Consider the following 576,716-nt stretch of genomic DNA (forward strand, 5'->3'; position numbering starts at 1 on the left):
GATAGACAGGTTTTAGGATAATGAGTATAATGACTCAAGGTGAAGTTAGAGATGATCTAATTATTGAGCATGCGCAAACTGATTACAGGCTAAGAAGTGTGTATGTAAATGGCTGCTTAACTATGGGTGTGATCTTTAGTATTATAATGAGGTACGGGTCACTACATTCTGTGCATGTCAGGTGGGCCAAGGGACAAGTTAGGCTAGCTCCGGCTTCCTCTAGTAAGGTAGTTTAGGAATTGGGGAGGGTTAGTTCTGGGCTGACTCAATTAATAAACTTTATGTTTGTTAATTTTAAAATTGATTTATTTATAAAAATTATTTATGACTTCATTAATAAACTTTAGGGGCTGTCTTTGGTGGTCATAAGACTCTAAAGTTGAAAAACAGAAGTTACAAGTGGCATCAGTCACGGGTTTTTACAACCACAAGATAAAGGGGATATAGTTACACAACAAGTATCAAAGATCCAGGCGGCTGGGCATTCCCTTTTATCATTTTACAATATATGAGAAAGTAAGAAAACAGCTATATGGTGATCTGGTAATCATGATTATTTGTTCATTTTTAGTTCTGAAATGCATACGTGATCTGAACATTTTGCCAGATCTCATTAGTTGTAGAGAGCCGCTTTCCGGGTTTGGCCTAGTGGACACGCTGCAGCCTGCTCTAGAGTTCCCCCCGCCCATCGAGTGAGCCAAGATGGCGCTCACATCCTGCTTCTGCAAATGACGCACACGCCCACCAACCCTATCTTCCAATCACCTCTGTATACGTGGCACTAACCTATTGGGTTTGGGCACAGTATATAAGAGGTTACCCGGACGGGGTGGGCGGAGACGATCCACAGGGAGCCGTGCCTGACGGCCGCATAGAGGTCGCTCCCCCGCGGGGCATCTTGTCCCGCGCGGAACCTGTAACAGAGAATGCAAGCTTAACTCCAGTAAAGGTCTGTGCTCACAACCGTTGCGTGCCTCGAACCCGTGTTTGTCACTCGAGTTGGTTTGCCTGCGCCTGTCTCTTTCTCCCCTCCTGTTCCCTTCGCCGGCCGGGGATCAGAAGCCGAACGAGACGGCTGCGGACAATTAGTAGCCCAGGAGAGGCTTGTGCAGGGAAAACTCCAACGTATGCATCATTTACTGTGGTGGGTCCTTCGAGGTATATTTCAAGTTGTGGGGTCTTAGCCAAGAGTACCTCTTTAGATCCTGGGAGAAAAGGCAAATTACAAGGCAACCTAGAATCCCAACAAAATCTGGACACTTAGGTTTTAGTTCTTGGTGAAGCAAAGTAAGGGCCGGAGAGAAATTTGAAATGCAGATTGGACGGTTGTAGCCATGTATTAAAGAAACCCAGAAGAATTAAAAATTTGGTAAGTGTTGACAACCTGTGCAAGGTGATAGGATCTGGTCCAGTTTACAGATAGGTAACAAAATTGGCTTTTCCACAGTGGGAGAAGTCAGTTCAATCTCTGCCAGACAAGAAGGTTAGCACATCTGTCATTATCTGCCACTTACAAAAGAGGTGCAAAATTGCTCAAAAACAATGAACAGAACCAGAATCTGATAATCAGGAAGCAAGTGCTATACAGATCCTTTAAGGGAGTTTATAATCTAAATTGCTGATACCATCCAGAGGTCAGAAAATATTATGTATATACATCCATAAAACATATACATATATAAATGTACATACATAAATAAACAAATCGATAGCTTATAGCTTCAATTAATTCTAAAGTTGTAACCCATTGGGTCATATAAAAGAGCTGCCTCCTGTTTTTGCCCCACCGTAACATGTTTACCAGGACTGAGTTTTTGGCAGATGGGGTAAGTTGAGTTTTCCTGCCCTTTTTGAGTGTATAGCACTTGTTTCCCAATTTTCAGATGCTGGTTCTGTTCATTGTTTTTGAGCAATTTTGCACCTCTTTGCAACAATATTTGTAGAAGAGACCCCTAAGATTTCTTGGGCTGTAATGTATAATCTTCCGGAGGACTAAATACTGAATGAGAGACTGAGGAGAGACCAAGTGGCCATCTGGTGTCTCCACAGCTCACCTGAGTAGATAAAGCATCCAGTCTGTTTCCAGTTAGCTCGCTCAGCCTCAGGTGGTTTCTCCCCTTCAGAGCCCAGCATGGAGGAGACCTACGGCTAAGGGAGTTGAGGGGCTGGAGTGGGAAAAGGAAGGTCTGATGGGATTGATAAAGAGGTGAAAGGGCTAGACATGTTGAAAGGGGACTCAGCAAAGGATTCAAAGGAGCTGAAGGGAAGATGGAGGGTGGTAAAAAGAATTCATAATGTAACTGAAGTATAGTATTGTACAAGCCATGTTACAGAACAGAATTAGCATATCTTTGGTAACATATATTCAAAGTTATAACCTAGCATGACAGTAACAAATTTTAATCATCCTTTTAGAAATTAAAAAATGCAACACAGTATGCTTGGAGACATACTAAATATTGACAATTAAACACATACTTAAAATACCTTTGACTCAAACCCAGGAAGATAAAACTGGTCAAGCGGAGGATGGAGGAAACATGATTTATGCTAGTGGAAAGGAGAAGTGCCAGAGAGACCTTCAAACACTGAAATGTCAACATTTATCAGTTGACATTTTATAATCTTTATGAATCTTTATAAATTTATATAGATTTATAATCTTTATAAAACATAAAGATTTTTGCAGCATATTTGCCTTCATAATGGTTTTACTTAAGGAAGTTTAAAATGTTGTTTTGTCTCTTAGTAAACATGGTCATGTGGATTACCAGAAAGTGGAGAACAAACGTTATTATATTTCTCTAGTTCTGACGGAAATGCAAATCCTGGGTATAAGTGGCAGAAGATATTTTAGATTCATAACTTTTGGTTCCATGATAAAAATATAAACCACACAAAAAAGAGGACTCTGTGTGTTCCCTCATTTTAGTTCTGCTCATAATACATTATAAGAAAACCACTTTTGTAAATAAAATTAAAGCAACATGTTCCAAGATGATTATTGGCAGAAGCTTCTGAGAAAGAGGTACGATTCACCTTCCCTCAGAGGTATTTTATTCAGTCCTACACCAGGGTCACTGCACTGGCCTGCCAGCTGCTGCTTCACCTGGAACATTGGCACAAGGGTGGGGAGTGATGGCGTCAAAGGATCCATAGCAATCCTCTTGGATTATCCCAAAGCATATATGAGAAAAGGTCAGGTGAGGTTAACAGGAAACCAGTATGGATTTTGTGGTGTGGCTAATCTATGCTTGGCATAGGGCCCACCTTCTGGTCTCTGTGAGGACATGTCCTGGCACGCACCCTCCAGGCATCTATCCTCTTCCAGATCCAAGAGGACAAACCCTAAGGACTTAGTGGTTCCATTTCTGCCGGCCCAGGCCTGTCCTCCGTTCTCAAGTCTCCCCTAAGCAATTCCCTCCTTTGGGGAGAATGATGGAATCAGGCATCAGCTTTGCCCTCCAGCACCAGCAGGACATGGTGGGAGGGGATTTGAGTGCATCTGCAGTTAGTTCCTTGAATACCTGCGTGTTGAATGAATGCCACGAAGACATAAAACCCTATACTGCTCTCGAAGAGCTAAAAATCCAGGGGAAGACAGACACGGTATTTATTTCACTACGAAGTAGATTGTGACAACACTTATAATTGTGACAGAGAGCTATGTGATGTAAGGGCAGGAGGGCGGTGTTTTCTGCTTTTCACAAGACTGTGGGTTGTCCCACAATTTTTTTTTTAATGTGACTGCTATAAGAGCTTACAATCTAGGCCCAGTTTTCTTATAAGTATTTTCTAAATGAGATCGTACAATATTTGCTCTTTTGTTCCTGGCTTATTTTGCCCCACCAAATGTCCCACAGGTTCATTCACATTGTTGGATGCCTCACGATTTTGTTCCTATTTTTTTTTTTTTTTCACATAGGCAGGCACCAGGAATCGAACCTGGGTCTCAGCATGGCAGGCAAGAACTCTGCCACTGAACCACTGTTGCCCCCTTCCTTTTTGGAGCAGCACCATGTTCAATCATGTTTTTACACCATTGTTTACCAGTCTACTTCTCAGTACATCTTTCAGCCACCTCTATCTACTGGGCCTCATGTATAATGTTCAAAGTCAACAGTCCATCAACACTCTCAATTTTAGATAATTTCATTATTCCCAAGAGAAAGCCGATAAACACACCCTCACCAAATACAAAATCCAAACCTCCCCCTAACTCTTGTCCCTCCCCCATTATGTACCTTAGGTATTGCTGAAGTACTGTTGATATTTTTCTGTTAAACATAGCCCAGAGCATGCAACATCACTTTTCCCCCATACCCTGAAATTGTACACTCTTTATACAAGATTCATACTTTTGCAGTAGTCCATGCAAGAACTTATTTATATTTGTAGTGTTAATTGGTGGGAAACATGAGTCCGTACAACCCCTTTCAATCATATTCACCTTCAGTATGGTAATATATAGACCCACTAGTGAACTGCCTTCATTTCCATTTCCTTACAATTAAATTCAATCTCATTAGCAAACTGTTCACCCATCTCGAGCTTCTGTGTATCTCTAGATCTGCTATATTCTGTATAATGAGCCTCTGATTTTACCTTTACCATGGTCATAAATGTGAAATCATAAACTATCTATCCTTTTGTGTCTGGCTTATTACACTCAGCATTACGTCCTCAAGGCTCAGCCATCTTGTCATGTTGTTCAGGATGTCATTTCGTCTTACTGCCGCATAATATTCCATCATATGTATATACCACATTTTGTTAATACACTCTTCTCTTGACGGGCACTTGGATTGTTTCCATCTTTTGGCAATTGTGAATACGCTGCTATGAACATCGGTGTGCAAATGTCTGTTTGTGTAACTGCTTTCAGCTCTTCTGGGTATATACCGAGTAGTAGTATTGGCGTGTCCCGCAATTTAATTTGATTTTAGGTCTTATGTGAAAATGCTCACGAATTTAAGAAGTTTTTAAATGCTAAATATTTTTTGCAACCGAAAAAAAAGAAAACAAAAACTATAATGGCCATCTCTAAACTTCATAAGATATAAAGTACCTTGGCATTTTAACTTTTGTCCTGGTTATAGAACATAACTTCTCTTTTAACATCAGGAAAAGCAAACCTTGCGTTTCCTGCGACCCGGGGGTAGCCACAAAATTTTTAAGAAGAGGAGAACGCACAGAGGGCCCCATCTCCCTCAGGCCATTCTCAGAAGACATTACCAGGGCGGATCTGAGAAGCTGGAGGGAGGAGACACAAGGATGCCTGCTCTCGGTAATGCCCAGAGGGCGCGCTGACCTCGGCGCAGGAGCCGATCGACCCCCCCCAGCCCCGCGCCGGTGGAGGTGGGCCAGGCGGGAGAGCCGGCCGGAGCCTCGGTCTCGGGGGGCGGACCCAGGGCAGGGGCGGGGTGCGCGGGTGGGAGGCAGGGAGGCGCGGCTCCGGGGCGTCGGGAGCGCTGCGCGGGGCGGGTGCGCCTAGGGCGTGGGGCGGCCCCGCGCGGTGAGCGCAGCGGGGTCCCTCCTGCACCGCGGAGGCCAGACGCTGGCTGCAGGTAACCTACTGCTTACCCGCGTCCTTTTGGGGGAGTGATGGAAGGGAGGAAGCTGGCTCTTAGCCGGGGCCCCGGTGCTCTGGGCGGGGTGGGCTCGGCGAGGGAAGAGGAAGCCGAGCCGAGGCCGAGAGCGAGCGGGCGCCCTGCTGGAGTCCGCGGCTGGCGAGTGCGCTCGGGCCGGGGATGGGGCGGCGGCCCCTCGTGGGGCTCTCTTTTCCCATCCTATCAGTGGGACCCGCGGCCAGGGAACCGGTGGCCAATGTTACCTGGAAGTCACTTTCTGGTGGCTTCTTTCCCGCTGGTCCGCGCAGCGAGTTGGAACTTAGAAATACGAGGGGTTGGTTGACTGGATTGGCAAGGAGCGTACGAGTACTCCCGCCACTTGGGGGCCAGCGCTTTTACTTCATTTAACTTCATTTAGTCCTGACCACAGTCCTGCTAAAGAAGGCGTTATTACTCCCATTTTATGCTGAGAACGAAGCCGACGCTAGGAAGAGAAATGATTCGCCCTTGGGCAAACACTTAGAAAAGGAGACGCTGGCCGGGGGCTCAGAAGCCCTCATCACCCGTCTACCTTTGTCTTCTCCCTTTTCTTCACTCTACTAGGAAACTCGCCCTGCTGGATTCATTGTGGAAACAGGTGATTCTTTTTAAATGAGGAGGCCACGCCCCTCCTAGGTGGCGGCAGCTTTTTTTTTTTTTTAGTACCAATCTCTGAGTCAAATACTTTTTGAGTTTTTGGTTTCTAACTCATTTTGAAGTGGAAGAATCTGTTGCTCACAGCTTCTTTTCTCCTTGCAGGGCTTTCACCTCCAGGGCAACGTAAAACACTGACCCATCTTCCATGGTGGACGAGGTCGCCTCTGCAGATGCAGGCTGGGCTTAGGGGCGCGCCAGGTGGAAGTAAGTTCTGTCGGGGCCGACGTTCTGTAGATTTGGTCTAAACGTCGTTCTGCACACCCTTTGCCTCGTTCTTTCTTCCTAGAAGGAAGAGTCTTCTCTTTACATATATTGGGAGGGCAGGTGAATTGGCAAGATACGTGGTGTTTGCATGAGAACTTGGCCACAGCTTTCTGTGGTCTGAATGTGGTACGCGAAGCAGTGAGTTGTCATCAGGGACTTGGGGTCCTCCCCCCTTTTCTGGCCTTCTGCCCCCATCCCAGCGCTGTTCTGAAAGGCAGGTTTGTTTTACAGCGGGCGGGAGGAGGGGTTGATGGTCTTTAAAGTTCAGTGTAAATTTTCTGCCAGGAACCTCGGCCGCTCCAGACTAGCCTGCCTCCCTCAAGATTTGCTAACAGATTTCACTTCTGAAGCCGGAGGGAAAGACCTGGCTATCTGCTTTTGGTCAGTGGATATTTTATTTTTTTTTCAGGCCTTCAAATAGTAGTTTCAGGAAACTTTGAGTTCTTAGTTATGACTAACTCCACTCTTTTAAAAACAATGTACCATACTGTAAATTTAGTTTTTTTTTAAGAAGTGTTTTATTGGTAGATGATAGAGGTTGCTGGGTTTTTTCCATTTCATGGGGAAGACTTGAAGGTTTCTGCCACCTCCTCTGCTAACTCCCTACCCTCCGCCCCTCATTTCGCCTGGATTTCATCCTTCATTAATTATAAGACTGCTTTTGGCTTACATGCTGCTTCTTTTCCATTATGATTGAGTTGCTTAACACCAAGAAAAATATTTTCCCCTAGAATTGGGATCAGGAAATTATCTCCTTTTTCTGGATGATGGTTACTGTTATACTAAACAAGGTAATGGGCATGGTTTGGTTAAATTTGGGTGAGTGTCTGCTACTTCTGCTAGTGACCATACAGGGATTTTTGACCCATTATGGGCAGATCTTACGACTTCTTTTTCTTTTTTCCCCTAAGAGTAAAAAAATCTTCATTTAAAAAAATGTACAGTGTGATTTTAAATATTGACTCTTTATTTATTACTGTTTTAAAAAACACCAAGAATCAAATCATATTTGGTTCACAAATCATCAGTTTGCAACTCCCTGCCTTAGAAACTGCTGTAACTGGTGATGACCATCTCAGGCAAGTGGAAAATTCAGATCTATGTTAGTATTGTACTTTTTTTATGAAATGAGGTAGTTAAGAAACGGAAATTAGTACTATTGAAAATGGTCTCTTCTGTTTCTCAGATTCTCTTTTCTGTGACGTGTACAATATTTCAGCAGCATTGAGTAGTCTTTTATGGGCCAGCCAAAGAATTTTGTTACTGATTTTAATATTAACTCAAATGAAAAATATATTCACGGTTCTAGTGTGTGATTTCACATACCTAACTCCTTGTGTAAGAAGGGTGCGCCCAGTGGCTGTTCATACCAGTCTTGGGGACTGTCTGAATTCTTACCCAAATTGGCTTTGACGCTAGAGGATTGACTGGGTTCTCAGTGCTTCTTTGTTGTCTGTTTCAGGAAGATGTTGTGTACGTATAGGCCAGTGTTTCTCGATTTCTCAATCTGGACACCTTGGACATTTTGGGCCAGGTAGTTTTTTGTTGGGATTATCTTGTGTATTTTAGGATGTTTAGCAACATCCCTGGCCTCTAGCCACTGCATCCCAGTAACCCAGTCTCCCCCCACACACACACTTATGTCAACCAAAAAGGTCTCCAGACATTTCCAGATGTCCCCTGCATGGCAGAATCGCCCCTGGTTAGAATCATCGCTCTAGACCTTTATGATCTAAACTACAAACCAAGATACAGTTAGTGTCAAACTTTTAAGAACTACAGAGGCTATCCCTAAAGTTTGAACATCTGATCTTTTAAAACATTTTTATAATAAAGGTGAATAAACCGCCATTGTGTTCGGCAAGTTTTTGTTGCCTAAGAAATTTGTTAAATTTCACGAAATTAAAAATGTTATAAACTAAAAAAGGAAGCTATAGTTTCATTTTTCCTTGTAGTATATTTGGTGGCTTTCCATTTTCTTTAGGATGATGGAGTGGCAATTGATCATGCTTGTTGAGTTGGGAAAATTGACCAAATCTCTAAATATTAGAACCCCCAAGCTGAATTTTAATACTGAGCAAAATTTTAATACTGAGACTCAGAGTGATTAAATCATGTTGAGTAGACTTTAGTTTTAGAAAAACTAAAAATTTTTTAGCTAATATCAGTCACTAAGAAAAGCATGTTATTTCTGTACCCTGAAAAATCCTGATTTTATGAAATTAGGATCTCAATGTTAAATTGTAAGAAGTCATGAACTCTAAATGATGAATGATATGGCTCATATCAGAAGGTAGAACTGTCCTGAAAATGTGGCCCTCTTCTTTAAGTCTTCAGTGAGCTCAGGCAAGTTTCAAACACAGTTCTGGTTATAAAAGATGCATCCTTCGTAAGGGATTGGCTGTCCATTAGGTCCTTCCAGAAATCAAACTAATTTGTTAAACTCAGGATGGCATGCTACCTTGCGGGTCTCCTTGTTCAAAAATTAATAATTTCAAGTTGGCTCCAGGCAGCAGAACATTAACCCAGGTGTGGGCCCTGTGCACCTACCTGCATAGGTGGAATGCCCGTGGAACTAGCCCCATGGAAGCCTTTGTCCAGAGCTGAAAAGATGGCTGCAATCGCAAATTCAAAACAGGAAATAGGACTGCTGCCACCAAGTGTCCAGAGTTTGTGATGCCTTGACTGCCCTGCTTCTGGTTGGGAGTTCTGCTTCTATTTGGCAGTCAACATAATAAAGTTGCTAAGAAACTCTCCTGGGATTAATTTTTCTTTTGCCAAAGTGGTGGCCAGATTGTTTGGTAGGGTCCCGGGTGCCTGAGTGACCTATTCATTCAGACATTTCATTCATTGAGTAACTATATACTGAGCACCAGGCATCAATTTGAACAACATAGAAGGTCTCTGCCTTTATGAGGCATCAAATCTAGTGGCCCAAGGAGTAGACAGACTAGCAAATAATCACAGAATCACCATCCTAAGTGATGCTTCAGAAAAGCAGAGGGTATCAGGAGAGCATGTAATCTGGGAACCTCACCTAGTTTGGGGATGGCTCAGGGAAGGCTTCCCTAAAATGTGTGCTGTAAAATGAGTAAGAAGTGGTCAGGTGAATTAGAGGTAGAGTTCTGTGCTGAAAGGGTTGATACCAAGGGGGAAGTGTGATTTGGGATGAGGGAGGAAGTTAGGAACCTCATGGGCTATTTTCAGAGGGGGGCTTTAACGAATGATGGTGGGAACCATTGCAGTGTTTTAAGTGGAAAATGATCCCTGTTGTTGATGCTGTGTAGAAAGTGATTTGGAGGGGTAGACCTATATCATGTCTGGTGCAGACTAGAAAAAGGTTTTCCTTCTGGGTGGACCAGTTAGAAAACATGGAACTTCTTTCTCTCAGCTAGGCCAGGATCAAAGGCTTCATACCCTCAGCTGGTCACCTGGTGCAGACCCAGCCCCCACAGTCATGTGGCTGTGCTGGGGAGGGGGAGAATGGCTGCGAGTCATCCATCCTAACCCAGGTGAGAGATGAGGAAGCTAGAAATAGAGATGGTGCAATGGTCCTTGATAGAAGTATATGGCAGAGGGAGAAAGAAGGAGAGATTGAACTTGTATTTAAAATCAGTAAGAAGGTAGTGATTATTTGGATATGGTTGATGGAGAGGGAGGTATCAAGGATGATTCAGAAGCTTCTGGCAAAAAATAACTGAGTGGGAAGGGATGGCAAAACCATTTATGGTGCTAGGGAACACTGGAGGAGGAGCAGGTTGGAATGAGGTGGGGGAGAGGGAAGATAATCCCAGTTTGGACATAGTTTGTTTGTGAGATATCCAAGTGGAGATGAGTAGGCAGCTGGAATTTATGAAAGAGATCTGGCGTGGAACTGCATGTTTCGGGAGCTGTTGCATGTAAATAATCATTGCGAGTGAAAAAGATCATCCAAAGAGATATGTAGAATAAGGAGAAAAAGGTGCTGGCCTTGAAGAGTTTGATCATTGGTTTGGAGAGGAGGGTGTGCTGGTTTGAAATGATGTATGTACCCTAGAAAAGCCATGTTTTAATCCTAATCCCATTTTGTAAAGGCAGCTACTTCTTCTAATCCCTATTCAGCACTGTATGTTTGAAACTGTAGTTAGATCATCTCCCCGGAGATGTGATTTAATCAATAGTGGTTGTTAAGATGGATTAGGTAGAGGCATGTCTCCACCCATTTGGGTGAGTCTTGATTAATTTCTGGAGTCCTATAAAAGAGGAAGCATTTTGGAGAAAGAAAGAGATTCATAGAGAGCAGAGCAGAACAATATAGCCACGAGAAGCAGAGTGCAGCAGCCAGAGACCTTTGGAGATGAAGAAGGAAAATGCCTCCTGGGGAGCTTCATGAAACAGGAAGCCAGGAGAGAAAGCTAGCAGATGACGCCTGTTCACCATGTGCCCTTCCAGATGAGAGAGGAACCCTGACCATGTTCACCATGCACCTTTCCAAATGAGAGAGAAATTCTGACTGTGTTCACCATGTACCCTTCCACTTGAGAGAGAAACCCTGAACTTTATCAGCCTTCTTGAACCAAGGTATCTTTCCCTGGATGCCTTAGATTGGACATTTTTATAGACTTGTTTTAATTGGAACATTTTCTCGGCCTCAGAACTGTAAACTAGCAGCTCATTAAATTCCCCTTTTTGAAAGCCATTCTGTTTCTGGTATGTTGCATTCTGACAGCTAGCAGACTAGAACAGAGGGGAAGCCAGTTAAGGGCCCTGAGGAGCCATATAGGGATAACCAGATATGGAGGAAGTATAGATTCTAGTGGTTTCCTTTTCTTTTTTCAAGTTGAGATTAGAGAGCCCTGAAAATGTCCTGTTGCTGCAGGGAAGTTTTTGGTACAGAGGAAGTGACTAAAAATGCAGGTGAGAGAAAGAAATTATAGGGCCAGGTTTCAGGGAAGGCGAGAGGATGATTCCAGAACACAAGTAGAGGGATTGGTCTTTGGAAGGAGAGAGAGAGGGAGGGAAAGGATGGATAGAGATGCCTGTAGATTTGGGGGCCAGAAATTGTGAGGGCTCCTTTCTATTTATTGGGCTTGGAGATGGTCTTTGTTAATGGTCTTATTATGGATGTTTCTTACCATTAAACCTGAAATAGCCTCTCGCCACCTTTTCTACAAATTACTTCCCACCTTTAACCTTACACTTGATGCCTAAACGCAGTGATGCTCAATTGAGAGCATACCCTTCTGATGGACAGTAGGATCTCTACGGTGAGGCCTTTTCAAGCCCCCTCCCCACCATGCAGGTATAAGTGCATGATAATGGTTCTTAACGCTGACTGTACATTAAAAACATCCAGAGAGCTTTTAAAATCCTGATGCCCAGGACAAACTTCAGACCAATTCCATCGAATCTCAGGGAAGGGAACTCAGGTATTGGTATTTTTTAAAAGGTTCCCAGTGGTTCCAGTGTGCAGCCAAGGTTGAGAGCCAATCTCCTAGGGGATGGCCTCCATCCAGTTGAAACCATTCTGCCATATTGAGTTCCAGCCCTGTCACCTGGAGCTTAGTGTGTCTGTCAGTTGCGTAGGACAGAAAATGAAGTCGAGGCCATTGCCAGCCAAATGGATTGGCATCCAGATGAGATGAGAATGACGTTCCTCTAGGGTGTTGAAGGAAAGCTTGATAACTGCTATTTATGATTTATGGACTTTTAAGAAATCAAGCTATATGGATTGCCAGCAGTGCCTTCCTCAGTCTTGTGTCCTCAGTGGTGACTGTGGCTTTGTAAGGTGGAGAAGAGGGGGCTCCTCATCCAGGCAGGGACCCACTCATCCAGCTATTAAGTGTATTGTGCGGGATTACAATTTAGGAGGCATGGTTTGTGCCATTCAGGTGTTTAATTTGATAAACTCAAGGGCTTTAAATGAGACCATCTCTCAACTGGTGCACTTAGATTTATCCCTGAATGACTTATTGGTGGACTAACACACTGATTCTCTCTGGACCTTCTCCATTCCCCTGAACAAGCTGAGGTACAGAAATGGCCTTTTTGAACGTATGTCAAGGTATGACGTGATAGTAGCTGAAGCTTTGTAATCTATTGTAATGCACTGGAGAGGAAAAATGGCCGTCCTTTGCACCACTGGGAGTATCTCTGGTTTTCTTGTGCACCTAACAGTGACTGAACTCACAGATGTCTGCATCTTTCTTTCTTTTTAAGCAATAATTTATTGGCAAAATTCACATACCATAAAATTAACCATTTTAAAGTGAATCATTCGGTGGCATGTCCTACATTCACAGTGTTGCACGACCACCATCTCCATCTAGTTCAGAGCATTCTCCATCACTCCAGGGTAAAACCCGTACCCATTAGGCAGTGAGTGGCATCTGTCTTTAACAAAAAGACCAGGGTCCCAAATTTGCTGCCCTCTTCCAATTTTGCTGTACCTGTCGAGAGAGAGTTTGGAGAGGAGAGTTAACATGTGAGGCTCTTAAAAGAAGAGGGGGCGTGACTGCTTTTCAAAAGAAATTTGTGCCAAGAGAGGCAATTTGTAAATGGCTGTTTGGACATGTTTTCATTGTAATGTGAACATGTTGCCAAAATATATTGTACATCTGTGACATCAAAACTCTTAAAAAATAATAAAAAGATCTTTAAAAAAACTTGGAAGGGATGGGCCACGGTGGCTCAACAGGCTGAGTTCTCACCTGCCGTGCTGGAGACCCCGGTTCGATTCCCGGTGCCTGCCCGTGTAGAAAAACAAACAAACAAAAAAACCTTGGAAAAGAATTATCTAACTAGTTTTCAAGTCTTTTAAGTGAAAGTATCGATGCACTTTGAACTATTTAAGTTTTATAAAAATGTAACACATGCTGAATAGTTTGCAAGGGCAATTGATTGAAACCAGCTGAATTTCACCCACAAATTTTGTATAATTGATGGATAGATGGAAATCAAGGTAACAGAGCTAAGAGTGAACTACCAGCGTCCTTAATGCACCCCTGTCAGCCCACACAGCCATTACAACAAAAAGTTAATATATACTGAACGTTGAAGCAGACCTTCAAACTGCTATATCACAAAATGTTTGCTGTTTCAAAAAGTAATGAAGTCTGATTGCTTTTATTACAAATAATTATACAGGTGTACTTTGGAGATACTGCAGGTTCAGTTTGCAATAAAACGAATATTGCAATAAAGCAAGTCATGAACTTTTTGGTTTCCCAGTGCATATAAAAGTATGTTTAGACTATACTGTAGACTGTTAAGTGTGCAGTAGCATTATGTCTAAAAACAATGTATGTAACTTAATTAAAATGTGACACAGAGGCATAAAGTGAGCACATGCTGTTAGAAATAGATTTGCTTGATGCAGGCTTGCCACAAACCTTCAATTTGTGAAAAACACAGTATCTGCAAAGCGCAATAAAATGAGGTATGTCTGTACTCATTTGTAGTGACTGAGAAGTTTATTTCCAAAAGCAGAACTAATAAGTTTCATTTAACCATTTCCTTATCTTTGTGGCTTATCATATACCTACCATTATTACAGTAGTTCAAACATAATTTAAAAAAATATATGCACATATTGAGGAAACTTATTCAAAGTTTTTACTGTTAGGGTTCATAAGTTTTAAAATTTGCCACCTTTTCAATAAAAACTGAGTAATTACCCTCAATATATGTATATTTCTCTCTTCACTATGATACACTCCTGTAGACCATCAAGTGGATAATAAAATTGATACTAAACGTAAGTGCTAAAATTCTGAGCAGCAATGGATAATGTGTGTGTGTCTTGTGTGTTGAAATGTGTACATTGTCGAAAGACAAATCAGAGTCAACTTGCAGACCACAGCAAGAACTGAGGTAGATTCAGGGTTCTAGGAATGGCAGACGATTTTTATAGATGTAAAGAGGATGTTAGCTTGACTCCGATTGATTGGACCAGGGTTTGCTCGTCATTCTGGGGTGGGCCAGGCGAGGTAGACATTATTTTGTGTTGGGTCAAAGGTAATGAACTGCGGACTTGATAGGCTAACTGGGTTAGCTGCCTTGGTGGGGCTTTCAATTTTCCAAAGACATCAAAAGAAAACTCTAGAGGGAATTCAGAAATTCCCAGGGCATGGGTCTTTGGGCTGGAGGGAGGCAGTGGGGTGGGAGTGGAGGTATCCAGGGCTTTCTCTGTATGATTTAATCGACATTAAACTTCTTTTAAAGGCACCACTTTAAATCTAGGGACTTGCAGAAATCTTGTGTTTTCATCCCCTGCTTCTGAGCAGATAAATGCTTTAAATCCCTTAAATGTGGATGACGCAGTTTCCCACCCTTTTATCCCCAAGCCAGACCTCAGCAGCTTTTGTTGTGAAATGGCCTAAACCAGTTTGGTTCTTTTTTGTAAACAGATTATGATTGCTGAGGGCTACAGCTCCCTTTTCCTGAGCAACTATACTAGCAGGCGAGGAAGGTACAAGCAAGTCTCTGGTCAGCCCTACCCTGTCCAGGGCTTTTCACTGAAGGCACGTGTGCCTGTTCTCTAGCAACAGGACTCGCCTGACCATCTAGTGATGAAGAATATTCTGGAATCAGCAGCTGGATGCAGAAGTGAGCTTGGGGCTCCATCCTGAAGGGTCCAGGCTGTGTGGCTTTTCCTGGGAAAGTCTATTGTTTGCCCTATTCCTGCAAGTGCCTCTAAAATATCCCTAGTCCACCCACCTAGATGAAGCAGCCCAGAGCTCATCGGTGTTAACCCATTGCTGACATCCTTTAGGCTAACTAACAAAGTGGTTAAATTCAGCAAGGAAAATCTATTTCGAACATCCTTTATGTTAATTAATAAAGCCTCTGGCTTATAATTAAAATGCCCAAAGCACTTAGTGGCTTCTAGAATGTCACCATCCCTGGAATATGTTCCTAATTAGGACAATTAACCTGTCCTAGCCTTCAGGGTATAGATGTAGATGTAGGTGAGAATTGACATTTATTTCTTAGTGGCTGTGCAAAAGTATTTTTAAAAGTAAATTATAGACTTAACAATGTTAGGTTGATTGCTTTCTATCAGAGAACTTGGGAGTTTCCTGAAAATGTGAGACGGCTTAAAAAAAATTTTTTTTAAGTGTACGGCACCTCTAATTAGATGAATGCCTTTAAAATGAACACCTATTTTGGTGTACACAGATATTTTTGACAATTCAAGGAATGTCCTTTTTGCTAAATTACAACAGTTAAGAACGGACCCAATTTTTGCTGGTGGATGTAATTGACTAATTGCTTGGCTTACAAAGTAGATTGATAAGCTCAGTAAAATCATATTGGGTAAAAAATGAAATGTAAATATCAAAAATAAATTAGGCTAGATTTTTTGTTCAGCTCCTACAGAAGTATTTATTTACCCTCCCCCTTCTTTTTTGGTTGTTATAAAATTTGATCTACATTGAAAGAGCAAATGAAAAAATAAAAGCAATGTTTGATTGACATTAACCACAAAGGAATGCCAGGTTTTCCCATCTGGGGTTCTCTGGGTCACCCTGCCAAGAAAAAATAAAAAAAATTGTTCTGCTAGCCCCAGCCTTCCCCTGTTCTTTAACCTTAGAAAAGTCACTTAATGCATCTGTCCCTCCGCTTCCTCTTTGTTTAGGATGGAAATGCAGCTTGGGAGGGGACAGACATTTTCCTTGCAGTCTGATTATGTGCCCCTATAGTTTTCTTGATCAAAAATCTTAAAGAAATGCTGAATACCATATCCCTGTTTTTAAGTGTTTACAGTGAATGTTACCATCTTAGTGCTAAGAAGCCCAGCAGTGTGGAATCATTTTTAACTTTATGCCCACAATTCTCTTAATTTATTGGACCCTAGAATCCACCCCCATCATTAAGATCTAATAAGAGCTTTGCAAATTAGTGTTCCTAGTGGGACCAGATGCTGTTTAAAGGTCCTTTCAGCTCTACAGTGGTTGCATTGTTCCAAAAATAGTTTTTAACTATATTGACCAAACCTGTAATTTCCCCCAGAAAACCACTCTGTGAATTCCTTGAGAGCAGCGAATATGCGTTATTTTTGTTTGTATTTTTCTCTAGAATTTAAGAATCTACTTTGTATAAAAGATGCTCAGTGTGGAATTAAATTGAGACTTTTTGGGCATTTGTTAGTAAACTTGAAATATGATTTCTCATTTTCAGGATCTGAAAAAGTTACCTTTAGATGTGAATGAAAGATTTGAACAAAGTTCAGACAACAGAAAGCAAAAACAATAATGAATTGGTAATGTTTTTTAATGGTTTATTATGTGTCGAATATACATAGATGCTGTATCGGTTGGCTTACCCGCTCTTTATAAAACTCTAAGCTATATATGATCATCGTCTCAGTTGAATTCTTTTTTTTACACCAGTAAACTGAAGCAGGCAGAGATTAAGGATTTACTGAAGTCAGTTGGGTTCCAGAACCTGAAATCATTGCTACCATACTCTCCTGCCTCTCACAAAGAAACTCAAGAAAATATTCTGCCATTAGTAATCAAAAAAAAATAATAAAATGTCAGTAATTTACCATTTTACAGTTGCAATGATGACAAAATAATTACAAGTATATGATATGTATTATTTAATTGTAATAATTACACAATAAATATAGAGAAAATGATAGTCACGTATTACTGGTGGCAGTATAAAGAAGTATAATCTCTTTGGAAGATAATCAGTAACCATAAAAGTTAGTACATGTAGTCCCAAGAATCCCAGTCCTGGGAATTCCAAAGGAATCCTTAAAAAGCCGAAAGAAAACAAAGCTATGAGCATGCAAAGATACACACAGCTCATGTTTATAACAATGTAACTTGAAAAAACCCTTGGTTTGCAGCCAAGAGGCACAAACTAATTGTAGCAAGGAACAAAGAAGGCTCTTTAATATCTATTAAACAAGAAAAGCACAATTGGAAACTGCATCTTTCCTTGGCTATTCCATCTGAGCAGTAGTGTAAATCTGTGGCATTCATGGACAAGCCACCAAGGGAAATGTGAAAAGTGAACTCAGATAATGTGTATGAGGAGTGGGATTGTAAGTGGCTTTTTTGTTCTTTTGGGAATTATCTTTACTATAATGCTTTGGAAATATATTTAACTAGAGCTTTTGTTTGAGGACTGGGGGCTATTTTATCCCAGTTTGCAATAAAAAAAAAATTAACCAAATGAAAATTAAAAATTCAAACATTGCAGAAGTGTATGAATAAACATCCCTCTAACACTGGGCTTCTCCCGCCCTACCTCCCCAGGATAGTTTTGGGTACATGCTTATTGATTTTTTTTCTAGCGCACGTTTACAATGCATTCAGTGGCTTGTTTTTAAAGGGCTTATTCTGTACATACTGTGGTGCACCTCATTTCTGAATACCTTTTCCGCTCACAAACCTCCTTCCATGTCATCAGATAGAGAATTATTTCATTCTTAGCTTTGGCAAGAATTTCACACTTATCAAATGATGAGTAATTTAGGTAATTTAGGTCAAATGAGAATGGTGGACACGGTTCGCCACCCATGTCTGTGAAGCCGCCTTCCAGAGAATTATTGAGAGTCAGATGAGGGTTGCAGAGGTTGCTCTGATACATCTTAGAACTGAAGCCTTCATAAGGGGCAGTGTGTGTATGTGTGTCATATTTGTACCTGCGGGAAGTTTGGGAGGTTCAGGAGGTAGAAGCTGCTAGTAACGGGAATCCAGTGTTGTTCTTAGTCAGAGAGTAAGACCCTCCTTTGCTCCTCCACTCCCTGGGGAGTCAGCCCTGGATTGATCTGGGACCTCACCTCTTACAGCTGCTAAACTGGACCAAATGTCCCTATTCAAAGTAGCTAAGGGCTCAGATTCCTTAACCTTTAAGTGAGAATGAAAGCAGCTATTTACAGGGTCATTGTGAGAACTAAAATGAGAAAATACGTGTCAAATGCTTGGGACAGTACTTGCTGATTTTTTGTTGTTGTTTTCTTTTTATGGCGGTAACATACAGAACAGAACACTTCCTATCTTAACCACAATGCAATAGTGTTAATTACATCCGCAATGTGGAGCTACCATCCCTGCCATCAGTTAGCTTGCTGACTGTTAATATTAACAGTTTCCTCGATTCTGAGTTTTATTATAAATACATCATCCATTTAATTGAGCAGGCTTTTGAGGAAACACCACCAAGGCAATGAAAATGTGACAGTGCATCAAATGCATATCCATTTCACAAAAACATGTTACTGTAAGGAAAACAGTGTTTCCTGGAATTGAGAAAATACAGCACTATTAGTCTTTTCCACTGTACAGTCCTCACTCATCTTCCTCCACTTTCCTGAGCCATGAACCCCTGGGTGCTCCCCCCCCACCCCCACTTCTCTATGGCTTCATCTGCCCTTTATCACTCAGGAGTTGGGGACCATAGTTAGATCCAGCTTCTCCTTCGGGCAAATGAGGAGCCCAAAGTCCAGAAAGGTTAAGGTCAATCTCAAGGACAGATGAGAACACCAGTCAGGATGAGGCATTTCCTTTCTGGGTCCTTTATGGAAGGCCCAGCCCAGAACGTGTGGAATTCATGTTTCATTCCCTGCCACTCCGACCTTTGAAACATTGGAGTCCTCTACTTTTGTTTCTTATCTGGAAAAGACTATGACCTAGAAGGCACATTTAACAAAAAGCATGCAAGATGTTGTCCTGCCTTTTTTTTTGCAGGGAGTGGGAGGGATGGGGGGTGTGTGTGGACAGTGTGGAATGGATTTTAAAATAAATGGACGTTTTTTTCCTTCCAAGTTTTTAGTCCTTCCCAAGAAGCCCATTCTAGGGCCAGGGAGCAGTGCCCATAGGAGTGAGGAAAGGAGGCTGGGGGAGAAGCCCAGGGCAGGCTAGACCCTAGAGCTCACCTCAACATGTGTATGGACCAGGCTTATGTGGGATTAAGTGCTGAAGTGAGCGGTGATGAGAATTTCCTGTTTATTGAGCAGCTGCTTTGTACCAACCGTTGTGTGAATTGCTTTATAGGTTATTTTATCATCACCCAAATCCATAAGAAGGTGTTATGATCTCCATTTTTCAGATGAGAACACCGAGACTTGGAAAGGTAAAGTAATTTGCTGAAGCCACACTTTAGGAAATGACTTATGTCAGCATATATATGCCCATTTTTGTTGGCTTCACACTTTTTATTTTACTGTGTGGCCTCCAATAGTGAATGATGTTGGATTTCAAAGAAGGATAATCATTGTGGTTCTGGAAACGTAGGGATGGAGCTGGATTTTGAACAGGTTGAGGGAAATCAAATCAGGCAAGCAGAAACCACTTCTTATTCTTGCTAAAGTCTAGCTTTATTGTCTTGCTGTTTGGAATGAGAATTCCTACCCTGGTGATCATGTTTGGCAAGTCGAAAATGCTGCAGATACGTGGTGACAGCCAGTATTTGGGGGTTACCTCTGCAAATGAGGGAATCTGGTATTTTGGAATTAGAGTTTCTGGGACCTTGGGAGAGCTCACGTGGCTAGAGTACTTGAAATGGAGATTTCTCAGAAATGCCAGCACCTCTGGCCTGCAAAACAAGCTAGGGTGGTTTGCGGTTTCATCTAGCTCGGTGACCACAGGGCCAACACAGAGCCACTGTAGATGTCCCTGTTAAAATGTTGTTGGCCTGTGGCCCAGCCATTTGCTTAAACTCTCAGCCTTGGTTTTCTCACCTTTAAAATGAAGAGTGGACAAAATGAACTTTTAAAGAAACTTTCACATCTAACATTTGATTCCTTCAAACTGGGCTCATTTCAGTTCTATAAACTACCTAATTCTGGGTGAAAGGAAAAGTGTTCGTTACTCCTCAGTCTGGAATGTCAGAGTGGGCAGTGTGATTGTTTAGACTCTTTTTTTTTTTGGCCTAAACAGTAATGATGTTGAAGATTCCTTAAAATATATACGCTATTACCTTAAAAAAAATCATTAATAGATATGTTTCCGTTGTCAAAGCCTATCAGAGCATCCTCTGCAAATGAATTCTACTTACTGCTTCAGAGGACAGATTTTTTCCCATTTAAAGTTAGTCTAGCCATTACTCATCCTTTTAGGAAACTATGCGGTCACGCTGTAGGCAGTGGGAAACAGTGGCCTTTGAGAAGGAGTCAGACAGATAATCTTTGCTCTTTATGTCCAAAATTTTTGTGACACTGAACTTGAAAAGGTTCTTTTTTTTCTTTTAAGAAAAACCCTGAGGTCCTGTCTTCCTTTAAATATATTTCCTTCAATGCCTGCCTTAAATTCATTTAAATATCCTTTTTCAAATAATTTCTTTTTCTAAATGCTCACCTATCTGAGGATGTCTAGTCAAGTTCTAAGTCAGCAACATCTTTAAAAAAAAAAATCATTGCAAAGAAATTGTATTGCAATAATATCCCTCAAAGTTAAAACTGTCACAGACGGAGGCAGAAAAATCATTTGCTTTTCCTAAGTACTAATATAATTTCTTAATTCTAATACTTAAGTACAATAATAGGCATTTCTTTGGCTTTCAAGAGAGTGTGTGAAAGTTGTATGAGTAAAACCATATATGGTTTTTTTTTCCCTAAAATTAAAATTTAAAGAGAAGTCGGATGAAGGATATTGAGAAAGTACTAGGAGTAGTGGGAGTTTGAAGCCTTGAGGGCACATGATCCTCAACTTCTCTTCAAATTGAGTAGCCGTCTCCCTAGGACATTCCCACTTTTGCCTTAGTTCTGAGCTGCAGCCCGTGTCTTTAAGCCCTGCTCCTTCAGCCATGGCCCTGCTCTGATGGCCAAAGGACGCAGACAGTTTGACCTGAAAAAAGAGATGGCTCGAGGAATGAGAGACTCTCAGCAAGCTCATTCTTAATACATAGTATCTGGCCTTGCTGGCTTCCTCATTCCATCTCTTCTCTTTTATGACTCATTGATGTGTGGTCCCCGGTAATAACCCAAGCCAGGTATTGAGTCTTCTTTCATCCTTTCGGCTTTCATTGGGTGTTAAAAGAGAGACTCAAATGCAGAACATCAACCTTTAATCTCAAACATTCACACACTGAATCAGCGTGTGGGAGTGGGGGTGGGAGGGTGGAGGGCTGGGATCAAGGAAGGGAAGGCATTCAGAGAACAAACCAGAAATCAGATCTAGTCTCTGCACTTACTGTTTGTTTGCTTTATATTTGCAAAGGAAGTTTCCAGAACAGTGTCTTGGTTCTTCCCAGTTTCCTTCTTTGTAGGGGAAGGTTTGACTGTCTTCCTAATTACTGGAAGATTTCATAATTACAAACCTTTTCATGGATGAGGAGCTGTCCTGGGGGGTGGGGGTGGGGAGGCAGAGCTAACCCTGGAGCCAAGCTGTTGCTGCTACTGCATGGAATTTTTCTCAGCTTATCAGGCTACTTCTCAGATGGGCTCTTTATTATGACGTGATCATTTTACTCATTTGTTCTGTGCGTATGTGAAAGTGACCCCTGTTGATCATCATTCCACTGATTTCTTTACTAAAATCCTACACTGGTTTCCACAGATGTGCTTAGAAATGCATTCATTATTGTGGGTCACGTTATGGGGAAACAAACAGACTTAGTGTCATAACAGAGCGGGGATGGTTGTCCCTAGGGCTGTGGACCATGAGTGGCAAAAAGCTACTATCTCTTACTCACCTTCCTCTTCTTTTCTTTATTATTATTATTATTTTTAACTTCCTCTTCTTTTTAAAACTGCTTTTGTAGCACATCATGATCTCTTCTTCCTTTCACACTTCTTTGACTCCTGGTTTCTGCTTCCTAAGCATGCATAGAAAGAAGGGAATGTATTTCTCTCCTAACATCTAACTCTTGCCCATTATTTAGGATCCAGGTCAGTTGTAATCTAGGAAGCCTTCTTGGATCCCTGCAGATGGAACATTCTCTCCTTCCCTTACCTCCCTTTCATTTCCTCCTGATGAATTTACAGCTTTCCACTGTGTTGCACAGCCTGGGGTGTGTCATCTTTCCTTCAAGTCCTTAGGCAGAAATGGTAGGTTTCAATTCCTTCCCCAGCCTCTCAGCTGTTTTTGGCTCTGGGAAAACAGGCAGGGGGAGAGAAGAGAGTACTGAATACTATTTCCAGTAACAAATGAGATGCAAGGGTTAGTTATTTAAGATCTGTTTTGTCCCAGAGGGGTATAATGAGTAAGTGGGGGAAAAAATTCTCTACAACTGTACTGTAGATGATCACATAGATGAAATCTAATTTTATTTAATTCGTCCAACTTAAATTAGGAGCACAGCATTGAAAAGTGTATTGATTATTATGTATTTTTTAATTTTATGTTATAAAATTGCTTTAACGTGAGATTTAACAGTGGGCTTATATAAAGAAGGTAGAACATAGGGAAGGAAGTTCTGCTTATCAGGCCATTGTTAGAATATTGATTGCCATCAGCTACCTTTAGAAACTGATTAACCATCTTTCTTGCTCTAAATTTTATCATTATTTTTAAGATTTAAAACTTTAACCTTTATTGTAAACAAAGTTATAAATGCTTATTGTTTTACAAGGCAGATAGTGGTAAAAGAGTCGAGAACTATGAAAAGTCCAAGATTTTACCCTCAGAAGCTAACAAGTCTGCCACAGCTTTCATAGATGCTGATAGAACACCCAAGACTCCTGGGCCAGAGATGAAGGACCATTCATTACCTATAGCAATGGAAATAGCCTTTAAAAAAAAATTAAAAACTACCTATAGCAATGGAAATAGCCTTTTAAAAAAATTGAAAACAAGTATTAGCAATTTTTTTATGTTGATTTGTTGAGGGTGGTATGCATAGAGCCAGATGAGACCTACCCATTATAAGAAAGGAACCCTGAACTGAGGGAACCTGAATCTTTTTTAGTGGGCAGTAGATAAGTCTGCTTGTCCTTTGCTAGCAAGAGAAGTGCTACATCTTGCAATGCTTTTTGCTATTCAAACATCCTTGAAAAAATAGTCTGGAAGAAAAGGGCAGTTAGGTACATAACTTGCAAGACATGCAGAAATGTGGGGTACACATGGAGAATTGTCTGCCCACAAAGAGTCGTAGTTGTGAAAAGCAGCTTTCCTCTTCTGGGGGCCCCTCAAAAATATCTTCCTAAAACAGCATTATATAGTAGAAATATAATGTGAGCCGCATATGTAATTTCTAGTGGCTGCATGAAAAAAGGTTTAAAAGAAATAGTAAAATTCATATTAATAGTATATTTAACCCAGTATAGCCAAAAATTTTATCATGTTAAATGTATTTATCATGTTTTATCAGTATAAAAGCATTATTAGTGAGGCATTAAAAACCACACGTACCTGATACCTGTACTACAATATGGCACTAATATCTTACACAGTGATACATTAAAGTGAAATGTAATCTCCGCAAAATCACAAAGTTGAGTTAAATGGAAAGATTTTATAATGCTTCAATCTTTATACTTAATTTTAATTAATTAAAATAAAATAAGCAAGCAAATATAGGTCCTCAGTCACACTAGCCACATTTCAAGTGCTCAATAACCACATGGGACGATGTCTGCATTATTGGACAATGTAGCCAGAGAGGTTAACACTTTGAACTTTGTGTAGATTTCTTTGTGTACACTTCCTCATTTTAAATAACCATGCTTATTAAACTGTTTCTAGATTTTCCAGTCTTAGGCTCTTTTCACCATCCAGGATGAGGGTTTCATTCTCTTTTACCCCATATGCACTCATTTCCCTACCCTGCCTTCCATCCTTCCAGTTGACAGTTTTGAAACTTTTTTAGTTTCAGGACTCTCTGTCCTCTCAAACATTGTTGAGGGTCCCAAAGAGGTTTTGTTTATATGAGGTATTTTTATTGGTATTTATAGCCTATTAGAAATTTAAACTGGGGGAAAATCTATTTATTTAAAATTTGCAATGATAAACTCTTTACATATTAACATGAGTGACATTTTTAAGGAAAATTATTCTCAAAAAATAGAAGAGAAGCAGTGTTTTATATTTTCACAAACCTCTTTAATGTTTGGGTTAATAGAAGCCAGCTGGATGCTTACACTTGCTTCTGCATTCACTCTGTTGAGAAATCACATCGTGTAGCCTTTGGGAAACTACGATGTATACTCTGCTGTAAACGCATGCTGTATACACAGACTGGGGCTGTGCTGGAAATTAGGTATCCTAAAACACTGCCTGATTTATGATTCAGCTTTCTGAGATTTCTGCTCAACCCTTCTAGTCTCCAAAATTTTGTTACTATTATTTCTTCACTTATATTTTTTGTGTTTGAGGACTTTTGTCTTTTTTAAAATAACCACTTATTGTCGTTTCATCTTTAACCAGAGTGTACTTTTAAATATTCCTCTTTAAATAAGGCAGTCCCTGCAAGTGTAAGGAACTGGAAACAGAGCTTTTCTGTAGCACTCAAAAGGAACAGAGGCTAGATGTTACTTTTTTGATCTTCAATGATTTTTTTTTGAGATATAATTAAAGTACCTAATCACTGGTTCACAGTATCATCATAAAGCTGTGCATTCATTCATTACTGTTGATTTTTGAACATTTTAATTACTCCAAAAACAATAAAAATAAAAGTAAAAAAGGAACAGTGAAACCATCCCATAACCCCCTATTGTTTATTTTTTGTCTTTTTTTTCCCTACTCATCTATCCATACACTGGATAAAACGAGCGTCAATTATAAGGTTTTCACACTCACACCTTCACACCTTAACAGCTCTATAGTTGTTCAGTCATCTTCAAAAATCGAGGCTATTGGATTACAGTTCAATAGTTCAGGTATTTCCCTTTAGCTCTTCCAATACACTGATACACCAAAAACTGAAAAAGGATTTGTATATATTACGTAAGAATAACCTCCAGAATGACCTCTCTATTTGAAATTTCTCCGTCACTGAAACTTTATTTTGTCTCATTTCTCTCCTCCCCCTTTTGGTCAAGAAAGCTTTTTCAACCCCACCATGCCAGGGCCAGGCTGATCACCGGGAGTCATGTCCCATGTAGGGGGGGAAGACAGTGAGTTCATCTGCAGAGTTGGCTTAGAGTGAGAGGCCATAGATGTTAAGTTCTTAGCAGAAGAATATGGTCTTCACTCGATTGGGGCTTTATTCATTCAGCAAACATTCTCTGTGCCAGATCCTGTGCCTGGCTCTGGGATGTGGGGGTCTGAAGAAGGGAGACATGGTTTTGACCTTGTCCCTTTATCGTGCTGTCTGGCTTTATTCAAGATATCTTATTTCATGCAGAAAGCCCCTTTTCCTATGGGACACAAGAAACATGGTCCTGTGCTGGTCATAGAAGGTCCCGTACTGCCTAATATTTCCTTGCTCGGAGCCCTAGAAAACTCTGGGGTGAATTCCAGGAGACAGCAGCCTAAATGGCAGAGCTCAATTTATTTTTGTTTTATTCATGATGCTAAATTATAGAGGACCTTAAGAGCTCTTCCTGACAGGTTTGGAAAGGCAGGCAATGGTTGAGGTCTCAGATGTTTCTTTTAATGTGAGACCTCAGAGAAGCTGTCTTACCAGCAGTGGATCATAGATAGAAGTTAGGTGTCAGAGTCAATCCTCGAAGCCAGGCAGTGGGGTGAGGGTGGAGTGGGTGGGGGGAGACTGTGTAACCCCAGATGAAGTGGGGCCACAGATGGCCAGAAGTTCAGAACCCATCACCCTGAGTGGTAAGGCCTCACCTTGCAATCGTATCTTCTTCCTGCTCCTTCCTTTGGCCTGCTTACTGGTGGCATTTGAGTATTCTGGCTTGAGTCACAGTTCGGAGGTATTTGCTTTGCTTTGGCTTCTATCTCAGTCACGAGCCTTTTGCTGCCATCCTAGCAGCCTCTGGACTGCAGAACAATAGTCCTTGGAGACTTGTTGAAATTGAGCCCAGGCACAGTATTCACCCGAACCAGAGACCAGCGGAATGAACCTAGGCTGTACTTCCTACTGCAGAAGACCAGGAGGCGGTGGATTCTGATTTATCTCCACCCAGCGTTTCACTTACTCACACCTGTGCAGATGTGTGTATGTTTTGTGTGGATGTGTGCGTATGTGCATGTGCATTTCTTTTAAGACAGAACATTTTCACTATTTAAACTAGTGCTAATAGGTAAAGAGAATTAATTCTCTCCATAATATTTTTGTTTGGACTTAAACCAGAATTACTTTGGTGGCAATTGTGTAGAATAAAAGAGTTTAATTTTTTGAATTCTACTCATTGCCCCCCCCCGCCCCCTACCCCATACATACTTTATCGCAGTGGATAGTTGTAGCTGTGAACAATACCCTTGACAGCAAACCAGTGTAGAGTCTCTTCCTATCCTATTACTGGTCCAGGAGTCTCAGGTGTAATTAGAGGCAGAGCAGAAAATCCTAATTGTTCTTAGATGTATGTATGTATATGTATATTCACGTGTAAATAGGTTAAAAGCTTCTACTTAAAGCTCTGAATATGTTATGCTATATTAATTTATATAATAAAATTCCCTTCTCCACCCCTAATTCCTGCTTTGCCTTTCTTATATAATTTTAAAAAACAATTGAGGAAAATGTAGCCAGATCTCAGGTAACTCATTTCTTTAAGAATTTTTTCAGTTTCTTCTCCATATAGTGATATTTTGCTTAATTCACTTACACCCTAGTAAATGTGTGATATTAGGATGAAAATCTTCTTCCATCTTAGAATTGGTTCATTTAAAATACAAAAGCATATGTGTCTTAGTTTGCGAAAGTTGCCGGAGTGCAATATAAACAAAAATGGAACGGCTTTTAAAAAGGGAATGTATTAAATTGCAAGTTTATAGTTCTAAAGCTGTGAAAATGTCCAAATTAAGGCACCAGGGGCGGGCCGCGGTGGCTCAGCGGGCAAAGTGCTTGCCTGCTATGCCGGAGGACCTCGGTTCGATTCCCGGCCCCAGCCCATGTAAAGAAAACGGAGAAACAAAATACAATAAAACAAGAAAATGTTTAAAAGATGTTTCCCTTTCTTCCTCTCTTCCTTCCTTCTATCCTTCCTTCCTTCTCTCTGTCTTTCCTTTAAAAAAAAAAAAAAAAAAAAAAAAAAATTAAGGCACCAAGGGAAAGATTTCTTAACGTCAAAGTGAAGTTCAGAGTTTCTCGCTCAGCTAGGAGGGCACATGGTGACATCTACTAGCTTTCTCTCATTTCATAAGGCTTTCCTAGGGTTGTTTTCATTCTGCTCCAAAGGTCTCTGGCTGTATGGACTCTGTTGGTTCTAAACCTTTTTCCAAAATGGTTCCCTCTTAAAGGGCTCCAGTAAGTAACACCATCTTGACTGGGTGGAGATGCATCTCCATGGAAACCATCTATTCAAAAGTTACCACCCACAATTGAGTGGGTCATGTTTCCATGGAAACAATCAGAAAGGTCCCACCCACCAATGCTGAATGAGGATTAAAGGACATGGCTTTTCTGGGGTACATAATAACTTCAAACTGGCACAATATGTGAGCCAAAATTAGTAGATTTTAGTTTTTAAATGCTGCCAGAGCTCTTCTACATTGTAAATTCTTCCCATTTTTCTTACTTATTCCAAGCAAGGATATAGATTCACAGTCAGAATTTAGGTTAGGTTCTCCTGTCAATGTGGTCAGGAGATGTGCCCAGATGTCTGGTCAGGCAAGCACTGACCTAACCATTGCTGCAAGGATATTTCGTGCCTGGCTAATAAACTGGAAGGCTGGTTGATTAAATCATCAGCCAGTTGATTGCAGCTGTGGCTGATTACATCTGCGATCAACTAAGCGGGTGTCCCACAAATGAGATAACCCAATCAGAAGAAAGACTTTTTTCACTGCTTCTTCAGCCAGTAGCCTCTCCTGTGGAGTTCATTGAGACCTTTTATGGGAGTTGACAGCTTCACAGCCTGCCCTGCAAATTTTGAACTCTTTCATTCCCATGGTTGCATGAAATACCTTTATAAATCTCATATTTACAGGTATCTTCTGTTGGTTTTGTTTCTCCAGAGAACCCTGATTGATGCACTGATAATCAGTGGTCTTTGGGCGTTTCTTACTCTTACCTCCTTATGTCTTTATTGCTATGAAAACAATCTACACTGGGTTGTATCCTCACTTCACTTTTTCTTTCAGGTTCTTGTTGTTTTGATCTGTTGGAGTTAAGGGCCCGTGGTAGTGGAATAAAATTAGAAGGCCTTTTGTGCCAGTTTGAAAGTGTTGCGTACCCCAGAAGAGCCATGTCCTTTAATCCTGAGTCAATATTGTAGGGCAGAAACCCTTTTGATTAGATCATCTCACAGAGATGATCTTGATGAGATTATCTCCAGGAAGGTGTGGCGTGCCCAGTTGTGGGTGTGGCCTTTTGATTAACTGGAGATGTGACTCCACCCATTCACAGTGGATCTTGATTAGTTTACTGGAGTCTTTAAATAGAAACCATTTTGGAAAAAGCTTCAGAGACGACACAGACCTTTGGTGATGAAGAAAGAAAACACCTTTAGGGAAGCTGTTTGAAACAAGAAGCCAAAGACCCCAGAAGATGCCAGCCACCTGCTTTCCTAGCTGACAGAGGTGTTCCAGACACATTGGCCTGTCTTGAATTAAGGTATCTTTTCCTGGATGCCTTAGTTTGGACATTTTTATAGCCTTAGAACTATAAATTTGTAACTTACTAAATTCTCTCTTTAAAAGCCATTCCATGTCTGGCATATTGCATTTGGCAGTTTAGCAAACTAATACACGTTTGGATTCCTCCAGCAAAGTCATCCACAGCACACTCCCATTGCCAGTTATGTAATGCTGGGCATCCCTTTCTTTCCACTTCCAACCTTCTCGTTGCTCTGGGTCCCAAATATAATTTTACTGACTTTTGGCTGGATCAATAATGCTACATTATTAAAACTGTGTATTCTTCAGACCTAAGCAGTATAGTGTACAATGATTGCTTTTTTCTCTACTGTGTGACTGATTTCTTTGGAGTCAATAACAATCTCTCCAGCTCCTATTGTGTGCTTTGTTATCAGTGTAATTATTACAAATTCAGCTCCTAACTTTTGCTAGTTGTTTAAATTGCTTTTCAATATGTTCATTTCATCAGTTTCATATTGTTATAGACGTTTCTCCCAGGGCTTTCTGACCTGTTCCAGTCTATTGAACTGTTACACAGCTTAGGATGTCCCTTTGCCCTAATCATTTTTTTTGTCCTCCCAACCCATGAAATACTCTGCTGCACCTTAAACTTTGTGGGTGATAGATGTTCATTTTATGCTGGAATACTTCTAGTGCCCAATATTGTTACCTTTAGGGACATTTGACATTTTTTCCTCATCTTCTTTCTCCACTAGCTTCCTCCATCTTCTATTACTTTCGGTATTTCTAGAACTTTGTATTCTATGCTTCTTGATTTTAACTTTTAAAAGCCATATATTGAAAACCATTACTAGGCAGGCAACGATGGCTCAGTTGGCAGTGTTCTCACCTACCATCCTGGAGACCCGGGTTTGACTCCCAGTGCCTGCCCATGTAAAAGAAAAAGAAAAGAAAGCCATTACTTTCAGGAATTGGTTTTACCGAATTTCTTCTCACAGTAGTATTAATTTCTTCCATAATTTCTTCTTATATTAACTTTTCTAGTTGAAAATGTTCATGGTGGTATCCACAAAGAAGTCTTCTCTTGAGGAAAGGCATCAGGGCTCCATTGAAGGACCTTCTCCAGGACGCATCCCAGATAGTTGCCAAGTCGTGTAGGCCCTGTTCCTTAGGAACATTGGAACTTGTGTCTTTCTTGTTCTCTTGGAATTCATGTGCATTTATTATTTAGGGTTGTTCTTGTTCAGTGTTTGGCCTCATTGACTATTCTTACCCCATTGTCTTCAGTGAATCTACTTTCTTTGTGAAATTTGAAGGTGAAGGAACACTGGGCCTAGCAGTGCTAACCTCTGTGACATTTTTATTATTCATTTCTTAATATTTTGTAAGTTCATTGTCATCTGTAAATAAAAATGATTTTAATTCCCTTCCGATTTGGATTCCTTCCTCCCTCTCTTTCTTCCCTCCCAACCCTTCCTCCCTTCCTTCCTTCCATCCTTTTGTCTTTTTTCCCTCCTTTTCCTTATTTTTCTTCCTTTCTTACTCCGTCCCTCCCTTCCCTCTTTGCCTCCCTTCCTTTCTTTTTTTTTCCTTTGCCTAATTGCTCTGGTTAACTCCAGTGCGATGTTGCGTTGAATTGGTGAGAGCAGACATTCTTGTTTTGTTCCTGATCTTAGAGGAAAGGCATCCCATCTTTCATCATAAGTAGCTGTAGGTTTTCTATAGATAACCTTTATCAGGTTGAGGAGGTTTGCGTCTGTTCTTTGTTAGTTGGACGTTTTTATCATGAAAGGGTGTTGAAATTCATCAAATGCCTTTTCTGAATCTAATTAGATGATGATGTGATTTTTTTCTCCCTTTGTTCTATTGAAATGGTTTATTACATTGATTGGTTTTTGTATGTTAAACTAAGTTTGTGTTCTTGGGATAAATCTCATTCAGTCATGGTGTACACTCCATGCTATATGTTGTTGGATTTGGTTTACCTCGTGTTTTGTTGAGGGCTTTGACTGTGCTGGTGAGCATTAGGAATCTTTTCAATGGGAATACGTTATTTTGACTTTCTTGATCATATCAGATAATTAAACTATTCTTTGGCACATGTTTTGGAAAATGAATGGTTTCCCCCCCCCCCAAAAAAAATTCAATAACCTAAATTCAGAGTGTTTTAAAACCTTAATCAACAAACATACCATTAGGAAAATAAGAAAGACTGGAGAGAAGGGAATTTTAAGAGAGAGAGAAATCAACCAGCCATCATTTTTGAGAAAAAAGTAAATATATAGGATTAGTTCAGCAGCATGCTTTTTTTGGGGGGGTAGGGGGGTACATGGTCTGGGAATCGAACCCAGGAATGGAAGGTGAGCATTCTACCACTGAACCACCTGTGCACCCAGCAGCATGCTTGTTACATATTCTTATCTATTAATTCACATTATTTCCCTTTTTACTTTACAGATTTTTTTAAAAGCCACTTGGGACATATCACCATTGTTGGATGCTTGGTATATTTAAGAAAGCTGATTGCATAGAAGATGCTCTGAACAGACCCAAGAGGCTGCCTAGCCCAGGTGTTCCTTGATGCTGCATGGTGAGAAGTTTAAGTACTTTTCTTAAATTTACCAATAATGTTCAATTGCTTATTATTTATTTTCTTAAGTTAATTATAATTTATTTCCTTAATAAGCATTTAAGAGTTCCAATGTTAATTCTAATTTTAGAAACTAATTTAAAATTTCTAAAAATCTGATTGGGAGACAATTGGTCATGTTTGGCTTTCTTTATTGACCAGCAACACTTACTAGGTATAGAACCAATTGCCAAGTTACGAAATTGAGTTTTGAAAGCAAAATAATACTTGATTATTTGTGAACATTTTGTATAGTAAAAATGAATTCCTGGAATTTAAATATAGACAATTGTAAATTATAATTTGTACACAAAAATTGCTTTTCCACGGGGTTTCTATTATTACAACCTAATAGAACCAGTGCAGGAAATGCAAGGCAGTGTTCCATTGTGTTGTGTCTTATCTTCCTATACTGCCTGGCATAGCTCTAACTCGGCATGGGAACAATTCAAGGCAGTCCTGAGTCTGGCCTGGTTTCAGCCGAGTCTTTTTGGTGTAGTTTGAAAATTCAGTTGACCTGCCCTTCCCGCAAAGATTCTTTCAAGTCACAGCCATTGCAGAACTTCTCCCAAGTCCCAAACCCTAAATCGGCCTAGAGTAGAATAGATCTGATCTTTTCAAATTGTCAGGGCTAGTGAAGCCAGCTGATTGGGCACTAATGGATCTGGCAGGGAGGAACCCAGGGTAGCAGTGCTTTCAGAGTAAGGCGTGCTAATTCTCAGAATTGACACAGCATAAAATATTTACCAACTATGGGCAAGTTGAAGCCTATGCTTCAACTAGTTTTTTGCACTTCTTATACCCTAAAGGTCAAGTGTAGAATATTCTAGTAGATCCTTGTACTGGACTTCTCCCCCACCCCACCCCTTTCTTAAATATAACCTGTGGCATAAATACCAGAGGCTGTAGGTTTCCTAGAATGCTACCCTTTTTCTTCTGATGGCCCTACTTTGATTTTCTTTTAAACTTCTGGCCCCCAGAACGTTTGATCTCATAGCAGAGAGTACAGTTGAGCTTGAGAAGATGTTGTGAAAAACTATATATGTATTTTTTTTCTATTTTTCTTTTAGTTCTGTTCTCCATTTCAAGATGTCTTCATACTTCTGACATGTAAACTGACAACTCTCAAAGCTGTGACAGAGGGAAAATTAATGGTGCCTGAAGCCTAGACGACTTCCCTTAACAAAGCAGAGGCCCTGATTATTGTTTGAAATGCTGAGGAAGTTGCTGCGGAGGAGACTCTTTTCTTATCCCACCAAATACTACTTTTTGATTCTCATTTTTTCTCTAGTCACCTTCTCGGTTTTAAGAATTCATCAAAAGCCCGAATATGTGAATGTGGGACATTTGGAGCTGATCGGAGAGGATCCAAGTAGTGATATTAATTGTACCAAAGTTTTACAGGGTGATAGAGATGAAATTGAAAAGGTAAAGCTGGAAATGCTAACTGTGGAATTTAAAAAGCGCCCTCGGTGGACAACCCGTGACTATATTAACATGACCAGCGATTGTGCTTCTTTCATCAAGAGGCGCAAATATATTGTAGAATCCCTTAGCAAAGAAGAGGTAGAGTTTCCAATCGCCTACTCTATTGTGGTTCATCACAAAATTGAAATGCTTGACAGGCTCCTGAGAGCCATCTACATGCCTCAGAATTTCTATTGCATTCATGTGGACAAAAAATCAGACAGTTCCTTTTTAGCTGCAGTAATGGGCATTGCATCCTGTTTCAGTAACGTCTTTGTGGCCAGTCAGTTGGAGAACGTGGTTTATGCTTCGTGGAGTCGGGTTCAGGCAGACCTCAACTGCATGAGGGATCTCTACAGCCTGAGTGCAGACTGGAAGTACTTGATCAATCTTTGTGGTATGGATTTTCCTATTAAAACCAACCTGGAAATTGTCCGGAAGCTCAAGTCATTAATGGGTGAAAACAACTTAGAAACTGAGAAGATGCCGTCCAATAAAGAGAACCGGTGGAAAAAGCATTATGAAGTCATTGACGGGAAACTAACCAACACAGGGACGGACAAAGTACGTCCTCCTCTTGAAACACCCATTTTTTCCGGCAGTGCCTATTTTGTAGTCAGTAGGCAATATGTGGGGTACGTGCTAGAGAATGAAAAAATTCAAAAGTTTATAGAATGGGCAAAAGACACATACAGCCCAGATGAATATCTCTGGGCCACTATTCAGAGGATCCCAGGAGTCCCCGGTGCCCTGTCCTTGAGCCCAAAGTACGACATGTCTGACATGCATGCCGTGGCTCGGTTTGTCAAGTGGCACTACTTTGAAGGTGACATTTCCAAGGGTGCCCCCTACCCACCCTGCAGCGGGGTCCACGTGCGCTCCGTGTGCGTTTTCGGGATGGGTGACTTGAACTGGATGCTGCGCAATCACCACTTCTTTGCCAATAAGTTTGACACCGATGTGGACCCCTTTGCCATCCAGTGTTTGGATGAGCATCTGAGGCATAAAGCACTGGAGGCATTCAGACATGGTCCGTTGTAGGCAATTTTAGAAATGAGCAGAACACACGAACTATGCTCCGCCCGACTCTTCTGCCTTGTTAATGAGCATCAAGGGAGCTCTTGGGGTCAAGGACTCAAGTAGGTCTTTATGTTAGAGCAGCTCCGTGTTTTCTGCAAAGCACAATCTGTTGAAAGGGCATAGCCTTAAATGTCCAACTAAAGTAAAGGGGAAGGGAAGTTAGAGTAGCAGAGAGGCCAGAGGAGAGAGCAAGGTATTGAAGGGAAATTTGGACCGAGTCGCTGGATAAGAGGTACAATGCAAAAATCTGTCAAAAAAGCTCAGGGATTTAACAAAAGGAAAAGATATGATCTGTGCCAAAATTATTTGAGAGCTTTAAATCTGGTAATTTTCGTGATTTAAATAAACTTAAAGCAACAACCAATCATAAGAATGTAATTTATCTTGTATGTTATAGCTGAATAGAAATTTGATTTTACTCTAAATAATCCTTTTAAATTATTTACTTTGCACTGATATACTGTGCTGTGTAGTGTATCTTTGTATGTCATCTCAGGGACCTTAAAAATGTGCTTGATTTTACGTGACTATCTCTGCCTGATTTGTGCTTATAACTGTACATATGTTTCAAAAAACCAAAAAAAAAAAAAAGATAATTTCTAATTGATAATTGATTCTACGAATCATCTTAGGTTATTAGAAATGTTCAGGTGGTTTGTTGTGGTTTTTACAATGAGTAACACTCAGTTTTTCCACCTGTTTTTCTTCCTACTCCTTTCCCAGTCTCCCTGCTGCCAGCATGTGTAAAAACTTAATTTCATAGAACCTCATACTACCGTGTTAGTAGATCTTATTGCAGCAAACTGTACAGAGAACCAAGACAGAGGATGAAGTCGGTTTTCAGAAGGGGGAGGGAGGAGGAGTCATTCAGAGGGGATCTGAGGACCGTGATGACTTTTCAAAACCAGCACTTGGCACGTTCCCCAGAAGCCTAGGCTCAGTGGATCCACTTGCATCCAGCCTCCCAGGGTCATTGATCCTAACGTTTCCAGGGCCACCATTTGAAAGGAAATGGCCTCCCCTGTTCTTGGTTCTTCACACAGACCCTTAGTCCCACTGGTTGGGATTTTCCTTGTATGTCGGAACCTTCAATGGGGATATGGGAGAGGTGTGCTGCTGTTCCATGTGAGGTGATCGAAGGCCTGGTGACCCTAAAAGGAACTTTAGATTTGGGACAGATTGCTTCAGTATTGTTACTGCTCACCACATGTGACTTTTCACTCTCTCCGTTTTCACCAAAAGACATGATTTGGGGTTGCTCTCATCTCAAGGTAAATGAGATAAGCTGATATTGTTTTCAGCGAGAGATCTAACAGAAAATATGAAGCTTTAACATTTAGCATTAAATTTTTAATAAGCATCAAAACCATGTGCTTGTTTTTAAAGCATAGCCAGCTTAAACCAATACATTAGAAATTCATAAAACCAGATGGTTTTCAGACATTCAACTGAGAAAACATTTGTCATTTCTCAAAAGTTAGAAAATGTTTTCATTGAGGTTTGTTATCATGACCATATTTAATGGGTGTTTCATGTCATTTTTTCAAACCTTTTTCATTTGTAGAAGTACAAGTCAGTAGGTTGCTGGATTTTTGCATGACTCTCATGGCAGCCTGTGTTGGACCAACACATATTTTTTGCTTTTAGAACTCAACAGATGAGCGGTCCACGGTGGCTCAGCAGGCAGAGTTCTCGCCTGCCATGCCGGAGACCCGGGTTTGATTCCCAATGTCTGCCCATGTTGGGGACAAGAGGAAGCTCAGCAGATGATGTTGATAAGGGCATTATATGCATACTGCCTTCTAAATCAGTTTTTTCTTGTAATGCACATCATATTTCTCCCACATGCTCTTTTAGCAGGATGGTTTTACCTACAATATTGGATGTTAAAAAAAAAAACTCTTAAAACATTCAATGTTATACTTTGTGTGTATGTCTTTTTTGTTTTAACTTCATTCATGGTGTCTATTTTATATGCCTTTTTTCCTTTCTCCCTTTGAACATTTTCAAATCTATAGGAAAGTTAAAATAGTGTAGTGAACACCTTTACACCCTTCGCCTGGAGGCACCAGTTGTTAACACCTTGCCCCATTTGCTTTAAGTTTCGGGTGTTTCAGAATACAGCAAAGTTGAAAATTTGTTTAAAAAATACTCAAAGTTCGCATTCAGACACTTGCCTTATGGTAGCGTGACAGGATCTGATTTACATTTAAATGGACAGGCTTTGAGGGCTTTTTTTTTCTTCACCACAGGTATAAAAATAGGAAGGAGCAACAACAGCAACAAAAAAAAGTAGGACGACTCGTCTGTTTCCTCAGCCCCACACTAAAACTGTGAACTCACTGTCCATAGGCAGCTCTGATACCACATCTTTCTAGTATGACATTTGTTGAAATGTGACTCAGCACTGCCCTGTTGGTACCACCTCTTTAAGTGACTATATAGGAATTAGTTCACTGGAACTAAAAGTTTATTTTCAAACTTCCCAGCCTTAAAAGGAAGTGAAATTCATCCTACTGGGGCAAGCAATTTGAGGACTCAAAAAGCTGACTTCAAAAGGAAAATGACAAATTCAGAAGGACCCCCCAAATGCAAGCTCGTTGGGAAAGATATAAAATTATTTAAATTACTTTGTAAATGTCAGTTACTAAAAATGAATTCCTTTTTACTGTTTCTTAAGGTCTTTTACAGGGGATTATCAGAAATCATATTCACAGAAAAAAATGAGGCTAAATGGCAATTTTATTATGTCAGGATTTCAGCTAGTCAAGTGCTCCATTGCAGTTAACATACTTCTTTAAAACAAGAGTTCACAAAAATGGTCTATATTTTATAGGCAATTACCTTGACTTTTCCCAGGCTACAGCAAACAGTCACCTGCATTTTCGGTCTTGAAAATGTGGTGTATTATTGTCTCTGACGTGTTTGTGTCATTCATTCAAATAGGTATTTAGGGAGGAGGGAACCATGTTTTGGTCCATTCCACCTGTAGGTTCGTTGAAATGGACTTTTCCAGTTGCTTGTGCAAAATAAAAATAATTTCTCATTAGGCTACATATAAAATAAACTCAACATAATTTCACAACAAAAGTAGTTACTGTAAGTTGTACTCTAAATGAATATGGGCGTGACAATACAGTTGGAACCAATCAGATTACCCTTAAAATCAGCCATTCAGAAACCAATTTATTGTCTCCACAAATTACTCCTTTTTGGATAGCTGTCAGCACTTACAATTTAAAACAGCAGTTGTAGTTCACCATAACCCACAAAATCTCTTGTATATGATTAAGCATAAGGTTAATTCTCAAGGAAGAAAAGCCTGAATGGAAGAGGGGGTAACAAAGGCAGAAGTTTTAGCACAGATTATGCAAAAAGGCTAAGACGGGGAACTTGAGAAGAATGTCGTCTAACAGCCAGTATTGCATTCTAGAGCATTATTAACTTCAGCCTGGGTCTGCTGAGGGAGGAGGGCAGTCTCAGCTCAAAGACATAAAACCAGCAGGAGCTGCGGTTTGTGTGTGGTGAGTCCAGCTCATGGGAAATGAACAGAAACCCTCCCCCCCTCCCCAATAACTGAGTGCCTATTCCCACGCCTTGCCTGATCTGTTCAACTCTTCCGGGTGCTTTTTAACTCCATTAGAAGAATGGTGAAACTGATGGATTTCAGGCCTTTCTCTAAAGTTTAATACCATTGGATAACCCTTATATATTAAATACAGTACATATTTTTTATTATATAAAAATATAAATCGATATTTATATATAAATATATATGTTATACAGTAACAGGCTGCTTGTAAAAGATTTAGTGTTTGCTTCTTAAAACTTCCACGGCTTTTCATCAGAATATTGACTTAATTTTGTTTTGAGCAGCAAGACCCAAACTAAAGGTGAATTAAAACTATTGGGAAAGAAGACTAAGGTCTTCTTTTTTTTTTTTTTTTTTCCCATAGATAGCCCAGGATTCTTGGAATTAATATGAAATTAGCAAGTACCTCCAAGTATCCAAAATACTTTTTTCAGGCAAAAAAAAAAAATGTTTTGAGATAATGGCAATGTTACCACTCACCATGACAACACGAGCCATAAAAAGTAGAGATGGATGCAAGATGTAAGACAGGTGTGGATGGAAAAATATACTATGCTCCTAGCTGATAAAATTAAATGTTTTAAACTTGTCCCTTCTTCCCAAATCCATTTCATCAGGTAGGTGCAAGTTGAATCATATTCTCAAAGGGTTGATAAGGCTTTTAAATTTTATTTGGAAGAAAAGAATGTGCAAGAATAGCTACATATACCTTGAAAAAATAAAGTGATGAAATCTTATAAGACTAGATATAAAACTATATTTTAAAGCTAAAAGATATCAAAAGTATATATTAGTTTACATTTGAACTCTCAGGCTGATGCAATAAGAGCCTCAAAATAGAATTTAAATAATTTTTTTGAAGTCTTAACCATGGAACTATCAGGACGTAAGAAGGGAAAGGTAAAATTAGCAAGGGCCCATTTGAAGAACATTAGATTACAGCCTCAATAATGTACACCAAACTCCAGTTGGATTAAAAATGAAATCTAAGTGTAATATATCTACTGATGGAATAAAATAGAACATATAACTTACGAACCTTAAGAGTAAAAATAATTAAATAGAATTTCAGCAATCTAATATGAAGCAGGAAAAAAAAGCAATTTAAAAAGTGAAAATAAAGTCTAGAGGAACATTTCAGTGACTATCTCCAGACGTGACAGAGCTTTCCAAATGAGAGCAATGTGCAGATTCATTAAGGAACACAGACTTAAAGTGTGTATATCTTCTGAATATTATAAAACAAAAGTAATTTGGAAGTTTGCCAATCAATTTTGAAAAAAGGGGGATGACTTGAGATATAATAATTTATGCTAATATGTTTTAAATGGCAGCATGAAGTTAGTCACATACCATAAAATTCACCCATTTAAAATACACACTTGGATAGTTATTAGTATACCCATCACCACAATCAATTTTAGAACATTTTCATCACCCCAGAAAGACATACCATCCCCTTTAGCAGCCATTCCTCATTTCCCTCCAACCCTTCATGTTAATGTGGTTTTTGTTTGTTTGTATATTGTATAGTGGGGTCACATTTTATTCTTTTTCCATGTGAGTATCCCATTATTGCAGCACCATTTGTTGAATTTTTGTTTGTTTTCTGTTTGCTTGCTTGCTTGATTGTTTTGGGAAGTGCATGGGCTGGGAATCGAACCCAGGTCTCCTGCATGGCAGGCGAGAATTGTACCACCCCCCCACAATGTGTTTTTAAAAAAGCATTAAGAGGCCAAGAGAAATTAACAAAGAAAGTAGCTGTTCACAGAAGGTGACATAAGGGAAATTAAAAAGGCATGAAAGAAAAGTTGACATTTAATAAAAAGAATCCAAATTAAAGCAAAATGTAATTTTTACATACTAAATCAGCAAAGATTTTTAAGTATCCATTCTCCATACTTAGGAAGGGATGTTGTGAAACACATGGGTATATTGCAGAGAAGAGTGGTAAAACCTGCTAGAAAAAGCAGTTTGACCCCATGATGTGCCTTTAGAAACATTCAAAATCTTTGATCAACATCAAAGATTATTCCCATATAATTGAACATCTTAGAAAATACCCTAGGGTGATAATCATAGATCAGGACCTAGATTCAAATCCATGCAATGTTTGTCATATTTTATTTGTGCCAAAATGCAAACAAATATAATCTTCACTGACAGAGGAATAATGACGTACTTAAAAAAAAATTATTGTGTTGGGTAATTATGGACTATTATCTTTTTATAGTATCTTTAATGCTATGGAAATTACTCGAAGTGCAATTTAAAAAGGTTGAAGACTCCATAAAACGTGAGCTCAATAATGTGTATTTTTTATCAATAATAATTTTTTTTTTTAAAAGAAAGATTGAACAGAAAGGAACATTCAGAATTTCTCTGAGATCACAGCTTGATATTTTGACAGTGATTCTTCAGAGCTCCATCAGATTGCTGCATGCCAAACATTTATTTGGAGCGCTTTCCCCATATGGTTTGTCTTAGGGAGTTTTATACCCCCCATCTCCAGTCTCTATTTGGGGGAGAGGAGTCCTGCTTTCTCTCCACTCCTTTCTCACCCACGGAAATGTTTTTAAATTTAAGCTTTGGTGCTTAGCAGAGTGTTTGGGGACCTTATACTCTGGGTAACCCTTTAGATGCCCCAAATCCATTGCCTCGGTGGAGAGACAACCTCCTGCAGCACTAGCCAGAGGAAAATGTAACCACAATCCTATGGGCTGCTATCTGTCTGACTTCAAGTCCCCGGGATGCTTAAATACGCAGCAGTTTGCAGCAGTTTGCTTCTGGCAAACTGCTTTTAGAGTCCACATGTGGAATTTCACTTTCTGATACCAGAATGCTTATTCAATTGATAAATGTTAATGAACTTGCTTGTTCAGTGAGGTGGCCTGGTTCTTTGAGCTGTAAGCTTTCGCAAAGCAGTAGTCATCAGCTGGAGGGCTCCGATGTATTCCTACTCTCCAGTAGCAACTATCAGAACATCTCACCCTGGGAGTAACTTGGGTGAGCAATATTAGGGATGGAGGGGGATCTTGTTTGTTTAACTAGAGAATTTTGTGCACTTCATTGAAGGCTGAACTACCTTTAAAATTAGTGAAGAAACAGAAATCAGTGTTTTCTTTAAAAGAAAACACTAAGGAAAAAAGAAAAAAGGATTTCTGCAGAACACGAACGCCACCAATCACCGGTTAAACGTTACTGGGTATTTATAATTCATTTTTTCTGCCATTTGACTCAGAAATAAACTCTTCTTAGCCCAACTAGAATCCCCTTGATTAGCTTGTATTTAACTTACTTTAATGTGGAACTGTTTTCTCTTCTACAAAACTTTCCTTTGCCCCTGCATCTCAAAGAAGAATTACATTCCTTCATAATGACCCCAGCTAACATTTGGGCAATACATTTGCATAATTTGGTCATTTATTGCATAACATTTGGGCGTTTTCTGCATAGCAGGCCATGTTCTAAGCACTTTCCATGTCTTATCTCTTTGCCTCAGCAACAGCCCCGGGAGTATGAACAGTAGCTGTCACACTTGACACAGGGGTCAAAGAAAGGCATGAATCGAACACAAATTGTCATCCTTTGAAATGTTTTTCCCGTGTCCATCTACTCTGTCACCTCAAACATCCATTTCCTTCCCCAGACCCTGCCCCACTTCGAGTGAAGCACTTTCAGTTTTTAAACAAGCAAACATATTGAGAGAGAAAAGGATGGAAACGAAAAGGATTAATCCGCAAGTGTGGGCGAAGGTGTACACGAGAGGAAAGAGCAGCCATGGATGGCAACCAGGCCGAGGAGGACAGGGCTGCTAGAAATCCTGAGCCTCCAAAGTCTTAAATGTGGGAGGAGAAGCAGGAAAGGGCAGGCTGGAAGCCATAAAGGGGAAAGAATCTCAAGAAGTGTCAGTCTAACACTTTGGATGAAAGTGTGGGAGGTTTGAGAGGGAAATCCTTGGGCATGACATATATGGCAAGTGCCAACCCCCACTTGCCAGGGTCATCCCCCATTTAATCATTCTTGTCTCTTTTAGACCACTGTTTCTTTATCTAATATAATAAATACACCATCACACAAATGAGGGAGACCTGAAGAAGTGAGTCCCCATATCTCCCAGGAAGGTGAGGACCCGCAGGTGAGTTTTGCTTGGCCAAGCCCCTCCCTGGGCTGGCTTTGGTGTAGCTGAATGAATCGTGCCAACTGATGACATTCCACAAAAGAATCCGAGGGGTGGAGACATGGGCCGGAAAGAGCAGAAAATACTCAGTCGGGGGCAGGGATATAGGTGGACCTGAAGACTATAGAGAAAAATGTGAGGGAAAGAGAAGATTTAAAAGGGAATTAAAAAAAAAAATGGTTTGCACGCAGGGTGTCATGTTTACCTTCTTCACAGTTAGTGACCAGCTAAATTGGTTTGCTGGGGACAGAGGCGTTTCTGGGACACTGTACTTTGAGTGTTAAAACCTGTGGGGGTTGATCATCCTGAGTTTATCTTTCTACAAACTTCTCAGTGCACTGAGAGCAGAATTTATGTGTTTTGGATGTTAAGCCACACGTATAGATGGCATGCACACTCAGTGTTCAGCACTGACCAAGCAAGTTTCTGATTAAGGAAAGAATTATAACCATGCAGGGTGAAGGGATGACACTCTCACAAATCCTTAGCAGCTTAATTCAAATTGTTTGCACACAAGTCACCCCACCCTGAGGGGTATATTAGATAGAGGGGGGTCTTTTGGGCAGGGCTTGTGGATGCTTAGAAATCAGAATAAGATCTGTGATGCCGGTTCCAGCCAGCCAGTTTCTACTTCAGATGACAGTTGTACAATCCACCTGGTTACTGAACCACCAACCTGAACCTGAGCTCCCCTCAGATGTCTCCTCTTCCCACACCCACTCAGTTATCCAAGTCTCTCCCCATAACAGTGCTTCTCTTCAAACGGTCCTCTCTTGTTATCAAACCCTCACCAGTCACTCCTCTTTCCTGGATTGTTGCCACTTTTCAAACTGCCCTTTCTTGAAACCTGGCTCCCTGAAAACATCCCCAGAAAAACCAGGGAACAAGACAAAGCAGAATCTATTACTTTGCTGCTGGAAGGGAGAGTACCATCGCTGCAGAGCCCCAGTAGCTCCCAGAGCAGGGAGGGCCGTCTCAGGTCCCCACCCACCCACCCCAGCAGTGGTCTTCTGCTTTATTGGAAGAAGCAAGTGTCTAGTTGACACTCAGATATGCTCAAGAAAGTAAGAGAACCAACTCTTCAATGTGACACCAAAGTGGCCATTTAAAAATAATCCTTCACTATTCTATATCTCTTTATCAATGAAGATGGTGTTAGGATGATGTGCTAATTCCTGGGCGTCCCCTCCCCCCACCTATTTTTTTTTTTTTTTTTTTTTTTAAGAAGTAAAGAACATGGACACCCTGAGAATTTAGAAACAGGCTCAGATCTGGGTGAGGTTTTGAAGTCTGGTTAAGGTGGCTGTTGAAATTCAGCTTGTCTTAATTCTTTTGGTGAAATAAAACCTTACTGGAAATGAAATGCTGCACCTGTATTGAAATATCCTGTCTCTCTCTTTTTTTTTTTTTTTTTTTCTTGTGCCTGCCCACAAATATTTCTACTCAGGAAACTTGATCTTTAGGAATCCGGTGTTCTTTCCTCACTGCCTAAACACATGACTGAGGTAACTGGAGTGCAGGGCTGGTCTCCAGTGGGTTGAGGTTCCTTTTGTTATGAGGGTTGGGGAAGGCATGACAAGGAAGAGGAGGTATAGCCATGTTTGTGGGTCCCTATGTACATTTACTCAAGCCATTTATAGAAACTCAACAAATGGGTTCACGGTACAACTGTTTCCTATGAAGCTAAATTTCACTTTGTATGAGGTGCAAACAAGAAAATAAGGATGGGTAATGAAAATAAGGAGGACATGTGTAAAAACTTGAAAAAAAATAATACATGCATTCTTAGCTTAGGATGAATAACAAGAAACCAGTGGGATGGGAGAGAAGAAAGCCTTCCCCAAGAATCTTTCCTCACAACTATTTTATGTTTAAAACAAGGGCTGAAAACTTCTGGGTCCTGCGGACAGCCAAACAACAACCATTGTTCTAAACCATTCAATTCTCTACTTTGCCACACTCCTCATACCTTGGTAATAGATGGTGTGGATTAAATTGTGTAGCCCAATTTGTACATGGTCTTGGTCTGACTTGTGGTGGGTGTGGACCCACTGTAAATAAGATCTTTTCAAGATGTTTCTTCAGTTCAGGTGTGGCCTCAGTGAATCAGGTTGGGCTTTAATCTGATTCCTGGAGTCCTTTGTAAGAAGAGTAAAAATCAGGCAGAGGGAGAAGCCAGGAGCAGCCAGAAGACTGACGTGAACAGAACCTGAAGGAGAAGGGAGAAGACGTCCCTAGTTGCACTGCCATGTGAGAGAAAAGCCAAGGACGAAGGATTGCCAGCAGCTAGTCCTGGAACACCAGCCCTTTAGGAAGAAGAAATTACCTAGCTGAAGCCTTGATTTTGGACTTCTCCTAGACCCAAAACTGTGGATCAATAAATTCCTGATGTTTAAGCCACTCATTTTATGGTATTTGTTTTAGCAGTCAGGAAACTAAAACAATAGATTTATCTACTGCGCAGTATATATGCATAAACACAATGTATTGCTTAAGTGTCTCCTAGCTTGTATTTTCTTCTGTAATTGTTCTTATATTTCCATGTGGATCAAGCTCTCTGAAGGCAGTGCCCATGTCTCATTTTCCCATAAATGCATAGTTAGCAGTTTCCTTTCAGTTCTAACTGGTAGAAACACAAATTAAACCAATTGTTTCAGTTTGCTAATGCTGCCAAAATGCAGTATCCTAGAAGTGGATGGGCTTTTAGTAATGGAGATTTATTAGCTTACAAGTTAGAATTCTTAGGCTATGAAAATGTCCAAATTAAGGCATCAATAGGATGTAACCTGGACTCTGAAGAAAGGCTGCCAGCATCTGGGACACCTCTGTCAGCTAGGAAAGCACATGGCCAGCATCTGCTGATCCTTCACTCCTAGGTTTCATTGCTTTCAGTTTCTGGTTCCAGTAGCTTCCTCTCTGTGTCCTGCAGGCCCTCTCTTAGCTTCTCCAGGGCTTTTTTCTCTAAGCTCTCTTGGGTCTTTTCTCTCATAAAGGACTCCAGTAAAAGGATTAAGATCCACTGTGAATGGGTGGGGCCACATCTCAAATTGAAATAACTGAACCGAAAGTTCCCACCCACAATAGGTCTGCACCCACAGGAATGGTTTAAAAGAACATGGCCTTTTCTGGGCTACATAACACCTCCAAACTACCACACCATTGTTTAAGTAGCTCCTAGCTTGTATTTTCTTCTGTAATTGTTCTTATCTTTCCATACTATGGGTGGCTTAAACCAATAAAGGGTGAAACTCTGGCTCCTAGATGCAAACCACAATGAGGGTGGGACTGCTTCATACATGAGTGGACCCAGGAGTGGCTTATGAACTGTACATCATCAGGGCTCTGTAGATAACTGGGCTTTTCCAGGAATTTTATACTCTCAAGTTTGTCTGCAGGGCTGGAACCTAGCCTCTGGCCACTTCATGTCATGCCAGTACCATTCCTCACAAGTGAGGAAAGAGAGACTCTTCTTCAACTTCAGTGGAAACTTCCAGGAGAAGAACCTGGATAGGTCAGGTTTGGTTGTATTCCCATCTGTCTTAGTTTGCTAGAACAAATACCATAGATTGGTTAGCTTAAACCACTAGGGATTATTGTCCTAGTTTGGGAAGAGAGAAGTCCAAAATCAAGGTATTGACAGGCTCATGCTTTCTTCAAAGTCTGTAGCGTTCTGGTGGTCGCTTGCTGGCAGTCCATAACTCAATTCTGCCTCTGTCACATGGCCATCTGTCTCCTGCTCACTCCTATGATTGTGTTTAAATTTCCTCTGCTTACAAAAACTCATGCTGGTTTAAAGGCCACCCTGATTCAGTTTGGCCTCATTTTAACTAATAGGGCCTTTGGAGATCCTGTTTACAAATGAGTACACATCCACATGTTCAAGTACAGAGATTAGGACTTGAACATGTATTTGTGGGGGACATGATTCAATCCATAAAACCACCCCTGGATCGATCACTTTGGCTAGAGTACCTCAATTGGCCCCAGACAGGACCATGTGTCCATTCCTGTGGTCAGAGGGGCAGGGGTATTAAAGAAAAGAATTCTAGGCAAATAAGGACAATAGCTATACCATGCTTCCATGTTCCTTTTCAGGCTACTAGTCTAGTGATTAGTAAATGATAGTGTGCTGGTTTGAAACTATTATGTACCCCAGAAAATCCTTGTTCTTCTAGTCCATTCTTGTGGATGCAGGCCTATTGTGGGTGGGACTTTTTGATTAGGTTGTTTCCATGGAGATGTGATCCACTCAATTCAAGGTGAGTCTTAATCCTTTACTGGAGTCCTTTTAGGAGAGCTCAAGTAGAGAGAAAGCTCAGAAAGGTAATGCCCCAGGAGAAGGTAGAAGGACCCACAGGAACTGAGAGAGCCATTTTAAAACCAACCCAGGAGAGAAGGGTCAGCAGACATCGCCATGTGCCTTCCCATGTGTAATGGTCAGGTTCATGTGTTGTCGGTCAGGTGATGGTGCCCAATTGTCTGGTCAGTCAAGCACTGGCCTATCTGTTGCTGTGAGAACATTTCAGGACTTAAATCCATGAAATTTAAGTTCCATGGATTTAAGTGGTTGCATCCAGGGATGATTACAATGGTAGTTGGCTAAGGGTAGTGTCTTCTGCAATGAGTGATGCTTAATTTAATCACCTGAACGGTTTTAAGGAGAATTCAGGGGAGAATCTTTCACTCTGCTTCAGCCAGCCAGCCTCTCCTGGGGAATTCTTTGAGGACCTTCATTGAAGCTGCCAGCTCATGACCTGCCCTATAGATTTTGGGCTTTTCCATCCCCATGGTTGTGTGAAACACTTTTATAAATCTGATATTTATAGATAGATATCTCCTGTTGGTTTTGTTTCCCTGAGAACCCTAATTAATACACTGTATGATGGAGGAATCCCCAGTGCCATAGGCCTTTCTTGAGTGAAGGTATTCTCTTGTCCATACCTTAGTTTGGACATTTTCATGGCCTTAGAACTGTAAATTTGTAACTTAATGAATCCCCTTTGAAAAAAACAACCCATTTCTGGTATATTGTGTTCCAAAACTTTAGCAAACCAAAACAAGTTGTCACTGAGCAAATACCTAGAGAGCTTGTGAACACAAACTAGTATCTCATTTGTCATTAATGAACACAGTAATTTCACCAAGCTCTTCCCCAATTTCAGAACTCAAAAGACAAACACCTTAGAAAGATAATAATTTAGAGTTGGGATATTTTTACTCTCAACATTACTTAAGCTCCCTGTCTTGACGATTGCCTGATATCATGGACCTTTCTACCTCCCAGAAAGAACGTGGCATGAAGCAAACCCTACAGAACCACCTGATATACACTGATGTTCTCAACAACATTCAGCCTCAGTTTTAGTAACATGCCTTTGCCTGTTACTAATGCTTTGGGATGTGAGAAAAGGTAGTTTCTCACTTTTGAGCCTCGATTGCTTTTTTTCCAGCCTACCCCATACCTATTCAGCCTCTAGCATGAAAAATAGAGAGAGAATGGTGATCACTGGGAAAGTCGGATGCCCCTGGGACATAGGCTGAATTTGACAAGGCCCCATGCAACCCACCCCCTCTGGCTGACCTTCCTTCTGGCAAAGGCAGGAGAAGCAGGGAAGGGAGGAAACGACCCTGCTTCCTTTCCTAGTTTCCTCCAATGAGTAAACAATGCTATGAATTATAACATGATAAAAACTGAAAGTTTTTAATTCAGTGTTTGCATGGCCTTAGTCAGCCCAACTAATGATGCAAGAATTGTCAGTCAAGTATTGCTCACAGCAGTCTTAAGACAACTTCAAGAGCCGATGCTCGGAGGTTTTAAAGGAGATTTTTATGTTCTTTATGTATGTTATACAAGGATCATGTATACATTTTATAATTGGATAAATGGTATTGCTAATTATTTAGGGTGTGTTTAAGCTGAAAGTGTTGGTCTCTCCTTCACTGAAATGCCTGTGCCATTTAAGCCTTAGAGAATAATACTTCTGTGGATGTGGAAGTCAGGTTTGACATGAAAAATGGCTTGAGAAAAAAGACTTCCTGTGTTTTTCCATGTCTCCAGGAAAAGCAAACCAAAGAATTCCAAAGAATAAGAATATATGAACCTCATCTTTTTCCCCTTTATACTGGTTTCATTTTGCTACTGCAACTAATTACCACAAATCTGATGTCTTAAAACAACCCAAATTTATTGTCTTAAGGATCTGGAGGTTAGAAGTCCAAAACAGTTTTAATAGGCTAAAGTCAGGGTATTAGAGGACTGCTTCCTTTAGGAACCTCTAGTGGAGAATTTGTTTCTTTTCCTTTCTCAGCATCAAGAGCTGCCTTCTTTCCATTCCTTGGCTCATGGCCTCTTCCTCCAGCTTCAAAGCCAGCATGGTAGCATCTTCCAATATTTCTGTTTCCTTCATTGACTGGCCTTCTCTCTGATTCTGACCCTCCTGTGTTCCTCTTATAAAGTGACTTGTGAATAAATCAGTCCCACCCATGATAATCTGGGATAATATCCCCATGTCAAGGTCCTTAATTTAATCACACTTGCAAATCCACTTTTACCACATAAGGTGACACATTAACAAGTTCTCGGGTTTAGGATAAGGACATCTTCGGGCCATTTTTCATTGTTCACCCTACCATCCCCTTTTACTAAATCGAGAGTATAAATTGAGATATAATGAATTATGAGGAATGATAAATTATGAGAAGTTATGGATTAGCGAAAAATTACATGAAAACGTGTAAAACATCAGGTGCTTCTTCTGCTCCCAAATCATTCTCTTAAAATTTTGCTGCTTGAACTGAGATGGTATAATCTAGGAATGCTTTGAGTATACAATGATAGTAACTAAATGTACAAATTAAAAAAATGTTTTTGCATGAAGAAGAACAAAGGAATGTCAGTATTGTAAGGGGTAGAAAATAGATGGTCATTCATATTTTAAAACTTCAACTTCTGTGTGAGACCAAAGCAAAAAAATGTTTATTTGGTACAAAATTTATACTTTGACTAGTGCATTTCCTAATATAATTTATATGGACAGGTTATTTGAACACCCTAAGTACATAGAACCTTGAATAGGGCATCAGATTTTGTAGGTTTGTCCACAGTGATGCCCCAATAAATTCAGAGTGATTTGAGCAGTGAATAAAGAAATATTTTCTAGCACCCCTGAAGGCTCACTCATTCCCTCCCCGGCAACACCCTCCCCTCAATGTAATCTCTACTTTGACTGCTACAACCATAAATTAGTTTTTGCCTGTTCTTAAACTAACAAACAGAGTGAACTTTTTGTGGTTAGCTTCATCTGCTCATTTTTTTTCTTCTAAATTTTTGAATAGAAAACTTTTGATCTGGGCGGGCCACAGTGGCTCAGCAGGCAGAGTTCTTGCCTGCCATGCCAGAGACCTGGGTTCGATTCCCAGAGTCTGCCCATGAGAAATAAAAAACAAAAACTTTTGATCACATGAAATTCACCTAAATTTTTTTGACACAGAAACTCTTCTCTCTATAATTACTATCAAAATTGCTTTTTATCTTTTCCTTTCTGGCTTTTTTTTTTAATTAGCAACTCATTAAGATCACATCTAACACTAAGTAGCAGATAAAACATTCCCCCTTATGAAGCAACATTTTGTATGTGGCAGATTGCCACAAATGGAATGAAATTAGCCAGAGTTCTGCAGACAGATTTCTATATCTACCTAACATTCCATTAGTTATGCAACCTCAGACAATTTTGCCCTTCACGGTAGACTCTAAATAATCTTAGTACAGGAATTTTTTAATTAATTCTTCTTCTGTCACTTCTTGGCTGTGAGAATTCTTTCAACTTGTCTGAACTTCCTTGAAAGTGTAAGAGAAAGCTCTTTCACAGCAGCAAAGTCCAGGTTTAGCCATAGGATGTTTAGCCCAGCATGGTTTGTATTTGAGAGTTTAAATATCCAAATACAAGGAAATGGTAAATAAATCTATTCTTCTATATGACAAAATATTAGGCAGTCATTAATGTGATGGTGTAGATCAGGGTTCTCAAAGTGTGCTCCCCAGGACGAGTAGTATCACCCTCACGTTGCTAGAAATGCAGATTCTCGGGCTCCCCTCCCCTCCCCGACAACTACTGAGGTGAGGCCCAGCAATCTGTTTTATCAAGCTTTCTAAGTAATTCTGATGCGTGCTCAAATTTGAGAACCTGTGGAGAAGACAAACGTGTATTGGCATGAAAAGAGGTCCACATTATAATTAGTTAAATAAAAGCAGATTACAAAAGAGAATATAGAGGGCGTGCATGGGTGGTTCAGAGGTAGAATGCTGGCCTTCCATGCAGGAGACCTGGGTTCAATTCCTGGAATATGCATCCCTCCCACCCCCCCAAAAAAGAGTGTGTAGAACACGATCCTGATTTTGAATATTCATACATACATATGAATGTATAGAAACAAGTCAATAAAGATACACTCAAAATGTTGACCGTGTAAATGACCACTGGTGGGGGAGGTTATAGGTTTTCTTTTTTATCTGTAGGATCTACTACTTTAATAGTGAATAAGACTTACTTATTTAGTATTAGGAAAGATTTGGCAGATGAAATGAACACATCTGAGCCCTAAGTTTTACTCTTCAGCTGGGGAATCTCCTTTGTGTTACCTTTGCTATTAACAAATGGGCCCTGGGGTGCCCCACTTTCCTTCTACATTTCTCAGGCAAGAAGAAGCAAAATTGCCTTTCTTGATTTCCCTTAGTAGGGCTGGAATTTTTTAAACTGCTGTGCCAAACATACTAAGTTAACCAAAGATAAATAAACCCAGAAAATATGAGAACTATAAATTTCAAAAGAACGTTTCACATCCTAGCACAGCTATCTGCTCCTTTTCCCATTTCATATTCATCCTGAAATGTTTTCTGTATTCTGGCTATCAGGGCTGTATCACCACATAACACTTCCTCATTCAAGATTTCTCTCTGGAGTTACAGTTCCAGCTGGATGTCCAAAAGTTGTATTTCCTCCTTGGTTGCTGGCAGGAGTGTGGTGTCAGGCATAACTGATGAACTCATTCTCCACGTGTGACTGACTTTTAGGGAGTTTGAGCCTGTGTAGAGTTTATATGCTTGCACAGGACAAAACTTTGTAATAGGTATAATTTGTTAGTCATGTCAGTCCACAAAATTCAGGGGTACAAACATATACATTAATCTGAAATAACTGAGCTTTATTAGAACATCATGGGCTCCATTTTTACTAGATAGAAAAAGTGAATTTTGTTAATTTTGGGTTTTCTTTGCCAAAGCTTTTGGTTATGGGGATTCTTCAGGGTTAAAGAGCCATCCAATTAGGGCTTTGTCTTTTTCCAGAGTTCATCTTCAAAATATCCTTCCCCTTCAACTGGTTCTAAATTCTTTGGATCCAGATGTTTCTTCTCTGGCTGGGTCCTTGGCACTTGTGTAGTACCCCAGGATTTCTGAATAGTGGCACATCTGCAGCTGCAGATCCCACTTGGCTCTCGTAGCTTTGGGACCCATGGAAATGTCATCTTGTTATAGTGGCTGTAACTTATTTTAAATACTTCCAAAATATCATTGCAATGTTTTGTATCTGTTATTTAGGTTGTCAAAACCCAGGAGATGATCTGGAATGCACAGTCAAGGTGTGATCAGCTAGCATGAAATCAGAAAAGGCTACATTCCAGAGACAGAGCCATCATATCAATACTTTGCTAATCAGCATACTGAATGTCAGAAAGCGGATTTTATTAGGAAAAAAAAAAACCTAGTAATTTCTTAATTAGCATGATGAATCTTAGAAATGAGTTCTTACTGGGATATTATAAATATCCAAGATGTAAGAATTTAGAGAAGCTTGAAATCTGGTGTGATATCTAACTGGTTCTATGCTCAGCTATTAGTGTAGGAGGAGTTCTTGAAAGATGTGAAAAGCAAGGGTAGATGTTCCATCAAATTCCCCAATAGTTAAATAAATATACCCCAATTTGGTATTATTGACATTTTTAAGTGAAAAAAAAAATCCCTGCTTTATCCAACTATCCCTAGCTTATAAGACATTTAGCCTTCTTTGACCCTGTCCAATAAAACCCAGCAGTTAAAAAAAAAATCCCAAACATTCCCAAATGCTCCTGCATAAAAGTACTGGCCTGACTAAGAACTCCTCAACTAGATTGGTCTTCAAATGACTTCACAGATCTCCACAGAGTCTGCAAGGTGCTTGGGTGGTTGGAGGAGAGAAGCAGATGGTCACAATGTTAGACTCCTTCCCACTGTCTCCAGAACAGAGAGCACACCAGCTTTCGTGCACGTTATATAGTGGGATTCTCTATACAATTTTTTTTAAATGATATCTCTTGTTTATGGAAAGAAAGAAAGGGAAGGAGGCAAAGAGAGAAAAGAAGGAAGGAAAGAAAGGAGGGAAGAAGGAAGGAAAGGAAGGAAAGAAGGAAGGAAGTTGGTTCTACCAGGTTGGTAAAATCCCTTATAGTTGTGAAGTTCTGACTCAAACCTCTGATTTGAAATAGGTTTTCTCTGTAAATATATGGCTCTCCTACTAAAATGAGCTAATGGCTTCTTGGAGCCTGGCCAGAGTCAAGTCTAGTTGTGTTTGCTGAACTTTGGGGCCAGGAGATCCTGGGTGTCCGCATAACACGTGTACTGTTCCCTGGAGGGGATGCATCCCTGGGAACGCGAGCAGTGACTGAATCAGTGACCCTTGAAGGTGATTCCCAACATGGTCCATAGACACACAGTCTTCATGTTTTCCCAAGTCAAAACGTGTTTCAGGGTGCAGGCTGTTTTCCCATGTTGTGGTGATGTCTACAGTGTCCCTCAAAAGTAAAAGTATTTCTATACCAACCTGTGATTTCCAGTTCATCTTTACCCTGGTCTCCTTGACCATTTCTTTGAAGGTTGCTGGAGCTGCTACGCAACTTGTACTTTAACATCCAGTATGATAGCCTTCCTTTATCTCTTTTCTGAAGGTCTAGAAATACCATTTGCACAACTTGTTAGGTATGACAGATCAAAATTGTCCACCAAAACTCAAAATAAATGGCAAAAAGAAGCTATCTTGGAGTAATTGTAAACTTTTGTACTGGGTTGAATAGTGTCTCCCACACCCCCCAAATTTGTGGCTATCTAGAACCTCAGAATGTAATCTTATTTGGAAATAGGGACTTTGCAGATACAGTTAGTGAAGCTAACTGTAGGAGTTTCTGGAGGAGTGGGGGGTCAGGGTGGGGCCCCAATCTCATATGCCTGGTGTCTTATAAGAAGAAAAGAGACACAGAAATGGAGACACAGAGATAAGAATGCTATGTGAAGATAGGAGCAGAGATTGAAGTGATGCTTCTACAAGTGAAGGAATGAGAAGGAATTGCCTACAATTTCCAGAACCTAGGTGAGAGTCATGGAACAGATTCTCCCTTAGGGACTTCAATGGGAGCAGGGCTCTTTCAACACCTTGATTTCAGACCTCTGGCCTCTCAAACTGTAAGATAATAGGTTTCTGCTGTTTTAACCCATCCTGTTTGAGGTAATTTGATATGGAAGCCTTAGGAAATGAATACAACTGCATTAACAATGCTAGTATCTGGATTATTTTAGATATAGATATTGCTATAGAGATGCTTTTATTTGTTTTTGAAATAGAAATATTTGGCTTTAAATATTATATATATATATATATATATATATATATATATATATATATATATATAAAGCAATATGTATTGGTGTTAAAATGATACATGTATCTATATATAAAATAATCCATTATTAAACCAACATTATTTTAGACTTTGAAGACCTGGAATAACAGACAGGAGCAAGTGGGAAAGTAGAAGACAGGACTTAATCTGTTCTCTAGCCCAGGCTCAGTAGTGAGTAATTACCTGGAGAAGCTATTTACACAAGGGACTTCGGGAGGCTCCAGGTTGCAGTTTTAGAACTTCCATGAAAACATGCCATGCATATTTGTAGACTGAGGAGTCTCCTCATCCCGGGTGTCTGCAACGCCGCTTTCTCACTGTAGTTAGGATGGGAGGCGCTACAGTACTGGTTGGGCCCCTTGCATGTATGAAATTTTGAAAACAGCACCTAGATAGGAAAGCTGAAGTAGGTACCGAAGAAACATTGGTGAGGAGCTCCAAGTTGGCTTCTTGGTGATGGAAATCAAAATAAAGGTGAAACAGATGAATTTGGTTGGCTTTGTTACTTAACACATGTAAGGCATCTACTGAAATAGCGGAAGGAAACTGAGAGCTGGGTTGAGGTTCTCACTGGATGGAGTCCATCCAGCCTGTGAAATGTGGGCATTATCAATGTTAATGTCATTGAAGACATTGAGGCTGCATTTTCTTAGATGGTTGAGCCAATATAGTGAGTGACTACTGGGGCTGCATTATAACTTTTGAGGGCTCTTGGCACTTTTGTCTTTGTGAGCTCCTTCCCATGTAAAAATGTATTGAAAATTATATTGTACAACTTTAGTATAAAGATGACTATAACTCAAACTGAACTCATTATTTTATGTTCATTTTTTCTTCTGAGTTTTAAAGACATTAAAATTAAATCATTTATGTGGGCCCCAGGCACTTTGCCTACTGTGACTAATAGATATGTTGGCTTGGGAACTTCTTGCCTCTGTTTTTTTCCAGCAACTTCTTCCCACTTCCCTCACTATGGCTCTTCCTAACTACTTCATTGATTTCCATCCAAATTGGCCTTTTCACTAAGGTTGGAAAATTGCCTGAAAGTTTGCCATGTTTAATCACTTGCCAGATATTTCAATTTTAAAAAATATATTCATTCCATGATCAAATGGTTGCTTTCTAAAAACGCATTTGCTATTTTGAAAAAAAAATTATACACTCAAAAACCAATTTTCCTATAAGTAGGGAGTTATAGTTTTCTGTACATATATGTACATCAACCCTAAATGCCCTCAATTTTTTCCCCCTAAATTACAAACCCAGGTTGTTTGTGTAGGTTCCAGAATTAGAGAGTGCAGTCCTGCAGAAGATACCGCAGTCAACTGAGTCAACATAATTAACCTTCCTGCTAACCAACCCACGAGCAACCCCTAACACTATTCACTCTTTGATGGCAGGACACTACCAGAAATTTCAGTTGCAGATTATAACAAAAACCAAGTAAAAATTGCTGTGTTTTTATAAAGAACTATTTACTTAGATTTCTATATTTGTCCTCTCCTCTTTCCATGTTGTTCATTTTACACGGCAAAGAGGTTGCTGGGCTGGATGGGTTTCTTTGGGGTGGGGGGGACATCACCCACCCTCAATCCTGATCTAGGCTGAATGTTGGCTTTTATGGCTTTAAAAGAAAGTAGAAAAATACCCCTAAAATCACTGGAAAGATCAAATATGAACTAGAAGGAAACCAAAAGTTGAATGTAGGATATAGGATACTATATTGAAAGTTTGATCTGAGTGTATATGAGCCACAAGAAGAACTTTTAAACTCATCAACATCCCTTTACTGGGCAAAAAAGTTAATTAAGGATGGACTGGCAGTCAACACAACCAAACCAAAGAGATTTCCAATTTGCACTAACTCACCTCTCTAGTTGCATCTCCAGCATACTATTTCAGGTAACTTGTATCCCAACTACTTCAAATTTTTCTTCATTCCTTGATCATAAGAATATGTTCTCTTTCGACTCAGCAATACATGTGTCCCTACATCTGACTGGAATGTGCCCTCTTTCCCTATACTTACTCCCTTCATCCAAGAAACTCCTTCTCCTCCTTCCATACACACCCACACATCCCCCTGTTCTCTGCATTCCTATCAGAATTAGTTCATTCTTCTGTTGTGGCACTTACCAAGGAGGATTGCAATTTATCTGTTTATAAGGCTACTTTTCCCCACCAGACTAGAATTGCCTGGAAGACAGTGACCCTATTATATATAATTTTACATTTCTGATACTTGATAAAATATTCAACATGTAGTAGGTGCTCAGTTATTGAGTGATTGATTTATTTAATAACTACTGGATGACATCACTTCAACATTTCCTTATTGTTCAAAGACACAAGGGATGCAAGTCAATTACAGTGGAATAGCACACATGAGAAGCCATGGTTAACATCTCAGACTCTAGAGGCTGAGAAGCAGGGTTGGAAAACCAGCTGTATCCCTTGTTAATGTGTATCTTTGACTGGGTAATAATCTCTGCTTTAAATTTCTTTATCTCTAGAATGGCAGCCATAGTAGAACTCAACTCTTGGAGATTTTGTGAAGATAGAATAAGATAAAACATCTCAAGTGACCTTCACAGTATCTGGCCTGTGACAAGGGCTCAGTGAGTTTTCTCCATGGGACTGATGGAGAAGAAAGTGATAATATTTACTAATATCATGGTTCTCATGAGGTCATTAATCTCATTGGGGAAACACCAGGAAGGACAGAATTGAGAAAGCTGTTCTGATTCCAACAACAGTACTCAGGAATTCACTTAAAAGCAAGCATAGAGAGATAAAAAGAGAAAACATGTACATAGCTGGAGTTCCTGGAATTGAGAAAAGAACAAAATGAAATAAAAAATAATTCAATGATGTAAAATAGGGACACTAGCTTAAATAATGAAAAGTTTTAGTCTACGTAATGAAAGAGTACATCCTATCCTTGGAAAAGAATGAACAGAAGAAAATGTATTGAACATCAGGACTAAAGAAAGAATTTGATGGGCTTCAAAACAGAAAAGGCAAGACAAATAAATAATAAGGGGACAGTTTAGGGCAACTTCATCCTTCCTCCCATCAGGGCTCAGAGCCAGAAACGAGCAAAGCTTTGCTAACCATGTATATGTGTGTCCTCGGGCTTCCATAGCAAGACATCACAGACTGGGTGGCTTAAAACAATAGAAACTTACTGTCTCATAGTTCTTGAGGCTCTAAGTTCGAAATCAAGCTGTTGGCAGGACCAAACTCCCTCTGGAGGCTCTGGGGGTAGACCCTTCATTGCCTCTTTTTTTTTTTTTTTTTTTGTAACTTTTTTAAAATTGTATAATATAACATGTATACATAGCAAAGAAAGAAAAAAGCAATAGTTTTCAAAGTACCCTTCAACGAGTAGTTACAGGACACATCCCAGAGTTTGTCATGGGCTACCATACCATCATCTCAGATTTTCCCTTCTAGCTGCTCCTTTAGAGGCTAGAAGGAATAAATATTTTTTTATCATCACAATTGACTTTTTTTTTTTCTTTTTTGTGAAAAATAACATATGTATAAAAAAGCACCTTCATTGCCGCTTCACTTTCTGGTAACTGTAGGCATTCCTTGGTTTGTGGCGGCATCACTTCACTCTCTGCCTCTGTCTTCCTTCTGTGTCTGTGGGTCTGTGTCCAAGTTTCCCTCCTACTATAAGGACACCAGTCACATTGGATTTAGGGCCTGCCCTAATCCAGTATGACCTCTTCTTAACTAATTGCATCCACAAAGAACTTGTCTGCAAATAAGCTTGCATTCTGAAGTTCTGCAAGTGTATGAATTTGTGTGTGGAGCAGGGCTGGGTATCATTCAACCCAGTGCAGCATATTCTCAGGGATGAGTGAACCCAAACTCTTCTATATGTACAACTATAACAGAAATTCTCAGGAATAGAAGAACCTAAGGGATACAGCTATGGTGGCTGTTCTAGTTTGCTAACTGCTGGAATGCAATAACCAAGGACAGGATGGGTTTTTAAAAGGGGAATTTAATAGGTTGCTAGCTTGCAGTTCTAAGGCCAAGAAAATGTCCCAATTGAAACAAGTTCATAGAAATGTCCAGTCAAATTTTCATCCAGAGAAAGATACCTTGGTTCAAGAAGGCCGATGAAATTCAGGGTTTCTCTCTCAAGTGAGAAGGCACATGGCGAAAATAGTCAGGGCTTCTTTTTGAGCTGGAAGGGTATGTAGCGAACATGCCATCATCTGCTAGCCTTCTCTCCTGGCTTCCTGTTTCATGAAGCATCTTGGGAGGCATTTTCCTTTTTCATGTCCAAAGGTCGCTGGCTGGTAGACTCTCTGCTTCGTGGTGCTGCAGCATTCTCTGCTTCTCTCTGAATCTCTCACTTCCCCAAAATGTTTCCTCTTTTATAGGATTCCAGAAACTAATCAAGTCCCACTCAAATGGGTGGAGACACAACTCCACCTAGTCCAGTTTAACAACCACTTTGATTAAATCACATCTCCAGGGATTACAGTTTCAAACAATCAATATTTAATAGGGATTATTCTATGAAATGGAATTGTGATTAAAACATGGCTTTTCTAGGGTCCATACATCTTTTCAAATAAGCACAGTGGCCAACTTTTCCAGATGTCTAGGACTGAAGGGTTTCTTGAGATACAGCATTGTCAGTGCTGATAATGGACAAATCAGGATGGTTGGCCCCCTGAGGTATAGCACTCAGGAAACTTAAATGGAAGAAGAAGAAAAAATTTGGGTCAGGGATAAGAAAAGATTTTTTTGCAAAATGTAGCCAACCAAGGGAAGAATTAAATTAGGATGTCAGAAACATAGAAAGCTTGGTAAAAAGAACAGTAATAAAAAGATATATTTATGTATAAAATTAAAATGAAACAATTGTGGAAGTTATAATTCAGCACATATTTTAAGCTTTATAGACCTTAACAATGTAAAACTAAAAACAGTACAAATAACAAATACTGGAAGGTGGAGAGAGCCAGAGAAGCAGGGGTCATATACTATGCTAATTTCTGTATGTTTCATAAAAGGAAGTAAGCAGATTCTGTCTACAGTGGAAACAAGTAGTTAGAAAAAGAAACCACGACAACTCCAACTCTTAATGGTTTCACACATTGCTTTTATTTAGCCTCAGAAGGACTGTTTAAGAATGAACCTGCCTTATTGCTAAAGGAGATTTATTTGAAGTTGCACTGTTATTCCTTCCTCTTCTTTAAAGAAATATTAATTATAAACTTTTATATTAAAATAGCATTTATAGCAAATGCTTCTTTTCTTTCATCTGCTTTTTTCCTCTTATCTATCTTGCTAGCCACAGAAAATTTGAGAATAGTGGTGACCAAATATTGAGATTGCTTGTTCCTAGGTGTTAAGATTTGGAATGGAGTGGAATAAAAATTCTTCGCTGTACTTTCTAAATTAAATTTTAATTAATTTTTAAAATTGTTCAATTAAAAATTGAACATTTTAAATTCAAAAAGTACCAAACATGTATGTATACTTTCCCTATGAACAGTAATGTTATTATTCTTTTTTCAAAAATTAAGACTTTTAGATGAGACAATAGGTCCAGAGAAAATTTGAAACTTGTCGGAGGCAACTTCCATAGTCCCCTTTTATAGCTATAGTTAGTGATGGGGCTGTGCCCCAGAGCCAGGAATAACTGACTCAAAAGTTACCATCCTTTCCACTAAGCTATGGTGTTTCCTAAATCTCTTAAATGATGATATAGAGACAGCAAATGCCTGAAGAATGTAGAAAGTAAGCTAGATCTTGATGGCTTTGTAGAATTTTCTGAAAGGAGATAAGTAGTGAGATATGTGTAGTGAAAAGGATGTATGGAAAGGCTTAGAGGACACGGAGTATAAAGTGTCTGTGGGTTTGGGAAGTGGAGGGCAGAGTAAGATACAGAACAGTATGAATAATATGACCCTATTATTATATATACATATATGTATACATGTATGCATACATATAAACATGTTTACATACACACATATATGTTTATATGTAGTGGGTTATATGAAACCATGCATATGTGTATGTGTTTGTGCACATGCATTTAAGGAAAACTTGCCTTCACCTCCAGGAAGGAGAGGTAACCATTATGCTTCCAAGGACCGAGTCCCCCTTCCCCCTGTGGGGAAAGTGAATATGTGTTATTAAAAAGTGATGGTCCTAAGCCCTTGATCTTGGGGCTTGCTCTTATGAAGTTTATTTAGGTAGTGGAGAAACTTAGCTTACCTACAGGTGTGCCTAAGAGTTACTTCTGGAGGACCTCTTTTGTTGCTCAGACGTGGCCTCTCTCTCTAAGCCCAACTCTGCAAGTGAAATCATTGCCATCTTCCCCACATGGGACATGACATCCAGGGGTGAAAGTCTCCCTGGCGGTGTGGGAGATTACTGCCAGGGATGAGTCTGGCCCTGGTACTATGGGATCAACAATGCCATCCCATAGGGGGAAAAGAAGTGTAACAAATAAGGTATCAGTGGCTGAAGGAGTTCAAATAGAGTCAAGAGGCTACTCTGGAGGTCACTCTCATGCCAGCTTCAATTAGACATTGCTACCTATCATAGCTTACCAAACTGTGCCAGAACTATTCCTGAACTGTAAGGACCCCACTAACCAATGAAACACAAATCCTAAAGAATCCCTAGTATGTTATATAAGATTCTACAAAGGTTCCATTTACTAGAGTTACTTTCCTGAAACCTGAAATCTCCAGATGGCTTCCTGGACCAGGTAAGTCCTGAAATGCAAACGGCCAGCTCTCCAGAATATCAATTAGTGCATAGAACAAATACCCCTAAAGAGTGGGAGAAAGATCAAAGGTGATGGTGGAGTTATACAGAGAAGGCACAGTTTAACAAATGGGTATGAATGCAGAATCATTGTATTGATATTTCTTTTATTCCCTAGTGTCCTGGAGCAGCTAGTAGCAAAAACCTAAAATTGTGGAATTGTAACCCATACCCAAACTTGAAATTTGTTTTATGACCAATTGTTGTGGTGCACTTTGAAATTTATTGGGTTTTTTTGTATATGTTATTTTTCACCAAAAAGAGAAGTCAATTGTGAGGATATATGCATAGCTGTATGATGATACTGTGAACCATTGATTGTACAGTTTGGATGATTACGTGTTTGTGAATATATAATATATATCAATCAAAAAAAAAAAGGAAAAAGAAGTGATGGTCCATTGAAATATTTTGGGCAGATTTCACCAGGAAATGTTAATTGGATTTTGTGGTTGGAGAGGGCAGTAGTGAAGAAATCTTTATTTTCCTTCATTTGTTTCCTCCCATGGTGTTTGCTTTTTTTTATCATGTGCATAAATAACTTCATATAATAAGAATTCTAAAAACTAATTTTAATAAAAAAGGAAACAAAACTAAGCCTTAGACTTATTAGTTTGTGAACCAAAAAACAAATTTGTAAAAATTGCCCTACTCTTCCATTGTTGTGACTATGTACTAAATGGAAAAACATGCTACCTGGACTACTGTAAGGACCTCACTAACCAATGAAAGACAAAAAAAAATTTTTTTCACTTAAAAAACAATTTTCAAGTGTATAGTAACATATAACATAACATTTGCCATTTGACCATTTGCAAGTGTCCAATTCGGTGGCATTAACATTTGCAAGGCTATACTACCCCATTACACCATCTATTATCAAAACTTTTTCATCACCCAAACAGAAACTCTGTACCCATTAAGCAATAACTTCCCATTTTCCTTTCCCCAAAGCTCCTGGTGACCGGTACTTTCTGTCTCTATGAATTTGGTGGCAGTATTTTTTGCCACATTCCTACTTCGAAGTTGGTTATGAGATTGAGCTAACAGAAGCCACAGCAGCCTAACCATCTGAAAAGTATCTCAGGATCTGAATCTCAGCAGGCTGCTCCCGTGAGCTGCCAAGCTGGCATATATTATCTGGACCTGAGCCCACTTTGTTATTTCACCCCCTTTCCATTTAAAAATCAAGACAAAATAAAAGCCTCCCAGACACCTGGGTTTCATGCTTTAGAGCTGGCACTGGCAAACATTTCCTGGCAGGATGCCCACCAGAGTTGAGAGGAGGGTAGGGAGGGGACAGGGTGGACAGGGTTCACCGAGGAGATGAATGTCCTTCCTAAGGCAATGTGCAGGGTAGCCAGGCAGGAATAATCTAGAAAGTTAAGGTCCTGATTCTCTTAGCTTAGTTGCCTGTTTTAGTTTCCCAGCTGCTAAAAGAAATACCACACAATGGGTTGGTTTGGCAGCAGGAGTTTATTGGCTCATGGTTTCAGAGGCTAGAAGTCTTGCTTCCTCCTGGGGTTGGTATCTTCTGGCTGGCCAGCAATCTTTGGGGACCCTTGGCTTTTCCTTCATATGAAAATTTACATGGCAGTGTCTTTTGCTTTCTCTTCCAAGTTCTTTTGAATTCCAGCTTCTTTCTGCTCCCCTTGGCATATAACCAATTTCCTTTGCTTATATGAACATCAGCCGTATCAGACTAAGGCCCTCCCTCATTCAGTTTGGGCACACCTTAAGTATTAACATCTCCAAAAGTCCTGTTTACAAAAGGTTCACACCCACAGGACCAAGGGTTGGGACCTGACATGCCTTTTGTGGGGGGACATGATTCAATCCCCAATAATACCTTAAACTTTTAATGACCCTGCATTATATTTACAAGGGTCCACCTGATCTGGCTCTTGTCTCCCTTTGGACTCATTTCATGGAACTTCTCCCAGACAGGCCCCCTCCCTCGCTGTACCCTGTGTAGAGGGTACAACACTGGATGTTGCAACTTAGCCTTATGATGCAGGAGACATTTTGATGCAGCCCACTGAATGCAGTAATTTTTTTCCTCACTTAAAAAAATACATATATATATATATAAGTACCTATGTTAATATTTATATTAATATAATAATATTTAAACAAGTAAAGACCAGAGCAATAAACAGCCATTCACCTATACTCCCATTTGTTAACACTTTCCTCCATTGTTTTCTTTCATATTGTCTCTCTTTCTCTGCATTACTTTGTTTTGGCTAAAGCATTTGAGAGTAACTTACAGATATTATGATATTGCCTGTTCGATACACACAGTTACATACTTTTCCATATACCTCTTAAAAATAAAGACATCTAACTTCAAAGCATGTGCTTGTTTTTTAAATGCAATTTTATTGATATAATATATTCATGTACCATGTTATCATCCAAAGTGTACAATCAATACATCATCATCAATACAAAGTATCATCATATAGCTGGGCATTTATCATTGCAATCGACTTTTTTTTTCTTTTTTGTGAAAAATAACATACATACAAAAAGGCAATAAATAAATTTATTGTTCACAACAATTAGTTGTAGAACAGATTTCAAAATTTGGTGTGAGTTGTAATTCCACAGTTTTAGGTTTTTGCTGCTAGCTGCTCCAGGACACTGGAAACTAAAAGAAATATCAATATAATGAATCTGCAGTCATACTCTTTGTTAAACGCTACCTTCTCTATATAACTCCACCATCACTTTTGGTCTTTCTCCCACTCTTTTTGCGGGTATTTATTTTATGTCCATTCTTTTTCACATTGGAATGGGCTGTTGATAATATGGGATAGGGCGATGGGGCTAATTGATGTTCTGGAGAGGCTGGTCACTGCATTTCAGGACTTATCTGGTCCAGGGACCCATCTGGAGGTTTTAGTTTTTAGGAAAGTAACCCTAGTGCATGGAACCTTTGTAGAATCTCATACAATGCCTTAGGTGTTCTTTAGAGCTGGCAGGAACAGTTTTTTGGGGATCTGGCAAACTATGATAGGTAGCAATGCCTAACTGAAGCTTGCATAAGAGTGACTCCTAGAGTAGCCTCTTGACTATTTGAACTCTCTCAGCCACTGATATTTATTACACTACTTTTCCCTCTTTTAATCAGGATGGCATTGCCAATCCCATGGTGTCAGGACCAGGTTCATCCCTGGGAGTCAGTTCCCACATTGCCAGGGAGATTTTCATCCCTGGATGTCATGTCCCACGTGGGGGGTAGGGTAATGATGTCGACTGAAGTATTGGGCTTCGAGATAGAGAGGCCACATCTCAGCAATAAAAGAGGTCCTCTGGAAGTAACTCGTAGGTATAATTATAAGTAGGCTAACATATGATCCTGAAACCCTGTTGCTCAGTATATACCTGAAGGAACTGAGTGGGGATATGAATGGACATTTTCACACTGATGTTTCTGGCAGCAGTGTTCATAACCCACAATGGTTGGAGGTGGCCTAAGAGTATAATGACTGAGGAATGGAAAGGGAAACTATGGTGTATACATACAATGGACTACTGAGCAGCCGCAAGAAGGAATGAAGTTGTGAGGCATGCAACCAGGTAAATGAAGCTTAAGAGCTGTATGTTGAATGAAATGTCAGGAACAAAAGGATGAATACTATCATGCCTCAATCATACGGACTAATTATAATTTAAAAATTTAGTGAACTAAAATCAAGAGCATGGGTTGTCATGCTGGAGCTTATTGTAAAGAGTCCTAGATTGCAAGCTCTTAACAGCAGTCACATATTTTCAGGAAGTATAACTGTTCATTCTAAACTCTGACATACTGAGCTGTATTTAACATGGCCTTTCCCAGAAATTTCAGGTATATATGTGACATCTGAGACTCAGAGTTAGAGCTCTGAAGCTATGAAAGTCAATAGTACCCCAAAGAGGAACTGTTTAAAAAGTTGAGAAAGTGATCAGACATCAAGTAGAGATACGAATGAAACTAATCTGGATTAAGGTATACCAGAAGATGGGGTAAAGGATGATATTGTCCATATTTTTAAACTTCAACTGCTGTGTGAGACTAAAGCAAGAGATGTTTATTTGGTGTAAAATTTATATTTTAGGTAGTGCATTTCCTAATTTAACTTATATGGTCAATTTAGCTGAACACCACAAATATATGGAATATTGAATAGGGCATGAGATTGTGTTGGCTTGTCCAGATTGGTGTGATGCGTCAATAATACCAGAATGATTTGGACAGTGAATAAGGAAGTATTTGCAAAGTCTCCTTGGGGGAATGGGGAGAAAGGGGGAAATATTCAATTTCCTCATTTGGAAACATTCTGATATTCTCACAAGCAATAAGGACAACCAAATCAATAAGCTGAATCCTCAATCTTCGGTTTCGTCCCTATGAAACTTATTCCTGCAAAGGATAGGCTAAGTCTACTTAAAATTAAGCCTAAGAGTCACCCCAGAGAACTTCTTTAGTTGCTCAGATGTGGTCTCTCTCTCTCAGCTGACATGGCAAGTGAACCCTCCCCCTTATGTGTGACATGATTCCCAGGGGTGTAAATCTCCCTGGCAACATGGGACAGAAATCCCAGGATGAGATGGAACCTGGCACCAAGGGATTGAGAAAACCTTCTTGACCAAAAGGGGGAAGAGAGAAATGAGACAAAATAAATTTTGAATGGCTGAGAGATTTCAGAGTCGAGAGATTATCCTGGAGGTTATGCTTACTCATTATATAGATATTTCCTTTTTAGTTTATGGTGTATTGGAGTGGCTAGAGGGATCCTTTCATCCTGGGATTTCTGTCCCATGTTGCCAGGGAGATGCAACTGTAGAGCTGTGTCCCAGTTGTCCTGTTTCTTGAAGATGAACGTATAATGATATAGCTTTTACAATGTGACTCTATGATTGTGAAAATCTTGTGTCTGATGCGCCTTTTATCTAGGGTATGGACAGATGAGTAAAAAATATGGGTAAAAATAAATAAATAATAGGAAGAACATAGGTTAAAATAAATTAGGTAGATGGAAATGCTAGTGCTCAATGACAGGGAGGGGTAAGTGATATGGCATGCATGAGTTTTTTCTTTTTTATTTCTTTTTCTGTACAAATGTTCAAAAAAATGATCATGGGCATGAATACACAACTATGTGATGATATTGTGAGCCATTGATTATATACCATATACGGAATGTTTGTATGTTAAAAATGTTTGTATGTTGTTTTATCTATAAAAATATTTTAAAAATAATAATAAGTAGGCTAAGCTTCTCCACTACATACAAACGCTTCACAAGAGCAAACCTCAAGATCAAGGGCTTGGCCTATTGATTTGGGTGTCCCTAATGTTTGACACAGTACCAAGGATTTCCCCAATAGTAAAGTTTAATAGTTCCATATTTTTGCTCCCATCCTTCAAGGAACTTTACCAATACTTTTTGATTATCAGCTTAATATATTCTGGGATGTATCCAGGCATTACATTATGCTACACAGGATTACAGGTCCTCCTTATTCTAGGCTCCCTGTGTTTGGGTTGATTAAATGATCTATCCAGACAGGTTGAGTTAGATAATGTGCTATGGAAAATTTAGGTCCTCATTAAACTAAACTTTTCTTCCTTAGGTCTCAGAGCAGGTGTTCTAGTTTGCTAGCTGCCAGAATGTGGTATACCAGAAACAGAATGGCTTTTAAAAGGGTGAATTTATGAAGTTGCAAGCCTACAGTTCTAAGGTAGTGAAAATGTCCCAACTAAAGCAAGACTATAGAAATGTCAAATCTAAGACATCCAGGGAAAGATACCTTGGTTCAAGAAGGCCGATGAAGTTCCGGGTTTCTCTCTCAACTGGAAAGACACACGGTGAACATGGCAATGTCTGCAAGCTTTCTCTCCTGGCTTCTTGTTTCATGAAGCTCCCCCAGGAGCATTTCCCTTTTTGCTCTCCAAAGGTTTCTGGCTGCATGGGCTCTCCTGGTTCTCATGGCTCTAAAAAAAGGGATTGTCTCCAAAATATTTCCCCTTTTAAAAGATTCCAGTAAATTAATCAAGACCCACCTGTAATGGGTGGAGTCCCATCTCCCACTAAGCAAAAGCTAATGCCCAGAATCGAGTGAGTCACTTCTCCATGGAAACAATCAAAAAGCTCCCAGCCAGCAATATTGAATGAGGATTAAAGGACATGGCTTTTCTGGGGGTTACCACAGATTCAAACCAGCATTTTCTGTCCTTTGGATCCAAAAAAGGATATGTTCTTTCCAAATACCAAAATGCATTCATTCCATAACAATATCAGAAAACCTTAAACCATTGCAGACAGAATACAAATACAATACAAGGTTAAAACCAGTACAAAGTCTCATCAAAGTTAGTTACAAGCATGGTCTGTTCTAAGGAAAAGTTCTCTGACTCTGGACCTGTGAAACTCAGTTATTTGCTGTTAACATACAAAGGAGGAACACTCATAGGATACATATACCCATTTCCATAGGTAGGAATTAGAAGGAACACAGGGGTCACCAGACTCCAGCAGCTTCAAAAACCTGCAGGGCAAACTCCATTAGATTTCAAAGTCTGACAGTCATTTGTCTTCAGAGCTTTAGAAAGTGGCAGTCCCACCCTTTCCAAAGGCCTAAGCAGTGGCTTGCTTCTCTCTGAATGCAGCCTTGGGGGACATTGGGGAGACCACCTTTTTCTCAACTCCACCCTCTCCAATCATTGGGGCTGCACCCAGGCTCTCTGACATCTCTGGGGCACATGCTCAACCCCTCCATGTGGTGGCAGCCAGGCTTTCCCCAATTGCCAAGAAATATGCTGCACCCTCTCCAAGGCCTGAGGTGGCACAACTCTTCCACTGGAATGAAGTAGAAGGCCTACCCTCTGCCTCTGGGGCAAACTCACGCTCTCTAAATACTTGGGTGGGACTTCTCTCCTGGCATCAGGTTTCTTGACGTTAGACTTTAGCTTCCATAGTTCTGCCTCTGAAGATTTTTTACCTTCACATTGTCCCTTTTCTGAGTCCCCCGGTCGAGACTGGCCACAGTTCCTTTTATACAGGTCCCACAGCAATCTTGTTGGCTTTCTATTTAGCAAGAAAGGATCATGCCCATCAGACATAAGGAGTTTCCACAAATCCTTCCCAGATAACGCCATTTCCAATCCTGGCTTTTTCTGAAATGACCGACTGGTTCCACATTTGGTTAAATCCTCATGTGAGATGCTATTCTCTGGGGTCTTCCTTCCTGGAAACCCAGAATTTTCCAGAACATCAATTTCTGGTTTCTTTGTACCCAAGAGTTCAGTTCTCAGCTTATCTCTTTCCTGTCACATTTCACTATTATAATCTGTGAGGAGAAACCAGGCTGCACGTTCCACATTTAATTTGGAATTCTCTTCTGCTAAATACCCAAGTTCATGGTTTTAAAATTTGCCTTCAAGTCAAAGCCACTTTCAATTTTGCCAGATTATCTGCCATTTTAAAAAAGGATCCTCTTCCTTCCAATTTGTAATAAAACGCCACATTTCTGTCTAGAACCTCATCAGAGGTATCCTTAGAGTTCATGTTTCTACCAACAGTCTCTTCAAAGCATTCTAGGCCTTCTCCATCAAGCTCCTCCAAAATCTTCCCCTTATCCATTTAAAAAGCTATTCCAACTTGTTGGTATTTGTAAACCACAGCAGCACCCCACTTCTCTAGTACCAAAATCTGTTCTGGCTTGGTAGCTGCCAGAATGTGGTATACCAGAAACAGAATGGTTTTTAAAAGGGGGAATTTATGAAGTTGCACGCCCACAGTTCTAAGGCCATGAAAATGTCCTAACTAAAACAAAGCTATAGAAATATCCATTCTAAGGCATCTAGGGAAAGATACCTTGGTTCAAGAAGGCCAATGAGGTTCAGGGTTTCTGTCTCAATTGGAAAGGCACATGGCAAACATGGTGGCATCTGCTGGCTTTCTGTCCCAGCTTCTTGTTTCTTGAATCTCTCTGGGGGCATTTTCCTTCTTGATTTCCAAGTCTCTGGCTGTATGGGCTCTCCTGGTTCTCGTGGCCCTAAAAAAGGGACTCTCTCCAAAATATTTCCCCTTTTAAAAGGATTCTAGTAATTTAATCAAGACCCACCTGGAATAAGTGGAGTCACATCTCCCTCTTATCAAAAGTTAATACCCACCATTGAGGGAGTCACATCTCCATGGGAACAATCAAAAGCTCCCAGCCAGCAATAGTGAATGAGTTTTAAAGGACATGGCTTTTCTGGGGGCCACCACAGATTCAAACCAGCACAGCAGGTGAAATCCTAAAATACAGACAATGTCTTCCTTACCCCTGTATTCTGAATTACCTTAATCCCGACCTGACTGGTTTTGTTCTTATCTCTAAATACCAGGTTATATATATGTAAAATAGCCTCTCAAAATCCAGAAATAGCAATTACCACTTCAGACTAAATGCGACTGCTATAAAAGTTTACAATCTAAGCCCCTGTTTTCTTATAAATATTTTCTAAATGAGACCATACAATATTTGCTCTTCTGCTTCTGGCTTATTTTGCCTCACAAATGTCCCACAAGTTCATTCACAATGTTGCATGCCTCACGACTTCATTCCTTTTTGTAACAGCACAATATTTGAACGTATGTATACACCATCATGGCCGTTCTACTTCTCATTCAGTGTATCGCTCAGCTACTTCCATCCCTTGGGCTACATGTATAATGTGCAAAGTCAACAGTCCATCAACACTCTCAATTTTAAACAATTTCATTGTTCCCAAGAGAAAAATAACCAATAAACACTGCCTCACCAAATAGAAAATCCATACTTCCCCTTTACTTTTGTCCCTCCCCCCATTATTCACCTCAGTTTTGCTGTGATATGTCAATATTTTCCTGTTAAACAGAGTCCATAGTATGCAGTAGCAGTTTTCCCCCTATACCCTGAATGTATACTCTTTGCACAAGATTTTCATACCTTTGAAGTAGCTCATGCAAAAACTTATTTATATTTCTAGGGTTAATTGGTGGGACACATCAGTCTATACAACCTCTTTCAATCATGTTCACCTTCAATATGGTAATATTACTTATAGACGCACTAGTGAACTGCCTTCATGTCTATGTATTTGCTTGCATTTAAGTCAACTTCATTAGCTAACCATTCATCCGTTTCTAGCTTTTGTGTATATTTAGGTCTCTTATATTCTGTGTTATAAGCCACTGATTTTATCTTTACCATGGTCATAAAAGTGGAGTCATACAATATCTGTCCTTTTGTGCCTGGCTTATTTTCACTCAGCATTATGTCCTCAAGGCTCATTCATCTTGTCATGTGCTTCAGGATGTCATTTCATTTTACTGCTCCATAGTATTCTATTGCATGTATATACCACACTTTGTTAATCCATGTCTCTAGAATAATTTTTGTTTGGTCTATAGCATCTTTAATCTGTGTGATAGCTACTATTTTTCTATTTATTCTTTCAAATTCTTCTTTATGCTCTTCTAGTGTCTTCTTGATCTCCTTTATGTCTCCTTTATATCAATACCAGCCCATTGATTTTATTTAGTAGAGTTATATGAATATCTTTGATTAGTTGTTCCAAAGTCTTGGTCTCCTCTGGTGTTTTAATTTGGCAGGTTAGGCTATGATTTGTATCTTCATATGCTTTGTGATTTTCTGTTGCCTTTGAGACATGTAAATATCTTGATAGGGTTACTTTGGAAGTTGACTTCCTTTAGTAGTCTAAAGCTTTGTATTTGCAGGATGGGTGTGGAGCAGGATGGCGGTGGGGGTGGGGCAGAGCAGTGTAGTGATGGATTGTGACACAGATATAAACATGGGCCAGGTGTGCTATGCTGGTGCCTGGGAGCATGGTATGTGGGGCATGGAGTTGTGGAGGGGTGATGCAGGCCCTGTAGGGGTGGGGTGCACTTTGCACAGGCCTTGGAGCACAGGAGTAGGGTGCGGCTTGGGGGACACAGAAGTACAGTGCAGAGAGAAGTGATCAGGAGGGACAGTGCAGATGTGTGGGGGCTGGTATGCATGCAAGATGTGGGTGGACCCATGGAGCATAGGAGTCATGTGCATCAGGGTGTGGAATTCAAGATGCAGAGTTCAGAGTGCAGAGAAGTTGGGGCCCGGGTGCATCCTTACATGGTGGGAGGGAGTTCAGGGGGAGCAGGATGTGATACATGCAAGTGCAGGGGCAGAGCGCAGGTCGCAGGGTTTGTGAGAAGTGGGTTGGGGGTGAGTGTGGTGGGGTAGGTGCAGGTGCGGAGGTGTGGGAGTATAGGTCTGTGGTATGTGCATGCACAGGGCAGGGGCTGTACGGCACAGATGTGCACATGAGCACCTGCTGGGTAGAGGAGCGGGAAGCTTGTGCCTAGGAGTGGGGCAAGGGTATGCACGTGTCTGGGCCCTGGGGCCCTGGGTGTGCATGTTTTTTGGGCTTAGGACCCTGGTGCACATATGTCTTGGGGCCTGGACCCTGATGTGCACCTGTCTGAGGGGTGGGGCCTTGGTGTACATGTGTGCAGAGCTCAGGGGGAGCAGGGCAGGTTTGCACCTGCTGGGTTAGGGGTGGATGTGGCCTGGATGCACAGTTGAGTGCTTGCCTAGTGGGGTTGCACAACTGTGTGAGCTGGGGGCAGGTGTGGCTCAGATGTGTAGGTGAGTGCCTGCAGGGGGCAGGGAGGGGGAAGTGGGGGGTGAGGGGCTGGAGGAGGGTGTGCGGGTCCTGGGAGTGGCAGGGTGTGTATGTGTGCATCTGTGGGGTGGGAGGGTGGGGTGTGAATGCGTGGGTGGGGGTGGTTGGGGTGGGGGTGAGCTGGTGAGGGTGACCGGGGCATGGGTGATGGGAGCACAGTTGTGGGGCAGGTGGTGGGTTCAGGTGCATGGGGTGTGGGGGTCATGGGGTGGGAGTGGCGCATGAAGGTGTAACATGTTGAAGGAATGCAGCTTGGCTTGCTTCCTGGTCCCTGACTCTCTGTCCTAGCAGTCCTGAGGGCTCCTGGTTTCCATTTGGGAAGAAGTGTTAGGCTGTTTGCACTAGTTGGATGGTCTTCTGCTCCCTGCATCTCAGTTCTTCAGCTTATGCAACCAGGGCCTCCCTATGTGGTGGAGACCCTCCCAGGTCACTCACACCATGGAATCGCTGTCCAGGTTGTTTTCTGTCACTTCTCTAGCTGTTCCATTGGAGTTGGGGTGCATTCAGCCTATCCCATTCTACCACCTTCCTGGAAGTCCTGGTTTGTTTTTTCGTTTTTTTTGTTTTGTATGCTATTTGGCAGGGTCACATTTTATTATTTTTCCATGTGAGCATCACATTATTGCAGCACCATTTGTTGAATTTTTGTTTGTTTTTTTGTTTGTTTGTTTGCTTTGGGAAGTGTATGGACCTGGAATCAAACCCTGGTGTCCCGCATGGCAGACAAGAATTCTACCACTGAACTATCCTTGTATCCCCTGTTTGTTTGTTTTTATATTGCAGGAATCAATAATTATATTGCATGCAGTTGTTGTGTTTCCTTAGTGTCCTTTAATCTAGAACACTTCCTCCAATCATTGTGCACGTGTCTGTGGGTATATGCATATCTTGGAATTGCCAGAGCTAATTGTCTTAGTTTGCCAGAGCTGCCATCACAAGGACCATAAACAGGCTTTGGTTTAAAGAACAAGCATGTATTAGCTCATGCTTTTGAGGCTAGAAGTCCTAAATCAGGTAAGAACGTGCCTTCTCCCTGAGGACTACAGCGTTCTGCTGCTGGCTTAATGCAATTCCTGGGGTGCCTTGGCTTGCGTCCCCGCCTCCCCTCACCTGACGCTCTTTCTCTCCTCTTGTGTCTGCCTTTCCAGTTTCTGCTGATTTCTGGCTTCTCACTGTGGCCTTCCCTGACTTCTGGCATCAAGGTTTTTTTTCTCTTTATAAGGCCTTCATAATGTGGACAAAGATTCACCCTCCTCCACACCTTAACTAAAAATAGCATCTTCAAGAGTTCCTATTTACAACATGTTCACACCCACAGGAATTTGGAGGCAGCTTAAGAACATCCTTAAATTGGGGTATGTAATTCCACCTACCACACAGCTTTTGAAGAGTCCAGGCCAGTTATTTTGCAGAATGTCCCTTGACTTGTGGTTGTCTGATTATTTCCTCATGTTTCAATTCAAGATGAGCATTATCAGTAGGAACACTATGTTCATCGTATCAGGAGGCACATGATGTCACAAAATATTAGTTTGTCCCATCATTGGTGATGTCACATTTGATCATTTGGTTGAGGTGACATTTGCCAGATTACTTCATCATACAGATATTTCAGCCTTTGTAAGTAACAAGTAATGTTGTGTGATATTTTGTATATCCAATTTCCCCAAATCCTTTCCCTCAATAGTTTTAGCATCTGTTGATGATTCTTGGTTGAATCAGCTATTGCAAAGTGGTTTCTTTCTAATTCAAAAATTTATTCTACACTTTTAAATTGGCATTCTTTTGTAAAGGATGCCTGAGAATTCACGCTACCATACGGACTGCATGTCACTCAAAAAGCACATTTGTCTCCTCAGTAATGGCACTTTGCTTTCCATTAATCAAGCTTAAGAATGCATACTACTTATTTCAGCCTTCCTTATTATGAGGTGCATGCCAGATGTACACTCAATACTGCAGGGGGAGTGTGAAATGGGAAAAGAAGACAGTAGGCCATTTTGGCTAAAAGCAAACCATTGTGATGCTAAGAATGTTCAGTTAAGCTTTCATTTTAACTCAAAAATAAATATACATTAAAATTAATATTTATAAATGCCTCCTGTCATGGATTTTTGGGGTAGGCAAGTGACATACATTAGGAAGCTGAATTAGTTCTGACAGACTAAATACATTATCAGCATTCTTTTTAACTATGAAAGTAAGTACCAATTCAAACAACAGAGGAAATAACAAAGTTGTAAGTTAAAGTCCCCAATAATTTGAATTCCTGTATAGAAAGACATATGGAAGAAGGCATTTAGGAATGAGGTTTGGTCAGGGTCTCTTAACCTCACATTGGGCCACACAGTTCTTTGTTGGGGGAGACTGTCCTGTGCATGGCTGTTTCTTCTTAAGAATGAAAAATTTTCTTAAGATTTCTTAAGATTTTCTCAGAAAAAATCTCTGGCAGACTTTTCTCATGTCTTATAAAGGTTGACTGGGTCAAGTGCCTTTCCTTAAACCAGTCGTCACCAAGAGTAGGACAGACGTGACAGGAAACCTCTTGAACCATTAGTGAGTGGTAAATCAAATTCCGTGGGCCTGAATCTTTAAAAATTGAAAAACGAAAGAAGCTTATCAAAGCGTAATGCACACATGCACACGAAGTACAATGCTCCTGAAAAAGGTGGGCTTTGTGTTTATTAAGCTTTCTTTTCAGTTTTCTATAAAAAAAATTTATGTAGAGAGCAGGTGTGTACTAGGTTATCAGGTGAAATTTGTTTTTCACTCTGAGTCACAGTCTACATTGCTTGAAATCTTAGATTCGATTCCAAGCTGGAGTTCATGTCACACTCTCTGTCAGGTAAAGACTTGAACAAAATATAGGTTCTGTTAGTTAGGAAGAAAGGGAGAATAGATGACTAATACCCAAGCGACAGAGCTTGCTGTAATTTCTAACATTATTTTTCCTTTCCTTCATGTTGAATTTTCTGTCTGTCCATCCTTTCAAAATCCAGTTGACTAAAACATGCCACTTTGCCTAAGTCAAAAGATCACAGATATTCATGCAAATATAAGTCTTCTATTTTGGTCAAATTTGGAGAAACTAGTAGAGAAAAAAAAAAAACCCAAACTCCTCTTAGCTCTTTTTTGGGGATGTTCTGAGGAAATAAGGACCAGAATTATCTGACAAAACAGAGAGAATGTTTATACTCATTTGGTGAAATATTATCTGACTGTATGTAAAAATTCAAATATATTACATGGTATCTCTGGCTGATTGGTTTCATAAGCTATAAGACAAAATCTACCAACATCGTTTGGTGGAGTCTCAGAATCACAACCTTTGAAGATAAGAAACAGGCTTTGTTATCTGTAGGCTCTTACCCTGATACACACAAGTTCTTAAACCTCGTAGGCAAATTTTTTGTTTAATTTTTAATTTTTAAACTTTTTTAAAAATTGTATGACATATATACAAGGCAAAGAAAGAAAAAAGCAATAGTTTTTGAAGCACTCTTCAACAAGTAATTACAGGACAGGTCCCAGAGTTTGTCATGGGCTACCATTCTACCATTTCAGATTTTTCCTTCTAGCTGCTCCAGAATATTGGAGACTAGAAGGAATATATATATATAAGGAATTCCTTATATATATATAAGGAATATATATATATATATATATATATATATATATATATATGTTTTATCATCACAATTGACTTTTTTCTTTATTTTTGTGATAAATAACATATATTCAAGAAAACAATAAGTTTTAAAGCACATCATAACAATTGCAGAACAGATTTCAACTGGAGGCAATGTATAGGCTCAGTGTCTGTCAGCTTACAATTCATAATTTTGATAAAGGAATCGTTTCTAGACGTCAGGAAATAAAGACATTTCACAGGCCTTGGAACTAAAAATTGCCTTTGAGAAAGCTTACAACTAAATTTAGAGGCAAATTTCCCAATAATCTCATTTCAAAGAGTCTGGAGTGTGGGTCGTATGTTCCCTTGACAAGTGAAGAAGTTCTCTCATTCTGTCTCCTGTTCTTAGTATCCAAGAATGCCCTAAGACAGCTACCTTGCAGCTGCCCTGGTATAGGACTAGGGCTGGATTTGAACAGACAACTCCCCAGATGAATGCAAAATCAAATCTGTTTCTAATTTGGTCATAGGTTTCTGCAACAGAAGCTCTTTTTTCCCTTGTTTGCTTTCTTTACTGGAAAATTTATGGGATTTACACAACCACCTCATTGACTTATACATATGGAGAAAACCTTTCTCAGATACGCTCTTTGCGTCACACCTGGCTAGTTGTAGCTTTTGGCTAAAGATCAGATTACTCATTTGGTAGGTATAAAGGCATGTTTGTTTCACATCAATACTTAAGTTGGGAGGGGGCAGTAAAACACCCAAACCAAACAACCAACTCCAGGATTTATTTTTCAACTTTGAATTTAAAAAATCCCCCTTTCAGATTAATTTCTTTGCCAGTTAGCTTTTGGAAACTTACAGATAAACATTTACTTAAACTTAAGGTCAGGCCACAACTCAGTAGAAACTGGGAAATTCCATTCTTTGATGGACACCACTACTAATTAAGCATTTGCTGGATTTCATAGTAAACCTAAAAAGTTACTGCATGAGATTATTATAAAAATATACAGTGTCTTTCTTCTAGGTTATCTGTACGCTTGAGGCATTTGATAAACTTTGTGTTACTCTGCTTAGATTTTACAGTATCCTTACTCCCCTAAGCAATTCAAACATCCTCCAAACATCCTCCACTCCACTGTTTTATTTTCTACCCTGGTAGGAACTTTGAAATAATGGCCTCAGTGTACTTTGGGCTTAGGCCTTAGATACTTCTTTTCACCAGTTCCAGTAAGTACCCATGCCTTTTGAATCACAAAATCATAAATACCAAATCTGGAATACCATTACATGTCAGAGTTAATGACATTTTCAGAGGTGAGTGGCTTAACTGATGGAGGAATTTGGGAACTAGGGGAATGGGTCTGGGGAATTGGGAGATAAGTAATAACAATGGCTATAATTTATACCCTGCATATCATACCCTTGGCACCTGTACAATATTTTTCATTTATTATTTCATTTTAATCTTTATCTGTGAGGTATGAATTATCTATCCTTTAATTGTTTGAGAGGTTAAATAATTTGACTAACATCACACAGCAAATATGCTCTTAATCTTAGGCAGGAGCTTTTTGGGCTCCATTGTATCTTTGAGGTTCGAACAATACTGGCACATAGTAGGTTCTCAATAAATCATTATCAAATGAATGAATAAATGAAAGGTGTATTCATCAAAATGAAAGAGCTTGGATTAAAGCATGGGGCTTGCAGAACGTGCAGGCTATTCTCTTGCATTCTTTGCATCACATTCCATAGCACCCTCACTGGCTGGGAATAGCTGTCCCTGGGGGGCATGGCAGTCACAAGGCTGGAGACTCCTCTTGCCCCTCTCCCCTGGGCTTGGAGAGGCCAATGGGCAGCAGCTGGCACCAATCAACTCTCCCTTTTGATTTGTTTAGGCGTCTGCCAGGTGTTTCTTCCTAGACAGCCTTGTGTTTTGCTATGCTCTGAGGCCTCTACTGTAGGGAAAATAATAAACTGGGCTTTAGGACAGAGGGGCACAAGTTGGTGGTGAGAGTAGACAGAAGAAAATGAAGAGTTCATAAGAAGATAGACAAAATTTTGAAATAGCATGAATATACGGGACTTCCTTTTCCTTGTGCAACAGCTGTTTGTCAGCAATCCTCTCAACTTGTTGAGAATTGGGGGTGAGAGGAGAGGTGCAAATCATACCGTGCAAATGAGTTCATGAACGTTCAGAGGAGGTGAGCTATTTTTTTTTCAAGGTAGAAGACTAGACTCCAAGTGGGCAAAAATAGGAATGAAACCACGCAAATTCGGATCCACCATCCAATGTGACAAAACAGAACTATTGTTGACTCTGGCTCACCTCCTAGTGATGCCAGTCTCAGAAAATGACATCATCAGTATTCACCCAGTCACTGAAGTCTAAAACTCCAAATCATCCTTGACAAACCCATTTGAATGAAAACCAGACTATTAAATAGCACCGAGATATTGTTTCTTGCCAAAACTATTCAAAACTCATACCTCAAAACCTTTGCCTTGTTGTGTCCACCAATTTCAACTATTACATCACAATCCTTACCCAGTGGTAAGCAAACTCCTGCACTGAAAGTCTTGCCTTAAGCCAGACTCCCAAACCTCATAAATATCCTGACTTGGCTCTCTCTTCCTTTGGAGATGCTGCTAAAATACTATTAAATAGTGGTTGACCTTCCTGACGGCGGTCAACAATGACCTCAGCAGGGTTTGCTGGTATTTTCAAGGTGTCATCCATCATGAAGGATAATCTCAGAGGAATTTATGATGTTGCTTCTTTTGGAGGATATCTTGGCCCCACATTAAAGGACATACTAATTTTTTATTCATTCATTAAATATGTATTGAGAGCTTATTACATATCAACCCTCATACCAGCTAGTCCTGATTTGGGTGTATCCGTATGAATTAGGCAACTTTGCCTAAGTTTTTTTTTGATATAAAAAGTCTTTTCACCCATTGATTAATGACTTTCCTGTTTACATTTTTGGGCTTTAAAAAAAATCTATCACCAGGGATTCTGACAGGAAAAAAATGCTCCTTAAAATGAGGGCTTGACAAACAAAATATAGTATATTTTTACAATGGATGATCATTCTGCATGAAAAAGGAATGAAGTTCTGATACATACAACGACATAGGTGAACCCTCAAGACATCATGTTAAGTGAAATAAACTGTATGATCTTGCTTATGTGAAATACCTAGAATAAGCAAATTCATAGACAAAGATAGTACCTTATTGGTTACCAGGTGTGGGGAACCAGGGCCTGGGATTCCCTTCCATGTTGAGAGCAGGACATTGCACGCAGCTGCTGAAATGACATTAAAGGTCATCAGACCTCCTTAGGGGGGAAGAATGCACAAATGGTATTGTAAACAAAGCTTTGAAACTCCCCTCCCTTGATCACTGTTGATAACAAACCTCTAAACCACTGTGTCGTGAGTCCCTGCTGAAACTCTGTGTTCTCACACCCTTGTCCTAACCCCTTATAAGCCCTTGCACTCCCTTTTGCAGAGTGCTAACCTTCAGTTTCCAAATGGTCAGCTGCCACTATGGAAGAACCTCTCATGCCCATAAGTCCTAATGAAACTCATGTCTAACTCCATGCCTGACGTGTCATTTGGTCTTCAGGCTGCCCTGACCCAAGACCTTCGACAGCTGGGTTCGAAGACCAGGGGCAAAGGAGAGTAATTGCTTCCTTAGTACAGAGTTTCTGTTTGAGGTGATGAAAAAGTTTGGGTGACGGATGATTTTGATGGTAACACAATATTTTGAGTGTAATTAATATCACTGAATTGTACCCTTGCAACTGGCTCAAATGGGGGGAAATTTGAATTGTATATATGTTACTACAACAAAAAGTTTTTAAAACATTAACAACAACAACAAAAAAAGAGGGCTTCTTCTACAGCACTTGGTTTGCCCTGGGCTTTTCATGTCTTCTTTTCTCTGGTCTTCTAAGTTCACTGATCCAGGAGTCTGTAACTTATGGAGCATATGGCCAAGAGTTTTGGGGTGGAGTTCCAGGGCACGGTTGAAACATAACAACTGGAGTGTGGAGGGAGAAGCAGTTCTTGAATTCATCATCCAGAAAAGCTCTGGAATTTTCTTAAACAAAGGGATCATTGAGAGATGACTGGTCTACTACAGCCATTCCTTTATTTCCATGGAGAAAGTGTCAGAAAAAAACCAGCCGTCATGCTTACACCATTTTTGCAAAAGCTGTGTTGGAAAGCCTAGGTCTTGAGTAATCAAAAGACCTGGCTCGCAAATGGGCAGAGTCCGAAGCCCAGTTCTGGGGAAAGAGACCAAGACTCAATTCAGGGCCTAACTTTGCCAACTGAAGCAAGTCCCTGAGTCAACCCTGGTCCTGGCCTTTCAAATGCAGATGGCAAAAAAAGCAGCACCTCACCTATAGAGTTTTCTGCTAATTATATGAGAAAGTGGAGAAATTGTGTAAATTGGGACTCTCTTCACAGATGCCAGTCATTATTATTATTTCATTAAGGCAGTGGTTAGAGTTGTAAATTTAGCAGGTCTACAAAGGACCCCCCACCCACCCCAAAACTTTCTCTTTTTGTTTCTTTTGTCAATAGAAAGACAATCTTTATTGCTATCTTCTTATTTTAACTCTCTTTAAATGCAAGCATCTCTCAGAAGGGAGAAACCATCAAAGTAAATCGCACTAAAACTGATGTGGCTTCTCAAATGCTTTCTTTCTCTCAGGAGGGATCAGGTGACTATGAATGGATCATCAAACAAAAAAGAGAGTACTAAAAAATTGGGAAAAGTCATTTTAAAAAGGAGAAATGAGTGCCCTGATTAAAGGGTTGTAATAACCTTAGAGTTGATAAGGATCAGTGGTTTCTGAATTGAAATCTTATGCAAGTTCCTTTTATATTAGAAAACAAAGACAAAAAACTGGATTGGGAGGTCCTGGGTCTCACTCACCTCTCTCCTCACTTTCATGTCTCCATGGCCCCAAGGGCCTTGAGAAGTCCCAGAGTCCCAAGGACACAGTTTGAAAACCCCTCCTTGTTTAGCCTCCACATTGTACGGGTGAGGGGAAGTGACCTCCCCAAGAAGGAATAAGAATATTGTCACTCTCCTAATTTCCTGCTCATGGTTCTATATAAGAACAAAATAATAATAGTGAACATCTGTTAAGATCTTACCATATACCAGGCCCTTGGATATATCATGTTCATTATCTGACTTAATCTCCAAAACAACCCTGTGGAGTAGGTACTGTTTTCCTTCCCATTTTACAGATAAGGAAACTGGGCTTAGAGAGGGATAGAAACATGACCAGGATTCTGACTGAAGCTGTGTGGATCTAGAACTCACACTCTTTTTATTTTTTATTTTTTTATTGACAGAACATAACAACATACAAACACAAACATTCCTAACATATGAACATTCCATTCTGGATATATAATCAATGGCTCATAATATCATCACATAGTTGTACATTCATCACCATGATCATTTCTTAGAATATTTGCATCACTCCAGAAATAGAAATAAAAAGAAAAAAGAAAAAACTCATGCATACCATACCCCTTACCCCTCCCTCTCATTGACCAGTAATATTTCCATCTACCCAATATATTTTAAGCTTTGTTCCCCCTATTTTTTTCTATACCCCTTACCACTTCCTTTCATTAATTACTAGTATTTTAATCTACTCACTTATTTTAACATTTGTTCCCCTATTGTTTATTTTTAATCTATATGTTTTACTCATCTGTCCATACCATAGATAAAAGAAGCATCAGACATAAGATTTTCACAATCACACAACCACACTGTGAAAGCTATATCATTATACCATCATCTTAAAGAAACACGGCTACTGAAACACAGCTCTACAGTTTCAGACACTTCCCTCTAGCCTCTCTAATACACCTTAAACTAAAAAGGTTTATATCTATCTATATAATGCGTAAGAATAACCTCCAGGATAACTTCTTAACTATGTTTGAAATCTCTCAGCCACGGACACTTTATTTTGTCTCATTTCTCTCTTCCCACTTTTGGTTGAGAAGGTTTTCTCAATCCCTTGGTGCTGAGTTCCAGCTCATTCTAAGATTTCTATCTCACATTGCCCCGGAAGTTTAACCCCTGAAAGTTATGTCCCACATAGAGAGGGGGAGGGCAGTGAGTTTGCTTGTTGTGTTGGCTGAGAGAGAGAGGCCACATCTGAGCAACAAAAGAGGTTTAGTGCTCACACTCTTAACCACCATTTTATATTTCCTTCCTTTATATTTCCTTCCTTTATATTTTCATTGTATTATCTGCCCAAAGAAAGCTTATATTTGTCCTTCACTGGCCCTTGTCACTAAAAATGTCATTAATAATTTCTATAGATTATAGATTTGGATAGTCAATAAAGACTTGTGTACAACACAGATTGTCTTCAGTTTGGATTCACATATTAGCAGAGGGTGGAGGAGTTTGAATTAAAATTGAAAGTTCTTTTATGGGTGTAACAAGTAAGTGAGAGCATAAGGTCTTGGGCACATGATGAGGTTCTGTTTTCCTCTTATGTTGCCAACTCTGGGTCATAATTTTTTTTCTTCAAACCTAGCATTAGCTTTTTGAGTAAAAGAAGAGGGGAAAAATTGACATAGTTGCAACAAACAAAATACCCCACCTTAAAACCTGAAATTCACGTGAGAGAATTACTTTGCAAAGTAAAATATTAAGTGCCTTATTATTTTTTTAAAGCTTATCATGGAAATTTTTAAGTGGTTTTTAACAGAGAGAAATAGAAGGAAAGAAACCAAATGAATTAGGATGCTCTACTGCTTCCAGTTAAAATGGTGCCAAAGTGAAGTGAAAAATATTTGATTCACTCACTGGCAGTAACAGATAACTGTTTTCATATTAGTCACCAGCAAAATTACCATTCACTTGGTTTAGACAACCACAAAATTATAAAAAATAATTGTATTTTAAAATTCTGAGAATTCTACCCAAAGATGAGCCAGACTCCCTTAGAGATTGAAAGATGGAAAACAGAGCAACTGACAGGCAACAGCTTTAACTGGTATTAATGGTTTACTTGTCTCACTCCAGTCCATTTGTAAGAGCTCTTTGTATGTTTCAGACCTAACACTTGGCATTGGCTTTATGAAAAATTTTTGAACCATGTTTTTTTGTCTGTTGGTTTTTTTATCTGGCACATTTTTCCAATAAGGGTTTTTCATTTATGTTCAGATCTGTCTTTAAAAAAAAATAGCTTCTGAGATTCCAGTCTTGGTTAAGAAGGTATTCCTCTGGGCTGTGTATTCCCTAGGTTTTCTTACATTGTTTCTATTGTTTTGGTTTATATTTGAGTTCTTCACTCTTTATGCAATTTGTAACAGTTTTTATGGTGTGAGATGAAGTCCACTTTTATTTTCCTTTAGTGACTTGGCAGTCGTGCTAGCATTAGTTATTAAATAACCCATTTATTTTCTCCATGAGTTGAAATAGAACTTGTGTCAAGTTTTAAATTTCGAATATACCAAGATATCCTTTGTTTTTCTCTATTCTGTTCCAATAATTTATTGATCTCTATACAATGCTATAATGATTTATTATAGTCCTCATAATGTGCTCCCCACCCCACCCACCCACTCCTTTTTTCATATGCTTTTGGCTGTTCTTGGGCCTTTAATCTTCCAAAAAAATTTAAAGAGTTGTCTGGTCAATTCCCGATCCATGCACTTCCCCAAAAAACAAACCAACCAACAACAACAAAAATTCAACAAATGATGCTGCAATAATAGGATACTCACATGAAGGAAGAATGAAATGTGACCCTCATCATATAGCATATAAAAAATAAACCAATTTTTTTTTTTTTTTAAGAATCCTACTGTTGAAAGCTGAGTAATGGCCTCCAAATAGGTCTATGTCCTACTCCTTGGAATTTGTGAATAGTACTTTATGTGGCAAAAGGGACTTTGCAGATGTGATTAATTTAAGGTTCTTGAGATGGGGAGATTATCCGAGATCTTCCAGAGGGACTTGATATAAACACAGAGATCCTTAAAGGAGAGATGAAGGAGAAATCAGAATCAGAGAAGAAGATAATGTGAGGATGGAAGCATAGATTGGAGTGATGGGTTTTGAAGATGGAGAAAGGGGCCACAAACCAAGGAATACAGGCAACCATTGGAGGCTAAAAAAGGTCAGGAAATTATTCTTCCCCAGAGACTCCAGAAAAAATCAGCCCTGCAGACACTTTGACTTTAGCCAGTAGACATTAATTTTGACCTTCTGACCTCCAGAACTGTAAAAAAATAAATTCATGTTGTATTAAGCCACTAAGTTTGTGCCCATTTGTTACAGCAGCCATAGGAAATGAACATGGTATTACAATTGAAATCACATTAAATTTGTATATTAATTTTGTGAAAACCAACATCTCTATGGTATTAATTCTCCCATTCAAGAATATAGACCATCTTTTTCATATATATATTCAGATCCTGTTTTATTTTCTTCAGTGAAATTTTAGTATCTTTCCCACTTATGGGTTTAGTTTCTTTCTTGTTAAATGTATTCTGACATATTTTATGTCTAGCTATAGACATTGTTATGAATGAAGTGTTTTCTATATTTCTACTTCTACTTAATTATTATTAGGATAGGGAATTAATTATTGATTTTAAAATATTGATTGTTTATCTAACCGTGTTCTCAAATTCTGTTATTACCTGTAATAGCTTTTTCCTAATCTCATGGCTTTTGTTGTTTTTATTGTTGTTTAGGAACACAATCGCACCACCAGCAAAAACAAAGAGTTTTATTCGTATTTTCAAATATTAGGTCAGTTGTTTAATTTAGTTGTGTTAATGCATTTGAGACCTCTTCCAAGCCAAGGGTTTGTCAAAATGATGGTGGCAAGCATCACTGGAAGCTTTCTGTTTAATTAAAATGGGTTTAGCCTTCTCAACCAAAACGGGGAAGAGTGAAATGAGACAAAGTGTCAATGGCTGAGAGATTCCAAACAGAGTTGAGAGGTTATCCTGGAGGTTATTCTTACGCATTAAGTAGATATCACCTTGTTATTCAAGACTAGTGAAGAGGCTGGAGGGAACTGCCTGAAAATGTAGAGCTGTGTTCCAGTAGCCATGTTTCTTGAGGATGATTGAATAATGATACAGCTGTCACAATGTGACTGTGTGATTGTGAAAACCTTGTGTCTGATGCTCCTTTTATCTACCTTGTCAACAAACAAGTAGAACATATGGAATAAAAATAAATAATAGGGGGAACAAATGCTAAAATAAATTTAGATTGAAATGCTAGTGATCAATGAAAACGAGGGGAAGGGATATGGTAGGTATAATCTTTTTTTTTCATTTCTGTGTTCGTTTTATTTCTTTTTCTATTGTCTTTTTATTTCTTTTTCTGAATTAATGCAAATGTTCTAAGAAATGATGAATATGCAACTATGTGATGATATTGTGAATTGCTGATTATATATGTAGAACGGAATGATCATATGTTAATGTTTTTGTTCGTTTGTTAATTTTTTTTAATTAATAAATAAATAAATTTAAAAAACCATTGTGAGTGTGAGAGGAAAAAAAATAAAATAAAACGAGTTTAGCATTTTGCAGTATAGGATACTATTTGCTGTTGGTTTAATAAGTAGCCTTCATATATTAAAGGATTTCTTTAATTCTTACTTTACTCATTAGGAAAGGCTGCCATTTTTCTACATAGAATTTTCTGCATCTAAAGATACAATCATATGGGTTTCCTCCTTCAAGTACTGATGTAATAGATGGTGTTGATTTACTTCCTAGTACTGAGCCCTCCTTGACTTCATAGAGGAAGTTGTGAACTATCATTCTTTTGATACATGGCGGGTTCCTATTTGCTAATGTTTTATTTAGATTTCTTGACTCTGTATTCACAAGTGAGACTGTGTCTAATTTTCAATATTGTTTTATCCTTATCAGGCTTGATTAAGTTTATACTGACTTTATAAAAAGAATTGGGAACCTTTCATCCATTGATTTTTTTAAAATAGTAATTTAATTAAAGGTAATATTATCAATCATCTAAGATTAGATGAATTCATCTAGAAATCCATGGTCCTGGTAAATTTTGAATCATGTTTACCTCCTCTTCCCATCCACCTTCTAAGTGTTAGGTTTCTCTGACATCATTTAGTGGTTTCATTCTAAACTAACCTTTGAATTATTCTTATGCTATAAATCTTCCATTTCAAGAGTCCTTATTTAGACTTGCTTTCCCATTCTCAGTCAGAGTCTTTTTCTCTATCTCTCTATCTATGCATCACTTAAATGTGTGTGTGTCTGTGTGTGTATGTGTTTGAAGGCTGTTCCCTTGCAAATCAATTCTCTTTCACATTGAGGTTCATTTGATGATTGATTAGTCTTTTCCTGAGTATTTCCCTCCTATGGGGTACATTGCTGATATACTGATAGAGTCTCTGAAATCTTGTATATTCAAATAGATTTTTTTTTTCATCTTTAAAGACTTTTAATATAATGACTGTTTATGGAATTCAGAGTAGCAGCCCTTTTCTCACGGTATTGTGTAATGCTGTTGCTCTGTTTTCTGGCTTCCGGTGTTGTAGATGTGAGGTTTGATGTGATGCCTAGTTAATTGTTTTCCTGTTGTGGGTAACTAGTTCATTCTAGCTGGATGCTTGTAAGACCTTCTCCTGACCCTTAGAGTTCAAGAATTTGATCACAATAGGGCTAAATGTGTGTCTTTTCTCAACTCTACTGCCTGGAACGTGATGAGGCCCCTCACCTCCAGTCCTTCATGTTAGATTCAAGTGTTCTTCTGCTCAGGAAAATGTTTCCACTATTTGTTTAATTATTGTGCATCTCTTACCTATTCTTTTTTCTTGAATTTGCTTCAGGTTCTCTGACTTTCTCCATCCAGCCCTTTGTATTTCCCGTCACTATTTTCTCTATGTTTTCCTTCTGTGTTTTAAAAATAGTTCATTCGCCCCTTCGGGGAATGGTGAGAATGGGGAGAAATTCAACTTCCACAAGTTGAATTCTTGATATTCAAGAATTCCCCACATACCCGGGAAGGGGTGTGGACCTTCCCGGCAACGTGGGACAGAGATCCTACAGTGAGCTGAGACTCAGCATCAAGGGATTGAGAATAACCCTAGAATGAGCTGAGATTTAGCATCAAGGGATTGAGAAAACCTTCTTGACTAAAAGGGTGCAGAGTGAAATGAAACAAAGTATCAATGGCTGAGAGATTCCAAACAGAGTTGAGAGGCTATCCTGGAGGTTATTCTTACACATTAAGTAGAAATCACCTTGTTATTCAAGATGTAATGGAGAGGCTGGAGGGAACTGCCTGAAAATGTAGAACTGTGTTCCAGTAGCCATGTTTCTTGAGGATGATTGAATAATGATATAGCTTTCACAATGTGACTGTGTGATTGTGAAAACCTTGTGTCTGATGCTCCTTTTTTCTACCTTGTCAACAAACAAGTAGAACATATGGAATAAAAATAAGTAATAGGGGGAACAAATGCTAAAATAAATTTAGTTTGAAATGCTAGTGATCAATGAAAGCGAGGGGTGAGGGATATGATAGGTATAATCTTTTCTTTCATTTCTGTGTTTGTTTTATTTCTTTTTCTGTTGTCTTTTTAGTTTTTCTGAATTAATGCACATGTTCTAAGAAATGATGAACATACGACTATGTGATGATATTGTGAATTACTGATTATATATGTTGATGTTTTATTTGGTTTGTTAATTTTTTAAATTAATAAATAAATTTAAAAAATAGTTCATTCATCATTCGTTCAGCATATGCTCATGGAGTTCCTTATAGATATTGGGGTTTTAGCAGTGAGCAAAACAAAAAATAGCCCCTGCCCTCATTGTACTTATATACAAGTGGGAGAAAAACATATCAAATAAACAAGTAAATACACATTATGTCAGGTTGTCCAAGGTCAATGGAGAGACGCTGAACAAGGGTGGGGGCAGAGTGATGGGAAAGATGACAGTTTAGCTGTGTTAGAGGTGAGAGACCCTCTCTGACATCTTTGAGCAGAGACTGAAGGGTATAGCAGTAGATATTTGGAAAAGAACATTCCAGGGAGAGGAGATAGCTAATGCAAAGGCCCTGAGGTGGAAGCTTACTTCCTGTTGGGAAACCTGTCACCTGAGCAAGCACTGCACAAAAAAATGCTAATTTATTACAGAAAACAGTCTAATTTACAAAGCTTTATGAATTTCAAGGAAAACAGTGAGGCATCATAAGGGAACTCATAGATACATATTTTTAAAACCTCCATGTATAAAATTTAACCTTACAAGAAAAAGTACACATTAAAAGTTGATTTTTGTTTGGGTGGATAGTATGGTGTGTGAATATATCTCAATGAAATTGCATTTAAAACAAACAAACAAACAAACAAAAAAACCACAACTTGATTTCTGGCCATGAGTATATTGCTGTTTCACCATGAAGGCAAAATAAACAATTACTCACTAGGGGTCCAAAACCTGTGAGACAAACCTAAAAATGTAACCAAGATATTCATTTTTAAAAAAAAGATATGAAAGAGATAAAATTCCCATGCCATACAATTCATCCTTTTAAAAATACATGGTGCAATGTTTCTGAAAATACTCACTTTTTGGCTATTTTGGATTATGAAGATCCATGTACAAGTTGTTGTGTGGACATATGTTTTCAGTTCTCTTGCACATATTCTTGGGAGTAGAGTTGCTGGGTCATATGATCACTATGTTTAACTTTCTGAAGAACTGTCAAGCTGCTTTCCAAAGAGGCGGCTCCATTTTGCTTTCCCACAGGTGGTGTATAAGAGTTCCCATTTCTCCACATCCTTGTTAATGTCTTCTAAATTATATCCATGCTAGCGGGTGTCAAGTGGAACTGAGGCGTCTTTTGCAAACTGATTTCAACAATGTGGTTTGTGCAGAAATGTTTCCCTAGTTTCACAGAGGACTCTGAAAAGAAAGGAGTGAAATTTGCCATTTGATCACCTTTTGAACTTTTTTTTGGCCTTCCAACAAAACCCCCAAAAAGGTTCTTCTATTTTCTGATAAGACCAAGTGTATTCAACACCCTTGTAAAAGTTTTGATTATGAGTATCTAACAGTATAAAAAGTACAATACAGATCTGTAGATTTCTAATATATTAAATACAAGGTGCATGGTTATATACAGTACATCCTACAAGCAAAGAAAGGTAGAAGGGGAAAAGAAGACTGTGACAGAGGTCTAGTGATAAGTAAATATAGAGTAGATAAAATCCATATTATAGTATTTTCTACCATCAATACTGCTGTCAAAATGTAAAACAAACAAACGAAAAACCCCAAACCATTTCAAATACAACTTCAGAGGACAATGGTAATGGTTGGGTCTCTTGTGCTACATTTCAAAGGCTGTGGGAGAGCTGTCATCTGTGCATTTGGTGACACGTAGCATGTAGGTTTTTCCAAAAGGAAGTAATAAAGAATCTTAAGTTTAGATTAAGAACTATAAAACTGTAGGGTACTTATAAAAAGTAGCTCATTCCTTGTTGTTATTTAGACTGTCTAGTTTTTTAAAATCCAGTTTTAAGAATAAGCAGTGAGTCATGTTATTATTATAAGATAAGCAAAGTGCTCCTCCCCTCATGAAAAGCCTGAGCTGGTCATATTTTTTTCCTGAAGTTTTAGAAATGAGGCATTAAGAGTACTTTGGTTTGGATTCAAGTGAGAGGCTTTTAACAGAGCTTTCAGAATTCAGGAGTCCCATGTTTAGGATTTATTTATCACCTAATAGGTCAGCGTTCATTCTGACTAACAGAAGTCAGACCAAAAACCAACCCACTCGGCATTAATGCACAGTTCCTTTCCTCTAGTAGAATTTTACTTTAAGTATAGTGAAAACAAAAACAAAAAAACACCCTAATGGGTTCAAACAAGTCAAACACTCACTGTACACAGATAACAACTTCACAAAGGTCAGCTGAAGTAATCCAGAGTTGAAACTGAATTGTGTAGACATTCAGTGAAGTCACCAAACATCCATATCATATGAACAGAAGTCCATTATCTACACACTAGGCAAGCCCTCTAAGAAATGTGCCCCAAGAAGCATTAACCTTTGTTTTGGGCCATATCAAAGACTTGCAGTCTTTATATTTCAGACATTTTAATAATGTATGCTGTCTACCATGTGGCAATGTTTGGTACTATTCATATAGGATCACTTAGCTTGAAGCTTTGCTATTTCCCCGAGAGGGACCTTAATTCTGCTTTAGAAGTTTCCTATAAATTAAAATCTTTGTCAAATATTAATATGGAGGGAGGTGACTCAGGATGCAACGTATCTAATCAAGTTACCTCTGTACATTTAGCAATTACTTTCTCTTTCAAAGCATTTACACAAGAAAGCTTAGCCTTTTCAGCTTCATATTTCAGTAGTATAGGTTTGAATGATCAGAACCTTGGCAAGACTTTAACATTTCAAAATTAATACAAAAGCTTTAGGGGCAAGTCCATAATACTGAGTTATGACAAATTTACTATCATGAGGGAAAACAGGTGTAGCCAGACATCTTAAAAAATGCCCCAACCTCTCCTTCTTAACATAGAAATGACTAAAACCACATATTGTTTGTCATATAGCAAATCCCATCTCTGTCCCTCAAATTCCCCTAATTTCATACATGAGACGAGGATTTTTTAAAAGTCTTAAAGAGCACTTTGTAGGAGCATTCAGCTTTCCTATGAAATACTCAGCATCTCAATATTATGTACACATCTCTTTTTCTTTGAGTAAACTGGTCACTGGCTTCAGAGTTTGTGGAACTGAGAGGGGTGGGTGGGGAATAACCCATTCAAAACCATTCTAGAAATTGTCTTTTGGCAGAATAGCAAGTATCCAAGTAAAAAAAATAGGAGAATCTTCTTGTTGCTTTATTGTCTTTCCAAAATTAATTTTTTTTGTTCCCCTTCTCCATAACCTCAGTTCTCAGCCTTGAGTGGAGATGGGTGGCACTCTAAGCCTGCTCCTTTATCTTCTCAGCAGCTGCTTTCTCATTGCCGCACCAACGTTTGTCTAGATGTGTGCCAACGGCTTTTATAGATAATCCCACAACATATTTTCTGTCTCTTCCAGCATGTGAAGTCTAAAAAGGAAAAGACTGGTGTTCTGTTAGAGCCAGAAGCCATCTCTGCATCTGAACCATCATCTGATTGGTTACTGTGACAAGGACACCCGGCTGGAGAGGCACATGAGGTGGTATGTGAGCATCAGAATTGTGATGTTTACATTCTTCCTGCCATTTCCTGATTCTGGTTGCTTTTGTTTAAACAAAAACAATCAGCCATTTATTATTTCTCAGGAGTCTTAGGTTGGTTGGATGAACTGTTGATCTGGCTTGGGGTCTCAGTGGGGCTCACTCTTGCTTCTGTGTTCAGCTGCAGGTGACCTAGGTGGCTTTGTTGATCTTCTCTGGGTTTTCTCACATGTTTTAAGCCTTATCTGAGATAAGGCTCAGTATTGGGCCATGTAGCCTCTCATTCTCCAGCAGGTTAGCCCAGGTTTGTTTTTAGGGTATTCTAGTTCATTTGTATAGTAGCTGTGAAGAGGCAGGGAAAAGAAGGGACACATGCTTGAGCTTGGAGCTGGCACTCAGCACTTCTGCTGCATTCTGTTGACCTAAGCAAGTCACAAGGAAAGCTCGGAGCCAAAGGTTAGGGAAATAGATTCCCCCTCTGTGTGAGAGGAGCTGCAAATACACAATCCAAAGGGTGTGATTACAGATAGCTGTGAAGAATTGGAGACATTTTTTTGCAATCAATTTATCACAGTAGATAACAGGTTGAGGTGTGCCAGTGTGAAACTGTTCTGAACCCCAGAAAAGCCATGTTCTCTAATCCTCATTCAATATTGCTGGGTGGGACCTTTTTGATGATTTCCATAGAGATGTGACCCACCCAACTGTGGGGGAGTAACTTTTGATTAGATGGTTTCCATGGAGATATGTCTCCACCCATTCAAGGTGGGGTTGCATTCTGGAGCCCTTAAGAAGAAACCATTTTGGAAAGATCTTTAGAGCTAAGAGAGCCCACACAGTCTGGTTGCTTTTTATCTTATTACCACATAGAGTTTTTTGCTTTTGTTGGTTTCATGTAGTCTCTCCACTGGGTCCTGCCGTTTCATCTACCACGATTGCTTCGTACATTCTCAATTCTGCCAGCAGCTTCTTCCATCTTTTCACAAGCAGGACTCAGGCATTGTAGATATCTCCCTCAGTGAGTCTCATGCAACCCAAAACAGCTCTTTAAGTTTTTTTCATAGCATTTACTGTCAGCGAATCAAGAACTAGAGGACTTAGCCCTGCAAATACCCACAGCCCTCCATAGTTTGGTACACATTTGGTTTATGAAAACCAAACATCTTTTCTTGTGGGCAATAGTCTGAAGAAGTTATTTGGAACACCCAAATCAACTGCACCAAGGGCCAACTTCACCAGAATGCCAGGACTTCCAAAAGCAGCTGTTCCACCTGTGATAACACTCTCAAGATGTGGAGGGCATGCCCAGCCCCTCCTATTGCCCCTCCTCCTCCTCCTCCTCCTACTCAAATGCCTCCTCTAGCCTTTTGAACTTTTGTAGTCTTGAATGCCATCTGTTGTTGTTTTTTTATAACAGCTTTATTGACATAGTACATACAATAAAATGCATCCTCTCAAAGGGTGCAATTCAGTGGGATTTAGTGTATTTACAAAGTGGTACAACCATCACCACTATATAGTTTTAGTATATTTTACCTCCCTCAGAAGAAACCCTCTTCTCATTAGTAGTCATCCTCTACTCCCTCTCCTTCCAGCCCATGGCAACCATTAATCTACTTTCCATTTCTATAGATTTGCCTATTCTGAACACTCCATATGTGGTCTTTTGTGCCTGACATCTTCTGTTTAGCATAAGATTTTCAAAGTTTGGCCACTTTGTAACACAGTTATTCATTCTTTTTTGATGGCTAAGTAATATTGCTTGTATGGTTACATCACATTTTTAATCCATTCATCAGTTGATGGACTTTTGACATGTTTCCACTTCTTACTATCTTGAATAATGTTTCTATGAATATTTATGTACAAGTTCTTGCATGAATATATGCTTTGAATTCTCTTGGATATAGTCCTAGGAAAAGAATTGCTGGGTCTTATGGCAATTCTATGGCTAACTCTTTGAGAACTGCCAAACTATTTTCCAAAGTGACTGCACCATTTTACAATTCCCAACATCAATGTATGAGGGTTTCAATGTGAATCTGAAAGGAAGAAATTAATTCTCAGAGCTCTGATTTATATTTTGAAAGGACCACTCTAAATGGTTTTTGGAGTATGGACTCTAAATGATCCGGGTGGAAATGAGGGCTTAGTTAAGAAGCTATTACAGGAATCAAGGTGAAAGATGAGGTGTTTAGACCAAGGTGTTAATGGAGAATAGGGTAATCAATGGTTAAGATAGAATGAAGAGGATTTACCAATGGATTGAATTTGGTGAATAAAAGAAAGAGGACTCAAGGAAAGCATAAGTCTATTGTTTTGCGAAACTGGAAGAATGAAATTCCATTTACTAATGAAGATGACTGCAGGAGAAACCGTTTGGGGTAAAAAAATCAAGAGTTCTATCTTGAGCCTGTAAAATATGAGATACCTATTAGATGTTCTGATAGGGAAATTAAATATTTGGATCTCTCTGCTGAAATTCAATAGAAAAGTACAGGCTGGATATTGAGTTATGCCACAAGCCAAAGCTCCACGGATTGCCACAAGCTACTGTCAGAATCCTACAGAATTCAGAGGAAGGCTCTAGGACTGTGGAGGGAAAATTTTCTGTTGTTTTCAGCCAGTCAGTTTGGGATACATCTTGGAACTATTGTTTCACAGAATAAATTTCGGATAATGTTACTTTAGGAAGATTAATCTGGATGAATTATTTATTAAGCCCATACTTCAGACCATATTCTTTGTTATGTGTTTCATGTACATGATGTCACTGTGTCTTCACAATAGTCCTAAGAGGTAGATAGGACCAAGAAACTAAAACTCCAGATAAATGACAGAGTTAGGATTTGAACTTGTTCTATGACACCACTGTGGTGGATTGAATTATGCACCCCAGTTTAGACATGGACTTCATCCACATTCTTGTGGGTGTGTATCCATTGCAAACAGGATCTCCTGAAGATGTTTATTTCAGTGTGTGACAAAAGTGAAGGAAGTTGGTCTTAATGCAGATTACTGAAGTCCTTTTTAAGTATAAGAAATTCAGACATAGAGAGAGAAGAAGCCACAAAGGGGAGCCAGAAATCAGTGGAACCTGGAAGAGAAAGGAGAGGACATTGCTATGTGGTGATGGTGATGGGAAGCAGAGATGAAAACCAAGGAAACTCAAGTGGTACTGGCAGCAAGCACAAGGCTTTTACAGACTTTGGGAGGAAGGCATTGCCTTGCTGATACCTCAATTTTGGACTTCTCTTAGCTTCAAAACTGTTAGCCAATAAATTCCCATGTTTTAAGCCAACACTTTGTGTGGTATTTGGCATAGCAGTCTGAGAAATGAAGACAACCACCAGCTTCCCACTTCACCTATTAAAAGTCACAGAAAGGACATTAAAAATCATTTGAGCTCTCTCCGCCGGACCGCCGCGCGGCGCACGCGCCCCGCAGCAGCCGAGCCGCCCGACCTCCCTACCCCCCTCTCTCTCTCCGCCGGACCGCCGCGCGGCGCACGCGCCCCGCAGCAGCCGAGCCGCCCGACCTCCCTACCCCCCTCTCTCTCTCCGCCGGACCGCCGCGCGGCGCACGCGCCCCGCAGCAGCCGAGCCGCCCGACCTCCCTACCCCCCTCTCTCTCTCCGCCGGACCGCCGCGCGGCGCACGCGCCCCGCAGCAGCCGAGCCGCCCGACCTCCCTACCCCCCTCTCTCTCTCCGCCGGACCGCCGCGCGGCGCACGCGCCCCGCAGCAGCCGAGCCGCCCGACCTCCCTACCCCCCTCTCTCTCTCCGCCGGACCGCCGCGCGGCGCACGCGCCCCGCAGCAGCCGAGCCGCCCGACCTCCCTACCCCCCTCTCTCTCTCCGCCGGACCGCCGCGCGGCGCACGCGCCCCGCAGCAGCCGAGCCGCCCGACCTCCCTACCCCCCTCCTCCCCCTCCTGCTCCGGCTGCTCTCCAACCAACACGGTGCCCTCTTCCCCCGCCTTCACCGTGCTCCTCCGCCACCAGCCTCGACAGCCTTGCCGCCCTCACCTTTCCTCCTCCAGAACAACTACAGGGGGAGTGGAGATAATACAGAGCAGCTCCCGGAGCCACGAGGGAGATCAAAGGGACAGCGTACCCCATCCTGGAACGGCTGACTATCTGGGAGAACCAGCTCCGGTGAGATCACCAAGAGGCACGGGCTTTCCTGGGTGGGACAGCAAGCGACCGAAGTCCCTCCCTTCCACCTTCCCAGGCCAGCTGGTAGAATTGGACAGGCGGTCCCCTTAGGCCGCGGCAGCTGGTGCCCCCACCACACGAGGCCCCCCCGGAACAACTGAGATAGTTGGGTCGGAAATCCCCAGACTGCGGAGAACAGTGACCGGGGGATCCCTTCCAAACACGTGACTCCCCCGTCGGCTGGGAGCAGTGCACTCTCCCGGGCTGCGACAGCTGGCGCCCTCCCGCCACGCTTGGTGCCCCGGGCCGACTAGCCAATTTGGCCGGACGCTCTCCTGTGCTGCGACAGCCGGCGACCCGCCCCGCGTTTGGAACCCCGGGCCGGCTGGCATTCTTCCAAGACGCTTCGGTTGCCGAACCTCCCCTACGGCGAGAGTTTTCCAGAGTTGAGGGACCCACAGCAACTTTCGCTGGTGGAACCCACAGACAGGCGTGTGCCACGTGCGCCACCTACTGGGCAGGATAGGAAGAACAGAACCCAGAGACTGCGCAGAAAAATCTTTCAACCGTGGGGTCGAACACCCGGGGAAATCTGACTAAATGCCCAGACGCCAGCAGAAGATAACGGACCACGCTCAGAAAATTGAACATATGGCCCAGTCAAACGAAGAAACCAATAGTTCAAATGAGATACAGGAGCTGAAACAACTAATGCTGAATATACGAACAGAAATGGAAAACCTCTTCAAAAACGAAATCGATAAATTGAGGGAGGACATGAAGAAGACATGGGCTGAACATAAAGAAGAAATAGAAAAACTGAAAAAACAAATCACAGAACTTATGGAAGTGAAAGATAAAGTAGAAAAGATGGAAAAAACAATGGATACCTACAATGACAGATTTAAAGAAACAGAAGATAGAATTAGTGATTTGGAGGATGAAACATCTGAACTCCAAAAAGAAACAGAAACTATCCGGAAAAGAATGGAAAAATTTGAACAAGGTATCAGGGAACTCAAGGACAATGTGAACCGTACAAATATACGTGTAGTGGGTATCCCAGAAGGAGAAGAGAAGGGAAAAGGAGGAGAAAAACTAATGGAAGAAATTATCACTGAAAATTTCCCAACTCTTATGAAAGACCTAAAATTACAGATCCAAGAAGTGCAGCGCACCCCAAAGAGATTAGACACAAATAGGCGTTCCCCAAGACACTTACTAGTTAGAATGTCAGAGGTCAAAGAGAAAGAGAGGATCTTGAAGGCAGCGAGAGAAAAACAATCCGTCACATACAAGGGAAACCCAATAAGACTATGTGTAGATTTCTCAGCAGAAACCATGGAAGCTAGAAGACAGTGGGATGATATATTTAAGTTACTAAAAGAGAAAAACTGCCAGCCAAGACTCCTATATCCAGCAAAATTGTCCTTCAAAAATGAGGGAGAAATTAAAACATTCTCAGACAAAAAGTCACTAAGAGAATTTGTGACCAAGAGACCAGCTCTGCAAGAAATACTAAAGGAAGCACTAGAGTCAGATACAAAAAGACAGAAGAGAGAGACATGGAGAAAAGTGTAGAAAGAAGGAAAGTCAGATATGATATATATAATACAAAAGGCAAAATGGTAGAGGAAAATATTATCCAAACAGTAATAACTCTAAATGTTAATGGACTGAATTCCCCAATTAAAAGACATAGACTGGCAGAATGGATTAAAAAACAGGATCCTTCTATATGCTGTCTACAGGAAACACATCTTAGACCCAAAGATAAATATAGGTTGAAAGTGAAAGGTTGGGAAAAGATATTTCATGCAAACAACAACCAGAAAAGAGCAGGAGTGGCTATACTAATATCCAACAAATTAGACTTCAAATGTAAAACAGTTAAAAGAGACAAAGAAGGACACTATATACTATTAAAAGGAACAATTAAGCAAGAAGACATAACAATCATAAATATTTACGCACCGAACCAGAATGCCCCAAAATACGTGAGGAATACACTGCAAACACTGAAGAGGGAAATAGACACATATACCATAATAGTTGGAGACTTCAATTCACCACTCTCATCAATGGACAGAACATCTACACAGAGGATCAATAAAGAAATAGAGAACCTGAATATTACTATAAATGAACTTGACTTAACAGACATTTATAGGACATTACATCCCACAACAGCAGGATACACCTTTTTTTCAAGTGCTCATGGATCATTCTCAAAGATAGACCATATGCTGGGTCACAAAGCAAGTCTTAACAAATTTAAAAATATTGAAATCATACACAACACTTTCTCGGATCATAAAGGAATGAAGTTGGAAATCAATAATAGGCGGAGGGCCAGAAAATTCATAAATACATGGAGGCTCAACAACACACTCTTAAACAACAAGTGGGTCAAAGAAGAAATTGCAAGAGAAATTAGTAAATACCTAGAGGCAAATGAAAATGAAGATACAACATATCAAAACTTATGGGACGCAGCAAAGGCAGTGCTAAGAGGGAAATTTATTGCCCTAAATGCCTTTATCAGAAAAGAAGAAAAGGCAAAAATGCAGGAATTAACTGTCCACTTGGAAGAACTGGAGAAAGAACAGCAAACTAATCCCAAAGCAAGCAAAAGGAAAGAAATAACAAAGGTTAGAGCAGAAATAAATGAAATTGAAAACATGAAAACAATAGAGAAAATCAATAAGACCAGAAGTTGGTTCTATGAGAAAATCAACAAGATTGATGGGCCCTTAGCAAGATTGACAAAAAGAAGAAGAGAGAGGATGCAAATAAATAAGATTAGAAATGAAAGAGGAGACATAACTACTGACCTCACAGAAATAAAGGAGGTAATAACAGGATACTATGAACAACTTTACGCTAATAAATACAACAATTTAGAAGAAATGGACAGGTTCCTGGAAAGACATGAACAACCAACTTTGACTCAAGAAGAAATAGACGACCTCAACAAACCAATCACAAGTAAAGAGATTGAATTAGTTATTCAAAAGCTCCCTAAAAAGAAAAGCCCAGGACCAGACGGCTTCACATGTGAATTCTATCAAACATTCCAGAAAGAATTAGTACCTACTCTCCTCAAACTCTTCAACATAATCGAAGTGGAGGGAAAACTACCTAATTCATTCTATGAAGCCAACATCACCCTCATACCAAAACCAGGCAAAGATATTACAAAAAAAGAAAACTACAGACCAATCTCTCTAATGAATACAGATGCAAAAATCCTCAATAAAATTCTAGCAAATCGTATCCAACAACACATTAAAAGAATTATACATCATGACCAAGTAGGATTCATCCCAGGTATGCAAGGATGGTTCAACATAAGAAAATCAATTAATGTAATACACCATATCAACAAATCAAAGCAGAAAAATCACATGATCATCTCAATTGATGCAGAGAAGGCATTTGACAAGATTCAACATCCTTTCCTGCTGAAAACACTTCAAAAGATAGGAATACAAGGGAACTTCCTTAAAATGATAGAGGGAATATATGAAAAACCCACAGCTAATATCATCCTCAATGGGGAAAAATTGAAAACTTTCCCCCTAAGATCAGGAACAAGACAAGGATGTCCACTATCACCACTATTATTCAACATTGTGTTGGAAGTTCTAGCCAGAGCAATTAGGCAAGAAAAAGAAATACAAGGCATCAAAATAGGAAAGGAAGAAGTAAAACTATCACTGTTTGCAGACGATATGATACTATATGTAGAAAACCCAGAAAAATCCACAACAAAATTAATAGAGCTAATAAATGAGTACAGCAAAGTAGCAGGCTACAAGATCAACATTCAAAAATCTGTAGCTTTTCTATACACTAGTAATGAACAAGCTGAGGCGGAAATCAAGAAACGAATCCCATTTACAATCGCAACTAAAAGAATAAAATACCTAGGAATAAATTTAACCAAAGAGACAAAAAACCTATATAAAGAAAACTACAAAAAACTGTTAAAAGAAATCACAGAAGACCTAAATAGATGGAAGGGCATACCGTGTTCATGGATTGGAAGATTAAATATAGTTAAGATGTCAATCCTACCTAAATTGATTTACAGATTCAATGCAATACCAATCAAAATCCCAACAACTTATTTTTCAGAAATAGAAAAACCAATAAGCAAATTTATCTGGAAGGGCAGGGTGCCCCGAATTGCTAAAAACATCTTGAGGAAAAAAAACGAAGCTGGAGGTCTCGCGCTGCCTGACTTTAAGGCATACTATGAAGCCACAGTGGTCAAAACAGCATGGTATTGGCATAAAGATAGATATATCGACCAATGGAATCGAATAGAGTGCTCAGATATAGACCCTCTCATCTATGGACATTTGATCTTTGATAAGGCAGTCAAGCCAACTCACCTGGGACAGAGCAGTCTCTTCAATAAATGGTGCCTAGAGAACTGGATATCCATATGCAAAAGAATGAAAAAAGACCCATCTCTCACACCCTATACAAAAGTTAACTCAAAATGGATCAAAGATCTAAACATTAGGTCTAAGACCATAAAACAGATAGAGGAAAATGTTGGGAGATATCTTATGGATCTTACAACTGGAGGTGGTTTTATGGACCTTAAACCTAAAGCAAGAACACTGAAGAAGGAAATAAATAAATGGGAGCTCCTCAAAATTAAACACTTTTGTGCATCAGAGAACTTCATCAAGAAAGTAGAAAGACAGCCTACACAATGGGAGACAATATTTGGAAACGACATATCAGATAAAGGTCTAGTATCCAGAATTTATAAAGAGATTATTCAACTCAACAACAAAAAGACAGCCAACCCAATTACAAAATGGGAAAAAGACTTAAACAGACACCTACCAGAAGAAGAATTACGGATGGCCAAGAGGCACATGAAGAGATGCTCAATGTCCCTGGCCATTAGAGAAATGCAAATCAAAACCACAATGAGATATCATCTCACACCCACCAGAATGGCCATTATCAACAAAACAGAAAATGACAAGTGCTGGAGAGGATGCGGAGAAAGAGGCACACTTATTCACTGTTGGTGGGAATGTCAAAGGGTGCAACCACTGTGGAAGGCAGTTTGGCGGTTCCTCAAAAAGCTGAATATAGAATTGCCATACGACCCAGCAATACCACTGCTAGGTATCTACTCAAAGGACTTAAGGGCAAAGACACAAACGGACATTTGCACACCAATGTTTATAGCAGCGTTATTTACAATTGCAAAGAGATGGAAACAGCCAAAATCTCCATCAACAGAAGAGTGGCTAAACAAACTGTGGTATATACATACGATGGAATATTATGCAGCTTTAAGACAAGATAAACTTGTGAACCATGTAATAACATGGATGGACCTAGAGAATATTATGCTGAGTGAATCCAGCCAAAAACTAAAGGACAAATACTGTATGGTCCCACTGTTGTGAATGGACATTCGAGAATAAACTTGAAATATGTCATTGGTAACAGAGTTCAGCAGGAGTTAGAAACAGGGTAAGACAATGGGTAATTGAAGCTGAAGGGATACAGATTGTGCAACAGGACTAGATACAAAAACTCAAAAATGGACAGCACAATAATACCTAATTGTAAAGTAATCATGTTAAAATACTGAATGAAGCTGCATCTGAGCTATAGGGTTTTTTTTTTGTTTTTGTTTGCTTGTTGGTTTGTTTGTTGTTGTTGTTTTTTACTATTACTACTACTTTTATTTCTTTTCTTTATATTAACATTTTATATCTTTTTCTGTTGTGTTGCTAGTTCCTCTAAACTGATGCAAATGTACTAAGAAACAATGATCATGCATCTATGTGATGATGTTAAGAATTACTGAGTGCATATGTAGAATGGTATGATTTCTAAATGTTGTGTTAATTTCTTTTTTTTTTCTTTCCGTTAATAAAAAAAAAAAAAAAAAAATCATTTGATACTCCTTGATGTTATAAATAAAGCATTTCAGAAACCTGCCTCAGAAAGAATGGATAGTTTCTGGAATGGCTACAAGCATTGCTGTTACTTTGCGGTTCCTTTTCACAGAATTTAGAAGTTATTCAAGAGGTTTTTTTAGTTCCTTATACCTTCTTTTGGGATCATGCCTGTCTTAATTTCCTAGACCTGTCTTACAAATTACTATTGACGCCGATCAAAACTTGGGTTACTTTTCCTGGTGTGTACAATGACCAATCCTGTGATACCCAGGTTTCAAAGGGAGAAAGACCTTTATTGAAAAGCATAAAATAAGGAGAATTGTCTCAGATCTGTCTCCCTGAACTGCAGTAACTCTAAGAGTTTTATAGCGCTCAAAAACAGACGAGCTTAGGATAACAGGTATAATGGCTCAAGATAACAAGTCAGAGATAGTCTAATGATTGAGCATGCACAGATTGATTACAGTCTAATGATTGAGCATGCACAGATTGATTACATGCTTAGTCACAGAATGTATGTAAGAGGAGGGTGGCCTTATCATGATGATAGGCATGGTCTTTAGTATTTATAAGGAGATAAAAGTCACCTAAAGGTTAAGGTTTAGGCTATTGTGCATGTCATGTTCCAACAATACTGGTTGGAACTAGCTTTTTTTAGGAAGATAGAAAGTGGGGTGGATTAGTTCTGATCTGACTCAAGTTCTTCATTAATAAACATTAAAGTGTTGTCTACATGGTCACGACTTCAAATTTGTAAAACAAGATAAGGGGATACAGGCAGGGCCAGTCACAAGTTATCCTGAGAGTTTATAGGTAGAAGATAAAGATTATATAGTTACACAATAAAACATCATCATCAAAGATCAAAGCATCTGGGTTTCAGTTCAGTGAATTTTAGTAGTTTCAGGTATTTACTTTTGGCTTTTCTACAGTCTAGGTAGAAAGTAAGAAAGCATCTATATAATGGCTCAGTAACTCTAATCATTTGTTAACTCAACTCTCAGTTATACTATAAAGCAGGTGGCTTAAAACAATAAAAATTTTATTCTCTCACAGTTCTGGAGGCCAGAAGTCCAAGATCACAGGTTGGCAAGGCCACACTCCCTCCAAAGACCCTATGGAGAACCTCCAGGTGGCTCTGGGCATCTCTTTCCTTGTGGGAGCATAACTTCAATCTCTGCCTCTTTTATCAGATGGTCTTCTCTGGTTGCATTTCTGTTCTCTCTTCTCTTCTTATACAGATACCAGTCATTGGATTTCATCACAAGATCCTTAACTAATTGCATATGCAGAGACCCTATTTCCATATAAGGCCATATTCAGAGGCTCCAGGTAGATACTAATTTTGGGAGTACACTATTTAACCCACTACAACGCCTTTACAAAATGTATTAGAGGGTGGGCCATGGTGGCTCAGCAGGCAAGAATGCTTGCTTGTCATGCCAGAGGACCCGGGTTCGATTCCCGGTGCCTGCCCATTAAAAAAAAAAAAAGTATTAGAATAACGTTAGTTGTTGTAACCAAGAAAACAGATAATGACTATAAGACAAAAAAAAATTAATTTCTCATTCATTAACATTGCAAGGTGGGGTTTCTGCCTGTCAGAAGTCCTTGAGGACTTAGTCTTAGTTTTGCTTTTTGCATATATTGTTTGTAAAGCCACACTGGCAAGTGAGGGTGGGTGTACTGAGCACTTGTTAAGCTCAAAGGGGCAAGGACATAGAGGGCTATGCATGGGAAGGGTATACATTGCTTCTACTTATATCCCATTGCTAGAGCTCAGTTGCATGGCCACATCTAATTGCAAGGTCATTGTGGCAGTTTGAAGGTATTATGTACCCAAGAAAAGCCATGTTTTAATCCTGATCAAATTTTGCAGGGGAAGCTGTCGCTTTTAATCCTCATTCAACTGTGTAAGCCAGAAACTCTTGATTCGATTACCTCCACAGAGATATGACATGCCCAATTGTGGGTGTGACCTTTTGTTTAGCTGGAGATGTGACTCCACCCATCCAGGGTGGGTCTTGATTAGTCCTTTAAAAGAAGAAACATTTTGGAGAAATGGCAGAGCTGATGTAGGCTTTTGGAAATTGAGACAGAAACAGTCCGAGTGCTAAGCAAGGACTCCCAGAAACAGCTAGAACCTGAAAAGAAGAACTCTCTGGTCCCAGCAGATGCTAAGCTAATAGATGAAACCCAGAATTTTGTCCCAGAGCAGCTAAGTGAAGGTCCACAGACCCTTAGAGAAGAAACCATTGGTATCAGAAGCTGGAAGCAATGAAACAGGGAAGAAGGACAAGCAGATGCCAGCCACGTGCCTTCCCAGACCACCCTTCCTTGAGCCAAGGTATCTTTCTCTGGATGCCTTTGTTAGGACATTTTTATGGCTTTAGCAAACTAATACAGTCATCTAACTGTGTGTATGAGAAGAGAAAGAAACAACTTTTGAACAGCTAGCAAATTTTGCAACATGAACCACTGAAAAAGAAGTGTGTCAAACCTTCTTTAAGAATCTCTTTAGAAGTAGCCAATAATAATTGTAATCATGATGTTGAATTAAAAAGTGGAAAAGAATTATGATATATTAATAAGTATTTACTCAATACTTAAAATATGCCATATACTGTGCTAAGTGCTTTACATTTATTGTCTCGTTTAATTTTCTCATAAACTCAAAGGTAAGGGGCTATATTATCCCTATTTATTTGAATCAGAAAGAAGTTCAGGGCTAAAGCAGTTTAGGAAATAACTCAAGGCCACATAGAGTGGCAGAGGTTGGACGTGGAGCTTGGTCAGGCTGATTTCAAAGCATGTACTTACCCACCATGCTACACTCAGAAACACATGGTCAGAGTCCAACTGCATGCTAGGGTTACAGCCTTTCAAAAGGAGACACACAAAGAAACTCAGAGGGAACACAAAAAGTTCATAATACTCATTATGTCAGGAAGGTTCAATTTTGTTTTATTTTCTACAACTGCAGTTGAGGAAAACTTTTCCTAGTTTAAAGCTTTTCATTGGAATAACATTCTTCTTTAAATGGAAGGAGGAGACTAATCTTATCAATTAAAAAGTGGTATTTATGAAAAAGGAAAGAAAGAAACACCAATAACAATCTAATGAGAAATATGACCTTTTCCTTTTCCTGGAATTTGCTTTTGCATACTCTTCTCTCTAGGGCTTGTCTGTGATTATGGAATAAGAAAAACTTTTGGTTGCCTTGTTTGCAATGGGTGTGACTTTAACTCATTCACTACCTGAATGGGTAATTTACTGCAAGGGATGTCTTGTCTGCTGGAAAAGGGATTCATGGGTGACTTTACTACTAATATTTTCCTGTTGCCATGGCCTTGCATCTTTTGATGTGTGTTCTAGTTTGCAAGCTGCCAGAAGGCGAATTACTAGAGACAGAATGGCTTTTAAAAGGGGGAATTAATAAATTGTAAGTTTACAGTTCTAAGGCCTTGAAAATGTCCAAATTAAGCAAAGCTATAAAAATGTCCAGATTAAGGCATCCAGAGAAAGATACCTTGGGTCAAGAAGGCTGATGATGTTCAGGGTTTCTCTCTCAGCTGGAAAGGCACATGGTGACGTCTGCTAGCTTTCTCTCCAGGCTTCTTCAGTGGCTTCCCGGGTGGGGGGGCCTTTTTCTTTCTGGTCTCTAGCTGTGTGGGCTCCATTGGTTTTGTTGGCTCTGTATGACTTATAATTCATTGGAATGATTATTTATTCTGATGTTTACGCTGGCTTCTGTGTCCTTTTGACATGCCCCTATCGTTCCTTCCTTGCTTTCTGGCATAAGGTTCCTTGCTTCAGTCTTGTAATTAGTCATTTCTCCAAGAAGCCCTGGTTCCTTTAAGTGGAGCATGAATCTAGAAGAGGAAATAGGGGCTATTTGTGTTGATTACTTGTAGAGGCCCTCTTAGTAGACAAGTCTGGATGTGTGTATGTAGTGATATATCTATGTATCATCTACATACAAATAGACATAGATATTAACAATACATACACACATTTTCACCTATATTTCTTTTTTTTTTTTCAATCTGTTTATGTTGAAAACCATGAGCTCACCCCATGCTATGGATTGATTTGTGTCTCCCAAAAAGACAAGTTGAAGTCTTATTCCTCCGTACCTTAGAACATGGCCTTATTTGAAAATAGAATCATTACAGATGGAATTAGGCAGGTTAGCATCTGTTTACACTGGAGTAGGGTGGGTCCTTAGTCCACTGTGATCAGCATGCTTATAAGAAGAGGAAGGCCAAAGGGAGAAGGCTACGTGGTGACTGAGGTAGAGATTGAAGCCTGAGGATTGTTGCAAAGCCACCAGAAGCTAGGAAGAGTCAAGGAAGAATTCTTCCTTGCAGACTTATGACTTCCAACCCTGGACCTGTGAGACAATACATTTCTGTTGTTTTAAGCCATGGAGTTTGTGGTACTTTGTTTTACAGTAGCCCTAGGAAGTAAAGACTGCCCCAGTACATGCACTTCCTACCCAGTACCACAGATTTTATTCTAGTTTTCTCCTTTTCCATATTTGTAACTCCCAACTCCAACAGTAAAAAATCTGGCTTCCATATTCTTAAATATCCTTATTTGCTCAATCTCCTGTATGTAGCCAATCTCCAATGGAAGCTACTGCCCACCCCCACTGCGGATGCCGCCTTCCCCTGCCCTTGCTCTGAACTGTCAGTGCCACCACAGGAAAGTCATCCTCCTGGTGCTTAGACTCTGGTAACTTGTGACATGTCACCACTTCCCACATGGACACCTTCCTCTCCCTGCTGTGGGTCTGATTCCTTTCACAGGCCTAGTGTCCCATGTAGTTGCCCTCCTGTGACTCCCCAGCCTAAGCACCCTCCCTGTGCTGTTAGCTTTTTTACCAGCTCTGTCTCCAGTTCCCCAGGGCAGGTGATCCATCTGAAGTGGGTCCTCTTCAACTCACTCAGCCAGAATTCCCATGTCAGGATGTACACCTCGGCCCAAGGCAATGCATTATACACTCCACCGAGGCTCTGACACCTCATGCCAGACTGCCCGTCCATGGGGGCACCTTCCCCTCCCTCCTTGTGTTCTGATGCCCCATGCCAGGTTTTCTGGTCTGTGTATTCCTTTGCAAAGTTAGAGGAATCACAGTCCACAAGAACACCTTCACTTCTGATACCAAGTGTAAGTTTAGGTGCACCTAAGACTATCTTCAGTTTTGATAATTTGCTAGAAGGACCTCACTGAGAGGTGTTATACTCACAGTTACTATTTATTACAGATAAAGGATACAGGTTAAAATCAGCTAAGGAAAAAAAAAAAACACAAAAAGAAAATCCTAGGAAAGTTCCAAGCTTGATACTTCAGATGTTCTCTTCCCATGTAGTCATAGATAGCACTATTCTCCTGGTAATGATATATGACGATATGTATGGAGTACTGTCAACCAGCAAAGCTCACTTGAACCCTGGTGTCCAGACTTTTTATCAGGCCTTGGTGTCCGATTGCTCTCAGTCTCTAGTCCAATCTCTGGAGGGACTTACCAGACATGACATTCTAAAAGCTTAAAGATCACACACCAAAAGCCAAAGGCAATGACCTGAGCTTTCTTTGGGTTTGCTACACAACCCTCCTTGCCTTCCTTGGACTCGATACCTATGCCAGGCTGTCTCTTCATAGGGATGCAGTCCTCATTGTACTTGGATTCTGTCTTAGTTTGTCAGGGCTGCCATGGCAAATACCACAGACCAGTTGGCTTAAACTACAGAAATTTATTGTCTCATGGTTTTAGAGGCTATAAGTCCAAAATCAAGGTGCTAGAAGCACCATGCTTTCTTTGAAATATGTAGCATTCTAGTGGTGGCCTGCTGGCAATCTACAGCTCAACCTCTACCTCCATCACTTGGCTATCTCTTTCCCCATTTGTCCCTTCCTACTGAGTCCAAATTTTCTCTCCATATAAGGTCTCCAGTCATATTAGATTAAGGCCAACACTGAGTCAGTATGATTTAATCTCAATAGAATCTTCAGAGATCCAATTTACAAATGAGTACACATCCGTAGGACTGGCAGTTAGGACTTGAAAATGTCTTTGTAGGGGACATTACTCAATCCAGAACAAGTTCCAACATTAACAGCATTATTCCTCATACATGGGAGCCCTCCTTAGCTTCTTAGGCTCTATCGTACATGCCAAGCTGTACTCATTCACTCTTCTTATCTTCCTCCAGCTAGAACAAACTGCCATGGGCCACTTCTCCTAACCCATCCAGGGTGCCCAGTGCACTTTGTCCACTGAATTGCTTTAGGACCTAATTGTTTTGGAAGGAGAGTGTTCTAGATTGCTAGCTGCTAGAATGCAATATACCAGAAACAGAATAGCTTTCATAAAGGGAATTTAGTAAGTTGGTAGTTTACAGTTCTAAGGCCGAGAAAATGCCCCAATTAAAGCAAATCTATAGAAATGTCCAATCAAAGGTATCCAGGGAAAGATATGTTGGTTCAAGAAGGCCTATAAAGTTGAGGGTTTCTTTCTCAAGTGGAAGGGCACATGGCGAACACAGTCAGTTTCTTTCTCATCTGGAAAGGCACATGTTGAACACGGTCAGGATTCCTCTCTCATCTGGAAAGGTACATGGCGAGCATGGAGTCATGTGCTAGCTTCTTCTCCTGGCTTCCTGTTTCATGAAGCTCCCCAGGAGGCATCTTCCTTCTTCATCTCCAAAGATCGCTGGCTGGTGGACTCTGCTTCTCGTGGCTATGCCATTCTGCTCTGCTCTGTCTGAATCTCTTTCTTTCTCCAAAATGTTCCCTCTTTTATAGCACTTCAGAAACTAATCAAGACTCACCCAGATGGATGGAGACACGCCTCCAGCTAATTCAGTTTAACTACCACTCTTGATCAAATCACATCTCCAGGGAGATGATCTAATTACAGTTTCAAACATTCAATACTGAATAGGGATTAGAAGAAATGGCTGCCTTTACAAAATGGGATCAGGATTAAAACATGGCTTTTCTAGGGTACATACATCATTTCAAACCAGCACAGAAAACAAAGAAGAAGAGGAAGGAAAGAGGAAGAAAACTGTTTTCTTTCTCATCAGCTCTAAATAATTATTGTAACAACCCTGAGTCGACTTTTTAGGTCCTATGTTCTTGATCAAATTTATTTTGGAAGCCATCTGTTGTGAATTGACTCATATCTCCCAAATCTCCCAGACATGCTCAAGTCCTAACCCCAAGTCCTGTGGGCATGAACTCATTGGTACAGGCATACCTTGTTTTACTGTGCTTCGCTTTATTGCATTTCATCTATCTTTTATTTTTATTTTTATTTTTTTCAAAATTGAAGGTTTGTGGCCAACCCTGTGTCAAGCAAGTCAATCGGTGCCATTTTTCCAATAGTGTGTGCTCACTTCATGCCTGTGCCATTTTTGTTAGATACAATGTTATTGTACACTTAATAGACTACAGTATAATATAAGCGTAACTTTTATTACCATAACTTTTTAATTGGGAAATTTAAAAATGCATGACTCTCTTTATTATGATATTTGCTTTATTGTTGTGGTCTGAACTGAACTTGGACTATCTCTGAGTTATGCCTGTACATGAGCTCTTTGAAGATTGTGCTAAAATGAAACCAGACTAAATAGGGTAGGCCTTAATCCAATATGACTAGAGTCCTTATGAGGAGAGAAAATTTGGGCACCATAGGATGAGACAGATGGGGAGAAACATTGCCAAAAAACTTCCATCAGAATGTTAGAGATTTCTGAGAAAGCATGGCCCTGCCGATACCTTGAGGTTGGACCTCTAGCCTATAAAACCATGAAACAATAAATCCCTGTAGTTTAAGCCAACTTGCCTGTGGTATTTTTCATGGCAGTCCTGGCAAACTAAGATATTGTCTGTTGGGAATGGAATCAGGTCCACCCCAAAAAGCATATTCAGGTCCCAATCCCTAGTCCTGTGGGTGTGAATCATTTGTAAATAGGATCTTTGGAGGTGCTATTAGCTAAGATGTGCCCAAACTGAATGAGCATGGGTTTTAATCCACTATGGCCAAGGTCCTTATACCCAAAATAAATCAGACATGGAAGAAGAAGCCATGGGGAATACCCAGAAGCTGGAAATCAACAGAACCCAAAAAGAAAGAAGATGTCCCAATGCACATTGCCATGTGACAGAAAAGCGAAGAGCCAAGGATTGCCAGCAGCCAGCCCCAGAATGTCACAATCTTTAAGGAAAAAGCATCACACCTTGCTGACACCCTCAATTTTGGACTTTTCTTAGCCTCAAAACCATGAGCCAATAAATTCCTGCTGTTTAAGTCAGTCCATTGTATGGTATTTGTTTTAGCAACCAGAAAGCTAAGACATATCCCTGGGTACAAAATTGAAAGCTGAAATGATAAAGAGTTTCAGAAAAAAGGCATCATCCTAGAAATCAGAAACCTGACCTTCAGCTCAAGCCTGCTGATGATGAGCTGTGTGAAGTCTGCTGTTCCACCCGATGTGTTTTGCCTAACGGAGTGAGGTAGTAAATTGATAAGTAAATAAAATGCCTGATAAGAGTCACTTCTTTATCAAAGAGGTAGCTGAAATGAGATAAGGTATTCTGAAGTGCTTTGAAATCTGTAAAAACCTATGCAAATGACTTTTTAAATAGGAAAAATATTTTCCACAAAATGTTACTGTATAAAAGGGCAAACTAATTTCTCTATGATTTACAAAATTGATGAGATAGGAATGGGTCTTAGTTCACAGAGCTGAAAATGAGTGCTGGAGAAATAAAATATGGGATACCTTAGGTGTGGGGGTAGGTACAGTTGCTGGATCTTGCTAAAACCTCTTAAGGTTATGGGAAGTTCTTTGAAGAAACTTGTAATTTAATTCAAATTGGCATATTCACTGATCATTTTACTGTAAATCTTATAAGAGCAAGAGTCTTCCTTCAATTATATCCCCACCTCCAACTTTACTTCTCTTTGTCTCCTCTGTAGAAATTTCCTTTGTGTTCTGACGCCACTGTAGCAGCTTCTAAACTTCCCCTTACTTTACCATCTATTCTCGAGATATGTACAGCATCTAATTGAGATAGGACACTATCTCCTTCTTCAACAAAAGAAGTGAACTAATGGGATCTCTGAGTCTGAAAATTCCTTGATTCCCAAGGCTCCCAGTCAGGCAAAAGGAATAAATTTTAAATTTCATTTAATTTTTTTATAATACATATATCAATTACTTTTCATTTATTTTTGCATGCTGGAATAATGAATTAATAAGTACTAAAACAAGTTTAAAAAGGCCGAAGCCACCAAGCTCTATTTGGATCATATATAAAAGAGTAGACTGTAATATAGCTCCATGTTCTAAAAGACCTAGGTTTCATTTTAAAAAGATTCCAGAAACACCAACATATGAAAAGAAATTCAGCACCTTTCAAAAGAAGAAATAAAGTGAAAGGTTGGCGGAGGCAGAGCTAGGTTAAGAGAACCTCACACCAGAGAAAGCTGACAGCATAAACATTGCAAGGAAGTGGTCAGTTTTAGCAGATAGTGGGGCAATGAGGCCGAAATGAGGTGGAAAAGCTGACTCACAGCCCTCCCTTCCCATTTGTTTCGCTGCTGAGTGACTTGACAAATTTGTAAATCTCTGTGCAGCATCCTCTTTTTGCAAGATTGGGAGGTATGTGGCAGTAACTGAGCTGGGCTAGTGAGGTGGGGAGGAATAGCTTCCTGAGATGTGACCCAGGGGGCAGCCCTGGGTGGCATTGGTTTCAGCTGGATTGAATGACATTTGAAGGCAGAGTTACTTTCCTATATTCTTCATTCACACATTCATTCCTTTAAATCAGTTATCACATACATAGGGTTGTCAGATGGTTTAAACATCAGGCACTTTATAGCAATTTGTAGACCAAATAAACCCCTGCAATAATCAAACATTCCCATGATATAGAAAATTACTGAGTATTGATTAAAGATGGTGACTTGAGCACACATGTATATTTCAGTTCTCTCTAAAACCCCACTAAAATAGAGTAAATGAATTTTTAAAGGTATAACCCCAGAAGGCACAGAGGAAAAAGCTACAGAATATTGAAGGATGGAAAGGCAATGGATGAGTTGTAACTGATGTAGCGAGTCAGTGAAGCTAAATCATAAGCTGGCAGTGGAGGAGAGCAATTCCTCAATCCAATTTGCACCACAGAATCTCAGAAATGCTGGCACCAAGAACTGATGGCATCAGGTATCTCCAAAATGGGGATGAATAGGGAAAATAAGAGAACTGGTTGAAAATCAGTTGGACTCTTAGCTCTCTTCTCCAATACCTTCTAGCAGAGGCTCTAGGCCTTCCCCACCTTTGCATGGAAGTTGATAGACACATATGGTTTTTGAGCCCTCCGAATGTGGCTATGATGAATTGAGATGTGCTGTAAGTATAAAATACATAGTGGATTTTGAAAAGAATGTAAAATATTTCTCAAGACTTTAAAAACATTGGTCACATGTTGAAATGGTAATATTTTTGACATTTTGGGTTAAAGTAAATTATTAAAATTAATGTCTCCTGTTCAATTTTGTTTTCCAAATATGACTGATAAAAAATTTATAACCTCTGAGGCACACACTGTATTTCTACTGCACAGCGCTGTTCTAATGAGCATGAACAAACGGGGACTCAGGTGCAGCTGAGATTTCCATACTGAAAACAGTGTTGCCAAGTGAAAGCTAACATTAAATTGTGAGTTTCCAGGCCATACTCTCACTTGGTTCCCAGCGTGCTGGCAGCAGGTCTCCTGTCTGCCGGTTAGGAGATGGGAATGTTCATCTCAGGAGACTCTGACCAGCCGTAGAAAATATCTAGAAATGCTGAAGCAGTTGCCGTCAGTGCCCACCCAGATGCCCTGAGCACTTAGTTCTGCACACGAAAAATGGGCTTACTGAGGACACCAAATACCTGCAGTTTTCTTCCCCACGGTGCTTCTCTGAGTTTGCACACATGGACTGGGTGACGAGCAGATGGGGAGTTGGCTCAGCTCCCTCCCTCTTCCACACTGCAGAATTGAGCCTGAACAGACAACCTTCTCCTGACTTCCTTCCTGTCCATATCTCACTTCCTGCCTCTCTTCCAGAGGTTTCCTGAGTTTATCTCCCAAATGAATGACTTGAACTGGACTCCTTGTCCCTGGGTCTACTTCAGGGGGAGGTAGACCCAAAGAAAGTCTGATAGGAGGGGATTCTCCAGGAAAACAGCCCAGCCCAGGTCCCCTGCCCTGAAGCTTAACCTCAGGCATACACTAGAGCTTTTGGGAGTCAACTTTTAAAGAGCAGCAGAGAGTCCAAATCACCAGGCATTTGAGGAGTTCCTTAATGATGCAGAGACCAAAACACAGTGTTCTATTTTTAAACTAACTTATATAACGACTCTTTTCTGATGCCCTGTGTCTTCGTTTCCTAGCACGGCCATAATAAAGTAACACAAAGTGGGCTGGCATAAGCCAAAAGAAATGTACTCTCTCACAGTTCTGGAAACTAGATGACCAGAATCAAGGGGTCAGCAGGGACATACTCCCTCTGAATCCTTCCTTGCCTCTTCTGGTTTCACATGGTAGTTTGTGATCCTTGGTGTGTCTTGGCTTGCAACTGTGGCTCTTCAATCCCAATCTTCCTTAGGTCCGTGTCTTCTCCCCTTCAAGTAAGAACACTATGCATCTTGGACTGGGGACCCATTCTACTCCCGTATGACCTCACTTTAACTTAACTTATTCCACCTGCAATGATCCTATTTCCAAATAAGGCAACATTCACATTAGGACTCTGATATATCTTTTTTTTTCTTTGGATACATGGTCCAGGAATCGAACCCCGGTCTCCCGCATGGAAGGCAAGTGTTCTACCACTGAGCCATCCGTGCTCCCTGACATATCTTTTTGAGGCCCACAACTGAACCCTTAACACCCTTCTTGTGCTTGAAAATCATCTTGTGCCATTAAGATAATAATACACTAAATGGGAAAAACAGATGCATGCATGTCTCTTTCCATTAAAAAGAGAGCTAAATTCCTGGACCTCCTGACTCAAATATCTGGGAGCCCTCTGAGTTCCTGATAGGTGCCACCTGCTGTGCCAGACGCTGAGATGCAGAGACTCCAGCCAATCCCTGCTGTCCCAGGTGTGGTCTAAGGGGAAGGCAGATAAAAGTGGGCTGTTCATTGTCCCCTGGGAAAGAGTGGGATGGTCAGAACAGTAGCCTGAAGATGGGCTGTCTGGGAGGGAGAGGCAAAGGAAATGCTTCCAGAGGGCCAGCCAGAGGAACGGGGAGAAGGACACTCCAGAGCCAAGAATGGGTGCCTTCAGGAAACTGAAACTATTTTGAGAGGGCAGCAGGGAAGGGAGCAACGGGGAAAGTGTAGTGTCAAATATATATATATGTATATATATTTTTAAAAGCTAATGCCCAGTACCTCAGAATGTGATCTAATTTGGAAATAAGGTCATTACAGGTAGAATGAGGCAAAGTAAATTAGGCCATACAGGAATAGGGTGGGTCCCTAATCTAAAAAAGATTGGTGTTCTTACAAGAGGGGAAACTTGGATACAGACAGGCAGAGGGAACAAGGCCATGTGATGGCAGAGACAGAGAAGGCTGAGGATTGCCAGCAGACGCCCACCAGTCTTCCCTACAGACTCCAGAGGTAGCATGGCCCAGCTGACACTTTGATTTTGGACTTCCGTCTCCAGAACTATGGGACAATGCATTTCTGTCATTTTTTAAAGCCCTCCCCCCATCCTAATTTGTGGTACCTTGTTACAGCCACCCTAGGAAAATAAGACACCAGGCTAAGGGGGTGGAATGATGTTTTTTTAAAGAAACCAGAGCACCATCTAAGGGATATGGCGACTTTCCTTGAAGAAAGTATCTTTTCCATGGTCTCCAAACTCTTTCCTTAGTGGAGAGAAGCTCCCTTTCTTGCAATCTGTAGAAGGAATGGAAACAACCACTACCTCTGTATCTTATGAAAGGGAAGGTACGTGGGAATGTGGAACCAGGAGCAGGAGGGAGAAAGGAGAAGTGCCAGGCAAAGCTGGAAAGTGTGGTTTCTATGCCTTAAGTGTTCCCTCTCCTCCATATCTCTTCGTGAGCTGACATTCACTTTTTGGTACCTCTCACTCAGCACCTCCATTCGGCTCAGGCCTCCCACTCTGGAGGCTGAGCAGCCTGCTTTCCTCCTTCTGACACTCATTCTGTCCAGGGCCAACTTCCTATGATGAGCCAGTGGGTGCCAGAGACACTGATCCTGGCTAATGCAGAACTCTTGCAAAGTAACATAATATCTTAAAAAACAGTTGGGTAAAGATGGGTTCTAGAAAGTACTGAGAGAATGAATCTTTGGGAGAACATCAGGCTCCTCACAGAGTGATAGGGAAAATATCCAGTGGCAAAGGTCTTCGTGACCCCCATGAAGCATCACACAGACACGGGGGCGTCTGGAAGGGCAGACAAAGGCAACACATGTGATCCGCAGTAGGCAGTGGGGAGGGCAGCAGGGCAGCCCTTCAAATAATCTGCAGATAGCACTGCAGGACTTCCTGGCTCCTCTCTTGCAAAGTTGATTGTTGTTTAAGGAATTATATTGCAAAGTAGAGACTCTGTGTGTCCAGAGCACCCAGATCTGGTGGAAGAGTGGAGAGACCTGCCATGCTCTCTGGTCTTGATCTTTCCCCCCAGCTGAGGTACCTGAACAGAGAGACGGCGGAAACTCTGTGAGTGGGACTCCTAGATACTGTCAGCTAGAATTTATCTCCTTTTGTTGTACCCTCACAGAGTGACAAGGACACCTCTTTGTACCTTTTGCTGCCCATCTGCACTAAATTTCATACACCAACTGCAATGACTTCTGTCACCAACTACCACAAAATTCTACTCAAACTACCCAGAGTTAGGTCAGACCCTACAGGTTAAAAGCATAAGATTGCCCTTGTTTCAGGCACCCATCACAAATCCAGGGGTTCCCAGGGGCAACCACCCTTCTGACGAACTGGCTACAAATTCAAGGGTTCCCATAATCCCCTCAAGTTTGATAATTCACTAGAAGAACTCACAGGACTCAGGAAAGAGCTGTTCTTGTGGTTGTAGTTTTTTACAGCAAAAAACAAACAAAAACAGGATACAAATGAGAAGAAATCAAAAGAAGAGCCATATAGAGTGAGCTCTGGGAGGGACTCAAACACGAACCTTGGGGTCCTTGCCCCATGGAGTCAGAATACGCCACCCTCCTGCTCGTCAGCGTGTACTGCCAATCAGAGAAACTGGCTGAGCTTCAGTGTTCAGAGTTTTTATGGGGTCTCATAATGTAGGTATGATTGAACCATCGCTCACATGGAAAAATTAAATCTCCAGCCTTGCCTCGGTCCCTCCCCCAGAGGTCAGGCTGACATGGCTTATAGCCCCAGCCCTTCAACCCCGAGGTTGGTCCTCTTGTGTGGACCTTCACCCTAAGTCATCTTGTTGCGTGAAGTATCAGGTATGGTGGTGGTGGTGGTGATGGGGCCGTCATGAATGAAAAAAAGATACTCCTACTGCAGGAAATGCTAAAGGTTTAGAGGAGATCTCCCAGGAACCCAGTACAAAAGTCAGCCAAGTTCTTTATCATATACCACCACAGACCCGAGCAGGGCCAATGTACACGGTTCACCCACATGTAAATACGCGTGAAACATTAAAATAAAATAGGAGGTAGCCCAAAGTAGTTTTTATTGTTGCCTTTTTTTTTTTTTTTTACTGATGTAGCTTATAAAGTTTATTATATGAATCGCTAGATAAATGTTGGCAGATGTCAACACAAGCTGAGTGGGGATACCGAGCATTTCTAGCCCCCAACAACCTTCCTCATGACTCTTCCCAGTCAACCCCCAAAAGGTAACCTTTTTTTTTTTAGCACCACAGCTCAGCTTTGTGCACACAGTTTTTATTTCACTTGTTACCCATGTGGAGTGCAGATAACGAAAGGCAAAAAAAATAAATAAAGAGCAAAACAAAACAATGATTTTTTCCAGAGCCATCTAAATCGAGGAACTTGATGAAGCAGCCTCACCACAGCAGCAGGGGTGGTTTGTGACAAAGTATTTTTGCAGAAAATGTCTGCAGAGCATGTTGACACTGAAGAACAGGATCTTCTCTAGAATTTCTCATATTTGGGGAATAGAAAATAAGATCATATATAATTAGAGCAGCCAGACAGTTGAAGATAACCATATATTTTAAAAGTTGAACTCTGAGCAATTGCCGATATGGCTCTATTAAAGCGTTATCCTTTTTGAGTTCCAACTAAACTGCCAGAAACTCTGCTATTCACTTGTGCATGTCTCTCCTCATTGTGTCCCACAAACACCTTGCGGGGAAGGTATGCCATTTCCATTGAGAGCGAATGATTGGGGCATCGAGTGTTTGCCCAAGATCACTAGTGAATAAATGGCTCCTGGATTCAAACAGAGCTCATTTGGATTCTCAGTTTGGTGTTTTGTTCAGGAAATATTTGATGAAGGGTTACTATGGAAATCGTGTACAAATATCACACTGACCCTGCCCTCGAGGAACTTAATCTTTCTTGGAGGAACCACAAGTAAACATGTAGTTTAAAAATAAGGCAGGGAATATAATGAAGCCCCATAAGGTTCTATTACAACACAGAAGAGGAAGGATGGCCCACCTAGAGGAAGAAGGAATGATCAAGAAGTTTTCATATACATTGAGAAAAGAATAGGCAGGAGTTAGGCAAAAAGAAAAGCAGGGCCAGAGAGAGAGGAAGCACAGAAGAAATCAAGCAGGTTGCTGGTATGAAGTGTGAGTCAGGTCAGAGGTGGAGATAAGAGTAAACAGCAGAGGTCAGGTTAGAGGGGACTTTTGTGCCATGGTGAGAAAGGGCTTTCCTAAGATAGCAAATTAATTGCTCACTGACTGTTGTCAACCTGTAGGTGTTGCTTTTATGGTTGGCACAGTGTTTGAAATCCAAATGCCTTTAAGCAGGGTGGCCATCCAGCTCACCCCAGGCTCACTGTTCCTCATTGTTTAACTTGTCAGCTCTAACTTGTAGTCATACTAGTTGCTGGATCCCTGAAAACATTTGAGCTTATCACACCCAAGAAGGAGACTGTGTGCTGCCAAAGGGTTGCAGGTAGGCAAATGACATGGAACACAGTTGCTTTTTTAAAAAATTTATGTTATTTTTAATTCTTAAATATTTTTATTGAGAAATCTTCATACACGCACACAGTCCATCCATAGTATAGAATCAGCTGTTCACAATATCAACACGTAGTTGTGTATTCATCACCATAATCATTTTTAGAACATTTGCATCACTCCAGAAAAATAAAAGAGAAAAGAAAAACTCATACATCCCAAACCCCTTAATCTTCTGTAGCTGGGCATGCTTTGCTTTTGTTGCATCAGCTCTACTTCAAGGACAAAATCAGCCTGATGTATACAGCCTGGGCCAGTGGAGATCAAAAGATGGTATGGAACCAAATGACATAAGATGTCCTTGGCTTCATCCTTTATAAAAGATAATTGTCCAGCTTCTCATGGCAGGAGAGAAGAGGAGATGGAGGAGAGGTTGGTAGTCAATACTGAACCCTGCTGTAAATAATTTCACCTGTTTATTTTTGGCAACTGCTGCATACAGAGTCAGGTTAATGTTAACGTTTGACAAAGCAGTGCATCAGCTCCTCTAAACTGTTTTTTTTTTCTTATCTTTATTGCGATATAAAGTGTACGAAGATGAGGTACCTGAAATCAGTGACTAATGTGATGATCCAGATTATAAGCAGCAGCCACCCCAGTGCCCTTAAAATCAGGAGGCAAACCAGTCCTATCTGAATGGTCCATGTGTGAAAAAGGCAGAGTAAAGGGCAATGTATGTTGTATGACTTGGGGACACCCAGGGAAGAGTCTCCATCTGAAACTTATTTAAGAAATTTGGTAGCCAATCTATATTGTCTCAGAATTCCTACCAAAAATTCCCATCAGACTCATTCAGCCTTAGGCGTTGATTGACTATTAAAAATGCCAGTATTCCTTGGAGGGATAAATAATAAGCTTTATTGGTCATTTACAGTTCTGTGTGAAGGAGAATAGGATTCCTGAGTAGGTTTTGATAAAGAAAGAATGAAAATCTGTTGCCTAAGAAGACATATAGAAAACATGTTTAAGAGACAAATGAAACAAGAATGGGGAATCTGGATATAAGAAGCTGTGGAGTCAACACGCTTCTTCTATATATGGAAGATTGTCAATATTTTAGGCTGTAGTGTGCTTGTTCCAAGTACTCAACTATTCTGTTATAGAACAGAAGAATGTGGTTGTCTGGGTTCCAATAAAACCTTATTTACAAAATCTGATCGTAGTGGGCAGAAGATGGCCCAAGGACCACAGTTTCCTGATCCCTAGTGCAAAGGAAAAGACATGGGCCTTGGAGACAGATTTGAACTCAAATCTTAGGTCCGGTAACTCCTAGTTTCATGGTGTTGTGAAAGTTAGTTAACTTTTCTAATCTTCATTTCTCTCAAATGTATTATGACGTAATACCCACAGTGATAAGACTGAGATGAAATTTTAAATATGAATGCTCTGCCTGGCATGTGTAGGCACTCCACAAATATTAATCCTTGTTTTCTACTCTCTGTGACTTTTTCTTGAACTGACTTTGTTCGACATATATGAGTTTCAGTAAATCCTGTGTATCACTTCATTAGTTAAGTGGTCAAATGGCAGAGCTCAGGGAGTAGGTTCTGAATCGGGATATTTCTGGGGACCCATGTCTCTTGGAGTGATGGTGACACCAAACAAATGTGGGGTTCACTACTCAATATGCATAACAGCCAATCTATGACACCAGGGCTTCAAAGCAAGAAAGTGTTTATTGCAGCACAAAACAAGATTAGATATGGCCTAGGGACTGAAAATCAGCCTCCCTGAGTCTAAGGAGTTTAGGGTTTTTATGGCTTCAAACAAGGGGAGACGGAGGTGTTACTATTACAATAGCAAGTATAAGTAACCACAATTTACAAGTGTAAAGGAGTGAAGCTAAGGTAGAACTAAGCCAACCATTACAATAACAAATCAATGGTTAGTTCTGAGCTGACTCAAATTCCTTCATTAACATTAGGGGTTTGTCTTTGTGATTCCAAGACTCTAAAGTTGTAAAACAGGATAAGGGGGTACAAGGTGGGGCCAGTCTTGAGGTTTTTACAATTTGCAATTCGGTGGGATTCAATTTCCTTTTGGCTATTCTAGACTATATTAGAAAGTAAGAAAAAAGGCATCTATATAATGATATAGTCATAATTATTTGTTAAATCTTAATTTCTCAGTTACATTGAGATGGCATATACTGGGGTTTAATTTGAGACAGGTCTGTAAAACCTATGAGGCTTTGTTTTGTTTTGTTTTTTGTTTTTTTCCCATTAGTGTTGCCCTTAACCTGTACTTTTTAACCAGCATCCAGGAATGAGGTATGTCTGTGCTTTGATTTTTTTGTTGTTGTTGTTTGTTATGGGTTACCATTCTACTGTTTCAGATTTTTCCTTCTAGCTGCTCCAAAACACTGGAGGCTAGAAGAAATACATATTTATCTCTTTTTTGTGAAAAATAACATATATACTAAAAAGCAACAATTTTCAAGGCATGTAACAACAATTAGTTGTAGAACAGATTTCAGACTTTGGTATGGGTTACAGTTCCACAATTTTGGGTTTTTACTTCTAGCTGTTCTAGGATACTGTAGGCTAAAAAAAAAAAATCAATATAATGATTCAGCAATCATACTCATTTGTTAAACTCTACCTTCTCTGTATAACTCCAACATCATCTTTGATCTTTCTCCCACTGTTTAGGGGTATTTTGGCTTTGCCCATTCTAAATTTTTCATGTTAGAGGGGCTGTCAGTAATATGAAATAGAGAGATGGAACTATCTGATGTCCTGGAAAGGGTGGCTTTTCTAGGTTTCAGGACTTACCTGGTCCAGAGACCCATCTGGAGGTTGTAGGTTTCTGGAAAGTTACCCTAGTGCATGGTACCTTTGTAGAGTCTCATATATATATATATATATATGCATTATAGGATGTTTAGCAACATCCCTGGCTAGATGGCATCTGCTACTAGATGCCAGTAGCAGAGTTCCCACCCTCTCTCCTCCCTCCCACCAGCAGGTTATAACAAACACAAATATTTCCAGACATTGCCAAATATCCCCTGGAGGGCAAATTACCCCAAATTGAGAACTGTAGGGCTGGCTCATTATCTCAGGGATCCTCTAAACATCCAATATGCCTGGTTTGGTCTTTTCTTATGTAACTATTTCCTTAAGGATTTGGAAAGACTTGGAGATTCCATTTAGTGCTTGGAGTCCACTCTGCTCCATAAGTCAGTCCTACATCATTGAACTTATCATAAGATATTTAAATTAAAATTTCATCATGACAATTTCTAAATACCCCCAATTTCAAGTAAGGCCTACATGTCCAGTGGTCTAGATACTCAAAGGTGAGTACCCAAATAAATGAATGAATAAATATATGGATAGAAAGGAAAGAAATATTACATCTAATTTTATTCTGTGTGCACAGTAGATATAGTAGTTATTTTTGCCCCACCCAACACTAATGTCCATTCTTCCCCCTTTGTTTTGAGGTATTTCTTTGGGGGGGGGGGTGGTTCTTCATTTACATGCAATGGCCTGGACTCATATCCCTCAGAATAATATGCTCTTAATCTTAACTCATTCCTGAGGGTGTGAACCCAGGGTAAATAGGACCTTTGGATGAGGTTACTTCAGTTAAGATGTGGCTCAACCGAATCAGGCTGGGTCTTAATCCAATTACTGGAGGCCTTATAAAAAAGGCCAAAGGAAACATCCAATAGTTTCCTCCCCCTACCCCCTTCATCAGTGGAACCCCCAGAATAAAAAGGAGAAAACACCACCGTGCGCTTTGCTATATGACAGAAAACATCTGTCACTCTTACACATGCCCAGTTAGGCATTGCTATCTATTAAGCTGCCAAACATCAACCAAAACCATTCCTGCCAATCCTAAAGAATACCTAGGGCATTATATAAGATTCTATAAAGTTTCCATGCACTAAGGTAGCTTTCCAAAACCTACAACCTCCAGATGGGTCCCTGCACCAGATAAGTTCTGAAATGCAGAGGGGCCAGCCCTTCCAGAACATCAACTGGTTCCATCCCCTTATCCCATATTATTGACAGCTCCTTCCAACATGAACAAGTTAGAATGGGTGTGGCCCAAATACCCTAAAGAGTGAGAGAAAGATCAAAGATGATGGAGTTATACAGGGAAGGTTGGGTTTAACACATGAGTGTGAGTGCTGAATCATTATACTGATATTTCTTTTAGCCTCCAGTACCTTAGAGCAGCTAGAAATAAAAACCCAAAATTGTGGAACTGTAACCCATACCAAACTCTGTAATCAGTTCACAACTAATTGTTGTGATGTACTTTGAAATTTATTGTTTTGATGTATATATGTTATTTAAAGAGAAGGAGGAGTGTAACAGAGAAGATAGGATTTAACAAATGAGTATGACTGCTGAATCATTCTATTGATATTTTTGTTGGTCTCTAGTGTCTTCCAACAACTAGAAGAGAAAAGAAAAAATCATGGAACTGTAACCTATACCAAACTTTAAAATCTGTTCAATAAATACTTGTTAAAATGTACTTGGAAATTTGTTAGTTTTTGTATATATGCATTATTTCACAAAAGTTAAAAAAAAAAAAGACTCAGATTCCTCAAAAAGTTGAACAAAGAATTGTCATATGACCCAGAAATTCCATGCCTAGGTATTTATCCAAAAGAATTGAACATAGGGACTCAAACAGGCACTTGTATACCAATGTTCAAAGCAACATTATTTATAGTAGCCAAAAGATGGAAATAATCCAAGTGTCCATCAACACATGAATGGGTAAACAAAATGTACTATTACCTGTATCTGTACGATGGTATGAACTTCTGTACATGCGACAACATGAATGAACCTTGAAAACATTACCCAGACTGAAATAAGCCATATACAAAAGGGCAAATCTTGTATGATTCCTTTCATATGAAGTATCTAGAATAAGCAGAATTATAAAGGCAGAGAGTTTATTCGATATTACTAGGGGCTGAGAGGTGGGGACATGGAGAGTTATTTCTTAATGGGTATAATTTTTCTGTTTTGCATTATAAAAATGTTTGGGTAATGGATGGTGGTGATGGTAGAACTACCCTGTGAACATAATTAACAACACTGGATTGTACACTTTAGAATAGTTAAAATTGCAACTTTTATATTATATTTTCATTACAATAAATTTTTTAAGGGGGTAGGAGGACTTAAAGAGCATCTCTTTTATCCTCTCCACTGCCCTGAAAGAGCTAGTGAGGCTGACGTCATGCAGTGACTTTTCTGAAGTTGCCCTGGAAGGAAAAAGTGGAGCTGATGAATTTTGGGGGGAAGGAAAGAGAATAAAAGGAGCTAGAAATGGGCAGAGGAGGGAGAGTGAAACAGGACAAGAAGAAAGGGAAGGTGTTGCTCACACAAGACAATGGTGTGTACCTGCCCACTCATTAATCAGGGCTGTAGATTGCCCTCCAGACCTCTGGGCTCTGCAGGAATTGAACCACTTGGTGGGTCACCAACTCTGTGACTCACACTTCTTTGAAAATATCTGAGTCTGGACTTCTGAGTGATGGCTCCTCCTAGGTTGTTAGGCCATTGCATACATTTTCACAGTGATATATCTCAGAAAGCCAATGAGGTGATTGATAGCATTGCCCCTGTTTTTTATAGATGAAGACACTGAGGTTCAGAGAAGTTAAATAATTTACCCAAGGAAAGAAACAGGATTTGACACAATTGATATCAATCACAAGTGGGGTGGTTCTCTGCCTGATACTCAAATCACCAATTCCTGCAACACCAGGATTTCAAAGAGAGAGTTTATTGCTAAGTGCAAAGAAGGAGATCAGTTGGCCTATAGGCCTAAAATCTGTCTCCTTGAACTGAAGTAACTCTGATAGTTTTATAGTATCAAAAGATGGGGAGCAACTCTGCAAGTGAAATCATTGCAGACATGATATCCAGGGGTGAAAGTCTCCTTGGCAACGTGGGAGATGACTCCCCAGGATGAATCCAGACCTGGCACCGTGGGATCAACAATTCCCTCCTGACCAAAATGGGGAAAAGAGGTGTAATTAATAAACTAACAGTGGCAGAGAGAGTTCAAATAGAGTTGAGAGACTACTCAGGGGTGGCTCTTATGCAAGCTTCAGGTAGACCTTGCTACCCATCATAAGCTGCCAATCCCCAACCAGGACCATTCCAGCCAATCCTAAAGAATGCTAGGGCAATATATAAGATTCCACAAGGGTTCCAGCCACTAGAATAATTTCCCAGAAACTACAGCCTCCAGATGGGTCCCTGGTCCAGATAAGTCCTGAAACCTAGCTTAGCCTCTCCAGAACATCAGATAGTTCCAGCTCCCTACCCCATATGTGAAAGACCCTTCCAATACAAAAAATTTAGACTTGCCATAGCCCAAACACCCCTAAAGAGAGGTATGGAAAGATCAAAGGTGATGGTGGAGTTATACATAGAAAACAAGATTTAACAAATGAATATGAATGCTGAATCATTAAATTGGTTATCTCTTTTAGTCGCCAATATTTTAGAGAAGCTAGAAGTAAAAACCTAAAATTGTGAAATTGTAACCCATGTCAAACTCTGAAATATATTCTACAACTAATTGTGGTGCTGTGCTTTGAAATTGATAGCTTTTTTTGTATATGTTATTTTTCACAAAAAAAAGAAGGAAAAAAGTTGATTTTGATGATAAAAAAATTTAAGCCCTCTAGCCTCCTATATTCTGGAACAGCTAGAAGGGAAAATCTGAGAGGATCGTATAGCAGCCCATGACAAACTCTTGGATCTGTCCTGTAACCACTTGTTGAAGAGTACATTAAAAACCATTGCTTTTTCATTTTATTTTTTTTGCTTTGGATATATGTTATACCATACAATTAAAAGAAGCTAACAACAACAACAAAAAAAACCCATTCCTGCCAACCCTAAAGAATATCTAAGGCTTTATCTGAGACTCTACAAAGGTTCCATGCACTATGATTATTTTCCAGAAATCTACAACCTCCAGATGGATTTCTAGGCAAGATAAGTTCTGAAACCCAGAGGGCCTAACCTATCCAGAACATCAACTAGTTCCATCCCCCATCCCATATTATTGACAGCCCCTTCCAACATGAAAATGTTAGAATGGGCACAGTCCAAATACCCCTAAAGATTGGGAGAAAGATCAAAGGAGAAGGTGGAGTTATAACTGAGTAGATAGGATTTAACAAATGAATATAACCTCTGAATCAATATATCGATATTTCTATTAGTCTTCAGTGTTTAGAGCAACTAGAAGGAAAAACCTATAATTATGAAGCTAACCCATACCAAACTTTGAAATCTGTTCTATAACTAATTGTTGTGGTATGCTTGAAATGTATCGCTTTTTTTGTATATATGTTATTTTTCACAATTAAAAAAATAAAAAGTTGGGCAGGTTTTAGGAGCACAATGGCTCCAGATGAAGTTAGAGATGATCTAATTATTGAGCATGCATAGGTTGATTACATGTTTAGTGCCAGAAAATATATAAGAAAATGGCCATCTTAATATTATGATGGTTGTGATTTTATTATTATAATGGGATATAGATCACTTTTAGCTTCAGGTTTAGGCTGCTGCGCATGCTAGGGGGGGCAATTTTGGTTAGATCAAGCTTCATGTAGTAAGATAGTTTAGGTAGCTTAGAAACTGGGGTGGTTTACTTCGAGATTGACATAAGTTCTTTATTAATAAACATTAGGGTGTGCCTTTAGTGATCATATGACTATAAGGTTGAAAAACAGGATAAAGGGGTACATGTGGGGACAGTCAAAAGGTTTTTTTAAAATTTAAATCTAATCTTTAATATTATTTGTAACAAAATACTTTTTTTCTTCTCATTTTTTGTGAAAAATAACATATATACAAAAAAGCAATAAATTTCAAAGGACATTGCAACAATTAGATGTAGAACAGATTTCAGAGTTTGGTATGGATTATAATTCCACAATTTTAAGTTTTTATTTCCAGCTGCTCTAAGGTACTGGAGACTATAGGAGATATCAATATACTGATTGAGCACTCATACTAATTTATTAAACCTGACCACAGCTGTATAACTCCACCATCGTCTTTAATCTTTCTCTCCCTCTTTAGGAGTGTTTGGGCTATGGCCATTCTAGCTTTTTCATGTTGAACCAATCTTTCCAGTGAATATAGATGCAAAAATCTTCAACAAAATTCTTGCGAATCAAATCAGCAGCAGATTAAAATAACTATACACCATGACCAAGTCGGATTCATCCCAGGTATGCAAGGATAGTTCAAAATAAGAAAACCAATTAATGTAATACACCATATCAACAAATCAAAGCAAAAAAAACTATATGATCATCTAGAGTGATGCAAAAAAGAAAAAAAGGCATTTGACAAAATTCAACATCCTTTCTTGTTGAAAACACTTCAAAAATAGGAATAGAAGGGAACTTCCTCAATGTGATAAAGGGAATATGGAAAACCCACAGCTAACATCCTCTTCAATGGTGAAAAACTGAAAACTTTCCCCCTAAGATCAGGAACAAGACAAGGACATCCACTATCACTATTGCTATTCAATATTGTGTTGGAAGTTCTAGCCAGAGCAATTAGACAAGAAAAAGAAATACAAGGCATCAAAATTGGAAAAGAAGAAGTAAAACTCTCAGTGTTTACAGATGATATGATACTATATGTCGAAAACCTCGAAAAATCCACAGCAAAATTACTAGAGCTAATAAATGAGTACAGCAAAGTGGCAGGGTAAAGATCAATACCCAAAAATCTGTAGTGTTTCTATACACTAGTAATGAGCAATCTGATGGGGAAATCAAGAAACGAATTCCGTTTACAATTACAACAAAAGAATAAAATATTTAATAATAAATTTAACTAGGGATACAAAAGATCTATACAAAGAAAACTTCAAGAAATTGCTAAAAGAAATCACAGAAGATCTAAATAAATGGAAGGGCATGCCATATTCATGGATTAGAAGACTAAATATAATTAAGATGTCAATTCTACCTAAATTGATTTATAGATTCAATGCAATACCAATTAAAATCCCAAAAACTTACTTTTCAGAAATAGAAAAACTAATAATCAAATTTATCTGGAAGGACAGGGTGCCCTGAATAGCTAAAAATATCCTGAGAAGGGAAAATGAAGTCAGAGGTCTCACACTACTTGATTTTAAGGCATATTATGAAGCTACAGTGGACAAAACAGCAAGGTACTAGTGTAATGATAGATATACTGACCAATGCATTCTAATAAAGTGTTCAGATATAGACCCTCTCATCTATGGACAATTGATCTTTGATAAAGCAGTCAAGGTAGCTCACCTGGGGCAGAACAGTCTCTTCAATAAATTATACCTACAGAACTGGGTATACACATGCAAAGAATGAAAGAGGATCCATATCTCACACCCTATACAAAAATTAATTCAAACTATATCAAAGACCTAAGCATTAGATCTAAAACCATAAAACTGTTAGAAGAAAATGTAGGGAAATATCTTATAAATCTTATAATAGGAGGCAGTTTCCTAGAGCTTACACCCAAGCGTGAGCATTGAAGAAAGAAATAGATAAATGGGAACTCCTCAGAGTTAAACACTTTTGTGCATCAAAGAACTTTGTCAAGAAAGTAAAAAGCAGGTTACATAATGGGAGACAATATTTGGAAATGATCTATCATTTAGTATCTAGAATATAAGAGTCTAGTATCCAGAATATATGAAGAGATTGTTCAACTCAACAACAAAAGGACAAACAACCCAATAAATAATCAGGCAAAAGGCATGAACAGACACTTCTCAGAAGAGGAAATACGAGTGGCCAAAAGGCATATGAAAAGATGTTCAACTCCACTGACTATTAGGGATATGCAAATCAAAACCATGATGACATATCATCTCATACCCACCAGAATGGCCCTTATCAATAAAACAGAAAATGACTAGTGCTGGAAAGGATGTGGAGAAAGAACCACACTTATCCACTGTTAGTGGGAATGTAAAATGGTACAACTGCTGTGGAAGGCAGTTTGGTGGTTCCTCAGGAAACTAAGTATAGAATTGCCATATTATTTGGCAATACCATTGCTAGATATCAACTCAGAGGACACGTGGGGAAGGACATAAACAAACATTTGAACACCAATGTTCATAGCAGCGTTTTTTACAATTGCCAAGAGATGGAAACAGCCAAATGTCCATTAACAGATTAGTGGCTAAACAAGCAGTGGCATATATATATGATGGAATATTATGCAGGTGTAAGACAGAATAAAATTATGAAGTATGTAAAAACATGAATGGATCTTGAGGACATATGCTCTGTGAGATTAGCCAGACACAAAAGGACAAATACTGTATCGTCTCACTGTTCTAGTTTGCTAGTTACCAGAATGCAATATACCAGAAATGGAATGGTGTTTAAAAAAGGGAATTTAATAAGTTGTTAGTTTACAGTTCTAAGGCTGAGAAAATGTCCCAATTAAAACAAGTCTATAGAAATGTCCAATCAAAGATATCCAGGGAAAGATATCTTGGTTCAAGAAGGCCAATGAAGTCCAGGGTTTCTCTCTCATCTAAGAAGGCATATGGCGAACACAGTCGCAGTTTCTCTCTCATCTGGAAAGGCTCATGGTCACCTGTTAGCCTTCTCTCCTGGCTTCCTGTTTCATGACGCTCCCCAGGAGACATTTTTCTTCATCTCCAAAGTGCTGGCTGAAGGACTCTCTGCTTCATGGTGCTGCAGCATTCTCTGCTCTTTCTGAATTGCTCTCATTCTCCAAAATGTTCCCTCTTTTATAGGACTCCAGAAACTAATCAAGACCCACCCAAATGAGTTGAAACATGTCATCAACTAATCCAGCTTAACAACACTCTTGATTAAATCACAGCTACAGGAGATGATCTGATTACAGTTTCAAACATACAATATTGAATAGGGATTATTCTACCTTTATGAAATAGGATTTTGATTAAAACATGGCTTTTCTAGGGGACATACGTCCTTTCAAACCAGCACACTCACTGATAAGAACTAACATTAATGAATGAATTTGGAGAATTTCAGCTAAGAACAGATACCATCAGAAGATAGAAATAGGGTAGATTTTGGTAATCAGAGCTGAAGGGATGCAGATTGTACAACAGGACTGATTATAAAAATTCAGAAATGGATAACACAATTCTACCCAACTGTAATACAATAATGTTAGTAAACTGAATGAAGCTGATGTGAGAATGATAGAGAGAGGAGGGCTGGGGGCACAAATGAAATCAGAAGGAAAGATAGACAATAAAGACTGAGATGGTATATCTAGGAATGCCTAGAGTGTACAAGGGAAGTGACTAAATGTACAAATTTTAAAATATTTTTGTATGAGGAAGAACAAAGGAATGTCAATATTGCAGGGTGTTGAAAATAGATGGTAATTAACATTTTAAAATTTTAACTTATGTGTGAGGCTAAAGCAAGAAATGTTTATCTGGCACAAAATTTATATTTTGACTGGTGCATTTCCTAATTTAACTTATGTAGACAGCTTAATTGAACACCATAAGTACATGGAACCTTGAGTAGGGCATAAGATTTTGTTGGTTTGTCCAGAGCGATGCCCTGATAAATCCCAGAGTGATTTAAACAGTGAATAAAAAAGTATTTGTAAAGTCTCCTTCAGGGAATGGTGAGAAAGGGGGAAAATTCAACTTCCCCAAGTTGAATTCGTGATATTCTCACAAGCAGTGTGGACAAAAAAGCTATAGGCTGAGCCCCCAATCTTGGGGCTTGTTCATGTGAAACTTAACCCCACAAAGGATTGGTCAAGCCTCTTAAAATTAGGTCTAAGATAGAAAGATAGACATACTGACTAATTGAACTGAATTGGGAGTTCAGAAATAGACCCTTACACATCTATGGCCAACTGATTTTTGACAAAGTTGCCAAGTTCACTCAATTAAGAAAGAATAGTCTCTTCAAGAAATGGTGCTGGGAGAACTGGATATCCATATACAAAAAAATAAAAGTGAACCCCTATCTCACACAACATACAAATATTAATTCCAAATAGATAAAAAATCTACATATGAGAAAGAGGACCATAAAACTACTAGAAGAAACTATAGGGAAGTATGTACTGCTTTGAAACTGTTATTGACCCCAGAAAAGAATGGATTCTAATCCATTCTTGTGGGTTCAGATCTGTTGTGGGTGGGACTTTTAATTGGATTATTCCCTTGGAGATGCAACTCACCCAATTCAAGGTGGGTCTTAATCGTCTTTACTGGAGTTCTTCGTGAAAGGATAAAAAGACAGTAAAAGCAGAGAGAGCCCAGAGACATTTAGAGAGAGAAAAGAAATGCCCAGAGATTCTTAAAGAAAGAAAAGAAATGCCCAGGAGAAACAAGCAAGGGTTCTTAGAAACCCAGAGACATTTTGGAAAGAAGGACCAGCAGACATCACCATCTGCCTTTCCATGTAACAGGAACCCCAGATGCCAGTGGTCTTTCCTCTGAGAAGTTATCTTCTTGGTTTTTTTTTTAATTTTATTAATTAAAAAAAATTACAACAAACAAACATTCCCAACACATACACTCAGCAATTCACAATATCATCACATAGTTGCATATTCATCATCATGATCATTTCCCAGAACATTAGCATCAATTCAGAAAAAGAAATAAAAAGACAACAGAAAAATATAACAAACAGAAAAAAAAGAGTTTTACAGGCCATACCCCTTACTGATCCCTTTCATTGATCACTAGCATTTCAAACTAAATCTATTTTAACATTTGTTCCCCCTATTATTTATTTTTATTCCATATGTTCTTCTCATATGTTGACAAGGTAGATAAAAGGAGCATCAGACACAAGATTTTCACAATCACACAGTCACATTTTGAAAGCTATATCATTATACAATCATCATCAAGAAACATGGCTACTGGAACACAGCTCTACATTTTCAGGCAGTTCCCTCCAGCCTCTCTGCTACATCTTGAACAACAAGGTGATATCTACATAAGAATAACCTCCAGGATAACCTCCCAACTCTGTTTGGAATCTCTCAGCCATTGACACTTTGTCTCATTTCACTCTTCCCCCTTTTGGTCCAGAAGGTTTTCTCAATCCCTTGATGCTGGCTCTGAGCTCATTCTAGAATTTTTCTCAATCCCTTGATGCTGAATCTCAGCTCATTCTGGGATTTCTGTTCCATGCTGCCAGGAAGGTCCATACCCCTGGTAGTCATGTCCCTTGTAGACAGGGGGAGGGTGGTGAGTCTGCTTGCTGTGTTGGCTGGAGAGAGAGGCCACATCTGAGCAACAAAAGAGGTTCTCTTGGGGGTGACTCTTAGGCTTAATTTTAAGTAGGCTTGACCTATCCCCTGTGGGGTTAAGTTTCATATGAACAAACCCCAAGACTGGGGGTTCAGCCTATAGCTTTGGTTGTCCACACTGCTTGTGAGAATATCAGGAATTCAACTTGGGGAAGTTGAGTTTTTTCCTGTTCTCGCCATTCCCCGAAGGGGACTTTGCAAATACTTTCCCACTCACTGATCAAATCACTCTGGGAATCATCAGAGCATCACCTGGACAAACCAACAAAATCTCACGTCCTATACAAATTTCCATGTACTTGAGGTGTTCAATCAACTATCTACATATAAGTTATATTAGGAGATGCACTAGTCAAAGTATAGATTTGTACCAAATAAACATTTTTTGCTTTAGTCTCACACATTAGTTGAAATTTTAAACTATTAAGTACCATCTATTTTCAGCACACTGCAGTAATGACATTCTTTTGTTCTTCCTCATGCAAAAACATTTTTTAAATTTGTACATTTAGTCACTATCATTATACACTCTAGGCATTCCTAGATTACACCATCTCAATCTTTATTGTCTATCTTTCTTTGTTATTTCATTTATGCCCCAGCTCTCCTCCCTCTATCATTCTCATATGCAGCTTCATTCAGTGTTTTAACATAATTGTATTACAGTTAGGTAATATTGTGCTGTCCATTTCTGAGTTTTTATATTCAGTCCTGTTGCACAATCTGTATCCCTTCAGCTCCAATTACCCAATATCTTACCCTATTTCTATCTCCTGATGGTCTCTGTTACCAAGGAAATATTCCAAGTTTATTCACTAATGTCAGTTCATATCAGTGAGACCACACAGTATTTGTCCTTTTGTTTCTGGCTAATCACACTCAGCATAATGTCCTTAAGGTCCATTCATGTTGTTACATACTTCATAACTTTATTCTGTCTTAAAACTGCATAATATTCCATCTTATGTAAATGTCACAGTTTGTTTAGCCAAACTGTTGATGGACATTTTGGCTGTTTCCATCTCTTGGTAATTGTTAATAATGCTGCTATAAACATTGGTGTGTAAATGTCCATTTGTGTCCTTGGCCTTGTGTCCTTTGAGTAGAGACAGCATATAGATGGGTCCTGTTTTTTAATCCATTCTGCCAGACTATGTCTTTTGATTGGAGAGTTTAATCCATTAACATTCAGTGTTATTACTGCATGGGTAATACTTTCTTCTACTATTTTGCCTTCTGGATTTTATATGTCATACCTAATTTTCCTTCTTTTTACCTTTACTCATAGTCTCCCTTTCTACACTCTTCTCCACACCTCTCTCTTCTGTCTTCGCATCTGTCTTTAGTGTTCCCTTTAGTATTTCTTGCAGAGCTGGTCTCTTGGTCACAAATTCTCTCAGTGATTTTTTGTCTGAAAATGTTTTAATTTCTCCCTCATTTTTGAAGGACAATTTTGCTGGATATAGAATTCTTGGCTGGCAGTTTTTCTCTTTTAATAATTTAAATATATTATCCCACTGTCTTCTCGCCTCCATGGTTTCTGCTGAGAGATCTGTGTATAGTCTTATTGGACTTCCCTTGTATGTGATGGATTGCTTTTCTCTTTCTGCTTTCAAGATCCTCTCTTTCTCTTTTACCTCAGACATTCTGATTATTAAATGTCTTGGAGTGTGTCTATTTGGATCTATTCTCTTTGGGGTATGCTGCACTTCTTGGATCTATAATTTTAAGTCTTTCATAAGAGTTGGGAAGTTTTCAGTGATAATTTCCTCCATTAGTTTTTTTCCTCCTTTTTCCTTCTCTTCTCCTTCTGGGACACCCACAACACGTATATTCATGTGCTTCATATTGTCTTTCAAGTCCCTGAGTCCCTGCTCATATTTTTCCTTTTTTTTTCCTATAGTTTCTGTTTCTTGTCGGATTTCTGATGTTCCGTCCTCCAGTTTTGAAATCCTATGTTCTGCCTCTCAAAATCTACCATTGTAGGTTTCCATTGTGTTTTTCATCTCTTCTACTGTGTCTTTCATTCCCATAAGTTCTGTGATTTGTTTTTTCAGACTTTCAGTTTCTTCTTTTTTGTTCTTTCCTTGCCTTCTTTATATCCTCCCTCAATTCATTGATTTGGCTTTTGATGAGGTTTTCCATGTCTGTTTGTATATTCTGAATTAATTGTTTCAGCTCCTGTATGTCATTTGAATTGTTGGTTTGTTCCTTTGACTGGGCCATATCTTCAATTTTCCTAGTGTGATTTGTTATTTTTTTGCTGGCATCTAGGCATTTAATTACCTTAATTAGTTTATTCTGGAGATTGCTTTCACTTCTTTTATCTAGGGTTTTCTTGCTGGATGAATTTGTTGTCTATCTGTTCCTTGACATTCTGTTCAGCTTTATCTGGACCTTTAGCTTAAGTTTTGTTTAACAGAGGAGAATTTTTCAGTTCTTGTTTTCTTGTTTCTTGCCCTGCTTGTGTGGTGCCTTCCCCCACACACACACTTAGGAGGGTCTACTTAGATATTATAGACCCCAGCCAGATTTTCCCAGACCAAACTGGCCTCCTATCAGGAGGAAAGAGTCACCTGCATCGGTTTTCCCTGAGGGTGAGACCCAGCAGGTTGCAAGACTTTCCCGTGAAGTCTCTGGACTCTGTTTTTCTTATCCTGCCCTGTGTGTGGCGCTTGTCTGACTGCAGGTCCCACCAGCATAAGATGATGGGGTACCTTTAACTTTGGCAGACTCTCCCTGCTGGGGGCATGGTGGAGACAGAGGAGAGGTTGTAGGCTGGTTTTAATGGCTTCAAATTACCAAGTCCTGGGGTCTGAATTCCTTGATCGAGGGATTCCACCTGGGTGGGGCTTCACCCCTCCCTGGGGAAGGCACAAACTCCAGATAAGCCCCCAAAAGAGCTCACTTCTGCCTATGCCTGGGGCAGCTGCAGCCTGAAAAGTCCTGCCGCTGTATCCAGAGGCAGTCAAGCCTTTGTAGATACACAGCCCCAAAAACCTCTGTTTCCTTCTTTCTTTTTTTTTTTTGCCCTTTTTTCTGTCAGTAATGCCCCCTTGGCGCCGGGGCAAAAATGAGCAACCTCTGCTTTGATCAGGTTCACCTAAGCTGGGTGCCTATTTTTAGTAGTCAGAATTTGTTAATTAGTTCCACAGTTGGCGTTTGATTGGGCCCAGTCCCTGCTGCTGGTAAAGTCCTTTCCTTTCCCCTCTGGGAAGTGGCCTGTGGGGGAGGGGCGCTGGCTGCCACAGCTTTGGGAACTCACGGTTCTGGGGGTGCTCGCAGCCTGTCCAGCTGGTCCAGACTGGGGTACGCTGTGTGTCCGGACACTATCGTGGCTCTGGGAGCTGTTCTGTACTGTTTCTGGTTATTTAGTAGTTGTTCTGGAGGACTAACTAAAATGCACACGTTGTTAAGCCGCCATCTTGACCCAGAAGCCCAGAAGTTATCTTCTTGATGTCTTAATTTGGACACTTTAATAACCTTAGAACTGTACATGTGTAAACTAATAGCCTGTCTTTGAAAAAGCCAAAACATTTGTGTTAGATTGCATTCTGTCAGCTTTAGCAAACCGAAACAGAAGCCTCTTCAGGATCTTGTTAGGCAATGATTTCTTAGACTTTACATCCAAAGAACAAGTAACAAAAGAAAAGAAAAGACAGATAAATGGGACCTCCTCAAAAACTTTTGGGCATCAAAGGACTTTATCATGAAAGTGAAAAGACAACCTACTTAATGGGAGAAAATATTCTAAAACCATATCTCTGCTATCTCAGCAATCCTTCTACTAGGTATATGTCCAAAAGAATTGAAAGCAGAGACTTGAACAGGTATTTGCACACTGATGTTCACAGCTTCATTATTCACAATTGTCAAAATAAGGAAGCAACCCAAATCACCATCAACAGAAGAATGGATAAACAAAAAGTGAATATGCATATATATTCCCTGTTTCTGTCGGTGCCCAATATATATACACAATGGATATTATACAGCATTAAAAAGGGATGCAGTTATTACTCATGCAACATGAAGACACTGAGTGAGTTAAACCAGACCCAAAAAGACAAATATTTTATGAATTCACCATTATGAAATAATTAGAATACACAAACTAATGGAGTTAGAATCTAGAATATAGGTTATAGAGCCTCAGTTGGGGGGATAGGAAATGAGGATTTAACGCTTAAATTTTACAGAATTTCTATCTGGGTTGTTTGAAAAGTTTTGGAAATGGATGGTGGTGATGGTAACAAAACACTTGTTCTTGTTTCATGAAGCTCCCCCAGGGGCGTTTTCCGTCTTCATCTCCCAAAGTGTCTGGCAGTGTGGGCTCTTGTGGGTTTCCTGACTCTCTTGTGGCTCTCTTCAAAAAGCTTCCTTTTTAAAAAGATTCCAGTAAACTAATCAAGAACCACCTGGAATGGGTGGAGTCACATCTCCATCCAATCAAAAAATTAATACCCACAATTGGATGTGCCATATCTCTGTGGAGATAATCTAATCAAAAGATTCCAACCTACATTATTTAATAGGGATTAAAATAAAAGTTTGGTGCAGGCTATGGGTGGCACAGTGACAGAGTTCTCACCTGCCATGCCAGAGACCCAGGTTTGATTCCTGGTGCCTGCCAATGCAAAAAAGAAAAGGAATGAAAAGAAAAGGTCATTCCCACAAGATTGGATCAGGATTAAAACATGGCTTTTCCTGGGTGTGTAATCCTTCAAACCAGCATAATAGCACTTCTTTTTCTTCAATTTGTTGGAAAAGGTTGAGTAGAACTGGTGTTAGTTCTTTTTGGAATGTTTGATAAAATTCTCCTGTGAAGCCATCTGGTCCTGGGCTTTTCTTTGTAGGAAGATTTTTGATGGCTGTTTGAATCTCTTTACTTTTGATTGGCTTGTTGAGATCTTCTATTGCTTCTTAAGTCAATGTAGTTTGTTCATGTGTTTACAGGAATTTGTCCATTTCATCTAAGTTGTCTAGTTTGTTGGGGTATAGTTGTTCATAGTATCCTCTTCTGAGTTTTTTTTTTTTTTAATTTCTTCAAGGTCTATGGTAACGACCTCCCTCTCATCTCTGATTTTGTTTATATGCATTTTCTCTCTTTTTTCATTGTCTGCCTTGCTTGTGGTCCATTGATTTTATTGATTTTCTCAAAGAACCAACTTTTGGCTTTATTGATTCTTTCTGTTGTTCTTTTGTCCTCCCATTCAGTTAATTCTGCTTTAATCTTTGCTATTTCTCCTCTTCTATTTGCTTTGCAGTTAGTTTTCTGTTCTTTTTCAAGTTCCTCCAAGTGAGCTGTTAGGTCTTCAATTTTTTCTCTTTCTTGTTTTTTAATGTAGGCAATTAGGGCAATAAATTTCCCTCTCACAACAGCTCTTACTTCATCCCATAAATTCTTTATTTTTGTATTCTGTTTTTCATTCATCTCCAGATAGCTTGTGATTTCTCTAGTCATTTTTTCTTTAATCCACTGTTTGTTTAAGAGTGTGTAATTTAATCTCCATTTATTTGTGAAAGACCTCACTCTTTAGTGGTTATTGATTTCCACCTTCATTCACTGTAATCAGAGGAAGTGCTTTGAATAATTTCAATGTTTTTAAATTTATAAAGACTTGTTTTGTGTCCCAGCATATGATTTATCCTGAGAACGTTCCATGAGCACTAGAGAAGAATGTATATCCTGGTGTTTTGAGGTGAAAAGACCTATATATATGTCTGTTGTTCATGTGCTTCATTTATCAAATTGTTTAAATTCTGTTTCCTTGCTGATCCTCTGTCTGGATGTTCTCTCTATAGAGGAGAGTGGTGTATTGAAATCTCCTACTATTATTGTTGAAATGTTTATCATTCCCTTCTGTCTGTCTCATACTTTGGAGTTCCTTGATTAGGAGCATATACATTTATAATTGTTATTCCTTCTTGGTGAATTGTTCCTTTTATTAATATATAGTGTCCTTCTTTGTCTCTTATGATGTCTTTACATTTAAAATCTATTTTGTCTGGCATTAGTATAGCTACTCTGGCTTTCTTTTGGTTACAGCTTGCGTGGAATATCATTTTCTATCCTTTCACTTTCAATCTATTTGTGTCCTTGTTTCTAAGATGAGTCTTTTGTAAACCTCATATAGCTGGATTATAGTTTTTAATCCATTCTGCCAATCTGTGTCTTTTAGTGGTAAAAGATACAGCTTTACCACTTAATAACATTCTAAGCTATTACTGTAAAAGCTATTTTTGAACCTACCATCTTATCCTTTGGATTTTATTTGTCAGACCTACATATTTTTTCCCTCTTTCTCTTTTTTGTTCTTTAAATTACCCTTGCTAGTATTCTTGAATTCTGTCCTCCTCCAGACCTAATCTCTCCTGTCTTTTTTTTTTAGTCAGCAGAACTCCCTTAAGTATTTCTGTAGAGCCAGTCTCTTCTTGACAAATTCTTTCAGCATTTGTTCATCTGTGAAATTTTTAATCTCTCTGTCACTTTTGAAAGAGAATTTTGCTGGGTACAGAATTTTTGGATGGAAGTCTTTCTCTTTCAGAATCTTAAATATATCATACCACTGCCTTCTCACCTCCATAGTGCCAGTTGAGTAGTCTGAACTCAGTCTTATGTGGTATCTCGTGTATGAAGTTGTGCTGGTTTGAAAGGAGCTATGTACCCTAGAAAAGCCATGTTTTAATCAAAATCCCGTTTCATAGAGGCAGAATAATCCCTATTCAATACTGTATGTAATTAGATCATCTCCCTGGAGATAAACCTAATCAAGAGTGGTTGTTAAGATGGATTAGGAGAGGTGTATTTCCACCCATTTGGGTGGGTCTTGATTGGTTCACTGAAGTCTTATAAAAGAGGAAACATTTTGGAGAATGAGAGATTCAGAGAGAGCAGAGAATGTTGCAGTACCACAAAGCAGAGAGTACGTGAGCCTGCAACCTTTGGAGATGAAGAAGGAAAACGCCTCCCAGGGAGCTTCATGAAACCGGAAGCCAGGAGCGAAAGCTAGTAGATGATGCCGTGTTTGCCACATGCCTTTCCAGATGACAGAATATCCCTGACCATAATTGCCATGTGTTTTCTCACATGAGAGAGAAAGCCTAAACTTCATTGGCCTTCTTGAACCAAGGTATCTTTACTTGGATGCCTTTGATTGGACATTTCTATAGACTTGCTTTAATTGGGACATTACCTCAGCCTTAGAACTGTAAACTAGCAATTATTAAGTTCCCCTTTTAAAAAGCCATTCTGTTTCTGGTATATTGCATTCCAGCAGCTAACAAACTAGAACAGTAGTAATTGTTTTTCTCTTGCCATTTTCAGCATTTTCTGCTCCTCATCAACATTTGATGGACTGATTAGTATGTGTCTTAGGGAAGGCCTATTTGGATTTATTCTATTTGAAGTTTGTTGAACCTCTTTGATTTGCATATTTATGTCCTTATTAAGGGCTGGGAAATTTCTCCCATTATCATGAATTAATCTTCCTAGCCCTTTACTCTTCTCTTTGCCTTCTGGGACACCAATGATTCTTATATTTGTGCACTTTGTTTGGCCCATCATTTCCCTGAGGTCCAATTCAAATTTTTACATCTTTTCTGCCATTTGTTCTTTTGTGCATTCAAAATCAGTTGCCCTGTCCTCTAGTTCACTTATTCCTTCTTCTGTTTCTTCAAATCTGCTATTGTATGTCTCCAGTATATATTTTTATTTTGTCTACTGCATCTTTAATCTCTGTGATATCTGATATTTTCCTATTTATTCTTTCAAATTCCTCTTCATGCTCTTCTACTGTCTTTTAAAAAAAATCTCCTTTATGTCATTAGCCATCCCATTTATTTTATTTAGTAGAGTTATATGAGAATCTTTGATCAGTTGTTCAAAAGTCTGTGTCTCAAAAAAAAAATTCTGTGTCTCCACCAGTGTTTTAATTTGGTCGTTAGGCTGAGCTATATCTGTCTGCATCATGATATGCTTAGTGATCCTTCGAGTCATGTAAATAGCTTGATAGGATTACTTTGGAAGTTGATTGCCTTCAGTGGACTAAAGTTTTATATTTGCAGAATGGATGCAGAGCAGGATATAGGGCACAACAGTGCAGCGATGTGTTGAAGCCTGGTATATGCATGGGTCGGGAATGCTATGCTGGCACCTGTGAGCCTGGGGTGCAGGGTACAGGGTCAGGGAGCTGCAGTGCAAGAGCTGTGGGGGTGGGGTGCAACACAGAAAGGCCTTGGAGCACAGGAGCAGGGCACAGTGTGGGGGACACAGAGGTAGGGTGCAGCAGGAGGTACATTGGGGGAGGCTGAGAAGAAGCATGGGGGCTGGTGTGCAAGCAGGCTGTGGGTGAGTACAAGGTGTGGAGTAGGTGACGCAGAGGTTGCAGCACATGGAGAGCAGGTCATGTGTGTGTCCTTGCGCAGGTGGAGGGGTTCCGGGAGCCCAGATGCAGATGTGCGAGTGTGTTCGGACAGGGCACATGTTGCAGGGGTTGCAGGACATGGTTTAGGAATGGGTGATGTTGGGTGGGTTGGGCCTTGGCACAGGCATGCAGGTACAAGAGAGGGTTTGAGCCAGGGGGCTCATGTGTGCAGGGGGGGCTACATAGCCAGATGCGCACATGAACACCTGCCAAGTATGGGAGCAGGACACTTGTGCCGGGGGCTGGGGTGTGCATGTGTGCGAGGTAGAGGATTGGGATGCAGGGGTCAGGAGGTTGGTGCATGGGTGCGTGGGTACCCAGTGAGAAGAATGTGGCTCTGAACGAGCAGGGTCTGTGGGGCGGGGCCCTGATGTGTGCATGCACAGAGCTTAGGGGCAGCCGGCTGGGGTTGTGGCTGGGGTTGGGGCAGGTGTGGCCTGGATGCACAGGTAATCATCCAGAGCTAGGGGGTATGGCTTGGATGCGTGCTTGTGTATGTGCATATCTGGGAGGTCCTTAAACTGACGTATGCATGTGCAAAGCTTGGGGCAGCGTTGCATGCCTGTATGGGCTGGGTGTGTGTGTGTCCTAGCTATGAAGGTAAGCAATGGTGGCCTGGATCATGGGTGACTGACTGCAGGGAGCAGGGAAGGGGAGGTGGGGGCCAAGGGGCTGCGTGCAATTGCATACGTCTCCGAAGGGGCGGGGCGAGACAGTGCTCTTGTGTGGGAGAGGTGGGTTGGGCTAGGGCAGGCATGTTCCAGTGAGGCTGAGGTGTAGGGTGGGGGTGCACATGGTGGGGAAGGGGAGCCAAAGCCAGGGGGTGGGGAAAGTGGGGAATGGGGGGGATTGTTGGGCAGCAGTGCTTGGTGTGCGGCAAGGGGGCAGGTGAGGGTGTTTAGGTGATTGGGATGTAGCGGGAATCACGATCTCTGGGTTGGGGCAGCCTGTGTGAGGGTAGCTTGCTCAAGGAATGTGTCCTGGCTTACTTCCTCATCCCCATCTCCCCACCCATGCACTCCTGAGAGTCCTGGGCCTACTGGATGCCCCAGACAGTTTACACTGGCTGGACGGTCAGTGGTTTTCTGCATCTCAATTCTTCAGCTTTTGCAACCAGGACCTCCCTATGTGGTGTAGAAAACACTCCCAGGTCATTTCCATCCTGGAATCGCTGTCCCTTCCTGTCCCTTCTCTAGCTGTTCCTTGGAGTAGCAGTGAACTCGACCTATCCTGTTCCACATCTTTGCAGAATACAGTCACAAGGTTTTTGCAATCACAGGGTAAAGGCTATAAAGCTATACAATCATTATCAAAGATCAAGGCAGCTGAGCCATAGTTCAGCAACCTCGGGCATTTCTATTTGGTCATTTTACCATTTTTGAGAAAGTAAGTAAGGCATTTGTGTAATGATTCAGTGATCATAATTATTTAATTCTTAACTCTCCATTACACAGGGTCAGACTATTACCACGGCCTCTGACCTCAGATAATGAGGACTTTCCTCTCTAGAACCTCCCAGATTCAGGCCCTGGAGAAATGGAGTGAAGGAAGTGGGAATTCTCCACTTTCTGTTCCAATCCAGATCTACATCTCTAGGAGTACAGCTAGTTAAGCAGGACTTAATTTTTTGAACCTGATTTGGATCTAGCTTTGGAAAAGCAGCTGCTTTCTGCTGAAACTCCCCCACTATCCATCTGGTGAAGTAACTTGCTTCTCATCGCCCCCTCCCTCTGTCGGCCTGTGGGTCACCAGGCTACTTGATAGCACCTTGGCCAGAGAAGCAATGGATAAGAAAAGGAAAAGAAGAAAACTTAGCTCAACTCTTGTTACCCGAGGCCGCAGCTGAAACCCATGCTCACAAAGGGGGTTTTGTATTTCCCATAAATTTAAAATGTCACTGTCACTCATGCTACCAAGTGTCCCATGTTGGTGACCCCAAGGAGAATGCAGGTGGTACGCTGTGTATGGAAACATTTCACAACATGTGGTTATGCGGTAAAAACGCATCCCCAAGGGGCTAGCCAGTAGCTGTCTCTTTGTTGGTCCTTCCCTGGTTGTAGGGGGAAAGAGGGGGGGCTGCTGAAAGCCCAAGCTCTTCAGGAGTGTGGGTCACACCTCCTCTCTGCGCCCTCCCACCCTTCACCCCAGGTTCTCCTTTCTGTACACATTTCCAGGTTCGGCAGGAAACATACAAGTTTGGCTTTAGAACAGAGGTTTCTGAAAGCCACCAAAGTTCTGACAAATTGCAAGTAGCTAGGGAGCCGATGTCACCTTCTATAAGCTTGACCCTTGGGATGGCGCTTTCTGGTGTGCCTGACAATGCAAATGTGGAAGAAAAGGAGGCCATCCCAACAAAGGAGCAACTGGCATCTTTTCAAAATTTGCCCTTCCCTTCCTTTACTTTTTCCTGTTCCCTTTCCTTTTGTATTTTCCCTTCCCTTCCTCATTTTTTTGCCTTTCTCCCAGGCTTTTCCACACAGAAGGAGAAGAGTCACAATTACCTAAGGAAATACTGTATTGGCTTGCAACGTAGAGGTGCAATAAAACTTTGGTCACAAGTTGAGGGGCAATTCTATTTTCACTCAAGGGTGATTCTATTATATTTCTGAGGCTGAAAATGAAACAAGAAGAAGGTGGAGGTTCCTAATTTTGATTTAACTACTGTTCTCAAGTTATTATTCTTCAGAACTCCTTGAATGTTAAAGAAAATTCAATCCCCCCTCTTCTTTTTAAAAACATTTTTCAGGGAGTTTTTTTTTTCCTAACCTTTTATCAGGAAAAATCTTTTTTTAAAAAAGCAGAGAAGAATCCTGTGATTCTTCATGCACTCTGGGAAATTTAAAGCTAGCAAACTAGGGAAATATATGGAATTCAATTGCAATCACAGAGGGAAAATGAGATTCTTGATTTTGAATTCCCAATAAGAAAGGAACCCCAGTTACATACTGACATATAAATTAACAAGGTTTTCATCTCTTTGGGGGGCTGAGCCTCTGACTCAGCCACTAAAATCTGCTTTGAAAAGGAAGGCTCCCATTAGAAACTCTTTGAGGTTTCTCCCTTGCAACAGGATTTCAGGAACATACAAAGGCCTTGGTTGGAAGGCAGATGAAACCTGAGATTTCAACATAGGCCCATAAATAAGTTTCCATAAAAATCAGCAGGCATAGCGTCCAGGGTGGGAGGTGGAGAAGTGGGTGTGCTGCAGAGAAAGCACAAAAGAGGAAGGATGAGGGGCTGGGCATGCCAGGGGAATCTTTGCTCGCCCAGCCTAAGAGTCAAGTCAGTGTCAAGTCTGGGAGGCAGGATATGACTCTGCATATGTGCTGTCCCACGTGCACACATTGTTTGCAGTGCCCCATGAGAACGGAATTCTGCTGCACCCACAATGAGTGCGAGTTTAGTGAGACTCAAAGTGAGTGCAGGGTGATGTGGGCTATGACTTGATGGCACCGCTGCCTGAGAACACAGAACACAGGCAATAGCCTTCTAAGAAACACCGACGATGAGGGTGTCCCATCATACCCTTTCGGTGTTACTTCCCTATGTCAGCCAACCACACGTACTGCAGATGGGAGAGGGGAAGTCCCTGTTCTTTGTAGTCATTCTTTAATCATCAGGAAGTCGAAGGTAGCAAGTGTGAAGGAATGTGTACTTATTCAGAAGTGAAATAAAAGTAGTTGAGTTACTTTTATGCACTGTTTCCATTGACCGGGTAAGAACAAAATCCTATGCATGCACTAGAAATAAAGTACAAATTGTGCAATTTTGTTGATTCTGCATCAGTTGGAATGTTCTTACCTTAAAGGTTTATATCTTGGCATTTAAAACTGCATTGCACAATGAGTAGAGATGAGTAATATAGCCATACTAATAATTTAAAATCTTAATTTTTCTTTACTTAAAATCATAGTAAATAGTAAATATAAAACTCCATGAAAAGTTGAGAGGCTGTGGAAGAAGGGAGAAAGCTTTTCATATCAGTATCTTTAAGGACACTTTTATTTTATTTTTTGATTTCTGAACAAGGAACTCATATTTTTGTTTTGTATGGGTCATGCAAATTATGTAGCTGGCCCTGCTCCCAGATGATGTCGACACTGCTGGTCTACAGACAACACACAGAGAGAATGAGAATCTAGAGCCAGGTTTGAAGCCAGACAGACCTGGGTTCAAGTGAGAATGTTACTTCCTGCTGTTGTGTTTGTGATCCTTAAAGGAAAGCTTAAAGGAAAAGTGAAACATGAGCTTCCTGGCGACACAGCAATAATGGCTTATCAATAATTGTCTCACCTGGTGTGTGATATTCTTGCTAACATACCTTAGTTTCCTTCTCTCTGCCATATCGATGATAATGCCTTTCAGGTAGGAGTTAAAAAAAGAACTCCTTCCTCTAAACTCTCCCTCCCCTCTGCAGTCCCTGGAGCTGGGCTACTGTAGTTGGTGGTTTCTAAACTTTTGGGCCCCATGGTCAGTGTGTGAGCTTTTTGAGAACCGGGACACGTCATGCCTCTAACCTAAATCCATACCTGCACAGCCACCTCAGCCACAGGATCAATATCGTTATAATTTAGATGTTTAATATCAAAAGAGTAGAAGTTTTCTGCTTTAGCCTAGCAAAGGAAGACAGGTTAAAAATAATGACAAGTGCCGTCGTTGAGATACTCCAAATTCTCCTCAGATTCCTGCCACATGTCCCACTGTTACTGTTCTCTCTTCTCCATTTCCCTATTCAAGTTGTACTTAATCTTCTAGGATTGGCTACCTGAATTCTTACTTTAGGCTTCTAGGAGGTTTGCACTTAGCTCTCACTCTGTTTTACCATCAGTCTCTTGCCTCTGCCCTCCGTGGTGCCTGCTTGGTTTCTTCTTTTTGTAAATAGCTGCAGCGTTCCTAGGCTCTCACACTGACCAGGACGACGAAGGGCATCTGAATCCCAGAATTCCTAGTAAAGCCTGATGCTTTGTTCTGATTGGCCAATCCCTGAACCAATCCCAGAGGCCGAGGCACCCGGAGGTGGATTAGTTTAAACCCGAGATGACCTCATCTAATCACCGTGAAAGGGGAGGCGCCATTGGGATGATGCTTTCGGGACACCTTGGAATTGGGAATGGCATAATCACAGTCAAACAAAACTTAACAGGCAGGTGGCTAGTGGCAAAAACCCCACTGTTCTCCATACTTCCTTTGACTTCAACAATAGAGATGTTATCCCTTAATAAACACTGCCTCTTCTGGGACTCTACAATAATTCGAGAAATTTATTTGAGGTAATACCTCAAATACTTCAGCTTTTTAACATCATAACTCAGCTTTCTCATTTTAAATATAAAAAAATGATGTCCATGGAGATTAAGGGATGGGCTTGCTTAGAATCCCATATCTAGTTAGTGGCAGAACTGGGACTGGACCACTCTGCCTCCAACTCATTTAGCCCTTCATCATATACTTACTCCTTGCAATGCCATTTCAATATACTGTGCTCATATATTTTCTTTCCTTCTAGACTCTAAGTTTCCAAGGGCTGAAGACAATGTCTGCTGCCTGTTCCACCACACTTAGCTCAGGACTATAAGGAAAACTTAGGTCAGAAACTACAAACATATGAAGTAGATTCAATAACGTTAATGGAATAACAAAACTATATCTGTTGTTACCACAAGCATGGTCATTTTCCATGCCTTTCCAGATGGCAAGGAATCCTATCTGTAAAAACAAATAAAAACAACTATTTATGTCTCTGCCCGGCGTGATAAAGTAAAAACATGTCTCTCAGTATGAAGGTGATTTATTCCAAGTACACTTTGCAAGGAAATGGAAGAATCTTCCCCAAACCTGTTCAAAGTGTGGCTGTGAGAAGGGATAGGGATAAAAAGCTAAGTAATGTCCACATGATTTATTCTTATCAGATCAGTGATGGTGGTGGATCCTGTGAGAGTGGCATAAGCAATTTCTCAATCCTGTGTTGTCTCAAGCACATCTTGTTGTTCCAGCATCAGTGGTTAGCTTTAGATATCGATGTGCAAGCTTTTACGTGCAGGGTCCACATAATTCTTTTCAAATTTTTGTCTTTTGAGGAGGAAGCCACTGATTCACTGAGCCACAGGGTGTTCATGATGCTATTCTGTTATCTTATTCCTGTAGGCAGAACTGATGTCTGGTTAATGTCCTGGGAACTAAGTGTAAAGAGTAGATTGCTAAGTTCATCCAGGGTCACCATATTCTTCAGCTATCACTATCACCAGTATGCCAAGGGAAAGTGTCACATAATGAATTGGAAATTACTATTGATAAGTTATTACTGGGCTGTGCCCAGGAAGCTAATGTTTTTCTTTTCCTTTAGATAAAAATGACATAAGAATTTAATCAAAAAGTCCTAGACTTATGAATAAATTCTGTATATCAGAAGATCTTTATACCATCCGTAACATTTATTATATGTGAATGTAAATCTCTCTGTCTGTCCATCCATCTATCATTTCCCTACCTATCTACCTAATCTTCTCTTAAAATATCCTCTGCAACTTCAAAGGGAAAGGAACTTATCTTCTTTAAAAATTTGTACAGAATTTTAAACTGTTATTTATCCAGTTATGTATTAGTGAACTGAGAAATTTGGTTGAACCAAATTTAGTCAAAAACGTAGATAAGTTTCTAGCAGTTTGAAACAAATGCTTTACTCAGTGACTAATTTTTTACTAAAACAAAACAAGACAAATGCAGCACTGCCTGTGGTTTGAGCAGCTTTAAAATCACTGAAGACTTATTTCAATGAATAAACTGCATCCTGAGGATCTTAAGTTTCAGAAATGTGATGGGGAGGAGATGAAGCAGAATCAGAAAATAATGACTTCTAGATGGGCTCTTTTACCAAAGTGAGGGGTTCTGTTTCTGCAGATGTGATTAAATGATTTTTTTTTTTGCAAATTCCAATTTTATTGGAACCTCTCTTAAAGATAACAAGTAGATCAGCCCCCCTGTTTCAGCCCCCCAATACCACCCAGATAAAAGTCCTTCAAAAGACTGGAGATGGGCTTGATAATGACAAAAGAAATGAGAAATTTCAGATGTAAGAGACGAATTAAGCTACAAAAGCTAAAATATGTGAACACAAAGAACTTGTCATAGAAGGTGTATTGGTTAGGAGCCAGGCTCAAGAACTGGGTTATTAGAGTGTAAATCTCTCCTCTACATAGATATTATATAATGTGAATAGATAAATATGTGTTAAAGGTAAAATTATGAATATCCTACAAATTTAAAATATCAAAGATTTTGAATTCATTCATTAATGAGAGAACTAGTTAGATGTTCAAAGGAAAATCTAAAAAGCAGCCATATATAGGTTATCATAAATGCTCAAATGAATGTGCTTAATAGATGCAAAACTGGTTTCTTCAAAGTAGGGAGGGAAATCAATTCACCTTTCATCAGACAAAATATATATGCCTGTCTCTGGCTGAGAGTCATTGCATTGCTCTCAGTTATGAGCTGTAAGTAGCACAAAAGCAAGGAAAGCTCAAGGAACCCGTAAAATCAGGTAACTTTGAAGTTTATGCTAGACAATACTTAGTTTTCAATTCAAGACACAAGTGATCCTTTTGGAAATTTTCAAACTCTTTTCTTAAAATTTCCCTGCATTCCTTGTGATCTTGGGCAGGTTACTTAAACCTCCTTGAGCCTCAATATCCTCAATTATGCAATGAAAGTAATAAGAGTTCCTTCTCTAAGAATTGAACAGGTTATTTACATAAACGACGTAACACAATGCCTGGCATTTAGTGGACACAGTGAATATTATAGGTGTTCAAAACAAGACAAAACAAAAATATAGCTCTTCTGACTTAGGCATGTATTTTTAAAGTGATTTTCTTGTATCTTACTGTAAAAAGTATTGTGTTTACTTGTCGATTGTACAACAATCTTGAAAACATAATTTTGAAATAAAAACTTATCAGTGGCCAAATTGAGAACTTTCTATTATTTCTGGGCAATTGTTAGATTTTGCTCTATAATAAACCAGCATAGACTTCCAGCAATGGCTATCCAAAGATGGCAAGGAATCCTATCCGTAAAAACAAGTATAAAGTTGGACAAAATTATCTCAGGAAGCCATCTGATTCTCCACTAAAAAAGTTCTGTAAGTTCTTTTGTGTTTGCCGTACCTACTACCAGCATGACCATTCTTAACAAAAATGTCAACATTCCTGAAAATGTTGACCTCACACTGAAGGGACCCATGGTTGTTGTGAATGGCCCCAGAGGGACCCTGTGGAGGGACTTCAATCCCACCGATATGGAACTCAGTCTCCTTGGAAAGAAAGAGAAGACGCTTCAGGTTGACAAATGGTGGGGGAAATAGAAAGGAAGTGGTTACAGTTCACACTGCCTATTGTCTCACACAGAAGGCAATCAAGGATGTGAGTCTGGACTTTCCTTCCGAGATGAGGTCTGGGTACTCTCACTTCCCCATCAATGTTGTTATTCAGGAGAGTGGGTCTCTTGTTGAGATTCAAATTTCTTGGGTGAAGAATGCATCCACGGGGTTCAGATGACGCCAGCTGTGGCTTGTTCAGTATCTTAGCCCCAGGAAGATAAGTTAATGCTTGAAGGAACTCATTGAACTGCCTTAATTCAGCAAGCCACAGCAGTTATAAACAAGGATACCAGAACACTTTTGGAAGGTATTTATGTCTCTGAAAAAGGAACAGTTCAGCAGGCTGATGACGAAGAGCTACGAATTCTCCAGTTATAGAACCAACAAAATACCAGATGATTCTAAGACATATTTGTGATGTTTTAAAGATGCAATAAAATTCATCCATTGAAACAAAACAGTTCTGGAAATCCTGACTCAGTTCAGTGGTACAGTCTGAAAGTTGTTGAAGCAATGCCAGCTTAGAAACCTGTGCTTAAAGTGTCTTTTTTTGAGGTGTCCATAGTTTGTGCTACCTTGTGCACTTCTTTTCCAGGAAATTCTGAATTTATCGTTCTTTGCCGAAGCTACAAACTCTGGCTGGTCACTTATAATAGAGCCGTTGGGCAAACAGCAGAATAAACTAGAAATCATCTGGAGATGATAGAGACTTAATGGCTATGGTTAATTAATTGTTGATAATTTTCCAATGTGAAAGGTCTGATAAAGCTTTATAATAAGAATAATGCAACTGGCAAGGCAAATTGGTTGCTTCTGTAGCATGCAAAACAAAAATAATAAAGCCATTCAAGAATTTTGAGACAAAATATCTTTAAGGTTAATGAGTAAGACTGTTTATGAGGAATTCAATATTACATCTGATTTATAACATAGTTGAAATAATTTTGTAGAGGAAGCATCTTCAGAAATCAGATGTAATACTGTAGAGACATAACTTTTCATACCAAGAAGAGAAAGAGATTCAATAAGTCTCAAGTAGGGCCTGGATTTTTATGACTATTTTTATGACTCCGTAGGTGGTCTGATACACATCCCCAATTGAGGGAATGTTTAAATGTTATGTCTAGACATTTTATATTTTGTCCCTTTCTTGGGACAAAATATAAAAGGATTTTAGTAGTACACAATGGGATGAGTAAGGAAAAGTATTTCTTCTCCATTTTCCTGGACTTCTTGTTTCTTTTGATATGAAGTCTTCAATATAATTGTTTTTATCAAGACAGAATTAACTACATTAATCAAAGATTTTCCTTAATCATGTGAACCTAGCTTCTTAAAACATTGGTACATAAGTTTCTGTAAGAATAATTTTCATTTAAGTCTAGCCCACTTAAAGTTTGAGTTCAACTTTCTTATATTCTGGAAATTTTAGGAACATCTGATGTATATAAGTGCTTATTTACCTCTAAGTGTCAATCAGAAGAGAACTCATTAAATTTAAGTAGCTTTATAGTCTAATTTGTTACTACTGTCTTGACATAGGAAAACACTACACACTCATACAACTAGACTCTTAAACATATAGAAAGTTTAAAATGTCAGAGCTACAAAATTTTAATCGCGAGTCAAAAATAAACACAGAAATACAAAAGGCTCGCTGGTCTGGATATGAAACAGTTGTTCCCCTTTCTGACGGACCTTGAATTCTTAATTTATTTGAGCTCAAAATAGGCAGATCCTCTTTCATCTCTCAGCCAACAGAGAATAAATCTTTATAATTCACTAGTTCAGTTATGGAGTCACCTAATGGTCAGAATCTAAAATCAAATTCCCAATCACTGGTGTCACCAATGGAGAATTACTTAGTGGTTGTAAACAAACTCAAAATGCAAAAAATAGAGAGGAAAATAAGTAGAAGAACAGACAGCAGGCAAAACTGAGGCTTTACAGTGTGGACAATCAAAGCTATAGGTTGAGCCCCCGATCTTGGGGTTTGTTCATATGAAACTTAACCCCACAAAGGATAGGCCAAGTCTACTTAAAATTAGGCCTAAGAGTCACCCCCAAGAGAACCTCTTTCATTGCTCAGATGTGGCGTCTCTTTCCAGCCAACACAACAAGCAAACTCACTACCCTCCCCCTGTCTACGTGGGACATGACTCCCAGGGGTGTGAACCTTCCTGGCAACGTGGGACAGAAATCCTGGAATGAGCTGAGACTCAGTATCAAGGGATTGAGAAAACCGCTAGACTGAGCTGAGACTCAGCATCAGGGGATTGAGAAAAACTTCTCGACCAAAAGGGGAAAGAGTGATGAGACAAAATAAAGTGTCAATGGCTGAGAGATTCCAGAAAGAGTCAAGAGGTTATCCTGGAGGTTATTCTTATGCATTAAATAGATATCATCTTGTTAGTCAAGATGTAGTGAAGAGGCTGGAGGGAACTGCCTGAAAATGTAGAGCTGTGTTCCAGTAGCCATGTTTCTTGAAGATGATTGTAAAATGATATAGCTTTCACAATGTGACTGTGTGATTGTGAAAACCTTGTGTCTGATGCTCCTTTTATCTAGCTTATCAACAGATGAGTAAAACATATGAAATAAAGATGAATAATAGGGGGAACAAAATGTTAAAATAAATTTAGAGTGAAATGCTGGTGATTGGTGAGGGGGAGGGTTGGGGGGTAATGGTATGTATGAATTTTTTTTTGTTTTCTTTTTATTTCTTTTTCTGAATGGATGGAAATGTTCCAAGAAATGATCATGATGATGAATATGCAACTATGTGATGATATTGTGAATTACTGATTATATACGTAGAACAGAGTGATCAAAAGTTATGAATGTTTGTGTTTGTTTGGGTTTTTTTTGGTATTTAAAAAAAGTTTTTTAAATTAATTAAAAACAACAACAACCGAGGCTTTATTGCTTCTTGGGATTCACCCTGGAAGCCAGGAAGACACGTACTTAGTCTGAAGCTGCCACAGGGAGCCCCCTCTGGGCTCACAATTAACCTGGCTCTATCAGGTGGCATCACTGCACATCTCATCTCAGGGGGTGACCTCCAAAATACTGAGATTATTACTTTTTGATGGTATCATCAGGACTGTCATCCAGATTCAAAATGGCGAACGTTTTTATTCTCATAAGTAATGAGCTAACATTCCCAAGGCAGAACTATAAAGACTAGTTCTGTATAAAGACTATAAAGCTCAGTGAACAGCCATCCTGAATGGTATGTAAATCTGCTGGGGGAAAGCATGTCCCTCTGAGGGTAAAAGCCGAAGAATGGAGAGATAGAGACAGTTTGAGAGGGTGATTCAGAGCCGTGGCGAATTGTTTAATTTAGCAGTTCGTGTGATTTTAAAAATCTTGGAGGGTATCACAGATGGCAAAATAAAGAGAAATGTTAAAGTTGAGTGGTGCCATATATAATTTCATCTCTACTCTTGTGTACATTTGAAACCTTCTATGATAAAATTAAAAAACAAAAATAACAACAACAACAAAAAAAACAGTGTGTCTCCTCAGGAAAGGGAGTTGAGAGGCAGGGTATCAGGCAAAATTGGGTCAGTTTATCAAGGACTAGAGTCTAGTTGTCTCTGAATAGGAAATTTCAGGCCCAGTAAAGCTCTTCATTGATTCTATTAGTATACTTGAACATAGCTGTCATTTATTAAGTGCCATTATTACAATAGAAAAGATATGGATTAAATGTAATGTCTTTTCTACTAACTATAACCTGCTAAACTAGATATTTTAATCTCCACATTTCATATAAGGAGAGTGATATGGAGAAGTAAAATGTTATCCTGAGACACACATCTAGCATGTGACAGAGCACAAATTTAAACTCACTTGTTTAAATGTGCTCAGTGCCAAAAATCTATACTTTGCTGTAAAAATGATTCTTTGTGTTTGTGTATGTATGTGGGGTATTTTGTATATATTTTTTATTTCATTTTATTTTTTGTTCCTTTTCAGTATTTTGTCTAACTCTCATAGAAAATCTCAGTATTCTTAATGTTAGGATTCTGGACAAAACTTGATATAGCTACATATAGTTGGAAGTGCACACTTTTGTGGTTTTGAACACTGTCAAAATAAAAGTCATAAGATCTCAAAGGGAAGGTTGAACTTCAGGTTGAATTGCCCAGGTTGTCCATGGGCAATTTTTAAAAACATTTTATTTGGAAATAAGCATATAGAAAAATGACAAAAATCCCTTCACTCAAATGTACCTGTGTTTAACACTTTGTTTCATTTGTGTTTTCTTTATGTGTACAAATTATTATTTTTTCCTGAATGTATGAGCGTAAGTTGTATACAGCATAGCCTTTTACTGTTATGCACTTTAGTGTGAATTTCCAGTAAATTTAAATTCGGTTAATCTATCATTGTTACAGGATTTTCATTTATTTTATCATTTGTACTTTAAATCTGTCAGTTTACCCAGGAGTGAACTTTAGAGCACTGTTTTTCTCCAGATTGCAGGATCCAGTGTAGGATCACGTATTAGATTTAGTTTTCGTGTCTCTTTAATCCTCTTTAAACTGTAACATTCCTCAGCCTTTCTTTGTCTTTTATGACATTCCTATTTTTGAGAAATCCCAGTCGATGAAATATTTTTATAGGCCCCTTTTCCCACCTGGAAAGGCTTCCTGCAACTACTCTTTTCTTAATCTTTGAAGGGTATTTTAACACATGGGAGTCGTGGGGCCTTTAAGATTAGTCAGGACCAGAATAAGCCATAAATGAGAAAGCCAGAGAGGCTTTTGTCAATGGGTGGATGGATGTTTTCTGCACAGAAAAACTCCCTGAAGTGAAGAAAGAGTAGGTATGGAAGGAGAGGGCAATGAAGGGTAACTCTTTAGAGGTGAGGTTCTAAGAGAAGCTACAGATGCAGGAGAGAACAGGCAAAGAAAGGAATTGGTAGTACTTCATTATATGGTAAGGAAGGTTATCCATTAGCAGAGAATTGAGAAAATCAAAACCAGGAAAGAACACAGTGCTTGATTTCAGCAGTTTATGACCAAAGAATAAAATTGAAAGTATTCCATTCAAAGGTGATTTCAAGGTACTAAAATGAAGACGCTGAATGCAGAGTTGGAAAGAGAAGGGAAAAGACACAAGAATGGCTCTCCAGAGCCAATGCACAAATGCATCACAACTCTGTTAAATGCCTAGCTGCTATGGTCACCAACTTCCTTCCCATATCAGGCCCCCCCACCCTGCCCCTGGCCCAAGCCTTTGCATTCAGGCTGATGTGGAGAGCAGGGCTGACCCCTGAAGGCTGCTGAGCAGAGGCTGGAGTCTGAGCCATGTCCTGTAGGTTGGCAATGTTGAGTCCCTCTTAAGCGAACTCCTGACTGAACCATTCGTTGAGGATCATGTAGAGAAAGAACTTCCTTATTTGAGACTTTTGCATTACTTGTGCTATCCTGCAGCTCAAGTTCCTTAGAAGAAACCCTAAGGCAGTTCAGGGAAACAAAATGATAAAATATTTAGCCCCCTCCTTGGGCAGTCCTCTCTCTGACTGCTCACTCATAGGTGAGGAAGGCCAGATGGCCCTGAGAGGGTCCTGCTCTGATATGAGTCAACTGGGGAAAGGAACAAACAGACCTTTCATCTGTTCACACCCAGCATCACGGACCAAACCTGGCAGCCTGAGACTGTCCCGGGGCCTATAAAGGCCACCCAGAGCTGAGAACTCATCCAGCGCTGGCAGGCAATGAGTCAAGATAAGAGTGGGAATTGTGTCTCACAAGCCTCCAGCCACAGAAAAGTCAGGATGCCAAGGTTAAAGATGCTGCAGTTGAAGGGAGAATTCCACCAAGTATCAAGGAGTCCAGGGAGACATGAAGGCTGAAGAGCTCCCTCAAACAAAATCAGAGACTTCCTTTAAAGCCAGTGAACTAGGAGACTCCTCAAAGTTAACTATTTTCCCAGTCGGAGAGAGGGGACCCCAGGAATCTCAAAAGAGGGTACCCTGAAGAAGGGAAGCACAATTGGGGTCCTTCCCCTCTTCCTTGAACATTAGTATCTGTCCCATCCATTTATTGGAGGGACTTGGGATGGTGCTGATTAACTCTTGAGTTTAGGGGGTGTTCTAATTTACTAGCTGCCGGAATGCAATATACCAGAAACAGAATGGCTTTTAAAAAGGAGAATTAAAAAAGTTGGTAGTTTACAGTTCTAAGGCTGAGATAATGTCCCAATTAAAACAAATCTATAGAAATGTACAATCAAAGGCATCCAGGGAAAGACACCTTGATTCAGGAAGGCCGATGAAGTTCAGGGTTTCTCTCTCAAATGGTAGGGCATATGGCAAACACAGACAGAGCTTCTCGCTCATCTGGAAAGGCACATGGTGAACATGACCAGGGTTCCTCTCTCATCTGGAAGGGCACATGGTGAACATGGCGTCATCTGCTAGCTTCTTCCCCTGGCTTCCTGTTTCATGAAGCTCCCCAGGAGGCATATTCCTTCTTCATCTCCAAAGGTCGCTGGCTGATGGACTCTGCTTCTCATGGCTATGTCATTCTGCTCTGCTCTCTCTGAATCTCCTTTCTCCAAAATGTTTCCTCTTTTATAGGACTCCAGAAAATAATCAAGACCCACCCAAATGGGTGGAGACATGCCTCTACCTAATCCACTTTAACAACCACTCTTGATTAAATCACATCTCCAGGGAGATGATCTAATTACAGTTTAAACATACAATACTGAATAGGGATTAGAAGAAATGGCTGCCTTTACAAAATGGGATTAGGATTAAACGGCTTTTCCAGGGTACATATATCCTTTCAAACTAGCACAGGGGGTGTGTGAAGGAGTTTGATGATGACAAGAGGTAGTCATTTCCCTAACTAGAAAATGCTGTTGCAGCTATTTACACAGCTTCAAGCATTTTGCATTTATCGCAAACTATTTGGTACTGTTTTCTATTTCCCACCAAAAGAGACCCTCAGAATGATGAATAGGTAATTTTTGCCCTCTTTTCCAGGAAATTCTGAGCTTCTGGTCTTACAGGCTGTGTATTATTAGCTATCCTTTGATACATAACAAGTTATTCCACGTCTTAGTGGCTTAAAACAAAGACACATTTATTTTCTCACAGTTCCTGTGAGTCAGGCATGTGGGTGCTGCTTTGCTGGCTCAGGGTCACTTTCAAGACTGCACTCAAGTTTCGGCTGGGATTGCCGCCATCTCATTGTGTGTCTTGGGGAGGATCCATTGCTTCCAAGCTCACTCACGCAGCTATTGGCAGGCTTCGGGACCTCTTAGCTGTCATCTTAGACACCAGTTCCTTGTCATATGGGTTCTCTATAGGGCAGTTCCCAATATGGCAGCTGGCTTCCCTGGAGCAGTGATGGAGAGGGAGAATAGACAAGCTAGAGCTCACCACCTTTCTATAAACTATCTCAGAAGTGACATTCAATCACATATGCTGTGCTCTGGTCATTAGAAGTGAGTCAGTAGGTCCAGCACACACTCGGTGGGAGGGGATTACTCAAGTGAATGAGTATCAAGAGGCAAGATATCGCTGGGGGCATCTCAAAGGCTGCCTAATACAGATTGCTGGTTGTTTTTGTGTTTCCTGGCCCAAGACGAAAGTTGAGAGGTCTCTGTTATATGACTCCTTCTAGGCTTTTGTGTGGGAGGTGAATTTAGCTGGGCGCTCCCTAGTGGGAGGAACAAACATGTGATCTGGGGAGCTACATCAGTTTCCAGAGCTAGTGGCAGAGAGGTTGTGGGACATCCTGCCTTCAAATGAACATATGGGCTTACCGAAGGAGCCTCCCGGTAGCAACCACGATACACCAAAGATTGTCTGCAATCCTTCCTAGGTAATTTTGACAGATTTTACCACATTAAAGAGGGACAAGAGCTCACAATAATGACTGATACTGTGTCTTCCCACACTAGTAAATGAAGGCTTGGAGGCAGTTCTAATTTAATTTAGAAAAGTTGTCATGTGATTTTTTTTTTTACCTATATATTGTACAGGGCTATTAGTTTCATATGTATGATGTGTTTAATCTTTGTACCTCTCTATAGTTGCAATCATTTATTTATTTTTAAAAAGGAGAAACTGAGGCACAGAGAAGTAAATATAGGTTTAGAGGGATAATGTAGAAGGAGACAGCATTGAGGAACCCACTTGATTTGTGAAGATTCATTTAGAATCAATTTTTCTGGTTTATACAAACAAACAATAAAAGTAAACTATAGTGACTAATATAACTGAAAAGTCTGGGATTAGGGCTGCAATCAGGCAACAGGGTTGGTGCAGAGGCTCAAGTGAAGTTGTCAGGATGCTGTTCCCCTCTGTTGTTTGTCTCTACTCTTTTGTGCCTCTTCATTCTCAGGCTTCTTGTGGTAGCAGGATGCCTGTCTGCCTGTAAATTCAGACCTAAAACCTACAGGATTTAAGTGCAATTGAAAATGTGGTGGTTCTCACAAAAAGTCCCTTCAATATCTTATTGTATCTTTTACATCTAGGGCAATATATAAGATTCTACAAAGGTTCCATCCACTAGGGTAACTTTCTAGAAACCTACAACCTCAGATATGTCTCTGGACCAGATAAGTCATGAAACCTAGAGGGCCCAGCCTCTCCACAACATCAGCTAGTTCCATCTCCCTACCCCACATTATGACAGCCTCTTCCAACATGAAAAAGTTAAAATGGCCATAACCCGAATACCCCTAAAAAGTGGATAGAAAGATCAAAGGTGATGGTGGAGTTGTACAGAGAAGATAGAGTTTAACAAACAAATATGGTTGCTGAACCATTAAATTGATGTTTCTTTTAGTCTCTAGTATCTTAGAGCAGCTAGAAGGAAAAACCTAAAATTGTAGAATTGTAACCCATACCAAACTCTGGAATCTGTTCTGCAACTAATTGTTGTGATGTGCTTTGAAATTTTTTGCTTTTTAGCATATATGTTATTTTTCACACAAAATTTTACAAAGTTGATTGTGATGATAAAAAATATTTATTCCTTCTAGCCTCCTATATTGTGGAGCAGCTAGAAGGAAAAATCTGAGAGGATCGTATGGTAGCCCATGAGAAACACTGGGATCTGTCCTGTGGCCACTTGTTGAAGAGTGCTTTGAAAACTATTGCTTTTTTCTTTCTTTGATTTGTATATGTGTTATATCATACAATTTTTAAAAAGTAAAAAAAAAGAGGAACTTAAGATAGACTTTAGGTAAGAAAAGTGGTATCTGAGTGCTCTGATAGCTAGGTTATTTGTTCATTTCCAGCTGAGGATGATGATGACAAGGTCAGGACCCCAAGGTAGACCCTGGTCTCCACATTCCCCAGTAAGCTTGAATTCCTACTGCACCTTCCAAACAGAGCTCAAAACAACTATATCTCTATGTCACACTCATATGATAACCTTATTTTCTAAGCCAAAAATGAATACCTGTATCTGGCAATGGATCTGAATTATGGAAATTGAAATGGACCTGGAAAATCTAGGAGATAGAATTGTCATACTAATTTTCAAATTGCTCCTCAAAACAAAAGATCGTCATTCAGAGAAACCCTGAATGTCATGGGCCTTCTTGAACCAAGATATCTTTCCCAGATGCCTTAGATTGGACATTTTTATAGCCTTGCTTCAATTTGGACATTTTCATGACCTACTGTAAACTTACAACTTAATAAATTCCCTTTTTTAAAAATCCAAAAAAAGAAATTATAAAATAGAAGATACTAAGAATCTGAAAACAAGTTTTTGTCCCAAATCACAAACCAAAATAGTGACAGATCTAAAACTCCCATTTGTGGGGCTTTTGGCATCTGACCAAACAGGGGTTTATGATCTGATAAGGCACACATTAAGTGAATACACAGTGTGCTGGTTTGAAATTGTTGTGTACCCCAGAAAAGCCATGTCCTTCAATCCTCATTCAGTATTGCTGTGGGGTATCTTTTTTATTGTTTCCATGGAAATGTGACCCATGCAATTGTGTGTGGTAAGTTTTGATTAGATGTTTTCCATGAAGATGTGTCTCCACCCAATCAAGGTGGGGTTGTTTACTGGAGCCCTTTAAGAGGGAACCATTTTGAAAAAAGCTTTAGAGCCACAAGAGCCATCAAAGCTGACAGCGCTAACAAAATGGGCAGAGCCCCAGGGGAAACTTTTGAAGAGAAAGCTAGCAGATCTCTCTATGTACCTTCCCAGCTAAGAGAGAAACCCTGAATGTCATAGGCTTTCTTGAACCAAGGTATCTTTCCCAGATGCCTTAGATTAGACAATTTTTATAGCCTTGCTTTAATTTGGACATTTTCATGACCTTTGAACTGTAAACTTGCAACTTAATAAATTCCCCTTTTAAAAAGCCAAAAAATTTTTTAAAAAAGTACTTATTGTATCTTTTAAACTCCAGTGAGGTCACACACCCAAACCTGAACCAATTGCTGGGGGAGTGGACAGCCCCTTTTGGCTAGGCTGGGGTCACATCTATATCTTTGGGCTACCAAAGAGTGGTAGGGTAGAGGTGGGGAAGAAGGAGACTCCATTGTATATGGACTAAAACTAAAGAATGGAGGTGACTTTTCCAGAAATGAATATTGTTCAGTAAAGATGGGTTGATTTCCACCTAGTTAGAAATGATCACCAAAAGTTATATATTTTTATTTAGTGGATGATAACTGATTTTGCATCTTTTAGCAAATTCATTTCAGCATTCCTGATGTTCTGTCTTTCTCTCTCTCTCCCCCCCCCCCACACACACAAACACACACACACATCATATATCACTATTTTTCAAGGTATCTTTTTAACCGGTCTTAACAACTTACTTAACATCATCAGTTAATGGCTGGAATAGATTTTTGACATGTGTTTATACTTGTATGCAAGTCATGTTTTTAACTTTTGAGAACTGTTACTTCAGTAGCAACTGAGAGGAGACTACTCTATTCCTTTTATTTACAAATCTCTTTGGATAATATAAAATCTCAGGAAAGCTGTAGCCTTAAATTTGCCTAGTTTTACACAGCCTGCCAGCCAGGTTAGTAAGACACTTTCAGAGTGAATCTTTTAGCTCCCAGTGAAGCTGGCTCTGGCTAATGCTGTATGGCTTTTTCCTTAGTTCTACCCAAATTGTAGTTCATGAGCAAAACAAAAGGTTGTTACTGTTTTATGCCACTTTTGGGGTGGTTTGTAACATAGCCATAGATGACTGATACAAGAGGCTTCCCCTTAATCCTCTGTATATGAAACTGTCTGATTTTTTTTTACAATAAACATATTTAAATTTTAAGTACAATTTTTGAGAAAAAATTTAAATGACAAAAACAGTAAGAGTTTCTGTTTGTATTTTCTTTCCTTATATCCTAAGTGATTTCCAATTTCAAAGTCATATAGTGGCTAAATGACATTTCTTCATTAAATATTAATATGATTAGAACTCTTGGCCTCTTGGATCATTTTACACTGGAGAGAAAAGGAAAAAGAATGGAAGATGGAACATGGATGCTAAGGAAAGTAAACGTTATCAAGTAATTAATGTATTTGTCAATTTTCTTTCCCCCCTTGATCAGTGCTCTTCTACTGATACCACATTCTCCAAACCTCAGACCATTGGGTTTACCCTTAATTTCTAGTCTCAGTCTGGATAAAATCTTTACTGCCTTATTTAGCTTTATTCTTCACTTATGAGACATCTCCATTTATTGAGGCTAGTTTTCTTCAGAGCTTGCTGACCATTCAAGGGCTCCTCAAGAGTATCCTCACTGACCAACCCTCCTATGGCCTGTGGCTGGGTGTCAAAAGGTTGGCTGTCGGTGGCCCTGACCTCTACTAATGGACTTAAAGGCACTTCTTTTTTTAAAAATTTTTATTAATAAAACCAATCAGCATACAATATGAACATTCTTTTGTTTCATCATAGTTGTATATTCATCATCATGAACATTTCTTAGAACATTTGCATCAATTCAGAAAAAGAAATAAAAAGACAGCAGAAAAAGTTCATACATACCATGCTCCTTACCCCTCCCTTTCATTGATCACTAGCATTTCAATCTGCTAAATTTATTTTAACATTTGTTCCCCTATTTATTTATTTTTAATCCATATGGTTTACTCATTTGCCCACAAGGTAGATAAAAGAAGCATCGGACACAAGGATTTCACAATCACACAGTCACATTGTGAAAGCTATATCATTATACAATCATCTTCAAGAAACATGGCTACCGGAACACAGCTCTACATTTTCAAGCAGTTCCCTCCAGCCTCTTTGTTATACCTTAACTAAAAAGGTGATATCTATTTAATGCATAAAAATAACCTCCAATATAATCTCTTGACTCTGTTTGGAATCTCTCAGCCATTGACACCTTATTTTGTCTCATTTCTCTCTTTCCCCTTTTGGTCAAGAAGGTTTTCTCAATCCCTTGGTGCTAAGTCCCAGCTTATTCTAGGATTTCTGTCTCACGTTGCCAGGAAGGTCCACACCCCTGGGAGTCATGTCCCACGTAGAGAGGGTGAGGACAGTGAGTTTGCTTGTCATGTTGACTGAGAGAGAGAGGCCACATCTGAGCAACAGAGGAGTTCTCTTGGGGGTGACTCTTAGGCCTAATTTTAAGTAAGGTTAGCCTATCCTCAAAGGCACTTTTTAATCTCTTTGATGTGAGAAAGAGGTGGGCCAAATAAGCCCTACGAATCCAGCCTTTCTTTACTCTTCTACATGATCGTCAATCTATTAAAAACTAAGACACCAGGTTCAGCAGTATCATTTAGAAATAAGTGTGAAGTACGCAGCTTGATTCCCCTACCATTTGAAAAAAAATTGAGGTAAACTTCATGTAACAAAAAATTAAGCATTTTAAAGTGAACAGTCACATTGCAGTGAATGAACTAAATGAACTAAACCACATCTCTCTGGTTCCAAAAAATGTTCATCATCCCAAAAGGAAACCCCATACCCATTAAGCATTTTATCATTCTACATTTCCCCTACCCTCATCCCTGACAACTACCAATCTGTCCTCTACCTTTATGGATTTACCTATTTTGGACAATTTCACGTAAATGGTATGATATTACATGTGACCTTCTGTGTCTAACTTCTTTTACTTAGCATAATGTTTTTTGAAATTGAGCCATGTTTTAGCATATATTAGTGCTTCATTCCTTCTTATGACTCAATAATATTCTGTTGTATGTATATGCCACAACTGGTTTATCTATTCATCTACTGATGGATGTTTGGGTTGTTTCTCTCTTTTGGCTATTGTCTGGAAAACAGGTGCTTAAACAAATATATATATGCATGTGTTCACAGCACACTATTCACAGTAGCCAAAACAGAGGCAGCTTTTTTGAGGACTGACCTTCCATCCCAGAGTAAGCAATTGTTCCTGGCTCACACCAGCCTATGGGGAGATGGTAGGGCAGGGAGAGGAAGAGGCTTATAATTAGAAATTTTAGTCTTGGCCAGAGCTCAAAGGTCACAGCTGATTGAGCTCATGAATGGGGTATCTACTGTCTAGAGCTATATATGTGCCTTTAGGGCCCAATGACAACAGAAGGACCTTCCTGTTCTCAGAGAACCTTAGGGACAAAATGTAGAAAGCAGAAACAACTGACACAATTTACAGGCAAAGGAATAGTAATTGAGGACCTATAGAGAAATGTGGCCTAGGATGCATTATTAAATGCATATGTGTTGAATACAGTTTTCAAACTGAAAAATTTTTTTTGTGTATCAGTTTATAAAAATTGTCTATCTCAATGAAAAAATGTGTAAAGGATATAAACAGTTAATTTGCAAAAAAGGAAATATGGATGACTAGAAATATATGAAAAGATGTTCATTTCAAGGAAATGCAAATTAAAATCAGAGGTGTCAAGATTAAAAAGATATCAAAGCCCAATGTTGGTGAGCTTGTGGAGAAATGCATAGTCTTACACTCTTTTAATTGGTACAGTCTTTCTTCAGGGTGTTTAGCAATATGTATCAACAGTGGAAAAATTCTTCAACTCATGAGTTCTACTTCTAAGAATTTATCTAGAAGATTTTGAGCATGGAAAGATGTTCAGAACACAAATTATAATGTTTCTCTCTCTCTCTCTTTCTATATATATATAGAAATTCATTCTATATATTCATTCACAACATACACACAAATGCATAGAGATACCTCTGGAAAGATTTTCTCTTAAGTATGTTAAACTAGTATAATTGGATTGTAGAACTGGGTGATCTTTACTTTGTTTTCTATACTTTCTATTTTGTTCATTTTTTTCAATACGCATGTATTCTTTTTGTAGACAGAAAAGAATGAAGCTACTTCATTTTTTTATATTGAGAAAAGCATTTGTAATAAGAGATATCAACCACCATTATCAGAAAGATTCAGATGTGTAAGGACCACTGGGTCTGTGCTTATGTATCATTCTATCATTTACTGGCTATATGATCTTGAGTATGTCACGTAAGAGTCAAGTTCCCACTAAAATGTTACTTGTGTTTGCATATTGGGTGATAATACTGCAGGAGATTGTTTTCATGTTTGGGTGGTAATATTGCAGAAGATTGTTTTTCTTTCCTTTTCTTTCTATTGTCCTGTATTTTCCAATTTTTAAAAACATTCATGGATTACTTTTAATAATGGCCAAGAATCAATATGAAACAATATGATATTTATTTATTCTGCTTATAATGATGGATAACCAGTGTGGACTTACGAAAAATTTTCAGGGGAGGGATGAGAAAATAATTTTAAATGTAAGCTATTAAATTAAACATAGATTATTAAATTGTAAACATAAATTATTTTTTAAAATGTTACAAATTATTTATGTATGTAAATCTGTATATAAATGTGTAAATGCCTTTTGTATTAGTAATTGTTGAAAATTAATACTGTGTTGAGCTTTACAAATGGGAGAGATTTTTATGAGTCCCAATGGCTTATGTTAGTGTCATTCAGTAATTACTGTAGAGATTAGGTTCCTTTCCGTATTTCTCTAGCTCTGGCCACAACTAGATACCAAGTTTAAAGTAATCTTTAAAGCTAAACTCAGCCTGCTAGGAGCAGAATGGCCCATCATGCTATTGCCTCTATGAGTGGAGGACAGCTGGTGCGGGAGTCAGTCTTTCTCACGATTTATCATGCCTCCTGCACCTGTATCCCCTATTGATGCCCTGCTCAGGCTTCAAGACCAACTCAAATGCCCTAATTGGAAATTTGTTGATCTTTCCCAGAATGTAATTCTATTTGTTTTTGGTAATAGCATTTTCTTTTGGAGAACCACTTCTCTCCCATCTCAGTCATTGTGGCTTGATTGTAGCTGATTCCAACCTCTTCTCAAGGGTAAGCACATGACCCAGGTCCAACTATATCTGCATAGTCCCTCTCTCTACCTACAATGGTTGATTCAGAGACAGTTAAGCAACCGAGTCAGCCTAATGAAAGGTAACACAAGGACTTTTAGTGAAACTAGTGGGAAGGAGGTAGACCCTTTCCAATAGGCTGCTAAATAGATTTACTCTAAGCTTGGATCTGCTGAAGGCCATATTAGCCACACAGGGAGATACTGCTTCAGACTGAGAAATTAAAAGAAACTGAGTTGTGATGATGAGTTTTTTTATTAAAATGACCCAAAACATTTTTTTTTCTGACAAAGAAATTTGGAGTTGAATTTCTAGAATTTGCTTCCTAAATAGTCTTGACTAATACATGCCCCATCCTATGACAGTGCCCATGATCTCCTAACCTAATGATATTTTTTCTTGCTGTGAGCCACTGTTGCATCTCCCTGGTCTTCTCTTTGATGCTTGTGTCATTCTGCCATGGGTTCTGGATGTTTGTGTACACCTCATCTCCTGACTTTACAGTGTTGATGCCACTTTTGTATCCCAGGTACCCAATCCTATGACTTGAACTTAGAATGTATTCAATAAATGTTGGTTAACTGAATTACTGCAGTGGGACTTTGGGAATGGGTTTGTTTTGATGATGAATGGTGGCAAGGGTAGCACAACTTTATGAATGTAATTAATGGCGCAGAATTACATATTTGGGATGTGGTTAAAAGGGGAAATTTTAGGCTGCATATGTGTCATGATAATAAATTTTAAAAAATTAGGATTGTACAACACAGTTAACTCTAATATAAAACTTAGACTACAGTTAATGACATAATTATAATATTTTTTCATCATTTGTAACAAAGGCACCACACTAATGAAAGGTGCTAATAATAGGGGCAGTAGATGGAAACTCTGTATTTTCTAGCTTTTTCTGTAACCTAAACTTCTCTAATTTAAAAAATACATATAAAAGAATAATTTTATTCCCAGGAAGAGTTGGACTAATGCAGCAGCCAAGACTTCTAATAATATGGTTCAAAACTTTTCCTGAAGGAAGGATTGCTGAGTTCATGTCCGTTTCATTCCTATGACATGTGACCATAAAGTTAATTTATATATGGTCTTCAGTTTTTTGCTGCTTGAATGTGGGGGGTGCAGAGGGTAGAGGAAGATGGGGTGAAAGATGTAGACACAAAAAGATGGAACAGAAATGCCCTGATCAGGGTATAGCACACTGAGGGATTTATTGGGATGGGCAATATTATTATGTTTGTTTTGCTATGTTATATATAATATATGCTATAATAAAACGTGTCTGTTCAAAAACCATCCTTTTGTGGAGAGTCAGTGAATCTTATGCTGACATTGGCCTGGACATTTCTAATCAGTGTGGCTTTTAGCCTACCAAAGGCAACTGAGCAGCCAGGGCAGGCTGGGATGAGATGGTGAGGGGATGCCCTAGTGCTGGGCTTCAAAGGCTGCACAGGCTGAGGAGGGCATCTGCATGACAAGGTGGTGGTGGTTGGAGCCCAGCATGCCGTGAGAGAGCCCGAGTAGGTGTCTGTGCAGAAAGAAGCACAGCCCAGTGCAGGGTGTCAGAGCCTGAGGGAAGTCAAAAGACAGTCAGTGTAGGGCAGGGGGCATGGCCAGCAATGGAAAATTGGTTATATGCAAGGGTATCGACCAGATGATAAACATTTTGAGGATAACAGGACCCAGGGTTCTCACCATTGGGAAAGAAGGTTTTAATTATGAAAAGGGAGAGCTATAAAATGAGCCCTGTAATTTGGGATTGGAATTGGAAATAACAGTGCAATCCATGGATTTTAATATGTATATATATAGCTAGATATAGAAATAAATATAGAATGAATAGGGGTATGTGTTCCCTAGATCTGCTCTCTAAGGGGTCTTGGAGTCAGTGACATACAGATAGCAAAGAGCACACCTAACACTCAGATCTTGTCTTCCAAGCATCATTCTCCACTTAAAGGAACCAGGGTCCTTTGAAGAAATGGGTGATTCCAGGCTGGGGCAGGGAAAATACAAGATGAGATTGTATGGTAGTTTGATGTTTTATGTAGCCCAGAAAAGGTCATGCTCTTTTAATCCACTCCCATGAGTGCAGACGTATTGTGGGTGGGACCTTTTGATTAGTTATTTCAGCTGAGATGTAATCCTTTTATGGTGACTTTTATAAGAGGATAAAACACATATAGAAGCTAAGAGATAAAATAAAGAGTAGCTCACGATAAAAAGTCACAGAGAAGTTGAGAGGAAGCCATTGAAGCCAGAAGCTGGAAGCAATGAAACCCAGGAGAGAAGGACTGACAGATGTTGCCATGTGCCTTGCTAGCTGACAGAGGAGCCAGTTAGATTGACAGTTGCCAGTCTTCAGAGAACGTACCATCTTGTTGATGCCTTAATTTGGACATTTTTCACAGTTTAAGAACTGTAAGCTTGTAAGTAAATTAATACCCATTGTAAAAGCCAACTCATCTCAGCATTTCAATAGCTTTAGGAAACCAAAACAGATTTGACACATCTTTTTGTGTCAGAGAATAAGGACATGCTCCAAGAATGATAAAGACATGTCAAAGAACATAGATCCAAATTGAAAGGGCTCCCACTGGTGGAATCTGGGACAATGTGTGACTCAAAATAAATAATCGTAGTAATGTGAAATACAATAGGTTTCCATGAGATCATGCTCACATAAATTAACAAATCAGAAGTTAATTCAAAATCTGATGAGCAATATGACGTTTGCATAGACTCAAAGTACCTCCAAAACACTCATTCTTTTAAAAGGAGGAAAATGTACTTTACAGTGGAAAAACCTGTAGACATCACCTCAATTAAGTACTCAAAGTGAAAATCACCAGGATGCGACAAGAAGGTACAAATTAATTCCGAGATATTCATGCCAAAGGTGAGTATCCTGAATTTAATCATGAGGACACATCAGGCAAATCCAAATGAGGGCCCTTCTACAAAATAAATGTAAGGAATCTTACTAAGTGTCAGGATTATAAAAGTCAAGGAAAAACTGAAGGGTTATTCCAGATTGAAGGAGACCAAAGAGACATAACAATTTAATGCAATTTGTGATTCTGAATTGGATCCTTGCTGTAAAGGATACTTATTGAGACAACCAGCACAATTTGAATGACATCTGAGGATTTGATAGTAGTAATGTTTCAAAGTTAATATCCTGGTTTTGATGGTTATATTGGGTTAGGAGGAGAATGTCCTTGTTTGTGGCAAACATACACTAAAACCTTCAGGAGTGATGCGGCATCATATAGATAACTTATTCCCAAATGTTTCAGCAGAAGTAATTTCTTCCACCACTCTTGCAAGTCTGAGATGGTTTCAAAATAAAAACAAAAGCTCAAGGAAATTAAGAGAAGCTAGGAGATAGAAATTTTGCAAGAAGCTAGGTAGGAAGGAGCTAGGATAAGTCAGAAAATGGGAGAAAAATAGCTGTATCTGAGAAGAGAGAAGGGAAGGGTTAAAGAGGATTAGTAGAAGAGGAGGTGGGAAAGGAAATGAGATGCTGACATAGTTGACAGGAAATGAAAGGTGGGGTTGGGAGTGGATTTGGAGAATTTGGCAGGTTAATAGAGAAAAGGCTGGGAGAGTGGGAAGATGAGAAAAGAAGAGGGTGGGGAAGAGAGCTAATATTTGTTGAAGGCCTTCCGTGAATAAAGCACTAGGCTGGGTATTTAAATCCCATTTAATTCTTACATGCACTTTTAAGGTGAAAGCTTTACCCTCATTTTAAAAGTGAGTAAGCTGAGCCGAGAGATTTTAAGTTAACTTGCCGAAAGTAATGCAGCTAATAAAAGAGCCAGGGTTTGAATTCCACTGTATGTGTTTTCAAAGAATTGGACAGTGGAAAATGGTCTCTGCAGCTCAGAGAAGGCGGAGAATTTAATTTTTCTTCCAGAGCTTGGTCCCCGAGACTGAGTGGGAAAATGATAGTGTAGGCTTGGAGTTGGGGGTCAAAACTAGAACTTGAACAATCAGAAGAGATGTGCTGGTTGAAGTCATGGGGAAATAACAGAAAGAGCAAAGAATAGAGAAATACTGAGAAACAAACATGCTCACCTATAGGTGTGGAAGAGGAATCCGTGGGTGACTGAGAAGGTACAGTAGGCAGACCTCAAAGATGCTCTCCAATGGCCCCTTCTCCTGATATCAAGCTCCTGCGTAACCCTCTCCCCCTGAGTATGGGCTGGATCTGGTGACTTTCTTCTGACCACAGAATATAGCAAAAGTGATGGGAGATCACGTTCATTTTAAGTTACAAAATACAACTTCTGTCTTCCTAACAGTATCTCTCTCTCTCTCTGGTTTTGATGAAACAAGCTGCCATGTTGGAAAGGCCCATGTGGCAGGGAAAAAAGGACGATCTCCAGTGAATAGCCAGCAAGGAATTAGGCCCTCAATCCAACAACCATGGAGAAACTGCACCCTACCAACAACCCCGTGAGCTTTGAAGTAGATTCTGTCTGAGGTGAATCTTGCTCAAGTCTTCCAAAAAATTGTGGGTCCACACCCTAAAAGAATTTGTGGGAGACCCTGAAGCAGAGAATTGGTTAAGCTATGCCTGGATTTCTGACCTACAGAAACTGGGAGAAAATAAATAGGCTGTTTTAAGCCACTAAGGTTTAGGACAATTTGCTATGGCGCAATAGATAACAAACACAGGAGGAAAATGGGTTATTTCAGTTCACCAACCTAAGTAGAAGGAGTTTCAGAACTTGGGAGAACATGGGTCCAAGCCTGCAGGCCCCTTACTGGGGGTAAGGCTAGAGAGAGAATAGATATCACTTAATTGTTTCTGTAAACTAAGTATAATTTAAATCACTATTCATTAAGAAGAAATAACTTTGCCTGGTTAGAGACAGTTATTCTGGATAATGAGAATTGGATTCTCTCTAGGAAGATATGCCTCATAAGGCAGTCTCCTCACTCTATAATACACAGCTGTTTGAGGATTGAGATGTCAACAGCATTAGTTTAACGAAGAGCTCCATGACTGTCCAGTGATACGACCCAGGCAGACTTGAACTTGTTCCTGGCAAGCTGCAGCCAACTGATACAGCCAACCCAGGGAAATGGTGCAAGTATAGGTGAAGCCGTCGAAGGAACTAGCCCCCTGCAGCCCCAAGTGCATTTACACAGCTTTTCTGTGCTTGGAGCATCTTCATTTTATTTCTTTATTTTAACTTCAGTGAAGACAGTCAAGCTATCAGATCCCCAGTACCTAACATATTATCAGCAGCAGCCCATACAAGTCTCTTTTTGATTCTGAATTTTAATCAGCCTCCCACATTCATCTCTGATCCACCCTCAACCTCACCCTCCAAGCCTACCTTCATGTGTGTGCTAAGTCCTTAAACATACATGGATTTTGTTTAAAAACGTAGTGTTGTTGTTGTTACGTGTGTAGGTTTATAAATGGCAGAAATGGCATTATGCTATAAATAGTTACTTTACTTCTCTGCTCTACCCTGCTATTTAAGTGGTGCTCTATGAGCACGTTGTTTATTGCCTGCAACAGCTGCGTAGTGTTCTGTGGGGTGTATGCATCACATTTTCCCCACTCGTTTCCCTAAGTGCTGGAAACTAGCTTGCCTTCAACTTCCACTCTTACAGCAGATTGATGGTTCACAGCCCGTCTTGCGGTAGCGTGCTCTTCATTTGCCTTTCCGTCTCCTGTCTTCCTTGTGTAGAGGACAATATTCACCAGAACTCATTCCTTGTTCAGGAGAACTGTGCAATGTCTCACCTTTTTGCAGAGCAATGTCTTATTATTGGTTAGTCCAATAACTTTCTGAGAGACAGAGATACACATTTGTTTATTAGTTGTGTTTTTAATTTTTAACATAGCACAGCAGTGATTTCCAACCCTGGTTTTTCCTGAGGGTTGTGAGAGTGAGAAAAAAAAATGGAAAAAACTAAAACTAAAATAGCATTTAATGCATTTGAATTTAAAAATAAACGTAGGCCGTGAAAAGGTAAGGCATAGAGAATGGAGAAGTTTGCAGAATGTGAAACACGGCCACCCTCCAAAGTGGGAAATGACTTCTCCAGAGGGCAAACACATTTTGAAGCCTTTGTCCACTGAACTCTGAGACAGGAAAGGTAAAAATGAAAAGGGGATGAAGTTGGAAAGACAAGAAAAGTAAAACTTTATACTGTCCTCAACTACCAAGTGCCGAGCTAAACTGATGTGCAGATGAAAATTAACTGCAAAATGAAGCTAGCGAGAGATCCTTGTGGACCCAAAGAAAGGAACCATGAAATGTAGAATCGATTTTTATTTCTGAATTATACCAAGAGGCACTATATATATATCATATATATATATATACACATACATATATATGTTGATATAGCATTATTACATGTTTTTATATTATTAATCCACACTATTTAGGGAGAATTTATTTATTTATTTATTTATTTACCAAAACAAAGCCTAATAGATACTTTATTCTAAGCAATCCAATACATGGTAGAAAACGTTTTAAATCTATAAAAGATTAATTTGTGCACATCTAAATGTTTCTAAGGGAGCGAACTACTGAAGCATTGTGATAAGATGAGAGCAGCAAACATAGTATCATAATAGAATACTTAAAATATCTTATTCACAAAGGCTACAAGTAGTGACTTCCTCACACATCTTAGAGTATGTCTTGGAGGTGACCCCATAAAACATTGTATGGCTTCAATAGGAACTTCAGGGTTTTCTTCCACACTTAACTATTGTGAAATAGTTATTTCTCATTCCTTGACAGTCTCCTTCATGCAGATTTTGTTCTTTCACTTAATCAGGGATTTATAAGAACAGCCGCTTTGGGAAAACGATACTTTTGCCCCAATGATCCCTTGGTTCCCTTAACTATGTATCTACAGGAAAAGTGCAAAGCAGTTCCCAGAAGTCAGAACCAAAGCAAGATGCTCAGAATGCGAGAGCTAGACAGCCAGAATGCGTGAACGTTTACTTCTGTCTACCTAGCTGCTTAGGGATTATTTTTTCAGGATTCTTCTAAGATGCTATTTACTTGGATTGAATTCACATGGTGGCTTTTCTCTAGCACGTGCAATGAACTTAACGTGTCTTTTTAACATGGATAAAATAGCAGATGCCTACATATCAGAATGGTTATGCAGCCCATAGAACAGCCGAAACCAAACCACTGATGGGGAAAGGTGCTCATAATTTCCATGTGGGAAGATGGAGCTCCAAACAGCATACCACCTGAGTAGACTCCCGCAAATGGGATGGACAAGTCTAAAAAAAATGTGAATGGTAAGATCACTCCCTTGTCTGGTTGGCTGTAACAAGAGCCCTCTATTAACTCCTCTCTGACCTCAGGTTTGCACCAGTAAACTACATGCTGGATTTTTCATTTCTTCCTATGGCTAAGGTGACTATGTAGTTTATCTTCCAAAATGGGACACGACTGAGAGCAAAAGGCGCATCATTAATAATTAGGCCATGGGAACAGCTGTCAACAGGTGAACAAACAAGAATGTGAAACATGGGTCACTCACTATATGAGGTCAACACTGTATTCTCGGAGAGGCGTAATTTGGACTTCCGAAGGTGGAGGTGGACTGTAACAGAGGGTGAGACCTAGGGTCTTTCTATCAGACAAGCGTTAGGCTGTGAAGTAAGAGACCCCAAAGAACACAGCTCAACAAGCGGCTGACTCTGCCTTAGTGTTACGGAGGAAAGAGAGTTGAGCTGTGGGTGTGGGCGTGCCTGCGGGAGGTGCACGTGGAACAAATGAAGTCTATGAAACTCAGTCAGCTGTTGGTTCAGGGCTCCTTATACCTGGGGTTCAAAGTCCGGGACGGCTCTCCCGGATGCAGTTACTACCCTGAAAAGCTGGTGGAACCTGACTCTCCACTACATTTTTATTTTTGCTAGCTTGTTCTTAACAGGTGATCGTGGAGACCAAGAGATGGTTCCCAGTGAAAGGCAAGGATGTCAGCAACACACAAAAACAGCTAAAGAGGAGCTTTTAAGGAGACTTCCCTTTGGGCCTTGGAATTATAACCTGAGCAGTGCTTTTGTGGCCAGGAATTCCTTTAGAAGGTCATGTATTTTACTCTCCGTGGATGCCAAAAAGGACCTAGCTACCATCTGCTTTCTTTTTAAAAGGAACTTAATTTGCCGTTGTATTTGTCACTTCTCTTAGGGAAACTAATTTCTAAATACAAAGGTGGGAAAGAAGACTAGAGCAGGGGTTGCTCTAGTGCTAGAGCAGGGGTTGGCAAACTTCTCTGTAAAAATGGTAAATATTTTAGGCTTTGTGAGATATGGTCTCTGTTGCAACTATTACTCAATTCTGTAATAGTAGAGTGAAAATAGCTAGATAATATGTGTACAAACAAGTGTGGCTATGTTCCCCAAGAAAGCTTTATTTAGCAATACTGATATGGACGTAAATTTGCATGTCATAAACCATTCTTCCTGTTTTGATGTTTTTCAAACATTTAAAAATGTAAAAATCATTCTTGGTTCAAGGGCCATACAAAAATAGGAGGTGCAATGGATTTGGCCTTAGTTTGCCAACCCCTGTGCGAGAGGCCCACAGAAGTGAAATCAAGTTAGCTATTTATGGGCATGTAAAGACTATAAAAGAGGCGTTTTTGTAAATGATAGTACATACTTGCATTTAATTTTAAAACTGTAATCAGATTAGGTGTTTTGAAGTAGTAAGTTTTTTATAATGCATATGAGACAGACATTTAGATAATTGACTGTTACCAAAAAATGAATTTCTGAGTTGGCTACCTTACACTGAGGGAGCCCTTGCCGCTCACACTCTGGGATGGGGTGGTCAACATCTTGAACAAAACTTACGAACTGCAGCACAGGCAGCTACCAGAAAGGAGGACACGGGTCCTTAAGTTTCTCAATGTGGAGGTCTTTACTATTTATTATAGAGATGATGATTCGTGAAAAGATCAATTCACATGAAAAGTAATGTCTAATTTGATAGCTAAACTAAAATTGATACCTAAAATAAAATTGGCTGGCTCCCCATTGAGAAGTTAAGAATGCAGGCGAACAATGACAAAGCTGGCACCTAGCAGATCATGGTTTGACACCCGTGCTCTAGTTTATAGCTCTCTTAAGCTTAGAATTTTAAAGGTGGAGCTGTGTGTGAACCACTTTCCCGGGGAGAGTTGAGTGCTGTGTTCTTTCAACCTGAAATGATCACCAAGGAGAAGCTCAGCTAATCTACGGAAACAAATCCACTCATACTTACCAGTGGATTAAAGTTATCGTATTGGTCAACACCAGTCAAAGGGACAAAATACCAAAGGATAATGAAATATCTATATAGAAGGGCCTACTTTCTTGCTAAGGTTCAACTAAAATCTTTGAGGCACATAATTGGCAAAATAGGAAAATACACACGATTTCATAAAACATGTTCAGAGTACACACATTTCCATACTGTTTTCCCCTTAGAAACTGCACGGCACCAGGTAGTGCAAAATGGAAAAAAATAACATCAGCCCTGTGTCTTCCAAGTCCATATGTCTCAACAGGACCACGATGCAGGAAAGCATTCTCTTCTTCCAGCCACAACCAACTAGGGCTTTTCTTTCAGCTTCAGGTCAATACTTGGAAGGAATGAAAGAAAAAGAAAATTAGAAATATGGGAAACCGAATGACAGACACCTTGTAAGGATTTGAGTGGCATGTGTTCGCTTTTTTCCTCAACGGACTTGGTTAAAATAAATCATGCAAAATTTCTTCAACTATAAAATCTGAGAAAATGTAATCCACTACTAGTTGCCAAATCTTTCTCTAAAATATGGAATGTTTATTTTTGCAGAACTATCCTGGAAGCATTTTACGCCACTTCAAAATGATCCAGGGAAGAAAAGACTTCATCTTCAGTCTTTTACTCATTCCTACAGTAGATGAATAGCAAAATAAGATTATTCATTTTGGAAATCAGGGTTCTACTTTTAGTAAATAACCTTTTCTTGTGAACCACTGTACTACTGAAATAAGTAACGTCTGACAAGTGCTACATAGCATGAAGTGGTAAACAAAAGCAAAACAAAAAGAAACCATAGCTTTCTAGGTGCCAAAAGGACTTGCCTGCAAGAAATTGCCTACTTTAATGAGTTGGACATATATAAAAAAAGAAAAGCTTGTTTTAAAACATGTCTAATGGGTTCCAGTATGTCTAGGGACTAAATCTAAAGGTTCCTAGGGCTACATGTGTCTCTCTTCTGCCTCTTAGTGAAGTGTCTCACAACTCCCTGTACCTACAACAGAAAGAAAGAGAACAAGCAAGCCAGTGAACAGTAAGAGAAAGGATGTCAACCATGACAGAAAATGACTGGTTTGGAAATGGGAGTTCGGGAAGTATCTGTGGATTACATTTATCTCTGCCCTCTTGAGTCATAATTCAGCATGTTGTAAAGATTCCTGTGCTTTGGCTATGCAACTTGCAGCAGCTGGGCAGTGTTCAGTCTAGCAGTTTTGCAAATTAAAGCCATTGGTAATCTCCCTAGCCTGCCCATCCAGTTGACAGTAGTAGTCTAGTATCTTTATTTTGAAATACCCTGCAACAAAACTACCAGAGAAGTGTGGGAACTCAGCCAGTTTTCCATTTCTGCATCTGGACAATGGGACAATGATACTTGTCTCACAGCTTGCTAAGGAATAAGTCTAAAGGGTTTTTAGTTGCAGACATAGTGAACATTCAGTAAACATTAAACATTGTTACAATTAGCAGTAGAAGCAGCAGCAACGACTACTGGGTGTTTTTGAAATAGGAAAATCATTCCTCTGCTCGAACTGTACTTGCTATAATCTTGTCTCCTTTGGGGGTTTTTAGAAGCCAACCATACTGAGTGTTGAGGGGGGACAGGTCATCCCGAATTTTAATCTCTTTTTTAGTGCCCTCAAGGATCTGATTGTTTTCTTATCTGCAGAGTTTTACCACCGATGTATCCTCTTTTAATCCACTGTGACCCTCAGATCTTCGAATATATTTTTAAAACAGGTCATTCTTGTACTTGAATGTGTTTTTGCTACCAAAATGTACTTCCTGGCTGCAGTTACTCCCAGAAGTCTGTAGTAAGTGTGCTGTGATGATTGGAACTTGATTCTTTCTCACATGGTATTGATTTGGTTTCTCTCACAGTCTGAAAGAATAGTTACTAAACCAAAATTTGAGACACATTGTCTGAAAAATGTGACTGTGGGGTGAATATTTGGTATCACTTTGTGAAGTTTGAAGTGTGTAGTCACTTTGTAAAACCACCTAGGCACTGATAAAAATGTGAAACAGCAACCCAGGATGCATAGCTCAAAACAATGTATCTTTTCTCCTGACTTGTTTTGGTAAACATTCTAGCCTTTAATTTGTCCTTTCAGCTTTTGATATACAAAAAGATGAGAGACTGAATGCTGTATATCCTGTTTCTGGTAGAAGCAAGAGATAGCCAAAGGTGGACACTTCTCTTATAAAAAATACAGAAAATTAAGTGTATTTAATTTTCAAGGCTGAAAATTAACGTGTGAGACAAGAGGTAGCTCTTGGGGCTGATAAACCTACCGACAATGTTACTAATTTAAGTCTCCTCATTAGAAGGGCATTTTGCAAGATTTAGGACATTAATGAACAAATAAGATCTGAACCCAAAAGTGAAGGAGATAAGCACTTAGGTCAACTTTTAAAAATAGCATCTTTTTTGAAAAAAATTATTTAAATCAGCATTGAATAGGAGAGGCATATTCCTCAATTTTCTATAACCAACTTTCCAGCGAGTCATGCTGATGATTTTACTATAGGTCATTTTCACTTCAAACTTAAGAAACGAGGGTCTTTACAAAGTGTCTGGCAATATAGTTTAATGCTGAATAAAACGTTTGTGCATGATGTAAAAGGAGTAGAGAGACTAGAGAGACGGGCACAACCTTCCTTCCTCTTGGGGAAAATGAGAGTCCACGTTTCATTTTATTCTTCTCCTGATAAAGTCCCCTGGATGGGCCTTTGCCAGTTTTGCAGTTTATCCATGCAATGCTAGCCCCAGAAGGGGTAAAATGCTTCCACACAGTTCTTTTCTTTCCCTGCTGGCCTGCAGGGGATAGGAGCCAGAAAAGGTAAATATTCTAATATTATTCTTTATTAAAGAAAAGCTGAAAAGTCAGCAAAAAAAACCTTGACCAGTCTTTTCCCAACCCAAACAGCCATCTATATAAATTAGAAACAAAACAGACAAGCAGGCAAAGGAGTGGGTAAACCCAAAGATGTGGCAGCGATAAGGCTGGTGAGTAGGTGGGTGTCAGGGCACTCAAGTTCACATTCACTAACTGTGGATGCAGAACTCTGCTCCAGGGGGCGCTATTTAACTGAAGGAGGAAATGATTGCACAAGTTGTGGTGGACTAATGGACTGCGGTATTTTTAGCAATTGCCTGGAGCAACTGTTGTCTCCATCTCAATCACTGCATGATTCCAGAGGTCCCCTTCAAAAGAGTTAAAATCTTGGGACCATTACTTTGGTTTTTGCACATAAACTTCCTTATTTAAGCTGTAAGGCTAACATGGCAGCTGCAGAAATATTGCACCGTGAATTTCTCTGTGGAACTCGAGGGAAAGGAGAGGAATGCAAATGCACAAAAGTGACAACAGCAAACACATTTAAGTTTGATTTTTGTCTCTCCTTCCGGATTCCTTGGAACAAGGACAATGTTAAAATCTGCACAATTGCAACTAAATTGCACAACTGCAATTGCCCACGCATGAAGGGCAAAGTTCTCTCTGACAGCACACTGGTGACCAGTTTGCTCCCTGAAACTGACTTGCCCACAAATGAGCTCTGTCTCTGTCCTGGGTGAGCAATTTTGTCACCAGTATGCTTAGGTCAGAGGTTGCACACCCATTTCAGTATTGAGATCACCTCTCTCTGATTTCAAAATCTATGGCTCTGGAACGGAACTGCAGTGGCTCAAATCCCAGCTCTGGTCCACTTTTTACAGCTGTAAAGTGTTAGACTGGTCAAATAATCTATAGATGCCTCTCTTTCCTTCTCGGTGAAGTGTGCTTTAAAAGGATAGAAATCAGATACTGTGTGTGAAGCTTTTCACACAGAGTCCAAAACATGGTAAGAACTCAAGATGTATTAGATTTCTATTTCTCACAGATTCATCAGACTTAGATCATTCCTAAAGACCCATCCACACTCAGCAGCCTCCTGGAGTTTTCAAAACAAGGACATTTTCTCTCCCGTTCACCAAATACATTAAGTTCAAATGGGAGACCAAACTTTCACTAATTTAAATAATGATGCAATGTGGAAAGGAGAGGTCAGTTCCTCTTACCTAACTATTCTTAGGTCTGGCTCTAATATTCACATTCTCCCTCATTTTTGGATTGGAAAAATAGAATGCCATGTAAAGACTAAGCTGTGTGCAAAGAATTTAAGTGGTGATCATAAGACGGTGTTAAGCTGGCAAACTTCTCTTTCCGTAGCTCATTTTCAGAATAGTGATCATAAAAGCTGAACATCTAAAAGGGGTTTACCCAATCCTCAATGTATTTTTTTTCTTTACTAGTTCAGTCATACAACACTACCACAAAGCTGTTATTTGATAGTGAATTCTTACTCCTTCTCCAAAGAAGACATTTCTGGATCATTGTAAAGGCAGCTAGTTCTGAGTGCAAGGAAAAAACAGGAAGCAGTCAACATTTTCTCCAGCGTTAACACTTTTGTAAGCACAACAGATTTGGAACAGTTAAAGCATTTAAGGTGCCGTTGTTGATGTGGAACAAATCTACACCTGAACAGTAGCAAATTAAGCTGTGATTCTTTTACCATTGTTTTTGAATTGCGGTAATTAACCATGATTCAGAAACCCAAAGGGAAGTTAAAAACTCTGAACACCTCCTCTGTCCTGGTTTTTGCCCCTGACTTTTCAATCTGTCTTATTCAAGGAACATAATGTTACAAAATCTTATTTGCAGCCCAGGTATTAAGATATTTTATATCCGAAGGAGGAGCCCTTTCAAGCAACCTAGTTTGATTTAAACATGAACACAGTGAACTTTCACAAGAAAGTTCTTTCTTTCGCAAGAGTAAGGATTTTCCAAGACACTCAAAGAAATAATTCCCTTGTCAGCTCTCTTCATTGTTGTTACAGGAAAACAATAGGTCACTAATACCCTGTAAAGCTGAGCTGTGTTCTGGGAATACAAATGAAGCTCAACATTAACCCGAACTGAATGTGTCCAGGAAAAAAAATGTAAAACTTTAAAATAATCAAATAAATGTGTTTTTACGTTTGTCTATTAGTCATTTTTCATATCCCATATTTGTGCTTCCCTCTGTTAACTTGCTAAATAATAACTCCTGATTATTACTTAGTACAATTTGATTTTGACTTTTTCCCTCTGGTAACTATTTTATTATTGGTAAATAAACACTATTTAAAGGGTTCTTATGATCTTTTTTAAATATGAGGGCTCCTCTTTTAATGTGAATAATTTCACAAGCTAATTTATCTGTTCGCATACATGAGGTTCAGTTATTAAAGTAGGTATTCTGTTGAAAACCATAAACGGCTATCTCTCTGGGAAAAGCAGAAGGCTTTTGTTTTTTTCTCACTCCACGCTGTTCTACTGGTGGTCTGGTATTTTTATGGAGGATTTTTGGCCACTGTAGTGAACAAGGACAATCAAGTTGAGTGTTGACAGTATGCTAGAAAAACCTAGCAAGGCTGGAATGGAATCAAGAAAGGGCAATCTTTCAAACCTAGGTCCTCTGCTTAACAGTAGTTCTTCCAAAGAAAACAGCAATTTGCAAACCATTTAATAGTATCATCCCAAGGCAGCAGATGGATTCTTCACCAGTTTCAAAAAAAAAAAGAATAGTTCTTTGTATACGATTCATCCTTCTGGAGTGTTTTCCTTCCCATATAGATCTAAAGCTTTAAGAAAAAGATCAGGCAAGCTGAGCAAATCGCTTCCTGAAAGTCAATTAGTGGCAGTGGTGATGGTGTGTGTATGTGGGGGGAAGGAGGTATTAAAAAAAAAAAAACATTAGTAGGGAAAGAAAGCAAAGCAATAGACAAATAAGTTCTGTTCCTTGACAAAGGGTGTGCTTGCCTTTGGTTAATTTAAGCTCAGCCTGAAGCTTTTTAATAAAGGTCATGTAAGAAAGTCAGGGCACATCTGTTAATCAAAGAACCTGGTTTTTCTGGCTTCTAGAATCTAACCACATTATCTGCAGTGAGCATGTTTCTGGAACCCAAAATCATACCATACAATCTGTTAAAGGATTTGGGGACCACATTAGTGGCCGAAAGGCAATTGAGAAGTATAGTTGGTTTGCTAAAACTGTGGGATTCTGAGGCATTTCAATCGTCTGTGGGGTGAACAGAGAGAATTATTTTCCCTTACACATTTTCAAATGTGCAAATGGATTTCAGTTCTTCTTATGCACACTGTGAATCAATTGGGGGAGAATTCTTCAGACAGGCGGCTTACCCATTGACTCCAAAGCAAGCGCATACCTAAGGTATATATCTAATTTTTAATCATGACTTTAATTTTTAACTCTGACTTTAAGGCAGCGGTCCTCAAAGCAAGGTTCCGACTGGCAGCTTTAGCATCATCTGGGAACTTGTTAGAAATGCAAACTCTCAGGCTCCATCCCAGACCCATCGAATTGGAAACTCCGGGTGTGGCGGGCCCAGGATAACCTGTTTTAACAGGCTCCAGGTGATGGGGATACGCAATAAACGTTTGGAGACTCGCCTCTCAACAGCAGTAAACTTCGTCTTATGCATATTCATTAGTTTACACAGCAGAAATTTACTGAACATCTACTAAGTACTACACAGGAGGATGGTACTTCCTTTAGGAGAGAAATTAAGACTTTCCAGAGCATTTGAGACCACTTAGACATGTGAGGCACACGGTGGATAAGAGAACAAAAGGATGGATTTGAGGAAAAAACCCTGAAAGCTACACAACTAAACCAAAAACGAGAGCTGTTTTACTACGGTAGCTAAGCAGAAAAAGAATAAACAAGGAGGAAAAAATCTCTTTCTACTCTGGTAGCTAAGCAGAAAAAGAATAAATGAGTAAAAAATCTCTTAAAAGAGGCAAAATTTCATGGTAATAATAAAAAATCCCAACAGTATGACTTTATAATGGATTTAGCTGGAACATGATTGCTGGCCCTTTCTGCCTCCCACCTTCTGTCTTGAAATTAGCCCTATAATTCCATAAACATATTATCATCCCCCCAAAAAATGAATCTGAAAGAGAAAATCATTGGCATGTCTCTCTCTGGGAATGACGCAATGCAATTTGAGTGCAAGGTAAATGCTAAGAGTGTAGGTTAAGCCAACATTTGGGGTCTCGATTCCTAACATCTTTTTAGCCCCTTATTCTTTTTTTTTTAATTTTTTTATCTTTTTTTTTTTAACATGGGCAGGCACCCGGAAGAGAACCCGGATCTCCAGCATGGCAGGTGAGAGAGAACTTTGCCTGCTGAGCCACCGTAGCCCAGCCCCCTTATTCTTGTCTCTAGCAAAGCTGAGTTATAGACTGAGAAGATTCTGTCAGAGTAGACATTTACATGATTTTGTGTTATGCTCTCCCAAATGGTTGTCAGTTATTTTGAAAGAAAATGACAGGAAAAGATTATTATAACAGTAAACTGCACTGACTCTAACTTGTTAAAGCAAAAATCTTTCCGTGAATTTTAACCCCAAAGATCCACACTATAGGCAAAATAATTCTATAGGCTACCTGCAATGAAAACATGTAGTAGAAAAAAATGACTAAAAGGATTGTTTCAATGAGGAATTGGTATTCAATGAGGAAAAGCTATGCAGAAAAATCTCACTAATTTAGACCTTATTTGCTCAGAATTTGTAGGCCTTTGGACATTGGCAGACTTTCTACTTCTGCAATAACTATAAAAATTGGAGCTGGTTATAAAACTTCATAGTATAAGCAATATCTGCAATGGAAAGGAGGCTTAAAATACTTAGTACAGCAGACTTTCCAAATTGCACTTGTCTACGGTGTCAAAACTTTTTATTTATGTATTTATTAGCTAAGACAAATGAGACATTTATTCCAGAGTTGGGCAGGACACTGGGGTGCCTCATGGAAATAAAGGAAGAGCTGCAGGAACCGGGGCCCTTTTTTTTTTGTTATTGTTTGTCCATCCCTGCTTCTCTCAATTAATTTTGTCCCCTTCCCACAGGCTTTCTCTTTCTAGAAAGTACATGACCACCCCGCCCCAGCTTAGCAACCTCTGCAGAAGGCTGCTTCCAGTATTCTCAGATGAATCTCAGGGACAGATTGCATTTCCCTACTTGGGTTACGTGCTATGCACAGTTGCTCAAATATGGGCCACTAGACTTGATCATGTGCCTATTCCTTCCCTAGGAGTTCAAAATTTATTCATAACCTGAAAATAGGAGAAAGAGATTACTGGATGTTCTTTCAGAGCAATGCTGGGCTGACTTTCTATTGACCAGACTATTTTACAACTCTGTAGGGGCAGAGGTTAATTTGCAGATTTTTGCCCAGTAGAGATGCAAACAATTTCTGTCCAGTGGAAAAGATAAGCCCTGATGTTACAGCACATTACCCTGTTGGACATTAGCTGGTTTTGTATTTAACCCAACAATCCTATCCCAATATCCCTTTATTAAATTGTCTATAAATATCTGGCTTTTTACATGTTCCTTGAATTGGTTTTAAGATCTTATCAACTCCCTCATTAAATAATGAGCTGAATAAAATCATTGGCATATGTTCACTTTGTATCTGCTTTAGAGTTACAATCATCTTTTTTTGAAAATTATGCTTTAACAATAGCGAGCAACGATCTTTTTTCTTTGCATCAAAATAGCTCAGAGGCTATTAGGAAATATTTCTGAGTTGCTACATAAGGTTTTAGTGTTTTTTTTTTTAAATCTTGGGAAGCTATGAGACTGATTCTATAAAAGTATGCCAATTTTTGACTTGCTATCATTTCTCCCTATAATTTTGAATTAGTGAGGTTTCATTGAGTCAATATATTTAATAATCATCTGGATATTATACCACAGGCAGCAGTGTGTGATATGTTATTTTGCTGTGGTTCCTAAAATCTCTTATACATTAAAAACATATTAAGCAACAGTAACATTTTTTGTATTCTTTATAATAACAAGATCACGAGGAAAAACAGATCGAAGTAAGAACAACAGAAATCATAACCTTTAGGAATGAAAGGGTAATTCTGAAGTGCAGCATTTATCATCAGATGCAAGATAAAACACCAGGCATGCAGTTTCTTCCATTCATTCCTGAAATGCAAGCCAACATCAAGCCAGCTGCTAAATGAAAGTCAAGTCTTACTTAGCTGCTTCTGATGCTTCCCTCAGTTCTTCATCCAGTCTGTGCGAGCAAAAATTATTGGCGTAGAAAAGAAACAAAAAACAAGCAAGCAGAGCGTGAGAGAATCACCCAGCAAAGCAGAGCCAAAGGAGAGTGGAGGGCATGTGCTTTTAAAAATAGTGCTCTGGAGCTCTGGGACATACACTCCTTCAATTAAACAGGGTGTCACTTCCTCCTGGTCAGTGTTTATATCTCTTTGCTTTGCAAATTCCTTCATAAAGGAAGGTATAAAAGTTGCCAGGGGGATCAGAAACATGCTGGCTGAATAAAGCTGAAAATGTCCAAGTCACTTTATTGAGTACAGTTAAAGTTAGCTTGCAGCCTGGGCCAAGTCAGGGATGGATCTGGTTTAGTAGGTTTCAGTTTGCAAATCAGGTTGACCTCAACAGCTTTACACACACAACAAAGACAGAAAATGGGTGTACAAGGACCTGAGGCAACGACCTTTTAACCTGGTAGCATGTTGAGGTCACCCACAAGTAAAACACACACACAGAGGGTCAGCGTGAACCATAAATCAGGAGATTTTACCTCACACTTCGTTTATAAGATCTCTCCTCATCATACCTTCCAAGATAAAAAAACGAACGCAGTGAGGGAAACGAGCAAACGGATGGGGGAAAAAACGACAGAAGAATGTTCTAAAAAACAGTTAAAACAGGAGAGAAAAAGCCCATCCAATTAACTATCAAATTGTCTTTTGGGAAAAATCTTATTTTCAGTAGATGCAATCGGTGCCTTATGATTTATAATTATAATTACACATTCGATTGTTAATCGTTACAACTTTAATTACAAGTCTGGTGCCAAGTTGGCAGATTTTTCTTTCATTCAAGCCCTGTGATAACAGGCTCCACCCCAGCTGAATACTGGCCTTGCGACTGGCCCAGACCAGATTAGTTGAATTGATTCAGTAAAGAGAAGGCGCTGCGGGCTTGTATAAACTTGAAAATCACATAACGTGAAAATGAGTTAATAAAAGCCAGTAATGAAAATGGCAGAAAAGATGTCCAGAAAAGATGCCTTAGGGAAAATGGAAGAAAACATGAGCACTTGGAGAGAACATGCAGAGTTCTAAGTTTCTTTCTCTGGAAGAAGATCTTTCTAAACGGACCCTGTCTTCCTGATACAACTTTTCCCCAAATGCAGCCCTTGAAAATTGACATATATGGATGAATGAGAAGTGTCCTAGGCATATTTAACTTCTCAGCAAACATATTCAGCACAGAAAGGAAACCTGTCAGACAGCGGTGTGTTCCTAAAAGCAATGCCATCGTGATATATTATATTCAGTGCCTCTGTGCCAGGCGGCTTCCCAAATGCTTTATGTACAGTGTTCTCCTTCAGTCCTCGGGACGATGCTGGGAGGCGCACGTTACTTGGCCACATTTTATAGATGCTGAAGCTGAGACTGGAGAGTTTTAATAGGCTGGGTCACGTCTCAGACACATTAAGAAGTAAGAAGGAAGGTTCCAATCGAATAGCCACAAAAGCCCATTCTCTTCTTCCAACTGCCACGCCCCGGAAAGTATGACCATAATTACTGGGAAAGCAGACAATGTTCATTTCCACCGGAAAAGAGAATGTCCTTGCTGACTTTTACAAAGGGAGACAGCATTATAGGAGGTGGGTGCTCTAGAACTATTTTTTCTCAATAGTAGGTGTGGATTTTGGAGAAGGACGATGCCTTTGTGAGGCAGCAGGCCAGAGCTATGAAGTGTGTAGGTTGTGGGAAGCTCTTTGAAGCTATTGAGGATTGAAGCTGTAGTCAGGATCTCATAAACAGTCTGCTTGAATCAGCTGAGCCTACGGACCACTGTAAGCCCACGGAGCATCCTGTGATCATCCCTGACATAGGATGTAGTTAAAAGGTGGATACTTTTAGGGAAGCAAAGGGATCGAGTAGAAAAGAACATGGAGATTTTGGAGACTGGCTGACTTGCATTTAAATGCTAGTTCCACCTCCTCCTGGCTGTGTGACTTAGCACAGGTAATTTCTCCTTACTAAGTTATCTTCCCCTCATCTGTAAAATGGAGGTTTACTCCCGGAAATAAATAAATGATATAAAAAAAAAAAGCACCTCTATGCCTGGCACAGCATAGGTACATATTAAATGAGAATATTTTCCTTTCTGTTCCCACGCCTTTTTCTTTACTTTTTTTTTTTTTTTTAAGTGAAAGGGATACTTTTGGAAGCCCAAAATGGGAGTCTCATTCTTTTCTCTGCTTTATGGAGGTAGAGGAGATACACATGTCTGGGGTTTTTTTGTTTGTTTGTTTGTTTTTGAGCTTATAGGTAAACCCCTCTAATTTCTAGTCCAAATTAAAAGTTAATGAATCAGACACAGTGGGAGAAAAAACATGATACATAGAAAACAATGGGTCTTTGCAACAATGAAACAAACACAATTGTCCATTCTCCTGGTATCTGTGTTTTAAAGCCCCAGCTCCAAGCAATCATTCAGTTGACTTTTACTATCATTACTTTTGCAGTACAATCCTGAGACCTTTGGTGCCCCTGCTTTCCCCTTGGAGACTGCTGCTGCTGCCTTCCCAGGTACCGAATGAGGAAACAATTCAGAACCGTCCCGCCCTCCACTGGGAAAACACCATCTGCCTAATCTTTTACCTGGAGGGAACCATGAGGAAAAAGGATTGAGAGGAAAACAGAGTCATTTTTTTCCTGTTTTCCTAGGGTGATGGAGACAGATTATTTTACGTAAGACAGTAAAGAAATCCAAACTCTAAGACCCTATACTGTGTCTGTGTGGGGTGGGGGAAATGGACGGCAGATAGTACTGATTAGTGGTAATTTTAAATTTTTCCAAAATGATAAGAACATCCAAGGTCAAAATCTAGCAATAATCAATAACATCAAGAGGAGGTCATTTGAAAGAGGATCTGATAGAAACAGAACAGATTATAGGAGAGCATGTATTTATTGGAAGACATTTAATATTTGTTTTTAAAAATATGATAAAAATAAGATAATGCTCTTTCCCTACCACGCCAGAAGTGAGTTCTTTCCCTTCTTCAAATGTGCGCTATTTCTTTCGGAAGCTTCTAAGCCATCAGGACTTACTTGATGATGCTCTCTGGAATGTGGATGCAATCCATTGGGATCAGCTGACTCAGCTCCGACAAGCTACTGACATATCTGATTTTACTGCTGAATTTTGAACTAGACAGAGAAAGAGAAAAATTCATTAGTTGTTCCTTCATCCCTCGTTGGCCTCTTCCAGAAAATCCTGGTATCCCTTAACATCCTGCCCTAGCACTCTTCATAAGAAGAAAGGCTACCAGGATGGGAGTGTTAGGTGCCAGATGCTGTTCTACTGGTTTATATATTTTTATTATTATTTTTATATTATTATTTACTATTTTATATTATTATTTTTCATTATACCCTAGTGAGGTAGTGTGCTGGTTTGAAAGGATTATGTGCCCTAGAAGAGCCATGTTTTAATCCTGATCCATCTTGTGAAGCCAGCTGTTTCTTTTAATCTCTATTTAGCACTGTACCTGGGAATTTGATTAGATTATCTCCAAGGAGATGTAACAAGCCCAACTGTGGATATTAACCTTTGATTAAAGGGAGATGGGACTCCACCCATTCCAGGTAGGGCTTGATTAGTTTACCGGAATCCTTTAAAAGAGGAAACATTTTGGAATGAGCCACAAGAACCAGAAGAGCCCACGCAGCCAGAGACCTTTGGAGATGAAGAAGGAAAACACCCCTGGGAGAGCTTCATGAAACAAACCTGGAGAGAAAGCTAGCAGACATTGCCATGTTTGAAATGTGCCTTTCCAGTTGAGAGAGAAACCCTGAACTTCATCAGCCTTTCTTGAGTGAAGGTAACTTCTTGTTGGTGCCTTAATTTGGACATTTTTATAGACTTGCTTTAACTGGGACATTTTCACAGCCTTAGAACTGTAAACTAGCAACTTAATAAATTCACCCTTATAAAAGCTATTCTGTTTCTGGTATATCGCATTCCAGCAACTAGCAAACTAGAATAGGTAGATACTATTATTACTCTCTTTTTAAAGATAAGGAAATGAGATGGGGCAGGGGGGGCGGCAGGGTCTGGGAATAAGGTTTGTCAAAGGTCTCACCATCAGTAAGTGGCCAGGCTTGCATTTAACCCAGGCCATGTGACAGCAAGGCCAACGGCCATACCATAACTTCCAACTGTTCCAGTTGCTCTGAAAAGTTGCTGTTTTATTGTTTTGTTTGTTTTGTTATTTGTGTTTAACAAACAAATCCTGTCTTTAGTTCTTTAAAAATCTACCAAGGTTGGTAACATTTTAAAAGTGCAGTCAATTGAAATAGCAAATTGATGGAGATGGAAAGATATCAGAGATAGGCAGGGGGTCAGGGAGAGAGTATTGGTTTGGAAAAATAAAAAAAATTAAGTAAATTTAAAAAATTCTTCATCTATATTGCCTGCCATGCCAGAGGACCCAGGTTCGATACCCCATGCCTGCCCATGCAAAAAAAAAAAAGGAAAAAAAAATTCTTCATCTATAAATATGATTGCTAATACTGGTAATAATTTATTTGTCAGGATAAAAGAGAATTTTTGGCTCTTTGGAGCATTTGCCATATAAATCCAATATGATAGTATTATTGAATAAATGCATATGAGATGATATGTAATATGTATGTTTCATAAAGTTGCTGCACACACTGAATTTGTGAATACCGAACTACTGTCTGTAGTGGAAATACAGGGTTAGGTTCCTGTGAGACTGCGATCACAACATTCGTCAGTTAATCAATACATAACTTTGTTTTAGGCAAGTTTCTGTTTATAGACATCTTATAGCTTTTGCTTCCTCCTTAAATTTGCGTACAATGATTCCCTGGAAGTTTTTCCTTTCAACAGCTTTGTAGAGGCCACCACTATTTAATCCGTATAGAAATAGTAACATTGCCTTCAGAACATTTTCGAGCAACATTTAAACCTAAGGCTTCTGAACATAAATTTAAGCAAGTTTAATCAAATCGCGGTAGGGGAGACAGGAATTAGAGCTTGTTGAATAAAGTGTTGGTTCATTGACATTGAATTCAAAGCCAGCAGCACTAATACTCATGCCTGAATGGAGTTTATCTAAAAACATATTTTCTCTGTAGGGCACATCACAGCCTTGCACTTAGAAACACTGGACAGCACTTCAGCATTACACTTGGAGGTCTTTTTAAACAACCAAATCACCAACAAAAGCACAAAAATGTGAGAAATGTGGTACTAAATATAACACATAAAGGACACTTTGTTTTCAGAATAAGAGCTGGAATAAGAAGGCAGGGCACTGCCTTATTCAGCCTCAGCTGGGAACATGAGCGCATCCAGCTATTCACATTTTTTGACACTCTGCACATATTCACAAATGACCATGAAAATGCCATGAGTAGTGATTTGGGCGTTATGAACAAATTTTAGTGAGTAGGCAAATTCAAAAATATGAACTCTGTGAATAATGAGGATCGGCCATATAAATAAACTTGTTTTCCCTACTTATTTTCATTTTATTAAAAAAAATATTTTATTTTGTTAGTTTTAGAGCTCATTCTAGATGGACCAAAGTTCAAAAACATGGTTCAACAATTGGATTTGAATAACAAACTACTTTCATCTAAATGCTATCATTTTAGGTGTATGTAAAGGATTACACCTTTGTAGATGTACAAAATGATCTTGTAGAAAATGACCTATATTAGTTGTGTAATTACCAATTCATTTTAAAATTGTATTATTCCACCTGAAGGGGTAATTGATCAAGAATCGAATGTTCTTGAATGGTTTCAAATGAAAAGGCCCCTAATCTACTGGGACTGTTCTGAGCTGTCTGTAAACCGTACAAACTTGTGAACACAAGTCACTGTGCATTCTCTTAGACTGCTTCTTCAAGGTCAGTTCTCTATACATCCATCATTAATATTTTACTTCCCATTTTGACCCTGGTCACCAGCCGTGACTTGTGACAAGTCACCAACCTTCCTCTTAGCACACTCATTTCTAGCCTTCTTGGTAAATCTTGGGTAAATATAAGCTACGAGCAATATACTATGTTAGGCATCTTCCTTCCTCTGGAGTTTTTTGAGCTAAATTCAGGTTTCAATGACAGACAGAGTGGGTGGCATGAGAGGGAGGAAGTCTGCAAGAGGAAAATCTCCATGTTCAGTGCTGTGTTCACCAGACTTCATGGTTCTCCAAACACACCATGTTCTGTCCTTCTTGGTAGACTTGCTCCTGCTGTTTCTTCTGTCTGAATTGCCCATCTCCCTGATCTGAGCTGCCCAATCAAAACTCACTGTGAAGGTTAACTCTTCTGGGAAGCCTTTTTTGGTGCAGACTCTCAGCCTTTGCTCTCTATATGTTACCCCAAACCTCATCCTCACCTTGAGTTATCACCCCCCAAAGTGCTTCAGTTGTACCCTGAACTGTAATTGTTTAATTGACTGCCTATGTCTGCTGCTAAGCTGTGAGCCCTTTGAGGCCAGCAATTGAGCCATTTAAATCTCAACGCAAATAACTCATTAGAAAAAAATGTATTTGCCATATACCTCTATCGTAGGTGCTGCTCTTTTGCAGCAAAGAGACCTATGATACATTTTAGTGGTTTCTTTTTTCAGATCTAAAAGTTGGTTACGCTGATATCAATCAGGCTTTACCTGATGAAACTGTAAAATACAATGATTAAATATTCAAAATGCTTGTTCTTTAGAATTAGGCACACAAATAGTTTCAAAGCCTGAATCTATCATTTGCTGACAGTGTTATCTTAGACTGGGGGTGCAACTATGACCTCCTGGCCAAGTCAAGCTCATTGCCTGTTTGTTAGAACCTATGAGCTAAGAATGGTTTTTGCATTTTTAAATGGCTGAAGAATATATTTCATGACATGTAAAAATGATAGGAAATTCAATTTCAGTGTTGATCAAGTTTTATTGGCACACAACCACACTCATCTTTGCCTATGGCTGCTTTGTCTGCTTCTTTTCCACAATGATGGAATTGACCAAGACCATGTGTCTAAAAAGCCAAAAATATTTACTATTTGATCTTTTCTGTAATGTTTGTTGACTCCAGACTTAGCCAGTTCATTGGACGCCACTGAGCCTCAGAGATTTTCAACTGTATAATGGAAATAGTAAATAGCACCTCCTTCAGAGTTCTGCATTAGGGCTGCTACTAGGGTTAAATGAAATAGTACATGCAAGCACGCAATAAAATGTCATTATTATATGTAGCTTACTGTAGTACTATTTGCTATAATTTTATTATTATTGCTATTATTATTCTGAGACTCCTTTCAATAAACAGTGTTGACTTACAATCAATTTTCATTATTCTTACAGTAATAAATGTTTTGGGGTTTGTCAATAAAAAAAAGACTTGTCTTATAGCAGCTGTGTTATCCAGGAAACATAAGCCATGTTTAAATTTTTACCCAGTAAACTTTTAATAATCTCATCAGCATGATTGATTCTTACTCCCTTGCCAAAGCTTATCCTTTAAGTATTCAAATAAGTGGCTTTTTGTATACCTTAAACATGTCATACTAATTTTTAGAGTGATTTAACATAGTATGGCAAATGGTTGAACCCTGTCACTCCTTTGTTGGGACCAGGGAGTCCTAAATAATTTTAAGTGAACAATGAATCAAAAGGTAGGAACTGGAAGTCACAATAAAATCTTTGCAAAAAGATACAAAGGATTTTACTCTTTAATTTTTTTCTCTAGAAATGAAGTTAGTAGAATATATTTTTAAGGAATTCATTAATGACTGTGGTAGTTAGATTTATTTGTCAACTTGGCCAGGTGAAGGTACCTGGTTATATTGCTGTGGACCTGAACCAATGGCGCATGAACCTCATCTGTTGCTGATTACATCTGCGGTCGGTTAGGAGGCGTGCCTGCTGCAATGAATGACGTTTGATTTAATTGGCTGGTGCTTAAATGAGACAGCTCAACGTAGCACAGCCCAAGCAGTTCAGCATACTCCATCTCAGCACTTGCAGCTTGGTCCAGGCCTTTGGAGATGCAGAAAGGAATTACTCCAGGAAAGATATAGGAACCCAGAGGCCTGGAGAGAAGGCCAACAAAAATTGCCTTGTGTCTTCCCACATAAGAAAGAACCTCAGTTGAAAGTTAGCTGTCTTTCCTCTGAAGAACTATACATTAACTAAATAAATCCCATTTTATTGAAAGCCAGTCTGTCTCTGGTGTGTTGCATTCTGGCAGCTAGCAAACTAGAACAATCACTTTGAGACAAGAAATTTTCAGTTTATTTAAAAAGTTATCTATCTCTATCCTGACTTGAGGTAAAACTATTCTATTTTTAGAGCTGTCTAGAAAAAAAAAGTAAACTGTCCCTTTTATTAAACTGTCTCAAGCCTTACCATATTATGATGCATATCTTGCTTTTCTTTGCAGTCCCAAAATGTAAGGTTACATAGCCCCAAGCTAAAGTAAGTGTTGACTAAATATTCACCAAATTGGACCAAATTGAAACCAAGAATCCTTGTGGATTAAAACACAGCTCTCAAGATGCCTGTCAGACTCTTAATCTTGGTGACTGACACAAGATCTGCTCAGGAGTAGAAAAATTAAGGCAATATGTAGCTCCCATTTGTATCCTTGATTAATCTTAAATTTCCATCACCATGTGTGTCAGTTTGAAACCGTGGTGGACCCCAGAAAAACCACGTCCTTTAATCCTCATTAATATTGTGGCTGGGAGCATTTTGATTGTTCCCATGGAGATGTGACCCACCCAATTGTGGGCAGCAACTTTTGATCAGATAGCTTCCATGGATTTGTGACTGCACCCATTAATCCTTTAAAAGAGGAAACATTTTGGAGAGAGTCCCTTTTGTAGAGCCACAAGAAAGCCAGCAGACGCCACCATGTTCACCATGTGCCCTTCCAACTGAGAGAGAAACACTGAACGTCCTCGGCCTTCTTGAACCAGGGTGTCTTTCCCCGGATGCCTTTGATTGGACATTTCTATACACTTAATTAGGACATTTTCTCAGCCTTAGAACTGTAAACTAGCAACTTATTAAATTCCCCTTTTTAAAAGCCATTCCATTTCTGGTATATTGCATTCCAGCAGTTAACAAACTACACCACCATGTTACTCTTTCTCTTCTGTTCTCTACAAAATAGTATATTCACTTTAAATTTATGGTCTTCTTTTTCCTGAAGTGGCATGTAAACCCCACCACTTCATCCTGCATGTTTATAGTGGGCTATCTACAGGTTATTTTTTATGATGATCAGGAGGAAAAAAATTCATTATGGAACCATTCTCACTCTTAATGCAGAGCTGTTGATAGATAGTCCAAAGCATCTTTCCTAAAAAGATGGAAGCACCCATAACAAACTCTGAAATCTGTTCTGTATCTACTTTTTGAAGTATACTTTGAAAATCATTGCTTTTTTTATTTTTTTAAATATATTTAAAAATAAAAAAAATGTTCAAAAAAAAAGATAGAAAGTACATGGAACCTTGAATAGAGCATGAGATTTTGTAGGTTTGTCCAGTGCAATGCCCTGATAAATCCCAGAGTGATTTGAAAGTGAATAAAGAAGTATTTGCAAAGTCCTCTTGAGGGAATGGCAAGAAATGGGGGAATTTCACCTTCCCCATTTGAGGAATTCCTGATATTCTTGCAAACAGTGGGGACAACCAAGTCAATAGGCCAAGCCCTCAATCTTGGGATTTGTTCATACAAAACTTATGCCTACAAAGGATAGGCTAAGCCTACTTAAAATTAGGCATAAGAGTCACCCCCAGAGAACCTCTTTTGTTGCTCAGATGTGGCCTATCTCTCTCACAACCAACACAGCAAGCAAACTCACTGCCCTCCCCCTCTCCATGTGGGACATGACTCCCAGGGGTGTAAACCTTCCTGGCAATGTGGGACAGAAAGTGAGAGGGGTAAGGTGTATGGTATGTGTGAGTTTTTCTTTTTCTTTTTCTTTCTATTTCTGGAGTGATGCAAATGTCCTAAGAAATGATCATGGTGATGAATATGCAACTATGTGATGATATTGTAAGTCATTATTTATACATCAAGTACGGAATGTTCATATATTAAGAATGTTCGTGTTTGTATGTTGTTATGTTTGTTAATAAAAAAAAAAGATGGAAGCAAAATCTATTTCTTCAACATTCCCTTAGTTTATGAATTCCTGTTTATAGGACACTGATTACATATTTAAAAAAAAAAACTACTAGTAGTACTTTTGCTTTTACTACAATAATAACTGTACCTTATAAAAGGCCGTGTCACTGCAAGGATTGTCCTGATGAACCAAGATGGATGAACAATGATGAATGACTTCAAATTCTTCCGTAACCTATTTTGGAAAAAGAAAAAAAAAATTCTTAACCCATTTTTTGCAGGAATTAAGACAGAAAATGTATCTCCAAATGAGAATAAATGTAATTTTAGGACATCCTAGGCTAGTTACCTTTATCTATAAGAAGGTTTAGACTGGCCATGATTAATTTAAAAAAAATGCTTCTGAGACATAATTAAAAACTTGTACAATTCAAACATAATTTTCCTATAGAATAAATGTAAAATAGGATGACTGTATTCTTAGAGTACATAAATCTGTAACCACCATGGCATATTTTTGTTTAATGATGCTTTTTATTTTTGTCAATATCATATTTATTATCTTGAAAAGAGCACATTCTAATAGCAACTTAGATAATTTATTTGATCTCACTGAGTCTTGGCATCTTCTTTTGTATAAAAGAATAACACTATATTATGGTGGTTATTTGGCTTTGAGTTATTGTTTTAACTTTGTTGATTTTCAGATATATTTTTATGCATTAGCAATGCTTTGTGAAGGTTTGGATCATAAAATAGATTTAATTAGCATAGCAGGGCACATGTGTTTATGCAAGGGGCCACATCTGAGGGGGAAGTCAGACACATCATAGACTTCATAAATTTATATGTGCATTATGATAGCTTTCCTGCAGACGACAAAGTGTTTTGTTCTAATAAAATCAGTAATTCTTCAAGAACAAAAATATCTTGAAGAAAGGGTACCTATTTTTTTTTTTTTTTTAACATGGACAGGCACCAGGAACGGAACCCAGGTCTCTGGCATGGCAGGCGAGAATTCTGCCACTGAGCCACGTCACACTGCCTGAAAGGGTACTGTTTTATAATTTACATAATGGCACTCTATGGGCTAATGGTTAACTTGAATTAATAGCAAATGTTAAAACAAGAGCATGGCGGTTGTCCAAATAAACAATAGTGCAAAGTCAAATGATCCCAGTAAAATCATGGGTATTTTGGTTTATCAGCTCATGTTGTACCTCCATGAGGCAATAAAACATGCACAGTTTAGAGCAGACTTGGTCTGCCAGGTTTGAGCTTACAACATTCCAAAAAATCTGAGAAGCATCTGCTTTATTTCAAATTTGGGGCATCAAGTGACACTTTTATTAATAGTTTTATAATTCTTTATTTCAACTATGCATAATTCAAATGTTCATAAAGTATGATTGCACCTTTGGTAAATTAAAAAGAAATTAGATGAGGGGTAGTTAAGGATAGCAAAATAGTCATTGAACAGTGGAGTCCACCTACCGTCTGTCAATCATCTGGTAGCATTTCTTCATCCAGCCCAGCCCTGGCATCCTCCGTCTGGGGGTCGCTCCATTCAAATATACAATCATATAGTCTTCAGCTACCATCAACTCCAAAGTACTTATTACATATCTAATCACAGGAAGGAAGGGGAGTGTTTTTAGTTCCCACATGAAATATTCCATTCTATTTACACCATAATTATATAACATTTAAATCACAGGTTGTCTGATATTTAAGAAATGGTGGTGCATGTTACCGCTTCACCTTGAGAAGAATGCAGTTATGTAAGGTCATTTCTCTGGGGATTAGTATTGTTCATTTATTTGAATGGGACACCTTTTAAAAACCGCAGGTTCATTAGTAAAATGTGTGGGTTAGAAACCTGGCTTTTAAAATTACCAACAACGTTATCAAGTACTAAGGGCAACTAAAGATTAAATAAGGGCAGATAAAAACATAGCCAGGTCATCATCAGTTGACTAAGAACTTGTTATCAGGGAACAAAAACACTTCGCCCAAAGGAAGTGTTACAAGATTTTAAAATGTAGGCCAAAAACGTGTTCATTTGGTTTTGAATCCATTCTATTGACAAAAGATCTCCTTTAAAGGTTTTAGTATCTTGAGCAGGGTCCCTTGGCAAAGATTTCATCACCTTTTTTTTCAAAGCCTTAGAATGTTCCACATCATCTACCTCCTTTAAGTAAAGGGGCTCTATCTGCCATTTCATGCCCACATAAATTAATTCAATGCACTTTGTCATAAGTTTCACTCACAGGAAAAGATTTTCCATGACATAGTGGTAATCCGCCCGACTGCTGTCTGGCAGAAAACAGGCGGCAAACACAATGATGGCATTTAGGCCGTCCCCATAGTATCCTGGGGGACAAACAAAAAGACATTTTAACCAACTGAAAGCTCTTAACAAGATAATATTTAACCTAGAGGATAAATCTGGGAGCCTTGGCAAGTGTGCACACGTGGGTATACCGGATCTATCTTAAAATGAATATGGTGTAGTTTTAACTAAATACTTCCATATGTATGTACATAGAATTATCCTTAGTAGTTAACATACATGTTAGAGAGAGTCTTAAATGTACACTGCGACTCTATTTTCCTAGACGCATACACACACTTATAATATGGAGCATTATACGTGTTGGATATAGTCATGAATGGAGTGTACACATATTCAACTTTTCAAAGGACAAGAGGGCAACTCATTTTGATGCCTGGGCTTTTAATTTATGGAATATTAATTTATATAATTAAAAATGCCAATCTACATATTATTGGTTTCCTTTAATGGATAAGAAAGAGGTTCTGTTTCATCTTCTTTAGCTCATTTTAGTTTTAGGCTCCAGTTAACTTGACGGGAAAAATAAGTCACTAAACTGCAATATAATTTTGACCCACACACTCCAGTGACCATATACTAGTAAGTAGATGAGTAAATCACTTTTATTTTGATTTCCAGGTCACTGGTGCACTTGCCTCTGGGGTCCTTGGACACAAAGGGCGGAGCAGGGATACATGGAAAGTTCTGGGCAGGCCCAATAACTAAGCACAGAGCTCAGAGTCTAGCCTCTTAAGGGGCAACTCAAGAGGGGCCTGACTAAAGTCTGTCTTCTTTTTTTTTTCCGAGGAAAACTTGACAACTACTTCCTACCACCATGGTGGGGAAGGGTACTATTAGCACATAGTGTTGAGAAAATGGGTGTGGGCCATTGACACTTGAAAGGGTTAAAGGAGAATGCAAACATATCCCAGGAGATTTTATCTACTTTTTTGAAAGCTCAAATAATGTTGGCTTTGCCCCATCTTTTAAGAAAACAAGCTCTGCCTTCCCAGATAAGCTCTGCTTTGAAATCCATGGCAAGTGTTGGTCAAAGTCCTACAGAGAGGTATATGGGATCTCATGTGACTACCATGCTTAAAAATGGAAGCAACTAAGTTTTAAACATCCCTTTTTAAACATTTGCAATTTCTGTCATATGGCACAGTTCTGGGCTTCACAATCATTAAGTAGAGTTTTCTTCAAAGCTTTGAGTAGCAGGACAGGACACACTACAAGGCCAGGACAGGACACACTACAAGGCCTTATTGCCTCCTCCCAGTGCTCAATCTGTTTCATTTTTTCAGAATTGTCTCTCTCCTGACGATTACACGTGGCAGTGAAACCCTGGTTGCATATAGGTTTGGATGAGTTTACCCTGGCTGCATACAGGTTTGGATGAGTTTAATTCTTGACAAGCAGTTTAATAAGATGATCTCAACAAAGATGGAGGGTATGACTTGACTGCAAAAGGATGGGGAAAGAGAGTGAAACCAACTAAAAATACAGCAAATTATGGGCTCTGTGTATTACTAATTGGAAATTGTTGTATACAGTGTTTATGCTACATACTTTAGATGTCACATATGTGAGCATACTCCTGATGTAACACCTGTTTGTAAAACAGCATTGTAATATGTAGGTATTTACCAGCTTCTATTTGGAATGCAATATGAAGGAAAATGGCAGGGAGAGATACCTTTTAATCAAAAAAAAAAAAAAAAATGCTTGTTCCACCAAACAATTTTATTTAAGAAGATTCCTATCTAAACAGAAATCCAAAAAGGATATGGCAGGATAGCTACATTAATCCTAATACCACAACGATATGAGACTCACACTCCATACAAGGAAAATGATGGGGCACAATAAAAGGGATGACAGACATAATGAATCCAATTTTAAAAAGAAACAAGAAAGCTTCCTTTACAAAACGTCTTTCTAAGTGTAGCTGTCTGGCTCTAGGGTACTTGGTTACTGTGACTACTTTTCTAGTTCTGGAGAATTCCTAGGAAATTAGAAAAATAAAAAGCGAGAAAGAATGGAAAGATGGGGGTCTGTAAACACTACTTCAGAAATCACCTTAAGAGGCGTGTCAATGCTGTCTGACCTCATAGCGTTCACTGTCTCGTACATTCCAGTTCATACAAATAAAAGGAATATTTAGGGTCCAAATTGCCACTTCCTGATCACTGTCTAGGTAAGGAATGTCCCTTTTCATACAATTTACAAAGGAAGATGGCTTTTGTATTTTGGGGTAGAGGCGCTGTAGGAAAGGAAGAAGGAGCAAAAGAGAGAGGGTGAGAACAAGAGAGGGAAAGAAAGGAAATATAAGAAAAAGATTTCCACATGAAAGCTTCCCTCCTCAATCAAGAGCTGGGGTCATTGTTGTCAGGTTTTGGCAATAGTAATGGCTGGTGAAGTGCAACGGTGAGAAATAATGGGACTGTTGTTTTTCCATCCCTCCCACATGCCTACAAGGGGATCAGTTAACCGCTCAATTTCTATTCCAAAGTATGCACCTTACTTGAGTGAAGTTGCTGGTAGCAATGGCATAATTCATTTGAAGGCTATTTTTGTCCTTTAAATTTACTTTATTACACTCTATTCTCAATAAGCATGAGATACATTCAAGGTGTGTGCTCTGATGTGCATGAATAGTCCTATCTGGGTCTTCCTGCGACCTCTGAAGCAAAAATGCAAACCTTACCTGAGGTGGAACACAGGGGCATGAAAGGGATGTGACACATGTTTGCTGGCCAGCACACAGAATGGAGTGAGAAGGAAAGATGTCACAGTCGCAACCAAAACATGCACACACACACACCAGCGAGCAACTCTTCTCATTCTTTCCAGGGTCATTTTTCCATCAATACTGTGGAGAAGATTACCTGAATCTCCTATAATGAAATAAGAGAAGTAAAAAAAAAAAAAAAAGAAAGAAAGAAAGAAAAAAGAGAAAGGAAACTCCTTGTTACAATTATTTGGCATGGTTGTCTTTGGTTATTTAAATGTGCTCTCTGTTCCAAATAAAAACTAAAGCCAGTCTTGGCCTCAAAGCGACCCCACACTATTGGCAGATCAAAGCCACCCACAGCTTTCTTTGCTTTTTCATCTAAGCAGATGGAAGGATATTGCTCATGGATTCAGAGGAGATGGACACTCACATGAGATCACCCACATTTGATGGATGACGCACCCGAGGCTCAGAGAGGCTCAGTGATGTACCCAAGGTTATGGATGGGCAAGTGGCAAAGAAGGGTCTTGAACCCTGATCTTACACACTTCCACACTGCAAATAGTACCTCAGGTAATATCTCATATCAAAGTGATGAGGATGAAGATTGAATTAGTTGGCTAAATCCTGCCCTTGGGCGCCAGTATTCCCAACTGGTGTGGGCACCAGGCAGGCCCTGGCTATTATTGGCAGACTTTGCTGCTCCCTTACACAACTTTTTAATGACCCCATCTTGCCTCTGTACTGCACAGAACCTGGGTCAGCTGGAACTCTCCTACTGGCCTGAATGGGGAAACTTCCTCATAGCGAACGCAAGGACCGAAACAAGCCCCGTGTGCACTACGGAGGGCTGCTTCTTAAATGCTCATCAGAAGCCAGGATGACAAATCCAATAGTTTGGTAACTAAGGGGTATTGCTTGGTTATCATTAAGGCCAAAGAGATCACTAAGACCCCTTGAAGAAGGGGTCAGCTTCAAACACAGAAGGCAAAGTTTTGGTAAGTTCAGAACTGTCTGGACCTACACTGCACACAAGCTGTTCAGGTAGTAGGAAAAGGCTGCATCTCGCTAATGATTAGGGTGGGGCAGCCAGAGGCAGGGTCATGGCAGCCAGTGCCTGGGGCAGGCCGGGGTGGGGGTTGGGGACAGGAGAGGAAAGGCAACCTTCTTTTTTCTCTTCAAAACAAATCCAGCAGTCACGTAGACAAAAAAACAAGCTCACGCTGCAGAAAGCAGAGAAGCGAATGCCAAGGGGGTAGGTGGCAGGGATGGAGAGCAGAGCAAACCAGGTTAGCTCTGAGGCCTGTGGTATATTTCCAACAAGACTGTGACAGGCAGAAAGCCACTGCTTCTAACCCTTATGTGCTGATAAAAATCACCTTCTCTTGATTTGGGCAATAGGCTGATGGGCTCATCATCCACCCAACCCACCTTATATCACTGTGGTTAAAAGGACAGGTAGTTAAGTCTACCTCAGGAATAAGACAGCAGAAAATGGCAGGCCTCCTCCTCACAAGAAGGGGTCTCTGCATTCAAGAACCAAGGGGTGAAAAGGCCTATAGGAATGATTCTTGGGTGACTTTGACTTACTCTGACAGGCTTTTCTACCCTTTTTTGAACTTTTTAGAATGAGCACGGGATAATTTTATAGTCAGCCTTTTGTTTTGTTTTGTTTTGTTTCAGAGCTATCTCCAAAGAAGCAAACTATCCAAAAATGCCTGATGGGTGGCACAAAGAAGGTATGGGCCTTCTGGGAAGATTTAAATAATGTTCAGGTTATAGTTTTCATAAAAACAATAAAAGGGTTGACTCTGGTTGGTTGTCTGTCCCTTTAAAATGGCTTCTCACTTTCAGCAAGCTTAGACCAACCCTCTTTCCAAAGGGTTTTGGGAAAGGCTGCCCCACAGCAGCTCCGAGTGGGCCATCATGTCAGGTCAAATAGTGAGGCAATAAAAAAGGAATGAAATGGCCAGGGCACCAATTGGCATTTCCCCTCATTGCCATGGTCCGGTTCCCTGGGGGGAATCCTGATACTCCTTTTGGCATAATAGCACGTGGTCTGGAAGGTGAAAAATCTGCTGGCAGAAGGAGGCTCCATTGAAATAACAAAATATTCTGCTCGCTAGAAAGCAAAAGTTACAAGTTTAATGCAGTGGCAAAAGGCCTATTTCCTCATCCTCAATAAGGAAGGGAGGATTTAGAGAACAATGATCGCTTTGTCAGCTTAAAGCTTTTCTCCAGAACAGCTGGGTGGTCAGGGTGGGGCTTCAGGATTGCAGGAAAGAAATGCATGCAGCAGAAAAGTCAAGAAGCTGTTTACGTTTTCCCAAGTCGAGCATATTAAATGTGTTGCTTGTGCATGTTTGACTTTTTGTGAATTCCAAATTAATCAAGGCTACACAGGCTCCTGGAAAAGGCTCTGGAAATACAAAGTAGAGCTTTCCTCTCTCCCTGGTCTCTCATCAAGCAGATGGAGACATTGACTGAGAAGGGCTCTTGTCAGGCATAGATTGAAAATACCTCATAGAAAAGCAAATTTCAGGTTGGGGGAAAATGGCCAGGCTGAATCGAAAACCGATTTTCTAGAGCTTCTGAAGAGGATTCAAAAGACTTTTGGAATTAGAAGCACCTCTAGCGTCAAAATCTTACTACAAGCCATGGTGTGGTTATTACTCTAGAAGCATTCAGTTACCTTTATTACCAACTGATATCAATTCCAGACAGATAATTACTAAACTGGATGACTGTGGCTTTCGGGAAATTGGCACAGAAGATGGGCTTCCCCCATTTCCCCATCTGCAGAGTCTGCAAACAGCCTGATTACCTCCATGAGAAATGACTCTCCTGTAGGGTTCGATGACCTTCATATCGATCCGCTGCTCTTGCTCCCCAATCACCACCGTCCGCCACAGCCGGTTGTCCTCCCGCTCCTCTTCTGCCGTATATTCTGGAATAGACTCTGACTCTTGGCCGGAATCTTTGGTGGCTGTAGGGTCCTCTGGAAATGAAGCACAGAGCAGGGCTGAAGGAGCAAGACTGCCACAAATTAAGGCAGTTCGACAACCAGATTGTAGCTACCTCCTGTGAGAGTCAGCCTCATGGAGCGTCCTGCTTTGTCCAGCCCTTATAAGGCTTCACACCATCCTGACCACATAAAGGACACCCAGTGAAGTCTGATTTATTGACTGATTGATCAATTGAACCCATAGCTAAGGCCAAGCTGAAGGTGGGGATGGCACCCTGTCTTGTGCTCTCTGTAGTTCAATGGCGTTTAAGACGATCCTAACACATCCTTAATCATGCAGGATTAAGACTGCAGGTATTTCTGATGGGGTGAAGGGCTATTTAACTGGACTAGATATTCTTGGTTTTCATGGGCCACATCTCTTGGCTTTCCTGAGTGTTCAGAGTCTTTTGGGAGTCCTTGGTTTGATGTCTTAGGCTACTACCAGCCTAGATCCCTACTCTAAGATTCCTACAACAGAACTGGGCCCCCTTCCCTTCCAGATATGCAGCAGGACATACATCTGATATTACTTCCTATGTATTCTATCTCAAAAAGTGCTTCAGAAAAGTTTTGCAGTATGTGAGAAACAAACAACTTTGTAGGCCAGAAATGCTCAAAAAATACAACAGAAAGATTCTGCAGTAAGTGAAAAACAAACAACTTTGTAGACTGGAAATATACACAGCTCCTAAGTTTGGGGATGCAAAAGGCATTAAAAAAGCCCACCGAGAATCCTTTGAGGAAAAATGTACTCCTCACTCTTACACTTCTGAAAAAAAGCACCCATTTTGGACTCATTAGCAACTTCTGGGTCAAGATGGTGGCTTAACAACGTGCGCGTTTTAGTTCGTCCTCCAGAACAACTACTAAATAACCAGAAACAGTACAGAACAGCTCCTGGGGCCACGTCAGTGACCAGACACACAGTGTACCCCAGTCTGGACCAGCTGGACCGGCTGCGAGCACCCCCCCCGAACCATGAGTTCCCAAAGCTGTGGCAGCCAGTCCCCCTCCCCCACAGGCCGCTTCCCAGAGGGAAAAGGAAAGGACTTGACTAGCAGCAGGGACTGGGCACAATCAAACGCCAATTGTGGAACTAATTAACAAATTCTGACTACTAAAAATAGGCCCCCAGCTTAGGTGAACCTGATCAAAGCAGAGGTTGCTCATTTTTGCCCCGGCACCAAGGGGGCAGGACTGACAGAAAAAAAGGCGAAAAAAAAGAAAAAGGAAACAGAGGTTTTTGGGGCTGTGTATCTACAAAAGCTTGACTGCCCCTGGATACAGCGGCAGGACTTTTCAGGCTGCAACTGCCCCAGGCATAGGCAGAAGTGAGCTCTTTTGGGGGCTTGTCTGGAGATTGTGCCTTCCCCAGGGGAGGGGTGAAGCCCAACTCAGGTGGAATCCCTCCATCAAGGAATTCAGACACCAGGGCTTGGTAATTTGAAGCCATTAAAACCAGCCTACAACCTCTCCTCTGTCTCCACCACGTCCCCAGCAGGGATAGTCTGCCAAAGTTAAAGGTACCGCATCATCTTACACTGGTGGGACCTGCAGTCAGACCAGCGCCACACACAGGGCAGGATAAGAAAAACAGAGTCCAGAGACTTCACAGGAAAGTCTTTCAACCTGCTGGGTCTCACCCTCAGGGAAAACCGACGCAGGTGACTCTTTCCTCCTGATAGGAGGCCAGTTTGGTCTGGGAAAATCTGGCTGGGGTCTATAATATCTAAGTAGACCCTCCTAAGTGTGTGTGTGGGGGAAAGGCACCACACAAGCAGGGCAAGAAACAACAAAACAAGAACTGAAAAATTCTCCTCTGTTAAACAAAACTTAAGCTAAAGGTCCAGATAAAACTGAATGGAATGTCAAGGAACAGATAGACAACAAATTCATCTAGCAAGAAAACCCTAGATAAAAGAAGTGAAAGCAATCTCCAGAATAAACTAATTAAGGTAATTTTTTTAAATGCCTACACGCCAGCAAAAAATAACAAATCACACTAGGAAAACTGAAGATATGGCCCAGTCAAAGGAACAAACCAACAATTCAAATGACATACAGGAGCTAAAACAATTAATTCAGAATGTACGAACAGACATGGAAAACCTCATCAAAAGCAAGGAAAGAACAAAAACAAGAAACTGAAAGTCTGAAAAAACAAATCACAGAACTTATGGGAATGAAAGACACAGTAGAAGAGATGAAAAAAACAATGGAAACCTACAATGGTAGATTTTGAGAGACAGAACATAGGATTTCAAAACTGGAGGACGGAACATCTGAAATCCAACAAGAAACAGAAACTATAGGGAAAAAAATGGAAAAATATGAGCAGGGACTCAGGGACTTGAAAGACAATATGAAGCACATGAATATACGTGTTGTGGGTGTCCCAGAAGGAGAAGAGAAGGGAAAAGAAGGAAAAAAACTAATGGAGGAATTATCACTGAAAATTTCCCAACTCTTATGAAAGACTTAAAATTACAGATCCAAGAAGTGCAGCATACCCCAAAAAGAATAGATCCAAATAGACATACTCCAAGACATTTAATAATCAGAATGTCAGAGGTCAAAGAGAAAGAGAGGATCTTGAAAGCAGAAAGAGAAAAGCAATCCATCACATACAAGGGAAGCCAATAAGACTATGCTCAGATCTCTCAGCAGAAACCATGGAGGCAAGAAGACAGTGGGATAATATATTTAAATTATTAAAAGCGAAAAACTGCCAACCAAGAATTCTATATCCAGCAAAACTGTCCTTCAAAAATGAGGGAGAAATTAAAACATTTTCAGACAAAAAATCACTGAGAGAATTTGTGACCAAGAGACCAGCTCTGCAAGAAATACTAAAGGGAACACTAGAGACAGATACGAAAAGACAGAAGAGAGAGGTGTGGAGAAGAGTGTAGAAAGGAAGACTATGAGTAAAGGTAAAAAGAAGGAAAATTAGATATGACATATAAAATCCAGAAGGCAAATAGTAGAAGAAAGTACTACCATGCAGTAATAACACTGAATGTTAATGGATTAAACTCTCCAATCAAAAGACATAGTCTGGCAGAATGGATTAAAAAACAGGACCCATCTATATGCTGTCTCTACTCAAAGGACATGAGGCCAAGAACACAAATGGACATTTACACACCAATGTTTATAGCAGCATTATTAACAATTACCAAGAGATGGAAACAGCCAAAATGTCCATCAACAGACAGTTGACTAAACAATCTGTGACATTTACATAAGATAGAATATTATGCAGCTGTAAGACAGAATAAAGTTATGAAGTGTGTAACAATATGAATGGACCTTAAGGACATTATGCTGAGTGTGATTAGCTAGAAACAAAAGGACAAATACTGTATGGTCTCACTGATATGAACTGACATTAGTGAATAAACTTGGAATATTTCCTTGGTAACAGAGACCATCAGGAGACAGAAATAGGGTGAGATATTGGGTAATTGGAGCTGAAGGGATACAGATTGTGCAACAGGATTGAAGATAAAAACTCAGAAATGGACAGCACAATCCTACCTAACTGTAATGTAATTATGTTAACACACTGAATGAAGCTGCATGTGAGAATGATAGAAGGAGGAGGGCTGGGGACATAAATGAAATCAGAAAGAAAGATAGATGGTAAAGATCGAGATGGTATAATCTAGGAATGCTTAGAGTGTATAATAATAGTGAAATGTACAATGTACAAATTTTAAAAATGTTTTTGCATGAGGAAGAACAAAGGAATGTCATTATTGCAGGGTGCTGAAAATAGATGATAATTAATACTTTAAAATGTCACCTTATGTGTGAGACTAAAGCAAAAAATATTTATTTGTTACAAAATTTATATTTTGACTAGAGCATTTCCTAATATAACTCATGTAGATAGTTTGATTGAATGTCATAAGTACTTGGAATCTCAGGTAGGACATGAGATTTTGTTGGTTTGTCCAGAGTGATGCCCCAAGAATCCCAGAGTGATTTGATCAGTGACTGGAAAAGTATTTGCAAGCCCCCTTCGGGGAATGCTGAGAGCGGGGAGAAATTCAACTTCCCCAAGTTGAATTCTTGATATTCTCACAAGCAGTGTGGACAACCAAAGCTATAGGCTGAGCCCCCAGTCTTGGGGTTTGTTCATATGAAACTTAACCCCACAAAGGATAGGTCAAGTCTACTTAAAATTTAGGCCTAAGAGTCAACCCCAAGAGAGCCTCTTTTGTTGCTCAGATGTGGCCTCTCTCTCCAGCCAACACAACGAGCAGTCTCACCACCCTCCCCCTCTCTGCGTGGGACATGACTCCCAGGGATGTGGACCTTCCTGGCAACGTGGGACAGAGATCCTGGAATGAGCTGAGACTCAGCATCAACAGACTGAGAAAAACCCTAGAATGAGCTGAGAATTAACATCAAGAGATTGAGAGAACCTTCTCGACCAAAGGGGAAAGAGTGAAATGAGACTAAGTGTCAATGGCTGAGAGATTCCAAACAGAGTTGAGAGGTTATCCTGGAGGTTATTCTTATGTATTAAGTAGATATCACCTTGTTGTTCAAGATGTAGTGGAGAGGCTGGAGGGAACTGCCTGAAAATGTAGTGCTGTGTTCCAGTAGCCATGTTTCTTGATGATGATTGAAAAATGATATAGCTTTCACAATGAGACTCTGTGAATGTGAAAACCTTGTGTCTGATGCTCCTTTTAGCTACTATATCAACAGAAGAGTAGAACATATGGAATAAAAGTAAATAATAGGGGGAACAAATGTTAAAATAAATTTAGTTTGAAATGCTAGTGGTAAATGAAAGCGAGGGTAAGGGGTATGGTATGTATAATCTTTTTTTTTTCTCTGTTATCATTTTATTTCTTTTTCTGTTATCTTTTATTTCTTTTTCTAAAGTGATGCAAATATTCTAAGAAATGATGAATATGCAACTATGTGACGATATTAAGAATTACTGATTGTATATGTAGAATGGAATGATATCTTAATGTTTTGTTAACTTTTTTTAATTAATAAAAAAAGTTAAAAAAAAGCACCCATTTTGAGTTTTAAAAGAGTAAGCAGCAATTGTTTCTATTTTTACTCCATGTATGACTACAGCTTAAAATGGAAATCTTTGTAAGTAAAAGTGATTTGAAGGAAATGATTATTTATAACCTTCACAGTAATCCTGTGTATTAACATTCTTATTTTTCCATTCATGGAAAGCACTTTTTAATTTACACTGTACTGTACTGGTATTCCTCTTTTGCCCTTTTGATAATAATAATGGCAATTATTTATTAAATATCAACCATGTATCAGGTACAGGGATAGTACTGTCAGCAGTATAATGGACACATACACATGCGAAATCTGACTCCAAAGTACTTTGCCTCAGATCGCAGAGGTAATAAGCAAATATAGTAAAAACCCTTCCTTTTCCACTCTTCTAAACTAAGTTATCATATGGTACCTAAAATGTGTGATTGCCTCACTCTCATTTATTTTATTACAGGGACTTTGGGCTAAGAAATTGTGCCTAAATCATTTTTAATATACACTTCCGCCCACCCACTCCACACTAAGCTTGGAAATCTGCACAGAGCAGGCAAACAATAACAATTGGGAAGATGAGCAAGTAAAAAAGTTTGGGCAGGCTACTGAAAATAGAGGTAAAACTATAAGGAAACCACAACAAAGTCAATATGTTACAGAAGATCCTGCAATTATACATGCAATAGTGTCTAATTGCCTATGACTTAGAAAAGCAAAATGCAAAAAGGCAAAATCCCCTTTTTTTGTCAACACGGACAGGCAACACCATGCATGCAGACTTGCCTCACTCTGGCATTCACCACTTTCCCACCAGCTCTCCACACCCAACTCAGGACAGAAAGAAGCAACCTTTGGCTTCAGATCAAGTTCTGCCTCACTTGTGCAAATCCATCCATCTGCATTAGACTCCCTGCCATGAATCCCTTCCTGCTTCTCCCTTTCTACTTGGGTTAGGGCCCTTTCAAGCTAATCTTAGCTTCTTTCCTGGGACCTTGTTTTCCATCTGGTCTCTTCTCCCTTGGAACTCTAGGCTCTAAGGTGGGTTTGTCTTCTGAGTCTTCTGTAGACACATGCCCTTCCTTGCACTCAACTGACCATCCACCATCCCGTCTGGAGGGAACCACCTCATCAGGTTTGTACTTTCTGGCCTGCTCTAGCATGACCCCAGTGATCTGTATGGGTTAGGGGTGAGGGTTGTTTGGTTGTATTTTCTGTATGCTTTTATTGAGGCTGCCTGGTTTGAAAAAAAAATGGGTACCAGGTTCTTTTATCTGGTTATAAAAGTAAAACATCCTAATGAAAGTGCAAGAATATGGAAATTCTTAATGAAATCAGCAAAGACCCCCCACACACTACTTTCACTCATTGCTGCTTGACATACATTCTTCTTCCCACACACAGAGGTACACACATTTTTCTTCAAAAAGTATAATTATTCCATATATTCTCCCCATTCTATACAGACTGTTCTACAACTTGCTTCGAAAAATACAGCATAGGTTTATGTCCCTATAAATAGAAATCTTGCTCATTCTAAAAAGTTGCCCTAGAAGAGTCCATTTTACTAATGTCTTTTAATTTATCAGTCCCATACTGATGTAAATTTAATTTTATTCCATTTTGTTGCTGATGCTATTCCTTATAATCAAGTTGCTTCACTACATATCTTTGCATAGGTTTCTCACCTCCTTTGTGCACATATTGCTACAGGATAAATTTCTAGCAATGGAATGCTGGATCAGTGGGAATAAGCATTTAATGTTTATGGACATTTTCTGCCCTTGAATATGTCACACCAAGATGTATGAGGGTGCCTGTTTCTTCACACTGTCAAAACACTGGAGATTATCAGGGCTTTTAACTTCTGACAAGTTAAGATGAAATTCAGCTTGCCATTTTAAATGGAATTTCTTTGGTTAAAAATGAAAATGAGAATTTCAAAACATTTGCTGGCTATTTATATTTCTCTTACTGAAAGGGCAGTATCTGTCCAATCCTTTGCACATTGTGGAACTTATTTATTTGTTGGCTTTTTATGTATGGAACTTTTGTCATGTGTTACAACTATTTTTCTGCCTTGAGCTTAACTTCTATAATTTTTTTTGGCTAATTTTTCTTTATGCTTTTGGATTATGGTACCAGAGCAAGAAAGGACACTTATGGTACCAGAGCAAGAAAGGACACTCTTACCTTAAAATTATATATGTACATATACACATAAATATTTTCCTACTCTTTTTAAAAAAACAACAGGATGTCACTCATTTTGGTGTAAGTTTCAGGCTAAGCGTTTTTATGAGGTTATTCCTAATGTTTCAGAGAGTTGGAACTGAAAAGTTGTTGGGGTTCCTTCTCATTCTCTACCTCTTTTGATTGAAGCAAATGGGGGTGTTCTAGTTTGCAAGCTGCCGGAATGTAACACACCAAGACGGATTGGCTTTTAATAAAAGGGGATTTATTTCGTTAGTTCTTCAGAGGAAAGGCAGCTAACTTTCAACTGAGGTTCTTTCTTAAGTAGGAAGGCACAGGGTGATCTCTGCTGGCCTTCTCTCCAGGCCTCTGATTTCCAACAACTTTCCCCGAGGTGATTTCTTCTGCATTTCCAAAGGCCTCAGCTGTACCACCAGCTGAGATGAGGTATGCTGAGCTGCTTGGCCTGTGCTATGTTGCGCTCTCTCATTTAAGCATCCAGCCAATTAAATCAAACATCATTCATTGCAGCAGGCACACCTCCTAGCCGACTACAGATATAATCATCGACAGATGAGCTTCACATGCCATTGGCTCATGTCCACAGCAATAGATCTAGGCACCTTCACCTGACCAAGTTGACAACTGACTCTAACTACTACAGGGGGAAAAAAAGGTTTTGTAAGAGCTGGTGGTACAGTAAGATCTCTTACTGTTAAAATTTATAGAAGTTAATACAAACTAATAAGAGGTCTAGCTTTATTTATTCCCTTAAATTAGCACTACCCTCCTGATTTAATAATTCTACTGTAACCAGACATTGCTCTTCCTTCTCTCAGCCATCATTTTCCTATTATTTTCAAAATTTTCAGATCTCATTTAACTCTATCTTCAGGTCCTCCAAATTTAATTTTTGATCCCATGCCCTCTTCACTAAAGGAATGCTGGATTCTCTTTGTCTTCTTTTCTCAATGACAAGGTTTTCTCCCTGGCAACTGTTGTAGTCAATTAAGCCCTGGGCATACAGGGAGAAGCAAACTTGAAGATTTCTTCTTGCCTTTTGTGAGATGACTTAGCATGCAAGCTCAGGAATGTCCTGTGCTACACATATCACAACGAGGGGATTCTACTGTTAATGTTAAGGATTAACTAGCTGTGGCCTTCCAAAAGAGACACATATTTGTGAAGATGGGTCCTGGCTTTCTATATCATAACCTTTCACTTGTCGTGTGCATACCCTTAGAAGACATTATGTTGAAAGTTTTTCTTGTTATAGAAAGGGCATTTTATATAGTTAAGGAGTCTTTAAAATTCTTTTGGTGACAAAAAGCAGATAGGCGGTTAATTTGAGAATAAAATCTCAGCATATAAAAATACAAAAGCAAATCACACACACACACACAAAAGTCGATGATCCTTTTAGGCAACAGCCTTAGGCTGTAAGGTTGCCTGAGGGTAAAACAAAATAATCTTAACACTTGATTAGTTTATACACAGAGTTTAAACATGGAATCGGTTTTATAATCTGGCTTCCTGCAGGCTGTGAAAATAATGGAAGACTGTAGATAGGGAAGTTAAGTTGTAAGTGACTCCCAATTATCTAGAAATTATATTAGGATGCCTTATTCACAATAGAAAACTGTCATAATAAGTTATTTTTAGAAAAGATAGCTTAAATAAGGTCACTAAATATCACTTGAGAGCCTATGAAGGAAAAGTAAGAGAACATGCGAGTATTTACAATTCTTCTTATAACATTCTTATCAGAAATAGGTAAAAAGTCTTTATCATTTTTCCATTTCCCTTATGATATGCCTTTGCTGAGATCTGAATTATGATAAAAACAACTTTGCAGTTAGTTTGGAAAACAGAAATAGATCATCATATTTTCTGACCATTGGATATTTTTAGTTTTCTGGGGATTAATATTATAAAGCATTAAAACAAAATCAGGTCTCCCTTAATGTGTAAAATTGACCTCCTAAGTCCTTCAGTACCTACCTATTTCTAATATCTTTGGCATTTTGTAAATATCAAGGGAAATCAAGCTTTAATTTTACCAGTTCCTTAAAATATCATTCTCAACTGTTTGGACACAACTCTAAACTGCTTAGAAAGAAAACTAAGAAAAAAGAAAACTTAGAAAGAAAACTGCTTAGAAGCCAAGACCAATTTAACATTTTTTGATGCTGAGATTCAAACTTTTTCCATAAGTAAAATTTCATTTTGGGCAAAATTGTGGCCAAGGTGTTTGGTAATAAGTTAGTGAATAAAATAGGCAAATGGTGAGAAAGTCCTTCAGGCACCTAGTAAAGCAAGCATCCTCCAATCATGAAAATGGCTAGATAAAAGAAAATGTCATGGTGAAGGTGGGCTGTCAGGTTCAGATTCAAGTATATTAGCCTATTTTAATAAGTTTATTCCTAGTAAAGCAGCCTGGACCAAGTGTCAAGGGCACTGACTCTGGGTTTGAATGCTGAGTCATTTACTAACTGCGTGACCGTAAATAAATCACTTAACCTCTCGGTAGTATCATCCAGAAAATGGGATAAACATCACATGCATCTCACAGAGTTGATAGGAAGATTAAATTAATTGATATTTATAAAGCACTTAGGATAGAGCCTGCTACATGGAATGAAAACATTATGATGTGTTCATTAAATAAAATAAATAACTGACCAAATACTTTTGAACTGTACCTTAAACACTCCAATTTTGTTTCAAATGTATATGCCTACTTTCAAACTACTTATGTAAGAAACCCCCAAAATATGCAGTTTTCAAGCACTGATTCCACACTTCAGAACTAAAATGTATTTATATCCCATGACTCTTACACAGTTATCTATATCTACATGCTTACGAAATATAGACATTCAGATGTACTTTATTTCCAACATTTAATTTTTGTTTGTTTAAAACAGGGTCCGAACATACATTTTTCACTTGAAAAATCAATAAAAATTCAACGTACATGAAAAGTCTGTCATTTGAGTTTTAAGACCTAAAAGTAGGGCTGCAGTTGTTAAACTGGTTCTTTCAATGTAACTGTGTCAACTAAATAAAAAGGACTGTGTCAGCAAACAACAGCTTTAATTACCAGTTTGCTCAGCCACCACGACTTTGCTTGGCGGTTTTACTATATATAAAAATAAAAGGTTCAAACGTGGTGTGATACAGCTCTCCAAGGCAACAGAGGCATAGCAAGATCAGGCCACAGTTGGCTTCTGAGGGATTTTAAGTCAAGGCATGACTCCTACATATGACAATATATTAGCAGGAAAAAATATGGGACACTGGAGTGGTTGGAGCAGCTGGAGCAGCTGGAGCAACTAGTAGTGGTGGAGCAGCTGAGGAAGGCTCCCTTGGTTGTCTGAAAAGGATATGAATTTAGACCTTCTATCCCCAATTTGGACATTTCAACCCACAAGGCCAAATACCCAAATAACTGGAGAAACTCATGAGCATGATAAAAGTGCAGTACAAAATCTCTACTTAAACCTAATAAAATGTGGAACAAGTAATTTAACCACTTCCATTTTTTTAAACTTGAAATAAAATGAAGCAATACGATAAAGGTAGGGTCTAAATTTGTGCTGGTCATGTTACAGTCCTAGTGGCTCAATAACCATTGATAGTATTAATGAACTGATTTGATGAATTCCCTAATTATTTTCTCCTGTGAGTGAAATCGCTGGAATTAGCATGGCTCTAAAAGTCAGGGCATCATTTAATTATGGCATTACATCTTTTTAAGGCTAGAAGAGTTTTTACAATGAATAAAAGCAATAGCAGTGTCTGCAATTCTCGTTCAAATATTTTAACTTCAGAGAATGCCACCCTAGCTAGCAGTGAAACAGAAACTACACGATGCCTTTTTTTTTTTTTTTAACATGGGCAGGCTCCAGGAATCGAACCCGGGTCTCTGGCATGGCAGGTGAGAATTCTGCCACTGAGCCACCGTTGCCCACCCAAAAAGCACTTTGACTGATGCCATTTTTAAAGCACATGCTTTATATTTACACATGCTTCTCTTGTTTATTAGAGGAGTTATAGGTTACAGAGAAATCATGTTGAAAATAGAGTTCCCATATACTTCCCCTATTATTAATATTTTGTATTAGCATGGTACCTTTGATATAGTTGATGAGAGAACATTATTATAATTGTACTATTGACTACAGTCCATAGTTTATATTAGGATTCACTGTTTTTAATTTTTAGACTAGTAACATATACATCACCACCTAAAATTTCCCCTTTTTAACCACATTCAGATATATACTTCAGTGGTTTTTATTACATTGACAATGTTCATAACACACTTCTTTTTTTTTAATTAATTAAAAAAATTTTTTTTAAATACCAAAAAACACCAAACGCAAACATTCGTAACTTTTGATCATTCCGTTCTACATATATAATCAGTAATTCACAATATCATCACATAGTTGCATATTCATCATCATGATCATTTCTTGGAACATTTGCTTCTATTCAGAAAAAGAAATGAAAAGAAAACAGAAAACAATTCATACGTACCATTACCCCCCACCCCTCCCCCTGAACGATCACCAGCATTTCACTCTAAATTTATTTTAACATTTTTTCCCCCTGTTATTCATCTTTATTCCATATTTTTACTCATCTGCATAACACGCTGCTTAATAAAATTTCATTGAGCCAGAGAAAGAACGAAAGTGAGGTCAATATCCATATCAGAAGGATCTGGCAACTAAAAATGTTCTTTTTATTTCTTCACTTCCCCACCTGTGTCTCCTTCTGTCTTTCTTTATTGCAGAAGTAGCAGCCACCACAATAAAGTTTCTACCCTTATATAGCACACATTTCAGTGGAAAGAGAAAGGGAAAAAAAAAAAAACAAGCAAAAAACCAGAAAACAATCCAGTAATATGACTTCAGTTAGTGATATATGGAAAATAACCTGAATTCTGGGATAGAGAGTGACTGAGTGGAGAGGGTTAGGTTGGTGAGGAGCACCTTTGATTACAGAGGTCAAGGAAGTCTCTTTGAGGAAATGTCATCTAATTAAAGTCTGAATAAGGAGGTGGAAACAGCCATGCAAGGATCTGGGGGAAAGAACATTCCAAACAATGGAAACTTGTACAAAAGAATTGATAAGCCCCGATTTTCCAGTTTCAATTTTTATCTTCCAGATTAAATTCCCCTCCCCGCCCCACAAATCCAGCCCCAGTTCTGTTACAACACAGCACGTAACAGTCTTCCCTCATCCCCAGTGCCTAGCTCACACCTGGCAGAGAGGTAGGGGGTTAGTAAAAGAGTAATGTCTATATATGACCACTGTTACCATACCTCCTTCTTCAAGCTCTGAACTGTCAGAGCTTGTACCGGAGATACAAACACAAACCTCTAGAAACGACAGAAGTGAGCCACTGGCATCAAAATGGGAGGTTTGTTTCTACTGTCAATTGTCAACCTTTCACTTTGAATTTGACTTCAGCCTCGTCAACTCGGCAACTTACCATGTCCGGTGTACTCAAAAGAGTCTGCTTCATCAGGGGTATCGAGTTCATCCACATTGATGTCAATTTCATCTGGACTGTCCAGGTTATCATCAGAGAGGACAGAGCCTTCACTTTGGTCCAAAGAAAGATTGATATTTGGGGCTGTGAGCTTGATTCTCTGAGAATGAGTGCCATTAAGATCCAGAGAATTAGGAGGTTCTAAAGAGGAAAAAGAATAGCCAAGAGTGGGTTTGGGCCCCTTCCAGCAAATGCAAACCTGATAAAAATCCTTACATGGAATCCATGGAATTTGGGCCTCTTTCGTGGCCAGTAGGGCACAGTTCTAGCTTTCTACCCTTATCAGTCCTGGTCATGTGGGACCCATTTCCAAATGGGTAGAAAACTAGTTTTCAAAACTTCCCTGTTCAGATTTGAGAACTTGACAGTGCTAAGATATTAAATTGAATTTTTATGGTGCATACTGCATAAGAAAAACAGTTGTGCTCTATTTACCTTCTAATGATTCATGTAGACTTGGCTCCTCTGGAATGGAGGATATGAACATTTTTTTCTATCGTCACAGACATTCCCCAAATGCTTCAGTTCTTGACTGTGTCTGATCTTCAGTAACCTCTCCTTGGCTGTCATTCTCTTTTTAAAAACCTAAGGTATCTCCCAGTTTACATTCTTTAGACTCACCCAAGCAGTCACTACCTCTTATTTCAATAGTGCTTGGCACTGGTTTCCACACCATAAATCAGATTCTGGTGTTAAGACTCACGGAAGTAACTCCCACCCTTTCACTGCAAATTCCCCTTGGGGTTCCTGTGCCTTTCATTGAACAGAAGTAATGCTGAGGAAGGACAACTAAGTAAAGGTGGAGAGCAAGCCTAAAAACGGAAATCACAGGGTTTTAGGGCAAGAAGTATTTTGAAGGCCATCTGGTATGATTCTCAATTCTCAAATTCCAACTCTGGCCTTGTTCTAAGGAAGGTGACACGATCCTTTGTCATTAAGATTTTTCTTTTCTGTACAGAACATCATCCAAACTGTGTTCCATATAATATTTTTAAATGTTACTGGGGAAAAAGTTTCTCTTGACCACTAAGTTGGAGAAACATTGATTTTTTTTTTTGTCCTTAACATATGAACATTCCATTCTTGGTATATAATCAATGACTCACAATATCATCACATAGTTGTATATTCATCACCATGATCATTTCTTAGAACATTTGCATTACTCCAGAAAAAGAAATAAAAAGAAAAAACCTTACATACCATATACCTTACCCCTCCCTCTCATTGACTACTAGTATTTCCATCTACCCAATATATTTTAACCTTTGTACCCCCTATTTTTTTCTATACCCCTTATTACTCCCTTTCATTGATCACTAGTATTTGAATCTACTCAGTTTATTTTAACATTCGTTCCCCCTATTATTCATTTATTTTTAATCCATATATTTTACTCATCTGTCCATACCATAGATAAAAGGAGCATCAGACACAAGGTTTTCACAATCACACAGTCACACTGCAAAAGCTATATCATTATACAATCATCTTCAAAAAACATGTCTACTGGAACACAGCTCTACAGAGAAACATTTATTTTTACAAAGTTAAACAGGTTTCTTTATGGTAGGAATTCTTAGAGCAGTGCTGTCCAATAGAATTTTCTGTGATGAGGGAAACGTTCTATATATGGCTAGCAATACTTGAAATGTGGTTGCAGCTAAAGAATCAAATTAAAATTTTAAACATTTTAATTAATTTAAATGGTCACATATAGCTAGTAGTTACCGTACTGGATAACTACAGCCTTAGCATCTTTATAATCCAAAAATGCATCATGAACTTTGAAGATGGGTTAAGCATGCAGTGGTTACCAAACTTATTTGGCCATAGAATCTTTAAAAATTACTTAGCCTCATGACTAATATTTTTGAAGAATGTACTTTAGGAAATACTAGGACAGAATAAAAAATGTAATTGCTTCCTTTCTTCCTACCCCATTCTAGGCTTGGCTTAAAATGCCAGGGTTCATTAGAAATGGATGTCTTGGTATGGAGTGACCTCATAACAAATGAAAGTGATGGTAGGTTGCAAATGAAAATTTAAAATTCCCTTTTATATATACCTTTGGTCACAAACCCTTATAGTGTAGGTTTTTGTTTTACAATTCGGATACTCAGCTTTCTTGATGCCACATTTCTCATTTGAAACACTCTTATTTTTAAGTAAAATTTTGGGGAACTTAAGTTAGAATTTGGCATTATAGTATATTGCAGCCAATTATCAAATGAAGTGAAAAATTGGCAGATGAAGCTGTGACCCAGGAGATAAAACAGGGCCATCTCTAGTGAGCTTCAATATTCAAATCAGCTCTGAAATTAACCAAATTAAGCCGAACACTTTCCTCCCACTTATTTTTTTCTTTTTCTTCACTTTTATCACTGAAATCACAAGTTGGATGCATAGGAAATGGTCCTCTCACTGAATAATGAAAATGTCTGGATACGGAATACTGCTGAAGGAAATGAACAAATGCTGTTCTCACCAGGCCTCATGTCTGCAGCACTGGGACTCAGCATTCCCTCCTCAAAGGCGATGTCCATTCCCACATCCTCTGACAGTAGTCTGAAAAAAAGCAGAGCAGACTGTGCAAAAAGTTGCATGGTATTTTATTTTCCTTGAAAAGGGAACCCAGAGATTCCAGGATAACATTTTCAACTCACTTGCAACAAACTAAGTATATGTGCACTGAATCCTCTAAAAGCAGTCCCAGATTAGAATAAAGACTTTCTACAATTACTGCAGATAAGAACCATGGACACCAATTTTACCCTGTGTATTCAGCAAGTCACTTCTACCAATGCGCACAAGGAAACACATAGCAAGTAGAAGACTCAGAAATAGGAAAGAAAACATCTAATAAAATACACTTAGAAGGAACTTAATAGATTTTTCAACCAGAGAGGCCACATGTGTGTTCTAGAAAGAAGACAGACCTGAGTTTGAACACATCTTCCCTGGATAAACTTGATCAAATTATGTAAACTGCAGTGGGTAGAAGAGAGCAAACGAAACTTGCCCTACTGGTTTTATTTTCATTATCTATACAATAGGGGTATAGTATCTACCACGTTGAGTTGTTGAAAGGTTAAGCAGCAAAGGTAAAGTGCCTGATGTCATTGAGAAGGCACCAACTAATAACTAGTGTTATTTTCCTTCCTTCTTCTTACCATAAATTAATTGCAGATACATGTTGGTGAAGATGATTCTGGTCAGGAGTTAGTATCTCTCATCTCTATTCAACGCTGATTGCAGAACCATTTATATTACCCCACCTGGCTAGATAAGTGCAGGGGAATAGGAAAATATTGGAGACAACTGCGACAAATCTGTGTATCTTGTAGGAAGGTGATCACGAAGGATTCCCTCTGACACAGTGTATCCCGTGCCTCCTGCTCAGGAACTCCCCCTTACTGTCAATAGAGCACCACGATGAAAGCCAAATTCTAGTCTCTAGTAATAACTGCACTTATTTATTCAAGAAATATTTTCTACTATGCACTGAAGATATACGAGACAAACTGATCGGCCTCATTCTCATGCGGAGACGGGATGACAGGATTAAAGCAATGGCCGCACCACCACCAACTTGGTGTCATCCCCTTGGAGAGAAGTAAGCGACTGTGCCCTCACCCCCAACTTCACCGATTTTTCATGGAGTTTCTCCATGCACCAGCTGTGGCTTCTACCCTGCATGGTCTCTAAAACTAATCTTGTGCCCTAGGCCAAGACAGTGGACAAGAGACTGGCATGAGAGTCAAAGGCAGTAACATATTGGTAGAAATAAGGAACACAGAGACACACCATACTGGATGGGAGCGAACCCAACTGCTCAGCAAGAGCGGTGGAGGTGGTGTGCAGAGAGAGAGATGTGTGCCAGGCCTCGGTGTTGAACGTACTGGAACTCAGAGGGATGGGTACTAGGTTTTCCATGTTGATTCAGTTTTTCAGATTACTTCATGTCAATCCCTTGTCCTGTGAGGTAATCTGCATGTGTTCTCCTTGACACCAACTTCCTAGTATCCATAATGTAGCAAAATGCTGTTATTAAGAGCACCTGGGTTCAAACCTTAGTCTGATCACTTGCTGTGTCTTATATGGCAAGTTATTTGATCTTTCTGGGCCTCAGTTTCCTTATCAATAAAAAACAGGAAGACTGGGAAATGGCTGAAAATAAGACCTGAAAGGAAAAATTTTATTGCTGTAGTTTTCACCCTCTTTTATAATCGCTTTCTCCGTTCAAGTTGAAGTTTCGTGAAGGGGGGGATCATGTCTGTCTTGCTCACTATTATAACTCCAGCACCTGACACAGTAAATACCCAATACAGATGTGAATGATTGAATTATTGAAACCGAAATACCCCAATGCATATGCAAATTATTTTCCCTACTCCTCCACCTAAGAGGTGACCTAAAAAAAAAAAAGGCATCATATCACAGTCTGGCTAGCAGAGCACATACGTAGGCTGGCCTTAACCTCAAAATAAAGAAGTTTTTAAAAATAAATAGATAGTATCAATCTTAAATTTTTGTGGGTTTTGCTAATGTTTATAAGTAATGGGCAATATCATTAAGTAGTTGAAAGAATCCTAGATATGAGGCTATAGTTCTGGGTTATCATTCCACTGTAAGTAATGACAAGCTAATTAGCCTTGAGAAATCTGGCTGACCTCTCTGTAATTTTAAATGGAGATAATAAATACCCAGCATCACAGTGACTGCGGAAAACACATATGAAAGTGCTCTGTAAATTACAAAACATTGTGTAAGTTTAAGGTATTACATTCCTCCATTTAGAACACAATATCGAGATTATTGGTTTAACTGAAGTATGTTTAATATAAAGTATACTTCATACTTAGTAGCATAACTAAAATTACTAAGACTTGGGTATTAGTCCAGATAAGGGAAAATTTCAGTAACGCACAAATCTCCAGAGTCTATATGCGCCCCTGAACCGAGTGATGTTAGAGAATAGAGCTTTTGTTTCTCAATACTCCTTCACACAAAACAGAGACTTGTCAAAAAGGTGCTGGAATGCCAGTGGTGGCACGTACTGGGGGAGAGGAAAAGCTGAAGGCTGAGATTAGGTGGTGATAAGAGAGGAGAGGGACTCTCAAGTCCATGGATAGCACATGTTGGGAAACCCCAGGGACAGAGAGAGGGAAAGCTAAGCCAAAATAGGCTACCAGCAAATCCAGAAGAAAGCCAAATAGCACTCACTGTAAATACTCCAACATGCATTACATTCACATCTCGATCCATAAATATTTGTAGAAATGAAGTGGCCAACAGGACAGTTGGCGACTGAGTAGGACAACAGTTTTGCAATCAGTTATGGACATCTCTTAGGATCTGTTAGGTAACAAATCAGTCCAGCGTGAAGGTGGGTGTTTTACTTTATCCGCCTGTAGCAACATTTAATATTGGTTTTTTTTGTATACAGAATGGAACTAGTAAGGAAGTCGAGGGAGTTGTAAACATAGGCCTGACCCTACTATGGTAGACCTTCCATACTCAGATGCCCAGCGACACGCCTCCATCAAGAGGGCGCGTCCAGAACTGTTTTACAGTTTATTTGCATGATGGTGGTATGATTGTAACTGTTTGTTTCCAAGTATTTTTGGCTCTTAGCCTTTTGGGCATATGGTAAAATTGCTCTTTCCTGCTCCTTTGTAGTTAAGATAGTCATGTGGCTTTCTCTGGCCAGTAAAATAAAAGTGGAAGCGGTAGGTGGCACTTCTGGGCAGAATCCCTGGGAACAAGTAGGAGAGGCGCTGCATCTGCCACCCTGTCTCCGTGGCTGTGGAAGTGTTCTGCGTGTTTGCGTGAATAAGAAGTGAACTTTTGTGGGGTTTTGCCCTGAGACATTGGGGTTATTTGTGACCACAGCATAATCTAGCTCATTCTGACGACCATAGCTAGCATTTATTGCTTGTTTTGAAGAAACACCTGACTCACACCATGCTCAACATTTTACTTCCTAATGCAGGTAGCCCATTTCCCACATTCAGGCTCACGTTTGATAGTACACATCTTCTTGCCTGGGCTGCTAAAGCACGAAAACAAAGATACAAAAAAACAAAAAAAAAAACAAAAAACAAAAGTAAGCACAAAAGCTCAAATGGGCTTTGAATACTTTATTCTAAAAACTCGAGTATTGATACGTCACCTTTATGATTTTTTGCATAACCATGTGTCACCTGCTAATCTACCTAATATTTTTCTTTAAACTGATTTCTTTTACTTAAATACATTTATTCTTAAAAGATTCGTAACATCAGTGTATATGGAAACAATAAGATGAATGCTTATGCAAATTAAATATAGTAAAAATAAAACAAAATCATTAAATTCAAGGGAGAGATCCCTAAGCTTTCATTCTGAGGGTTTCTCTTTTTAGTTCAGAAAGATTAGCAGCGTGAGCTATGCTTGGCAAGGGTAATGCTGTATACACCATTATGAACACAAGGAAGTGCTTTGTAAGATGGAATACCCCCCCAAATAATACATTTTGAAGTGTGAAAGAACAAGGGAAATCCCCAGGTTGTAGGAATGAAGAGTTGTTAGAGAAAGACAATAAAAGGAGAGGCCACAGGTTTTTTGGACTGGACACAGGCTTTAGACACCCACAGAAGAAATGACCTCCACATACTGGAAGAAAGGACTAGACCTGAACTCCTAATGAGGTCTTGGATCTTCAAGATCTGCCTCCTTAGAGTTCATGAGTCACATGAATGGAGGTGGGCAACGGGTACAACAACTGAGGAATGGAAGGGGGAAGTATGGTGCATACATACAACCACTACTGAACAGCTGCAAGAAGGAATGAAGTTGTGAGGCATGCCACTAGGTGAATGAACCTTAAGGACTGTATGTTGAATGAAATGTCATAAACAAAAAGACAAATGTTATCATGTTTCACTCATATGGACTACCTATCATATACAAACTTGGTGAACTGAAGTCGAGAGCATGGGTTATCAGACTGGGGCCTATTATAAAGGGTCTTAGATTGTAAGCTCTTACAGCAGTCACATATATTCAGGAAGTGTAACTGCTGTTCCTAAATTCTGAGATACTGACCTGTTTCTCTATAACCTGGTCATATATAAGTTTCTGGTTCCCAGAAACTTCAGATATTTATGTGACACCTGAGACTCGGAGTTAGAGCTCTGAAGCTATGGAAGTCACTAGTATTTCAAACAGGAACTGTTTAAAAAGTTGAAAAAAGAATCAGACTTCTAATAGAGATATGAAGGAAGTTGACCTGGATAGGACTAAGGTAGAATAGAACACTAAGGTAAAGGATGACATCATCTGTATTTTAAATACTTCAGCTTTTTTTTTTTTTTTTTTTAAACATGGGCAGGCACCGGGAATCGAACCCGGGTCCACTGGCATGGCAGACATTCTTGCCTGCTGAGCCACCGTGGCCCGCCCGAAACTTCAGCTTTTATGTAAGGACAAAGGGAGAGATGTTTATTTGGTGTAAGATTTACACTTTGGGTAGTGCATTATCTAATTTAACTTGTATGGTCAGTTTAGTTGAACACCATAAGGACATGGAATTTTGAAAAGGGAGTGAGATTTTGTTGGTTTGTCCAAGTTAGCATGATGCCTCGATAAATCCCAGCATATTTTGGGCAGTGAATAATGAAGTATTTGCAAAGTCTTCACAAACACTTGGGAGAAAGGAGGAAATATTCAGCTTCTCCATTTGGAGAATTCCTGATGCTCTCACAAGCAGTGGGGAGAACCAAATCAATAGGGCAAAGCCTTGATCTTGGGGTTCACCCCTATGAAACTTGTTCCTGTAAAGGATAGGGTAAGTCTACTTAAAATTAAGTCTAAGAGTCATCCCCAGAGAACCTCTTTTGTTGCTCAAATGTGTCCTCTCTCTCTAAACTGACATGGTAATTGAACTCACAGCCCTCCCCACTACGTGGGACATGACTCCCAGGGATATGAATCTCCCTGGCAACATGGGACAGAACTCCCGAGATAAGCCAGGCCCTGACATCAAGGGATTGAGAAGGCCTTCTTGACCAAAAAGGAGAAGAGTGAAATGAGTTAAAATAAAGTTTCAGGGGCTGAGAGATTTCAAACAGAGCTGAGAGATTATCCTGGAGGTTATTCTTATACATTATATAGGTATCCCTTTATAGTTTATGGTGTATTGGAGTAGCTAGAGGGAAATATCTGAAACCATTGAGCTGTGTTCCAGTGGCCTTGATTCTTGAAGACAATTGTGTAAAGATATAATGTTTACAATGTGACTGTGTGATTGTGAAAAGTTTGTGTCTGATGCTCCTTTTATCCAGGGTATGGATAGATGGTAAAAAAAAATATGGATAAAAATAAATAAATAATAGGGGGGATAAGGGGTAAAATAAATCGGGTAGTGGTCAATGAGAGGAGGGGTAAAGAGCATGGAATTTATTTCTTTTTCTGGAGTGACACAAATGTTCTAAAAAATGATCATGGTGATGAATACACAACTATGTAATGATATTGTGATCCACTGATTGTATGGAATGTATGCGTGTGAAGATTTGTCAATAAAAATATAAAACAAAAATAAAGATATGCCCCCTTCATAAAAAGAGAATGAGGAAAACTCTATCTTTTGAGCTTGGGAAGTGCAGTCTGCCTGGAATTTTGGATGGAAAATTAAAAGCAACCTATGAAAATTGATGACATTAGATTTTTGTCAAGCATGTCTCAATTTATACAATCTGGATGATGCAGAAACCTCAAGTCGAGAAATTAAAATGACAATTTGTCTAGGACCCTTGAAGATCTAAGGCTCTAGGCTTCCAAAGGAAACATATGTGAAATTGCACGGTAGGGTTTATTTTCGCAACTGAAGGATTCACTGTAAATCCACTGAGTGGAAAGAAAAAGTCCTCTGAAACATGAACCCACAACAAAACATTACAAACTACACGAGGGAAAAAAACACTACTATGAGGGATTGTAGGCAGATGGAGAAGAATTAGCAATACAAGTACTAAAAAAAAAAACAAAACACCATGAAAGAACATCAAGATTAAAGAATAATATTTAAACCTTTGCTGTGTTAAACCACCGTTATTTTTCATAGCAGGTAGTGTCACTTGCCCTGACTAGCCATGCTGCCTAAAGAAAGAACATTTAAAACAGAATGATACAGAAGGGTTGAAAATAAAGTGCTATAAAAGATATATAAGAAAAAACAACCACGAGAAAACGAATGTCACAATATTAATGTCAAAGAAAATAGACTTTAGGCAGAAAAACATTAAGGCTAAAGAAATTTGCTGTGCAGTAAAGAATTGGCTTTGCCTAAAGAGAAGTTCTGGCCTTTGTCCTCAGCTTCTAGGAGATAATCTCTAAACCCTGGGAATGTTCTGCCTGATGAAGTGTCTTTGTCTGGGAACCCTGGGTCATGATACATAAATTAGCAAGATGATTTATGATGAGGGATGGCCACACCCATGTATTTTAAAGCCTGAAATTAAGATGCAATATTAAAATGCTTTCTTGACATCTTTGAACCTCACCAGGCCTAAAAGTCCTAAACCATGAGTTCTCTCTCTAGTTCTTGCTAGAGTAAAAGGCTCCCTACCCAGCTGGTTCTCCCATCAGCTGGACCAGCTGCACCCCACCCAGTCCTCAACCTTATAGGCTTCAGTTCCCTGAAAGCCTGCAGAATTATTCATCTCTCTGAAGAACCAAGGATCACCTCACCTTCTGGTCACTGCAAGTCCTGACTGCCACAGCCCCGTCTGGTTCACTCTGCTCCTGAGTGCAATCCTGTGTGGCCCTATATGGTGTGAGAGATCCTTCTCCTCTGGGATGTGTGTATATGTGACATTATTAGTAAGTAAACTGCTGCCAATCTCATCTGTTTAGTATTGGGTTGTCGTGTTTGGTCATTATCTACTATTCAGGGTGGGAGGTCCCTCTTTCACCAATGGACTGATTAGGAGGTGATGAAAATCCATATAGTCTTAGAATGGGGACTGGCCATATCAGAAAGACCAACAACATGACAAAGGATAAAGGTTTTGGATCACACAGTATCAGTTGACCTGGAGGCTGCGATCAATACTTTGAGCAAGCCATCAATCAACGCCTATGTAATGGAGACCCAATTAAAACTCTGTATTAATGCTGAGGCTTGGGTGAGCTTCCCTGTTGGCAATGCTCCGTGCGTACTGTCACACACTGAAGCTGGCAGAGTAAAGCATCCTGACTCTTCCAGGAGAGCACAGTGGAAGCGCCACACTTGGTATTTCTCCTGGACTCTGCCTAGTACATTTCTTCTCTGCTGTTCTGAATACATATTCTTCCTTTCCCTGTAATAAATTGTAACCATGAGTATAATAACTTTTAGTGAGTTCTGCACATCCTTCTAGCAAATTATCAGATCTGAGAGTGGTTTTGGGAACTCTCTGAACTTGTAGTTGATGTCAAAAATGAAAATGGTCTTACTGGAACGGTGCCCTCTAACTTTGCAGTTGGCATAAACTCCTTGTAGTTATTATTTAGTGATAAAAGGAGTAAATCTTTAGAAGATGCAATAATCCAGAGCCAATATGTTTTTAATAATATAACCTCAAAAGATGTAAAACAAAAACTGAATATAAATATAAGGAAACAGGAATTTTCTTTATAATTTGAATATATTCAATTATATTCAAATTTGAATATATCTTATAATTCAAATTTGAATATATCTTTCAAGAATTTATAAACCAATCTGAAAAGAAATGCATATCAATATAGAAGATCTGAACAATGCAATAATATAATTGATCTAACGGACAAAGAATTCAGTATTCAGTAAAAATACACAATTTTCCAAACTTATGAGAAACTGACTAAACAGCACGTCCCATAAAATACCACAAAATCATTATCTTATGGACCATATTCTCTGGCCTCAGGGCCCTATATATAGAAATTGGTCATTAAATTTGAAGTTTTCAAAATTCAGTTTGGAAGCTAAAAAACACACTTCTAAATAACTGAACAACAAAGCCCTACATTACAAAACTTGTAAAAGCAGCTAAAATAGTTCCTACGGGAAAATAAATAGCCTTAAATTCAGATATACTAGATATAAAATATGGTAACAGAGTAAAGATTTTTAAAATCCATAGAACTATACTGGTCAAACAGTGGAGCCCAAAGTTAAACTCCAGACTTTAATTAATAGTACAATTATAAACGTGCTATCAATTGTAACAAATGTTCCACAACAACATGATGTATCGGTGATGAGCTGGTATACAGGAATCCTGTATTTTATGCACGACTGTTCTGCAAATCCACAATGACTCCAATTAAAATTTTGCTTTTTTAAAAATCAGATACTAGAAATTAAGACAAATGAAGTTAGCTAAGGGTTTGCATCAACCCAGGAAGGTAGAAAAAGAACCGTGTTCTCATTTGAGTCTATGCCATTCTGTGAAGTCTGTGCACTACCTCTAATGATCTTAAATACCATCCCTGTTTCCAGTGGGAAACAGTGACTTAAATGGAATTTTCCAATTTGAGAATCTATACCACATATATTAGCAGAATTTGTGTTTTGGGTATTTACACTTCTTAAAAAAGAAGACTAATTGCAGCAGCCTGACAGTTCTGACACCACAGAGAGGGAAGGGCTATTAAACCCAAAAACCTTTAGAACATTGTTAAATATACCCTTTGCCTTTAGGCCAAGTACAAAATTAAGCCCAGTTTACATCCTTTTAGCATTTCTGTATCTGGAGGAATTTAATTGTTGTTGGATTAGCCTTGTCTGGGATCAGGTCTTTTTAATAGGAAATAAGCAGTGAATCAAGACTTTAGCCCACACATCCACACCATTTCTAGATAGTATTGTTTCCTGACAGGCATGTAATACATTCAGCAGCAGACAGAAACCCTTTTCAGAATCATCATTCTTACAAGATTGGCCACCAAAAAATGTCAACCCATCCCATAAAAAGTAAGGCAGCAGGTCAAGCTCTGTGGCTAATCGTTCTCTGTAAAAATACCAGATCGTTATGCTGATATATTTCGGGAAACTGATTACAATAAAGAGAAAGTTCCTTTATGTCAGAGTTTCTAAAATTCTCCTGGCTTCCTTCTACTTAAGATACGTTCCACTGATAAAGTTGCTTTCTCTAGAAAGAGAGATTAAATGAAAAAGAAAAAAAAAAAAAAAACAACAACAAAACAAAACCTCTCATGAGGCACTTGACTTCCGTTGTTAAAAGCATCAATTAGCCCTTTAAAGCCCAGTGGTTAGAGAATTGCTACTTCAGGACTCTTGTCTGATAAAGCAGGTGGCACAATTTACACTAAAAGGACACGCCACTCTGTGAACCCTAGAATACTTATCAAATTACTCAACACAGGAGGCAAGCTGAGGTTGGACTGGGTTTCACACTTAGCTTAATCAAGCTGATACCAACGACAAAGGATGTGAACCTTGGGCCCACAACAGGAAGCAGGGTTCACGGCCATTAAATCAGGTTCTGGGCAACAGTGAGCTACCCAGCTGCGTCACATACCCTAGAACAGATAAGCGCTGTGACCTGGCAGGAAGAGTTGCCCTGGGAACCAGTCTGTGGAGAGAAAGTAAAGGAAGGAGGTGAGAATAGGGAAAATAGAAGACAGCAAACCACAGAGACAAGCACTGGGCACTCACCCAGATACCACTTTCTGTGGGAGATCTGCAAAATTCCACAAACCTCAGCCATCTGTTCTGGGGTTCTCAGAGGATAGGGTTACCAGGCAGCTGTCCTACCCAGAGCTGGAATTTAGAAATCTATAAGTTGCAAAAATCACTTGCAGTCCAAATGACCCTAGAAAAATCCCTTGAATTACCACTGAATTCCAGGATTCATGGTTTCATGCATCAAATCCTTGATGGTAAAACTTATGAACATTAGATTTTGAGGAACTCTAAGGAACAGAAAGAAAGCCTAAATGCCATTTAAACCATTTTGCTTTTCAGATAATAATGAAATCCTGGGTTGTGAATGGAGATGCATGGAGATTTTGACTTCTTGCCTAAGCAGATATGTCCTTTTGTTTTAATATTGTCTCTAGAACCTTAATACTTGATGGATTTGTTTGTTTCTGAGAAGATAAAATTAGATGGCATAATGTCATACTGGGGATGGGCAGGTTACAATTCTAAAATCTGCACGAATTTGTTTATGAAACAAATTTATAGTTCACAATTTGGATGACTCTCAGGCATCCCAAACTCTTCTTGTACAAAACCAAATTCAACATCGTTTGACTCCACAGATCAGCGACATCCTACATTCTCTGTGGTGGGTGCTTTCAAAAAAAAAAGTCCACAGATTTTTTACGCTCCCTTCAAAAGATGAAGCCTAATTCCCTTCCCTTTAAATGTGGACTGATTTTAGCAATTTGGTTCTAATGAAAAGAGCAAGGTGGAAGTGATGGTGTGTGACTTCCAAGACTAGGCCCCAAAGACACCCAGCTACCCCTTGCACTCTCCTGGACTTACTCTGAGGGAAGCCTGATGCCATGTCAGAAGGACACGCAGCAACACAGAGAGGTGCATATAGCAAGGGACTGCGGTTCCCTGTACAAATCCAGCATGGGTGAAATTCCAACACCATGTGTGTGAGCTGTTTTGTAAGCAGACCGAACTTTGAGAGAACGAAATTTTATTCATGTTGCCTTCCTCCAGAGCATAATTTTGCAAACTGTGCCTGTAGGCCAAATCCAGGCTGCTGCGTATTTGTCAACATAAAAGTTTCATTGGAACAAAGCCACACCCATTCATTTACCTATCTCTATAACCGTGTGTGTGATGGAGTTGAGTAGCTGCAACTGAATAGCTGCACTGAGTAGTCGTATTGTCCACAAAGCTGACAATATTTACTATCTGGCCCTTTACAGAAAAACTTGGCTGAACTCTTGCTACAGAAAAATCGAAGACTCAGGCTTTACACCATGCCCTGTGGATTGGCAAATATAAACAACTTGACCAGCATTTGAAAGAACGTCTTTATAGGACTCTGTTTTTAGTATTTCTGGTACCAGATTGTTCAGGGATTGCTGTTGACCCCATCACTCTTGAACGACTTCAAGGAAAGAGGTAAAAATTAATCCAGTGCAGCCACTGTGTTGTCCCATAGCCATGGGCTGATAAGAAAGTTCTGTGAGTTTATTTCCTTGTGGCAGGAGGTTTGGGCAGGAAGACAGGCTGGCGGCATCTACAAGGCTGAAGCCCCAGGGGATAAATTCCAGGAACTGCTGAGTTTGTGAAGTGGGGGGGCCGGGGGTGATGGCCTGTGCTGAGACCCACATTAATTCTACCTACTTTGAGACCCACATTAATTCTACCTACTTAGGCATCTTACAGAAGCTGCTGTTCCTGGCACCGAAGATTCTGTCTTCAAATTCTGAAGTAAAACAATTGTCCCTTCACTTCCGTCTCCCTTCATAAGAACCTTACTTAGCCAAACCCACTTCCATTTCCTCTTACTGTGGTCAAAGAGGAGACTTTTGTCGGTGGAGCTTGCACAGTCCACTGACACGGGGTGACCTTTACCTGTTTTCAGAATAACTATTTCTCTATGATATCACTTCTGTAATAGTCACCTAATATTCCTCAATGACGTTTTGAAGAGAAGCCTAATTGATTACCAAAAATAATTTGTAGGAGGAGAATCCTGATGGGCACGTTCCAATTAGTGGAGAGATCTCATGAAGAATACTTGACCAGAAGAGCAGGACATCTTCGAATCTCTAAATAAGGGTGTTCGCTCAACAATTATTTATTAATATGCTAGGAAGGCCCTGTGCTAAGCGTTGGGAGTGCCTGTCCTCGGGAGTTAAGCATGTAAGTACCTGGAAGGTATCCATTTGAGGTCAGCAGAGGATACAGTGGAACCCGACCCAGCTGTGTAGTTAGGGACAGGGAAGGGGTAAGAGCCAGTGCCCGAGATGTCTAAACTGAGTGGTAGGGGATAAGCAGGAGGAGCACAGCGAAGCAGGGAAGCAGGAATAAGAGACAGGGTGAGAGAGGGGGCCAGAATCTGGGGTTGGGACAGGTCACGAAGGCCTCATGAGCCATGCTCCAGAGCCAGGGCTCTTTCCTCATAGCCGTGGGGAACCGTTGATAGAAATAAGCAAGAAGGTGGCATCAAGGGTGATACTGAGAAGGACATTCAGCTGGCTATTCGGAAGGGATGGGGAGTGAGATTGAACCTACAGAGAAAGGTCAAGAGGACTTGAACTGAGGCATTAGCTGTGAGAATGGACAAGAGGAGACAAGGTGAATTGGCCAGACTGGTTGATCCACTGGATGGAGAAGAAATAGCAGGTAGGTGGAAAAGAAAGGAAAGTAAGAATGAGTGTAGTTTGTGGGTTCTGGTGTCCAAGTGATAGGCAGAGACATTCACTAAACTGGAAAGTATATTAGCTAGTTACTGCTATGTTTTAAAAAAAAAACCTCTTAAAGTTTAGTAGCTTAAAATAACAAACATTTGTTACATCATAGTTTCTGTGGTTTAAGAGTTGGAGGGCAGCTCAGCTGGGTGGTTCTGGCATTGGGTTTCTCGTGAGGTTGAGTCAAGATGTCAGTCAGGGTTATAGCATTCAGAAGGCTGGATGTGATATACTTTTTAAATTGTGCAGTTTAAATATCTTGTACAAGTGGCACTCCTCAATGTACTTGTGATAGTGTAAATTGAAGTCTAATCTTTGGCTATATTTATCACAATTTTTAAGTGCAAATACCTTTTGAAATGCTATTCTAATTATAGGAATATATATTTCAGAATATTCACAGATCTACTCCAAGATGTATTAAAAAGACATTTACTACAAAATATGTTGGTTTGTGGTGATTCTTTTTTGAGGGTGGGGCAGGGAGAGGAGGTATCAGTCTGAATTTGGTGCTGATACAAACATGAAATAATTCAAATTTTCTCTAATCACTGTGATTCCCAACTTGTTGAGTCCTCCTTACCTGCTCTGTGTTACCTTGTCATTTTACTTATTAAAACCCAATTCAATTTAAAACTACTACTTTCTCACTGTAAAAGCTCATGCTCTCACTTTCCGACCCAACACTGGCCAAAGTTGTGCCTTGGGGAAGTTGAGGCAGGAACAGTTCTTCCATCTCTTACCTTAGCAGGAACAGGGCAGATGGGAGGAGGCAGGGTGGAGTGGAGGCATAGACAGTTCTTTCACTTCTCTACCCAGTATGTCCTTGGGGCAGGGCAAGGAGGAGAGTCAGTTCTTTGCAAGCCCCTCCCTTTAGTGGATACTTGCTCAAGTTCCTTGAGGGTCCATGGGGTCTCCGCACTGTCCGCTTCTCAGTTGGAGGTGATATACATTCTTCACTCCATCCTCAGCTCCTGGCTCTGCTCCTGCTAGGGCCTTCTCACCTCGGGTGGAACACTACCAAATGGCTCAAGGCCACTTGTGTCTGCTCTCATCTTATTTTCACCTGCTCCGGTGGGACCAGGGGAGACCCATGGGTCTACTGTCCCTGGAGACATCCAACTGGGTGGTGGGGCTCCAGCGCCCTCCTGTGGCAAGAATTCCAAGTCTTTACCCCTTAGTCTCTCGGAGCAACCTCATTTGGCTAAAAATGGGGCCACACCCCAGAACTCCTAACCAGGCAATAACTCCCTCACTCTGCTTCCCAGGTTTTGCTCATATAGAGTGAGCCATGGTTGAGTTTAGCAAAGTGGGGCCATCTTTTAAAAGAGGCTCGAGGGAAGTATCCACCCCAATTGTTGAAAGCTCCTTGCCCTCTCTCTGTCCATGGGATACAGAGAACTTTGCACCATTTTGCCCTCAACCATGAACCCTAGTCACCTATTCTTGAAGAAAGGAAAATTCCTGTTCAAATAATTTTTATTTTACAAAACTTTAAGGGCTAATCTAAATGCCCATCAATAGCAGAGTGACTAAATATAGCATGAAATTCATTCCATTGATTTTACAAAAACTTTCTAAAGGTACTGACATGAAGAGTATATATGATATATTTAATAACTAAATCAAAGTACAGAGTGGTATGTTTAGGATGATGCTATTTGTATAAAATTGTATATTTTTAGAAATAAAAAATATCTAGAAGGAATGGAAAATGCTGTTTGTGGTAGTCAACTGTATGAAGCAGGTCTCAGGGGGAAAGGGATCTTTACTTTTTATTCATTTACTTTTCTGTGGCTTCAAACTTTAAAACATGAGCATGTGTAACATTTTAAAATAAACAGGCAATTTAAAAATAAGACTCGATAAAAGTTTCTGGAAATCTTCACTTAAGTAAATTTGAGTTAACATTAGAAAAATGAAGTGCTTAGTAATTTCAGTCGTTTATTAGTAACAATTTATACTACCAAATCCCACTGCCAGAACGTTATCAAGGTTCTAGATGTTTTCCAAAATAAAGTACAGGAAGCAGCAGGAATAGTAAACTTTGTGACCTGGAACGTCAGCATCCCCAGAGAAAGCCGAAAAAGCCCAGCCTTAGATTAGGCCATCAGAGCAGATGGGGCTAAATCATTCATTCGTCTTCACAAGTATTTTCTGCAGACCTGCTCTGTGCAATTAGCAGGGTGTTACAATAAATAAGACCCAGCCCCTACCTGCTATGGCAGTTGCTGTATTTAGCCTTGCTGATTCATCTTTTACAGGAGGTTGTTTTGAAATTATCTAATCCTATTCTTGTTTATTTTTTAATATCTGCACTCCACATTTTAACAGTCTATTCTTTCTTCTCCAACAGTCTCTTCTTTTCACTTTGGTTCCTTTTACTGTTTATTTATTTTCTTAGACTTGTTTTACTGTTTTTGTTTTGTATTTTAGTTTTGAGTTTGTGGGGGCTTTTTTTCTGGAAAATGTTATTTTATTTATGTTCTTCTTTTCCCTTAAAAAAAAAAAACTCCTTGATTCCATGTGGTATGTCTCTGCCTCCCAAAATCTTATTCTTTTTAAAAACTAACACTGTGTTAATGATCCCTTTCAGGCATCATTTTCTGTTCCTTTTACACAAATGGAGAAACTGAGGCAGGGATGGAAAATTTTCCATTCGGATAGCTCCTAAGGGGCTGGAATTGTACCGTGCTCACCACCCTCTGCAGGGGCAGGAGCTCTCAGCCAGCATTTGTTGCATGAATACCTGATATACCTTCCACTGCTCTGTCCTTTTGGTAACACCATCCCATTTTTATTTTCTGTGTATTTCCTTGTTTCCTCTAGCATAAAATTTCTTTATCTCTTCATTCCCACACAGTCCCTGGCCATGGCTTAAAATGGAATCATCTCCCAGACAGGGTGACCTCCCGGTGACAGGAAGCAGGTCTGTGTCGAGAATCGGGCAGATTCCTGGAATCCACCCTGCAGTCAGCTCCGGGTGAGCTCGGAACTGTGTCTGAAGGGCAGACACAGGAATGGACACATGGGGAGATCTGTTCGAAAGGGTTCCAAATTGTCCTGGGGCTGAAAGAGAAACAGAAGGGGCCTGTGCTCAGAGGAACGGATCCATGAGACCATGTATGCACAAAGGGCTCTGTGCCAACTAACTTTGGGAAACACCAGACATTACATTCTACGGTGGGACTTTATAAACCTGTTATAGACTCTGAGATGTCCTATAGAAAATAAATCTGTTTTATTATTATTTTTTTTTTACCTCATTTGACCAAGGAATGCTTTCTTCTTATCTTTTGTTTGTTTGTTTATTTTTGAGTAACATGCCACTGAAGAACAAATTTGGGAAGTTCAGCTCTGAGACATGGTCCAGGGAGATGTATGGGTCCCTCTGGACATCCTGACTGCACCTCTTGAGGGCCTAGCAGATGCGGCCTGAGCTGCAATGTGGTATCTTTTCTTCTTCTATGAAGAGTCCAGGAGAACTGCTGAAGTTCAACTCCAGAGTCCGTACTCTACACTTGAACCTGGGTTCTGTCCCTCTTTAAATGTGTGGGCTCAGACAAGCTACGTAACTTCTATGTGCCTCTGTTTCCTCACCTGTGAAATGGGGCCAGCACTGGCACTCACTCAGAGGGCTATGGCAAGGATTCATGAGTTGATTTAGGTAAAGATAGAGGACACTGCCTGGCACATCAGAGTTGGTGCTTACCTATGGGTCAGCTATTACAGTTGTTATTATTTTGGTAATTTAGTTAACAATTATGAGAGAAGAGTGGTTTTTGAAAGCGGACACCCTGGGAATTCCATACAAGATAGATTTTTTTTTAAGCAATGTGAGAGGGAGACCAGGGCTTTGGGATCTGTTCTGTGAAGAATCTCCATTTTATGGAGACGCCTTAGACCTTGATTTCCTGGGACAGTGGATGCTACTCTCACTGTGTCAATTTAGGAATCATTCTTATACCTGAACCACCCAAAAGGCATTCTTTAATTGTTCCCACAATGAAGCATATCATGTCAGCTCACGGAAAGATGCTAGCCAGAATGTCACATACAATCCATGTAAGAAAGTCTCAGAATTATGTAAAAAAACTCCTTTCCATTTTAAAAATAAGATTAAATCTAATCCAGGCAGGGTGTGTCTTTTTAAAGTAAGATATTGTCACCTCAAAATTTGAATTAAAATCAACATATCACTATTTTAAGATGAACTGATATTTTAAATATTTAGAACTCTTTAAAGGGCCCCTCAGAGGCAAGGAGAGTGGCAAAGCCAGAGGTGACAAAATGAGACCCCCTGAAGAAGCCAGGATTAACTGGAGACAGTCATGGTGACAGAAAATGGTGGGAGAATGAAGAGATTTTAAAAGTTTGAAACATTCTCTTGATCTGCACATGAATCCCTTCAATAGAGGGGATATCATAGACATTTAAAGAGGCCTTATTTTCTCAGAGACCTTTAAAAAAGACTTCTTGGTTTTTTCATTGTAAAAATGCCTATTTTGTAGAAAGTTTAAAGGAAAAACTATTCACAATTACATCATTACAGATGATCACTATGAACAATTTTAGTTTATGAGGAGATAATGGATAGTCCCTGTATCAAACTGCCCAGACTCATTCCTCTTCTGATAACAGCACCTCTGTTTCTCTCTGGAGAATCATTTCTCTATCACACTAAGTCCAAGGGTTTGCGAGCTGAGGCTAACATGCTGTCCCTCCAGAGATGGCCAAGTGACCCAGGCCTGACCAGCCAGCACAGGTTCTACTCACTACCCACAGTGATGGGCTTCAGGAATGAGTGCATGTCCTGAGTTGTTCCAGGGAAACTCACCCCAGATTTTGGGGGATTTCTGAGAAGAAGAAACCCTTCCTGTGGGTATGGTACTGTCCACATGAGGGCACCAGGGAAAATGGAGCCAACGAGTGAACCCAACTTGCATATGGAGACAATGGGTGGAGAAAGATTGTTAAAGATTCTGTGATTGGACTTCTTTACTCAGTTGTGCTTAGATCCAGGTTAGCCCCTAAACTTTTCATAATAAAAGCCAACTAATTTTCTTTTTAGCTTAAGCCAGGCTAATTTGGGATATCATCATCTGCAAACCAAAACTGACCTGGTTGATTTAACAGACCCGGAAAGATATGTATGGCCATGGATGTCTTTTTTCTTTCTTTTCATTCATTCAACAATTATTTTGTGGTTGTCTGTCATGTACAAAGAGCCATACTAAGGGCTCTGTGGATGTCATGGTGATAAAACAAAGGGAGGGCTCTCAGGGAGCCTGAATTTTGGTATAACAAAGAAATACCAAATTTGTAAATGCAGAGTTAGTTCCTGGGTAAAGCACAAGGGAGTGACCCTTGCAATTAGCTGACCCTCAGATACCTGTTGAATGAACATCTTTATGCATACTACTATCCTAATCCTGAATGCAAATGAAAAAATATCATGAAGGGAGAAGATATGCCCTGAATCCTGAGACCACCTTTTGAAAAAGCTACCTGAGATTGCTTGGTAGTTTCCCTCCCAGCATGGATTATGGCTCAGAGATAGAAGAAAGGGAGGGAAACACAGGGGAAAGGGGTTGCCTGCATCTGCAGCAACAGAGCCTCTCCAAGGTTCTTAAACCTTCCTCCTGCCTCTTGTTCTCATTTCCGTCACCTTCCCCTTGGTTGGGGTCTATCATTAGACCTCTCGGCAATGGGGAAATTCTGAATCACAGGCGAGGTTGCTCTTTGGAAAATTTGCTCCCCCTTGGGCCCCCAATTCAAAACTGAGAAGTTCTTTTTATACCTCCACCCCCAACCTCACTCTCTCCTACTCTTTTTAGCCTTTCAGATCAGTTAGTTAAGAAACAACAACACTCACAAACTGGAATGCAACCTACCCCGGAGTGGGACCTCTGGAATCAATCCCATTTCTGCCTCTTACTCACCACGTAACTGTGGTAAAGTTACTTGGCCTCTCTAAGATCTAGATCCTCATTTATAAAATGGGGTATGATGGGAGGAATATGTGAGATTTCAAAAGATAATGAATAAAACGTTTGACCAAAATTCTATTATTATTGTTTTTGCTTTTGCCTTTACTATTAGCTCTGAGCCTCCCATCTCACTGCGAGTCTCCCAGGTGGTCAGGGACCTCTGATGCAGCACTGAAGCATGACGCATGATCTTTAGAGTTGGAAGCCTGTCACCTTCTTGGCACCCTCAGGAACTCCCAACCTATCTGCAGTCCCATTCCTAAGATATCCCATCTCCCTCCCTCACAAACCCAGTTTCAACAAAGAGAATCTTAGTTCTGGAAAGGACGTATCAGTCCTTCAGTCATCCTTCTACTAGAATGCTCTTCTGCTGCCCGACAGAGAGAAAGAGAGAAAGAGAGAAAGAAACCTATTAGGCCCCTTGACACTATGAGAGAAATAAGTCATCATCTTTACTTACATGGGCCCTACTGTACAGTATAATCATATTCTATGAAGCTAATTTACAAGACTTGATTAATTTCATAGTCTCCTGAGGGATATGTTCAGTAATCATACAGCTATGCCAATCTCATGGGGAGAACTGATTCATTTAGCCATTTCTCTTTAATTGGTATGTTTTCATTGTATAAATGTAGACAAAATTCAGGGAAAAACGTGTTTTTGCTTTTAAATAATTGTTTACAGAATTATAGCATTACAGCGGATTTCAAGACTCTGGTGTATCACTCATATGTTTTGGTTACTGGGTTCTTGCTGGTGGATAAAAGTTAGTGCTGGGAAATAAACTTAATAGCCTTAGACTAGCCATGTACCCAACAAGCCAGTTAAAAACAAGCCTGAATTTATAAGCTGGCAAGTGTATGAAAAACTTGGTCGGAGGCTTGTTATGGGAAATCCAATTTTTGATATCATAGCAACGATATGAGCTTCTCTTATTGCTGAACTTGTATGAATGAGCAAAGACACCCTCCCCACAGCCAAGCCAGGAATGTACCTACTGCATCCCAAGGTTTCTTTCACTTATCAATACTGACCTCTCAATACATCAGTAATCTCTAGTTTGCCCATCACCATTTTTACCTATTCTCCTAACCTACCTCTTGCTCAGCTCTTCTCTTGGGATCATGCTACATTGGTTTTACTTCTGTTTTATTTTAGGAAGGGCTATTTCTAGAACTGCCATTTCATCAGTCTCTCCTGAATTTTTCTAGGTGTGAGATGTAGAAAACTGTAATTGCTGCATGGTGATGTTTTTATTTCTCTGGTTGTTCTCTTGCTTCATGGGCAATGGCTGCTTAAGAAATGGAGCGTCCGTGCTGGTCTAAGGGCACCAGCTAAAGCAGGTACTCATGTCTGAATTCTTGGATTGGAAGGGGCTTTGAAAAAACTCTGTCACCAGGCAAAACTATATGCAAACATTCTGATCATCCATGTAGGCTTTCCAAGTCAGTTTCCCACAAGCTTTTCCCAAAGCAGCTTCTCTCTGAAACTCACTGTTTCCCAGTTAAATAGAAAACACCGAAGCAGGAGTTCAACAAACATCTGAGTCCCAGAACCATATGGAAAGTGTTCAACTAGTCTGGGGGTGGGGTATATTACCTAAAGAATGGGTCAGAGACACACGTGCCCTCAGAGAATTTAAAGTCCAGGTGGATAGAGAGGGAAAGGCATATACAGGTTCACACACACACACACACACACACACACACACACACACAAAACTAGTTCAGATCAGTATAAATGCCAATGAGAAGTAACCACAGAATTACAGAGATGGGACTAGTGTCGTCAGCTTGGGAAGGAGGGTCAGGCTCAATCTGGAAGTCTCTGGCAAGAGGCAGTATTTGGGCTGGACCTGATGAACAGGCAAGGAGGTACTAGGGATAGATTATATCTGGGTGATCCTGTTCCTTTCTCCCCACTTTCTCCCGAGCCCCTGGGCCCATAATCAAGCCTCCTTCTGTTCTTCTACCCTATGAGTAAGAATCTACTTGGAGCTCCTCATGGGCAGGGTTGACTACAGCATTTAGCTTGATCCCTATCCTCAAGCTGAATGGGCCCCTTTCTCTCCCCACACCAGTCAGACAGCACTGACCAAGGGAAGAGACCCCTGGAGGGGAATGTCGCTATCCCCTTCACATGCCTCCTCTCCTTCCCCAAAGGATGTACACCTCAGAAAATACAGAGGTTTGCTGGCCTGTGCTACAGATAAGAAAGGAAGTGTGGTCATAAGCCCATGATCCTACATTGGGACCATGATCTAATACTGACTAACCAAGTGAACTGTACCTTAAGCAAGTTCTGCTGCCAAGATTGGTTCTACCTTGCTCTGATGAGAAGAGGGTTTCATGCTTTCTTCACCTTGCTTGTACTAACTTATATCAAGTGGCTTATCAAGTCTGCAGAGAAACAAAATGATAAACTATCATACAGCTTGCTAATTCTTCTCCAGGGAACTCCCTCATAGTTCTATATTTCTCATACTAGCCCTTTTCCTTTTTCTTTGCCCAAATCGTTACCTTTCCTGGTTCTTAAGCTTTCTCCTACTTTCTTTTAGTAGGCCAATCTCATCCACCGCTCCTTTAGTAGGCCAATCTCATCCACTTTCTTGGTTTTTCCCAATTTTTCATCTTCACACTAGTTTTATTTCCAACTACAACCAAGTGTCTCCAGCCACATGACACATGAGTACAGTAACCAGACATCTTGTCCTTCTTGTGTTCCCTAATGAGAGTCTTCTTCTGACACAGTGCCTAGAGAAATTTGGTCTCCTAAGGTTGAAACCGTATTCTTTTTTGGTCTCTTATACCTCACCTTCCTCAATTTCCAAGCATTATAGCTTTCTTCCACATCTGAAATGCTCCACCTTTCATTCTCTCCCCCAATCTATTGGATCAATCTCATCTACGAATCCTGTACTTGTTTCTCTACAACAAAGGAGAAGGAGTAAAATTCTCCCACCTTTGAGCCTTCAGGGCCCCTGGATTATGCCTCTAACAGAAGTGACTTTACTCTGCCTCTCGGCAGCCATTTGCTTTACTTCCTCATCCTCACAAGAGTGAGGTAAGAGATTACATCTTAATTATTTTTGTATCACGCGCAGTCCTTAGGGATAGCATCTTGTTAAAAATAAATGCACAAGTCTGAGAGTGGAGTTCAGTTTCATTTTCCCCAAATATATTTAAGTCTAAGGGCTGTAAAGGACTTATGCCACCTTTTCCTTAAAATAGAAGAGTGGTAGGTTTTTTAAAAAGCCCTGAGAAATGTAAATGCATGGGCCAGATTTTGCTAAGGGCTTCCCAAAGAATCTGGGGGGGAGAGGAAATAACACAAGAGCTTGAACACCTGGGTTTTGCTCACGGCTCTGCCACAGACTATGTAACCTAAAGTCAGCCACTCATTCTAACTAGGGCTTATTTTCTTGCCTGTAAACTGAAGAACTGAATCAAAATGAAATCTAAGATTTATTTCAGCTTCTATCACTTTAGCAGGTGAAGCTCAGGATGCAAGAACAATACCGAGAAACAGGCAATATCAAAATAGATAAACAGCTTGACAGAGCCCTCAAATGGGAACTGGTGCTGAGACAGGGCGCATCCTCTCCTCCCAGTTCCCCTACACCCCCTTTGACACTGACCCACCAGTACTCCCTGATTCCTGCCATTATTCATCCAGAAAAAGCCGCACCTAAACCGCTCCTTGTCAACTCTAATGCAGACAAGGACAGGATCTGTCCTTCGCTACTTTTCTCTCTGTCTCATCTCCTTTTTCTCCATTAACTGGAATTGGTAAGGATTGAGAAACCATCCCCAATACAAATAGTACTCTAGCAGGGACTTGTTAAGTAGGCCTCTGTCTGCGAAATCTGAGCACATCAAACAAAAGGCAAGCAATTTCAGGCCATTGAAGAAGAAAAAAAATATCTGCTTTTATTTGCTATATGTGAAACCAAGCTTTCCAAACTTTTTAACCATTGAGTGCAAACTTTTTAACCATTGATTTGAACCTAAGTGCAAATCCCACACCGCATATAAAGTATAAAGAGCAAGAAACTACTGAAGTCTTTTAATAAATAATATATAAATCCTTTCAAGAGTTAAAAGACTCTCAAGAATGAAAAACCAAATGTAAGGTAAATGGAAATTCACTGGGATGCTCCAAAGTGAGCCCTGACACTTTGGAAAAAAAGTTAATTTGACTTCTGGTTTATAGGAAGAACCTGTCTCATTATCCTCAACTACCTAGAAGGCCTTCCGCCTTATTTAGGACATCAAGGGTAACTTTGCCTTACAAAAGTAAATCTCCTGGGGCTGCTGGCAAAGGACAAGAGTCTCACCAGCAAGTTCCAAGCAATTTTATAGTACAGTGCTTTCACTCTCCTGAACATGTTTAATCCTCTAATAGGCATTACTATAAAGGCAGTTTTTCCCTTCCAGATAAGAAGTCTCTTCTCAATGAGGAGAAATTTCATGGGCCCTTGTTTTGATCTCCAAGCATTCTAATCTAATTATTTCAGATTTTAGTATTCTAAGCATATTATCAGTTATGATTTTAAGAAAACTTTGGTCAAATGAACATTTCTACACAGACTCAGTGGCAGCTTCCGTTTTTCTCCATCGGAGGGGCTTGGGGCAGCCATCTGGTTGGATGTGGGCCTGGAAGCTGCCGTCATATAGCAGTAGGATTGTAAGGCTGAAAGCACACCAAGAGATCATACAACAGGAGGCCGTTAGTGGAGAGTTTGCCCCTCCCCTAAGTCAACAGGATCAGTACTCTGATCTCGGCAGAATCATGCTTACATCACTCCTGGTAGGTAGGAGTCTAGTTTTCACCCAGGAATTTAATGACCAATGTATTTCTTGGTTAAAATTGACCAGGTGCTATTTTTTTGTGTTCCTTGCCGAATTGAGCTTCTCAGTGGAATATCAATATTCTATAAGTACAGTACCAACTTGATTTTTGAAAAGACGATGGTAAGCCCATTTTTGAGGAGGCTTTATTTTCTGCAGTTTAGAATTTAGGTAATATTCAAGGATTACAAGACTCACTGGGAAAAAAGGCAAGGGTATGTTACTAGCTTCAATAGGTATGGGGAATAATACAAAAAATAAAAATACCCCTCTATCAGGACCACTCTGCTAGTCAAATAATCCAAATAGATTTTAAATATTCATTAGACAAACAGTCCTAAATAGTTTTAAAGCTGTCACTTCCCTTGATTTTCTCTCTCCATTTTCATCACACACACAAGGAATACAAATGGTTACAGGGATGTGACTAGCTGTGCAGAGTCGGTGTTCCTTAATTACTGATTTGCAAGGGGTGGGGGCGGGGAGGGGGGCCTATCATAAAGGAACACAAGCCTTTCCCGCAAGAGTTGATACAGAATGAAATGCAGCTGCCAGCTTTCACTTGCAAGGGGCTGGGCAGAGCTCGGCATCCCCTCATCTCTCTCCTTTCTCCCCCTCCAACTTCCCAGCAGCAATAGACTAATCTGCAAAAACACCACTCTCCATCGCAAGCTGTCCTCCCTCCTCCCAAGCCTTCTAAAGCCGCCCGGGGACCCACCTACCTTCTGAGGAGGAGAGGAAGTTCGCTAGCGGGAGGGCGAGGAAGGATGCTCCGTTACAGCTCTTCAGCATCTCCCTCCTGGAGCAGTTAATTGGAAATACCGATTCGCCTCCATTTTCTGGTCACGTGACCACTGGCACCTCTAAATAAGGATGATTACCCGCCCCCCAGACCGCCCAAGCGTACCGGTCCCCGCAGCCGCTCCGGCTCGGGGCTGGAGCTGGTGCTGTGCAGAGACTCGTTTGGGAATAGAAAATACTTTTCACCCATGTTGTGGAGTCAGAAATGCCTCTTGCTGCTGACAGTGTGTTCCTGAGTGAGTGGGATGCAAATGGGCTCGAAGCACAGGTTGTAAGAAATTTAGACCCCCGGAAACCTCCCCTTAAAAAAAAGAAAGTGTAGTTGCACAAAACATCTAGGTAAGCTGACAGTGTAATCATTTTCATTTAATGCATGCCGTTTAAGACATAATAAATTGTGGTCTGTGGAAGCATACCGGGATCCACAAAGAAGTGCAGCGGAAGGTTTAGAGAAACTTAGAATGTTTGCCCAAGATCTGCATGCTCTGGGCTATTGGGAGACAGAGAGGCATGGTGATTAAGGTGCGTCCTGAAGACAGAGGCCTGGGTTGGAATCTGATGACCCTCACTTATTAGCAAGTTTGGCAGTTACTTACTCCCTCTGCACCTCAGATTGCTCACCTGTAAAATGTACAATAATAATAATGCTACCATTAGCTGTTGTAAGATTGCATACCTAGAGATCTTAGCAGTGAGTCTGGGGAAAATAAAGGTGCCATCTATGCCAGCTACTATACTATTACTAATTCTAAAAAGTCAGCAGAAATATTCCATGTGGTGAAGGCAAACGAACTATTAATGAAATGTTTATATGATAGAAAGCCATATATTTGTTTGTATAATCTTCAAAGAAAAAAAAATCCTCATATAAGCCAGACAAAGACTTCTGGTCACAACTAGGCAAAAGGGCAACATGAAAAATATCTAGAGGGTGCAATCCCCGGAACCAGATTGTTATTAGCTCCGTTTTTTTTTTGCCCCAGTGGATGGCTAGGGTGGAATGGAGAGATAGGGCATTTTATTTCATCTTCAGTTGCTCTAATTCTAAGGAAATAGGGAAAGTGAATTACTTAGAGGAGCTGGTTATGGTAAGTGCTTGAGAAATGTTTGCTCCTCTTCTTAAAATGAGGGCATTAAACGGCATCCCAGGTGTCCCTGGGGGTGGGAGAGGGCTGTGGGGAAGGAAGGCAGAAGAGAAGCAAACATTTACACCTTCAGACTAAAGAACTACAAAATTCTTCCAAAGTTATGAGCAATTAAATAAAATTTGTCATCTGCCATCTATTTTTCGGCAATAGAGGAGGCTAGGCATAGGGTCAACAGGGCAGTGTGACTTTATAGGGTCACTGGCCTGGCTAGCAGAGGTTCAGCAAAAGTATGAGTGAAGTTCCCAAAGCTGAGAAAAGTAGGACAATGTCAGGGAGAATAGATGGGCTCAGAGTTAGTTGCTTCTTGGGAATGTCTCTGCCCAAAGTACAGGCTGAAAAGTGGGGATCTTTTTTCCCCACTGGGGGTGTTTCCCTCCCCAGGTAGAAAAGGCAGCAATTGAAGGCTGCAGAAAAAAAAAAGAGCTCGATATACACAGGACAGATAACTAAATCAGTTTTAAATAACATCTGTTTTAAAAATCAGCAGTTGTTATTGAAAGGATTAAGTTGTGGTCATCAGGCTATTTAATTTTTAAGTAATACTTCATTAAAGAGGGGAAACATGGATATCTGTTATCACCAATGACATTTCCATGCAGGATGTTCTTCCAGATTTTGCCAGAGCAAAAGAGTCCTAATTCTGAGTCAGCTACTAGTTGAGGAAATCTATCATTTTATTTATTAAACTGAGGCAGTTACAATTATTTCAAAAAATAAGATTTACTGTTTGAATGCAGTAAGTAGCATCCCACATTATACTAATAATAAGAATATGGCTGATATCAAATTCTTCAGTGGAGTTCTAGTTATTACCTGATAGTCCAAAACTTTCAAATTGTTCTTTAGGGAATTGAGGTTAAAAAAAATAAAATAAAGGTCTTTTAAAATTATATGCAGTTACTGCTGCTTGAGTTGATGTTGAAACAGCTAAGTAAGGAGAACAATTTTTTGCCTCTTTGATAAAGAAAAGAACATTCAAACTGAAAAGAATAGAATATAGGTGTAGACAACAGATAGGCAAAAATAAAAATTGAACAGACACACCTATTTTTCTCCATGAATTCAAGTGAACTGGATAATAACATTCTATGAAAATGAGAGGTCATGAGAACATTAGAAGAATTGTAATGACCAGGAAAAGTATGGGAAAGCTAAAAACATGTAACTATAGCCTCCAATTTCAAAGGAAGGGTAAAAATAGATTTTATAACCTTAGAAAAGAGAGGGATATTGCTCTCAAAATAAATCTCCCATGGACAGGAAGCAGTGAACAACAGAAATTGTTATAGCTTCATTTAAAGCGAATTGTGTTGGACAAATATCACTTTCTTTTCCATTCATTCAATTGGGTTTATTTATGGAGCACTTAATATGTTGCAGATACCATTCTAAGCCCCAGGGGTACAATGATGAACAGGACAAACCAAACCTCTACTTTCCTGGAGGATATATTCTCATGGCAGAGAGGGGGAGTATGGATACAACAAATATCAATTAAACAGGTAAATCCAAGATTTTTTCAGAGAAAGAGGGAGAAAGTAGTAGGAAGAAAATAAAGCTAGGCAGTGGGATACAGTGGATCATTATTTCAACCACGGCACTAACTGACCTTTGGGGCACACACAAAAAAACTTACCAGCCTTTGCTGCGTGGGGGAAGAGGGCTCTCCTGGGCGCTGTAGGGTGATGCTTACCAGCGCCCCCTGGCCTCTACCCACTAGATGCAAGGAGCACTCACCCCAGTTGCGTCAACTGGAAATGCCTCCAAATGTCCCCTGGGAGCCAAAATCGCCCATGATTGAGAACCCAAGCTCAAGGGTTGGTAGCTAGAGGCACCCAAGGGTAGAGTAGGGGAGTACTCTGTGTGGAAGAGTCAGAGAAGGTCTCTCTGGGGAGCACTGAGGGATGAGAACAAGCCAGTCATGCCAACAGACTTCCATACAGAGGGGACAGCTGGCACCCAGTCCCTACATTGGAAATGATTCTGGAACACAGACAAGGGCTGGATAGAGAGAGTGGTCTAAGCGACCAAAGATGCAAGAAGGAACTGGTCGACACAGGGCTGTAAAAAATTAGGCTTTATTCTAGCATAAATGAAAAGATATTGGAGGATTTTAAGAAGGCAGGAGTGATAGGACAATATTTACAGTTTAATGGCTCATTCCAGTCAGTAAGTGGAGAGTGGATTATAGGGCCAGGTTGCTAGGATGGACTGTGAACTGGACTGAGAGCTTATAGATAAGAAACTGGGGCTTAGGGAGGCAATTACACTCAGCTAGTTCATCACAGTAAAGTTGAGAAGAGGTCCACCTCCAATATGGTTAAAGGAAAGATCCAGGTTTGACAAGCAGTTCTGTTCTCTAATTTCCCTCTTGAATTGGCGTTGGAAATCAGCAGTTGCGGTGCGGTCAGTAACATGCTATGCCAACATTTATGGGGATGCTAGCAGAAGTAAATAATGATTGATGCTCAGAGGCAAAAGCAAATAGAAAGTACGTGGCAAATGCTAACAAGAAGAAAGCCAGTGTAGAAATATTAATACCAGAAAAAAAAATAGACAAAAGTAGAAATCTTAAAAGTAGAAAACAGCCTGAATCACTGGGAACCCCTGACATAGAAGAACATTAGATACTCCACTAAATTTTCTACAATTCACTCATCTGAATGTTTTTGCAATCCCTCTTTAATTAACATATGACTTTCAGTCTCAACTTGATGAGTTTAAATGCTGTTAACAAGGCATAAGGCATAAAAATGTGTAGGACATGTAAAGATGTGTAAGATACAATCACAGCCCCTGAGTGGGTTAAATCCAGGTTAAGACAGAGTTTCTAATAAATAAAATATAAGGTAGAATGTGAGAAGGGCCACATAAGAGGTGCACAGTGTAGACAGATTCAAGAGAGAGAGATTTCTTTGCTTGAAAACACTGGAGAAAGTTTCAGGAAGGAAGAGGCATTTATTCTGAGTCTTAAATGAAAAGTGATTTCAATATCAGAAAATAGGATGAGGGAGCAAAAGGAATTCAAAGAGAGTGCAGAGATAAAGGCAAAGAAGCAAGAAAAAATGCTGCCACTGTAAGAGAACAGTGAGCGGTCCTATGAAGAGGATATGTGCGCCTACTGATACTCCCACTTGAAGGCAACTTTGGGAGATCTATAAAATTCCCCACCATCACATGACTTTAAAAGGGCCGAAGAGAAAAATAAGGACAGGGCCCCAACAGGGAACAGTTAGGATTTAGCCTAAATAATTATATATTCTAGAATCCGATACGTTTATTAATGGTGAGTGACAAATATGGTTGTAAAATATAGGCTTCCAAGTGGCCAACTCAAAAGGGTAAACACAATCAATTACATAAATATTATTAATTAAAAGAAGTCATATTCCTTAACTGATGGACAAGATGGAGATTGGAGTTGCTCAAGAGCACAGGTATTCTGGCTAAAAAATAATGTTCTCAAAAACATCTTTGTCATAGAGATAAATTTCACAGGATAGACCTAAAGTTTTCCATCAAGATAAGTCAATGACACTACCACAAACAATACCGAATAAAGAAAAACTCTAAGCTATCTCTGCACTGTGGCAAAGGTACATAGATCTCTGTTTATTTGGGATTAGTTCTGGGCAGATATTTCAAGTAAAGAATTATATGTATGCATTGCATATTTCTCACTCAGGCCTCCAAAAATTCTGATTCTCAACATTGTGAGATAGTCTATGGGAGTGAATTTAAAATTTTACTCCCTGGCAATTACCTAGAACAAAACTCTCTTATGTTGACCATGAAAAGAGATCACATCCCTTAACCCATACTCAAAATGGAGGGAAAGTAGCATTTTAATTTCCTTCATTATATTGCATCTTCACAATGCACAACCTGATCCTGGAGTGACTTTTTGAGAGCCTTTTCCCAAAACAAATCTCACATAGAACTTGGAAAGAGATCCTCCAATATACTGGAGGAAGAGTTCATTATTCTGGAGGAAGAGTTCATTATTCCTATATCTCAGAGTACTTTTCTGAAACAGGTTCCACTGCTCTCCAATTAAGCCAGCTGTGCTGAATAACCTCTGTTTGCCTCTTCAGATCTGCTCTTTCAGTTTCTCTACTGCCTGGAGTCTCCTGCACCTTCTGACTTCCATTTGGCTTTGATCATTGAGTAGCCCTGGTAAGAGACCAGAGGGACGGAAGAGGGGGAGGTAGGCATATGGACTCACCTCCCTGTAGGGATGCCTCGGGCTGGCTGTGAATCTCAGCTGTAGGTTACTGCTCCTCTCAAGGGGGCCCTTTCTGCAGGACTGTCCCTTTCTTGGTTCTGTGGATCACTTCCTCCCCTCACTCCTGTGGCCTAGGAGTAATAGTAGCTGCCCTGTTCCTTGAGGGCTCCTCACATTTGGCCTCTATTTTTGTCAATAATCCCTTTATTAAATACTCCCCGAATTACCCTAATTTGAATGTGCCATCTCTCTCCTACTGGGACCCTGACTGATCACGAATCCAAAAGCTATGTCGACTTCTTATCTTTTTCACGTCATATATTCTTATGGAGGTCTTGCTTTCTGAAAGAAATGGTGTCACTAGTTTTGACATTCAAAGGTTCCAGCAGGGGAGGCAGTTTTGATTTTTCCTCAAACCAGAAGCTGACACAACACAAATGGGTCCCTCCATGGGTACTCCTCCTTGAGATGTGCCACCTTGTCCTGGCCCTGCTTACTCTAGCTATAAAATCTCTCACCACTTTTATTTAAATTTTTGGAAAACTTAAATGAACATCGAAGGGTTTTGATTTTCCCGCCTTCCTCTGGCCTTTGGCCACTCCAGCTGACCTTACACACCACAGACGATGAGAGTCCACTGACGCAGCGGGAGCTCTCAGAAATTTGCGGTGGTAGGATGTGTCTTCAGCATCACCAGAGCTAAAGAGTCACAGGAGAGTCTGAAGGGGCAGAGTGACAACATTCCCCATTGGGAACCTTGGCTTTATGTGCCACAATGGGAGGTTAGAAATAAATAGATCATCCTACAGGAGATGTTCAAGGAAAACATTTCTTTCAACAGCTGGGTTTTATTGACAAACACTGGGCTAGAAGTGAGAAGACTCTTAAACTCAAGTCCCAATGTCACCACTGTCTCATTTCTGGATGACATTAAGCAGCCTATCTGTGAAGCAGGTATAATAACATTTGACCTATGTGAAATGGTATTGGGTGGACCAAATAAGATATTTTATTTATCAATCAGCAAGTACTTATTGAATGCTTGCAGCAGGTAGAGCTGGCCTGAAATGTAGGGGTGGGGAAATGCCAAAGAAAAAGAGAAACTATGTCCTGAATTATTTAAGTGCAAATTTAAAGGACTTTAAGATACTTGGTTAGTTCTGCCAACTCACTTCATAACACACCAATGATCAGATATAATTACAAAAATCAATTAACAGAAGCAGAGCCAACTTTGGTGTTCCAGCTTTGGTTTAGGGCAAAACCAAAAAAAACAGTGAATAAACAAGGGAAAAACTGCAGTTTATGGACTATCAGTTTACCTCTGTGGGAAATACCAGTGTTCAGATTGTGGGAAACAGCCCATCAAAACACAAGAATCAGAAAGGGGCAAGCTATGCTCAAATAGCCCTGTTTTTCTCAGAGTATACAAATATACCATTACCCAACATGGAGAGAGTCTACGGACTATTTCTTTATCTGCCTTTAATTTTTAGCATTCACAGGAAGTGAAAAACTCAAGGTACTAACTTCCAAACCATAAATCATAGACAGAAAAAGCCTGGTTTCAGAAAGTCTCATGAAAAACAAAAAGATTTCATGCTATCACTCACAGAGGGGAAAAATGAGTTTGTTTTTTTCCATAGCTTTGTTGGACAGGAAAAAAGGCCAAGCATTATTCAATTAAAAAGAAAAGAAGCACAGAGATCACCATAGTAACAGGTCATGTGGAATATAAAATACAGTGTGTCTGAAGGTAATTTTTATTTCAGAGGATATTGAATTACTCACCTCACGGAGCTAGGTAACAAGACATAGCAGGGGCTGCTACAAATGTGAAAGTCAGCTCACCTCTAAATACTCTTTTAAAAATACATGTGACTTGCTCAACATCATTAGCCATTAGGGAAATGCAAATATAAACCACAATGACATACCGTATCACACCCACTAGAATGGCTATTATTAAAAAAACAGAAAACAGTAAGTGTCAAAGAGGATACAGAGAAATAAGAACACTCATTCATTGCTGGTGGGGATGTAAAATGGTGCGGTGGCTGTGGAAGACAGTTTTGTTGGTCCTCAGAAAGTTAAGTATAGAATTACCTTATGACCTGGCAATCCCACTTCTAGGCATATACCCAAGAAAATTGAAAGCAGGGACTCGAGCAGATATTTGCACACTGATGTTCATCACAGCATTATCCACAATTGCCAAACATTGGAAGCAACCCAAGTGTCCATCAACTGATGAATGGATAAACAAAATGTGTTATATATCCACAATGGAATATTATTCAGCTGTAAAAAGAATGAAGTCCTGATACATGCAGCAACATGGACGAACCTTGAAGACATAGTGTTCAGTGAAATAAGCCAGACACAAAAGGACTGATATTGTATGATCTCACTGATATGAAATAATTAGAATAAGCAAACTCATAGAGTCAGAATCTAAAATATAGGTTACCAGAGGATGAGGTGGTGGTAGGGAATAGGGAGTTAAGACTTAAAAGGTATCAGTTTCTATTTGGAATAATGAAAGTTTTGACAACGGATGGGGGCAATAGTTTAAAAAAATGCACATGTGACAAGTCCTCCCTCTTCCCTGTTCCTCACCACACCCCAACCCTCTTGCCTCTCTTCACTGCTAATATCCCCCAAAACTTGGAGAAGTATTGTCAGTTTTCTCAGTTGTCATGAGATTCTTTTTTTTCATCACCCTACAGAGCTATTTTCTTTCCTTACATCTATATATTTGAATAACACAATATATTTATATATAAACTGTCACATTTTCAAAGTATAATTCAGATGGTGGACATGCTGGTTTGAAACTGTTATGGACCCCAGAGAATCCATGTTCTTCTAATCTTGTGGGGGCAGACCTACTGTTCAGGTGGGATTAGGTTGTTTCTATGGAGATGTGACCCTGCCCATTCAAGGTTGGCCTTAACCCTTTTCTGGAGTTCTCTATGAAGAGAATAAAAGGCAGAAAACAGAGAGAGAACTTAGAGCCAACACGGATGACGGAGAGATGAAACCAAGTGATGCAGACGCTTGGAGATGCTAAGCTAAGAGATAAAACTTAGAGTTTGCTCCAGGGAAGATAAGTGCGAACCCACAGACACTTAGAGAAAAAGCCACTGCAATCAGAAGCTGAAAGCAATGAACAGGGAGCAAAGACCAGCAGACGCCAGCCACGTGTCTTCCCAGCCGACAGAAGCCTTCGAGATGCCAGTGGCCTTTCTTTGAAGTCAAGGTATCTTTCTCTGGATGTGTTAATTTGGATATACTCACAGCCTTAGAACTGTAAATGTGTAACCTAATACATCCCGTTTGTAAAAGCCAATTCATTTCTGGTATTGTGCATTCCAGCAGTTTTAGCAAAATGAAACAGTGGGCTTGAAAATGCTACTGGTTCAGGCTAGCCTAGAACATGGTTCAGCCTTTTGTGTGTAACTAAATCACCTCTTTCTTTGCAAGCCCATGCCTTTTTAAAGATAAGTATGTAAATGGTTCTGCACCTCAAGAAAGGTTTGTATAAGGCAGATTACTCTGCAGGTTTTCTCTGTGACCATGAAGGAAACATGAGAAAGATTCATCATCATGGTCTCAGGAAATGTATATATGACCCTGTGCAGGCAAGGTCCATCACTGGAGGATGGCAAAGACATTGGCCAAGTCCTTTGGGAAGATCCATCCCATAGAGCCAGAACAGAGAGCTGAGAATCTCCAGGGAGAGAGGTTATCTTCCAGCAACACATTTTGCTAACAAGAATCACAGGTGAAGTTCTGGGAGAAAAGGCATCTTTCTGATGATTTCTCAGGTTTTGAAAATGTGACTTTCTGTTCTCAAAACAGTTCGGGACTTTTGAGGGGCTTAGACCTGGTCATGGGAGGGAGGGTAAGCTGTTCAGTAACTAGTGTGTCTTCTTGTGGATAGTAGGAGCCTACTTCTATCTATAAAGAACAAGTCCTTTCCCTCACTCCCAAGGCCAATCTGGATTCTGGATATTCTATTCTATCATCAGATTATGTGTCAGAAGATGTTGCCAGGTTTTTGGTTTAGGAAATATGGCTTTCTTACCTACCGTATTACCTCTGTGGTTACCTTCCCGCTTCCACGATTTCCTTTTTCTTGTCCCTCCTATCTTTGCACGCCCTCCGCTTTGCTTTTCCAAATTATGACCTTCCGTTAATGTCCATTGCTAACAGAACCTCTCTGGTTCTCAGCAGGACTTTCATGGATCTTGGGCACTTTCGCCATGATGGGCCCTGTTATCGATGGAATTGTGCCTCCCTGCCGCCCCCCCCCCCAAAAAAAAAAGTTATGTTGAAATCCTAACCCCTGTGTCTGTGACTGTGATCTTATCTGGAAATAGGGTCTTTGCAGATATAATCAAGTTAAGATGAGGCCATAACGGGTCAGGTGGCCCCTAATCAAATATGACTGCTGCCTTCATAAAAAGAAAAGAAGAGTCACAGACACACAGGCACCGAGGGAAGACAGTTGTGTGAAGAGGAGGCAGGAATCATAGTGCTGCTGCCACAAGCCAAGGAACATGGGGTTGGAGGAGCACCAGAAGCTGGAAGAGGTAAGGAAGGATCCTTGCTAGAGGTTTTTAATGGAGTATGGCCGTATCGACACCTTGACTTCAGACTTCTAACCTCAAAAACTATGAGAGAATGAATTTGTGATGCTTTAAGCCGTCAAGTTTGTGGTAATTTGTTACGGCACCCTAGGAAACTAATGCAGATGCCTTCCTTCATAAAAAAGTATTTAAACTTATAATTTATGACTACATTGGTATATAGGCAGTATGGATCCAGGGTGGATTATATTTATTTTATATTCTGCTTTTAAAAAATTAAAGCCTTTCTGTCAGCCCCTCAGAGTATTGTGGGCCCTGGACACCGAGCCTCCTATGCCAGGTGCATAAATCTTTCCCATACTTCCTTCATAAACTGCCTTACAAGGATACCACCTCCCAACTTAATGGCTTTAAGGACACACAGTCTAGATACAGAGACTCACATTCAAATCCCAACTTTCTAACAATAACCCAGAGCAAGTGATTTAATCTTTCTCAACCTTAGTTTCCTCACTTGTATAATTCTTACCTCCTGCAGTGTCACTGTAATGTGAGATAGTGAATGCAAATTGTAAATGTAAATACAAATTGTTAAGTAGTGTACTAGAGGCATAGACAATGCTCCTAATTAGTAGCTATTTATATTCAAACTTTCATTGGTCATTAACTGACTTGATTTAAATTTTACCTATTTAATTGGTCTTATTTTACCAGTGCTGCTATGACAAATACTTTATACACTGATTGGCTTACACTGGTTGGCTTAAGCAATAGGAATATATTACCTCACAGTTTTGGAGGCTAGAAGTCCAAAATCAATGTATTACCAGGCCATGCTTTCTCCTGGCATTTGTAGCATTCTGGTGCAAGCTGCTGGCAATTCTTGGGGTTCCTTTGCTTGCAGATGTATCTCTGCCTGGGTCACATGGCAATCTCTCTCCCTCCTTCTCTGGCTTCTCCTAATTGACTGTGTCAGAATTTGCTTATAAGGACTTTGCCATATTAGATTAGGGCCCAACCTGATTTAATTCAGCCTGATCCAAAACTTTTGAAGGTTTTATTTATAAATGAGCTCACTCCCACAGGGTTAGGACTTGACCATGTCTTTGATGGGGACACGATTCAATTTACTGCAAGTATTATCTACTTTTTACTTATGTTTTAACTCCCTAATCAAACTTTAAACTCCTAAGGAGCTGGGAGTATGTTTTAGACCAGTGGTTCTTAAACTAGCATGTACCAGAATGACCTGGGGAGCTTATTAAAACAGAGGGTGGGCCCCATCCCCGAAGTTTCTGATTTGGAAGTGTCTGGGATAGGGTTGAGGATGTGCCTTTCAAACAAGTGCCCAGGTGAAGCTGATGTTGCTGGCCTGGGGATGCCACTTTGAGGACCTCTACTTTAGACAACTCTGTATTCTCACAAAAATCCAGCCAAGAGCCTTACTCAGAGAGAAACTTTGAAATGCATTCAGAGCAAATTAATTTTGCAGAAGAGAATACAAATGCGAGGAGGGGGAAGTGTGGAAACACTGTGCCATTCCCCACTGTGAGGAAAGTTTCATTACTGCAGGGGCTGAGCAGAGTAGAAGGGAATGAGCAAAGAAACTGTACTGAAAGAAGATGCTGGTGGCACAAATGAACACTGTCATCTGTTGGGTTTCAGAAGCATGTACAAAATGCAGAGAAGAAGCCAAACAATAGCTCAGCCAGCTCAAGGCTGCCCCAGCTCTTAGCTCAATCTCTAATTATGCCAGCAGGGTTGCTGGGATCCATCTGCTATTCTCTTTCTGATAGCGGATCTGGGGTCTCTCTAGAAGGAAATAGCTTGACAGGAAAGAAAGAAAATGAGGCCAACTGAGAATGCCTGAATTTAGGAAGCTGCACTTGAATCTGGTACATCTTTTAACTCCTTATGGGACTTTACTACCCTCAGTATACACCTGCTATCTTTTCTGTTTTCTCTTGTTCCATCAGGAAATTTCCATCAAGAAATGTAACATGTGAATGCCAAAGCCATCCTGGACACATCCTGTTTACACACATATTAAGTTCACAAAATTTAATACTGAAGGAAGGCTTGAGATCCTCCAGCCCAATCCACTCATTTTATGGATGAGGAAAGTTAAGCCTGGGGTTAATCCTAAAATATACAGCCAGTTAGTGATAAAACCAGGCTAGAATCCAGTTATCTTGACTCACAGTAGGGTACATGGTATATAGTCCTTTATACTCTGAAAATGAGTAGGAAGGAGATATTTTTCCTCCACCACAGTTTAAGGAGGAAACATGATTTTCACTTTCACTTAAGTTCCTTTGCAGAGTGTGCACTTTTGTCCCTGGAAGCAGGAGGGCTACTGAACAGAAATGAACAAACTCTAAAGAGTTTCAGAGAGCCTGAAAGCTTGCAGGCAGGTGGTGTCCTGTTAGAATATCAGCTAAATATTCACTGGCCACGCAGAAATACAACACAGAGCAAATTCTCAAAACCGTATGGTGAAAGAAGGAAGGAGTGAATGATTGAATCATTAATTCAATGGTTATTTTCTAATTTTCAGCCAATTCTTCCCCAATTAGGGAATGAATGTTTCACACGAAGATTTTGAGGCTGCTGTGGCGTTTCCTTATTCCTACAAGTAAGTAACATGCTTACATAGAACCAGAAATTTTTTTCTATAAGAGAGGCAATGTGCCAGTCCAAAAAGTGCAGGCTTTGGAGGTGGAAAGTTTTGAATCCCAAGATGTCCATTCTGGTGACTTCGTCTTAGGCAAGCTATAGAAGCTTTGTGAGCCTCAGGTCCTCCCGGCTTCACTTCCCCTACCAGCATGTGTAAAACAAAAATACATACCACCTCGGGGTTGTTATAAAGATTAAATGAGATCATGTGTGTTAACTGCCTTGCACATGTCAGGTGCTGAATAAATGTTAGTAGCTCCCACTTCCCACCCAGTTCCAACAGCCTGTTTATCAGTAATAACAGGTATTAAGAAGATGGGGATAGAGGATTAAGAGTGTGGTATAAGAGCCTGGATGGAAACCAAAGTGTTTATTTTGGCTGAAAATGGACACAAATGATCACCATGGTAAAGGTGATCTAGCGTGCACTTAGCAATCAATATAAGCAAAGCTCTAGTCATTTAGGTACTCTTCACATTCTGAAACCTCTCACCATTTCCCACTTTCTAAATAAAACGGTTGTCAGGAAAAAATAAATCTAGCTCTTTGCTTACCCGTTTGGTCTTAGTTTCCTCGTTCTGGGCTCAAGGAACATTGTCTCCTCCTCCATTTCCGTTTCAGGGATCATGTTTTTCTGAGAAGGCTGTGGTGAAAGCATTTCCCACTCATTGTCATGGGTGACAGCCTGCAACGTAAAGACATCTGGACCAGCCCCATCTCGGTGCTTGGTCTTCTTTGATTGGTGGTCCAGACTGGAGGCTTCCTCTAGTGCTAAAGATTCATGAGGCTTCATTTCTCTCAGAAGCTGTATCTGGAACTCTTTGCCCAGGCTGGGATCTGAGGCTGGCTCCTTAGCCTGGACATGCCACCCTGAGTCCTTGGCTACCAGCTGACTTGTGCCCCCTTCTGATGACAGGTCCCCAACCTCACCACGGCCCAAGACCATCCAACTCTGGTCTTGCCTAGGGCTTCCAGGAGATGACCTCTTTTTGTCATTGGAAGTCATTCTCTCTACAGAATGGTCTTTTCCTTCACTGAAGGAGGCAGGTTGAAATACATCTGGGGAGGTTGCTAGCTGAATTTCTGGTGGCCTCATTTCTTCAGAACCTGCATGAGATACTTCTATTTCAGATGTGCTTTTTCTTGCGTCACAGGCTTCTGGCTTCTGAGGGGCATTTTCTTCATGGTTCACAAGTATGTAATCCATGTGTAGTGTATGATGATCTTCATTCCTCTCTGTGCATCTTTCTTCCCTGTATTCAGATTTTATCTGCACAGGGTCTTTGGTAGGACCTATTTTTTCTCTTTCCAAGTCTAATATTCCCATACTAGCACCTACATATGGAAGACAAAGGTGAGAAGGGAGAACAAGATTAATTAATACCTTATATGATGATCTTTACAAGTGATCCATCTAAAAAGAGGTATCTTAAGAAGTATTTTTGTTTTGTAGAATTGTTTAATTTTCTCATGCACTGTCAGCAGTAAGTAGTACAGGAGCATTATATCTAACTGCTGTTTGTACTTGGTTGGGCATGCATTTCCAATGTAGTTAGTTCCTCTCTACCCACATCATTAGGAAGAGCATATCTCATATATGCAGTAGCTTAACCGGTTTAATGAAAGCAGCAGCTGCTTTGAGTTAGAGGGGGGGTGGGACGTTTCTTACCGTTTGGTGTTCCTATATCTCCACCTGCTGGTGAATCAGAATCATCGGTTTCTACTTTCCGTTCAACATTGTTTGATGGAGACAACTCAACATTCAAGCCTGCAGGCAAAGAAATCGACTCAGTATCTTCATGAATGTGCAGCTCAACCAGCTGGGATCTGGGCTGCCTGTTTTCAGAGTCCGCCTGGTATTCCTTGCCTCTTCGGTCAGAGAGGGCAGAAAGCAGTATGTCTGCCACTTCGCTCCCCAGAGACTCATCCTCAGGAGATCCGATTTCCTCTGGTTTTGCAACACAGTGGGTAGGTTCTGTGAGATAGGACAAATCAAAGGGCGGTGTATACGGTGCCAGAGACTGCTTCAGGGCATCTTCCTCCAAGGGGGGGTCACCACCATAGAGGAAGTGTTCAGGCTCTTTCATTAAATCTTCATCAATATTTTGACCCATGACATCATATTCAAAATCACCCCACGAGGCTTCAGATGAACAGATATCGTGTTTCCCTGCGTCCCCATCACCTGGCGTTTCGGGATTGCCTTCTGACGTCAGCTTACTCATGTCATCTATCGTTCCCGTGGATGTATTGACGCCTGAGGCATCGCTGAAACTGTGGTCGAAAGCAGCTTCACTTACATCTAAACTAGCGTCTGAGGCTAATAAAACATCAGTAACCATGGCAAGATTCTCAGTAGCAAAAGGTTGCTCACAGTCAGCTAAAGCCATTGCATCTTTCTGACTTGCCTGAGAAAAGGCTTCTGATATGCAAGGGCTATTGCCAGCCACTGCTGGCTCGTGGTCAGTTACAAAAATACTGGTTCCCGTATTGTTAGCCATTGGGATTGTTCTGTCAACAGGTTCCACAACCGGTGCTAAATTTGGACTGGCTCGTTTTTCTGATGCTTTTAGACCTGTGTCATTATTTTCTCCATTTATTTCAGAAGATTCAGGAGAGCCTTTATGAGCGGCAGGCTGAGACGAGCCATTCATGTCTGTTGGTTCGCTGACTGGAGGCAGTGGAATTGCATTTTCAGGATATTGTCCTGAACAGCATGGGGCAGATTCCTGCCCCAGCTCCTGACTGGGGTCTTCAATCATCTTTGGTTCAGTGAGATATAACTCAGTGGGTTCTACTTCAGGTCCCATCCATGCACTGTCATGCTGGTCAGTCTCTTGCTTTGCTTCATAATCATGACATATATCAGGGCTGTTGGAAGCCTGAGAATTGCTATCATGGTCGCAGTAAGTCAGTATATCAGGATTCTCACCATCTGCCTTCAAACTGAAGGGTTGCTTCGCATCTGTCCACAGGTCAGGCGAAGCTGATGCCAGTTGCCTGCCCTCCTGGAAACTGCCATTTAAAATATCTGGAATAAATGTAGCTCTAGAGCCCCCATTAGGAGTTGAGTCATTCCATTCCAAGTTTGACTTCTTTATCAGTTGGGTGGAGGAACTGACCACAGGGACATTTTCTGAAGCAATGCCTGAATTTGCAATTTCACTGGTGTTTGATTTTTCCTGTCCCCACCAATTTGTTTCTTGACACTCAGTAGTTGAAACACATTCATTTTCATCTGTGTGAGTAAACATCGCATCCTGCTGACACCAGGCTGACAGCCCGGCATCCTGATTCTGCTCTTGTGTATGTGTTTCAGAAGTGAGTTCATCAGCAGCAGAAGACATGGAGATTTCCTCTCTTGAATCTGTCTCTTTAATTTGGTCCAATATCACAAGCTGGGTATGCTGATTGGCTGCTGAGTCTGGCTGCCTCGGTTGAATGTTCCAAAGTTGGCCTTGGGAGTTCTCCTTATTATTTCCTAGAAAGGGTGACTGGTGTTCATCACTGAAAGGGTTGGTACAGTGTGTTTTCATGGATTCAACATCACCCTGAATGGGTACTCCCCAAGGATCCACATTTTGGCATACTGAGGAATTCGTCTCTAACACATCAAGCGAGCTACACAGCTCCCCTTTGAATGTGTTCTCAGTTGGTCTCCCTTCTGGTGGAGAGACATTATTCCAGCACTCGGTAGTCTCAGCTGGAAAACCAAGCATTTCCAATTTAGAATTATTTTCAGTCTTTGGTTCGGTTTTGGGAGGTATTTGCCACATGGTGTCTCCTATCTCTGTTTCTGGAGAGAATTTTGCCTGTGTATCCACTGCTGTAATTTGTGTTTCAGTCTCCTTTAGTGGTGAGAAATTCCAGTGATCAGGGCTGCTTTGCTGATCATCAGAGGATGGGTTAGACTTATTCTCATTTCCTGATGGTCCTGAACTGCCTACTGATTCAGAAAATTCCTGAATCTTGAGATCATCTGTGGCTAAGAATTCCTCAGTTTCATTCAATGAATCCCAATCTTTGGATTTACTCTTAGCATCCTGGCAAGTGACCAAATGGACCTCTTTCTCCACTGATTCTTCATCACTCCTGCTATCATCATCAGAACCAGAGCTTGTTGACATGCACTTGGCATCCTCTGGTTGCACAGTTTCAGAAGTGTCATGCACATTTTTTTCCTGATGGCTAACCATTAGATTTCCTTCCTGATATGTCCCTGAATGTTCAGTATATTTGCCTGTTTCAGGGCTAGATAAAGAATATAAGGAATCATCATCTACTGAGTCATTCCAAATCTCTAAAAATTTGGGAACCTTGTGATCAAAACTTTTTTCAAACTCTTTCACTCTATTTTTCTCCAGGTCCTTCATGTCAGTAGTAACTTCTACTTGGCTATCAGTGGTAATTAATTCAGATTCTTGGTGGTTTTGTTCACACCAATTATCTTGATTCTCTATCTGATGCTCAGTACTGGGTACATGGCCCCAGGAAAGCAATGCAGCTGAAGAATCATTTAGGTCAGGGCTCGATGCACTTGAATATGTATACTCACTAGAAATACTCTCTTTGTCATAATTTCCTGGTGAATTAGCCCCTAGAAGACTGTTTTCAGAACTCTTAACTTCAAGATTCTTAGTTATCTCAGAACTTGTATAACTGACCTGCACATCACTCTCTAGGGAGTCATCCTGAATGTAAGGGCTTTGGGGAAATTCATGAGGTGGCATTTCATTCACTCTCTCTGGCTCCAGAATGTTGCGTTCTTCAGTTTTCTCAGGAGCCATGCCAGATAAAGACTCATTTTCTGTTAAGTTCATACTACTGGACTCTTCAGGAGCCTCACTCGAATTTCTATGGCTTAGGAGTTGCTTTTCATAGATTTCTTCTGTCTGAAGGTCATTTGTAGAAATTCCTGCTTGCACATCACATGAGTCCAGATTGTAAGATCTTTTCTCATGCTCTAAAAGGTCCTCTGGTTCCTTGGGCTGAGGACTGGAAGTGATTGAAAGAGAAGGGACTTTTCTTGACTCATTGCAGATTTCTTGATGTACAGATGCAGCTGGAGAAGACAGTTGTTGGTCACCTTCCCCTTTTCCAAAATTCCCTGAGGCAATATCCACCTCAGAGCTCATCATCTCCTCCTCACCCAGGCACTGCCTATCAGGGTCTCCATGGGCTTCCTTCTCACCATCACTTTGTCCATAGTCATGACCTTTCCATGGATGCAAATGTGCAAACTGCCCTGGATTCTCCGCCCTGGTTGCCAAGGATTCTGCACCACTTTGAGGGGTTCCTCTCCACGTGACCTGTTTGTCAGGATCAGGTGTGAGTGCTTCTGACCGACTGGCTCTGGACGTGCCTAACACATCTGGGATGTGGTTGTCCTTAATTTTTTCAGATGAGTTGGGAGTTTCAGGAGTTGATTTGCTGTGTTCTGAATCTGTAATATATAACGGGGCCGGTAACATCAATGATGACATATCATTATGTCTCATCACGGAATCCCAAATATTGCTCGCAATCAGCTGTCCACTTTTCTCATTGAGTACATGGTGTTCATTGGAAGCAGTGTCCTCGCTGTGCTCAGAAGAAGCAGGAAGATCCCAATCTACCTGAATTGCTTCCCTGTACTCCACGCCCCATGGTTCTACCTGCTTCACTGAAAATCGTGTTTCCGGTTCAGTACCTTCAACTATGTATCCTTGGGCTTGACCTTCACCAGGGATTGCCATGCCTGCACTGCAGTCATCCCAGTCCAGATCATTATCCATATCTGAGATGGTGGCAGTGGACTGAGTGTCCTCCAGAATCACTCTGTTCCACAAGTCAAGATTGTCTGAGGCCATCTGCTGGGAGTTGGTGCCACTGTGCAAAAGTGTGAGCTGTCGGTTTGTCTCATTGTACAGCTGCATCATCCTGGGGTCATCGTAACTGGACTGGCTACTCTCTCCAACATCATCCTCTATATTTTTATCCGCAGGCTCTGCCGGGAGGAAATCCATTGGCTCTTTCAGGAGCAAATCTGGGTCGTGAGTGGCATTCATTTCAGAACTATTACCTGTGTGAGGTGAAGCCCACATTTCTAGGCTCCCAGGACCTGAACTAATTCGATTTCTAGGTAGTTCCTGTGGTGATGGAGAAGATATTTCAGCCTCCTTCATGTCAGAGTTAGCATCTTTTGAATCAATACCTTCTTTTCTATCAAATGGCTTGTTTTCAGTTTCTTTTTCATCTCCAGCGAATGTCGGGGATGTATAAGAGTCAGAGGTAGAGTAGTTGGTATCTAAAGGGGAAGCCACTGAATCTTCACCTAAGTTGGGTGCACTGTAGTCAGAGCATTTATATGATAAAAAAGCATCTTCCCAAGGTGCTAGGATATCTGATCCTCCTTTCCTGATACTCTCCTCAAAAAGATTCCAAGAATCTACTTTTTCATATGCTTTCCCCCTCATTCTAGGATCCACCAAACCATTCTGATCTTCCTTTGGTGGCTTACAACTATTCCATGCATGCTCCAGATTGGAACAGGGATCTCCAGATAGAAGGGTTTTATCCTTGGGGTCACTGTTCTTCCCCCAGATATCGGGAGCTGCTTCTTTATTTGCCTCTCTGGAAGAACTGTCCACTAAGTTTTCTGAAGAGAAAGAAAATCCACTTTTTGCCATGGCCCACTCATTTGGGTCCCTCACAGAAGGGGTCTCACCAGTCACTGGGTGCAGATTCCAGGTATTTTTTAAAGCTTCAGTGTCACGTTCTTTACTGAATGCTCTCCAGGCAGGGAATGACCCTGCAGCACTTGGTTCACTATCATCTGTAGGATTCCTCCACGGCTCCGGCATGGCAGTGGGAGATCGATCCGAACGCCACAAGGCGGTAAAGTCTTCTATCAAATGGTTTGTTTCCTGAGGAGAAGCATTTGGCAAATGGGGGTTCTCAGCAGACAGGTTCTGAAGCTGCAAGCTTTCCTCATGCTGGTTTTGAATGTCATTGCTACCCAGCACAGGCTGTCCAAATTCAGTCTCCCAGGGATCTGACTTTGGGAATTCGAGACTCTTTGGTTGAAATACAGAATCTGAGGTTCTCCTATCAACCAGGCTTGGTTTATGATCTTTCCAGGATTCTGGGCTCTGAAAGACAGATTCCTGCTCGCTGGAACTCCATGCATCTGCAAGATTTTTAGAGTCAATTTCCAAACCACCCCACCAGCTGCTGCATCGCACGCGGGTCGGAGGCAACCCTGTTTGGCCAGCATCAATTGCATTTTGGGTCATATCTTCTGGATAGAGTAGGGCTGGTTCATCAGTGGATGGTGAGCTTTCTACAAAGCTATTCATAGGTGTTGGTGGGACTCTCCTTCCAATATTTTTTGGTCTTTCTGGTGAAGGAGATTCATCTTGCACAAAATGTGTCAGATTCAAATTTCTTTCAGAGTTACCCCCAGGACTTTCTTCCCTCTGGACAAACTCCTCATCAAATTCCACAAGGCTATCTTTGCCAGCCCCTGACAAAAGTGAACTGGATGAATAATTAGACATGTTGGTCCCCATCCCATCAAGCCCTTTAGGCTCCGTGGGGAGCTGTCCTTCTGATGAATCACTGTTGGGGAAGAAGTCATCTGCTGGGGAGTAGTCTGCAGAATGGGAAGATGGCTGGGACTGACCAGAAACCATAGGCGCTGGGTCAAAGTTGAAGAGGTCAAAGCGTTCATCATGTTCTCCAGACCACGCATGCTCCTCAGCTACTGCCCCTTCTGGGATGGGACTATAGGAGTCAAACCCTGGGAGGAGGCTGTGATGAGGCCCAGTACCTTCTCCCACTGGACTGTCATCACTGAGGAAAACGGAGCTCTCTTTGGATGAACGGCTGCTCCTAATGGTGGCCAGCCCACTATCTGGGCTGACGAGGTCTATGTTGGCATCCACCTGTGCTTGGTTAGAACCATTGAGATCTGGAGGGTTTTCTATGAAATTCACAGAGCTTGGCTGTGGCTCGATGTCAGATCCATACAACTCCATAATCCCAGAAGATCCCTGGGAGAGTGGGGCACTGCCTGCCACAGCTTCTGTGGAGGAGGTCCGGCTGTTGGAGACCATCTCTGGACACCTCCTACTGATAACTTCCTTGACAAGTAGAACGACCTGATCACAAGTCACTGAAGGGTTCTCCTGCTGGTATACCAGGATCTCATCGCAGCCACATTCAAAGGGCTCCAGCTCTAGGCAAGGGTTCTGACTCTCTTCCAGCTCACAGCAAATCTGTTAGGGAGGCAGAGGGGGTTGTGTAAATATTCTGGCAGTCTTTGCTCTGTGTAGTTTGTTTTCTATTATTTTTTCTACTATAAAATGAGTCTATTTTCATTTGTCTTAAAAAAATATGCTCAAACAACTAAAAATTATGTAATGTAAAACATGGAAAGTCCTGCTACATGTATCACCATCCCTTTCTCTGATCCAATCAGGCCATCTTTTCATATAACCCAAAATCCAGCAGTCCAATTTTGTTGGCTTCTGAAAATTATAGATTAAAAAATTTAAACCATTTAACTTCTTTCTTCAATGTCATACCGTACTTTCTTCCAACAGGAGTGAACCTCAAGTTTGCAAAAACAGAGATCTTGCTGGTTGCTGACAAAGACTAGGGAAAAAAGTGTTGGAAGAATCAGCTTTAATCTCTGATAGCCTGAGAAAGCAAAGAAGAAAGTATGAAAGAGAATTAAAAAAGAGAAAGAAACTACCAGGGACAGAGCTTTCCGAACAGTGTTCAGGCCAAAACAGTCCTTCATGCCCCAGGTTGAATTGACCTGGAGCCCAGGACAGACAAAGCAGACTTGATAGGCTGGGAAGAAAGTCATGAGAAGAAGTGACAGGATACAACTGGGCTGTGATTCTATCATTTTTAGGAAATGTTGGGGACATTTTGCTGCACAGGGTCTTTGAAAATGGTTCCATTGGATTCGGGAAAGTAATAATGATAATTATCACAAAGCTAGTATAGATAGCAATAATCATATTAAGAGGCAGCAGTTCAGTGCTATCATATGCCAAGTACAGTCGTAAGGTTTTACATGTCTTATCGCATTCCATCCTCACCATAATTCTACAAGGTAGGACTCTTAATTTCCCCATTTTACCAGTGAAGAGGCTGAGACTCAGGAAAGTTAAACATGTGTCCGACAGCTTCCAGCTAAAAAGTGATGGAGTTAGATTTTAAATAATCCTTTTTTTCAGACGTGGGCAGGCACCTAGAAATGCACCCAGGTCTCCAGCATGGCAAGCAAGAATTCTGTCACTGAGCCACCATTGCACCGCCCTGGAGTCAGGTTTTAAACTCAGGCAGTTGACTTGCAGGGGCTTTGACTCTGAACCAACCATGTGACCACATGGCCAGTGAGAGGTTCTTTTACAGCTGAGTGTTGCTAGCCATGTTCCTTAAATCTCAGGATTCCCAGGAGCTGCCTCTGAGTGGGGAGTGGTAGTGAGTGGGGAGTTGCTGAGTGGGGAGTGGTAGTGAGGAAGGAGAAGAAAGGCAGAGTGAGGAGGCTCAAGGGCTTTTAATCCATTTATCCACTCTTCTATTTTGTCTATTTTATATTTCCCAATTTTAATATTAGTTTGAAAAAAAGGGTTCTGGTGCAAAAAAATTATTTGAAAACCATCACCTTGGAGGCTTTGGAGACCTATATTCTGTCCCTAAGAGGCCACTGGCTGCACTTAAAGTTCAGGTTTGAAACCAAACACAGAATGAAGCATTGGAAAAGCCACAATCTGATAAAGGATGCACAAATATATGGGCCAGGAGAGGTGGTGTGAAATGTAATTGTACAGGGATCAGGATGCTCTTTTAGATTGCACAGGAGAAAGCTCAGAGAGAGCATGGGATTATCACAGGTCAAGAGAGCCAAGAAGGATCTCTTGGAGGATAGAAAGTACAGATGTGAAAAAGAGCTAAGTCCTTGCCTGTCCTGTAGATGGAGGAGGAGTCTAATCCATTGATGAGGAAAGATTAGTCATGAAACCATTCTATGTTTGTGTCACTGATACTGCAATAAGTCAAGTAAGTTCTCATATCAGTGATTAAATACACCTGTTTGATGTATCCAGTGTCCTGTTTTGATTAATTTTATTGTAATCTTTTATTAATTCCAAAACCTTGGCTGTTAAAAGACTCCAATGTCAACTTAGAGGATCGAGTTGAATACCCAGTCAGAACTTCAGTAACTAGAGGCTAACATTGATTAAACCATCTGATCAATAGTTACTAAACATTGGACACCAAACAGGTATTAAGCCAGGGACTAAACTTTTTGCCTTGCAATATCTAACAAAACACAACAGCACACAAATGAGGACTTTTTCTCAGCCTCATTTAGACAGGTATGAATCCACCATTTCTCTATGGATTCAGTCTAGAAGAGAAACGGTTATGGGGCACTTTTATTTTATTATCTTTTCAAATAGTATCGAGGTAAAAATACAAAACATAAAATTTGTCATTTTAACTTTTTTTTAAGCATATATCTCAGTGGCCTCAATACCTTCACAATTTTGTGCGGCCATCACCACTGTATATTTCCAAAACTATCACCCCATACAGAAGTTCTTTACCCACGAAGCAATAACTCCCCCTACCTTCCAGGCTAAGGGGCTCTTTTGAAAGAACCAGTAGAGCAAAACATGCCCCAACCTTTCCTAAAACTGAAACTCTAGAACTATCTCTTGGATCAATTTCTCATAAGCCACCGGTCAGTTCTCATCGTGGCCCGTGTGTTCTGAGAGTCCGCCCCGAGGATGCCCGGGCACGTGTCGGGGAAAGGGGAGGGGCTCACCTGACCACCCAGCTCCAGGTTCTCAGAATACACGGCCACCTGCTGTCTGGGCTGCTGCTCCTCGGACAGGTAGCTAGCTAGGAGGATGAGGACATCAAATCCATACTTGTCCATAAACGCTTTCAAATCACTGGTGATATTCCTGTGAAACATACAGTTCTGGGAAAATAAAAACAGATAATTTGATATTAATGTAATGATGTCTAGCTTTGGGAAGTTGTGTCACCCATTTGCCCAGTATTGTGATGTATTAGGACAGATATTTACTATTAGATGCAAGTGAAATCAGTGTTTTGCTTTGAGAAAGTTTGAAAACTTTCAGCCTATGTTTTAAAATCACTTTGCTGGTTTGTTTTCCCAAACCAAAAAAGGAAGGAGTTTTTGCCATTATTATTAAGACTTGCTTAGACAGGAAACAAATATGTTAACATCTTTTCCCTAAAATATTTATTTAAACAGTTACTTTGCAAAGCATATGTTTCCCCTCTGATTGGTCATAGGAACTATATAGGAATGCCTGCCGACCATTATTATAATCTATCACTAGGAAAATTGGAGGGAGTTATTGCTCTCTTCTACAACTTTGTCTTCTAATGAGCATTATTAATTCTAAGCAGAAATCACCAAGGATGAACCTGGCTGGGCTTACAGCATGATTTTTGTCCCCCTGGGAAATCTTTGTAAGGGTTGTGATGTCAGAACTGCCTGCTCAGTGTGGTACTTATGGAAGAATGGAAGAAATGTGGAAAAGGCACCCATTACTGTGGAGCACCAGACCAGGGACTCTCAGCACCCATAGAAAATGTGCCAACCTCTTTGGGTTTTATTAATTACAAGGAGAACCCCTTAGTCTGTCCAGATGTTTCTCTTCCTTAAAGAAGTACAGCGAAGACCATATGCTAGGCCCTAGCTTGACACCTGGAATCTACTAGTTGCTCAAGAAATGTTTTATGACTGGAGAGACATACACACAAAACCAGTCCTTGCTGTGTAATCCTCTGTCCTAGCATGTGAATGATCATTACCTGTAATCAGGATCAGTCAGCTGACTGAGTATATGCTACTCAGTGAAAACCACCATGATATGTACTCAAGGCATCTAAAGAATGGTCTTAAGAGTAATTTTTTCTGATGACAAAAGTAATCAGAATTATGCATGCTACTAACAAAATATTAAAACAACACAGAAATGTATACCACAGAAAGTGAGAGTACCAGGTACCCCGCCTCAAGTAACCCCTGTGAAGAAATCAGGTGTGCAGTGCATACAGCTACAGGTTTTTTCCATGCCCATATTAATGTTGCATGTGGTTGCTTACTGAAACATGTGGACTTGATGTTTGTGGCTCACACTATCTACACAGCCACACAAGGAACTATAATACATGTCCTCTGTCATTCTGCCAGTTGAATCCCGAGGTCTGTGAAGTCTCTGAAAGGCACAGGAGTCACTTTGCAGATGCATGAGCCTACCAACCTCCCACCTTCACAGCTTTAGGAGGCTTTGCTATCTACTCCTTGTGGTATCTCCTCTCACTGGGCATCTGGAAAGGCCACTTTCACTTTTTAGCACCAAGAAATTGCACATTGGAATTCACAAAGTTCTCAGGATATATTGCTGATGACTACCAAGGATCTATTGTACTTACTTATAGTGAGATGTATGTTTGAAATAATAGCTTGTGGAAGGATGTGCTCAAAACATGTACTGTCAGCATTCGTGCTTTTTACTTACTGTACAAGTGACATAACAATAGAAAAAACTTTTTTTTATATTAACTCATCCACAATGCAAGTGGGTCTTTAGAATGAGCTTTAAAAAAAAAAAAATCAGGCCTCACATTATAGACAATGTGCATTTGTGGTGAGTTGAAGCTGTATGTATCCCAGAAAAGATGATGTCTTTTAATCCATTCCTATGGGTGTAGACCTATTGTGGGTGGAACCTTTTCATTAAGTTATTTCAGTTGAAGCATGCACCAGCGTGGGTCTTAATCCTTTTATTGGAGTCCTTTATACGAGGATAAAAGACAGAGAGAAGGCACAGAAAAGAGCCTCAGGGAAGCTGAGTGAGAAAGGACATACACAGAAGCTAAGAGAGGAAGCCACCAAAGCCAGAAGCTAGGAGCAACAAAACCTGGAAAGAGCGGAGAGACCAGCAGATGCCACCACATGACAGAGGAGCTGAGGATAGCCAGTAGCTGGTCTTCGAGGAGAAAGCATCACCAGTTGATGCCTTGATTTGAACATTTTCACAGACTAAGAACTTTAAGCTTGTAAGTTAATAAATCCCCACTGTAAAAGCCAACCCATTCCTTTCCCTCATACGTGGGACATGACTCCCAGGTGTGTAAATCTCCCTGGCAATGTGGCACATGATTCCTGGGGATGAGCTGGGACCTGGCATCATGGGAGTGAGAAAGCCTTCTTGATCAAAAGGGGGAAGAGAGAAATGAGACAAAATAAAATTGCAGTGGCTGAGAGCTCTCAGAGTCAAGAGGTTATCCTGGAGGTTATTCTTATGCATTATATAGGTATTCCTTTTTAGTTTATGGGTACTGGAGTGGCTAGAGGAAAGTCCCTGAAACTGTTGAACTGTATTCCAGTAGCCTTGATTCCTGAAGATGACTGCATGACTATAAGCTTTATAATGTGACCTGTGATTGTGAAAACATTGTGTCTGATGCTCCCTTTATCCAGGGTATATAGACACATGAGAAAAAAATAAGGACAAAAAATAAATAAATACTAGGGATGGGATAAGGGGTAAAAAAAATTGGGTAGATTGCAATAGTAGTAGTCAACGAGGGGGGTAAGAGGTATGGGATGTATGAGTCTTTTTTTTTTTCTTTTTCAGGAGTGACGCAAATGTTCTAAAAATGATCATGGTGATGAATACACAACTCTGTGATGATATTGTGAGCCAGTGATTGCATACTTTGCATGGACTGTATGTGTGTGAAGATATCTCAAAAATATATTTTAAAAGAAAGCCAACCCATTTCATACTGCATTTCATCAGCTTTAGCAAACTCAAACAGCACTCAATAGATGAACTGATTTCTAATCATCTGGTGTTATCAATTAAGAACACCAAGGCTGAGCTGTCTGCTGTTATGAATTGTAAAAGAAGAATGGTCCTGAAGGAAAACAAGAATGAACAGCAGATGCCTACATCTGATGGCTAGTGATTGAATGCTTTGGTACAAGAACCTTACAATATTCCTTTCAAAATGTTCTTTTCAGTATGTACATAAACCCCCCAAAATACATGTATATACCCTTGGAAGAAGATGCACATTTCTAAGAGATTTTCACACATAACAGCAATTATCATAACACTGCCTTCTGGGTCACTCAAACTTCTGGTTTTACTGCTATGTAAAATCAAGATAAGAATCCAGGAAAATCAGTTTTCTTCAAAGCCATACTTGTGAAATATTTGCTCTTTAACAATGCTGGTGGAGTCCTCACCTGTATGGACTCTTCTCATGTTAAAACGATGACTCTAATGGAAAAAGAATGAAATGTGACCCTGCCATGCAGCATACAAAAAAAAAAAAAAAAGATGGCTCCAGGACCTTGCCACTCAAAGTGTGGTTCCAAGTTCCACCTGGTAGCTTAAAAATGCAGACTCTGAGGCCACGCCCCAGACCCTCCTCCCCCAGCAGAATCTGCATTTGACACTCATTTTCTCTCCTCTAGCACTGTCACCTGACTTGTACTGACTGAATTACTCCCTCAGCTCCTCTTCCTCACACTCTGCTCATCATAGAAACCAGCCTGGGGTATGTATTTCTGGGCCACTTTAATAGCAGGTTGGGGACTGGATCCAAGAATTTGTATTTTTATTCTGTACCTCATGATAAAAATCTCCCTTGGGTAACACTGTCTATTTTCCTCTGGGTAACCCAAATTCCACAGGACCAAATGAAGTATTGATACAATAAGAATTTATATGAATCACCTTGGATGTTAGGGAAACAAAAGACATTTTATAGTAATCTCAAAACAGAGATCATCAAAAAACTGCTCTGTCTCCCCTAATAAAATTGTCCAAATCAGATTGGGTCTTTCAGGCCTTATGATGTCATGAATTTTATGTTTAAACCGGAGTGAAACAAGGAAATGAGTGAGAATGTTCAGGAATCCGGAGGCAGAATCTGTTTGTTCTGCTTTTATGCTGGTGCTGTTTGCATAGGAGATAATTTATTATTGTCTTCTAGCGACACAGGGAGTCATGTGCTGTGATGGCTCTCATGTTGCTGACAAGCTAGGCTGGCCCTGAATAAACAGCACTTCATCATCAACACAACACAACTGTAGATACAGGTTGGCATTTCATTTTCCCCATCTGCCTTCTACCTGATAAATCACTGTTTTAGTTACATGTATACAAATACTATTTGTTAATCTGCTCGAGTGTGTCCAAAACGTTTTAAAAAAAAAAGTTAAAAAGTTAAAATTATATACATGCATACATATGCACATATATGTATATCCCACTCAATTTGCCAAATTTCTTTAGAAAATAGAAGGAAAGGATCGCCCTTAACCATCCACTTCCCCACCCCCACATACACTTTCTGTGTTTGAAATCTGATCCTAGTCTATGATTGCTGCATGGAATTTAGGAAGTTATCCAGCCTGGAATGGACTGGCAGAGTATGAGTCCATTTGAAGGATGGGACTTGGTCCCTGTCACAACCCCTTGTCACCCATGGTTCAACATATTCAATCATTAAACGTGGTTTTTAGAGATCATCAGTGCTTTTTCCTGAGTAGTTCCTAGTTTTGGAATGAGTGGAAAGATCGGGAGATGGGGGAGGGGTAAGGGGCCGGGAAGCTTTGGAATTTCCCAGCCAAAAGCTAAGACGCTGATCTCAAGGATTCTAACAGGGCAAGGAAGCAGGAAACAACCTGGCTTCATGCCTGAGGCAGTGATGGTGCCCAAAAGATTCATTATATTTGTGACTGGAAGTACACAGGCAAACAGTAGAAAATTCCATCCTGTCATGAAACCATATTTTAGTTCTTCTTCCAGTGATCTGAAAGATTTAATGCTTATGCTATAGGCTGAATATTTCAATGCATCATGCAAAATAAAAGTGATCTAAAGAATGTTTTGTAAACATTTGAGTGCTTAAATGGGAATATTCCTTGACAGTGGAAAAAGCCACTCTGCTGGGTTGTCCATATGTTTTTCACCTCAGTCCCTCCTGTCAGGTTTCTGTCTCCAGCTCCAGTGAAGCTTCTCTTCTCAAAAGTGCCATCACTCCCAGGATGCTAAACCCAAAAAGTCACTTTCCTGTTCATATCCTATTTGACTTCATGGAATTCCATGGGACTGACCCTCCCTCAGTCTTGAAACACTCAACTCCTTCATTCTTTCCTTGTTTTTCTCCCAACTCATTGGCTATTCCTCTATCACTTTTGCTGGTCCCTCTTTTTCATGTAACCTCTAAATGTTCAGTGCTTCAGAATTTGTTTTCCAACTCCTTTTTCTTCTTTGTCTATATATTTCCCCTTTGTTATCTCATCTAGTCGCAGGGGTTTAAAACCATTCATTTGTCAGTGACAGCCAAATCTGCTTCTCCCTGAGCGCTAACCTTGCCTCTCCACATGATATCTCTATGTAACTGTCTAATGAGCATCTTAAATAAAATACAACCCACCTCGTTCCCAATTTTCTCCATATCATTAAACAGCACCACTGTCTCCCCAGTTATTCAAGTCAAAGATCTGGGAATTATTCTTGCTCTCCTTCCCCACTCCTCACCTAATCCATCAGCAAACCCTATTAACTTTACCACTGAAATACTTCTCAAACCTGAAAATGTCTCTTCTCTCCATGTCCTAGTCCCGGTACCATCACATCTTACCTGAACTGCTCTGCCACACATGCCTCCCCATGATCACTTCTCTACACAACACCAATGTATTTATATTTCCCTTTTAAGATGGAATCCTGACACTCTTCTCTCTGAACCCCACTCAGAAGTTTCCTAATGCAATTATCGTTATTTACTATTGACTTTTTTAAAGAAGGAAGGTTCAATGTCCTCAAGAGGAGAGTTCTTATAAATTAGTAAGAAATAAGAGAGAAACCAAAAGGAAAAGAGTTAAAAAGCATAAAAGAAAATTCACAATGTATGAAATACAAATGGCCAATAAATATCTGAACTTATTAATAATCAGGGAAATGCTTCGATAAGAATTTTTTTCATCGTTTCTTACTTTTGGTCAATATTCCCAAATGGATACTCATATATATATTTTTATATATATCATATCATATCTTTATTTTACACTCATATATTGCTAGAAAAATAATCTAAAGAAATAGTCAAATATGCATGCAAAGGTTTATCTAATAAAGTTATTCATTAGATTATTACGTGAATAAGTAAAACTTAGAGATGATCTAAATGTTCAACAATAGAAAAATGTTAAAAAAAGGTATGGAATAGTCACACAAAAGAATATTACACCATTATTAAAAACCATGCTCTCAATGAATACTTAAAGATGCAAGAAAACATTCATGTCATGGTATTAAGTGGAAATCATACCTATAATCATATATAAATAGAACATTGCTTCTACATGCATTTAAGTAATATGATTTAAATCTAATATCAATGGACACCCTTCTATTAAAATTGCCATAGCATAGCCAAACTGCTAGTCTAAAATCTTGTTGTGTCTCTCCATTACTTTAGGGAATGCCACAATTTCTAGTACAGGCTCTGGAGTAGCTGGGTGTTAAGTTAACCCTGGCTCTGCCACTCATAGCTGGGTGATTTAAATGAGTTGCCTCATCTCTCTGACCTTACTTTCCTCATCTCAAAGGTCATTTGTGAAAATTAAGCATATACAGAAAAAGGCTGGCCCAATATCTGGCCTTTAGGAGACAATAAATATTAGGTCTCTTTTCCTTTCCTGGTACTTAAGCCATAAAATGGTCATTCTGAGGATTCATGGGATAAATTCGATCCACAGCATGTTGTTTACAAGATCCTTTGTTTAGGAGCTGGTTATTCATATCACATCACCTTACATTATATATTTTATAATATATGTGAACTTTCTAATGATAATCACACACATTTTTAAGTCATTCAAGTGATTTATGTGTAAAATTCATAGATGTGAGATGGCAGAAGTTGCACAAAGTTGAATATGCAAAATCATTTTTAAATGATGTAAGACAAAAATGGTAAGGTAGCATTTATCTCATTTACAAACTATTTAACCTTAATTCCAAGTTATACTCAATGAATTTCACTTTTGTTTGCTATTACAAAAATAGCTTTTAAAGCAAAAAAAAAAAGCATGGTAATTTTTTTTTTCTTTAGTAAATCACTGTGGATAGAATCTTTTCTAGCATTTCCACAGATTCTCTCCCAAGTGCCAAGTGACCTTCAGTAGATTTTACTCCTCGTGCCAATACTTTCCTTTTAGGCCCAGCATTCTAAAGATGGGCTGACTACACATATAATCCAAGACAGTTGCTTCCTTTTCAAATTACAAGTTAAATATATTAAGTAAGGCTTTTATTAAATGAAATAAATTATTTTCTGATGTTATAGACAAGCATTCCCAGATTTGTTATGTATGAAATGTTTTTTTCTTGCAAAAAATAGAAAAAATGAAGTGAGCAGGTATTGCCTGTAAGTATTGTACTTATAGGTTAAAATCATATCCAAGATTAAAACACAAATTTCTTTAGCTTCGTTTTTGTGAATAGTAAGGCTTAGAAACTCAGCTTGACAACCCATAATTTGCTGAGTTATTGAAATTTCAGAGTAGAGTTTGACATTTATATCCTGCACAGATTTATTTCTTGACTGAGGACTATTTTTTTATCAAGATATATGAAAAATGCTGATGCATGTACACAAATGTTTTAACTAAAAGCTTTATGATTTATGCTACCAAAATTCCATTATGATGTTTAAAGTGTTCAGCAAGAATAAAGTCTGATAATTCTGACAAGGAAATGATTTATGAGAACACTAAATGCATAAATTAAGAGAGTTTATTTATTCTGTTTCTCATGCATTCTTTAATTGGTAAGCAAAGATATTTTCCATGTTTTCACTGGACATCTTCCTTTTTTTTTTTTTTACGTTCTATTGTTCTTAATTTCATGAACTAGCCAAGGCATTTTAGTAGCAAAAACTTCACTGGATCTAGTAGAATTATATTATACCATGTATCTTGAAAATAGTCAGACAATATGTATTATCATTCTCCCACAGCTAAAGAGGGGGCCCTTTTATGAAAAGATGCTCTGAAAATTAAAAATACTACAGTATGAAAACCAGTGTGTAGGGTGGTACAATGGTGGCTCAGTGACAAAGTTCTCGTCTGCCATGCCGGTAGACCCAGGTTCACTTCCCAGTGCCTGCCCATGTAAAAAAAAAACAACACCATCGTGTAACATACATAATATCAAGGTAATTTTCATTTTAACAATAGTATATTGCCTAACATAATTTAATTAAGTGTTGATTCTGTATAAATGCTTTGTAACATCTCATTTAAACTTTAAGATGCCCCTATAAGGTGGGTAACATCTCTGCTTTGCATTGAAAAAATGAAGATTTTTGAACTGACACAAAACAGCTTGTATATGAGAAAAATGGGACTCAGTTTTGTCTGTCTTTAGAGACCAAGTTCTCTAAACATTAACACCTAAGTTCTCCTTGAATGAGACAATTTTTCGTTACCATAGCTATTCCCAATTAATTATTGATCTTAATAAAAAAGTTTTCTGCTAGTCCATTCACTTTTGTTTAGTATTGCCAATATATAAGCAATTATTGTCTTAAATATTAAGGACTCCAAAGTCAATAGGCCAAGCCCTTGATTTTGAGATGTGCGCTTGTGAAACTTATTTATGTAGTGGAGAAGCTAAGCCTGTCTATAGGCACGTCTGAGAGCTACTTTTGGAGGACCTCTCTTCTCACTCAGATGTGGCCTTTCTCTAAGCCCAACTCTGCAAGTGAAATCATTACCCTCCCCCCTACATGGGACATGATATCCAGGGGTGAAAGTCTCCCTGGCAATAAGGGAAATGACTCCCAGCGCTGAGTCTGACCCTGGTTCTGTGGGATCGACAATGCCTTCCTAACCAAAAGGGTGAAAAGAATTGTAACAAATTAAGGCATCAGTAGCTGAGAGAGTTCAAATAGAATTGAGAGGTTACTCTGGAGGCTACTCTCATGCGAAATTCAGCTAGATATTGCTATTTCCATGGTTTGCCAAACCCCAACCAAAACCATTCCTGCCAACCCCAAAAAAACACACCTAGGCTCTGTCTGAGAGCCTGCAAAGGTTCCATGCACTATGATTACTTTCCAGAAACCTACAACCTCCAGATGGGTTCCCAGACAAGACAAGTCTTAAAACCCAGAGAGGCCAGCCTCTCCAGAACATCAACAAGTTTCATCCCCCTATCTCATATTATTGACAGCCCCCTCCAACATGAAAAAGTTAGAATGGGCATAGCCAAATACCCCTAAACCTTGGGAGAAAGATCAAAGGAGAAGGCAGAGTTATAACGAAGATAGCATTTAACAAATGAGTATAACTATATTGATATTTCTTTTAGTCTCCAGTGTCTTGGAGCAACTAGAAGGAAAAATCTAAAATTGTGGAACTGTAACGCATACCAAACTCTGAAATCTGTTCTATAACTAATTGTTGCAGTCTGCTTTGAAATTTATTGCTTTTTTGTATATATGTTATTTTCATGATAAAAATATATACAAGCAAGCCACATCCTTGATTTTGACAATATGCCCAAAATACTGCACTGTTTAAATTTTGATGATTCCTTGTTGCCATTTGATATCATGCTTTATGATCAATTTTTAGTTTCTTACTTGCTTGACAAAATACAAACGTAAGATGGCCATTAACTATATAAATGAGCCCAACACCAAAAAAAAAAAAAAAACAAAAAACTACCCAGCGTTAATACTCTAAAGAAGAATGTTTTAATATTCCAGCAGGAATATGTTCTTTTGAAAAGTTGTTGTGCATGCATGTGTACACACAAGGATAAAAGAAAGAAAGCAGGAGAAATGGCATAATCATTGGTTTTCCAGAATTATTCTCACAGCCCCCCCCCCCCCCCCCACCGGTAGTTATAGGCACACAAACAATGGAAGAATCACACTTTATGTTTACTATATAAAAATTTCATCATCTAACGATGTTCCCAAATATCACTATTATTCTGCTTAGAAACCCACATAAAACCAAGAATCCTAATTGCTTGAGGGGATGAGATAATAGAGATATTTTTTACTTAGAGGGCTCAGGCATCTGCATGGGAGGAACCTAAAATACGAACATCATTCCAACCCCTAAATCCTCCTGTTAAGGCACAACTGTCAATGACTATTATAATAATGTTGTTGATGTGCAGATGCTTTGGTTTAGGTTGGGCATCAACTCGTGTAAAAAGGTCATCATTTGGATTGAAGAATTCAAGAATAGAGGAGACAAGCAAATGCTTATTGAAGATCACTGCTTTCATATCATGGGGCAAGTATTTATTACTTTCTGTAACCATATCACTTATGGAGGGAGGAGGAGGAAAGAAACAGAAAGAAGTTGGGATAATCCATCTAAAAGCACTGAGTTCAGAACTTCTTGAAGTGAAGGCCAACCTGAAATTAAGTGAGTGGAATCTTGCTCCATTCTCACTGTCTCAATCATAAAGAGAACCAATATTACACCAACAGAGAGTTGACCTGGAAAAAGATGCTTAAATACTATACTTGTTAGAAGAGTGTTCCTAGGCTAATTCTCACAACCACTTAAAGATAAATAAGTCATCACCTCATTAACCAGCCAGCCTAATTTACATTTTCTTTTTAAGAACAGACTTGTAATCTCAAAACATTCCAATACCATCTGAATTTGAGGATACTGTTTAAAGGGTCTAGACTGTTCTCCTTAAGGGCTTCTTTTTTTGTTGTTCATTTAGGTTTATAACTATTTCTATATGGGAAAGAATAATTCAGGATATACGCATAATGGAAAACCCACTTATTAGACCCGCTGTAGTTTTGGAATGGTAGAACCTGGGCGACACCCTGGTTACCAAACAACAACGATAATGATGAATCAAGGATTATTTTCATAATTATGTGTAAATGAATGAAAATGATACCTATGGGCTTCTTTGAGCCATGAGCCCAAACACTTACAGCTTTACTTATTTTTCGTTTAAAAATAAATCATCTGTGGGCAGTGCGACAGTGGCTCAGTGGCAGAATTCTTGCCTGCCACCAGAGGCCCGGGTCCAATTTCCAGTGCCTGCCCATGCCAAAAAATAACAATGAAAAATAAAAAAATAAATCATCCTCTCACCTTCCTTGCCTCTGTGTTTCCGAGAATGCCCACATGTCCTCTTATGTGTTCCTTTCTTAACCTTTTTATACTGAAATATATATATCGAAAGCAATAAATTTCAAAGTACATTTTAACAAGTAGTTATAGAACAGATTTCAAAGTAAGGTATTTCAAAAGCAATAAATTTCAAAGTAAGATATGGGTTACAGGTTCACAATTTCAGGTTTTTCCTTCCAGCTGCTCCAAGATACTGGAGACTAAAAGAGAAATATTAGTCTAATGATTCAGTAGTCATACTCTTGTTAAATCCTAACTTCTCTTTTATATGTCCTCTTTCTCCTTTGATCTTACTCCCAATCTTTAGGGATATTTGGGTTATGTCCATGTTAATTTTTTTCATGTTGAAAAGGGGTGTTAACATTATGGGATAAGGGGATGAAACAGGTTGATGTTCTTGGAGAGGCTGGCTCCTCTGGATTTCAGGACTGAGCTGGCCTCTGAACCATTTGAAGCTGTTAGTTTCTAAAAAGTAAACTTAGTGTGTGAAACTTTTGTAGGATCTCAGATAGAGCCCTGGGTGTTCTTTAGGGTTAACAGGAATGATGTTGGTTTGGTTTGGCAAACTGTGGCAATTAGCAATATCTAGCTGAAACTTGCATTATAGTAGCCTCCAGAATAGTTTTGACTCTATTTAAACCTGCTTAGCCACTAATACCTTATTTTGTTGCAATTCTTTTCCCTCTTTTAGTCAGGAAGGCGTTGTTGATCCGACAGTGCTAGGGCCAGGCTCATTGATGGGAGTCATGTTCCATGTTGCCAGGGAGATTCACACTCCTGGATATCATCTTACATATGTGTATTTTTAAAAACACATTTTATGCCTGCTTACTTTTTGTGCTGTACCTCTGAATTCTTTTTTGTGGCATGGCCAAGAACCTGGAAGTTGCAATCCGGGAACATATTTTGGCGAACCAGCCAGGAATGAGTTCTCTTCTCTGACCATCTGGACTGGGAGTCACCTTTGGTTTAGGACCAACGGAATTGAGTATTTTCAATAGGAGTGTCTCTCCCCGAAAGACAAAAGTGAGGTTTGCAGGGTAAGCAAAAGCCCCAGCTATCTTGACTGGAGTAAGCTGAACCTGTAAGAAATGTTAATCCCCTGGTTCATCTCAAAATTGGCACACAGGGCCTCTTGCTCTCTGCTCACTCACAGTGTTATGCTGATGACCAGCTCATCATTTTTTCTCTCCAGGTCTTACCACCTCTTTGTCCACTATGATATCTCTTGTCTCAGTGTGTTCTGCTATTAGCCCTCTTGAAGATGTCACCCAGTGCAGGAAGAAACCATTGGCTGGGGAGGATAGGCTGTTGCGCGTACATTCGCTTTCTTAAAAAAATATGTACTGTAAGGGATGGAGGGAGCCTGACTTTTGGCTTGTGGACAATATCCATACCTAACCCCCTCTGATTGCCTAAAAAACATACTAAGCCATGTTCTTAAAAGGAGCCCAATTTCCTTGCCACATGTTCTTTCCCTCTAGCTTGATCATGGCAACACCCGGGGAAATCACCTCCCTAAAATGTCCTTGTTTATGGCAGATCCTTTCTAGTCTCTTAAGCAGTAATCTAGACAGTAAGTTAAGGGCACAAACATTTTTAGGAAGATGAATGGGTTAGCTCAGCAGCTTCAGGATGGTACCAGGCCATCCACTTCCTGAGTCTTTGAGGACCCCAGGGAAGTCTGGGGATAGGGAGCCTAATCCAATGGGCCTAAGGGATTAGCACTTGGAATGGCAGGTTGATGACCTAGGATGCTGGGCACCAGTAAGGAAATCTGATATTTCCTTCTCTTTCTTCCTTAGAAATGGGTAGTGTTCCCAGTCTACTGCAATACTGCCTAGCAGTATCATCTGGAAGATGGCCAATGTTGGGCCATGAATAAGACAATCAACTATAACCCTCTTACAATTAAATCTCTTGCAAGAGGGAAGACAAGTGGCAAAAAATCCTTCCAGCTCTTTATAGCCTTGTATCAGAACAAACCCATAAAAGCCTCTTGCAAATTAAGTTATACAAAGAGGACTATCAAAAATTTCTTCCTCATCACTCTTCTTTATGGAAGGAGGCAGATATTTTAAATACTCCTCTGCCCCAAATTCTCATTTAGTCTCTATTAAAACCCACTGCGGCTGAATGTAAAGCTTCTCTTCTAAGTTATGCTCTCTTTTCAGCCCTCAGGAGACAGGAAAGTTAGAGGAGGAAGGTATTCCCAGCTGAAACTTCTGTCAGGTGGGGCAAGTACACCCACCTTGGGAATGCAAGTCTAATCACATCCCAGGGATGCCCAGTGACTTGTCCTGGGGATGGTGGCGACTTTACTCTCAGTGTCCCCAAGTGATTGGGCTGGTGGAGAGAAAACATCCAGTTCTGATGCATACTGGGGTGCCACGTGGTCACATTGGTGCTAGTAAGGCTCACTTTTCCAGAGAAAACTGGAAATGTCAACAGTCAAAACAAGCTAAAAGATGGGGAAGCATAGCCCTTCAATGGGACTCTCAATTACATACCATCCTCCAGTCTGTAAAAGACAGGGAAAGTAGTCAGAAATTCCCTGTGCACAAATATTTATAGCTCTCTATCAAAAACAAAGACCTGAGAGGGACTTGTAGCTTGTACTTGGTCTGTATCTCAATTGCCATTAGAGAAAAAATACCTGGTTGTTAAAAGGTATAAAAAAATGTGCCACTAAGCCAGTCAATTGTAATAAGCTAAGGAAAATCACTCAGGAAAAAAGAGGAAAACCGGATCTGTTCCAGGGGAGGCTAGTGGAAGCCTTAAAAACTTACTAATGTAAGCCCAGATTCCCAGGAAGGTCACATTTTGTTGGGCATCTATTTCAACAGCCACTCTGCCCCTGACATTTGGAGAAAGCTGCAAAAGCTCTCTATGGGCCTACAAACTCTCACTAATGACATAGTAAAAACTGCCTTTTCTGTCTTTAACAATTGAAACAAGGCCAAGGAGGAGGAAAGGGCAAAGAGAAATAAGCAAAAAACAGAGAATAGGCTCAGCTTATTGCAGTTGCTGTTAATAGCACCCTGTCCTCTCGAGGCCACCCAAATCGTGGCTTCAAGCCCCAAAGGCTTTGCATCAACTGTGGCTCAGAGGGACACTGGCAGAGAGGGTGCCAGAACCCTCTAGATGACCCTTAACCTTGGGACTCTCCAGGGCCTTGCCCCAGGTACCACCAATATAGGCTTCAGGCCCAGAATCAGCACTGTCTCCCAAAGAAGGGCAGGACAGCCCCTTGAGCCCTGCTCATGGCAAATGAAGAAGACTAAGATTATTAATTTCTTAATTAGCACTGGAGCCACTCTGTCCTAAACTGCCACCCTGGGCCTACCTCCACTCGGCCTTGCCTTAGCTATGGGAGTTAATGATAAAACCAAAACTAAAATCTTCACTACCCTCTCCTTTGTAGGCTGGCTCAAGGACATTCTAGTGCCCCATCAATTTCTCTTTGTCCCTGAATGCCCCATCCCCTTCTAGGGAGAGGTCTCCTTCACTCCCTGGGGGCTGCCTTAAGACTATAAACCCAGCTAGTGTTTACCCCCTTGTTTGCCCCGAGGCCCTTACTAAATACTAAACCTATTTTAGCATCTCCCCCCAACAACAAAAAAATCCTTACCCATATAGTCTGTATGGGATGAAGGCATCCCAGGGTGAGCCCACCAAGGAGCCCCTTTCTGCACTCAGGTTAAGTCTGGAGTTACCTTTCCCCATCAAAGCAGCATCCCTTTTTTTTTTTTTTTTTTTTTAAACGAATTTTATTGTATTTTTTTCTTTAAATGGGCAAGCACCAGGAATCGAACCCGGGTCCTCGGGCATGGCAGGCAAGCACTCTTACCTGCTGAGCCACCGTGGCCCGCCCAGCAGCATCCCTTTTATTGGGAGGGAAGAAAGCCTCCAGCCCATTACAAACATTCCTTGAAAACCGACTCCTACTCTGTGTCCTAGTTCTCAGTTCTAGATTTTAAGGAGCATTTTTGTAAGCCTCTTAGCACTGACTCTCAATACCTATTTGTGCTTTATGTTTTGTTTTGTTTTAATTTTCTTTTTTTTTTTTAATTTGTTTTTTGTTACCTGTTTGCTTTTAAATGGCAAAATCTTAAAGACAAAATTTCAACAGTGCTGCCCAAGGGTTTCAAAATAACCCACACACATTTAAGAATGTCTTAGCAGTTGACCTTACTGATCTTCAGCTGCTCAAAGCGCAGTCTTGCAAGGTGCTAACTTGGTGAATGAACATACTCCTAGTATAAAAGTAAATTTTGTTTGTTATCATTGCTAACTGAATGAACGTAGAAAGTTTAAGAAAGTGAGTTTTTGAATCAATTGCTAACTTTAGGCCCTAGATAAAGTTATGAAAGTTATGAAAAGTTTAAGAAAGTAAGTTTTATTTATAGTCACTCCTGACTGAAAGAAGCTGTAAAGAGTTTATAAAAATGAATCCTGTCTGTCATAGTCAATGCTGCTCTAAGTAAAAAGCTCTTAATGAAAAGTTATAGTTTTTCTTAAACATATGAGCACTTTGTCTAAAAGATGAAAACTTTATATCATACAAAATAATATCCTTGTTGATGTTTACATGTTGACCTTATCCTTTATTTCAGAAGACAAGTCTTCTCATTCTTAAAGGAAAACTGCTACAAAAGATTTGTTCTCTTACCTTATAAAAGTAAGGTGCTAAAATAGTTTAATGTATTACATAGAAGGTGTTTAAGAAGTATTACAATAATCAAAAGAGATGTTTTATCCTTCTGTTAAGTGAAAATTTGTCATATATTTAGAAATTGTATAAAATTCCTAAAAGCTTAACAATATTCTCACTGTCCATGTTATATCCTAATACTTATCTATATCATAACCAAATTTGCTTGTCAGTTACATTATTTTGCTCTAAGGCTTCTTTTCTAAACATGCATGTGGTCAGCTATAAGTCAGACTTCATCTTCAACAAAAAAAGAACTTTAAAAGAGAAACAGGGCAAGCATATAAATTATATTCTACCTGCTACTTAATATAACTCCAGTAAATGCGTAAAAGTAAAATGGGACAAAACTTCCGGTGAAGTCTGTTAAATATTTTTATTTCTAAAAGTAGCCTCATTAACCAAAAAAAAAAAAAGCCAAAGAAAGTAAAGCATGTGATAGAGTGAAGCCAAACTCCTTCCCCCAATTAGCAAAACTAATTTTTCTCACCTGAGCTCTAGAACCAGGAAAAGGCACAAGGCTGTGCCTTCCTAGTCCTGCATGCGGATGCAGCAGTGTAGAAAAAGTGAGGCTTTCTCCCAATGAAACACCACAGGAAATAATCTCTTAAATTCCAAGCTCTTGCCAACAGAAATAGCTATAATTCATTGCTCTGCCCATTAAAAAATAATGCTAACATCTCTCATGGAAATAATTAGGCTGATATGGCAGCCAAAGCCACAGCCTGATCAATCAAGCCCCTTCTAAGCCTCATTCCTGCACTTTTTAACTTGTCACACGTATCTTCTTATTCCCCAGTTAAGCAGGAACAAGCCATCCAGCTAGGATTCACTCTTGGACCTGAAAGATGGTCATTTCCTGCCCTCTTTCTCAGTCTGTTGAGCTAATACTTCTCCTAGGCGTGCTCACTTCTCTACTCCTCTTGCTATTGATTGGCCCTTGCGTTTTTATACTCCTCACCAAGTTTGTTTATTCCAGATTAGAAACCTTTCTTTCACAACCAACTTCTCACCGGAAGGTACGCTGCTGTTCCTCATGCTCAACCAGCCACCATCAGTGGCAAAGCCATGGACAACGTCCACACATAAGGCCTAAGACCTACTGGCAGCTTGAAGCCATTATGGAAGATGAACCATCACCCCAAATTCCCTTAAGATTAAGAGGAGTTAAAAATCTCTGAGGGAGAGACAGATTTTGGGCCGTTAGACTGTCTGCTCTCCTGTTACACGTGTAGTAATAAACTCTTTCTCTCTTGGAAACCCTGGTGTCTCAGGAATGGGTTATTGAGCGCATGAGGCAGCAGAATCCATTGTAACAATTTGGCGACCATGAAGGGATGAATGCTCAAATCTCTGGAGCTCCAGCAGAGCAGGGTTTGAGGGCCCAGTCTAAACTTGCCTATTGATTATATATAAAAATTTATCATTTGCTGAACTGCTCATCCTGCCATTCCAGAAGCCTGAGCAATTAACTTTTGACAAAGTTGGAAATGCTTCTCAGTGAAGAAATTCTGGCCTGATAGGGAAAAATCTTTGGGGTGAACCAGAGGCCAGATGTCAATGGAACCCAGAAAAGAGAGGACATCTCCATGTGATACATGACACAGACACAAACCAAGGAAGCCCAGGGATTGCCAGAATCTAGATCCATACTTCTACAGATCCTGGAGAAAACATTACCTTACTGATGCCTTGATTTGGAACTTCTCATAGCTTTGAAACCATGACCCAATTCCCATTGTTTAAGCCAATCCATTGTGTGGTATTTATCATAGAAGCCAGGACACGAAGACTGAAAGGATTGTTTTTTGTTTTTTTCTTTTACATGGGTAGGCACGGGGAATCAAACCCAGGCCTCTGACATGGCAGGCAAGATCCCTGCCACTGAGCCACCGTGGGTCACCCTAAGATAGAAGTCACTTTTTTTTTTGCATGGGCAGGCACCGGGAATTGAACCTGGGTCTCCAACATGGCAGGCAAGAATCCTGCCTGCTGAGCCACCTTGGCCTGCCAGGATTGTATTTTTAACTGCTGAATAACTAAACATCCATATGCAAAAATTTAACCTAAATCTACAACTCATGCTTTATATATAAATTAAGTCAAATGGATCATAGATGTAAATATATGAGATGAAACTATATACACTTAGAAGAAAACATAGGAGAAATCTTTGTAAACTGTGGTTAGCCAATGAGTTCTTAGATAACTTACTAAAATCAAAATCCCTGCCCAAAAATATTGGCAAATTAGATTTATCAAAATTAAAATATTTTTAAGAATTACTGATTGTATATGTAGAATGGAATGATTTCTAAATGTTTTTAGTTAATTTTTTTTAATTAATAAAAAAATTAAAATATTTTGCTCTGACAAAGACATTGTTAAGGTAATGCAAATACAAGATACAGACTGGGAGGCACATTCAACATCACACATCCAACATAGTAAATATATGTGGAATATAAAAAGAAATTTGAAAACTCAGCACCAGGAAAAGGAACAACCTAATTAATAAATGGACAAAAAAATTGAATGGATATTTTAGTAAAAGTGCTGTATGGAAAGCAAATAAATAATCACATGATAAACTTCTCAACATCAGCAGCTATTATTAAAATGAATATTAATAACAAAATGAGATCATGCTACATAGTGTTTTAATGGCTAAAGTTTTTTAAAATAAAAAAATAACAGGTATCAAAATTGGTGAATAATAATAGAACTACCACATGGTGATAACTTTGATTGCACGATCATTGTGTGAATGAATGTTTCTAATATATCTGTCCATCTATCTGTGCATTCATTTTTATACATTTATGAATTTATTTCTATTTCCTGGGAACTCAAAATCTTCGCTAATGAATTTTGTGATTGCATGTCCACACATATGTTGCAGGTAGCACATAATGACAAAATTCTACTGTTTTATAATCTTGAGAACAACAGGAAACACAATTAATCTGATGTAGATACTTGATTGTAAGCTGGATGCAATGACTATTTGGAGTTAGGTTCTGAACATCCAGGCACACTCTGTGCAGGAAAAGAATTGTACAAATTCATAGTTAAATTGCCATTAGTTAAAACCATTAGTTTTCATTATACTCTTATTTAATGATACAGAAAGTCTTAGCTGGTCACATGACTAGAGTTATTTTCTAGACTCTTCTCCAGTTTTGTGTGGTTTGTGACTAAATTGAGATGATGGCGCATGACGAAGTTCTGTGTGATATTTCCAATTTGAACAACTAAAAAGGAATAAGGAAGTGCTTTTCTTCATCTATTTCAACTGGCATCCCCCACCCCATTTTCTATTGTCTAGGAAATTATAAAGGTATAGCTGGCCAATTTTGATGTACAGGTAAAAGATTCATATTGAGGATGACATCACTCAAAGGGTTAGACTCTTTCTACTGAATTTTTCATAGAAAAGAGACTTCTAGTTAACTTGTGACTTTTCCAGCTTTTATAAAACATCTTAGTTTAAACCCAATATAATTATAATTTTCTGATGATCTCAATACTTCTATTTATCAATACTCCCAGAAAATAAATTATTCCCACAATAGTTGATCCTTGTCTAGCATTTGCTTGAAATGGTCTAGAAAACAAGTGAAGTGTTTTGTAAAAATAATCATAAGTAATACAGCTATGGGTATAGAAACTAGAAGTAACTTTTTAAAGTTTGTATGAAATAGATGGAAATATAAAAACTGTTAAATGAAATAAAACAAAATAAGAGTTTCTATGGTAAGAGTTTTCAAATGGATTTGGGAGATCATCTGGGAGGTCTACTCTTATGCAGGTCACAGTCAGATATCACAAATTGCTACAATGTGGAAAGCTCCAAGGAACAATGTTCCTGAAAACCTTAAGGATGTCTGAACACCACAAACAAACCACAAGAGAAAGAGCACAGAACTATCCATTTTGGAGGACAACTCTAATACCTTCTATATATTCCAACAGCAAACAATTGGTATAATCTTTTCCTTTAAAAACCTTTGCCTGGAAAAACCAAGGAAGGACATTGTTTGGGTTGCTACCTGAAAATGTGCTCCCTGAATTGCAATTTTAAGACCCCAAATGAATGCCTCGCAGCTTAAAAAAAAGTGTCTCAGGGGAAAATGATGCAGAATTAGAATTAGGGTGGTGGCTGGCTAAGCAAAGGGCAAACTTCCAAAAGGGGTCAGGCCTCAAGGAGAAAGCTATCTCTGAGAGTAACAGCAATAAACAGCACTTGGAGCCAAAGGGCCCCACCTGAGTGAGTCATCTACGGAGAAGGGTGGAACCAACCAACCCATCCCAGTGCACTGTCTGCCACCAGGCATAGCCCTGGTAGAAGGGAGGGTAGGAGGAAGGGCCCCAAACAAAGGAGGAGATGCAGTAAGTAAAGCTAATCACTAAAAGCAAATGGCCCCACACTGCCTATTGCCTCTTGCCTTTCTCACCTCTTTGTGAGAGTGTCCGCATGTCCTCTCACAGGTGCACTCAATAAATTTTCTGCCTGCTTACATACATAAAAATACATACATAAAAAATCATCAAGTTTGAACAATATTTCAAGGAAGCAGGAGACTGTCATCCTGATCTATGGAACCCACCAGTCAAGTCTCCAGAGTCCCTGCTCTAAGTGTGCATGCATCCCCATACTTCTGATTCTTCTAGGCTGTGTCAATATTAACCTGACCAAATGAGGATCAAACTGGCTCTTTTGTTCCTCATGCTCTTTGCACGGGGAGCACAATATGGCTCTTGTCAGAGGTGCTTCATCATTTTGGCTCAAGGAAACTGTCAGTACAGTTTGGGATTTGTTTTTCATGGGCAGATATCCTGATGGGTCTAATGAAGCCTTTCTGCTGACAACTCATTTGCTAAAAATACCCAACCATCACCAGGTTTTAATGGGGAATATGGTTGTACCCCCTTCACTATCATCCCAATGAAAGCAATTTTTTTGAAGTCTAAAAAACCCTAGATGTCAAGGCACTATATAGATCTTTTCAAGCCCACCTCTCACCACCCATCTGTGTGTTCTAGCTTGTTCCCATTTGCTCACTGCTAAACTTTATGACATTCTTCAATTGGAATATAATAGGGTAAACACCAATCTTAGAGCACACATGCAGAGCCAACAGTCTGTGTGCACGATTTGTTGCCATCCAAGCTAATTACTAGAAACCCCCTCCTGAAAACAGATACACTCTGGGGTTTGTGGCTTAATTTTTTTTGGAGATGTTCATGTATGGGGAGTTCAAGGAATTGGTGTTCAGGTAAGGGCATTGCACTGCCATCACTCTCTTGGTTGCAAGTCACAGACACTAGCTCAAACTGGCTTAAGGGGGGAGAAAGAAAGGCAGAAAGATCTGGAAAGCCTTCTTGTGGAAGCCAAGGAAGAACCAGTGGACAATTTCAAGAAAGGTAGAGGTTGCCTGGGCCCTAGGACCACCAGAGGTGTAGGGCAATGGGCTCGCCATCCTCCTCTCCTGGCTTCCTGCAGCTGACTGGCATCCCCCACAGGAAGGGGTACTGGAGGGGCTGCAGCTCTTCGGTTGTAGACCTTTCCGTTTTAGTCACCAGAGAGACAATCCATTCCCTCTTGGTCTCGAGTTTGAAAATCCTAAAGAAGGGACTCTGGTCATTCCCACGTAGGTTGGGTGTCTACTCCCGGGCCAGGCAATTGAGGTGGATTAGAAAGACCACAGGAGACAGACATGGTTCCATGTCCAGATATGACAAGATTGGTGGGTAAAAGTGGTAGACAGATAAGCACACAGGTGATACTCTAAATGTCAAGCACAAAGGGCTAACGCATACATGCACACTCACAGACACATCACATAATTTCCCAAATCCCCAGTTTATTTCCAATTAACCAAATACTGTTTCAGAGAGAGACATAATATTTGGAAAAATAATGTTAGTCAAATAATCTAATTGGGAAATGTTAACTTTCATTTTCACGAAGCTTATCAATCCAATTAAGAAGAGTGTTAAAAAGAGGAGTTACAAAACAGATCTATAAAAGTTTCAAACTTTTAAAATGAAAATATGTCTACTCAATAAAAAAAGGAGTACCGTCCAAAAGATCCAGGATAAAAAGGACAATCCTCCTTGACCTTTATTCTTCCAGCTCAATGTAAGGAATTTTTATTTATTTTTTTGGCACCTGAAATCCTCAGGAGCTCAAATTCTCACCATAACTGTCAAACTTCCATTGCTAATTGAACCATGCATACGAGGTACTGAAATGCTCTAAATACAAACTGGATATGATCTACTGGCCCTGTCTACAGTACAGAGAGTTCTTGGGCTAACGCTGGTGGAACACACTTTCTGATCTTTTACTGAATTATTATCACTATATATAAGCATTATTTATAGAAGGGTTTTAAGAAGGCCAGACATAACATATGCATTCATAAGACATAAAAAGTATGCATTTCAGAGGAGAGTTTCTCAACTTCAGCACTGCTGACATTTTGTATTGGATCCTCCTTTTTGTGGGGGCTTTCCTGTGCATTTTAGGGGTTTAACAGTATGGCAAGCCTCTACCCCTAGATGCTGGCAGCACTTCTCCCAAAGCTGTGACAAAGATGTCTCCAAATGTTCCCTGAAGGCAAATCACCTGGTTAAGAAACAAAAGCTTTGGAGTATAATAGCAGGAGAGTCTTACCATCTTAAAAAATGATTCCAAGCACCCTTGATTTTTTTCAGAGCTGTTACTATATAAAGCACGACACAACTTAAAATCTGTACGGTTGAGTCAGGAGCACTATAAAAATAAACCAGAGATGGAGAACAGTCACACAAATACTTTGCATTAATTGGTCAAATATTTCCTTTTTCCAGGCTGGTAGAAATTAAAAATTCCCATCAATTGTCTTATAATTTAGATTATGTTTATAACATAAACAACATTTTGATTCTCTTAAACAGAGAAGAAAGCAAAGAACAAGCCAGGATTTTGCTAAAATATCTACTTCCTGTTCCAGGAAAATGAAGTTTATGTAGGTATTTTCCAAAGTTGTTTTAGGCTAGAAAAAAATTTTATTATTTCACTTCAGTTATGGGTCAACAGGGCACTTTTATATGGGATTCCTGAAAATGGCACACATATTTCTCTTTTTTTAAAAAAATATTTTTATTGTTAGGTTTATCAGAAAAATTTGTACATATAGGTAATTTTAAAAGACAGGATGTTTTTTGATGCATAGTTTCTTAGAGCCAGAGGATCATTTCTTCTAGAAGGATAAACCTCTGAGATTAGACCAGAAGACAATGGAAAAAGAGATTTCATTTCATAAGTTACCTGTATGAAATCATCTTGGAGCATACCATTTTAATCATGTGAGTCTTAGTTTACATAATAAGTCATTAACAGAAAACACACAAGCAAAAAACCTTATATTCTCTAATCTTTAAGTAAAAAATCATTTGTTCTTGATTTCTGAAGACATGAACATAAAAAGCACTGCAAATAACAGCACTGTTATTGTAATAAGAGGCAAGGGTCAAGTTTAAGCCAGCTTCTACCTGAAATAACCCTACTCATTTCTTTAGATTTTTGTTAGGTTTGTTTTGGAGCTATTTTGGCTTATTGGGCCTAAACAGAGTACAATTTTAAAATATTCTAATAATCCATACTAAGAATAAGATACAAATGGATTCTAACTCCTTAGAGACACGAATGAAACATTAACTCATCCCATGAACACAGGTGAGTACCCCAGTTATCCCTGAGTTGGACAGTTTCAGTGAAATCATTTTTTCTCTAAGTCTGAGGTCTGTGGTTTGATCTTCCTAGCCGCTTCCAGAACAGAAACTGGGTTTACTTTGTCCCCAAATTCTTTTTCTTGGTGCTCAAGAAGTATGCCCTGCTTTCCTGATCCCAACTCAAAAACTCCCCCAAGGATGAAGACTTCACCGTTCAGGTTTCCAGAGAAGCCTCCATTCCGAGCCCGGAAAGAGTTGTTCCAGACACCCAAAAAGATGAATCCCATAAACATCATCTTCCGTCTTTGGGGGCCACAGAACTTCTTTTCATCCAAGAAGATTTCTCCTTTAAAATATGGCTGGAGGTCCTGCACTTCAGTCTGGATCTGTGACTTCACCACTGCATACAGGGGGATACCCAGCCCATCCAACTTGGGTTTCAGGGAGGACAGGTCTGCAGCCTCCTCTCAACACAGGAAACAGCCTGGCCTCACAGCCATAATCACAGCTCCATTCTTTTCCCAGAGCTCCTTTGCTTTGAAAGTCCTTGGTTCCTTCTCCAGTGTTTTCAGGTCTATATCCTCCAGATACTCCAGTGTTGCTTTCTGGGGCTTGGATAGAAACAAGTCTGTGTTGGCCAGGAGCAGTGCCACAGCAGCAGCCCCCAGGGCCCCTGCACCAATGGATCACATCCCCATGGTGAAGAAGCTTGGGTCCTGCGCTGTGTTGGACCCAGCCCATGCGACATATTTCTCTTTTCATTCCATAAACATAACCCAAATTACGGCAGATATTAGACGGCATCAGCTGAGAACGCAATATGCCTGGGGCGTTGCAAGCATTCAACGAATGTCTGGCATTTTTGCCTGACTATAACTTAGGATACATGGAAACACCTATCAAAATCCATTTCTGAATCTGAGTTATCTGAACCTGTATGTCTTTATTGCTGATTTTTAACCCCAACTGAGCCTTAGAATAACCCAGGAAGGTCTAAAATAAATATTAATGCTCAGAATTCACCCCAAGAGATTTAAATTGCTTTGGTTTAAGGGTGGGGTCAGGGCATCAGTATATTTTCAGAGCATTCCAGCTATTTTCCCCATGTGCAGCTAGAGTGGAGAACACTAGTCTATATTCATATAAGGAAACATTTTCAGTTTGTGCCGTGTAGACTTAGTTTCCATGTTGATGATTCTAAGTTTTGTTCTCTAATCATTGAGGGATACTTTGTAGTTATTGGGGAAACCCAAATTCCAAAATATATGTTCAAATATTATTTTTTTTTTAAAAAAGCAGCCTCAACTCCTCCAAATGAGCAGATAATAAAATGTAGTGTTAAAAGCCTAAGTTTTGGAATCCAACAGACCAGGATTCAAATCCAGTGATTTAAGCACCTTTTTGGATGTTACTTGACTACCCTAAGATTCTGTTCCTTCACCTGCAAAATGAGGATAATAAACTACTTTCAAAATGAGATAATCTCTGTAACATGCTTAGACAGGATCTTGAGCACAGTCAGCCTCAAAAAACATCAGCCCTCAAGCAAGAGCAGCAGCACCAACAGCTACAACTATATTAATAGTAAATTTATCTGTCAATTAGGTAATTAGAAACTATGCATCCTTAGTGAGCTAGTTAGATTCAGGTGTCAACTTGGCTAGGTGAAGGTGCCTAGTTCTATTGCAGTGGACATGAGCCAATGATATGTGAACCTCATCTGTCGCTGATTACATCTGCAGTCGACTAGGAGCAGTGACTGCTGCAATGAATGACGTTTGATTTATTTGGCTGGTGATTAAATGAGAGAGGTCAGCGTAGCACAGCCCAAGCAGCTCGGCATACCTCATCTCAGCACTCACAGCTCAGCCCAGGCCTTTGGAGATGCAGAAAGAAGTCACCCTGGGGAAAGTTGTTGGAACCCAGAGGCCTGGAGAGAAGGCCAGCAGAGATCACCCTGTGCCTTCCCACATAAGAAAGAACCTCGGTTGAAAGTTAGCTGTCTTTCCTCTGAAGAACTATATGTTAACTAAATAAATCCCCTTTTATTAAAAGCCAATCTGTCTCTGGTGTGTTGCATTCCAGCAGCTAGCAAACGACAACATTTAGTTACAGGTTAGAGATGATCATTCCACTTTATGTATGTTAGAGTTGTTTTCTATTTAGGATTCTTCTGTTGCAGCCTACTGCTTAATGGATATGTCATAGAATTTCTCATTAAAATAACTGTCAGGTTTGTAGAAGGTGTTTGACAAATGAGCGAGATGGGGTAATGGGCCGGACTAATGTAGACAGATTTTTCTCCAGGTCTTACTTCTGCTGATGATCTAAGCAATGGCCTTCAAACTTCAGCTGCATCAGGTCCACCTAGACGGCTTGTGAAAACACAGACTGCTTCACCTATCCCCAGAACTTCAGATTCATTTGATCTGAGGTGGGGATGAGAATTATCATTTCCTAAAAGTTCCCAGGTGATGCTGATGCTGACCACACCTTGGGAACCATATTTTGATCGAAAGCAAAACATTTCACCTTTCCAGGCCCCAAATTCCTAATCTGAAAAGGGAAGCAATCATGACGCCAATAAAATTCCTTGCTTCTATTTTCCTTGACTCTTCAAACGTAAAGCTAGACAGTAGGATCCTTGCACTATATGCCTTTATTCATATTATTTAATATGATTAGGACAAGCAATTGGTTAATGTACAAATTGGTTGAGAAGGGGAATCTTTAAAATAAATATTTTATTATAAAATAAAAATTTAATTTTAACTGAAACTTATGCATCCTTTTATAATCTTTTCATGTTAGTCCTAGGTCTTTTAAAAAATGCATTGAGGGCAGGCCATGGTGGCTCAGTGGCAGAGTTCTCACCTGCCATGCTGGAGATCTGGGTTCAATTCCTGGTGTCTGCCCATGAAAAAAAAAAAAAGAATAAAAAATGTATTGAGTGTGGGTCTGTAGGGGTGTCTGCTCATCTTTTTTGCATAACCACACCTACAAAGTGTCATTTTCAATTTCTCATTTGTTCCATTAATGCAAAACTAAAAATTAGACACGTGACACAAAGTGAATGCAGACTTCTGTATTTTTTTTTTACAATTTTCTCAACTTTTTATAGCTATTTTCCCCACACCTAATTTGAAAGAATGCTTTTCATTGACTCTTTCCAAAGCATTCCACTTAGTTTTCATAGAAATGACTATTGTTTCTATTCCTCTTTCATCAATTTACTCAGAATTGTGTAATTATTTTAATAGCCAGTACAACTGGTATAAACTGCGTTGGGAGCAAATACAGCTGATATTTGGTAAACACAGAATTTAATTAACGGATATGTGAACACCTGTGCATTCTAGAGAGTTTTTTTGTTTTTGTTTTTTAGTTTTCAGTTAGCTGCAAGCATTCTGCTGAGGTTATCTGTCAATATGTATTTCAGAATGGAAAAGAGAATGTTGTTTAGTTCACCACATTAGCTAAGGGGAGATCAATTAAGAGAGCTATTACCAGAGGCAAGGTGTACAGACTTCCTCTCCCTTCAAAAAAAAAGGCATTTTCAACATCTGGCCTGAAATTGTTGGCACTGGCTCTTAATGTGATAGGGAAAATGATTTCAAACTGAGAATATGGCTACAGAACAGGGGTTTGCAATTTCATTTTAATCTTTAGAATAGTTGTTTGATATTTTACCAGTGATCAAAATAAATCTCCTTTGCTCACGGGAAAGGTGCCAAAACTTTTACACCCAGACACCCCCCTCCCAACTCCCACCACCAGCAGACACCCAGTCTGATGAGGGTCCTCATACATGCATTTCTGATATAAAAAATATTACTTACAGACATTATCTGGGGAAATTGGTGATATGACGATGCAAGCTTCTCTTGGTCTATCATTGGCCTAGAACAACCACGATTTCTTCCCGTCTCAGCCCCTTCACACACATACACATTTGGGTTTTTTTTTTTTTAAATATGGAATGCTTCACGAATTTGCATGTCATCCTTGCACAGGGGCCATGCTAATCTTCTCTGTTTCGTTCCAATTTTAGTATATATGCTGCCGAAGCTAGCACTGATTTATTTTTTGATGTGAGTTTTGAATTATCCTATTTTATTGCCTTGCATTTTTACCCTAACTTTAAAATCAGGCAATGCTAATAAGCTGACTTATTTCTTATGAAAGTCCTGCGACCTAGTTCTCCATTGCCTCCTGTTAAGTCCAATTTACTCAAAAATGTACAGTGTCTGGGTTATGACTTTGTGTCTGATTTTTCTTGGGGCCTGTGATGTCACCTTAGTGAGGCTCAGAGGACATCTGTCTTTTCTACTTTCAGCTTCTGGCATGTTTCTTGGAGACAGCTCCAACTGAGAAAGACTGAATGAGGGAGAACTAGGCCTCCGGGGACAACTGGACACCGGGCTGGGCTTATGGAAAGCCTCCATGTCTGCTGGTCTGCATTGATCTATTTCCCTGATTTTTTCCCCAATTTTTTTTTTTTTTTTTTTAGTGCATGGTCTGGGAATTGAACCTGGGTCTCCCGCATGGAAGGCGAGCATTTACCACCAAACCATCGGCGCGCCCTCCCTTTTTTATTTTTTCACTCTAATCACACTCTATCCTAAAAGGCCACCATGGCCACCATGCGGCTGGATGTTTGCACAGAAAGCAATGTTCTCCTATTAAAAGATTCTTGCTGAAAATACTGATTTCTAGCTCCACTTACTGACTTACTGAAAAAGAAATTGCTGTTGAGAAATGCCTCACACGTAGCTGCAATTCAAGACACTCAGCAGATGCAGCGCACTCTTCCATAGGGAGCTGCATTTTCTGCATCTAATATGGAAAATCTGGAATAGGCTGCTGTTACCTTTGCTGGAGTATCCTCTTTCCCAGCCTCCCTTTCAAATCCTGCCCATCTCACTCACCGCTTATTCTCCCAGGCTTTTTCCTTCTCATGGAGCTGGGTCCTTTAACTCCAGTTAGCGTGAGCACCAACATTGACCCTATCCCCGTGTGCTTTGGAACAGTGGTTTCTAACCTGCGTTCTGTTTGATAACCCACCTAAGCAGGGACCATGGCTAGGATGGCTTTTGTGTCCTCTGAAAAAAATTCTTTTTACAGAGGTGTTTAAATTACTTAATTGAATAGACTGAAAAATTTTTAAAAATATGTCTTAAGTTCTGGGTAAAACATACTGCTTAAAATTTCAGAGCAGATATTGCAAACAGCATATGACTCCCTGTTACTAGTTCTTTGGCATCGGAACACAGACCTTCCCAGTTGAGGAATGTGAGCAGGGCTCCAGGGCAGCTTTTTTTTTTTTTTTAACATGGGCAGGTACCGGGAACCGAACCCGGGACCTCTGGCATGCAGGCAAGCATCCTTGCCTGCTGAGCCACCGTGGCCCTCCAGGGCAGCTTTTTATACTATACTTGAATAGTACCTGGTGATGGGGAATGAGGAGAGCTACAAAAATATTTCTCTGGATAGAATTGGGCTTCAGCTTCTTTTGTCCATCTGTGCCCTTTATAGTTATTAAAAAAAAAATCTGAGATAGTAGGCTAGCTGGAAAAATAATAGCAGAGTCATTTTTCTATCTGCTGAGACAGATTACTTTTTGCCCAGACCAAGTGAGACAGTTATGGGTCTTTGGAAGGAGATAAAAGCATCTGACTGACCCCACCTCTCCCAGGACCATCCAGCCCATATAATAGAACTGCTCCTACATATAAAAAACCCACAGGAACATCTTTAAGGGCCAAAATGATATTGTTGATCAACAGAGCTTGTTCTAAATTACAAATTCTCCAATTTCATTCCTTGACTATGCAGTGTCTTTGGAAACATAATAAAACCACAGATCTTTCTTTATATTTTAAAAGCCTAGATTTATGATGACACCCACTTTTTTTTTTAAAAGGCTAAGTGAATAGAGATGAGGTCCAAGTTAACTAAAATCCTTAACTTACAAAGTTTGGTGGCAATCTCCTTTACATCTGAAGTCAGTGAATTCATTGATTTATCCTTATCCTTACACATTTTCCTGCCCAGAACCATAGGAGATAATGAGTGTCATTTTGTTCTCATAAGATTTTTATTATTAATTTCTTGATCTGTAAAGTGATGTTTCAAAAGAGCAGTTTGTTTCTAAAAAGTTGTATGTTGTATTTTTCTGGAGGATTAATAACATTCATGGTTTAGATAATCCTATAGCTACAATCTAGCTTGATTATCGGTGAACACTATTTATTGAATCCCCTCTGTGTTGGGGCTTCAGTTTAAGAACAGGATAAAAGATGGCAATACAGGGGAGCAGTGAAGACCCTGATTCTGAAGTGTAGCAGACTGTAATTGGCATCTCAGCTATGCCACTTATAGGTGTATGGCTTTGGCTAAGTCACCTAGCCTCTAAGCCTTTTTCTGCATCTGAAAATGGGAATAGTAATAATAAAACCTGCCTCATAGTTTATCTAGAGAAGACAACAAGATAGTTCTGATAAAATTCTAGTATAACACCTGGAATATTGTGAATCATAAATATTCACTTTTAAAAGTTAAGTTTGCTCTAGCCAACACAACAAGCAAACTCACACCCTCCCCCGTCTACATGGGACATGACTCCCAGGGGTGTGGACCTTCCTGGCAACATGGGACAGAAATCCTAGAATGAGCTGAGACTCAGATCAAGGGATTGAGAAAAACCCTAGAATGAGCTGAGACTCAGCATCAAGGGATTGAGAAAACCTCAACCAAAAGGGGGAGGAGTGAAATGAGACAAAATGTCAATGGCTGAGAGATGCCAAACAGAGTCAAGAGGTTATACTGGAGGTTATTCTCACGCATTAAGTAGATATCACCTTGTTATTCAAGATGTAATGGAGAGGCTGGAGGGAACTGCCTGAAAATGTAGAGCTGTGTTCCAGTAGCCATGTTTCTTGAGGATGATTGTATAATGATACAGCTTTCACAATGTGACTGTGTGATTGTGAAAACCTTGTGTCTGATGCTCCTTTTATCTACCTTGTCAACAGATGAGTAGAACATATGGAATAAAAGTAAATAATAGGGGGAACAAATGTTAAAACAAATTTAGTTGGAAATGCTAGTGATCAATGAAAGGGAGGGGTAAGGGGTATGGTATGAATAATCTTTTTTTTTCTGTTTTTATTTTATTTCTTTTTCTGAGTTGATGCAAATGTTCTAAGAAATGATCGTAATGATGAATATGCAACTATGTGATGATATTGTGAATTACTAATTATATATGTAGAACAGAATGATCATATGTTAGGAATGTTTGTGTTTCTTGTCATATATATTTTTTTAATCTAAAAATTAATAAAAAAATTTTTTTTAAGTTAAATTTGTCATAGGTAACATAAGTCATTTTTGCCTATCCATCATTCATTCTTTCTTTTGGGGAACTTAACTCTCCCATTGTATAATAATTCTTCTCAATTCATGTGGGTAACATGGGGTTCTTTTTAGCCATGAACTGAACTCTAGGAGTAGGCATATGACTCACAGATGGCCAAACTATACATCATCTTTTTGGCCACAATGACTGTAGTGTGGAAAAGAGTCTAACCAAGAACGAAGCCAACACTGAGAAATACAGAGGCAAAAAAATTCAGAAAAACAGGAGGCCAGAAAACACAGTTTCAGCAGAGTCCCAAAGTGCCAAAAGCTAGGTGTCACTGATTTGTCACTTACCAAAGCAATTAATGTCCTGTTTTCTGTAAGCAAATTTGAGTTGAATTTCTGTCACTTACAACCAAAAGAGCTGACCAATAGAGCACATTACTAAGTGATTATAATAATAGATATATCTAGTGGGCGACCCTGGAAGTGGGTCAGGGACTCAGCCTCTGTCCGGTCACAGAGCCACGACCTGAGGCGCTACTCAAAGGAGGGTTAGCTGACTGAACTCTTAAGGTGGCAGACCCCGGGGAGGACCCGGGCTGGGGGTCCAGGATGCTGAATGTCCCTTCCCAGTCTTTCCTGGCCCCCAGCTCTCAGCAATGGGTCACCTCTGGGGGGGCGTAGCAAGGTACCTTTAAAACAGGGCAGAAGTCTTATTGATTGGATTTGGCTGACCAAAAGTGGAACAGACTTTACAGGATTGAAGGGAAGAATAATCGAAGTCACTGAAGAAGAACTTTAAAAACATAACAAAAAAGATGATTGTTGGATAGGCATAAGAGGTTCATCGTTGGGTCAATTATGAAACCATGCTGAAAGAGTACTTGGTTGGCAGAATGGCAGTTAAACCTACTGTTTCTGAAGACTACCATGAGGAAAAGAAAGTCTTAAATGGCATGCTTCCCCAAAGCCAAGTGGCAGACACACTTGCCAAAGAAGGTCCTAGTTTTCCAAGCTATGACTGGTTCTAGAGTCTTCAGTCACCATTGTCATATATACTAAACAGAAGGATATCAATTTAGACTTGGTAATAATTGACCATCAGGATGACTCCTTTAGAGCAGAAATAATTATCAAGGATTATTCATATCTCATACATATTGGGTTAAGCCATGAGATTCAGGAAGATTTTTCTGTGCCGGTTATTGAGGATGTGGGAAAAATAGAGTTTGTCCTAAAGAAAAAAGAAAATACCTCTTGGAAATATCTTGATCATTCTATGGGGAATCATAACTCACTCATTCCAAAGAAAGATACAGCTTTGTACTACAGAAAGTGCCAGTTAATTTCTAAGGAGGATGTTACTCATGATACGAAGCTTTTCTGCATGATGCTGCCACCAAGTACTCATCTTCAGGTGTCAATTGGGCAACATGTTTACCTCAAGCTAACTATTGCAGGTACAGAAATAGTGACGCCATATACAACTGTATCTGGTTCCTTACTCCCAGATTTCCGGGAACCACTTCTTCCCAACAATAAATACATCTACTTTTTGATCAAAATCTATCCTGATGGACTCTTCACACCAGAGCTTGATCACCTTCAGACTGGAGACTCTTTCCGTAAGCAGTCCTGAGGGCAATTTTAGATAATTCCATTTTCAAGAACTGGAAGATCTCTTTTTATTGGCAGCTGGAACAGGCTTCACACCAATGGCTAAAATACTGAATTGAATTATGCTTTGACTAATATACCCAGTCTCAGGAAAGTGAATGATAAAAGATTTGATGTTGAGTTTGGTCTCTCAGCACCTACTTCTGAATGGAATGACAAATAAGGGCACATTTCCTCAGCTCTTCTTTCTGAATTTTTGAAAAAAATTTAGACGAATCCAGAGTCCTCATCTGCATTTGTGGACCAATGCTGTTTACAGAACAAAGAATAAGGTTGCTGCATGATCTTAACTTTCCCAAAGATGAGATTCACAGTTTTACAGCATAATAAAGAGCTGTCATTGTCCTTTATTCAACAGAGTTTTAAAATTTGTGATTGCTTGGGTTTTTTTAAGAAAACATTTTTGTATATACAAAAAAGACTAACTAGAATCCAGGCTTCCACTTCTTAAATTAAATCAAAAGTTCCTTCAGTATAGATGACTTCTGCTTTATTTTGTACCATAACTTATTTTACCACTTCTACTAATGATACTTGACCACGAAAGTCAGTCATGGCAGCAAATACATACCGGAGTCTTTGTTATGAATCACAAATTTCCTTACCATCTAAATTGTCTACATCACTTTTCTACAATGAGCATTTGTGTTTTATGACATGATAAACTGTAAAAGATCACTTTGATCAGATTTCTATGCTGTAAAATGTCTTATTAGCAATACAGATTGAATTCTACATTGCAATGTTAACTTAGGAAATGATCACTTACATCCTTGTTATTAATATTCAAACATGGAATGTTATAACTTATTAAGTGATCTAAATATTTTGTGTGCATGCATACGGCATTGATAAAGAATAAAATGATACTTAAGTCCTTTAAAAAATTAATAATAGATATAGGCATTCGCAGGAGAAGAGGCCACTTTGAGAGAAAAACTTTTCTTTTAAGCCATCACTTTTTATATTTTTGAAACAAATATATTTTCTTCTGTTGAGGAAGTTAGATTTTTTCTTCATTATTCTTATCTAGTGGCTCGCCCCATAGTGGTTGTCAATTAAGTCACAGAGACACCAGAAGGATTAGGAAACCTACTATTTGGACTTCTAAAAGCCAAGGATAAGTGATAGAGGATAATTAACTGGAAGATTAACCATAGGAGACTTTAGGATCACTTGTTAGGATGAAGCAGCCTAGGGAGTCATTGACCACAGGTTGATAACATGCAAAGAATCAAAACCTGTAAGTAAAATAACCTTTGAAAAGAAAAGAAAATTTTATGTTGAGAAATGCTGGCTATCCTAAATATGATCAAAGTAATCTAAATTGATGTTCATCAATTCTCTAGCTGGTAGTAGGATAAGAACTAGTTATACCCATTTAACAGATGGGGAAGTTCAGGCTCAAAAATCTTCAAGATCTTCCCAGTGTCACACATAGTTATTTGACAATGGGGTGGGAACTGGAACCCAAGTTTTCTAAGCTTTATTCTAGTACATTTGTATGTGCTGTTTGTACTCATTTTGAGGTTGAATGCCATATCTGACATGGGGATAAAGAAACCGCCTATTTAACTTAGCATTCTTTTTCTTTTAATCACTTTTAATTCTTTTATTATAATCTAAGGAGAAAATATGAGATTCCAAATGAGGATAGTTGATGAAAATACCTTGCAGCTTCATGGCTTTGTGTGTGTGTGTGTTTGTGTGTCCCCAAAACTTTAAAGGAGAATTTCTTACACATTTATTTTCAGAAATAGTATAAACACAGTGCTGGATAGGTATTTAAGAGAATCAGTGTTGGCGTATGAAGAAAACACACACGTAATGCCAAATTTTGGCAAAATGTTGTATGATGTGCCTTATGCCATAGGTAATTTCTGGCCTGGTACCCAAAAGAAAGAGAAAGGTTTGGAATGTCCCCTAGCAGGAAAACAAAAGGAACAGGAAGTTGCTAAATAATTTGCAAGTAGGGAAAAAGTTAAAGCACTTCTTTTTTTTACCTGAGTTCAATCTTGGGCTTTCCAATTTTCTGTGATTTGAGTATGAAAGCAGAGGAGGTCTAAATGGCAGCAATTATAGTATCACCCACTGCCCCAATACAGGTTCTAAGAGTCACAAGCCTTCCTACCCTCCACACTGACCCAAGAAAAGTCTTCCATGTGGTAAAGCATTGTACTTTATGGAAAGGTATGAGGTGGTAAGTAGAGAGGCTACCCCTGTATGTCACACACTCCATTCTCCCAAAGACTAGAGTCCTCATGTGTAGCTATATTCCTCCTACTTGGGACAAAACAAAGAAACTGCTCATCTGTAGACTTGCTGTAAATGGAAAGCACAAGGAATACCTTATGCCTTCTCTCCTTTATTTAAAAGTAAGAGCTTATAAGTAAACTGCCAGGTTGATGAGTTCAGCTGTTGGTTGCCTCCAGACCATCCTTTCTTGAAAGCGGCACAGATGATCCCTCAAACCAAGCTCAGTATTGAATCACTGGCAGTGCTTGACTTCACTACTAACATTGGCGAGAGGAGACATATACACACTGCTATAGGGCAACCCATAAGGGTGTGGAGTGCAAGACCATGCAGAAATACTAGAGGTTCTGTACTCAAAAATCTCACCAGGAGCTATCTACTTTAGCAACATAGCCTCAGGTATAAATTTACATGCAATAATTCATATTCTACCAAATAAATCCCAAGCAAACAGAATAATGCAAAACACATTTCCTGCTGTCAAGAAAATTTCTGGAAAAATTAATCAACCATTCATCCATTCAGGCTCTTTGCATAGCCTTTTGTCAAAGAGGGAATACTAAGGATTTCTCTTCTCTTCCACACACTCATTTCAATGAATTGAAGAATCCATCAAGCTTGGGTTGATTTATTGAACTGTCTCTTAGCTCAGCAGTACAACTATAGCAAATGAACTGGTAACTTCTCCTAAAACCAGCAGTGATTCGATTCAACAATATCTGATTTATTTAGCTTCTTATAATTTTAGATTGAACTTCTGCTTGCATTTTAGTCTAAGTGTATTGATTTTCAGTCTGTTTCGAAACAGCACAGTTTTTTTTTCATGAAACCTTACATATTTGTAAGAATTCTTTAGTATTCTGATAGCAATATTTCAAGCAGATAGATTCTAAGATTTCTTCCATTAAGAAGACTATAATATTGCATTCAAATTGGGTAGTTTCATAGAAAGGTTTCTTTAAAGAGCTACAGCTTTTTCCTAACACAAATTGTTTGGTCTGATGGTTAATATTCAGCATTAATATTGGATGCCCAGCCCTATTGGTTTGAAACACTGAAAACAGATGCTTATTTTTATATTTTCATCATTCTATCAGGTGAGGAGAATGATGACAAGGGGGTTTTTAAGGAACAGACATCATAGAGAAACCAAACAAACTGTTTAAGAATGGGTTTTATCACCAGACTTCATCCCTGAACTCCATGGGCCCCATTTATCACACGCCAGCTTTGCATTTTTCTCTGCAAAGATATACGACCTTTGCCTATTAGATTTCATTAACGGGGCACCACACAAGGCTCCTTTGCACATGGCAGGAGAGAGAGTGCAACATCCTCGCCTGAAGGATTTGCGGGAACAAGCTCATCTTCAATCTTTGTCCCTGGGAGGCACTTTTAACACCTGCCAACCACAGCACTATCATCAGAAAAACATTTAGAGATTTATCTTCGGGCTGGTAATTATAAGAGATAATTTGTTTAGAGTATGGATAAAGTTGGTCTAGCATAAACAAACTAGAGGCTCAAATTACATGATGAACATCATTAACTATTGATTTAACCACTGCAGTCTGCAAGCTCAGTGACACTCTCTGAAGACAGTGGGTTCCTATGCAGCAACTTTGGCCGAAAAATTCATGAGAGGGGAGGGAGGCATTTCAGTGCAAGCTCAGACACATCTTACCTTTCACTTTTTCTTTCTGATTTTGAGAATCCAACTCTAGGTAATCTCTGTTAGAACTCTAAGCATTAAGAATTGCAGATTGCCTGACACTGTCATGTTTTGGAATTCAAGATACTTTACTTTGGGAAGAAATTTTTAGAGAGATGAAGATAAGAGCATAATGCGTGTGTCATAGACCGCTGTTTACCTCTCTAAGCTTTTTACAGAATTATCTCATCAGACCCTCACAATCACCCTGCCAAGTGAGCAAAACTGGTTTTGGGTCCACCTGTGTAAGTGAGGAAACAGAGACAGGGAAGAATGAAGGGCTTAAGGGCCTCACTCAGCTCCCCGTGCACGGATTCTTCGGGACATTCCATTGTTTTCATCCCCAGGACCGACCAGTGCTTCCAAAATGCCTCTAAACAAAAACTGAGCCAACTACCTGTCTGCCTTCAAGGAGATACTTTGAATCCTGTTTTCCACTTAGAACACAAAATTGCAGAAACAAAACAGGGAACCATGGAGTAAGAAAATCCCCATATATGTATGTATGTATGTATGTATGTATAGAAGATACGAGAATAAATGCTAGAAGGCAAAGACACAGTTCCTGGTTTGGACACCAGCTGTATCAAATACAGCTCTGTCTTTAAGTAGTACACTGCTCGATGTGAGGAGATACAGCTTCGAGTTCTCAGTTTAAAGCATTGCCTACATACACAGTAAGTCCTCAATAAATGACACACTGAATATTCATTAATAATAATGGTAATGGGGGGCCAAATTCTACTGTATTTTAAAAATATATAGGTCTATATTTTCTTAACAGAAACCATACGAGTCAGATGTACATATATGGCATATTGTTCCCTCACTCTCCATGTACTCTGGGTAAGTCCCTCCAGTAGTAAAATATGTAAATATTTATGCAACACAATATATAAAATGGGAATAAGATAATAAATATCGGGTCAGAGTCTGCTTCCAAATGATTTTCAAGACCCTAGGGTTTTCAGAGCTTTCTGGATTTCAGAATTGCAGATGAGGGATCCGGACCTAGAATAATTCTTAATAAAATGTTAAATATTGAATATCCATTGCTCACTGAAGAAGGGAGGGATGACTTCCAATTACATGCTGAGATGAATTTAGGAATCACGTATTGAAAGGCCAGCTAGTTGATCCTCAACATGAATCAGTTGAAAAGAGAAAAGAAAAAGGCACTAAAGTATAATCTCATTAATGTGAATGCTACCAACTAATTCAAATGTTGACTGTCTAAAGTTTACATTTACTTTCTCAGTGAAAACAGTCAGTGGTTCCTAAATATTGTAAGCTAAATGTTTTCCTGCTTAAGAAGAAAAAACTTTATAAACATTTCTATTTTTTAAAAATCTCTATTTCACATCTCAATTTCTTTATTGGCTTCCCCCGCATTTATCTAAATTAGTAAGATTTTAACTCTGTAGGAAATGAATTTTTTCCTAGACCCGGGGCCACATTAACATTTCAAAGCTGATTTCTAATCAAGATTTAATGGTTCAGCTTACAATCAGAAAAATTTTAAAAGTAATTTATGTGTATGAATCAGAAAAGCCCATTAAGTATAATACATTTCACAATCTTATACAAATATGGCCTATAGATGCATTGTACCTGTGGGCAGTTCTCATTTCTGTATCAGTTGAGTTTTTAGATCAAACATAATAACATTTTTCAAATTTCATATTTGTTTTTCTTTATGTAATTCTTCTCTAACTACAATAGTGTAATTGTAACCTGTCCTGAAGTTATCAAGATATGTTTGATATGATCACAGAAAGAGAGTCAGGGAATAGCAGCAAGCCGACAGAAACAAATAATAGGTCCGTGAACTAGATTACAGAGTCCAGGAAGGATATCTAGGAATTTAATCTATAAAAAGGATGATGCTTCAAACCCTGTGGGAAATGAGTGTTTGGGCCAATAGATGGTGTTAATATCATTGGCACACACCTGAAGAAAGAATGATAAAAATAAATTTCAAATGGATTAAAGATCTAAAATTTTAAAAGTTACATAATAAACATTGGGAAAGAAATCAGGGAGCGTATATAATCTTATAGCTGGGAATGCTTCTTAAGCATACAAAAAAATCTCAGAGGCCATGAAGGAAAAGAGAGATATTTGACTATATAAAAATTTAAAAATTGTGTGTGAACATACCTGAAGCGAAGTCAAAAAGATAAATAATGAATTGGAAAAATGATTTGCAATACTTATGACAGGAAATATTAAATCCTACCACACAAATATCCTCCAAAAAAAAGCAATAAGAAAAAGATAAAAATCTCAATTGAAAAATGGGCAAAAGATACGAAATTGTAATTGAGAGAAGGAAAAAAAGGCAAATGGTCAATGAACATATGAAAAGAGGTTCGATCTCAGAAATAACCTAGAAAAAAAATTAAACACAAATGAGACGCCACTTTCACTGTTAGATGGCTAACGTTTCTAAGAGAAAAAAAGCTAGAGCATCCAAGGATACAGGACAACAGTTCTCTCCAAGAAAGCTGATAGGAGTGCAAATTACAGCACAATTTTGGAAAATAATCTGTGACTATTAACAATTAAAAATAAAATAGTTTATAAATCAACAAATCACTTTTCTGAAACAATAAAGAATATTGTGATACATACATGAAGATAGTAAAGAAGCATTGCTGTGGTGCCAAGAAATCGGAAACACTCTGTCCATCTACATTGGACATTCATGTTCCATCTAACCATAGCATCGAACATCATGTAGTATTAAAAGACAGAGTTCTATCTAGATCTTTGCCTGATAGATGGCTAAGAGAAAAAAAAATAAAATTGTAGAATAATGTGTATAGTATGATTCTATTATTAAAATAAATATAATTACATGTTCCATAATTCCATGTATATATTTCCATATATTTATCTGTACACAGTTGTGTAAACATAGAGTTTGTTAGCATTAGTTATCTTGGGAGGAGGTAGTTGAGGGTGTAGGGTATTTTAGTAAATATTTCCTTAAATATTTTGTATAACTTTTCTTAATGAAGTATGTGCTATTTTTGTAATTTTAAAAATATGATGCAGGGTTAATGAGAGAATAATAAAAAGAACTATGAGTTTGTCTTTGTTGTATACTGTAAAGGGTCTAGATAATGTGCTGAAGTTGGGCTAAGTGCGCTAATAAGCACTTGTGTTATGAGAGCTAAGTGAGGCGCCTTCAGCAACTCATTTGTTAAACAGTCAGTTCCTTCTGAACGAAATGCAAGTCATTATCTACCCAAACAAGAAAAAACTCTGCAGATGCGTCTCCTATGTTGAGTTGAGAGGCTGTGCTATTATAATCATTTGTTCAGTTGGCAAATATTCTTGTAAGATTTAAACTCGGCAAATCAAACATTCCAAGGTCAAAGCACTAGATGAGTGATTAGGAAAATTCCTTCCAGAATAAGAGGTGGCCCATAGATTTCCATTATAGGGTGTTTCAGTTTCCTAAACTGCTGAAAGCAGATACCATGAAATGGAAATGTATTTGCTTTCAAGCTTACAGTGTCGAGGCCATGAAAATGTCCAACTCAAGGCATCATCAGGGTGAGAGCTTCTTCCTGAAGACCAGCTGCCAACAATCCCTGGCTCCTCTGCCACAGGGAGAGTCACATGGCAGCATCTCCTGGTCTCTCCCTCTTCTTCCAGGTTTAGTTGATTTCAGCTTCTTGCTTCTGTGTCTCTCTTTCTCTCTCTCTCTCTGTATCCATCCCCTTTAGAAGGGACTCCACGGGAGAATGAAGGACCATCCTGAATGACGTTTGTCACACCCTAACAGAAGTAACATCATCACTCATGAAAAAACCTGGGCTCAGAGATGGGCATATGATCCAAGCTGGACTAACCACAGCACCTCACCCTCACTACCCCTGGTGACCGGTAAAGGGAACAGGCGTGTGTTCCTACAAGCATCAATCAGTGTTGACCTGAGCTTGTTGAGTGAAGTCCTTCGGTGCTCAAACACTGAAATATTTGATATGTGAGTCTAGAGCTATGGACGGCCCCTGTATCCAGAAGGGAGAATGGAGCAGACCTCCAGAGGGAAGTAGAGCTAGCTAAGAAATAGAAGAGGATTCATACCTTAGTAATATGAATCAGTAGCACCTTGCCCCACCTCCCTTTTTTTTTTTTTTTTGGCTTAACTAGAGTCAAGTCAGTTTTCCACCTTTGAAACTAGAGTCCTAAAACATGCAAAAGTTCATACTTATTGCATGTTCCATACGCCAGAAGTTTAGCTTCTTTGAACACACTATCTAATTTTAAGTTATCTCAATCTTATCATCTTTCCAATTTTACAGGCAAGAAGACTGAGGTTCAGAGAGGACAGCAACTTGCTTAAGGTCATATGAATACTGTCAGAGGAGAAGCCTCAATTCCTTGTTCTGTCTGACTCCACAGCTTCCCCCTCTCTATTTCACTATGTGGACTTCCATAACCGAGTTTTGTTGTTTTTTTTTTTGTATGCTATATGGCAGGGTCACATTTCATTATTTTTCCATGTGAGTTTCCCGCATAACTGAGTTCTTCATTGGACATGGGAAAAGAACGTCTCTTAGTGAAGAAAGTCAACTGATTTTCTGAAGCAAGGATCCTTGAAGGGATTCTTCAAACAATACTGTTAAGGATGGAAATGTCTTTGGGGACAGCTCTCCTCTCTGAGGAAAACTCTCTTTGTTCCTTAATTCCTATCCTTCCCCCTCCATTGTCTCTGCTTCTCTTGTACTTGGAATTCTGGGCAACGTCTGGAAAGTTTCCTGCCACTAAGAAGGTCTTCCTCCCCCAAAATGGTGAGGAGAAATCCCGATATTTGAGGGAATAGATGGAAAAGCTATTAGTATAAAAGACAGTGCTGGGCGGGCCACAGTGGCTCAGCAGGCAGAGTGGTTGCCTGCCATGCCAGAGATTTGAGTTCAATTCCCAGTGCCTGCCCATGCAATAAAAAAAAAAAAAAAAAAAAAAAAAAAAGTGCAGGTGCAAAATTCTTTTTCTTTTTTTTCAATCAATCTTTGAGGGCCTACCACATTTCAGGATTGAGCCAGGGTCTGTGGCTATTTGAAGATAAGGTCCCTGACCTTTAAGACCTTACCATAGGGAGGAGAGGGGCTACTAAGAGAGTTGGGTAGTCTAACAGGATGCAATTATGCCCAGGAGTTACCAAGAAAGGACATTGAATCCTGACTTGGAATTCACAAAGGCAGAAAGCAGACCAGTGGTTCCTAGGGCAGGTATGAGGAAAGGGGTAAAGGTACTAATGAGTACAAGTTGGGATGATGAAGTTTTTCTAAAATTAGGTTGTGGCAATGGTTCTACAACTCTGAAAATATACCCCAAACAGTTAGATTGCGTAATTTAAATGGGTGAACTTTATGGTATGGAAATCATATCTTAATAAAACTGTTGCCAAGGTTCTGCCGTGGAGCAGCAGGAAGGGTTTCCTAGACACTGAACAGCTAAACTGCATTAGGAAAGGTGGCTGGGTCTAGCTTGGTGAGGAAGTGGGGGAAAGGCATTTTAGGTAGATGGAACAGCAGGAATGAGGACACAGAAGTGTCAATAAGCAGGAAGAAAAAACCATTCTGCATTTCAGGAAGTGCCCAGTGGAGGGAGGCATGGCTAAATGTGGTAGAAGGATCAGAAGTTAAATGCCCTGGATTGCTGTGTATAGCAGTTTCACTCTAACTGGAAAGGCATGGAAGCCATGAAGGATTTTAAGAAGGGAGCAGGAGGTGATTAGATTTGTATTTTAGAAAGATCCCTGGGTGTGGTGTGAGAAAATCTGGGTCCATGTTCAGAAAACCAATCACATACAGATGCCCCATGAGAGTCTTGTTATCAGGACCACAGCTGCAGGTTGTCCTCTAACCTAGGGTATCCAACTATGGGGTACAATAAGAGCTGAAATCCAGCCATGAACTACTCACAAAAAAGTTCTGAGGATGAAGAGTGTCATCTGAAGGAAGTCAGGTCTTTCCCTAATTTTCACAAATGCACCTGTGGGTTAGTTGCAATCTTAGCTTATATTTTGGTAAAAGGAGTTGAAGTGCTGAACTAAGACAGTGATAGTAGCAGTAGAGAGAAGTGGACATTTGACATTTTCCTGGTCAAATTTGAGGTGCATGTATGAAAACCCAAAAGGGTTGCACGATAGCCCTCGAATTTTCCTTATGTGTCCAGAAATCAATTAAAAGTCAGATAAACAAACAAAAAAAATGTACAGTTTGGAAATAGCTAATACATGCCCAATGTCAGAGTATGTGGAAATGTGGACTAAGATTGAGTCTCTGCTGCAAAACGCAAAAGACATGGAAATTTGTTGCAATTTCATGAGCTCTATTAGGAGACAAATATAAAGTTTAAGGAAAGAAATGATTAATGCTCAACAGAAGGTCCTTGCTGAATCAATTTGCCAAGCTTTTTGGCTGCACACATTAGCCCACCTAAACCTAGACCCATAACTTGCACATAATGAAAAATAAGATGAGCTTTCCTTTTGCCTCACAAATAGCCCCTTCTTGTGCACTCTGCTAAGCAGTCTGGATGGCTATAAACAGCTGTTCTTTGCAAGAATGCTAGACGTTCTTCACTGACAGATGGCAGTCAATTCCCTAGGGTCCACATATGCAAACACACACACACACACATATACACACGCACGTGCACGCACTCACAAATACACACATACACAGAAACCTTAGTGGGATTGACAACGTTTATATTCATCACTGAAGTTACCAAACTTTAGAGGCCGGGGAAAGGCCTGGAATTAAAAACATACCGAAGTCAGTACTTTCTTCTGGGCTTAATTCCAGCACAGATTTTATTTATTTTTAATTTGCTATGGGCAAAAAACACTTTCCATTTTATATTTCACATTTAAAGAGCGAAGATATCATTTGTCACAAACCATTAAATGATTGTTTTATATGTCTCAGAGTCCCTTTACCCTTGTCATAGGAAGTTTAAATTTGCATCTTCTTGGGAAGAGCACCAGACAAATTCATAATGGAATGCGGCAGAATGTTTCCATTTGGTTTGCTTAAATTCTCATATTTGTAAAAATCTCTCATAGAACATGTTACTAGAAATCCTTACTGATCCCTCCAGCTCTGAGCCAAAATGAATAACTAAATAGATTCAGATGGATAGCTATTGAGATAGGAAGAAAATGGGGATATCCAGATCATATTCTTTTTTCCCCCCCACGGGCAGACACCGGGAATCAAACCCGGGTCTCCAGCATGGAAAGCAAATCATATTCTTTTTAAACTTGATAAATCAGAAAACTAGTGGTGATTTTTCAAAGAAGTGGACTTTTCTCCTAGTAAGTCTAAACTTAGAGGATATCAAGACTGGGACTCAAGAAAATCTGTGATTCTATTATGGGGTATCCATCAAAATTTCCTCTCTTCAAAAGAGATAGATTAGTTGGGTTCTTCACAGAATCAGATAAGCTTTAGAATTAAAATGAGAGAATAACTGAAAGTCAGGTTCGAGATAGGCTCTTAAGACCATTTAGTTCCATTGCCCAATTCTTAAATTCTTTACACCTCACCCTGCCAAGTGGTCATGAAGCTGGGGTTTGAACCCTTCTACAGATGAGACACTCGTGGTCACTTGAGATTGCTCATTCCGTCTGTGAACAGATCCATAAGGAAGGTTTTGCTTTATATGGAGCCAAAACGGGTCTCCTTGAACTTTTTGCTCTTGGCTTTAAGTCTCCTGAGTTGGAGGTTGATAATAACAATGAATATTTGAATTCTTACTACAGGCAGGTGCTTCTCTGAGCTTATTACATGCATTAACTTATTTAATCTTCAAAATACTCCTTTTGGATAGGTTAATACTATTATTAACACCATTACCACTCTACAGGTGTGGAAGACTGTGGTTTGGAGAAGGGAGGTGAATTTCCCAATACCACACACCTGAACTTAAAAGTGATGAGCTAGGATTTGGATTCAAGTACACTGGTCCCAAAACCAAAAAACTGGTTTTGGGACCAGTGTATATATAATTGTATTTAATATATAAAGTGTATATATAATTAAAATATATAGTCTATATTTTAATAACCTTAGGACTGGGTAACTCTCAAGGGTTTCAAGACAGCCATTAGGCTTCCTCCTAATCATTCTACTAGAAAAAGACAACAGTTGCTTTTAGCACTGTCCACTAATGAGACATTTATATTATAATAATTCATTAACTCGAAAGAAAGAATGGCTTTTTAAAAACTGTGCTTTTAAACACATTTTTCACTAGAGCATGCTATTTACATCAACTCTGCAAAATCACTTTCGAACCCATAGAGCCATCTGCTCATATAAACCTATATATTTTTACAGCAACTAAACAAAAGCAGTCTTGTTCTGCCAAGAATAATAAGGAAGCGCATGCAATAGCTTATCCAAGCAGTTCTCCATCTAAGAGTATGTTCTGAAAAAAGACCCCCAGGCCTGCCCAGGCCCACCCCTCTGCTGAGACTCCCATCCACACCGTCTGGGGTAGGCACCAGCGTCAGTAATTTTTAAAAGCTGCTTCCATGATTCTCATGTGCAACCAGTGCTGAGAACTACAGGTTAAAGTCACTAGTGAAAATTCTCATTTTATGTGTTCCAAACATGGTAAAGGTCATAGAGCTGAAATTTAGGACATTTCATAAACCCATCACTTTGGTTCTTCAAATTCTATTTAAAGATTTATCTTTCCTCCTCACTCATGTTCGCCTCATTACTTATTATTATTGATACTGTTTATTCATCCAATTATTTAAATATCTCTATTTTTTGAAGACCTTCTCTAGCCCCTGATCCTGCTTTATTTTTCTTCAAGGCATTTATCATATTATCCATTGAATTGTTGACTTGTTTATTGTCTGTCTCCCCTGCCTCCAATAGAATGCAAGGTCTATGAAAATAGGGACTCTGTCATGCTTATTTTGCCTCCCAGATAACTAGAGCAGGTTCGATTCCCGGTGCCTGCCCATATAAAAAAAAACAATAGGCCACCAGTGGCAGCTGTGGACCCTGGTTCTTCATAGCCAAATGAAACCATCAGGCCTGGTAGATAGTGTGCTCTGGCTTGATTTTGAAGACACACATAAACTTTGTGCCTTATTTACAAGTTTTAGATCATTTTTTCTTAGCATTTTCACTGACTTCCATCTTTGCAGATCGCAGCTCACAAGAGTTTATCATTTACCTACGTAGATTTTCAATACTACAGCCACAATGCCTTAGCTTCAAATTCTACCTCATTGAAACCAGCCTTCAAGAACTGCTTACTGGCAGAATTTTGGGAACATATGAGGTCTGCTTATCCTGTCTGGATAAACAAAGGTCTAAAGATTTTCATGCTATTCTGCAAAAAAAAAAAAAAAAATGAACACCATGTGCCAGAGAAATATATATATATACCAGGATTTCTCTGGCACATGGTGTTCATTTTTTTTTTTTTTTGCAGAAGAACCTGACCCCAAAGGAGTTTGTAGACCTAATGCAGCTAAGCCCATAAGATGACGTCAGGTGGAAGTGTAGACAAAGAGCACTGGGGGAAGTGGGGAAAGAATCTAGAAGCCTACCTTAAGGAGTTGGAGAAGGCTCCCTCACAATGTGGGTACCTGGGTTGAGATATGAAGGGACAGAGGAGTTTGCCCAGTGGTCAAATGAGACCCAACATTTACAACGGGAAGAACAGATAGCAGAGGGTAAGACTCTAAGCAATGAGGGGTAGACAAAGTGGAGATTTCAGAATCATATTCCAAACAGTGCCACCAACAGACTGATGCTCAGTAGTGACCTCATCTATTTTGTGGCCAATATACACTCACTTCAGCTAAAACCAGACTCTCAATTTCATGAACAGAGCTCATGGGTCAGTGTTAGCCAAATGGGTACCACTGAAGCACCACCCCCAGGATCGTGAGCAGATATGTGTGGCCTTCTGTGCTTAAGTTTAGCCTTATTCAAAGCAACAATAACCATGAAAAATAGGGTTGACAGATGAGATATTTTCCTTTCCCTGCCTCCATAAGTAAAAATAAATACATAAGTCTGACAAGTTAAAAAGTCCACATACCATCTAAAATAAGTTCATGGAATATATAAAGAGATTCTACAACTCAAAAGCAAAAGACAACCTAATTTAAAAAATGGGCAAAACACATGAACAGGAATTTTTCAGAAAAGGAAATACAAATGGCTAAAAGGCGCATGAAAAGATGCTCAACTTCATTGGCTATTATGGAAATGCAAATCAAAACCACAATGAGAGGGCCACAGTGGCTCAGCAGGCAAGAATGCTTGCCTGCCATGCCAGAGGACCTGGGTTCGTTTTCCAGTGCCTGCCCATGTAAAAAACAAACAAACAAACAAAAAAATTCACAATGAGATACCATTTCATACTCACTAGAATGGTCATTATCCAAAACAAACAAACAAAAAACAGAACGACAGATCCTGGAGACGATGTGGAGAAAAAGGCACACTTATCCGTTGTTGGTGGGAATGTAGAATGGTGCAACCACTCTGGAAGGCAGTTTGGCCATTCCTCAGGAAGCTATGTGTAGAATTGCCATACGATCCAGCTATCCCATTACTAGGTATATATTCAGAGGAACTGAAGGCCAGTACACAAATGGACATTTGCACACTGATGGTTTTAGCAGCATTAACGGACAATGATGCTGATTGAATGTACACATGTAAGAACATTTTTGCATAAGGGAGAACAAAAGAACATCAACATTGCAAGGTGTTGAAAATGGATGGTATACAGGAAAAAATACAATCAAAGCAAAGTAGGATCTATAATTAACAATAACATTGTAATATGCTTCCATTGAATGTAACAAAAGTAATAGGCCAAAACTAAATGTCAATAAGCAGGGAATATGGCGGAGAGGTATGGGATTCTCTGTGGAAGGAAAGGAAATGTCTTCATATAGTTCATGGTGGTGAAGGCATGGCTACGTGATCATATCAGGAACCACTGATTTTTTACTTAGGTTGGATTGTATGATGTGTGAGTAAAGCTGTTTAAAAATCAACAGAGAGATACAAATGCTGGAGAAAATATGGAGAAAGAGTTTTAAAAAAAAAAAAAAGGAAAAAACCTCAAGGTCCACCAATAAGGACACATATCTTAGAATATGGATTCAAAAGGGGATCTAGTCCCGATAGGGTTATTTGGGAATGTATGTGGTGTGTGTGTGTGTGTGTGTTTGGGAGGGTGATGTTTGAGTCATCCCAATGACTTCAGGACTCCAGTGACACCTCCAAAAGAATTGTCCTTCCACAGTCCATTGATGAAAACTGAGTCAGACATATGCCAGGAGAAGGTGCATAAAAGTCCTTTTTGTTATGTTTACTCTAACCACAAAAGAATAAAATGATGTCACAATTTGGGGTTAAGACTGTGACGTCTATAGCCAGGCTTCCTGAGAATTCCAGCCCCACCATTTTCTAGGTGCATGATTTTGGACAATTACCTTAACTTCTCTGTCCTAGTTTCCTCATCTATATAATGAGTACAAAGAAAATAATGCTTCATTCAGTGATTGTTAGGAATAAATAAATTAATTAATATATAAGAAGCTCTAGCTTTAAGTGGCCAGTTTTGATACAGTAGGCACATGCATTCCTAAAAATCACTACTATGCAAAAATCACACAATAAAACCACAGAACTTATTGGCAAAATGGGGCTGTGGAGCATAATGCTCAAAAACTGCTTCATCAGTGACACAGTAAAAGAAAAACGGGAACCTAAGATAAATGGTAGCAGAGCTTTACACATGCTAATGGTCAAGAAATACACAAATACTACAATAAATATGGTCCTTTACCCTGAAAATGACAGAAAGTTTGCTGGTGGAAATGGGAACTGGAAGGAATAGACTTGTGATCTATTCTATCTGGAATTGATTGAAAGTTATAACACCAGATGTAGATGAGTGTGGTCATAACACACACACTGGTGTTTGAGGTATGTGTGTGTGTGTGTGCATTCGTGTGCATTTTGAATATTCCAACAAGACTCTGTTCAGTTAGGTGCTGGTTTCTCGGTTCACCTCATGTTTCTCAAGGAAAAAGTTGTGCATAAGCATGCACAAAACTTTGCATTATGCTCAAATTATTGCCTAATATGTTAATCATAATGAAACAAATTCATGTTTTCAAAACAAGCATTACAGTAGAGCTGACTCTAAGTGCTTGGTAAAGGTGAGCTACTCTCTAAAGCTCCATGATATTAACTATCAACCAGTCAGAAACTCTGATTTCTTTTACAATTCTGGAAGACCTTTCCTGATTACTTGTCAACCTTTCAATACCACTCCGAAATTATGAAACTCGTTGGTACTTTGAGTTGTTGTGTCTCTTTCTTATCACACAATGCCCCTTTGCCCAAAAATAATTGAGACTTCACATTTGAATAGACTAAATACAAAACGTAATTTAATTTTAAAATTAGAAAATCTCCCTCTTTTCCTCCAAACAACTTCCAGCTTTCTAGTTAACACATAATTTGAGTAGATACTATGGGATTGTAGGGTAAAGCAATTTTTAAAACAGATCTCAATTTTTAAAATAGACAGAATAAAAAGATTTTTAAAATGACCATCCTCTTTATTAAATACATTAAAAACAAAAATTCTCAACCAGTGAGAAGTTTAATTCTAAGACTCACCAAAAGGATCACAGGCTCCAAAATTTAGTAGGTGTTGGGGCAGGGGAGTGGGGGACACTGACTTGAGGTACACAGAGCTCTAGCTAATACCACTTTTAAAATACTGATCATACAGAATTATAAGTACATCTGGATTTAAAATTCAATGAATTTATATTCTCATTCAAAATGCTGATATTATAGTTTGAGAGTTGTATGAGAGTTACTTAAAGAAAAAGGCCCATAAAATGATGAAAACCCTCATGGGAAAAAATAGCAAATGGCATCACTTACAGCCAATTGAAAAGCAGAGTGACATCCAAAATGCCAAGAAAATCATGCAGGCTATCAATAGTTTGAGGAATTAGCTCATAGGAAAAAAAAAGAGACTAAAAAAATAGCTGCTAAGTTTGTAAACGCTCTTACGTAAATACAAAATTATTGTCTAGTGGAGAACCAAAATATTGCTCCTCAGTTTTTTTGTCATAACCATTTGGTAAGAAAATTAAATACTTTGATATTTTTCCAAAATACATCTTTCCATAGCCAGAGTTCGTTTTGTGTAAAGATACAAAAACTGCAAAAAAATTACTTTTTATTCCCATAATTTAATAACTTGACCAACTGGGCTGGATGTACCACTGAAAAAGGAGGAGGATGGAAAGGAGAAAGAAGAAAAGGGCAGTTTCTCTGAAATTATTACACTCCATTTCTGTCCTAAATCCAGGTTAACAATTGTCAACTCTCCTAGGCGGAGTGAGGGTTTGTGGCACAGTCCCAGATTTAACGCTGTTCTGTGGATTTTCTTTATTAAATTAATGAAAAATAAGTCAAGATGATTTGATTAGGAACCAAGGAAGGTACCAAGGTAAATACATGATTCAAAATACAGGTATTTTTTCTTTGCTTTGGTTTGGACTTTTTGCAATAGAATGTATCCATGCATAAGTCACCCAAGTGAAGATAAGTTTGATTTGGTTTCATAAAATAAAGAAGTCATCATTTAATGGTCAGTGGGCTGGGATATCTGTGCTATTTTCCACAGCACAGGTAAGTCCAAACCACAATGCAGAACAGACATTGGCTGTTAGACCTGAATTGAACACATCATAGGGAATAACCGAGTTAACATCTTCAGGACCTGGCTCACAGGGGCCACAGGGGTCAAGGTAGGACCAGGGAGGTGAGAAGGAAGGGAATTAAGGCCTTTCATTCTCTCCTCTGGCCAGTATTTAAGGCCTTTCATTCTCTCCTGTTTTGCTTCACTTTAAAGGCTTGAAGTTTTTGGTTCATACCTTCACTGCAGGGAAGGAAACCAGGCAACTGTACTAGCCTCTCAAAACTGCTTGTTCAACTTTCACGTGAGCACAACCATCCGAGGACCTTGTTAAAATGCAGATTCTCCTTCAGCATGTCTGGGCCAGTGTCTGAGATTGCACATATCTATGGAGCATCCAAGGTGAAGCTGCATCTACTGACCAGGTGACCCCACTTTGAGAAGCAAGACTTTAAACTAATTTCCTGTGCTCCTTCCCGTATACTTTCCACTGACCACCAACTTTGGCTACTATGGATGTGAAAGTAAATGAAAAATATTTAAAGTGATCGAAACTCAGCTCTTTATTGAGTCTTTCTGGAGAAGAGCTGAAAATTCCCCCAACTGGTCAGTAGCCCTTCAAATAAGTTCTGTGTCAAAAGGAACTACTAATTGCATCTTCATTTGATTTATCCTATATATACCAGGTGTTTGTTCAAGTGTCTCCTCTAATCTGCATGAACATATATTCTTGTATCCCCGATCAAACTGATACACAGACACTATAAACCTGTCCACACCCAGCCCTGGTTCTGGATATGTAAAACCCCTTAAAGCTTTTTGCGTCATTTATCAGCCAGATGGCGCTACTTCCCCATTCTTCCCAGCAGCTCAGAAGCCCGCACCTGAAAGCAAACATTTTCTTTTTATCCTAACGTTAAATGATTCCTCCTCCATCCGAACAGCTGCATTCTTTTTGCCAACACATGCGTTTTTCAAAATCTCATTAGACATGTAATGTTTTCAGCCAAGCTTGTGTCCTGGGGGCAGTGTGTCCTCCAGAGACCCCCTGGAGTCTGGAAAAGGTACCAGAATGAGGAAAGGCTGAGTTGTTGAAATGATGGAGACAGGGGACCCACTTTTAGCGTGTGGACATTTGTCATGTAAAAACAAAATAGATATTTCATTCTAGGTGCCAGAAGGCTCTGAGGGTTGTATTGATGCTATACGTTTTCTCCACAGTGCTATTAAACTGCAGTATCTGCAGCATTTCTCGGGGCCAGAGTGACCAGTGCAAGCAAAGTGTGTAATCAGTATTAATCTCCTAGAATGTCACTGCTACCACTTATCAATCTGCATGAATTCTACCACAAAACTTTAGGAAGAAATGCTATTCAGAGCAAATGATGCATCAAATTCAAACAGGCCATCAAGATTGCTAATGGATTTTAATAGCAGCTATTACAGCATAATAGTGTTTTCCTAACAGCTGTTTGTTGATATAATTCTCCGTTTACAGGACCTTTATGTCCAATCCCAGGAGATGTCGCGCCATTCATTTATAATCATTTGGTTCCACCTACAAACAAATGCTATCTTATTTGCATTTGGAGACTGTGAATGGTCTGCAGATTTGACCCACTCCCACCTCATTCAATGAAACCAGCAGTGAACATTACAAGCTAGATTAATTAGTTAATATTTAGATGTACTAACTACTGCCAGAATAAATATTGCCAACTGGCAAACTCAAAAAGAAGATTTTATTGATTGCTTGGCTACATTCTGAGGGATGTTAGTTGTGGAAAATGGCTTTTACTCTTACGTAAATGAGTAACAAGACTAAACTAGGATTAAGGCCAAAAGTTTTGAAACTAAAGGACCTCTAAACCATTCTAAGTGTTTTGCTGGAGATGACTAATATTAGAAAATACCAGTAAACCACTGCCAAAATAAAAAGCTTAATGAATAATGATCGTTGTAATAATAATAAAGATAAAGAAGAGCTTCTTATTAATGCTTATTTCTTGTGTAGTGGTCCAAAGCCAAAAGAATGTGTTTAAATGTGGATTTCACCTGCTAGTCATCTGTGAACCACACTTTGAAAGAACTCGAGAAAAATGACATTAGTTTATAGATTCAGCATGTCCCAAAAGTCTTAGTGCAGTTTTAAGCTCTAGTAAAAACTTGCATAAAGCATTATTTGACAGATAATTATTTTCATTCCTTTTTATCTTTGTTCAGGTGAGGGGATTTAGAAAAATTAAATTTTTAATCAAAATTTTTCTTTCAGTTAATGTTTTCCATTTTCAATTAGAGGAATAAAAAAATAAAATTTGAAGTATATTGTTCAAAATTTACAAAACTAAGGGTAAAAGAGATGAAAATAATAAAATCTCCAAATACAGTTCTTTATAAGTTTATAGTATTTATACTTCTGATGCCTTAATATGTAAAACTGCACTAGGAATTTTGGAACATACTGTACAGAGCTTTCAGGGTTGATGAAATTAGGAAGGAAGGTGGAATCTCCCTTCTCTCTAGCCACTTTTGGTTTGGTTTTCAAAATAATCTGGGTGCATAAACCTCAATATTCTCTGCCCATCAGATGCTGGGGGTCACTTAGCTCAACGCTGCAGAGTTTGCAGAAGAATGAAGTGGGAATAACAAGGAAAAGAAATATTGCTCTATGAATCAAGGTGCTTGGAAAGGAAAGGGGCAACATATATACCACAGAACTTCACAAATCATAAAAGCACTTTCATTTATATTATCTCCTTTAATCCCCATGACATCTACAGAGGAGAAAGTAGCCAGGGGCCCAGGGAGCTTCTGTGCTCTGTCCAGGAGAAAATGTACAGCTGGTAAATGGCTAAGAACTCAGAGCCAAAGCTTCTGACCTTTTTGTCTTCCATGGTCACCCTTGACCAGAGGGACCAATCCAGGCATGTAGGTAGTTTGGAAGGGTTCAGAGGGTTCAGGCAGAACAGATCAGGAGGCAGCAAACAGGGGCAAGAACCATGCTCCAGGGCTGTAGGTATCTGCTGGAGAAGCAGACTCCAAACTGGAAGGATCAAGCTCCTTTATTAACCGGAGGCCACCGGGCTGCACTGCCCCCTGTGACCACAGAGTCTTGCCTCGTCACCTCCCTGTCTGGCTCTTTCCCCTGAGACTAGCACAAGAGGGGCAATGGAAACAGCATGTTTGAATCCTGCCTCCATCATGGGCTTCTTCTGTGATTGCAGACTCTTCAAAACACCTCTTTGACTTTCAGTTTCTTTTGCAAAATTAAAATAATAAAAACTATTTCTCAGAGTTCTTATAGAGTCTAAATAACTTAATTAACATAAGATGTACTTGGCGCAGGGCCCTCCCCTTCGAATTAATCTGGCCTCTCGGTAGAACTGACATCCTCTCCCCTCAATCGCCAGCCCTTGGAGCAAGCTGATGTCACTGCGCTTTCAATGGCCAGCACAGAATCTGCACACAGCAAGACCTCTAGAGTGTTTCTGAATGAGGAGACAGATGTCCAGAACCAAACTCATACTCTGCCCACCATATACCAAGTATTTCCCTAGTGTCCTTCTATTAGTGGAACCGTTTCTACCCTCCCCCTCCCCCCACAATCGAGAGCAGAAATTTTGGACTCACCCTTTAAACCACCCTCTCCATTGCTCCCCCATTTAGTACTGAAGATTCTTCTTTCATCTGACCCATCGTTTCCCTTCCTATTTCAATAATTCTAGCTTATATGTTTATGACTTCTTTCTGAGACTATTAGAATACTCTCCTAACTGCTCTCCCTGCCATCTGTTTATTCTGTACCAATCCATCCTACTTGTTACATCCAGATTAATCTTCCTAAATCTCATCGTGACTTTGATCAAAATCCCCCCAAGCTTTAAGCCAACCCATTGAACAGTATTTGTGTAAGCAGCTGGGAAACTAAGACAGAGTGAAATGGGGGTCTGAATCTAGAAACTACTAACTTTTACAATCTTCCTTTAAAATATGAGTAGAACTGCTGTACTTTGTACCGTATTTTTAAACCATAACTGAATGACATCGTTCTATTATTTCAAAGGTGCCATTACTGAACAATTACGGGAAACAAGTGAGCAAAGGTCACAATTCTGGGATAGTATGTTTTCTATTGGGCTTTTACAGTAAAGCAAACTTATTTGGATCACTACTTCTTCATTCAACAGCCACAGGCATATTTCCCCACAATTGATGAGAATTGCTGCATAACCTATAACATGCTTGCTTATTGAGGTCCTAACATATATTTTCGATCTCATAAAATAAATGTTTATGCATCTGTTTAAAAAATCCCCCCAAGAGTCACCAAATTGTGTTCCCCATTATGGCTATGCCCTACCTCTCTATTTTCATCTCCTAATATCTCCTTCTAGGTTTGCACTGCTCTAACCGAGCTGAACTACTCTGGTTCCTTAAATACCTACCTTTGATTTATTACAACTGTTCGTAGCAAAAAACTTACATATATTGAGACTCCATAGAGGTCTGCTGAATTTATGTGAACTAAATTGAATATAATTGCTTGAATCCTTACATTCAAAATGAATATGAATATGAATCCTTGGCTCAAAAATGAACATGAATTGGAAGCCTCAAGTGGGCAGTTTAGCACTGTCCCATACTTCCACTATTGGCCCATCTTCCATAAGACCCTCCTGCTTTTCCTTTCTCAAGATCAAATTAGATAAGCAACTCCAGAGGAGAAGCTATCCTCAAGGTAGAGGATGTGAGTCTATATAGTAGCTTATATTTATAAAGGTCACACATATCTTGTTTGATGAAATGATGTGTGTATTAAAGCACTGAAAAAAATTTATCATGCATACCATTTCAAGTCTATGTTTAAGAACCATTAACCTTCAAATGAACTAGAAATTTATTCTACTTAATTTGTGGGCTCTCTCATGTGACAGAGTTGAACTGGATATAATCTTATCCTCGGATATCAAAGACCAAGGTGAAATGATTAATTTTCTCTTTTGCTGGGAGTTTTTCCTTGAAATATTTTATATTTCAGACATTTTATTTTTGGTCACTAGGTGGCTCTGAATTTCCATTGGAAAATGAACATCTTTAGAAAACATTGATGCAAATATGCAATATTCACCAACAACTTCTGACTTGAGAACACTGATAAAAGTAAACAAAACATCATCACCTTCCCCAAATAACAAAGTTATCTGTCCATCTGTCCTGTCTAGCTTTTGGGAGACATTATTCATAGCTTTACATGAAATTACAGCTATTTTATTGGTTATAGGTACGATTTTAAAATTATTCATAGACTATGATCCAAATAATGCTACTTTGGGTCTGAAATTATACATCACATGTGGTCAAATAATTTTGTCTATTATATTTAAAAGAAGATTCCAAAATATTGTCATACAATTTTAATTATTTTAAAATCTTTTCTGGGCATAAATTAGGAGCCCCAAGAAATGGTGCTAATTCTGAAGTCATTTTTAAGATTGACAACTTTAAATAAGAATAATTGTTGGACAAACGATCTTCGAGCCAGTTTGGAAGTTACCATACTCCTATTTTTGGGAAAAGTGATATATTCCCCTATGCTCTGTCATCCCCTGTAAGAAGTGCTACATTTTGTCCTATAAGGATTTTAAGTGTTTCCAAATATTTAATGACAATACTCTGGATTACTCCATCAACAATGTGTTAATATCAGAACAAGCCATGCAAAGCCCATCTCTGGATAACTTATTCATAAGGTGGAGTCGTGGTGGGGGAGAGGGACTATGGCCCCCAATAACCCAGATGGTGTCTGCTTGGCTTGAGTTTTCCAGAAGAGTGCACATCTTTTAAATCTACTTATTTTCCCCAGTTCTGAGTCGATCTGTAGTTGGTGTAAATGTCCATTTCATCTCTTAACAAATTCAGAGAGAGCTTGGGCGAAATTCTTGCAGTATTTCACTTCCAGTCCCCTTGACCACTCCTTTCCAAACTCCACATTATCATCCTTCTTTTTCACACTCTCAGCCTGCAGACGAGGCAGGGTGATTGACTGTGGAGCCTCTAGCCCTGGTTCTTGACCTACATATATGTACAAACTGAAGGTACCACTGGGCTGAGCTCAGAGCAGGGGTTTCCACCATGAGCATAGCTTTTGACATGGGAGTAGACTTTATGAATATGCTCGTTTCCCAGCAACCTGGCAATCTTGTTCCAGACAAACTACATAAGGTGCTTTTAGTGGATTCAAGATAAATCCCATACAGAACAATCTTCAGGTCAGAGCAGCAAATACTAACATGTTTTCTGATTTGCTTTTTTTTTTAACTTGATAAAGTGACCTCTGTTACTCCCCAGTACATCTGCTGATGCAGGCCTAGGGAATGCTTGCCACCTCGAGAAAACATCCTGCTGTGTTCCCTTCACCCAGTAAACCATTATCACCCTCCTCACCTGAAAAATGTCTACTCTTCCTTCCTACCTTATCTCAAGTAATGTGAAGACTGAAGTCGTATGTCAGAGGTGGTAGAAGAGTGTAATGATAAAGCCGGGTTCTGGAGTTAGGATCCTTGCTTTTGTTCAATCACTAATTGGCTATGAGATCTTGAACAAGTTACTTAAGTTCAGTTTCCTCACTAGTCTCCCAGAGGTGCAGGAGGTTTAAACAAGTTGCTTGGAACTTTGTATGCATAATCAGCCTTGTAAGTGCTGGTGAGCCACATGGCAAGTGTAGTGAGCTTTAACGTGTTAGTTCTTCTTCCAGGAGAGCTCACCTCACATCTGATTTAGATGTGACTCCTCTCTACTCTTTTCTGGAAAATACATAATCATAGCACTTACCATGTCAACCACCAGTTGGCAGTGTAACTTGCCCATTTTCTCCCGTGGGCTATGATGGGACAAAAATAATTAACCAGTGAGGTTTCACAACACTGCCTGCTCCAACAGAGCATTCGGGTGTTGTCTACTTGGCTTCTCTGCCTCTCCCACACTGGCTGAGGAGTGAGACACTAAGTCCTATTGGTGGTTATCGGGGAAGAGATGGTTGGGGAAGAAGCAGTAGGTGCTACCTGTTAGGGGAGTGACAGGATGTGCTGGGAGGCCCAGTATAGAGACGGTGGGTGAGATAAGATGATGGGATAACTTGGGAAAGGGAAAGATCCTTCTAAGGTGTCCAGGGATCAAAGAACAGGAGAGGAAAGGATACCTTAATGAGTTGCCATGGGTTATGCACTTGATCACATTCCAATGTTTAAGTGATACTAACAAAGATGAGGATTCCTGTTTGGACTGGGCTTCAGTAGAGGGAAATCGCTAGGATTCAGCTGTGGATCTCAGTTTCAGTAGGTTTATAAGATTCTATGTTAGGCAAGACAATATCCTCATTCATGAATGTGTTCATTGGTTTATTGATTCACAGAGAAAATATTTATGGACAACTTCTGTGGGTCAAGGACTGGGAATACAGTGGTCAACAAGACAGTGACATTGCTTTCATGGGGTTGTATTGTTGGGCATGGGACAGAAAATAAGTAAATAAATAGATAACTTCTAATAGTGATAAATGTCAAGTAGACTATAACAGTGTGATGGAAAAGAGTATGATGAGATGGAAGGGATGATGAAATCAGGAAATGAGGAGGTTATATTTGGATTGACACCTTTGAGTAAGGAAAAATGGCCAGACCTTCAAATCCCAAGGTCAGAGTGTTCCAGGGAGAAGAAACGGCAAGTGTAACTCAGTAGATCAGAGAAACAAAAGGAAGGTCAATGTGGCTACAGCCAAGGGAGCAAGGGCTTTGAAGATGTGAGTGGCAGGAAGGACCAGATGAAGCAGAACCATGTGGGCCCTGAGAATGAGCTTGGATTATATTCAAAGAGCAATTAGAAGCTACTAGAAGTTTTACAGTTGCAAGGGGAGGATGTCCAATTAAAATTTGTGTTTATATTTAAGTTTTATGCGGATTACCCTGGTTTTTACATAGAGATAGGATAGCAGTAAAGCAAGATAAAATAAGGCGACTTAAGTCCTTGCTTTCCTATTCAGCTCAGAAAGAGTTAACAGACAACTCCAAGTCCCTTATTTCCTATCTAGCGCCAAAGGAACTAATACAGAGCTGCAAACTGCAGCTGCAAACTTCGAGCAAATTTCCCTAAAGCTCCTAAACCTCCCCAAACCATAAAAGCTTGTAAAATTCTGGGCCCAAAGCAAACTCTTAGTTAGTAAGAAGCATAGGGTCATAAAGATTGTTAACCATTTTCCCAAAGACAAATTTTAAGTATGTGACAACAAACCACAAATTCTGCTAGCTATCTCCTCCTAGAACAAAGAAGACATCTACTATTCCAAGGTTACTATGGTAACCTGTTACCAACAAAACTTTCCTATAAAACAAACTGACCCACTCCACTCAGTGTATGTCCGTCCCTTGGGCATGCCCACGTTAACCTCTCTAATGTGTACTCTCTCTTTTCAATAAACTTCTCTTTTAAAAATCTTTATTATTTATGCCTATTGGCCCTCTCGTCTCTAAATTCTTTTAGTTTTGAGACTTATCGAACCTGGATCGGGGTTCAGAAGGCACCATTGCCAGCAGAGCTCGGATTACAGCAGCAGGGTAAGATCAGGCGTGGAGTTATAGAAAAGTCATTGAGCTGGAATCAAGCTAGGACTGTTAACACTTAGTAGTTAAACCAAAAAGGAGGAACTTCCAGTGAGGTGGATTCCAGGAGAAAATGATGTCACAGATGCCAAGATAAAATCAATATCAGGAAGGAGTAGTAGTCAATTGTTTTGAATGCTGTGGATATGTCAAAAAAGATAAGAACAGAGAAGGAATCATTAGATTTGACAACAGAAAGATAATTACTGACCTTGACTGGAGAACTTCTGGAAGAATGGTGGGGTTATACACTGCCCGGAGTAGAACAAGTAAAGGATAGGTACAAGGAAGTGAAGAGAGGCACTATACACAGATCTCATATTCACATTTCTAGCAATTAGCACACTGTCTAGTGGGGTGGTTGTTGAAATTTTCTTGAATAAATAAAGGAATTGATAAACCACCCATCTGTCCATCCATCCATTCATCCATCTGCTTTGACTCTTCAAATACAGAAGGCAAAGCCTAATCTAATGAGAAGGTGTTTGGATCAGAATAGTTGACAGGGTCAGGTCTCCACTCTCACTGCTCAGTTTTCTGAATGTGGCCAATCTGAAATTTTTCTCAGCCTCAGTTTCCTTACCTGTAAAATGAAGATGCTAAAGCTTCTAAGGTCCAGTTTTAAAACTGTGTGCCAATCCTTCAGGAAGTCTCAAACCTTAATAAATAAACTAATGTAAGTACAATGTCATTCTTTGTTCTTGCAAGCTAGCTCTAAGCAGAAGAACTAGAAGTTTCCGGGGACACCATATGTTTACTCTCTAGGCAAATCCTATCTGTGTGAGATAAATGCCAGCATTGAGTGTGAGGCTGTGTGCACTGGGGGAAGGATATATTGTTAATGATCACTGAAGGAAAAGGAATTAGTTCTTTATACAATCATCTTCAAGAAACAAGGCTACTGGAATACAACTCAACAGTTTCCAGTACTTCCCTCTACCCACTCCAAAACACCATAAACTAAAAAGGGATATCTATTTAATACATAAGAATGATCTCCAGCATAACCTCTTGACTCTTTTTGAAATCTCTCAGTCAGTGAAACTTTATTTTGTCTCATTTCTCTCTCCCCTCTTTGACAAGAAGGCTTTTTCAATCCCTTGATGCAGGTTCCCAGCTCATTACGGGATTTCTGTCCCACATTGCCATGGAGATTTACACCCCTGGGAATCATGTTCCACATAGGAGGGAGGGCAGTGCGTCCACCGGCCAAGTTGCTTAAAGAGAGAGGCCACTTCTGAGCCACAAAAGAGGTTCTCTGGGGCCTAATTTTAAGTAGGCTTAGCCTATCCTTTGCAGGAATAAGTTTCATAGGGGCAAACCCCAAGATCGAGGGCTTGACCTATTGATTTGATTGTCCTCACTGCTTGTGAGAATATCAGAAATTCTCCAAATGAGGAAGCTGAATATTTCCTCCTTTCTCCCCATTCACCCAAGGGGATTTTGCAAATACTTGTTTATTCGCTGCCCATTTATCGGGGCATCACACTAACATGGACTAACCGAAAAAACTTCACACCCTATTCAAGATTCCATTTGCTTACGGTGTTCAACTAAATTGACCATACAAATTAAATTAGGAAATGCATTACCAAAACTATAAATTTACATCTCTCCCTTTAGTCTCACACAGCAGTTGAAGTTTTAAAATATGGACAATATCATCCTTTACTCTACATTCTAATTACCTTAGTCCTATCCAGATCAGCTTCGTTGATATCTCTACTTGAAGTCTGATCACTTTTTCAACTTTTTAAACAGTTCCTGTACAGGGTACTGCTGACTTTCATAGCTTCAGAGCTCTAACCCTGAGTCTCAGGTGTCACATAAGTACCCGAAGTTTCTGGGAACGACCATGTTATGTACAAACAGCCCAGTATCTCAGAATGTAGAATTAACAGCAATACCTCACGAATATATGTGACTGCTGTAAGAGCTTACAATCTAGAACCTTTTACAATAGGCCCCAACCTGATAACCCATGCTTTCAACTTTAGTTTACCAAGATTTTACATTATAGTTAGTCCATATGAGGGAGGCATGCTAACATTTGTCTCTTTGTTTCTGACATTTCATTCAACATGCAGTCCTTAAGGTTCATTCACCTAGTTGCATGTCTCACAACTTCTTTCCTGCTTGCAGCTGCTCAGTAGTCCATTGTATGTACACCTCACAGTTCCCTCTTCCATTCCTCAGTCATTGTACACTTTGTCCACCTCCATTCGTTGTGGATTGGGAACACTGCCACCTTAAACATCAGTGTGCAAATATCCATTCATGTCCCTACACTCAGTTCCTCCAGGTATACACTAAGCAACGGGGTTTCAGGATTATATGGCAAACCCACCCCTAGCCTGCTCTCCAAGGGGCTCCAACTCTCACTAGCAAACTCTTAAAGGAAAACCAAAGGCAGCCTTTTGTGACTTTACAAAATTCTCCTCCCCTGGGGAAGGCTAACTACAACTTTTGACTTTGTAAATTATTACATAGGCAGCCCATGTAGAATTCAAGGACAAAGTGGGTTTAACAAAAAGTGGGAAGCACAGCCAACTCATTTTTTGCTCTTTCTCTATAACTGGAAAAGTCCATATTTAGCTCCAAAACCTTTCCATCTGGGAAAAAACCTTTCCATAACTAGAAACAAAATTAAACTATTATAAAATAAACCACAGAATTTCTTAAATTGGAATTTATTACCCAAGATCCCATTATCCCCCCTACTATTTATTACCATAATCACAACATACTTATTTCCAAAGTTAGTATTACTTTATCAAAATGTTTGCTGTTGTTGTAGATTTTGGAATTTATCTAGCTTAAGAAAAACTTTGAATTCGCATATGTACTGATTGGGAAGGAGTTAGACAGCCTACGTTGCCTCTAAATCTTTCCCAATGAAGAGGTAGAAATCTTTGCAAACCCTACAAGACAGCAAAATGAAAAGCTGAGGAAGATTCATTTATGCTGGACAATCTATTCTTTATTCGTACTATCTACCTTTTTAATTTTAATAGATCTTCTCTACTGTCATATCTTCCTTTCCTGTTCCTATGCTGCAATGAGAAAAAGGAATTTAACAAGGAAACTTTACTTAGGAGATGCTATGTGTTAATTAACTTTGGTAAAAATAACCCCCAGAAGGAAGGTGGAAAGTAATTGATAGAAAAATATGAGTAGAGGAACGGGACCTATGAAGAAAAGGGTCCAGTCTGCAAACTAAAGAAATGACTGTTGAAAAGACAGCAGATCTATTTTAAGTCTGCAGGGCTAGGAAAGGACAGGTATTTTTAAACTTAATTGGAATGTTTTGAATAACACTTAGATTATTTACTTGAAAACTTGGACAGAATAAAGGGAAAGGAATAGGCTCACTTCTCTAAACCGGAGTGAAATTAAGAAAAATTTAAAAACTGAAAATGGAGCGACCAGGTCGGATCTAGCTTCTTTGGGCAGCAAAGAGGTGGCAGATTTTAGGAATACAAGGACATAAGTTCAAATTCCGTTATCAGCTATGAGTTACTTTTAAAAATATTTTTATTAGAGAAGTTGTAGTTTCACAGATAAGCCAAGCATAAAATGCAGAGTTCCCATATACCTCTCTATTACTAACACCTTGTATTGTTATGATGCATTGGATAAAATTCATGAAAGAACATTTTAATAATTATACTATTAACTATAGTTTATCATTTACAATAGAGTTCACTGTTTGTGTTGTGTAGACCTATGTTGTTGTTTTTAAAATTTTTATTCTACTAACATATAGACAACTTAAAATTTCCCATTTTACTCACACTTGCTACCATCACCATTTGTTACTAAAACTTTACCATCAACCCAAATAGAAACTCTGTACAACTGTGTTCGAGTTCATGCTTTCAATTCTTTGGGGCATTTATCTAGAAGTGGAATTGCCAGGTATATGATAATTCTCTAATTAGCCTTTCTGAGGAACTGCCAAACTGTCTTCCACAGAGGCTGTACCATTTTACCTTGCCACCAACAAAGAATGAGTGTTCCAATTTCTCCACATCCTCTCCAACAATTGTAATTGCTATTTTTCTTTTAAATAGTAGCCATTTTAGTGGGTGTGAAATGGTATCTCATTGTGGTTTGATTTGCATTTCATTAATAGCTAATGACGTTGGGCATCTTTTCGTGTGTATGTATGTGTGCGTGTGTGCATGTGTTTTGGCCATTTATATATCCTCTTTAGAAAAATGCCTATTAAAAGCTTTTTGCCCATTTTTTAATTGGGTTGTCTTTTTGTCTCTAGATATTCTGTATATTAAACTTTTAGCAGATATGTGGTTCCAAATATTTTCTCCCACTGAGTGGGTTGTCTTTTCATTTTCTTGATGAAGTCCTTTGATGCACAAAAATTTTAATTTTGATGAGGTTCCATTTATCTATTTTTTCTTTTATTGCTTATGCTTTGGGTGTGAAGTCTAAGAAACCACTGCCTAACAAAAGATCATTAAGATCCTTCCCTATGTTTTCTTCTAGGAGTATTATAGTCCCCATTCTTATATTTAGGTCTTTGACCCATTTTGACTTAACTTCTATATAAGGTGTGAGATAGGGGTGCCCCTTCATTCTTTTGCATCTGGATATCCAAATTTTTAGCACTATTTGTTGAAAGACTATTCTTTCCCAATTGAATGGATTTGGCAGACTTTCAAGTCAAATAAACAATTGGCCATAGATATGAGGGTCTATTTCTGAACTCTCAATTTAATTGCATTGTTCGATATATCTGTCCTTGTGCTAGTACATGCTGTTTTGACTACTATGGATTTGTAATAAATTTTAAAATCAGGAAGTGTATGAGTCCTCCAACTTTGTCATTCTTTTTCAAAATGGTTTGGCTATTTTGAGGCCCCTTATCCTTTCAAATAAATCTGATGACTGACTTCTCCATTTCTGCAAAGAAGGCTGTTGGAATTTTGACTGGGATGGTGCTGAATCTTTAAATTGCTTTCAGTAGACATGACATTTTAACAATATTTAGTCTTCCAATCCATGAGCATGCAATGTCTTTCCACTTATTTAGGTCATTTTTAATTTCTTTTTGCAAAGTTTTAATTGCCAAAGTGTATAAGTCTTTTACATCTTTGGTTAAATTTATTCCTAGATATTTCATTCTTTCAGTTGAAGTTGTAAATAGAACTTTTTTCTTGACTTCCTCCTCAGATTGTTCATTACATGTGCATAGAAACACTACAGATTTTGATCTTGTACCCTGTCACTTTGCTGAATTTGTCTATTAGCTCTAGTAGTTTTGTTGTGGATTTTTCAGGATTTTCTTTATATAGGATCCTGTCATCTGCAAATAGTGAAAGTTTTACTTCTTCCTTTCCAATATGGATACCTTTTATTTATTTTTCTTGTCTAATTGCTTTTGTAAGAATTTCCAGCATTCTTGTCTTGTTCCAGATCTTACAGGAAAAGCTTTCAGTCTTTTACCATGGAGTATGATGGTAGAAGTATTTTTTTCATATATATCCTTTACCATGTTGAGGAAGTTTCTTTCTACTTTTCTAAGTGCTTTTTATCAAGAAAAGCCTTTTACGCATCAATTGAGATCATCATGTCTTTTTTCCCCTTCTTTGTTAATGTGGTGCAGTACATTAATTGATTCTATTATGATGAACCAATCCTCCATTACAAGCATAAATTCCACTAAATCATGTTTATAATCTTTTAATGTGCTGTTGGATTTGATGTGTTTGTATTTTGTTGAGGATTTTTGCAACTATATAAGAAAAATTGATCTGCAGTTTTCTTTTCTTGTATCTTTATTTGGGTTTGGTATTAGGGTAATGTTGGCCGCACTGAATCAGTTAGGGGGTATTCTCACCTCTTCAATTTTGGGAAGGGTTTGAGAAGGATTGGTATTAATTCTTTTTGGAATATGTGGTAGAATTCTCCTGGAAGCCATCTGGTCCTGCACGTTTCTTTGTTGGAAGATTTTTGATGACTGATTCAATCTTTTGACATATAGATCTTCTATTTCTTCTACAAGCAGTGAAGGTTGTTTGTTGTTCTAAGAATTTCTTCATTTATTTGTCTAATTTGTTGGCATGGTTGTTCATAGTTGTTCAACGTATACTCTTATGACCATTTTTATTTCTATGTGATCAGAAATAAATAAAACTTATTTCTGGTTTTATTTATTTTTGTTCCCTCTCTTTTTGTCTTTATCATTCTTGCTAAAAGTTTGCCAATTTTATTGATCTTTACAAAGAGCCAACTTTTGATTTTGTTAATGCCATCTATTGCTTTCTTATTCTCTATTTCATTTATTTCTGCTCTAACTTTTTAAATTCCTTTCCTTTGGTTTGCTTTAGGTTTAATTTGCTGTACTTTTTCTAGTTACTCCAGATGTGCATTTTAGGTCTTTAATTTTAGTTCTTCTCTTCTTTTTTAATGTAAGCATTTAGTACTTTAAATTTCCCTCTGTGCATTGCCTTCAAAACTTTTGATACATTGTGTTCTCATTTTCATTCATTTCAGGATATTTACTTATTTCCCTTATGATTTCCTTTTTGACTCACTGATTGTTTAAGAGAGTGTTATACAACATTCATATATTTGTGGGTTTTCCAATTCTCTGCCTCTTATTTCCAGCTTCATTCCATTTTGGTCAGAGAAGAGGTTTTGTATAATTTCTATCCTTCTAAATTCACAGAAACTTGTTTTGTGACTCAACATGTGGTCCATCCTGGAGAATGATCCATGTGCACTTGAGAAGAATATGTATCATGCTGTTTTGGGGTGCAGTATTCTGTATATATCTGTTAGGTATAGTTCATTTATCATACGTTCATGTTCTCTGTTTCCTTGTTGATCTTCTCTCTAGATGCTCTTTCTATTGATGGAAGTGATGTATTGACATTTCCAACTATTATTATACAGGTATCTATTTCTTCCTTCAAGTTTGCCAGTATTTGCCTCATGTATTTTGGAGCACTATGGTTAGGTGCCATCAAGACCCAGGGCCTGCCCCCCACCCAATGAGAATGACAAGAACAGAAGTTAAAGGTCATCATACCACCTCAGGAGGAAGATGGAGGAATGTACACATGGAGTCATAAACAAAGCATTAAAACTTCCCTTCCTTGATCACTGTTGATACCAAACCTCCAGACCCCTGTGTCATGAGACCCTGCTGAAACTCTGTTCTCACACTCTTGTCTTAACCCCTTATAGGCTATCCCTTGCACTCCCTGCCCTTTACAGAACACTGACTTCGTTTTCCACATGGCTGCCACCAGGAAAGATCTTCTCCTGTTCATAAGTCCAATAAAATCCATACCTAACTCTCTGCCTAGCATGTTCTTTGGTCTTAGCACTGTATCGACCCAAGTGCTTCAAAAGCTAGGTTAGAACAGGTGTATAAATATTCACGATGGTTATTTCTTCTTTGTGGATTGAACTTTTATTAATATATAGTGCCATTCTTCATCTTTTGTAACAGCTTTTGACTTAAAGTTTATTTTATCTAACATCAGTATACCTACCTCAGCTCTCTTTCGGTTACTATTTGCAGAGATTATCTTTTTCCAGTCTTTCACTTTCAACCTATTTGTGTCTTTGCCTCTAAAGTGAGTCTCTTGTAAACACTTATTTGGATTATGTTTCTAATCCATTCTGCCAATCTGCATCCTTTGATTGGGGAGTTTAATCCATCAATGTTCAGAATTATTACTGTAAAAGCAGTACTTACTTCTGCGATTTTGTCCTTTGGTTTTTATGCATGTTTTTCTTTTTTAAACATGGGCAGGCACTGGGAATCGAACCCAGATGACCAGCATGGCAGGTGAGAACTCTGCCTGCTGAGCTACCTTGACCTACCCTGGTTTTTATGTATCTTATAACATTTTTGTCTCTCTTATCCTTTATTGCAGCCTCCTTTTTCATAAACTGATTTTTTGTGATGTATTGGACTGATCCCTTTCTCATTTCCATTTCTGTATATTTTTTAAAAATATTTTCTTTGTGTTGGAAAGAAACACACAGTTTCTTTGAGAAACTGAGATGAACTCTCTGTTTCTATTTATCTGTGAAAGTTTTAAATTCTGCCTCATTTTTGAAGGACAGTTTGGCTGGTAATGAATTTATTGCTGGCACCTTTTCTCTTTTAGCACCTTAAATATATCATACCACTGCCTTCTCACGTTAATAGTTCCTGATCAGAAATCAGCACAAAGTTTTATTGAGGATCTCTTGTATGTGAGGAAATACTTTTTACTTTCTGCTTTCATAATTCTCCCTTTATCTTTGCCATTTGACAGTCTGATTAGTATGTGTCTTGGAGTAGCTTTACTAGAGTTTATTCTGTTTGGAGTGCATTGGACTTCTTGGACATATCTATTTATGTCTTTCTTAAGAATTTTTCATCTACTATCTTCTCAAATATTCTTTCTGATCCTTTTCCCTTTTATCCTCTTTCTGGGACACCCATGATGCATATGTTTGTGTGTTTTGCACTGTTACTCAAATCCCTGACGCACTGTTAAATTTTTTCTATTCTTTTCTTTTTCTGTTCTTTTGACTGTATGATTTTAATTGTACTGTCTTCTACTTCCTGATTCTTTCTTTTGCTTGTTCAAATCTGCTATTGTTTGACTCCAGTGTATTTTTAATCTCCGTTATTGTGTCCTTTATCCCCATAATTTCTGCTATGTTTCCTTTTAAACTTTCTAATTCTTTTTGCTCACATATTATCTTCTTAATGTCCTCTATCTCTATATCCACCATTGGTCTATTTCTATCCATATTTTTCTTCCTCTCCTTGAACTGATTCAGGAGATCTGTTTCACCTTATTTGATTAGTTGTTCCAAAGCCTGTGTCTCCTAAGTTTTAATTGGTACCTTTGACTGAACCATGTCTTCCTGTTTTTGGTATGGCTTGTTATGCTTCCCTATTGTCTAGGTATCTGATTGTTTTGATGAGCTAACTCTGAGTGTCAGTTTCTCACTCTTATCTAGGGTTTTATTGTAGATTGCCCATGTGTTAGGGCTACTCTTTGACACTTGGTCCAACTTACAGTAGACCTTTAAAGTTGCCTGTGTTAAACCACTCAGATTTTTGCAGGTCTCTTGGATCTGACTCTTGCCCTGGATATACAGTACAACTTTTAAAGTTGCCCTTTTATGTGCAATTATTTCAACTCCAAGAAAGTTTCCTTTCCTTTATTCCTTCTCTGGGAATCCTGATGTGTTCTGTTTGTTTTTGTGCAGAATTTTCTCTCCAGTTCCTATGATTGGCTTAATTCTCTCCCTCCCTCAGTTCCCCCTTTTTATCACACTTTCCAGTTCTGGGGCTGTCCTGCTTTACATTGGTGCAGTTTTTCCCTTTTTTACCCCATGAGGTTTTTCTGTCTCCAGTTACTTCCCCGTTAGGGTATCCCATCCCAGGAAGCCAGGTTGGGTCAATCCAAAAATGTCCATTTTTTTCTTTAGCAACAAGAGACTGGGTTAACTGCATGCACCTCTTGCCAACAGTTCTGCCATGGTCTCTTTTATTTCCTGGGCACCTTTTTTAAATATATGTGCTAGTCAGCAACTTGTGTTCCACTCTGGGTCTCTGTAGACTTGGGTCCCTATGCCTGGATCTGCATGAGGTTCTAACTTTCTGCTATGACTGGCTCTACGGTCTGTACCTGAGCAGGAGGTTCCTGGGCTGTGTTGCCTCCATGTGAGTTTTAAGCTGTGTGGTATCAAGTGTGGGTCCATAGGTCTCCTACCGTTTTTGGTGTTTTTCTTCTCTTTTTTTTAATTCAGCATTCAAGGAATCTTTCTCCAGTCTCTATTATCCTCTGGAGTTCCAAGCATGTGGAATTTGTTCTTTTGTTAGTTGTTTCTAAGGGAGCCTTTTCCAGGGGATGTCTTATATTGCTATGTTGAAGATATCACCGTTCTGAATTACTTTTTGTACCTGTAAAGTGGGAACAGTAGTGCCTACTTCACAGAGCCAGATGTGAGAAAGATAATTCATGTCAACTTTTTGCACACCGTGATCACTCAATGTATTATAAAAATACTATTTTTAAGATCCCGAAGAGGAAGAATAAATTCTCCCAGTCACTCTCCACACTGAGCTGTGTAGCATCAAATTAGAAGCCTGAGATTCAATGGTGAAAAAAATTGGTTCATTCACTGAACACTGTGTGAAAGACTGGAGAACAGAAGATAAATATTCTATACTGTTGGGAGTAAAAATGAAAATGTCCAGCTAAAGTGTTATTCACAATAACAAAGAGGAACAACATTGCCAGAGGACCATTTTTTTTGTCATTTTAAAAAACACTTTCTTACTCGACTTACATTTCCTCTCTCTTCAAGTATGCAAGGAATATTAACTTCTTCCATTTACCCTAGAACTCCAGAAGTTTCATTCAGCTAAACCTTTTGGATTATATTTCTGCCAACTTATCCAAGGCTTTACACCTCCCGGAAAATGCCTAGGGAATGCCTGCCTGCTCTTCACGTCCACCTACAAGCACTAAGTACACTCCTAATTCATCATTCTCTTGGTCTTTGATCAGTCCAACGCCCAGTATTACCCCTTCTACTATAATTATAATTTTTTCCTCTGCTCTTACACCTAATTTCACTCTCTCCTATTACTTTTCAAAAAACCTAAGTCAATCTTCCTGGTATGAGAGTTTGTGAAATAAGTATAACACTGACTTCACTTTTCAGAATCCCTTCTCCATCATTATGAAAACCAATTTCAAGTTTCCCACAGTAATCAATTCATGAGACAAGATTTAATAATACAGCAAATAAAAGTGAATTACTGACTTAGTAAAATATTTAGGGCTGTTTTACAAGTAGCCAAAAGGTGTGAATAATTAGAATGAATTCATGTGCACTCTATTCCAAACTATGAGAAATTTAATCCTGATTACTGGGCAAAATTATCAGGATCTTCCTTTTTTGATCATTATTCTCCCTGGCTTTTTAAAAATTGACTGAGAACTCACTGAATTATCAACAAATTATAATGATTGAGAATAACTTCCCATTGTATTCAAATATAACCTATAGCTATACACACACGAAATCGTAGCAAGGTCATATGGAAGTTAGCAGGAAATGATAACTTGTTCCACATGTGATCAGAATGAATACTAATTTTAACCAGCAAATCAAATTTTTATTCTTCTTCCACTCCTCACCAACATCTATAATTAGCATCATTGTCCACAGATTTTTTTTTCTCATAGCATGTTAGTCAATGATTAACAGTATCATAAAGATGGAAAGACTTCAGTGGTACACTGGACTATCTCTTAGCTAGCACTGGAATCTATTACAGAGAGTGCCTATATGATGGCATCTAGGGGTTCACTGAATGCCCCCATAACAGCAAGTTCACCCTTTCTTAGAGGAGAACCAGTATAATTCATTGTACTGTTAGATAGTTCTAGTGGGGCAAAAGAGGTCCCTCAAACTGAGTCATAACTGTTCATTCTGGGGCTTTGTATACTCTTCTGGTATATATTTTTCCACTTACGTGCATCTTTACATATATATGTTATATGTACACATACACACACACATATATATGTCTGAAGAATTATCAATTTTTGCTATCCTCTTGAATTCCCTTTCTTGTTATCATCACACACAGAGACAAAGACAAAGGTCCTGGGTCTTTTTTCCACCAGTGGAGATTCTTAGTGCTCCTACACTGTTTCTCTCGGGCGGGTCTACCCACATCTGCCACTGCGCTGCCGGCCAGCTGGTTTCCTCTCAGGTCCTTCTTTCTTCCCTGACCATTGGCTCTCAATTGAGTATAGTGATGAGAGATGCATGTGGGAAGGAAAGGTGTTGGGGGAAGCAAAGAATATGAAACACAAAGACTCCAGGCATCTCAGAATCCTAGGGGCAAAGGATAAGGAAAAGCATTCAGAGATTCCCCACTGAGGGAGGCAAGGGATGCTCACCTTTTCACACCACCCTGTTCTCTACAGTCAGGAAAGAAAGAGTTTTCTGAAAGCATGATGAGCAAAGGAATGGCAGGAAGGCAGGAAAATGCAGTGGGTCATCAGAACAGGCAAGAGCCCTTCACCAGTCATACCCCCTGTGCTGGTTTGAAAGGATTATGTACCCTAGAAAAGCCATGTTTTAATCCTGATCCATATTGGGGAGGCAGCCATTTATTTTAATCCCTATTCAGTACTGTAGGTTGGAAACTTGATTAGATTGTCTCCGTGGAGATGTGACTCACCCAATTGTGGGTATTAACCTTTGATTAGAAGGAGCTGTGACTCCACCCATTCCAGGTGGATCTAGTTTATCTTAGTAGAATTCTTTAAAAGAGGAAACATTTTGGAGAAAGTTTCAGACCCAAGAAAAAGAATCCATGCAGCCAGACACCTTGGAGATGAAGATGGAATATACCCCCAGGGGAATTTCATGAAATAAGAAGCCTGGAGAGAAAGCTAGCAGGTGTCGCCATGTTCAGCATGTGTCTTTCCAGTAGAGAGAGAAACCCTGAAGTCATTGGCATTTCTCGAATGAAGGTAACTTCTTGCTGGTGTCTCAATTTTTACATTTTTATAGACTTGCTTTAATTTGTACATTTTCATAGCCTTAGAAGTGTAAACTTGCAACTTAATAAATCCCCCCTTTTAAAAGCCATTCCGTTTCTGGTATATCGCATTCTGGTGGCTAGTAAACTAGAACACCTCCCAAGCCTCTTAACATCACTGGAAAATGTGTCTGCAGTGCTGAGCTCTGAGCCTAACATGCACCAGGCACTCAGTGAAGCTTGCTGACCAGTGCTGGTGAATTTCAGGTTCAGGGTCTTCTTTGCCCCCTCTTAAATTTACTCACTTTGTCAAAGCAATAAGTATTTGTTGAGTCCTTACTCTTTAAAAGGCATTCTTTTAGACACTGGAGATACAGCAGTAATTAAAACAGGCAAAACTCTCTGTGATCCTGAAACACATTTCAATGCTGGAGAGACACAATACTTTATAAGCAAGTAAATACATAATATGTCAGCTGGCAGTGAGTGAGTGCAGAAAAATAAAACAGCAAAAGGACACAGGGGGAATGGGGAGTGTTATTTTATAAAGGAAGAGAAGGGATGGCCTTGCTGTTTAGATGACATTTGAGAAAGGAACTGGAGTAACTAAGAGAACTAATGTGCAGATATCTGGGGAACAGTGTTTCCCATAGAGAAGAGCAACAGATTCAAAGTCTTTAAGGCAAAAGCAAACTTATTGTTACAGGAACAACAAGGAAGTTGGTGTGTCTGAAACAAGATGGGGAGGCAAGGGAAATAGTAGCTGATGAGGTTAGCGGGAACCAGATCACATACCCTGTAGGCCAGGGGTTTCCAACCCTGGTAGCACATTAGAATCACCCTAAGGAACTTTTAAGCAAAACCAGGGACTACATTCCAGCCTAGACCAATTCAACCAGAATATCTGGAAGTAGGCTCTGGAAATACAAAGTTTACAAGTTTTCTAGGCAAGTCAAGGTTGAGGCTGACTGTTATAGGGCATGGTAAGGCCTGGGCTCTTCTGAACAGACGACTGACCTGACCCAGCCTTCCCCTCAGCAATTTTAGCATTTTCTTACAGAAAGATTTGAATCACTTAAAATGGAACAATAACTAAACTCAGTGGCATGGATGATTTTCTCAAAGTTTTTGAGCTTAATAGTTTTCTGGTTTGATAGGGGAAGATGATTAAAAGCTGGAAAGCATTGGATGCCACATGGTGAAGGAAAGAGAGTTTCAGAGCTGGAGAAAAACTAGAATCGTGGGATGGCTGGAGACAGAGGAGAGCGACTTGAAGCAAGCTCCCTGGCAAAGCGGCTCAAGGAAGACTTTTGCTGAGCAGGTGTTTGCTGGCTGTGTGGTGAACCTGGCTGACCAATTCTTGCCTCTGATCTTAGGTTCCTCATCCATAAAATGGGACCAAATATTATCCACACTTCAGAGGGTTATTTCAGGATGAATTGAGATTATTTATTTTATGTGCTTAGAAAAATATCTAGCTTAGCTTGTTTGGGGAAGTATTGAGAAATGGCACAAAGTCAAATATAGCAAATGTCAGATGTTACTATTATTATTAGATTTCACGATTTTGACATGGTACAATTTATCTTCACTTGAGCCAAAACAAGTAAAGCTGTTAAAAAGGTAGTAAAATAAGAATTAAAAAATAAAATATAAAAAGTTAATAGAAGGAGAAAGCAATTTTTAAAGGAAAAAAGGTATTAGTGATTCTGGGCAATGGCTGAGCACCACGGTTGAGTAACATTTCCTTTCCAGTTATATTCTTGAGCTTGCTAGCTACATCACTAGTTTCCTTAAATAAAGGAAGTTTTGACATTTCCCCAATTATTCTTTTGAAAAATTTTAAACCATTTTTAAGGGCACAATTCAATGGTACTAATTACATTCATAATGTTGTGCTACTGTCACCCTCTATTACCAAAACTTTCTCATAACCCAAAACAGAAATCTTATGCCCATAAAGCATTCTCTCTTCTTCACCCCAATTCTCCTACCCTACTCCCCCAGTCCCTGGGGGGTTAGATAGATAGATAACTTCTAATCTATGTTCTGTCTCTATGAATTTGCTTATTCTAGATATTTCATATAAGTGGAATCATACAATGCTTGTCCTAATGTACATGGCTTATTTCTCTCCAATGATTCATTATCTTGCTTTTGAAGATGCTATTTTATTCTATTAAAATAAAAAAACATGAGAATACAGGTTTCAATAAAATAAAAATCAACGTAGTGTCAAAATTTCTAGATATACAACACTTATTTTCACAGGAAATGCTTTAGAGCAAGCACAAGACAAATGTGCAAATGACAAAAAGCTTACCTTAAAAATACATACATATATATATATATATATATATATTCCCTTAGTCATTTGGTGGAGAATTTAAAAAAATAGCAGTTACTTCTATATAATCCAACCTGCAGGATTAAGGTTCTTTGGGGGAAACACTGAGGTCTCTAAATTCGTAGTTTCCTTCCAAAATCAACTTTTTATTTTGAAATACATCAAAGCTCTTCTTCAAGACAGTCTATCATGCATCTTTTGTTTTACAGATGGACTTTAAAAAATGTAAATTATCAACATCCAGTAACTTTAGCTCTCAGAATGCTTCATTTTAACAGAAAGTTTTAAAAATCTCATATTTATTTCTGCAGAAGGAAATGCTGTGGCTAGGACTTTGTAAGGTCTTTATTCAATAGAAACTAAAAGGTAAAGAATTCTTCATGACAAGAATCTGAAACATTGTCCCTGGTGCTCATAAATACTCCCCTGTACTGTCTGAAATGACTTCTCTTAGTCCTGACTGTGGGCTCAGATTTATTGTACAGTTCATCAACTTCTCAGCATGATGGATAATGAATGTTTCATTTACATCGCTAATTGCCAAGCAATGGTTCCCGCAACCTTTAACCCGTATGCTTTATCCCATTATCACCATATGTCAATATAATTGCATTTAACATTCCAAATGATAAACTTTTTTCCATACAGAGAGAGATTTTTCACAAAGAAATCATGCGAGGGCTACTGATGAAATACAGTTCTAATACAGGAAATGACAGGGATTAAACCAGAATAGCAGGTAGGTTCTTGTAACATGTAAAATCCATCTCTGGACAAGGACTCCTGATTTCATGTTTAGGAAAAATAATAGTATTTTCTTAAGGATTTATCTCTGCTAGCCTTTAATTCATCAAAGGCATAAAAAGAGATCCCCAAAGGGGCATAATTAAAATCTCCAGACAAAGTAATATCAAAAATAAAAAATCCTTTTTTTAAAACCCACTATATTATACAGATAGCTATGTGATCCCACCATATTTTCTATGTTTATCTGATTATCAGCCAGTAAACCAATAATGAAGTAGCTCCCCCATGCCCACCCTGCTCATTTCAGAATTGAACAAATTTACAGAGAAAAGTGAAATATATATATATATATATAAACATTCCTAAGCTACAAGAAAAGTTGAAAGACAATTTTCTCTAGCCAACTATATCCAAGATGAATTTAAAACCAAGGAGCAAGATGGAGGCCAAAATAAAGATGGAAGCTTATTAGGTCTGGGCTAACATGGAGGTGATTAACAGCATGTCAGGGGATGCCTACATAGGATTTGCACAACTCTACACAGCACTGCAAACCTTGATCTCCAGGGTTTCCCATCTCAGTAAATGATCCAGCACACCCACCAACTTTTTATAGCAGGTACCTGGGCATGATCGATGACATCTTTCCTCCCTAATCCCTGTAGCAAATCAGTCCCTCAACAAATCTCATTAGTTACAGCTCAATATATATCTTGGATTTGTCTACTGCATCTCTGCTGCCCTCCATGCTAGTTTAAACCACCATCATCTCACCTCTGGTCTATGATGGTGTCACAACCCAGCTTAGTCCTGAGCCCAAGAACACGCCTGGCATTGAGTTAGGCATGCACTTATTAGGACTTACAGACGGGAGAAGATCTTCCATGGTGGTGGACAGCTGTGGAAAATGAAGGTTAGCGCCCTGCAAAAGGGCAAGGAGTACCAGAAGGTGGCTGATAAGGGTTCAGGACAAAGAAATTTCATAGGGTGTAACAATAGAGTTTCAGCAGAGCCTTGCGACACAGGGGGTTGGAGGCTTGTTTGCCAAGCCACTACCCTTCTTATAATCCTCCACTGGCTTTCCTTTTCTCCTAGAATTAAATCCATACTGTTTTCCTCGGCCAGTGAAGCCTTGCACAATCTGGCCCCAACCACATCCCAGCCATACCATGCCATTCTCCCGACATTCCCTATGATGCATTCAATTCCTAATGGATCTTCTTTTAGTTTCCTGGATGTGCCCATCAATTTCCTACTTCAGAGCCTTTGCACACACAAATCCCTTTGCCAGGGATGTTCTTACCCCTAGTATTCCCTGGCCTATTATTATAGATCCTTGGTTAGTAAACATAAAAAATCACTTTCTGTTCTAGTTTGCTAGCTGCTGGAATGCAACACACCAGAGATGAATTGGCTTTTAATAAAAGGGGATTTATTTCATTAGTTCTTCAGAGGAAAGGCAGCTAACTTTCCACTGAGGTTCTTTCTTATGTGGGAAGGCACAAGATGGTCTTTGCTGGTCTTCCATCCAGGCCCCTGGGTTCCAACAACTTTCCCCAGGGTGATTCCTTTCTGCATCTCCAAAGGCCTGGGTTGAGCTGCAAGTGCTGAGATGAGGTATGCTGTGCTACATTGAGCTCTCTCATTTAAGCACCAGCCAATTAACTCAAACATCATTCACTGCATCAGGTACGCCTCCTAGCCTACTGCAGATGTCATCAGCAACAGATGAGGTTCACGTACCATTGGTTCATGTCCACAGCACAGGCATGTTCACCTGGCCAAGTTGACACCTGAACCTAACTACCACACTTTCTCAAGGAGTCTTTACCTAATTTCCCCATACAATGTTAAATTCGGTAATATTATATTGCTTTATAGAAGTACCCTGAATTTTTCTTCCTTCCACTGAAAAGTCACTTTGAATATATATTATTTGCATGATTTTTTTAATGGCCAGCCCCCCTACTAGACCGAAAGCACCAAAAGGAAAAGAACTGATATATTTTATTTCTCCTCTATGCCTAGTACCCAGTACCTAGAAAGCATAGGTGATAAGGTAGTAATTAAACTTCTTGTTATTTTACCTTTTACCCAACTGGACTCCAACTTTCTATAATCGAAGTGTACAGCAGGGGATGGATACGTTGGAGTCAGGAAATTGGTGGGCAATATACTCAGAGACATAGAAAGTGTCTTCTGGATCCTTGGAGGAGAAGTGACACAACAAGAACTTTCAGAAAGGGAGAAAATGAATGAAAGAATGTCCTTTATTGGGAAGAACTCTCAGCATTTTTGATCGTTTTAGAAATCCAGCACAGTAAAGTGGTTAAGAGCATGAACTCTGGGGCCAGACTCAGCTTCTTCATACTTAAATGGCCTTGAGCAAATTATTACACTCTCTGTGCATATCATTTTTTTTTATTTGAAAAATAAACCTACCTCATAGAGTTATTGTAAGGATAAAATGTGTTAAGTTTTGCAAAACCCTTCTAAGAGTGCCTGCATGTGTTAAGCATAAATACTCACTCAATAAAAATAAAATTTTGGAGGTATAAGCAGTGCTTTATAACGTGGATTGGAGATACTTCCCTGGGTACTATTGCTTTATATCCTAATGAATTATAACATACATATCAGCATCTCAATAAACACCAGGCACTAGTCTCATCATCAATGCAGTTTTGCATCATGTCTCACTTTCAACTCAAAGTCAGAGCATGCTGACATCAGTCACTTCTCAACTTGAATAGTGGCATGTGTTTCCAGGAAGGAAGTAAGAGGGGTTGGTAACTTCACCATCATAGGGCACACATCTGGCACAGCTGAGATAACTGTTGTCCCTATTCAGACAGTACAGTTTCAGCAAGATGCAACTATACTCTCTGAACAGTAATGAGTTTGCAATGTTTCGGCCCCTTTAAATACTCCACACAGGAGCACAAAAGGCAGCCCAGAAATACCTCCTTTATAAAACAACACTAAGCATCTGGTTTTTGCTTCAGGAATTCCTCATGGACTCAACTTCTCTGTTCATTGCTACACTTCACACTTCGGCCTACTAGAATTCTCTGACTATTCTTTGCTCCTGGTCTCCTATGATGTGTCTGACCCTCTTGCATTTATCCTCCCAGATTCTAGATTCCTAACTTTGGCTCAGTTACTGTTCTTCTAGGTTTGCCCATCACTTTCACATGTCTCAGAGAAGAGGTGCCTTACCACCATGGTGGGACGTCAGTACGCCTTGCGCTATGCCTGGTTCCTACTGTCAGGGAAGGACATTAGAAAATACTAAGGATGGTAAATTAATGTGCACCTTAAAGGGAGCGCATCTGAAAATGATTAAGGACTTGAAAGGCTATCACCAAATGAGCATTAACACAGAGAGTGAGAGAGAGAGAGAGAGAGAGAGAGAGAGAGACAGAGAGAGAGAGAGAGAGAGAGAGAGAGAGAGAGACAGAGAGAGAGAGAGACAGAGAGAGAGAGAGAGACAGAGAGAGAGACAGAGAGAGAGAGAGAGAGAGAGAGAGAGAGAGAGAGAGAGACAGAGAGAGAGAGACAGAGAGAGAGAGAGAGAGAGAGAGAGAGACAGAGAGAGAGAGAGACAGAGAGAGAGAGAGAGTGAGAGAGAGAGAGAGAGAGAGAGAGAGAGAGAGAGAGAGAGAGAGAGAGAGATAAGTAAGAAAACCTTGATGGCTTCACAAGAAAGGTAACAAACTAAACTGAGTAACTATTTTCTGTGAAGTGGACAAGCCCAGAAGATAACTCCTGGTCAGAAGGTCAGAATTCTGGCTTTGCCCAAACTAACTATGCATCCATGGCCAAGTCATTTCATATCTCTTCGCCTCTGTTTTCTAATATGCAAAATAAAGGCATTGCAAGATTTGAATTGTAAGTTTCCTTCCAGTCCCTATACCCTACACCCAGCCACATTAGAAAGTGCAGTTCCCAGCTTTGTACTGTGACCTTTGTATTGCAGGAGAACATTTTCTGTTGGATTCAAATATCCTTCATATTTTGTCCAATATTTTGTTGACTATTTTAGTGGGGCAGTTTACTGGCCCCAGGCATCAATAGGCACTCTGTAACCTGATTCTCAAGACCTTTCCAGGGATATATATTCAATAGCTCAGAGCATGATCATTATGGGATGAATTATCTTTCATTACCTTCCTCCTTGAAATTCACTTTCCACTTCTGCGCCCATTTGCAAGAACTCAAAATGTCATTCCATTTAACATCACCAGATCAACCTTTTGTTTTTTTAACCTGAAAGAGTTCAATGTTATATGAAACTGTGCATATTTAATTGCTTATTCCATCTTCCACATCCATATGCAAAACCATTTTTTTTTCCTAACAATCACTGACGGCTCTGAAAACTGGAAAACTCCTGAGGCGCAATGCTACCATTTTACAACCCAAACATGATTGAGCCCTTTAGCCCTCCCCTTTGTTCTTTGTAGGATAGAGTTCAAATGTTCAGCCTTGTACTAAAGCTTTCTAAGACCCTATCTCTCTGGATCCCTTTAGCCTCATCTGTCACCACTACTATCCTCCGCACACTCAATTTATTTTTCTATCTAACTTATAATTCCCCAGACATGGAAGGCAGACACAATTCCTTCTGCAAGAGACACCCTTCCCTCAACTCCTAAACATTATGTGTTGCAAAGTTTTGTACAAATAGAATATCTTACCTCTCACAAAAAAGGGACACTTATGTGATTCATTATCACATGAGATAGCATATACTGAAAAAGATAATTTGATTACAAAAGGTTTAGATAAATTTATAGGGTACAAGAGCATGGAGGAAATGTTGGGAGAGTGAATGTCGCTAAGCTTAGGGAGCAAAGACAGGGAGCATTCTATTACCCCATAAAATACACTTCATTCTCTCTCTATCCACACTCCTCTCCAAGGGTAAAACAGAGAAATGGAGAAAAAAAAAGATAAAGAAGAGTCTCACAGAGAAAGAGAGAATACATTATTGATTGTGGAGAAATGCTTTAACAGTCCTGGATGGCAACTGTGACATGCCCCAGGACCCCATAACCTCTTTGTGAGCCAAACATTTGTATTCACTACATGGAACAAGGTTTCCATACAGAGCTGATGCATCAGGAATCCCAGCTGTAACCTCTGCCCTCTCAATCATTTCAACCGTGAGCAATTCTACAAGCAGTGCTCATCAGAACTTTAGAACGTCCCATTGGCTACTGCTCACAACTTTGAGATGTCTTTCTCCCCTTAGTTAATGTAGGAGAAATAGGGCTCTCTTGTGGGCCTCTGCAGAGATTTACTCCTGGAAATGAAGCATTTGCAAAGTGCTGCTCAGGGCCAGTTGTTGAAAGTTAGGTTGGTGGCTTCTGTGTATGAGTGCATGGGGTGTGTGTGTGTGTGTATGAGTGTGTGTGTGTGTGTGTGTATGAGAGAGACAGAAAGTGTGCATCTCTCTCTTTGACCCATTATTGCAGACTTAAAAACAAGCATGTTTTCAAATGGCGCTATGAGATGCCAGTGATGTATCACCACCATATCTCATTATTCTCCACTAAATGTGATAATAATGTGATCTGTTAACATAAAAAAGTTTGACTCCACAAAAGCAGCTGGAAATGGACAACCGCAATATGCATAAATCTAACTCCTACCATCGGCTACACACTGCTTGACACATATTGTTAGAAGCACCTCGCATTTGCGAGTTCTCTTAAGCAAAATACTTGCATTAGGTCTCAGCTGGGGCCGTGCATCAGGCAGTATGGGGAATAGTCACTTCTCAGCAGAAGCCAGAATTTGAATTCTCTCATCTTTTAGGATTCATTTCCCAGGTTTGGAGAGGGTCCAGGCAGCTCAGGTGCTTCCTCATCCATCTCTCTAGTTCATTGATGGTCCAGTGAATAAGGTTATCTCTGAACCATTCCCACGGGAGAAAAAAAGAACTCTATATGATGCTGATGGAAGAGATTCTAAGAAAATTAGATTTAAACTAACATTAAACCAAATATTAATATTAGGTTTATATTGGTCAAATGGAAAAGGTTATGAGGAACTTATTGGAGAAATAAGTGTAACTATCTCTATGACAACAGTCAACAGCAGGGCCCCAGGCCAGGGAGCTCAGTCCCTCAGAGTTAAACTAGTGAGGCCAATGTCACGATTACTGGCACTAACTTCTGGCCATCTCTAGCTCCCTTTTCTTGATGTGCATTAGCTTCTACCCTTCGCTCTTACGTCTTTATCTTTCCTCCTAACATGTTACTTACCAGTCCTCACTGTTGCTTTGTCCTTTTCCATGGGAACATCGGAGATGACAATAGCGTGTTGCATTGAACAAATGAACCAAAAGCACGTAGAACAGAGCTGAACACAATTTAAGCGCCTGTGATTTGTTGGTTATTATTACTATCCTGGTTTGCAGATGATGAAAACCTGAGTGGGGCCCCATCTGATGACTGGAGATTGTAGGGATCACCATTCTGAGCGCAAGTCTGTATCTCCATTTCCACCACTGCGTTGAACTCCCAGATCCTTACATTTTATCTCCAAAAGGCCTGGAATGAACTTTAGGTATATCAAAGGCAAAACATTCTAAACCAAGTTCATTATCTTCTTCTCTCTCTTTCCCCTCCCAGTCACGCTCCTTTCCCTTCATTGCTGATTGCAGTTAGAAGCATGACCCCCAAGGAAGTCATGCAAGTTAGAAACCCAGTAGCTCCTTGGCCCACGCATGCAAGATCTGGGCAGGGAGAGTCACTGGAGCCAGAAGGATGACTGATGCTGCCATGTGGATGGACAGGGTCTCTCTTGGCCTTCACAGATAACGGGGTGAGGCTCCTGCACCTCCCCTCCCTATAAGGACTCAGAGGATTTGCAACATTCTAGAATTCAATCTCGAACTCACACTTTTTATCTGACTTATCAAACTTTTTAACTTACTGCAAATTTATTTTTCCAAAGTCCTAATTTCAAATTACTTTTCCTGACAGTGTTTGACATATGGCATCACTTTAGTTCTTTTTTTTTTTTTTTTTACATGGGCAGGCACCAGGAATCGAACCTGGGTCCTCTGGCATGGCAGGCAAGCACTCTTACCTGCTGAGCCACTGTAGCCCGCCCCATTTTAATTCTTTATTACAGCTTTTCTTAACTTTTTAATGCTGAAGTGTTTTTCATTCTCTTTATTTTTTACAAGATTGTTTTATTTTCCTATTATATTATAATGATTTATTCTTATTATTTTATCCTCTTGCATACCAGTTTGTTCAATTTAGTATCAATTTATCCTGATTCTTGATTTACAAATTTGAGCATTTGCCATATTTATTATATTTCAGTATATATCTCACTTTTTCCTATTACTAGATTCAGTTTATCTCTTTCTTGAAATAGAAAATCTCACACACTCATCTGTTTTTCTGCATAACCAAAGAGTACCGTGCAACGGCCTCCACAGTACTATCCACGCCCTGTGCACTTGCCTAGCTCTAGTTACGTCTCCCACAGCTGACCAGGGAAAGCAGAATTGTGTAACCTGGTGCCCAAGACCCCTCCCAGCTTAGCCTCTCCTAACACATTCACCTATGGACATACTTTCTACCTATCTTATGCTACCCCAACACCCAACTTCTTGTCATTTCTAGTCACATGCTTTCTTTTCCACATCTGACCTTTCTCTTCCACCTAGATCTCTGTCTAGGGTATCTTTTCCCTTTTCTTCTACCTGGCTCCTCTTCATCTTTCAAGGTTCTCACTCAAGAGTCACTGGCCCGCAAAGCCATCACAGGTACTAAAGTTCTTTGTGTTCGCACCTGTGTAATAGACTATAAAGGCCTCAGGCCTCACAGGGCCTCTTGCTTTAAAAGATCTTGTCTTCTAAGGACATGGCATTCCCCAAGTAATTGTTCATTTCACTAAATTCATTGAAGACATAAGAATCGAAACAGCATGAAGTAACAGGCTAACTCAGCCAATAGATACACTCCAATCAGAAACTAAGAGACACATCTCTTAATAGGGGTAGCTCTAACAGAAGTAAATGCAGTATTTTAAAATATTGAAAATAGCTTGTGAACCTAGTTGATCATTATTCTACTAGACTTTAAACTCAGGAGCCACTCATTTCCCTCTCATAAAACTTCCTGAGGGGCAGAATAATAGAGCAGCCAGATGCTTGATTTTGGAGCTACACTACCTGAGTTCAAGGGCTTGTCTACTTACTAGCCATGTGCCGTTGAGGAAAAACTCCATCTCTCTCATCTGTAAAATGAGAACACTGATGACAACAGTGTGTTGAGAGTATTAAATAAATGGACAGAAAGCACATAGAACAGAGCCGAACACAATTTAAGCACCTGTGATTTGCTGGTTATTATTACTATTCCAGTTTGGCGATAATGAAAACCTGAGTGGGGCCCCATCTGGTGACTGGAGATTGTAGGATCACCACTGTTATAAGAAAAGAGCAAAACTCAGATTTGGAAGAACAGAGGAACTAATAAGTCTTGGCATATAGTTGGCACTTGAACAGGTATTTAGTCGAACAAATCAGGTCTCCATTTTGCGGTTTTGAATCTCAGTAAAGGGTATGTATATAATCTTCAAAATAAAGCAAATACAGCTCTCCTGACTGTGTCTTGCTAAAAACAGAAAGTACAAACTCCTGAGACTCATTCTCTTCCAGGGGAAGACCCAAAGAGGGGGCTTAACATGAGCTTAAAGATTCTCCATAGTTTCCTTCAGTGTCCACCATCATATTTCAATATGGGCAAATGACAGTTTTACATTTTAAGGTAAACTTTCCTGCACGCACAGCTTCAAGGCAAGTCCCCTCCAAGTATATCATCATCCCTGAGATGATAAAAAAAAAAAAATCAGAAAACTGCACCTTTCCCTGCACATCCCTCTTATTTGAGTGGTGTTTTAGTTTGCTAAAGCTGACAACATGCAATTTTCCAGAAATGGCTTTTACAATGGGGATTTATTAACTTACAAGTTTACAATTCTGAGGCCATGAAAATGGCAAGGTAACAATAGTGTGGTAGTTAGATTCACTTGTCAACTTGATCAAGTGAAGGCTCCTAGTTCTGTTGCTGTGGACATGAGCCAATGGTACATGAACCTCATCTGTTGCTCATTACCTCTGCAGTCAGCTAGGAGGCGTGCCTACTGTAATGAATGACGTTTGACTTAATTGGCTAGTGCTTAAATGAGAGAGCTCAACGTAGCACAGCCCAAGCAGCTCAGCATACCTCATCTCAGCACTTGCAACTCGGTCCAGGTCTTTGGAGATGCAGAAAGGAATCACCCTGGGGAAAGTTGTTGGAACACAGAGGCCTGGAGAGAAGGCCGGCAGAGATCACCCTGTGCCTTCCCACATAAGAAAGAACCTCAGATGCAAGTTAGCTGCCTTTCCTCTGAAGAACTAACAAAGTAAATACCCTTTTATTAAAAGCCAGTCCATCTCTGGTGTATTGCATTCCGGCAGCTGGCAAACTAGAACAAATAGGATAACTTCCTCCTGGAGAAAGACTGCTAGTGGGCTGGACTCCTCTGTCACATGGGAAGGCACATGGCACATCTGCTGGTCTCTCCCCTTTCTCCTAGGTTTCATTGCTTCCAGCTTCAGGCTTCAGTGGTTTTCTCTCTGAGTTTCTGCGTGTTCCTCTCTTTTAGCTTCTGTCTCTTTTAACTTCTGTGCGTTCTTTCTCTCTAAGCTTCTCTGAGGATTTTTCTGTGTCTTCTCTCTGTCTTTTAATCCTCTCATAAAGGACTCTAGTAAGATTAAGACCCATCCTGAATGAGGTGGGTCACATCTCAATTTATGGTTAAGATCCTACTTATAATGTGTCCACACCCACAGGAATGGATTAGGTTCAAGAACATGATCTTTTCTGGGGTACACACAACGTCAAACCTTCACAGGTAGTGTTTTACCTTTTACAAAGGCTTTAGCATCCATTGTTGCATCAGACCTCACGACTTTTTGATGCAACCTGAGCAGTCACTGTTATTCCCATCTATAAGAAAAGAAACTGGTTCAAAGAGATTTTGACTTGCAGAAGCTCTCAGTGCTAGTATATGGTGCAGCCAGAACTCAAACCCAAGGCTTCAAGTTTCTCAACCAGTAGTCTTTCCACATTGTCAGGGAATCACATTCTCTTTCCAAATAAAATCTGTTATTCTAGGGGTTGCAGTGTGGAAGCTTTCCTTTGAGAATGGAACCTGGCGAATGAGCAGCAACACTCAAAACAGAAAAGACTGCGGGAATACGCAGCATCCCTGGAGGTCCTGCCATCTAGAGTCTACGTGGGAACAGGGTAGAGAGCTTTTCAATGGGATATCATCAACCTGCCCCACGAGGTCTTCCCAGGTGATCACAGCTGTGAGATCACAACCTCGGTGATGTTTTCCTGCTTCTCCACTGCATAACACTGTGCTACCCGGGCTGCTCCTCTCCCCTCCCCTCTCACACCCTGGAAACTCCAGCTATGGGTTACTAAAGATGATTGGCAACAAATCTTCATTAAGCATCTCTGCAATGCCTGATGCATCTTCCAGGTGCCAAGAAGCTGGGCAGGTGTCCCACTGAGGAAAGCTTAAGACCCCAATTCTGAGGACAAGATGACAAGAACTTCAGATAAATGCATAATCCATCTTTAAAAGGAATGATATCTACACAACAACCATAAATAAAGGGTCAAAAAGCAGAGGAAGCAAGGGTGGGGCCACTTCTTAGTTAATTGTGTCTAGGGCAGTTACAACATGGGTTTTGAGATGAGCCAGTACAATGTAGGATGAAGAGAGGAACTGAGAGGAAGTCCTTATTATAGCAGTTGGATCTTCTTTTTCTTCATGAAACCTCCCCTGAACCCTCAAGACCAATTTTGTTCATAACCCCAGTTAAGCATAAATATTTACTCTCTGATAATTTTCTGAAGGAAAAAAAGAAGCATATGTGTCTTTTTGGAGAAACCTGAGGAAAGAGACCACGTCTTTGCACCTCAGTAATTCCCATGCCCAGTGCAGGGTGAGTTTATTTAAATAAATTAATCAATAGACTAAGGATGTCAACTATAGAATCCTGCAGAGCTTCTACCTGCAACTACCTAGTTGGCAATGGTGAAAGTTCATGCTGGGAAAACACCAAAGCATTTGATCAGTCAGGTCTGACATCCACACTCTCACATCTAAGATGCAGGCAACAACAGAACTCTCAGCTGCAATTTTACTTCGTTGCACCTTCTTATGTTTACCAGCTTCAATCCTCTGCCCACTCTTATTACCAGAAAATCTACACCTCCGTACATTATAAACAGTGTGGGCAAAGCAAAGGATAAAAATAACGGGGAGAGAGACTCTGTTCTCCCATACTCACTGGGTGTGGATGGGTGTTTGCCATAAATTAGGCCTGCTGCGAGAATGATGCTGTGCCACCCATACGGCAAATATAAGATTGAGACATATGAGGAGAAATGACTTTTTTCATTGTTGAATTAATTCTGTGCAGTTTATTTGGAGTGTCAATAATATTCAGCAAGCACTGAAGAAACTTGATTAGAAATCCATTGAGACTTCCAAACACAACAGAGGACAGTTAGTGATCAAACTTTTTGAAGTCAGGGACAGCACATTTCATTATTGTTTGGAACCCAAGTTCTGAAAATGATTTCTTTTTCTATTATTATTAGTGTGAAGAATGTGGGGCAGGGATCTGAAGGAGGTTGTCAAAACTCTACTAGAACAAATATTTAGAGAATCATATATTCATCTTTCTTAGACCTAGAGACTCCTATTTCTGACACAAAATACTTGTGCATTTTAGTTGTCTGCCCCTTTAATTATCTCTCGAGTTCCTCAATGATCAACTCAGGTAGGAAAAACAAAAAGCACTGCCCTTTTACCACCACAAGAAGACTGTCCCTTGCTTATGTGAAGAGTTTGGACTCTAAAGTTGTTGCAAGCAAGACCACAGAATTACATTGTTGGATATTCTTCATTCAGTATCAATAGTCTGCTTTCCAAAACTTTCTTTGGATGGTGGCTAAGACCTTTAGCACCAGTATGAGAAATCACAAACCCTTTACAAGCCTCTATTTCTTTATCTGTAAAATGGGAATGAGAACACAAATCTCCAGCATTGCATCTGCATGAGGATTCAACGAGGTCACACGTGAAGGCAGCCGGCACCGTGCTGGCAAAGAGTAAGTGCTCAGATGGCCTGGCCTGAGCGAAGACAGCCCAGCTCTCCTTGGGGGCCTCTGAGAACACATGCAATCTGTTGACTATATGTTGCTATAGTCAAGTGAAGGTAAGTCCTGCCCCAGCTGGTCTTTATCCTCCAGTGCATGCACACGCAGTATATGACCAAATTTTCATAGAGGAAACACGGGGCCTTTGTTGACAGTATTTCCTTTGCAACCTTCTGGCCTTTGTCTCATTGACACTGGCTCAGGGACCACCCACTGGCTGCAGCTGCGATGATGCAGTAGATAAGCAGAGAAAGGACTCTAAAATAAATAATCAATTTAGAAGAATAGATGAAGTCTCAGAGCATTCTGCCTCCAGACTAGATTTGGAAGCATCTGACTGAGACAGGGCAAATGAGGCAAGATGGGAAGGAAGGAAGCTCTGATGCTGGTGGGATGCAGAGAAAGGGCCGGGGTGGGTGAAGAGGAGAGCAGGAATGGAGCACAACGCAATAGCTGCAGAGAGCGCTGAGCATCCAGAGCTGCGGTGACCTCTGCCCACTTGCCCGAGATCTTGAAATCAGCTAGATATCAATGTTTCCCCATGGTCTGCCAGGAGCAAGGGGAGAAGCAGTGTACACATGGTTTGAAAGTCTCACAGAGGCCAGGACAACCTCATTAGTCCTTTGCCTTCTTAACAGTGCATCACTTTGTCTAGAGCCAAGCAAGTTTTATGATATTTGAATAATGCCTAGCTTAATAATGCTAGTTACTATTTATTGAGCATTGAATATGCAGGAGGAACTCCTAAGCATTTTATGTACATTAAATCCTCAAATAATCTTATGAAGTAGGTTTTTAAATTTCTTCTTCACAGGCAAGGATACCGTGATTGAGAGAAACTAGATAAACACGCTCAGACGTTGAACAGCAGAGCCAGGCATGAGGACTCACCGCGGACTCGCACCATGCGCCTCATCTCTCGGGGGGACCTGGGGGCACTTTGTGGATGGGAAAGCGCTCGGCCTCTGGACATGGTATCCCTGGGCTTCAATCTCAGCTCCTCCAACCCTTAGTAGCTGTGTGACTGTGAACAAGTGAGATGCCCTCTCTAAGCCTCAGACATTATAGTCATTATAGTAACTACCTCATTCAGTGACCTTAAGAATGAAATGGGGTGATTCACATCAAGTTTGAAGTGAAGTGTTGGGAATATACTGAGCAGTTGAGGTGTTCGTTATTATTATTATTATTATATTATTATTATTATTATCCGAATCATCAGACTCTGGATCTAGACCTACTAGATGAAAAAAACACCGGTGTTCTTCTGTGTGCCATGAAGAAGGGCAGGAGATTTCAGCTCCCGCTGCTCTAACACATGGTCAGTGTGCAGATGACCGACAGGCTTTACCTGCAAATCTGGGCTTCAGTGAACAGCACCGGTCCAGGCAGCCAGGCCCCAGTTGTCCAGGACTGAAAGGTAGGTTTGGCCAATCTCCAGAAATTTGCATAAGCTTTCATTCCACCTAGCGATTGGCATCCCAGAACGATGCCAGCCGCCACAGCGCTGGCCTTTAAAGACGTCTGCAACCTGTCGTGGCACATAACTTTCCAGCCACCAGGCTGGTAAGACCCAGACAGAGGTAGAGAAGAATCTGGCACTAGACACGGACTCCTGCCTCTGAAAAAGTCTCTGCCTTATTTCAGAGAGGAGAACGGATTGTTTTTCTGGTCCCTCCAGTGTCATTCTGCAAACTGCATCTTCATGGACAGCCCTGGGTCCTGAGACAGTCCAGAGGGTAAAGCTCAGCCTAGAAAGAATTTGTGACTCAACTTGTCTGAGCTTATGATTCACCCTAATTTTGAGTTGCTGAGAGCCCCTGTGATAGCATGCTCTCTCCACCTTAAAGTTTCTTATAACCAAGTCTGCGAAAGAGAGAGGGACAGGAGGAAGGACAGAACGGTGCAAATGAAATAGGAGGTAAATGCAAACATTTTGTTCATTGTAAAAATACACTTTTATTGGGCAGTGCGACAATGGCTCAGCAGGCAGAATTCTCACCTGCCATGCTGGAGACCTGGGTTTGATTCCTGGTGACTGCCCATGCAAAATAATAATAATAATAATAATATACTGTAATTAAAGGGTCTAAATATGGTACTTTTAGTGAATTATGCATTCTATTTTCTGTACATGATGGTTAGTGCATCCCACTAATTAAAAATCCTAGATATACATAAAAATCACAAGTTAATTTTTAATCAAATGGCCAGAAATCATCTGGTATTAAATTATCCACTTCTGCCCTGGACTCTGATTTTTCATATTGGGAAAACTTCTGAGAGAACAAGCCTTAGGCAGATAGATTTTGGGACAAGGAGAAAACAGCAAAAACAATTGCAGAGTTGAATAAATCAGAAGGAACTCACTAATTGTACCAAATCCTCATTTCACAAATGTCTCATTCAAAGTTAACCCGGACTCCAATATTTAATTACTTGTGTATAATTTGGGTAAATAAAATTCTTTTCTTTACAAAAGCTATGTGATCATTAATGAAACTTGCCAAGTACAATGATTAGGAAAGCATAATACTCTTCTAATAATCCGAGCTGCAAATCCCGCAGATTCCAAAGGAGTTCATTTAATAGTCAAAAAGAGAAATTGCCATATAACTGATTGGTTCCACGACTAAAACTAAGAAACTATATCATTGACTGACAAGGGCTGTAGAAAGAAAACTTCATTATTATAATTATGCATATGCATAGAAGAAGAAAAAGGAGAGTGGGAAGGTGATAGGAAAGAAAGAGGAGAGTAACAGGTTAGAATGAGTAAAGTAATGGAAATTAGAAGACACATTTAGCAGAAATTCTATAACACAAATTCAAGCACTGATTGATTAAACCACTCAACCTGCATTCATAAGGAGCCTGCTCATGCCAGATGATATGCTAGGGGCTTGGAATTCACAATTAGTAACACCAAGAAAGCAAATTTTCGATTCTTAAAGAAGGTTGCAATATAGAAGAAGGAGACAGTTGAGTGGACCAGCAGTTTCATTATAAGGTGATAAAGCCTCTGACAGAGCAATAGAAATGGTGCTAGAAGAGCAAAGAGGGAGAGAGCATCTAATTCTTCTTAACCAGAGGACTTGGGAGGGCTGCACAGAGGAGGAGATGCCACAGTTGCGCCTCAAGGGATTAGGAGTTGGCAAGCAGGCACAAGGAGGAAAAACAACCCAGGCAAGTTACCGCCCATGTAAAACTGTAGGTGATGAGGGAACAGCACCTTCAATCTTGCTTGCGAGTCATTCGGCATGGTAGGAATGAAACACGGGCTCTTACGGAGGAGGTAGAAGCTGCAATTGGAAAAGCACAGAAGCCAAATGCAGAAGGACCTCCTGAAGTCAACTAGAAAGCATGGGCTTTTTTTTCCCAGGTGGAAGACAGGCACTGAAGGGTTTGAAGAGGGAGAATAACGTGACCCAACTTGTAATTTAGAAAGTATGGAAGGCAGATTGGAGAGGGCTCATCTCAAGAGGAGGAGGTCAGAAAGGAAGCTTCACCAGAGTCCAAAGATTAAGAACAAGAACCTGAACTAAGGTATAAGCCTTAGGGATGGGAGGAAGTGAAGACTTCTGGAGTTGTTGGGCTAAGGAGGTGGCAGGACTTGATGGATGATTGGTGGAAGGTGAAGAGATAAGGGGAAGTAAAGGGGCAGCTCAAAAGAGACAGTGTCGGAGGGCCAGCACCAGCTCATCCTCAGCTCTGTCCTCCAACCAGCAAACCAGTAAAGAAACACACCCCCCCAAGAAGAAAGAGGGTATAGCCAGCATGAGCAAAAACTCCAAACTCCTCTCCACCAGCACCAAGAGGACTCGGAAGGAACTGGCAGACATCACTTCAGATCCTCCACCTACCTGCAGTGCTGGTCCCAAGTTATCCCAAAGGTGATAATTTCTATGAATGGAGATCAACCATCATAGGGCCTCCAGGATCCGCCTATAAGGGTGGCATCCTCTTCCTAGATACCACTTTTTTTTTAAACGTTTTTTTCATTGTGAAATAGAACATATATACAAAAAAGCAATATATTTCCAAGTACATTCCAACAAGTAGGTATAGAACAGATTTTAAATTTTGGTAAGGGTTACAGTTCCATGATTTTTCATTTTTTCTTTTAGTTACTCCAGGACACTGGAGACCAACAAAAATATCAATATAATGATTCAGCAGTCACACTCGTTTGTCAAAGCCTATCTTCTCTATTATACTCTTCCTTCTCTTTGTTTTTCTTTTTTGTGTGTGTGAAAATAACATACATACAAAAAAGCAATAAATTTCAAAGTACATTGCAATAATTAGTTGTAGAGCAGATTTCAGAGTTTGGTATGGGTTACAATTCCACCATTTTGGTTTTGACTTCTAGCTGCTCTAAGGTACTGGAGACTAAAAGAAATATCAATGTAAGATTCAGCACTTATACTCATTTGGTAAACCCTACCTTCTTCATATAACTCCACCATCGCCTTTGATCTTTCTCCCATTCTTTAGTGGTATTCGAGCTATGTCCATTCGAACTTTTTCATGTTGGAAGGGGCTGTTGATAATATGGGATAGGGGGATGGAACTAGTCGATGTTAGATACTACCTTTACACCAGAATATCCCTTCAAAATTCCAAAGGTTACATCTCAGATCTATCATTGCAATATTAACAGTCAAGGAGTTATTTACTTGGACATCTTGAAAGATAACTGAAGTCCAGCACTAACTTTTTCTTCAGTCTTCCTTTCTATCTACTCACTTCTTACAGACTATAATTCCGCTGATCCTTTGGTGGGAAGTATAGTCAGTATGACCAACAGAGCAGAACGTGACAGAATGGCCAGGCAGTGGAACAAGAGATAGGCTACATGCACTAGGTTTTTGCCATTCTTACATTATTTGTCTGTCACAGAAGAGAGTTGCTTATGATTCTGTGGGGGAGGATGGGAGTTGGTAAAGGGTAGGGTATTTCTATCACAGATATTATTCAGCCTTACTCCTAAGATTTTGTTGTAACTTAAGGTAACTTGCTACAGTAGGCAGAATAGGTAATGGCATCTTTTAAAACTGTCATTAGTTCTGCAATATTAGCTGAAATGTAGTACAAAAAAGAACATACTGGGCAGAGAGAAGGGTTTACTTTTCAGTTTTTTTCTTGTGTGTTCTTAAAATGTCCTAACCTTATTTTTATTTTATTTTAAAAACAGTAATAGTTCTCCCACTAGAAAGATTATGTTCCTTTATTGGCTATATTTTCTTCTTTTCACCATTCTGTATAATGAAAAATATACCTTTCTACAGGTACATATGTTCAAAAACTCAGAGAAAAAGGACTGAAAAGATAAATACCAAATTGACAACAGAAATTACTTATTTGGAATTGGGTCATTGAAAAGAGGGATTTCAGATGTTTTTTAATTTCTGTTTTTGTAAAGTTTGCATGTTTTATAACAAAAAATTTATAGTTATTTACCATATTATTCAAGATAAATAAAACGATAATTATTATTTTTAAAGTCGCTTCTAAAGTTTGGAAATTTAGAAATTATATTCATGAATCTGCATTTCTTCCTTTGTTTAATAATACAACCTTACCCTGTATATAGTGAAATGTGGCTTTTATGCAATGTTAAGGGTTTCTGTACATATGTCTCTTTCATAAAAGACCTTGAACCGTCCCAAGTACATGTGGTATTTTGTGGGTTTTTTTGGCATGGGCAGACACCGGGAATCGAACCTGGGTCTCGGGCATGGCAGGTGAGAATTTTGCCTGCTGAGCCACCATGGCCCGCTCAGTACATGGGATTTTAAGGAGCCTAGCCACTGGCAGCTAAAAAGCAGCAGTGTAACTCCTGAGTATCTAATACTCCTTGAGCTTTCCCTCGGGTGGCACGATTTCCCCAGACCCCACGACAGTTTTGGTTCTCCGTAACTGTATGGTAGGGAGGAGAAGAGGTGGAATATCCATCCAGTGTTTTGAAAAAGCCCTAAATATTCAGGGATATACAGTGTTCTAGTTTGCTAGCTGCTGAAATGCAACACACCAGAGATGGATTGGCTTTTAATAGAAGGGGATTTACTTTGTTAGTTCTTCAGAGGAAAGGCAGCTAACTTTCATCTGAGGTTCTTTCTTACGTGGGAAGGCTCAGGGTGATCTCTGCTGGTCTTCTCTCCAGGCCTCTGGGTTCCCACAACTTTCCCAGGGGTGATTCCTTTCTGCATCTCCAAAGGCCTGGGCTGAGCTGTGAATGCTGAGATGAGGTATGCCGAGCTGCTTGGGCTGTGCTATGTTGAACACTCTCATTTAAGCACCAGCCAGTGAAATCAAACATCATTCATTGCAGCAGGCACACCTCCTAGCTGACTGCAGATGTAAATTAGCAACAGATGAGGTTCACATACCATTGGCTCACGTCCACAGCAACAGAACTAGGTGCCTTCACCTGGCCAACTTGACAACTGAATCTAACTACTACATACAGGCAGGTGTAAAGGGGAGTGCAGCTGGGGCTGCCTAGCAACCAGCCTTCCCCTTGCTAAGGGCAGATATCCTTTAGCCTCCCTTTTGCGTCGCATTTCACTTTTTTTTGCTCTTGAGTCTTGCCTCCGTGTTTGTTTTGTGTGTGTGTCCATATGAGAAGGACGTACGGTGAGAAGCTCCTCAGAATGAAAACCCTTCACTCCCCAATTCCATCATGACAAAACCATCCTGGAACTGAATTTCCTGAGCTTCAGCATGGCAAACATATTTTAAAGCACTTGCCGTTTTTGAAGCACTTACCAGGAACAAAAAAGGCTAAAAGATTAAATCTCCAAATATGCACAGAGACCTACAACGGGCCACCTCAAACAACTGCCGAGAGCTCAAGCCCCTCTCCCTGCATTCTCCCTACTGACATTGGAGAATCCCCAAGCACACAACCAGGAGTTGACCAAGGAGGAGAAGGTTTTGTAATAAACAGTTGGGCTGGTGCAAAATTTCTGTCCTTGGGTTCAACATTCCCTGACTCCTGCAAACCCGAAGTAGAAAGATCCAAAGCCACAATTGTGGGAGGCTCTGGGGAAAGGCACCTGAGACTGCCCTGCCTGCGGCTAATGCTGGCAAAAGAACCAGTCTAGATCACTAGGGTAGGAGACTTTGTGTATAGGACAATGAGATCAAAATTTAGAATCAGTGACTGTGTTGTCCACTCACAGGTGTGTTGCCAAATATTGATCAATGCATAAAATTTGTTTTTGTCACAACTGAGCACGTAAACAGCTACCACAGTACTTTAATGAGATATTAAACAAGGGAGGATACAAGATTCAGTGTGCGTGTACTGGGGGTCATAATTTGTTCTGCATTAAATTTAGGAGATGTCATGTTACATGATCCTGGGCCTGCAGAAAGCAGGTGTTTATCAGAGCGTGGATGAACTTTGACCCACCAGTATATTAAGCCAGGCTGGTCAGGGCAATAAAAGCTCTGCTTCGACTAGAAGGGCAAAAAAAGTTAATTGCATGACAACTGCAAATACTTTTATAGATACCATAAAACTCTGCATTGCTTAGTAGCGACTGTATTACAGTCAATTCTGACTTGTTTAGGATAGTTTATAACTTACTGATATGCAATGTGGCATGCAAAAAAATTTATTAGAAATTCAATAACCATGAAAGAACTACTATCTAAGGACCCCTTTGCCTGAAATGACCTGTGGAATGTGTAGCCACAGTGGCCAGGAAATGGCAAGCAGTCTCCCTTTCTTTCTAGCAGAAACATGATTGATACTTTATTTGGAAATAGCAAAGCAAACTACAAATGAGATTATTTGTCACTGTAATTTCCTGGTATTATTATTTTCAGTTTAAAGAGTATCCAAATTAATTTTTTGACTCAACATCTTCACCTTTAATTATTATCCAAAAATAAGTGTTCTGTTTTTCTTGGGGGGGGGAGGGGAATATGTTGCTAACCTCTGTGAGCTTAGATAATTTTTGTGTCAGTAGTGCTTCAAAAAAGATAAATACTGTACTGTGAGGCCCTGGGTGAAGAATTTACCTCTGCAGCAACCCTTGCTCCCCTTAAGTGTTCACCTGAATTGGTAAAGAACCAAGGGCAATTTCATCTATTCAAAAATAACACTTACAAGTGTTAGAGTGTGTGTATATGCCGAATAACGTGTGAAGAAATGACAAAAGATATATTTTACACTTAAGGTTTTTCAAAAATCACCTCCTGCTTTTACAGTCCACGCCCCATAAAGACCTTCAGTAAAGCAGAGATAAAAGCAAAAACAACTATGCCCAAATGATAAACTGGTCATTTTTAGAGAAGTCAAAATAAGCAACATTTTCCTTTCCCATCAAATGCAAAGGTTACACACACATGCTCTCCAACTACCTTTCTCCTCGTATTAGATGAGAAAACAGTGGTTGCATTTGTGTTCAGAAACAAATGTATATGAAGGCGATTAACCAAGGTCTAATAGTTATCTAATAAATATTTGAACTGAATGATATCTCTACATGTGACAGCATTGCATAAACAGTGATTCAAAATAAAATGTTGGCTGCAAGTAATTTGGAAAGATTTTTGCTCTTTTTGAAAAGGATAGTCTCAAATAAATCAGGAGAAAAGAATGAGAATTGCATATTTATGCCATAATCTGTGTTTGGAATACAAAATGGATAGATAAAATTTAGCACAAACACAACAATTTAAAATCACATAGCAGATTATTAATGAAAAGTAGTAAATTAATTGGCATCTTCAAGTAACGAATTTCTTAAAGTGATGATCTATTAAGAATCATTTCTACTGCACAGACATCAAAGAGATCAAAGCGCTTCTTATAACATGTGTTAACTATATTTTAAAATGTTATCAGAGCCATTTGGAATCATTCCAGAGTCTAATCTAAACAGAAACGTATCTTTTAGGTTATAATTTATTAAATTTTACTTATTGTAAAAAGTACGATTTCTACTTAGCATTGTGAAAAATAATAAAAGTCTAAAAGTAAACTCTTTTAGCTCAACTACCTTGTGGATGCAATAAGAGATACAATCAAATAGTTTTAAAGGATGCAGAACATTTCCTGCCATTGTCTTCCTATTAATGTGAAAGTGGTAAGGGTAACTCAAGAAGGAAATCAAGCAGCAGAGCTCCTTGGCTCGGCCAGGCCATCAAACCTGGTTCAAATCTGACCTACGGCATCAATAAAAAACTATAACACAGACTCTTCCAATTGTGCCTAAGCATTGTATCATTCACGGAGCCTGGATTGCAACATTCTATTCTTACAAGGTGACAAATTAACCATATGGCTACCTCGCAGATCACAAAGCTAAAACACATTAAACTCTGTGGGGTAAATACACCACAGGCAAATCTAAAATACTGACATTTTTAAATACTAATTGAAGCTGATTGATTTACGTATTCTACGTTTTCAACTCTCCAAAATGATGTATTTACTGTTTTATTTTTAAACACAATTAAAAAATAATATATAAATATATACACACTGCAAATGTAATACAGATAACAAATTCATTTAAGCCCATTTATGAACATTAGTAACACACCATGTGGCAGAGAGACACTAGGACTACAAGAAGACCCCTTGGCGATTTATTTTATATTAAATCCCTAATGGCCTCTCCTTATCTTTGCAAAAATATGCACGAACGTCCAGACTATGCAGCCATTGAAATGAATGGTTATTTATTTGCTAAACGAGAACCCTATGTTTAATGTTCCTTAGACATAAGGTAGCCTGGAAAAGTCGCATTCCTACAGCTCCATACATCATTTATTTTACATACCCTAACTTCTCACAACAGGCAGCAGAGAAACATCTCCGAACAGCATTGTAAGTTGCTGAGAATTTTGTTTCCGATTCCATTACTGGAAGATTAAATGTTAATATGTTTACCTCCTTCTTTAGAAACAAAAACAAATTCATGTACCATCTTGGTGCTCCACACATATATGAATATAAAATGGGAGAAAGTTTGCAAATATCAAAAACTAAAATCAAACAACAATGGATGAAGCTCGAAAGCTCAAATACCAAAGAGAAAGCTTCACATAGTTTAGATCTGTCTGCAAAGAAGAAAAGAAGGTACTAACAAATGGCAAGTCTTAACAATGTGTTCTTCTTTCAAAGAAGAAAGAGTTGGTTTTATTTCTTTATATAACATGGTTAAAATATGCCCCCAAATTTGGACGTGGACACATTTGTTTTTGACATCCATGCTGACAGCAACATGCTTTCCTATCAAATATGGTACAGCTTCAGATCACTTCAAGTTCACACAACCAAAAGGTGATCGGGCCCCAAAATGCCCATAGGAGATCAAGAACATAAGCAAAACCATATTGTCTGCTCTTGCCCTCACTGCTCACTGTATTTCACCTCTAACACATTCTTGTTTAGGTAGAATCAAGGAAAGTTTTAAGAGAAAGGAATTCAGAAAGTCACACAAATGGGATAGGGCAATGGACAGACCCAACTTATCTTGGAAGAAGTAATTCGTTCTCCATTGCACAAGATGCAATCATAGGGCATTTTGTGTGGCTAATTTTTGTCTGAGCCTATGCAAAAATTCAGGTAAACCCCACTAGATAACATAACCTACCAGGCATTTCAATTTATAAGACGTGGTCTATGCTGGTTTGAAAGGACGTATGTCCCCTAGAAAAGCCACGTTTTAATCAAAATCCCATTTTGAAAAGGCAGAATAATCCCTATTCAATACTGTATGTTTGAACCTGTAATTAAATCATCTCCCTGGAGATGTGACCCAATCAAGAGTGGTTGTTAAACTGGATCAGGTGACAACATGTCTCCACTCATTTGGGTGGATCTTGATTAGTTTCTGGAGTCCTATAAAAGGAAACATTTTAGAGAATGAAGAAGATTCAGAGAGAGCAGAGCAGAAGACATAGCCACGAGAAGCAGAGCCCACTAGCCAGAGACCTCTGGAGATGAAGAAGGAAAATGCCTCCCAGGGAGCTTCACGAAACAGGAAGCCAGGAGAAGAAGATAGCAAATGATGCCGTGTTCACCATGTGCCCTTCCAGATGAGAGAGAAACTCTGAACTTCACTGGCCTTCTTGAACCAAGGTTTCTTTCCCTGGATGCCTTAGATTGCACATTTCTATGGACTTGTTTTAATTGGGACATTTTCTCGGCCTTAGAACTGCAAACTAGCAACTTATTAAATTCGCCTTTTTAAAAGCCATTCCATTTCTGGTAAATTGCATTCCTGCAGCTAGCAAACTAGAACATGGTCTCAATTTAGTAGTCAAGACATCCAACCTGTGTCATATTTCCATTTTGTATAGAATTGAGCTTTTGCCCTTCCCTAATGGGTCTGTTGCAGGTGAGAAGGAGTGCGGTCTCCTCTGCAGTTTCCTCACCTAGCATTTATACACAGAGCTCATGTTGATTGCTGCAGTATCTGACCCCTTTAGGGAGCACAGGCAAGAAGATAAGGTTAAGAGGAGTGGGAAAATTAACTGGTTATTACTCTCTGGAGTGCCTAATTGGAGTACTTGGCTCTTCACAGTGTGAATACCGCCCTTTTCTCTTGAGGGTTATTTCTGGATCCATTGGAACCTCCCAATCCCAATCTCCCAGTGCTTCTAGTTAGAAAGCTTTTTTTTTTTTCCCCATTACTTCCCTAGCCCCAGGAAGTGGCCCTGTCTCTAGCTTCTTTCAGCTGAGATCTGTTTTGTTCTCCCTCTGACAGCATTCTGCTGTGACCCAACATAGAATAATGGGGAAAGAATAAGGACTTTGGAGTCAGACAAAAAGTTTGAATGCCCACTCTGGTTTGAGGCAGTTTATTTTACCTTTCCGAGTCTCAGTTTTGTCATCTATAAAATGGATATAATAACTACTTACATCATAAGGAGAGTGTCCAGGTTTTAAAAAATGGCCAACGTCAAGTGCCTTCCGCAGAGCCCTGAACGAGGTACGTACTCAGTGAACAACGCCAGTTCCCTTCCTGCCTTTGGCTGATTCAGAGATCACAGCACATGTGCAAACACACGCATCCGAAGGTTAGGAACTGAACCACAGGTCCAGTGGTTCTCAGAGCGGCACCCCTGAGCCAGCAGCGACAGCATCCCCAGAGAACTTAGACATGTAAATTCTCAGGTCCCACTTCAGACCTAGGGAACCTCTAGGGCTGGGCCGAGCAATCTGTGTTTTACCAGGCCCTGCAGGTGACGGGGATGCACACTCAAGTTTGCGAACCACCGCCCAGGGCTAAAAGAAACCAGGATAAAAGCAAGAAACAATTTTAATGTTTTTTCAGGTTGCCCTTGCAAAGTGGTTAACTTGTACCATTACTGACAACTACGTGGAAAGACAGTAAAATAGCTCACTGCCTGAAAGCATTTTTGTGGGCTAGACGATTGTAAAGAACTGCTTTATTTAACTTATGCAAAGACAATCTTCTAAGGCAGGTGCTAAAACGACTCCAGCGTATAGTGAGGTACACTGAGGTTAAGCGACTGACTGAAGAGAAAAGAAAGCTGAAATGTGTGGGAGCCAAGACTCCAATCCAGGCAGTCTGACCCCTGGGTTAAGATCCACGCCCTTAGCCATAGCCTTGTGCTACTTCTCTCTACTGTCTGTTTTTAAGCTTTCTGTACAGTGAAGGGTTAGAAATTTACGTAAACTCCTTGCAGCATTTAATGGATTCTCTGGTTATCGGCAGCCAACTGGTATTTTACACCTTTATACAATAAGGAAATAATTATGCAAAAAGAATAATACCATGTATTGGGAAATAGAATGGTTTTGTTTTCTTCTTTTTTACTTAAAGAAGACTCAAACAGGGCAGTGGGGGAAAATAATCACTCTATGTTTTCTACCTTCCATTATATATTTAGCAATAATGCCAAATCCTCAGACAGATGCAGGATGCATCAAAGGGAGAGAGGTGGGACCAATCAGATGTTCGTGGCATTTTCACAGACAGGCGAATCCGGAGTTGAGGCGTGGGGATGGCCTCATGGGTTTTGTTCTGCAACTAGAAGCAGTCCCTTTACAATTAACAGTTGTGCAGAGGAACACAATTATTAAACCCACAGACCCACACGGATCTCTGGCAGTCACTTTCTCCATTAGGGGGACTTTATAGTTTTTTCATTGTTTTTAATGTCCAGGATGATGAAAAATGTGTGATGTTTGTATTGTCACTATTACCAAACCAAAAGTATTTTGACTTGGATTGCATCATTTGTGGGGCTCATTTTATGTAACTTAGTATTTTACATTCTAGCACATTAGGGTATTATGGACAAAAAGCGTATTTGGGTTTGCACATGGTCTTCCCATCCCTTTTCAGTGCTACAAATATGCCCCTGGGGCTCCTCCCAATGGTTCCAGTGATTCTAACCTTGACCTACCTTCTGCCTTTGAGCCTCTCATCCCATTCCCAGCTCCTCTCATACTCAACCTTTATCTAGCTTTCCTCTCCCACTCCGCCTCTTCTTCCTCCTGAACACTCTGAAATAATATCGATACTCCAGGCACCAAATCCTGCATTATTTTCTTACCCTGGGTCAATAGGCAAAAACCTCAGCCCTATCTTTGATGGACTGAGCAGAAGGAATCAGCTTTCCTAGTGAACCAAATCCCGCATTCATCCCACCACCAATTGTTCAAAGGCTTGCAACCCTGACTCGTCTGCCCAGACCATCCTATAATGCTCATCATTCTCCCACTTGTCCTCTTCTCAGGCTTCGTGAGGCATGAGTGTCACCATGAGGTGACCCAGGGCAACATTCAGAATGGACCCAACACTGGGGGTAGAGTCAGCTCACCAGTGTTTTCAAATAAGTGTCAATAAGCGCACTCCCTCTGGCCTCCCACCTTAGCACAGGCTCTTTCTTCCCTGTGCCTGAATTGATCTTCCTTTGCCACCCCTTTCTCCAACACACTGCATTTACCTATCCAACTTCATTGCATTCTTCATTGTAGAACTTCAATATCATATTCTCTTGGGAGCATTTTCTGATCTGCCTTTCCCTCCCAAATCAGACCTTCGATGGTATTCTGTATTCATCCATTAGGCCCCATTAGATCTACTGAATCACTGCTAAGCTTAGTGAGGACATAATCCACTGCACAGCAGAATCTAATTCATATTTCGGGCACACGGTAGTTGCTCAATAAATCTTCAATGGCAAACGACTCTGTTGAGGGATGGATGAAATGGGTGCATGCATTAAAGCTCTTCTCTCCAAACCCAGAGTCCCCAGGTTCCTGGGTCTCAGCCAGTCGAGAAGTGGGCGGTGGGGGGTGGGGCTGTAGGCTGAGCTGATGACATTAATCTTGCAGAGTAGTTTGGGAGGCTCTGTAGACAAGTAAGGACAAAGTTTGGGACCGGTAAGTGCAAAGTACTTCTGGTTTGGGACAGAAAGAAACAGACCTTAAAGTTCAGAACAACTGGGAAAGAGTTATCCATGAGTGTGCTTGGCATAAAGGTTCATGAAAAACTGAAACGTAGGTTTCAAAATGGTGTCATGAAAAGAAGGCTCATCTAAATTGTAGGGAGACCAAACATAGCTACACACGCTTGATGTCTTAAACTGTCTTTTCTAGAAGAGTCTTTTAAAAACGTTGGTAAAATGAAAATAATAATAGACCTATTTCGAAGGGTAGTTATGGAGGTCCAATGAGGAGATCAAAATAAAATATATGGTACATAGCAAACACTCAGTGAATGCTGGCTACCACTATAATTATTTTTTAATTTTGAATTAATTCTGAGTATTGTCTAGTACCATGTCATGAATACAAAAAGCATTAAATTATTCTTTCGAAGGAATAAAAGAATGATACATTACCAAATCCTAGTCCTAGCGCCATAGCTGCTTTCCTTTTCCCACCGCTAGGCGGCACCACTGCCCTACACTAACGTCCCCTCTCCAGCAGACGACGCGTGGTCTTTAGCGATCACAGTTGATTAAGGAACAACAAAAGAGATGTGGATTCCAGAAAGTAACTATCCTAAATTATTCCTTTGTTTGAGTCTTCTTATTTCTCTGAATTGCCACCGGCTATTTGGTATAAATGCATTATTTTATTTCAGTGTGCGCTAAAAGAGGCTTTGTTACTTAGGGAACCGATTCAGCGTTTACCTACAAGATGGGAAAGAGGCACCCTACTACAATCCCACTCTGCTCCTTCTGTTTTTTTATAGTGATTTCTTCTGTCACAAGGAAAGGGTACAATTTTGCTCTAATTTCACAGCCTGCTTTTGTATGACAGGCTGATACTATGTAGTAATTAACCATTAAAATATCACATATGATTCACGGGAATGTTACAGGGAAACTAATTTAATCCGAGGTCAAGTCCCCAAATCAGCAAAACAACTGAAGGCAGGAGAGAGAGAAAATAAATGAGAAAAAAGGTAAGCAACAGCTGCTATTAAAAGGAACGCCGAGCTGCCAAAATGGGGCTGAGTACATTCCTAAAAACGTAATTATCCAAATCTTTCCAGAAATTAAGCCATCAAAATGACATTACAGTACACTTTAAAAATGTGTTTACAGAGCAAAAGAGCAGTCGTCCAAGCATAACGCTATGTCCTGAGGGTTTCTCTTCTCATAAAGAAAGATGCAGAACATAACTAGGTATTAGACTGTGAAGAAAGTTCAAAATCGTCACAGATTTATTTTGTAATATGTTGTTTTCTAACTCCTTCAGCAGTGCTAAAGTTGAGAATGAACTAACTTAAAGTGGCTGTTTTCTGCTTTCTTTGTCATCTTATGCAATGATTGTAATCACTAGACCCTAAGTCTGCCTGTTAGTTTCCCAAATATCACTATTTATTAACAAGACAGGAACTGGGTTTGCCAAGGCCATGGAGCTTATTTCTCAGAAATTCGATGGACACTGATGCTTCATTTCCTTCAAGAATACAAGTGCTGGGTGGGCCACGGTGGCTCAGCAGGCAGAGTTTCTGCCTGCCATGCTGGAGAGCTGGGTTTAATTCCCAGTGCCTACCCATGCAAAACAACAAAAAAAAAGAATACAAGTGTCAGCTTACCTCCTATTAAAGGATTTCAATAAAGCAGAGTAGCCTGTTTAGCATTTTCAAAGGGCCAGAAATATACAACTTCTATTTATATAAGATGCAGTGAATATCTTATATATTAATATTCATAAATATATGAATTTATCCAAAATGTCTCCTGATAGTATACCCATTTCCCCAAAGACAATTATGAACTTAAAAGAGAGGCCCCCAAATAAGGTGAAACATTATTTCTGGGGGGCACCAGAAATACTCCATCCAAATGGAGAGCACTAGGCATTTTGGTGACAGGCAGAAAGACTTTTCATTGGCTTTTTAATTGCCAGCATGCCTTCTAAAGGTTCTGGAAGGAAGCATGTAATACCCAGGCAGAAGAAGTGGCAAGGAAGAGTGGAGCAGTGTTTCTGAAAAGGAGCATAAGGACATTTGAAAAGGTAATGACCTTGCAAAACCTCCGCAGCATAAGGACGTTTGAAAAGGGAAGGACCTTGCAAAACCTTCCATCTTTAATAGGAGGGAAGAGGGAAAATGAGAAAAGCAGTACAGAAAATCCTTGATGTGGTCCAAAGAGGATTCCCAAATAACACTAATTCTGCCTCTGCTGGTGAAAAATCAGGAGCTCTGTGCTCTGGCTGAACAGGAGAGAGCAGAGATCAGGGAGGAGCCCGAGCACATGGCAGGGACAGTGACTGATGTGGGGAGGCAAGGATAACTGTGATGCTTGGTGTTCAGATAGGAAAGATCTTACAGACTAATTATTCTACTCTGTTCACTACTTTAAATATTCCTGTTATCTCTACCTACTCTTAATAGGAGCTGAGACTAGTAACCGTCAAAAATATGACACTATTGACCAAAGTGCATGAAATTGGCTAAGTAAATTATGAATCATAAATGTAGATTATGCTTTCTCTTCGATGGTACAAAGAAAATTACAATTCCTTTGTTTACGCAGAAAAAAATCTATGAGCACCTCAGTTACAATACCTCATGAAGAGAGCCACTACATACGTGATTGGTGCCGACCCCTCTAAATGCTAGTTACCCTATACTGATGCCCAAGAACACAAACTGTGCACCAGTGGCCCCTGCCTTCGGCAGATTGTAGCAGATAAAGGACAGAAAACCTTGTGGTGGAAAGTCTGGGATTTAATGACACAAGCTTTGAATGCTAGAAGTAATTTCCTCCTTTGGTGGTCCAAAGATGACCCTCTGCTATTCCTTCCCTATAAGAGCATGCTCCCCCTTATATCAAGAATAGGGGTCTAAGTCCCGTTGTGTATTGGGGCTGACTTGTACAGATTGGCTAAGAAATTTGTCAAATCAATAGATCACAGATTAAGCACGGGCACTATTTAAAATTAAATTATATAACAATATTGAACAAATTATATTAAACACAAAGGTAATAAATTCTCAAAACTCTTTACTTCTTAATTATTTTATCACATTCACTATTATTTATCTGTGGTGGTCAGGTTCATGTGTCAACTTGGCCAGGTGGTGATGACTGGTTGTCTTGGTCAGGCAAGCACTGGCCTGTCCGTTGCTATGAGGACATTTCATGGACTTAAATCATGACCAATAGCATTGTATTCTGAGAGGAGGCAGTGAGATAGGAAGTCAATTGGCCCCTTCACTTCATGACCCCAGGATCTCCTGGTTGGGATGCTGCAGCCCTGTTTCGTTCCAGGCCCACAGTGCAAAGACAGATAGACAGGTGTGTCGGGATGGGGATGCAAGGAAAAGGGGGGATGATTACAGAGAATACACATCCACATTTGCATTTAAATCCAAATCACATAAACCAGGTCCCTACTAGAGATGAAGCAAGTAAAATGCCATCAAAGGAGACCTTGTTCACTCATTACCAGTTGTCCCCATGTCGTTGACTCCCTGGAAAGGTATGCAGCTCATCCCACAGCTTCCTCCTTTTCTGCTGTAACCAAAGTAGCCAGTTTCGAGACTGGAGCCATTTATATCCCTGAAGCCACTTTAGGCTGTGTTCTCACCGTATCTTATCTCATTATCTCATTCCCACTTCACAGTTGCATAGGGAAGTTGGTGGGGATTTCTCGGCCCTGGCAAAGTATATGCCTGGGGAAAGTTCTGTGTTTTCTAAACTGTCCCTCTACCCCCTGCTCCACATGAATGCATTTTAATGCAATTTTATTAAGATATATTCACATACCATATTATCATTCAAAGTATACAATCAGTAGCTCACAGTTTCGTCAAATAGTTGTGCATTCATTGCCACCACAATCAATTTTAGAACATTTTTATTATCCGTCCCCCCCAAATTAAAAAGAACACCCAAAACCCACACCTCTTACCCCACCCCCATTATTTATTTATTTTTTTGTCTGTATTTTCTTACTTATTTGCCTGTACACTGGATAAAGAGAGTGTCAGGCCCAAGGTTTACACAATCAATTAAAAGCCATATAGTTCTATAATCATCATCAAGAATCAAGGCTGCTGGATTGTCGTGCAACAGTTTCAGGTATTTCCTTCTAGCTATTCTAATACACTAAAAACTAAAACGAGATATCCATATAATGCATAAGAATAACCTCCAGAATGACCTCTCAGCTCTGTTTGAAATCTCTCAGCCATGAAACTTCATTTTGTTTCATTCACATGAATGCATTTTTATCAGGGTTTTGGAGAAGGAGAAAAGTCCAGGGCACTTCCCTACACCATAAAAGTATAATGAGAAACTGTATTTTCTCTAAACATTGGATCACTCTTTATTTTGTTCCTGATGCAAAATAATAGCCAGAAAAGCTGTTTTGAGATATTTTTTGTACCACTTAAGGTAATTATGTAAATGGCTAAGCAGAAGCAAGGCTAGATGGACCTAGTTTTGTAAATCACTTAACTCCCACTTGAGTTCAGCTGTATATACAGAACCAGAATTCCATTATAAGGCATTTCCAGATAAGCAGGTTTTGCAGACTTTGAAATTTTGTTGGCCATCTGCAGAAGAAGCTGCCTATATACAAATTGGGAGGTTTCTATATATTATAAGCTTCAGCTGCTTAGTATATGTTAGTCAAAGAAAAAGTGCTCTTGCTGCTAGTATGATAAGCTGTTCTTTAAGCAGGGATCTTCTATTCTGTCCTATCAGTTACGTGTGGTTATCAAGAGTCATTAACAGATCAATAGGAATGAAAGTCTACCTTTCTGCATCCATGTTTCATTTCTTCCTTCTGCCACTGCCCCCAAGAAACTATGAATTATTAGCACCAAATTAGTTTGAAGATGTAATTCACACTTCACATGCTTCATGCAGACCCATCGTTAAGTCGCTCAATGAACATTGCCTAACCATATTTGTCATTTGCTTTAAAACCCTTTGGACTCTTCAGCTGAGCATGAATTGAGAACTCCCAACTCCTCAACTCCTTAGAGTTTTGTTATTTGGAGTGCTCAAAAGTAATACTGTTTCATTTCAACAAAATGTCTCCTTAAAAAGTTTTACTAACTGGGCTATTGGGCTATCCTTCATGTTGAAAACAGATTTAAAAAGTTCAAGTCCAGGAAGGTAAACCAGAATGCCTTTGACCTTGACTTCTAGAGGCTACCTAACAAAAAGCATTCAGACTTCTTTCCTTCCTGCAGGGTATGTTTTATTCAGTCCCTTGCCCCATAACTTTTTTCCTATTACTTTCATCTACTTGATTTATTTTGCCAAATTTCCTCTATATGGGGGGTGGGGGTGGCAATAATTGGTTTCACTATGAATGCTTAGAACTTAGATGATGTTTTCCGTTCAAAAATTAAAATTATTTTTAAAAGATGCAAAGATATGAAGATAAAGAGGAAGAAAGCTTGGTATGAAGACTGGAGCAGAAAAGAGTGTCAACCAAGGTTTACTTAAGGATATCTAGGCTGTCACCCAGAATTGGGGACACTGATGGGAACTGAGGACTTACTGGTGAACCCGGAACAGGCTCATGCTATGTAAATAGCCTCGCTGGCCAGCACCACATCCCAAGCAGGGCTGGAGCAGGACAGAACTGATTTTTGTCCTTGCTCTACCCTAGACAAATGATTTAACTTCTCTAAAGTCTAATTTCCCCGTTTCCAAGGTTGGGATTGTGTCAGAGACTGGCTAATTATTGAAAAAAGTGGTTTCTCTTCCTGAGCACATAACCAGGCAGCATTTCTCAGCCTTCCTGCAACCGAGTCAATGAGATGAGAGCAGAAGTGATGGCTGCTCCTTCCGGACCAGGACCAAAAGAAACTCCTGCCCTCAGCCCTCCAATCTCTTGTCCCTCTTGGCAGAGAGGCCAGAGATGACACACAGGGCAGCCTTGGGGGCCAGGTGTTGAATGTGGTCTCTAAGTCAGCCCTGGCCACCTGCCTGGGAACACCAATTTGGACTGCTGTGTACAGAAAAAATAGGCTCCTTTGGTGTTGAGTCCGTGATATTTAGAATTTCTCTGTTACAGCTATTAGTGCTGCCTTCTGCAGTACAAAGGAAAGCACAGCACTCCACCTCATGGGGCCCCTGGGAGGATGAAGTGAGATAATCCTTGTAAGTCACTTATTCTACTGCCTGGTACACAGAGGGCACTCATGAGAGGTTGGCTCTTATTATTCTAGCAAGAGGAGCTAGCAGACCTGGGCCGCAGGGGAAGCGGAAGCAACTGCACAATGGAACTTGCAGGAGTGTTTGCATCTATTTCCATTAGCTTAACAGATGGCTTTGAAAATTCCCCTTCAGTGTCAGTGTTTGGGATTTTAAAAAATATGCTAATCAGAAATAAGAAATATATGCTCCTTTAAAAATACAACAAATAAGATGGATAAATACCCTAGATGTCCTTTCATCTTGACCTCCAAAAAACTCCTAGATCAGACACTGAGAAACCACACCGGATGACCCAAACTGGTAAAGCAGATTTCAGGTTGGTTCCTCAGTCTTAAATCCCTGGTTACAATGGCTCGGCCAGGCTTCAATGAGGCCTGAGTGAATTTCCCCACTTGTTGGTAGAGAAGTTTTAACAGTAATCTTGGGAATTCATCCTGGTTTGTGCTCTGAATGCTAATGGAAAATGCTGGTATTTTTCCCTCTGCAGTGTTCCAAGTTGCGGCTTGACTTAGAGTCTCCACGCATTGCAGAATGAGCCAGCAGTCTCTCTGAGTCACTTCGGCAGCATGCAGCCATGTGTTCTCCATCCCAGGTTTCAAATGGCAAAGTGGTCAGGAGGAAGCCCTGGGCTGAGAGCATGGCAAAGCAGCTCAGAGCCCCAGAGAGATAACAGGCCCCAACAACTCCCTCTAATTGCAGCCCCAATAAAATGAGATAACATTTCACGAGTTGAAAATCCCCCTGGTTCCTCATCTTAAAGAATAGAGATTTGAAGTAAAAAGATAAGGGAGCTAGGTGCGCTGGTGGTTCAGTGGTAGAACGCTCGCCTTCCATGCGGGGGACCCTGGTTTGATTCCTGGACCATGCACCACCGCCCCACCCCACCCCTCCAAAAAAAGAAAGGGAAAATAAAAGGGAGCTATGCTTGAAATGTGCTAGGCAGGTGATAGGCTTGTAGAGACAGGAATAGTATGTTTTATTTAAGTGTGGGGTCAATTACTGCATTCAGGAACAGTATAGATATAAGAATAAATCATGGTGGGATTGATCATAATAAAGAGTTAGTACCTGGTTATTTCCATCCAGCGTAAAGATGATAATGGCTTATAGCCTTCAGGGAAACATGTTAATGGGGTGAAATAACACTGCATGTTAGTGAGGGCACCACTAAAGTGCTACTGTCACAAGCAGCCCCAGTGCTTCAGTGGTACTTTATTAGAACAGAGGCAGCTGTCCCTATCCCCTAAAACTTTATATACTGTTTTCTAAGGAGTACACTAGGCCCCCGAAGCATGATCATGAAGCCATTTTGCTGGTAAAAGAAAAAGCCAACATTCGCACGAGTTAAGCACATGCTTTGATAGCTATACATTCCTTCTGATAAGCAAATGGGCAAGCAAAGAAAATGGTACAAGGAATCAATACACTGATAATCAGTGATGTGGATTCCATTATACTGCTCTGTGTGCCCCACAGGATTTCTGCTATGTTCGATCGCGAATAAAATCCAAGAGACCATGTCTGTGCAATGGGACTGCAGTGTCTTCTCCACAGTCCACGCTTCCAATAGTCCCCTAGGTAAGAAGGGCTGCCCTCTGGCTGTACTTTGGATAAGGCCATTTTACCCACTGGTCCTCAAATGCACTCCTTCTGATCTTGTATATCAAGCATCTCTCACTGCAAACCTTGGAAACTCTAGATTATTATGATTATTTGCTTTTCACGATAGCTCTGGCAGTAACTTATATGACCTTGACAGTAGGTTTATTAAAACCTTGATCAAATTATAGCTATCATTTGTGAGCTTTACTAAAATAAAAATGAGAGACAAAGAGATTATAGCTTTCTCAGGGTCAGCTAGAATGCTGGGGACAACCCATCTGTCCAAGACAATAGTTTCTGTCTTCCAGATTAGAATGCTTTCCTCTGAGGAGTATGGTGCTTATGTTGCAAGGAGGTAGATCCTTCTAATTTTCTGGATATTTCCACCCGTGAAATTGGATCATCAGGCAAATGAAGATCATGACATACACAACTGTGGAATCACAGCATTGCAAAGGACCACGGAAAACATCAGGAATTCTCTTTCCCATATTCCTGACCTGCCACAGAACCTCCAGTTGACTACTTCCCATGACCAACAGCTAACTACTTAGCAAAACCACCCACTCCATTTTGGATGGCTGGATAAGCAATCCTATAATCCTATCCATAAACATAAAGCCATTCTCTATCCATCTGATCTCAGCCTTCAGCCATAGTTATTTGAGAAGAAAGTGATTAGAAGGGTTGGGTGCCTAGCTAGGTGGCTTTGTTTTCTTAGCAGATTTATTTAAATTCAAGAGGAAATAAAAGTCAGATATCAACAGGAGGGCAAATGGTAAACCCCAATGCATGTTAACTAAGTATTTGTAGTCACATAAGTATAAATACATATAAGTGTTTGTATTACTTGTGGTAGTTAGGTTCAGGTGTCAACTTGGCCAGGTGATGGTGCCCCATTATTCTGTTGCTGTGGATTTAAATCATCAGTATGTGAATTTTATCTATGGCTGGTTTCAATTGCAGTTGGCTAACAGGAGTGCCTTCTATAATGAATGAGGTTTAATTTAATTAGCTGGAGGCTTAAAAGAGAGCGGTCAAAAGGGAGCTCAATACAGCACAGTCCAAGCAGCTCAGCATACCTCATCTCAGCACTCACAGCTCAGACATTTGGAGATGCAGAGGGGAAGGCCATTGGAACCCAGAAGCCAAGAGAGAAGGCCAGCAGACATCATCCTGGGTCTTTCCGTGTAACAGAGATCCTGTTTGTTGTTGTTTAGCAAACTAAAATAGCATTAAATAAGCATTAGTATTTGCTAAACTCCTACTATGTGCCCAGCAATAAGCCAGGAAATAGAAGGGAAACAGAAGATGAAGATGCCATCATTACCTTCAATTCACTTAAAATATTATCCAAACAAGACGAAATACATGAAACATGGCCAAAATTAATGAACGCATTTAAGTCCTAGATTGGTCATTTAGACTAAATTTTGAAAGCATTCAGAAGGTGGTCATAAAAGATGGAGGATTTATGAAAGTCATCACAAAGTACCTGGGTCACACTTCAGAGGACAAGGAGGAGCTTTAGGGGAAGTCACAGGAACAAAGAGCACTCCTTTGAGAATAAATCTAGATTTAGAAGGCCAGTGTATGGTTGTTTCCTGATACCCAATATAAAATTGCCATTATTTTTTTAACTGAGATCTATGAAAATGACAAAGTAATGGGAAAAGAATCAGGTATCAGTAGGGCTTTGGAAAATACTACTGTATTCCAGGATGAGCTATGGAGAAAACCAAACTCTGCCTTTAACTTGGGTTTTTTTTTTTCAGCTGACAGATTGAATAGCATGCATTTTCTCTTCCAGGAAGAATGTTGCTTAGGAGTTCTTTCTCCATTTCTCAGCCACTTTTACTATCTCCATCATGCAAAAAGTGGAAAGCTCTCCTTCAACTGAGTAGCATTTAAACTGTGCACCCCTGTTTATACATAACAAGTGTCCTTCTCCCCTCCTCCCAAAAGCTCACACAGCACTCCCAGAGATGTACTTAACCACCTGATTAATTACTGGACCTCTGTGTAAATTACCGTCAAGATTAAGATGATCATTTTTTCACTTATTCAGCCTGTTAAACATACACAGTTTAAATATCTGACAAAACCATTTGTACACCCTACAATATAATGAAGGTACATTAAAGCCATGGTAAATCTATAATATTAATAGCCATAAAACACATTGCTAACTACACACAGTTCCCTAAGCAATTACAAGATGGTCTATGTTAATTTAGAAAGGAATTCCAAACAAGGCATTTAAAACCTAATAAGAAGCCATTAAATGAAGGGAGACAGGGGAGGTGGGGAAAGAGAAAGAAAACCCTAAGGCTTCAACTAGTAGAAATGATTCTCAGAGCTACTGACCCTTGCAAAATCCATGTTTTCCTTGGATTTTTAGAAACAAAGCAGATTTCTAATTGAAGGTGATTATCTAGTTACTACATCCCAAATTGCACGCATATCTCGTATTGATTCACGTTAACAACTAATTATATGGAGCATGTATCAATCTGAAAGTCCACAGAAACAGTTGAGTCAATCTACTGACTGCATTCAATGAGAACATTGCTCCCTAAACTATGAAACTCTGTCATTATCAAGCCTGATTACCTTTAGTGATGCAGTCTGCTTCCCAGGACTCATATTAATCTCTGAGCTAAATCATGATGCCAATCAACCAGCAATAAATCTTACAAATAGATCACAGAAAAAAAGTATCTGGCTTGCTCTTGGGTTTCTGTGGTATGTGTACCCATATGCATGTCTGCCATTCCATAGAAATATAAGCATTAATATCTTCACCATCACCATGAAAAAACGAGACTAGCAGCATGCAATTCTAAAATCCAAAAGATAAACTCTGAACGCAGCAATACTTCTCTCCATAAACTAGACTTAGGAGCTAGCTATTTCAACCAAAGGTGGATGGTTTGATGAGGGCAATACAACAGTAAAGAAATACACAGACTTCTGCCCACAAAAATGTGCCACTGGAAAGTACAGTTTCCTTTAGTTAGGTTAATTAAGATTAACATACAAATTAGTGAAAACCCCCAAAGTAGATAAAAGATCATTTATCAATGAAACACAAAGGCAAAAGTCACATTCACTTAACAGATTACAAGGAGATTCCTTAATACTTTTCTTGTCACCACTGATTACCAAAATGGCATGCATCCAAACAGCTTACAAGGCTTCTTGGAAAAGTTCTGTGGACAATGCAGGGTGGGTCACAGAAAAATTGGAAGTGAACCTAATCACATACTATATAGTATAGTTGCTATTAAGCATGTTACATACACAATAGGTGAGTGTGTTTTAGGTTTTGTTTAACTGAGACAAATGAAGTAACACTCAACTTGGGAATAAAGGTTTGGCAGTTTTCATTGATCTAGCATAGTACTTTCACCCAAAATAATAACCTGTACTCCTAGCCAAAAACATCACAAATACACATTCACAGCAAAAGACAAACAGTGACTTTAGGGGGAAGAAAGCTGTATTCCAGTTGCTTGCACTGCAATTGTGTAAAAATCTATTGTTGCCAGAAAGCATTCCGCCCTTACCTCCAGGGTCATGCTCACACTGCTTATAGCCACTTTTATTTCTCCATCCGACAGTTCCTTTAGGTCTTTCAGCATTGCCTGTTCAATATTTAAACCTGTAGATGACAGGGAAAAAACAGGATGTCATACTTGGGGAATTTTTTTTTTTATAATAGGGGATTCCTTAAAGCATTCATCCTGCTAATTTCAGTATTTTCCCCTCTAATACCACTTTTGTCCATAATGAACATATGATGGTTTGAAGCTGCATGTACCCCAGAAAAGCTCATGTTCTTTTAATCCATTCCTGTGGGTATAGACCCATTGTGGGTGGGATCTTTTGATTATTTTATTTCAATTGAGGGATGCACCAGGGTGGGTCTTCATCCTTTCATTGGAATCCTTTATAGGAAGATAAAGGACAGAACGAAGACACAGAAAAGAGCTTCAGAAGCTGAGAGAGAAAGCCACAGAAGCTCAGAGAGGAAATCACTGTAGTATGATGCTAAAAGCAACAAACCCTGGGAGAGAAGGCCCAGCAGATGCTGCCATGAGCTTTCTCATGTGACGGAGGAGTTCCAGATCGCCAACAGCCTTTCTCCAGGAAGAAGGTATTGTCCTATTGATGCCTTACTTTGAACATTTTTCACAGCCTCAGAACTGTAAACTTTTAAATTAATAAATCCCATTGTAAAAGCCAATGCATCTCTGGTATACTGTGTTTCGTCAGCTTTAGCAAAGTAAAGCAGAACACATACACATCGAGGCAAAAATTACTGCTAATATCTGCATCAGTTAGGATCCCAGTAGAACACAGAGTTTACTCCTTCTGATTCAAAAGAAGACTCTCTTATGGCAGGACATGCACAGAAATGTGGTAGGATTGAGATAACTAAATGAGATGGTGGAGCACCTAGAGACCAGCAAAGGGACAAGGGAAGGAAAGTGGAAGAGGAGCTCCGGAAACTTAGAACCAAGGGAATAAGGGTGCAGAGAAGAAATATAGCCTCTCTTTCCTCCTTCCCCTCCACATTCCTAACTCTTCCCATTGACCAAACCCAACTAGAAGCCAGTGTTAAAGGAGCCCAAAGGGCAAAATACATTAGAGGGTCAAGGGCAGAGGATGGCAAGCGGGGAGGGGAGCAGAGCAAATAAAGAAATACTAGCAAGCTATTCTAACTAGCCATATATAATCCAAGTAAAGTGAAAATTTGTTTTTGGGTTACATTTTTTCCAATTTAATTTTATTCAAAATACCCTTTTAGATAAATGGGACCCATAGAAATATTGTAATTAAGTTGGCTGCCCTTGTAATAGGCTCTGGCAACAGGAGCTGTTAAATTCCTTCAATGTTGGAAGGAATAATCCAGAATGGTTGAATTATCCAACACTATAGTTTTGAACAGTTGAACAGTGTACTTCAATAAAATCTATCACAGAAAAACAGGAAAGGGGCTGGCTAGACATTTAATTCTCACCCTATGCTACAACATCTGATCAGGCCTAACTTCTTGGTAAGAAGTTCCCTTAAAAAAAGCCTAGTAAAGCACATTTATTTTTCCCAGATGCATTTTGAGACATCAGATTCGATGCCTTACCCTACCAACTTGGGACATCCTGTCAGTCACAGGAGAATGAGGAAACAGACAGGTGCTAAGTAGTTTTCTCTGGCTTGAAGATTGAACAGTCACAATCTACCACACTGCAGCCTAAAATGATTTATAGAATAAATCATAAAAAAGTTTGGTCTAACTTTGAAATTTAGTGACAAAAGGCAAACCAGCCATCGTGCAGTTATATATACAATTGAATATGTGCATACATGGCAGAAAGTGTAAGAACCCTGCTTGTCCCTATGCAGATTTCTTCAGACTTTCCCACCTTAACATACCCAGCCTGACTCTAAACCACCAGCACATGCATCTCTTTCTGGACTTTTTTTGGCCACCAAAGCCTACTCTGCCCTTCACAGGTAGAAAGTTGGAAGTGTGGCGGTATTAACACGCCCTGGGAGCAGCCCTCAATATCCGAGCGGTATGCAGGGAAATGTTTAGCCACCAGCTCTCAAAATAAGAAAGGGGGAAAAACAACCCCATCTGATTTATAATGTTTGTCAGTTTCTTTGGGGTAAATACTTCCACCATGGCCGATATCGAGCTACCAATGTGGCTTCAACCAATTCAGAAAGTTCCTGAAAACTTAACCATCAGCTCTCGCAAGCCTGGGTGATGGGCTTCCAGCATACCACTGCACCCACGAGGTGGGGAAAATTCAGAGGTGCAATTTTACACTATTTCCCAGAGTTCCTTTTCAGGATTTAGCTCTGGTTTCCCACAGGATAACTTGCTTGATAACATACCCCATTCTTCCATCTGAGTTTCCTGGGATTGCCTCAAATAAACTACTTGCAATGGAGTCTTTGCCTCAGGCTCTACCCCTGAGGGATCCCAAACTAAGGAAGAAGGCAATGTAATTTAATGTGTGCACCTTACAGGTAGATTGGCTAGGTTTAAATCCTGGCCTGGTCATTTGCCAGCTGTGTGAGTGACACTGAGAAAGCTGAGAAATCTTTTTGTGCTTCTGTGTTCACCTCTGGAAATTGGGCATAACAATAGAATGTGACTCTTATGGATATTGTGAGAATGCAATGAGCTAATACATGCTAAGTTAGAGATGAGAACCTGATATATATTAAACACCCAATAAATTATAGCTTTTTACTATTATTATAAAATAGTGATCCAAGAAATTCATTGTTTGTAGACATTTTTTTCTTTTGTAAAATCTTCTTGAGAAAGTCTAGTCTTAGAGAACAATATCATCAGCTCAGCTATTCTAAAATTAATTGACTTATGAAATCCTATCATACTTGACATTGTTCCTGCCACATTCTCCAAAGAGAACTATCTCAGGTCAGGGATTTCATGTAATGATGCATCTGAGGTGTCCATCAGCCTTGTGAACTAACCACACATCCGGAAATGAAGCCTCAGAGGAGAAGCTCCAGTCCCAGGTGAGCTGCCATTATGCACCCCTGAAAATCTTTCATCAGCACAGACAGGGGTGGGAAAAATGAAGGCCCACACATGTTTGCCTTCTGGGGCCTGACAGCACTGCACCCCCAAACCATCCCCACCAGAGAGCTGCAGGAGAACTGGGGGATGGTGTCCACTCACCCTGAGCACTAAACTGGGTTTCCTGCAGGATGTTGATAATGTCTTCTCTTGGAGGTAAGGTAGGAAATTTCTCTTCCAGGATGGAAAGAATTTCTTCTTGTTTCTCTGACATCTTCTCTGATTCCATGGTCATCCACTTGAAAAGGATGCTACCTGAAAGGCATCGAATAAAAACAGCCTTGGAATGATCCAGTCAAGGCAGGAGAGGGGCCAGGAAAATGAGTGCTTCTGGTCTCTTGAACTATGTTTCCCCTTCCCTTTTCTTGCCTTGGTCAGGGGCTTCCACAGCAGAGAGTTTGAGAGGCAAGTCCTTCAAACACCATCTGCCCAGCCTCGCTTTTCCCCAGCTATTAATCTCTATAGCTCAACTGACTCCTAGTACACACAATGGCAGAGTTTATGGTTCAAGGTACAAAACATGAGACTTTCCCCACCCTATGCAAACATGCAAAAGTGATGTACATTGGCTCTAAATCATTCCAAGCTAATGGTAAACTATTAAAAAATGCAGTCTAAGTTATTCCCTTTAAGATACCGCATAGAACATTGTTCCCACTCTTCACATTATTTATTTTTATATATGGACTTCTTCCTTTGAACAGCAAAATGTTGAGGAATTTGAGAAGGTAGTTAGCCTGGAGTCTATTCCTCATTTTCTAGGCACCATTCACAGGTTAGAAGCAATTTACTATTTTCTAATTATAAGGATTCCTAAATTGAGTCTGTACCACAGTTTTGGATTACAAAGTAATTTGCTCATGTGAATGATCTCTTGCACTTTTTTCCAAGTGCACTTTGAAAAATCAAGAGTTACTACCCATCCCATTCCCTTCTCCTTCATCAGTGCCCTGAGTAACCAAGGATCACAAAGAGAGGAGTTTCATAGATGACTCTGCACTGAGAAAATGAAGGATGAGTAAACTCATTTTAAAAACAAATGATATTGCCTTCCCAGGTGAAGAGGTTATACTGAGAATCAAATGAATGCAAATAGCATCATAAAATGTAAATATTCCCAGTCGTATTTAAAGGATTTTCTTCACTCATTCATTCAGCAAAAGTTACTGAGTACTTTTAAATGCCAAGCACTGTGTTAGATGCTTAGATCTTAGATGCTAAAATGCAAGATTAGAATAGAGATAGCCCTGCCCCCTTGAAGCTAACAGAAGTTTAGGACTACACATAGGTAAGCACATAAAATTTCAATATAAGGGGATAAGAGCTATCCCTGGGGAAACAGTACTGTTTAATCTAGAAGGATGATGAAGGTTTTAAGGCAAAGGCAGAGTTAAAAGGAGATCCTATCTCAGGCAGATCAGGTACAAAAGCCCTGAATGGGAAGCAGTTAAGCAGAGACAAATAATGTGGTTTTAGAGAAGAAATGTTGGAAAATTTGGTTGCAGGGGTAAACAGGGGCAAATCATGAAGCACGGGCCTTACAAGCCTTCTTAAAGTTTATTGGTTACCTTCTACAGGAAGTAGGGAATGCTCAAATTAATGTTTAATAAGAAGCCCTCAAGCTGCCATGTGGAAAATATCTTAGAAAATAAATATTGGGTCGATTCTTTAGAAGGCTAGCCTGCAGAAGAGCGAACAGAGACGGTTTCTGAATGTACCCTGACTTCAGATATACCTTGCGGTCTGACAATTTTTGACATAAAATTCAAGATACGAAGATGATTTTTCTACCCTTTTGGCATTTTGCAAAAGATTCCCTCATCTGCTTCTGGCTTTGATGGACCAGGTTGTATCAAAAACAATGAGAAAAGCCAGATAAAAAATAATAATAGTAAATAAATCTGTGAAGGCATCAGAGAGTCAACCAGGCCAAAAAAAAAAAGCCAAAACAAAACCTGAGAAGCTAAGATCTTGGAGAAGCAGTGAGTGCAGAGAGGCAGGTGTGCACAATACTCGTTGTTGTAACCCTCAAGACATTGCCTAATTTGTAAATGGTAGCTGGTGGATTCAGAAGATTACCAGCTCTGTCAGCAGTTTTACAAGACTAGAGAGACAGAAATTGGAGTTCAAAGCCTTCCAGAGAGCATGAGTCCTGGTTCAATCGCACAGGTTTTCTAATGGGAACCCCGAAGGGCCACATCCAAAGACAGGGGTCGGAAAACTGTGACCTGCCGACAGATCTGGCCCCACTGCCTGTCTTTACAAATAAAGCTTTATTGGAATGCAGCCACTTCCATTCACTTACATATTGCCAGTGGTTGCTTTTGTGCTAACAACACAGCCGAGTAGTTCTGACAGAGGCTAAAATATTTACTATCTGACCTTTAAAGAATAAATGTGTCAACTCTTCTTCCCTAGGAGAGGGGTGAAACAAAAATAGAGCAGTCTTTGTGAAGACAGAAATCCCAACTTGAATCAGCTCAAACACAAAATAGATTATATTGCTTTTCCCCTCTTATAACTTCCATCAAGGAGCAAAAATACTCTCAGAGAAAAAGAATTTCATTATCTATAGCCTTATAATTGTTACACTTTTCATATATAATGTTCAGCAATTAATTAAAAATTTCCAGGCATAAAGAAAATCAGAACCAATGACTAGGAATTCAAGAGGGGAAAAAAAAATCGAACAGAGCCAGAAGGGATCAAAAGATTAGCTGGAAAATTACAGTAAAGAATTAGGATCTATTTTAAAAAAATAATCAAATTAAATTGTAAAACTGAAAATTTAATAACAACTCAAAATGTATTTAATGGCAGAGTAAACACATTGAGGAGTACTGAATCAAAAAACATATCAGAAGAAAAAATATTTATACTGAAACATGGAGCAAAAAAGAAATTAAAAATATAAGAATGAGCATAAGATACTTAGAGAACTTACAGAAAAGTCCTAGTACATATGTAATAGGCATTCCTCTTAGAATGAGGGGGCTGAAACAATATTTGAAAAGGTGGACAATCATTTTCCAAAATTAATGAGAGGCATCACTCCAACATTCAAGAAATACTATGAATCCAAATCAGGATAAGTGCAAAGAAAACACCTCTAGGCACATGATAGTAAAACTGCTAAAAGTTACAAAGAGAGAAAATTTTAAATCAGTCATTCAAAAAAGAATATCACTATGAAAGGAATTGCAATAAAACTGAGAGCTACTTCTCAACTAAAATATTGAAAGCCAAAGACAATGGAATTATATTATCAAAGTGCTGATATAAAATAACAGCAAATCTAGAATTCAAAACTGAATGAAAATATTTGAAAAAAATGAAGGCAAAATAAGGACATTTCTAGAAAAATTAAATCTGAAAGGATTTGTCACCAGAAGGCACATACTAAAAGAAATAGTAAAGACTGAGGAAATTTTATTCCACAGAAAAGCAAAGAAATGCAGAAAGGAAAGGAGAACATTAATGAATATAAATATGTGGGTAAGTATAAATTAATATGCCCATATAAAACAATTATACTACTATTTTATAGAGTTTTAAATACACATGTAATTAAAATACTTTTCAGTAGTAACACAAAATGCAGAACTGGCCTAGTTGAGATGAAGTGTTCAAGGTTCTTGGATTGTCATGGAAGCTATAGAAATATTAATTCATAAAAGATTTTAATTGCATGATATAATTTGGAGTATAACTATTATACAAAATTTTTTTTAAAAAGAATTCATAACTAAGAAGCTAATCATGGGAGAAACATAATAAAATAATACTTGGTTGGTGTAATAGCAGTAAAGAAAGGAGAGAAAAATGGAAAAACATGAGACAAATAGAAAACAAATAGCAAAATGATTAATTTAAACCCAGATATGACCTTAATCATGTTAAATGCAGAGACAAAAGAATTCAACTGATAGAGAAGAAAAGTCAAACTTGAATTTAAAGACCAACAATAATATACTGTTTGCAAGATCACAACTTAATATAGCAATATAAAGGGTTGAAAGTAAAAAAAAGATGGAAAAAAGATATAATATGCAAAAACTAATCAAAAGAAAATTCGTGTAGTATACCAAAACTTCAGCCAAAATAGTCTACAATGCAAAAATATATTATTTGACATAAAGACAAAGATTTCTTTTTTATGAAAGGGTTAACCATCTGAAAGATATTTTAATTCTGAAATTGTACCCATTAATAACATAACTCTAAGTAGATAAAACAAAAATTGACAGAACTGGATGGACAGAAATACACATTCACCAGGAGAAATTTTAACACATCTTTGTGAGCGACTATAAAAGTAACATAAATGTAAAGAAAAAATATTTGAGCAAAATGAATAGCAAAGTCGACCTAATTGGTATATATTGGCCTTGTTATCAACAAGGGCTGACTACCCATTATTTTCTGGTGCAAATAAAACACTTACCAAAACTGACCATTTTTGAGACATAAATCAAGTCTCAACAAATTTCAAAGGACTATGGTCATAGAGGGTGTTCTATGGTCCAGTGAGAATAGTTTAAAAATCAATAATAAAACAATAACTAGAAAACCCTCAAATGTTTGAAGATTAAACAATATACTTGTAAGTAACTTGTTCTAGTTTGCTAGCTGCCAGAATGCAGCACACCAGAGATGGATTGGCTTTTAATAAAAGGGGATTTATTCAGTGAGAAATGCATAGTTCTTCAGAGGAAAGGCAGCAAACTTTCCACTGAGGTTCTTTCTTACATGGGAAGGCACAGGGTGATCTCTGCTGGCCTTCTCTCCAGGCCTCTGGGTTCCAACAACTTTCCCCAGGATGATTTCTTTCTACATCTCCAAAGGCCTCGGCTGAGCTGCAAGTGCTGAGATGAGGTATGCTCAGCTGCTTGGGCTGTGTTATGTTGCGCTCTCTCATTTAAGCATCCGGACAATTAAATCAAACATCATTCATCACAGCAGGCACGCCTCCTAGCCAACTGCAGGTGTAATTAGCAACAGATGCGGTTCACATGCCATTGGCTGATGTCCACAGCAATAGAACTAGGCACCTTCACCTGGCCAAGTTGACACTTGAACCTAACTATCACATAACTCATGGCAAAAAAATAAATCACAATGTAAAGTATAGTGCAAATATGATATTTAAACTTGTGGGATACATCTAAAGCCATGTTCTAAGAAAATTTTATAGCCTTAAGTGTGTATATTGTAAAAGAAGAAAGTCTAAGAATTAATAATTTAAGTATCCATCTCAAGATGTTAGAAAAAGAACAGCAAATTCAATTTTAAAAATGTAGAAGGAAGGTTAGTTTCCCAAACCATGTACCCTTCCCCCAAAAATGTTGAAGGAAGGATTTAATAAAGATAAGGGCAAAACTTAAAGACATGGAAAACAAGCACAAAATGGACAAAATCAATAAAATGAAAAGTTATTCCTAGAAACAACTAACATAAGTAGTTTTGAAAACTGCTCAAGAAAGAAGAGACATGGCATAATTTACCAATACTAGGAGAGAAAAATTGACAAATTATAGATTCTATAGACATTTAAAGGTAATAAGAACAATTGTATTTTAATATGCTTTAAAATTTAGGGAAAAAATGGATGCTAGCAGAAAAATTCAACCTGTCAAAGCTGTTGGGAAAAGAACTTTAAAAATCCAAATGGTTCTATAACTATTTAAAAATGATTCCATAGCTTTAAATCCATAGTTCTGAACATTAAAGAAAGAAATACACTAATTTTATGCAACTTTTTTTAAAAAACAGAGAAAGGGGGAACACTTCCCAACTTATTTTATGAATCCTGCATAATTTTGATGCCAGTACTTGATAGGGACAATGCAAGAGCAAATTAGAGACAAGTCTCTAAAAATAGATGGAAAATTTTAAAACAAAATAGTATCAAATCAAATTCAGCACTGTATAATAGGACATTGCATAATAACCAAGTAAGGATTTTCTCAGGAATTAAAGGACAAATTAACATTCAAAAGTCAATCAATTCACCACATTAATAGACTGAAGGAGAAAAATCATATGATTATCTCAAGAGGTGTAGTAAAACTACTTGATAAAATCCAACAGTCATTTTACGAAATTTCACCAAAGCAGAAAACAACTTCTTTAATTTAATGAAGGGCATCTGTAGCAAAAACAAATTAAGAAAACAAACTTTATATTTGACAGTTTTGTTTTGATTATTTCAAGTGTTGAATGACTTCCACTTTAAGTATGAGACAAGGATGCCTGCTGTTACTATTTCTATTTAATACTGTACTATGGACTCTAGCCAGAGCAATAATGCAAGAAAAATAAACAAAAGGTATAAGTAAAGAAAAGGAAGGAATAAAAATAGTCTTTCCTTATAGATGATATGATTATGGACATAAAAAACTCAAATCTATAAATGAACTTAGAATAAGTTTAGTAAGTTTGCAAGACGTAAGGATACAAAATCACTTGTATTTCTATAAATAAGTACAAATAATTTAAAAGTAAAACAAAATTATAATGAAATTGACAATCACGTCAAAATATAAAATCCTCAGGAATAAGTCTGACAAAAATATGCCTAGCTTACAGTCAAACCAAGAACCCAATTTCTTTGGATTGTAGGATTGGAGATCTTACTTTAAAAATACATAAAATATAAAGGTAGTATTCAGAAATTAATCTAATGGATACTGCATTAAACAGTCCTACAGAATAATTCAATGAAAAGAAACTTCTCACTCTGGCTATTTGATTAAGTTTGACCTGACAATTAGAAAGATGACACACTGACAAATGGGAAAAAATAACTTAAAATGATGCTCAGCCCTACTCTGAGAGATTTCTGCATGTTTTAACCCAAATTTATCGCTAGGACTCATCCATGGCAAATTTTTCACATGTAACCAAAAGCATCTGAGCTATTCACAGGCCATGAGGGATTGACAACAAAAAACACGAAAAGCAATTATGATAAATTATTAACAAACATTTCATTCTATTAGAAAAAACCTCCCACAGTAAGCTTTTTCAAAAGAAGGGAGAAGTGAAGGAATTGCTCTCTTGTCAAAAGCAATTGCAGAACATTAATATTAAACATGCTCTAAGGAAGTCAGAAGTTGTTTGGGGAACACATTCAGCACAGCAAAGGCATGTTCTACACAATAAATTTCTAGTAGAAAAGAAGAGATTTTTAAATATTTTTTCCTGTTCCATCTGGGATTGGTTTTTTCATACAAAAACAAAAATATTAAGGAATGAACAATAGAAAAAAGGAGGGAAGGAGAAAGAAAAACTGAAAATATAACTTAGCTTACATTTTTGCCTGGAAAGGTATATAAAGAAGCATATTATTCAAGTGCTTCATAATCTAATAAGTTTAAAATATCCAAATTTAAGAATAAGGTTTATCTTCCCAGGTTCGATTCCCAGACCACACACCAAAAAAAAAAGAAAGAAAAAGAAAAAGAATAAGGTTTATTTTATATGGCAGAAGAAATAACACTCTAAAGTCGAGGGATCATTTTGAATGTATATCTAGCAGGGGAAAAAAAAAATCCCCTGCCTCTGCACCAGTCTTTTCTCTTCCTAAGCAAAACAGGCAATGTAATTCCTTTGGACTTTGTAACCATTTGTGGAGAGTGATGATTCACTCTTTTGGGCAAGAGAGAGAGAGAGAAAAAAAATACTTGGCTCTTTTCCTTGCCTGTTTGACCTCCTTAAAAGGATGTTTTAGAAGCTGTTAATCCAGGCTACTAAAATAGCATGCAACTATTCTTCATTAAATGTCAAATAGAAAGGAGAGAATTTGTTTTTTAAAAACCTGGGGCACAGTTTTTCCCCCTCCTAAGTTAAAAGCCGTTGCTGGTAGTTAGATTTTTCATCTTGGGGCATCTGTATGTCGAGGGATTATACAAACAAATGCTAAAGGCCGTTGGATAGAGTGTGATCTCGATGGAAACATGCCTGGTAATCAGTGGCTGGAATCTCATCCCTGCCAGCCGATTCCCAGAAACACACACCACGTACACACACACACACCTGCAAATGCACACACACACACACACACACACAGACCCCCAGTGTGATGATTCAGCAATGTGATGGATCTCAAATTTGGCCATAGTTTTCTAGTATGTCTCTGGGGAAATAAAGAATACAGGCTGAGGAGTCTGGCAGGATAATTGTCCGCTTTTGGCACAAACCTAGGGCGTAACTAGACTTTAATTTAGGCCACCATGACTATGTAATGTGGCTTTTAGGTATTTTCAGGCTGTAGCTTGTTGGAAAATGGTAACAAAAAGATCTTAGCAGCAGATAGGAGGAAAAAGACGAGGAAGAGAAGGCAGAGGAGATGTAAAGGAAAGAAGGAAGAGGAAGAGAAAAACACAAAGAAAGAAGAACCATCACAACAAACACAGAGCTGGAGAGGGAAAGGAAGACGTTAAAAGATGGGCACACTTCTGCAATCAGGGTCATTTATGACCTCATCTCAATGAATACCTTCTCCTCTTATGCAAATAATTAGAAAGCAACCCTTTGAAGATATGTGCCTTTCCAGATGAAAATGATGTTAATGATTTGTATTCTGAAATGTCTCATTTTTAGAACTGTTTATCGTAAGGAGCATTAATTTAAGAAAATATAAATGGTTTCAATTCCATTCAATCCCCTACAAAACCTGATATACGTTGGACATAGCTGAACCACCTGTTGACATTTATGCATAACTGCCCAGCCAGGGCCCAAGGCACAGAGTGACAGGGGACATTGCTAGAGATTGGGATTATTTCCACACTAGCAACCTGGCACCTTCCTTCTAACTGAATCTAAATGATCTTTTTAACAGCATCCCTAATAATCACGTTCTACCTCAATATTTGAATAAAATGTCCCATAATGCAAACACTTTGATATATAGCTGCAGTGGTGAGGATAAAACTAAAAAGATTTCAGTGCAACTGGGTTTAAATATACATTTCTTGTATTTACAGGCAAACATCAGCGTGTGTAGAAAAGAATTTGGAACAGAAAATAAGATTGCAAGACTAAAGGTGTTGCTGATTAAAGAATAAAGTCACTAAAACAGTCCCCACACAGTGATTGAGGCATGAGAAACATCTGATGAGTTGTGCTCTATTCTTGTAAAAAGAGCTACTGCATGAGTGAAAGGGCTGTGGTTGAGGGTTATCTAATAAATACCAGGGAGTCTTCTTCAAGAAGGCTGGTGCAAGGCAAAAACTTAATAGATTTTTTTAATGAGGTATATGAACATCATAATTAATCACATTTCTATTCTTTCATTGGCTCCAGGAAGCTCATACCCCAAGTTGCAAACTGAAGGCTATTTTTACTCCTCCCAATCTATTGTTATATCTTGATCTCGTTCCTTTCTCTACATGATTCTGTTTTCATTGACTGAGTTTTGTTTTGTTTTGTTTCCATGTATTGTATTGCATGCATTTTTATAAGCCACCTCAAATATTCTGGGAAGAAAACATTAGTTTATTATAAATAATAAAGTAAAAAAGTAGGGCAGGCCACAGTGGCTCAGCAGGCAGAGTTCTCGCCTGCCATGCCGGAGACCCAGGTTTGATTTCTGGTGCCTGCCCATGCGAAAAAAAAAAGGTAATAGATAGATAATTGACCTATGCAAATAAATACTACATTTAATATAAACATAGAGCTATAAGGATAGTGAAGGCGTATGCCACATGATTCCATTGATACAATATACAAAACCAATCTGTAATGTAAGTGGTGAATACAGGGGTGCTAAAATGATAAAGAAAAGCAAAGAAGTGTGTACAATAAAAATCAGGATACTGCTTATCTTTAGTTAGGAGGGAGTGAGTAGTGATGGAAAGGGGCACAAAGGTGTCTCCTTGCCCTATTTTTTTACCTGGGTAATTGTTAGATGGATGTTCACTTTGTGATAATTCACTGAGCTGCCCATTTATGTTCTGTGTTTTTTTCTGTACATGCATTATACTCTAGAAAAGGGTTAAAACAAGATATATATATATATATATATATATATATATATGTAATGACAACCAATAGAAGGAAATGAAAACAAATGCTTGCAAAATACCAAAACAAACTCTACTAGAATCTCTAAAAGCTAAATAAAAAATGACTAAAAGAAAGAGTTTATTACTGGAAGGAACAATGCCAAAATACTGGATATTAAGAATGTGCAGGGATGAGCTGGCATGGAATGCAAATGAAAATATCATAGCACTCACTGAAGCAAAAGAAAGAAAATAATCTTGCAAAATTAATTTATGAGCCAGGCACTGTTCTAAGCACCAAAGACACAGGGAAGCAATGAATAAACACACATGAAACTTTCAATCCAGACTGAGGAAGCAAGAGAGAAGAGGAGACTAATACCAGAAAGAGGGAAAAGCAGATGGATAAAAACAGCATTCTAAAGGGACCAACTTTTGCAAACACGTAAGACTGGAAAGAGTTTGGCATATTTGAAAAGTGAAAGGCCTTTGTGGCTGAAACACAGAGGGAAGAGGGGAAAATAGCATCAGCTGATGTTAGAGGAGGGCAGGGGAATGACTTTGTTGCAATTTGTAAGGGTCGAGTGACTGGATTTTGAGTGTAATGGATTTTAAGCAGGGGAATGAAATGACCTGATTTACGTGTTTTTTGTTTTTGTTGTTTTTTTTTTTTTACATGCACAGGCACCGGGAAACGAACCCAGGTCTCTGGCATGGCAGGCAAGAACCCTGCCACTGAGCCACCATTGCCTGCCTTGATTTACATTTTTAAAAGCTCACTTTGACTACTTTATAGACAGTAGACTGTCTGGAGGAAATAGTTAGGTGGCTATTTCAGTAGTCGAGGAGAGACAGAACGGCAGCTTGAATTGGTTACAAGTAGTGATCATGAGCAGAGATGGATGGATTCAAGCTCTCTTTCTAGTTGTCGAGTTAGCAGGACTTACTGATGGTTCATTGTAGGGTGGTGGGGGTAAGGAAAAGAATCAAATATAACTCCTAGATTTCAGCTTACTGAGATGGAGAAATTGGGATAAAAGCTGGTTTGGAGGTACAAGGAACTCAAGAGTTCCAGTGGCTGTGCTAAGGTGGTGGTGCTAATTAGACATGCATATGCATGGATGGAGTCCCCTCCCTTTAGAATTTCAGAGGGAGATTCTAAAGGGAGGGGACAGCTGGAGATTGCAGGAGCCACAAGCCTGTGAGTAATATTTAAAGTCTTAGAACTAAATGAGGTCACTTAAGGACACTGTGTGTGTGGATGGAGAAAAAAATGTCCCAAGACAAAATTCTAGGACACTCCGAGATACTTAGGAGGAATTAAGGAAAGCTGGAGCTAAGAAACAAGACTAAGGAAGAGTGGCTAGCAGAGTAAAAGGCAAACCAGGACATTGCAGACGAGATGATCAAAGACTACTAAGAGGTCAGGCGAAAAAGGAACAGGGAAATGCCATTTGACCACAAGGAGACAACTGGTGACTGGCAGGAGCCATTTCAGGGGAGTGGTTGTGTCAGAAGTCTGAGTGGTGACAGCAGGAAGAGAGAAAAGGATGAGGAAGCAAATGCAGCGAGTCTGTACAACTCTTTTGAGGGGTTTTGCTGTGAAAAGGAGTCATGACTGAAAGACAATCTGGGGCCAAAGAAAACTTAAGGTGTTTTTGATTTGGGTTTTTCTTAAGAAGTATTAACTGATAAGAATGGTGATAGGAATAATCTGGCAAAGAGGAAGGGACAGACGAAACCATTATAAGAACAAAATTCTAGAGGACGCAAGATGAAAAGGGATCCAGAACTCAAATGAGGAGGTTGATATCTGATAATAACATTTTATCCATAATAATGGAAAGGATCTTCAGTAGAGATTTATAGATTGGTGCATTGCAGGATTTTAACATAGGCAAGTTCCTAGCTATAACTTCTGTTTTCTCAAAGATGCATGAAACCATTCATCTGCAGAGGGGGAAGGGGGAAGAAGGCTTGAGGATGCAGGAGAAAATGTTAAAGGATCATTTTGAAGAGCAGAAGAAGGAACACACCAGGATTGTTGAGCAGTGTTGCATGCGATTTAAGATATATTGTCTTAAATTAAAAGCAACATTATTCTCTCTGGTTTCTCTCAAACAAAGCTTAGCTGATTAAAGTCAGTCAAGGAGTAGATGTCTACCCAAGATTGAGGTTTTGCTGACAAGTAAGATGGGAGAGAAGGTAAAGGGTATTTGTTAATGAATAATCGTAAGACCACAGAATCTAAGTCTGCTAAAGAAGGAAGTAAACCCTTGACCATGGTTGATAATGAGGAAGTGGACGGCCTTTGAACTGGAGACCTTATTGAGGTGAAAGAGCCTAAGGCAGGTGACCTGGAAGGATAGGATGTGGTGGTCAAAGGGCAGGATGCTGGAATTGGAGATTTTGGAGATGTGTTTTCATATTGATGAACGTATTGAAAATCATAAATTTATAACAGCACATTGGACTGAAAGACATTTGGGGTCCTCCCCATAGACCAAGGGGACCAGCGTCTTTGTCTACCTGAAACCCACTTACAGCACACCCCCCTCAGCCGGTGCATTCCAGAATAGGACCATGGGGGTAAGAGGCAAAGAACAATAAAATTGGTTTAGTCCTTAGATCATAGTAAATTCAGATTTTTTTTTTTGTACAAAGTTTATAATACTCTCTAAGTTCATATCCTCCATAGAGGTCTAAGTATGATGCTTTTTAAGACTCTTCCAACTCTCAGCAGTAACTATCTAATCTCATGACATCTGGAAACAGACATTTTTCAAAATTCCTATGGCAGAGGAGTGCACAAAGAATTCTGCATTCCTTCAAGACCTGGAAGACTACGAATATGTTCCAGAAATGTGTGTCAAATTAATGATTCTTTAAAGCATCCCCAAATACAGAGGAACATCATAGCTGCTTAAAATGTCTCCTTAGAAAGAGAATTATTCTTATGATGAGAATAAAAATGCTCAAATTTGTTATGGGAACATTAAAAAAAATCACTTTAGGTGTTAATACATGATTGGACAACTTGAAATCTAAATTTGAATGTAGCTAGTGCAGCAAAAATTGGACCTGCTCCCTTTCTTACATTTACCAGAGATTCCTTTCTTACATTTAAAATTGGTCCATTGCCTTAAAGTGCTTCTCCCCTCTGAAGACATCAGCTACCTCTTTAAAGTCAACACCCTTGGATCACCTTCTTGTAGTTCTCTCTTGCCAAAATTGAGCAGTGATGTCCCACCTCCTCTCCATATCCATGTATCCACATACACACATGGACACTTCGGGCAAGGATGTCCAGGGCCTCCTTGCCACTGTGTAAGTTACTTATGTCTTCTACCTCCAAGCCTTACGGCAAATCAGGCTGTCTCATGACAGTATCCACACTGGCCATCTCCATGGGGAGAGGCTCTTCATCTTCACATCCAAATTCTAAGGGACAGGGCGTGATGTCCACATTCTACTTGCTTCCCAATGCCACTTCAAGCCTAACCTTATGAAAAATCTGTTTTTTTTTTTTAAAGAAAACCAAGATCCTTTACCATAGCTCTAATCCCAAAACTAAAACCAAGGTATCTAACAAAACAGTCTATATCCCTTCTACTTCCCTAAATCTGAATACAACCATTGCCACCACCACCATATCTTTGTACCCAGGTATTACAGTTGGATTTTATTTTATTATTTAAAGGAAATCACTATTTTCTTTAATCAGTGGCTATTTACTGATGGCTTTTCCTTCCTACTAAATAGACTATCTATTTTTATAAGAATAAACCAAGCTTCCTAGTTTGCAAAACATTTAGACAAAATAATCTGTTGTGCTTGCCTGCACCATACATTTGTGCTATCAGGCAACTTCCCTCTTGACTGAGACCCATAATTGTCTTTATTTTCCTTCTGCTCTGCCACAAAGATAAATGACTGTGCTTACTTAGTTTAGTTGAGGGCACGGTTTACTGTAGAACATTTTTACAGATATCCATAGCCAGAAAAATATTTAAGGGCAGGTTTGCTGGGGCCAATTGTCCTAAATCATTTACAGGAACCATATAACTCTTGGATTTCTTTTCCTCCAAATAGTGGTAGAGAAAGAAAAAGCCCTTAAAAGAGTTGTCAACACGCTCTTGGTCCTCTCCTTCCTTTTTCAATTCTTTCTGTCTGTTAGCCACTGTTTTTCATTTCGGAAAAAATTCTTTATCTACCATTCTATTAGTTTCCCAGGGCTGCTATAACAAGGTACTACAAACTGGGTGGCTGAAAACAACAGAAGTTTATTCTATCACAGTTCTGGACATTAGAAGCCTCCTCTTCTGGAGGGAGACTCAGTTCCATTCTCCAGTTAGGAGTAACAGAATCTCCTAACTCCTGATGGTTGCTTGCAATCCTTGACATTTGTTGGCTTGCAGTTGTATCACTCCAATCTCTGACTATCATCACATAACCTTCCTCTCACTGTGCGTGCCTCTTCTATTTATTTGTGTCTCTTCTTATAGAACACTTCATCTGAACATAGTACATCTGCAAAGGCCTAATTTCCACATAAGGTCACATTCGTATTCGCATATCTTTCTGGGGAACACAATTCAAACCACAGTAACCCCTGTGTAAGACGGAATGTTGAAAGGAAAAAACCTTTAAACAAAAGCAAAAAGTGTCTTAAATGACAAAATATCTGATTTTTCATGGTAATCTGGCATCCAAATCAACTTAACACTGACAATTTCCAGCTTGAAAACCACTCTTCATAGTGGGCACCATCGATGGAGGTGAAAGAGAGAATAGTAGAATAATTTATGACACAGGGCTGCTCAGGAACTCCAATACTTAGAACAAGCTGTTTCAAGATGGGGGACAAAAGAGATGACAATTTGTCTATAAAACCCCAACACAGTACCTCCAAAATGAGAGGTGAATATTTTGCTATCTAAATAGTATTACATAAACCACGCCCGTGTAGGTGTCAGGAGATGTTTCCACATGGAAATGTGGAACTCAGAACCAGGCTCATGCTGCCCCTAGACAACAGTCACCTCCGGAAGCTGTGAAAATGGCCAGAAGAGCTACTCCAGTTGTCCAACTGAGGTGCAGCAGCTCTGTTTAATATTCTTGTCTAGTGAAACAGCAAAAATCCTTTGAGCCTATTTTTAAATGCACATTTTTAATATTCTACATAAGGCCACTCTTTAACAAACTCTTTACTCCCCGCTTCTCTGATGAAGCTTCCCAGGGACTTTAAAGGGATTGTTAACCCAAGAATGGATCGCACTCTTTCTGCTTGAGCAGGTTGAGCAGCACTCCATTAAGCCTTCCAGTATTTAACAGAATGAGCCATCTCTCACCTCTGAGGAGATGAGCCAGTTGCTCGGTGATGAGCTCGGGAGCCTCCTGGAGAATCTCTTTCACCACAAGGGAGGAGGAAGACTCTCGGAACTCAAACTCAGCATCGCTCTGCTCAGCTGGATTAATGACTTTGACAACTGCCGATTCTAAACTTTTGTCCTCACTGTAAAGCAAATGAAGGAGAGAATGAGAAAGAGATACAGCATGTTTTCTTCTTACTGTTTGGAATTACTTAATCTCTACTCATACATAAATACCATCCTCTATCTATTTTCTATTATCAATAGCCAAAATAGGCTCACAGGACTTAGAAGGGTAGAATCTTGTTTTATGTGTCTTTATTTATTTCATTTCAGTTAATCTCCAAGATTCTTAATGTACCATTATAACTTAACCCCTCTGTCTCTTATTTTGCGATTAACAATAATAATAACAGCTAATGCTCATTGAGCTTCCATTACATACCAGATACTGTTCTAAGTACTTTGGGTATATTATCATGCCTTATATGAAAATACAACCCTATAAAATGGGTTCTATTAACGTCATACTTTTACAAATGGTAAAACCAAGGTACAATGTGGTTAAGAAATTTGTCTAAGTTTATACAGCCAATAAGTAGATGAGCCAGTATTTAAATCCTGACAATATGGCTCCAAAGCTTGAACATCCAGTCACTGTGCTACAGAAAAAATGCTACTGGATTATTTATTTCCACCGTTATTCTTCATACATGAGATGGTGTTGGCTTTTTCAAATCAAGAAGAGAGTTAGTATAAAGCTATCTTTTTTTGCATTCTGCTGTCAAAATCAAATGAGTGGCAATAAAGGAAATGAAGATCTCAATTTATTTTTGCAAAACATTCTATTTCATACACAGTCTTAAAGCCTGAATTTACAACTTCAGTTTCAAACCCAGCACAACCTTTTCAATTTCATCAAAATTGAGTTGACCTCAAAACACTCCCCAGGATTTTGAATGACACACAGTTTTCATAGTTCACACCTTTGGCTTCTTACATTGTCTTTATTCTTACCTATTTGCATTTGTTGATTTGAAAAGGTTAACACATAAATTTAGTCAAGTCTGTGATTTTGTCCTGGTTGTCGATAATTGAAGTTAACTAGTCTACACATAACTGTCAGCCAACTGTCAACAATTGGTTATTCAATATTATTCAAAAGAATCCTGTTTCCAACAGCTTGGGAATAAAGATAGTCCCGTATAGACAGATTATATTTAAAAACTTTCTAGAATTGTATGAACTGAGCCACTACATAACAATGCATTCACACATGAATATGCTTCTTAAAAAGTTTAAATAAAAATTAAGTACTTGCACAAGTTTTATTTGCAGACATTTGATTCAATGTCTACTGGTTAATGCACCAGCAATTAGTCAGTGGAAAACTGCAAAAATTAACACCTCAAACTACAAAAGTGTTTAGCTGGTAACTGCTCCATTCAGTAGCAGTAGAGAATTTATCAAAAAGACATTTTTGTGCTAACTTGTAAGGTCCTTGAAAGTAGAGTATTTGTCTTGTTGTTTTTTCTTTTTAATATCTCTTTAGATTCTTCCATCATTTAGCAATTCTTAAGACCTTATTGAAGGAGGCAGAAGACCAAGCTCTAATTTGAATTCATTTCATAACCATACGTAGGATCTTGGGCAAGTCATTTGGGACACTGACTTTCAGGTTTCTTGTCCATAAAATAAGTAGTCTGAGCTACATGAACTTAAAAAAAATTCTATTAAACTCTCATAGCATGTAACACTACACATGAATTAACCAGTGACCTGTGACTTTCATAGCCCATTCACTTCCACATAATCTTCAATTTTACTATCAAGATTACCCTCTGCTATCAAGACACTTTCAGTTTCAGTTAGAGTTTATTTAAATTTTCATGACGTATTTTCAGGATCAATACATAAGACTACTGTGCTACTATAAGAACATGTTTGAAGTTGCTTATTTTAAAATTATAATCTTAATTAACTTTACAAGAACTTTCTACTCAAAGATGTCATATTTGAAGTGCCAGAGTAAAAATGGAAGATCAACAAAACCCAAACTTTTCTATAAAGAAAGAAAAAATGCTTCCTTTCCTCTCATCATCCACTGCCTTTAATAAACAAGGTGATATAATGCCCAGAAGAGCCTTCATTAAAGGATCAGGTTTCCAGAACTTCGTTGTAGGCCTTACCTTGCCAGCACATTGCTGCCAACAAGTGTTAAAGATAATTTCCCTTCATCATTGAGCTGATGCAAATTAATTTCATCTCGGAATATGTGGAGGGATTCAGAGATATTTAGCTCTTCTAAAATAAATCTTGTCTCAGAGAAGTAGTTGAATTCAGTTCTTGGTATGTTCAGCACGGGCAAACAGAGAACCCCAGGTGGACTGACCTACCAAGAAAAAAGTTGACTTAATCACTGAAAGCAGCAGGAGGAAAGAACATCACTATGTTTTCTCAAGTCCAAGGGTAACTGGTAAAGGAAATATAAGACCTTTGGTCTTGCTAAACCTTTTGACATTCATAATTAATTTTTCTGCTCCTGATTAGTAGAGTATTATTCATTAGTAATGGTCCTTAATAAGTTTAACCTCTTCTTACTCAATATGAAATTCTTATGCCTCACTTAAAATGTTTTATGTGTCACTTCAGTGCCTCCACAATTAAAAAATATATATACACACATCCTTCACTTCAGGAGTAATAAACTCCCATGTTTTTAGGGAATTGGCAGGAAATGAGAATGATTAAAGCAGGCCAGACTGTAGTGACAAAGGAATATTCATGTACCATCTAAATGGGATGCCTGTCCCTCAGCTCCTGTCATTTGTTTACATGCAGAAATTCAGACCCAGTGTAGTTAAATCTTTAAATTATTCAGGAGAATCTTGAAATCTAGCTTTTAGGCTATTAGCTTTGATGTTGAATTGTTACAATTAATTTTTTAAAATTCAAAATACTGTAATAGTCAATGAAAACTTATTTATGAGCCATATAGCCCTCAGAACTATCAGATTATGATGGTTTTTTTTAAAATAAATCTCTCATATTTAAAAAAAAATTATAGCAATAGAGGGAAACAGGGAATGAGTAAGAGTTGAATTTTTTTCACAATAATGAAGTCACTTGTCTACAGGAATTTAAAAAATAAATGTGCTTTTAAAAAGGACTATGAGTATGTAGGAATAAACCCTCAATATCACAGAGAAAATACAGGGTTTGCAAGCATTGAATTTTTGCATAAAGGAAATGGCCTTTCTTCTCACATCACCAGCTCTGTCACAAGCACAGTGCTTACTGCACAATTGTAACCTCTTTATCATAAATCTCCTCTGACTAGCATTAGGAGGGCAGGGAATTTTGCCTGTTTTGTTTGTTTGTTTGCTTTTGTTATTTTCCCCATTGCATAAAACAGTTTGGTACATGGTAGAAATTTAATAACTGTTTGCTGAATGAATAAATGAACGATTCATCCACTGCTAGAGTACACAAAGCACAAAGCCACTCCAGTGAAGACGCCTATTTCCCACCTGCCATGTTAATATTGAGTCACAACTGCATAATAAACATTAGCAGTTTATGTATGTTGAGTTGTATTTCCTAATTGATAGATAGAGCCATAGCTAACTCCTGCTATTGAAACTTGAATAGAAGAATAGATCCATAGTCAAGAGCATTTGGTCTGAAAATGTCCTGGTAGGATCTACACTGGAGTTGGAGTCAGAAGATCCAGGTTCTAGCCCAGCCTTTGCTAAGCAAGTTTGAGAAAATCATTTTCCTCTGTGAGCCTCAGTTTCTCCCCATCTGTAGAATGGGACATATCTACCAGAGTGAGAAGGATTTCAATTAGGTTGCATAGGAGAAGCTAAAAAGCTCTGTATTATGCTATATAATACCTTGAGATGGTTCTTAGGAATAATTAAAATGGAGGCACAGACCTCTCAGTGGAGCCTGCTAAACTACACAGAAAGCATAGAAATATAACAAACTCCCATAATGTGACCCTCTAGTAATTTTGTATAGATGAAAAATTCAGCCACTTTCATTTGTGTCTATGCTTGTGAAGTCATAGATTGCTTTACTTTTAGGTGACTTTATTTTTTTTATTAGGATCACAATCACTTTCCCCACTTCTTTTTATTGGGTATCACTATATTCATTCAAGGCATTATTGTCAGTGGTGGTTTTATTATTATTAGATATACTTTCCCTAAAAATCCATGCCACTATCAGGCTAAAAACAAATCTGGATCAATAAACTCTATGCTCTCTAGACAGAAACATGTTTTTATTTCTAGTGAGTCAAAGAGTCCAGCTAACATCCCACAAAAATAGAAAAGATCATATAAGTATACAAACATCTGCACACTAACAAATTAGGCAACCTAGATGAAATGGACAAATTCCTAGAAACATGTAACCTACACTGATTCTAGAAGAAATAGATCTCACAGACCAATTACAAGTGAAGAGATTGAATCAGTCATTAAAAACTTCCCAACAAAGAAAAGCCCAGGACCAGATATCTTCACAGGGATTTCTACAAATATTCCAAGAAAAATTAACAACAATCCTGCTCTCAAACTCTTCCAAAAAATTGAACAGGAGGGAACATTCCTTAACTGATTCTGTGAAGCCAACATCACCCTAATACCAAAGCCAAATACGTATACAAGAAAAAAAAATTACAAACCAATTTCTCTTATGAATATAGATGCAAAATTCCTCAACAAAATACCAGCAAATAAAATCCAACAGCACATTAAAAAATTATATACCACCATTAAGTGGAATTCATCCCTGATATGCAATTGTGTTTCAACATAAGAAAATCAATTAATGTTACACATTACATTAACAGAACAAAGGATGAAAAGCCCAATATGATCAAATCAATTGACACACAAAAAAGATATCTGTCAAAATTCAGTATCCTTTCTTGACAAAAACACTTAGAAAACTAGGAATAGAAGGAAACTTCTTCAACAGGACAAAGAGCTTATATAAAGAACCTACCACTATCATCATTTTCCATGGTGAAAGACTGAAAGCTTTCCCTCTAAGATCTGGAGCAAGACAAGGATGCCCACCATCACTAGCGTTATTCAATATAGTTACTAGATGTTCTAGCCAGAGCAATTAGGAAAGAAGAAGAAGTGAAATGTTTCCAAACTGGAGAGGAAGAAGTAAGATTTTGATTATTTGTAGCTGACATGACCCTGTACACAAAAAAAGTCCCAAAAATCTACAACAAAACTACTAGAGCCAATATATAAATTCAGCAAAGTGGCAGGGTATAAGATCAACACCCCCAAATCGGTAGTTTTTCTATACAGTGGTAATGGACAATCTGAGGAGGTAATTAAGTAAAAAATTCCATTTATGATTGCAGCTAAAAATAAAATATCTAGGAATAAATTTACTGAAAGATGTAAAGGACTTATATGTGAAAAACTACAAAATTTTGCTGAAAGAAATCAAAGAAGACCTAAATAAGTAGAACATTCCATACTCATGGACTAGAAGAATAAATATAAATTTATTTTATTAAAAATGTCAATTCTGCCCAAAACACTTTATAGATCCAACAAAATACCAATAAAAAATCCAAAGCCTTCTTTGCAGAAATGGAAAATCCAACCATCAAATTTATTTGAAAGGATAATAGGCCATGAATAGCCAAAGCCATTCTGAAAAAAAAAAGAAAAAGAATAAAGTTGGAGGACTCAACTTCCTGACTATAAAACTTATTACAAAGCTACAGTGGTCAAAACAGCATAGTAAGGGCACAAGGATGGATATATGAACAATGAAATCATATTGAGAGTTCAGAAATAGACCCTCACACCTATGGCCATTTGATTTTTGACAAGGCTGCCTAGTCCACTCAGTTAAGAAAGAATAGTCTTTTCAACAAATGGTGTTTGGAGAACTGGATATCCATATACAGAAGAATGAAGAGAACCTCTACTCACACCAAATACAAAAATTGACTCAAAATGGATCAAAGACCTACATATAAGAACCAAGACTATAAAACTCCTAGAAGAAAATGGAAGGAAGCATCTTCAGGATCTATATTAGACTTTACACCCAAAACATAAGCAACAACAACAAAAAATAGATAAATAGAACCTCATCAAAATTAGAACTTTAGTGCATCAAAGGATTTCATCATGAAAGTGAAAAGATAACCTACTCAATGGGAGAAATATTTGGAAATCACATATCTAATAAGGGTTTAATATCCAGAATATGTAAAGCGAGCCCACACTTCAACAGTAAAAAGAAAAACAACCCATTTTAAAAAAACGGCAAAATACTTGAATAGGTATTTGTCTAAAGAAGATATACAAATGGCCAATAGACACGTGAAAAGATGCTCAACCTCAAAAGCTATTAAGAAAATGCAAATCAAAACCACAATAAAATACAATTTCACATCCATTATAATGGCTACTACTTAAAAAAAAAGAAACAGAAAACTACAAGTGTTGGAGAGGATGTGCGGAAATATGAACATTATTTCATTGCTGATGGAAACGTAAATTGTGCAGCCACTGTGAAAGGCAATTTGGCAGTTCTTCAGAAAATTAAGCAAAGAATTACCACATGATTGGCAATCCCTCTTCTAGGTATATATGCAAAAGAATTGAAAGCAGAAACTCAAACAGATATTTGCACACCAATGTTCATAGTGGCATTAATGCACAAATGCCATATGATGGAAGCAACCTAAGTGTCCATCACCCAATGAATGGATAAATAAAATGTGGTATATTCATACAATGGAATATTCAGTTGTAAAAAGGAATGAATTTCTGATACATGGGATATGCATGAACCTTGAAAACATCACATTGAGAGAAATAAGCCAGACACAAAAGATCATCAGTGTGAGACCTCACTGAAATGAAATAATTAGAATAAGCAAACTCATAGAGTAAGAATCTGGAGTACAGGTTACTAAGATGGAGTAGGGAATGAGGAGTCAATGCTTAAATTATACAGAGTTTCTATTTGAGTTGATTGTAAAGTTTTGGTAATGGATGGTGGTGATGTTAGCACAACCTCATCAACATAACTAACAGCACTGAATTACATACTTGAATGTGGTTAAAAGGAAAAATGTTGGGTTGTATATATGTTAGTAGAATAATTTTTTTTTTTTTTTTTTTTGTGCATGGGCAGGCACCGGGAATCGAACCCAGGTCTCCAGCGTGGCAGGCGAGAACTCTGCCTGCTGAGCCACCATGGCATGCCCTAGAATAAAAATTTTAAAACATGCAAACATAGTACTGTACAACATAAACAGTGAACCCTATTGTAAACAATGGACTATAATTAATGGTACAATTATAAAAATGTTCTTTCACGAATTTTAAGAAATGTACCTCATTAATGCAAGATGTTAACAGTAGGGTGATATAAGGGAAGTCCATTGCATGCATGATTTTTCTGTAAATGTACTTCTCTAATAAAAAAAAATCCAGTTAACAAGATTAGAGTTTAATATGCATGCCCTGACACAGGCATATTTATCCCTTAATACCAATTAATCTCCCTAGTAAAGATCAAAAAATTTTAAGATAAATTTGATATAAAGCATGCATGTAGAGAACAAAACATTTTATGCGGCATTTTTGTAGCTGCTGCCCTAAAGCGTTTCTTGCCTCCCACAGCTCATTCTGGAAGGCTGGTTTTCATGTGAATTTAAATCACTCTAGATTCGCTATACATACTGTCAGAGGCTAAGGATCCAAACAAAATTGAAATAAAGCAAATCATATTATGGAAAATTAGAAATTTTGATGAAATTCGCGTTTCATTTTTTTTAGGTTTTAAGCTGAAGCATTGTTATGGGTTGATAAATTGTATGGAATGGACATTTTAAAACAATGTATTCAAAGGTCTTTTCTGCATCCATAGGAATGTTATACACTTCATATAGTAGAAAGATTCTCAGTCAAGGGAGATTATCACAGAAAATCTCCTTACTGTATACAAAGTGCATGCAAAAAGCAAAACAAAACAAGGACTTACAGAATATAGAATTAGAACACACTACCTTTGTTACTGGAAATTCCAAGCACTACACTCTATACTATGGGTAATGTTCATCCAGGTTATTTTGCAAATATTTTTCTATTCCCAAAGACAAGACCATTCAACAAGAACAGTGCTTCAAACAAGAAATTCTGACCCTTACTTTCATTAACATGCTTAATTCCCATAAAAAATAATCAGCCATTATAAACATTTTTAAGTTTTAATTTGAAAACATTGATCTTATTGAAACAATATTTTATGAAGAATATCAGTAAGGAATGACTGTAACAATGCCTAACATGTAGCAGGTACTCAATAAATACTTGCTGATTAATGGATTATAATTTTTTATTCTATGCAATAAACTAGACTATGAGATATTAAGTATTTTGTCTTTTCAGAAAATGTTTGGTTCTAAAAGTTACATATTAATTCCAATATAAAAAGCACAGTATTTTTTTCCCCTTACCTTGTCTAGAAAGTAAGCATATGTGAAGGTAGAAATTAGAGAATCCAAGTCGCAGGATTTATGTCCAATAACCACATGGACTTTCTCCAAGCGTTTGCTTCGATTCTGAAACAAATTCAAATGACACAACAATTTAGCCTGCAACAGATCAATTTGAAAAGAGCATTTCGATCTTTTTTTTTTAAAGTATGCCTTAGCTATAGTCATAAACCAAGGCAGAAATTCATAAATTATCATAAAGTTTTACTTGAGAATATAAAATTGCACATGTGTAACATTCATAAATGCGCATTCAAACTCTAGTAAACTGTCATGAAGAGATTCTAATAGATTATTCACAATTAAACATGAATTGTATCTTTGAATCATAATTTTTAATAAATATTTTGTTCTAAAGAGCTGTTGAATAGTATTCTATATCAATGCCTTATGAAAATGTGTTTCTTAATTTGAGAAACAAACAAGGAGACTTAATTCTTATGTCCCTGGAATGCAATAAATAAACAGAATTTCACAGGATTTGTTTTTTCATGTCAAGTGATAAAGATATGATTTCTCCATTATATTCTATAATTTAGCAAATGAAATTACACCACTCTTACTCCTCCAGAGAAAATGTTATGATTAGTATTGTTGCTTTGAAAATAGAAACTAGCTGTTATTAAAAAGTGTGGTAATCACCTCTCTGGAAGAGAAGAGACTCTTTTTCCTGATTACCTCAATAGCTATTGAAAAATATTTTTAGAGAAGGCTGAGCCTTTGGAAACACTGGGTTGAAGATTCCAAACAGCTAGAACCAACAGCTTCTAGGATATTCTGTACCAAAATGTCCAAGAAAGAAAATTGTTACACAAATTTTTATCTTTATAGCAAGTCAGAAATGGCACAGGGTTACATTTCCCCATTTTCCATTATTTATTTTAACTTCTCTTTGCAGGACCCACTAAGAAGTCCATTCAAATGCAATCCTTTCCTAAAAGGCTATGTAAAAGATAAGATTGTTCAAGACTGCTTCAACCAAAATGACTTATTTATTATATCTTTATCTGAAAAACAAGGAAAAGAATTATTTAGTAACTTAATAGCATTTTACAAATGAATCAATAAATTTGTCAGTGTTTATATGGAACTGCTAGTATCAGAATTAGAAACAAGTTATTAAACAACTAGATTGTGGCCCAAAGAACATAATGTAAATCTTAAAGGGTTGGGTTAAAGTGTTTATCAGTTATAGACAAAGACTACAGTATCAATGTTTCAGATGAGTCATCCAATATATAATATTGCTATATTTATTCAAATAAAATATTAAGGAGATAATGATTTTTAGTAAACCACCATTTAAAACTGTTAGAGAAGCTCTCTGAAGATAATTACAACACTTTCTCCATCACCACCCAATCTAGTTCCCACTCTTTCCTCTTCCAGCTTTCTTCCTCTCACCCCATAAATCTGTATCTGGCCCTCTAAGCTGAGTATCCTTTGAGGGTTCTAGTCTAGGCCAGTTAGCACTCTCGAAGCCGGGCTGCTTTCCCTGTGTAATCTGGTCAAATATTCTAGACGCACCTAAAGAAATTTAGGTAAATGAAATTATTCTCCATTACAACACAAAATAGTGCATTTAGGAAATCACATTATTGCAGAAAGCCATAATTTCCGAGAAGCTCAAAGGTCTAAATAGACATTACATCATTTTTCTTCTCCCAAATCCTGTTAGGCAAGACAACAAGATTAATAACACTTTTTATAGGTCACAGGACTGTGTGTGTGGGGGGGGCAGGATTGTCCCCAGGAACCATGAGCCAGCACAGTGAGCCCTGTCTGCCCTACCCAGCGCTAACCACACCATAATGCCATTATGACTTCAGCATCTACACAATGGATGAGGATGGGAACTGAAGAAGAAAAGAGAATGTTAAATACGTAGTCTAAATGCAGCAAGCCTTCAGACATTTGGAGCATCAAAATCACCCCACAACTGACCTATTTACTTGTTAGTCAAAGTTCAATAATTCCCAGGTACGGCTCTGTGTTCAACTAGCATCTTGCACAAAAGACGATGTTGGGGAAATAAGAAGATTTGTGTATCAACTCATCTCCAAGCCCAAATCCAATTATCACTTGGAAGAAGAAAGGAACCAAATATGGAGTGTGAACCCAAAGCATCCTGGATCAATTCGGACAACTCCAGAACCTCCTAAGATTATGATCTCTTCCTTCATTTCCATTTAAAAAGAAAAAAAAAGTATAAACCTCTTGCAGATCAGTGCCATAGCAGATCCTAGTACAAAGCTATCAAGGCTCTTTTTGGTGCCACATCTCTCTTTTCGGGCTCTCTTGTTTCTCCCCAGACTTTCCTTCTTCTCATCAAATTACTTCATAGTCAAGACCTCTTCCGGAGCCAATCACTCATGTAAATTTACCAAAGCCAACACCCTCTTCCTTCAATCTACACCCATCACAATGCACCATCCTGGTTCCATGCTTTCAGAGAACTATGTGTTTCTCCACTAGCAATTGCAATGGACAATTCATGCCAATGAATACTCCTGGGTTAATGGGCTTACCCACCAACATAATATACTTTCATTTTGAAGAGAACTTTCAGAGATCATGCCATAATCCAAAAAGATGACTGGAAATTTCAAGCTGACTGAGAATGCTAGACCAGAGAGAATGGACATGACAGTCAGAAGATACCTTTGGGTGCCTGTCAACGAACCATAGACCAATAAGACATAAAAAGTGGGCTAGTAAAAGGTAAATATGATAGTAACCATGCTCGACAGACTCCTGCCCTTTGAGGGGAATACAACAGGAGATGAATTGTGCAGACTCATTCAGTAGGTGAGCTCGAGGAAGGAATACAGTTTAGCTCTTCAACTGGAGGTCAAGAACCAGAAAGTACAGCCCCACACTCAAGCTTCCCATCACAGATAACCTTGGCAGTGTGAACAGGGCAAGCACAGCATCAATCCAAGGCAGAAGGGTCTGGGGAGTTGGTTTCTGGATGTCTGGGGTTGGTAACAGGCGGTCCCTGAGATGCTGAGTCCAATCTTGGGCAATGGTGACAACTGCTGGAGCAGCAGGGAAACTGGTTCACAGAACTCAGGAAGAGACTCCTGACCGCAAAGACACTTTTGCATCACTCATAGAACATCTGAGGGCCCCCTCCTAGTTCACATCTCCACAAATTTATAAAATTATATATTATCTTAATACATATGTCCTCGGATATGTTTCAAACTAGGGTCTAGATTATTCACAACTAGACAAATCATGCCCAAATAAAAGTAAGATATGTACAATTTTACCAATTCGACTCATTATTTTTATTCAAAAAATAGTTAATAAAATTTGTTTGCTCCAGACGCTGGTCCTAAGCCTTAGGGATACAGCAGTGAACCAAACAGACACAAATCCCAGCCCTCATGGTACCTGCATTTTATTGCAAGGAGACATGATGAACAAAATAATTAGATAACAGAAAATGGAGAAAAATAAATCAGAAGGGAGACAAGATATGCTGGAGTGGGGCCCATTGAGAAGGTGATGTTTGAGGAAAGAACTGAAATGAAGGACAGGGATGCAAGGACAGCTCAGGCCAAGGGAGTAGCAAGTGCAAAGGCCCGAGAGGGAGCCCACGGCCAGCACATTCAACACATAAGTGCTGCCCATCCTGTTCATTTTCTAAATGCAAACTCCTAGCCCAGAGTGAACAGCTGTGGTGAGTCAATGCCCATTCCCTAGTAAGAACACAAGCACATCAGATATTAATGAATCTCAGGAGACAGAACACAATGCTAATGCCTCAACCCAGCACTGCCGAAGCCCAACACAAAATGGAATCCTGAGGAACAGCTGAAGCAGACACTACACTGCTGCGTCATTTAGACATGCTTCCAAGAGGATGGACAGAATCTTTTCAAAATCAATGCACAAAAGAGATTACGTTTTTGTAACTTCTGAACATGTTTACGATTTCAGATCATAATTTTAATATGCTTTAAAAATACAATCCTATACACTGCTAAAATGAGACTTCTTAATGAGGTTTATTTCCTAACTTTTTTAAAAAGTCACCAAAATGTCAAAGCATTCAGATTCAACTGTCCATTAGAGGAAAATGCACTGGAAAGGAAAAAGCACTTCCAAACATATCCAGAGAAGATAGCAGAATTGATCAGAGAGAGTGCTTCTAAGTCCCTGCTTTTCATAATTCCAGCCTCTCAGAAATAGAAGCTGCTTCCGCCTATAATTTTCCACATCTACAGTCCCATAAGAAACATTTTAATCTATCTTGTGCCATATAGTTATACCATAATTTCTCAATACTCACCCTTCCCAACTCTCTTTTCTTAAATAGCCTATATATTTTTTTCAAAATAATTTCATCAAAATTAATTTTTTTCAAAAATGTTTAAGGAAAAAAAAACCCGCAGAAGTTGGGGAGTCCTTTCCTCACACACTAAAGGGAGGCACATTTGTTCTCTCTTTCCTAACCAACAAATGGAGAAACAAGACAAAAAGGAGTCTCCTAACTGTACAAGATGGTATCTCCTCGGAAACCTAAGCATCGAATGAGTGGGAATTAGAACCAGGCTTCCCTTGACCATTTACTAACTCCGAGTCAATGAAAGGTCTGCCTGCCAGGAAGCTGGCTTGAGGATAGTACAGGAAAAGGACCCAGGCTCCTCTCCAGGACACCCCATGCACCCGCTGTTTCCACGTTTCTAAGGTAAAGACTCAGAGGATGGGTAGGGGAGACCAAATACAGGGTTCGTGACCTCGTGGGTCCCTGATTCATGCTGGCCGTAGTCAAAGGGAAACCAGGCAGGAGGCTGTGCAAAAAGGCGCCACTGCCAAATGGGCAGCTGTAGAAATACCCAGAGCAAAGCTCCAAGACACGGGCCAAAGCAATCCTTGTCAGATTGCTGGCAGATATGGAGAATCCTGGCAGTTATGGAGAAATGCACCCGCTCTGTTCATTTGGTAAACAAACCAGATGCCCCTCGGCAATGGCACTAGTACTTAAGATGATTTCTAGGACCCCGATCTCTTGAATTTCTCATAATCTTGTCACTCCCTGGAGAAAGACTGGGATGCAGAGGAAGAGAATGCTGGAAGTCATAAAAAAAGAGGGGAACCAACTGAAAATTAAAATGCAAAGAAGGAAATGCTTATGTCTCCATCCTGCTTCATCCAGAGCAGAAGTATCTACACACACACACACACACACACACACACACATCACAGCATTACAACATGTATATTCTGCCTACTTCTTGGTGTAAAGCTCAAAAAGTGCATTAAAATGATTTTTGTTAAGTGCTAGGTATTATGAGTATTATGTCATCATGTATTTTCACCTTTCCTCTTAAGATAAAAATGCTTGACTTCTGAGTCTATTCCACATCCTAGTTTCTCCATTATTCTGAAGATACAATTATTGTGATCATTTTATATCTTAAACGTCTCAAGCATTGGAAACAGGTACAGTATGGGACTCTATCAAAACATGTCTTGCTATTTAAACATGCATTACTGGCAGGTCTAGTCCTGGTCCCTGAACTGTATCCATAAACCACCAAGAAGGGTGTAACTGTAACTCACTATCAGGCATTACTTAGCCCTGTCCCTGACATTTCAGTGATTAATGAATGTCCAGAGTACAGAAATCTTAAAATTCAAGTTTACATGATTTCCAGGGAAAAGGAGGATCTACTATATTAACAATCAGAGTCTATGGGATTGTTACCCCCAGGCATTGATGCTACATGGTGATTTCTAAGGAATCCCAAAACTTCATAGAGTGCTTTTTCTCTCCTTCAGAGGGAAATGTGTTGTAAAGATCAAATAATTCCATACTGCCTATTCATAAATAGAATGACCGTAGGAATTCAAGTGCTTTCTCCAAAGGCTGCAACTATTCAAATTTAAAATGTCTTTTTTTTACAAAATGTGGATAATTTTTGAAGCTGGGTGATAGCTGTGTGTTTACTCTGTTCTCTACTGGTGCGTGTTAGAAGACGTTAATAATGACAATTAAGAAATAACTGAGAGACTGGAACACAAAAGGTTTACAAGGAAGGAAGCAAGGAAAGAAGAGAAGAAGGGAGAGAGGGAAGGAAGGAAGGAAAGGACAGGAGGAAAACAGGGAGGAAGGAAGGGAAGATATAAGGAAGGAAAAGAAGGAGGGAGAAAAGGAGGGTGAGAAGAAAAGAGAGAGGGAGGAATGGAAGGAGGGAGAAAAGGAGGGTGAGAAGAAAAGAGAGAGGGAGGAATGGAAGGAGGGAGGCGGCTTCACCTAGCTTTATGAAAAGGCCTCCATGCACGCATTTGGCAATAGAGGTAAATAAGCACCTAAAACGTGCCTGGTAAAAGCAATAACTCACTAAATATCTCTAAAAGAATGAATCAGGGTGCAAGGGAAGTTTCGTGGTAGAATTCTCGCCTGCCCTGAGGGAAACCGGGTGCGATTTCTGGCCCATGCACTTCCCCAAAACAAACAAACAAACAAAAATTCAACAAATGGTCTGCAAAACCAGGATATTCAAATGGAAAAAGAATGAAATCTGATCCCCAGGCATATAGCATACAAAAGAAAAGAATGAGTCAGAGCATTACAAAGTCCCATTCTGAGTTCAAGGGCACCTATACCCTAGGTTAAGATAGAGGAGCAGAAACAGGAAAAATGGTTTGTCTGCGACCTCCTGTGCCTCTGTTCTCCTCCTCCCAGTCCGTCCTCGCCTATAAACCCCAGCATACTTCCCACGCCATTCTGAGCATTTTTATTTTTCATCTTACGAGGAGTGGTGGAGGAGAGCTGTAGTTTTTATAATACCATAAGTGCACAACAGAGAAGAAAACAAACCACTCATGCCCATCACATGTCACTGTGACATGATTCAAACAGAATCTTCTGTGATTAACTGAACAAAGAAAATATTCTCAGTGGAACCAGAATTTAGGTTAAATCAGCAGTACTTCCAAGGGCTGTCAGGTTGAGTCAGTATCAGAGAAACTGGAGCAAGATAAAGGACATGGGAGGTCGCATGTCACTTTTGTGGTTTTGCTTTTTTTTTCTTTAAATATTAGCAACCTCATGTTATTCATATGCTCTTATGTGCAAGAAACTCAGTGTTGATCCTCTCTGCAAATGAAGTCAAAACTAACTTATAGAGGTGGAGAAATAGCCCCCAATTGCGATTTCAATCTCGATTCACATGAGCACTCAGACATGCATCCCTGCTTTTCACTTTCCCCATTTATAGAAAAAAGACATATACTGTATACCAGAGGTGGGTGTGGACAGAGGATGTCTTTATAAACAGTTTTTCTTCTCCCCTCCTTCTATCTCTCCCTCTCCTTCTCCCTCTCTTTCGTCTTTGTTTCCGTAGCTTGCCCAGATTACATAGTAGTAAATGGAGTCAAATCAAGGGACCCTGAGTTCCATGTTTAATCACAACTCCAGGTTGTGGTTTTGTTTTTATAATAAACTTTATTTTAGAATAGTTGTAAGTTTACAGAAAAATTGCACAGAAAGAACAGAGTTCCCCTGTCTTCCTCGCACACAGTTTCCTCTACGATTCACATTTTGCACGAGTGTGTCCATTTATTAAAACAGATGATCCAATATTGCTCCATTATTAATAACTAAGATTTACTTTAGGGTTCACTCTCTGTGTTGTACAGTTCTATGGGTTTTGACAAATGCAAAATGTTATGCATCCACAGTTATGGTATAAACTGTTTCATAATATACATTATGGGACAACTTAGTGTGCATCCTAGTACACAGTTGGTGTGCATTAAGTGTTTGCATGGGACTTCAAGGTACCCAACGTCAAGAACAGAGAAAGGAAATCAAATATCAAAAGGTACAATGCCCTTTGAAATTCTATAACATACCTGTATTTTTCCCAACCTTCCAAACCCATTTTCATGACCCTCTGCTAAGAATATAGAACTTCCTAAAAAATAAGTTGTCCATCTTTGTGCAGGCGCACACTGTTGATTGCTCTCTAAGTGTGTGTGCCTGTGTTCCCAGTTCTGCCTGGGTTTACTTCTGCGACATTCTTACCAAGCATTTGAAGGAGGCCACATGGAAAAAAAAAGGAAAGGAAATTACTGCTAACACACCTATGTAGGATTTTAGAAACTGGAGTTGCCCACCCAACCCCAAGCAGTTGCACTCAAGGGTTGGCCCAGGCCAGTAATTCCACCGCAGTGGCCATTTATCCGGTTCCTGCTGGAGGAACTCATAGCAGAGTCTCCAGGGACAAAAGATTCCACATTTTTCCACAAAGAAGAGCTTGTGTTACTTACTCAAGTTCTCAAGTTATACGGTCTGATCCCCAGACCTGTTTTATCCTGAGCCAACCCACCTAGCTTCACATTATCAAGAGAGAAAAAGAAGAAAGGTTAAAAAGCTGTTTTGATGTTGCTACTACTCAAATTTGCCCTGAAGATTAATATTTTACTTGCTAAATGACTTAACTTTTCATTGTTATTTTTCTTCTTTAAAGTTGGTATACGTTGTTGAAATCTGCTTTCTCTCTTGAAGTATTTTGCATTTTGACTTGAACAAAACTGTGATTCATAAATACTTTTATTTTCCTTTTCTTTCATCAGTCCTGTGGGGGGAAAAAAAGCTTCTGTTCCTCTACTCTAAGTTCACAGAACTTTCTTTGGGGACCCTTCTGTCAGATCAAGTCCTTTTAACATGCTGCCCCTTCTGAAGCCTGCCATTATGGGATGCAATTTGCTCCAGATACTTTAATTAATTTTTGTCCCTCAGATCAGAAGGGCTGAGGCTAATTAGTCAGGTTTTCTCCTTCCATGAACAAGCCAAGGTGCACTCAGCAGACTTTTCCCAGAAGCTGTGCTTTTCTGCAGTCAGCTTTTTGTTGTCATAAGAAAGAAGCAAGATCTATTGCCTTAATACTCATGAGTGTAAATGTCTGTGTTTGGAACAGACGTCAGGCAGGTGACACCACACACCTGGCACGTTTGACACTCTCTCTGACATGACAGAAGTGAACAGATCGGCGGCTGGAAACAGGCAGGAGGAGGAGGTGTGTTTCCAACGTGATTCAGTTAGGCAAGTTCACAGGGAAATGTACTAGGGATATGCAGAGCAATTACCGCACTTTGCAAAGATGACAGTTTTTAATGATGCCATTATTTATTACACTGTGTGTTTTTCAGTGAGAGAAGAACCCTCAACTTCCAGGTGACCTCTCGTGTTCTCTGTCTTTCCCTCTCTCTCTCTCTCTAATCTCCCCTCGTAAAATATTTTGCAAATAGAAAGTGGTTTTCAAAATACCTGGCACACAGTAGGTAGGTATTCAGTAAAGGTTTATTCAAAATATATGATTTGTGGTGCAGACTTGTGTAACAGGACAAAGATATACAGAAATCTATGCCCATGTATTATTCCAAAGATACTTTAAAAGCATAAACATATTAATATTAATGAAGTAACATGCTCTGGTAAGAACAGGCTTTCGCAATGAAAATGTCTTCTGAGCATCAGATGGAGAATCGAGGTCCTTCCAACCTCGGAATAATATGATTTTACAATTTTATTAAATAACCTACTTTTCAATTGCCCAAACATTTTCTCTTTGTCTACTCTTCTCTGTTGAGAGAATTACTTGTAGTCTCTAAATAAGGCTCCTCAATTGAAAATTCTTCAATGCATCAATATGAATTTTACATTTGTCATTTTCAGGGACATAATCAATTAACTAGACTATGGAAAAGACTTTAATACAGAGATATTTGAGTAAGTTTTTCTGCCTTGATGTTCTAGATAAATCAATTGCATATAAAAAAGAAAACTTATATTATAGGAAGATTTCATTATCCTAATTTTTTAATTTATGTTTTTATTGTGGTAGCATATATATATATATATATAACATAAAATTTGTTATTGTAATCATTTTTAAGTGTACAATTCACCGGTATTAATTACACTTACAATGTTGTGCTCCCATCACTATTTAATTTTTGGCATAAGTATTATGTGGACTTTCAACTTAAAAATGCACATCCAGGTGTGGCGTGACAGTGGCTCAGTGACAGAACTCTTGCCTGCCATGTCAGAGACCCGGGTTTGATTCCTGGTGCCTGCCCATGTGAAAAAAACAAATGCATATCCAGAGATTGATAAATGAGAAATATTTTTAAAATATTATAGAAGCCTTAAGAATAGATAATAAAATGCATCATACTGCCAAATCCTTTACCATAATAAATAGCTGTAAAATAGATGGCATCAGCTTTTAAAATTTTTTTACTACTCTATAAAATAAATCTTTATTCATTTTGGGCTATTCGCATGTTCAGTGATGAATTACACAAAACTCTTAATTAAAGAGGTGACATTTTTTTACCATCTTAATTTCCTAACTTAGGTTCTTTCTAAGTGATTTCCTTAGAAGGAGGCTAGAATTCCAACAACAACCAGGATATTATATAATGTTAATCAAAATAAAATGGATATCTGCATTGGGCACTGCTAGGAGAGACCCCTTTCTGGAAAAGGATTTTTCAGAAAACAAAAGTAATTGACCTGCAAGGGCTTCCTGAGAAAATAAAACAATGGGATGCACCCAGAAGAAATGCAGATAAGCAACACGTGACAATAAGCCAGTTTGGGTCCCCTAGGGATAGCCAACAGAATGGACAAGCACATTACATTAATCAGTGGATGTCTGCTCCCCAGTTTGTAGACTCCTCTATGTAAAATAGAAACTTTATGTCAGTCATAAAATTTCCTTGCTCACATCCATGTTTGCCCTATATCAGCTTCTTCTTTCCATCTCCTTGGGGAAGCTCCTTTTCACATGCGGTTTGAATGCTGCCCAATTCATGAATCATAAAATGCTCAAATAAACACCCCTTAAATTATATGCTGTCTAGTATATTAAAAGTTTTGGCATCAGAAGTGGGATCCAAAGGAGACCCTGAAAATCAGAAGAAAGACCAGGCAAAAGTACCTGCTCAACCCCTGTGTGCTCACTGCTCTCACAGCACCCAGAGGTCAGTGGCTGAGTCCCTCCGGGATATGAGGTCTGTAAGTTGCACTGACCTCCCCAGCTTTAATTGAGCAGCATTAAAATCTGGGGAGCAGAGAAAGAAATTGGACAAAATAACTCTGGGGATCAGACTAAGGATGGGTCCTGGTAGAATTCCAGATGAAACAGGGGTGGGGATCAGACCACATTATCTTAAGATTGCAAGTTAGTGACATGTTTTCTTCTTTGTCAAAAAATTTGGAATCTGAAGTTCCTCCAGCCAGGATGTCAGTTGGGTACATGTTTTAAATCTGTGGACCCCAGGATTTTCTATTTTTACAAAAAATAGAAAATGGCTATTCTATACTAGAGATAGCTTGACGCTTTAATAGTCACAATTGATCTCTATCTAAATTTTTATTTAAATATGATTTTAAAAGACACCTTTCCAGAGAATAAAAGGGTGTCTGCAGAGTCCCCTTGGGGGACTGGGAAGAAAGGAGGAAATGTTAAACTTCCCCACCTGTAGAATTCCATATAATCTCATAAGCAGTGGGAACAACCTATGCAATAAACTGAGCCCTCAATTTTGGAGTTTGCCCCTATGAAAGTTAATCCTGCAAAGGAGAAGCTAAACCTGCTTATGACTGTGTCTAAGAGTCACCCCCACAGAGCCTCCTTTGTGGCTCAGATGTGGCCTCTCTCTCTAAGCCAACTCTGCAAGTGAACTCACTGACCTGCCCCCTATGTGGGACATGACTCCTAGGGGTTTAAATCTCCCTGGCAACAAGGGACAGGACTCTTGGGGATGAGCTGGGACCCAGAATTATGGGATTGAGAAAACCTTCTTGACCTAAAGGAGGAAGAAAGAAAGGAGACAAAATAAAATTTCAGTAGCTGAGAGATTTCAAACAGAGTCAGGAAGTTATCCTAGAGGTTATTCTTATGCATTATATAGATATCCCTTTTTAGTTTATGGTGTTTTGGAGTAGCTGGAGGGAAGTACCTTAAACTGATGAATGGTGTTCTAGGAGTCTTGATTCTTGAAGATGATGGTATAACTATATAGCTTTTACAATGTGACCATGTGATTATGAAAACCTTGGGTCGAATGCCCCCTTTATCCAGTGTATGGACAGATGAGTTAAAAATAAATAAATATTTTTATTTAAATGGATAAAAAAAATAAATAATAGAGAATAAGGGGTTAAAAAATGATTGGATTGAAAAAAAAAGATACCACTGAAGTGAATAAATTTGTTTAGACTAAACATCCCCAAGGCTGCTAGATGATAATCAGCTTCTACAATAGCTTCACTCAAAAGTTCACTGGAAAAAGATAAAGCCAAAAACAGGAAAGGAAGGAATTCCAAATCAATTCTATCACACCCCCAGCTCCTCTTTACAAAATGCTTCTCCCATAACTGCCCTGAGCAGTGCCTCCTGACTCCCTGAGGGAACGGGCTCAAATTCAGGCTCCTTTAAAGATTAAGCTACATACAGAACCCAGCAAATGCCCCAGAGTGGAATTTTGGACCTAAGCCAAATTTAGAGCTATAATTGAAGATTTCCCCCTGAAACAAGACAAGTAAACTGTGGCGGGCCAGGACCAGGGCCCACTCCTAAATGGCACATAACAACCCTGATTTAGCCAAGGACAAAGGTCAAGAAATAAATGATCTCCCAGAAGAGGGAAGCATGTAAACACCAGTGTAAAATGGCATTGATTGTATCTTATTCTTAAACATTAATCTCAGTAAAACATCAGGTTTTAAACCCCTTTAATGATTATACTAGAGGCCCACTGTCCTCACATTATATGGAATGTGTTTGCTCTAAAATCATATACATATTGCCTCTTTGTAACCTCACCCCCACCCCATCCCCCATCCCTTTGCAGACCACTGTCCCTCTGGATTGGCAACCACCAGTGAATCTCTCCTGTGTGTAAGTCCCAATATATCCATGTCTACTTCTGTGCGTGGTGCTTTTCCAGTCTTGAGACACCACCAGCCCATTCTTTGCATGAACTCGGTGTGGGCCTGAACACGAATATTCATAGAAGAATTTAGAATTCTTTTAGTTGCGTATCATCCAGGGTTATCTGACCTGGCTATATCCTCTTGTACACATGTTGGTATGAATCTCAGCTGCTAAATCCTGTAAGACAAAAGCTGATTGGATTGACTTGGAAAGGAGCTGACAGAATCCCTCTTTCCCTAATAAATCTGAGGATGAAAAAGGCCTGAGAAATGGGAGCAAAGCTTCTAAAAGATTACATGGCAGGTCAAAGAAAATCTTAAAAGTCTTCTCCACAAATATCAATGAGAAAGTTTTAGCCCTCATATTAAGTAATTGGCCTCAATTTATCCCATCTGCCAAGAAAAAATTCTAATAAAATTGTTAGAGTGGAGCAAAAACAGAAAGCCAGTTATTTTATATAAACTAGTGAGTTTTGTATATCCATGTTTTCTGTGTTCCTATGTTTTCTGTTGGACTTATGGCTGAAAATTGTTAACTGAAGCTATAAGCTCTCTATTTGTGCCTATGTGTTTGATGTATACTATTTCCTTTGATGCTATAACTTACAAAATTCCTCAATTTCCAGAAATTAAGGAAACCCAATACCTAATACTTACAAGAGTATTTGTAAAACTAAACCTAGATGTTTAAGAAGAAATAATTTTGTTCACAGAATGTAGGCAAAACTTTGGCAAACAGCACTAATTTAATATTGTTAGTGAAATAAAGCAGCTATATCTTCTGAGTTGTCAATGTTAAGTATCATATAAGTGAATATTTTATTCTACTTTAATATGGACTTCTTAAATTAATGCATGTTTATTGATCAAATATAAGCTAGAATTATCTACTACATGTTTAAGATGATGAAAAATGCAAATTTGTGCTTAACCCAATTGAGTTATGACTCTGGCACACTTTATTTCAAGAGTAATGGTGTTTTGTAAGATGTTAGCTTGAAGACAGTTTCCAAGAACTTTTGATCAGTTAAATATGTTAGGTATGAAAAACATATTTTTGTTAAGGAAAAAGAAAATAGTTTTGTCCTAGAATAAATTCACTGACTATTGCAAAATGAGAAACAGGGACAAAACCTGAATGGATATTGAAAGCTATTGAAGGTTTGCAGACATAAATTTTGTCATAGTCAAAACTGGTTAAGATTTGACTAGTTTATTTATAAAATGTTTAAAGAGTTTTCATATCAAATGGTGTATTCAAACAAAACTAGAACTTGGGTTTCTTTCTGTTAAAATAGTGAAATTTTCTTAGATGATTGGTGTCTTAGTAAGAGGTTGTAAAAACTTTTTCATGACCATCTGTGCAACCTGCCTAGAAGGCAAAAAAAAAAAAAGTTCTGTATCTGATCAGAATAATCTCCTGTGCTTTATGGGACTATATCATCCCTTATTGTTTTATAGAACTAGTCTCCTCACTTTTAAAAGAACTAATTTTTTTTAATAATCATGTTAACTCTACTTTCGAAATCAATTGTCACTTTGTTTAAATGGGAAACCAAATATTGTTTCACAGTGAACCAGGATTTTATTTAACAAAATGTTCAAATTTGACAACTTTTGACATTCCCCCTTCCCAAAATAAACCCTGAATTTGATATCTTCTTGATCCCAGCCTGTCTTTGAGATTTTCCAGAGGACCGCTGGAAAAGTACAAATGATGTGCTCTTTCACCTTGCAAAGAGAGGTGCTAAAAGTAGTTAGGTTTTTTGATATTATTAATTATATGGGAAGTGTCAAATTAAAAAGGACTTGCTAATCTTCTGTTAGTTAAATTTGCATAAGTAAAATGTTTTTAATATAAGTACTTCAGAAATTATATAAAGTACCTACAGATTTGCCAATATCCTTATTGTCCATGAGATGTACTAGTACTGATCTGCCTGTCATCACAAAACAGTATAGTGTAATTCGTCATAATTTAAGTTATCCTTAAAAAACATTACATGCCACAGAAACAACCAAATTTCCTTCTCAGTTGCATTATTTCTGTAATGTATTGTCATCAGAACTATGACTTTTGTAAAACGGTGATAAGTTAACCACAGTCATTTTAAAGTATTTTGTCATTTACAGATAATTTTTATTCTGATGCTTCCTGGAAAACACTTGTAATCAGCTAGAGGCCAGAGTGCTTTTTCTTCAACAAAAAAGACTGTCCCAGAAACCCATGGAAAGGGCTATGCTAAGTACTCTGGGGGCACAGGTTTCTAATGACATTGCTTGAATAACTTTAAGACCATATCACTCACCTGAATCAAGCTTCCAAAATTTTAGTGTAGAAGCCAACAGGATCATGAGATTACTAACACAAGATCAAGGACAGCAAGGATTACTCACCTAGGACCGAAGGGATATAGGCTTTGCATATATGGTTGCTGATGTTTTACTGTTCCATTTTCTAGAGACAAGGAATCCCTCCCTCTTTTCCCTTAAGATCTCTATAATTCATAAAACATTTATTTTCTTCTCCCTGCCTGATCCCTCCAGAATTCAGAAACTCTTACTGAATATTCTTATTTTCATGGCAATATAATTATTGACATAGTTCAAAAAGAATCTGTCCTCCTTGTTAACAGTACATAATTGGAGACCATGGGTTATATAACCAAGGCTTTGACAAGAATGCCATGTTTGACAATGATGCTCATTTAGCCAGACATGACCAGAGTCTTTAAGGAACTAAGGTTGACTTTATGGAGCCCATATTTACAAAACCCTCCTGCAAAAACCAGCCTGGCAATTGGCTCCTGGGTTCTGAGTCTGACAGGTGAGTATGGAAGGTCAACTTCTGGTAGACATAGGAACTAAATGATTTGAGGGAAGTTAGAAAAAGAAGAATTCATCCAAATTTATAGTAATTATAGGTGAAATTTGGTGCCATGTTCTTGACTTGGCTTCCTAATCTCTAAGAGGCTCTTAAAAGTTCAATCTGAGGAGAGCTTCTGTCTGACCAAGATTGTGGCTCAAAAGACTCCTGGGTGCTGTTCCCCCCAGAATCTTTAAACAACTAGCAAAAACTGGCAGAGCCACTTTCTTCAGAATATCAGACAACAATAAAGTGTTTCCATAGCTGGCAAGTAGAAATCAAGAAAACACAGCTGTAAAGAAATGGTAGGAGAAGCTTGTAGCACTCTTGCTGGCTCCTTCACTATCCCCTCCCACCCATCAAGGAGCCAGCATGTACCCTGATTGTGGGTCCTGAGCCCTACTCTGCAGGGAGCAAAGAAACTCCTACACACATACTATGGTGCCTATGTGTCAATGCTAGTCTATGAGGGGGCAATCTGAGAGACAGAACCAGGAAATTTATCTCTGGATTACTTCTGCTATACAGGCAGAAGCAAACTTCAGGCAGCTACATCAGTGTAAGAGAAAATTAAGTAAAAATGGCTTGCTTTGAGTCATACAATAGACCACCCAGGAGGAGGAGAAAATCTATTTCATAAGGAGTACAGGGGGCATTCAAATTCCTGTAAATGGGGGAATTCCTAAGGCCACATAGCAAACACAAGCCCAGGACAAGACACAGGCTCAGAAAATGTGGAGGGAGATTGCACTCCCCTTTATCTCATACTGATCTTTTTTATTGGAAACTAAATTCTGAAGGAGAGCACCTGCAAAGCCCAGCCAATTTGCAAATAATCTAAAAAGTATTTTTTACATTGGTTTGTTTGTTTCTGTTAGCTCCTAGCACTTAAGAAAATTTCTGTCATGTCACTACCAAGATACAAACTTAAGGAACAGACAGCTCAGGAACTAAATCCAGGAGCTAACACTTTAAAATATTAAAATGTATATTGTATGACAAAAGATTACAAGACAAACAAAGAAAGAGGAAATGGCTTATCCAAAGGAGTAACATAAAAATCCAGAAACCATCAAGAAGAAGGCTAGACTTCGGACAGGTTGAACAAAGACTTTAAAAAAACTGATCCTCAATATACTCAAGGAAATAAAGGAAAACAGAAAAAGAACTAAAAGATATCAGGAAAGCAATAAATGAGAATATGAGAATCAATCAATAAATTAAAAATTTTAAAAAGAACCAAACGGAAATACTGGAGTTGAAAACCATAATAGCTGAAGTACAGAATTCCCTAGAGGGTTTCAAAAGCAGATTCAAGCTGGCAGAAGAAAGAATCAGTGCAATCAAAAAGAAGGCAATCAAAATCATGGTAGCATTACTCGCAATTGCCAAAAGTTGGAAGTAATCCAAATACCCATCAACTGATGAATGGATAAATCAAATGTGGTATATACATACACTGGGATACTATTCAGCCATAAAAAGGAATGAAGTTCTACTGCATGCTAAAACATGGATGAACTCTGAAAATATGTTGAGTGATATAAGTCAGATACAAAAGAACAAATATTGTATGATTTTACTAACCTTACTGATATGAAAAAAAATGAAAGAACCAATTCATAGAAGTAGAAACTAGAATATAAGTTACCTGGGGACAGGATGAGGATAAGGAATGAAGAATTAATTCTCAATTGTTGCAAAATTCTTGTTTGTGGTTGTTTTAGTTTGTAAGCTGCCAGAATGCAATATACCAGAAACAGAACAGCTTTTTAAAAGGGAATTTATTGAGTTGCAAGTTTAAAGCTCTAAGCCTATGAAAATGTCCAAACTAAGGTGTCCAGGAAAAGTTACCTTAATTCAAGAAAGGCTGATGCTGTCCAGAACACCTCTGTCAGCTGGAAAGGCACATGGATGGCATCTGCTGGTTCCTTGCTCCTGGGCTCCATTGCTTTCAGCCTCTGTTCTTATGGGGGTTCCTCACTTTACTTCTCCAGGCCTGGCTTTCATCTCTTGGCTTCCTTTGACTCTCTCCAGGTTCTGGCTTGCTTAACATCTCATGACAACATCTGCTGGGCTCCAAGCATCTCCAAATATCTGCATCTCTATCCTCCAAGTGCCAGCAGCAGTGTCAGCTGTACTCTGAGCTCTCTTCAAAATGATTCTTCTTTTAAAGGATTCCAGTAAATTATTCAAGACCCACCTGGAATGGATGGACTCACATCTCCATCTAATCAGAGTCACACCCACAATTGCATGCATCACATCTATGTAGTGATAATCTAATAAAAAATTCCTGCCCTTTGAATCAGGATTAAAAGAAATGGCTGCCCCGACAAGACTGGTTCAGGATTAAAACATGGCTCTTCTGGGGCACATAATATTTTGAAACCAGCACGGTGGTGATGGAATAGTTTTGGTAATGGATGGTAGTGAAGACACCACAAAACTGTGAATATAATTAACACCACTGAATTATATATTTTAATGTAGTTACAAGGGGAAATTTTAGGTTATATACAAGTTACCAGAAAAAAATTTTTTTAATAATATAGGGCTGTGCAACACAAAAGGTGAACCTTAATCTAAACTATGGAATACAGTTAATATCCTAATTAAAATAATATTATTTCATATATGGCAGCTAAGGGTAAGTGTTAATAATAGGGAAACTGTATGTGGGGATCTAAGGAAGGGAAAAGTTGGATCTCTGTATTTTCTGTATTTTTTGCACTATTTTTCTTAAATCTATAACATCTCAAATTTAAGGAAAAAAAAAAAAGAGTCCAATCTGATGATTCTTATGAAAACTTCCAGTAAGTAAACTCATAAAAGTATATATGGTAATCACCATTCCTGCTGTACTATGTAAATAATCAAGAAAACTCTAATTAGAACAGTCTCATTTTATGATAACTAATCTTCCTTTGATGTTATCTTTAATCAAAAGGACAGTGACTGTAGAGAGAAATTTTGTATTTCAGTAGTAAACTGTAATACACTCCTGTGGCTAATCAGATTCTGCAGCCATTCATTGTCGGAGCTATACAACCCTTTTGCAAACTGCAGATAACTGCATGGTTTTGTTACCTACATGTAAACTGGACTAGATCCTGTGATCTTGCATATACTGTCTACTCTAAGTGCTAGGATGGTCAGATAGCTAGCTTAGGATCTTTCATACATCAGGCCTCAAACCAACAAAAGGAGGATTATGCCCAATCCCTTGACCTACCATAGTACAGAATTCCTTCTTTCGTTCATACCATCATACCTTCCCTAGGAACATATGACCTGCAGTAAGCAGTTATAAATATATCTGTGGTCACAAAACAGAGCTTTAACCACACCCTAATGCTCTTTCTGTCCCTGCAGGCTGAGGTTGACTGCTGAGCATTAGTGGTCTTACAAAACAGACAAGCTCTAGACCCCTGACTGCCGTGAACAGTATTGTTTTTAAGTTAATATGGCTGGCGCAGTGATAATTAACCTAAATATTTTAAAGGACCAAGTGTGTTTCATAGTATCGGTTAGGTTCAATCATTTCAGTGCACAGAACTATAGCCTGTCCTAGGTTTTGGGTTTAGTGGATGATGCCTTCTCTCCAAGCCCCCTTTAACACCTTTTTGGTGATGCTCCTTTCCTTGTGGTTTGGATGCTGCCTGATTCATGAATTACAAACTGCTTAAATACACTCTGATAAATAATATCTTGTGTAATATTTTGTTTTAGCAATACTAATTCTTTAACTCTCCAAATCTGCTCTGGAAATTCTAAATACTGTACAACTGTTAGTAACTTAACACTTCTACTTTATGACCAATATAAGGCCTAAGGCATAGATGTCCAGGGTTTGAGGTAGCAATGTAGAAACAAACAGCCTTATTATAAACACTTGTCAATTATGGATGAGTGAATCTTTGTTTTGAAGACCCAGAGTCTTAATATCTTAGCAATAATGATCTTGAACTGATTAAGAAATTAATGTTTTTCTTCAAAAAGACCAGTCCTATGCTCCCTTCCAAAGTTTTTTAGTTGTTTGGGCTTTTTTGCTTTTGCTTTTGTTTCAAAAGCAAGGCTAAGGCCCTTTTGATGATATTAAATATAATTTTCACCAAAAGAAAATTATAGAGTAAGATTCCCCAATATTATTTTTTTTTTTGTAGCAAGGCAGAAATTTTAATTCACCTAAATATTGAGATCTTCAGAGCCTCAGAATAAAAAGGAAGGAAAAGATGCTAAAAGCCAAAATCCTTGACATGTTGAGCTTCTAGACACAGTCGTAGTAGTGTATTGATAGGAAAATGTGGGATGGGGGGCCAAGAGAAGGCATGGCAAAAGTGTGGGACCTGGAAAAAGGTCTTCTCTTTCTCCATAGTGCTGGCAAATCCCAACTAACTGAGAGAGAAACTCAGTAACAAAAGGGACAGCAAACAGTTCTTCACTCTCACACAACTGCAGGGCCACATGTTTAAAAATTAGTGTGGTCAACTCTTAATTATCTTGGGACCAATGGAGCGAATGTGGATTACTATGGTAGTTTTTTAAAATTACATTATAGGCGGTACCCCTTGATGGATTTTAGAAAAGCTTCTCCTTCCAGGGAAGGCTGGGGAGGGTTGCAGAGCAACGATTTACAAAAAAGTGAACAATTTTTTCATTTCTATTCCATCCAGCTACAAACACAATGTGATTATTTGTACAGATCAGGTCACTGTAAACAGTGTGGTATGCAGAGGACAGGGACTATTAACTGTCCCAAAGTGTTGGAAAGGCTTCTCAGAAGAGGTGACTTTTGTCAAGGGAAGTAAGGTAAGCAAATGCTTCAAAAACTGAGACGCAGCAGAAGTCTTTATTCTTTCCATGCTATTCATTAAGTTAAAAACCATTGTATGCAATGGCTAAACACACTCACACACACAAATTCCTTATTGACTAAAGATGTATCCCGAAGAATTTACAGGTGAGATGGTATGATGTCTGTGATTTGCCTTAATATACCGCAGGAAACAAAAGTATATTTGGAATTGAAACAGATGACATAAGATTGGCAAAATGTTGACAATTATTGAAGCTAAGTCATAGGACCACTGTGTCCACTATGCAATTTTTTTCCATTTTGCATATGTATGAAAATTTCCATAATAAAAAAGTAGGGATGGGTGCTTATTTATAATCTCTGAAATACTAATACTTCAACTACAGTCTTCCAAGTGCTCCCCAAAGAAACCACTCAAATACCGATGTAACTCTAATATCCGAAAAGGCAGCTGGTCCCTCTTCAGTCCATAAATCTAATTTCACATCTGTAATCCCTATACAGGGGTTCACTGGAAATCTCCCAAACAAGGCACCAAGCACTCTATTGTGCCTCCTGGCTCTTTGGGTTCCCAATAGCGCAGCCTCCACAGAAGCGTAATTTCAGGCAGTCTCCCAGTGCCTTTGAAAACCGCAGGGCGGGAGGAAGCAGAAGGCATCTTGCAGCACAGACCCAACACAAAAGCTTTTTGTGAATGACTTCCCTGCCCAAATGGGAACCAGCTATGGATACACTGTATACTGATGGCATTTAACCCTGGGTAGCCTGGTTGAGGAAAAACACACCACAACCTGCATTAAATAACCTCCTACTCCCATGTAAAGGCGAAGTGATGCAGGGCCACCACGAGTACTAAAATACATGACAACAAAAGCAGTCAGCATTTTCCATACCATATGCTTGTAAATGCTATTCTGCAGGGAACCAATTAAAACTATGGAATACTTAGAACACAGACATATGGAACTAAACAGGGCAACTTATCTTGTCACCATGGTGCTTGCTCAGTACATCTATTAGAGGGATGTAATGCTGAATTATTAATACAAATAAATGTTATCTAATTATGAATACCAAAAGGCAACACCAGCACTTAAAGCTTTTAATTTTAATTTTTTTTTTTTTTTGGTGGTTGTGGTGGCATTATTTCGAGCTTTAAATGTAAGGAAACCTGCTGCCTCCAAATATGCCACATTAAATATGAAATATATACTTATGATAGAAAACCATTACTCAGGCTAGGTTTCCTGACCTGTTATATTAGGATATTAACGATAATAACATTCCACCAAATTGACAGGACTTCTGGTAAAGCCCATGGCGTGTGCATGAGCAGGTTGGGAAACATAATCCCGACCCGGTGCTTGAAATTGTTTTTCTCGTAACTGACATAGAGAGAAGACAAGTAGATAATACATAACAAGCAATTATCAAGACTGACTCTGACAGGCCCATCATGGTAAAAATAGAGACAGAACTTAATTAAGTTTTCCTGACATTAAAAAAAAATGAAAACTTAAAAACAATCTGAATTGCATTCAGAGGTCAGTCTAATAGGTAGGAGGCGGTCGACATTTTCCATCCCATCATTGGAGTTTTTCATTTGGCAGTACTGCTTAGTCTAGGATTAATATTTAAGGGATCGAGACGTATACAATCTCATAAGATGATTCAAACCTAGTAGGAATAATGTTAGCTACTTCAGGCTATAGCAATGCCTTATATCCAGAACATGTGAAAAATACAGAAGAAGAGATTAAGGAAAAGAGGAGAGAGAGTTCGCAGCTGAACTAAAGAAGTGTATTGATTATCACAGGATAAGAGCAGAGAGAGGCGCCAGAGGTGCCTAGCACCCAGAGACTACATTAATTTATAATACGTTCCCACCAAAATGTCAGCAACCAATTTTCAAACACTAAACACACACAACCTACTTTATTGTCAATAACCCCACTGCAATCGACTGTTAAAATAAGTCTATGCCACTTAGCCATTTGCCAGGTCTTCCTCACCTCTCAGTAGGAAGTGCTCTAAACTTGCACACTCTCCCAGTCCCCACGCCTCTGCACAGACAGTTCCTCTATCCAGAATTCCTTTCCCTTCATCGGCCAGGCCCCAACCACCTCATCCACACCCCCGTCAGTACTCCCCATTTCTGAGTTGTACACAGCCATCACCATTATCTACGTGAACGCCTTGAGGACAGGAATTGTGTCTTAGTCATCACGTACCACCAAAGCCTACAATATTCTGTGCATATGAATATGTGCTCCATAAATGTTTATAAATGAATGAATGAGGAACTTGGGCATAGGATTCCCCAACATTCAAGCCATATTATTTCTAACCATTTTCTTTGCGATCTCTGTCCCTCCAACAGGTGTCTCATACTTGGAAGAACATCAAAATCACAGGGTAGAAGAAAGAGGCACCAGGAAGGACTTTTTTTTTAAATTATTTTTTATTTGTGATACATAATCACATACAAACACAAACATTCTTATATGATCATTCCATTCTTGTCACATAATTAATAACTCACACTATCATCACATAGTTGTATATTCATCATCATGATAATTTCTTAGAACATTTGCATCAATTCAGAAAAAGCAATAAAAAGAAAACAGAAAAAAATTCATACATACCATACCCCTTACCCGTCCCCTTCACCAATCACCAGCATTTCAATCTACTAAATTTATTTTAACATTTGTTCCCCCTATCATTTATTTATTTTTAATCCATATGTTTTACTTGTCCATTGATAAGGTAGATGAAAGGAGCATCAGACCAAGGCTCTCACAACCGCACAGTCACACTGCGACAGCCATATCATCATAGAATTATCTTGAAGAAACACGGCCACTGGAGCACAGTTCCACATTTTCAGGCAGTTCCCTCCAGCCTCTCCATTACACCTTAACTAAACAGGTGATATCTACTTAATGCGTAAGACTAACCTCCAAGATAACCTCTCGACTCTGTTTGGAATCTCTCAGCCGCTTACACTTTATTTTGTCTCATTTCACTCTTCCCCCTTTTGGGTGAGAAGATTTTCTCAATCTCTTGATGCTGAGTTCCAGCTCATTCTAGGATTTCTGTCTCAAGTTGCCAGGAAGGTCCACACCCCTGGGAGTCATGTCCCACATAGAGAGGGGGAGGGCAGTAAGTTTGCTTGCTGTGTCAGCTGAGAGAGAGAGGCCACATCTGAGCAACAGAAGAGGTTCTCTTGAGGGTGACTTTTAGGTCTAATTTTAAGTAGGCTTAGCTTACCCTTTGTGGGGTTAAGTTTCATATGAACAAACCTCAAGATTGGAGGCTCAGCCTATTGCTTTGGCTATCCCCACTGCCTGTGAGAATATAAAGAATTCTCCATTTGGGGAAGTTGAATTTTCCTCCTTTCTCACCATTCCCCTTAGGGGACTGTGCAAATACTTCCTTATTCACTGTTCAGATAGCTCTGGGATTTATCTGGGCATCACTCTGGACAAACCTACAAAATCTCATGCCCTACGCAAGGTTCCAAGTACTATGGTGTTCAATTAAGCTGTCCACATAAGTTATATTAGGAAATGCACTAGTGAAAATATAAATTTTGTACCAAATAAACATTTTTTGCTTGTCTCATACATATGTTAAAGTTTTAAAATATTAATTACCATCTATTTTCAACACCCTGTATTATTGAGATTCCTTTGTTCTTTCTCATGCAAAAACATGGTTTAATTTGTACATTTAGTCACTATCATTGTACACTCTAGGCATTCCTAGATTATACCATCTCAGTTTTTATTGTCTATCTTTTCTTCTGGTTTCATTTGTGCCCCTAAGCCCTCCTCCCTCTATCATTCTCACATTCAGCTTCATTTAGTATACTTACATTATTATGCTACAATTAGGTAGTATTGTGCTATCCATTTCTGAAATTTTACAATCAGTCCTGTTGCATGATCTGCATCCCTTCAGCTCCAATTACCCAAAATATACCCTATTTCTATCTCTTGATGGTCTCTGTTCTTAACTGAAATTCTCCAAGTTCATCCATTAATGATATAAAGCTCATTCATATCAGTGAGACCATACAATATTTGTCCTTTTGTTTCTGGCTAATCTCACTCAGCATAATGTCCTCAAGGTCCATCCATGTTGTTACATGCTTTATGACTTTATTCTGTCTTACAGCTGCATAATAGTCCATTATATGTATATACCACAGCTTGCTTAGCCACTCGTCTGTTGATGGACATTTTGGCTGTTTCCATCTCTTGGCAATTGTAAATAATGCTGCTACAAACATTGTGCAAATGTCCATTTGTGTTCTTCCCCTCATGTCCTCTGAGTAGATACCTAGCAATGGTATTGCTGGATGATATGGCAATTATAGCTTACCAGGAAGGACTTTTAAAACTCACATGACTTGAGCCCATCCTGCTACATTCTGATTAGACAGATCTGAAGTGAGGCCCAGATGGCTGAGTTTTCAGCAAGCTCCCCGGGTGATGTAATAAAGGTCAAATTATAAGAATCATGGCTCTCTGACATAATAGTAGGAGAAATTCCTATTTCCCATGAGGTCAGGGAAATAACTGACCTCATGGGTCTGCTTGCAAAGCCCATTTCATGAGGAGCAACTCAACTACACACAGAAGGTTAGCCTTGGATTTTAGAAGAAAATTATTTTAATGGTTAAATGAAAATAAAATATACAATTAAGAATCAGAAATCAAAAGTCTCTCTGGATTTGACTGAATGAACCATTAAAGATTCTTCTATAAAGGGGAAGAGTAGCTTGTTCGGCTTAAAAGTACAAGAGCTCTCCAGGCCCCTGCTCCACTTTGCCAGAGAGGCCAGAGGCAGGGTTCCTTCCTGCCATCACTGCCCTTCTCTGGGGCCAGTTTTCTCCTGGACTTTTCAGGACTTCACAGCAGGTAATGGGGTGATAAGACTTGAATGGAGACACTTACATAAACAGCTTCCTTTTTAAACTTCCTTTCCTTTCTTCAACTTATCCCCTATTCCTGTGCTACCCAGGGCTCCTCCCCTCACACACAGACACACCTATTACCCTTGGTGACCATGGGTGAGGTGAAACCCAACACCATTCTGCTATTCTTAGTGGAATTAAAAAGATCTTCCATGCCTGCCAATCATTCTAATTCTTCAGCTTCTAACATGGCTGCTCCCTTAACATGCTACTTTAAGCACTAGTTTTTAAATAACTATTGCTTCCTGTTAAGTGACTTGGACACAAGAGGAGGTTTTACAAATATTTACTCCAATGCTTGACATCTCTAGAATTACAGAGACTCTAAAGAAACGCTAATCAAACTACATTACATGAAATATTGGGGGGCATGGAATTTAATACAGTTGGACACATTGGAAGAAAGCTGTCTCTTCAGGACTTCAGAAGATACATAAAGCTTTCTGGTAACAAGGCAGGAGACACAGGTTCCGATCCTAACTCTACTAACTGTCTGTGAGATCTTGATCAAACTACTACTTGTCTTCTCAACGTCAGCCTCTTCATTTCTGAGACTGAAGCAGATGATACCTAAGATTCCTTTCAGCTTTAATGCCCTAGAAAAAGTCTACAAAAGAAGCTGGATGTAGAAGGGGGAATCTATGTCACTAATATATTAAAACCTCCCAGGAGGACTTACACTTTAAAAGAGGATCTATACATTTTTTTATTTTAAAAAAAAATCAAAGGGATGGTTTGCTGATGGTGAAATTCCAGGCATGGTTGCACTCAAGACCATCCAGGGACCTTCTTTCAGGCACCTCTCCAACCATACCACCCAGAAGGGCTCTCTTTGGTAATTGACCTTCTCCTGAGGTTTGTTTGATTAATGCTTAAAAAAAAATACTGAGACCTTAGAGAGCAGTAACCCAAGTACAGTCAAATCAATGCTATACCATTTGAAAAAGGGAAATTTTCTCGAGGTGATAAATAATGCACAGTTATAGGCTTTTACAGGAATGGGTAACTGCTACCTTTTAGAATATCATGTCCAACCCCTGGAACTGGAAGAGAATACCCATCTAATGGAGATACAGAGTTGATCAAAATGGAAAATAAAATCTGCATAGGTATAATATAAAGAATACCATTACAGTTAGTAGGGTGGGGGTGGAGATAGAATCTGAACCTAGCAAGAAGTGAGGACTTAGCAATGGTGCTGTTATTGATGGCTTCTGGAGCTTATCAGGCTATTTAGCAAAGAAGAGTTAGGGATCAATAGTCACATCAGCAAGAGACTGCAGGTCCTGCCGATTTCTCAGAAATTGTGCTCTGCAAAAAAAAAAAGTCAGCACTGTGGTCAATCAGATGATCCTTAAGGCCACTGGAGATGAAATATATTGATGATTCTGAGCGGAAGAGAGTGGAATGACCTCAAGGACAGGTGATCGTCCTCTTTAAAGGCTGCCAAAGAAGAAGAGAAGGAAAAGGGAAGGGTAGGTAGAGCAGTCTGCTCTTACAGCACATGGGCATGCAAGAGTCTCAGAGCAGGTGAGAATTCTTTGGAGGGAAGGAAGATGTCATAAGCCAGAAGGAAAACCACAATGTCCTTTTGAAGAAGCAATTGCCCCTTTGGCATGGTTTTGCTCATTCATGGTCAAGTCAACTTTCTAGTTGTGCAATGAAAAGCTAATTGGAGAGGACCAAAAATGACCAAGAGTCCAGTGAGTTCTTGAATCCCTAGAGCAACGTTCTTTTGACTATTTTCTAAGAGACATATAGAACGTATGTAGAAAATACACATTTTAGAAAAGTTAGAAAGGAGCACAGCTAGGATTTCTGATGAGGAATAAGATTATTAAGCAGTCTAGGAATATTCCCTTTTCATGACCCATAAGAGATAAAACGGACAAAGTGTTCATTCCTCTATGTTTGACAGATTTCCTGACAGATAGTAGAACTGACAAAAAGGTCTCTGTACCCAGGTTCCACTGGGATTAAAGCATCTCTCAAATTCTTCTCTAAAATACAAAATATCCAACTACTTGTCCTGATGAACTCAATCCTTTACCCCAAAGTAGTTTCAATTACAAGCAATTACTCTTACTTCTTTTTTTTTTTTTTTTTTTTCACATGGGCAGGCACCGGGAATCGAACTTGGGTCCTCTGGCATGGAAGGAAAGCATTCTTGCCTGCTGAGCCACTGTGGCCCGCCCTACTCTTATTTTTAAATATATAAATACACAGATACCTCCCTTTCAGCTTTTTGGATTATCAAGATATTTTACCAGCACACAAAATAAAGAATTACAAAATGAAACACTTTCTATTATCCTTGTGGATGATTTAATGATAATTCTTTATAATAGAATAGTGCCCTACAGTACAATAAGCACATTCACAACTTTTATACCATTTGACCTTCACAATCATGCTGAAAGGTGAGCCAGGGAGGTTATGTGTAGGAAGGCATTTCCCAAAGTGTGTTCCAGAGAGCATTAATAAATATTCTGGGAACATTGAGTTTAATAATGTAAATACAACTCTATCTGTCAGAGTTTCTCAGATGCTTCATTATGTTCATGCATTGCAAATATCAGCATGAGTGTGTGTGTGTGTGTGTGTGTGAAAGAGAGAAAGAGATTTTTCACAAACTTAACCATAAAGCCCTTTTCCCTAATGGAATACAAGTTGAAATTGTTTGCGAGCCACCATTTTGTTATGATAGGATAGATATCTATATAAAAATTTTAACTATTTTATTTTCAACAATATTCAATAAGTGTTTATTGAACATATATCAGACACTAATCTAGAGCTGTGGATACTGCAGATAATAAAACAGAAAAAAAGTCTCTGCTTTTATGTATCTTATATTCTAATGGGATAAAAAAATAAAACAGGTAACTAGATAAAATGGGCAATGTATAAAGCAGTAACAAATGCTAAGGAGAAAAAAAACACAGCAGGGAAGAATAAGAGAGTGTGAATGTGTGTGATGGGTGTGTGATGGGGTGATATGTTAGATAAGGTAGCCAAGGAAGGGTCCTTAAAGTGATACCTAAGTAAGGCCCCACAGGGAGTGAAGGAGGGAATTACTATCATATCTGGAGAGAAGCATTCTGAGCAAAGGTTACAGCAAAGGCCCTGAGGTGCAAGTGTATTGGGGAGAAGGGTTTGAAGCTTCATTTCCACTGTAAAGATTAATCAGTCATTGAAGAAAAAGGTCTAACATTTTGAAAAGCCATTAGTGTGCATGTTTTAAGTACCCATAATTTCTGAGTCTTGTACTTCTCTAGGAGGACTCAAAACTTTTTCAGGGTGTCCAAGAAGTTAACTCAATGTCATAATAACTTGATGTCATTGGCCTTTTTCAGTGTGTAGACATTTACACTGATAACACCCAGTGGTGGGTAAAACTGCTGAAGCCATAGCAAGAGTCAAAGCTGGGGAACCAAACTGCACTTGCATTCTACAAAACCACACATTCACAATACAAACACTGTCATTTTCACTTTATGATGTCCTTGATGAAACAGTAAAAAATAGTGACTTCATTAAATCTCAGTCCTTGAGTACACATATCCACCCATCTTTTTAATATTCTGAGTGATAAATTATCAAAAAAGCCCTTCTGTTGCATTCTGAAGAACAATGTTAGAAGGAAAAGCACTTGCAATTATTTGAGTTTTGAGCTGAACTAGTTGTTTCTTGCTAATTATTTTGTTTGTTTTAGAAAATATAGTTATTTTAAATAAAGTCTATTATTTTATCAAGTTTTTAATGGGTATTTCATGAATTAGAAGAAAATATGTTTTAAAAAAATTTTCAGTTTTAATTGTTAATGTGATGAATATAGATAGCTATAAAACATAAACAAAAGCTTTTGGATGTCCTAAGTAATTTTAAGAGCATAAGGGGATGCTGAGACCAAAAAAGTTTGAGAGCCACTATATTAATACAATAACCAGAATGCCATACATATATGGGCATATACATATGATTATGTATATATTTGTTTTTATTTATCTTTGTTTCGATTATCTTATATATGCTTTCTGGTTAGAAAGCTTCTTTTTAATCTAAAAGGTGGTATATGTCTCAAAGTCAAAGCATTTACAGCATATACTGACTTCAAATGTGCACAAAGTAACTCTGAGAACTGAATTTGAGTGCATAGATTATCAGGGGATTGAAAATGGGCAGAGATTGGGCAACTGATGATTAAGGTGTACAAAATGGATGTTCAATAAGGCTTGCTGTAAAGGTTCCTAGACTGTAAGCTCTTACAGAAATCACATCTATTTCTGAGTTTTAACAGTTATTTCTAAATTCTGAAATGCTGAGCTCTTTGTGCATAACCTGGTAGTTCCCTGGAACTTTGGGATTCTGTGTAACACCTGAGACTCAGAGTTAGAGATCTGCAGCTCTGAAAGTCAGCATTACTCCATACAGCAACTATTAAAGAAGCTGAGAGAGTGACCACACTTCAATTAGAGATATGATTGAAACGAACATGGTTAGGGCTGAGGTAAAACAGAATACAAGTAGAATACTGTTTGTATTTTAAAACTTCAACTTTTGTGTGAGACCAATGGAAGAAATGCTTATTTGGCCCCAAATTTAAACTTTCTGTAGCATTCTGGCTAATTTAACCTCTGGTCAGTTTAGTTAAACTTAGACAGGGAATGAGATATTATTGTTCTACATAGGTAAAAGTAATACCCTGAGACATTCCAGAGTGTTTGGGGCAGAAAGTAAAAAAGTATTTACAGAGTCCACTTGAAGGATTGGGGAAAAATGTGGAACTATGAAACTTCCTCATCTGGGGAATTCCTAATGCTCTCTCAAGCATTAAGGATGCCCAATTTAATAAGCCAAGCCCTTGATCTTGGAACTTGCCCTTGTGAATTTATTTCTATAATGGCAAAGCTAAGTCTATTTATAATTTTGCCTACAAATCATTCCCAGGGGACATCTTTTGTTGCTCAAATGTGGGCTCTCTCTCTAAGCCAACTCTGCAAATAAACTCACTATCAAGCGCCCCCCCCCCCCACACACACCATGTGGGACATGACTTTGAGGAACATAAGACCCCCTGGCAATGTGGGACACAACTCCCAGGGACGTGCCTGCCCCTGGCATCATGGGATTGAAAATGTCTTCTTGACCAAAAGGGAGAAAAGAAATGAAACAAAATAAAGTTTTGGTGGCTAAGAGATTGAGAGGTTATTCTAGAAGTTACTATTATGCAGGTTTAAGCCAGATATTGTAAATTGCCACAGTATGCCAAGATCCAACTAACAGCATTCATGAAAACCATGAAGAATACCCTGGGCTTTATCTAAGACTCTATAAACGTCTTTCTTAGGAAATTTATTTGTTTATAAACTTAAGGCAGCCATATTGTTCCTATGCCAGATAAGCCCAGAAACCCGGAAGTACCAACCTCTCCAAGAGTATCAATCAGTTTCATTCCCCTACCCCATAAGACCAACACCCCTTTCCAGCATGAAGTTAAAATGGTCATTGCCCAGATTCATGAAGACTGGGAAAGTGATCAGGTGAGAGGGGGGAGGTGTAACTGAGGAATCAGGATTTGTCAAACCTACTATGACTACTGACTGAATATACTGATATTTCTTCTTATTTCTGGTATACTAGAATAGCCAGAGGGAAACACCTGAAATTATTGAGCTGTGGTCCATAGCCTTGATCTTTGACAATGGTTATACAATGGGATAGTTTTCATTGTGTGATTGTGTGATTGTAAAGGCCTAGTGACAGCCACTCCCTTTGTCTGGTGTCTGTGTAGATGAGTAATAAAATGAAGACAAAAAATAAATATATACTAGAGGAGGATAAGGGATGTGGGATGTTTTGCATGTTCTTTTCATTTTTATCTCTTCATTTGGAGTAATGAAAATGTTCTAAAATTGACTGTGACTTGAATACACACCAAATGATAATACTGTGAGCCACTGATTGTATACTTTGGATGGTTTATATAGTGTGTGAATATATCTCAATAAAATGGCATTTAAAATATATATATAAAGTTATTTCGGTCTATAGTATGCGTGATGGTTAGGTTCATGTGTCAACTTGGCCATGTGATCATGCCCAGCAGTCTGGTGCAGCAAGCACTGGCCTGTCTGTTGCTATGAGGACATTTCATGGACGTAAATCATGAGCATATTGGTTGCATCCATGGATGATTACATCTGCAGTCAGCTAAGGGGAGTGTCTTCTGCAATGAGTGATGCTTAATCTAAACATAAGAAGGTTTTTAAGGAGAACTTAGAAAAGACGATCTCTCTTTCCACTTTAGCCAGCCAACCTCCCCTGGGGACTTCCTTGAAGAAGTTCATTGAAGTTGTCAGCTTGCAGCCTGACCTACAGATTTTGGACTCTTGCATCCCCACAGTTACAAAAGACACCTTTATAAATCTCATATTTACATTTATCTCCTCTTGGTTCTGTTTCTCCAGAGACCCTGAGGAACACAGTGTGAGTCTACAAAAAAATTATTCAATGTAAGATTGCTATAATAACCAGTTTCATCACCAAGTATATAAAGTGTTTGACTGTAAATTCATTTTGTAACACTTCCTAATAAAATATGTGTTTGTGCATGTAGGTCATTTTTGTTTGTTTGGAATCACTGATTTAGAAGAAATGAAGAAAGCTTGGTACAGTGGAAAGAAAATGAATTTTGAGACAGGCGGCCAGGCTTGGAGTCTGGATCTGCTCCTTATTAGATATGATACTTTTAGCAAGTTACTTCCTCTTTCAGGCCTCAAGTTTCTCACTTTGTATGCAGGAGTTGCCTGTCCAAGCTTGTGTACACACATTCCATTCACCAGGAAGGCCCTTCTTCCTTGTCTCTGTCTCTTAAATGTCTTCTCACCCCTCTGGACCTGCCTTAAATGTCGTTTCTCCTTTCAGCTCTCCCAGGTGGAGTTAGATGCAGCTCCCTCTTGTCCTCCCAGTTCTGTGTACGCATCTCTATTCCGACAGGTATATTATATTGAAGTTGTCTGAATATTTCCTCTTGTCAACTCATTGATTGACTCCTTGGAAATATGGAGTGTGGCTTCTACATTTTTATATCCCTAGGGCCTAGTACAGCACAGGATACATACAAAAACACAAAAAAAGTTTATGAAGTAGAAGTTTGGCTAGGTGGACAGATGAGTTCACTCATGTTATCCACTTTCCCTGGAAAGTCCCTGAAGTATGTAGCATACAATGTTTTTATTTCTGAGTACTCTTATTGAGAACTTACTATATAGGAATTAGGAAACTCAATAGATCTCAAAAAGACATCCTGACTGTGATGGTTAATTTCCTGTGTCAACATGGCTAGGTTACAGCGTCCAGTTGTTTGGTTAAGCAAGCACTGGCCTAATGATCACTGTGAGGGTATTTCATAGATGGATTTAAGTCATTAGTCATTGGTTGCATCTGTGGCTCATTACATCTATAATCAACAAAGGAGATTGCGTTCAGCAATAAGAAAGTTCTCCTCATCTAATCAGTTGGAGGCCTTAAAGCGAGAACAGAGGTTTAGCAGTAGGAGAAAGGAATTTCTATCTCTACTACAGCCAGTCAGCTTATTCTGGGAAATTCAACATCACCTTCATTGGACTTCCCAACTTGCAGCTCCTCTTGGAAAATTGAAGATTATCTTCACTGAACTTCTAGTTTGCCACCTGTCCAGTGGAATTCAGACTTGCCAATCCCCACAGTAATGTGAGCTTTTCCTGTTGGTTCTATTTTTCTGGAGAATCCTTGTCTATTTCTCAAAATCCTATTACCAAAAAATATTTCCAAAAGGATTACAAGAAACTGGTAACAGGTTGCCTAGGAGCAGTCCACTGTTAAGGTCTAGAGAGAAAGAAGACTTAATCATCAGTGTAGGTGCTTTACAACTTAGCGTATAAAAATTAGATAACAAAAATCTTATTTTCTACAATAAAAATAGTCTCTACCATAAAAACAGTGTGAGATCCTCAAAGACAAGTTCCAAATTTTAATCATCAGTGAATTCCCATGACATTGCATGTCCCTCATTTATAAGTAATCCAACAAAAAATGTTGGTGCAATCTCTTACCAATCCAAGGTTCTGGAATTCTATGAACAGTGGTAAATGGATAAACATCACCTTTTTAAAAAGGAAGCTAAAAAACAGGGTAGAAAGAAATAAGAGATAAAAGAATAGATGTAAAACAGCATTTAGGCATCAGAAGAAAACAGAGGTATTTTAGTTCAGAGTTTCTCAAAGTTCAGTCGTTCACATACCATCTTCATGATTTTTCTCACATGCATATATCACCTCTAATATCTGCTTACATTTTAACTGATTCACTTTTTAAAGTAAATTTATTTCAGAATAAAACTGCATTATTACTCTAAATATAGAAAACCAATGTTACTTGTGAAGAGAAATTTAATGAACCACCTCAAGTTATCCAAGGATCAACATAGCATCATTTTATTTCATATAATACCAGATATTCCACCTTGTGGATAATACTGTTCAGCCATACCAACCTTTTTCAAGAACCAACACACTGAAGACTTGATTCCTTTTAGAAGTTAAGTTTCACTACTCATTCTCTCTCCTTGGGAAGGCTGGTGGGAATATTTATAGCTTTGGGCGCCACACTAACCCTGTGGCACTTGGCAGAGCTTTGAGAATAACAAATAAGTGACATTCTTAGCTTGGGGCTTGTTTTGAACATGAAAATCCAAGTGAATACAGAAAGTACAACATTCCCTAAATTGCCACAATAAGGAACTGAGTATATCCAAATAATTTGACCACATTTCAATTTTATTGCTTCTAAATATTGTTTTGGACTCTATCTTCTGTCTTATTTATACTATGGAGACTATTGCAGACTGATTGCAAAAGCAGCCCCTTTATCCATGCCCCCACAATGTGACTTTGCAGGTCCTCCCACCCACAGGAGGCATTCATTTCCCAATCTCTTGAATCTGGGCTGCTCTAATAAATTGCTTTGGCTGATAGAATGTGACAGAAGTGACAGCGGTCCAGCTCCAAGCCCAGGCCTCAAGAGGGACTGTGCATTATCACTCTCTCTCATAACAGCCTGCCACCACTATGTGAACAAGCCCAGCCAGATTGCTAGAGGGTGAGAGACCCCTTGGAGAAGAGCCAGGTTGTCTCAACAATGCCACCTTAGATCAGCTTGCTGCCAGCTGACTCCCAAGCATATGACAGAGCCCAGTCGAGAGCCATAGAGCTGCCCACCTGTTACATAACAAACCACAGATACATGAGGGAGCCCAGCTAAGATGAGAAAAAATTCAGCCAGCTGATCTATAGGCTCAAAAGAAATGTGAATGCTTACTCTTTCACGCAACTTTTATTCAGTCGGTTAGTTACACAGCAGTAGCTAACTGTTACAGAAACCACTGATATGTAAGAGACGATAATTACACACTGCATGTGTTTTATTGTTAAATATTAGTTTTTTAAATCCAGAACCTAATAAATTCTTTCTTTCCCAACCCAAATAGTTTGGGGAAAAAAAAAAACTTAACAGGTAGCTTATTTCTCTCTTAAATCTGTTAAATCTATTAGCTTACAAGCAGCCTGTATCCCTCACTTTTTGGCATTAAGACTCCTGATATTCTCTGTTTCTTTTTGATAAAACCCTTTGTGACTTGTAACCCAGTATTTTGTATGCTGCACCTTCTTTCCTCAAGACTGTGGTTCTTAATCATACTGCTTTGAGTCAGTATGCTCAATCTGACTCCACTGATGCATTTCCAGATACCGCTCTGAGGCAACAGCAGGAGTGCCATTCTTGATTTTAAACAGCAATACCTAATCAGGGCATATGTCCATAAACACAGCCCTGCATTGATGGCCAAACATTTGACACACCAAAGTTACCACTTGATAAGAAGAAAATAATCTTTACTGGCCCCTATTGCCCTAGTGTGGTAATCTCTGGGACTCTTACCAGCAATAGTCACATTCCTGCCAAATGAATTATGTGTTTGTCTGAAGGAAAATGAACATAGCGAGCATTTCTGCAGACCTAAGATCTTCACAAGAAGAGACATACTCATCAAAATGCCATTGGGCACTTTGCCTGAGTTCTCCATGTCCGAAAATTAAGCCTCTGGAATAACCGGTGTTGTTTTATGGCTTGGACTTTAAAGCACAACCAACCTGGGCTTGAATCCTTACTTGCTCTTTAATGTTTCTACTCACCCTCTCTAAATCTAAATTTCCTCATAGATAGAAGACCTTACAGAGTGGCTGAGAGAATTCAAAGAGACAGTGTATGTGAAGTACTTAGCACTGTGCCTGGCACACAGAGAGCACTGGATAAATGGTAGTGACTGTCGCTGAGTGTGTGAATGCCATCAACAACTTGCACAAGGGATGCCACTCTCTGCTCCATGGACTTGGGTCTCCATGTGCTTCCTTTGCCATGCTCCTCTCTTCTCCCCACTCATCTACCTCTGACAGTGCTCACTGTTAATGGTATGCCCAGCTGAAGGGCTGGCACAAAGGACATTTGGGTTGTTATTTCCAAGAAAGCAGGAATTAATTGATGCATCCTTGGGCACACCCAAAGAAACCCAGGATGCCCTAAAATTAAGGAAATTTATGTCATAATCTGCTAGGGGGTAGTTCAATCTGGAATACCTCCCTTGGGTAATTTTGAACACACACTGAAGAACAAAGGAAATAGCTGTAATGTATTGCATGCCTTTGGCCAAGTGTTTCATAGGTACTATCTCATCCAATCCTCACAGCAACCTCTGAACCCTCTGGGATAGATTCTATCTTACCCCATTTTGCAGATGAGAAAACTGAGATGCAGAGAGGTGAAAGCTTTGCCCATTGATTATGCTGAAGGCACTGTAAGAAAAATAAGAACTGATTCTTGTTCTAAAATTTTCCACCACCAAAGATTTCTTTAATAGTCCTTTTTCTCTGTGGACTCTATAGTTTGAAAATTTTTACCTCCCCCTTAACTGCATTGTTAGTTTTGAAATATTAAAATGGATCACTGACTTGGAGGAATCTCAAAGTGCTAGAGCCCCTGGATTGGAACAGCTGAACTAACTGCAGCTGCTCATTGTGCAGCTAAGGAAAATGACTTCTGGAAAGGGTCAGTGATTTGCCAAGGTCACACTGCTCCTACTTATAAGGCACAGCACCAAAAACTAGGTCTTGTTATTCCCTGGGGTCACTGCTTTTTTTCACAGAGTGGTGCTAGTCACGGGGGCAATTTGGAACCAAGCACAGGCAGGAGGAAATGAATTTGGGAAACAGAATCATTGAAGAGGTTTTCATTATTTAAAATTCTCATGCCAGCTGCTCTGTATATGCCACACTTTGGGCTTAGTGGTTATTTACTCCAAGGGAAGGAGTGAGGAAGTCTCCCATTTGACACCAGGTAGAGTTAAAGGGAAAAATCAAGTGATTTTTTTTAAAAAGATCAATGATGCCAAGGATAGATTTAAATAAATGTAAAAATCACTCACATATTATTGGAGTAGGAGGTTTTCATATGGGGATATGATGAGATGTTGGGAGGAATAATGAATTATGCGATGATTCTTTTTGCGTCTGGAGCTTATTTTTACAAGGTGACATCATGCTGTCTGGGTTGCTGTCCATGAAGACTGGAATATTGGAAGAAAGCTTCCTGCAGTAAATGGGACATAAGCAGGACTTTAAAATACAAGGTCAACCTGAGAGGTAGGTGAGACCTTGCCCAAGGCCAATTAGGGTTTTAAACTTCTCACCACTTTCTTCAGCACTAACTAATCCTGTTTCCTGGGGGTTCTACCCAGGACAACTAAAAGAAGAGTGAGGAGAAGAAGAACCACTCACGTTAACTGAGCGCCTACTGATTACATAGCAGATGGCAGACTAAGGATTTTGAAGACAGAAACGGATTTAATCTTCACAGCAGCAGCCCCAGAGAAAATGCTGACTGCAAAACAGGCAGCAAAGTGAAGCAGGTCCCAATGCAGGGCCTGGAGCTGGACTAATGGGGCTCACACCCTACTCCAGTCCTTATTTCTGGGTGAGTGTGGGCGAGTTACGCCACTTCTCTCTACCTTGTTTCCCCATGTGCAAAATGGGGAACTGTGGTTACTGAATTACTGAATAGGGTTATTGTGGAAATGAAATTATGTAGTGCATGTGTTCTGATTTGCTAGCTGCTGGAATGCAACACACCAGACACAGATTGGCTTTTTTAAAAAGAGGGGATTTATTTTGTTAGTTCTTCAGAGGAAAGGCAGCTAACTTTCCACTGAGGTTCTTTCTTACGTGGGAAAGCACAGGATGGTCTCTGCTGGCCTTCTCCCCAGGCCCCTGGGTTCCAACAACTTTCCCAGGGGTGATTTCTTTCTGTATCTCCAAAGGCCTGGGCTGAGCTGTGAGTGCTGAGATGAGGTATACTGAGCTGCTTGGGCTGTGCTACGTTGAGCTCTCTCATTTAAGCACCAGCCAATTAAGTCAAACGTCATTCATTGCTGCAGACACGCCTCCTAGCCAACTGCACATGTAATTAGCAACAGATGAAGTTCACGTACCATTGGCTCATGACCACAGCAACAGAACTAGGTGCCTTCACCTGACCAAGTTGACAACTGAATCTAACTACCACAGCATGTTAAAAGCATTTATATACTGCTCTTGTACATGGCTTAGGCTCAATAAACATGAATACTATTATATTTATAGTAAATCAAAGCCCCAAAATATTAAGAAACATACCCAAGCTCACAGAGCTGAGAAGTAACTGAACTTGACATTCTGATTCTGTTAATCCTTGCTCCTTTCTTACACCTTGGAACTACTCAGGCTGAGTTAACAGGATCCAGGACGAAAGCAGCCGTCCAGGCCAGAAGCCTTATTAGGCTCCTTTCACCAGGAAATTCCCCACACAGTACTAACTTGCATGCAAAGCTGCACCCATTTTCCCCAAATCCTGTCCCCCAGGCTTCTGGCCAGAAAGCCCAGTGCCTCTGTACCTTTGTCTGGAATTTTCCGGCAAGCCATGCAACTGTTCCCACTCACACAGGCTCCAAGAAGTACTTGGTCACCAAATAAATTGAGGGCTTTATAGAATGACTTTCAAAGGACTTTCACTTCCCACAATGACTGAAGAGGGCAAACACACAATCTAGCGTGTATTAATTTCTCGAAGAGAAATTGTGATTACTTTTATCAAGAGGCGAGGCATTTAAGCTCTACTTTCTGTATTATGCTTTATTTATGTACAAGTAAATCTTGAACTCTGAAACATAAGTCTGATTGTCTATTGGCTCTAAAATTGATAGTTTTGGAATCCACAATATGAACTTCAGAGGTTTAGGTACCAAAATGGTAGAAAGCAGTGGCGGCATTATCATAAGCATAAAAGTAAATGCTCAAATATTTTTTATTATGTACTTAACACAGTCTTAAGAATTCTACATATATGATTGAATTTAATCCTCAAAATCCCTACAAGGGTGATCCTATTGTTTTTCTTGATTTATATATGAAGAAACTGATGCACAGAGAGGTTAAAGGATTTTTCCAGGGAGTCTTGTTCCATAAACGCTTCTCTGGTGATCTAAGAATTAACCCAGCTTATCTAAATGACTACCAAAGGGCACGAATGTAGCTGAATTCATCTAAAATGTGGCAATGGAAACACCCCTGCACCACGTCTCATAAAAACACACGTGCCCAAGAGATGACTAAAGGGCCTGTGGAGATTTTGATGGATTAATAATGTAAAATAACTGTCAAATACTCTCATATTTCTTAATCAAAGTTTTTATTTGGTGAATATCTACCCACTGATATGACCATTAATAAAATGTAAACATGATTCTGTCCAGTGTCTGCCTGGCAGGGTGAATTTCTAGTTGTAGAGCAGGCAGTAAATTGCAATGTTATTCGTAATTATTAACTGTTCTTCCTGCAGGAAAATAATAGTATGTTCCTGCACAATACTGCACCCCCCTCAGTGTACACCCATCCCACAAACATGGGACTTGGCCAAAGGACTTGCTTCAGCTGCTGAAATATGAGTGGAAGTGACTGCTCCATTTCTCAGCAGAAGCTCCTTGGGCCATTATCAGATCCTTACTCTTTTCCTTCTCCCAGGCAGTGGCTGCTCCTTTAGCCTGGATCCCAGAATAAAGAAGCCAGGTGGAGCCACAGCTGACCCTCAGCTACGTGTAACATGAGCGGGAAAGGCACCTCTGTGGCTGACAGCCGCTAGACTAACATTGGGAATTTTTACTACCGCAGCATAACCTACCTAGCAGAAGGTGGCTGAGACACAGCAGCGCTTCAAATGATTCTGCTGGGCAATCCCACACTGCACGAGGTTACCCAGGCACTCCGGTACCCTCTGTGTTAAGAAAAACTGAATGCTGTGCGGAAGGAACAAAAACCGGGAGGGGCAAAGGGGTGTAGGAAATGGAGTATGAACAAAGATCACATCAGAGAAGCCGAGTGACTAAACAAAAGCCACCAACAAAGCCAGAAAGGCACAAATAATAAAGAAGCCTACAAATAATAAAGCATCACCTATGCACATGTGCCACTAACAATACCGAGGGTGAGGGCAAGAAAACAGAAAGCAAATAAGCATCCCAGTGTCAAGAAAAAGAAATATAATCTAAGGAGGGAGAGACACCGAAAGGGCTAAGGGGACTGTGAACTGTTTTGCTTTAAGAGGGAAAAAAAAAATGTTTTCCTCAAACATTGATGTTTCCTGCAGGAAATTCTTGGGGAAGGGCTGCAGATGTGTTTTATCCTTGAGACGATTCAAAGAACCCAGGCAGAGACTTCCGGAGAAGATGGCGGCTTAGTAAGGCGCGCGGGTCTTAGTTCCTCCTCCAGAACAACTACTAAAGAACTAGAAACAGTACAGAACAGCTCCCGGAGCCACGACAGAGACCAGGCACACAGCATACCCCATTCTGGAACAGCTGGACCGGCTAAGAGTCTCCGCTGCAGTGAGGTCCCCGAGAGGTGCGCGCTTCCCTGGGCCGCGGCGGCAGGCGGCTGGAGCACCCTCCCTCCTTCCTGGGCTGGCTAGGAGCTTTGGATCAGGTTCCCCAAGCCGCGGTGGCCAGCGCCCCTCCCCACGTGCGGCTTCCCGGGCCAGCTGGGAGCCTCAGAGTGGTGGTCCCCCAACCCGTGGTGGCCGGCGACGGGAGCCCCTTCCACACACGTGGCTTCCTGGGCCAGCTGGGAGCATCCGAACAGCGGTTCCCCAAGCCACGGCAACTGGCGCCCCTCCCCAACAGGCGACTTCCCGGAGGGAAAGGAAAGAGTCTCCAACAGTAGTAGAGACTGAGCCCAACCTAACACCAATAGTGGCATTAATGAACAACTTCTGACTACTAAAAATAGGCCCTCAGCTCAGGCAAAACTGATCAAGGCGGAAGTCGCCGATTGGGCTAACTGAAAAAGAGGAAAGGGGGTGAAACAGAGCCTTCTGTGGCTGTTTCTACAGAGGCTTCGATGCCTCTGGGCTCAGCGCTGGGATTACATAGGTTACAACTGCCCCGAACGCAGAAACAGGCTGCTTTCAGGGCTCTCTACCACCTGATTCTTCCCCGCAGGAGGGGTGAAACACAACTCAGGTGGAATCCCTCTCTCAAGGAACTCAGATCCCAGGACTTCACAATTTGAAGCCATTAAAACCAACCTACAACCTTTTCTCTGTCTCCACCACACACCCAGCAGCGAGAGTCTTCCAAAGTTAAAGGAGCCACAACATCTTTTGCTGGTGGGACCCGCAGACAGACAAGCACCACATACTGGGCAGAATAAGAAAAACAGAGCCCAGAGACTTCACAGGAAAGTCTTTCAACCTGCTGGGTCCCACACTCAGGGGAATCTGATTAAATGCCCAGACGCCAGCAAAAAATAACGAATCACACCAGGAAAATTGAAGATATGGCCCAGTCAAAGGAACAAACCAATAACTCAAATGAGATACAGGAGCTGAAACAACTAATTCTGAATATACGAACAGAAATGGAAAACATCTTCAAAAACCAAATCAATAAATTGAGGGAAGACATGAGAAAGTATGGGATCAACAAAAAGAAGAAATGGAAAGTCTGAAAAAACAAATCACAGAACTTATGGGATTGAAAGACACAGTAGAAGAGATGAAAAAAACAATGGAAACCTACAATGGTAGATTTCAAGAGACAGAGGATAGAATTAGTGAACTGGAGGATGGAACATCTGAAATCCAAAAAGAAACAGAAACTATAGGGAAAAGAATGGAAAAATTTGAACAGGGGATCAGGGAACTGAAGGACAATTTGAACCGCACAAATATACGTGTTGTGGGTGTCCCAGAAGGAGAAGAGAAGGGAAAAGGAGGAGAAAAACTAATGGAAGAAATTATCACTGAAAATTTCCCAACTCTTATGAAAGACCTAAAATTACAGAGCCAAGAAGTGCAGCGCACCCCAAAGAGAATAGACCCAAATAGGCGTTCTCCAAGACACTTACTAGTTAGAATGTCAGAGGTCAAAGAGAAAGAGAGGATCTTGAAAGCAGCAAGAGAAAAACAATCCATCACATACAAGGGAAACCCAAAAAGACTATGTGTACATTTCTCAGCAGAAACCATGGAAGCTAGAAGACAGTGGGATGATATATTTAAATTACTAAAAGAGAAAAACTGCCAACCAAGACTCCTATATCCAGCAAAATTGTCCTTCAACAATGAGGGAGAAATTAAAACATTTTCAGACAAAAAGTCACTGAGAGAATTTGTGACCAAGAGAACTCTGAGAGCTCTGCAAGAAATACTAAAGGGAGCACTAGAGTCAGATACGAAAAGACAGAAGAGAGAGGTATGGAGAAGAGTGTAGAAAGAAGGAAAATCAGATATGATATATATAATACAAAAGGCAAAATGGTAGAGGAAAATATTATCCAAACAGTAATAACACTAAATGTTAATGGACTGAATTCCCCAATCAAAAGACATAGACTGGCAGAATGGATTAAAAAACAGGATCCTTCTATATGCTGTCTACAGGAAACACATCTTAGACCAAAAGATAAACATAGGTTGAAAGTGAAAGGTTGGGAAAAGATATTTCACGCAAATAACAACCAGAAAAGAGCAGGAGTGGCTATACTAATATCCAACAAATTAGACTTCAAATGTAAAACAGTTAAAAGAGACAAAGAAGGAAACTATCTACTAATAAAAGGAACAATTAAACAAGAAGACATAACAATCATAAATATTTATGTACCAAACCAGAATGCCCCCAAATACGTGAGGAATACACTGCAATCACTGAAAAGGGAAATAGACACATATACCATAATAGTTGGAGACTTCAATTCACCACTCTCATCAATGGACAGAACATCTAGACAGAGGATCAATAAAGAAATAGAGAATCTGAATATTACTATAAATGAGCTAGACTTAACAGACATTTATAGGACATTACATCCCACAACAGCAGGATACACCTTTTTCTCAAGTGCTCATGGATCATTCTCAAAGATAGACCATATGCTGGGTCACAAAGCAAGTCTTAACAAATTTAAAAAGATTGAAATCATACACAACACTTTTTCGGATCATAAAGGAATGAAGTTGGAAATCAAAAATAGGCGGAGTGCCAGAAAATTCACAAATACGTGGAGGCTCAACAACACACTCTTAAACAATGAGTAGGTCAAGGAAGAAATTGCAAGAGAAATTAGTAAATATCTCGAGGCAAATGAAAACGAAAACACAACATATCAAAACCTATGGGACGCAGCAAAGGCAGTGCTAAGAGGGAAATTTATTGCCCTAAATGCCTATATCAGAAAAGAAGAAAAGGCAAAAATTCAGGAATTAACTGTCCACTTGGAAGAACTGGAGAAAGAACAGCAAACTAATCCCAAAGCAAGCAAAAGTAAAGAAATAACAAAGATTAGAGCAGAAATAAATGAAATTGAAAACATGAAAACAATAGAGAAAATCAATAAGACCAGAAGTTGGTTCTATGAGAAAATCAATAAGATTGATGGGCCCTTAGCAAGACTGACAAAAAGAAGAAGAGAGAGGACGCAAATAAATAAGATCAGAAATGGAAGAGGAGACATAACCACTGACCTCACAGAAATAAAGGAGGTAATAACAGGATACTATGAACAACTTTACGCTAATATATACAACAATTTAGATGAAGTGGACGGGTTCCTGGAAAGGCACGAACAACCAACTTGGACTCAAGAAGAAATAAATGACCTCAACAAACCAATCACAAGTAAAGAAATTGAATCAGTCATTCAAAAGCTTCCCAAAAAGAAAAGTCTAGGACCAGACGGCTTCACATGTGAATTCTACCAAACATTCCAGAAAGAATTAGTACCAGCTCTGCTCAAACTCTTCAAAAAAATCGAAGTGGAGGGAAAACTACCTAATTCATTCTATGAAGCCAACATCACCCTCATACCAAAACCAGGCAAAGATATTACAAAAAAAGAAAACTACAGACCAATCTCTCTAATGAATATAGATGCAAAAATCCTCAACAAAATTCTAGCAAATTGAATCCAACAACACATTAAAAGAATTATACATCATGACCAAGTAGGATTCATCCCAGGTATGCAAGGATGGTTCAACATAAGAAAATCAATTAATGTAATACACCATATCAACAAATCAAAGCAGAAAAATCACATGATCATCTCAATTGATGCAGAGAAGGCACTTGACAAGATTCAACATCCTTTCCTGTTGAAAACACTTCAAAGGATAGGAATACAAGGGAACTTCCTTAAAATGATAGAGGGAATATATGAAAAACCCACAGCTAATAACATCCTCAATGGGGAAAAATTGAAAACTTTCCCCCTAAGATCAGGAACAAGACAAGGATGTCCACTATCACCACTATTATTCAACATCGTGTTGGAGGTTCTAGCCAGAGCAATAAGACAAGAAAAAGAAATACAAGGCATCAAAATTGGAAAGGAAGAAGTAAAACTATCACTGTTTGCAGACGATATGATACTATACGTTGAAAACCCGGAAAAATCCACAACAAAACTACTAGAGCTAATAAATGAGTACAGCAAAGTAGCAGGTTACAAGATCAACATTCAAAAATCTGTAGCATTTCTATACACTAGCAATGAACAAGCTGAGGGGGAAATCAAGAAACGAATTCCATTTACAATTGCAACTAAAAGAATAAAGTACCTAGGAATAAATTCAACTAAAGAGACAAAAGACCTATACAAAGAAAACTACAAAAACTGTTCAAAGAAATCACAGAAGACCTAAATAGATGGAAGGGCATACCGTGTTCATGGATTGGAAGACTAAATATAGTTAAGATGTCAATCCTACCTAAATTGGTTTACAGATTCAATGCAATACCAATCAAAATCCCAACAACTTATTTTTCAGAAATAGAAAAACCAATAAGCAAATTTATCTGGAAGGGTAGGGTGCCCCGAATTGCTGAAAGTATCTTGAGGAAAAAAAAAGAAGCTGGAGGTCTCAAGCTGCCGGACTTTAAGGCATATTATGAAGCCACAGTGGTCAAAACAGCATGGTATTGGCATAAAGATAGGTATATCGACCAATGGAATCGAATAGAGTGCTCAGATATAGACCCTCTCATCTATGGACATTTGATCTTTGATAAGGCAGTCAAGCCAATTCACCTGGGACAGAACAGTCTCTTCAATAAATGGTGCCTAGAGAACTGGATATCCATATGCAAAAGAATGAAAGAGGACCCGTATCTCACACCCTATACAAAAGTTAACTCAAAATGGATCAAAGATCTAAACATTAGGTCTAAGACCATAAAACAGTTAGAGGAAAATGTAGGGAGATATCTTATGAAACTTACAATTGGAGGCGGTTTTATGGACCTTAAACCTAAAGCAAGAGCGCTGAAGAAAGAAAGAAAGAAATGGGAGCTCCTCAAAATTAAACACTTTTGTGCATCAAAGAACTTCATCAAAAAAGTAGAAAGACAGCCTACACAATGGGAGACAATATTTGGAAACGACATATCAGATAAAGGTCTAGTATCCAGAATTTATAAAGAGATTGTTCAACTCAGCAACAAAAAGACAGCCAACCCAATTACAAAATGGGAAAAAGACTTGAACAGACACCTACCAGAAGAGGAAATACAAATGGCCAAAAGGCACATGAAGAGATGCTCAATGTCCCTGGCCATTAGAGAAATGCAAATCAAAACCACAATGAGATATCATCTCACACCCACCAGAATGGCCATTATCAACAAAACAGAAAATGACAAGTGCTGGAGAGGATGCGGAGAAAGAGGCACACTTATCCACTGTTGGTGGGAATGTCAAATGGTGCAACCACTGTGGAAGGCAGTTTGGCGGTTCCTCAAAAAACTGAATATAGAATTGCCATACGACCCAGCAATACCATTGCTAGGTATCTACTCAGAGGACTTAAGGGCAAAGACACAAACAGACATTTGCACACCAATGTTTATAGCAGCATTATTTACAATTGCAAAGAGATGGAAACAGCCAAAATGTCCATCAACAGACGAGTGGCTAAACAAACTGTGGTATATACATACGATGGAATATTATGCAGCTTTAAGACAGAATAAACTTATGAAGCATGTAATAACATGGATGGACCTAGAGAACATTATGCTGAGTGAGACTAGCCAAAAACTAAAGGTCTGTATGGTCCCACTGATGTGAACCGACATTAGAGAATAAACTTGGAATATGTCATTGGTAACAGAGACCATCAGGAGTTAGAAACAGGATAAGATAATGGGTAATTGGAGCTGAAGGGATACAGACTGTGCAACAGGACTAGATACAAAAACTCAAAAATGGAAAGCACAATACTACCTAATTGTAATGTAATTATGTTAAAACACTGAATGAAGCTGCATCTGAGTTATAGTTTTTTTTGTTTGTTTGTGTGTTTTTTTATATTTTTTATTTTTATTTTTTCTCTATATTGTCATTTTATTTCTTTTTCTGTTGTCTTGCTATTTCTTTTTCTAAATCGATGCAAATGTACTAAGAAATGCTGATCATACATCTATGTGATGATATTAAGAATTACTGATTGCATATGTAGAATGGAATGATTTCTAAATGTTGTGTTAGTTAATCTTTTTTTTTAATTAAAAAAAAAAAAAAAAAGAACCCAGGCGAAGTGTCTTGCTTCTCTTAAGACTGCACTCTCTTCTCTCCCACCCCCGACCTAAAGCCCGCTGACATATTTATGATCCCCACCTTCACTGCCAGGCACTATGAAGCCAAAGTCTGCATGTTTTGAACAGGCAAAGCATGAGGCACAGTAAGGAATTTTCACAGCCACACATAAAAGTACAGACATGTAGTATGGGCAGAGTCTGCCTTATGGGTAATCAGAATCTATGGCAGCCTATACGACGGGATGGTAGAAAGATTTTTTTCCCCTCCCATACCTAGTCTCTCAGCTGAACTGATGTGCTCCTTTAGCTTAGACTTTAAAATCCTAGAAGACATGCAGCACTGTCCCATTGGGCCCTTCCTCCCGGATGCAGCGGGATCCAGCAGCTGGTAGATGAAGAATGCAGGGTGGCAGCACCCCCTCTGGAGAAATACTCCATTTCACTCAGGGACACTTTCTCCCAACTCTACCATCTCCTTCAGATTCAAATGCACCCTTCAGTGGGGCATGAACAGTGCCCCCTGCCTCCCAGCAAATGACTGCTCTAGACCCCCTCTACTCAAAATGTGGTCTGGGAACTGGCAGCTTCAGCATCCCCAAGAAACTTGTAAGAAATGCAGAATCACAGGCCCCACTCCAATCTGCTGAATCAGAATCTGCATGTTAACAGCCTCCCAGATGATCCATATTCTTATTTAAGAACATGGCTATAATGACCACTTTTACAAAGTTAGGTGTGTTATGTCCTGGGGTATGTTGAAATGGTAGAACAAATTAAGACTCTTAGGTATAGCGTACTAGACACTTAGCTCTAACAGTCATGAGTTGCGTGCCCCTGAACAAGTTACTTAACCTCTTTGAGCCTCAGTTTCCCCCTCTGTAAACTGACTTAATAACGCCTGTCTTTTCAGAGGATTGCTGTGAGCACCAAATGAAATAACACAGAAAGCTAAAGAGGAAACACTGGTAGCTGTTGACTTCCTTGCTTGCTGACCAAGAGTAGATTTTGGTGCAAGGTGGGAGGTAAGAGTTAGAAGCAGAATAATGATGCTTCCAGGAAATTATGGCAGGAAAGAAGACCCAGCAAGAAATACTAGGTCTGGTAAGACACTAGCCTAATTTGAATGTTCCTGTCTGGCCCTCAAGTTTTCTGCTGTATGTGTTAAGAAAAGCAGAAGCATGTTCAGAAAGGATTTGGATAGCTGGGAGTGGCGGCACGTAAGGGTTTACTTCCAGAGCCTCCTACCCCACAGCATGCTAATGATTTTGCCGTTGTGCAGATCATCATGAGATTCAACATCTACCCAGCTAAGTGTCTTAGAGTCAGTAACTTCCACTCCCATTCCAACCCTTACCAGAAAACATCACCCCATGGCTATTTTCCTGGGCACATTTTAAAGCTTCCCAACTCTACACCCATAAAAGAATTACTGTACTATATACAAGTCATTGTTAGCCAGTAGATTTGTCATCACGCTAGGTTTTAGAATAACTGGTGTCCTAAAAACCTGAAAATTTCAGAAATACGGAATTTCAAGCCCAGACTTGAACAAAGAAAGAATGAGAAAAAGAGAAAATATATAAAAGGAAATTTAACAGTGTCACATCTCTGCTGTAGCAGGGAAGGAGCCTGTATTACAGGCAAGTAAGTTTCTTTCCCCCAAAACGTAGAACTCTCAGCTGAAGCGGATAAACACAACACGCAGTCACCTGCTGCCCCATTTACAGGTGTGCGGGTGATGTCCATTAGCCTTCCAGGGACCCTGCCTCTCAGCCGCCTCCTTCCCATCACAGGTGACACTCGGTCTCCAGAGCCTATGAAGCTCAGCATGTTGCCACCAAGGGTACATGTGTTAATCTCACCTTCCAAACTACACATCGGAGTCCATCACACACAGCTCCGAAGCTCAAGGAGCTGTTTCCCTTTGCCAGGGACAACATGGCTTCAGCACAAATACATTTCACCTTGGGATGTTCTCCCTCAGAAAAGTACACCGTGTTTTTGCTCTGGCATTTTCTTTTATGGAGATGAATCCAAACCACCAAACTCTCAATGTGACCCTGAACCAATTTTTTGTCCAACCACAGATGCCATTAGAGGCAAAGCCTTGGGAATCAGAAGACACGGATCCTACACACAACTCTGCAACCTACTGGCCCCGTGTCCTGGGACCAGGTTGGATTTATCCTCTCTGGCCTTGCTCTCATCTGTGAACTAGATACGGTAATAAATATCTGCCTCCCCAAAACTAGTCAAATGAGACTCGACGGTTGAAAGCACTTGTGAAATGCATGTTATGTCCAGAATTACCACACCAACGGCAACTATAGCTACACTGCTCCATTCTATTCTAAACAACTGAGGGAGGAAATGAAAAAGAGAAAATGGCCTCTCTATGGAATTCTGTCGTCTCAGGGATAAAACACACACCTGGCCCTTCTCCAAGGATGTGCTGCAGGAAACATCATGTTTGAGGGAAATGTTTTTTTCCCTCTTAAAGCAAGACAGCTCATAGTCCCCTTACCCCTTTCGGTGTTTCTCCCTATTTAGATGATATTTTCTTTCTTCTCTTCATTTGGTCCTGTTGACACTGGGATGCTTATTTGCTTTCTGTTTTCTTGTCCTCACCTTCAGTACTAGCGGTGCATGGAGCTGTGACTGGCATGCCATAGTATGAGTAACAATCATCTTCATTCAGCAGCAATGCAGCTTCACATTATTTGCTCAGATCCATGATTTATAAAATTAGCATAGTACTCTCTACACGACACTTTAGGGTCTCTCAAATTTGTCAGGAGCACAGACCTGAGTTTCAAGAGATCTAAAATCTATGTTTGGCTCTGTCACATTGGTCTTCTATGGGACAAGTTAATCTCTCTGAACCTCTCTGAGTCTTTAGATTTGGGGGATTTCATCTAGAAACCAATTTGGAAAGATTTATCAGGAAATTTAAGAGTATATATTTTGTTCAAATTATACATGTGACAAGCTATTTTAAGAGCATAATCCTAAACAGGGTAGGATGTTTTATGTGCAAATATACTTATTACTGTGTGGTTAACAATAGTGGAAGGGGCTCTCCCTAACTGTTTAACCATAGTGTATCTTCTTTATTAAAGACTAAAGTATTATTTAAAATGTTGATGTTGAATATCATGTAATAATATAGATAAATATTTAACAAACAAAATTAAGTCACAATCTGTGTTCCAGAATATGATTACCCTACTTATGACCATTTAAAAAATCCTATGTACAAAAAAGACTAAGAAAACTACTTGCTAAAATATTTCCGTTACATATAAAAGAAAGTGGGAAATTTTTATTTTCTCTATCACTTACAGGCAATTTTTTCAGCTTTCTTAGATCTCCCAGTGTTGTTTTAATGTTTATTATTGTATATGAAACTTTAATATAAGGGGTTTGAAATAGATGAAATGCTAAATTATCTTTTCAATGTAAAAGATCTACGATTCTACAACAGTTTCAAATTTAGAGGTCTGTCATTTTAAAATGTGGAATCCTGATGCCTATGGTCCCATCATGTCCTGAGATGATGTCCAGTGTGACACCGTGAGTAGGGTGGCTGAAGATAAATCTTGGTGAAGGCAAAAGTTCAATAAAGGAATCAATAATAATAGGTGTGAGACAGTGTTTTTGAGATTCATCAAAGCAGTCCACATATATGCTGTCACGAAACCCCGTGCATGAGTGGTTTTTGCAGAGGTATCAAGCTTGGTCAGAAGGCTATTTGGCCTTGAAATAATCCCATAGATGTAAGAAATACATTTTTCCCTATAAGGCTCAGAGTGACCTAATGGTTTGGAGGGCTAATGAATTTTTCAAAATGTTTTAAAAGCCAGCTATTTGATGGTGTTTTGATGTGCTCCCACCTCAGTGAGTTTATGTCTGGACTTTTCTGGAGACTGGAGCCAAGAGTGACGGCACTTCAGGCCACAGTCCAGGGATACTGGCCAAGTGGCAAATACACGATCACTTACAGACCCACTGAAATTGTTCAGGGTCATGTGCAGCTTTATTTTAGAGTCTTACAAAGCAAATTCACGATTAAGTAATTGAAGGACTATTCAGCTAGAGAAGAAAACATCTCCCTCCTATCATTTTCTATGACCTGTGCACATCCCATAAGAACATGCTTTCAATCTGCCCAAAATCTAAAAGGAGAAAATAAATTCACCCAAAGATCTTGGTAAACACTCATAAAACAAAAGCAGAATCAAGTGTTTGCATTTGCATTAATCCACAAGGCTCAGATGAAACACTGCCTGCCTTTCCATGAAGAATTCCACCCTCCAAAAGGCCCTGGAGATCTGTTTATGTTGTAGTTCCAGAAGGGTGACAGCATATTTCAGCCAGGAGCTGCAGCACACAAGCTAAATCAAGTCGCTAATCAGGCTGGTGGGGTGGAGGTGGTGGAGGGGATTGAAGTGTAAAGAAGCCAAGGATGGGCTTGATGTGGTAATTGCCCGTTGCCTTCCTGGAGAGGCATCCACACTGCCTTCCCAGGGGAGAGGCCAGACATATGTCCTCTCAGAGGCTCTTGGCAGGGGAGCAGCTGATCTCTGCACCTGCCATGATATTTCCCTGCCTTCTCAGAGCCAGGTGCTAGTCTGGCCAGCACCATCAACCACTGGCTACAGAAAATGTGTTTCAGGAGTGCAGACAGGAGCAAAATGCCTCTCAATTCAGATTGCACTTCTGCCTCTGCTCTTCTTTTTCCATTTTGGAGAGCAAGAATAAAGTATGCAAATTTCCTTTTAGCAACCTTTAATTAACATATAGGAGATAATTTTTTGCAGCAAAAAGACCAGATAATCCCTTACTGAATTGCTGCAACTTAAAAAAGAAGCCATCCATCCTAAAAGTTCTGTTTTTCTTTTTCAACTGAGGGAAAGAAATGGTTCCTGTGGGTGAGAACTTAACCATAAAAACCTTTCAACTCATCAAAAGTCCTTCGGCAGTCTCTCCCTCCATCTCAGGCTTTTTTCTCTAAGATCTGATTTTACACGCCCATGGTCACCACCGTGGCTTTTCGGTGCAGTCCAGAACCAGATTTAGTTCTCAATTCAGGATGGGCGTAGTACGGAGGTTGCGCACATCTTTTGGAGGCCTATTTATGCCTCCCACATTTAGAACCATCATTCTCCATCCTGACTCATGGTCACTTGCTATAAACTGTAACATTTCATATGTCTGGGCTTCGTTAAAGAACAAGGTCTTCTACACAGATGACTTTTTTTAGACAACTGAAACTTACTCTCCATGTGCTGATTTCTTTTCTGCATTTTCTATTTAATTATCTTGAGGTGGAAATTTTTCTGAAATCAATTACGCACCCCCTTTCTTCTTTATCGGAACACTAAGCTTAAACAATCTTTTCTTTCTTGATTTTTCAGGGGTATTCCTATAGGAACATCAGTTATATACTAACATCATTGATGCTATGCTTTCCAGAGGCTGTGCAGATATTTCAGACTATTTACTCTCTGCCAATGGCACTTATTAAAAGCCTGGGTCTGTTTCGTAAAGGCTCTGTTTGGTTCTGGTTTTAATTATGCAATTTCTTCATCGTATGTTCTCCAGATACTATAGCCTCTGGCAACCATCTTTCTTTCTCTCTTTCCTCCCTGAGTAAACTAAGCCATGAATATTGTGTCAAAGCAAATATTAAATAATAATGGTCAGAGTGATGGTTAACATTTGTGCATTTTGGCTGCATTTCTGGTGTTATTCTGAATGATTTACAGGTGTGACCTCACAAATAGGCTCAGAGAAAGGGCTTTGGGGATTTTTCTGCCAAAAAAGAACTAACTTTAATGATAGGTTTTCAATAACTAGTTCTAACTGTTTGAAGAAAAGCTGCCTCTACCAATTCCCAGTTTTCAAGTGAATGTGAGTAAGCTGACGTGGTCAGATAAGCAAATTCCAGACAGACACATGAATTGACGCATTTACAAGTCATTCCACCCTAGCGTTTGAAAGAGTTTTCTTCTATGCCCACCGTGTTTTCCTCTGAATCCTTATTTCAGAGATACTGGGCTCAGGAAATGTAAGCACCAACATAGCTTGACTTTCCTGGCAGCCAAAAGCCAGGATCATGGATCATGGAGCTAAAGCTATGCAATTTTTCTAGGCACCATCATTTCAAAAAGACTCTTGCATTCCAAGCTAGTAGGAGTACATAGAAAGTCTGGTCCTGTCCCTTTGAGTTTGCTACACTGGAAGTTCAGATCATGCTCCATCACAAGCAGTCTACTGCCAGGGCGAGGGGTCCGACTCAGCCTTGCAGGATTTTATCCCTGGTATGAAGCCCACAGTGCCACAGCATGACAGAAAGATCAGGATGCCCATCTGGAATGCCTTAACCCTTTTCTCTTCAGGCTCTGGAAGGCTTCCCTGCCATTCTCTCTCCTAAACAGTATTGCATCAGGGGTAGCAAGAGAGCAGTCTGGGCTGACTTGGTGCAGTGGATAGAATTGGGGGAGTCCAACTTTTAGTCTTTGAACCTCACAGGAGGACACCAGATTCTAATTGTTTCACTCTTTTTCACAATCTGCAAAAAACGTGTTTTTGCAGAGGCTTTTAGTATCTTCATTTCCCTCTTCTGCCTTTCTCCAATCTATTCATCCTCTAATCCAACCAATATTTGCAGATTCCAATCAGTCAACCATAAAACTAGCCTCATTATTTTGAATTTAAAAATAAGTACATATCATTATTATAAGTATTAAGTACTTATTATAATACCAGTGACCAGTTCTTACCTTTGAGGCAAACCAATCCACTCTGAGATCTGTTCACATTGAAAAAGAGCAGTTCTTCTCTGAAGGTCCTGGGGCTGAGACAATCCCCAGCTCTCTGTCTAAAGGCTTGGACAGTTAGAAATGAAGCTGGTTTGAAGACTAGAACAACAACGGGCTCATTTCTCATCAGCTCCTAAGGGATGGCACCACAGTCAAAGAAGCGCTTTGGATTCCTGAGTTTCCGGCTAATAAAGGCTCCAGCAAGGGACACAAGTCTCGAGCGCACCTGCCTTCGCGTGGGGAGAGAGCAGATCCCATGGTCTCTAATGGCAATGAGCTCAGCAAATCAAAGGAAACTGCCTTGCCAGCTTCTCTATGATCCCTCATCCTACCACAGCAGCCCGTTAAAAGGTATGAAGCATTCACTTTAAAGATGCTTCTTTATTGATACACACAACCTTCTTCCTATAGGTTATCAGGAAAAATACATTCCTCAAATTCCCAATCAAGATGACTACTCGAAAGATATACTGCAATGCCAGCTTATGTTTCTTTTTTCTTTCTTTCATTCTTGCTCTTTCTTTCTTCTGTTCCTTCCTTCTGTTCTCTCTCTCCTTTCTTTCCCACCTCCAGTATCAACTCTAATATCGTTATTCATTTAGACTTTTAGATGTGCTTTCTTGTCCCTATACCGCACACCACAGAGTGCAAATTGATAAAGGTCACCCAGGATGTTTTGTCTGCAGAAGTCCATCTATTGACCTATACCTACTGCAGAAATATCCCTGCAGAGGTTGCATATACACCCCCCAAAGGTGACCCCTCTCCGCACCCTCTCTTTAACAACAGCATTCCTGAGACATTGGTGTGTCTTGTATCCTTCTGGTGGCAGCTGACAGCCCCACCCCACCCCCAGGCTCATGTCCTACAGCTTAGGACAAATGGGCTTCACTGACCCCCACCCATTAGCAGCTGCTGGAATTGCATCAGCCGATAGCTTCTGAGCATTGAGGAAAGTTCAGCTGCCAGTCTGCCCAGTGCAGGGACCCTCACCACCTGCCAGCCAGAATCCAGGGCCCTCTTTCAGTCCCCAGATAATTCCTCATATACTTATTTTTTGTTTCTAAAGTTCATGTGAACTTGGACCATTTATCACCACGTAATTTCCCTTGACCTAGATACTCTTCTTTGAGAAGTTGTAAGACATTTCCTAAGTCATATCGGGAGGTGGAGGATGGCTTTCATTTCCCCATTTCCCACTGTCCTTTTATCTTTCTCGCCACTAGAAACGGTATAGTTAAGAATGGCAAGAGGGCCACGGTGGCTCAGCAGGCAAGAATGCTCGCCTGCCATGCCAGAGGACCTGGGTTCGATTCCCGGTGCCTGCCCATGTAAATAAATAAATAAGTAAATAAATAAAATAAGAATGGCGAGAATGGCTAAAATTTAAGAACTGATCTGGAACTACGTGATTTGATTTCTGTCCCTATCCCATTCCTCAATGGCAGGTGGAGGACAAAAACAAGTAGACATTAGAGGAGAAAAAGAAAGTGTATTTTCACTCTCATTTCCAGCTGTAGTAAAGCGTATCCAGATCAAAAACGTAGTTCAGCTCTCACCTTGGGAGAGGGCTTGGTGGTAGGTAATGAACCCGGAAAAAAGCAGCACCCTTTGATTATCATCTCTGCTAACTCGGGGTCTCACTCTCATATTGCTTACCCTACTGCCTTTTCTCTGTTGTTTTAACCACCACTGTGTCTATTTTGTACATGTCATTCTCTATTTGTCAAGAATGTTCTATTTCTGGAGACTGTGCTTGAGAGGATTGACCACTTCCCCTGTTGCCCTCTGCCTTCAGCTAAGGTTCATTACACAGATGCCCCAACCACCAGACTCTGCCCTAACCAGGCAGAAGGGACGGGCCCTCGAGAACCATTTGAGCCCCAGGCGGGAGTGATCCCTTTGAAGCAGCACTTGGGATTTACTTATGTTGCTGATCCTGATAAACAAATACCCAGTATCTCGGGAATGAGATGGATGTCAGAAGGGAAGACCTAGGGAAAGGGGGATGGGACTATGTCAGACAATCTGAGACTGAAAGAACCAGACTGGGATGAAAAATAGAATTGACAGAGTACTTTCCCAACTTCAGAAGAAATAAGCTCCAAATCACCTGATTTAAGAACACTCTTTCGCCTCCAAAGATTTCTGCTCAACCTATGGGCCTGGCCTACAATGGAACAGTTCCTTTTCTCTTCATGATGACAAGGAAGTAACAATGATCCTACTTGGAGAAAACAGGCTCACAAACAATTTTCTCAAACCTTTGACTTTTGGAGATTTGGATCTAAGGTTAATTAGCAATCAGATTTTGCAATTTAAAATTCCTTTTGCTCATCAGAATTAGCTAGCTCCAAAGACGATGAGGTTACACAGGGCTATGGAAGAGCCTTTATTATTTCAAACCATCAAAAGATAGATAGGGGCTGCACGAGTGGTTCAGTGGTGGAATGTCTGCCTGTCATGCGGGAGACCCGGGTTCAACTCCCAGCACATGCACTCAAAAAAACAATCAACAAATGGTGCTGTGAGAACAGGATATTAACCCCCATCACACAGCATACAATAAAAATATAAAAATAAAAGTAATGGCTGCCTAGCATAAAAAAAAAAGATATACATCGTGTTTATAGAATATCAAAGCACGCATTCAAGTTAGTTGGAAAAAAACTGGCAATTAGGTTTTTGGGTATAGTAGAGATAAAAATTTATATTTAATTTCTGATGGCAAACAGCTTCAAACTAACTCCTAAATTCTATCTAATTCTGGTCAAATAAGGTTTCACTGAAAACCAGCATGATACCTTTTTTATCCTTAACTTGTTTTCAAAGGATTAACCTAATTAAAAAAAAAATCCTACCATTTTATTATGAATAAACTTCCCATGAATGAATGACATAATTATTGAGGAAATCTTTCCTCCAATGCCTAAAGCAAAGGTACTTAATTCTGTACTTGAACGTTACATCCTAAGTAAAAGGTTTATTACCTGGAAAATGTAAGTTATCAGGAGAAATGTGACACGAGCAGTGACTGAAGCACCATTGCTGTGGCCAAATCTGAGAGGCTAATTGGGATCTCAGACAAGAATCCTATTCCAAGAAAAAATGAAATGAGCAGTAATTGTTCTAGCTAAAGCAGGAAACTGGAAACAGTACTTCAAACAACTCCTCCTGCCTCCTGTCTTTTTTTTTTGTTTGTTTAATGATGTAGAGTAATTGCTTGTCTAATGAAGGGTCTCAGTAAATAAACTTACATATAACTTTAAACGGATTACTCGGAAATACAGAATTTTTCCATTCCAGCAATTGCTCATCAGAAATAATACAAACCTCTTACTCACATCAGACCCCACAGTCTTAAGTGTCTATTGTTAAAATATCATCTAAATTCTATAGGAATGGAGCAGAGATGTGCCCAAAGCTCTGTATTTATCATCAATTGCCATTCATTTATAGCCACATAAAAGATGGTCCCTAATTTGACTTTTATTTTTGATCATTTCTCACCCCTTATCAAGTAAAGAAAAGAGATATTATTCTTTCAGAAATGCAAGTCACTTCCTGCAATCAATATTTTCTTTCATGGGCTCTAGTAAAATTATAAACATAGAAACACAGAAATGATCACAAACTTTCTCAATTCTGAAATCCCAACAAACACTGAACTCTCTGGCAGGCTTTCGGTAGAAGAAAACATACTTAGGTTAGCATTAATCAACTTTAATATATTCCTAAAGATACTTACAGTTAGCTCATTGTAAGAATCACACCTCCTTCTGCACTCTGAAAGGCGCTGGGGACGCCTTTGCATTCTCTCTTCCTGCCCTTTCTTTTGTTGTGTGAGGGTAAATGAGTTGCAGTAATAACCCTGCAAATATCCTGCTGTGTGATTGCTACGTCACCTTAATGCAGACTTTATAGTTTGGCTTCTATGAAGGTTTAAAGGTTAAAGGTATCATAAATTATGCATTTCCTCCTATGCCAGGCTCATAAAAGATGCTTTCACTGTTCATTATGGATATTGCTTCTAAATGGACAGAGACTTATTTTGTTTTAAGTGTCAAAACAGAAACATTTCCATTATGTTTATTAGGGCTAGGCTAGAGAGCCAAAGCAATTTGAAATTAGGAAACTGCTGGAGGCTGTTTTTCCAGCATATGTAGCAACTGTCAACATAACAGTGAAATTACAGTTCACTGTTTGGACAATGATACCGTGGCACACACAGGCCAATGTGCTGGTCTCCTCCCAGGAGAATAATACTCTGGCAAACCCCACAGGGCCAGCAACAGTTGGGACTTTCCCCTCTGCCACAGCCCCCAATTTACAAATGAATTGGACAAGGGATTAGAGGGATCCACAATATGCACTGAAGCATCCCTAACTCCTGCACTTAAGTAAGCTCTAAGAACTCCTCGGGTAAACTGCAGGTTCACACATGCGTTGCCTACTGGGCGTCCTGACTTCCTTCCTTCCTTACATTTTGCCGTCCCCAACTGAAGTACAGTCCTAAAGCTCCCCCCCCACCCCCACCCCTTTTACGCATCTGCAGAAGGCTTGGGCTCTTTTTCTCAAGGAGAACCACACCCATGCATTCCTAGCCTTCAGGAGCAAACTGCAGATTCGGCTGGATCTGCGTCTCTCCAACCTCAGGCCAAGGAACCAAAGCTCGACACACTCGACCTAACTTCAGTCAGGCTAGGACCATCCCTGAGTTCTGCGCCTTGTCTGGCTGTGGTGGAGAATTCTGAAGACAGACTACGGGCTGAATGGACCAGAGTCCCAGAGATTCTTCCCAGCGGACAGCCCGTACAACCTGACGACTAAGTGGCAAAGTTGTTCATTTCTTCTCTACTGCAACATTCTTTCTTCACACACACACATACACACACACAGTCTTGCTTCCTCAACTTACCAGTTTGGATTTGGCGCGTTGCAAAAATTCTTCCATGTCTTTTCGAGAGATTTGAACCAGGGGCACCCGTAGGGGCACAGAGGAGGCCTCCCCACGGGGAGAGGTGCGGGTTCTTCGGAAAGTAGCCGGCCCTGGCGCTGCGGAGGCACCAGCTGCTCCCTTCCACCGCTTGGACGCGGCTGGGGCTGTGGCTGCGCCCTCGGCTCTCTCGGCCCAAGGCTTCCCCGCCCCCGCTCCGGCCTGCGCCCCGGCGCCCACTCCCAGCGCCCGACTCTGCCCTAATAAGGAAAGTGGGTGTGCCGCCTGGGAGCCCCGGGGCGCGCCCAGCACGCTTGCAGGCAAGCTCCTCGCGGGCTGGGTATTGGGACAGGGACGCGGGGGCGGAGATGTTGGGGGATGGCGAGGGGGCTGCTCGGCCAATCGCAGGGCCCGGCTGCGGCCTCCTGACGTGGCGCGCCGAAAGATGCTGCAACCATGGACAGCGCCCAGAAGTGCGAGCCAAGTGCAAGGGGCTGCTGCAGAAGCAAGCTCTGCTGCAAGCACCGCCGCTGTCAGAGAGGGGAGGTGGAAAGGGGAAACAGGCCCGGGGAGACCCCCCCCTCCTTGACCAGCGCCTCTCTGGCTGGCTGGCACGCTATAGATTGCTCCAGCGATCACTTAATGAACTGGCTCTGCTGCTCTGACCAAAGGATGCACTCAGCGAGATTGGGGAGAGGGAAAGGAGTGGGGGTGGATTGCTAAGCTAAAAAGCGGTGCGTCCTTGATCGAAAATAATCAGAAGAGTAGGCTTGGAGATTGTACTTGGCTGCCTGTATCTCCCTACTCTCAAAATATATGTACTCAGCCAGTGGCACCTACAATTCACCCCAACTGGCTGTCCTTACCTTGGCCCTGGAGGAATACATGAATAGATCCTTCTGCAGTACAAGTGCACACTCTGGCATATATGCTCAGGGAAAGCTGGTGCAAAAGAGCCTTGCTACTCAACGTGTGGTCTGCAGGCCAGCAATGCCAGCATCATAGAGCTTATTAGAAGTGCAGACTCTCAAAATCCCATCCTCTACTTACTGAGTGCGAAGAGTCTGCATTTCTACATGTTTGTCAGATGATTACTAAGCACATTAAAGTTTTAAAAGTACTGCAATAACCATTTAAATTTATAGCTATAAATCTCAAATTCATGCCAAGGAGTTTTGTTGTGTATACTCTCCAGCTTTCTCAGGTCCCCACATCACACTAGGCTTTCTCTTTCATCTGGGCCTTTGCATATCTGCCTGTAATAAACTTCTTGCCCCCTCCCTACCCTCCATTGCCTGGTTAGAGAAGTGGTCCCAATCCTGACTGCATATTAAAATCACATTAGAATTACCCAGGGCTTTAGAACATACTGATACCCAGTCTCTATCCCACACTGATCGAATCAATATCTCTAGGCATGGAACCTCAGCATCACTATGGTATAAAAGTAATCTGAGTGATTCTAATGTGCAGTCCAGTATGATCCACCAGTTCTCATGTTCTCATCTCTATATCTCTCAACCTGTGTGTTTGTTTCATGATCCAATTATTTTTATCCAGGAGAAACCAGTGAAAAGAAATCAGCAGTCTCCAACGTGATTAAAGCAGGATGATAGGAATATTAAGCTCTAGGTTACATTCAGGTGACGAGCTGTGTGGAAGCTGCAGATTCTATATGCTCTCTTTGATGATTTAAGTAATTTAAAACCATCCAAGGAAAACAAACATTTTTTTCAGACAGGGCTGCATTCTTTTCTGGAGGCTCTAGTAGGGAATCTATTTATTTGCCTTTTCCAGGTTTTAGAAGCCACCCACATTCCTTAACTAGTGGTTCCCTTCCACCATCCTCAAAGCCAGCAAGGTTCCATCTCTTTGACCATTCTTCTGTAGCCACATCTCCCTCTGACTCTCTTCTTCTACCGTCCTCTTCCACTTTTTATTGGGTCCACCAGGATAATCCAGGATAATTTCTCTATTTTGAATAACAAAATTAATTCCATCTGCAACCCTAATTTCTCATTACCATCTAATCTAATTATTCGTAGGTTCCGAGATTAAGACATAGACATTTTTGTGAGGCCATTTTTCTGCCCATCACACCACCATACCCCAAGTTATTCAATTACTATCAGTGTGTGACCCTCAGTTTCATATATCTTCTCCCATAATGGCCAGAAATCTAATGTCTTTAGCTCTAGATCAGAAATTTTCAACCCTGGCGGCACAGTGTAATTACCTGGAGTGGGGGAGGGGGGTGCTGGTTGTGAAAAATATGATGGCCAAGCCCTGTCTCCAGAAACTCTGAATTAAGTGGTCTTGAGAGGACCCCAAACATCAGTACCTTTTTTTTTTTTTTTGCATGGGCAGGCACCAGGAATTGAACCTGTGTCTCTGGCATGGGCAGGCACCAGGAATTGAACCTGTGTCTCTGGCATGGCAGGCAAGAACTCTGCCACTCAGTCAAGCCAACTCACCTGGGACAGAGCAGTCTCTTCAATAAATGGTGCCTAGAGAACTGGATATCCATATGCAAAAGAATGAAAGAAGACCCATCTCTCACACCCTATACAAAAGTTAACTCAAAATGGATCAAAGATCTAAACATTAGGTCTAAGACCATAAAACAGTTAGAGGAAAATGTTGGGAGATATCTTATGGATCTTACAACTGGAGGCGGTTTTATGGACCTTAAACCTAAAGCAAGAGCACTGAAGAAGGAAATAAATAAATGGGAACTCCTCAAAATTAAACACTTTTGTGCATCAAAGAACTTCATCAAGAAAGTAGAAAGACAGCCTTCACAATGGGAGACAATATTTGGAAATGATATATCAGATAAAGGTCTAGTATCCAGAATTTATAAAGAGATTGTTCATCTCAACAACAAAAAGACAGCCAACCCAATTATAAAATGGGAAAAAGACTTGAACAGACACCTATCAGAAGAGGAAATACAAATGGCCAAAAGGCACATGAAGAGATGCTCAATGTCCCTGGCCATTAGAGAAATGCAAATCAAAACCACAATGAGATATCATCTCACACCCACCAGAATGGCCATTATCAACAAAACAGAAAATGACAAGTGCTAGAGAGGATGCGGAGAAAGAGGCACACTTATCCACTGTTGGTGGGAATGTCAAATGGTGCAACCACTGTGGAAGGCAGTTTGGCGGTTCCTCAAAAAGCTGAATATAGAATTGCCATACGACCCAGCAATACCATTGCTGGGAATATACTCAAAGGACTTAAGGGCAAAGACACAAACGGACATTTGCACACCAATGTTTATAGCAGCGTTATTTACAATTGCAAAGAGATGGAAACAGCCAAAATCTCCATCAACAGAAGAGTGGCTAAACAAACTGTGGTATATACATACGATGGAATACTATGCAGCTTTAAGACAGGATAAACTTATGAAGCATGTAATAACATGGATGGACCTAGAGAACATTATGCTGAGTGAGTCTAGCCAAAAACTAAAGGACAAATACTGTATGGTCCCACTGATGTGAACAGACATTCGAGAATAAATTTGGAATATGTCCTTGATAACAGAGTCCAGCAGGAGGTAGAAACAGGGTAAGATAATGGCCAATTGGAGTTGAAGGGATACAGATGGTGTAACAGGACTAGATACAAAAACTCAAAAATGGACAGCACAATAATACCTAATTGTAAAGTAATCATGTTAAAACACTGAATGAAGCTGCATCTGAGCTATAGGTTTTTGTTTTGTTTTGTTTTGTTTTGTTTTGACTTTATTATTATTACTTTTATTTTTGTCTCTATATTAACATTCTGTATCTTTTTCGGTTATGTTGCTAGTTCTTCTAAACCAATGCAAATGTACTAAGAAATGATGATCATGCATCTATGTGATGATGTTAAGAATTAATGATTGCATATGTAGAATGGTATGATCTCTAAATGTTGGGTTAATTTCTTTTTTCCGTTAATTAAAAAAAAAAAAAAGAGAAGGGATAATTGGAGCTGAAGGGATACAGACTGTACAATGGGACTGGATATAAAAACTCAGAAATGGACAGCACAATACTACCCAATTGTAATGCAATTATGTTAAAACACTGAATGAAGCTGCATGTGAGGTATAGGTTTTTTTTGTTTTTTGTTTTTTGTTTTTTTTTTCTTTCTATTATTGTTTTAATTCTTATTCTGTTGTCTTTTTATTTCTTTTTCTAAATCGATACAAATGTACTAAGAAATGATGAATATGCAACTATGTGATGTTATTAAGAATTACTGATTGTACATGTAGATTGGAATGATTTCTAATTGTTTTGTTAATTCTTTTTTTAATTAATAAAAAAAAAAAAAAGAACTCTGCCACTGAGCCATGGTGGCCTGCCCTACCAATATTTTTTGAAAGCTCTCCAGATAACACACAGTGAAGTCAGAATTAGGTGCTACAGCTAATATTAGAGAAGTGTGCATTCCCCTATTCACCCAGGTGCAAAGCTGAAGTCCCCTTTGACTTTCTCCCAGTGCTTGTAGTCCAACAGTCCCCAAGTCCAATATCTTCTACCTTTGAAAAGGCCTCCTCCAACTTCTTCCTTTCTATATAAGCATATGGTGTTAATTTAGTTATTTTCATCTGAACCTAATGTCTGTCTCCTTCTCTCTAAAGTCCTTTGCACTTGTCCCCAGAACAATCTCAACTTCCTTGAGTCTTATTTTCACTCTCATATTTCTTGATTCTGGGCCCCTCTTATCTGAGATCTGTAAGATCTCTCCTTATTTTGAAACTAATTATCTTTGGTAGATTAGTAAAATAGGTAGTGCTGGGTAAAGTAAAGTATTTTAGGCATTTTCTCATCCAGTCATCTTATTTTTCATGAAAAAGTGTCAAGGTCTAGAGTAGTTCAGCATTTTCAGAGCCTTTTCATTCATACCTTCAGTGCTTATTGAACACCTACTGTGTTTGTGTAGGCATTATGCCTAACCCAAGATGCATGAGGCAAGATCCCTGCATTCAAGGAGTCTATCATTATAATACAATGAGATAATGCAATGATTAAGAAATGCATCTGGTACTGTACTAGTTGCAATACAATATAGTGTGATGACTAAAACCTGGATTTTCTTATTGTTCTGCAATATTGTTATGCAAATTCTTTGATATTTCTCAATGAATGAAAGTAAGAAGTGAGGTCTACATTCCCTCCAATTGACTCTGGGAGCACTCTTTGACTTCTTGACCAACAAAATATAGCAAAAGTGGCACCATGCCAGTCTCTGGGACTAGTCCTTCAGAAATGGCAGCTTCCACTCCTGCCTCTTGGAATACATGCACTTAGAACCATTGCCATGCCAGGAGGAAGCTCAAGCAACTATAGGGAGAGGCCCACATAGCAAGAAACCAAAGACCCTGGCTAAAAGCCCGGTTACCAGCATGTGAGTGAACTGTCTTGGAAATAGATGCTCCAGTCCCAGGGAAACCACCTTAGCTGATGCTACTTGGAACACAGTTAAGCAGCTCCTGCTGAGCTCTGTCAAATTCCTGTACAAAACCATGAGATACAGTAATATTTTTATTATTACAAGGCATTAAGTTTCTCAGTAATTTTTCACATAGCAACTGATAAACAGAACACCTGGTCACTTGTAGGCTAAGAAACTTAGATAGGAGAACAGATTATCCTATCTCAGCGTCAATGACTTTATCTACTAAATAAGAATGATCCTCCCTCTTAGGATTGCCATGTAGGTCAAATGCAATAATACATGTAACGCATCTAATTCCTGGCAGAGAGCTGTCATTATTGCCATTGCAAAGGACCTGTTAAGGAGAGGATAAACATAGTGCAGTAGCTGGAAGTGGAAATAAGGGTACCCATGAAGAGAACCCAATTAAAGTAGAATCTCTAACTGCATTGTAAAATGAATCAGTCACTAAAAATGTGACATGTTCTGATTATATTAAATTTGTGTCTATCCTCTGCCAAACAACAATCCTCCTTCTAAAGATTACATTTCTTTGGCAACCTGGGCTTCATGCAGAGAGAAGGCTGTTTCGGAGAAAGGACTGCAGATGCTTTCTCTACAATAATGTATCTGCCTGCACTACACACTGATGAAATTTAAGCTCCTTGGGGGAGGGTTTGTGTGTTTTACATACACAAATTACCATGCCTCACCCTCCCATGACATTGGGTAGTTCCTTTAGCAGGCTGGCATAGGAACACTGTATCTCTGCAACACCCTGAGGTGTTCTTGTTGCTGTCATCGCTACTAGGATGGCATATGAAACTTTCTTCATCAGAGTCAGGCCCCTACTGCTTACACCAGCATTATATCAGAAATCTTGGGTGTGAGACCTAGCTGTGTGCCTCTGAGCAAGTTGATTGACCTCTCTGGTCTCCTCATTTGTAAAATGATACCTGCCCTGGTTACTTCAAAAGAATTTTGCAAAAATCAAATGATAACATTCCCACACATCATGGAAATGTTAAATATGGAAGGAAGAATGAAAAGGAATAACGCTCTTATTCAGTTTTTAAAAAACACCTGACATGCACCATCCTTTTAAAATGGATGGTGAATAGAATTGCAGTTGCTGACTCACTTTCTGGGCATGTTTCCTTGCTAGATTTCTCACTGACCGACCACACCTCAAAGAGTTGCGGTCTCCTTGACATGTATGTGTTATGTTTGCTGCCTTTAAGTTATTTCATGTGACAAAAGATGCCCCAAAAACTGCATCTCCCACTTAGACTAGATTTAAAAGCATTTCAAGTTGTTTTAAGGACAAGGGACAGAAGCAGAACATTAGTGTCATTCATTATCTTTTACACAATTATTAAATACCTACTTTCACCCCTTTGGATGGTCAAATACAGCTCATTTTAGCAAGTAATAACAAAGAAAGTTAAATTTTTTCCCTCATATGTTTATTGTTGTGGTTTTTTGTTTGTTTGTTTGTTTTTGTTTTTGTTTTTTGCATGAGCAGGCACCGGTAATTGAATCTGGGTCTCTGGCATGGCAGGCAAGATCTCTGCCTGCTGAGCCACCATGGCCAGCCCTCCTCATTTGTTTTGACAAGGATGTCCAACTTTTTTTTTTAAGAGTCCATACACTGTAATTCTCTCTGAGCTTCTATTAAGAATGAAGAGGGGATATTGCAATTGTCAGTGATTCTATTAGAGTGCCAAGGCCCAGATTACTTAGGAGAATGTCCTGATAGTCAAATATCCAGGCTTTGAATAGGGCACGTACGACCTGCGTCATTTCTGGGAACCACAGACATCTTGTGGAACAATGAATTTAATTTGAAAGGACAGCAGAGGAGAGGGGAAGTACACTGACTCCATGAGTCATCAGGATAATGAAGCTGTCTGCTTTCAGATCTGTGGCCAGTAAAAGATGAGAGGTGACAACCTCAATGCCTCCACTTCCTCTCAAAACTATACTCTGAAGAACAGCTGGTCCTTGTTCCCTGGAACTTCGGGTATTTGTATGATGCCTGAGACTGAGTTAGAGCCTTGAAGCTATGAAAGTTAGCAGTACCCCATATAGCAACTGCTTAAAAAGGTGAAACATGCTCAGACTTCAAGTAGAGAAATGAATGAAGCTAATCTGGATAGGACTAAGGTAAATCAGAATACAGGATAAAAGATGATACGGTCTATATGTTAAAACTTCAACTTCTGTATGAGACTAAAGAAAGATGTTTATTTCGGGCAAAATTAATATTTTTGGTAGTGCATTAGCTAATGTAACTTGTATGGTCAAATTATTCTAACACCATAGTTACATGGAATCTTGAATAGGGAATGAGATCTTGTTGGTTTGTACAGGTTAGTGTGATGCTTCAACATATCCCAATATATGGATAGAGAAAAGAGGTATTTGGAAAGTCTCCTTGGGTAACTGGGGAGAAAGGAGGAAATATTAACTTCCCCACCTGGGGAATACTTGATATTCTTGCAAGCAGTGGGAACAACCAATTCAATAGGCTGAGCCCTTGATCTTGGAGGCTTGCCCCTATGAAACCTATTCCTGCAAAGGAGAAGTTAAGCCTACTTATAATTATGCCTAAGAGGCATCCCCAGAGAACCTCTTTTGTTACTCAGATGTGGCCTCTTTCTCTAAGCCAACTTGGCAGGTGAACTCACTGCCCTCCCTACAACCTGGGACATGACTTCCAGGGATGTAAATCTTCCTGGCAACATGGAACATGACACCTGGGGATGAGCCGGGACTCAGCATCATGATACTGAGAAAGTCTTCTTGATTAAAATGTAGAAGAGAGAAATGAGACAAAATAAAGTGTCAGCTGAGAGATTTCAAATAGAATTGAGAGGTTATCATGGAGGTTATTCGTATGCATTGTATATATATATAAGGAATATATATATATATTCCTTTTTTGTTTGTGGTGTATTGGAGTGGCTAGAGGGAAGGACCTGTAACTGTCGAGCTGTGTTTCAGTAGCCTTGATGCTTGAAGTGACTGTATAACTATATAGCTTTTACAATGTGACTGTGTGATTGTGAAAACCTTGTGGTTCATGCTCCCTTTGTCCAGGTTATGGACAGATGAGTAAAAGAATAAGGACAACAAATAAATAAATAATGGGGGGATAAAAGGGTAAAAAATTGGGTAGATTGCAATAGTCATGGTCAGTAAGAGGGAGGGGTAAGGGGGTATGGGATGTATGGTTTTGGGTTTTTTTCTTATTTCTTTTTCTGGAGTCATGCAAATGTTCTAAAAATGATCGTGGTGAAGAATACAAAACTATGTGATGAAATTGTGAGTCATTGATTGCATACTTTGTATGGGCTGTATAGTACATGAAAATATCTCAATGAAAATATTTAAAAAGAAAACGAGTGGTTCAAGGTTTATGCAGTCTCATCCCACAGAGTGGGAGTGCTTGTTTCAGAATTATAGTATAAATTATAACTTGTGGTCCCATCTTGTACTTCCATTGGGGAAATATTTGGCAAGAAGAGTGGATGACAAAAATTCTTAAGCTCTAAGAGCCTGCAACCGTGATGTTACATACTTTTAACAACCCTATGAGGTATAAGTGATAGGGACTACACTTGTCCTCATTTTAGAGATAAGGAAACTGGGCCCAAATTGTTTATTGAAATGCCCAAAGATTGAAATACAGACCTCTGGGTTCCAAAGTCCAGGTGCTTTTCACTAAAAATGCTAATGTTAACTGAGCAGTTTCTTTATATGAAGCACTATCTTAATTGTTTTACATATATTAATGCATTTAATCCTCACAACAAAGGTATAAACTTTATACTGCTACTAACCCTTTTAAAAGTTGTGAAAACTGAGGTACAAAGGGGGGAATTTGCTACAAATTACCCAACTAGTGTGTGGCAAAGCCAGTATGCCTGCCCAGGTGGCGAAGTCCAGAACCCCAGTCTTAATGATTGCACGTGGCGACCCATTCGTGCTGCCCAGGTGTGCACCTGAGAAAAACCACAGTCAAGCACAGACCAGAGAAGAAAGAAGTGCTCATTCTCCTACTCTCTCTTTCTTCTTTCTTAAACACAATTTTATTGAGATATATTATATATTAACATACTATATAATCACCCAAATTGTACAATCAGTGGTTCACAGTATCACTATATAGCTGTGCACATGTCATCACAATTGATCTTTGAACATTTTCATTACTCAAAAAAAACAAAGAATAAAAGTAGAAAAGAACACCCAAAGCATCCCATACCACCTTTCCCCATTATTTTTTTTCTTACCCATTTGTCCATACACCGGATAAAGGGAGTGTCAGTCACAAGGTTTTCGGAGCCACATGGCCACACCTTAAAAGCTCTAAAGTTATTCAGTCATCTTCCAGAATCAAGGCTCTTGTATTACAGTTCAAGAGTTTCAGGAATTTCCCTCTAGCTACTCCAAAACACCAAAAACTAAAAAGAGATATCTATATACTGTATAAAAGTCACCTCCAAAATGACCTTTCAACTTTATTGGAAATCTCTTAGTCACTGAAACTTTGTTTTGTTTCACTTCTCTACCTCATTTTGGTCAAGAACTCTTTCTCCATTCCACAATGCCAGGACCAGGCTCATCCCCAGGAGTCCTGTTCCATGTTTCCAGGGAGATTTATACCCCCTGGAGTCCTGTCCCAGGCAGTGGGGAAGGCAGTGAGTTTACTTACAGAGTTGGTTTAGAGAGACAGGCCACATCTAAGCAAGAAAAGAGGTGCTCTGGGAATGACTCCTAGGCAAAATTATAAGCAAGCTTAGCTTCTCCTTTGCAGGAGATGTCTGGCCCATCAAATTGGCAGTCCCCAGTGATTGTGAGAAAAACAGATCTTCCCCAAGCGGGGAAGTTTAATATTTCCACCTTTTCCCCAAGTCCCTCAAGGGGACTTTGTAAATACTTTTTAATCATTTGCCCAGATTACTCTGGGATGTATCTAAACATCACACCAACCAGTACAAACCAACGAGATCTCACTCCCTATTCAAGGTTCCATGCAATTATGGTGTTTAAATAAACTGATCATACTGTTTAAATTAGATAGTATGCTACCTAAAATATAACTTTTGTCCCAAATAAACATCTCTTCCTTTGATCTCACATAGAAGTTAAGTTTGAAAATACATCCTTTACCCTTTACCTGCTTCACCTTAATCCTACCCAGATCAGCTTCATTCATATCTCTAATCGGTGTCTGATCATTTTCAGTGTTTCCAACAGTTGCTATATACGGAAATGCTGACTTGCATAGCTGCAGAACTCTGGTTCTGAGTTTCAGGTGTCACACAAATACCCAAAGTTCCACCTCTGGAACAGTTACAAATCTGGAATAGATGAGACTGCTTCAAAGCTTATAACCTAGGAAACTTTACAACAGGTCTTCACTTGATAACCTATGCTCTCGAATTCAATTCTCAGAGTTTCCTCCTTATAGTTTGTCCACCTTAGAGAAGCATTATAATATGTGTCTTTTCATGTCTGGCTTATTTCATTCAACATACTATCCTCAAGTTCATTTATCTAGTTGCATTGCTCACAACTTCATTCCTTCTTGCAGCCTCTCAATAGTCCATTGTATGTATAAACCACAGTTCCCCCTTCCATTTATCAACCTATGGACTCTTAGGTCACCTCCACCCATTGAAAAACACAAACACTGCCACCATAAGCAGCAATATGTAAATGCATAAATGTCCATTCATGTCCTTGCTCTCAGTTCCTCCAAGCATACACCTAACTATGCAGTTGCAGGATTATTTGGCAACCCCGCTCCTAGTCTCCTGTGGAACAACCACACTGCCCTCCAGAGGGGCTGCAGCACTTGACTTCCTTGCCAACAGTGAACAGGTACATCTATATCTCTCTCCACATTTTCTCCAACACTTGTATCTCTGTTCATTTTTAGACAGTTGTATGCATACATCATACAATCCAACTTAAGTAAAAAATCAATGGTTCTGGTATGATCACATAGACATTCCTTCACCACCACAATCTACACAAGGATATGTACATTTCTTCTGCAGAGAATCCCATCCCTTTCCCCCATAACCCCTGCTTATTGGCATTTTACTTTGGCATATTGTCTTTGTTACATTCAGTGGGACCATATTACAATGTTACTGTTAAATTAGACCCTACTTTGCATTGTATTTTTCCCCCAGTATACCATCCCATTTTCAATACTTTGCAATGTTGACACTCATTTTTTCTCCTTTATGCAAAAACATTCTTGTATTTGTACATTTAATCATCATCATGGTCCACTTTAAGCATAGCAAAGTTATAATGTCCCTGTCCTTATTCTCTGTCTTTCTTTCTGGTGTAATACATGCCCCCAGCCCTCCTCCCTCAACCATACCCACACTCAGCTTTGGTCAGTGTACTTAACATATCGTGTTACCACCAGGTAGTATTGTGCCTCTATTTCTAGATCTTTACAATCAATCCTATTGAACATTCTTTACTCCTTCAGCCTCAAATGTCCAATCTCTACCTTCTTTCTATCTCCTGATAACCTGTGTTCTTAACCTTAACCCTCAAAGTTCACTTGTTAATGTTAGTTCATATTAATGAGACGAGACCATACAGTATTTGTCCCTTTCTTTTTGGCTAATTTCATTCAGCATAATGTCCTCAAGGTTTATCCATGTTGTCACATGCTTCATGACTTCATTCTATCTTACATCAAATGCATATACAAAAGTTTGTTTAGCCATTCATACATTAATGGACATTTGGGCTGTTTCCATCTCTTGCTAATTGTGAATAATGTCACAATAAGCATGGGTGTGCAAATGTCTGTGCCTTTGCCTTCAGGACCTCTGAATACATATCTAGTAATGGGATTGCTGGATCGTATGGCAATTCTATACTAATCTTTCAGAGGAACCACCAAACTGCTTTCCAGAGTGGTTGCACTATTCTACATTACCAACAGCAATTGAATAAGTGTGGCTCTTTCTTCACATCATCTCCAGCACTTGTAGTTTTCTAGTGTTTTGATAATGCCCATTCTAGTAGGTATGAGATGATATCTCACTGTGGTTTTCATTAGCATTTCCCTAATAGCCAGTGAGATTTAGCATCTTTTCATAAGTTTTTGAGTCATTTGTACCCCCTCTTCTGAAAATTGCCTAATTTTTAATTGGGTTGTTTGTCTTTTCGTTGTTGAGTTGTACAATCTCTTTATATATTCTGAATATTAAAACCTTATCTGATATGTGGTTTTCAAATATTGTTTCCCATTGCATAGGCTGCCTTTTTACTTTCCTGACAAAGTCCTTTGATTCATAAAAGTGTTTACTTTTGAGGAAATCCCATTTATCTATTTCTTTTTTCATTGCTCATGCTTTGGATGTAAGGTTTAGGAAACTATCACTTATCATAAGATCTATAAGATGTTTCCCTACATTTTATTCTAAAAGTTTTATGGTCTTAGCTCTAAAGTTTAGGTCTTTGATCCATTTTGAGTTAATTTTTGTAAAAGGGGTGAGATATGGGTCCTCTTTCCTATTTTTGGATATAGATATCCAGTTCTCCAGACATCATTTATTGAAGACGATGCTCTGTCCTAATTGACTTGACTGGACTTATCAAAGATCAGTTGTCTGTAGATGAAAGGATCTATTTCTGAACACTCTATTTGATTCCATTGGTCAATATATCTATCTTTATGCCAGTACCATACTGTTTTGGCCTGTAGCTTTGTAATATGCTTTTAAGTCAGGTAATGTGAGACCTCTCACTTCATTCCTCTTTCTCAATATATTTTTGGCTTTTCAGGGCATTCTGCCTTCTAAATAAATTTGGTTATTGGTTTTTCTATTTCTGTAAGGTACATTTTTTTTATTTTAGCTGGTATTGCATTGAATCTATAAATCAATTTGAGTAGAACTGACATCTTAACAATATTTAATCTTCCAATCCATGAACATGGTATTTCCTTCCTCCTTTGATATGTTTTCACAATTTCTTGTAATTTTCTGTGTACAGATCTTTTGTATCCTTAGCTAAATTTATTACAAAATATTTTTTCTTTTGGTTGCTATCGTAAATGAAATTTTTTTTCTTGATTTCTTCCTCAGATTGATCATTACTGGTGAATAGAAACACTACTGATTTGGGGGTTGATCTTGTACCCTACCACTTTGGTGTACTCATTTACTAGCTCTAGTAGCTTTGCTGTAAATTTTTCAGAATTTTCAACATATATTATCATGTCATCTGCAAACAGTGGAAGCTTTACTTCTTCTTTTCTGATTTGGAAAGCTTTTTTTTTCTTGTCTAATTGCTCCAGCTAGAACTTCCAATAGAATATTGAATAATAATGGTGACTGTGAGCATCCTCATCTTGTTCTTCATCTCAGAGGGAAAGCTTTCAGTCTTTCCCCATTACTATGATGTTAGCTGTGGGTTTTTCATATGTACCCTTTCTCATGTTGAGGAAGGTCCCTTCTATTTTATGTTTTGAAGTGTTTTCATCAAGAAAGAATGCTGAATTTTGTCAAATGCCTTTTCTGCATCAATCAAGATCATCGTGTGGGTTTTCCACTTTGATTTATTGATATGGTATATAACATTAATTGATTTTCTTATGTTGAAGCAGCCTTGCATACTTGGAATAAATCCCACTTGGTCACAGTGTATAATTCTTTTAATGTGCTGCTAGATTCGATTTGCAAGAATTTTGTTGAAGATTTTTGCATCTACATTCATTAAAGAGATTGGTCTGTAATTTTCTTTTCTTGTAGCATCTTTGTCTGGCTTTGTTATGAGAGTGATGTTGGCTGCATAGAATGAGTTAGGTAGCCTTCTCTCCTCTTCAATTTTTTTAAGAGTTTGAGCCAGATTGGTACTAAATTCTTTCTTAAATGTTTTTGTAGAATTCACACATGAAGCCATTTGGTCTTGGACTTTTCTTTTTGGGGGAGTTTCTTAATGCCTGATTCAATTTCTTTACTTGTGGTTTGTTGAGGTCATCTATTTCTTCTTGAGTCAATGTTGGCTGTTCATGCCTTTCCAGGAAGTTGTCCATTTCATCTATGTTGTCTAGTTTATTAGCATAAAGTTGTTCATAGTATCCTTTATTCTTGTGGGATTGGTAGTTATGCTTCCTATTCTGTTTCTGATTGCATTTATTTGCATCCTCTCTCTTCTTTTTGTCAACCTAGCTAAAGGTCCATCAATTTTATTGATTTTCTCATAGAACCAACTTCTGATTTTGTTGATTTTTCTCAATTGTTTTCATGTTCTCAATTTCATTTATTTCTGCTCTAATCTTCATCATTTCATTCCTTTTACTTGCTTTGGGATTGGTTTGCTGTTCTTTCTCTAGTTCTTCCAAATGAACAGTTAATTCCTCAATTTTTGCTCTTTCTTCTTCTTCTTTTTTTTTTAATTGGGCAGACACTAGGAATCTAACCCAGGTCTCCAGCACGGTAGGTGAGAAATCTGCCTGCTAAGCCACCATGGTCTGCCCTCTTTCTTCTTTTTTGATATAGGGATTTAGGGCAATAAATATCCATCTTAGCACTGCTTTTGCTGCATTCTATAAATTTTGATATGTTGTGTTTTCATTTTCATTTTCCTCGAGATGTTTACTGATTTCTCTTGTATTTTCCTCCTTGACCCACTAGTTGTTTAAGAGTGTGTTGCTGAGCCTCCATATATTTGTGAATTTTCTGTTCCTCTGCCTGTTATTGATTTCCAACTTCATTCCTTTGTGATCCAAGAAAATATTTTATATGATTTCAATCTTTTTAAATTTCTTGAGATTTGCTTTGCGACCCAGCATATGGTCTATCATTGAGAATGATCCATGAACACTTGAGAAAAAGATATATCTTGCTGTTGTGGGGTGTAATATTGTATAAATGTCTGCTAAGTCTAGTTCATTTGTTGTATTATTCAAATTCTGTTTACTGACCCTCTGTCTAGATGTTTTGTCCATTGATGAGTGCAAGGAATTGAAGTCACCAACTATTATGGTAGATGTGTCTAGTTCTCTTTTCAGTGTTTGCCTCATGTATTTTGGACCACTCTGGCTTAGTGAATAAATATTTATAATTTTATGCCTTCTTGTTGAATTGTTCCTTTTATTAATACATAGTGCCCTTTGTTGTCTCTTTTAATTGTCTTACATTTGAAGTCTAATTTGTAAGATATTACTACTTGTCATGGTCAGGTTCATGTGTCAACTTGGCCAAGTGGTGGTTGGGCAAGTGCTGGCTTGTCTGCTGTGATGAGGACATTTCATAAAATTAAATCATGATCATGTCAGCTGCATCCACAGTTGATTCCATTTGTAATCAACCAAAGGGTCATGTCTTCTGCAATGAATGATGCTTAATCTAATCACTGAAAGCCTTATAAGGAGGATTCAGAAGAGACAGGCTCTTCCTGTTTCGGCTGGTAAGCCTCTCCTGTGGAGTTCGTCCAGACCCTCCATTGTAATTGTCAGCTTCACAGCATACTCTGTGGATTTTGCACTCTGCATCCCTGCAGTCATGTGAGACGCTTTTATAAATTTTATATGTGCGAGTGTTCCCTGTTGATTCTGTTTCTCTAGAGAACCCTAACTAATACACTACTATAGCTACTCCTGCTCTTTTCTGATTGTTGTTTGTGTGAAATATCTTTTCCTAACCTTTCCCTTTCAAGCTATCTTTGTCCTTGGGTCTAAAATGTATCTCCTGTAGACAGCATGTAAATGGGTCTTGTTTTTAATCCATTCTGCCAGTCTATGTCTTTTAATTGGGAAGTTTAATCCATTAACATTTGGTGTTATTACTGTAAGGGCAATACCTTCTTCTACCATTTTGCCTTTTGGATTTTATATGTAATATCTAATTTTTCCTCTTTATACATTTACTAACAGTCTTCATTTCTACACTCTTCTTCATACCTCTCTCTCCTGTCTTTCCTATCTGTCTCTAGTGCTCCCTTTAGTATTTCTAGTAGATCCACTCTCTTAGTCACAAACTCTCTCAGTGTCTGCTTGTCTGAGAATATTTTAGACTTTCCCTAATTTTTGAAGGACAGTTTTTATGAGCATAGAATACTTGGTTGGCAGATTTTCTCTTTCAGAATCTTAACTAGAACATATCATTGCCTTTTTGCCTCCATAGTTTCTGCTAAGAAATCCATACATACTCTTATCAAGCTTCCCATGTGTGCTGGTTTGAAAGGATTTATGTACACTAGAAAAGCCATGGTCTAATGTTAATCTAATCTAATGAGTCAGCCATTTATTTTAATCCTTATTCAGTATTATAGGTTGGAAACTTGATTAGGTTATCTCCCCAGAGATGTGTCTCATCCAATTGTGGGTATTAACCTTGGATTTAGGGACATGTGACTCCAACCATTTCGGGTGGGTCTGAATTAATTTACTGGAATCCTTTAAAGATTAAACATTTTGGAGAGAGTCCCTTTTTAGAAATTCCAAAAAAGCAGAGTCATGAAGCAGAGAGCCCATGCCATCATACATATTATGGTGTCCCAGAAGGAGAAGAGAAAGGAAAAGGGGCAGAAAGAATAATGGAGGAAATAGTCAGTGAAAATTTTCCATCTCTTATTAAAAACAAAATTACACATCCAAGAAATGCAGTGTAACCCAAACAGAGTAGCTTCACATAGACCTACTCAAAGACACTTACTGATTAGATTGTCATATGTTAAAGACAAGAGAGAGAGTTCTGAAAGCTGCAAGAGAAAACTGATCCATCACATACAAGATGTTTTAGTTGGCTAGCTGCCAGAATGTGATATATCAGAAATGGAATGACTTTTAAAAGGGGGGATTTATTAAGTGGCAAATTTACAGTACTAAAGCCATGAAATTGTCCCAATTAAAACAAGTCTATAAAAATGTCCAAATTAAGGCACCAGGAAGAGGTTACCTTCACTCAAGAAAGGTGATGATGTTCAGAGTTTCTTTCAACTGAAGAGGCACATGGCGATCATGGTGACATCTGCTTGCTTTCTCTCCAGGCTTCTTGTTTCATGAAGGTCCCCCCAGGGGCATTTTCCTTCTTTGTCTCCAAGGTCTCTGGCTGTGTGGGCTCTCATGGCTTTTGTGGTTCTCAAAAAAGGGCTCTCTCTAAAAGTGTTTCCTCTTTTAAAGGATTCCAGTTAGCTAATCAAGATCCACGTGGAATGAGTGGAGTCACATCTCAATGTGAAACAGTACAAAATCTCATCACAATCAGTTGTAGACATTGTCTGTTCTAAGGCAAAATTCTCCTCTGGCTCTGGTCCTGTAAAACTCAGAACAAGTTACTTGCTTCCAACATGCAAAGGAGGGACAGTCATACAATACATATATCATTTCCATAGGGAGAAATTAAAAGGAACAAAGGGGTCACCAGACCCAAGCAGTTTAAAAAACCTGGAGGGTAAACTCCCTTAGATTTCAAATTCTGAGAGTCATTTGTCTTTGGGGCTTTAGAAAGCAGCAGTCCCACCTTTTCCAAGGGTCTATGTAGCAGCCCTCCTCTCTATGAATGCAACCTTGGTGGACATTGGAGAGACGACCTTTTTCTTGGCTCCACCTTCCATGTGGTGGCAGACAGGCTCTCCACAATCCCCAAGGAATGTGGTGCACCCTCTCCAAGGCCTAAGGCGGTACTACTCCTCCACTGCAATGGGTGGAAGGCCCATCCTCTGCCTTTGGGGCAAACTTGCCCTCTCCAAATACTTGGGTTGGTCCTCTCTCCTGGCCCAAGGTTTCTTGACTTTATATTTTATTTTTCATAGTTCTGCCACTGAAATTATTTTACCTTCACATTGTCCCTTTTCTGAGTCCCCCAGCTAAGACTAGCAGTGGCTCTATTTATACAGGACCCACAGTATTCTTGTTGGCTTTCTATGTAGGAAGCAAGGACCATGTCCTTGGAGATGAAGAAGGAAAGTGACCCTGGGGGAGCTTCACGAAACAAAAAGCCTGGAGAAAAAGCAAGCTCAATGGTGCCATGATCACCTTGTGCCTTTCCAGTTGAGAGAGAAACTCTGAACATCATTGGCCTTTCTTGAGTGAAGGTAACCTCTTCTTGGTGCCTTAATTTGGACATTTTTATAAACTTGCTTTAATTGGGATAATTTCTTGGCCTTAGTACTGTAAACTTGCAACTTAATAAATTCCTCCCTTTAAAAGCCATGAACTTGGATATTTAGCAGAAGAGATGTCCAAGTTAAAGGTGGATAGTGCAGCCTGGTTTCTCCTTGCAGCTTATATTGAAATGTGACAGGAAAGAGATAAGCTGAGAACTGGAACTCTTGGGTACAAAGAAATCAGAAAATTGATGTTCTGGCTGGTGGACTGTGTGTTCCATGATTCTGCAGTGTTCTGCTCTGGCTTTCTCATGGCTCTAAAGACGGACTCTCTCCAAAATGTTTCCTCTTTTAAAGGATAAATGGGTGGGTCACATCTCCATGGAAACAATCAAAATGCTCCCAGCCAACAATATTAAATAAGGATTAAAGGTCATGAGTTTTCTGGGGTCCACCACAGATCCAAACTGGCACAGTCTCTATCCTACTTGCCCTCAGTTTATCTGTGCTTGGAGCTTGTATTCAACAGTCCAAATTTGTTAATTAAAACCACAGTTGGAGCTTGGCTGGGCCACCCTCCCGTGCTCCCAGCGCAGACTGCTTCTTATTCCCATGAGTGTTTCTGACTGAGCCTGCAATGCCAGTGGGCAAGGGGCACTGGCCTCCAGATTTTGGGGGCTTTACTCATAGCTCTGTGGTGTGATTTCAGCACTTCCACCTGTTCCAAACTGGTGTACACTGTGTGTCATCACAGATGTCCCTCAAACAGTTTTTCCATGCAGTTCCTGGCTATTTACTAGCTGCTCTAGAGGACAAACTAAATTCTACTCCTCCCTAAGCAGCCATCTTGCGCCACCCTCTACCACTCTTTCAATTGCTCTTGCACCACACTTAGCAGGTAGCATAGGAATGAGCTGGTAGCACCCTTGCCTGACCAATACTACTTGGCCATGTGGCTTTCATACCTGCTGTTTGAAGATGCAGCAGGAATATCACAAGGGAAGAAGTGAATGTCCCAGACACTTAGATTTCAGGAGTGATTAAAACTCCCTGCCATATATTACAGCACAGCTAAATAGTTGCTTCTTTCTTACCATGCACCCCCTTACCTAATCCCCACCTTCACCCAACACCTAAATAAAGTGGAAAAATCACCATGTGTTATGCTCAAGAGGCTTGAATTTAGTCCTTTGAATAAACTATTTTAGCATCTCCATGTCTTTGTTTCCTAGTAACAATGAATGATTAAAGTGGGTATTTTACAAACTTAAAATTCTATGATTTCCAGAGAGAATCACATAATCATCATATCCATGAGGATAAATTAAGTCTTGTTTTCAATAAAAAGTCCTTGGGTTTATTTTTTCTTTAAATGTTGTATAGGACTTAATGGGTTTGTGTCAAAATGAAATAAAAAATATTTGCCAGCAAAAATATCATGTGTTTTAAGGAATATCAAACTTATAGTTCAGTAATTAAGAGATGTAAACTGATAAGCTTGGAAAGAGACAATTAACTAGCAGGATTTATTAAACTTATCTCATTTCTTATGGTTCAAATGCTGATGTCCTCAGAGGAATGGTCTGTTTATGACAGGAAACCCAAAGAAAAATAATTCAAAGTTTAGATTAAAAGAATGCTACTGAATGTTCCTTAACAAATATCATTGATCTCTTTTTTATACAATAGCAATATTTCACTCAGAAAAAAGGAATTCAGCATTCAATATGCTCCCATAATATTGCATAGAAAGTAGTAAAACAGTAATGGATATTTTAAAAGAAACTGTCAATTTAAATGAGGGTAAAAAAAATTTACTCTGCATTTCCTTACTACAAATCTCTGTATTATAAAACCACTGGAATTCCAAAAGTAAAGGAAGAAGGTTTGTTAACATATTTACAGTTAACAGTTTTATTAACATAGAACCATGAAGTCCAGCCACAGAATTTTTCTTCTGTGCTGTCTTTTCTTCAGCCTGGACATCACAGTAAAGAGTTTGCTTCCCAATGTTACATTTTTGCCATGTTCTTCTGGACCCACTGTAGATTATAGCACTTGGAATTAAACACCCTTTGGAGACGTTGGCATCCAAGTATTCCAATCACCTCCCAAGGAATCATGCTAAGACTCCATCAGTGAAGATGGCAGCTTACTGAGGTGTGGGATTTAGCTTATCCTCCAGAGCAGCTAGGAAATAGCCAGGAAGAGTACAGAACAATTGCTGAAGCTACACAAGTAACCAGACACACAGCATACAACAGTCTGGGCAAGCTGGAATGGCTGAGGCCCCACACAGAACTGTAAGTCCCCCAAGCTGTGGAGGCCAGTGCCCCTTCCCTATGGGCACAGCAGGCTGGTTTCCCAAAGGGAAAGGAAACAGACTTTACTAGCACCAAGAGCTTAGTGAATCCAAGCTCCAATTGCAGAATTCGTTAGCAAATTCTGACTACTGAAAATAGGTCCCCAACTCAGATAAACCTGAAATAAGAACTAAAGGTATTAGGAGTTTTTGCCCTGGCAAAAAGGGGTTGGGACTGGTTGAAAAAAACAACAATAGGCTTTTTGAGTCAAATAGCACAAAATACTGGAAAAGGGCTGGACCTTAAAAGGGGGGGGGCACATAGAACCCAGAGAGGCACAGAGCTATGTACCAACTTAAGCTCTTGATCGATAAACTTAAGGAGTGGAGATCCTGCTCTGAAAAGGATTTTTTTTTTGCTTTGTTTCTATTACTTGACAGCTCATTAGATAAAACTGCAAGGCTTCTCAGGCTCTAGCACTGCCCCAGGCAGGGGTGGAATTAAGCTTGTCTGAGAAAGTAGCTAATCAGGTGAAAGAAGTTAATTCCTTAACAGCTACACCTTCCCTAAGAGAAAGGTTTGGCCCAGCTCAAGTGGAATCCCTCCCTCAAGGAATTCAAGCCCCAGGAACTGGAAAACTAAAATCAGCCTACAACCTCAACTCTGTCTCAAACACACCCAGCAGAGAAAGTCTGCTGAAATTAAAAACACCACAGCCTGGACATCACAGCAAACAGTTTGCTTCCCAATGTTACATTTTTGCCATGTTCTTCTGGACCCACTCTAGATTATAGCACTTGGAATTAAACACCCTTTGGAAATGTTGGCATCCAAGTATTCCAATGCTGATGGGAAGCCACAGGAAGAAAAGCACCATATGGCTGGGCAAGTTAGGAAAAACAAAGAGTCTAGAGGCTTAATAGGAAAGTCTGTCAACCTACTGGGTCTTACCCTCATGGAAAACTGATCCAGTTGACTTAGTCCAGTCTGGAATAATCAGACTTGCATCTATAATATATGAGGAGACCCACCTCAAAAAACAACAACAACAACAACAACACAAGGCTTCATATAGGCAGGGCCAGAAACAGAAAAACAAGAACTGAAAAATTCTGATAAATTAAACAGAACCTATGCTAGAGGTCTAGAATAAGTTGAACTGAATGCCAAAGAATAGGTAAAGAACAAAGCCATGCAGCAAGAAAATCTTAAGTAAAAGAGTGAAAACAACCTCCAGAATAAACTAGTTAAGGAAATCACAGCCTAGATGCCAGAAAAAAATAACAAGTCATACTAGGAAAATAGAAGATATGGCCCAGTCAAAGGAAAAAACCAATAATTCAAATGAGATACAGAAATTCAAACAATTAATTCAGAATGTTTGAAAAGACATGGAAAATCTCATCAAAAATCAAAACAATGAGTTGAGAGAGAATATATAGGAGGCAATGGGCAAATAAAAAAACAACAGAAAGTTTGAAAATGCAAATCACTAAAACTAATGGAAATGAAAGACACAGTAGAAGAGACGAAAAATCATGGAACTCTACAGTGACAGATTTGAAGAGACAGAAAAAAGGATTAGTGAATAGAGGACCAAACATCTGAAATCCAACAACAAAAGAAAATATAGGGGAAAAAATGGGAAAATATGAGCAGGGTCTCTGGGAATTGAATGACAACATGAAGCACATAAATATAAATGTTGTGGGTGTCCCAGAAGGAGAAGAAAGGGGAAAAGTAGGAGAAAAACTAATGGAGGAAATAATCACCTAAAATTTCCCATCTCTTATGAAAAACATAAGATTACAGATCCAAGAAGTGCAGCATACCCCAAACAGAACATATCCAAATAGACATAATCCATAACACTTACTAATCAGACTGTCAGATGTCAAAGAGAAAGACAGAATTTTGAAAGCAGCAAGAGGAAAGCAATCCATTACATGCAGGGGAAGACCAATAAAACTGTGTGGATTTCTCAGCAGAAACCATGGAGGCAAGAAGGCAGTGGTATGATATATTTAAGATTCTAAAAGACAAAAAATGCCAGTGAAGAATCCTATATCCAGAAAAACAGTTCTTCAAAAATAAGGGTGAGATTAAAACATTTTCAGACAAACAAGTCACTGAGAGAATTTGTGACCAAGAGACAAGTTCTGCAAGAAATATTAAAGGGAGCACTACAGGAAGATAGGAAAAGGCAGGAGAGAGAGGTATGGAGAAGAGTTTAGAAATGAAGACTATCAGTGAAGATAAAAAGAGAAAAAAATTAGATGTGACTTATAAAGTCCAAAAGGCAAAATGGTAGAAAAAAGTACTGTCCTTACAGAAATAACACCAAATGTTAATGGATTAAACCCCCCAATCAGAAGACACAGACTGGCAGAATGGATTTTAAAAATAGGATTCATCTATATGCTGTCTACAGGAGACTCATTTTAGACCCAAGGACAAAAATAGGTTGAAAGTGAAAGGTTGGCAAAAGATATTTCATGTTGTTCTAGTTTGTTAGCTGCCAGAATGCAACATACCAGAAATGGAATGGCTTTTAAAAGGGGAATTTAATAAGTTGCTAGTTTACCGTTCTAAGGCTGAGAAAATGTTCCAATTAAAACAAGTCTATAGAAATATCCAATCAAAAGCATCCAGGGAAAGATACCTTGGTTCAAGAAGGCCGATGAAGTTCTGGGTTTCTCTCTCAAGTGGAAGAGCACATGGTGAACACAGTCAGGGTTCCTCTCTCATCTGGAAGGGCACCATGGCAAGCATGGTGTCATATGCTAGCTTCTTCTCCTGGCTTCCTGTTTCATGAAGCTCCCCGGGAGGCATTTCCCTTCTTCATCTCCAAAGGTCGCTGGCTGGTGAATTCTGCTTCTTGTGGCTTTGTTGTTCTGCTCTGCTCTCTCCGAATCTCTTATTTTCCAAAATATTTCTTCTTTTATAGGACTCCAGAAACTTATTAAGACCCACCCAAATGGGTGGAGACATGTCATCACCTAATCCAGCTTAACAACCACTCCTGATTAAATCACATCTCCATGGAGATGATCTGATTACAGTTTCAAACATACAGTATTGAATAGGGATTATTCTGCCTTTATGAAATGGGATTTAGATTAAAACATGGCTTTTCTAGGGGACATACATCCTTTCAAACCAGCACACATGTAAACAATGATCAGAAAAGAGTAGGAGTAGCTATACTAATATCCAACAAATTAGACATTAAAATAAAATAATTAAAGAGATAAAGAAGGATGCTATGTATTAATAAAAGGAAAAATTCCACAAGAAGACATATCAATCATAAATATTTATGCACCAAGCCAGAGTGCTCCAAAATACACGAGACAAACACTGAAAACAGTGAAGGGAGAAATGGATACCTCTACCATAACAGGTGGAGACTCCACTACTATGTGAGTGGAGACTTTCCCCACTCACATCAATGGATAGAACATCTAGATAGAGGATCAATAAAGAAACAGAATTTGAATAATACAATAAATGCACTAGACTCAACATGCATTTACAGAACATTACACTCCACAACAGCAGGATACACCTTTTTCTCAAGTGCTCATGGATCATTCTCAAGAATAGACCATATACTGAGTCAAAAGGCAAGTCTCAATAAATTTTAAAAGATTGACATCATATAAAATACTTTCTTGGATCATAAAGTAATGAGTTTTGAAATCAATAACAGGCAGAGGGTCAGAAAATTAACAAATATATGGAGGCTAAATAACACACTCTTATACAACTAGTGGGTCAAGGAAGAAATTACAGGAGAAATCAGTAAATATCAGTCAAAATAAAATGAAAACACAACAAATCAAAATTTATGTGATGCAGCACAGGGAGTACTAAGAAGGAAATTTATTGCCTAAATGCCTATATTTAAAAAGAAGAAAGAGCAAAAATCAAAGAATTAATTGTTCACTTAGAAGAACTAGAGAAAGAACAGCAAACTAACCCCAAAGCAAACAAAAGGAAAGAAATAACAAAGACTACAGCAGAAATAAATGAAATTGAAAACATGAAAACAATCAAGAAAATCAACAAAACCAGAAGTTGGTTCTTCGAGAAAACTAATAAAATTGATGTACCCTTAGCTAGGCTGACAGAAAAAAAAGAGAGAGGATGCAAATAAATGACATCAGATATGGAAGAGGAGATATAACCACTGACCTTGCAGAAATAAAGGAGGTAATGAGAGGATATTATGAGCAACTATATGCTAATAAACCAGACAATATAGATGAAATGGACAACTTCCTAGAAAAGCATGAATAACCAACACTGACTCAAGAAGAAATAGACAACCTGAACAAACCAATCACATGTAAAGAGATTGAATCACTCAACAAGAAACTCCCAAAAAAGAAAAGTCCTGTACCAGATGGCTTCACATGTGAATCCTACCAAGCATTCAAGAAAGTATTAGTATCAGTCCTGCTCAAACTCTTCAAAAAAATTGAAGAGGAGGGAAAACTACCTAACTCATTTTATGAAGCCACCATCACCCTCATATAAAAGCCAGACAAAGATACAACAAAAAAAGAAAATTACAGACCATCCTCTGTAATGAATATAGATGCAAAAATCCTCAACAAAATACTTGCAAATCAAATCGAGCAGCACATTAAAAGAATTATGCACCATGACCAAGTGGGATTTATTCCAGGTATGCAAGGATAGTTCAACATAAGAAAATCAATTAATGTAATACACAATATCAACAAATCAAAGCAGAAAAACCATATGATCATCTCCATTGATGCAGAAAAGGCATTTGACAAAATTCAACATACTTTCTTAATGAAAACATTCCAAAGGAAAGGAATAGAAGGGAACTTCCCCAACATGATAAAGGGAATATATGAAAAACCCACAGCTAACTTCATTTTCAATGGGGAAAGACGAAGTTTTCCCTCTAAGATCAGGAACAAGACAAGGATGGCCAATGGAATCATATAGTGTGTTCAGATATAGATCCTCTCATCTGTAGACAATTGATCTTTGATAAGGCAGTCAAGTCAACTCACCTGGGACAGACAGCCTCTTCAGTAAGTGGTGCTTGGAGAACTCGGTATCCATAGGCAAAAGAATGAAAGAGGATCCATATCTCACACCTTACACAAAAATTAATCCAAAAATGGATCAAAGACCCAAACATTGGAGGTAAGACTATAAAACTTTTAGAAGAAAATGTAGGGAAATATCTTATAAAAAATAGGATGTGGTTTCCTAGATCTTACACCCAAAGCATGAGCATTGAAGAAAGAAATAGGTAAACGTAAACTTCTCAAAATTAAACCCTTCAGTGCATCAAAAATTTTGTAAAGAAAGCAAAAAGGCAGCCGCTGAAATGGGAGACAATATTTGGAAACCACTTATCAGACAAAGATTTAGAATCCAGAATATATAAAGAGATTCTTCAACTCAACAACAAAAAGACAGACAACCCAATTAAAAAATGGGCAAAAGACATGAAGATACATTTCTCAGAAGAGGAAATACAGATGACTAAAGGGCACATGAAAAGATGCTCAATTTCAGTGGCTATTAGGGAAATGCAAATCAAAACCCACAATGAGATATCATCTCACACCCACTAGAATGGCCATTATAAAAAAAAAAAACAGAAAATGACAACTGCTAAAGAGGATGTGGAGAAAGAGGCACACTGATTATAAAAATTAAAAAATGGATAGCACAAAACTACCTGATTGTAGCACAATAATATAAGTACTGAATGAAGGTAAATGTGAGAATGATAGAGGAAGAAGGACTGGGGACACATATTAAACCAGAAGGAAAGATAGAGGATAAAGAATGAAATAGTATAATTTAGGAATGCCTTGAGTGTACAATGATGGTGATTAAATGTACAAGTTTAAAAATGTTTTTGCATGAAGAAGAACAAAGGAATGTCAGTATTGCAGATGGTATATGGGAAAAGGTACAATCAATATAAGCTAAGGTCTATAGTCAAAAGTAACATTGTAAGATACTTCCACTGACTGTAACAAAGGATTATGCCAAAACTGAATGTTAACAGGTGGGGGGATTGGGAAAGGGGTATGGATTCTTTGTGGAAGAACAGGAAATGTCTTCAGATAGAGTATGGTGGTGAAGGGCTCGTCTATACACTTAGGTTGGGTTGTATGATGTGTGAATAAAACTATTTAAAAATGAACACAGAGAAACAAGTACTAGAGAAAATGCAGAGAAGATGGACCTATCCACCTGAGATTCAGAACTAGAGCTCCGAAGATATGAAAGTCAGCAGTACTCCATACAGCAACTATTTAAAAGTTGAAAAAGTGATCAGACCTTAAGTAGAGATATGAATGAAGCTATCTGGATAGAACTAAGGTATATCAGAAGACTGAGTAAAGGATGATATAGTCCATACTTTAAAACTTCAAATTATGTGTGAGACTAAAGGGAAAGATGTTTATTTGTTACAAAATTTATATTTTGGGTAGTGCATTTCCTAATTTAACTTATACAGTCAGTTTGGTTGAACACAATAAGTACATGGAATCATGAATAGGGCATGAATTTTGTTGGTTTGTCCAAATTAGTGTGATGCTCCAATATATCCCAGAGTATTGGACAGTGAATAAAGAAGTATTTGCGAAGTCCCTTTGAGGGAATGGGAAGAAAGGAAGAAATATTCAACTTTCCCATGTGGAGAATTTCTAATACTCTCACAAGCAGTGGGGACAACCAAATCAACAGGCCAAGCTCTCAGTCCTGTAGTGCACTCCAATGAAACTTATTCCTGCAAAGGAGAAGCTAAGCCTACTTAAAATCAGGCCTAAGACTCACCCCAGGGAACCTCTTTTGTTGCTCAGATATGACCTTCCTCTCTAAGCTGGCACAGCAAGTGAATTCATTGTCCTCCCCTGCTATGTGGGACATGACTCCCAGGGGTGTAAATCTCCCTGGCAATTTAGGACAGAAATCCCAGGATGGGCCAGGACACACCACCAAGGGATTAAGAAAACCTTCTTGACCAAAAGGGGGAATAGAGAAATGAGAAAACATAAAGTGTCAATGGCTGAGAGATTTCAGCCAGAGTTGAGAAATTATCCTGGAGGTTATTCTTATGCATTATATTGATATCCCTTTTTAGTTTATGGTATATTGGTGTGACTAGACTAAGTACCTGCAACTGTAGAGCTGTGTTCCAGTAGCCTTATTTCTTGAAGATGATTGTATAATGATATAGCTTTTACAATGTGACTGTGTGATTGTGAAAACCTTGTGTCTGATGCTCCTTTTACCTAGGGTATGGACAGGTGAGTAAAAAATATGCGTAAAAAATAAAAAATAATAGGAAAGACAAAGATTAGAATAAATTGTGTAGACTGAAATACTAGTGGTCATGAAGGGGAGGGGTAAGAGGTATGGTATGTATGAGTTCTTTCTTTTTTCTGCAGAGATGGAAATGTTCTAAAAAATGGTCATGGTGGTGAGTATACAACTATGTGATGATATTGTAAGCCATTGATTGTATACCATGTATAGAATGTTTGTATGTTTATATGTTAAGTTTTATCAATAAAAACGTTTTAAAAAAAAGATTCCACCAGCACTAATTCAGAAATTCAAGTTGAAAACAGATATTATCTTCTGGATTCAGGATTCCTGCTCCCCACCCCACACTTCACTTTCTGTGAATGCAGCAGAAATCTTTTATTTACTTTACAGCAATTTCAGAATGTAGATGAGCAATTGGGGAAAGCTTGCTCTATTGTCACTCCAAAACAGCACAACAGCCTAATTTGTCATTTGCTTATATAACAAGAAACTGATATAGATCCACTTTTCCCAGCCTAGTTAATATTAAAACTTCATTAATGTACAGATCACAAGAGGACAGTCATTGGTTTTTTTTTTTTTTTGGTGGAGGGGGATGTCATGAAAATCACCAAAACCATCCAGTAACAGTGGCAGATTTGGGGTGGCAAATGTTTTATGTGAATACTATGCCAAACTTAATGTTATTAGTATTCATATCTGTTCCCTCCAGTGGGACCATTAGGTCCCAGTGGCGGGGCTTTGGTCTTGACTCCCCTCTGAATCTCCTCACTGCATCCTACACACTATCCTCTCTGTAGTAGGTCCTCAAAAAATTATAACAATAATTGATCCTTTCCTCTCTAGCTGAAGCCTTAAAGAAGAGAGGGTCATTAGCAAGATAAAAGCTGGGGGGAAATGAGGGTACTTTTGAAATACATTATTAGCTTCTTTAAGGGTGTAAAAATGGTGATTTTCAATTGTATTCAGAGACGGTATCTTCTGAATTTGGACTCAGGTTAGCACACACCTGAAAACATCCTGGATGGAGAATCACAGTAAGTCACTAAGGCTAGAATTACTGCTGGGCCATAGAAATTAAGAAAACAGGGAGACAAAAAGATACTTTAAATAATCTTAAATTATGTATCTTTGAATACCATTTCCATTCTTCAAATATTTGTAAATGCAAATATGCCCATTCAACACTGAATAATTAAAATTGAGGCAGACAATTAACTCTGCACACAACACAAGCAGCCTGGAGTAGAGAAAACTGACTGGGGATGGGGAGAGGTGCAAGAAACCTGAATTGTTTACCTTTGTGATAAGGGAATGTATTATTGATCCAGAGAGTTTGGGTGCGCTGAGAAGTGACAATTCTAAAAGGGGAAAGACACTTCAAGGAAGCGAATAGAATTGAGAATTTGGACTTCACAGACATGCCTATAGCAAACCTGTGCATGTAGGAACAATGGAGTTCTCTTACTCATCTTTACATTGTCTGTCAGTGTTTCGTGTTTTCTAATTTCATTTTCATATTGTTAATTCCAAGTGTATAGAAAACAATTGTTCTTTCTTTTGTATATTGATCTTGTAACCTGCAAACTGGCTGAACTTGTTTATTAGTTCTAATAGTTTTTAAGTGGATTCCTTAAGATTTTCTATAAACAAGATCAATGTATCTGCAAGTAGAGATAGTTTTAATTCTTCCTTTTTGTTTTTTAGATGCTTTATATTTCTTTTTCTTGCCTAATTGCCCTGATTAGAACCTCCAGTGCATTGTTGAATGAAGTTAAAAGAGTGTATATGCTTGTCTTGATCTCAGGGGTAAAGTATCCAGTCTTTCACCTTTAAATATGATTTTAGTTGTGGGTTTTTAAAAAAATACCCTTTATCAGGTTGAGGAAGTTCCTTCTATTCCTACTTTCTTGAATATTTTATCATGAAAGGGGATTGCATCTTGTCAAATTCTTTTTCTGCATCTTTTCAGATGGATGTTTGGCATTTTGTTTTTTATTCTATTAATGTGATGCATTACATTAATTGATTTTAAGATTTTAACCAACCTGGCATTCCTGGGGTAAATCCTACTTGTTCATGGTATACAATTCCTTTTATATGTTATTGCATTCCATTTGTTAGTGTTTTGTTGAGAATTTTTGCATCCAGATTGGTCTATTGTTCTGTTCTTGTGAAGCCTTCAGTTCTTGTGTCTGGGTATTCCTGGCCTCATAAAATGAGTTGGAAAGTGTTCCTCCATCTTCCAATTTTTGAAATAGTTTGTAAAGAATTGGCATTAATTCTTCTTTAAATATTTAGCACAAGACAACAGTGAAGTCTGGACTTGGGCTTTTCTTTGTGAATAGTTTCTTAACTATTCATTCAAACTCTCCACTTGTTATATTTCTTCTGGAGTTATTTTCAGTAGTTTTTGTCTTAATAGTTATTTGTAATTTCGTCTGAGTTATCTAAATTATTAGCATACATTTGTTCCCAGGCTAATTTTGACTCTACTTTATTCTCATTTTAGCAACTGACTTTAAGCATGAAATCTGCCAAACATCCAACCCAATGCAGGATGTAAACAGGGACAGAAAACCCTGAAAATACACTTGAGAAGAAGGTATCCTAGAGGGTGGATGGGAGGACAGAAGTATGGAGGGTGAGATGAGGGAGAAGGAAGGTATTTTCAGTTTCTACATGGCAGAGATTGTATTTGTCTTTTTAAACTTTGAATTCACTGTTCCTGCAAAATATCAAGTGCTCAATAAATGTTCGCTGAATGGATGAATGAATAACAAAGAAATAAGGCGGCACCAGAAGAAACACCTACATAATGGTTGAGGTTTAGTCACATTCCCAGGTTCTCTTCTTCTGTCAATACTATGAAGGTCAGTGAATTATCAGACTGAAGAATTTCATTGCCCAGGAAACCCAAAGGTAAAATTATATTCACATGTTTTCAATACCCTTTCAGAATAACTATCCAGTACAGTGGAAATTTACTCTTCTTTCCTCATCCGCAACACTTCTTATATTCTAGCCTAGTGTCATGATGCTACCTTTAAAAATTGGTTTTTAGTTTTTCAACACTCCAATTCAGAAAATCTGTACTCATTAGTATTAACTCCACATTCCCCATCTACCCTCTATTCTGAGTAGCCTGTAATCTACTTTTACTATCTATGAATTTGAATATATTAGGCATTTCATTTTCTTGAAATCATAAAATATTTGTAATTTGTGTATGTCTTCTTTTACTCCATGTTGTCACATGTATAAGAATTTCACTCCTTTTTATGGATAATAATATTCCATTGTACGCATATACCACATTTTTTCTCCATTCATTTGTTGATGGATACTTGGGTTGTTTCTACTTTATGCCTATTGTGAAATAATGCTGCTATGAACATTGGTGTACAATTACTTGGATGAGTTGCTGCTTTCAATTCTTTAGGATATATATCTAGAAGTGGAATTGCCAGACCATATGGTAAATCATATTTGACTTTTTAAGGAACTGTCAAACTGTGTTCTATAACATATCCACCATTTTACATTCCCACCAACAATGTACAAGTTTCTTATTCTCCATATCTTTGCCAACACTTGTTATTTCCATTTTTTAATAATGGTGGGTATTGATTGTGGTTTTGATCTGTGTTTCTCTAATGACTAGTGATATTGAGCATTGTTTCATGTGCTCATTGACCATCTGCATATCTTGTTTTGAGAAATGTCCATTTAAGTCCTTAGAATGAGTTAGGAAGTTTTCCTTCCTCCTCAATTTTCTGGAAGATTTAAGAAAGATTGGTATTAATTTTTTGGATATTTGATAGACTTTATCAGTGAAGCCATCTGATCCTGGACTTTTCTCTGCTGGGAGGTTTGATTACTGACTCAATCTTTTTATTTGTTCTTGGTCTGTTAAGATCTTCTATTTCTTTCTACATTATCTAATTTCTTAGTATACAATTCTTTATTGTGTCCTCTTATAAACTTTTTTATCTCTGTAAGGTTGGTAATAATGTTTACCCTTTCATTTCTTTTTTTTTTCTTTTGCATGGGCCAGCACCAGGAATCAAACCCAAGTCTCCAGCATGGCAGGCAAGAATTCTGCCACTGAGCCACCATCGTACCACCCTGTTTTTTGTTATTTGAATCTGTATTTATTTATCAGTCTAGCTAATGTTTTGTCAATATTATCAATCATTTCAAAGAATTAACTTTCAATTTCATTGATCCTCTATATTGTCTTCGTATTCTCTATTTCATTCATCTCTACTTTATTCTTTATTATTTCCTCCTTCTATTTAGTTAGGTTTAGTTTTCTCTTCCTTTTTAGGTTCCCTAGAATCGCTCTTCTTTTTTAGATTCTCTAGACATGAGGTTAGGTTTCTGATTTGAGATCTTTCTTTTTTTTAATGTAAGCATTTACAGCTATAAATTTTCACCAGAGCACCACCTTTGCTGCATCCCATAAATTTTGGTATGCTGTGTTTTTGTTTTCATTCTCATCAAGGTATTTCCTAATTTTCCCCTGTGATTTCTTCTTTGACTTATTGGTTCTTTAAGAGTGTATTGTTTAATTTCCACATATATGTGCATTTTTCTAGTTCTCCATGTTTTATTGACTTTTAGGTTCATTCCAATGTGGCTAGAGATGATACTTTGTATGATTTCATTCTTTGAAATTTATTGAGACTTGTTTGTGACCTAATGTATGGTCTCTCCTAGAGAATGATCCATATGCACTTGAGAAGAATGTGTATTCTGTTATTGTTAGGTGAAGTGTTTTAAATATGTCCATTAGGTCTAGTTGGTTTATGTTAACAAGTCCTCTATTTATTTACTGGTATTCTGTCTAGATGTTCTTTTATTGAAAGAGGTCTGTTGAAGTTTCCTAGCAGTAAGATAGAACCATCTATTTCTTCAAAACTGTCAAAATTTGCTTCATAAAAAATCGCTTCATGGAAGTCGTGTTCTTCTAATCCAATCTTTTGGATGCAGAGCTACTGTGGGTGGGACATTTCGATTAGGGTGTTTCCATGGAGATGAAACCCACCCAATTCAACGTGGGTCTTAATTCTTTCCTGGAGCATTTTATGAGAGAGATCCCAGAGATGCTTGCAGGAAGAGAAAGAATACCCTGGCAGAAGCAAGCAAGGACCCACAGGCGCTGAGAGAGTCATTTTGAAACCAACCTAGGAGAGAAGGGCCAGTAGACATCGCCATGTGCCTTTCCATGTGACAAAGGAACCCTAGATGCCATAGGCCTTTCTTCAGAGTCAAGGTATCTTTTTCTGGATGCCTTAATTTAGACATTCATAGCCTTAGAATGTAACTTGCAAATTAATAAATCCCCTTTATAAAAGTCTATCCATTTCTGGCAGCTTAAACAAACCAAAACAGGTACATCCAAAGTTTTTGTTTCCACAAACCAAAACAGGTACATCCAAAGTCTTTGTTTCCTCGTTTATGATTTTGTTCCTTTGAATGGTCATCATTTTCTGTTTCTTTGTATGATTTGTGATTTTTTTGTACATGTACCAGTATAATATTTTAATGTATTAATTCTGGAATTTAATGTACTAACCCTGGAACTCTGATGTGCACATTTCTCAAGCTTATACTCAGCTAGTATTTTTATGACAGAGATTTCTTTGAATGCCAGGAGCTAGCAAGAAGGAAGAGGAGGAGGAGGTAGGAGAGGAGGAGAGGAGGAGGGAAGAAGGAAAGAAACACCTATTCCAGTGTTTTCAGACTGGCTCTGAATGTGTTCTCTTTCAGAGCTTAGCCAGCCTAACAATTGAGCCTTAAAAAATACAAAACAGGTCAAGGCGAAAGTGTAGGATCCTCTCCAGTTTTTTCTATGCATGCACATTGTCCCGAGCATGTGCAGGTGGCCTAATGACTTTCCTCATTTATATGGACATTCCAAATGCCTCTCCTCTCCCAGGAAGTTTTCAGTTGTTCTTCCTGGTCTAAGGTGTTATACTATATGCTGTAAAGATAGTGATCCTTTGTCCCAGGCAGCTGAGATTTGACTGTTTTCTTATAGTGTTTTAGCTGCCCTGTGAGCTGCTTGTACATTCAGAGCAAGTTCTGTGACTCCAAGCAAGAGATGAACTTCTTGGGCCAGTTCTGGCTTCACCAGAGAGGTTGGCACTGACATGCATGCACCCTAGTATGTACATAAGGGTTACTGTTCTCCCTCCAGAACTAGGACCAGGGAGCCACACTTGGAGCAAGGGTGGCTTTGCACTGAGCCAGGAAGGGGGTGGGAAAGGGCCAGCAAGGGTGCAGTGTGGTTACCTAACCATTGTTAAGTTGTCTTTTTATTGATTTGGCAATTACCCAGTTACTGTAACCCTGTAACAGTTTTTTGGACCTCTGAGGAAAGTGGCTCTGCCAATTTTATGTTATTTAATAATTCTGTGGAAGTCAGAACTCTGGAGCATGTCACTTCATTGTCTTGCTGATGTCACTCCTTCATGCTACCTCCTTAAATCTTTCTTTTTTACCATTGTTTGCAATCAAAAGTTATTTATCCTGTGTCCCCTTCTGTCAAGGCTTCCCTTGACATGTTAATGATAAATTTATATTGTAATATTCTTAACAATGGAATGGTGGAGATAAAAACCTAAAAAAATGGGTTTCTTCATCTCAAGTGGCAAACACTTCAAAAGCCTTGGTGAAGAAGATATTACTGGGGTATGGTAGTGATTTTAGTTGCACCTTTCAAAATTATATTGGATGGACTACTGCCGCTGATACATATGAAAAAAGGAATCATTGCAGAGGCTACACAATTTGAGATGCCCATAGTTTAGCAATATGGGGAGCAGCTCAGATCCAGAATCTAATCATACTTCATGTTCATATTTCTTAATAAAAGATACATACTTTATACATGGCTATAAAATAATTAGAATTTTTCCGATGACTTTGCAATAACATATGATTCTGTGTGTAAGTGAATTATAGTTCTTACAATCATGGGGCATAATGATTCCCTGACTGCTTAATCTCATAACAACCTCTTGCATCACATCGTACTCTTCCAGTTAGAACAAAATTATAGCAGACATAAAATGTGAACATCTTAGCATTATGTTTTCATAGAGCACCCCAGAAGCTAGCAAAGATCCTTCGTTTAAGGGTATTTAGCTTCTATTGTCAAGACTGTTTTGATCCCTCTACATCTGTTATATAGGCAGATTGAAATCGTAGAATCACAGAACTTCAGATTTTACATATTGAATCCAACCTCACCACACTCCAATTCTACTCATGAGTAAACTGAGTTTGTGCAAGAGCATACAGTCAGTTAGAGGTAAAGCGGCTACTCCTATGTTCTTATCTGGGAGTTTCTTGAGAACCTTCTTGTAGAACCTACAAGGACTGGTGAGGAAGACAAATGGAGCACCACTCTATTTGCCTAGATCAGCAAACCAAGCCTTTTGTACAGAAGGGTGACAGAGGGGGCAGTGAGATACCTTGCACCACCACCCCCCCCCCCAGTAGTAAAATAGAACCTAGAATTCTGGAGACCTTGGTCCCAAGTTACCACTATTTCCATTATGCTAGATACCTCCTCTTCATTTATAATTTCTCATAGAATTATAGTTCCTTATAGTCAGATTACTCAGTGGCCTGAAGTTATATTTCAAGGCAACACAATCTTAATTCCATGACCAGAAGCAGTTCACTGTTATAGGAAAGGGTTAGGAAGATCCTAGCCTGTAGGCTTAAATGGAGGGTATGAGACAATCATGGGAAGTTAGATAAAGCCTCTGCTCATTCTGATGATCCTCTTCCTTTATCCCTCTATGAGTCACCAAGTTTGATGCTCCTTACAGATCAACAAGGTGTGCCAAAGCAATTATTTTAAAAGTCTCTATATGTAACAGTTTTCCAAAGTGCAGAGTTCCTTTGGAATTACCACACAGCCATGCCAAATCCTTGCAAAATATTGCTGTCCTTAATTGACCATACTGGATGGAGTACAAAAATATACCTGTGGTAGTTTGAAGCTGTTATGTACTCCAGAAAAGGCCATGTTCTTTTAATCCATGCCTTTCTGATTAGGTTATTTCCATTGAGATGTGACTCACCTCCTTTGGGTGAGTCTTGATCTTTTTGGTGAAATCCTTTTGAAAAGGATAAACACATACAGAAGCTAAGAGATGAAATTAAGAGAAACTCACAGGTAAAAGCCCCAGAAAGAAGTTGAGAGACAAGGACACATCAAGAGAAGCTAAACAGATAGCCCTGAAGCCAGAAGCTGAAAGCAATGAAACCTGGGAGAGGAGGGCCAACAGATGTCAGCCATGTGCCTTCCCATGTACAGGGGAGCCCCAGATGCCAGCAGCCTGTCTTCAGAGTCCAGGTATCATTCTGTTGATGCCTTGAGTTGGACACCTTCACAACCTAAGGAACTATCAATTGTAAGTTAACAAGTCCCCATTGAAAAGCCAACCCATTTCAGGTGTATTGTATTTTATCAGCTTTAGCAAATCAAAATAATACCTATATATACCCAAAATTGTTTTCACCTCTAATCGAGCTACAGAAAAGAAAAGCAAGAGAAAACAGCAGATACTACAAATTATCAATATTATAAAAATTACAACTAACAATTATTACTGTTTTAAGCACTGGTATGGATTTTTTTTTTTTTTTTTTTTTGGCATGGGCAGACTCCAGGAATTGAACCTGGGTTCCAACTTGGCAGGCAAGAATTCTTGCCACTGAGACACTGTTGCACTGCCCCTGGATTGGATTTTGAGGTGAAAATAATGGGTCTTCATAAACTGTCAGGACTGAAGAGCTGTACACACTTTCCAGCAGTATACTAGTAAATGTTTAACAATCAACACTTCAGAGAAACGAAAGCTCTAATTTTTGCACTTGCCAATTTCCATGATGTAAATTCTCTAACCATGGCCAATTATAGCTACCAACACGATGTCAATGAACACAAGCTTGGGAAAAGATGCAGACAATTGGCTCTCACAATTTGGTACAAGCCAGCTCCATTACACCACCTACCCTTTCTAAAAATATTTATCAAAGGTACATAAAATGTGCCTACTATTTGATTCGGAAAATATAGTCTTAGGAATGTAATCTCAGAAAATAAAGTAGTATGATGAGATGTATAGAAGACTATTTCCCATAAGGTTTTTTATAATTTTAAAAATTTGAAGCATTGTTTTGGATTTATTGTTCATAAATAAGGTCTGATTAAATATATTATTTTCACCTATAAAGTGAGATAATGTCATTATCTCACATTTTACATATAATATTTTCATATATACACACCTATACATGTGTATATATTGATGATGTAAGGAGATATTAATGTTATATTGTTAAATGAAAATAATCATGTTACAAAAGTAGTACCAATAGTGAAATCTTGATTTTCTAAAAATACATATTTGGCAGAGACTATCATCTACAATTATCCATTTTTCTTTCCTGTTTAGTTAATATAGTCTCTGATTATTATTTAGGCAAATGGCCACTTGGAACAAAAAAAAAACATTTTCCTGCCTCCCTTACCGTTACTGTGACTAAGTTCTGATAAATAGAGAATAAGGAGGTGTCTTTAAAGGGAATGGGTGTGCTCTTCTTCATACCATCCTCATTCCTACAGACTGGAGTAGATACAATGGCTGGAACTTAGCAGCCATTATTGACCATGAGTTGACAGTGTGCATATAGAATAATGTAACATGATGAGAGGATCCTGAGCCCCTGGGCTACTTATTTTCAGAATTAGTTTATACAGCAAACCTAATACTATCTGATACACATGTATATTTTTGCATTGGAAACATCTAAAAAGATATACAACTAAAGCTGGCAGTAGTTTTCTCTAGTTATAGGAGTTCTGAGATTTTATTTACTTATTCTTCTTATTCATCTGTATGTTCTATCTTCTACGAAAAACATATTGTTGCGTAGTTTCAAGGAGAGGAGTATTAGTAGTTAGGGATTTTGATGACAGAATGTCATTAAAGACATAAATAAAAGATTATACAAAAGGGCAAAAAAAATTCACATTTTCAAATGCTTTCATGTATCACCACCATTCCCTCCCTCCAAAGAAGGAGGTGAAGGATGAATAGTGAAAATGGTGGTCCCCAGTCTAAATATCAATGAATCTTTTTACCCAAACCTGGTTTAAAGTTAAAATAATGTATTTTCTTTTTCAAAAAATATCACCAGGTAAGTAGAACCAACCAAAGTAGAAAGAACTTTATTCACTTTTGGAAGAAACACACTTCACATGAAGATGTTATACAACAGCCCTGAGAAACTGGAACTGAATACTTAAAGAAAATACAATCAGCAGTCCCAAATAAGTAAATAGAAACCAAGAGTTAAACCTGTTAATATCCAATCTTCTCAGCCGTGTACTTAAGGAGAACCCTTAGTACAAAGGAAGAACCAGACCTATGACTTTTGCAATATCATCACTGCCAGTTTTTAGAACCTTCCAGGTATAAAAATCTAAGGGGGTCATACCCTCCAGAATTCATCATGTCATTTGAATCACATGGATTTTTAGAACCAAGCATTTCTGAGCTTAACTATGGGTTTTACCATATACCAGTTGGGTTAGTTTTTGAAATTATTTGAATCTTATTTTCAAATCTGTGAAATGAATAATGGTGCCCACCTTGAAAGGTTGTTGTGAGGGCTCAGTGAGATGGTATGTATAATGTTCCTGGCACATAGCAGATATTCAACAAACATTCCCTCTTTCACCAAGTTGGATATGGGCAATTGGTAGCTGAATCATGCTCCCCACTGAATATGCCAATGCCCTAATCCTTATGAATATATTACATGGAAAAGGAGACTGTGCAGGTGTGATTAAGTTAAGGGTTTTGAAATAGGGAGATTATCTTAGATTATCCATTGGGCTCAATGTAATCACAGGGTCCTTGCAATAAGGATGCAGGAAGATCAAAGTCAGAGAAGGGAGGAGAGATATAATTATGGAAACAGAACTCACAACGATGCAGCCACAAGTTAAGAAATGTGGGCAGCCCCTAGAAATTGGAAAATGAAAAAGGAATATATTCCCCTTATAGCTTCCAGAAGGAGTGCAGCTTTGCCAACACCTTGATTTTAGCCCTGTAAGCCCCACAAAAAACTTCTGACCTCCAGAAGGGTAAGACATTAAATTTATGTTGTTTTAAGCTACTAAATTTTGCTACTCTGTTACAGCAAATAGGAAAATAATGCAGTACTTAAACACTCTTTCCACTTCTACTGTGCTTTCCTGAATTGTAGAGTTTAGAAAGTTGAAAACTACATTTTCCAGAATCTCTTACATCTAGAGTTCTGACCACACATTCAACCTCAATTAGATTTACTTGTGCAAAGTTTGGAACATGAAAGTGAAGCAAAGGTAGCTTTCCTGCTCCTGTTAGCTGAATTTCACTGGAAAACCAGATAGGGAGATGTATTTCTGCAGCAGCATTCTGGCTAGGTGCTCTCAACTCCCAGTTTCCTAGAACTCAAAAGGCAGTCACAGAGAAGGCAATGGCAGATTCCTGATCCAGCAGCAGCCTCCTGACCCCCCACCTTCATGGAAGGGGTAGTTGCTCCTCTAGTTGGCAAGTTCTTCAATGTCCTAGAAATGACTCCCAAAGGCCCAACCTAGAGCTTGCTCTGCCTATCTTTCATTGATTTTGTAAGCAACTCATTCTCCTAGCTGCAACTGAACCCTGACTAACACAACCTGCATTCTTAAACCATCCCAGGTAAGGCAAAGTTCTCAGTTGGGAATCCTGGATGTTCTGAGATAATGTATATCAAACTCTCAGGCAGCTTTAACAATTCTACTGTTGTCTCAAGACCAACCAACTTTTCCCTCCAAGCATGATACTACACCCTTTACCCATATTTCTTCAACAGTGCCTTCCCAAATTTGAATTTTGCTCTTAAATTGGATCAATATGTGATATTATTATTTTGATGGGCCTGGGAAGTGAGGATTGCTTTTAAGAAATGTAAAAATATTGCAAGGTAACGTCTCTTAGTCTGATGAAGAAAATTTAAAAATTATCCACATCAAAAAGTAAGTGTGTGGTTGGCAGGCTCCCAGAACAAATGATATTTATTAATGCTCTCATAAAAGGAGATTAATTTTTTAAAGGTTAGGCCAAGGATTTGACAAGGGTACCAAGTCCAATCAATAGGGAAAGAACAATATTTTCAACAAACAGTGCTGGAAAAACTGGATGTTTACACACAAAAGAATGAAATTGGAACCCTACTTTATACCCTATATAAAAAGTAACTCAGAATGGATCAATGACATAAATGTAAGAGCTAAAAGTATAGAGCTCTTAGAAGAAAACAGGAGTAGACCTTCATGACCTTGGATTTGCTGGTGGATTATTAGATATAAACCCAAAACTATAAGCAATGAAAGAAAAAAAATAGATAAACTGGATATCATAAAAATAAAAAACTGAGGACCTCTGGGAAGATGGACAAATAAAGTAGCTCAGGATTAGCCCTGCTCCACGGAAAAGTTAGAGAAGGGACAGGAGGGTAACTGAGATGGCAATTCAGGAGAGCGGCTGACCTGGGTGGGCCTTCTGCACCACATGTGGCAACTCTGGTTGCAAAGGCTGAGGAACTGAGAGGCAGAAAGCTGGGGCCTAGGGCAGAGCCTGTGGGAGTGTATGGATGGGAGCCCAGGACTAGGAAGTAAGCCAGGCTGTGTTCCTTGGGTACGCTACCCTCACCAGTGCAGCCCTGTGACCAGTGACTCATCCCACACCCCATGCAACCGAACCCTGTCACCCGCTCCCATTCTCTGTGCTCCAGGCACCCCCACCCTACCAGCCCCCAGGGCATGTACCTGCCCCCCACCCCCACCCCAAGTGCAGCCCAACCCACCTCTCCTGCACGCCTCCCGAGCAGTACCTCCCCCTCCCTGTTCCCTGCAGGCTGTTGCCAGCACATAAGGGCTGCGGGAAATAAACTCCATACCCAGGCTACTCCTGGTCAACCCCCACCCATAGTGTCACACAGCCTTACTCTGCCCCACCTGAGCTCAGTGCATTCATTTATGGCACACCCAGGCCCATGCGTGCACATGGGCCCCCAATCACATCATTCAGCTCTGGGAATGGAACTTAACAGCAGTGCCAGAACCACACATGTGCACAGCCCTCAGCCACACTTCTCAGTTCTGAGAAAGTGCTGACCTGCGCAGCCAGGTCACATCTGCCCCCAATCCACAAAGGTATAACACTGACCTCCTGCCATAGCTCTAAGCATGTGCACAAAGGGCCCCTTGCCTTAGACCAGTGCACACCAGGGGTACATCCCCTAGACCGATGAACCCACATAACTACATCCTCCCTGGCCACTGGGCGTCAATGTACACAAGCATCAGCATAACATCCCCAACCTGCACCCATACCTGCCCTGAAACAAATCACTGCACTGAGTGCCTACCCCATGCCCTGCTCCCTGCTGTAGCACCATCGTGCAAACACAAGGCCTTAGACTACTAAAAGAAATCAACTCCCAAAGTAAATCAATCAAAATATTTACATGCCACGAAGAGAGCAGAAGATCACTAAGCATATCACAATGCAGACAGATATAGCTCTGCCTAATGATCAAATTAAAACACCAGAGGAGACACAGGCATTGGAACAACTAATCAAAGATATTCATACAACTCTATTTAATAAAAAAAGATGGGATAGCAAATGACACAAAGGAGATCAAGAAGAGCATAAAGAGGAATTTGAAAGAATAAATAGAAAAATAGCAGAAATTGCAGATTAAAGACTCTGTCGACCAAATAAAAAACATACTAGAGGCACACAACACCAGATTTGAAGAGACAGAAGAAAGAGTAAGTGATATAGAGGACAAGATAATTGAGTTTGAAGATTCAAAACAACAAATGGCAATAAAGATAGAAAAAAAATGAATAGGAACTCAGGGAAATGATAGACAAAGCAAAGTCCACCAATATAAGAATCATTGGTGTCCCAGAAGAAGAGAGGAGTAAAGGGCTAGGAAGAGTACTTGAGGATATAATGGGGGAAAACTTCCCCATCCTCATAAAGGACATAAATATACAAGTCAAAGAACTCCAAACAGAATAAATCCAAATAGGCCATCCTCAAGACACATACTAATCAGTCTGTCAAATGCTGAAGAGAAGCAGGAAATCCTGAAAGCAGCAAGAGAATAACAATCTACTACATACAAGGGAAATCAAATAAGACTGAGTTCAGACTACTCAACTAGCACCCTGGAGGTGAGAAGGCAGTGGTATAATATATTCAAGATCCTGAAAGAGAAAGACTTCCGACCAAGAATTCTGTACCCAGCCAAACTGACCTTCAAAGCTGAAGGAGAGATTAAAGTTTTCACAGACAAAGAAGTCCTGAAAGAATCTGTCAACAAGAGACCAGCCCTTCAAGAAATACTAAAAGTTTTGTCAGCTGAAAAAAAAAAAAAAAAAAAGACAGGTAAGGGAAGTCTGGAGGAGGGCACAGAATTAAAGAGTACCACTAAGGGTAATTTAAAGAACACAAAGAGAAAGAGGGAAAGAATATATAGATTTGACAAATGAAATAAAAAAGATAAGATGGTGGAATCAAGAAACACCTTTTCAGTAATAACTTTGAATGTTAACAGATTAAATTTACCTATTAGAAGATACAGATTGGCAGAATGGATTAAGAAACATAATCCAGCTATATGCTGCTTATAAGAAACTCATCTTAAACATAAGGATCCAAATAGATTGAAAGTGAAATGATGGAAAAGATCTTCCATGCAAGTTGTAACCAAAAGAAAGCAGCAGTAGCTATACTAATATTGGACAAAATAGACTTTAAATGTAAAGACATCATAAGAGACAAAGAAGGACACTATATACTAATTAAAGGGTCAATTCACCAGGAAGATATGACAATCATAAATGTTTATGCTCCCAATCAGGGAGCTCCTCAGTACATGAGACAGACATTGGCAAAATTGAAGGGAGTGATAGATGTTTCAACAATAATAGTAGGAGACTTCACTACACCACTCTCCTCTATAGATAGAGCAACCAGACAGAAGATGAATAAGAAAATAGAGAAGTTAAATAACTTGATAAATGAATTAGACCTAACAAATATATATAGGTCACTGTACCCCAAAACACAAGGTTATACATTCTTCTCTAGTGCTCATGGAACATTCTCTAGGATAGATCATATGCTGGGGCACAAAACAGGTCTTTATAAATTTTTAAATACTGAAATTACTCAAAGCACTTCCTCTGATCACAATGGGATGAAGTTGGATCTCAATAACCACCAGAGAATGAGAACATTCACAAATATATAGACATTAAATAACACACTCTTAAACAACCAGTGGGTCAAAGAAGAAATTGCTAGAGAAATCAGTAGCTATCTGGAGATGAATGAAAATAAGAATACAACTTATCAGAACTTATGGGATGAGACAAAGGCTGTGCTGAGAGGATGACAAAATTCAGCACACTTTTCTGATAAAAACACTCCAAAAGATAGGAATCAAAGGTAACTACCACAATATGATGAAGGGAATATATGAAAAACTGATAGCCAGCATCATACTCAATGGAGAGAGACTGAAATCTTTCCCCCTAAGATCAGGTAAAAGACAAGGATGCCCACTGTCACCACTATTATTCAACATTGTACTAGAAGTTCTAGCTAGAGCAATCAGGCAGGACAAAGAAATAAAAGGCATCCAAATTGGAAAGGAAGAAGTAAAACTCTCATTACCTGCAGATGATATGATATTATACTTGGAAGATCCTGAGAAATCTACAGCAAAGTTACTTGAGCTAATAAACAAATTCAGCAAGGTGGCAAGCTATAAAATTAACTTGCAAAAATCAGTAACATTTCTATACACAAGCAATGACCTAGCTGAGGAGTCAGTTAAGGAAAGAATTCCATTCAAAATAGCAACCAAAAGAATCAAATACTTGGGAATGAACTTAACTAGGGACATAAAGGACTTGTACACAGAAAACTACATAACATTGCCAAAAGAAATCAAAGGAAATCTAAATAGGTGGAAAGAATTCCCTGCTCATGGATAGGAAGCCTAAATATAGTTGATGTCAATTCTCCCAAAATTGATATACATATTCACACAGTACCAATCAAAATTCCAACAACCTACTTTGAAGATTTCGAAAAGCTAACTACCAAATTCATCCGAAAGGGAAAGAGACCCTGAATAGCTAAAAAGCATCCTAAAAAAAGAAGAATGTAGTGGGAGGATTAACACTCCCTGATTTTAAAGCCTGTTATAAAGCCACAGTGGTCAAAACAGTATGGTACTGGCATAAAGACAGAAGAATTGACCAATGGAATTGAATCAACAGTGCAGAAATAGACCACCAAATCTATGGTCAACTGATTTTTGACAAGGCCCCCAAATCCTCTGGACTGGGACAAAATAGTCTTTTCAATAATTGGGCATGGAAGAACTGGATATCAATAGCCAAGAAAATGAAAGAGGACCCCTATCTTACACCCTACACAAAAATTAAATCAAAGTAGATCAAATATATATAAATATATTTCAACTAAATATAAACTGAAATATGTTCTACAACTAATTGTGGTGCTGTGCTTTGAAATTTATAGCTTTTTTGTGTATGTGTTATTTTTCACAAAAAAAGAAGGAAAAAAAGTCGATGGTGATGATAAAGTATTTAAGCCCTCTAGCCTCCTACATTCTGGAGCAGCTAGAAGGAAAAATCTGAGAGGATTGTATGGTAGCCCATGACAAACTCTGAGATCTTTCCTGTAACCACTTGTTGAAGAGTGCTTTGAAAACTATTGCTTTTTTATTTCTTTGCTTTGTATATATGTTATACCATACAATAAAAAAGTTAAAAAATAAAAAAGTTACTGAAATGAGATATATAGAACAAAAAAAAATTTAAACTTTTCTGCATCAAAGGAAATTAGCAAGAAAGTGAAAAAACAACCTACAGAAGAAAGTATTTGTTACAAATCATGTACCTGGTAAGGGTCTAGTATCCAGGATATATAAAGACCTCCTACAACTCAAAGACAAACAATTCAATTTAAAAATGGGCAAAGAAATTGAATAGACATTTCTTCAAAGAAAATAAGCATACAGCCAATAAACATAAGAAAAATGTTCAATATCATTAGTCGTTAGGGAAATGCAAATGTAAACATAATGAGTTACCACGTCATACCAAGGTGGTTATAATTACCAAAAATAAATAAATAAATAAAAACAGAAAATAGCAAATTTTGGAGAGAATGTGGAGAAATTGGAGCACTTGTACATTGCTGATGGGAATGTAAAAGGGTGCAGCCCCTGTGGCAAACAATTTGGTGGTAGCTTGGAAAGTTAAACAGAGAATTTACCATATGACCCTTCAATTCCACTCCTGTATGCATGACCAAAAGAATTGAAAACAGGTTCTCAAATGCTTGTACACATATGTTCAAAGTAGCACTATTCACAACAGCCAAAAGGTAGAAACAACCCAAATTTCCATCAATAGATGAACAGTTAAACAAAATGGCATAAAAAGGAATTAAGTATTGATATATATTACAACATGGATGAATCTCAAAAATACTATGCTAAGTGAAGGAAACAAGACACAAAAGGTCATATATTATATGATTCCATCTATATGAACTATTCAGGATAGCTGAGTTCATAGTGAGAGAAATCAGACTAATGGTTGCCAGGGAGTAGGGGGTGGAGATATTGGGAAGTGACTTCTTAATGGGTATTGGATTTTCTTTGGGACTGACTAAAATAATTCAGAACTAGATAGAGGTGGTGTTTGTACAACATTATGAATAACTAAAGACCACCACTGACTGTATATCTGAAAATGGCTAATTTTATGTTATGGGATTTCATCTCAACTTTTAGAAAAAGCTTTGAGGAATTTATTTGTACTGTTTTGGATCTCCGAATCTGAAAGATACTCCTTTTTTTCATATGACTCTTCAACTATGTGAATAGTCCTGAAAATACCTGTCAATCACAATTATTACAATTTTCCAGATTTCAAAGAACTCATGTTGAATTTTTTAAAAATCTCTAATCCATAAATCTCATACTGAAAAACCTCCAAGTATGCTGAGAAAATTCATCATCACTTGAATTAATTTAGTTTAAGTGTTTTGTGGACTGGTTCACAAAACTTTATCTATTCCAGTTTGGGCTTCCTGATTAGAACTTTACTCCTTTGTCTCTGAGTAACTTAGACCAGGGGTTAGCAAACTTTTTCTGTAAAAGGCCAGATAGTAAATAGTTTACACTTAGTGAGCCTTATGGTCTCTGTTGCAACTACTCAATTCTATCTTTGTAGCACAAAAAATAGTTAATGCATAACTAATGGCTATTGCTGTGTCAATAAAATTTTATTTTATGTGAATTTTGTACAATTTTCATACCTACAAAATATCATTTTTCTTTTATTTTTTTAACAAACATTTAAAAATGTATAAATCATTCTTAGTGCCCAGAAGTTATTAAAACAAGCAGCAACCCAACCCCTGCTGTAGAACCTAGTCCTGCCCATTCCAACTTGACCTAAAATTCTCACAATGATAAAGGCTTGGTTAGACGGCCATGATGAAGATATTGTCTCCAAAGGTTAAAGTTAACCTATCTAGTACTCAGCTCTTCATAGTCTAGCTGGCAGCTACTCTCCCAATTCCATCTCTTCTATCCCCCAACGCAGTTTCCATACATCACATAACCTATTTCCAGTCACATTAGATGACCTGCCATTCCCCAGATACATCAGAACCTTATAAGCTTCCACGGTTTAATTCATGTGGGTCCCTCCATGACCCATAACGCTACCTTACTGATTTCTGCTTCTTCATCAAAATCTAGTTCAATGCCACTTTTCCTTTCCCTGGAAAATTGAGGTGAGGACAATGTCTGGTAAATGGTCAACACATGCAGAATTGAGTTAATGAGGCAGAACCAAGTGGGGGTCCTTTTGGTGGGAAAAGGGGTCTTAGCCATGGCACAGTATAGTAAAAATGGAGGGGAAGGAAAGGATACTGAAGAGAAACAGCTTACTTCTCAAGCTGTCCCAGGCCCACCCTGGGCAGAGAATGTGATTTGTCCCGAAGAGCAGAATGGTTCCCTAGTGCTGAAGCTGCAGAGGTGGGCACTCCTCCTGGAGACAGTCATCGACTCATACTCGCTCTTTCCTTGGCACACACTTGGTAGCATCATTACTGGGTTCTTAGGGGAAATGTAACAGAACTAGCCTTTAACATTTTTAATAAAAATCTCAACGTATTATTTAGAAAGCTAAAATAAATAATTCTATGAAGATTTGCTCATAATCAATGAATCTTAAGAGAATGAACAAAGTGGAAGATTAATTTTTAGGAAGGAGAGTAGAACAGCACACTGCAAATAAATTATAAGTCATTGTCACCTTTTTAAATTTTGTAAAGATAAAATGGCACAATGATGTCATCGCAGAAAGTAATGAGTCACAGCTTTATTACGGCACCATGAACCATCTTTATCTGGCCACTTTGATGATTCAAAAACAAAATTCCATAAATCTAAAGTTTTAAATGGATTAGAGGGTTTCAAATCCTAAGACCATATAAATGCTGACTTTTTTATTTTTAACACAATTTTACTAAAATTTCCTAAGAACAAAGACTGAACAGAGCCCAGGTTCACACTGCTCCAGTCTCGCTCTCTATATTTCAATTTTAACCATCTTCTCTTCACAAAACATGTGGGATATGCCAATTTCTAGCTGCTTACATTTTTCTGTTACAAATTCCTGGAGGTTAATACAAAATAATGAGATAATTGAAGAAAGTTTTTTTTTTTCTGCTTGGATAACTTTGTAGTTTGCTCTCACAAGGATTTTCAGCCAAGAATTTCTGAAGTAACTCTAACAGCTTCGTCATTAATGATGATTAGTGTCCCATCTAAGAAACAACTCCGGTCAGTGTTATTAATTAAAAGCAATCAAAATGTGCCACTATGGTCCTAATTACAATATTTACTCAGATGGCATTATTTATCCACAAGAAAAAATGATGCCAGGCAGCTGCTAGAACTTCCACACAAGGCACATGAGAAACATGAAGCCCCAATACGCTTGAAGAATATCCTTGAAGAGAAATAATTGTCCCTTGCACTTATAGAATGTTTTGTTGTTAATAGCAATAATGCATCGCACTTTCATATATATGCAGCAGGTTGAATGAGATGAGACACAAAGGAACTAAAGAAGTTTCTGTACCTGACAAGATGGTGGAATGGCATGGGCTGCTGGCTTCACCCAACCCCCAAGTCATCTAGGAAGTAAATGACGGTGTTGACTCACCACTCTTGTTTCAGCTGTATATTTTATTTCAGTATTTTTTTTTTAATTTAACGCTTTACTTATTATTTAACTTTGAGCTGCACGATGAATTTAAAAGTATGTTTACTCTATTTTATCCATCATTTGAGTATTTTGTGGTGGGAAGGCATTTCAAAGTATCGAGCCTTTTTAACTCCTAGAGATGGAAATCTCATCAGGTTGACTTGCAGATTTTACAATGAACCCTGTGGTGAATACTGTTTTTTAACTTATTATATTCTACATTAATTTTAAAGTTTTATCAGAATGAGGCATGCATTTTGTTTTAAAAGTCAAATAATTCTAAAAATCTTAAAACAAAAAGCAGAAGTTTCCTGTCCCCCAACTACTTCCACCTCAAGTCTTGCTTCCCAAGTCAACCACTTTAAGTCATTTTAGTTATTCTTTGTACTATGCGTCTCCATATTTTTAAATGGAGTATTTATCAGTATTTCTTGATTCAACAACTTTAGATGTTATATACTGTTCTCTGGCAAAGGAAGCTAAGGATCTGGTTTTCTCTTCCACCCCTCACTCTCCTTCCACATCTTAACATAGTTATATCATAATACCTGGTTAAATCAATACTCAGTTTGTCACGTTATTATGACCATATAAACATTGTTGACTTTTTTGTCAAGATGTGTAATTACATTTCTTCTCTTGGACATCATTTGTTCTTCCTGCAAGCAATTATTTTTCTACTTGTTTTTATTAACCAGGTTTCTGTGTATGTTAATCTTTTGTGCATATTTATTATATGATCAAAACTATCATCTGTCTACTTGAATTCCTCATTCCTAGGGTTCTCCATCCTCCTATGCAATATGGACTATACTACATAGCTGCCACCCATGGGCTTTCACTCCATGTGCTCTTGTTCTGGGATCTCATTCCTGCATGATGACTTTTCCTTTTCCTTGTTTGTTTTTCCCTCTCCAGACACTTGAGGAAGAAAAGTAGACATGTTCAACAAGCACAGTATCCTGCATGGGTGTGTCAAGGACACAGCAGGACCTCTGATGGGGTTAGCCAGTATGTTTGCTGGAGGGACTAAACAATCGACATGGTTTGAGGGTCACACAAAAGATGCTGGTGTCCATACTTGGCTTAGAGGCTTGAGACTACTTACCTTTTAGTGGCCCATATAGGTTTGCACTAAGAGGCTTCCAGTTGCAAAAATGAGGGACCAAAGACCAAAAGCTCTTTCCTAAGTATTTTATTAATGCGTATACCATGCTAGGAGGGAAGCTGCACTCAATATTGACTGATATTGGGTGTCTTCCCATCCTAGTAAATGGGGGGTTAGAACCTGATATAATTTAATTTTTAAAAGAAGTTGTGTGATGCTTCTTGCACCTTGGCATTGTCAAACGAATTCATGATTTTCAATTTATTATACAATTCAATATTAATATGTAATTTAATATGATATAAATGATATGATGATTATTTCATTTAATCATTGAAGTAGTAGGTTGTTTTTATCTTTTAAACATGAGGAGACGTAGAGAAGTATATATATATACTTAAGGGCTAGCATAGAAGAAGGAGTTAAGCTGCAAAACTCCTTTTTATTGTGAGAAATCATTTTAATGCAAGTTTGAAAACAATTAAACTGTTTTAAACAACAAAATAGGGAAAGTATTAACTCAAGAAAGTGCAAGTCTGGGATGAGGACTGCATTCAGGCAGCAGGGTACCTGCTGAGACACAGTGTCCTCAGAATTCAGTTTCCCTGTATCTTCACTCCACTATTTTTGTGCCTTTTCATCTGGTGGAAATACGCCTATTGCAAGTAGCACCAGATCCAAGTGTAGCTGAAACTGTAGCGTTTCTCATACAGGAGTCCCTGCAAAAGTCTCATTGTCCCTTACTGGCTCTGTTTGGGTCACATGCCATTCACTGAACCAATTTTTTGGGATGGAAAGCTTCTGTTGGACTTGGGGAATCAAACTGAGAATTCATAATAGACCCTCACATCTTTGGCCAGTTGATCTTTGATAAGGCTGCCAGCATGGAAAGAATATTCTCTTCAACAAATGTTGCTGGAAGAATTGGATGTCCATATGCAAAAGAATGTAGGTTGTCCCCTGCCTCGTCCTATATACAAACGTTAACTCAAAATGAATCAAAGACCTAAATAAAAGAACAAAACTATAAAACACCTAGAATAAAAAGGTAAAGCTCTTCAGGACTTTGTGTTAGGCGATGGTTTATCTAACATTACACCAAAAACATGAGCAAAAGAAAAAATAGATAAATGGGACTTCATCAAAATTTAAAACTTTTTTTCATCAAAAGACTTCGTCATGAAGTAAAAAGACAATCTACAGAACAGAAGAAAATATTTGGAAAACCAATATTTGATGGTATTCAACATCCAGAATGTATAAAAGTTTCTACAACTCAACTACAAAAAGACAGGTTGCTAAAATTTAGGAGCTGGATAATATGAGTATTGGCAAGGATATGGAATTTAGGAGCACTTTTGAATTGCTGGTGGGGGTATAGATTGGTACAATTGTTCTGAGATGGGTATGACCAAGCACTGTGAAAATAGGTATACATATATTGTTAGGACTCAGCATATAGTCCCAGGGAAATTCTCACACAGGTCCATGAAGGGATATGTATGAAAATGCTCATCACTGTATCATTTGTGGTAGAGAGAGCTGGAGGCCATCCAAGTGTCCATCATTAGAAATAATATATAAATGAAATACTGGAGAATATTATGCAGCTATTAAAAGTAATATAAGCCACATAAATATACAGTAACACAAGCATCTTTGAATAAAGTTGGTAGCAAAAAAAGTTAGGAAGAGAACGAAACTATAGCTTACATCATTTTAATAAATTTAAATACTTTCATACAGAAAAACCATATGCATTTTACAAAATAAATGTAATATAAGGATCTACCACAAACATATCAGAATGGTTGCTTATGAGTAGAGGGGAGAAGGCAGGAAAATGAGAATGGAGAAAATCAATCAGGAAAAGTAAGTAAAATGAGAGAGGTGTGATGGTTAATTTCATGTGTCAACTTGGCTAGATTATGGTGTCCAGTTGCTTAGTCAAGTAATTATTGGCCTGATTAATACTGTGAGGGAATTTTGTGTATTAAAACAACAGTCATGTGTTTGTACCTATGTCTGATTACATCTATAACAACAAAAGAGATTGCCTTCCACAATGAAAGAAATCTCATCTAATCAGTTGAAGGCTTTAAATGGAGAACTGATAGTTTCAGTTGGCAGAAAGAAGAATTTTTTTAAATCTCTACTTTAGCCAACCAGCTTCTCCAAGAGAATTTATCAAGATCCCCATCAGAGTTCCCAACTTGCAACCTGCCCTATGGAATTCAGACTTGCCAACCCCCATGATCATATGAGACAATGCCTATTGAAAATCTCATAATACATCAGTTCTATTTCTCTGGAGAACCTTGACTAATACAGAGGGGATGCCCAGGCCACTGACAAGAGTGTGCAATGATATGGGGTAGGGGTGGGGTGGATATTAAGCCTCTGCTCATGAGACTCGAGAGAGAATTCAAAACACTTGCTCAACAATATATAACCTGTATGAGGCAAAGTAAGATTCTGATCCCAGATCTTGTGACCCCAAGTCTAATTGGATAACAACTGTTATTAAACTCTAGTCATTGCCTAAGCACATATTATTTAATTTGATACAACAATCTAGTGGATTAAACAAGATAGGTCTCATTATCTCCATTTTATCAGTTAGGATACTGAGGCTATGAAGTGTCTGAACCACAGTCACAAAGTTAGCAATTAGTAGATCTTGAACTTAAAATGTGAATTTCTGCCTCCATGGGAACTACTCCATCTGCTGGGGATTAAATCATTTTCTCCACAATGGCAATTTCAGGTTCCAACTCCTGGTCCTGTGGTTGTGAACCCACCTGTAAATAGAACCTTTAAAGATGTTACCAGAAATGTTAGATGATAAAGTCAACAAAATCTCTCCAAAAGTATAACGAAGCAATGAAAAGTTAGAAAATAGGAGGCAAAAGATAATAGTTTTAGTAGATCAATGTAGGAAGACAACTGCCTAATAAGAATGCCAGGGATAAAAAAAAAGACAGAAAATGGAAATGGAAAAAATAGATTAAAGAAAAGGTAAAATTAAATTGCCCAGAACTTGAAGACACATGTCTCTAGACTGAAAACCATTTCAAATGTCAAAGAAATAAAAATAAAAATAAAGGAATGGAAATAGCCCCTTTTAAAGGTACAGTTTTGGTAGTGTCGTGGTGGCTCAGTGGCAGAATCCCTGCCTGCCATACCAGAGACCCAGGTTCGATTCCTGGAGCCTGCCCATGTAAAAAAATATATATGTTATAACTACAGTTTCATGAAATTTAAGTTATCAGAGATAAAGAGCTGATTCTACAAACTTTCAACAAAGGAAAATGTATCACTTGTCTTCTCAACAGAAACACTTGAACTTAGAAGACAAAATTGATATGCAGAAATCATTTTCAACCTGAAATCTTATACCCAGCCAAAGTACTCTGTTTCAATTATTATTCTAAGGGCCACATCTCTTTCACATATTAAGATCCTTTAAAAATTGGAATGCATTTTGCAACTGTTAACTTCAACTGTCGATCAGTAGCATCAAGACCTGTCTGTGTCCCATTGACATTTTCTGGGAAAATTAAGACAAGGGTCAACATCAAAGTTTCAAGAGCAATAGTAAAATAGACATTTTTAAACCTGTCAAGACTCTACTCATCTGCCAGGCACCTGTTTCTAAATATTTTACAAAAGTCATGCTCCAACAAACCAAATTAATGAACCACAAAATAGGAAAGACAAAAGATCCAGAAAACCAAGGCTCTCGTAGAGAAAAGTAGTAATGGAAAGTCCCAGGATGATAACAAAAAGAAATACCCAAAAACAGCTAAGTAATAGAACTAAAAAACAACAAATCCAATTTAGAGCAAAGGGATAGAGCTCTCTGAGAGGAAGAAAAGGGGACTTAGGATCACATGATATGCTTAGGCATGTAGGGGGGATAATCTATTGAGAGACATAAAATAGATATGAAGAGAAAAATTTTAAATTAAGGAAAAGCCCATAGAAATATGGAAGTTTTTAGGAAAAATTTTTAATTATGCAAAAAGGAAATAATCATATAAAATACTTGGGTCTGTAGTGAACAATATTTACATGATCATAATAAGGCCAGCACTGAATATTGATTTAACCAAAAACCTTTGGAAGGATGGATATTGGAAAGGGAGTGACATTTGAAAGAGCAAAATCTTCATCTATCCTAATAGGAAATCAACAAATAATGTCAACATTATAGTAAATCAAGAAATACCATAATAAGCATAATCTCAAATACACAGACCAATAGAAAATAAGATAGTTAAAATGTTTGCCTTGAGGGAGTGGGATTGAGGTGGTCGTTGTAAATAACACAAAAGACAACTATTTGGGGTTATAATACTTTGGGTATTATTTGATTTTTTTCACACTTATTTAAATAGTGATTTTTAAAAGCACTTTTATAGAAAGAAATTCATAAGAGGGGGAAAATGTGTGTCCTTTCTGTTGCATCTTGCCCAACTTCCCCGGAGTTACTTCTTCTTCTACTGTGCCCCAATAATACTGTGTGCATTGCTCCTACAGATTTTCTCACATTTTACAGCCATTGGGCCTTTGTTAATTCCAGACAAACCCTCCTACCTCTGTGAATCTTAACCATCCCACCTCAACAGATACCACCTGGCACCAAAAGCAGCTAGCCTGGTGTCTAGGTCTTGTCAGCTCCTTTTGTACCTAGAGATGGACTATGCTTCTGGCCATTTCCCCTCCACTCTTCACCCCTGTGTCAGCCACTCTCTGTCTTTGCACACACAATTGCAGAAGCTAAGGCACTGACATTCTCCAGAGAATGAGAATCTCCACAGTTCAGAAGTCCCCACCACCACAGTACATCCAGGCCCCCTCAGGACATACCCCATAAATACCTATTCTAGAGCAGAGCTGATTCTCATTCGCGATTTTCCTGGGATTTTTTGAGTCCATTAGCACCTGCAGGAAAAATGCTGCCTCTCCTTTTTTTTTTCTTCTGTCCAAATGCTGTGTTTACCTCTATAGCCCTCGTAGTAAGTAGAGTTGGCTGAATTTTAAGAGGTTTTTCGGTAAATATGTGTACTGAATATTAACCAGATTAGTTCTTCCAAGTGAACACCATGTGCCCTGCTGGGGCACAGTAACTCTGCTGGTTACTTCTTCCTCATTGTTGCTTCCAGTCGACCACTGTTTTCAAGCTGATGGTTTCCACAGAAATGATTCATTTGCAGTTCTACCCAAACTTGATTGTGAGATCCCCAAGTTTCTTAAGCATTTTTGTCTATCTTCTTGGTGGCTAACACAAAACATGGAACATAGTAGATGCTCGTGAATATTTGTTGAAAACAAGAATTATATAAATGATTGGATGAATGAATGAATCGCTGTTCCTATCTCAATGGAGGCCACAAACACATTTTTCTATCCATTAAATATTTGTATACATAGAACTGTTTTCTGTTCCTTAGGAAACGTTTTAGTTCTCTTACAACAATAGAAAAGGACAAGATCATTTAACGTAAGATGCCTGGGAATTTCGTACACCCATCAGACTCAAAAGAATTAGGCGTCAAAAAAAAAAAAGAAGAAGAATGAGGTGTCTGAGTGGTGCAGGTTCCCAAATTTATTATGACTGCGAATCAGCTTTAAATGGTGCACCAGCACTGCCATACATAACTAGAATTGGCACCAGACCTTCTGGTGGTAAGACCACCTTTTTGGAGAGGCCTCCCAGATAAGCCTCCTTTAAAAGTATGTACTATCGTTAATAATGTAATTATAATGATAGTGTTTCATCATTTGTAACAAAAGTACCACACTCCTGCAAAGTGTTAATAATACAGAAATCTGGGGGGAGGGTGGGGCATATGGTAGCTCTGTACTTTCTGCATGATTTTTCTGTAAATCTACAACTTCGCTAATTAAAAAATATATATATTATGTTGAGTAAAAGAATCCAGATACAAAAGGATACATAAGTGTTATTCTATTTATTTGAAGTTAGAGAACAGGAAAAACTAATCTTTGGTGATAGAAATCAGAGTAGCAGTTGCCTCTAGTTTGGGGGAGGGGGATTGACCCCACAAGGGAACTTTCTAGAGTGAAGGACATGTTCTATCTCTTGACCTGTGTAATGGTGACAGAGGTGTATACACTTGTCAAAAATCTTTGCGCTGCAGACTTTAAAATGTGTGCATTCTACTGCAGGTAAATTATTACAAATACCCTCAGCATTAAAAAAAAAAATTAAAGAGTGCCCGCTTTGGCAGCACATATACTAAAATTGGAACGATACAAAGAAGATTAGCATGGCCCCTGTGCAAAGATGACATGCAAATTTGTGATGCATTCTACATCTTTTTTAAAGAAAAAAAATTAAAGAGCTATGCAAATAAGATTTGTACCATTTTATGAATTATGTTATACTGCAATAAAACATTTTACTTATAAAAAGATAAACCTGGAGTGAAGGGTTGTTGTTGGAATAGGGGTCCCATGCTGGGCAGGGACTCGATTCTGGGTGCTGACACACCTGACCTGTTTCCACAGAAGCTGATCCTGCTGCAGGGCCACGAGCAGTCCAGTATGCAGACAAGGACACCCATGAGGGAGAACTGCTTTCTTCAGCATGGCCAAGGACCCTACTGTTCAATGTATGGTACTCCATGAACAGTGAGAGGCTAGGCACCTACACTGGCCACACTGGAGCTATGTGGTGTGCAGATGCTGAATGGGATACCACACATGTCCTTACAGGCTCTGCTGGTATATAGCTGTCATCTCTGTGATTATGAAATAGGGAAACAGCTGTCCTTACTTAAGACCAACTCAGCTGTCCCAAACTGTGGCTTTGACTTTGGGAGAACATCATCATGTTCTCTCAGCCAAGCAGATGGACTATCAGTGCCTTGTAAGCTTCTTTAACCTGCAGGATCCAAGCCAGATCTCACAATAACAAGCCCTACATGAAGATCCCTTGCAACAACTCCAAGATCGCCAGTGCTGTCTGGGGCCTTGGGGGAGTGCATCATGGCGGGCCACGAGAGTGGAGAGCTCAGGAGTACAGTGCCAAGTCTAGAGTGATATTGGTGAATGTTAAGGAATACTCCCAGCAGATCAATGACATCCTGTTATCCAAGGACATGACCATGTTTGTCACTGCATCCAAGGACAACACAGCCAAGCTCTTTGACTCCACAACCCTCAAACTCCAAAAGACTTTCCAGACAGAACATCTTGTCAACTTAGCTGCCCTCTCTCCCAACTTTGAGCACATGGTGCTAGGTGGTGGTCAAGAAGCCATAGATATAACCACAACCTCCACCAGGATTGGAATGTTTGAGGCTAGGTTCTTCCACTTGGCCTCTGAAGAAGAGTTTGGAAGAGTCAAGTGTCACTTTGGACGTATCAACATTGTTGCCTTTCGTCCTGATGGCAAGAGCTATAGCAGTGGAGAAGACAGTTATGTTCTCATCTTCTACCTTGACCCACAGTGCTTTGAGTTTGAGTTTGAATCTTAAAGCGTAGGCCAGGTGAACTGCTCACAGAAAGTTTTAGACTCTGAGAAATAAATTAGTCTGGAAATTAGATAGATAGATAGAGAGAGAGAGAGAGAGAGAGAGAGAGAGAGAGAGAGAGAGAGAGAGATACAGCTGTCAAATTTCAAACAGTGGGGAACATAATTAGCCAAAATTCCCAGCTGCTACAGTCTAAACATCACTGTGTCGGAACTGAGGTTATACTTCCCATTAGCTGGTGCCCACAATGGTTATGTGCATCAGGGATACTAAAGCAGGTCTGCTCCTGGAAGATGCAAGTCTACTATAATGGATGACTTTGGCTCTAAGATTCCCCATAAGCCTTATAGAAACCATCTTAGAACAGCATCACAGTCTAAGACTTTTTCTACCCAAACTTTCTTCCTACCCCCTCTCCTCCACAGCAGTCAGACTTGCACTGCAGTCTGACAGCTCTCCCAATTTCATCCAGCTCCTTCCCCATTTCCCCTCACAGGAATTGTCCCCCAACAAACCTCTTGCACATATAATACCATCATGGTGTCTGCTTCTCAAAGGTTCCAAATTAACAAAGCTCTTTAGGAAAAGGTACAAAGATCAAGTCAACAAGTCATGTGGCAGGGAACACAAAATCAGCTATCAGTTAACAAAATACTTAGAATGTTACAGAAAACTGAAACGTAGACTACCTACATGACAAAGAGAACCTTGCTTGACTATTCACTTAAAGACATGTCGATTATGATATCCAAGGGAATTGAGTTTTCTTTGAAACCACTGATTTTACTTTGCTGAATGCTGGTGCCCAACCTCAAAATACTTCCATTTTTAGCTTCATGACACTACCCTATTCTTAAACAAGCCAAAATAAATTGACAGTCTTACCATTATTCATTATCAAGGACATGCTAATAGTGTTGTTGAAAAAAAAATCAGGTCACAGAGATCATGAATCTGGACAGTAAGCTACCAAAGATGTGATGAACTGGCTGTATCTGGATGTCTCTGAAAGCCATCTCAACTTATTTACTTAATTAATGTAATTCAGTCCATCAGGCTACTTCAGGCAGGAACAGAGTGTATAACAACAGCACTTAATCTCATCTTGGCTTGCCAATGACTCCTTACGGCAAATCAGGTTTGAATGATAGGTTCTGTCATTCAATGGATAGTGTTCTATCATTATTCATTTGCAGCAATGATTTTGTGATCATGGCAGTGCAGCTTGAGATTGGTCAATATGTCATACATTTTCTTCTTCTAGGTACTCTGGCCATTCTATCTGAGTTGTGTTATATGGAACACTTTCTGCTTCTCAAGCACTGGGACGGAAAGCATAAAATACATTGACTCTTTTTAAGTAGGTGATCACGTCTTCCAGCTTAGTTAGAACTGCAGTTTACTTTTTTGTTACTGTTTTCTTGAAAACAAAAGAAAGAGATTTAGGGGGTCTGTAGGTTTTGTTTCTTCAGAGAAAAAGGAACCCTACTTTGGTTCAGGCTTTCTCTCTAAAATAGCTGTTTATTCTCTGATTTTATCGAAATAAATCACATTTTATTTCCTTAGACCATTTATTCTCTCACTCTAATTTGCCCACTTTCCTTTCACCTCAAACTACCTCCTCCCCATCTTCACTCACACTTGAAGACATTGCTTCCTACTCCTCTGAAGAAAAAAAAACTAAGTAATCAGAAGAGAATTTCAACATACTCCTATCATCACAAATTCATAGACCTATCAGCTTCCATACAGATATACGCTGCCTTTCTAACTGTTACTAGAGATGGACTGTACAGACTTCTAGCTACCCACCCCTCACATTCTCAAAGCTATCTGTCATAGCATTTCTTTGTTCTCTCCACTATGATCAATTTTCCTGTTGCTTACAGTTCACTCTTCAGCATACACATGCTACTAATTCACCAATCTTTAACCACAAGGAAAGTAACTACCATAACCACAACCACAGCATAATTCTCCTCCCCACCCCTGGAGAAACTGCCCCATGTTTCTGCTTCCCTTCACAGCCAAATAATGCTTCTAGATTCATTGTCTCTAATTCCCCTCCTCCCATTCTCTCGTCAGCAGAACTGCTTCTGTCAAGGTCAGCAATAACCACACTGTTGTTAAACCTGCTGATTAATTCTAAGTCCCTATCTTATTTAGCCCAGCAGCAGCTTCTGGCCCAGTTGCACTCTCCTCCTCCTTGACATACTTTTCCATTGGACTTCCCCGTTACCACCACTCCTGGTTTCTTTCCTTACATCTCTGGTTGCTCCTCAGTCTTCTTTGCTAATTCTTTTTCTTCTCCCTATTAGAATACGGAAGGAATCAGCCGTGTACCTCTTCTCTTCTCTATCAACACTCACTCTCTTGTTAATCCCACCCAATCTCACAGCTTTAAGTAATATCTGTATCCTGAGGACTCCCAAATTTTCATCTCTACACTGGACCGCACCTCTGAAATCTAGACACATATCCACTCACCAGCTTCACGTATCTACTTGAATGTTTAATAAAAATCTGAAACCAAACATGTCAAAAAGCCAAACTCCTAACCTTTCCCATCTCGGTTAATGGCAATTCCATCCTTCTAGCTAACCAACTCAAAAATCTTAGACCCCCTGTCTTTCTCTTATTCCTCCTATATAATTTCTCATAAACTCCTCTTGGCTCTATCTTCAAAATATATCCAGAATCAAACCAGTCCTCAACACTTCCGCTGCTGCTGGTCCAAGCCATCGTCATTCTCATCAGGCTTATTACAGGAGTCTCCTAACTAAGTCTTCCCACTTCCATTTTTTGTCCCTCTCCAATCTATTTTCAACATGGCAGCCCAAATAGATGACTTTAAAATGGAAGCCAAATCAAGTCACCTTCCAGCTCGAAACCCTCCAATGGTTTCCACTTCTCTTAAAATAAAAAGCCAAACTTCTCTGCATGATCTGGCCACTTAGCCACCCTGATCTCTCACTAATTCCCTCTTCATTTACCTCCCTCCAGTCACACTGATTTCCTTGCTTTTTCTCAAATCAGCCAAGCATACTTCTATCCCAGGGCCTTTGTACTGGTTCTTGTCTCTGCCTGAAATGCACTTTCTCCAGGACATCTTCCAGACCTCCCAGCTTTCCTTTTCTGTGCTTCAGTTTCCCTATTGGTACATTGGTAAACTTGAGCTAACAATGCTATTCAACTCATTACATACATAGTAAGATTGTGTTGACATCAATGGAATCATACTATGCGTATTAGTTTACAATTCCCTTTCATAAGCTTTAAAATATGTCCTGGAAAAAAGACAAAAAAATAAAATAAATAAACAAAATAAAATATGCTCTCACATATCAGTTCATATAATCTTTTGCTACCCTCATTTATTTTAACTGCTATATAATATTTTAGTTTAATTATAAGGACATTCAGATTATAATCTATTTTCCCCTATTACAAACAATTCTCCAAAGTGAAATGTTCCATTACAATAAATATCTAAAAGTAGAATTTATGGGTTAAGGCATAAGTACATTTCTAAAAAAAAATCCTAAGAAACTGCTCTCTAAAAAGATCAAGCTAGTTTACATACCTACCCATTTTTATGCACCTTCTACCATCAGATACTAGTAATCTTTAGTTTTTGCTAATTCAAAGGGCAAAATCATTATTCCCCAGTGATTTTTAAATGGCTTCTTTATCATATGTCAAATTACTATATTATTCAACTACCATATCTTAGTATTTAAATGAGTTTTATTTCTTCCCTTCCAGTTCTCATATCTTTAATATTTATTTCAATTTCACTGGTTAGGGCCTCCAGTACGATGCTGAATAAAAACAATTTTAGTAGGCTTTTTCTCTCATTTCCAGTTTAAGAGGCCATTCTTGCAATATTTCCCACTACATCTGATGCTTGATTTATTTGAGGGTTTTGTGTTTTTATTTCTTAGATTTATCAGATTAAGAATGTTTCCTTCTATTTAGGATTATTTTTAATCCTACCAAGATGGTCATATGATTTTTCTCCTTTATTCTGTTAATTCGGTGAATTGCCTTGATTGAGTTTTTTAATGTTAAACCAGTCTCTCATTATCTTATCTAAATAACCACATTTGGTCAAGATCTATTAATCTTCTAAGTATCACTAGATTCAATTTGCTTATAATTTGTTTCAGACTTTTGCATCTATATTCATGAGAAACATTAATTTTTTGTAATATCCTTTGCAGATTTTAGAAACATGACTGTGTAAGCATCAAAAAATACTTTAAAAATTTTTTCTTTCTTTTTTTCTTTTCTGGAAGAATTTGTGTAGAATTGGTGTTATTTCTTCCTTAGATGAGTGATAGAATTCTCCCATGAATGTGTTCTACCTTACTCTCTGTCTTTAAGGGGTTTTCTTTGAGGTTAGGTGTTTTATTTATGGGAAGGCTTTTAATTAGCTATTCATTCTCTTCAATGGATATAAAATTGGAAATTTTGCATTTCTTCTAGCAGTTTTCAGCACATTCTGTTTTTCTAGTAATTTTCTATTTCATCTAAATTTTTAATTTATTGCCATGAATTTGCTCATAATATTCTTTTATCACTTCAGTATCTTATTTAATATGATATTGACTATTTTCACTTTCTCTCTTGATTTCTTGATCAGACATTAGAGGCCAGCAATTTGGGAACTGTTCATAAGCTAGACTCTGTCCTCGATACTGCTTAGCTCTCAGAATGGTTCCTGAAAAGATGGCTTGTCTCTGTGCTTCCTTGCTCGGCCCAACCATCCCTTTTTTCATGCAAAATATGTGAACCCACGTACCCCTCCTGGCATTGTTGTTGTTGATTTGGCCTCTTGGGTGTAACCTTTATTTTAGAGAACTAGTGCTTTCTCAGTTTCATTTGAATTCTGCATTCACGGGGTCCTCTTGCCCTCATCCTGCATCCCTGTTTACCTTCCACTGCATCATTATCCATTTCTTCTAAATCTGTGATTCACTCACAGGACTGTCTCCAAGTTTCATTGCAAGTAGCATTTACACTTGTTTCTATTTTTTGTTGTTGCTTCTGAATAATTTCCAAAAGCAGAAGTAGGAAAATAGCTTACATTCTAAAATAAGACCAGATGATTGCTATATTCAACATGAAAAGATTTGGCTGGGATACACTGAATTACAATTATATTTGGAGAGAATTATCATTTTCAAAATATTAATTTTTATATTTAGGAAATGCCATACTTCCTAGGTTTTCTTTTGTATCTTTGAATATTTTGTGGTTATTGTTGCTGTTTTCAGATAGTGATGCAAAATATTTTTTGTTTTTATTGGGATCTGGAAGGTTGAATGATTATGGTCATATATGGAAAAGATATTATTTTTCACATTTTAATCTCCTTTCCAATTACTCTGTTAAGTTCTCCTTAGTTCCAGCAGTGCCATTTTATTCTCTTGGATTTTCTAGGAAGATAACCTGTTTTCTCCAAATACAATGATAGTTTCCCTCTTTTCCTTTCTAATATTTACATGCCTAATTTATTTTCACGTATGATTGCATTGGCCGAAAGCTCCAGTAAAAGTAGTGATGATTAACATTCTTATCTTGTTTCCGAGGGTCAAGAGAATACTATCAATGAGTCATCCTCACGTGTAGTTTTTATTTTTTGTTTTGTTTGTTTTTGCGTGGGCAGGCACCGGGAATCAAACCCGGTCTTCGGCATGGCAAGAGAGAACTCTGCCTGCTGAGCCACTGTGGCTTGCCCTATGTGTAGCTTTTTGCTTTATTTTTCTCAGATGTAACTTTGTAAAGTTTCCTTCCATTGTCAGTATGTAGCACAAATTTTGTTTTTTTTTTTGGTGTTGAATTTTGTCAAATATTTTTTCAATATCTACTGAGATAGTATATGATTTTGCTTCTTTAAACTGTTAATTAGCGATTTAAATTGAGTTTACCTAATATAGAAACATCCTTGCATTTCTACTGTTAGCCCTACCTGGTCATAATGCAGTGTTTTTTCATGCATAACTGATTTAATTTGTTAGCTTGTGTGTAGGAATCCTGCATGTCAAGTTTATTAATGAGTTCTGCCCCGAGTTCCTTTCTGTGTGCACAATCCTTGCTCAGCTTTGTGTAACTTGTTCTAGCCTCACAGAACAAGTTAGTGTTGGTGTCAAGCTAATATAACATAGGAATTGTATGCTCCTACGTCATATAGAAATCACCCATAAAAACTTGCTGTCTGGTGACTTTTTAACAGTTTGATCTTTTACTGCATTTAAAATCTCTTCTAGTTTACTTACCTATCCAGATTTTCTATTTCTTTATTCGATTTTGTTTAATTTTTCAGAAAATTAACAGTGTGTCAAATTTATGATATAAAATAATATATTAACATAGGTGATTAATAGATACTCATTGAATGAATGAATTCATCCCATGATCTTCTGCGATCATAGATGTTCTCCAGATCTATGGCTAAATTTTCTTTCTTATTCCCAATGCTATTTACAAAAGAACTTCTAGTTTTCTTAATTAAACATTCCAAAAAATTTACCCATCTTACCATTATTATGAAAGAAACAATATTTATTACTTTGTAAGTGAAAGAGTTTCATTATTCTTACTGTTATTTCCAAGGCAAAAGATTGTCTTAAGTATTTCATGTTAATTTCTCATTTTTTAACATCATGGCTAGTGGAAATACACTGAATAATTTTATTCTTGTAATATATGTTGAAATATGCTTTGTTTTGGACTTACAGATGGTCATATTTGTGAATGCCCCATCTGTCCTTTTCTAAAATGTATTCTTTCAATTTAATGGGTTACAAAATAGTATAGCTATAAATATACACCAATGTACATATATACATATCCTTAGCTTGTGAGCTAAGTTATTTATTCAGAGCCCTTAGATCTTATCTGTTTATTCAATATATTGATTTCTAAAGTTTACCACAATGGTTGCTAATTTATTTATCCTAGTATTTTCATCAGTTTTTGCTCTCTATAGTTTGAATCTACACTTTTGCTAAGAATGTTTTTAAGGGTTAATGTGTGGAACATTTGATGTTGTTTGACCTTGAATTTTATTTCAGTTGATATTACAATTACAACATTTGGTTTCTTTTTATTTGAAATTGTCTGGTATATACTTTTCTTAATTTCAATCTTTATATGTTATTTTGTTTGAGATATGACTCTTGTTAACAGCATATAACTGTATTTTATTTTACTTTCATTTTATCCAAGAGCCAGCTTGTGATTACTGACATATTTGGATTTATTTCTAACCCTTTCTAAGTACTTTAGGTCCACATCTTTCCAAAGTTCCTTCTGTTTGTTGTTTCTTCGGGTACAATTCTGTTGATTGAGTCGTCACATCCCTGTTACAACCTTTGTTGTTTCTAAGTGTTTAGTGATCCTGGGCTTGCAGCTTCAGTTTGAATTTGAGATCCACCTCAAACTTCCTCAGTCATTTCTAGTGACTGTAAATTAGGACCCAGTAATAATTTGTCATCTGAATAAGATGACAGATGTTGCCACCCTTCCAGGACACAGTCCTAATTCTCATGTCCAAACGCTCCCACTCATGAGTGCAGCCCATGAATTGAGTCCCTCTGCTGCTTGGCACTTGGTATGCATGTGTCAGAAGAGGTTTCCCTGCTTGATCACGAAAATATAACTTCCTAACCCATCACCTTCACAGTTACACCAGTGATCTTTCCTCTACTGCCTGAAGGGTTTCAGCATCCCCATTGCTACTCTCACCTTCTCCTGGACATATCTCCGTCTAACTTCTCTCTCCTAACTTAAAGTGATTAAAAGGATGGCTTTCTGATCCCTGGAACCCTTGATTCTCACTCTTAAGACCTCCCACTGATTGGATGAGACCTGCCCACACTAAAGGGCAATCTCCTTTGCTAAAAGTCAACTGATTGTAGATGCTAATTCCATCCACTAAATAACCTCCGTGGGACAACAAACAGCTTGGCACCATAATTAACCAAGTCTACACATACAATTAACCATCACAGTGTGGTAACACCGCAGTGGTCATGTCCGTTTTTTAAAAAAAAAGTCCTTATTAGTTAGAACTGTATATTCAAGCATACAATCATGAAAAAATATGACGTCTGAGATTTGGTCTGAAATACTCCCCCCCACCCCCCAAAATAGGGGAAGGGTACGTTAAATAAGATGGGGAAAATGTTTAAAAATTTTAAAGGTGGGTGATAACTACATGGGTGTTCATTATACTAGTTTCTACTTTTATGTTTGAAAATATTTGTAAACAAAGTTTTAAAATATTTTAATTAAATTTAAAAGTCAAGACATTTTACGACTTTTTAGAGTCAGGCTATTCCCTAATAATTTAAAATAAAATAGATATTATTTACATTTTAATGATTTTAGAAAAAAGATAGACTTGGGGTACAGACAGACCTGGGATGGAGTTCCTTCCCTGTCATTTATTAGCTTAATAGGAAATAGAGAGTGTATCACGTGAAGACATTAATAAAGATATAACATGAGAAAGTGAAGAACCCTTTCTAACCTAATCAGATCAGATTAGATAAAACAGGCCTGGATTATGGAGGTACTTAAAAATCAGGTAAAAAAGTGACGATTTCATGATAGAAAGTAGAGCATTGCTGTCTAAGGGGCAGATTCATTTTCTGGAATTAGTCTGGGTAAGTTTCCTGGGGAAAAATTCAATACAAAAAATTATCCTATTAAATCTAAATTAGTAATTATAATTGTGGTGAAAATTAACATTTACCATATTATCTTCTCATGCCACTAACAATTCTTCATAGGGTACTAAAATCAATGTAAGAAATAGAAGGGAATGTGGATGAGACCCAGAGAAAAGTGGAGGAATTGGCTTTTGCTGAGGGGGCATGAGGTGAAGACTGGTGCAAGTGTAGTGGTCTGCAAGTTTGAATAAATGTGGATGAGGAGGAATTTTGAGCCTGAGGGTGAGAAATCAGTTGAGAACAATGCTGGAAGAAGTACTATGGGAGTCTGAAGAGAAAGAAAGAAAGAAGCCAGGGGTGGACAACAGAATTGCTGGAGAGCATTATTGAGGCTTAAGCTCATGAATTTACAGTGCACCTAGTTCTCTCATTTGTGTGATTTTATCCAGCAACATTTAACTACTCAAATGGAAGCATGGAGAAGACAGATGGGAGGGTTCTTTCAAGGTTGGGGTCTTATCAGAAAGGTATGATGGATAAAAAGGAGAAGGGAAGTTGAGGATATTGCTAAGGATTGATTCTATTGAACTATGGAATCTGGTTCAGATAAGGAGAGAATTAAGCAAGGAAACAGTGCTGGTGATTAATGGATTGACTGTCTAGATGATGTCAAAGGTTTATGCCCATGAGTTCCCCAAGCAAGCAAACTGGAAAGACAGAAGGTCATAGTCAGAGAGCAGGATATATGAAATTGAAACTCCAGATGTAATAGTCTCTGACAATGACAAATTCCAAGGTGTGGCCATAGGACTAGGTGGCTGAATTAGAGTGAAATTAATAGTCATTGAGGTGGGGTGATCACAAGAGACCCACGGCTAGCCTAATAGCCTATCCTTCCCTTTTCTGGTTAATTGTCTTTGGTGTGAGAAGAAGGTACATTCCATGCCAGGCAAGAACCAGGAAACATCTCCTTCGTTCATACCCCTTGTGGTCCTCACAATTACTGCTTGTCTACTGGATGCTTTTTGGTACACAGAATGGCATCCATATTCTATATAAATGCAAGACAAGCCTCATTTACTCCAGAATGCTAGGGTTAAGTGGGGTACTATGGTCTGGGAGTGGAAGCTTAGGGATCAAGGAGGTAGCATGGGGCCAGTCAGTGGCAGAGGGAAGAGAGCTTAAAAGAGAAATGAAGAAAATGAGGGCTGTTCCATATTGTTGTCTTAAAGTCAGTCCTGGCTGGTTTCCACATAGTACACACATAATACACACCTAAAAGAAATTTATAATCTAAAACTAGTCAGACAAATTCAATTTTTTTTGTAATCAGTTATTTCAATGGCAAGACTTACCTATTTTAGAAAGGATTACCCAAAAAGTTAACATCTCTTTTTGTAGCAACAATAGCGCAAAACAGGATCTGAACCGTACCTAAACCAGAAGTACCCACCCAGCCATACAAATGTGTTAAACCATCAGAAATTTCTGTTCTTTTCCATGCTTTCAACTGTTAGCTCTGGGGATGAGCAAAGTGAAAAAGCTGAGTTTAATGTGCAGCGTGTTGCAAGGATGTCACTCTCCTTCAATCATTTATCCAACAGATGTTTATTGGAAATGTCTTCTAGCCATGCATTCTGCCAGGAGTTGGGATAGAGACTAGAGACAGTTCTAGTGCTCAAGAGATTACAATCCAGAAAAGGAAATGGAGAAACAGGTATTTTTAATATTGAGGGGATCAAATTGCTAAGAATCATTCATATATTCCACAGTATTATAAGCTTTGTGCCATGTACTTTGTCAAGCTCTGGGGATAAATACAGATATACCAATACAGTCCCAGCCCTTCTTTGAGTTACACTGAACATGTTATGTAAGAAAGAGAAGGTAATCCTGCCGAGGGCATGTATTAGTCAGGGTTCTCTAGAGAAACAGAACCAAAAGGAGAGATCTGTAAATATGAGATTTACAAAGATGTTTCACATAACCATGGGAACAGGAAAGTCCAAAATCTGCAGGGCAGGCTGAGAAGCTGGTAGCTCTGGTGACAGGTCTGGACTAAGTCCACAGGAGAAGTTCAATGACTAAAGAAACAGTGAAAGAGTCTCTCTTCCCCCTTAAAAGTCTTCAGATGATAGGATTATCTTGTTGCTGGGAGGCACGCCTCAGTTAATTGCAGGTGTGATCAGCCACAGATGCAATCAACTGACTGATGATTTAATACACCAGCCCTCCAGTTTATCGACCAGCTATGAAATATCCTTGCAGTAATGGTCGGACCAGTGCTTGCTTGACCAGACAACTGAGCATCATCACTTGACCAAGTTGACACCACAACCTAACCATCACAGGCATTCAGGAAGTCTTCCTGGAGGAGTTACACTTTTGTAGAACCTTGAATGCAGAACAGAAACCTCAAGCAGAGAGGCATGGGAAAACATTGTATGCATAAGATCAGAATCAAGAAATCACAATGCATTTGAGAAACTGCAAGTAAATTTGAATGGCTGGAGCTAATGACTGGCATGGGGGAGGAGTAAGAGGTGAAGCTGAGGGGGACATACAAAACAGCATGTATGCCATGTTATGGAATTTAAACTTTGGAGATGATTGAGCTATTTCAGGATTTTTTTAAGCAGGGGGATAGCATAATTGGGTTGCATTTTAAAATAGATCATTCTGCAGTATTTTGGAAACTGGCTTTTGTCACGTGCAAAGTGAGGAGTATGACTAGGAGGTCTATGTGATGATCCTGGCAATAAAAGAAATTATAAGGGTCTGACCTAAGACAATGGGTGAGGATAAAATAGCAAAATTGAATACATTTGAGAAATAGCAAGAATAGACAATGTTTTGGTGCGTAATTAGAGATGGAGTTGAAAAGATTGAAGGAGTCATGTATGACTCCCAGGTTTCTGTTTTGGGAAACAGGTAGATTATGGTATCATTGCTTGATCTAGCAACAAGAAAGAAGGATGTTTCACTGTGGATAACTACAAAACAGTTTCTTTACTGAGGGAAAAGAGCAGTAGAACAGGTTTGGTTAAACAGGTAAGTTCAAAATATAGGAGAGAGTCCTTATCAAGATGAAAAACTTTTTTTCTACCAAAGAATGAAAAGACAAGCTATAGACTGGGAGAAACTATTTGTAAACCTTGATGAAGGCCTTGTGTCTAGAATATATAAAGTATGCTCAAAACTTAAGATAAATGAACAAGCAATCCAATCAAAAAATGGGTAAAATATTTCATCAAAAATATGAACAGATAATTCCTTGAAGAGGATATATAGCAAATAAACACATGAAAAATATTCAGCACCAATAACCATTAGGGAAATGCCAATTAAAACCACAATAACATATCATCACATACATATCAGAACATCTAAATAAAAAATTGTAATGATAATACTAAATGCTGTCAAGGATGAAGGAAAATGGATTACTCACACATTGCTAGTGGCATTTATTCCAGAGAAATGAAAACTTACTATAGTAGTTAGAGTCAGGTGTCAACTTGGCCAGATGATGGTGCCCAGTTCTGTTGCTGTGGACTTAAATCATCAGCATGTGAAATTCATCTATGGCTGATTACATCTGTGGTCGGCTAAGGGGACTGCCTTCCACAATGAGTGATGCTTTAATTTGATCAACTGGAGGCTTAAAAGAGAGAGATCAGAAGAGAAAAAAGCAGCTCAGTATTGCTCAGCACGTCTCAGCTCAGTGCTCAGAGCCAACACAGGCCCAGATGTTTGGAAATGCAGAAAGGAATCGCCCTGGGGAAAGCTATTTGAACCCATAAACTGGGAGAAAGGGCCATTAGATGTTGCCATGAGCCTTCCCCTGTGGGAAACCAGAGGACAGCTGGCTGCCTTTCCTCCGAAGAACTGTAAACTTGTAACTAAATAAATCCCCTTATAAAACCCAATCCATTTCAGGTGCATTAGCAAACTGAATAAAAGTCACAAAAAAAAATGGAAATTTGCAGCAGCTTTATTCATAATAGCAAAAAACTGGAAAGAATCCAGATAGCCTTCAATGAATGAATAGCTAATCAAACTGTAGCACATCCAAACCATGGACTACTACTCAGAAAAAAAAATGCAACAAGCAATTGGTACAAAAAACAACTTGGATGGATCTTGAGGGAATTACAGTCAGTGAAAAAATAAAGTTTCATATATATCATTCTTGAAATAACAAAATTGTAGAGATGGAGAACAGACTAGTGATTGCAGGGGTTAAGAAGGGGTTGGGGGAGACAGGAATTTTCTGTGGTTATAAAGGGGTAGCCCCAGGGATCTTTGTAATAGATCTACTCCATATCTTGACTGTGATGGTGATTACATGAATCTAACACATGATAGAATTTCATAGAACTACACACGCACAAATGAGTGCATGTAACACTGGTAAAACCTGAATAAGCTCTATTGATTGTACCAAAATCAATTTTCTGATTTTGATATTGTTTACTACATAGTTATACAAGATGTTACCACTGGAGGAAACTGGGTGAAGGATAAACAGGATGTCCCTTTATGTTACTTTCAAACTTCCTGTGAATCTAATTATTTCAAAGTAAAGCATTTTTAGTTATATATAAATATAAGAGAAGAGACGAAAGAATTTATTCTAATGCATAGACAGAGGGATTAGGAATAAACAGAAGGATGATGCTTCTTCCTCTAAGAAGGGATGGGGAAACATGCAGGTGCAAGAAAGCAGGTGATGGGGATGGAGGACCAAAGGATGAAAAGATTCACACTTATGTCGTCTATTTTCTTTATAGATTGGAGGCAAAACAACCTGCTAAAAGTGTTGAGGAGGTGGTAATGTATACAGCTGGAGCAAGCTGAAGGTTTGGAATACCACTGAGGGAAATGGGAGAGGGCATTCACTGGAGACATTCTATTGCCCAAGTTTCCTAACTTCCCATTATTGTCTCCAGCTCTGTCCAATAAAACTTTTGGCAACAGTCGAAATGTTCTATATCTGTACTGTCCAATGTAGCAGCCACTAGCCACATGTGGCCATTGAGCTCTTGGAATGTGGCTAATGTAACCAAAGAACTGAATTTCTTTTTTCGTTTTATTTTAAATAATTTCAATTTAGACAGCCATATGCAGTTAGTGCCTGTCCTATTGGCAGTGCAGCTAACAAATGCACAGAAACAAGGAGCTGTAAATGTTCAACCACAGTCCTGTCCTTTTGAGTGCTTAGAGATGATCCAGGCCTAATATCCAAAGTAAATCATTTTCTTCCCCCTCTGTGCAAATCATTATGAAATTCTGGGTTCTCAAAGCCTCAACAGTCAACTGTCTTCTATTATTTCCAAATTTCAAATCCCTGTTGTCATGCTTATAACCCAAGCTACTTGGCAGCAAGATCATATTAAAGCATGGGCTTAGAAAGTCTAAAATGATAACATATCCATGATTGTCAGACCTTTCTAAATCCAGTTTGGACAGCACATGAGTCTACCAAGTCTGACAGTATGGCTGAAGTGGTGAGATTGACAAGAGCAATGTCAGAACAGTGATTGTGAAAACCTTGTGTCTGATGCTCTTTATAGCCAAGATATGGACAGATGAGTAAAAAAAAATGATAAATAAATAAAGAATAGGAGGTACAAAATATAAAATAAATTCAGTAGATGTAAATACTAGCAATGAGAGGGAAGGGTAAAAGATATGGTATGCATGAGTCTTCTTTCTTTTTATTTCTTTTTCTGGAATGATTGATGCAAATGTTCTAAAAAATGATCACGGTGAAGAATATACAACTATGTGATGATACTGTGAGCCATTGATTCTACACCATGTATAGAATATATGTGTGTGAAGATTTCTCAATTAAAAAAAAAGAAGCAATGACAGAATAACCTCCAAATGCCACCAGACACCGACTACCAACCTCCACTCATACCACTTTCCCCACATCTCATCGAATTTCCGCACTGGCTGCTGGCCACTCCTGAAGCACAGCAAGGACTTTCTGACCTTTCACCCTTGAGCGAACGGATGAATGAATGAAGTAAATAAAGTCCCTGATCGATGGTCCATCACGCCTCTACCACCAGGACAGTCCTGTCTGAGTTCTGAGTCAGGTATCATGGTCCAGACCTTTCTCTGGCTCCTGCCATTTACAAACCCATGTCCCACCCACTGTGGATCTTTATTTCCATCACATGAAGATGAAGAGTAAGGAGTAGCCATCTATGGTGACAGAACATAGAAACCCAGTAAACTGAGACCATGAAAGCTCCTCTTTAAAATATTGCATTAACTCCTCAGAAAACATGTTTGTAGGAAGCAAAAGAATGACTCTCACTCCAGAACATTCTCCTGGGGACCCCCAATTCCACCAGCAAAAACTGCTGTGCAGGCATGTTCCAGATAATTCTCCTCCAGTCAGCAATTCTTTGCAAGAGGTAAGGCTTAAAATCTGTTGACTGAAGAAGTTCCTAGGACTGCAACTTCCTGAGAATATGACTGGATAAAGCAGTTTTGGAAACAGAGGCTTTAAGTGATTCAGAGCCAGCCTGCCTTTTGCTCACGTATTGGCTTTTCAGAGATGCTCTGAGGAGGTTGTGCAACACGGTCGGCCTTTTCCTTGTAACCCGAGCCCTGGGTGAATGACTCAAGAGTTTCTCTGGTAGGGAAGAACAACCAGGCGGAGCCTTTCAAGGAGAGCTTGCACATTAAAAATTGATGCGGCACTTTAAAGTTTAATATTTAAACAAAGCGTTTAGTGTTTACTGGTACCACACATTTTTGAAGTTACTGAATGTTGGGAAAAGTCTGTTGGGCCAGGGAAGCTGCCCTAAGAACACTGTTTAATATTCATGATCTGCATCTTCCTGAAGAGTCAACCCAGTGTTTCTAGCTTCCTTTTATTCTGGAATAATGGTTTTTCATCAGCCTAGAGAAAAGATTTCAGTTGGAAGAACTGACTGCCATCTCCCCTAATGGCCGTGAGTACTGGAAAAAACTACATGAGTACCCTGTTTCTACACCAGTCATTCTCAACCTTTATTCCTACAAGACATTAAGAGAGGCTCCATTAACTGTAAATGACAAGACAAAACTCCAATTATTTCAAAAATGCATTCTCATTAATCAAACTTCTTTCTGAGAGAAGGAACATGGAAAAAACAAACAACAGCCAAATAGTCAGAGTGGGAATTGGGTATCTAAACATAACAAGCCAGGAAGATGATAAACAAATAAAAGGAAAAAGAATAAAGAAAACTATCCATAATTAAACAGTCTGGCCATATCCAGGTGATATAGAAATATTAAATGTGGGCTATAAAATAATGAGGCTAATTCCATAAGCCACACACACAAGGACCATTCTCTGTATTTTCTTGCCACACCTTCTGGGTGCTGATCATGACAGAACAGGATATGGAGATTGGAATAGTGTGTATTCCAATATGCGTATCAATTAAGGTTCTTATGTGCTGCTAACAGACACTCACTCTGGATAACTTACACCAAAAGGAATTAGTGGGAAGGCTAATTTCATGTGTCAAACTGGTTATGGTGTTCAGTTGCTTGGTCAAGCACGTTTTGGCCTAAATGTAACTATGAGCATATTTCACAGGTGGATTTACAGCTATAGTTAGTTAATTGCATCTTTGGCTGATTGCATCTACAACCAACAAAGGAGATTGCTCTCAACAGTGAGGAGAGTCTCCTCATCCAATCAGTTGTTAGTCTTAAAGTCAAAACTGAGGGTTTCAAAAGTCAGAAAGAAGAACTTTTATCTCTATTTCAGCCACCCAGCTTCTCCAGAGAAATTCAGCTTCACCATCAATGGAGTTTCCTGCTGTAGCCTGCTTTATGGAATTTGAATTTGCCAATCCCCATAATCACATGTACTAATTCCTATAACAAATCTCTTAATATTTTACACACATGCACATATATACATAGATATACACATACATATAAATATACATATACATAAGCATATCATATACATCCTGTCAGTTCTATTGCTCTGGGAAACACTAACACATCATAAAAGTAACAGAAAACTGAACTAGGCTGGGAATGGAGACGGTCATGCAGCTGGGGGCAGGAACACCTGCCTGGCTAAGACTTTCCATCACTGCCCTCATTGTACCTCGGTGACAGTGAACAATCTCCAGTGTCCTCCATGGCCACTCACCATTCTGACTCCTTTGCCCAAAAGTCAAAAATCCCAGGAGAGAGGGCCTCATTGTTCAAGCTTAAGTCATATATCTGTCCTGACTGTACTGGAGGAGAAGTGAAGTCTCTTTCGCTCAGCAACTATCATTTTTGAGTATGTACTAAAGATTAGACTCTCTAAGTTCTGGGCATACGGTGACGAGCCACATCGACAAAGTCTCTGTCCTCAAGGCACTTACATTGAGTGTGGGAGTCAGGCAACAAATGAGCAAGTGGTGAGTGCAATGAAGGAAGAGGACAGAGAAGGGGTAGCTATTTTAGGTATGGCAGTCAGGGGAAGCCTCCTAAGGAGATGCATGTGATCCCCGCCTGGAGGCAGTGAGGGAGAAGCCCTGGAACCATTTGGGGAAACAGCACTGCAGGCAAAGTGAGAGGCAATGGCAAACACCTGGAAGGAGGAATGAGCTTGACAAGTTAGAGGATCTGAGACAGTGCAAGCAATAGGAAGAAGAGCGGTGTTAGGAAAGCAATACTTTCCTCTCCTGATGTTTCCTCTTGCCTCTCTCTGCCCTTTGGACCTATTCTTCTGCTGACAGTAGAGGAAGAATAACTACTCAGTAGGAAAGTGGGATGCTCTGAGGGGAGAGAACAGCCTTCCAGTAGATGAATTATTACTAGGGTTTTCATCCCTGCCTTGCCTGTGGGGTACTTTTCAGGGTCCTGAGTTTCCAAAACTCATATATATATATAACAATGGTCAAAACACTTAATGGTCCCCTAGTTAGACTAACAAAGAAGAAAAGAGAGAGGACACAAATACATAAAATTGGAAATGAGAGAAGGGTTGTTACCATAGATCGAGAAGCAATTAAAAAATCACAAGAGAATATTATTAATAACTATATACCAACAACTAGATAACTTAGATGAAATGGACAAATTCCTAGAAACACATGAATTACCTATACTGATTTGAGAAGAAATAAAAAATCCCAACAAACCAATTAAACAATAAGAGATACAATCAGTCTGAAAAATCTTCCCACAAAAAAAGCCCAGGACCTGATGGCTTCCCAGGAGAATTTTATCAAACTTTTCAAGAAGAACTGACACCAATCCTGCTCAAACTCTTCCCAAAAAATGAAGTCAAAGGAATGCTACCTGACTCATTTTATGAAGCTAACATTACTCTAATACAAAAATCAGATACAGATGATACAAGAAAAGAAGACTACAGACAAATCTCCTTAACAGACATAGATGCAAAACTTCCTAACAAAATACTAGCAAATCGTATCCAACACCACATTAAAATAATTATACATCATGATCAAGTGGAATTCATACCAGGAATGCAAGGGTGATTCAACATAAGATCAAGCAACATTAATACAGCACATTAACAAATCTAGAGGGAAAAATCACATATCGATTGATGCTGAAAAAGCATTTGACAAAATCCAGCATCCTTTCCTGATAAAAACACTTCAAAAGTCAGGTATTGAAGGAAACTTTCTCAATATCATAAAAGGCATATATGAAAAACCCATAGCCAGCATCATACTTAATGGTGAGAAATTGAAAGCATTCCCTTAAGATTGGGGACAAGTTAAGGAAGCCTATTGTCACCACTATTATTCAACATTGTATTAGAAGTACTAGCTGGAGCAATTAGACAGGAGAAAGAAATAAAAAGCATCCAAGTAGGAAGGGAAGAAGTAAAACTTTCATTATTTGTAGATGACATGATCCTATACTTAGAAAACCTTGTGTAAAACCACTTGAGCTAATAAACAAATACAGCAAAGTAGCAGGATACAAGATTAATGCACAAAAATCAGTAATGTTTCTATACACAAGCAATGACCTACCTGAGGTGACAACTAAGGGAAAAAAAGACCTATTCAGAATAGCAACCAGAAGAATTAGGTATCTAGGAATAAGCCTAACCAGGGATGTCAAGGACCTATACACAGAACATTATTAAAATATTGCTAAATAAATAAAGTGACCTAAATAGATGGAAATATAGTCCATGCTCATTAATAGGAAGGTTGAAATAATCAAGATTTCAATTCTACCCAAACTGATCTACAGATTCAATGCAATACTAATAAAAAAGCAACCTACTTTGAAGACTTGGAAAAACTGGTTATCAAATTTATATGGAGGGCAGGCCACAGTGGCTCAGTAGCAGAGTTCTTGCCTGCCATGCCAGAGACCTTGGTTTGATACCCAGTGCCTGCCAATGTAATAAAAAATAATAATAATAAATAATTTTATATGGAAGGGAAAGAGACCTTGGATAGCTGAAGATATCCTTAAAAAGAAAAGCAGACTGCAGTAGGCAAGAATGCTCGCCTGCCATGCTAGAGGATGCGGGTTCGTTTCCGGGTGCCTGCCCATGTTAAAAAAAAAAAGAAAAGAGCAGACTGGGAGATCTATCACTTCATGACTTTGAAGCTTACCATAAAGCCACAGTGGTCAACACAGCATGGTACTAACACAAAGACAGAAGAACTGTCCAGTGGAATGGAACTGAGAGTGCACCAAATTTGTGGACACTTGATCTTAGATAAAGCCCTCAAATCCACTCAATTAGGACAGAATAGTCTTTTCAATAAATGGGCATGGGAGAACTGGATTTCAATAGCCAAAAGAATGAAAGAGGACCCTTACCTTATACCCTTTACAAAAATTAATTCAAAATGGATCAAAGACCTAAATATAAGAGCCAGTACTATAAAATGTCTTAAAACAAATGTAGGGAAACATCTTCAAGATCTAGCGATAGGAGGTAGCTTCTTAAGTTTTACACCTAAAGCACAAGCTGTGAAAGAAAAAATAGACAAATGGGAACTCCTTAAGATCAAGAGCTTCTGTGCCTCAAAGGACTTAGTAAAAAGGTGAAGAGGCAGTTAACTCAATGGGAGAAAATATTTGGAAACCACATATCAGATAAAGGCCTGATATCCTGTGTACATAAAGAAATTATACAGCTCAACAACAAAAGAGCAAACAACCCAGTTATAAAATGTGCAGAAGAAATGAATAGGCACTTTTCTGAAGTGCAAATACAGAGGCTAAAAAAGCACATGAAGAGCTGCTCATCTTCATTAGCTATAAGAGAAATGCAAATTAAAACAACAATGAGATATCACCTAACACTTATAAGAATGACTGCTATTAAACAAACAGGAAACTATAAATGTTAGAGAGGATATGGAGAAATTGGAACACTTATTCACTGTTGGTGGGGATGTAAAATGGTTCAGCCACTGTGGAAATCAACTTGGCAATTCCTCAGAAAACGAAATATTGAGTTGTCCTATGACCCAGCAATACCAAAACTCGATGTATACCCAGAAGAGTTGAGGGCAGTGACACAAACAGACATTTGCACACTGATGTTCACAGTGGCACTATTCACTATTGCCAAGAGATGGAAACAATGCAGGTGCCCATAAACAGATGAGTGGATAAACAAAATGTGGTATATACATACAATGGAATATTATGCAGCAGTAAGACAAAATGGTGTCCCAAAACATATGACAAAATGGATGAACCTTGAGGACATAATGCTGAGTGAAATAAGCCAGACACAAAGGGACAGATACTGTATGATTCCATTATTATGACTCTGATAAAGCCACCAGTGTTTGGGAGGAGCTAGAAGAAAACATCTGAGTCGAGGGCATGGTAGCCCATGACAAACTCTGGAATGTGTTCTGTAGCTGCTTGTTGAAGTCTGCTTTGAGAATTATTGCTTTTTCTCTTTCTTTTCCATATATATATATATATATGTTATCTTTTCCATATACATGTTATATTTTACAACTAAAAATGTTATTTAAAAACTATGGGCAGTTATAGTAATATTAAATAAAATAAATTCCTGAAATAAAAAATTTGAAAATATTCAGTAACATAGCTCACTACTATAGCAAAGTTGATATTTGGTATCTACTTGATATTTTGAGAATGCAGAGTTTTGATAATTAATCAAATGGTATTTAAGATACTGTTTAATATTTAGAATTCAAGTAACTCTGATACCTATATTTATATATTCTTTTCCTTCCTTGCTTTAATTTGAAATTGGTTTATGAAACATATTGTACAAACAGGCTTTATTATGATTACTTACATTTTTTTTAATACGCCTATGGATAAGCTAAGATATCCATTTTAGGTGGTTAAGATTTCCATATGTTGGGCGGACAACAGTGGCTTAGTGACAAAGTTTTCTCACCTTTTTTCAAGGCAAGATTCAATTCCCAGAGCCTGCCATGCAAAAAAAAAAAAAAAAGGATTTCTATATGTTAATTGTAAAAGTATTTGTATCTTCATATTTTCCAGAAATAAGGAAAATATTTAGTAGCATAGGTTACTATAGCATTGCAGATATTTGTAAAAACTTTCTACTTGATATTTTGAGAACATTCACAGTTTTGAAATCTGATTAAATGGTATCTTAGTTTTTAATACTTAGACTTTAAGAACATCACTATCTGAATATGTAGATTTTTTCCTTGTTGCCTTAATTTCAAATTAGTTTATGAAACTTACTGTGCAAACACAGGCTTTACAATTATTATATGGATACTTTATTTAAAAATGCCTATGGTTAAGCTAACTAAGATATCCATTTTTGATGGTTCAAAAAAAACCACTTTTATGCACCACTCACTTAAGCACAATTACTCTCTGATTTTTTCTAAAAGATTAACTTTAGCAGAATAAACGTGTAATCGATCTGTATGATTTAGGAAACACATATACAGACTGACTCTCATCAAAATACAAAGACATCTGGGGCAGGCAATGGTGGCTCAGTGGCAGAATTCTCACCTGCCATGCAGGAGACCCTGGTTCGATTTCCAGAGCCTGCCCATGCAAAAAAAAAAGTTTACAAAAGTTTACAAAGTTTGAGTTGGTTGTCAAGTCCATCAAAATAAACCTAGAAAAGTCTATTGCTTGGTTAGAAAAATCAGAGCAGAGACCTGGCACTTATATTAGGATCTGACATACTTAGACGTACCATTTCCTGCATGCCTGTCTGGAAACCTTAATCCTATAGGTCTCCATTACTCCCCACTACTGAGATCTAGGAGTAGGGGCAATAAAGATTAGGTTAATGGTAACTATTTGGGGGCACTCATATATAGAAAGGGCAATAATAAATTTTTTGGTGCCCTTATAGCTTCTTTGCTAAAGATGCATGGTTAGGAGTTAGAGAGGGGACTGAGTAAGAAAAATCACTGGGAGTAAACTCAAGGAAGATACTGATACTATAACATCAGGCTAGTTCTCTCAAGCTGAAGGTGAGCACTCTGCTAAGTGTTGCTTTCTGAGCCTCTCATCCAAAATGACTGTTGTGAAAGGTGAAAGGGCAAGCACTCAGTTCACCCATGGTCCAAAAGTCCTCTTTGCCTTTTTGCCCAGTGATGGAGGAGCAAGCCTCAGAGAACCAATGCAGTGTGGGACAACCTTGGAAGGAATAACCACCAAACAAGGTGTCCTCATTTGAAAAGCCACCTGTGACAGTTTGAAAGGATTATGCACCCTAGGAAAGCCATGTTTTAATCCTGATCCATGTCATGGAGACAGCCATTTCTTTTAATCCCTATTTAGCAGTGTAGGTTGGAAACTTGATTAGATTATCTCCACAGAGATGCAACACACCCAATTGTGGGTATTAACCTTTGATTAGAGGAAGATGTGACTCCATCCAGGTGGGTCTGAATTAGTTTACTGGAATCCTTTAAAAGAGGAAACATTTTGGAAAAGGGTTGAGAGCCACAGCTGAGCCATGAGAACCACGAGAGCCCACACAGCCAGAGACCTTTGGAGATGAAGAAGGAAACCATCCCCGGGGGAGCTTCATGAAATAAGAAGCCTGGAGAGAAAGCTTACAGATTTCAACATGTTTGCCATGTGCCTTTCCAGTTGAGAGAGAAACCCTGAACTTCATCAGCCTTTCTTGAGTGAAGATAACCTCTTGTTGGTTCTTTAATTTGGACGCTTTATAGACTTGCTTTAATTGGGACATTTTCATGGCTTAGAACTGTAAACATGCAACTTATAAATTCCCCCTTTTAAAAGCTGTTCCATTGCTGGTGTATCACATTCTGGCAGCTAACAAACTAGAACACCACCCAAACACACAACACTACTTAAAATACTTCACTTGTCCATTAGTTGAACATATAACTTCATCTTACAATTTTGAACCCTATTAAAATGTGCATGCCCCTGAGATAGTGGATTTCAGATCCTACTTAGCTTTGAAAGAAACCAAAGGGGCTCTGGCTGCTTGGGGGCTGAGGAAAGACTGTACTAGAAGCCAGTTCCCAGGAAATTTTCACTATTGCTAGTAAAAGTCCTAGCCCCTTCTCCTTATTACCCATCTGGATCTTGCCTTTGACCTTGACCAAGTCCCTTCCAAGTGTCCCAAAGCTTGCACCCCCTTCTCATTGCCCTCACTCCTCACTCACTGGCCTAAAACTGGCTATTACAATCAAATTAAGCTTTTCCAGTTCCTCAGCAAGCACGTATATGTGGCCAGGCCCAAAGGCCTAAAATATTCACATACATTGCCTCACTTATTTTGTGGCTTTGCTCAATCGTTCCTTCTAACCAAAATAACTACCACTACCAAGCCAAATTCCATTCTTCAAGTTCAAACCTCTCCTCTTCTATAAAGTCTCCCCAAGATCTCCCCTCCCACAGCAATCTCCTCCTAAACCAAATTCAAAGCACAAATTTCTGGGAGTAATCATTTGGCAATTATCCAGGTCAGCCTCACAATTCTTTCAAAATTTAATCCTCTCATATATAGTTAGATGAGGACATAAGCCTAATGTATGTATTTTTGTGATATTACACAGGACCAGCTTCTTCTAATAACCCCTTAAAGTTCCACTTCTCTCCATCCCATTCATGCTCACTTTTCTGAACTTTGTAAGATTGTTACAGGAAAATTGCATAATAACCCTGATCCATAAATATCTACCCCTTTAAATGCTCAACAACACTTCAAATCAGGTTCTAAGATTTCTATTCTGTAGGAGACAAAATTGAGCCACAGAATGTAAAGTAATTTGCTAAGAAATGATATGGTTCACTTATTGTGCCAGATTATGCTTCTCTGGCTGTTATACCCAGAATCTAATACTATTTGAACCCTGTCTTACTTTGCCAGTGATACTATCACAAATACCACAAACTAGTTTTGGCTTAACAACAGGAATTTATTAGCTCATAGTATTGAGGCTAAAGAAGTTCAAAATCAAGATATCTGCAAGGCTTGAAGACTGTAGCATTCTAGTACTGGCTGCTGATAATCCTTGGGGTTCCTTGGCTATCCAATCACATGACATTTCTCTTTTCTGTGACTTTCAAATTCTATTTATAAGGCCTCCAGTAATCCAGATTAAGACCACCCTGATCCAGCTGGCCACACCTTAATTAAAAATTAACATCTTCAAAAGGTCCTATTTACACTGGTTCACAGCCCAGGAATGGGATTAGATTAAAAACATGGAGGTGACATCGAAATGACAGTGTGAGACAGCCCCATGAATGTTTCCCCTTAGAGACACTAAACAAAAGGACAAACTCAACTGTTTGGAATTTTGGAGGATTACAGAGACTGGGAAAAGAGTCCATAAATGCTTAATTGAATAAAACACACATACAAAGAGGTAGGATATGCCAGCACACATGGCTTAAGAGACACACAACAGCAGTGTTCCTGCCTGAGCACCTCCTCCTATGGATGTTGACCACAGAGCCCCCATAGCAGTTACATAGAGTCCTCCACACATTCAGACATGGGGACCCCAGGACACATAGTACCAAGGACGGGGCCAAGCATACAAAGTTGTCCCTTGGAAATCAGGATAACTTTCAGCATAAATATTGGGAGCTGCATACACTCCAAGATCAGTCTCGAGTTGCTGGTGCACTTCATGAAAAAATTGGGTGTGGTTTTTTTCTATTGAAAAAATCAGGTGTTTTTTAACACTCACTCCATCTGGTTCCATGGGTCAAGATTCCTTCATGTGGAAGTTACTAGAGGCAGAGAAAAACACTAGGAAGAGGGGAAATTGAACCACTGACGCAGGGCAGTCCCGAGGATGCAAGCTGGAATGCAAAGGTGGCCCAAACATGGGAAAGCAATTGAGCAAATCAAAGCTGCTGGGGAAGAAAATTTATATAAAAACAAAGGGAGAAGCCAAGAACTCCTGGGGGAGGATCAGAGGAAAAGCATCCTCACCTGGTGGGAAAACTATAACATATAATAGCTAGAAGTCCAGCACAAGAGGCAGATGCCAAAAGACCTGAGAAAACTGAACTGTTAAACATGGGCTGCTCTAAAGGTCCAGTACAAATTTTCCCAAGCATTAAAGAAGATCTTTAACACAGAGACAATCTACAATAAAACCCTAGGCAAGAGGGAGAAACTGACTTCCAGTGTTAGCACATCAAAGCAATCAAATGCTCAGACTTAAACCAATGAGCAAAAGCTATACAAAAAAAAGAAAAAAACAAGAAGAGATGGTTTATCCAAGGGAACAAATTTAAACTTCAGAAGGAAACACTGACTATAGAACAACTAATGAAAGACATTCAGTCAAATCTTCTAAATGAATTCAATTTCCTTTCTAAAGGAAAATATGGATGAAATAAGCTAAATTTGGATATAGAACTAAAAGATAAAAGATAGTGTGTGAGCAAAAATATGAATTAGAAAGTTTAAAAAGGAACATATAGAACTTATGGGAATTTAAAAACACAATAACAGAGTAAAATTTCATGCATGAGTTCAACAGCAGATTTGAAAAGGCAAAAGAAAGAATCAGCAAACTAGAAGACAGGACAATAGACATTGTATGGTCAGAAAATCAGATAGAGAAAAGAAGAGAAAGAAATAAGCAGAGCCTAAGCATCTTGTATAGCAGCATGTAACATACCAACACACACAATGTGGGAATTTCAGAAGGAGAGGAGAAAGAAAAGGGGTAGAAAGAATATTTGAAGAAATAGTGGCTGAAAACTTCCAAAATCTTATGAAAGATATAAATATACATGTGCATGAAGTGCAACATACCACAGACATAATAAATCCTAATAGACCTACTAAATACTAATCAAAATGACAAATGCCAAAAATAAAGAGAGAACTCTGAAAGCAGCAAGAGAAAAATGATTCATCACATCAAGGAATTCACAATAACACGAAACGTCACTTTTTCATCAGACCACAGAATCAGGAAGACAATAGGAGGACATGTTTAAGGTACTTAAAGAGAAAAACTGCTAGCCAAAAATTCCTTATCAGGCAAAAATTGTTCTTCAAAACTGAGAGAGAGGAGATCTGCCTGATCAAGAAGGCAATTAAGACAATCAGGGCTCTGCGCTCCCACAGATGCTTTGAACAATGAGCAAGACTGGTAGAAACAAACAAACCAACAAAAGAACTGGCAGAAACATCTTTCTCAAAGCTCTGGAAAATAGTTTAAGGACTTCAGCATCAGAGGGAGTGCCAAATCAAGAAAAAGCCTACTTAAAAGTGGTAGGATCTAGGGCGGTGTAATGGTAGCTCAGTGACAGAATTCTCGCCTGCCACGCCAGAGACCTGGGTTCAATTTCTGGAGCCTGCTCATGCAAAAAAAGAGAGTGATAGGGTCTAATTTCTGGATTTTGAGGGGCTATTTTATATATGTATAACCTGGCATTTAGAGATAAGAATGAATCCAGTTGCACTGGGATTAAGGTGATTCAGAATACAGGGGTACAGAATACATTACATGTATTTTAGAACTTCACCTAATCTTTGAAACCAAAGGAAGAAAATTTTATTATGTCCAGAACCTAGGTTTTCTGTAGCACATAATCTAACTCATCCTGTCTGGATAGATCATTTAAACAATCCAAACACAGGGAACCCAGAACAAGAATGAGAGCCTTTAATCCTGTATAGCTTAATGTAATGCTTAGATACATCCCAGAGTATGTTAAGCTGTATTCTAAAAATATTGGCCCCCTTTATAGTTTATGGTTTGTTGGAGTGGCTAGAGGAAAGTACCTGAAATTGTAAAGCTGTATTCCAGTAGCCTTGTTTCTAGAAGATGATTGCATGATGATATAGTTTTTACAATGTGACTGCATAGTTGTGAAAACTTTGTGTCTGATGCTCCTTTTATCTAGGATATGAACAGATGAGTACAAAATATGGATAAAAATAAACAAATAATAGGGGGAACAAAGGTTAAAATAAACTGGGTAGATTAAAATGCTAGTGGTCAATGAGAGGGAGGGATAAGGGCTATGGTATGGATGAGTTTATTCTTTTTTCTTTCTTTTTCTGGAGTAATATAAATGTTCAAAAAAATGATCATGGTGATGAATACACAACTATGTGATGATATTGTGAGCCATTGATTGTACACCATATATAGAATGTTTACATGTTGAGAATATTTGCATGTTTGTATGTTAAGTTTTACCAATAAAAATATGTATTTTTAAAGTATTGGCAAAGTCCCTTGAGGGATGGGGAAAAAATATATTGAACTATTAAATTTTAGCACTGGAGAAACCCCTGATACTGTGTCAAACATTAGAGAAACCCAAATCAATAGGCCAAGCCCTTGATCTTGAGGCTTGCACTTGTGAAGCTTATGTAGGTAGCAGAGAAGCTTAGCAATAACGGGATACTCATATGGAAAAATAATGAAATGTGACCCTGCCATACAGCATACAAAAAAAAAAAAAAAAAAGAAAAGGAATGGGAGAAAGATCAAAGGTGATGATGGAGTTATATGGAGAAGGTTGGGTTTAACAAAAGAGTATGAGTGTATATTAAGAATTACTGATTGCATATGTAGAATGGATTGATTTCTAATGTTGTGTTAGTTAATTTTTTTAATTAATAAAAAAAAAAAAGAGTATGAGTGGAGAAAGGAGGAGTCAAGATGGCGGCTTAACAAGGTGTGGGATTGAGTTCATCCAGAACAACTACTAAACAACCAGGAACAGTACAGAACAGCTCCTGAGGCCACGTCAGTGACCGGACACACAGTGTACCCCAGTCTGAACCAGCTGGACTGGTTGCAAGACCACCTAGAGTTACCCAAGCCATGGCAGACAGTGCCTCTCCCCCACAGGCTGCTTCCCAGAGGGGAAAGGAAAAGGACATTACTAGCAGCAGTGGCTGAGTGCAACTGAGCTTCAAGTGTGGAATTAATTCACAAATTCTGACTACAAAAAATAGGCCCCCAGCTTAGGTGAACCTAGTCAAAGTGGAGGTCTCTGATTTTTGCCCCAGCACTAAGGGGGCAGGGCTGATGGAAAAAGGAAAAAAAAAAAAGAAAAAAACAGGTGTTTGTGACTGTGTTTCTACAGAGGCTTGGTTGTCTTTGGATACAGCAGCAGGGCTTCTCAGGCTGCAACTGCCCCAGGCATAGGCAAAAACAAGCTTGTTTGAGAGCTTGTCTGGAGTTCACCCTTCCCCAGGGGAGGGGTGAGGCCCAACTCAGGTGGAATCCCTCCCTCAAGGAATTCAGGCCCAAGGGCTTGGTAATTTGAAGCCGTTACAACCAGCCTACAACCTCTCCTCTATCTCCACCACACCCCCAGGAGGGAGAGTATGCCAAAGTTAAAGGTACCACATCATCTTATACTGGTGGGACCTGCAAGCAGACAAGCCTCACATACTGGGCAAGATAAGAAAGACAGAGTCCAGAGACTTCACAGGAAGGTCTTTCAACTTGCTGGGTCTCACCCTCAGGGAAAACTGACACAGGTGACTCTTTCCTTCTGCAGGAGGCCAGTTTGATCTGGGAAAATCCAGCTGGAGTCTATAATACCTAAGTAGACCCTCCTAAGGGTGGGGGGAAGGAGGCACCGTGCAGGCAAGGCAGGAAACAGGAAGGCAAAAACTGAAAAATTCTCCTCTGCTAACAAAACCTAGGCTAGTGGTCCAGAGGAAGCTGAGCTGAATGTCAAAGAACAGACAGACAACAAATTCATCCAGCAAGAAAACCTTAGGTGAGAGAAGTGAAGACAATCTCCAGAATAAACTAATTGGGGTGATTGAATGCCTAGACACCAGCAAAAAATAATAAATCACAGTAGGAGGATTGGGGATGTGGCCCAGTCAAAGGAACAAGCCAACAATTCAGGTGAGATGCAGGAGTTGAAACAACTAATTCAGAATGTGCAAACAGACATGGGGAACCTCGTCAAAAGTCAGGTCAATGAATTGGGGGAGGATATAAAGAAGGCAAGGAATGAACAGGAAGAAGAAATAAAAGTCTGAAAGAACAAGTCACAGAGCTTGTGGGAATGGGGGACACAGTAGAAGAGATGAAAAAAACAATGGAAGCCTGCAGTGTTGGATTTTGAGGGGAGGAGGATGGGATTGGTGGGTGGAGGACAGAGCATCTACAAGCAAAAGAAAATATAGGGAAAAATGGAAAACTATGAGCAGAGACTCAGGGAATTGAATGACAATATGAAACACATGAATATATGTTTTGTGGGTGTCCGGGGGGGGAGGAGGGGGAGGGGGAGGGGAAGGACTAGTGGAGTCCTTCATCACTGGAAGCTTCCCAACTCTTATAAAGGACTTAGAATTGCAGATCCAGGAAGAGTAGCATACCCCAAAGAGAATGGATCCAGGTGGACATGCTCCAAGACACTTACTAATTGGAATGTCAGAGGTCAGGGAGACAGAAAGAATCTTCAAGGCAGCAGCAGAGAAGTAGTCCATCGTATACAAGGGAAACCCAGTGGGACTGTGCATGGTTTTCTCAGTGGAAACCTTGGAGACAAGAAGACAGTGGGATGATATATTTAAGTTACTAAAAGAGAAAAACTGCCAAACAAGAATTCTATATCCAGCAAAATTGTCCTTAAAAATGAGGGAGAAATTAAAACATTTTCAGACGAAAAATCACTGAGACAATTTGTGAGCAAGAGAATGGCTCTGCAGGAAATACTAAAGGGAGCACTAGAGACAGATACAAAAGGACAGAAGAGAGAGGTGTGGAGAGGAGTATAGAGAGGAAGACTATCATAAAGGTAAAAAGATGAAAAATTAGGTATGACATATAAAATCCAAAAGGGAAAATGGTATAAGAAAGTACTACCCATACAGTAATAACACTAAATGTTAATGGATTAAACTCCCCAATCAAAGACATAGACTGGCAGAACGGATTAAAAAATAGGACCCATCTATATGCTGTCTACAGGAAACACATCTTACACCCAAAGATAAACATAGGTTGAAAGTGTAAGGTTGGGAAAAGATATTTCATGCAAATAATGATCAGAAAGCAGCAGGAGTAGCTATACTAATATCCAACAAATTATACTCCAAATGTAAAACAGTTAAAACAGACAAAGAAGGACACTATGTATTAATAAAAGGAACAATTCAACAAGAAGACATAACAATCATAAATATTTATGCACCGAGCCAGAATGCTCAAAAATACATAACGCAAACACCGAAAACTCTGAAAAGAGAAATACACACATCTACCATAATAGTTGGAGACTTCAATTCCACACTCTCATCCATGGAAAGAACATCTAGACAGAGGATCAAGTAAGAAACAGGGAATTTGAATAATACAATAAATGAGCTAGACTTAACAGATATTTATAAACATTACACCCCACAACAGCAGGATATACCCTTTTCTCCAGTGCTCATGGATCATTCTCAAGGATAGACCATATGCTGGGTCACAAAGCAAGTCTCAATAAATTTAAAAAGATTGAAATTATACAAAACACTTTCTCAGATCATAAAGTAATGAAGTTGGAAATTAATCATAGGCAGAGTGCCAGAAAATTCACAAATATGTGGAGGTTCAACAACACACTCTTAAACAACCAGTGGGGCCAGAAACACAAGGACAAATACTGTATGATCTCACTGATATGAACTGACATTAGTGAATAAACCTGGAGAATTTCATTGGTAACAGAGCCATCAGGAGGTAGAAATAGGGTAAGATATTGGGTAATTGGAGCTGAAGGGATACAGATTGTATAACAGGACTGAATGTAAAAACTCGGAAATGAACAGCACAATACTACCTAACTGTAATACAATTATGTTAAAACACTGAATGAAGCTGAATGTGAGAATGATAGAGGGAGGAGGACTGGGGTCACAAATGAAATCAGAAAGAAAGAGAAACGATAAAGACTGAGATTGTATAATCTAGGAATGCCTAGAGTGTATAATGATAGTGACTAAATGTACAAATTTAAAAAATCTTTTTGCATGAGGAAGAACAAAGGAATGTTATTACTGCAGTTGTGTGGGTGCTGTAAATAGATGATAATAAATATTTTAAAATTTTACCTCATGTGTGAGACTAAAGCAAAAAATCTTTATTTGTTACAAAATTTATATTTTGACTAGTGCATTTCCTAATATAACTTATGTAGACAACTTAATTGAACACCATAAATACATGGAACCTTGAGTAGGACATGAGATCTCATTGGTTTGTCCAGAGTGATGTCCCGATAAATCCCAGAATGATTTGAACAGTGCATAAAAACTGTATTTGCAAAGTCCCTTTCAGGGAATGGTGAGAAAGGGAGAAAATTCAACTTCCCCAAGTTGAATTCTTGATATTCTCACAAGCAGTGTGGACATCAAAGCAATAGGCTGAGCCCCCAGTCTTGGGGTTGTTCATATGAAACTTAACCCCACAAAGGATAGGCTAAGCCTACTTAAAATTAGGCCTAAGAGTCACCCCCAAGAGAACCTCTTTTGTTGCTCAGATGTGGCCTCTCTCTCTAGCCAACACAACAAGCAAACTCACCACCCTCCCCCTGTCTACGTGGGACATGACTCCCAGGGGTGTGGACTTTTCTGGCAATGTGGGACAGAAATCCTGGAATGAGCTGAGACTCTATCAAGGCATTGAGAAAACCCCTAGAATGAAGTGAGACTCAGCATCAGGGTTATTGAGAAAACCTTCTTGACCAAAAGGGGGAAGAGTGAAACGAGACAAAATAAAGTGTCAATGGCTGAGAGATTCCAAACAGAGTTGAGAGGTTATCCTGGAGGTTATTCTTACACATTAAGTAGATATCACCTTGTTAGTCAAGATGTAGTGGAGAAGCTGGAGGGAACTGCCTGAAAATGTAGAGCTGTGTTCCAGTAGCCATGTTTCTTGATGATGACTGTATAATGATACAGATTTCACAATGTGACTGTGTGATTGTGAAAACCTTGTGTCTGATGCTCCTTTTATCTACCTTATCAACAGACAAATAAAACATATGCAATAAAGATGAATAATGGGGGTAACAAATCTTAAAATAAATTTAAAGTGAAATGCTGGTGATTGGTGAGGGGGAGGCGTGCAGGGTATGGTATGTATGAATTTTTTTCCTTTTTCTTTTTATTTCTTTTCCTGAATAGATGCAAATGTTCCAAGAAATGATCATGATGATGAATATGCAACTATGTGATGATATTGTGAATTACTGATTATATATGTAGAACAGAATGATCAAAATTTACGAATGTTTGCGTTTGTTTGGTGTTTTTTGGTATTCTAAAAAAAATTTTAAAGTTAATTTTAAAAAAAGAGTATGAGTGCTGATTTATTATACTGATATTTCTTTTAGTCTCCAGTACCTTAGAACAGCTAGAAATAAAAACCTCAAATTGTGGAATTGTAGCCCATACCAAACTCTGAAATCTGTTCTACAACTAATTGTTGTGATACACTTTGAAATTTATTGCTTGTATGTATTAAAGAGAAGGAGTAGAGAAGATAGAATTTAACTGCTGAGTCATTATATTGATATTTCTGTTGGTCTCCAGTGTCTTGGAGCAGCTCGAAGAAAAAATGAAAAACTGTAACCCATACCAAATTTAAAATCTGTTCTCTAACTATTTGTTAAAATGTACTTGAAAATTTATTGGTTTTTTTGTATATATGTTATATTTTGCAATAAAAAAAAATTTTTTAAAAAGTGATGGGGGGAAGAGCCACGGTGGCTCAGCAGGTAGAGTTCTCGCCTGCCATGATGGAGACCTGGGTGCAATTCCCAGTGCCTGCCCATGCAAAAAAAAAAAAAAAAGTGATAGGATGTAGGGGCGCCCTGGCTGGCCTCTTCTCACCCCTCACAAGATCAGCAGAGAGCCAGCCAATGTCAATCAAATTCCCCTACAGTATGTCGCTATATTTTAAGACTGTGACTTTACATAAGAATGGATATTTTTAAATGAGTCACACTGCCTAAAACCAAATATTTGCGTGTTGATATGGAACTCTAAAATGTTAGTAAAACAAATCACCAGGGCAAGTAAATATTGATGATGAAATTTATATAAACTCTGAGCAAATTGCAGAGAAAAACAAATTAAATTAAAAATTGTCTGCAATTAGTATAGCAACCCTGAATTGAGGTGGTGATTACACTGCATAGCTTTAACATGTAATATGGACCAATGTGGGTATAGGAAAGGATCAGAGTTTGACATGGAAGCAGCAGGAAGCCAGAAAACAAGGCAGGACCTACTATCACAAACACCACTTTGTATTGGTTCAAACAGTGGTAATTTATTGACTCAAGATTTGGAAGCTAAATGGACCCCAAAATGAAGATAGTGGCAAGATTTGTTTTCTCCCCAAAGATGCAGAATTCTGGGGCGGCTGCTGGCAATCCGTGGGGTTCCTAGCCTCGTAACTCAACCTCCCACCACTTAGCAATATCCTCTCCTTTCTGACTTCTGTTCTTTTTATAAGGTCTCTACCTTATAAAATAAGATCCTTATAATCCAGATCAAGTCCTACCCTGTTCAGTTTGCCACAACTTCACTAAAAATAATAACTGCCAAGGTCTTATTTAAATGGATTCATACCCACAGATACATGGATTAAGAGTAATGATGTGTTTCTTGGGATGCATTATTCCACCTACCTCAACCAGGATCAGGGAAGAGTCATTTTTTCCCTAGAGTTTCTAACTAAAGAGTCTGTCAGTTCTTTTTTTATGAGAAAATTGGGAGTTAATATCAATTTTAAAACTAGAAGATATGTGCATGTATTTGTATTTCAGTACTGTGTGTGACATATGAGGCAGATTAGTGTGGACGAAGTGCTCAGATTTGAGTCTTTTCCCTACCACGTAGTAGTGGTATAATATAGGGGAATAATTCAGGGCTTAGAAGCCAGCCCTGCACTTAACAAATACTCAACAAGTGCTAGTTTTTTTTAGTATATGCTGCATAAGATATATGAAACTTTGATGTGGGAAGTAAATACTCTTATTATAAATCGTGTATGAAATGGACACTATGCAATAATATTGTATACCATAGACATACAAGATATTCAAAGTACATATATATAAAGTAAATTTTGTAGATTTTGTATTTTGATACATTTGTATGCAAATACTTAGATTACACATCTGGAGAATTTAATAAAGCTGATTCTCTACAGCATATTTTCAAATTATATTTTTATGAGTCTATTTATAAAATCATTCATTGAAAGAAAAAATTAAATTTATTTTAAACAACCTGACATTGTAATATCAAAATTTTGGAGAATCTAAATTATTTTGCCTGAATGAGCAATAGCCAGTAGACTAATAATATTTCTTGTGATGCACACTTTAACAGCATAAGAATATTCATTTAGTCTACCCTCTGTGAAAGAGAATTTATGAATTCTTTTTAAGATATCTTTACAGACAGATGACTAAGTTTCTGTTGTAATTCAAGTACATTATACCACAGTCCAGATTCACCATTTAATTGCCTACTTTCTATCTCATGTTTTATTAAATAGACTTTTTGAAAATGAGAAATAGAATAGCAAATCTAAAAATGCATTGCTACATTATGGTGATTTTACATCCTTCACTATGGTCATACACACACACCCCAACTGTATTAGTTAGGGTTCTCTAGAGAAACAGAATCAACAGGGAACACTTGCAAATATAAAATTTATGGAAGTGTCTCACGTGACCGTAGGAACGCAGAGTCCAAAATCCACAGGGCAGGTTGCGAAGCCGATGACTCCAATGGATGGCCTGGACGAACTCCACAGGAGAGGCTCACCAGCCAAGGCAGGAATGGAACCTGTCTCCTCTGAGTCCTCCTTAAAAGGCTTCCCATGGTTGCATTTAGCATCACTAATTGCAGAAGACACCCCCCTTTGGCTGATTACAAATGGAATCAGCTGTGGATGTAGCTGACGTGATCATGAACTAATCCTATGAAATGTCCTCATTGCAACAGACAGGCCAGCGCTTGCCCAATCAGATGAACAGGTACCACAACTTGGCCAAGTTGACACCTGTCCCTAACCATGACAGCCCACCCCTTGTCAACTTGGCACCTATATATATATCACCTTAGACCATACTTAATTTCCAAATGAAAACAAATAAGCACACATTTTTTCTTTTACCTGACAATACTCAACTGTCCTGCATATAACTGGAAACACATTAAATCTCTCCAGAATAGGGTGCAAATCCTTGGGCAACATTCATTCTTAAACTTGATATCTTACAACTTAAATAGTATAACACAAACAAAACACATTACAGTCCTCGTTTCTGTAACTGATCACGTGGTCGAAGTTCATATTTATCACTACCTTCTTCCACTACCCATTCCATGTTCCCTTTCCCCTCAGCAAGCACTTCAGCTGGCCGTGGTTCTTTGCCTGGTGGGGTGACCCAAACTTTCATTCCTGAAGTCTCAGAGCCATTAGTGGTCCTGCCTGGATTGTGTTGTTGCAGTTTTCCATTGATTTTAATTACAGGGCATGGTAGTACTAATAGACGCCCCAGGGGATCTCCTATATTCCAAGAAAACTCTTCTTTACCTCCATTATGTAGTTGCAGTCCTACTTCCTTCTGATAGTCAGGGTCAATTACCCCAGACAATAATGTAATCCCCTTCTTGGCTTGTTGATCCAGAGGCATAAGTAGCCCAAAGTGGCCAGGTGGCAATCTTAACTTCCAGTTCAGTGGTATCACTGTTGTTTCTCCTGGAGAAAGCACACCCCATTTTGGAACTAAAACCTGTAAACCAGCAGAACTCAGGGTAGCAGGGACAGGAAGCAAAAATTTTCCTAGTGGATCACTAGGAGTAATAGTGAGTGGCACCACACCCATTTCCATCCCTTGGTTCCTGGACCCATGGATCCTGGCTATGGGAGAAACAGCACCATACAGCGGACGCTGATTCAGAGCACACACAGCTTCCTGGAGAACATTACCCCAGCCTTTCAAGTTTTTGCCACCTAGTTGGCACCGTAATTGAGTTTTCAAGAGGCCATTCCACCGTTCTATCAATCCAGCTGCTTCTGGATGATGGGGAACATGGTAAGACCAGAGAATTCCATGAGCATGTGTCCATTCCCGCACTTCATTTGCTGTGAAGTGTGTTCCTTGATCCGAAGCAATGCTATGTGGAATACCATGACGATGGATAAGGCATTCTGTAAGCCCACGGATAGTAGTTTTCACAGAAGCATTGCGTGCAGGGAAAGCAAACCCATATCCAGAGTATGTGTCTATTCCAGTTAGAACAAATCACTGCCTCTTCCATGAAGGGAGTGGTCCAATGTAATCAACCTGCCACCATGTAGCTGGCTGGTCACCTCGGGGAATGGTGCCATATCGGGGGCTGAGTGTGGGTCTCTGCTGCTGGCAGATTGGGCACTCAGCAGTGGCTGTAGCCAGGTCAGCCTTGGTGTGTGGAAGTCCATGTAGCTGAGCCCATGCATAACCTTCATCCCTACCACCATGAGCACTTTGTTCATGACCCCATTGGGCAATAACAGGAGTTGCTGGGGAAACAGGCTGACTAGTATACATAGAACAGTTCATCTTATCAACTTGATTATTAAAATCTTCCTCTGCTGAAGTCACCCTCTGGTGTGCATTCACATGGGACACAAATATCTTCATGTTTTTAGCCCACTCAGAAAGGTCTATCCACATACTTCACCCCAGACCTCTTTGTCACCAATTTTCCAATTATGGTCTTTCCAAGTCCCTGACCATCCAGCCAAACCATTAGCAACAGCCCATGAGTCAGTATACAAACACACCTCTGGCCAGTTTTCCTTCCAAGCAAAATGAACAACCAGGTGCACTGCTCGAAGTTCTGCCCACTGGGAGGATTTCCCCTCACCACTGTCCTTCAAGGACACCCCAGAAAGGGGTTGTAATGCTGCAGCTGTCCACTTTCGGGTGGTACCTGCATATCGTGCTGAACCATCTGTAAACCAGGTCCGAGTTTTCTCTTCCTCAGTCAATTCACTGTAAGGAACTCCCCAAGAGGCCATAGCTCTGGTCTGGGAAAGAGAAGGTAATGTGGCAGCAGGAGTGGAAACCATGGGCATCTGTGCCACTTCTTCATGTAACTTACTTGTGCCTTCAGGACCTGCTCTGGCTCTATCTCGTATATACCATTTCCACTTTACAATAGAGTGCTGCTGTGCACGCCCAACTTTATGGCTTGGTGGGTCAGACAACACCCAACTCATGATAGGCAACTCAGGTCTCATGGTAACTTGGTGGCCCATGGTTAAACGTTCAGTCTCTACTAAGGCCCAGTAGCAGGCCAAAAGCTGTTTCTCAAAAGGAGAGTAGTTATCTGCAGCAGATGGTAAGGCTTTGCTCCAAAATCCTAAGGGTCTGCATTGTGATTCTCCTATAGGGGCCTGCCAAAGGCTCCAGACAGCATCTCTATTTGCCACTGACACTTCCAGCACCATTAGATCTGCTGGATCATATGGCCCAAGTGGCAGAGCAGCTTGCACAGCAGCCTGGACCTGTCGCAGAGCCTCCTCTTGTTCAGGTCCCCACTCAAAATTAGCAGCTTTTCTGGTCACTCGATAAACGGGCCGGAGTAGCACACCCAAATGAGGAATATGTTGTCGCCAAAATCCAAAAAGACCAACTAGGCATTGTGCCTCTTTTTTGGTTGTGGGAGGGGCTAGATGCAGCAATTTATCCTTCACCTTAGAAGGGATATCTCGACATGCCCCACACCACTGGACACCTAGAAATTTTACTGAGGTGGAAGGCCCCTGTATTTTTGTTGGATTTATCTCCCATCCTCTGACACGCAAATGCCTTACCAGTGAATCTAAAGTAGTTGCTGCTTCTTGCTCACTAGGTCCAATCAACATGATATCATCAATATAATGGACCAGTGTGATGTCTTGTGGGAGGGAGAAACGATCAAGGTCTCTGTGAACAAGATTATGACATAGGGCTGGAGAGTTGATATACCCCTGAGGTAGGACAGTGAAAGTATATTGCTGACCTTGCCAGCTGAAAGCAAACTGTTTCTGGTGGTCCTTACTAATAGCTATTGAGAAAAAAGCATTTGCCAGATCAATAGCTGCATACCAGGTACCAGGGGATGTATTGATTTGCTCAAGCAATGATACTACATCTGGAACAGCAGCTGCAATTGGAGTTACCACCTGGTTGAGTTTACGATAATCCACTGTCATTCTCCAAGACCCATCTGTTTTCTGCACAGGCCAAATAGGAGAGTTGAACGGGGATGTGGTGGGAATCACCACCCCGGCATCTTTCAAGTCCTTAAGAGTGGCAATAATCTCTGCAATCCCTCCAGGAATATGGTATTGCTTTTGATTTACTATTTTACTTGGTAGGGGCAGTTCTAGTGGCTTCCACTTGGCCTTTCCCACCATAATAGCCCTCACTGCATGAGTTAGAGAACCAATGTGGGGACTCTGCCAGTTGCTCAGTATGTCTATGCCAATTATACATTCCAGAACTGGGGAAATAACTACAGGATGGGTCCGGGGGCCCACTGGACCCACTGTGAGACAGACCTGAGCTAAAACTCCATTGATCACCTGGCCTCCATAAGCCCCCACTCTGACTGGTGGTCCAGAGTGACGTTTTGGGTCCCCTGGAATTAATGTCACTTCTGAACCAGTGTCTAATAATCCCCGAAATATCTGATCATTTCCTTTTCCCCAATGCACAGTTACCCTGGTAAAAGGCCGTCGGTCTCCATGGGGAAGACTTAGAGGAAGGTTAATAGTATAAATTTGTGGCAGTGTAACAGGTTTCTCCCCCATAGGGACCTGGCCTCCCCTTCATTCAAGGGGCTCAGGGTCTGTAAACTGTTTCAAGTATGGAAATTGATTAAGGGACCATGACTCTGTGTTTCTGTAATTCAGTTAGACTTCTGTTCCCTTGACCTAGAACTCTTTTGTTTATACAGCTCCAACAAGAATTTAGTAGACTGCCCTTCTATTGTATTTCTAGGCACCCCATGATTTACTAGCCAATGCCACAAATCTCTGCGTGTCATATAATTTTGATGCCTCTTTTGAGTTTGTTGTCTATTATAATACCCGTGTCTACCCTGTCTTTGGTGATTAAGTGCTGCCACCTGGCTTCTGCCAACTCGGGATCCTGTCATCCCCATTGTGTTTAAGGATTCCAGCTCAGTGACAGCAGTTCCTACAGTAATATCTGACCTACAGAGAAGTGCAACCACAGAGCTCTTGAGGGATGATGGTGCTAGTCTCACAAACTTATTTCTCACTGTTCTGGCAAAAGGTGCATCCTCTGGACATTCCTGGGGTGTAAGAGCAGGCTTTGCATGATAAATCCACTCTAACATCCCAATCTCTCTAAGCCTCTGGATCCCCTCCTCTACATTATACCAGGGCAGTTCTGGCATTTCAACCTCAGGTAATGTTGGCCACCTTTTGATCCATGTTTCAACCAACCACCCAAACAAGCTGTTAACACCTTTTCTAACTGCTCTAGCTATAACATTGAATGCAGAATCTCTGCTTAGTGGGCCCATATCAATAAATTCAGCCTGATCCAGCCTTATATTCCTCCCACCATTATCCCACACTCTTAAAATCCATTGCCACACATATTCCCCTGATTTCTGTCTATATAAATTGGAAAACTCACACAGTTCTTTTGGAGTATAATGTACCTCCTCATGTGTGATACTTTGTACCTCACCTTTAGGGGCCTATTGGGACTTTAGTCTAGTTATAGGTCTAGAAGAAATGAGGGGTGGTGGGGGTGGGTCATGAAAAGAATTAGAAATATCTTCCAAGCCATTTGCTTCAGGGCTTTCATTTGCAGTTTCATCTGGTGAAACAGGATTAATAGCTCTAGGGCTAATCCCTTCAGGAGGAGGTTGGGTGGCCAATTCCTCAAGGCAGGCTGGAGGTGGGGTGGCTATGTCCTCAGGGCAGACTATTACAGGGTTATCTAAAGAAGGCTCAGCATGGTCTAGGGTTTCAACCTCACCCCCAACATCATTATCAATCCATGTGTCACCATCCCATTTTTCAGGGTCCCACTCCTTTCCAATCAATGCCCTCACTTTAACGGCAGACACCATGCAAGACTGAGATTTCAGTTTACGTTGTAAAGTTGCTACTCTAAGAATAAGATTCTGAGTCTGATTTTCAGAGATCTCAAGTCTACGGCTACAGGAAATAAAATTTTCCTTCAGGATACTCATAGAAACCTCTACATCTTTCAGACGGCACTTAAGCTTCTTGTTTGAAGCCTTAAGCCCATCCTTTTCACCCTTTAATGTAGACAGTGTATCTAACAACAACCAACCAACATCTCTATAACTCTTATTTCTACAAAACTCTGTAAAGGTGTCAAAAACATTATCCCCCAGAGTCTGGCTTCGTACAAGCGAAGCATCAGGAGAATCGAATGATGATATTTTGACTATCTCCTTTGCCAACTCACTCCATGGATTGGGAGTGTCATTCTGATTACGGGAATCAGAGTCCTTAGTGTCTCTGAGCCCAGTCAGAGTAGAAAACCATTCATAAAAACCCATTTTTAATATTCTGTTCCTTAAGAACCACTCCCGGTACCAAGATGTATTAGTTAGGGTTCTCTAGAGAAACAGAATCAACAGGGAACACTTGCAAATATAAAATTTATGAAAGTGTCTCATGTGACCGTAGGAACGCAGAGTCCAAAATCCACAGGGCAGGCTGCGAAGCCGATGACTCCAATGGATGGCCTGGACGAACTCCACAGGAGAGGCTCACCAGCCAAGGCAGGAATGGAACCTGTCTCCTCTGAGTCCTCCTTAAAAGGCTTCCCATGGTTGCATTTAGCATCACTAATTGCAGAAGACACCCCCCTTTGGCTGATTACAAATGGAATCAGCTGTGGATGTAGCTGACGTGATCATGAACTAATTCTATGAAATGTCCTCATTGCAACAGACAGGCCAGCGCTTGCCCAATCAGATGAACAGGTACCACAACTTGGCCAAGTTGACACCTGTCCCTAACCATGACACCAACACTAGTTTGGACTTTGAGCAAGAAATAGGTCTATTCTAGCAGTGTGAGGCATAATTAGAGTGACCATACAATTTATCATCTAAAGCAAGCACATGTGGCAGTGAAAGGTGGCTCTATTTATAATGACAAAGGGACAACAGGTACAAAGTGGGCTGTCCTAGGCAAATGGAATGAATGGCACTCCTAATTCTAATACTGGAAAGAGAACATATCCAGTGTTACCAGCTTGGACTTTACAGTTCAAACTCTTGATTAGTTTGAATCCAACCTCGGATCTTTTGCTGTGCTGTGAATAAATGTACAACCTCTTTAATCATGGGTTCCCTCATTTGAAACCTTCAGAGAATTGTTGTGAGAGTTTGATGTGAAAATTTTTATAATATTTCTCTCACATAGTAAGTGATCAAAATATGTTAACCATTGTATTATTATAAGTCGCTTTAGCAGTTAAGTAATTTGTTTTCTAATGATAACCAGCATGAATTAGCATACAGGTTCTGTTGATAAATCTGGTGAATTGAAAATAATTACAGTTTAGAATGTGCTTTGAAATGAAATGCCTTAGATTATATTTGTATGCCTCCTATTTTTGTACTTACCTGTATACATCTGTACATACGCATATGCTTTTCTTTAGTTTTTAATTTTCCTGAAGATAGAGCCAATGTCAATATATTTTTTATTAGACTTCCTCAATATCTACCATTGTATTTTGCATATAAAATGTGTTCATTATATGCTGATTGATTCGATATGAAATACACTTCAATGCAAAATAGGATACACCACTAGATCCTGGACCATAAACAGGTATGCCAGATTGAACCACGGTTTGTGAGTCTATAATTAATTTTTCCAGGGCTACTCTGATAAAAATGTCTTTGTGTGCTCTTTGCTTATTTATGTTCATTTATTGCCTCAAAATCCCAATCTGTCCAACGCTATTTATAGTCTTTGTCTAGAGGTTCTAACAATGTCCTCCTTTCTACTCTGTTCTCTGAAGTGACAATAGAATATTGACTGGTATTTTTATGATGCTTCCAAGTGATATTAATTCTTTCTTTAGTCATCAATATTTCTTGATATTTTTAATGGGTTTATCATTTTAGAAAAAAATACATATATATAAATGCATGTGTATGCATAAGTCCTTAAGAATTTATCCAAATATTTCTTATCATTAATTTGAAGCATAAACAGTTTCCCCATGCCTAGGCTCTTTGACCATAATAGATCGGGTAGTTCTGGGAGGTGCTTTAAAACTTTAACGTGCAGTATTTTCAGGTGTGTTCTAATATAAAATATATTCCATCACTATAAAGAAAAAGCTTGGGTCTTAATTAGAGATTTCATATAACTTTGGATTTATTCTGTATCTATTACTCAATTCTAAAATGCATGGAGCTTTTGTTCTTCATATTCAACAGAGAAATACTATTTTACAACTGGAGAAATTTAGTTACAGATGAGATTTCCTTATTAAAGACACAATTGCTTTACATCCTATACCCAGTTTCTTATAATGAGTAAAAAAGTTCTATATTATAACCAAATCTGTTCTGATGAATTGCGTAGAGAAATACCAGGGGACAAACCTTTTTAACATAAAATAAGTAAAAAAGATTCAAATTTATAAAAAGGCTTAAATAATTCTAGAATCTGTAAATGTCAAAACATATTTTTAAATATTAACAGTAAAGCTTTTGATATTAGATTGTATAGACATGACATTAGATTTAATTTCTATGATGATTTGATAAAAATATTAATAGACAGTTATTCATTCCAATAAAATTATCTTTTAAAAACAAAGTTGCTCAGCTTTATTTATTTAACACAGTTTGTAAAGATATATAAACTCTTATTAAACATAATATTTAGAACCTTCAATATGGCTGAAGGAGCAGATCATTTTGTCTATTAATGAAATGCAGTGGAGCCCAAGGTTATATTAAAATATATCGGTCTGTGTGGGCACACAGTAACTTTATATCACACTGCCCCATATATAGTTGTCTATCACAAAATCCTAGAGTTGTAGGGAATCCCTTTAATGACAGCCATTGTAGCAAAAAGAAAATCCCTCCTGTACACTTTCAATCACAAAGAGTTTCCTTACCTCACAAGAAAACTCACTCTGTTGTCAAATGATGTAAGAAAAGTCAGTACTTTATTGAATTTAACTCACAACTTGTAGCAATTAGTTCTAGTTCTGGCTTTGACACCCTAACATCTCTAATCTTTTTTCTATTTATAGTGGCCATAGATAAAGAAGTCTCAGAGCTAAGAGAGGGCATGCACATATTGCTAACAAAGTTAACTGTTTCTTAATATTTGTCACTCTGGGCACAAGTTTTCATGAAGTTAACCTTGGGGAAAGAGAACGAAGGCACAGAGCTGAGAGTAGGTGCAGGAATGTACATAATTTCTGACAAAGTTGGAAGAGTTGGGGAATATTGAAAAATGTAAAAGCATTGCTATGTTATAGTATGACATATAAATCATCCAACAAACAACAAAATATATCATGTGCTTAAACAAAATGCATCAAATATTCAGAAAGAGCTACTAAATCCCCCATTAATCTTTGTTTCAAGATAAAAAGGATATGATCCCAGTTCTTTTCATTATTCTGGTCATCTTTCCAAAATGTTGATTCACAGAAATGATAATAGTAGATGTGGTCTGACTCATAAAAACTACAGGTTTTTTTTATGCCATGTCTTATGACTATAATATTTCAAATATCCCCCCTAAAGCCAACATTAGTTTGTGTGTTTTTAGCTTGAGACTATGGGTTCATTTGTTTTAAAGTGTGTATATGTGTGTATGTTGTGTATTTGTGTGTGTGTGTGTAGGGTGCATCCCAAAGATACACAGGGCCTGCATAATTATTTCCCAATATTACAGGGTTTTTTTTTTAAGTAAATGGTTTATTCCGTTAGAGTCGGTCAGTCTCCCTGTCCCAAGATTTTATGCCACTAGCATTCATGTTCCATTACAGTTAAATTATCAAATGAAATTCTCACAAAGTCCTTCAAAAGACATAACTCAGAGATGAAGTGCACAGCAGGCAGGATACATATACTGAGACATGAGAGGATCTTTAGCATCATTAGCATGAGGGAGGTGTGAAAAACCAAAACGCTTCTAAAACTTTCAAATTGAAAATGTTGAAAGTGATGAGGGAAGTTTGGGTATTTATTGGCTATACTAGTAATGAGATTTGGGAATGCATCTTGAAGAGGAGTCCAGAAGCCATGCCTGGTAGTTTATTGTCATCTTTGCATTTTGTTTAAGCACATGATATATTTTGTTGTTTGTTGGATGATTTATATGTCATACTATAACATAGCAATGTTTTTACATTTTTCAATATTCCCCAACTCTTCCAACTTTGTCAGAAATTATGTACATTCCTGCACCTACTCTCAGCTCTGTGCCTTCGTTCTCTTTCCCCAAGGTTAACTTCATGAAAACTTGTGCCCAGAGTGACAAATATTAAGAAACAGTTAACTTTGTTAGCAATATGTGCATGCCCTCTCTTAGCTCTGAGACTTCTTTATCTATGGCCACTATAAAACACTGCTTCCCTCATCCCCATCAATGCAGAACACTTTCACACTAAGCTCTACAATGGCTGCCATCAGAGCAATTTGATTCCTAGATTAAATTATTTCTTCACTCCTGTAAGTAAGTCCCTATAATAAAAGTCCATGTCTCAATGGACACAATGGTGTCTTCTTCACTCTCTTGACTGGAAAAGCCCCTTTGGGCTGAGACACATACCCTGATAACTATCAAACAAAATATTTGATAAACTGAAAATGACTTTTCATAACAGAAACATCTCACTCAGCCAGTAAAGGGACACCATGTTTGAAACAGTGTAAAGACATAATTAGCCTTTAGAATCCTGGTGTCTCAAGCTCCATTCAATAGCTCAATGACTTTGGGTATGTTGTTTAATCTCTCTTGGCTTGATGTCCTTACTTGAAAACAAGGGATTTAGCCTAAATAACCTCCGAGTTTCCTTCAAACATGAGCAATCTATGATTAGCTCAAAGAGATTCTGAGACAAAGCCAAAAGTTCTATCAAACTTCAAAATCTATAAAATCCTGAAGCTGGTCCCATCCTGCCATCAGGCTAGTGGCTCCCATTGGGGGAGATGATGACTGGAAAGAGAAGGAAAGTCTTCGTGGTATTTGTGATATTGTATTTCTTAATCTGGATATTGGTTCCACAGATATGTTCAGTTTGTTAAAATCTATTCAGCTGTTTACTTATGATATTTTTGCTTTTCTGAATGTCCATTATGATGCAATAAAAAAATTAAAAGAAATATATACAATTGCAATATAGTCGTGCAATCACTGTCCCTCTAGGTTATTCCTGGGTCTTGCCTTTCCACTCATATGACCAAAGTCCCCTTTTATTTTATTTATACTGACTATAGTGACCTATATGCCTTAGCATGACTCTTTGTTGCCATCCTGTCAGATCTCTCACTGAGTGAAAATCCTGCACCTTAATTCCCTGGTTCCCATAATACCTACCTGCTGTTATTATACAGGGATAGTCCAAAATCTATGTACTAACACCACCAATCACCTAGACTCTCCATTGTCTCACAGCCCATAATTATCATTGCTACACTTTTAAACTTGTCATCATTCAAAATAACCCCACATCTGAATTTTTATTTTCCAATATTCCGTTCTCTGAACTGAATATTATAACCTCACAATAACCTAATTTCTTTTTCTCCTTGCACTTGTTCACATCGAGAACTCTGGTCTCTTAACCAGTTCAACTTCCTCCCAGTCTATCAGGCTTCTCCTGGTTTTAATACCTTTATACCAATATTAAAAAGATGCTTATCACTACAAACAGTTTCTGCCATCAGCTTTGATTGATTTATTCTTTCATTCACTGCAAATATTTGATCAATTGAATAGTGACCATTTCTGAATCTAAGCATGGGCTCTTGAACACTGTTGGGGAATATGGCATAACCCTGTATGTCACCGTACCACAATTCTGGGTTCTTTAAATGGAACCAGATCCTCAATATACATATAGGCTATGTAATGCTGTATAACACACTACTCCAAAACTTTGTAATTTAAAACAATTCATTTACTTTCACAGATAGGTGGGTCAAATGAGTTGACTTTATTTAACATTTTATATCTGTTGGTCTAGGTCTGCTCCATCATTCCCTATCTTTCTCGGACCAGTAGACTAGCTGGAAGAGTCTCCTCACAACCGTGGCAGAGGATAAAGGGGAGCAGCCTATTAACACACATCATTTTCACACCTTTGCTTGCGTCACATCTAATATCCTCTGGCCAAAAACAAGTCACATTTCTGAGTCAAGTGGGCTGGGGTGTTCTGCAAATGTAATCAGCAATTGATGAGGGGTGTAACATATTGGAACTGATGGTGAAAGCTACCACAATCTACCAAAATGAAGGTTAACAAACCAATACTACTAAATATCTGTTTGGATTAATTTACAATTCCCCTCAGTAAACAATTCCAAACTTGCATTTCCCTCCTTAAGTTCCATATCTGCCAAATTGTATCTTGACAGATTGTTTTACCTCCTACTTCATGTGGGGAAAAATGTCTATTAGGCATGAATTTCTTAAACTTTCTGTCTTCTCACTCTAACCTTCAGACTATCCTATTTTTTTTTTTTTTTGGTTTTTCTATATACTTTAAATCTCAAGGGTAAAACTGTATATTTTATGTAAATTTAGGCTTTTTTAAAAATCCAGTTGCCAGTTTTCCAATCCAGCACATTTTCTTTACCCCCTGCCTTTTTCTCTCCCTCTCGTGTGTGTGTTGTGTGTTTTATTTACAGATGTTGCAGTAAAAGAATCTACACCATGAAGGCATGTTTGCTTAGAAAAGGATATTCTGTCTCAATTAGCTGGGAAGGTAAGATTTATAAAAAGACACTCAATTTTGCAAAACCAATTACCTTTTGATGCTTAAATGAGAGCTGGGAAAAGAAGAAAGTTTGCCTTGTTCTCAGAAACTTATAATTAATGATATTACAACAGCAGTTGTAAGTTGTCAAGGTCAGTGGACACCATTCAGATTTTTCATCCTTGACTGCACTTGAATCCATGGTCTTTGGAATTAGTCTGGTATCCTCTGACATCTGGGAGAATGTTCTTCTCAGTATCATTTTTCTCTTTGCTTGCTCCTTGACTGTCTATTTTATGGTGATTTTAAATATATTGTAATGCAATCTAATGGATCAAGGTTTATAATAACACTATCCTGCAGAAACTTGATTTTTCTCAATTCTATTTCCTTGAGTAAACGAATAATCAATGTGAGGTATGCAGCTCTTCTTTTATAAACACTTGCCTTAGTTCCCATGTTTTCCTCATATGAGTAATTTCCATCTTCATTAATGCCCCTGATATTTTATCCTTATTTCACCTGGTTAGAAATATTACCGGATGAGTTAAAGAAAAATGCTGCAAAATGTGATTTATTTGGGTCCATATTCTCCAGGGGATTGTCTTACTATTGTGTTTGGATTATTTTGGAATCTACTGTGGGTTATAATAACAATTTATTTGTGAAATAAGCTATCTCTCACTACAGAGATTGACAAAAAAATTGAGAAATATTTGTCTTCAAAAAAATGAAAAATGTAAGAAGCTTTTGCAAAGTGCATGAACAATTCTGACTGATTTATTTAGAGATTCCAATTACTTGGGGACAGCAACTCAATTTTTATTTGCTTTTTTACTTGTGTTTTTAAAAATAAACCTTTGCCCAAGTGAAATCATTGGAATCATTTTTTTTCAGAGCTTTTATAAATTCTTAAGTTAATCTCTTGGGAGACACCAAACCCTTAAAATAATTTTAAGTATTTCAACATATTGCTGATGCTGAGACTTTTTATTTTCAATGATTAATTTAGTAACACAAAATGTGGAAAAAAAGAAAAAAAAAAAGAGTGAGATGGTGAGGTGATCCAATAGAAATGGAAGGGCAGAGCTGGTCCATTACTAAGAGCTGATGACTTGAGGATGGAATCTCTCAAGGAGAAAAGGTGTTGGAAGCAGTCCGCTGAGAGCTGCAAAGATGTATTGTAAATCAGAGGCTGTATCTTTGGGATATAGAAATTCTTGGTTTGACAAGTTCTTCTCCCCTGCTCTCTTTGTTGGCAATGGTCATTTCTGTATAAGACAATTGAAGATAAAGAAAATTCAAAACAAAGACAAATCTTAAAGCCTTACTGTGAGCAACGGACTATAGTTCATAGTAAAAGAATAGAAATATTCTTTCATGAATGATAACAAATATTCGACATTAATGCAAGGTGTTAATAACAGGGTGGCATATGGGGAAAAAATACACCCAATGTAAACTGTGACCTATAGTTAATAATACAATTTCAATCCTCTTTTGTCAATTGTACAACTACCACACTAATGCAAAGTGTCAACAAAAAAGGGGTATATGGAAATGCTGTATTTTCTACATGATTTTTCTGTACACTTACAACTTCTTTAATTACAAAACTTTTTTTTCAATCTTAAATAACAAGAAAATTTACATAGCTGTCAGAGAAGAAGGGATGAGTCCGTGAGTCAAGGCAGAGCTTGCTCTCTGGCTTGGCCTAAACTTCACTAGTCTACTAGGATCCTGGAGTTTTCAGATTTTTTCTCCCTTCTTCTCATCATCAATGAAATATTATGGAAAATCTCTTTCCAGTTTGGGTGGATCTTCTAAATTGTCCACCTGTGGGCAGAGGTTAAACTATTCGCTGAGAGCTGGGATACCCGTGGGCTAGTCAGGTGCTTCACTATTTCTCTGTCCCCTAAGGGCCTACACTGTTCCTGGTGCATTAATTGAGCACCTTAATTAATTGCTGCTTTCCTTGTCCATCAGTCTCTATCATCCCTGATGGGGAAGGGGAGGGAAGGTGAGGAAGTGAGAGTAGAAGGGAACTGAGAGAGGAGTTTGAAAGTCCCGTTCTTATTCTCCCTCAACTAACTATAACCCATGGAACACTTAACATTAATAGTTTTACCATACACACAGAGTCTGCTGCTAGAACCTTCTCCACATTCCCCCCTCATCTCCCCACTCTAAGCAGGCTGAGCCCTTGATCACAGAATTTCTAATTTGAAGACCACATGTCTCTTTTTTGGAGGGGAAGGAATTTGATGTTGCACATTTCCTTTTGTGGTGACAGGGAGGGAGGAGAGAGAGAGCACGGTAAAGGTGTGTCCTAGGAACTTCTTTCTATTCTCCTTCTGAAACCTGCTCCAACTCCATTGCTTTGTTTCCCTACAAACCTTGTGACTGGCCTGCTGCATGCATAACCAGAGCTATTCAATAGGAAGTTCAGCAGCTATATTGGTAACAAAGCGGAGTGTTAAAAGTCCCACTTCTGTTTCTCACCTTTATTTCAAATCTCCTCCCAGAGAAAAAGAGCCCTGGAACATATGGGCATGATCAGAGTAAAGAAGACTCGCCCATAAGCCTGAGAGAGAAATTCTCAGGTGGGCAAGAAAGCAATGCAGAGTCCAAATGAGCTCTCAATCTGACTGTGAGTGCACATTTCCTGCAATTTCCCCCCTTAGTATTAATCACCTTTTTAATGATTATCTTTGTATCTGAGTTTTTCTCAGTTCCTTCTCTTTATCTTCTCCAAGGATAGTTTTAACTTGATCACAGAGAATTCAAAAAACTTAGACATAGTTTTCTCATGCCTTGAATTTCCTGACATTTCCTGGGCATGTGGTTCATGGATCTGTCTCATACCAGGAATCACCAGGGATCTTATATCATCATTACAATAAGTTGCTGCCTTCTCCTTTATCCATTTCCATTTGAAGCCCTGCAGGGAAAATTGAGTAGAACATACCTATCCCTCCTTATGCCACCTGAACCCAAGCCTCTACTACATCAGTAGAATCTATCCACCTCTTCTATGAGTACTGGTTTTATTCATTGGTTTCTTCTGATTTTCTAGAAGATGAAATTGTTTCTTGTGTCTCATCTGGTTGAGCATTGAAACTTGCCTGTTCCCTATCTCAGAGTTTCTTGAGAGCAGAGGGCTCTAATCCACTGGGGCCCTGCAATTCTAGATCAGTCCTCTACCATTTAGGACAGACAATAGGATTGTTTCCATCTAATATCAGATATGTAATCAACACATCACATGAAACATGCTGCTAATTAACATTTGAGACAACACAGTGTAATTCTACACATGGGAAAAAGAAAACACATTTCTCCTACTAGCCTTCACCTTCCACCCCTCAATTATGATGCTTAGATTATTTCATATTCCTCCTAAGACTTAAAATTGTCAGTAGGTTGCTCCTTGACTTGGATTTAATTCTTTTCATTCAGGTCATACTTTTACAGAACAGGGAGACACAATCCATCTTTCCCTTTTAACTGGCTCTGATAGCCTGTGAACTTAATGAAGACAAGACTATGCTTGTCTTTTTTATATTTGCATCCCTGAGCAAAGATGGTGCTTGATAAAACAAGGGAACTTAATAAATATTTGTTCAATTATTACATACAGGCTTTAGGCAAAAAGGGCAAAGCTACCTCTCAGCTCTGGTGGTCCAACAGAGTTTACACAGCTAGAGTCTACACAGGGGATGGCAGCCAGTACCTGTAGGAAAACTTCCTGGAATTGGGGAGAAATACCCTTGGTTTCTCCCTAAGTCCTTCACAGTAGGAAGCTGATTAAAGATTAGGACTCTGGCCATAGTTTGTTCTCTCACTATATCAGAAAAATAAAAAAGGAAAGGAAGTACGTAACTCAGCCACTTTCAAATACGTACAAAAATATCCCTCTCTTCCTGCAAGAGAAATCATAGGCCACTACAAAAATCATCCGGCAGGCGGTGCAATGGTGGCACAGTGGCAGAATTCTTGCCTGCCATGCTGGAGACCCGGGTTTGATGCCCAGAGCCTACACATGCCAAAAACAGTAATAAATAAATAAATAAATAAATAAAAGCTTTTAAACCACAGTTTGAGGGTGGAGTGATGGTGGATCAGTGGCAGAATTCTCACCTGCCATGCTGGAGACCCCAATTTGATTCCAGCTGCCTGCCCATACCAAAAAAAAAAAATCACCTGGGCTTGTGATCCAGCACCAATAAAAATCTCACCAGGCCTTTTCTACTGCTTATTTCCAACACCTTTTAAGACTGGTTTAAATGTATCTGGTTTTCTCCCCATTTTTTCCGTTTCTAGTTTCTGCCTCACTGCCCAAAACTTTCAGATTCTTCAGTAGCAATTTATATTATTTTATCCAAGATTTTCCTGCAGATGATAATGATTCTATACTTTAGTACCCACGGAAAAATCTGATTCTGTTCCCACATATCCAGCCTCTCTTTCCCCTGGAGGGAGTTCAGAATTCATTAATGGTGTTTGGAATTCATTTCTTACATTTTTGATTCTTAAGGATACTCACTTGTCCCTGTCTTTGGGGCATGAATTGAAATGCAATTCAAACCTGGATGGCAAAACAACTCTAGATATGAGCCCATTTTATCCACATGCCACGTATACTACTAGAGTTGCTGCTTCCATCACCGTACTTCCTGGATAAAAATTTGGGAGGTTACATGCATTTTTCAGAAGACTCTGTGCTCTCTGTGCATGGTGGAGAAGGGCTATAGTGGGAAAAGGTGGCAGTGCTTCTTAGCACTGGTTTTAATTTTCTTCTTTCATTTATTTTGTTTTGCTTTGTGGTGGTTGGCAGAATAGTACATCATTTCTTCAATCCCATAGGGCTACTTGTTGCTTAAAGACACCCAAGCCTCCTACTGGTAATAAAAAATAAGAATGGATGCTTCAACCCAGGAAGGGTTGGTACCCTTGCTATTCCCAGGCCTTGGCAGAACTGAAGAAATAAAGTGAAATATGTAATGAAGATGCAAATAGGTCTGTTGGCAGGAGGTTCAGACATCCCCTCTAATGCTTGTTAAATAGGAGGCCAGGATTTGTGGGCATGAAAGAATCCCAGAGGGAGTTTGAATAAATCATTGAAAGCTAAAACTAAGGAAAACAGGCATTGGAAATATTTAGGGACAGTCTAACAAAAATAGGATTTTCAAGAGGTATCATGAGGGTGACCTAAAGTTTAATGCTGTAAATTTGAAGAGATACATATCCAAACAATTGTGTGCGTCTCTACAGCAGTGACCAGCATTGTGGAATAAATTAGGGCAATTGCTGAAGTGTTTATTGGCTAAATGTAGAAACAGTTGGCAAGAGATATGAGGGAATTGGCAGGCTGTGATTGAATAACATGACAGGTGGCGTGATAGGGAGGAAAGGTAAACCAGTAAAATCCAATCCTTTCTATGCCAGGACCCTAACTTCAAGCTCAACCTCAATGTTTATTCTTTTATTTCAGCTCTCTGATTATTTTCTGAAATTCATTGCTGTCCACCATTCTCATATATCTAAAATGCATGTCTCCACCAACATATATAGAGTGAACATTAAAGGAGTTTGCACAACGTAATTATTTTTATTAATGGAAGAATACACAGTAAAATAGATTATATAGAGTTTTCACAAACAATAAACAAAGTATAAGAATATAATGGCATTGTGTTGATGGGTAGATTGAATCACGTACCCTGAAAAAGGACATATTCTTAATCTTAATCCAAATCCCTGTGAGTGCCAACCCATCTGTGAATAAATGGAAGGATTATCAATTCAAAGATGGACTCAATTGTGAATAGGCTCTTTTAAGATCCTATTTAGGTGTGGTCAAGCTGAATTAGGGTGGGCCTTTAATCTTTATGACTGGAGGCTTTATAAAGAAAAGCCAGATTTCAGAGAAATCCACAGGAGGATATCAAGGACATTGCCATGGGACAGAGGCAGAGATGCAAGCCAAGGAGACCCAAGGATTATGGAACGCCAAGGCCACAATGCTACAGACTTTGTGGAGAAAGTGTGGCTTTGCTGATGCTTTGATTTTGGACTTTTACCCTTCAGACCAGTGAGCCAATAAATTTTTCTATAAGCCAACCCATTGTGTGATATTTGTCATAGCAGCCCCGGCAAACTAAGACAATGAATTTTAAAGCAAGAAGAGGTAGCAGAAAAATTCACATTTTGACATTCTGATTTCTATTGTGGCAGAGAAATAGTTGTCCATTTTTTCTACATGATTTCTTCAAAAGAAATGTTATTAGTCACTGCAGCAAAAGAAAAAATATATATATCTACAGCCTGGCTTCTGTGGCATAATATCAGTGGGTGAGATTTAACTTTTCTCTTTTTTTTCCTTTCAGATATATATGTATATTTACATATAAGTATATATATATAAAACCTTCATATTCTCAGTGCCATGTATATAGTTTCTCTGGCTCAATAATTTTAAACCATCTTTGTGTAAACATCTACAGGAAAGTAAGCTATGTTGGGGAAACAACTTTCTTATCTTCAGTAATAGGGAAGGGCTATTCTGAGTCTAAGAAATCATGTCTGAGTAGGTAATTAATTCATTTTTTCTATTAGAGAGAAGCATTTAAATGCTGATAAAATTGCTCTAAATGAAAAAAAATGTTTACAAAATGTGAACTTTATTTAATGAGGCACCACAGATGTTTCCATTATGCTATAGTACTGTGACCAAAGGCCATACTATTCCAGGAAAAAAAAATAGCCTTAAGAAATTTATGTTTTCTTTACTGGAATTAGTAGTCAACCAAGTAAGAACTAATGCATGGAAATACTAATGCGTGCACTATAAAAATCAACCTTGGGAATTCAGTCCACACCAAGTTATCAAATCAAACTCTGTGTCTTAGTAATTTTATGATCATCAACAATAGTCCATAGCTAGGCTATGAACCTGATTAATTCTCATATTTCAGAGTAAAGATTGATTTGCTAAGGGGAAAGAAGAAATTATTTCCTATTGACAGAATTCAGTATTAGCTTTTTATTTTTCCCCAATTTACAAGATTATTACATTTTATAAAACACGAAACAGGTCATCATAGATAAAGAAAAGGTAAATTGATTCCAAGTCTTTCTTCATCTAAGGTTCTGAAAGCAGAAAAACCTCATGACTCTAACAATTATTGGCTAAATTAATTTGGCAAATTTACACAGATTTTGAGTCTCAGATATTACCCTTTTAAAATACAGACAATAAAAGTACCTACCTTATATAATTAATGAGAGAATAAGATGAGATAAAAAAATATGTACTGAGTGCTAGGCCTGGAACAGGAAAATCATCCAATAAATGTTAGTAATAATTTAAAGCATTTTACAATTATTATTGAAAGCTCTCATCAATGTTGTTCTTATCATTTGGGAACAGCTGTAAATCTAAAAATAACCAACCCCATTGAAACAATATAGACAATTCTAATTTGCTTGCAGGGTTTTATTAATGATTTGATGCACAGAGATTCAATTGCTCTTTTTTTAGCATTTTCCCATTTGTAGCACCTAAAATTAGTGCATCCATCTAGAATGATTTGATAATGTATCCTGCAAACTGTTATATTTTTATATGTTATTATTTTAATGAATACATTTAAAATATTGGACTTGATGACAGACTAATTTAGAAGGTAAATATCAGATTAGTTAAATTATAGAGACATTTTAGAATTTGCCCATTTTGAATGTAATTGAACTGAAAGTATCCCAATTGTTCCATTTAGTGATGATATAACACAGCTATTTCTGTCAGAAACTGTGATTTTGTTTGGATATAACTTTAAAAATGTACATAGGCAAACAGTCTATAAAGTCTAAAATATTAATATTAGCAGCATGCATGATCCTTCATGAGCCACCTCTCTGCATAATTTTCCAGATTTATTGCTTGTCACTCTATAGATGCAACACATATTCCAATGCCTCCAAGCTACTTTCTGGTCCCCAATCTTCATTTTTTCAAGTGTTAATCTTATCTTACAAGTCCATTACCTTCTATTTTTCTCCTTTCCATGTCTGGAACTCTGTTATCCTTCAAGACTATCAAAAGACAAGTAGTCAAGTTTGCAGATTATGGCATTTTATTGGGGACAACACAATTTTGCTGCAGCAAAGGCAGCCATATCACTTGCATAATCACTTGGCTGCTATTGAATGAATAATGGTTTATCTGTCTTATCCAAACAGGTTTCGGGCAAGTGGGTTCTATTTTCTATTGGGTAAAATTAATGAACTAGATACCTGATTGGCTGTCTGAGTCAGCTGCCTTGGTAGGTGTTCTAGTTTGCTAGCTGCCAGAACACGGTATACCAGAAACAGAATGGCTTTTTAAAAGAGGAATTTAATAAATTGCTAGTTTACAGTTCTAAGGCTGAAAAAATGTCCCAATTAAAACAAGTCTATAGAAATGTCCAATCTAAGGCATCCAGGGAAAGATACCTTGGTTCAAGAAGGCCGATGAAGTTCAGGGTTTCTCTCTCAAGTGGGAGGGCATATGGCAAACACAGTCAGGGTTTCTCTCTCAGCAGGAAGGGCATGTGGCAAACATGGCATCATCTGCTAGCTTTCTCTTCTGGCTTCCTGTTTCATGAAGCTCCCCAGGAGCCATTTTCCTTCTTCATTTCCAAAGGTCGCTGGCTGGTGGACTCTCTGTTTCTCATGGCTGTGATATTCTCTGCTCTCTCAGAATCTCCAGCTTTCTCAAAAATGTTTCCTCATTTATAGGATTCCAGTAAACTAATCAAGACCCACCCAAATGGGTGGGTACACATCTCCACCTAATCCAGTTTAACAACCACTCTTGATTGAGTCACATCTCCAGGGAGATGATCTAATTACAGATTCAAACATACAATACTGAATAGGGATCAGAAGAAATGGCTGCCATTACAAAATGGGATTAGGATTAAAACATGACTTTTCCAGGCTACACACATCCTTTCAAACCAGCACACTAGGGATTTCAAATTTCAAAACTATCAAAAGGAAACTCAAGAGGGAGTTCAAAGAGGAAGTAGGGCATGGCTGTTTTTTGTTTTGGTTTGTTTTGGTTTGGTTTGGTTTGGGCTCTGAGGGGTCCACAGGGCTTTTTCTATATAATGTTTAAAAAGATTCAATTAATCTTATATTTTCTAAGCGAATTCTCCCATGAACAGCACCTCTTCTCTAGACATCTGTGTATTAATACATCTGTATATTAAAGAGGGAGACAAGCTTCTGCTAGAGTTTTAGTTCTGTTTTGTTTTGTTCTTCTCATATTTGCAAGTCTGCCTCTCTCAGTATTCTAAGATCTCATTGATGGCAGGGACTATGTTTTATTCGTTCTAATACCTATCTCCATGTTTGGCACAAAGTAAATACGTAGTGAATAATTATTGCATGAATAAATAAGTAAGGAGATAATTGAGTGATAATATTTTTGGCTCTTCAAGTCTCTAGAACAATATTAAACTCTTGAAATAAATTAGACAATATTGCTTTTTTAAAAAAAAGTGCCCTCTACAGTCCTAATTTGCATTAAATCTAAGGTTTTAATGCGAGAAGCTAAAGTTTAATACATTTTCATGAATTATAAAGATTTTTAATGAAATACTAAAAATAAGTGCAACTAGATATTTTATTATACAATCAACATTATATTTACTGAACCCTGAAATATACCATTTCAACCACATTTTATATTCCCAAAAACTCAAAAACAATTTTTATCCTTACAGTTTTCTTTCAGTCCTCATCCATCTGTTGACATAATTTTACATGGTTATAATAATGTTGTAGATGTAATTTTACATTCTACTTTTCAGATTTTTCTGTATGTCATAGCAATTGTTCATGGGTATTCATGTTACCATTACCTTTTTTAAAAGTCTGTATAATATTATTTTAAAAGGGTATGTTTAGTTAGCCATTTAGCTTGTATTTACTTTTTATATTATAAGCAAAACTTCAAGGAGTAATTTCTGACATTTACTTTTCACTCTCTCTGTCTTCATCATTTAAAATGATCTTTCAGTGTATTTTATGTGTTCTTAATAGGTAACCCAAGGCCACCCCATTCTAAATAATTGAAACGATCAGAGGTCAAAGATGCTTGTCTCCTAAACTTTCCCTTCCATCAAGCTATTTTCACTGACTTCAAATCAAGAGCAATCCAAAATATTCCATTTGATAAATAAATAAATGAATAAATAAAATGGAGAAATATGCCCAAATTCTAACTAGTAACCAAGATTTTACTTTGTTTTAAAATGAAGTAACGTTTTTCACTTAGTTTGTAAACATTTCCAATAATAAAATACATCTATGGCAGAGCTTTATGCTCAGCAAGGTAAAGAAAAATTAGTGGAATAAAAAAATCAGAAACGTTAGCAAAGAAAAGGAAAACATAAAAGTGAAACAAATGTAAATTTCACTACTGAAAAAATCATTATTTATAATAAAAATTCAACTGGAAGGGTAAATAGAATACTGGAGATGAAGGTGGGGCGGCGGTGGGGGTGGGGCGGAATTCTGTGAATTTGAAACTAAATCAAGGGAAATTCTTCAATCTGGGAGACAGAAAAGATTTATTTTAAAGAATGATCAGTGCCTCAGGGACCTGTGGGCAATTTCTAAAGATAGAAGAATTGGGAAATTTACTAGAAGAAAAGTTTAGAGAGAATGGGACAGGCATATTTCTTGAAGAAATAATGGCCAAAAATCGACCCAATTTGGGGACAGATACACGTTTACAGATTAAAGAACTTTAGCAAAACCCAAACAGGATGAATCTGAACACGGCAAAGCCGACGCGTGCATGAGAATCAAGTTGCTAAAAACCAAAGATAAAGCCACGATCTCGAAAACAGCCAAGAAAATCCCCCGACGTTTTACAAATTGGGAAACAACCATTTGAATGACTGAGGGTTTCTCACTAGAAACCATACAAATCAGAAGAGGGCTTAACTGTATCTCTACAGTTCAGTAAGGAAAGAAGACCAACCAACCAACCACTCAAAAACCTGCCAACCCAGAATTTTAGATTCAGCAAAACATGAGGCTTAAAACTGAAATGAAAATGAAGATTCAAAGAAGAAGACAAAAAATAGTCATTTGTGGTCCTCTCCTAGAAACCAGCGCCGCAGCGACGCCGGCGGGAACTTGTGCCCCTGTCCCCTCGCCCTCACCGAGGGCACGTAGCGGCCGCGAGCCCAAGCAGGAGCCCAGGCGGCCGGGTGTCCAGCCATAGGGGCCACCGCTTCGCCGCGCGGGGCGCGCGAGGGAGGCGGTGCTCACTGGGTAGGACCCCTGGCAGGAACTGTTGACCCGGAGGGAGCCGGCGGGGATGTGGGGGCCAGAAGCGCCCGGGGCGCGGGATGCGGAGATCCGCTAAACTGAGCTGACCCGCCGGGTGGCCTCGGAGTGCAGCCCCCGGGGGTGTTCACCTTACAAACCCAGTGAGTCCCCAGGCACGTCTCATGTGTCTATGATTACAGCCCCCATGAAGTGAATTTCACACCCCTATCCTGCGTCTAGTCTGGCCCCAAACAGAAGGCCTGGGGTTAAAAAAAAAAAAAAATTCAGCCAGTAGTTTAATGATACCAACGAAATTCAAATCTTCATGAAGGCATAAAATGCATCAGAAATGATAAATATAAG

General features: G+C 39.1%; 2 protein-coding genes, 2 non-coding genes and 3 pseudogenes across 13 annotated transcripts; 4 read left to right on the top strand and 3 right to left on the bottom strand.

The window, feature by feature from the left end:
- The first annotated feature begins 5,172 nt into the window (after positions 1-5,172).
- Positions 5,173-34,769, top strand: GCNT1 (glucosaminyl (N-acetyl) transferase 1). Of its 6 annotated transcripts, none has more exons than XM_077148460.1 (4): positions 5,173-5,287; positions 6,369-6,470; positions 31,529-31,661; positions 32,771-34,769. In XM_077148460.1, exon 4 carries the CDS (start codon positions 32,913-32,915, stop codon positions 34,206-34,208), a length of 1,296 nt encoding a protein of 431 aa, XP_077004575.1. In that variant the 5' UTR covers positions 5,173-5,287; positions 6,369-6,470; positions 31,529-31,661; positions 32,771-32,912; the 3' UTR covers positions 34,209-34,769. The 6 variants fall into 6 exon arrangements, with proteins under 6 accessions (XP_077004575.1, XP_077004574.1, XP_077004570.1 ...); XM_077148459.1 differs by lacking the exon at positions 5,173-5,287 and adding an exon at positions 5,295-5,358; XM_077148455.1 differs by lacking the exon at positions 5,173-5,287 and adding an exon at positions 5,465-5,567.
- A 133,518-nt stretch (positions 34,770-168,287) lies between these two features.
- On the bottom strand, positions 168,288-460,772 carry PRUNE2 (prune homolog 2 with BCH domain). 5 transcript variants are annotated; one of them, XM_077148463.1, is made up of 19 exons: positions 460,570-460,772; positions 401,930-402,034; positions 395,601-395,803; positions 393,391-393,554; positions 378,132-378,284; positions 374,977-375,071; positions 261,993-262,151; positions 252,834-259,422; positions 251,719-252,499; positions 213,948-214,027; positions 211,400-211,600; positions 198,478-198,651; positions 192,855-192,957; positions 192,079-192,210; positions 190,733-190,819; positions 183,526-183,624; positions 180,975-181,010; positions 175,646-175,693; positions 168,288-171,637 (listed from the first exon to the last, which is right to left on the bottom strand). In XM_077148463.1, exons 1-19 carry the CDS (start codon positions 460,603-460,605, stop codon positions 171,607-171,609), a joined length of 9,276 nt encoding a protein of 3,091 aa, XP_077004578.1. In that variant the 5' UTR covers positions 460,606-460,772; the 3' UTR covers positions 168,288-171,606. The 5 variants fall into 5 exon arrangements, with proteins under 5 accessions (XP_077004578.1, XP_077004577.1, XP_077004579.1 ...); XM_077148462.1 differs by lacking the exon at positions 460,570-460,772 and adding an exon at positions 459,400-459,655; XM_077148464.1 differs by lacking the exons at positions 175,646-175,693; positions 460,570-460,772 and adding an exon at positions 459,400-459,654.
- LOC143661374 (peroxiredoxin-like 2A pseudogene) lies at positions 283,071-286,571 on the bottom strand (annotated as a pseudogene).
- On the bottom strand, positions 289,827-289,933 carry LOC143675168 (U6 spliceosomal RNA). The gene has a single exon (XR_013171412.1). It is a non-coding gene; the product is annotated as a U6 spliceosomal RNA (small nuclear RNA).
- LOC143673661 (cytochrome b5 reductase 4 pseudogene) lies at positions 293,836-295,227 on the top strand (annotated as a pseudogene).
- A 55,815-nt stretch (positions 460,773-516,587) lies between the features above and the next one.
- On the top strand, positions 516,588-516,694 carry LOC143675213 (U6 spliceosomal RNA). The gene has a single exon (XR_013171456.1). It is a non-coding gene; the product is annotated as a U6 spliceosomal RNA (small nuclear RNA).
- A 135-nt stretch (positions 516,695-516,829) lies between these two features.
- LOC143657084 (eukaryotic translation initiation factor 3 subunit I pseudogene) lies at positions 516,830-517,854 on the top strand (annotated as a pseudogene).
- The last annotated feature ends 58,862 nt before the right edge of the window (positions 517,855-576,716 follow it).

The sequence above is a fragment of the Tamandua tetradactyla genome, chromosome 2 (assembly GCF_023851605.1).
Source record: "Tamandua tetradactyla isolate mTamTet1 chromosome 2, mTamTet1.pri, whole genome shotgun sequence".
NCBI lineage: Eukaryota > Metazoa > Chordata > Mammalia > Pilosa > Myrmecophagidae > Tamandua > Tamandua tetradactyla.

Bases quoted from the DNA above. Each gene is read 5' to 3' on its own strand.
- PRUNE2 (XM_077148462.1), bottom strand. From the start codon at position 459,465: ATGCAAAGGCGTCCCCAGCGCCTTTCAGAGTGCAGAAGGAGGTGTGAT. The intron at 395,804-401,929 runs GTAAGGGGAAAA...TTTTCTTGGTAG, and splicing joins ATGCTTACTTTCTAGACAAG to GTCAGTCCACCTGGGGTTCT. The intron at 259,423-261,992 runs GTGAGCCCCTCC...CCTCCCTAACAG, and splicing joins ACCTGGAGCTGGGTGGTCAG to ATTTGCTGTGAGCTGGAAGA.
- GCNT1 (XM_077148460.1), top strand. From the start codon at position 32,913: ATGCTGAGGAAGTTGCTGCGGAGGAGACTCTTTTCTTATCCCACCAAA.